At 39.9% G+C, this 576,716-nt stretch overlaps 7 protein-coding genes and 5 pseudogenes across 18 annotated transcripts; 6 read left to right on the plus strand and 6 right to left on the minus strand.

Moving 5' to 3' along the window:
* OSBPL9 (oxysterol binding protein like 9) lies at window positions 97,222-265,892 on the plus strand. 9 transcript variants are annotated; one of them, XM_018044063.1, is made up of 25 exons: window positions 97,289-97,419; window positions 125,791-125,841; window positions 150,277-150,355; window positions 185,436-185,512; window positions 219,247-219,315; window positions 223,969-224,064; window positions 224,861-224,908; window positions 225,889-225,918; window positions 227,297-227,347; window positions 237,675-237,713; window positions 241,253-241,343; window positions 242,654-242,758; window positions 245,428-245,587; window positions 250,718-250,830; window positions 250,962-251,080; window positions 256,428-256,513; window positions 258,674-258,845; window positions 260,024-260,108; window positions 260,861-260,971; window positions 261,194-261,257; window positions 261,377-261,517; window positions 262,934-263,012; window positions 263,525-263,616; window positions 264,850-264,985; window positions 265,204-265,891. In XM_018044063.1, exons 1-25 carry the CDS (start codon window positions 97,309-97,311, stop codon window positions 265,276-265,278), a joined length of 2,280 nt encoding a protein of 759 aa, XP_017899552.1. In that variant the 5' UTR covers window positions 97,289-97,308; the 3' UTR covers window positions 265,279-265,891. The 9 variants fall into 9 exon arrangements, with proteins under 9 accessions (XP_005678487.1, XP_005678486.1, XP_005678488.1 ...); XM_005678430.3 differs by lacking the exon at window positions 219,247-219,315 and having other exon boundaries at window positions 97,222-97,419; window positions 265,204-265,892; XM_005678429.3 differs by lacking the exon at window positions 237,675-237,713 and having other exon boundaries at window positions 97,222-97,419.
* On the minus strand, window positions 130,141-133,613 carry LOC102176289 (annotated as a pseudogene).
* NRDC (nardilysin convertase) lies at window positions 266,109-379,288 on the minus strand. 2 transcript variants are annotated; one of them, XM_005678436.3, is made up of 33 exons: window positions 378,788-379,288; window positions 341,998-342,319; window positions 339,108-339,241; window positions 338,123-338,192; window positions 337,885-337,966; window positions 336,910-337,063; window positions 316,523-316,596; window positions 309,948-310,043; window positions 308,576-308,698; window positions 306,653-306,710; window positions 304,680-304,753; window positions 303,221-303,290; window positions 301,575-301,652; window positions 300,180-300,300; window positions 300,040-300,098; window positions 299,462-299,516; window positions 285,634-285,738; window positions 281,299-281,422; window positions 280,658-280,744; window positions 279,130-279,249; window positions 278,320-278,371; window positions 277,155-277,305; window positions 273,995-274,122; window positions 272,315-272,477; window positions 271,520-271,551; window positions 271,140-271,278; window positions 269,889-269,936; window positions 269,543-269,595; window positions 269,029-269,112; window positions 268,418-268,508; window positions 268,065-268,181; window positions 266,966-267,055; window positions 266,109-266,813 (listed from the first exon to the last, which is right to left on the minus strand). In XM_005678436.3, the coding sequence occupies exons 1-33, from the start codon at window positions 379,126-379,128 to the stop codon at window positions 266,616-266,618; spliced, it is 3,693 nt and encodes a 1,230-aa protein (XP_005678493.2). In that variant the 5' UTR covers window positions 379,129-379,288; the 3' UTR covers window positions 266,109-266,615. The 2 variants fall into 2 exon arrangements, with proteins under 2 accessions (XP_005678493.2, XP_013818287.1); XM_013962833.2 differs by lacking the exons at window positions 338,123-338,192; window positions 339,108-339,241 and having other exon boundaries at window positions 266,220-266,813; window positions 378,788-379,280.
* LOC108633329 lies at window positions 321,030-322,436 on the plus strand (annotated as a pseudogene).
* On the minus strand, window positions 364,710-365,264 carry LOC102191482 (annotated as a pseudogene).
* LOC102191755 lies at window positions 366,010-366,251 on the plus strand (annotated as a pseudogene).
* On the minus strand, window positions 415,619-488,935 carry RAB3B (RAB3B, member RAS oncogene family). The gene is made up of 5 exons (XM_018044093.1): window positions 488,818-488,935; window positions 477,485-477,712; window positions 441,512-441,630; window positions 438,557-438,681; window positions 415,619-419,851 (listed from the first exon to the last, which is right to left on the minus strand). The coding sequence occupies exons 2-5, from the start codon at window positions 477,710-477,712 to the stop codon at window positions 419,664-419,666; spliced, it is 660 nt and encodes a 219-aa protein (XP_017899582.1). The 5' UTR covers window positions 488,818-488,935; the 3' UTR covers window positions 415,619-419,663.
* Window positions 510,851-542,773, minus strand: TXNDC12 (thioredoxin domain containing 12). Its single transcript, XM_005678426.3, has 7 exons — window positions 542,310-542,773; window positions 525,312-525,372; window positions 517,339-517,391; window positions 516,475-516,548; window positions 514,487-514,556; window positions 513,639-513,722; window positions 510,851-511,706 (listed from the first exon to the last, which is right to left on the minus strand). The coding sequence occupies exons 1-7, from the start codon at window positions 542,404-542,406 to the stop codon at window positions 511,627-511,629; spliced, it is 519 nt and encodes a 172-aa protein (XP_005678483.1). The 5' UTR covers window positions 542,407-542,773; the 3' UTR covers window positions 510,851-511,626.
* On the minus strand, window positions 520,229-522,177 carry KTI12 (KTI12 chromatin associated homolog). Its single transcript, XM_013962832.2, has one exon. The coding sequence runs from the start codon at window positions 521,826-521,828 to the stop codon at window positions 520,764-520,766; it is 1,065 nt and encodes a 354-aa protein (XP_013818286.2). The 5' UTR covers window positions 521,829-522,177; the 3' UTR covers window positions 520,229-520,763.
* On the plus strand, window positions 527,018-527,399 carry LOC102189268 (annotated as a pseudogene).
* Window positions 543,584-568,621, plus strand: BTF3L4 (basic transcription factor 3 like 4). Of its 3 annotated transcripts, XM_005678424.3 has the most exons (7): window positions 543,678-543,766; window positions 545,780-545,817; window positions 546,972-547,038; window positions 550,827-550,940; window positions 565,363-565,564; window positions 566,397-566,456; window positions 566,942-568,621. In XM_005678424.3, the coding sequence occupies exons 3-7, from the start codon at window positions 546,985-546,987 to the stop codon at window positions 566,986-566,988; spliced, it is 477 nt and encodes a 158-aa protein (XP_005678481.1). In that variant the 5' UTR covers window positions 543,678-543,766; window positions 545,780-545,817; window positions 546,972-546,984; the 3' UTR covers window positions 566,989-568,621. The 3 variants fall into 3 exon arrangements, with proteins under 3 accessions (XP_005678482.1, XP_005678480.1, XP_005678481.1); XM_005678423.3 differs by lacking the exon at window positions 545,780-545,817 and having other exon boundaries at window positions 543,590-543,766; XM_005678425.3 differs by lacking the exons at window positions 545,780-545,817; window positions 546,972-547,038 and having other exon boundaries at window positions 543,584-543,766.
* Window positions 560,634-561,573, plus strand: LOC102188103 (eukaryotic translation initiation factor 1A, X-chromosomal-like). The gene has a single exon (XM_005678422.3). It carries the CDS (start codon window positions 560,911-560,913, stop codon window positions 561,469-561,471), a length of 561 nt encoding a protein of 186 aa, XP_005678479.1. The 5' UTR covers window positions 560,634-560,910; the 3' UTR covers window positions 561,472-561,573.

A 576,716-nucleotide genomic window follows, 5' to 3' on the forward strand; every position in this document is an offset into this window, starting at 1 on the left:
GAATAAATTGCTATTGGGAATACAATTATTGTTGTGCAGTAGCTAAGTCATGTCCAACTCTTTGAGTCCCCATGGACTGCAGCACACCAGGCTCGTCTAACCTCCACTATCTTCTGGAGTTTCCTCAAATTCACGTCCATTGAGTTGGTGATGCTTTCTAACCATCTCATCCTCTGCTTCCCCCTTCTCCTTTTGCCTTCAATCTTTCCCAGCATCAGGGTCTTTTCCAATAAGCCAGCTCATTGACGCTGAAACTCTAGTACATGTGACCAAAGTATTGGAGTTTCAGCTTCAGCATCAGTTCTTCCAATGAATATTGAGGGTTTATTTCCTGTAGGATTGACTGGTTTGACCTCCTTGCTGTCCAAAGGACTCTCAAGAGTCTTCTCCAGTGCCCCAATTCAAAGGCACCAATTCTTCAGCACTCAGCCTTCTTTATGGTCCAGCTCTCAGATCCATACATGACTACTGGAAAAACCATGACTTTGACTATATGGACTTTTGTCAGCAAAACGATGTCTCTGCTTTTTAATACACTGTCTAGGTTTGTCATAGCTTTTCTTCCAAGAAATAAGTGTCTTTTAATTTCATAGAGTACAAATGCACTTGCTATTCAAGGAGACTCCACCAAACCATATGAGATATAAGATATTACTCTTGGGGAACAGGGACTCTTGGGAGTCCCTGGTGTATAGTTTCCTAGAACTCAACATGGGGTAGTAAGGAGAGTATTAGAGTCAATATGTGACCTCAGACTAATCATTCAATCTATTTGAGACTCCATTTCCCACATATTAAAAAAAAAAAAAAGCAAGTCGATTTGGAAAATGTTGAGGAAATATAAGGAATTATTTATTGTTATAATTATTGTGTGATTTATATTAAGTCAAAAACAGCACATTGTCTTTGCACGATATTGCTTTTCACAGTTTATGAATGTTTTTATATATAGCATCTAACAACTGGAGTTGAATTGGTATGTGGTAAAAGTTCGTTGAACTGAATGAATGCATAGTCTCATGTGTAGTTAATATTTGAATCCTCATTCCAGCTCCATTTCACAAACTAGAAAACCAAGGAACAAACATTTTATAAATAATTCGTTTAAGTAAGGACTACTTAGAGCAGATTCAGACCTTGGTTAAAATAGTAATAGTGATGATCAGACCCCTAAGCAAGGGAAGACTGCTTGTATGAGAATTGCCCCCATGCTCCCTTCCAGACCACCAATAATTTGCATTGGCTTCCTTTTTTGCTCATTGGTTCTGGCTTAAATTAAAAACTTGACAAAGTAGGGGGTGGGAGTGATGGTCCAAACTCCCAAAAAGGCCTAGAACTTCCAGGACTAGGTGTTTTTTTTAGATGACACACCAGTAACAGTTTGCAAATTTGTGTCCCAGATCTCATCAAAGCACTGGGTCATATCACAAATCTATTTTAGGAGAGTAAAATGTAGCTAATAGAAGATATGTTATGATCTAATTTGTTGTAAAGAGGATGAACTTCATAGAGCAGACAAAAAGGACTTACCTGTTTTTTTTTTAAGGCAACTTAATGTCTCTGGGTCTGTAACCTTCATATCCTTATATGTACATTGGAAACAATAATACCTACCGAGTAGAGATGTTGTAAGGACTAGAAATTATGCATGCTGCTGCTGCTAAGTCACTTCAGTTGCGTCTGACTCTGTGTGACCCCATAGACGGCAGCCCACCAGGCTCCCCCGTCCCTGGGATTCTCCGTAAATGCCTTATTAAAGAACCTGGCCTGAAGTGGCAGCTCTAAGAATACCATTCTTCAAGATCACCTTTTAACTCTCTGTCAAACAACCCTCCAATTACTAAGTCAGTTTTGCAGATACATTAACTATTGTAGGAGAAGGCAATGGCACCCCACTCCAGTACTCTTGCCTGGTAAATCCCATGGATGGAGGAGCCTGGAAGGCTGCAGTCCATGGGGTCGCTGAGGGTCGGACACCACTGAGCAACTTCACTTTCACTTTTCACTTTCATGCATTTCATGTAGGAGAAGGAAATGGCAACCCACTCCAGTGTTTCTTGCCTGGAGAATCCCAGGGACGGGGGAGCCTGGTGGGCTGCCGTCTATGGGGTTGCAGAGAGTCGGACGTGACTGAAGTGATTTAGCAGTTATCAGTATCTATTGTATGTTAGTTGCTCAGTTGTGTCTGACTCTTTGCAACCCCATGGATTGGGACCCGCCAGGCTCCTCTGTCCTTGGGATTTTCCAGGCAAGAATACTGAAGTGGGTTGCCATTCCCTTCTCTGGGGAATCTTTCCAAACCAGGGATCGAACCCCGGTCTCCCACATTGCAGGCAGACTCTTTACTGTCTGAGCCACTAGGGAAGCTACATTAACTATTAGGAGTGCCTTGAACAGCTGACACTGGAGAAGGCAATGGCACCCCACTCCAGTACTCTTGCCTGGAAAATCCCATGGATGGAGGAGCCTGGTAGGCTGCAGTCCATGGGGTCGCGAAGAGTCACACGCAACCGAGCAACTTCCCTTTCACTTTTCACCTTCATCCATTGGAGAAGGAAATGGCAACCCACTCCAGTGTTCTTACCTGGAGAGTCCCAGGGACAGGGGAGCCTGGTGGGCTGCCATCTATGGGGTCGCACAGAGTCGGACACAACTGAAGTGACTTAGCAGTAGCAGAACAGCTGACACACATATCCTTGTCTTTGTTTCCCTAGGTAAAGTTATGTGTGATTACTTACATCTGGATACTGATAGCCAACGATTGCTGCTTTCATGTACATTATTTCATTTCATCCTCACTGCTGCTGCTGCTGCTGCTGCTGCTAAATCACTTCAGCTGTGTCCAACTCTGTGCAACCTCATAGACAGCAGCCCACCAGGTTCCCCTGTCCCTGGGATTCTCCAGGCAAGAACACTGGAGTGGGTTGCCATTTCCTTTTCCAATGCAAGAAAGTGAAAATTGAAAGGGAAGTCGCTCAGTCGTGTCCGACTCTGTGCAACCCCATGGACTGCAGCCTACCAGGCTCCTCCGTCCATGGAATTTTCCAGGCAAGAGTACTGGAGTGGGGTGCCGTTGCCTTTTCTGTTTCATCCTCACTACTGAGGTTATTATTAACTTTATTTTACATAGTGTCAAGGCTAGGAATTATGCACAGGTGTTTTGACTCAAACATGCTTTTTACTAGGGCATTGTTGCTGATGTCCTGCAGTCATTGATCACTCCCAAGAAGACTTCATAAAATGGAGCTTTTGACATGAAAAGCTGAAGATGAGGCTCTTTTTAGTTACCCTAAACTCAGATGATCTTGAAGAGAATTTAGATCAAAACATCTTTGTCATTAGCTTACCTTTCCATCTTTCTATCCAAATTCCCACTCCTCCTCCCCAAACCACCTGGAAGAGAAATTACAGCCACTTTTATTTCTTTGTTTTCCAACTTTGGGAGATGACTGTCATATCAGCTCTTCGTGAACACTGCACATCTGTGATGTCAGCTTTTAGAAATGCAGGATGATTGATCAAAACTATGGGAGAAAAAAAAACTGTGAGGGGCTCTCTGAATATACAAAGAACCAGATTATTGGCATGAGACTTTGAGAAAGCCCTTCTATATAAATGGTGCTAAGCTACCAAAAAAGAAAAAAAATAAACTACAATTGTAATGGTAATCTGGAGCTCATGCTTCCAAGCTGCTGGTTTCATAAATATAGTCCATTATTGTTCATGTTTGCCCAGGGCAGAAAAAATATGTGAGGCTGCACAATAATAACAATTGTGTTGTACAAATAACTGTCCCTGTGCCAGGGACTGAAAAGAACAAGCAGTAAGAGGTTTTTAAATGCCACACACACCCAGGGTGTGATGCGACAGTTCAAAACTGCCATTGCTAATTTTTCAGGGGAATGTTGAATTTAGAACTGGGAAGACCCAGCTTGGTCCAACTTCTTAATTTTGTGACCTTGGACAAGTCAAAGAACCATACTAAGCCACAGTTTCACCTCCTTTAAACTGAAGGTAACAATAGCACCTATCTGATAGTGCTATTATAATGATTAAACAAGGTTTCATGTGAAAGCAGTTAGCATGATACCTGGCATACAACAGACACTAGATAAATATTAGCTTCTTTTGCTTTCTCCTGGAGAATAGGGTTTAAGGAGTCAGAAAGAAAATAGAAATCATTTTTGAAGATCTTCAATGGGGGTCATTAAAGGAAATGGAACATTGTAAAAAAAGTCTACCTTAAAATTTTTTTATTGAGTTCTGAAGAGTAAAGGAGATTACTACATTTATGACCCCGAAGTTCCACTCACTTCTAGCAGCAAGCAAGTACTGTTTTACACTTGCCCTATTTCCTTTTTCTTTCTTTCTTTCTTTCTTTCTTTTTTTTGTTCCTTTCCGTATCAAGGGTCCTGGAAGCTATAAGAAATGAAACGAACACCATGGGAAAGAAAATATTTGCACTCAAGGCTGCAGGTCCTTTCATCTGCAGATTTCAAAGCATTGTCTCCATCACTAATTACAAGTACTGCTTAACGTGTGGGAATGCTGAGACACCATCAAATTAAGAAGCTTGCCCTAAATCACAAGGCAAGTCTGCAGATGGGCTACAGACAGAACAAAGCTGTCCTGTTTGCCAGCCTTGGGCTCTAAAGTAGGGCACATGAGAGTCAACAGAGGCTTCAATTAATGAGGAGAAAAGTTTGGGGAATTCTGATTCTGTACCTTTGAATTATTGCAGTGACATAAGCATGGGCTTTTAGTAAAATTTGACTTCAATTCTCAGCTCAGCCCCTTACTAAATATGTACCCTCAGTGAAATCATAAATTGTCTTAATTTCCTTCTCTGTAAAATACAGATATTAACTCCTAATTCCAAGGATTTGTGGAAACTTTTATGACAACTTTTGTGTCAGACCTAGCACCGAATCCTGCACTTCGAAGGTTCATGTATTAATACATGAAGAAAGCTAAGATATCCCAAATGCACACATGAGGACAAACAGACAACTCTTTCAGTCAAAGATGTTCTAAGCCACAATCACAGTTGTGTCTCAGTGTAAAATGATGACTGTGTATTGAACATCTCATAACACAAATAGAAGATGCCTTGTTCAGGCCTTCATCGCTTTTCATCCTTGATTCTGTGCTTTCTTTCATAACCCAAGTCCAAACTATCAGCAAGTTTTGCTGGCTCAACCCTCAGTATATATCTGAAATTTCGATTCTATTTTCAAAATTCCATATCTGACCATTTCTCCCTGTCTTCACTGGGTGTGTCTTCACTTCACCTTTTCCTAGACCACTGCTAAATCTCCTTAATCTCTCCAATTTCATGTTTGCACCTACATCTGTTATCCTTACAGACAGAGTTTTATCTTTTTTAAAGGTATATTAGATTTTATCAGATATTTCCCTGTTTAAAACTCTCCAGGGACTTCTCATCAAACTCTTGACAATTGGCCTAGAACAAGGCCAGGTTGTTCCAGGTGAAGTATGTGGCAACAAACACAGAAGAACAAGTATGTTCTGGGTATGTGGAAATGTTTGGCGGGCTGGAGCATGGTGGGAATGGAAGAGGGAGGAACTAGCAGATGAAAACGGAGGAAAGGATGTTAGGAAATACTTGGAGGGAATCACGGCTAGACCAGAATTAGAGTAATATGTCTGTCTGGAGATTCCCAGAGACGCAAAATCACCAGTGGAATTAAATGGGACAGTCATTGTTGGGGTTTTGTGTTTTTTTTTTTGAAGTCTTTATTGAATTTGTTACAATATTGCTTCTTTTCATTATGATTTGGTTTTTTGGCTTCCAGGCATGTGGGATCTTAGCCCCCCGACTAGAGGTCAAACCTGTACCTCCTGCATTTGGAGGCAAAGTTAATCGCTGTACTGCCAAAGAAGTCCTGACAACTACTGTTTTGTGTTGATAGTTATTTTCAAATCTGGTGGCCTTGATTTTTTAAAAGCACAATCAGAAACTTATTATATCCTTCCAGAAGGAAGGCAGGTTTATAGGCCAGGAACCCTGACATCAGGACAGTGGTTAAGAGGATGGACTTTGGAATCAGACAAATTTGAGACTGAATCAAGGTCCTTTGCTAAAATTATAACACCATGGACAAGTTATTTAGAGTCTTCAAGTCTCAGTTTTATGCAAACTATATTAAGAAAATTAAATGGCTGATGCTTGTAAAGCATTTTTCAGTGTCTAGTACATGGACTCTCCCTTGGAAAATCCCATGGACGGAGGAGCCTAGTAGGCTGCAGTCCATGGTGTCACTGAGTCAGACACGACTGAGCGACTTCACTTTCACTTTTCACTTTCACGCACTGGAGAAGGAAATGGCAACCCACTCCAGTGTTCTTGCCTGGAGAATCCCAGGGGTGGGGGAGCCTGGTGGGCTGCCGTCTATGGGGTCGCACAGAGTCAGACACAACTGAAGCAACTTAGCAGCAGCAGCAGCAGCAGCAGTACATGGGAATGGGAATAAATGCCTAACAAATGGGAATGATCACATTATGGTTATGATAATGATGATTAAGGATTTGGTTATCTTTATAAGAGTCCCATGTTCATCCCTGACAGAGATCTGAAACAAGTCTGTCAAATTTAAAAAATCTGAGGAAACTGTCTCAAACCACAGCAATAGTTGGTATTAAGAGATGCCAAAAAAGGCACAAACTTACACTGGAGACACTATCCACTCTGTCCCCCAGTCCAGAAAATCAAAGTATGTAAATAGAAGAGTAGCATCATGTTTGCATTTAACTGTATATAAATGTAATTATACACTCTCAGTGCTCAGTGGGGGTTTTGTTATTTTCAATATTGTCTCTATATTGCAAGCCAAAGATTTCAGCTGATATTCAACCGAAGAAGTATAAGACTTATAATTGAACACTACAAAACCTCATTGAAAGAAATTAAAGAAAACCTAGATAAACAGAAACACTACTCACATTCACAGATTAGGAAACCTAAGATGGCAATACTTCCCAAACTGATCTATAGATTCAAGGTAATTCCTACCAGAATCCCACCTAACATTTTTGAAGAAACTAACAATTCTAAAATTTCTATGGAATTTCAAGGAAAATTTCAATTTCAATCTTGAAAATGAAGAGCAGAGTTGGAAGGCTCATACTTTCTGATTTCAAGCTTACCACAAAAGTACAATAATCAAGTTAACGTGGTACTGGCATAAGGAGAGACATATATTGGACTAGAATTGAGACTTCAAAAATAAGCTCATATATTTATGATCCATTGAATTTTCCGCAAGAGTGCCAAGACAATTCAAATAGGGGGAAGAATAATCTTTTCAACAAATGGTACTGGGACAACTGGATAGCCACCTGCAAAAGAATGAAGTACTGATGCATGCTGCAACATGGATGAACCTTGAAAACATTATGCTTAGTGAAGGAAGCCAGATACAAAAGAACACATATTTCAGCACTCCAGTTATTTGAAATGTCCAGAAAAGGCAAAGCCATGAAAACAGAAAGCATATTAGCAGTTGCCAGGAGCTGGGGGAAGGGGAAAAGGACAGTGACTGCTAATGGATACAGGATTTCTTCCTAAGGTGATGAAAATGTGCTGTAATTAGATAATGGTGATACTTTGGCCACCTAATGCAAAGAACCAACTCAATGGAAAAGACCCTGATGCTGGGAAAGATTGAAGGAGGGAGGAGAAGGGGACAACAGAGGGTGAGATGGTTGGATGGGATCACCGATGTGATGGACATCGGTTTGAGTAGGCTCCGGGAGTTGGTGACGGACAGGGAAGCCGGGTATGCTGCAGTCCATGGGGTCGCAAACAGTTGGATGTGACTGAGAGACTGAATTGATAGTTGTGCAACTCTATGAATAGAGTAAAAAACTGTTTAACTGTACACACACACACACACACACACACAAAGAAAAGTCATTCTGGCTCTGTGTAAAGGATAGAGCAGTTAGGGTTGGCGGTCACGAAAGCTTTAGAGATCCTGGTAAGAGTTTTTGGAGAGAGGCAGAGGCAGTGGTGATGGACTTAAGATTGATTATAAGGACATAGGGAAAGCAGTTTACCACAGTGGTTAAAGCTGTGGGCTTTATTTATTTTTTTTTTTTACTGGCCTTACTACATGATTTGCAGGATCTTAGTGCCCTGACTGGAGAAGGCAATGGCACCCCACTCCAGCACTCTTGCCTGGAAAATCCCATGGACGGAGGAGCCTGGGGGGCTGCAGTCTGTGGGGTCACTAAGAGTCGGACACAACTGAGCAGCTTCACTTTCGCTTTTCACTTTCATGCATTGGAGAAGGAAATGGCAACCCACTCCAGTGTTCTTGCCTGGAGAATCCCAGGGACAGGGGAGCCTGTTGGGCTGCCGTCTATGGGGTCGCACAGAGTCAGACACGACTGAAGTGACTTAGCAGTAGCAGTACCTTAATTTCAACCTTATCTCTGCCACTTCTGAGTTGTATCATTTAAATTAGTCTATCTGAGCCCCAGCTCCCTCATTCATAAAACGGGGGGAATAAAAATAGATCTACTTTGTAGGATTATCATGAGGGTTTGTTCATTTATTTTAAAAAGAGTTATTGAGTCTACTGTGTGCTAGGCACTGTTGTAGGTGCTGAGGACACAACAGTAAACAAAACAGACCAAACTCTGCCTTCATGTAGCTTATATTTCAGTGCGGGAAGAGTGAAAATTATATAAACTATAAATAAACTTATAAACAAATTTAAAAATACATATTCATGAATTATTAATCTTTTACAATTATGACTATAATAAATATAAGGATCTAAAATAGCAGAGTAGAAGGACGTGTGCTCATCTTCTCCTGCATGAACACCAAAATCACAACTAGTTGCTGAACAGCCATCAACAGGATAGTATTGAATCACACTAAAAGAAGATACCCCCTCAGTTCAGTTCAGTCGCTCAGTCGTGTCTGACTCTTTGCAACCCCATGAATCGCAGCACGCCAGGCCTCCCTGTCCATCACCAACTCCCGGAGTTCACTCAGACTCACGTCCATCGAGTCAGTGATGCCATCCAGCCATCTCATCCTCTGTCGTCCCCTTCTCCTCCTGCCCCTAATCCCTCCCAGCATCAGAGTCTTTTCCAATGAGTCAACTCTTCGCATGAGGTGGCCAAAGTACTGGAATTTCAGCTTTAGCATCATTCCTTCCAAAGAAATCCCAGGGCTGATCTCCTTCAGAATGGACTGCTTGGATCTCCCTGCAGTCCAAGGGACTCTCAAGAGTCTTCTCCAACACCACAGTTCAAAAGCATCAATTCTTCGGCGCTCAGCCTAGGGCAAAGAAGTAGCTCCAACAAGATGGTTACAAGGGGCGCTGTTACCTTGTTTAAAGTCAAATCTCAGACCCATCAGAGACGCTCAGAGGGCGCAAACAAAATCTTGTGTTCCCCAGGACCCAGGGAAAAAAGCAGTGACTTCCACAAGAGACTGAGCCAGACCTGCCTTTGAGTGATTGAGTGTCTCCTACGGAGGCATGGGACAGCAGTGACCTGTCTCGGGGATAGGGGCTCTGGGTGCAGCAGGAGGCTTCAATAGTACCTGAACTGAGAACTCCCAGATGTTCAGGCTGGATTTAGAAAAGTCAGGGAACCAGAGATCGAACTGCCAACCTCCTCTGGATCATAGAAATAGTAAGAGAATTCCAGAAAAGCATCTACTTCTGCTTCATTGACTATGCTAAAGTCTTTGACTGTGTGGTTTACAACAAACTATGGAAAATACTTAAAGAGATGGGAATATCAGACCACCTTACCTGCCTCCTGATAAACCTGTATGCAGGTCAAGAAGCAACAGTTAGAACTGGACATGGAACAGCAGACTGGCTCAAACTTGGGAAAGGAGTATGTCAAGACTGTATACTGTCACCCTGCTTATTTAACTCATATGCCGAGTACATTGTGTGAAATGCCAGGCTGGATGAAGCACAAGCTGGAATCAAGATTGCCAGGGGAAATATCAATAACCTCAGATATGCAGATGACACCACCCTTATGGAAGAAAGTGAAGAGGAACTAAAGAGCCTCTTGATGAAGGTGAAAAAAAAGAGTGAAAAAGCTGCCTTAAAATTCAACATTCAAAAAACTAAGATCATGCCATCTGGTCCCATCACTTCTGGCAAATAGATGAGGAAACAATGGAAACAGTGGCTGACTTAATTTTCTTGGGCTCCAAAATCACTGCAGATGGTGACTGCAGCCATGAAATTAAAAGACATTTGCTCCTTGGAAAAAAAGCTATGACCAACCTAGACAGTATATTAAAAAGCAGAGACATTACCTTGCTGACAAGTTCCAGCTAGTCAAAGCTGTGGTTTTAGTAGTCTTGTATGGATGTGAGGGTTGGACCATAAAGAAAGCTGAGCACCAAAGAATTGATGCTTTTGTACTGTGGTTCTGGAGAAGACTCTTGAGAGTCCCTTGGACTGCAAGGAGATCAAACCAGTCAATCCTGAAGGAAATCAACCTGAATATTCATTGGAAGGCCTGATGCTGAAGCTGAAGCTCCAGTACTTTGGCCACCTGATACAAAGAGCCAATTCATTAAAAAAGACCCTGATGCTGGGAAAGATTGAAGGCAGGAGGAGATCAGGATGACAGGACAAGATGGTTGTATGGCATCACCAACTCAATGGACATGAGTTTGAGCAAGCTCTGGGAGATGGTGAAGAACAGGGAAGCCTGGTGTGCTGCAGTCCACAGGATCACAAAGAGTTGGACACTACTGAGGTACTGAACAACACCACCACATAATAAATATAATAAATACTCATATTTGTAATAATATATAATTATAAGTAACAGTAAGTGTCTAATTATATATATGCTAAGTATATTAGGAAAATATATTTATAATTCATAAATCATATATTTTCTCCTTATATACTTATGATTATATACTTATATAAAATCACATATATGTAAACATTATATCATATATATGTATACATATGATTATATACATTTATACTTCTATAATCATAAGTAGATAAGGAGAAAAATATGTTAGGGAAGGAAGAACAACAGATGGGAGTCTATATGAGAAGATGGAGAGGTTGAGAGTCTAAGAGTGGTCAGAAACATCCTCACAAATAAGTAAACATTTGAGAAAAGACTTGAAGTTAAGAGAGTGACCAAGAGTATATCTCTAATTGGTAGCAATCAAGGTAAAAAAAAAAAAAAACCAGCAGATACAAGGCAGGGGTATGCCTGATGGTTTGAGAAACATCAAGGAAGGCAATGTAGCTGGAGCAGAACAACAAAGGAAGTCTGAGAGGTTACGGTGTCCCGTATCAAGTGGGATATGGTCATTTTAAAGACTTTACCTTTTACTCTGAATGACATGGAGAATTTTGAGCAGAGGAAGAACATGATATAGCTTAGGTTAAAAAAGATTATTTGGACTACTGTGGGAAACAGTTCATAGATAAACAAGAGAGAAATTGATTTAAAAAAAAGTGAGATTGTTGCAATAATCCAGGTAATGATTGGGGCAGGGTAGTAGCACTGGGGAAAGAGATGGTACTTAGTCAGATATGTATATATTTTGAAGGTAGAAAGTAAAAGTGAAAGTCATGTCTGACTCCTTGCGACCCCATGGACTATACAGTCCGTGGAATTCTCCAGGCCAGAATACTGGAGTGGATAGCCTTTCCCTTCTCCAGGGAATCTTCCCAACCCAAGTCTTCCAGGTCTCCCGCATTGCAGGCTGGCTCTTTACCAGCTGAGCCACAAGGGAAGCCCAAGAATACTAGAGTGGGTAGCCTAGTCCTTCTCCAGTGGATCTTCCCCACCCAGGAATTGAACCAGGGTCTCCTACATTGCAAGGGGATTCTTTACTAGCTGAACTACATGGGAAGCCCATGAAGGTAGGCCTCACTGGATTTGCTAAAGAATTAACTGTGAGGTATGAGAAGAAGAAAAGAGTCAAAGATAATGTCAGGTTTTTGCCTGAGCATCTGGAGCAAAGGAATTGCCTTTTACTGAGATAGGGAAGATGGTGGAAGAAACCAATTCAGGGAAAACATAAGGAATTTGGTCTTGGAATTGGTTTAAGATACCTTCTAGACATACAAGTTGGAATGTCAAAGATGAAATTGGAATAAGAGTCTGGAGTTCAGAGGAGAAGTCTGAGTTAGAGATATAAATTTGAATATCATTAGCATATTGTTGTTCAGTCGCCCAGTCATGTCTGACTCTTTGCAACCCCATAGACTTCAGCATGCCAGGCCTCCCCGTCCTTTACCATCTCCCAGAGTCTGCCCAATTTCATGTTCATTGCATCAGTGATGCTGTCCAGCCATCTCATCCTCTGACACCCTCTTCTTCTGCCCTCGATCTTTCCAAGTATCAGGGACTTTTCCAATGAGTCGTCTGTTCACATGAGATGACCAAAATACTGGAGCTTCAGCTTCAGCATCAGTCCTTCCAGTGAATATTCCTTAGCATACAGTGGCATTTAAAGACATGAGATTGAGTGGGACCATAATAAATGTCTACAAATTCACGAAGTGCAACTACTGAACCCTGGGCCACTCCAGTGTTACAGAGCAGGAAAGTGAAGAAAATTAGCAAAGGAGACTGAAAAGGAGCAGCAGTGTGCTTAGAGTAAAACCAGGCGAGTATGGTGTCTACTCTGGAGCCAAACCAAGAAAAGTGTTTTATGAAGAAATGAGGAAGGAAAGCGTGAGCAGATGAGGCTCCAGATTAACCTCCAGATTTATCAACACAGAGGCCTTTGGTGCCCTCGGTAAGAAGAGTTCCAGTTAAGGAAAGGGATAAAGCCTGATTAAAGAGGGCTCAAGAGAGAATGAAAGGAGAGGACTTGGTGTCAAGGAATACTGATAATCCTTTAGAGATATTTAGTTGAAATGGAGAGCAGAGAAATAGTGTGGTAGCTAGAAGGGGATATGAAGTTAAGAGAGACTTCTTAAAGTGAGACATAACACTTTTTTAAGCTGATGGGTTGATCCTTTGGAAAGTGAAGTATTGGTTATGTAGGTAAGAGACAGGGTTGCAAGAACATAGGGGAAAGAATTGGCATTTCGAGTACTGAAGGGAGGACTGAGTGTGTGCACATAGATGCAGGTGAGTGAACTATTTGGTTAGAGGGAAAAGAAAGAGGAAGGTGTCGAAGTTTGTGGAGAGAAAATGTATGAAATAATCTTTAGAGAAAGTGGATGAACTTTTATTTATTTAATTGAAGAAAAATTGCTTTGCAATATAATGCTGGTTTCTGCCATACATCAGTATGAATCAGCCATAGGTATACATATGTCTCCTCCCTCCTGAACCTCCCTCCCACCTCCTGCCCCATCACGGAGCACTGTTGTCACAGAGCACCTGTTTGAGCTCTCTGAGTCATACAGCAAATTCCCACTGCCTGTCTGTCTTACATATGACAGTATGTATGTTTCCATGCTACCCGTTCCACTTGTCCCACTCGCTCCTTCCCACCCTGTGTCCGCAAGTCTGTTCTCTATGTCTGCATCTTCATTGCTGCCCTGCAATCGGTTCAAATCTTTCTAGATTCCATATATATATGTTAATATACGATACTTGTTTTTCTCTTTCTGACTTACTTCACTCTGTATAATAGGCTCTAGGTTCATCCATCTCATTAGAACTGACTCAAATGTGTTCCTTTTAATGGCTGAGTTATATTCCATTGTACATATATACCAGCTACTTTATCCATCTATATCAGTCGATGGACATCTAGGGTGCTTCCATGGCCTGCTGCTGCTGCTGCTGCTAAGTCACTTCAGTCGTGTCTGACTCTGTGCGACCCCATAGACGGCAGCCTACCAGGCTTCCCTGTCCCTGGGATTCTCTAGGCAAGAACACTGGAGTGGTTTGCCATGTCCTTCTCCAATGCATGAAACTGAAAAGTGAAAGTGAAGTCGCTCAGTCATGTCCGACTCTTAGCAACCCCATGGACTATAGCCTACCAGGCTCCTCCGTCCATGGGATATTCCAGCAAGAGTACTGGAGTGGGTTGCCATTGCCTTCTCCATGTCCTAGCTATTGTAAATAGTGATGAATGAACACTGGGGTGCTTTTGTCTTTTTCAGTTATGGTTTTCTCAGGACATATGCCCAGTAGTGGGATTACTGGGTCATCTGGTAGTTTTAGTCTTAGTTTTTTAAAGTATCTCCATACTGTCCTCCACAGTGGCTGTATCAGTTTACGTTCCCACCAACAGTGCAAGAGGGTCTCTTTTCTCCCCACACTCTCTCCAGCATTTATTGTTTGTATATTTTTGATGATGTCCATTCTGACTGGTGTGAGGTGATATCTCATTGTAGTTTTGATTTGCATTTCTCTGGTAATGATCTTTTCATGTGTTTATTAGCCATTTGTAGCCCACTTTTTGATTGGGTTATTTGGTTTTCTGGTATTGAGTTTCATGAGCTGCTTGTATATTTTGGAGATTAATCTTTTGTCAGTTGTTTCATTTGCTATTATTTTCTCCCATTCCGAGGGTTGTCATCTCACCTTGTTTATAGTTTGCTGTGTGAAAGTTTGTAAGTTTAATTAGGTCCCACTTGATTATTTTTGTTTCTATTTGCATTACTCTAGGAGATGGGTCATAGAGGATTTTGCTGTGACTTATGTCATGTGGATTGACTTTCAAAATAAAATGATTCCCGGTATCACTAAGGGCCCACTTGAGGTTAGTATAAATAAATTTTAAAAGTCCAGTTGATGCAGTTGTAAGTTTTACGTCATCCACTTTCCCAAAGGTGGAGAGTAAGTGAAGAGTTAGATTGTCCAGGGTAGGGATTTTGTAACACAAAATAACAAAGTAAGAGGAGAAGAGCGGTACTAGGACATATCAAGGGAATGATAATAACGTTGGACCTTGCAACTGAAGTGGATAAAAAGAGAAATGAGAGGACATGAAATAGGTAAGGAATGGTGAATAGGTGTTAGAATCATTGGATTGTAGGGCCAAGGTGGGGAACCAAAAATCTTTCCAACCAAATCAGTTGGAAAGACTGGAGAGGTAGAAAGATAAGAAAGATTATTGGTAGATTATTAATAAGTGGAAACAATGCCCAAAATAATAGTACAATAAGACATCAAAGTGCTCACTATGAAGTGGGGAAGACAAGGCAGAATGAGATGAATGCTAACGACAGATGCATTCAATAGCTGTAGCCAAAAAGAATTTCAAGTAAATGTGAGGGTCAGATAAAGGAATGCATGCAAAGAAAAGTGTCATTTGAGATGAGCCTCAAAATAGAGCAAGTGCAGAGCGTAGCCTAATACATACATAGCAGTTGTACCACTGCTGCAAGTGTTCAGGAAACAGTGGTTGGAGCATGAGATGAGAGCTATGGCAAAATACAAGACTGGGGCCAGATTAGGAGATCTTTGAAATGGCAAGCTAATGCCTGAATATTTTCTGTAGGTAAATGTGAGCTTAGGGGCCCTTCTATGTAGTTGAGTCCACTTATAGCATGATATGAAGTCATATTGGTTTCTGTATATTGATCAGTCTAAAGTCTTTCTTCACCATTATATACATAGGTCATATTTAGAGTTTTTACATTTCACTGGGATTTTCTGTTTGTCCTTTTAAGATCACTTCCCCTCAACTGCGTTGATACTGCTGTTTCTACCCAATGTACTGCCACATGCCCATTCACTTCCTTTTGAAGAGCCTTCAAATCCACCCCCCAGTGTTAGTAGGAAAGCCTAACATGATTGCTGATAGATCTGAAATGGGCTTAATATGACCAGAACTATGCTGTCCAGAGCATTAGGACTGGTTGCAGCTGATAAAGGGCCTTCCCTGGTGGCTCAGACAGTAAAGAATCTGCCTACTATGCGGGATACCTGGGTTAGATCCCTGAGTCTGGAAGATCCTCTGGAGAAGGAAATAGCTACCCACTCCAGTATCCTTACCTAGGAATTCCATGGACAGAGGAGCCTGGTGGGCAACAGTCCACGGGATCACAAAGAGGTGGACATGACTGAGCAACTAACACTTTTCAGCAGAGTGGAAGGTCAAGTAATCATATTTCCCCAAGTTTAGGAAGATGAAAGGGGCACAACCTCGAAACTGAGGTGTCAGAATGTTTTAGGAACTCAGTATCAGTACCAATGATGGGGGTCAGTCTCTTTGCAATCTTATTTATTATATGATTTGAAGATACCACAATCTCTGTCTTCACAGACTAACCAGTTAAGTGTTGAAACTATTACCTTTTCTATCTGCCATTGTAGCTTTAGCCAAATCCCTCCTCCCTTCTGGACCCAAGTTGCTGTCTTTAAAAAGGGGGTTGCAGTCAGCTTTCTCTAGGGTCCCTTCCAACTCTGACATGCTCCGATTTTTCTGTTATCATTTATTCACTATTAAACTTATGTGGCAGGCATTTTTCCAAGCATGGGATTCTCTCACCCCTTAGCTCTTCCTGCCAAGCTACTGTTATGAATTGTGTAGTGTTTTTTTTCATGTAACACATTTGAGAGAAAATCATGTAAAAGGCTTTGTTTTGTTCCAGCAGCTGAAAACAATAAAACCACCAGAATGACACGCATCATCATTTTGTACTGCCCTCCAGTGGTGGCCCAAATGCCTTTTCCTGGTTGAAGTTTAAGCAATAAAATGAATTTTCAGAGGAGCTCACGTTATCTAAAGGTGGGGGAGTCTTAGAGGGCCTAAGGAAAGGATCTAATCAGATCTCTCTTCTTAAAAAAGAGGAGCTGAGGCCCATCATTGTTCTCATCACCATGCAAACCTATTCTAGTTTCTCCTGTCTTAGAAGAGATATTTTAAAACCCTGACTCTCTGGGTCTATTTCTCTACTCCCTTTCATAGCCAAATTTCTCAAAAGAGTTATCTATATACTTTTTCTACTTAATCATCTCCAACTTATTTTTAAACTTTTCACTCGAAGTAATTCCAAACGTTCAGAACAGTTGAAAAGAATTCCCATATACTTTTCATCCAGGGACACCAAGAGTTAGTATTTGCCAGTCTCTTTATCTGTATGTGTGTTTATGTGTACACATGCACACATAAATATATAGAATATATTCTATATTTAGAGAGAGGAGTTCTCAACCATTTGAATTGTAGCCTTCATACCTAACACTCTAAATACTTTAGTGTGTATTTTCGAAGAACAAGGTTGTTATCTTACATACCTACATACCTTTCTCCCTACCCCCAACCCCAGTATGATGGTTAAATTCAGGAAATTTAGCATTGGTACAATCCTTATTTATAGTTCACATTCAAAGTTAACTTATTGGCCTAGTAATATCCTATCTAGTAGTCATCCCTCCAATACAGGTTCTGATCCAGTCTTGATCCCTAATCATGTACTACATTTAACTCTCACGAGTCTTCAGTTTCTTTTAATCTAAAATAGATTGCTATTCATGATACTGACTTTTTTTTTAAGTACAGGCCACTCTTTTGTAGAATTTTTCTCTCTTTGGGTTTGTGTCCTATTTCCTTATGATGAGATTTATATTTTCCTTCTTTCTGGAGTGGGCAGAAATACTACTTGTAGGATGCTGTGTTCTTAGTGTGTCACATGAGAAATGTGGTGCTACCTGGTCCCATTATTGATGATATTCATTTTGATCAGTGGTATCTGCTAGGTCTTCACAGTAAAGTTAGCAAATTTTTTCCTACATAAATAATGAGTAATCTGTGGAGAGGCATTCTGAGACTAAGATCGTGGCATCTGGTCCCATCACTTTATAGTAAATAGATGGGAAAAAAGTGGAAACTGTGGCAGCTTTTATTTTCTTGGGCTCTAAAATCACTGCAGGAGAAGGCAATGGCACCCCACTCCGGTACTCTTGCCTGGAGAATCCCATGGATGGAGGAGCCTGGTAGGCTACAGTCCATGGGGTCGCTAAGAGTCAGACACGACTGAGTGACTTCACTTTCACTTTTCACTTTCATGGGTTGGAGAAGGAAACGGCAACCCACTCCAGTGTTCTTGCCTGGAGAATCCCAGGGACAGAGGAGCCTGTTGGACTGCCGTCTATGGGGTCACACAGAGTCGGACACGACTGACGCGACTTAGCAAAATCACTGCAGATGGTGACTGCAGTCACGAAATTAAAAGATGCTTGCTCCTAGGAAGAAAAGCTATGACAAGCCTAAACAGCGTATTAAAAAAGCAGAGACATCATTTTGCCGACAAAGGTCCGTGTAGTCAAAGCTATGGTTTTTCCGGTAGTCAAGCTGGATATGAGAGCTGGACCATAAAGAAGGCTGAGTGTCGACGAATTGATGCTTTCAAATTGTAGTGCTGGAGAAAACCCTTTAGAGTCCCTTGGACTGCAGGGAGATCAAACCAGTCAATCCTAAAGGAAATCAACCCTGAATATTCATTGGAAGGATTGATGCTGAAGCTGAAGCTCCAATACTTCGGCCACCTGATGTGAAGACCCAATTCATTGGAAAAGACTCTAATGCTCGGAAAGATTGAGGGCAGGAGGAGAAGTGGGCGACAGAGGATGAGATGGTTGGATGGCATCACTAACTCAATGGACATGAGTTTAAGCAAACTCCAGGAGATAGTGAAGGAAAGGGAAGGCTGGCATGGGGTTGAAAATAGTCGAACACAACTAAGTGACTGAACAACATCTCTGAGACTGTGTAAATATCTTGTTCCTCTTCAAAACTTGTGCCAGAGGTTTCAACACTCACTGATAATTCTTGCCTGAATCAGTTACTATGATAGTTGCAAAATAGTGATTCTAGGGAATTTCCTGGTGGTCTAGTGGTAAGAACTACATGCTTTCATTGCCCTGGGCCAGGGAACTAAGATCCATAAACTACTCAGCAAAGAAAAAGTGATTCTATAACTCCATTAGTTCATCTTCATTTTTTCAGTTAGCATTCTACTGTAAGCAAGATCTTTCCCTTATCTTTATTTATTTATATATTATCATCAGTTAAAAAAAACTTCATCAATTATTATTTAATAGGTTCTTGTTATTTGATTTAATCCATTATTGTCATTGTTCATTTTATTGTTCAACTTGTCCTAGGTTTGGCTGTTGAGACCCCCTTTAAGCTAGCTTCTGTGTCTTTTTGACACAGGCTCATTTTTTTGCTTTTTAGTTTTTCCTAGCTTTCTGGTAAAATACAGAACAGTGTTCCACATTGATGTTGTATTTTTCCCTGTCTAGCTTTGGAAATCATCCCTGTCTCTGAAAGAGCACTGCTTTAGTGGGGAATGGTATTTAGAAGCCAAGACCTGGGCACCAGATGTATCCATTGCTACTGGGGAGTAATTTCTTCTAGGCCCTTTAAGTTAACAGAGCCAAGGAGGAAAGGCAACTTAAAATAGTTCAACTATTTTTAATCATGAATTCAGTACTGGGTACCTCTAACTCCAGTTCAACACCACAGGGTTCTTTCTCCCATTCCTAATTTGCATCTCCCCTTTCCCACAGTTAAGAACTCTGGCTCTCAACAGCACTGATGTCTTTTTTCTCTCATTTGTTCAGTGTTATGACACACACCGAATAGTTTCAGAATTGCTATATTTGTTCCACTAAAGAAAAAAAACCAACAATCTATTAAATATGGCTCAGTGTTTGTCTGCAGGTTTGTTTTTATACTAAAGGAATATAGTCAAAATACTATGTTCAAAAGTTATCTGGATTAGTTTTCTATTTTCCCTCAGAGTGGTTATATTACTTATTTAAATATAGTTAAGTTTATTTCTGTCTGTTTATGTTCAGTTTTAGGATCCCTTTCATCCTTGTGGATTCAATTTTCTTTTTTGAATATGTGAAAGCTGACATTGTCCAAAAGTCAAATCCAAACACAAAACACACAGGATACTTCACGAATTTGTGTGTCATCTGTATGTAGGAGTTATACCAATTTTCTCTGTGTTGTTCCAGTCTTACTATCAATTCAGTTCAGTTCAGTTCAGTTCAGTCGCTCAGTTGTGTCAAAGCAAGAACACCTCCAATTAATTTTTCAACCTATTTGATGCCATTGAAGTGTGATCCCCTTCACCCACACACACATCCTTCACTGAAACTGCTCTCGTCAAAGTCATCAGTGACTAATATTTTTCTATCCTCATCTTAGCGGACTTTCCACACTCTAAGTAAACCTCTCCAGTATTCTTGAAACAGTCTCTTCTCTTGGTTTTTGTTATCCTACTCTTCCGGCTTTCCTTTCTTTTCATAGGCCTCTCCTCATTCCCGTTGTCTATTCAATCACCCTAAATAAAATGTGTTACTCTTCAGTCCTCTTGGCTCCGTTCACTTCCCTCTGTGTTCTCTCTTCCTAGCTGATCTCAGTCATTTCTAAACCTTCAAATGCTGATTATACTAATGACTTCTAAATTCATATTTTCATCCCAGACCTCTCTCCTTGTCTCCAAGCTTATAACCAACTGCCTAATTGACATCTACTTGGATATCTCACTGACATCTTCAGTTTAACAAGTCTAAAATAGAACTCCTCATTTCCTGGCCAAACCTGCTTCCCCCAGGCTCCTCCCTTTCAGCAGATATCACTTCCATCTGTTGGCTGCTCTAGCCAGAAACTTAGGAGTCATTCTTGATTTCTTTATTTTCCTCAACCACAGTGTCCAAGCTATCTACAATATATGAAAATTTTACCTCCAAAAAGATGTTAAATTCATCCATTTTTCTGTCTCTACTTCTACCACTTCACTCATCTCTCACTCGGGCTCTTCAGCTCTCTCATAATTGGCCTCTCTTTTGTCCCCCACACATTCATTCTCCATTTAGTAGCTGCTGCTGCTGCTGCTGCTGCTAAGTCACTTCAGTCATGTCCAACTCTGTGTGACCCCATAGATGGCAGCCTACCAGGCTCCCCTGTCCCTGGGATTCTACAGGCAAGAACGCTGGAGTGAGTTGCCATTTCCTTCTCCAATGCATGAAAGTGAAAAGTGAAAGTGAAATTCCCTCAGTCATGTCTGACTCTTCGTGACCCCATAGACTGCAGCCTACCAGGCTCCTCTGTCCATGGGATTCTCCAGGCAAGAGTACTGGAATAGGGTGTCATTGCCTTCTCCAATTTAGTAGCTACATGACGTTTTTCACGACCCAGATAATCAGGATGGTGTGATCACTCACCTAGAGCCAAACATCCTGGAATGTGAAGTCAAGTGGGCCTTAGGAAGCAGCACTATAAACAAAGCTAGTGGAGGTGATGGAATTCCAGTTGAGTGATTTCAAATCCTGAAAGATGATGCTGTGAAAGTGCTGCACTCAATATGCCAGCACATTTGGAAAACTCAGCAGTGGCCGCAGGACTGGAAAAGGTCAGTGTTCATTCTAATCCCAAAGAAAGGCAATGCCAAAGAATGCTCAAACTACCACACAGTTGCACCCATCTCACACGCTAGTAAAGTAATGCTCAAAATTCTCCAAGCCAAGCTTCAGCAATATGTGAACCGTGAACTTCCTGATGTTCAAGCTGGTTTTAGAAAAGGCAGAGGAACCAGAGATCAAATTGCCAACATCTGCTGGATCATCGAAAAAGCAAGAGAGTTCCAGAAAAACATCTGTTTCTGCTTTACTGACTATGCCAAAGCCTTTGACTGTGTGGATCACAATAAACTGTAGAAAATTCTGAAAGAGATGGGAATATCAGACCACTTGACCTGCCTCTTGAGAAATCTGTATGCAGACCAGGAAGCAACAGTTAGAACTGGACATGGAACAACAGACTGGTTCCAAATAGGAAAAGGAGTACGCCAAGGCTGCATATTGTCACCCTGCTTATTTAACTTACATGCAGAGTACATCAAGAGAAACTCTGGGCTGGAAGAAGCACAAGCTGGAATCAAGGTTGCCGGGAGAAATATCAATAACCTCAGATATGCAGATGACACCACCCTTACTGCAGAAAGTGAAGAGGAACTAAAAAGCCTCTTGATGAAAGTGAAAGAGGAGAATGAAAAGGTTGGTTTAAAGCTCAACATTCAGAAAGCTAAGATCATGGCATCTGGTCCATCACTTCATGGCAGATAGATGGGGAAACAGTGTCAGACTTTATTTTGGGGGGCTCCAAAATCACTACAGATGGTGACTACAGCCATGAAATTAAAAGATGCTTACTCCTTGGAAGAAAATTTATGACCAACCTAGATAGCATATTAGAAAACAGAGACATTACTTTGCCAACAAAGGTCCGTCTAGTCAAGGCTATGGTTTTTCCAGTGGTCATGTATGAATGTGAGAGTTGGACACTGAAGAAAGCTGAGTGTCGAAGAATTGATGCTTTTGAACTGTGGTGTTGGAGAAGACTCTTGAGAGTCCCTTGGACTGCAAGGAGATCCAACCAGTCCATCCTAAAGGAGGTTGGTCCTGGGTGTTCATTGGAAGGACTGATGCTGAAGCTGAAACTCCAATACTTTGGCCACCTCATGCGAAGAATTGACTCATTGGAAAAGACCCTGATGCTGGGTGGGATTGGGGGCAGGAGGAAAAGGGGACAACAGAGGATGAGCTGGCTGGATGGCATCACTGACTCGATGAACATGAGTTTGGGTAAACTCTGAGAGTTGGTGATGGACAGGGAGGCCTGGCTTCCTGAGAGTCATGGGGTCGCAAAGAGTCAGACACAACTGAGTGACTGAACTGAACTGAACTGAACTGATGACGTTTTTGAAAGCAAAATAGTACAAGCTTACATTTATTAGGTGTTTCTTAAGTGCCAGGAAGTGCTATAAGCACTTTATATGTGTTTAGTCCTTACAACCACTCTATGAGATAAAAACCAATTCACCTCAATTCTATAGGAAAGGAAACTGGAGCCCAGAGAGGTTAAGTAATTGCCCAAGGTCACACAGCTGGTAAATGGTAGAACTTAGGCTTGGTCTCAGACTAAATCTTCAGCCTTCATGCTTATCTACCACCTTATACTGGATCATGTTACTACTCAGCCTCAAATACTTTCAGGGCTTCTCTCTCCAAAGGGACTAAATACCCAACTCCATTCCAAGGTCCGCTGATCCTGTGCCATGCTCCCTGCTTACCCCTCCAAACTCATCTCTGGCTGCTTCCCTTTCCTTCACTTCCCTCCAGCAACCTGGCTTGTTTTGTTGTTTCCAGCTTCCTTGAATGTAAGCCCTTTCTTACCTGCAGGCATTACACATCCTCTGCCTCAAACACTCTTCTCTCTGGCTCCTTCTCATTCTACAGACCTCACTTGAATGATCTGTTCTGAGAGAATTTCCCTCACCATGATACTTCTTAAACAGCTCCTTTCCTGGTATGTTCTATTGAAACCCCATTCTTGTTTTCTTTTAGCCCTTAAAACTATTTGTAATTATTTGTTTGTAAATAAACAAGTTTTGTTTTATTTTGTAAAACAAATTTTGCTTTATTTTGTTTTGTCTCTCTTCCCTACTAAAATTCAGTGCTGTGAAGGCAGAGGCTGTGTCTGGTTGGTAAAAAATTGTTTTTTACCTCACTTTCATGTACTCAGCGCTTACACAGTGCCTAGTTCATAGAAGGAACTCTAGAAAGATTTATTGAATAGACATATTTTTTCAACTTCATAACTTCTGTTTACTTGTATTTTCTGCTTCCTCATCACTTTAGTTTGTCACAGCCCAGGCTCCATTTTCTCCTACACTTACCCTTAACCTCATGACCTCTCTCTTTAGTTATAATTTTTATTGCTGTTAATGGCCTCAATCACTTCATGTTTCCCAACTTGAATCCCTGAGAGAGAATATTGATTTGTCCAGCTCGTTTTTTAGAAGCCAGGCAACATTTTTAGGCTGTTGGTTGCTTGCCTTTGGGTCAGATTCCCAGGCCTGGTCCAAACAGCTGTGTTGGGCAGGGTGTGGGTGGTCTGCCCTATGCTGCTCCATTTCCTTTCCGGGACTCTTATCTTGAATCATAGCCCAGAATATCGTCAGGCCAAAATTTGACTGCCCAGTGAAGTGTTCTAAAGGAGTTTGATGATGATTCAGATTTCCCCTAAGGCAGTACTGTGGGTGAGCTCTATGGGCTCTGGGTTCCCAGGGCACTTACCAAGCAGTGCCTAAGGACTTACGGAGCGCTTAGAATGTGCCAGGCACTCTGCTTTACATGCACTCTCTCGATTCAACCTCACAACATTCAGGTGAGGTCAACAGTATTATAATCCCCACTTTACAGGTGAGGAAACAGATTCAAAGTATTTAGTCCCTGGGCCAACGATCAAGATATAGTAAATGACAATTCCCAGATCCTAATTTAGATTTGTCTGACTCCACAGCCCATCCTCCTTACATGATCCTAAACTATTTACCTTCTCCTTATCAACCGTGTCACCTTGGTCAAGTTACCTAATGTATGTGACCTTCTATTTCCTTATCAGCAAAATGAGGATATTAGTACTTAATTCATGGGATTATTATACATTTATGAGCAATCATAATCTATTCCAATAAACATTACAGCCACATTAGTATATCTCAGCTTAGTCTGAATCTTAATTTTCATATGTGAAAAACAGAATTATCAACTTCAGTTGTCCATAAAGAACAGGATCTCCTGTGAGCCTTTATCCTGCTGGCAAATATTCCTGGTCCAAATCATGAAGACATAGGGCTTTAAGGAAACAGAGCAATTCATTGTACTTTGGAGGTGACAAAGAACCTACACTCAACCTAGTCATAATGTAGCAGAGTGGAAATGAGTCAAGTGCTCAATATAGAGATTTGAATCTGTATCTGACAAGGATAAGACTTTCTCCAAGGCCAGAGCATTTTACGTTTTGAGTTGGCAAAAAAATTCACTTGGGTTTTTCTATAGTATCTTCCAGAAAAACCCAAACTAACTTTTTGGCCAACCCAACATTATCTTATTTAATCCAAACACAACTTTAAGAGGTTTTCCAGTGGTTAAGAATCTGCCTTGCCATGCAAGGGACTTGGGTTCAATCCCTGGTCAGGGAATGTCCTATATTCTGCGGGACAATCAAGCCCACACAGTACAACTAGAGAGTCCATGTCCCCAACTAAAGATTCTGCACAACACAACAAAGACTCAACATGCTGCAACTAAGACCCAATGCAGCCAAAAAAAAAAAAAACTAAATTAGAAGATGAGACATCATGAAACTTCCAGGAAAGAACATAGGCAAAACATTCTCTGACATAAACAGTAGCAATGTTTTTTATATCAGTCTCTCAAAAACAATAGAAATGAAAGCAAAAATAAGCCAGTGGGACCTAATCAAACTTATAAGCTTTTGCACAGCCAAGGAAACCATTTAAAAAAAGATAAACTACAGAATGGGAGAAAATATTTGCAAACAATGTGATCAACAAGAGCTTAATTTCCAAAATATGCAAACAGCTCATATAACTCAATAACAGAACAACAACCCAATCAAAAAATGGGCAGAGGATTTAAATAGACATTTCTGCTAAGAAGACATGCTGTGCAATGCTTAGTTGCTTAGTTGTGTCTGACTCTACTACCCCATGGACTGTAGCATGCCAGGCTTCCCTGTCCATGGGGATTCTCTAGGCAAGAATACTAAAGTGGGTTGCCATGCCTTTCTCCAGGGGATCTTCCCTGTCCAGGGATCGAACCCAGGTCTCCTTGCATTGCAGGCAGATTCTTTACCATCTGAGTCACAGAGAAGACCAAAGAAGACATAGATGACCAAAGATGGCCAAAAGCATATGAAAAATGCTCAACATCATTAATTATTAGAGAAGTACAAATCAAAACCATCTCACATTGTTCAGAATGGCCATCATCAAAAAGTCTACAAATATTAAATGCTAAAGAGGGTGTGGAGAAAAGGGAACTATCATACACTGTTGGTGAGAATGTATATTGGTGAACCAACTATGGGGAACAGTACGGAGGTTCCTTAAAAAACTAAAAATAGAGTTACCATGGGAGCCAGCAATCCCACTCCTGGGGAAAACTCTAATTCAAAAAGACACATGCACCCCAGTGTTCACAGAAGCACAACTTACAATATGGAAGCAACCTAAATGTCCATCAACAGATAACTAGTTAATGAAGATGTTGTATAATACATATATACGTGCATATATATATACACACATATATAAATAATGAAATACTACTCAGTCATAAAAGAGAATGAACTAACACCATTTGTAGCAACATGGATGTACTTAGGGATTACCATACTAAGTGAAGGAAGTCAGACAGAGAAAGACAAGTATCATATGATATCATCTATATGTGAAATTCAAAATATGATAAAAATGAACCGATTTACAAAACAGAAATAGATTCACAAACATAGAGAAAACACTTATGGTTACCAAAGGGGATAGCAGGGGGAGCCATAAATTAGGAGTTTGGGATTAGCAGATACAAAATACTATAATACAAAATAGAGAAACAACAAGGTCCTACTTTATATCACAGGGAACTATATTCAATATCTTATAATAAAGTATAATAGAATTTATATTAAAAAGATTATATATGTATAATTGAATCACTTTGCTGTATACCGGAAACTAACACAACATTGTAAATGAACTATACTTCACAAAGAAACAAAAACAGAAGTGGAAGTTAAAAATGAAAATGAATGAATAGCACATTGATGGTAGGATGAAAACAAATTAATCTCACTAACTGGATTTTTAAAAATTATATCTAACAATAAATTGGTTATCAGAGACACACACACTTAAAACATAAGGAGGTGGGAAGACTAAAAATAAAAAGATCAAAAACACTGGGAAAATACGAACTGGGTTGTGGCTGTAGTATCTGTCAAAGAGGAATTTTAGTTTCAAAAGAGAACAAGTGATAAAAAGTTATTACATATTCATAGAAGAAACAGTAGGCAAAATGCAATAGGTAAAACACAGAGATGCACCTAATTTTACAGTCTTAAAATATGCAGAACTGCAGGGAGGAATATTATAGATAAATGCATAATTGTAGCAGAAGGTTTTAAGATTCCCCTCAGAAATTGATATATCAAGGCTTAAAGTATAACTACCATATTTCATCAATTCTACATTTTATACAAGGCTGGCTCGAAGATGATTAAAGACATAATAAATGTAAAAAGTAAAATTATAAAAGAAAAACATAGAAGTCTGTTACAGTTTTTGACTGAGAAGAATGGAAAAGGAAAACCTAAAAAGTGCAAACTGTAAGATAATAATATTAATGAATAATAAAGATTTATATTCACTGAAAGACACTGTAGACAAAGTAACTAGATAAGAGAATGAGAAAAGATATTTGAAATATTTAATATACAAAATTCTTGCAAATAAATAACAGGGCAGCAACCCCTAGAAAAAAAAAAAAAGCAAAAAACAAGAACAGAGAAGAAATCCAAAAGTCAAAAGGCTTATAAAGAGATGCTCAAAAAATCAGTGAAATGTTAATTAAAACAGAAATGTACTATACTTTCACATCTATTAAACTGTAAAAAATTGATAATGCCCACTGGTTGGGTTGTGGGGATACTGAAACCCTTATCCATGGTGGTGGAAGTATGGACTAGTATAGCCACTGTGGAAAGCAATCTGACACAAATTATGCAAATTAAGAACTCATATTCTATGAGCCTACAGTGGCACTCCTGGGATGTATCCCAAAGAAGTTCTTATGCAGACACAGAAACATATTCATTGCTGTATTATTTATGATGGTAGTGACTTGACAGCCTGGCTGTCTGTCACTGGGAGAGTAGACAGCTAAAACGTGATAAATGTTATATCATGAAATATTATGTAGTAGTCATCAGAAATAAATTCAATGTGCACACAACAACATGAGTACATTTTATCTTTACAGTGGCGCTAGTGGTAAAAAACCCACCTGCCGATGCAGGAGACGTAAGAGACTTGGATACAAACCCTGGGCTGGGAAGATCCCCTAGAGAAGGAAATGACAACACTTTACAGTATTCTTGCCTAGAAAATTCCACGAACAGAAGTGCCTGACAGGCTACAGTCCTGCGTGCGGCCATGGGGTTGCAGAGTCAGACACGACTGAGCACACAGCACACATAGCTGATATATAATATTATAGTAGTTTCAGTTGTACAGCACAGTGATTCAATATTATACTTAAACTTATTACAAAACAAAGGCTATTTATCACCCCTTCTTTATCCATTCATTTGTTGATGGATTACTTCCATGTCTTGGCTATTGTAAATAATGCTGCTGTGAACATTGGGGTGCATGTATCTTTTTGAGTTATTTTTCATTTTGTTCACGTATATACCCAGGAGTGGAATTGATGAATCATACGGAGCTCTGTTTTTAGTTTTTGAGAACCCTCCAGACTGTTTTCATAGTGGCTGCACCAATTTTATTCCCACAAACAAAATGCTAGAGTTCCCTTTTCTCCACCAACATTTATTATGTGTTCTTTTTGATGATAGTCATTCTGACCAATGTGAGGTGATTATCGCATTGCGGTTTTGTTTTGCATTTTTCTAATAATTAGCAATGTTGAGCATCTTTTCATGTGTTGGCTGGACATCTGAATGTCTCTGGGAAAATGTCTATTCAGTTTTTCTTCCCATTTCTTAATCAAGTTGTTTATTCTTTTGATATTGAGTTATATAAGAAGTTTATATATTTTGGACATTAATCCCTTATCAGTTATATCACTTGCAAATATTTTCTCCCATTCAATAGGTTGTCTTCCATTTTGTCAATAGTTTCCTTTGCTATGCGAAAGCTTTTAAGTTTATTTGTTTATTTTTCACTTAGTTTCTTTTGTCTTAGGAGATAGAGCCAAAAAATATTGCTGTGCATGGAACTCTACTCAATGTTATGTGCCAGCTAAGATAGGAGGGGGATTTGGGGGAGAATGGATATCTGTATATGAATGGCTGAGTCTCTTTGTTGTTCGCCTAAAACTATCATAACATTGTTAATTGGCTATACTACAATAAAAAATTAAAAAAAAAAAAAGAATAGGCTTCTCTTCTTGTTCCTGATCTTAACAGGAAATGCTTTCAGTTTTTTACCCTTAAGATGGTATTATCTGTGGGCTTATCATATATGGCCTTTATTATGTTGATATATCTTCCCTCAGAGCCTCTTGATGAAGATAAAAAGGAGAGTGAGAAAACTGTTTTAAAACTCAACATTCAAAAAACTAAGAGCATGACATCTGGTCTCATCACTTAATGGCAAATAGAAGGGGAAAAGTGGAAGCAGTGACAGATTTTATTTTCTTGGTCTCCAAAATCACTGCTGGTGGTAACTGCAGCCATGAAATTAAAAGATGCTTGCTCCTTGGAAGGAAAGCTATCACCAACCTAGAGAGCATATTAAAAAGCAGAAGCATCACTATGCCAATAAAGGTCCATGTAGTCAAAGCTATGGTTTTTCCAAATTAGAGATACCAAGGGAACATTTCATGCAAAGATGGGCACAATAAATGACAGAAATGGTATGGACCTAACAGAAGCAGAAGATATTAAGAAGAGGTGGCAAGAATACACAGAAGAACTGTACAAAAAAGATCACCACCAAGATAACCACAATGGTATGATCACTCATGTAGAGCCAGACATCCTGGACTGTGAAGTCAAGTGGGCCTTAGAAAGCATCACTACGAACAAAGCTAGTGGAGGTGATGGAATTCCAGTTGAGCTACTTCAAATCCTGAAAGATGATGCTGTGAAAGTGCTGCACTCACTATGCCAGCAAATATGGAAAACTCACCAGTGGCCACAGGACTGGAAAAGGTCAGTGTTCATTCCAACCCCAAAGAAAGGCAAGGGCAAAGAATGCTCAAACTACCACACATTTGCACTCATCTCACATGCTAGCAAAGTAATGCTCAAAATTCTCCAAGCCAGGCTTCAACAGTACGTGAACCGTGAACTTCCAGATGTTCAAGCTGGATTTAGAAAAGGCAGAGAACCAGAGATCAAATTGCCAACATCTCTTGGATCATGGAAAAAGCAAGAGAGTTCCAGAAAAACATCTACTTCAGCTTTATTGACTACACCAAAGCCTTTGACTGTGTGGATCACAACAAACTGTAGCCAATTCTTAAAGAGGTGGGCATATCAGACCACCTGACCTGCCTCCTGAGAGATCTGTATGCAGGTCAAGAAGCAACAGTTAAAACTGGACATGGAAAACCAGACTGGTTCCAAATTGAGAAAGGAGTACATCATGGCTGCATATTGTCACCCTGCTTATTTAACTAATATACAGAATACGTCATGTGAAATGCTGGGCTGGATGAAGCACAAGCTGGAATCAAGATTGCCAGGAGAAATATCAATAACCTACATAATTGATATGTAGATGACACCACGCTTATGGCAGAAAGTGAAGAAGAACTAAAGAGCCTCTTGATGAAAGTGGAAGAGGAGAGTGAAAAAGTTGGCTTAAAGCTCAACATTCAAAAAAAAAAAAAAAAACTCAACATTCAGAAAACGAAGATCATGGCATCTGGTCCCATCATTTCATGGCAAATAGATGGGAAAACAATGGAAACAGTGACAGACTTTATTTTTTCTGGCTCCAGAATCACTGCAGATGATGACTGCAGCCGTGAAGTAAAAAGACACTTGCCCCTTGGAAGAAAAGCTATGACTAATCTAGATGCATATTAAAAAGCAGAGACATTACTTTGCCAACAGAAGTCCATCTAGTCAAGGCTTTTTTTGGTTTTTCCAGTAGTCATGTATGGATGTGAAAGTTGAACTATAAAGAAAACTGAGCACCGAAGAATTGATGCTTTTGAACTGGGGTGTTGGAGAAGACTCTTGAGAGTCCCTTGGACTGCAAGGAGATCCAACCAGTCCATCCTAAAGGAAATCAGTCCTGAATATTCATTGGAAGGACTGATGCTGAAGCTGAAGCTCCAATACTTTGGCCACCTGATATGAAGAACTGACTTCTTGGAAAAGACCCTGATCCTGGGAAAGATTAAAGGCAGGAGGAGAAGGGGACGACAGAGGATGAGATGGTTGGATGGCATCACTGACTCAATGGACGTGAGTTTGAGCAAGCTCCGGGAGTTGGTGATGGACAGGGAAGCCTGGCGTGCTGCAGTCCATGGGGCTGCAAAGAGTTGGACACGACTGAGTGACTGAACTGAACTGACTGATGGTTTTTCCAGTAGTCATGTACAGATGTGAGAGTTGGGCCATAAAGAAGGCCAAGTGTCAGTGAATTGATGCTTTCAAATTGTGTTGCTGGAGAAGACTCTTCAGAGTCCTTTTGACAGCAAGGAGATCAAACCAGTCAATCCTAAAGGAAATCAACACTGAATATTCATTGGAAGCTGAAGCTCCAATCCTTTGGCCACCTTGTGCAAAGAGCCAACTCGCTGGAAAAGACCCTGAGGCTGGGAACGATTGAAGGCAGGACGGGAGAGGGCAGCAGAGGATGAGATGGTTAGATAGCATCACCAACTGAATGGACATGAGTTTGAGCAAACTCCAGGAGATAGTGAAGGACACGGAACTCAGGAGTGCTGCAGTCCAAGGGGTTGCAAACAGTCAGATATGACTTAGCAACTGAACAACAAAAACAAATACCAACTTGATGGTAGTTTTTTTATCATGAATAGATGTTGAATTTTGTCAAATGTTTTTTCTGTGTTTATTGAAATGATCATATGATTTTTATCTTTCCTTTTGTTAATGAAGTATATCACATTGATTGACATTGAACTATCTTCGCATCCTGGGAATAATACCACTTGATCACAGTGTATGATCCTTTTTATATTTCATTGGATTTGGTTCTCTAATATTTTGTCAAGAGTTTTTGCATCTATATTCATCAGAGATGTTGGCCTGTAACATTCTCTTTCTGTAGTGTCTGTGTCTGGTTTAGGTATCAGGGTAATTGTGGCCTTTTAGAATAAATTTGGGAGTGTTCCAACCTCTTAAGTATTTTGGAATAGTTTGAGAAGGACAGGTATTAACTCTTCTTTATATGTTTAGTAGAACTCCATCTAAAGTTGTCTGGTCCAGGACTTCTTTCTCTTTCCTGGCTGCCCTAGGTCTTCATTTCAGTGCATGGACCTTTTCTAGTTGCAGAGCATTGTCTCTAGTGTGTGGGGCTCAGTATTGGTGGCTTCAGACTTAGTTGCTTCACAGCATGTGACATCCTAGTTCCCTGATCAGAGACTCAACCCCCGTTCCCTCCATGGAAAGGTGGGTTCTTAACCACCAGACCACTGTGGAAGTCCTCCAGCCCTGGACTTTTTTTTTTTGCTGGAAGGTTTTTTTTCTTTTTTATTACAAATTCAATTTCACTGTTAATGATTGGTCTTTTCAAGCTGTCTGTTTCTAACATTAATGCACTTTATTTATTAGACTGGCTACCCTAAAACATAGATTCTGTACACCAGCCCCGCAGCCCTGAGACAGTATTCAGACTCAGCACCTGAAGCCTTGCTCTTTTTCATCATGAGAAGACCCTTATGTTACAGAAACAGGTGTAAAGATGAAAAGTGCCAAGATATGCTACCCCAAAATATGCCACTTTGGCATAAGGGTTATTTTGAGCTAAAGGGACTTGAAAAACAGAAGATATAAAAGGGACACTTTGATCTCCCCTGTTCTCCTGAACACATGAGATAAAACTCCCACATAGGAGCTGCCCTTCACATACCAGGAGAAAAGAAACAGTCTTATCAAACTGAGACCAAGAGAATTCTACCCAAACTGACATTGTTAAAATAATTCTTATCTTCCTTCAGCCTCCCTGTACATTTTAGTTACTTCTCCACAAATGACTCTCTTTGTTTAACCTGTCTTAAAGAATTTAGGTTTTGCCACTTCTTTGGGTTTTCATTTCCTTATGAGGGCTCCCTTGTCACATAAAACTTAAACTTACATTGAACAAATTTGTATGTTTTTCTCTTCTTTATCTGTCCTTTTATCTTTACCTTGCCACCCCACCATCCCCACTCCATGCCTGCAATATCATATGTAATTCAGTCCATGAAATAGAAGACTCAATTTAGTACAAACTCTATTTCCAAAAAGCTTTTGATTTCCTTTGTGTCCACATGTGTTTCAAGAATTCATACTTATTTGGATTTTAGAAAGATAGCTCTAAACTGATGCTTTTGAACTGTGGTGTTGGAGAAGACTCTTGAGAGTTCCCTTGGACTGCAAGGAGATCCAACCAGTCCATCCTAAAGGAAATCAGTCCTGAGTATTCATTGGAAGGACTGATACTGAAGCTGAAGCTCCAATACTTTGGCCACCTCATGCAAAGAACTGACTCATTAGAAAAGACCTGGTTGCTGGGCAAGATTGAAGGCAGGAGAAGGGGATGACAGAAGTTGAGATGGTTGGATAGCATCACCGACTCGATGGATAGGAGTTTGAGAAAGCTCTAGGAGTTGGTGATGGACAGGAAGCCTGGCGTGCTGCAGTCCTGGGGTCGCAAAGAGTTGGGCACAACTGAGTGGCTGAACTGAACTGAAGATAGCTCAGCACTTTTCTTTATATACTACAAATAACCCAGCAGGATCTATGGTACGATCCCATAAGCAACAATACGGAGGAGTAAGATGTGGAGATCATCTTCCTCCCTACAGATACATCTGCATGTGGAACAATTCCTACTGAAGACCTCAGACTTCATCTGTCTTGTATTACATTCTCAGGCTCAGCTGAAGACCCGAAGAGGGAAGAGGTAGTTTTGCCTCCCCTGCAAAGGCATGTTTCCCAAACCAGAATATTCTAAAGATTCTAAGGCCCAGAAGCTACAGCAGACTCCAACCTACAGGAAAGAAGGAAGAAGGAGTTGTTGCTGCTTCTCTGCGACTTCACCACCCCATTCCTATCATCCAGGTGCCGTGTTTTTTGACACTGAAATTTGATTCACGCGTATCTTTCTCTGGGCTTCCTTGGTGGCTCAGATGGTAAAGAATTTGCCTGCAGTGCAGGTGAACCAGGTTCAATCCTTGGGTCAGGAAGATCTAGAGAAGGGAATGGCTACCCACTTCAGTATTCTTGCCTGGGAAATCCCATGGACAGAGGAGCCTGGCTGGCTATAGTCCATGGGGTCGCAAAAGATTGGACATGACTGAGTGACTAACATTACTGTTCCAGACCCAAATGGGTAGCCCTGTGCTATCATATGATAATTGTGTCTGGGCTTGACGCTCCAGCTAGACTAGGATTGGTCATCAGTGTAGTCCTAGTTAAACGAAGGAAGGAGTCAGCATTTAATTCTCACAGCTGAGTTTGCAAATGTGAAAAATGAGGCCCAGAAAAGTTAGGTTACTTGTCCAGGTTACTACAGTTGGTAAGTAAGTAGGGCCAGGAATCAACCATGGTGACCTTGAGTACCTGGCAACCACATTAGTTAGCTTCTTAATATGAAGAGGCTGTCACACATCACTCAACTGCTTGTTGGTATATTTTTTGAGAAAATTTTTAAAAGAGGAAAATTACTTTATGATTATTTTCATTAAAAGGGTATTTTTTTTTCCCATGTGGGACTTGTCTACTATCTGTATTCAATAGTAATACTCACTCATTCAACAGTCTAATGCAATGGAAGGATAATCTTTGGAACCAGACAAACTTGAATTCAGATACTGGCCCCGTCCCTCAAGGGCTGACCTGAGCAAGTGACTTCCCTGCTCTTAGCACTTCCTGTATCTGTAAAAAGGAGATAATAACGGTATCCTCTACAATGGCTTCTGTGAGGGTTAAATGAGCACATTGCAGGAGCTCCTCAAATTGATAGGAAAGTGCTTTGTGATTTGTAAAGAGCTATGTGAATGCATATAATGATGTTATGTGCCAGGAGTACAGAAAAGGTAAACGTAAAACCAGCAAACCTGCAAACAAGTAATAATTAAAAAATTAGGGCCCAAAACAGCAGACAAGTAAAAGGAGTTTCACAAAGTATTACTGTTTAAGAGGAAGTCCAATTTTGCTTTTAAGTGCCTGAAACACCTGCAAGAAGAAAACATCAAATAGCATTGCCCACAAATACGACTATCAGAACTGCTCAGTAAATACTAAATAATATAGATATTAAAATAAAATAAAGTCATTGGATATACTGAAATAAATTGAGAGGGAGGCTTGAGTTTATATAGAAGGTCTTTTACTGTCAATTAATTTTATAAATACCAACCATGAAAATGATAGTAGTAATAGCTACTACTGATTGACTGAATATTAATATCAGGAACTTTATGCTGCTGCTGCTAAGTCGCTTCAGTCATGTCCGATTCTGTGCGACCCCATAGATGGCAGCCCACTAGGCTCCCCCGTCCCTGGGATTCTCTAGGCAAGAACACTGGAGTGGGTTGCCATTTCCTTCTCCAATGCATGAAAGTGAAAAGTGAAAGTGAAGTCACTCAGTCATGTCCGACCCTCAGCAACCGCATGGACTACAGCCTTCCAGGCTCCTCCGTCTATGTGGGGAGGCACTTTATAGACATCACTAATTTAATCCTTAAAACAACCTCATGAAACAGGAATTATCACTCCCTTTCCATTGACAAGAAAATAGAAGCCCCCAAAGGTGGTGGGACTTTCCCAAAGACATACAGAGCAAAGATGATGGGACAGAAATACAAATTCAGTGTTCACTCAAAAAGAGCAAGTAATTTTGCTCCCTGCTGCTGCTGCTAAGTCGCTTCAGTCGTGTCCGACTCTTAGTGACCCCATGGACTGCAGCCCACCAGGCTCCTCCGTCCATGGGATTTTCCAGACAAGAGTACTGGGGTGGGGTGCCATTGCCTTCTCTGAATTTTGCTCCCTAGATTTTGCCAAAACTCCTGAACATTCTTCCTTCTAAGCAGTATCATTTGCCTCTAAGTGGGGACCACATTTTACCCAGTTATAGTTCATCCTTCCAATCAACATGGACTTCTACATTTTCACCCAGAAATGCTCTTTCATCATCATCTTCCTTCAGCTGCCTGTCATTTCCTGGTTCCTCAGCAGAATCTTCTTCACTTCCCTCTTCTTCAATTCCCCAGATGTCATATTCCCTTTCCTCTTTCTTCTTGGCCTCCTCTTCCCGTTTTCTTTTTTCCAATTCTTCATACAGTTCTCTCCATTGCTTCTCTACATCTTGTTTAGAGTATGGAATTTCAAAATAGTAATTTACAGATGCTATAAACAAAGTTAAATCACTTTGGAAACATCTGGCATATCCCCACACACTTAAAGATTTGTGGTATGGTGTTTATTTACATACAAATTTTTAGTATCTGTGGAGTGGAAAGAAGTATGTGTGTGTGTATAATTTGTTCATAACTAAAATTGGTTCAGATTCAACAAACATTTACTGAATGCCTACAGCACTGCCAAGCATGGTGTGAGACAATATACACATGCTTTCTGTTCCTTACAACAATGTACGAGGTCCCATTTTCTAGGAATATGAGGTTCAGATTGATTAAATGACTTGCCCAAGCTATACAGTGAGTGAGTTGTAGAACTAGAATTAGAAATCAGGTTTTCTGGTTCTGAGTTTGACCCTCTTTCTGCTATATCACTGTAAACGAGTTTTTGTGAAGCTCTTTGAATTTGCTTTTGAACTATAGCAAGTACAAACTTGCAGTCAGAAGTAGAATTTCTGTGATCTCTAATGGGTCATCCAGGTTCTAGAATTTGATCCTGAGAGCCATTATCATAAATTTTACTGCTCAGAGGGCCCTTAAAGAAAGTATAGACTTGGAACTCCTCTAGGTCTTTAATCCTCAACATAGAGAATCTGGGCCAAGCGGTCTTTTAGCCAGTTCTGGGAGACAAAACTAGATTGAGAAACTGCATGCCCTATAGGCTGGGGCCCTTGACAACCCTACTGGGAGCAAATGCTTGACATCTTGTTGTGTTTGCCTCATTATTGTATTGCGGGGGCATACTCTCTCTTTCAGTCAAGCCTTCATTTTTTTATGCCTGGAAAGCACTGGCCACAGTTAACGTCTCTATTTCTTTACTTCCCTCTTACTGCTCTACCCTCCATTCTTTACCAAGCTAGATCTTGCCAAAGGTAACCAAACTCTACCAACTCCTCAAGCCTGCCTGGACCTATAACAATCCATTGAACTATTTCCTTTTCATTGGACCTCACCCAACTCATACCTTCACTATCCTCCTTTCTGTATTTTTATGTGATTACTCTCTTGCAAACATCCTCAATTCCCTTGCCCTTCCCTCCCTTAGTTGGACAGGTCCTCAAATCTGATTAATCTGTTTGCCATGCCTGCATCTAAGCAGAGGGAATGACTAGAGAAAATAATGAAAACAAACTGATTCTCCTCATTTTAAATTCATTAAAACTGAACTCAAGGGAGACCTTAGTGCTAACTGGTGAGCCTACCATAGTTCTGTATTTGATTCACTCTCTTTCTTTTCCCCTGGAGCCATGTCGGGCTAGCAAGGTTTTCTCAGAGCTGCACTGCATTTGGCTATAATTCCTACCCAACCCTCCTTTCCCTTTCCCCTTTCAGAAGTGCCTATTCCTACACCCTCTACCCTTCATCTTCCCCAGGCATTACTTGCAATAAATCACCTGCACTTCTAACACCATCTTGGTGTCCGTCTGCTTCCCAGAGAATCCAGCTACATGTACTGTCACCACCTGCCTATATTTTTTATATGGTCATTCCTTTTTTCCCGTCATTATGGATGAAATAGCTGTACTCCTATGGGAAGCCAGCGCACCTTGAGCACTAGATCTCACCCACTCTCATAGTCTCAAGAACAGTGCTCTAGCAATTCTCCTCTTTTTCTCCAATATTCTTTTTCTCTTTATTGTATCATTCCCATTAACATAAAACCAGGTAGGTTGGTCAAAAAATCTTGACCAACATTTCCTTTTACCTGCCACCCTGTTCTCTCTACCCCCCTTTTTTTTTAACCACAAAACTCCTCAAAACACTAGTTTATACTTATGTCTCTGGTTGTTCTTCTTTCATTCTTTTTCAAACCCATTTTTTCCCTGTACCACTTTACTGAAACTGCTCTTATCAGAGACACCAATGAACTCCATGTTACTAAATTCAGAGGTCCAGTCTAAGTCCTCATCTTTATTGACCATCCAACACAATTAATCACTCCTTTTCCCCTTAAAATGCTTTCTTCACTTGGTCTACAGGATAGTCTTCTGGTTCTCATTCTACCTCATTGGCTACTTTTTCTGTCTTCTTTGCTGGTTCCACTTTCTCTCCCTGATCTCTAAATACTGGGGTGCTCCAAAACTCATTGGGATTCCCTGGTGGCTCAGATGGTAAAGAGTCTGCCTGCAATATGGGAGCCCCAGGTTCAATCCCTGGGTAGGGAAGATCCTCTGGAGAAGGAAATGGCAACCCATTCCAGTATTCTTGCCTGGCAAATCCCATGGATTTAGAAGCCTGGTGGGCTACAATCCATGGGGCCGCAAAGAGTCAGACATGACTGAGTGACTTCACTTTCTTTCCAAAGCTCATCCTTGAATCTTCCTTCTATCTATACCCTCTCCATAGGGGATTTCATCCAGAGTCATGGGTCTTCAAGTATTACCTATGGGATGATGACTCCCAAATGGACTATTATATCTCTTATTCAGGTTGTATCCAGTTGCCTCATTAACATTTGGATTTCTAATCATCATATCTGACTTAACATTTAATAATATGTTATTTGTTTCTGTCCCCACTCCTACACCAAATATGCTCCTTCCTGTTCTTCCCTATCTCAATAACTCCACCCTTCTAATCACTGGAGTCAAAAACTTTGGAGCCATCCCTCTTTACTCCCACTCATATTTTATATCTAATCCATCATTCCTGTGAATTTTGCCTTCAAAATGAATCTGGAATCTGAATATTTCTCTGCCTTCACCACCACCACTCACTTCTGCCTTTATTCTTACAGTCTTTTGCAACACAGCAGCCAGAGTAACATATTCATCTATGAGACAGTTCATAGTACTCCTTTGCTAAAAATGGCTCCCCATTTTATTCAGAGAAGTGGCGGCAACTACTCTCTTTCTCTCACTCAGTTCTAGTTACATTGTCCTTCTTACTCTTTCTTGGACAAGCAAGTTATGCTTCTATTTCAGAGATTTTGCATTTGCTGTTCTCTCTACCAGAAAGCTTTTCTTCCCGAATACCTGTGTGGTTTGCTCCTTATTCCTCCAAGTTACTTAAATGTTGCTTACTCAACAAAGCCTCTCCTGACCGAAGAGCAAAATCCCCATGATGACAGGCCTCTCTCTTGCTTTCCTGTCTTCTGTAGTTTATCTCACCATCTCATCATATATATTTACTTCTTTGTATGTTTCTTGTTGGTCTCCCTTGAATGTAAGCCCCATGAGGGTGGAAACTTTTCTGTTTTATTTCACTGGCATATCCCCAACAACTACAATAGTACTTTGAACAGGTACTCAAAATATTTGCCGAGTGAATATACAGGTTAATAATAATAAGTACCATTTATTGAGCAATTACTATAAGCCTGTCTTCATGGGGATTTTGCTCTTTGGTCAAAAGAGGCTTTGTTGAGTAAGCAATATTTAAAGGCTTCCCTGGTGGCTCAGACGGTGAAGTGTCTGCCTGCAATGTGGGAGACCTGGGTTTGATCCCTGGGTCGGGAAGATCCCCTGGAGAAGGAAATGGCAACCCACTCCAGTACTCTTGCCTGAAAAATTCCATGGACCGAGGAGCCTTGTAGGCTACAGTCCATGGGCTTGCAAAGATTTAGACACAACTGAGCAATTTCATTTTACTATATGCCAGGGACTTATAAGATAATTGCTATCGTATTCACAATTTATAGATGAGGAGACAGAAGAGGTTAAATAACTTGCCTAAGATCCTATAGCTAGCAAGTAATAGAGCCTGGATTTGAACCTAAGCAATCTAGTGCTAAAACTCATGTTCTTAACCAATATGTAATATTATCTCAATAAAACAATGTTAGATGATAACCTCGAAATAAAAACAAAACCAGACTAAAAAGTGTAAAAATGTCTAACTTTTATTTTTTCTATGGTGACTCTATCACAGCCTCTTTGAAAAGTTTAAATACTAAAGTTCTCTCAAAATCCTCTTTTTGATGCCTGTGCTTTGCTACTGCTCTAAGTATGGGCCTAGTCTCCTTTAGGGTGATCAGGCATTGGCCGCAAACCTGCTTCAGTGGCCCTTCCTGCAGAACCAGGAGGTCTGGATGAAGGGCAGCTCCATTAAGAAGCCATTGTCCCAAGTATCACTCCACCCATAAAATAGTTCTAGGAGAGCAGGGAAGCTGGTAGACAGCACTAACACCTTGCTTCCTTTTCCAAATCATCCATCAGAAATGCTTCAGCGGCTCCCTTCAAGGTCACCATACTGTGAGCAGGTAATGTGACACAGAAGGGGTGTGCATTCTGACTCAACAAGCTAAAGGTTGTGTGTGACCTCGCACAGTTTATATATACTCTCTGAATCTCAATTCCTACATTTGAAAAGTGGGAATGAAAATATCTGTCTTGTGACACATATACGCTATTGATCCTATGTATGAAACACACAACTAATAAGAATACACAGCAGTAGTATAGAAAACTCTACTTAATGAACTGTGGTGACCTAAATTAGAAGGAAATCTGAAAAGGGGGATATATGTATATGTATCAGTTTGGTTCAGTTTCTCAGTCATGTCCAACTCTTTGCGACCCTATGGACTACGTATAGTGATTAATTCTGCTGTACGGTAGAAACTAACACAACGTTGTAAAGCAATGCTACGCCCATAAAAATGAAAAACAAACAAACAAACTATAATGTCTTGCTGGATTGTTTTAAGGGCTAAGTGGGGAGACTTTTAGAAATGTTCATGGAGTTAGGTACAAGGTTTTAGATGTCCAATGAATACAAATTCTTTACCCTGCCTCTCAGGGCCATGTAACCAGCAAATGAGACCATGACTATGAGACTGATTTTTCAAATGCAGAGAACAGTGCACAGCTGAGTAGTCAGACATGTGGAAATCCATATGAGTGAATATCTTACTCTTCTTGCTCCCCAGGTCATATTTCCAACCTCCTCTGCAAACTCTTCATCATTTGTAAGAAGGAAATTGTCAAAGATGCTGCCTGATTTCATCTGTTGAAATGAAAACGATGGGATTATTAGAACTAGGTTGACCAGCTTAAAAAACATCAACCGGAAGCTTTGCAAAATGCAGATTCCCAGGCCAGGAGCCCAGAGATTTTAATCAATAACTGAGGCGGAGTGAGGGGATACAAAGGTGATTAAGAATAGAAAAGCTCCAGAATGCTGTACCACCTTAGCTGATCTGCTCTAGAAATAAGTTACATTACTGTTTCCCAAGATGCTCCCAAGCCTCTGACATCTCTTTCAGAGGGTTTTGAAGAAATTTCCGTCACTCTGTCAGGCTCCAAATTGCTGCCCAGTGGCTCTTGCCCGGTTCAGATTGACAGGATCTTCACATACAGTTGAAACTGACAATTTTTAAGGTTCTCTCCTCAATATAGTCAGAAAAACTAAAAGAATACAAGGGAAAGAAAAGGTTTGACAAGAAGTGTGAGCACAGTTCTCTACCATATTTCTCTATTTTCTTAAAATAATATACTTAATATTTACAATTACAGAAAAAGATGAATTAGTCAATGTTATATAATAATTTCAGTGTTCATTGGACTTCCCTGGTGGTCCAGTGGTTAAGAACCCAAAATTCCATTGCAGGAGACACTGGTTTGATCCCTAGTCAGGGAACTAAGATCCCACATATCATAAGGAGTAGCTGAAAAAAGTACTTTCAGCATTTATCAATGATAAAGAAATACAATAGGAAGAGCAGAGGTCACGGAGTCAGACCAACTCAACCACATACTATCTGTGTGACTTTGGGGATATTATTCAACTCCTCTGAGCCTATTCCCTCATAGTTCAGTTCAGTTGCTCAGTCATGTCCGACTGTTTGCAACCCCATGGACTGCAGCACACCAGGCTGTAGTACCTGTCCATCACCGACACCCGGAGCTTGCTCAAACTCATGTCCATTGAGTCAGTGATGCAATCCAACCGTCTCATCCTCTGTCATCCCCTTCTCCTCCTGCCTTCAATCTTGCCCAGCATCAGGGTCTTTTCCAAGAAGTCAGTTCTTCACATCACGTGGCTTAAGTATTGGAGCTTCAGCTTCAGCATCAGTCCTTCCAATGAATAGGACTGATTTCCTTTAGGATGGAATGGTTGGATCTCCTTGCAGTCCAAGGGACTCTAAAGAGTCTTCTCCAACACCACACTTCAAAAGCATCAATTCTTTGGTGCTCAACTTTCTTTATGGTCCAACTCTATATTCATATATGACTACTGGACAAACCATAGCTTCGACTAAATGGACCTTTGTTAACAAAGAATGTCTCTGCTTTTTAATATGCTGTCTAGGTTTGTCATAGCTTTTCTTCCAAGGAGCAAGCGTCTTTTAATTTCATGGCTGCAGTCACCATCTGCAGTGATTTTAGAGCCCAAGAAAATAAAATCTGTCACTGTTTCCATTGTTTCCCCATCTATTTATTCCCTCACAAGTGAAGTATTAAAAATAACCCCCTTGTAGTGTTGTCATGAGCATTAGAAATAATATAGTGTTTATAACAGTCATAAAACACAGTGTTTATAATTGAGTGAGTGAAGTCACTCAGTCGTGTCCAACTTTTGTGACCCCATGGACAGTAGCCTACCAGCCTCCTCTGTCCATAGGATTTTCCAGGCAAGAGTACTGGAGTGAGTTGCCATTTCCTTCTATAGGAGATCTTCCCAACACAGGGATCGAACCCAGGTCTCCCACGTTGTAGGCAGACACTTTACCTTCTGAGCCACCAGGGAAGATAGTCATTTGATAAATGGTAAGTTATTATCATAATTTTTCAGTATCTGCATATGTTTCAAAAGAAACACAGGAGGGTCTTTCTGGATTTTTAAACTTCAGCACTGTTTAATAAATCAGCAAATTAATTGTGTGAGAGCAGTTGTGTGACCAAGAGAAAGTTTGCAGCATGTGTTATCCCCATAGCCTCCCTCTCAGGTTTGAAAAAAAGTTTTGTTTTGCTTTTTTAAATAAGAAAGAAGTTTATTTGGCTTACATCATCTCACCAACCCTGCCTTCAGCAAAAAAGTAAATGACACAATAGCCACTTTGGATAGAGATTGTTCATTTCCTCTGAGCAATTTGAAAAATCTGTTTTAATAATTTTTTATGCAACTTTATGATTTTTTTCTTTGGGATTGTTTTTTTCTTTTTTGAGTTGGATGTTTTTTTCTCTTTTGAGTTGTCAGTAGCCTTGGTTAGAGAACTGCCCATTTTTTGGCTCTTCCATTGTTCCTGCTGCTGCTGCTGCTAAGTTGCTTCAGTCATGTCATTGTTCCTACTCCCACAAGAAATGTTTCCAATCTCCTCTGTTCTCTTTGGTGCTCCTTTACCTCCATCCCCCTTACACTAAACTCATGGCTCTGCCTCCAGCTGAGAATCAGAACATGAGGGCCAGTCCTGCTTCCTAAACCTCGCTACTGGAGGGACCTCAGTCTACTCTATTCTCTCTGTGTCTCCATGTTTTTATCTGGACAATGAAAGAAAATATAACTTCCCTGTTTCCTTCACACACTTCTCAGGAGAGAACCTGTGAGAAAGACTTTTGTGAGACTATAAAGCCTAAAAAATTAATTCACTGAAAGTTACCTAGTTTCCTTGATGTCCCGCTTGAATCATGAAATGGAAAGAGTATAGATTTAGCCACTTACTAGCTATGAGATCTTGACAAGTCACGTCACCTCTCTAAGGCCTCCACTTCTTGGTCAGTAAAATGAAGATGATAAACCCTAACTTCCACCCCCATAGGGCTGTGACACAGACCATATGACCTAAGGAATGTCAACGTGCTCTGCATTATGACTGCTAGGCTGTACTCCTTCAAAGATCATAAGGAGTCCCAAAGCTAAGAGAAAGTGTTTTCTTTGTTCACTGCCGTCTCCTTCCAGCCTCTGTCCCAATGAAAGACGGCAGTATCTTCTGCCTAAGAGGAAAAAAAAGAAGCAAAGAAAAGGAATTTTGTATGGAAGAGAGCAGGCTGGGTCGGGAACTAAGCAGAAAGATTAAGAAACTTACTAGGCTAGGACCTGATGCAGAGGGTGATGGGTTCACAGAGCATTTGGAAACCCAGGCTGGAAGAGCCAGTGAGCAAATCCTCGCTCATTTCCACGCTGAGAGTCGCTAGGCTTTCCAGTGAGATGCAGGGACCCTGTGGTAAGCTGCATGTGCTGGGTTGGCTAAGTGAGTAGGGTGGAGTAGGACTTGGGAGTGCCAGACCCAACTAGAACTTAACAGGATGCCTGCAAGGGTGATGTCAGCTGTGCAGAACTGTGTTACAAGAAGAAAAATAGATAAAGAGATCTTGCTGGAGTTTCAGAAATGTTGTCTCTCAAGATTCATCCCAGACCTGCTGGGTCAGAATCTGCATTTTATTAAGATCTGAGTGATTCATATGCGTATGACAGTTTGAGAAACACTCCTTCAGCACGGTTTAAATTCTCAAATAGCAAGTTTTGCCTATTGGAGGAGGAAGATAGAACTCAGAGCAATTAGTGCCAAATAATTTTAAAATTTTGTAGATGAACAAAGATACTGTTTAGTGTGTGCTGTAATGTTTTCTATGGAAAAAAAACCCAATGCATTTTAAGGAAACAATCAGATTAGCATGTTAACATGACCACATATTTTTACAAGATGTAGAAAGTTCCTATTATCAAAAAGGGACAACTGAAAAAAAAGAAGTAATGGGAACTTGTAGAGACTGTATCCATATTCTTCAGGTAAGATAGCAAAGAAAGAAGAACATATGTCCCTCTGCTCTTTCTTCTTTCCTTCTCTCCTGAACCCCTACTGTGTACCTGGTAATTTACCTACCTCATCTCCTTGCACTTGTATGCTGACGCCACTGAATCAGGAAACCAATAAAGTTGAAATAAATAATCCAAGAAAACTTCAAATAGTGGGTGTCTATTAAGAGACCGTTAGCAGCCCTGAACTGTAGAAATCACTGGTCAGAGACAGAGATTTCCCTGGCCATGAAACATTCCAGAATATACCCAAGAACCAGTGGCTTCACTTTCTAGAGGATCCATTGTACATCTGATGTAGTCAGTAAAGGACTTAGGCTGACAGGTCTTTGAATCCTGTCTCTCTCATGCACTACCTGTGTGCTCTTGGGCACATCACGTGACATTTCTTATTCTTAATTCTCTCAAATACACCATGGGGTAATAATAAGCTGATAGTAATGTTTACTTTCCCTTCCTCTCCAGGGGAATTCCAATACTACATAGATTGTAGTTTCCAAGAGGTCTCCTGGGCTAAAGTTTTCCCTCTGGGGCATGCACTTGAGGTACTCTCTTTCTCCTGAGTTGGGGAAGAATCATAACAGGTCTCATTGGAAGAAATCAACAGTCCGACAGCCTGAGTTTCTGAGCCCCCCTCTATCCCTTTCAGTCAGAGCCAGGAAGAGGGAGGCAAGGTCAGGATTTGTCATCATGGCTGGAACAATCAGCCCCAACATCTCTCTGGGGATTTTAGCATTTCAGAGTTTTACCACATATCTGATTCCCTTTTATCTCCAGAACTACCCCCCAAGATTCATATAGGACTAGACTAGCAATGCAAACTATTAGAACACTGAATCTAGCCTCAGAAAGGCCTGTACTCAAATCCCAGCTTCTCTGCTTACCAGATGTGTCTTCAGGCAAATTAGCTAACTTTTCTGAATGTCAGTTTCCACATTTAGGTACAGGGGATTTCATAGTGAGAATGAAATGGCATTTGCAGAGTCCCTGAAATAGAGCTTGGTATAGGGTAAAGACTAGGTAAATTTTAGCCATTATAATTATCAGGATAAATATAACTAGTCCCATTTTAAAGATGAACAGTTTGAGATTTAGAAAGAACAAGACTCATTCAGTTCTTGTAATTTCCAGACTGGAGCTCTCTCCACTCTGTGGAAACTTCAGAAGGACTGTTGTTCAATGGCTCTGAGCCCAGAGAGCTTTACCTGCCAAAGGTCCAGGCCAAGGACACTGATGTAATAGTGGCAAATGTTGGGGTCAGGCTTATATTCAGGGTTGTCTATTTCTGGATGAATCCACTCCCCCTCGTAATTGGAATTGTCAATGATCCGAGGTTCCCATTGCCCCTAAGCAAAGAACCAAAGAGTGAACGTGGCATTAGTATTTTTCCATTCTTCTCATGCAATTAGAAAGACTAATCAGTTTATAAAGACAATTGTGGATTAGGCATAAGGATTCAGAGCAGGCTTCCTGGAGCTTCTTTCGTTTTCTTTGAGCTAACTCACAAGACCCTTCCAGGTTCCTCTTTCTCCCCAGAGGGATCTGAACAAGGTGGCAGAGACTCATTATGAGCCTGGTTCCAGCTCTCTGTGCAAGTCTGATCATGGGGTTAAGAAACGCAGCTTCATAGGGAACACCATCTAAGGACTCTGGACTTGGGACCATTCTCTTCATGGTGTACAGCACAGGAAACTGGGGCCAAATAAAACAATACTTATTTCAGTCAGTTCTATCTCTGGACCATTTGATAGTTGATTCCTTTACTTCCCTCTCACTTCTGACATGAGGTCAGGACTTGGCCCTTAAAAAGAAGCCCCCCTACCCCAGCATGTTTGGCTATTCATGTCCTACTCTTCCCCTTTCTGGACCACTTCTGAGACTTTTGGTCCCTGACCCCAGACCCATTTCCTGTTTTGATCATGTTCCTTTGGCTGTTATCCACCACTTGGGACAAACTCTTTGCTTAGGGCTCCCTGGACCTCTGCCTCCCAGCATCGGCCTTGACCAGCCCACCTGCTCCCAGTCAGACACAGCTGTGAGTACAGTGCCCAGATGAAGCTACAAACTTGTAGAGGTAAACAGGGCAGGGGGCAATGGGGAAGCGGGAAGATGACCACAGGATCTTAGTGTTTCTGTTCTGTAAATTAAAGTTTACACCATCTCTTCTTAATTCTCACACTGATTGGAAGGAGAGATGCCCCCTCCCCACCGCACCACCGCTCACCTTATACTTCAAGTTTGGTGTCAGGGGCCCTTCCCACTCCCCATCCATTGCCTCATTCCAGTCGTCTGGCTTCTTGGTGTCTGGGTCAGGGATGTATTCAAAGTCTTCCCAGTCCTAAAATAAAACGTCCCTCCATGAAGACAGATGGGTGGGCCAGAATGAAACTGGGGTCCTGAGTATGTCAAGTGAGCCTGGTGCCTTGCACCTGCTGCTCTCCTGTCCTCATCCCTATGAAAGCCCAGCTTAGGACTCTGCAAACAAATCCAATACATGCGGCAGAGAAGAAGCCTTTAAGCAATCCAGCCTCTCCTCAAATTCTCCATCCTTCTGACCCTGACAACTTTAAGCTCAGAGAAGCTGGGAGTTTTCCTTATCCTGGCCCTCTCCCTTCCACAGTCATATGCCTCATTATTAGAACAACTCTTCTAGCCTGTGTCCCTCTTCCTAAAGACCTGTCAGTGACCTGGCTTGGACCCCAGCATGCTCCCAGATCTGTATCAGTCCTCCTTTGTACCCCAGCTCCCTTCTATTTCCTAAGACAACTCCAAGTTACAGCCTGTCCTAACTTTCATATTCCTTCTGCCCTGGAGCCCCTAAAGTTCTGCTCTATCTACCTGGCAGTTCACCTTGGTACTGACCATTTCTCAGACTTAAATAAATGCTTTGATGCCAAGCACACTAGGCTCACAGTCTTTCACCAGCATAAAGTTCCCTGGTTCCTGGGCTCTCTCAGCTGCTTTGTGGTTCTGAAATATTAACAGTCAGCATCTTATCCTGGGGCCTATAGACTTGATAGGTCCAGCCTACCTAAGTAGTTTCTACCTTCTCTAGGTCTACTCAACAGGGAGTATGGAGGCCTGAGCCTCTCCCCTCTGCCCCAGGCCTAGATCCATCCCTGACTACATTAGGTGCGTGGTCCACACCAGGAGGAACAGTCAATGACTAGTCTTGCTGCTTTGAGCCTGCCTGCTGGGTCTGGAACTAACCCAGCCCCTAATTTTCCCAGGGTACTGAAGGTCCAGACACTGCTTGATCATCTGCCTTAATTATCTGACCATACCTCCTTCCTCCTGGGTTTGGAGCCCACTGAGTCTCCTTACACACGGCTGGGGCTTGCCCACTTCTCTACAGGCTTCTCTTTAGGGAATGAATTCCAGTTGCTGGGAGCCATACTGCTCCTCACTTAACCCTGAGCATCTCCTCTACATGAAGCTGAATCTGCTCTGCCCTAAGGAGCAGCAGCCCAGCAGGTGAGGGCCCCCATGACCTGGTTCCAACAGAGCATTCCAACTTATCTCCCACTCACTCACCGCCTTGAACTTTATGTTCCCAAAATACTAAACTACGTCTTTCAGTTCTTCGCATAACCATGTTACTTTCTGCTTAACTGATGTGTCTTCATACCTGCTGTGGGTCTAGAATATCTTCCCTTCAACTCAATTTCCCTTGCTCTAGTGAATTTGCTCTTTGAAATTCAGTACACAATCAACATATAAATGCCATGTATTGAGGACTTATCATGTACCAGGCACTAAATCATATATATTAGCTCATTTAATTTACAACAACTTTCACATAAAGGTATTAAAAAAACCCTGTTTGTGAAATGTCACAGCACCTAAGTTCCTTGCCCAAGGTCTGTTTATAGGTGGGATGTTATAGTTAGTAAATGGTGGTACTCCGATACAAACCCATATCTCTCTGACCCCAGAGTCCCATCACCTACACCCCAACTCAACCTGAATTAGGAACCTACTCATGGCTCCCACAGGATTTGGCTTCCTTGACTCTCACCATTAATTACACAGTGTGACCTGCATCTGTGCACCTGCCTGCATCCCTCACTAGATTCTGAAACCCAAGCGGATTCACAGTCCCTGAATTGTTCTATTCATAGCTGTATCCAGTACAGCTTTCCAGTGACTAATAATGAATCAGTCTGTATACTCCACACATTTCCCATTTCAGTAACTTTGGTGTGAAATATATCCAGATTCAAATGTTGGTTCTAATGTACGTGAGCTTGGGCAAGTCACTTCATTTTTAAGTGTCAGTTTCCTTATCCTCATTGAGGCTGCTAGCAGGATCAATAGATCCTGAACAAATGTGAGGTGCTTTCCTCTTCCCTCCATGCTTCTTTGGATACCAGTGTTCAGCTGGATACCTCCTTGAGGGACTGTTGTCTCTGGTTTGTACTCCATTGTTTCCAGCCTCCTTTGCCCATTCCCACAGCTAAGATCCCCTGTTGCTTCCCAGGAAACACCTTCTGACCTCAGGTTTCTTATCTTCAGGATCTTCTATTTACAGCTGTTCATCCCATTTCCTTGGTTTCTGGGCATAGGGGTCTTTTATCTTCCTGGGAGGCAAGAAGGCCCAGTCGTCCTCCAAATCCCCAGCTTCTACTTGCTTATTGTCAATTTTATTGACAATTATTCGCACTGGAGCAAATAATGAGAGTGTACAGGTGAGTATCTTTATTGATCTAGAAAGAGAAAGAGGAATATTTTAGTCCCCTATTGGACCTCAAGCATTAAATGCACCATCTAAATGCCACCTCCCACATAGTCACAAACACACTTTATCATATTCCTCATCCTATTTCTCTGGTTAACCCAAAAGAGTCTTTGGGTCTCGTTCTCCTAAGTACACATTCCTCTGGTCTCCCTTAGTTCCCATCCTTCCCTTCATCATAACTCTGGTCATCCTTTTTTCTTTTCTGGTTTTCTGTCTGTCCCACTAGACTCTAAGCTTCTCAATAGCAGGGATCGTGTCTGATTTATCTGCTCTGTCTGCATGTTCCAGAACAAGGCCTACTCTGAACAGGATCCCAAGGAGTCCCTGTATGTACAGCTCCTGTACCATCCTGGTAGGGAAGGACTTTGCCCTGAAAACAAGTTTTCCAATGACCCAGTTTCTAGGGGCAGCTCTGGACTCGGTCTCTGCCTCTCCCCTGTGCTCTGGTTGGGCCGAACTTCTTCAGTGCTATTCTTTCTCAAGCCTTCTTAATTTTTCTCATGTGATTACCTCTTCTAGTAGCTCAATCCTTCCAAAAATTGTCACCTTCCTTTACAAGGCCAATTCGTGCTCATCATTCAAAGTTCAGCACAGGGGAAACATTTTCTAAGAAGCTTTTCCTAAGACACCAGATCAGGTTGGGGTGGGGTCTCCTCCATGCTCTCATAGACCCCAATTACACTAAATAGTCATTCTCCTTTGTTTGACTCCTACCTTTACTAGACTCTGAGTTCTGTGAGAACAGAGGTCACGCCTGACTCACTCTATCTCCAGTCCAAGGCCTAATACAGAGTTGACATTCAGTGACTTCCTGTTGAGTTGCTGATGAAATCCAGCTATTACCCACCAGGCAACCTAGATCTCTCTAGCCAAGATGTTCCTAAGGTAAGCTCACCACCTATTTCTAAGTCCAGCACTCCCCACTTCCTCCATCTCTTCCAATATCTAGCAGTGGGGAATGGGAACTTGCTGACCCTTGTTCCGAGATACAACTTTATATTATTTCCTGTCTTTCAGATCAGTTTCTTCTGTGTGAACTCCTGTAATTTATACCACTTTCTATTTTCTAATCTGCAAAATGGAGATGATAATACTTAATTTAGAGGGGTGTTATAAAGATTAAATCAGATAACATAATCAAAATGCTTGCCCTTCTCCCAAGGCTAATGACGAGCCCACGCACTCACCCTGCACTCGATGGTCTTGTTGTTCTCATGATATTTCCCTTGATAACGAAGGATGACTTGTACTTTGTTGTTGCCAAAGCCACAGATGTCAGGGCCTGGAAATTAAATCCCAGTACATGATTTTACATCACTTTTAGGCAGTTTGCCTGTTCTGTGGCCAAAACAGACATGGTCTGTGTAATCATCAGGGTCCCAGCAGGAAATAGATAGCACACACAAATTTAGGATTATTTCAGAAGAACTTAATAAAGGGACTATTTTAAATGGTGGGAGCAAGACATTGAGAAAATATAAGGAATAATGCTGTATTCCAGGCTAGCAACAGTAAGGCTATTCCCAACCCTAGGCTTGAAGAGGGGAGGAGAAGAGGTGGTTATCAGAGCCCAGGGGGAAAAAAAAAATTCAGTAGAGAGGGCAGCCTAGAGAGAAGCTGTGACTTTCAATCAAGGGACACAGCTTTCTTCCCTCCTTGTGATCTTCTGCCAGGGGTCCCACTGACCAAAGCCAGCTGGAAGCCCCTCCTGTGCCAGGCACGTAAGAGCATGTCATTTAATTCTCACAAGTAGGTATTACTATCTCAACTTTTAGTTGGGAAAATTGTGGCCCATAAAAGTTAAGCAACTTGCACAAGGTCAAACAGCAAATAAGTAGCATTGCCAAGATTTAAACCCAAGCTTAACTAAAAACAGAGCCTGGGGCTCTTTCTGCTTTGTGAAAACTTTAGAGGAAATAGTTGGTTGGTGGTTCTGAGCCCAGAAAACTGGGACAAAGGTCCAAGAATAGGTTTTAATCTAGTTTTTCAACCTAATTTCTCATGATATTGCTCTCAGACTATCCTGAACATGTGTCTACGTGCACAACTGAGACACACACACACACACACACACACACACAGAGTGTGCTCTAGCCACATTGTTGTTGTTCAGTCGCTCAGTTATGTTCGACTCTTTGCAACACCATGGACTGTAGGACGCCAGGCTTCTCTGTCCTTCACCATCTGCCAGAGCCTGCTCAAACTCATTTCCATTGAGTTGGTGATGCCATCCAACCATCTTGTCCTCTATTGTCCCGCTCTCCTCCTGCCTTCAATCTTGCCCAGCATCAGGGTCTTTTTTAATGAATTGGCTCTTTGCATCAGGTGGACAAAGTATTGGAGCTTCAGCTTCAGGATCAGTCCTTCCAATGAATATTCAGGATTGATTTCCTTTAAGATTGACTGGTCTGATCTCCTTGCAGTCCAAGGGACTCTCAAGAGTCTTCTCCAACACTGCAGTTCAAAAGCATTGGTCTCATCATTTTTTCTATTTGCGTTTGAATTTCATGCCCCCGAGCTTTTGTATACACAATTTCCTATGGCTGAATTATATTTCCTCTATTTTCTTTTCTGCTTATTAAATCTAACCCATTCTTCAGAGAGTAATTAATACCTTCTCCCAAAAGCCCCCAGATGGACTGAGTCATGCCATCTTTTGCAATTTCATGGCACCTCATCAACAGCTTTTTAAAAGTATGTCTTTCATTCTGTCTTTTAAAACATGACTCATATGCCTGTGTCCCCACCAAACAGAATACAAAAGGGTAGAGTAGAAAAAGCCCAGGCTTTACAGCCAGACAAATTGGGTTCAAAATCTGACTTTCCACTTATTTACCTTGGGCAAATTTCTTGCCTTTATTTTCCCATTTATAAAATGGAGATGATGATAGCCCAGAAAAACTTGTTGGGTTTTTTGAGCATCAAATAAATAATATTAATTTGAAAAAAATCACCTTAAAAGAAACCTATTTCCAATTTCCCTACTACAACCACCATGTACATCTTCAAATATAAGTTCGTTCTGAGAAGGGGGGATTCTGAAAAAAGTAGAGGTGGAAGACACACACTTTAGAGCCCCAGAATGCTGTATTGGTCTACTTAAGAAAAGGATTAAAAAATAAGAAAGACATTGAAATATAAGAAAGAAGGAGAGTAGTGCTTGCTTTGATAGTACATATACTAAAGAAAAAAGGAGAGATGAGGGAGAAGTGATGCAGAGAGAAAAAGGGTGAAGCAGCCGAAGAGGAGGATTTGGGGAAGGGCCAGAGAGAGAGATGGAGTTAGTTGGGAATAGAAAAAAATAGAGAGAGAGAATTTTAAGGAAATGTCGGTGTAAGATGTGTAGTTTAACATTTTCCGCTGAATGTTTGCAAAAACATTCAGTAAAATCCACATTCTTCATCAGTGATTTAGGAGTGGGATTAGCTGCTCTCATTTCTTTATTTTTAAATATCAACAACATTGAAACTGGTCTAAGGGTAAGAGCTAAGTAAGAGTGGACTGCCCCAAAGAGGCCCAGTATACTGAGGTTGCAGGTGCATCCACAGATGTTGGATAAAGGCAATTTCCCTGACCTTCTGTGTCTTTCTCTGCCTGGGGGGCAGGAATCTCCTTCAGACCACAAAGCCTTATTGTATTATGTATATACGTTTCAGGGTGTCTACATAGTTTCTTGTCCCTTTCTCCTATTCTTAGACATGGAGAATATCTCTTTGTACTATAGACTTATTAATACCATGTGACTCTCTACCTCTTTGATCTATTTATATTACCATTTAGGTTTAGAATTGCTTTTCTCAGGTCTTTGAAGAGTCTTAGCATAGAGGGAGGCAGAACTATCACATTAGAAACTTCCTGCCTCAAAGAATATGAAAAAGAATGTGTGTGTGTATAACTGGATATTTTATACATATATATGTATATATATATATGATTTATTTTGCTGTAAACAGAAATTAAGACAACACTGTAAATCAACTATACTTCAATATAATAAATTTTTAAAAAGAAATTTCCTGTTCCAGGTCCATCTGAGCCTTTTCTAGAACTACAGTGGCTCTCATTAAGATCTCATAGGACCAGGACTTCCCGGGTGGTCCAGTGTCTAAGACTCTGGGCTCCCAATGCAAGGGGACCAGGGTTTGATGCCTGGTCAGTGTTCTTGCTTGGAGAATCCCAGGGACGGAGGAGCCTGATGGGCTTCCGTCTATGGGCTCGCACAGAGCTGGACACGACTGAAGCGACTTAGCAGCAGCAAGGGACTAGATCTTGCATGCTGCAACTAAAGATTCTGCATGCCACAACTGAAAAAGAAAAAAAAGATGGATGATGCACAAGCTGGAATCAAGACTGCCAGGAGAAATATCAATAACCTCAGATATGCAGATGATACCACCATAATGGCAGAAAGTGAAGAAGAACTGAGGATCCCCTTGTTAAAAGTAAAAGAGGAGAGTGAAAAAGTTGGCTTAAAACTCAACATTCAAAAAACTAAGATCATGGCTTCCTGGTCCCATCACTTCATGGCAAATAGATGGGGAAACAATGACAGGCTTTATTTTCTTGGGCTCCAACAATTACTGCAGATGGTGACTGCGGCCATGAAATTAAAAGATGCTTGCTCCTTGAAAGAAAGGCTATGACCAACCCAGACAGTGTATTAAAAAGCAGAGACATTGCTTTGCCGACAAAGGTCTGTCTAGTCAAAGCTACGGTTTTTCCAGTAGTCATGTATGTGAGAGTTGGACTATAAAGGAAGCTGAGCACCAAAGAATTGATGCTTTTGAACTGTGGTGTTGGAGAAGACTCTTGACAGTCCCTTGAACTGCAAGGAAATCCAACCAGTCCATTCTAAAGGAAATCAGTCCTGAATATTCATTGAAAGGACTGATGCTGAAGCTGAAGCTCCAATACTTTGGCCACCTGGTGTGAAGAACTGACTTCTTGGAAAAGACCCTGTTGCTGGGCAAGACTGAAGGAAGGAGGAGAAGGGGATGCCATGGTTGGATGGCAACACCGACTGGATGGACATGAGTCTGAGCAAGCTACAGGAGTTGGTGATGGACAGGGAAGCCTGGGGTGCTACAGCCCATGAGGTCGAAAAGAGTCGGACACAACTGAGCGACTGAACTGAACTGAATGCCATGCATGCCGCAACTAAAAGAACCTGCATCTCAAAACAAAGATTGTGCCGTAAGTAAGACCCGGCCGAGTAAAAAAATAAAAGAAGACCTCACATAGCTGACAGTGACTGGTATCAGAGCGCTTACCAAACATGATGTAATACTCCAATTCTGAATGCATATCCTCCTGGTTCATGGTGTCAGGAAAGAGTTTCACATACCCACCACCGCAATCAATGCCTTGCTCATGTTTTACCGGAAAACTGAACCACCAAGGTCTTGTTCTCATTGCTGAATGGCTTAAATCTGGTTGAGAGGGTATAAAACTTGGCATCTTCATTGGTCTGGAGACCTGAGAGCAGAAAGCATGGAATCTTTAGACTTCAATACCCTAAGAGCAGCCTCAGAAACCAAGCACTTAGTCTTAGCAATTTCTGGTACCTTCCTACATACCTGCTGCATGCCAGGTACCATCGTGGATGCTTTACGCACATTATTTTATTCAAGCCTCAGAGCAATTCTGCAAAACAGGTACTATCTTCACTTTTACACATTAGGAGTCTGAGTCATGGGAAGGTGAAGTGAGCTACCTAGGACCAGATAGCTAGTAAGGAACTAAACTGGGATTTTTAAGCCACGTTTGACCGATTGTTTCTTTCTCATACCATACTGCCTCTGATTTACAAGAGATACTTAAATACTGTTCTGAAGTTTTACAAAACATGGGGTTTCTACAGAGACCCCATGGGTGGCCAGAATCAGGCTCTGCCGTGCACAACTGCCCTGGTAAGAAAAGGCCCAGCGTGGCCTCTTAGAGTAAATAGTAATCATTGCTAACACCTATTGAACACTTCCTCATTACTATGTAGTATGTTTCATTCATATGTGTTACCAGTCATAATCCTCATTAAAAACTGTAGGAGGTAGGCCTTACTAATTTCTCTACCTTATTACAAAATCACTGAAGCTATTTTATTTATCTAAAATCATACAATCAGTATACTTAATTTCAGAGCCCCTAACCTGAGACTTTATCTCCCCTTCCAGACAATACTGCAGCTGTAAGGGGTATTAGAGCCTTTGTAGTCTAACTACATTGCTTTATAGATGAGAAAGCCAAGCCCCAGAGAGGGAAAGTTACTAATCTAAGATCATATAGTCACAAGTAACATACACATAAGCCAGTGTCCAGACCTCCAAGCTAGTGGTCTTTTCATTATTCCAAGCTGCTGCCCAGCTTTCTGGTTATGACTCTGTCACTTTAACTCTCTGAGCTTCACTTCCTCATCAGCAAAATATGGATAATTAATCATATTCCAGAGGGTTCTCTTGAAAGTCAAATGGGTAAGAGATGTTAGAAGCACTTTGTAAACTGTCAATATAAAATGCAAGGGACTATCATCATTCGTGGCTGATGAGGGTCCTTCCTTTATGATCCCTGGATCATACTGTTGGTATCATACTCTTGGTATCTCCCTGGGTCACATTATGTTGCAGTTAAGTTTATTTCAGTCTCTTTGAATAATTTTTAAGCAGAGGCCTCTTTAACATAAAGATCTAGGACAAGGTCCAGCATAGAGGAAATGCTCAATATATATGTGTTAAATTGCACAGGATGATCACAGGTCCTGATTCAGGTGTCTCTTGAGCATTTATTGTACACTAGGCTCTGTGCTAAGCACTTTCATGTCTTATATTGCATTGCTGCTGCTAAGTCGCTTCAGTCATGTCCGACTCTGTGCGACCCCATAGACGGCAGCCCACCGGGCTCTCCTGACCCTGGTATTCTCCAGGCAAGAACACTGGAGTGGGTTGCCATTTCCTTCTCCAATGCATGAAAGTGAAAGTGAAGTCGCTCAGTTGTGTCCAACTCTTTGCGACCCCATGGACTGCCGCCTACCAGGCTCCTCCGCCCATGGGATTTTCCAGGCAAGAGTACTGGAGTGGGTTGCCATTGCCTTCTCCGGATATTGCATTAGGAGCTGTCTATATTTTAAAGCATATGCTTATAGTTAAGACTTCACCTGTGGTCCAGTGATTAAGAATCCGCACCCCAACTTCTAAAAGAAGAATCTGCCTCCCAATGCAGGGGTCACAGGTTCAATCCCTGGTCTTGGAACTAAGATACCACATGCTGCAGGGCAACTAGGCCTATGTGCCACAACTAGAGAGCCCTTGTACTGCAACAAGAGAAACAGCTAGAGAAATGCATGCCACAACCAGAGAAAGCCCACTGGCCACAATGAAGAGCCTGCATGCTATAATAAAAACCCAGTGCAGCCAAAAAAAAAAAGTGAAGTGTATGCTTATTTCCCCAAAGACCTCAGGAAGGCCAGAGTAGACAGAGAAGGCTTCATGGAGGAGACATGGGCACAAAGGAAAGAGTATGAAACCCATGGGCAGAAGACCAAGCCTTGAATCTGCACTCTACCCAATGTAGCTGTGTAGCCATGTGATTTCCCACATCTCCAAGCCTCATTTGTATCCAGAACTCTTTTAGACAACCAGGGGGCACCTAATGAACCTGAATAGGATGAGATATGGGGCAACAACCAAGAAATCAAGCTGAGAGGTGGGTGGCTGTGCACACTGCCCTCAAGAGTCCCTCAGACAGTCTCTGTTCTCTCTCTGGAAACAATTTTCCAGAGTGGATTAAAATGAGATTTTAAAATGCACAAGCCAATTCATAATTCTCTCCTTTAATAAACACGAAAATGAGATTCATAGTAGTATCCAGAAGAGAGAAGATGGGAAATTACTCCAGAGGACAATCAATGGATTCTATTTATAGGACAAAAGCTTTCTCAGACAAAAAAAAGACTTTGCCTAGCGTCCCCCTTCCCTCATAATGTTATTTGGTTCTTATGGCAGCCCTGCCTAATGAACATGGTAGATGATGATTAGCATCTCCATCTAATATCGAAGCTCAGAGAAGTGAAAAGACTTGCCCAAATTATGCAGCCGGCAAGTCATGGCCCCAGATCTGTCTGCTCAGTTCTCCATCTTAGCAAGCAGCTTTGGGGGAGAGCAGTATTGGGGGCTTATATAGTGCTGTCCCCTGTTTCAAGTGCAGAGTGTTAAATTTAAAAAAGCTTAGGATTGCGGAAAGCAGTGTAGTCCTGGGTAAAGAACACAGTCTGGTGTCAGATTTAGAATCCAGTCTCAGCTTCACCTCTTGCCAGCTGTGAATATAGCCTTGGGCAAATTGCTCAACCTCTCTGAGGGCCTCTGCAAAATTGGGAACCTAATAGTAACCTTCTCAATGGAGTTGTTAGGAAGATTAATGGGGTAATGTGTCTAAGGACTTAGCTTTAAATACGTGTTATTCAACAGATACAACCTTATTTTTGTAGAGACTTTTCTCCACCTACTACTTCTTTTTATATTAAGAAAAAGAAGTAAGTTGATAATCATGAATAAAAACAGTTGTATAAAAGTCAGAACTTTCCCAATGAATTAGTATATTTCTGGATTCTTGTAATGACCTTTATCCTTTTCTATGTCTCCATAAAACTTTCCTGTAGTGAGCTGAAATTTGCCATAATCGACCCACGTTTTGATACTACCCATCGTTTTTTTCCATCCATTTTTGGGATTAAAGAAGAAAAAAAGCAGCATATAGAAATGGTTTGTGTATTTTAAAGACAATGAAATGCAGCCAATGCTGATCAAGTCTTATGAAGACAGTAAGGGGATATCAGAAGGTAACTCCAATATTCCTGTAAACCCCCTCACTATCTGATGCCTGAACCCACTATTCATGTACTATTGTGTAGTTAGTGCTCCATTAATGCTCTAGTCCACCCTCCCCTATGAAAGTTAAATTCTGAAAACCATTACAGGAATGTTTGGTAAAGTGCCTTTATGGTTGAGGGACTGAGTGCTTATACATATTTATGTCTAGTAAAATAATAAAATTAGCTTACCAAGTAAAAAGATTATCAATGTCATTTTATACTTCTTGAATTAGTAATGATGATATTGAACAATCAATTTCCCTTTACCTTTTTTATTGCTTAAAATTTTTAGACTCCCCTCTGCAGCCAAAGAGATGCTGATAAATTTGTTTTGCTTTGGCATAGATGGCATACAGACAAAGAAGCATTCTTTTGGGACCTGGCACTCCTTCCAAACATTCAGTGCCTGTCTGATTTTATGCCTCAGAATTGCTGACTCCCACTTCTTGGACCCACCACGGTCTCAGAGTCATGGGGCAATTTGGCAGCTTAAGATGAAAGAGGCCTTGAGGGTAGCTTTCAATTCATCTCCTTCCTACAGCTGAGTCAGTCTTTCTCAGATACCACTATCTGATATCCAGGATTATTGCCTTAGCTCTGCCCATGAAAATCCCATTTCAACATACATCCAATAATACATCCAACATACATCCAACACGACCACCACCATGAGTGGCTCTTTGGCTCCTATTACTCAAGTCTAAAAACAAACTACCTCAGTGGTAAAGAATCCATCTGCCAGTGCAGAAGGTTCACTGAGACATGGGTTCAATTCCTGGGTCGGGAAGATCTCCTGGAGGAGGACATGGCAAACCACTCTAGTATTGCCTGGAGAATCCCATGGACAGAGGAGCCTGGCGGGATACAGTCCATGGGGTCGCTCAGAGTTGGACATGACTGAGCACACACACAACAACCTCCCTTCTTGAGGCCTAGGGGCTTCCTTTCTCTCTTGTCTTCCCTTGTTGCTCCTAAGATCTCAGTGTTAGGCCAGAAAATGTCAGTGATCACCTCACCCATCAATCCAAGGGAGGGACTCCTGAAGGTTCTTTCTGCCTCAAGTTGCTGTGGCTTGAAAGAAGCAGATCCTGCTTCCTTGACCATAGTTGACCCAATGAAGGATAAGAATTGATGTCAGAGTCAAAAGATTTGTTATTATGTGTTAGACCTTTACGTGGCTCACTAAAAATTTCTCCTCGTATATTCCCATGGATGGTGCTTTAAGGTAGGTATTACTAGTTCCTTTTTGCATTTAGTAAGTGGTGGACCTGAGATTTGAACCTAAATCTGTCTGATTTCAAACCTCTCCACTTTTCTAGAAGGAGAGGGAGATGTAGGGAAAAGTGCTATGCAGAGAAAAAACTTGTATAATCATAATAATAGCTACTGTTTAGTAACTACATGTCAAGCATTGTACAGAGGGCCTTACATGCATTATCTCATTGTAGTCTCATAACCAGCTCTTTCCTGGTGGCTCAGATGGTAAAGAATCCACCTGCAATGCAGGAGACACAAGTTCGAGATGTGGGTTCAATCCTTGGGTGGGGAAGATCCCCTGGAGAAGGAAATGGCAACCCACTCCAGTATTCTTGCCTGGAAAATCCCATAGACAGAGGACACTGGTGGGCTACAGTCCACGGGGTCACAAGAGTCAGACACAACTTAGTGACTAAATCACCACCACCACAGTCTCATAATAGCTCTGTGACAAATGTTCAATTTTTTCCCCAATTCAAAAGCTGAAACAAGTGAAGCTCGGAAATTTGTCCAAGAACCAAGTCTGTAAATTAAGTGTGGTAAGCAGGGTTTGACCCAGGCCTTTGTAACATCAAAATCTGTACTTTGGGGATTCCCTGGTGGTCCAGTGACCAAGGCTCTGTGCTCCCAATGCCGGGGCCCTGAGTTCCATCCTTCATCAAAGAACTAGATTCCACAAATTGCGACTAAGAGTTCATATGCCACAATAAAGATCCTGCATGCCACAATAAAGATCAAAGATCCAGGGTGCCACAACTAAAAGCTGGTGGTGCCAAATAAATAAATAAATTTTTTTAATTGGTACTTTTAATCACTATACTCTATGACTTTCATGAGCTCATGTATATGAAAAGCCTTCTATAACCTAAACAGTATGCAGAAAATATGAGTCAATCATACTACTTTATAGTTCCTAAGTAATAAAGCTATTTGTGTATAATTTGAATACTGTCTATCTTCTCCACTGGACTGATAAGTTTCATAACGTGTCCTAGCACAGAGTAATTACCAAAAACATTTTTTTGAACGACTGAATGGATGCATGGTCCTGCCTTTTGCCTATGCCATAATATTCTCAGCCTTACAATTGGATTGATCCATTTATTAATCCATTTGACAAATGTTAAGTGAGCCTGGCATTCATGTTGAAACAGTTCACAGCTTCGACCTTGAACTTTATGATTGAAGCAGTGAGAACAGAACTCAGGACTTCTTATTACTGATTATTTTTCTGGATGAACAACACTGATACAAATCAAACTTGCTACAGTTTAGGATGTCCTCAAATAAGGAGTCTTTCTTGTTAGAAAAACAATGTCATAGGGTCAATTAAGATCCCATTTTAATGTTTTATACATTTCCTCTTAGCATCATAACATCTTAACATCATAAAAGGCTCAAGCCAGAATGATCCTTGGTGGTCATTTAATCTGACCTCCTCGTATTATGTATAGGGAAGATGAAGCCCAGAGAAGGAATGACTTGCTCATGGACTCAGTTGCCAGTTACTGAGCTGAGACTAGAGCCCAGTTTTCAGTGCTCTCGTTGCAGACTCATTATTCTTTCATTCAACAAATATTCCTCAAGCATCCATTTTGTGCCAGGCACCAGGGGTACAAACTTGAGTCTTACAAAGTTCCTCCAGGGACCCATGAGCTGCAGGGAGCTCATAGTCTGAAGAGACAGACGAGTAAACAATTACAATGCAGTGCGGTAAGGGCAGTGATAGAGGGAGGCACAGGACCATGAAGTTCAGAAAAGCGCTGACGGCTCCCCAGAGTCAGGCAGATTTCAGAGAAGCCATGACTGAGGAAGAACTGAAAAGGCAGAAAAGATGAAGCCTGAGTGTTCCAAACAGAATGATTTGCGTGTGTAAAGGCCTTGAGGCATGAAACAGCAGGGTCTTTCACAGGAAATGCAAGCAGTACTGTATGGTTCTGCAGGCCAGAGGAGCCAGATCAAGGAGAAATCATTAATTGAGAACAGAAGAACAGTGTATTTACCAAGGTTGGATGTTCCCATCTTTTTTCCTTGCCAAATCTTTCATTCAAATTGTTCAAATATCCGTATGTACCCGGAAATCCATCCAACAAAAAATAACAGGTGTTTGGGAGCAGGCACCTCTAGCTGATAAATGCACATAATCACAGCCAAGTCTATAGAGATGCAGAACCAAGGAGGCCGAATAACCATGATCCTTCTACCAAATGAACTGATTTCCTTAATCCACCCCCGCCCAGGGTGCCTGGCTTGCAAGGTAGTTCAGTTCAAAAGACTGGACTTGGCACTTGCCTGGTGGTCCAGTGGTTAAGAATAGCCATGCAAAGCAGGGGACCCTGGTTCAATCCCTTGTCAGGGAATTAAGTCCCCACAAGTGCAGAACAACTAAACCCACTCGCTACAGCTACAGCTAGAGTAGCTCTGCAACTACTGAAGCCTTTCTAGGACCTGTGTGCCGTAACCAGAGTCCATGAGCCACAAAGAAAGATCCCACATGATGCAATGAAGATCCCACATGCTGCAACCAAATAAATAAATAAATAAAAATTTAAAAAAGACTGAGCTAGAGACTCATTTCAGCAGTATCGTCACCTCTTTGAGATTCAGTTTATTCAGCTACAGAAAGGGTTTACGTAACTCATAGTTTCTGGGAGAATTAAATGAAATAGCATGCAACACAGCATTAGGCACATCATAAATGCTCAGTAAATACTACTTGAAACCGGATCTGTATATACGTGTACGTGTTTACAAAGATATACATATCAAAGATAGAGAGAGAAATATTTTCAGCCTTGAGAATAAAAGTTGTACCTTCCCCAGCACCTAGTCCTGAGCCTGGAACAATAGGCCCTTCAGAAAACGCTTGCATAATTAGATAAAAATACAACATTGTGAGATTATATTTTGCAGAAGAGAATTTGCTGGATAAACTAAAGAAGATCTCTTCAGGGGCAGAAATTTCTACCACTTTCAATGGAAAAGTTTTGTAGACATTTGTAAAAGACTCCGATCCCTTATGTAGAGAATCTTAAACAAAACTTAAAATTTCTTGAAGACTCATGCTCTGTACGAAGCTGTAAAGTGCAGTGGAATATGGGTTTGTTTTGAAATTCGTCTGTCTCCGCTGTTCCTAATCAGCTGTGAGCACTTACTTTTCCCTGAGGTCAATGTGTTTGCCTCTAGCAATCAATCTATCCAGCTGTTATGAAACCAGTGGACCTACGTCCCACTTACTTGCCTGCCATCTTACCTGTTCAATTCCTTTCTTTTCTTTCTGTCTGCCAGTCTATCTGCGTGTCTGCCAAATAGACCATAGTCACTCAGATATTTAACAACTAGTAAAAAGCCTTATAGGGTAGTAAGTAGCACTGGATAAGAATCTTGAGTCAGTCATTTTTCTGAATCTGTGTATCTTTACATTCTTTAAGGAAAGAAACACTGTACACATGGTAGGTGTTCAATGAAAGTTTGCTGAATGGTAGACTGGCATGAGGACCAGGTAGCACACTAATTATTATTAACTGATATCATGATTATGATTAGTAAAACCATTAAAATTATTATTTTTGCTGTCGTTGAATGGATTCTTGTAGTGGGTCCCTCATTCATTTTGTAGGTTTCCATTTCTAATCAAGTTTACCCTAAGAAGCACATAGTCAAGTTTGCCAAGAAAGTGAGCATTAAACAATAGCCTATACATTTGAAGTAGGATAGAATACAAGCCCTTCATTTAAATATTTGCAGGGAACCTATACTGTGCCAGTGTGAGTGCTAGATGCCAGGCTACAAACAAGATGTAATCCTTCAAAGAGCTCAGGGTCTAATTAGAAAGACAAGAAAATAAAGCATCTGCTTTTCTTATTTTATTGTACTTGAATTTTCAAAGTAAATACTGTAGAAAATGTAGAAAACCCAGAGGAAGTAAATAAGCAATAAAAACATACATCCATGATCTACCTCCCAAAGTTGACCATTGTCAACATTTTTATATATTTCCCTCCAGCTTATTTTTTCCTGTTCGTGAACAATGACTCCTGCTCTCGCTTCCACATCCCTGCTGCCTCTGGAGAGATCCTTGCCATCAGTTCGTACTTGAGACCTGGAAAGGCCAGCTGGATCAGGCCTCTTGGGTTTGGGCATCTGTCCAGAGCGATTCTTCCTCAGGCCCAGCATGTCTAAGTATCCACGATCTACAGATGGTCCCAATGGCTTACCAGTCAGAGGCCCGAGCAGCAGGCTGTTCCTCAGCCTTGCTGGGCTGTCCTCAGAAAGTCTGAGCCAGCTGGACACAGAGGTCCTTTGTCTCAGGATGTCTTTCCAGCCAAGTTTTCATGGTCAAGTCTGAGAGCTGATAGAATTAACATTCACTTGTCGTGCACACACACACACACACACACACACATACACACATCTCTTGTGACATCTGCACCATTCAGTGACTTCTGTACCTCATGTGAATTCCAGTTTCTTTCTGTCTGATTTTGTACTTTGACAATGGCCATTGCTGTTACCATTAGCCCTCCTGTCACCTGTCACACCTGTTTGTATCACTAATTCAATGATTCCCCAATTCAATCAACCACAAGTCCTGCACATTTTAATGTGCCCCTTTTTAACGCAAAGCCTGAGATTTCAAAAGTTCATGTGGTCCCTGGGGCCACTGGTATTATTACCTGCTGACCAACTGACACTTGACCCTTTGCGGCGAGGGCCAGTACATCCTTTATGCACGCAAGAGACCTCGGTTCAAAAAACATCTCTGCCACTGACTCACTGTGTGACTTTGGGAAAACTACCTGTTTTCTCTGGGTCTCAGTTTCCCTATCTGTAGAATGAGAGGGTTGAATTCTAAACCCCCTTTACTTGATGAGGCCTGGAATAGTCTGGAGAAAGAGCAGAAAGAAAGCAGCCTGAGTCAAACTTTGCCATAGTTCATAACTGGCCCTGCCATATTATATCTTTTTTCTGGACCTCAGTTTTCCCATCTGTAAATGAGAAACAGGAAACCATTTGGAGCTAGATGAGTATTCAGGGCCTTTTCAGTTCAGACATTCAAAGGATCTAAGCTTTACTTTCCTGGGGTTGCTAGGCACTACTTAAAACATGAGCTAGAAGACCTTCCACTTACTAGGTTCATGGGAGGAACTGGGGTGGGGAATAGGAGTAATACAAGAATAATCAGTTTTGACATCACAAAATCCTAGGTTCAAATCCTGACTTTGCCACTTAATAGCTGTGTGACCTCAGACAAATTATGCAACTTTTCTGAGCTTCAGTTATATTATCTGTAGACTGGGAAAATAATAACTACTTTACAAGTGGAGGTGACAATTGGAGTGTTAAACTATCATGCCTAGTGAGTAAAATTGGGCTTAATAAAGGTTACTTAAAGCATCAGATACTATTAGCTGTAAAAACAAGAGTTCAAAAGGTGGAAATTCAGTTCCATAAAGAAATGAAAAGACAGAACAATTCTCTTAATTTTTAATAGTTTTTAATTAAAAGAGTAACACAAGTCATTATAGAAAGTAAAAAAAATTAAAGTCATCTGAAATTCCATTATTTACCATTTATATTTTTGGTGTATTTTTGTCTACTCCTTTCCTCTGTGCATGAATATATTTCACACAGTGACCACATATGCCTTATATGTAATTTTATACCTTTCACAACTAAGCTTAGATCTTAAACATTTCCCCATGACATTAAAAACTTTCCATACATTCTATGAATGTGTCATATTTCACTTCATTGTGCCTCTACTGTTGGATATTTAGGTTTGCTTCCAATGTTTCCAATTACTAATAACACACCCTATCTCCACTAACCTTCACATCCATTTTTTAGCCATCTGCCCCTACATTCATGTCTTGGACCTTATTGTGACCAGAAACTACTCCATCTCTGAGCTCTCAAGCCCAGACTCCCCGCTCTGTGACTGCGGCTTCCTATCCTCCTTCCTAACTCTCACCTTCTGTTACTTAAAGTACACCGGTTCTTTGATCCTCTCCATTTTTTTTTCCCAGTCAACTGGCTCCTTCCTAATTCTCATGGTCCATTCTTCCTCCCTCCTTCATCCCTTCTTTTATGAGCCAGGCACTGTACCAAGTGCAGGGGTTATAAAGTTGTAGGTGTGAATCCATCAACTTGCTGACTCCCTTGCCCATTGCCTTTCTGCAAAAGCTCCATCTGTACCATACAAACCTTTCACTGTCACTTTCACTTTGCATCCCAGATTACCTTCTTGAACCTTACACAACTTCCTCTCTCAGCCACAGTTCTCCAAAACATAGCTCATGACTGTCTTTCATTTCCCAGGTCTTCATCCCCCCCTCAACCTGCCATAGCAGCCTTCCACCCCCAGCACTCCTCTGAGTCATGAAATTGGTCTCCAAACTACAAAATACAATGAATGCTTTCCAGAGTTTGCCTTATTTGGCCTCCAAACCACTTTTGACACTAACTGTGTAACCTTGGGAGAGTCACTCAACCTCTTTGAACTGCAGTTTCCTCACCAGTGAAAGAGAGATAATAGAGTCTTTCTGATTGAACTGTTGAGAGATTCAATAAAATAATACATAAAGAAAAAAATCCACTGCTATACAGTAGACATCAAACAAAAATTAAGTTCTGACATAGCATTGTTTCCTTGGTCCCTGACAATCAGAAAAAGGTTTGTTTTGGCTAGTATAACCATTCTCTTCTCTTGAAAAGGATCATTTCCCAGTACAATTCAATCATTCATTCAAAAAAAAAATTTTGAGCACCTGCTATGTGCTTGTTCTAGGGGTTACAGATACAGCAACGAACATAACGGAGAAGCACTGTGTGTTCTCAGGAAGCAAATCTAATGGTGAGGAGAGGAAGAGAGACAATGAATAAACATATAAACAAGAAATGAATCAACACTGAAAAGTATTATAAAACATTAATCATCCAAAAGTTCATGAAGGAACCTTTAGAGGTGATGAAAATATTCTATAAATTGTGGTGGTGGTCACAGAGGTATATATATATTTTAAAATCCAATGAATAACACACTTCAAATGAGTATTTTATGTATATAAATGATCAAAAAGGTTGATTAAAAAAATTAAATCAGGACTTCCCTGGCAGTACAGAGCTTAAGACCCTGCCCTTCCACTGTAACAGAAGTAAGATCCCACATGCCATGTGGCGTGGCCAAAAAAAAAAAAAAAAAATTAAATCCTACAAAAGGACAGATATATATGTGTGTGTGTCTAAGTTCAGTCCAACCATTCAGTAATTCTTTAGTAGGCACTTGTCTAAGTCAGGCACTGACTTTGACACTGGAAACAGAGGAGAATCAGGTAAATAGACAACCATAGTCTGTTTACTGACTAACACAAAGGTAGCACAGAGGTTAAGGGACTTAGTGGAAGCCTAGGCAAGGCTTCCTGGAGAAGGTGACATCAGGCAGAGCAGACTTTTCTACAGATAAGGTATTGAATTTTATTCATGAATAACTGTCTTAGGGTTTGAGACTTGGAGCCCCTTTTTCTTTGATTCCAAGGATTATTTCAGCTGACTCATTGGAAAAGACCGTGTTGCTGGGAAAGATTGAGGGCAGGAGGAGAAGGGGACAACAAAGGAAAAGATGGCTGAATGCCATCACCGACTCAATGGACATGAGTTTGAGCAAGCTCCAGGAGATGGTGAAGGACAGGGAAGCCTGGTGTGCAGCAGTCCATGGGGTCACAAAGAGTCAGACACGACTGAGCAACTGAATAACATTTCAGAAATATCTGTTGATAACATCCTTCAGAATTTTACTCTTGCCACACAGGGCAAGGAGAGTTCAGTCCTTGGGCATATTCTCCATTTTCCAACATGAGAAATTGTGGTGTGGGTAAAGCCATCCCAGGCAGGCAGGGCGAGGATGGGGGAGATTAACAGTCAGAAGCTCAGCCTCTCAGGGTTCAACACAAAGGATAGCTGAGGTCAGTCAGAAAATGGGGGACCACCAACATACACTTGGAAGGGGCTTATGCCTGTCAAAAGGTGCCCCCCACAGCAAGTCAGTGAAGCTGAGGGCTTCATGCAGCTCATCCTTCAGCCAACTCCTAAACATACCTCCTGTATGCCCCTTCCCCTGTCTCTCCATGACCCTTTCCGCAAAGCAGGCCTCTCCACTTTTCACCAAGATAACTATAGCCTCCCAGATGGCTCTGTCTTTAGTTTGTTTGGGGGGTATTTTTGTCTCCAATCTCCTCTTTGGTTAGTTTCATAGTACATTCTCCACATTTTTTGCTGAAGTGCTCTTTCCAATACCAGGGCCAGATCTTGCTTCTCCCTCTTGTGTTCTTCTCTGCCTCCCCCTGCTTACAGCCAAAGGCCAGGTTCCTTAGCCCCTGCCTGCTTCCCAGCCTCCCTTTAACCACTCTCCCCTTCACACTTCCCAGTTTCCTGAAGACGCCACTGCTGACTGTGTCATAACTGGGAACCTTTGTTGTAGCTGTTCTTCTTGCCTGGAACACCCTTCTCTCCATCCCCACCTATCTGATAAATTCTTACTCATTCTTGAAAACCCTACTTCAGTTTCACCTTCTCCCTGATCCTTTCCTGTCCAGTCTGCTTGTCTGGGCTTATTCATTCTTTCCTCTGCACCATCTCTGCGGCTTATTCTCAATATGTTACTTGTATCACATATTAGGGAATTGAGTATTAGAAAGAGGAAAGGGCTTATGAACGCTTTCAAGGTGGAAGTAGTACTCAAATCCTGATTCCTAGATGAGAGCCCTATCCACTGCACCCTCAAAGAATTAATCATATTTTACACACGCACACACACACACAGAATACTTTGTGGACTAAAAACAGTACCATCGGACATCTGTCCTCAGATAAATAAGCTCTGCCATAATTCTCTGATGTTCCTGAGACATTCCAGGGCGGAGAAGGAGAGCTCCCAGATCCTCTGAGCTCTGATATTCTATGAAACACACAAAATTTTACTATCACAATTAGTGCTCACATTTTCCCTCCTGAGTTCACTAGTGTTTTTAGGTTGACAGGAAGGGAACAAGCATTTATTGCACATCTTCTATATACTAGGGGCAATGCTTTACATGCCTTATCTCACTGAATTCTCAGAACAATTTTTGCAAGATGTCTTTTGCTGTCCTCATTTCATAGGCAAGGAAATTAATTTGTAGACAGAGTAAACTACTAACCCAGGGTCACAGAGCCCAGGGAGGAAGGAGCTGAGATTTTAACTGTTCAAGGCTGGGGCAGGTGACTGAGGTCTACCTACCCCACCCCCCCAACTCCACCCCCCGCCCCCGCCACGCCTTCCCACTAGGTGGAGCCTCTTACCCCGGTCTAGGAGCTCCTCGCGCAGGTAGATCTGGCGCTGCGCCCGCGCCCCCTGCACGCAGGTGGCCGGCAGCAGTGGCAGCTTGACAGCCCTTTCATCTTGCAGAGGTTGGTGTCCTCACGCCCACACTTGAAGAGCAGCAGTCCTAGCCAGATGTTCTGCGCTGTTAACGCCTCTGCCTGGGTTCTGGGACGATGGCTGAGATCACGGGCACCCCGCACCTGACTGTCTCTCATTTGCGGCCTTGGGGATGATAATGACCGCAGCCAATGGTTAGGGACCGCGCGCTGCGAGTGCTGGAGGACGGAGAAGGCAGGGTCCCTACGGAGTAGGGGCGTGGAGGAGCAGATGAGGCTGGCCTCTGGGACGCGGAGAGCCTGCTCACTGTTGGTGCAGCCGGCTTCAAAGTGCTCTCACATGCTTCCTTTCATCATCCTTCTGACGGTCCATCCTTCTACGCCCTTTCCCTTTATTCATGAATCCTTCCTCCCGTCTATCCATCCATCCACTGGGCTTATGCTGAACCATAACAGTATGATATATGTCTAACAGAAACACCTAGGGAGGAAGGGTGCCCAGAAGAAACTAAATCAGCATGAGATCTGAAGAAAGGCTTTCTGAAATGCATGACAAGGTGAGCCAGGGAGGAAGAAATGGGGAGAGAGGAGCAAAAGGAATACTATGTGCAAAGGCCCAGAAGAGGGAGAGACTTGTCACTTAATATCTCTTCTATCATAACCCAATACCATGTAATCAGTGTCATTTCGCTTGTTGTGAGGCTAGTAAAGCTCAAAGAGGAGAAAAAAGCACCAATATTAGTTGATCATCCTATTTTGTGCTAAGCACTGTGCCAAGAACTTAGCATGCATTATATCATCTGATCCTCATCCTAAATGTATAACGTGGGTGTTATCTTGTGAGACTTACTTTGTGGACTCTGAGAAACAGAATGACTTCCCAAGGTTACAGAGATGGGGCAAGGACTAGAACTTAAGCCTTCTCGTTCCAGTGCCTTCTCTGCACCTTTATTCAACTATTCAGCTAGTCAGCATCTATTTTTCAAGGTCCTACTATGTGCCAGGCCCTGGGCTAGCTGCTGAAGATACAGTGGAGAATAAGGCTGGCAATTCTCCTGCTCTCATGGGGCTCACTTTCTAGTTGGGGAAAATCGTTAAGGAAGCAAACAGATATCAATAATGATAGGCATTTTAAAAAGTAACACAAGGTTATGACTTAGAGAGTTGGAGAGAGATGGCAGGAGGCTGATAGGATGGGAAAGGGGAGGGAAGTCCTCCTCAAGAGGAGTTACTGGTTGAGATATGAATGAAAAGCCTTGTATTGATTTGGAGACAAGTGTTCCAGGCAGAAGCAATATCAAAGGTAATGGCTCAGAGAAGGGGAATGAGGGTGTCTTATTGCAACATTGGAAAGACAACCAATGTGGCTTGAGCAGAGTGAGCAAAGGGGACAATGTCAGGAGATGAGAGATCAAGGCTTGTAAGTCATGGGAAGAATTTATAAATGGTGCAATGGGAAACCCTTAAAGGGAGTGACATTATTGGATTTATATTTTCAAAAGGTCACTTTGGTTGTTGTGGGCTAAGTTGAGGATGTCAACATAAAATCAATTAAGGTTATTGAGTTCTCAGTTAAAATTTCTTAATCTGGAGTTCATAGAAGAGATCTTAGCTATAAATATAAGTTTGGGGTCATATAAGCAGCATTTTAACCCATGTAGACAGATGAGTTTTTTTTCTAAGAGGGAGAGGAGATTGGCCAAGAATCAATCAAGTACCCCAGGCCTGGAGAATTGCAACTCTGAGAGGTGGGCAGAGAAAGTGGAGGCAGTACAGTGGAAATTTGCTGTGTGACACAGGGAGCTCAGTCCAGTGCTCTGTGACAACCTGGAGGGGTAGGATGGGGTGGTAAATGGGGGGGGAGGTTCAGGAGGGAGGGGACATATGTGTACCCATGGCTGATTCATGTTGATGTATGGCAGAAACCAACAACATTGAAAGCAATTATCTTCCAACTAAAAAGTAAAAAAAAAATTTAAATCAAAGCATTAATCAAAATAGCAATTTGCACAGATTTAGGGTATTTGCTGGCTTTAAAAAAAAAAGAAAGTGGAGGCAGCAAAGGAAAACAATGACTGGCTCTTAAAGAGCTTTAAAGAGCTTCCCTTAGGATTTTAGATTTGTTACCCATTGGCAAGGCAGTCTTCTCTTAAAGGTAGTGCCATAAATGCAATGCACCTAACATTTCCTGATCATCTGCTGTGGACAGAATGCTGTGCCAAGTTTTGGCGAGACAAAGCCAGCTAGGACCTGATTCTTGGCCTCCAGGAATTCTTGAGCCACCTGGAGAGACAGACCTTTAGGCAAATAACTTGGGAACTTGGAGGCCTGAATTTGGTTCCCTAAAAGAGACAAGAATGGGAATTCCCTGACAGTACGGTGGATAGGACTTCATGCTCTTACTGCCAGGGATCTGGGTTTACTCCCTGGTTGGGGAACTAAGATCCCATAAGCCATGTAGAGTGGCCACACACACACACAAAACCAAAACAAACAAAAAAACAAGACGAGATCAGCAAGAGCACAGAGCCATAAAGATGTGACAAACAGTGTCCAGTGGCTTCACTTGCATCATCTTATGCTACTCTTGCCAAAACAGTACTATTGCAATCTCCACTTCACAGAAGAAGGAACTGAATCTTAAGGATAGTGGTAACTTGCCCTAGGATACACAGCTGACTGTAAAGCCAGGTCTGTCTCACTTTAGAGCCCAGTGCTTAATCATTCTTTAAAATTCTGTGACTCTCTGATAGGGCTGGAGCATTCCTGGGAAGATGGAGGGCCCAGGGAACAAGGCACAAGGAGAGAAAATGAAAAGGTGGGAAGGGCCAAATTCAAGGTCCAGGCCTTGAATGCCAGCAGGAATTTGGATCTGGTTCTTCTGTCCAGGGTTTTTCAACCTCAGTGCTGTTGACATTTGAGGTCAGATAATTCTTTGTTGTTTTGGGGAGGGGAGGGGGTCTATCCTTTGTATCGTAGGATATTTAGCAGTTTTTAGTCATTAGATGGAGAAGGCAATGGCACCCCACTCCAGTACTCTTGCCTGGAAAATCCCATGGACGGAGGAGCCTGGTAGGCTGCAGTCCATGGGGTCGCTAAGAGTCTGACATGACTGAGAGACTTCACTTTCACTTTTCACTTTCACGCATTGGAGAAGGAAATGGCAACCCACTCCAGTGTTCTTGCCTGGAGAATCCCAGGGACGGGGGAGCCTGGTGGGCTGCCATCTATGGGGTTGCACAGAGTCGGACACGGCTGAAGCGACTTAGCAGCAGCAGCAGCAGCACTTCTTTCTCCCTCCCCTACAGATGTGACAATTTAAAATATCTCCGTGCGTGTTTAATTGTGTCTGACTCTGCAACCCATGGACTGTAGCCCACTAGGCTCCTCTGTCCATGGGATTTCCTAGGCAAGGATATTGAAATAAGTAGCCATTCTCTTCTCCAGGGGATCCTCCTGACTCAAGGATCGAACCTGCAACTCCTTCATTGCAGGCAGATTCTTTACCGTCTGAGCTAGCAGACATTGCCATATGTCCCTCTGGGGATTGTGTGCAGAACTGGTCTCCAGTTGAGAATTGTTGCTGTAGGCACTGGTGGGGTTCAGAGTTTTGAAAGGAATGTGAGATGATAATTACTAGGAGTGCACCCTTAACACTAGTAACCTCTACCATTATTATACTCAAAATCAATACCATTATTATACTTCCCTGGTCCAGGAAGCTCCCACATGTGAGAAATTGTATTATGTTTCACTTCTGATAAATTGGAATCATCTGTATTACTTTGGTAACATTCTCGCAAACCCTGTTCTTTTTTTGTGAAACAAGTAGGTTAAGTTAAACATGTGTTTCTCAAAGGCACTGCGCCTTCTTTGTTTGTATATTCTCAGTGCCTAACAGACTGAATGTTAAATGAGTGGATGTATTTTAAATTTTTATTATTTACATAATTGCATTTATCTTTAGGACATCATGCTGACATCAGAGATTTGGCAGAGGTCTGATATACACAGTATAAGATAAGCATCTTTGCAAGGAAAGAAAGATGTCTTTTAATCTTTTGACCCTAAGATTCTACAAATTGATAAAATTCATAGACTTCGTTTACAGGTTTATTTTCCAGATGGGTAGGCCCACACGATTTTTTTGCGCATTCACAGAGTTTTCCTCAGTCTGTAAGAATTTGGGACTTCCCTGGTGATGCAGTGGTTAAGAATCCGCCTGCCAATGCAGGGGACACGGGTTCCATCCCTGGTGCAGGAAGATCCCACACACCGAGGGGCAACTAAGCCTGTGTGCCACAACTACTGAGCCTGTGCTGTAGAGCCCATGAGTCACAACCACTGAGCCCATGGCAACAACTACTGAAGTCCATGCACCCTAGAGCCTGTGTCCCACAACAAGAGAAGCCGCCTCAGTGAAAAGCCTGTGTACTGCAATAAGAGCATAGTTCCAGCTTCCTGCAGCTACAGAAAGCCAGGGCACAGCGACAAAGACCCAGCATGGCCAAAAAAAAAAATCTGTCAGAATTTACTGTTCATTGTTCACTGTATAAAGCAATTTGGGGTAACAATATAATTTAATTCAACATTTACTGAGCTATTCCTAGGAATTAGATACCAGGAGAGGAATGAAGGCACAGTTTCTGCCCTCCAGATGCACCTAATCAAACGGGATGTCAGGCTCACCAGGGCCTGCCTGACCTTGTTCTGTCCCTTACCTGCAGTGTAACCTTGGGCCAATCAGGGCCATATTAAGACTTTTGTAGGCCCTAGGCCCTTATGCCTTCATGGGCCCCAACCTCCATTTTAAAAAAAAGTATTTAAATATATATTTTTCTCTGCATGGCATAAGGAAAAATGTAATGCAGGCTGGATTCATTATTATATATCATTTTAAAATTCTGATTTAAAAAGAAATTAATGTTAAAACATTTTCTTGGGCCCTAAACACCGTCTACTGTGCCTAATGTATAAGTTGGCTCTGGGGCCAATTACTGACCTCACCTAGTTCTCATTACCTTCATTTTAAAATTTTAATTTTGAAGGGTTGTTATAAGGTTTACTTGAGATACTTAGAAGCTGCATGAGGGCAGAAACCAAGTCTTATTTGTTCTCCATTGCATACCTAGAGCACTTGACAAAGAGTAAGCGTTCAGTATTAAATCTGAACAGGAAATTATCCTCAAAGTGCCAGAATACAGTAAACACTTGACAGCTATCAGATTTCTTCCAACAGATGTCCTAGAAAACAGTTCAGAGCATATACAATAAGTATCAGAAAGCTGGAATCTATGGTACAAACTCTGTAATAGAAATTTGGATCAGGAAGGATGGTATGGGACCATCAGTTCACATACTTTTTAATCTTTTATTTGTCAGTTTAGACATGTCCTGGGTCCACTTAATTGCACTCATAACACAATCTGTCATTAGCTACATAGATAGGGGAGTGTTGAAAACCATCAATTTTCCTCTCCTGTGTGGTGTGTTTATATATGCAAGGAGTTGTACCAGTACTGCTGTGCTTATCTCCAAATCCTCTGCAGATTTAATTACAAAGCTACAAAGTGAACGCATAAATTATGCACCAAGGCCCATGTTTTGGAAATCACTGTGTAGCCTTGGGAATTAGATAGGAGGTTATATCTTTGTAATTGATATGCTTCCACTCAAAGGCAGGAACACTGTGGACTTGTGAAAACTTTTTCCTGTCTAAAAACAGTGTGTCTGCAATTATGCAGTGCTAGCTGGATGTTTCGGAGAAGGCAATGGCACCCCACTCCAGTACTCTTGCCTGGAAAATCCCATGGACGGAGGAGCCTGGAGGGCTGCAGTCCATGGGGTCACTAAGAGTCGGGCACAACTGAGCAGCTTCACTTTCGCTTTTCACTTTCATGCATTGGAGAAGGAAATGGCAACCCACTCCAGTATTCTTGCCTGGAGAATCCCAGAGACAGAGAAGCCTAGTGGGCTGCCATCTCATGGGGTCGCACAGAGTCGGACAAGACTGAAGCGACTTAGCAGCAGCAGCAGCTGGATGTTTAAATTCTTAACAATAGATATCAGAAGGAAAAGAACTTTAAACAATATTTAATCTGGCCCAGGTCTCCCTGTCTAGCCTCATCTCCCACCATGGTTTCACTGGTTTTTTACCTTACCCTACTCCATCTGGAAGGATAAACCATTCCCCAAATGATGTAGTCTCAAAACACTGTCTTTACTATACTGTTCTCTTTGCTTGGAATATTCTTCCCCTCTTCATTCTGGAGTAGGAAATGACAACTCACCCCAGTATTCCTGCCTGGAGAATCTAATGGAGAGAGGAACCTGGCAGGCTACAGTCCGTGGGGTTGCAAAGAGCCGGACATGACTGAGCAACTAACACTTCATTCCGGGAAACCCCAGAGAGACTGCCTTATTCCTAGTAGCTACTCTACTGTGTTAGTTTCTCCTCCCTGAGTAAGAAAGCAAAGTTTTCATGTTGGTAAATTCGGCTTAAATGCTATTTCTTGTGGAAGCCTTTGCTACCTTCCCTAGAAAGAAAGGATAAAAAGGAGGGCACCTGGGTATTAGACACCAGTTATATGTTTATCATCTTATTTAATCCTCAGGGTAATTTTGTGTGGAAGGTATTCTTATTCTCAGTTCCCAGCTTAAGAATTTGAGGTCTAAAGTTTAAGTATCTTGGCCAGAGTTCCATGCCAGTCAAGGGTGGAGGTAGCACTGGAATTCAGTTCAGTCACTGTCTTTCTCCGGCAAATAATTTCATAATTGGAGATTTCAAAGCCTTCCATCATACCCCTCCCCTGACACCTCATTGTATGATATTTATTCAAAAATATGAATTCATTTAACTATAAATAAGCATAAGATAAAGCCCTTGTCCTTGGAAGCTAGCAATATAAATGAGAAAAGTCATATGCAGGTGAAAAAGATAATGAATAAAACAATGTTAAGAATAACAACATTGTATGACGATATGAAAAATAAGTCAGCTGAGGCCAAGGAGAATGAGAACTCGGATAACGATTTTAGACTTGGAGAGAAAACCATCTTAGAGCTCCATTTAGGGTACTTGCTGAAACATTTTAAGTACCTTGTCTTATTTCATCTTCACAAAAACCCAGTGAAGTGATACTGCCTCTATTTCCCAGAAAGAGAACAAAGTCTCTTTGTTTGAGAGGTTACGTGTTTTGTTCAAGGTCACACAGCTGGTTTATAGCAGAGGCTACTCTATTATGTTCCAGTCTCTGAATCCTCTTCTTTTTTATTTTCTTTCTTTTTTTTCCCTGTGTTATGATAGCTGGATTATTCTGTGTCAATATTTTAGGGGATACCACTAATTTCGATGTTACTTTTACAGGGAACAGAAACATATTAGTAAGGGTCTACTTACTAAACATCTTGGTGGAGTGTAATGTTTAGTTGTGGCAGTATGTTTCTTGGTTTCAGTTGGAATGCAAGTAACTTATTTAGGATGTGATGTCTGGAAACTGGGATGGGAGTAGGGCAGTGAGACAGGAAAGCGAACAAAGCCAAAAATGTATACAGTATCAAGCTAGTTACCATGGTAGCCAACTGGAGTTCAGTTATGCTGGGGAACTCTGGGAGCCAATGTATAGGACACATTCAGGGTGTCTCAGTGGAGGGGTGAGGAAGCTCAGCTATTATCCATCAACTCACCATCCATACTGAGTTCAGGACAGCTTCTTGTGACATTAAACCTCTGAAATGTTTAGCTTGCTTTGCCCACAGGCCAAGTATTTTCTCTGGACAGGGAGAAAAAAAAATTAAAGCCTTCAGGCAAAGAACTGTAAGTATTCCCTGTAAGTGGCTTCAGTGTATGGAAGTGAATGCCAATTAAAAAAAAAATGGACAGCAAGCCATTAGCATCTACTACAGAATTTTCAGTTCAGTTCAGTTCAGTCGCTCAGTCGTGTCCGACTCTTTGTGACCCCATGAACTGCAGCACGCCAGGCCTCCCTGTCCATCACCAACTCCCGGAGTTCACTCAGACTTACGTCCATCGAGTTAGTGATGCCATCCAGCCATCTCATCCTCGGTCGCCCCCTTCTCCCCCTCTCCCAGCATCAGAGTCTTTTCCAATGAGTCAACTCTTCACATGAGGTGGCCAAAGTACTGGAATTTCAGCTTTAGTGTCATTCCTTCCTAAGAAATCCCAGGGCTGATCTCCTTCAGAATGGACTGGTTGGATCTTCTTGCAGTCCAAGGGACTCTCAAGAGTCTTCTCCAACACCACACTTCAAAAGCATCAATTCTTCGGTGCTCATCCTTCTTCACAGTCCAACTCTCACATCCATACATGACTACTGGAAAAACCATAGCCTTGACTAAAAGGACGTTAGTCGGCAAAGTAATGTCCCTGCTTTTGAACATACTATCTAGGTTGGTCATAACTTTTCTTCCAAGGAGTAAGCATCTTTTATCATGGCTGCAGTCACCACCTGCAGTGATTTTGGAGCCCAAAAAATAAACTACCGCACAATTGCACTCATCTCACACACTAGTAAAGTAATGCTCAAAATTCTCCAAGCCAGGCTTCAACAATATGTGAACCGTGAACTTCCTGATGTTCAAGCCGGTTTTAGAAAAGGCAGAGGAACCAGAGATCAAATTGCCAACATCCGCTGGATCATGGAAAAAGCAAGAGAGTTCCAGAAATACATCTATTTCTGCTTTATTGACTATGCCAAAGCCTTTGACTGTGTGGATCATGATAAACTGTGGAAAATTCTGAGAGAGTTGGGAATATCAGACCACCTGACCTGCCGCTTGAGAAATCGATATGCAGGTCAGGAAGCAACAGTTAGAACTGGACATGGAACAACAGACTGGTTCCAAATAGGAAAAGGAGTACGTCAAGGCTGTATATTGTCACCCTGCTTATTTAACTTCTATGCAGAGTACATCATGAGAAACGCTGGACTGGAAGAAACACAAACTGGAGTCAAGATTGCGGGGAGAAATATCAATAACCTCAGATATGCAGATGACACCACCCTTATGGCAGAAAGTGAAGAGGAGCTAAAAATCCTCTTGATGAAAGTGAAAGAGGAGAGTGAAGAAGTTGGCTTAAAGCTCAACATTCAGAAAACGAAGATCGTGGCATCCGGTCCCGTCACTTCATGGGAAATAGATGGGGAAACAGTGGAAACAGTGTCAGACTACAGAATGTAATGGGATACAAATCTTGCCTCTACTACTTCATTCTACATTTAAAAGAAATTCATTAAGTACTTATTGTAAGTCCATCACACATTAGGTCAGGAATCAGCAAACTATGGTTCAAAGGCAAATCTCTCCCACTACTTATTTTGTAAGTAAAGTATTATTGTAACACAGCCATGTCCATTCATTTATGGTTTTACCGTACAATGGCAGAGTTAAGTGTTGTGATAAAGAAGGTCTGGTCTACAAAGCCTAAAATATTTAGTATCTGGCACTTTATAGAAAATGTTTGCCAACTCCTAGTACTTGGGATACTAAGATGAATAAAAATTTTAAATCTCCTGCCTTTAGAGAGTTTATAATCTAATGAAAAAGGCAGATGTGTAAATCAAAGGTTACAAGTGCTATAGTAGGCATGCAAATGAGGGAATGTTAATCTAACTAGTTGGAGGGAGAAATCAAGAAAATCATAGATGGAGGGAGTGGAGCAGTCTAAAAAAAAAGAAAAAGAAAAATTTCATGAAAGACACAACAAATATTTAAGTAGAACCCCTAAAGATGAGTGGTATTTTTTATACAAATATAGAGGAGGAAAGACATTTAACACAGAGGTGGCAGAAGTAGCAAAGATGTAACATAGACCAACAGTGAAATGAGTTTAGGAAACTAGTGTCATATTTGGATATGGGGAAAGGAGTGACACAAAAAGTAAGACTGAAAAGTAAGGAATTAAATTTTATCTTTTCTTTAGAAATATGAATGGTTCCCATGGTCACTGCGGAGGCCAGGCTGAAGGGAGCAATGGTGGAGTTGCTAGCTCCAAGCTATGACAGAAATCTGAGCATGAAATATACAGGCTTGAGCCAAGGTGCTAGCAGTGGATATGAAGGCTATTTCTAGTGCAGACTGATACACTCCACCCTGCCAATAGACGGGCTTAGGTGCCTTCCCTGTGCTCCTTTCGCATCCTTCTTTACCACCGGTGTAGCACGAATTGTCCTGGGGGGCAATGTATTGCATTCCTTGACGACAGGAACCATCCACGACTGATTTTTGTCCTCAGTGCTTGGTCCAGGGCTTGGCACAGGAACTGCTGCTAGTGAAGGCTACTTCCTGAAAACAGTAAGTGAATGTACTGCAAAATTTTGACTGCAGTAACTTGCCAAGTTTACAAAGTGGACTTGCAGTGTCAGCTCACATGGAGACCTAGACAAACAGAGAATGAGGAACAAGGCACAGGGAATCTGCAGGGTTCCTGCTTGGGGCAGAAGTCTGTTCTGAAGGGATCTGATAAGCTATATATGCTTGAACTGTGATGCTGGCTTATCCCAGTTCCTTAAGTAGGCAGGCATATTATGATTATAGATGACCAATGCCTGGAAAATTCAGAGCTGGCGTAATTACCTTGTGGTGTTTTTCTACTGTATTCTTTTTAAAAATTCCCTCACAAATGGCATTTTTTTTTCTTATTATAAATACAATGTCTGTTACTTGTCAAACATTTGGAAAAGACTGAAGAATTATAAAGAAAAAAGTAAAATCAACCACAATCCCACACACTGACTACAGATGTTTTTCTATATAGCTTTATAGTCTTCTGGGAAGATGTGCACATTTTTAATAAAATTAGAATCATACTACATATGTACTTTTTAACCATTTCGTATGTATGTATAATTTTATACTATACTTTTTTTCATTTATCATTATGTCTCAAACCATCATACAGATCTATTACAACATATTTCACCTTTTCCATTTTGCTGGGGTTATAGGTCGTTTCCAGGATTTCAGCACTACAAACAAGATCCTGGCACATAAATCTCTGATTGTTTCCTTACTGACCAGTTCTCAGAAGTTCCTGATGCTACTTTGCTGCAGCAACTGGAGAAACTCCATCCTGGTCCTGTGAAGGGATATCATATTGATAGATGAACTCAGCTTAGCCTCCCTAATCTTTTGCTTAGTCCCCTGGAAAGGTCTGGGAATTACACAAGAATCTCCTTTTGTCATTTTGTCGCTGAGCAACTTCTTTCATTAAAGTCGTGTCACCTGTCCCACAGCTTTCCTCTCAACTTCGACCCCTGCCATCAAGTGGGTAATTTCAACTTCCATGTAAATGAATTTTCCAGCACAGTGGCTTCACAATTCCTTGACTTCTATACCTCTTCACACACTTCAACCTGTACCTTTCCATCACTTGGAACTGTTCTGCCCCTGAAATCTGAAGCGCCTCTGATTATAACCTTCTACCTCCAGGCTCTCAATCTCTTAAACTTCAGAGGAGATCCTCTTGACTGTTTTCTTCTATTCTATCCTCCTTTCCTGTACTTTCACTTCTCTGCTACAATCAGCCTAGATCTCATGATCTCTCTCACCTCAGTCAGCACTCTCAACTCCTGTCTTCCCAGTCCTCTTGCCACCCCTACTCTCTAAATCCCCTTGCATGTATGTATGCTAAGTCGCCTCAGTTGCTAAATACTCTTGAGAAAGAGAAAGTGAAGTCGCTCAGTCGTGTCCAACTCTTTGTGACTCCATGGACTGTAGCCTACCAGGCTCCTCCGTCCATGGAATTTTCCAGGCAAGAATACTGGAGTGGGTAGCCATTTCCTTCTCCAAGGGATCTTCCCGACCCAGGGATTGAACCTGGGTCTTCCGCATTGCAGGCAGACGCTTTATCATCTGAGCCACCAGGGCAGCCCGTCTTGGAAAATTCCAATTATGTGCTTTCTCTGTTCTACAGTCAAGTTACTAAGAATAACTGGGAGAAAAAATGTCCACAACCAGACAAACCTGTGCTACTAATAAACTCAACTGGACTAGACTTTCATTACTACTTGGAAATTCTTTCTTCGTTTCACAGGGTCCCTCCCTCTCACCTTTCATTTTTCATCATCTTCCCAAAGTTCACTGTCTAGTCTATTCTCTGTCTCCCCACCTCATTTTCCTCTCTGATTATCTGCCAATAACCTTATAAACAGAGTTCACAGGGGAGGAGGTTGCTTCATTTCTTGCATAAGACCTTGAAATGTTCTCCCCAGTCTTGGCTTCCCCAAACCTTCTATTCTTTCTCTAGTATAATTATTCATTCTCAGTTTTTTTCTTGATTTCTCTCTCTTTCTGTCTTTCTTTCCCCCTTTTTAAAATGTTGCTGTCCTCCAGGATTCCCTCCTAAACCATACCCTCTGTTCACATTCACTGGTGATTTCAGAGCCTCCTATGCCTCCAGTTACCATCTCTGGATTAGAACTCTTGGACCTGTAATTCTCACTCAGATTTATTTCCTGAGCTTCTAATTCTATCCACTTGCCTGCTGAACACCCATTTCTACCCAGCTGTGCCACATATGTAAAATTCAGTATGTCTAACATTACATTTATAAGAGTTCCCCAAACCCAACCTTTGCCTTTGTTCTTAAGCTAGAAATCTGGAGTCTCCCCCTTGATTCCTTTCTTTTCCTAATCACTTAACATTTCTCCTCTCCATCATCTTCTGTTTTCTTGACCACGGGCTTCTTGAATCCAGCATGACATCCATCCTGGTCCCAGTAGATAGATTTGTCTTCCTAACATGTCCTGACAATGTTGCATACCTGATCACAATGCATTGTGTATACGAACTCATTAAGGATGTGGTGAGATCATTGCTATCTGCTTAGAGGAGCATGTAATCTGCTGCAGGACATCAGTTCAGTTCAGTCGCTCAGTCGTGTCCAACTCTTTGCGAGCCCATGAATTGCAGCTCCCCAGGCCTCCCTGTCCATCACCAATTCCCAGAGTTCACTCAGATTCATGTCCATCGAGTCAGTGATGCCATCCAGCCATCTCATCCTGGGTCGTCCCCTTCTCCTCCTGCCCCCAATCCCTCCCAGCATCAAAGTCTTTTCCAAAGAGTCAACTCTTCGCATGAGGTGGCCAAAGTACTGGAGTTTCAGCTTTAGCATCATTCCTTCCAAAGAAATCCCAGAGTTGATCTTCAGAATGGATTGGTTGGATCTCCTTGCAGTCCAAGGGACTCTCAGGAGTCTTCTCCAACACCACAGTTCAAAAGCATCAATTCTTTGGCACTCAGCCTTCTTCACAGTCCAACTCTCACATCCATACATGACTACTGGAAAAACCATAGCCTTGACTAGAGGGACCTTAGTCGGCAAAGTAATGTCTCTGCTTTTGAATATGCTATCTAGGTTGCAAAGGGTAAAATTAGTTTTACCTGGTTGTTGGCATAGTGGGGGTGTTTGAAGAAGCCCTCAAACAGGAATTGACATTTGAATTGGGACTTGCATGATCAGTAAAAAGTTCCTCAGGCAGAGTATATGGAAAGCTCATTCCAAGAAAAGGGAACACAGGTGGCCTTTGAACAACATGGGTTTGAACTGTGCAAGTCCACTTATACCTGGATTTTTTTCTATAGAATATCATGGTACTATCCAAACTATGGTTGGTTGAACTTGCGGATGGGGAGATTTGGATAGAGAGCACCAATTCTAAAATTACATGAGGAATTTCCACTCTGCTAAAAGTGGGTGTCCCTAGTCCTGCATGGTTCAAGGGTCAACAATAACAGGAGAAAAGTGTTAGTTTCTCAGTCACATCTGACTCTTTGTGACCCATGGTCTTCGGCCCCCCAGGCACCTCTATTCATGGGATTCTCCAGGCAAGAATACTGGAGTGGGTAGCCATTTCCTTCTCCAGGAGATCTTCCTGTCCCAGGGATTGAAGCTGGGTCTCCTGCATTGCAGGCAGATTCTTTACTGTCTGAGCCACCAAGGAAGTCAACAGAAGAGCAAGGAGCTAAATTCAAATCAGTTTCACGAGCATTCAGTGGGGGCTGCTGTGTCCCACACTGGGGATATACAGGTGAATAAGTCACTGACCTCAAGGAGATTATAGTCTTGAGAAGCTACTTTTTCCTTGACATTTACTAGGAAAGGCAGCTCAGGAGATTTAGCCCCTTAATCTCTATTAACTCCTCTAAATCCATCCAAATTAATGCAAAATAAAGATAAGTGAAAACTGTTTCCAGCAAACCAGCTCCCCTTGCCTCCCCTCACCTTTTATCCAGATTGCCTGGTGCTGCTGCTAAGTTGCTTCCACTGTTTCCTTATTGTCTGTATCAGGCACTGAGCTAAGGTGAGGTTGTATATATTACCAAGTCCTCAAAGAACCCACTGTCAAGGGGGGGGCTTTCAGCCTCTGTGAACCACATGATAATTAAGGCAATTTAGGTGTCTCAGACTCTCTGTTAGAAATTTGCTCAGAGAATAGGTGGGGCACAAGAGAATGAGGTGTCAGTTCCATCTGAGGGTTGGGTGGGGGGGGATGTTTGTGAAATGTTTAAAGCCCAGGGTAGCTGGAATGTGCAGATATCTCCAAGGGGACTTTAGAAGGGGAGGTCAAAAGATAAGTGCATTCCTTTTTTTCTCTCCTTAAAGCAGGGAGTCTAGACTTCCTAAAGTGTTTTCTCTCCCTTCCCCTACTCCCATCTGCCTCAAAATTTAAGTTTTCCTAAACTTGACATTTCACTTTCTTGCTCTCTAGCTGGAGGAAAGGGTGGGAAAGAATGAGGATTTGCCTGTGGGCAAAAGAGACTGTGTCTTATTTTGCTTTTCCTATATTTAAACTCGATCTTTTGTTTCCTCCACACTCAGCAAAGGATAGTCAAGTTTTTGTAGATGTCTATGTTTTCCCTTAAAGAGGCAGCATTTTCTAAATGTTGTTTTATTTGCTGCCCAACAACGGCTAATTAAGAAACATGACAACAACAGCAATAACAGAAAGCAGTTGGTGGGAAGTTTAGGAAGAGAAAGCAACAAACCAGCAAAAACAGAATGCATTTTGAAGCAATTTGCACCTACAAATCTTGGCTGTGGAAAGTTGGAAGTACTTTTTCCTGGAAACTTAAGAAAAAAAAAATCACATTTCTAAACAGCTGTGTAAAGGAAGGAAACTTCGTATTGAGAAATACAAGCTGTTTTTGTTCTTCCTTAGAAAAAAAAAAAAGAAACTTGACTACTTAAATAATTACTCAGTTGCGCAAGTTTGAAACCTTGGTCTTACCTCTCCCTCCCTTTATTCCCTCTTCTCTAATTCCATCCTTTAGTGAGTTTTAAAATCTTATTTCCTATCTTTCCCATTTTCTATCCCTGCCGTCATTATTCTCATTGTTCACGTTTAGACTATTGCTACTATTGGCTTGGCTTTTTAAAAGTCTCTTAGTTTGTCTCCTTGCTACCAGTCTTGCCCATCTCAGATTTGTTCTCAGTTTTACAACCAAAATGATCTTTTAAAAAATCACATCTTCAACGTTTATTCTAAGTGGCAGGATGAATTAGTCCCAGTTCCTGTCCTTGGTGAGCTTACAATGTTTAGAGGTAAATTCGTCTCTGCCTTCTGATTCTGAGCCTGATCCTCATTTTCTGCTCTGTTTCAGCTGCCATCTCATTCAACAAGAGGCCAGTCACTGAGGAATGTGGGAATGAGAGCTGATGTGTCTCTACCATGTTTAATTTTAGCTGATGATCTAAAGCATGTAGCGTGATACTTGGTGCAGAATGTAGAAAAAGTGCTGTGCAATTGGACATGGTCTTAGGAGTCAAGACCTGCCCTGGCTCCTGGCTCATCCTGATGACTTATGTTTTGACATTTGAAGTTAAGCAGAGCCTGCTGAGGGCTTCCCAGGTGGTTCAGTGGGTAAACAAACTGTCTGCAATGCAGGAGACCCAGGAGATATGGGTTCGATTCCTGTGTTGGGAAGATCCCCTGGAGGAGGGCAGGACAAACCACTCCGGTATTCTTGCCTGGAGAATCCCATGGACAGAGGAGCCTGGTGGGCTACAGTCCATAGGTCGCGAAGACACGGATGAAGCATGGAGCGTGCACGCACGGATTATGCTGATACCTCCGTGAGCCTGAGAAAAGTTAAAACTGATTAAGAAGTTGCTGATGCTGCCTGTGTCAGGTCCAAGACTTTTATTTACACATAGACAATGCAAATTTAGCTTGCAGCTGGGGTGAAATGACTGTGGGGTGAAAAAAACCTAGACTCTAATTCTGGTTCTGCTGTTTGCTAGCTGTTCAATCTTGGGCAAACCATTCAATAACTACATGTCCCAATGTCCTCATCTGTAAAATGTGTGTGATAATACGAATCTTAAAGGATTGATGTAGGAATCAAAGGAGAAAATGTAGGTGATGTTTCTTAGCACAGAACTTGGAACTTCGTTTTTGGTGTTTGCTTTGTTGTTGTCTTTGTTTGTTTGGCCATTGGGCCAGTACAGCACTGGAAGCATGGAATCCTAACTGTAGTGTAAGGGAGTTAGTGAAGGCGAGGTTCAGAAAAAGAACGAGAGCAGCATTTTCAGGAACACATTACCTTTAATGAGGCAAGAAGGGGCAGCAGTCAGATTAGTGAGCTGCTGCACTAACCCAAGAAAGAGTAAGTATATATAGGCATATATGTGAAAATCTACTGTCTTAAGGGGGCCTGTTCTTCTCCAAGGTTGTTTGGAGTAGTTATCTCTTAAACTGCTGGGGCTCGGGATTCTGGAGATTGGCCAGAGGCTAGGACTGGCTGGGAGCTGGGCGTAATCAACCTTAATGTCCATTTTTTCCCCTCCTTGGGTGAGAGAGTTCTTTGTTTTTCATAGATTGGTGGGGAGGACCAGGAAGGGAGTTTCAACTCCAGGCTATTTTGAGCCGTGTAACCTTCCTTCACTAACCGCTGGACTCCCAGGGAAGTCCCAGTGAGTCAGTTTTAATAGAGCACATGAAAGTAAAAGTGAAGTCCCTCAGGCATGTCCAACTGTTTGCGAGCCCATGGACTGTAGCCCACCAGGCTCCTCTGTCCATTGGATTCTCCAGGCAAGAATACTGGAGTGGGTTGCGATTTCCTTCTCCAGGGGATCCTCCCGACCCAGGGATCGAACCTGGGTCTTCCGCATTGGAGACAGACGCTTTAACCTCTGAGCCACCAGGGAAGCCACATAATTGAGTCAAATAACAATTTTTAAGTATCTCTGTGTGCCAGGCGTTGGGCTAGTTGAGCCACAGAGATGAATATGATCTGATTGGTGCTCTTAAGAAGCCAATGGAAAAGTAGTGATTGACACAATGTAAAGCTTTTAACAGTCTGAAACATATTTCAAGATCCCAACACTTTGTTCATGTCAAAAGACATCAGCAACATGAGGTTTTCTGCTGAATAATGTTCTTAGAATTTTAAGTTTTATTTTTGAAGTGTGTAGTGTCTTTTGGTGAGGCTATGTAGCATAATGAAAAGACAGACGTGTTTACATTGGACTTAGAGGCGTGTGTGCTAAGTTGCTTCAGTCATTTCCGATTCTAAGACCCAAAGGACTGTAGCCCACCAGACTCCTCTGTCTGTGGGGTTCTCTAGGCAACAACATTGGAGTGAGTTATCACGCCCTACTCCAGGGAATCTTCCTCACCCAGGGATCAAACCCACATCTCTTATGCCTCCTACATTGGCAGGCAGGTTCTTTACCTCTCATGCCACTTGGGAAGCCCTGGACTTAAATACTCACCAATTAATACTTATAGGTACCTGGGTAAGTTGGTTAATTTCTTTGAACCTCATTTTCCTTATTTGTAAAATATGGAGACAAACTCATTCATAGGGTTATTGTGATAGGGTTAAATGTGATAAGGTACATACTTCTGGTATAGTTCATGGCACAGTCCCTGGCACAAGGTAGAAAATAAATGGAATTAGTGAGAAAAACATATGTATATCCAGAGTAGCTTTCTATTACACTTGGTTGCACGGATGTTTCATGCCCCTGACTAGCTACTGGATAGGAACTAGCTCTTCATCTTTATCTTTGTTGAAGGTGCTAAACATGTGTCTTGTTCTTAACAAACTGTTGAATTGTATTTAAGAAAGAGGATACCCCAAAGAAAGGAAGGAAGGGGGAAACTGCAAAGTGATTTTACTGGCTGCTATCTCTTTTAGATATGTTCTTTCTAAATACTTAAATTAGATATTACCTTCATTACCTTCATGTTTACAGAAGAGAAATTTCAGTCCTGCAAAGGCTTACCCAATGTCCCACAGCTAAAACAGCAGATCCAGGATACCTCATGCTCATCTCTTTAATTCTAGGGTCAAGTTCTTTTTATTCCATTTTGCTGCTAATTACAGAAAGGTATAGAAAAGTCAGTAAATAGGGATATAGAAAATATTCCTCCTGTATATTGCTATCTGTGGCATTCCTTAAAGAAGAAAAATTATAATTTGTAACGAATAGTATGAAGAACTCGAATTGCAATAGAACAAAGTGACTTGTGTGTAGGAAACATCTTATGTAATATGGTTTCAATAACTATGAGAATGGCTTTTCCTGACAAGCACTTCTGCTGTTTGAACATAAATTTCCATTCCTTGACCAGGTTTCTTCTTTCTATGATTTCCAGTTGCATTTTCTTTGCACCTCTTTCATTTTACTCTGACTTTCATGTGTGTGGCCCATCCTTCCCACTAGCTTAGAAGCCCCCTGAGGGCATGGACTACATCCACATATAATTGAACCGATGTCTTTCATGCCATATGATTTTAATACATTGAACTGCTGAATCAAACTAGATCAGAAGCTCTTTGCAAGAGAAGAAAGAGGGAGAACTCCAACCATGTTTCAGGTTCTGCTTTGGTTGCTGCAGACACAGTTGTGAGACAAAATATCTACTCTCATGGAGACTACATTTAAAATGGAAGAGAAACAACACATATATACCTTCTAGCTTCTTCCATAATATCTTTTATTTGGTGTGTACGGGGGGCTGCTAAACTAAATGTTTATGTATCTAGGAATCGTGAAAGTGAATTAGGAAGAAGTGTAAAGTACTCATCACTCTGTCTTGTTATTGTCTGTTTATATATTGTTTTTCTGTTTCAGACCCCTCATGTTTAGGGGAAGGATCTTACTCTTTTTAGTAATAGCAATGTCTAGCCTAGTGCCTGATACATAGGAAACACTCAATAATTCTGTGGTGAATTACAGCATTGCTATTTAAACTTGTAGTCTCTTGGGTTTGTTTTTTATCAACTAAAAGGGGTGTTAAGACTAAATGTTCCCTTTGCTGCCTCTAATCCATTTCCCCTCCTTCATAAACCTTAGCTTCTTTAAGACCTTGCCATTGTACTTCATCCCCTGCTATTCTGCTTTGTTGCTATCATCTACCCATCCTCTGGGCATTAGTCCTCATTCAATGGTGATTTTAGCCCTGAGCTCTCACTTTTTTTACACTACTGTTCTTGTCATTATTCTCAACATGTCCTAGGACAATGCTTTAAACTCTTTCACTTCTAGTTCCTGGACCTCCTCATCCTCAAATCTGTTCTTCTACTTGACCTCAATAATCCATGGCTGTGGTCGTATCTCATCGTGATGTGGTCTTTGCCCTCATCAGTAACTGTTTCACTTCCAAAATCTTGACTTCAGGTGTCCCATCATCTTTCAGTCACCACTTCTTACCCTTCCAGGTTACCTACTCCCACTCCAGGGCTTCCTTGACCTTAGTAAGATTTGTAGTTTTATCCTTCTTTCATCTCTTGTTCTCTCACTTCCTTCCTTACTTAAACTAGGTTTTATAATCATAATCACAGCCCTGGATATCACTGTAAACTCAATTGTCCTCTCCTGTCACTTGACTCACGTGGATAAATTCATCTCTCTACACACTCTGAGCTTACCCCGTTGCTCTTTATTCTTCAACATGACGTTGCTGAAAAAAAGCTGATGTCCATGTTGACTGGTCTCACTTTAAATTCATGACCATAAATCTTAAATGGGCATGCAACACTGCCCAGCAATCCTACTCTACTTCTATTGCTTTCTCATTCTCTGAAATGACCTTTTCAAACCTTCCCCTCTTTTCTTTCTTTATTTATTGAAGGATAATTGCTTTATAGAATTTTGTTACTTTCTGTCAAACCTCAACATGAATCAGCCATATGTATACATATATCCCCTCCCATTTGAACCTCCCTCCCATCTCCTGCCCCATCCCACCCCTCTTGATTGATACAGAGCCCCTGTTTGAGTTTCCTGAGCCTTACAGCAAATTCCCGTTGGATATCTATTTTACACATGGTAATGTAAGTTTCCATGTTACTCTTTCCATACATTTCACCCTCTCCTCCCCTCTCCCCATGTCCATAATCTATTCTCTATTTCTGTTTCTCCACTGCTGCCCTGTAAATAAATTCTTCAGTACCATTTTTCTAGATTCCATATATAGGTGTTGATGCTGCTGCTTAGTCGCTTCAGTTGTGTCTGACTCTGTGCGACCCTATGGACTGCAGCCTGCCAGGCTTCTCTGTCCATGGGATTCTCTAGGCAAGAGTACTAGAGCGGGTTGCTATGCCCTTTTCCAAGGGATCTTCCTGACCCAGGGATTGAACCCGAGTCTTCTGCATTGCAGGCATATTTTTTTTTACCACCAAGCCATCAGGGAAGTCCTTGTATACATGTATCTACAGTAAAACCTGATGCATGTTAGTTTTTATTTTGTTTTTGATGTGGGCCATTTTTAAAGTCTTTATTGAATCTGTTACAGTATTGTTTCTGGTTCATATTTCAGTTTTTTTTGGCCTCAAAGCATGTGGACTCTTGCTTCCGCCACCAGGGATGGAATCCACACTTCCTACATCTGAAGGGGAAGTCTTAACCACTGGACCACCAGGGAAATCCCAGTTTACATTTTTTAAACCGAATTGGCTCTGCTGTCGCTTCCTAGAGGCACACATGAGCCGGAAGAAGTCTCCTCCCAGGCTGTCCCATGTGATGCGCCCCCAGGGGTGGCATCCATTCAGGCACCTGGGATATCATAATACAAGTGACACAGACTCAAATTCTCTCTGTGGATGTGTTTGCAACCTTGTTTCAATGACAATCACAAAGCAGCTTTTCCTACCAAATGGCAGAAGCATGGATGTAAATCACATTCTCCTGGGAAGTGCTTTGTACTCACAGACGTGGCGCATTGTCAAGGTTTAAAACCCTGACTTTATTATTGAATAAATATGGGAAGATAACAGACTTCCTTCCCAAATAGCCCATCTTGATGATGAAAATGTTTTCTTCTCCGATTGACCAGGTTCTTTTAGAGAGGAATTCAGAGAGAGACTTGTCCCTGCATCCGTTGTTCGTATTCCAACAGTGATGTCTGCCTCACCCCCTGCTCTGCCCCCAAGGTGTGAGCATGTACCCTCCCCTCCGGCTGCACTGGGTCCTACACCTGGAGGTGGGGAGTGCAGACTCCTCCGTGGCACGTGCTCTGATGAAGATGCACCCTAGCACCCACCCACCCAGGACCCCCTGGCACTTCCTGCTAACAGACAATGCTTGGCCCTTCCACTGTCAACACAGTCTCTCCACACTCTAGTCAGAGGGCAACCAACTTCCTCTGCAAGGGCCTCATATTCAATAGCAAGTTAGGCTTCCCGGGACACAGACAGTCTCTCATCCTCAACGTTCTCCTTGCTCTATTTATCTTTCTCTTTCTGACTCACTTCACTCTGTATAATAGGTTCTAGGTTCATTCATCCACCTCATCAGAACTGACTCTAAGGCGTTCCTTTTTATGGCTGATTAACATTCCATTGTGTTTATGTACCACAACTTCTTTATCCATTCATCTGTCGATGGACATCTAGGTTGCTTCCATGTTCTAGCTATTGTAAATAGTGCTGCAATGAACAATGGGATATATGTGTCTCTTTCAATTTTGGTTTCCTTGGGGTATATGCCTAGGAGTGGGATTGCTGGGTCATATGGTGGTTTTATTCCTAGTTTTTTAAGGAATCTCCATACGGTCTTCCACAGTGGCTGTATCAATTTACATTCCCACTAACAGTGCAAGAGCGTTTCTCTTTTCTCCACACCCTCTCCAGCATTTATTGTTTGTAGACTTTTTGATGATGGCCATTCTGACTGGTGTGATAGTTTTGATTTGCATTTCTCTAATAATGAGTGATGTTGAGCATCTTTTCACATGTTTATTAGCCATCTGTATGTCATCTTTGGAGAAATGTCTATTTAGGTCTTTTTCCTGCTTTTTGATTGGGTTGTTTGTTTTTCTGGCATTGAGTTGTATGAGCTGCTTATATATTTTGTAAATTAATCCTTTGTCAGTTGTTTCATTTGCTATTATTTTTTCCCATTCTGAGGGTTGTCTTTCAAACCTTCCCCCTATTTTATTTTATGCCATATTTCTTTCAGAAAAATTTAAGAACTAGAATATATATATTGCTTAGTATTATTGTTCTAAGGTCTTCACATATATGAGCTCATTTAATCCTGAAGGCAACCTTTTATAATCCACATTTTAAAGATGGACAAACAGAGGCACAGAGAAGTGAGGAAACTTGCCTAATGTCATGTAGTTATTAACTGATGGGTCTGAGGATTCAAACCTAGGTTGTGCGGCATCAGAGTCCACATTCTTAACCACTAAGCTTTGAGCTCAACTAAAAGCAGATAGATGCTTATTCATCTCTCTACCACCAAACTACAAATCCATGGCATTTGAATCCATACTCTCTGCTCTCCCTTTTGTTGCTATGGATGAAGTATCCCTGTTTCTGATTTTACTGGTGAATTTCACCAAACATTCAAAGAAAAATTAATGCCAATCTTTCTCAACCCTTCAAAAAGAACTGAACAGAAGGGAATACACCAAGACTCATTTTACAAAACCAGCATTATATTATTAAAACCAAAGCCAGAAACACAACAAGAAAGCAAAAAAACTACAGGCCAAGATCCCCCTGAATATAGATGTAAAAATTCTCAACAAAATACTAGCAGATCAAATTCAACTGTATGATTCAAACAATCATACACAGTAATCTGGTGAGATGCATCTCTGGGATGCAAGGGTGGTTCAACATGCAAATTAATAAGCATGACATATTACATTAATACAATGAAAAATAAAAACTATAAGATCATCACAATAAATGCTTTTTTCCTAAAGCATTTGACAAGGCTCAATATCCATTCATGATAAGAACTCTCAACAAATTTGGTATAGAAGGAATATACTGCACCATAGTAGAGGCCATGCATGACAAACCCATGGCTAACATCATACCACATGGTGAAAACTTGAAAAGTTTTACTGAAAGGTTAGGAACAAGACAAGGGCACCCAATCTCATCACTCCTATGCAACATAGTACTGGAAATCTTAGTCAGAGAAATCAGGCAGGTAAAAGGCACCCAAATCAGAGAGGAAGAAGTAAAAATTTCTGTTTGCAGATGATATGATTTTAAATACAGAAAATCCTAAGTTCAGTTCAGTTCAGTCGCTCAGTCATGTCCGACTCTTTGCGACCCCATGAATCGCAGCACACCAGGCCTCCCTGTCCGTCACCATCTCCCAGAGTTCACTCAGACTCACGTCCATCGAGTCCATGATGCCATCCAGCCATCTCATCCTCGGTCGTCCCCTTCTCCTCCTGCCCCCAATCCCTCCCAGCATCAGAGTCTTTTCCAATGAGTCAACTCTTCGCATGAGGTGGCCAAAGTACTGGAGCTTCAGCTTTAGCATCATTCCTTCCAAAGAAATCCCAGGGTTGATCTCCTTCAGAATGGACTGGTTGGATCTCCTTGCAGTCCAAGGGACTCTCAAGAGTCTTCTCCAACACCACAGTTCAAACTCATCAATTCTTCGGCGCTCAGCCTTCTTCACAGTCCAACTCTCACATCCATACATGACTACTGGAAAAACCATAGCCTTGACTAGACAGACCTTAGTCAGCAAGGTAATGTCTCTGCTTTTGAATATACTATCTAGGTTGGTCATAACTTTTCTTCCAAGGAGTAAGCGTCTTTTAATTTCATGGCTGCAGTCACCATAAAGACTCCACAAAAAAAGTTAGATCTTATCACCAAATTCAGTAAGGTTACAGGATACAAATAAATATACAAAAATCAGAATGTTTCTATTTGTTGTTGCTTTTAGGCGCTAAGTCATGTCTGACTCTTTGCAACCCCATGGACTGTAGCCCGCCAGGAACCTCTGTCCATGGGATTTTCCAAGCAAGAAAACTGGAATGGGTTGCCATTTCCTTCTCCAGGGGATCTTCCCAACCCAGGGATAGTACCTACATCTCCTGCACTTAAGCAGATTCTTTACTTCTGAGTCACTGGGGAAGCCCCAATGTTTCTCTACACTAACAATAAATCATATGCAAAAGGACAATCCCATTTACAATAGTGTTACCAAATGAGGTTTGTTTGCCTGACTGAAAGCTAAAGTAAAACACAAAGCTTTGCAGTAAAGAAAGAGTTTGTTCACAAGGCAGCCAAGCAAGGAGACAGGAGAACAAATTTCAGATCTGTCTCCCTGAAGAGGACAGGTCTGTGACGTTTACGGAATAAAGAAGCAGGGTGATTTTAGGTGTGAGGAAATGTGATTGGAGGTAAGGAAAAGGTGAGGTAATCAGTGTTTTGAGCAGGCCCAGTTTTAGGGTCGGTGGTCTCCACTAGTCTTAGCCAGTTGGAACTAGGCAAAAACCAACTCCAAATTTCTGGAAAACAACTTAATCTCCTGTTACCATAGTGATCCATATGTCAGAAGTGTTATCTATAGGAGTGTTAAGAAGTGTGTGGTGGAACTTCCCTGGTGGTCCAGTGGTAGAGAATCCACCTGCCACTGCAGGAGACACGGTTCAATCCCTGATCTGGAAGAGTCCACCTGCCTCTGGGCAACGAAGCTTGGGCACCACAACTACTGAGCCCATGAGCTGCAACTACTGGTCTGTACACTGAAGCCTGCACGCTCTGGAGCCCATGATCTGCAACAAGAGAAGCCACCGCAATGAGAAGCCCACACACCACAAATAGAGAAAGCCCATAGGCAGCAAAAAAGACCCAGCACAGCCATAAATAAACAAAAATGTTTTAAAAAGACAAGTAGTGTGGTGACATATTACCTAGGCTATGTTAAGCTTGGAGCGTATGAAGTTAGAGAAAGGGAAAAATAAATCAAACAAACTGGAAGCAGACCTGATCAGCAACGGCAGGTTATAAACTGCTGTTCTGTAAGACACACTTAAGGTCTTCTGTTTAGGCTCCAGCTCTGTTAACCCTATGGGACATCATTTTATAGCAACAAAAACAATAAAATACTTAAAAATAAATCTAACCAAGGAGGTAAAAGATCTGTATACTACAAATTATAAAACATTAATGAAAATGAAAAAAAAAACATTAATGAAAGAAACTGGAAGAGGAATGTATAAATAGAAAGATGTTTTGTGTTCATGAATTAGAAGAATTAATACTGTTAAAATGTTCATATATCCAAAGCCTCTTATAGATTCAGTGAAATTCCTCTCAAGATTCCAGTGGCGTTTTTTACAAAGATAGAAAAAAAAAAAATCCTAAAATTCATTTGGAACCACAAAAGAGTCTGAAAAGCCAAAGCAATCCTGAGAAAGAATAACATGGCTGGAGGCATCTTACACCCTGGTTTCAAACTATATTACAAGGCTATAGTAATCAAAACAGTATGACACTGCCATAAAAACAGATGCATAGGCCAATGGAACAGAATCAAGAATACAGAAATAAACCCATGTATATACAATCAACTAATCTTTGACATGAGAGCCAAGAATGCTCATTCATTAGGGAAAAAGTAGTCTTTGCAACAAATGGTGCCAATTCATATGAAGAAGATTAAAACTAGACCCTTATTTTAAACCATTCACAACAATTAACTCAAGATCAGTTAGAGACTTAATTGTAAGACCTGAAACCATAAAACTCCTAGAAGAAAACATACAGGAAAGCTTCTTGAAATTAGCCTGGGCAATGATTTTTTTTGGATATAACACCTAAAGCACAAAGCAACAAAAGCAAAAATAAGCAAGAGGGACTACATGAAACTAAAAGTTGGTCAAAAGGCAAAAAGTTCTAGTTATGAGTTAAGTAAGTTCTAGGAATGTAGTGTGAAGCATGGTTACTATAGTTATAATACTGTATTATATATTTGAGAGTCGCTAAGAGAGTAAAAATTCTTATCACAAGAAAAAAAAATTTTGAGGTGAGGTGATGAGTTAACTAAATGTAATGTGGTAATCATTTCACAATATACACATGCATATCTTTGGGGGTTTTTTTGGCCACACTACATGGCACATGGGATCTTAGCTCCCCTTCCAGGGATCCTCGAACTCAAGCCAACTGCATTGGGAGCGTGGCATTAACCACTGTTCCACCAGGGAAATTCCCAAATCATGCACATCTTAAATTCATACAATGTTGTATGTCAATTATATCTCAATGGAACAGAAAAAGGATATCAGCATTAATAATTTGATCTTTAGATCTTTACCCAACTTGATTAGCTAGTAAATAGGTTCTCTTTATCTACCTCCTTCAGTGATATTCTTTTTTCCTAGAGCTTCTGTTATCAGCAAATAGAGATTTACAGCACAAACCTCTCCGTTGACTTCACAGCCACTTCTAGCCAGTACCCTGCTTCTTAGTTCCCTTATCCTTCACATCTCAATGCCCTTTCCTGGGATGCCTTACACAACCACTCAATTATACACTTTAAAAGTAGCTACCCATTGGCTTCCTATTACATCCACTTACTTAAATTCTCCACAAGACATTCATCACTATTAGATATTTTTCATGTTTACTTGTTTTGTGTTTGCTTACCATCACAGAATTTAAGCTCTTAACTCTTAAAAAGGAATCTGTTTGTCTCCTTCAGTATTGCATTGCCAGGACCTCAAAGATTGTCTCAATATACTCAGACAATACTTCCATTGTCTTTATAGGCTCTAAGAAATCTGCTCTTACTTCTCTGACCTTGTCTCCAGCTACCTTCTCCCTGGCTCACTACTCTACTTACAAAGAACAATTTGCTGTTCCTTTGCCAGCCTCCCTCCTCTTTCTTCAGGTCTTTGCTCAAAAGTTACCTTCTCACTCAGGCCTTCACAATTTGGGAATTTAAAATTGCAGCCCCTTACCCTTTGCCTCTTTACTTGCTTAATTTGTCTCCAAATTACCAAATTGTCATATACTATATAATTTACTATTTTTTTATTGCCTGTTCGCCTCATGAAGTCTTTGCTGAACCCCCAAGCCTAAGAGTATCTAGCACAAAACAAAAAATATTTATTAAATGAATGGGTTTGTGAAATAATTGCTTAAATGAATATCAGATGTGAAATTATTTGCATGTGTAAGGTATCATTCAGTTCAGTTCAGTTCAGTCGCTCAGTCGTGTCCGACTCTTTGTGACCCCATGAATCGCAGCACGCCAGGCCTCCCTGTCCATCACCAACTCCCGGAGTTCACTCAGACTCACGTCCATCAAGTCCGTGATGCCATCCAGCCATCTCATCCTCTGTTATCCCCTTCTCCTCCTGCCCCAAATCCCTCCCAGCATCAAGAGTCTTTTCCAATGAGTCAACTCTTCGCATGAGGTGGCCAAAGTACTGGAGTTTCAGCTTTAGTATCATTCCTTCCAAAGAAATCCCAGGGCTGATCTCCTTCAGAATGGACTGGTTGGATCTCCTTGCAGTCCAAGGGACTCTCAAGAGTCTTCTCCAACACAACGGTTCAAAAGCATCAATTCTTCGGTGCTCAGCCTTCTTCACAGTCCAACTCTCACATCCATACATGACCACAGGAAAAACCATAGCCTTGACTTAGACGGACCTTAGTCGGACCTTAGTCGGCAAAGTAATGGGCAGTAAAATTATCTATGTTAATAAGTAATCTTAACTTCAGTATTCATGCTTGAATTCTTCACATTTGGGGCACGGAGTCCTACACACAACGGACTCCCAAAGAAAATCGGTTTTTTCAGTTTTATAGCTGGAGGCGTGGGTCCCCGAGTCCACCAAGGCGGGAAGCAGCTGCTGGCCCCGCCCTAGGCCCGCCTCTGTCGGCGATGACCACGCCCACCGAATGTTGAAAGCCTTATAGGCGAGTGACGTCAGGCCGTTTGTTGTCATTGGCGGCTCCCAAGATGGCGTCCATCATGGAAGGGCCGCTGAGTAAATGGACTAACGTAATGAAGGGCTGGCAGTACCGTTGGTTCGTGCTGGACTACAATGCAGGGCTGCTCTCCTACTACACAGTAAGTACTTGGAGGCAAAGCCTCGGCTGCCTTGGGAGTCGCGATTCCTGGGTGGAGGTGGGGACCAGGCTTTTTGGTAGCCCGGTAGAGGTTGTTAGGATGGGGGTGCCGCCGTACGGGAGGGTTCCCTCGTAGGGGAGGGTTTTGCGCCCCGGATAGCCAATGAGGGTGAAAGAGATGCTCGCGCAGCCAATAAGTAGGCACCGGTTGTGTGATTTATGGGGTGGGGGCGAGCCTTGTTCCTTTCTTAGGGTCCGGTATTTGCTGGGGGGTAAACGGAGGCGCGTTGTAGGTAGGTAGATGGTTGTAGTCGTGGCTTGAAGGGTTCGGTCTCGGGGTCTGTGCAGTTTCCACATGTTATCATGGACTTGACAGTGTCCCCCACCAGGCCCTGTAGACGGCCGCGCCCCTTAGCTTCCCTCCAGGGATTGAGGAGCGCCGCTTTCTTAGAGCAGTGGTCTGACGAGCTTGGCCAGGTCCTGAAGTGACTGGCCGTTGCTCAACCTGAAGGATTCTGAAATCCCTCCAGTCTGCCCAAGTTGAGTGTTTCTTTCACAGGACTCTCTTCCATTCAGCGGGGGGCGAGCGTAACCGACGCCTTAACTTTTGAGAGCGGAGGATTTCTTACACAGGAGTCTCTTGTTAGCGAAGAGAGACTGCGATGTCTCCTGAAAGTTATATTCTGGGAAGGGCTGAGTTAAGGGCTTCAGTGTCGTTAAACACAAATCAGTGACTGTGGGGAAAGGTCCATGAATTGGTGAGAATCTTATGTTCTGACTCTGGCTCCACCCCCGACGCGTTAGAAATGAAAGGTGGGTGGAATTAGAGAAATTACTTCCAAAGGTAGTGTCTCTGAATGGTGTCTAGTTAATAATAGCCAATGAGAGGGAGGAAGCCTCTTCAAACGACAAAACAGAATGTCCTGAAGGCTTTAGAAAATAATAGAAGACAGAAGAGAAAAAATTATGATTATGGGAGAAGGATTAATGTCAACGAGAGGAATGGGGACACTAGTATTGATATTTTTTCGTTAATTTAAATATTTATTGAGCGCCCACTACGTGTTAATTATTATTGCTTTAGGCTGGGTGTGTGTGGGTGTGTGTGCTCATGCGTGTGCATGTGAGCGAGAATCAGCAAAGTTCAAGATATTCACTATTCCTTTTCTCTGGAGCTTATATTCTAATAAGGTGGTTCCCTTGATTCTTTTTACTCACAATAACTGCAGAATAAAGTATTCATTATCCCCATTTTACAGTTTTGGAATCTGAGGCTCCAGGCTTTTCAGCGATTTGCTCAAGGTCACAGAGCTAGCAGTAAGCAGTGTTATCAGGAGTCTAAATAACCTGGCTTTCTTTTTCCTTTACACTTCACTTTCACTACAGGAATGAGAAAAATGCAATCTTTGAGTTGCTAAAGACAAACCTACAGGAGTAAAAAGTAAAAACTTTCACACCAACTTCCTTTCTTTACATAATTTAGAAGGGGGAAAAGACTAAACAAACCTGAATGAAATTTAAATACATTGTTCAAGATTAGCTAGCTATGAAAGAGAGACAAATGCACATTATATCCTGAAAACTCTGGAATTATGAAATCTCATAGTTCAGATAGATGAAGAGTAATAATAAGTTTCAGTAGAAGTGATAATCAGAAAATCCCATGGACCCTTTCCAGCCCATTCAAAGTAATTTCAGTGGCACTATGGAATGAAGTTACTCTACAGATCCCAAATTTGTGTGGGTCTGAATTTAGGGCCACACTTGGAGGGGCCCCAAGCTGGGGTTCTTGGGAACTCCTCTCCCTGACAGAATCTTCTTTTTTTCCTGTTTTTCTCACTTTGGCATATCTTTTTTCTGCCTCCTTGCCCTTTTAGTTTCTGAGTATCTTGACAAATTTCTCCTTGTCTTTGGCTAAATATGGCTTTTAAAATTATGTTTCTTTCTTCTTCCTCCCATTACTTATCCTCCCTTCTGAGATTAAACTATGAAACATCCTTGCCAGTAGAAGGAGGTATCATATTTCCCACTAATGGATGTTTAGAAATTTCTTTTTTTCCTGCGTTTTTTGGTGTCAAAGTATTTGTTTGCAGAGAAACAACAGAGAAATATTGTAAAATAAAATGATCTTGTGAAAATAAGATGATACTCAATGCCAAATTAAAGAAGGTCCAGTAAAGATGAGAAAAGGATAGGTATTCACTTAAAGAGAAAGTAGGAGACACGTTGAATATTGGCAGTGAATTCTGTACACTTCGACATTGTTTCATTACATTAGGATTTGGAAGGATGAAGGTACATCTTAATGATCTGCATGCGGCTGATAACTTGGAGCTGCATCTTCCAGGAAGATTATCTGAATAGTTGCACAGCATTTTAAGCAGAGCAGTAAATAGCAAGTCACTCTATTCCTTGTTTCCAAAATCACTTGTGCTCTGGTCTGGCTCTGTAGTTGGAGGTCTGTCTATTCTAGGGTGGCCATGAAAACCCTGAATGAAACTAGATTGACCTTGCTTTAGAGTTGGCCTATACCAAAAATTGATATTGAGATAATCTCAAGGTTTTGGAAAAGATCATGGGAATTGCTGTGAACTAAATAGTTTCACCCAAACCTCACCTTCACCTGGATCTTTTGGTCCTGGGCCCAGACCCTAATCTGTCCTCTGGGAATGAATAGTTTTTTTTATTTTACATTTCTTTTATTTTCATAGTATGTAAATTTTCAGTTCTTGAAAAACCATTTAGTAGATATTCTGTTTAATACAGGAACAGAGAAATTGATTACCTTCTTTAGAAAATAGATTTAGGCAACCTTTTCGGGTCACGCTCCTGTCTTTTAACTATTAGAAACAGTGGTTTATTCAGGAAGCATTTATTTGGGACTTTTTAATAGGCACTTTATATATGGCCTTCCCTCATAGCTCAGTTGGTAAAGAATCTGCCTGGAATGCAGGAGACCCCCGTTTGATTCCTGGGTCAGGAAGATCTGCTGGAGAAGGGAAAGGTTACCCACTCCAGTATTCTGGCCTGAAGAATTCCATGGAGTGTATAGTCCATGAGGTTTCAAGTAGTCAGACACAACTGGGCGACTTTCATTTTCAGTTTACTATATATATATGCTGGAGATAAAATCATGAAGGAGAGAGTCCCTTCTATCTAAGATCTCAAAATCTTGCAGAGTAGACACCTAAACATAATTTCAAAAAAGTATGATAAATTCTACAGTAGAAGTAAGAATAGACTGCTGTGGGAACATTGCCTAAAAAAGGCTAGAGAGACATTTGAGCCGAGACTTAAAGGTAGAAGAGAAGAAGGGCATTTCAGGCAGTGGGAAATATACACAAATTGGGAAACTTGAGAACATAAAGTCCGTTAAGAAGATATTGAGAATTTCTGAGTTTCTTTAATGTAAAGGCATGTAGGGAGATAACAGGAGATTGAATCCAGAAGGTATTTGGAGCCATAGGTCAGGCCTGGAGATGAAGATCTGTTAGATTATAGCATAGAATTTGTTAGTTGAATTTGAGGGTGAGCTGTACTGTCTTCCTTGTGGCAGATGGGTTCTTTGTTGTTGCTGACGGGCTTTTCTCTAATTGTGGTGTGTGGGCTTCTCATTGTGGTGGCTTCTCTTGTTGCGTACACAGGCTGTAGGGCGCAAGGCCTTCAGTGGTTGTGCCACATGAACTTAGTTGCCCCCCGGCATGTGGAATCTTAGTTTCTGGACCAGGTAGCAAACCAGTGTCCCCTGCATTGGCAGGCGGATTCTTAACCATTGGACCATCAGGGAAGTCCCCTGTGAGTTGAATATTTATTAATTGAGATACTCAGGGAGGGATAAAGATATAAATTTGGGAACACTGTGTAAACAGCTAACCATTTATGAGAATCATGATCACAGAGAAAGACAAGAAAGGAAAGAAAATTGAAGGAGATAAAGATATGCGAGGAGTTGGAAGACTAGAAAGCAGGTGTTCATACCTTTTGATTATCAAATGTTTACTGAGGATGTACTATGTGCTAGGCACTATGCTGGGAAGATGGGTTAAAATGGTAAATAAGATGGGAATAGTCCATGTTCTCATGATGCCTAGAGTTTGCCGGGGTGTACATCAAGTAAGAGCTGTGATGGGGAAGAATAGGATGTTGGAAGGTACACAGGTGGGCAGCTTGCCTCTGTCTTGGAGTATCAGAAAAGATTTCCTTAAGAGGTAGGTTTGCTTTGACCTAAATGGTGAGTAGAGATTAGCCATGTAAGCAGAGAGGGAAAACTGCTTGAGATAGAGGGAATAGATGTTTTTAAAAGAGACAAGAGTAAGGAGCTTGTTAGTCCTGGAATTTAGGCTGTGAGGTGGGCAATAGTGTGTGAGAGGGAGAGAGAAGCAGGGGCCAGATAATGAAAGACTTTCTTGGTAAACTGAGCTAAGGAATTTGAACTTTTCACTCAGGGCAGTGGAAAGTCACTTAAGTGTTGTAAGCACTTTTTGTTGTGGAAAAAACTTTAATAATACAAAATTTGTTTGAAACATATACAAAGGATGATAGTAAAATGAATTCTTATTAATACTCCCAAAGCTCCTTCCTACCCCACTGGATTACTCTAAAGCACATCCCAAATGTCTCGTTATTTCATTTGTGAATATTTTAATATGTTTTACAGTGTTTAATTTCCTTGATTTTTCTCAAACATCTGTCCCTCACCAGTTGGTTTATTTGAGTCAGAATTCCAAACAAGATCCACACGTAAGACTGAGTCTTTTTAACTCTGTAGGTCTTCCCTCCCTTTTTTTCTTTGCCATTCATTTGTTGAAGAAAGCAAATTATTCTGTAGATTTTCCACATTCTGGATTTTGCTGAGAGTATTCTTTGTATTTAAACATGTTCTTTATCCTCCATGTTTCCTATAAACTGATACTTAAAGCTAGAAGCTTAATCAAATTCAGCTTTTCCCCCCCACTTTGGGCAGGAATACTTTGTAGGTGGAACATATTACAAGTATCTCCACTTTCTGATAGTTTGCTTTACCCTACTTCATTTTTAGAAAAGACCTATTTAGTACCTGTTTTTGCTAACCAAAAGAAATCCAAAGAGGATTTTTGCTTTTTTGGCAAATACACGAAAAGTGAAAATAGCATTCAGAGGTGTTTTTTTTTTTTTTTTTTTTTTTTCGCAGTGAGCTGCTATAGAATCAGTGAGTGCCCCAAGCAGCAAAAGTGACACCAGTAAGTTCCTTCCTTGGGACCTATGGGCTTCCTAGGTGGCACTAGTGGTAAAGAACCCACCTGCCAATGCAGGAGACATAAGAGATTCAGGTTCGATCCCTGAGTTGGGAGGATCCCAAGCAGAAGGGTATGGCAACCCACTCCAGTACTCTTGTCTGGAGAATCCCATGGACAGAGGAGCCTGGAGATCTGTAGGGTCACAGACAGTCAGATGCAACTGAAGCGACTCAGCATGCATGCTGGGAACTATTAACACATAGTAGCAAGCTGCTGTAGTTTTGAACTGTGTCTGTGAGCATCTTTACATTATCTCAGTTTATTTTGACTTCCCCTGTGGCTCAGATGGTAAAGCATCTGCCTACAACATGGGAGACCTGGGTTTGATCCCTGGGTTGGGAAGATCTCCTGGAGAAGGAAACGGCAACCCAGTCCAGTATTCTTGCCTGGAAAATCCCAGGGACAGAGGAGCCTGGTTTGCTGTCGTCTCTGGGGTTGCACAGAGTTGAACATGACTGAAGCGACTTAGCAGCAGTAGCAAGGTGTATCCTAAGGCAATTGCATCATTGCTTTATGCCATTTTGGCTTAGGGAAGGTTTTTTAGGAACAGGGGGAACCTGTACATCAAGTGGCCCATGATGTCTGGTTGTCTCTCTGTGATTTTTAAAATTAAACAATAGGTTCAGGTAAATTTTATATTTTTTAAAGAATACTTGGGTTATGGAGAAATAGTGAAGTCACTATTGACAGGATTTCAGTGATTGGATGTGAGTGAAGGGGGAAGAGGAGTTTGATGAAATCCAGGTTTTTAGATTTAGTTGAGTGAATGATGATAGGGAAGATAAGTATAGGTTGGGTGGAGAACAGTAGTTGCTTTGGGGCATGTTGAAATTGAAGTAAAGATATTGCATAGTCTGGAACTTAAGAAAAAAATCTGGGCTACAGATAAATATTAGCTTTACACATATGGAGAGATGAGAGTGAATGAGTGGGAATAATAGAGAGCTTTAGATAGAACACTGAGAAACACCATTGGATTAGGTATCTATTGCTTTATAACAAATTGCCCATGATGATTTTAGCCACTTAAAACAATAAACATTTATTATCTGTGGCTCAGAACTTTGGGCTCAGGGTCTCTCATGAAGTTGCAGTCAAGACATTGGCTATGTCTGCAGTCATTTGAAAGACTTGACTGGAGCTGGAGGATTTGCTTCCAAGATGACTCACTCTCACGTCTGTTGGCAGAAAGCCTTAGTCCTTACTGGCTCCTGGAAGGTGGCCTCAGTTCCTCACCAGCTAACCTCTCTGTTGGGCTACATGAGTGTCATTGTGATAGGGCATCTATCTGGCTTCACCCAGAAGGAGTAATCCAAGGGAGAGCAAGGAGAAAGCTGAAGTGCCTATTTGACCTGGTCTGAGAACATCACTTTTGCCTTCTTCTATTCATTAGAAATGAATCTTTAAATTCAGTTCATGCTATAGGGGATGGGAATTTTAGGCATGGGAAAGAGAATTTAGCCTCTGCCTTTTGAAAGGAGTGTCAATTTATGGAGGGATTTTAAGCCATCACAATTGTTTCTAAGGGATTTGGGTAGAGAAAAGAGCCTGTACAGAAGAGTGAAAAGGGACAGTCAGAGATATCCAAGAAAAAACAGAATGTGGAGTCAAGGCAGGAACTGACTTGAATACTGTTGAGAGAATTGAATAGATGAAATCTTAAAAATACTCATTGGATTGATCAATTTGGATATCACTGATGCCCTGAAAAAGAGAAGTTTCCATGGAGTCAGAAGTTTGGAAGTCAGAGTGATTTGAAGAGTAAATAGGAGGCAAGAAATAAAGAAGATGAATGTAGATTGCTCAAGTTGTTTCATTATGAAAGAGGAACAAAGGAATATGGAACAGAGAGGAAAGAGTTTCTAAGGTAGGAGTATGCTTAAATGTTTTAGGGATGGGAAGCAGGGTACTTTTAAAGATAAGAGTAGAGTTAAGATTTAAGGAATGTAGTAAAGATTTAGATTAGTGGCCATGGGAACTGGAAAAAGGAATAACTAGGGTCACATTGAAATTAACCAGGTTGTAAGAGGAGCCTCTTGAGAAGCCTATATGCAGGTCAGGAAATAACAGTTAGAACCGGACATGGAACAACAGACTGGTTTCAAATAGGAAAAGGAGTACGTCAAGGCTGTATATTGTCACCCTGCTTATTTAACTTAGAGTACATCATGAGAAATGCTGGGCTGGAAGAAGCACAAGCTGGAATCAAGATTGCCGGGAGAAATATCAATAACCTCAGATATGCAGATGACACCACCCTTATGGCAGAAAGTAAAGAGGAACTAAAAAGCCTCTTGATGAAAGGGGAGAGTGAAAAAGTTGGCTTAAAGCTCAACACTCAGAAAACTAAGATCATGGCATCTGGTCCCATCACTTCATGGGAAATAGATGGGGAAACAGTAGAAACAGTGTCAGACTTTATTATTTTGGGCTCCCAAATCACTGCAAATGGTGATTGCAGCCATAAAATTAAAAGACGCTTACTCCTTAGAAGGAAAGTTATGACCAACCTAGATAGCATAGTAAAAAGTAGAGACATTACTTTGCCAACAAAGGTCCATCTAGTCAAGGCTATGGTTTTTCCTGTGGTCATGTATGGATGTGAGAGTTGGACTGTGAAGAAAGCTGAGTGCCTAAGAAGTGATGCTTTTGAACTGTGGTGTTGGAGAAGACTCTTGAGAGTTCCTTGGACTGCAAGGAGATCCAACCAGTCCATCCTAAAGGAGATCAGTCCTGGGTGTTCATTGGAAGGACTGATGCTAAAGCTGAAACTCCAGTACTTTGGCCACCTCATGCGAAGAGTTGACTCATTGGAAAAGACCCTGATGCTGGGAGGGATTTGGGGCAGGAGGAAAAGGGGACGACAGAGGATGAGATGGCTGGATGGCATCACTGACTCGATGGTCATGAGTTTGAGTGAACTCCGGGAGTTGGTGATGGACAGGGAGGCCTAGGCGTGCTGCGATTCATGGGGTCGCAAAGTGTCGGACACGACTGAGCAACTGAACTGAACTGAAGAGGAGCTAGTTGAGATTATAAAATATGATTTGTTTAGTCATGAACTGTAAGTATTTAACACTCTTTCTTGTTTTGTATTGTCTTTATGACATTTCAGAGAGAAAAGTTAGAAATAGTAAGTTGTCAGGGTCACTCAAGGTTTTCTTTAAAAGGAATCATTGGAGAAATGATGTGTTTTGCTGTTAACATGCTAGCTGGAAGAGACTCATAGCGACTTTGCATTTCAAAACCACTGGTAATCTGAATGCATTTAAATATTACTTGACAGTCCTTAGCAATGTCTGGAAGGTGATAAAATCTCTCATCTGATTCTTGGATTTTAGGTTTTTGAAGAGCTTAAATAAATGTGTTTTTCTTGCAAAGATGTAAAAGAGGGAATCTCAGATTCTCCTAGAAATGTATCAGCACTACTCCCATCAAGCATTTAAAAGTGAGTTTATACTTTTGTAAATAAACTTCTTGGTTATATCAAATATGTTTTTTATTAAGCTTACATCAGTTCAGTTCAGTTCAGTTGCTCAGTTGTGTCTGACTCTTTGCGACCCCATGAATCGCAGCACGCCAGGCCTCCCTGTCCATCACCAACTCCCGGAGTTCACTCAGACTCATGTCCATCGAGTCCGTGATGCCATCCAGCCATCTCATCCTGGGTTGTCCCCTTCTCCTCCTGCCCCAAATCCCTCCCAGCATCAAGAGTCTTTTCCAATGAGTCAACCCTTCGCATGAGGTGGCCAAAGTACTGGAGTTTCAGCTTTAGCATCATTCCTTCCAAAGAAATCCCAGGACTGATCTCCTTCAGAATGGACTGGTTGGATCTCCTTGCAGTCCAAGGAACTCTCAAGAGTCTTCTCCAACACCACAGTTCAAAAGCATCACTTCTTTGGTGCTCAGCCTTCTTCACAGTCCAACTCTCACATCCATACATGACCACAGGAAAAACCATAGCCTTGACTAAAAGGACCTTAGTCGGCAAAGTAATGTCTCTGCTTTTGAATATACTATCTAGGTTGATCATAACTTTTCTTCCAAGGAGTAAGCGTCTTTTAATTTCATGGCTGCAGTCACCATCTGCAGTGATTTTGGAGCCCCCCAAAATAAAGTCTGACACTGTTTCTACTGTTTCCCCATCTATTTCCCATGAAGCGATGGGACCAGATGCCATGATCTTCGTTTTCTGAATGTTGAGCTTTAAGCCAACTGTTTCACTCTCCTCTTTCACTTTCATCAAGAGGCTTTTTAGCTCCTCTTCACTTTCTGCCATAAGGGTGGTGTCATCTGCATATCTGAGGTTACTGATATTTCTCCCGGCAATCTTGATTTCAGTTTGTGTTTCTTCCAGTCCAGCGTTTCTCATGATGTACTCTGCATAGAAGTTAAATAAGCAGGGTGACAATATACAGCCTTGACGTACTCCTTTTCCTATTTGGAACCAGTCTGTTGTTCCATGTCCAGTTCTAACTGTTGCTTCCTGACCTGCATATAGATTTCTCAAGAGGCAGGTCAGGTGGTCTGGTATTCCCATCTCTTTCAGAATGTTCCACAGTTTATTGTGATCCACACAGTCAAAGGCTCTGACATAGTCAATAAAGCAGAAATGGATGTTTTTCTGGAACTCTCTTGCTTTTTCCATGATCCAGTGGATGTTGGCAATTTGATCTGTGGTTCCTCTGCCTTTTCTAAAACCAGCTTGAACATCAGGGAGTTCACGGTTCACGTATTGCTGAAGCCTGGCTTGGAGAATTTTGAGCATTACTAGCGTGTGAGATGAGTGCAATTGTGTGGTGGTTTGAGCATTCTTTTGCATTGCCTTTCTTTGGAATTGGAATGAAAACTGACCTTTTCCAGTCCTGTGACCATTGCTGAGTTTTCCAAATTTGCTGGCATATTGAGTACAGCACTTTCACAGCATCATCTTTCAGGATTTGAAACAGCTCAACTGGAATTCCATCACCTCCACTAGCTTTGTTCGTAGTGATGCTTTCTAAGGCCCACTTGACTTCACATTCCAAGATGTCTGGGTCTAGAGTAGTGATCACATCATCATGATTATCTGGGTCGTGAAGATATTTTTGTACAGTTCTTCTGTGTATTCTTGCCACCTCTTCTTAATATCTTCTGCTTCTGTTAGGTCCAGACCATTTCTGTCCTTTATCGAGCCCATCTTTGCATGAAATGTTCCCTTGGTATCTCTAGTTTTCTTGAGATCTCTAGTCTTTCCCATTCTGTTGTTTTCCTCTATTTGCATTTCTTTCCTCTATTTCAGCGATCCCTGAAGAAGGCTTTCTTATCTCTTCTTGCTATTCTCTGGAACTCTGCATTCAGATGCTTATATCTTTCCTTTTCTCCTCTGCTTTTCGCCTCTCTTCTTTTCACAGCTATTTGTAAGGCCTCCCCAGACAGCCGTTTTGCTTTTTTGAATTTCTTTTCCATGGGGATGGTCTTGATCCCTGTCTCCTGTACAATGTCACAAACCTCCTTCCATAGTTCATCAGGCACTCTATCTATCAGATCTAGTCCCTTAAATCTATTTCTCACTTCTACTGTATAATCATAAGGGATTTGATTTAGATCATACCTGAATGGTCTAGAGGTTTTCCCTACTTTCTTCAATTTAAGTCTGAATTTGGCAATAAGGAGTTCATGATCTGAGCCACAGTCAGCTCCGGGTCTTGTTTTTGTTGACTGTATAGAGCTTTTCCATCTTTGGCTGCAAACAATATAAAATCTGATTTTGGTGTTGACCATCTGGTGATGTCCATGTATAGAGTCTTCTCTTGTGTTGTTGGAAGAGGGTGTTTGCTATGACCAGTGCATTTTCTTGGCAAAACTCTATTAGTCTTTGCCCTGCTTCATTCTGCATTCCAAGGCCAAATTTGCCTGTTACTCCAGGTGTTTCTTGACTTCCTACTTTTGCATTCCAGTCCCCTATAATGAAAAGGACATCTTTTTTTTGGTGTTAGTTCTGAAAGATCTTGTAGGTCTTCATAAAACCGTTCAACTTCAGTTTCTTCAGCGTTACTGGTTGGGGCATAGACTTGGATAACTGTGATATTGAATGGTTTGCCTTGGAGACGAACAGAGATCATTCTGTCGTTTTGGAGATTGCATCCAAGTACTGCATTTCGGACTCTTCTGTTGACCATGATGGCTACTCCATTTCTTCTGAGGGATTCCTGCCCGCAGTAGTAGATGTAATGGTCATCTGAGTAAAATTCACCCATTCCAGTCCATTTTAGTTCGCTGATTCCTAAAATGTCGAAGTTCACCCTTGCCATCTCTTGTTTGAGCACTTCCAATTTGCCTTGATTTGTGGACCTGACATTCCAGGTTCCTATGCAATATTGCTCTTCACAGCATCGGATCTTGCTTCTATCACCAGTCACATCCACACCTGGGTATTGTTTTTGCTTTGGCTCCATCCCTTCATTCTTTCTGGAGTTATTTCTCCACTGATCTCCAGTAACATATTGGGCACCTACTGACCTGGGGAGTTCCTCTTTTGGTATCCTATCATTTTCCCTTTTCATACTGTTCATGGGGTTCTCAAGGCAGGAATACTGAAGTGGCTTGCCATTCCCTTCTCCAGTGGACCACATTCTGTCAGGCCTCTCCACCATGACCCGCCTGTCTTGGGTTGGACCTTAGGCATGGCTTGGTTTCATTGAGTTGGACAAGGCTGTGGTCCTAGTGTGATAAGATTGACTAGTTTTCTGTGAGTATGGTTTCAGTGTGTCTGCCCTCTGATGCCCTCTTGCAACACCTACCATCTTACTTGGGTTTCTCTTACCTTGGCGTGGGGTATCTCTTCATGGGTGCTCCAGCAAAGCACAGCCGCTGCCCCTTAGCTTGGACGAGGGGTATCTCCTTACCGCCGCCCTTCCTGACCTTCAACGTGGGAGAGCTCCTCTAGGCCCTCCTGTGCTGCGCAGCCACCACTCCTCTGGTTGCTCCTCCCAGCCGCCAGCCCTGGCCTTGGGCTCCGGGTGGCTCCTCAAGGTCACCGCCCCTGGCCTCGGGCGCCAGGTGGCTTCTGCTGGCCGCCCCTGATCTCGGACGCGGGGTGTCTCCTCCCGGCCGCCACTGGCCTCGGACGCAGGGTAGCTCCTCCCGGTCGCCCCCCTGACCTCGGACACGGGGTGTCTCCTCCCCGCCGCCACTAACCTCGGACGTGGGGTAGCTCCTAATAATCCAAATTAATAAAATAGCTTTAGAATTGCAAAAGGAACACAAGAAAAATTGTACCTAATCTAAATGCCCTGAAAAGAATTATGTGGCCATTTTATGTCTTGTGGTTTCCTTGAATACCCTAGTCAGCCTTAGTTTTTCTCTTTTTTGATTTTGTTTTGTTTGGCTGCACTGTGCGTGGCGTGTGGGATCTTAGATCTCCAACCAGGGATGGAACCTGCAACCCTCTAAAGTGTAAAGTGTGGCATTTTAACCACTGGACCGCTAGGGAAGTCTCTATTGTATTCTTTATCTGTACAGCAAGCTTGTAAACTCCTTGGTAGTATTATTAGCATTATAATTTTCAAGCCCTGTAAATATAGTACATCATTCTCATAGTGAATGGAATGTCCAAGGCCCTTTAAACTAAGAAATGTGATGTAGAAGGTTGTTTTGGAATCATTGCAGAATATACTGATAGTAAATGTGTTTATGGTTTATGTAAAACCTGATTAAGCTTACATTGATAACAGTGGCTTTTGTTTTAATCATCCTTACCCTGTAGAACTGTGTGGGATCTTTTGGTTAGTGTGTTACATCAGACAAGCAGTCAGTTATTGCAGGCAATTTTGTTGATGATAGTAATTTGTAGAAGGATAGAAAGTAGAGCTATTCTTAAATATGCTACTCTTATATGTGGCAGTTGTCGTAGGATTAGATTTTCAACTAGTTATATAATGCCAGTCAAAGCTAGCTAGAACAATGCTCAAGAGATTTAGATTAAGGACCTATTTCCTTTTACTGCTTATAGAGAAAAACAAATGGACAGCTGAATCTTTTTCTTCTCATTTACTGTATTGTAAAGGATAATCATCTTAGACTAATTTAAACTTAAAAAAAACTTTACTTTTTATGTGAAAGTTAAGTTTACATGATACATGAAATCATATAAATAAAATCATATTTGGGGAAAGTATTTTGAGGTATTCAAAATAATTTTTTTCCCATTCACATGACAAAGATTATTATGAATGTTAATATTCTGATTCCTGGAGTCTTTTCACATTGAGCCTTCATGCTAAGATTGTCTACTTGTTTAATTGAATTTATTTTATTTTATCATTACTCTTATGGCACAGGTGGATAAATGAAATATTGGATGAATATTTGGTTTGTCATTCTGGCAGCTGTCTCTAGTCTCTTGATCATCCTCTTTGCTCGTCTCTCATAGATGATTCCATGCTTCCCAGAGACAATAGAGTTCATTTGGTGGGAACACTCTCAACTCCTTGTACTGCCACCTATTGGTATAACTATTTTCCTGTCTCTCCTTCCCTGCGTCCTCCCTGTCATAATGGAAGAAGTAATCCTTGGGTGGGCTTTCCTGGTGGCTCAGTGCTAAATAATCCCCCTGCCAGTGCAAGAGATGCAGGTTCAGTCCCTGGGTTTAGAAGATCCCCTGGAGAAGGAAATGACAACCCAATGTAGTATTTTTGCGTGGGAAATCCCATGGACAGAGGAGCCTGCCAAGCTACAGTCCATGGGTTGCAAAAAAAAGTTGGACACAACTTAGCAATTAAACAACAATACCAATCCTTGGGTGTTCTGGATTCCATCTACTGGCAAATTTTTAGAGAATCTCAGTCTATAGGTTTTTCTCCTTTTTCTGCTTTCTCCTTCCTCTCGCCCATTGTCTTCTTTCTATGTACAGACTTTTGTTGTTTAAGAATATTTATTTTGCAACATAACAACTAAACATCATAGTTGTAACAATTTCATATGAAGAATTTTAATACATTTTGGGATTGCCTGTTGCTTTTTATTTTTTTGGTACAATTAGTTTTGAAATTGGAAAATGTAAGCCCTTCAGCTTTGTTCTTTCTCAAGATTGTTTTGGCTATTCTGGGTTCATTGAATTTCTGTATAAATTTTAGGATATACTATACTGACTTTTTCATTAACAAATAAACTTGGGCAGTCTCTCTCTCAAGTTGAAAAATATCTCTGCTAATTCTGTGTCCCCCTGGAAAAACCATCTTCACCTCTCTTCTTCAAGTTAGATAAACCTATTGAAAGAGTCTTCTACATTGTCTGTCTTTATTCATGCGTTTACTGTACAGCAATCTGTTTTTACCTCCAAATTTCACTGAATATCCTAGCAAAAGTCTCCATTGAAAGCTTTGTTGCTGAACCCAGTGGGTGCTTTTAACTTTTCATTTTAATAGCACTGTCTCTGCAGAATTTGACATTATTACTTTTTGTTTTAAATTTCAAAAAGATAGTTTCATTGCTCTTGAAGAGATGCAATATATTCTTAATTTTTAAAAAATTGAAAAAGTATATAAGATAGAAGCAAAGTACTACCTGAAATCCTACTATCTGTGTTTTGGAGAATAGCTTTCCTAACAACTCTTTATGCTTAAATACACCTTTATGTATATTTTATACAAATAGAATCATTATATATATAATATTCTACAACCCAGAAGCATTTTATTAAAAAATTTTCTATATGATTTGTTGTACCATTTTGTATTGTATTTCTTCAAGTAGCAAAATGAGCAAAGGATATCATTTTTCCTTCATCCTTATTTAATGAGATCTCAGTCATCTGGCTTTGGGAGATTAAGATTCCTATGCTGTCTGTGATCCAGGAAGACAATGTACAATAATCTGTATTATTTCCCATAGTTCTGCTCAGTCTACTTGATTAAGGGCAGTTCAAAAACCCACCCACAAACAGAAGACTCCACTTCTTAATGAGGGAGTGACAAAGTTCTAGAAGAGCTTGTAGGATGAGAAATACTATTATAGGCCATTTTTGGAAAATGCAGTGTGCCATAAGCCTCTACTATATTAATCATTGTTGTAGGTATTTTCTAGTATTGTCAAATATATCGCTTCATTAAGCCTCATAACCTCTTCCATTTTTCCTTGCTACCACTGTAGCATATAAACCACCTGGGTCTGGTGCAAAAACTTCCTAAGTGTTCTCTTTGTTTCCTTTTTTCTCTCTAAAGTCCATTTTCTATCAGTAGCCCAAGTGATCTTTTAAAGAAAGGAAAAAGGAAGATCATGTTTTTCCCCCTGCTTAAAATTCTCTAGTGACTATAGGAAAAAAAAATTCAAACTCTTTACTATGACTTACCGCCTTGTAAGCACCGAAGAATTGATGCTTTTGAACTGTGGCATTGGAGAAGACTCTTGAGAGTCCCTTGGACTGCAAGGAGATCCAACCAGTCCATCCTAAAGGAGATCAGTCCTGAGTGTTCATTGGAGGGACTGATGTTGAGGCTGAAACTCCAATACTTTGGCTACCTCATGCGAAGAGCTGACTCATTTGAAAAGACCCTGATGCTGGGAATGATTGAGGGTAGTAGGAGAAGGGGACAACAGAGGATGAGATGGTTGGATGGCATCACCGACTCAGTGGACATGAGCTTGGGTAAACTCCGGGAGTTGGTGATGGACAGGGAGGCCTGGCGTGCTATGGTCCATGGGGTCGCAGAGTCGGATGCGACTGAGCGACTGAACTGAATTGAACTGATGGCCTTGTGCTCTTTCTCCACTTAACTTTCTGCAGTAAACCTTTTGCTCACCACTATATTCACTGTAGCTTTTTTTTTTTCCCCCTGTTCCTTGGATATCTCAAGCTTGTTCCTATCTCAGGGTCTTTGTGTATATTTTTTGGCTTCTTGGACTGATACTGTCCCATGGCTGTAGCATGCCTGATTTCCTTCTTGTTATGCAGGTCTTCATTTAGGCATCACTGCTCAGAGAAGCCTTTCCTTAACAACCTGTCTAAAGTACACCTCACAGTCAGTCACTAGCACTAGCACCCTGGTCTTTTTTTTTTTTTTACTTGGTGGTTTAGAATATAAGCTTTATTTTATTTTATTAAAAAATTTTATTTAATTGGAGGCTAATTACTTTACAGTATTGTAGTGGTTTTTGCCATACATCGACATGAATCAGCCACAGGCGCACATGTGTTTCCTATCCAGAACCCCCCCTCTCACCTCCCTCCCCATCCCATCCCCCAGGGTCATCCCAGTGTACCAGCCTTGAGCACCCTGTCTCATGCATCGAACCTGGACCGGTGATCTGCTTCACATATGATAATATGCATGCTACCCTCTCAAATCATCCCACCCTCGCCTTCTCCCACAGAGTCCAAAGGACTGTTCTTTACATCTGTATCTCTTTTGCTGTCTTGCATATAGGGTTATCGTTACCATCTTTCTAAATTCCATATATGTGCATTAGTATAGTGTATTGGTGTTTTTCTTTCTGACTTACTTCACTCTATAATAGGCTCCAGTTTCATCCACCTCATTAGAACTGATTCAAATGCATTCTTTTTCATAGCTGAGTAATATTCCATTGTGTATATATACCACAGCTTTCTTATCCATTCATCTGCCAGTGGACATCTAGGTTGCTTCCATGTCCTGGCTGTTGTAAACAGTGCTATGATATTGAGGTACATGTGTCTCTTTCAATTCTGGTTTCCTTGGTGTAGCACACTGGTCTTGATATATTTCCTCATAGCATTTATTGTTAGCTGCTAAACTTATTTTGTTTTTCTTGTTTAGTGTCTGTTTCCCTCCTCTGGAATGTAAGCACTGTGAGAACAGAGACTTACCTTCATCATTTTATCTTTAGCATCTAGAGCAATGCTTGGCATTTAGTGAGTATTCAGTAAATATTTACGGAATGAGCAACAGGTGAAGTAGTTTATATATTACTTCCTTTACACATGAAGAACTTGAGACTTAAAAACTCACACAGTAGTTTCTCTGTATGTGATTAAGTCTTCTAACTCCAGATAGAATGTTCTCTCTACAGATACTGAATTGTGCTAGAGTTGATATTTTAAAATGACGAACCCAAGTTATCACTAGTCTGCTTATAGGTGATAACTGAGTGACATCATTATCACAGTGAAATAAACTTTCTGCATGCTGCTTCTGCTAAGTAGCTTCAGTCATGTCCGACTCTGTGCGACCCCAAAGATGGCAGCCCACCAGGCGCCTCTGTCCACGGAATTCTCTAGGCAAGAATACTGGAGTGGGTTGCCATTTCCTTCTCCCAAACCTTCTGCATAGGCTATTCTAAAGTACAAACTGCATTGATTAATCATTAAAAAGTACTGAGTCACTGTACATCTAAGTTGTTTAAGACAGGAACTTAGATTGTTCTCTTTGAAACACCGAGGATGAATGAAAAACTCTCTTTCCATTCCAGTAAAGTGAAAGCCTCCTAGAGAAGGGAAAGGAGGAGCAGATACTAAGTCTTAGAATTTGTTGAGTAATGAGTTTTTTATAGTCACAAAATATGACCGCAGAAAGATAGTGGCACATTCTTGAACATAATTCTTTGAAATTTTCATCACCCAGAAGAGGATAAAATGTACATTTCAGATAGGTGATATGTTGTGTGACCAACCCACTGCTCTGTGCTTGCATGTCAACTCTTGTGCCTTCTTTTTTTTTTTTTAACCCATTGCAAAGAATCGGACACTACTGAGCAACTGAACAGCAACAGCAATTCTGAAGTAAAATTAGACCTAATAAAGAATGAGTGTTTTTATTCTTTGAAGCAATTTTTAAAGTTTTATTTACTACTGAATTATAGTTGATTTACAATATTGTGCCAGTCTCTACTGTACACCAAAGTGATTCAGTTATACATATATATACACTTTTTAAAATATTCTTTTTCATTATGGTTTATCACAGGATATTGAATATAGCTCCCTGTGCTATACAGTAGCATTTTGTTGTTTATCCATTCTGTATTTCATATTTTGCATCTGCTAACCCCAAATTCCCAAGTCATCCCTCCCCAGCCCCTCTCCCCCTTGGCAATCACAAGTCTGTTTAGAATAAGTGTTTTTAAATTGCCTTTTAAAAAAGTATTTCTCCTCCACTCCACCCTGTTTATAAAAGTAAAGTGTTTATCATAGATCATTGACTAATCAAGCCCTTGACAGTCTTGTAAGCCCTTCGGCATAGTTCTTAAATTCTTGACCTACTTCCTTATTCTTCCTTGTAGTCTTGCTTTCCCTTAAGCAACAACATCTAAAAGAAATGCTTCAAGAAAATAATTTCTTAGGCAGTGTTTGAATTTATGACAACTTCCCCCTTATCTTTTGATCACATGCTGTATTTTGAGTGCTTTTCCTAGCTAATCTGGGAACCATTTTCAACAATTTCTTCACAAGAATTTGTTCTCAGTTCTAAATTCCAAATCAGAACAAGGAGCTTTTGTAGAATAACCTTATTCTAAATTGAGGCCTGTAGGATGAGTCTTAGAATTAGGACTGACAGTTCAAATATCTGTGGTTCTGGCTATTGTTCTTGCTAACCAGATTATTTTAGGTGTTGTACAAATTTTCCTATCTTTAAATTTTTCTAGTGCTATTCTTGTTTTTTATCTTTTCGTGATTGTACTGTCTTGGGCCCTGACTTAGTCTTTTCCAAATAAGGAGAAACACTCTTGGGCAATTTTTGATGGAAAAGTGAAGTTGAATGATAATAATGGATTATCACTGTACAGTTTGGTCGAAAAAGTACTAAATAAACAGCATAAACTTCCTGGAGTTTAACACACCCCTATCATTTCCTTCAGTCATTTTTTGTGAAATAACATTAATCACTATTTAGTATTTGGGCAGTATAAAATTCAGATTTAAATTGAAGAAAGTAGGGAGAACCACTAGACCATTCAGGCATGACCTAAATCAAATCCTTTATGATTCTACAGTGGAAGTGACAAATAGATCAAGGGATTAGATCTGATAGAGCTCCTGAAGAACTATGAACTGAAGTTCGTGACATTGTACAGGAGGCAGTGACCAAGACCATCCCCAAGAAACAGAAATGCAAAAAGGCAAAATGGTTGTCTGGGGAGGCCTTACAAATAGCTGTGAAAAGAAGAGAAGCTAAAGACAAAGGAGGAAAAAAAAAGATACCCATCTGAATGCAGAGTTTCAAAGAATAGCAAGGAGAGCTAAGACAGCCTTCCTCAGCGATCAATGCAAAGAAATAGAGGAAAACAATAGAATGGGAAAGACTAGAGATCTCTTCAAGAAAATTAAAGATACCAAGGGAACACTTCATGCAAAGATGGGTACAATAAAGGACAGAATTGATATGGACATAACAGAAGCAGAAGATATTAAGAAGAGGTGGCAAGAATACATAGAACTGTACAGAAAAGATCTTCACGACCCAGATAATCATGATAGTATGATCACTCACTTAGAGCCAGACATGTTGGAATGTAAAGTCACGTGGGCCTGAAGAAGCATCACTATGAACAAAGCTAGTGGAGTGAAGGAATTCCAGTTGAAATATTTCATAAAAGATGATGCTGTGAAAGTGCTACACTCAATATGCCAGCAAATTTAGATAACTCAGCAGTAGTCACAGGACTCAAAAAAGTCAGTTTTCATTCCAATACCAAAGAAAGCCAATGCCAAAGAATACTCAAACTAATACACAATTGTACTCATCTCACACACTAGTAAAGTAATGCTCAAAATTCTCCAAGCCAGGCTTCGGCAATACATGAACCGTGAACTTCCAGATATTCAAGCTGGTTTTAGAAAAGGTAGAGGAACCAGAGATCATTATAGGGGACAGGAATGCAAAAGTAGGAAGTCAAGAAACACCTGGAGTAACAGGCAAATTTGGCCTTGTAGTAAGGAATGAAGCAGGGCAAAGGCTAATAGAGTTTTGCCAAGAAAATGCACTGGTCATAGCAAACACCCTCTTCCAATGACACCAGAGAAGACTCTACACATGGACATCACCAGATGGTCAACACCGAAATCAGATTGATTATATTCTTTGCAGCCAAAGATGGAGAAGCTCTATACAGTCAGCAAAAATAAGACCCGGAGCTGACTGTGGCTCAGATCATGAACTCCTTATTGCCAAATTCAGACTTAAATTGAAGAAAGTAGGGAAAACCACTAGACCATTCAGGTATGACCTAAATCACATCCCTTATGATTATACAGTAGAAGTGAGAAATAGATTTAAGGGACTAGGTCTGATAGATAGAGTACCTGATGAACTATGGAATGAGGTTCGTGACATTGTACAGGAGACAGGGATCGAGACCATCCCCATGGAAAAGAAGTGCAAAAAAGCAAAATGGCTGCCTGAGGAGGCCTTACAAATAGCTGTGAAAAGAAGAGAGGCGAAAAGCAAAGGAGAAGAGGAAAGATATAAGCATCTGAATGCAGAGTTCCAAAGAATAGCAAGGAGAGATAAGAAAGCCTTCCTCAGCGATCAATGCAAAGAAATAGAGGAAAAGAACAGAATGGGACAGGCTAGAGATCTCTTCAAGAAAACTAGAAATACCAAGGGAACATTTCATGCAAAGATGGGCTCGATAAAGGACAGAAATGGTCTGGACCTAGCAGAAGCAGAAGATATTAAGAAGAGGTGGCAAGAATACACAGAAGAACTATACAAAAAAGATCTTCATGACCCAGATAATCATGGTGGCGTGATCACTCACCGGGAGCCGACATCCTGGAGTCCGAAGTCAAGTGGGCCTTAGGAACCGTCACTATGAACAAAGCTAGTGGAGGTAATGGAATTCCAGCTGAGCTATTTCAAGTCCTAAAAGAAGATGCTGTGAAAAAAGTGCTGCACTCAATATGCCAGCAAATTTGGAAAACTCAGCAGTGGCCACAGGACGGGAAAAGGTCAGTTTTCTTTCCAACCCCAAAGAAAGGCAATGCCAAAAAATGTTCCAACTATTGAAAAATTTCACTCATTTCACACCCTAGCAAAGTAATGCTCAAAATTCTCCAAGCTAGGCTTCAGCAGTATGTGAACCATGAACTTCCTTATGTTCAAGCTGGATTTAGAAAAGGCAGAGGAACCAGAGATCAAATTGCCAACAACTGTTGGATCATAGAAAAAGCAAGACAATTCCAGAAAAACATGTACTTCAGCTTTCTTGACTACACCAAAGCGTTTGTGTGGATCACAACAAACTGTGGAAAATGCTTAAAGAATTCTTAAAGGCAGATTACCTTACCTTCCTCCTGAGAAATCTGTATGCAGATCCAGAAGCAACAGTTGGAACTGGACATGGAACAATAGACTGATTCCAAATTGGGCAAGGAGTACGACAAGGCCTGTGTGGTTGGATGGCTTCACCAACTTAATGGACATGAGTTTGAGCAAATTCTGGGAGTTGATGATAGACAGGAAAGCCTGACATGCTGCAGTCCATGGGATCGTAAAGAGTTGGACACAACTAAGTGACTGAACTGAACTGATTTTGAGGAACAAAACAAAAATAGAAACTATACATTGAGGTTCAGTATATATTGACATGCTAAGTAATTTGCAGCACTGAGGTTACTATTTAGTATTTTATGTTATGGTTAACTTTTCTTAGAAAGGATGCAGAAATCCCCGTCATCAGAGCTGTGCTTAATTAAGCTCTGTGAAATTGGTTCCTGTCACTGATCTGTTGACCTGAATTTTTGACTTGAAGATAAAATTATCCTTTTTAAGAAATAGTAAAAGACCTGGGACTTTATAATTTAAGAGATCACAGATCAAAATACAAGTCTCCAGTCCTTTACCTGTAGTTCAGAAATCCCTGAGTCTCTGAATTCCAGAAGCTTTTTTTTCTTAATGAGTTATATTCTCATTTGGAAGTAAAGCCTGCCTTGAACTGTGTGGTTAATTATAATCTCTGTTATGCTTAGTATAAATATATGTTGTACTACCAAAATATTAGTATGCTTGATTGTGAAATTAATTAAATGCTTAATACTCCAGACTCTGTTGCAGGTGTGTGACAGTTTATGTACTATATGTATGTCACTTTCTGAAAATTCTGAATTTTAAAGCACATTTGATCCAAAAATCTCAGATAGGGGATGTGGACCTCTATCTGTAATCTAATCAGAAGGCAGGGGTACCACCCTCTGAAGCACTGCTGCAGTGCTTTGTGGGGTGATATTTGCACTGATGAATTCAGAAGGATCGCTGATTTGACACACAGCCTTTGTGGCTCAGAGAAACTTCGAAAGGAGACTTAAGCTAACCAGATCTGTAGTAACTGTGGTAGAAATGCATAACCTTTAGAGTTAGACCTGGATTGGAATCCTCTCTGCTGCTGCTGCGAAGTCACTTCAGTCGTGTCTGACTCTGTGCGACCCCATAGAGTGCTTAGCAGCAGCAGAGAGGAGTGCTCCTTTTACTCTGGTTTGGTCAAAGAACATACTTTGTTTTATTTATGTTCTTTTAAATTTATTGAGGCTTGTTTTATGGCTTACAATATGTCAGTCCCAGACCTTCCCTGGTGGCTCAGATGGTAGAGAATCTGCCTTCGATGCAGGAGACCTGGGTCTGATCCCTGGGTTGGGAAGATCCCCTGGAGAAGGGAATGGCTGCCTACTCCAGTATTTTCTCTCTCTCTCTCTCTCTCTGTTTTTTTAACATTTAATTTTATTTTCCTGTAATCCAGTATTCTTACTTGGAGAATTCCATGGACAGAGGAACCTGGCCCGGGCTACAGTCCATGAGGTCACAAAGAGTTGGACACAATGAGTGACTAACACTTTCACTTTTCATGATCAGTCTTGGACAATGTTCCATTACATTTGCAAATTGTGCCTTTTGAAAGGCACAATCTGTTGCATGTTGCTTCTGTTCACGGCCCACTGGCCTGTACTTAGATATAGCATATAGCTAGCTGCAAGAGGCTTGAAATGTAATAGCCAGCAGGGGAGCCATGTGTTCAGTTAAAATTTGGGGTTCAGTTCAGTTGCTCAGTCATGTTTGACTCTTTGCAACCTCATGGACTGCGGCATGCCAGAGTTCCTTGTCCATCACCAACTCCTGGAGCTTGCTCAAATTAATATTCATTGAGCTTGCTCAAATTCATGATGCCATCCAACTATCTCATCCTCTCTCATCTCCTTCTCCTCCTGCCTTCAGTCTTTCCCAGCTTCAGAGTCTTTTCCAAGGAGTCAGTTCTTTGCATCAAGTGGCCAAAGTATCGGAGTTTCAGCTTCAGCATCAGTCCTTCCAATGAGTATTCTGGACTGATTTCCGTTGGGAATGATTGGTTTGATCTCCTTGCAGTACGAGGGACTCTCAAGAGACTTCTCCAACACCACAGTTCAAAAGCATCCATTCTTCAGCACTCAGATTTCTTTATGGTCCAACTCTCACAACCATACATGACTACTGGAAAAACTATAACTTGACCTTTGTTGCACAGTAACGTCTCTGCTTTTTAATATGCTGTCTAGGTTAATCATAGCTTTTCTTCCAAGGAGGAAGCGTCTTTTAATTTCATGGCTGCAGCCACCATCTGCAGTGATTTTGAAGCCCCCCAAAATAAAGTCTCTCACTGTTTCCATTGTTTCCCCATCTATTTGCCATGAAGTGATGGGACTGGATGACATGATCTTCGTTTTTTGAATGTTGAGTTTTAAGCCAACTTTTTCACTCTCCTCTTTCACTTTCATCAAGTGGCTCTTTAGTTCTTCACTTTCTGTCATGAGGGTGGTGTCATCTGCATATCTGAGGTTATTGATATTTCTCCTGGCAATCTTGATTCCAGCTTGTGCTTCATCCAGCCTGGCATTTCGCATGATGTACTCTGCATATAAGTTAAAATTTGGGGTGGAGGATGTTAATACTGAAAGGAAGAAGAGGAGAATGGATGTTGGGGGACAGGCCTGTGATAGGCAGCATTATATTGTATTTGTGATAATTTACTTTGAAATTTTAATACAAATTGTAATGTGAATCAATAGCTTGGCGTTATCATAAGGATTAATATAAATTATTTCTTTGGGGGTGCTGAGTCGTAGTGTGGAACGTGGGGTCATTGATCTCTGTTGAGGCATGTGGGATCTTTCAGATGCAGCATGTGGCATCTAGTTTCCTGACCAGGAATTGAACCCAGGCTCCCTGCATTGGGGGTCGAGAGTCTTAGTCATTGGACCACCAGCAAAGTCAAAAAAGTGATTTTTGATTGCATGGCTTGTTGTAACAGAATCCACTGCCCTTGCATTAGTAAGATATAAGAAACCAGCAAACCCAGCCACCAAATTCAACAATCTGTTAGTCCTGGGGCCTCTTAGAAGTAGAACACATCACCCATGTGTCTTTCTGCTTCATGGAGGATTCTGTTTCCTTAAATCGCTGAAAAGATTTTAGTATCTGTTTCCTGAGTGATCCTCTCAAGGTGCTGAGCCTTGTGGCTTGGAGGCTTGTTTGTGCCAACTTGCTAAAAAATACTTCTGTTACTAAGTTTGAGAACATTGTTAGCATAGAACCCGGTAGGAAGATCACTGGAGTTGGGGTTAGGTTTGTTGGCTCTACCTTTCTCTCATCACTACTTGTATTTGTAAAAAAAACCCAGAGACAATAAGAGCATCAAAACCAAAAACAATCCCTCTGCCAAACTTCCAAAACAAAACCCCCTGCTCTTCAGTGAATATCATTGGCAGGTTTGCTTCAGATCAGAGGATAGCTGGAGATCACTTGCAGAGGCAGAACTTTCTGCCTCTCCCCTCTCTCTCTCTCAGTGTGTATGCTTTAGTTATTGCTTCCTTCATATAGAGAGCATAAGACCTGTGGCAACTGTTCCTTAAGCTTCAAGAACATATAGGAAGGAACTCTTCTCTCAACCCCAGTAGAAAAACTCCTGTGAAAGGACTCCATCCTGCCTTGTCCTTGAGGTCATGGGTCCTGTGATTGGCCAGCTTGGTCAGATAGCCACCCCTCAGCACTCACTGTGCCTAGGGGGGCTTAGTCATACCAGCTTCTCTTTGGCTTCACATTGGAGCTGAGTGGAAAGAGAATGAGGGAGAGGGCTCTGTGTCATTGTGGAAAAGGAGGAGGATTCAAGGGTATCAGCACAGGTGTGATGTGGGAGAGCGATTGGCAGGGCAGCCATTCCAAACTGTGTCGGCCGTATCAAACTGCTATATTTTACACATGTAATTTAATTGGGTAATTTACTTGATCTCCCTGGTGTCACCTTCATTTATGTGGATAACTCTTACCAGTGCAAGGTCTTGTGAGGTTTACCGTGTATAAAGTGCATATCACATGGAGGTCATCAGTGAGTGAGCTGCTGCTACTGTGGATGCTGCTACTGCCTTTGCTGTATCATTAATGTCACCATCATCCCTTTTCCCCAAGTTCTCATATTTAACGTTTTCTGTGTTTCTATGACACACCCTTGAGAATGTTCACAAACCTTTAGCTCTCTATTAACTCTTGAAGTTTAATTTCCTTAACTACTCCCTGTTTCTTTCAGAACGCCCCCAGGACCTGGTCCCCACATCTCCTTTTCAGCTTCATCTCTCCACCTCCCTCTTCACACTCTGTGCTTGGGCTATAAGTCTGCACTTCTGTGAAGACCTCATGTGTAAAGTTTTCCGTACCTGTTCCTTTGCTGATGTTGTTGCCTTGCTTGGAATACACTCTTTTGCCTACCTTCTCGCTCTCATCAGAATTCTGTTTGTTTTTTTTTTTTTAAGTCCCAGGTTAAAGCTTGAGACCTGATCGCTTCTCTGTTGCTTTCCCTGATCTTTTTCAATGGCAGGGAGCATTCTGTAGTTCACAGCACTTTGTGCCTGTATGCACATAATTTATTTTTGCTCTTTTTAATTCATTTTTACAATTGTTTATGTGCTAGTCTCTTTTTTTTTTTTTTTACATTTTAAAATAGTCCAGGTCAATTACTTTATACAATGTCCCACATTCTGAATTTGTCTGATTGTTTCCTAGTTATGTTTGTTGTAATTATTTTCACTTATCTCTTTCAGTGTTTTCTGATTTATTACCCCGTCTTGCCCTTTATTTATCTACTATAATCTGATTTTTAAAAATGGAAGAGAATCAAGGATGTTTGTTACCTTGTTTGAGTTGCATTCTAACTCTTATTGGGTATTTTCAAAACTAATTATTATTTTTGTGTTTTGCCGTGACTTTTGAAGAGAAGATAAATATAGAGTACAGTAAAAGGGCTATTAAATGCTTAGGGAATGTTTTTGTCAACTTTTTGCCAGCTATTTTGTTAGTAAAGAACTCATTTTAACCCTGTAATGTTGAGAATTTTTGTAAAATGTATGAATCGTGGTTAAATTTGCAGGAAGACTCTCTACAGTATTTCAGTAATTTCTGAACATGAACTTCTGTAACTCAGTACTGTGCTTTTTTGTTTCATTTTTTTATTTTTGAAGAAAGTTTGCTTTGATTTATTGTAATGTTGTTACATTGATAAGCTTGCAGTCAGTGAAAGCAATGGCATAGACTATCTTAACATCATGTTGCAGTGAGAAGGATAAGTCAGATCTTTGTGTACAGGCATGCAAACATCTCTGAGAAATGATTAAATTTACTTTTTCAGCTTTATTGAGGTATAGTTGACATGTAACATTATTTAAGTTGTACAATGTGATTTGATATACATATATATTGTGAAGTGATTACTACAAGAAGATTGAATAACACAACCACTATCACTTTTTATAGTTACCTTTTGTTTTGTAGTGAGAACTTTTAAGACCTACTTATTTAGCCACTTTTAAATATTCAATATGTATTGTTGACTATAGTCATTGTGCTGTACATGAAATCCCCAAGATACAGTTATCTTATAGCTGGAAGTTTGCCTGTGGCTCAGTACAATGGATGTAGGGCATCTGTGGTTTAAAGTGGGACAGTTTTCTTCAAAAATGTAACTCCATGATATTGACTTGTTTTGCTTCTTTGTCACATAGTGGAAAAAATACCAGTTGTTGAGGTATTAAATATTTTTAAAGCTTTAGTTGTTCAAGGTTTTACTTTATTTTTTATGCATGACTAAGTTAATTTTAGGAATATTTACTGGATGTCAACATGGGGCTTATTGTTCAGAACACAGTCTTTGCTTAGCTCAGTCTAGTATCAGAAACAAAGGATAAAAATGTTTTATCAGTAAATATTTTTTGAGCACCGACTGTGTGCCGGACACTGTTCTGAAGCATATGTCAGCTACAGTTTCTACCCCCTAAGGAATTTGCAGTCTTGTGGGTGAGTCAGACAAGTAACCAGCCACTATAGCACAAGGTAGTACATGCCAGGATCAGGAAACATACAAGAGACTCTAGGAATCCAGGGGTGGGAATTCTAATCAGACAGAGGTAGGGCACTTGATGAGTGACGATCCAAGGCAGAAAATCAGAGTCAAGGATATTCTAAACTGAGAAACATGGGATGAGAAATCTCAGAGGCAAAAAAAATGTGACCCATCTGGGGAGTTGCAAAGACAAAGTTACAGCAGTTTTTCTCAAAATGTGTCCTCTGTTTGCTTGAGTCAGAATCATCTGGCAGTGATTCTTAAACCCCCAGATTCAGATGACTCTCAAACTCACTGAAATATGAGAAACATATTTTAGTTGAGAGTTAAGGGATATGAAGGAAAAATGAAAATATAGTGTAATATATGCTATGTTTAAGGTACACATAAAATTCTGTGATTAGCTTTATTTGTATAAACTACTTCCTGGTGTCTCAGAATCTGTCTGCAATGCGGGAGACCTGGGTTCAATCCCTGGGTTGGGAAGATCCTCTGGAGGAGGGCGTGGCAGCCCGCTCCAGGATTCTTGCCTGGAGGAACATGGACAGAGGAACCTGGTTGGGTACAGTGCATGGGGTCGCAGAGTCGGACATGACTGAGTGACTAGGCACAGCACAAAACGTTTTAAATTTGCTAATTCCTATCTTTAAGTGATGGCTGGGTAGAGTGGGACAGGGATGGGGAAAAGGGAGGAATATTACTATAAAATTTATCTCTTTACCCCTAGATGATTCTAAAAAGTCTGTTTATCTTTTATTCATTTAATGTTTTTGTTTTTCTTTTAGTCCAAGGACAAAATGATGAGAGGCTCTCGCAGAGGATGTGTTAGACTCAGAGTGAGTATTTATTCATTTTTACGAAAACCAATTTTGACAGAAAGAAAACTATTATGACAGATTCATGGGAGTCTAAATTTAGTTTAGCTCCCTTACTTAATTGTTGGGGCAGACAAGTTTAAGGCTTAGAGGAAAAACGACTTCTCCAGGGTAACTCCAGAACCAGGGCTAGAGTTCAGTTCTTTTGGCCCATTAATTTAACATTGTATCCATGACTTGATGCACCTACTGATTTTTTTAATGTTTTGTATCCAGGCACAGGGGCTGGAAATTAAATGAGTTGTAGTGTTGGCAATAGAGTAAGCAGTAGGAAAAAACTCTGAGAAATCCCCACTTTCAGCTGCTTAGTCTGTTCAACACTATTTAATAATGGGTGTTGCAGCAGTTATGTCCCTTAGAAATATAATGTGAGCAACATATATAATTTAAAATTTTTGTTGTGTCACATTTAAAAAGCAAAAAGCAGGTGAAATTAATTTTAATGATATATTTTGTTTATGCCAGTATATCCAGAATATTATTTGAACATGCAATCAATAAAAAATTATTGAGATATTTTACCTTTTTTTTTTTTTCATACTACATCTTTGGAATCCACTATGTTTTTTGTACTTATGGCACATCTTGGTTCAGATCAGCTGCATTTCAGGTGCTGTATAGCCTCATGTGACTCAGGGCTACCTTATTGGACAGTACAGGCCTATAGCTTCAAACAGTTTTTTATTTCCTATTCAGTTTCCACCATTGTCTGAATAGCTAAAGACACGGAGGAATGCAGGGTTGAGAATATAGTTTCTAGTACTCAACTGTATCTAAAGAAGGGCCTATCTCTGTCATAACTATTAATAGGTAAATCAGCTTCTAGTGGCATTTTCTTCTTTCGGATTCCTGTTGCTTTCTTTCTGCCATCTTCTTTTCTGTACCCTTACTTTTGAATATGTAAATATGTTTCATAAATATATGATTGCCTTTGTTAGCAGTAGGTTATTGGTAGAAATGGGAGATAACTCTGAGAAAGAAATCAAATTCTAATGGAAAAATTTTGACACTGAGATAGGAGTTAAGTATGGTGAATTTGCAGGATGGAAATGAGACAGGCTTGTTTTGAACAGATGGTGTATATATGACAGCATAAAGATTTTTGAAAATTCAGCTTATTGTACTCTTGGCTATTTTTCCCCTTTCCTTTGGTTTTTGCTTTTGCCTTCTTGGTTTAATTGCTTTTCTAAGCACTTGTTATTGACCTCAGTCACCGCTCAGTCTGGTATTAGCTGCTTTCTTGGCTTAAGATAGACTCAGTAGTGAGACTTTGGCAGAGCTGTAGTGAGACAGCTCTTCAGTTGAATTCAATCTGGATTGTTACATTTAATGCACAGTTTTTTTCTTTTAAATATGGCTTAATTATTTATTAAACCTCGTGACTACCTTGTAGGTTAAGAAGTAGAATTTGGCCAGTTACTGTGGAAGCCTGTCTGTGTGTCCCATTCAAATTGCAGCCCACTCCCTGTCTCCTAAAGTAACCACTCTTGTTTTATAGGAACCACTTCTTGGATTTGCTTTCCTAAATTCTACATTTTATCTTGCCCATTTAAAAAAATTGATATCTTTTGTTTGCAATTTGTCTGTTGAAGACTCCAGGCCCTTTGACCTGTAGGAGTTTTCCATAGTGTAGGTTTTATCGATTGCATACTGGTGCAGTTCAGCATGTTCCTGTCTCTGCTTTTCCTACATATTGGCAGCTGATCCAGAGACTGAGTCAGACTTAGGTTTGATCCCTTTGGCAAGACTTTAGGCGATGTTGTGTTCTTTTATTAGGAGGCAATGTCTGGTTTTTGCTCTTCATTGGTATTAGCAACTTTTTTTTTGGCTGCAGGATGTTAATTCCCTAACCAGGGATTAAATTTGGGTCACGACACTGAAAGTTGCTGAGTCCTAACCACTGGACCACCAGGGAACTCCCAGATATTACCAACTGTTGATGCAGTACCTAGATCCATTTGTAAAATTATATTTTATCATTTTGTTTAAATTTTTATCAGAAATAATCATATAAGGAAACACTTCATCAGTTATGTGGTTACCCAGTGCTACAATTCAAACAGGATAAATAAATGCTTGATTATTTCCTTTTACTTACTCAATGTTCATAATAATGGACTTAAAACAACACTCATTTACATATATATAAATGTCTGTATATACCCAAAAGAATTGAAAGCACAGCCTTGAGTGGATATTTGTATACATAGGTGCTGTTTGCAAAAGCAGCAGCACCTATTGTGAGCAACTATTGTTACTTACAATAGTCTAGACACGGAAGCAGCCCTAGTGTCCATTTGATGGATGAATGGATAAACAAATGTGAAATATCCATGACAATGGAATAGTGTTTAGTCTTAAAAAGAAAGGAAATTCTGACACATGCTACAACATGGATGAACTTTAAGGGCATTTGCTACCTGAATTAAGTCAGTCACAAAATGACAAATACTGTTTGATTCTACTTATATAAGGTACCTGGAGTTGTCAAATTCATGGAAACAGAAAATAGAATGGTGGCTTCCAGGGGTTGAGGCTAGGAAGATTAGAGATTTCTTGTTTAATGGATACAGAGTTTCCAGTTTGAGAAGATGAAAAAGTTCTGGAAATGGACGGTTAGGATGGTTGTACAACAATGTGAATGTTCTTAAAAATATTAAAATGGTAAATTTTATGTTATGTGTACTTTACCACAATTAAAAAAAACATTTTTTAAATCTACAGTTTTTTAATCTACAGTTCTGTAGATCAAACACCTTAGAAAGGTTCTCTCCTTGATGAAATCTTGTTAGCCAAGCTGGGCTCTTATCTGGAGGCTCTGAGGGACTACAGGAGAGAGTCCGCTTCCAGGTTCATTCAGGTTGTTGAAGAATTCAGTTCTTTGTGATTAAAGGACCAAGGTCCTCATTTTCTTGCTGGCTGTCAGCTTGAGATCTGCTCTTAACTTCTAGAGGCTATGCATACTCCTTGTCCTGTGGCCCCTCCATCTTCAAGTCAGCATGGTACATGGAAGTCTTTTAGTGCTTTAAGCCTCTCTGACTTCTCCTTTCTGTTACCAGCTGCAGAAAACACTGCTTTTAAAAAGTCTTATATGATTAGAATAGGTTATACCCACCAGATAATCTCCCTTTTGCCATGTAATCACTTCAGTGATTACTCATCCTGTAACATAATCCCTGCAGTAACTTCTCATCATATTTGCAATTTCCACTCACACTCAAAGGGGAGGAGAGAAAAACAGGGACGGGGTCATTGGGCGGGGTGGTATTTTAGAATTCTGCCACACAGCATGACTTGAGAAGAGCTCGTTATACCTGTGTTTGAATCTTATTTTTGCTCTTTGCTTTGTTGACTGGAAGAGGGAAGCAATCGGTAATTCTCCAGACCTTAAGTTTTCTCTTCTTTTAAGTGGGGATTATAATAACCCTTGAGGAATTTTGTGAGGATTACGCACTTAATTAGGCTTTTAATTAGTTGCGTGTGTGTGTGTGTGTGTGTGTGTTTTAAGAGGCCTTGTGTTATTTTCAAGAAGCTGAACTGCCATTTGGCTTTCTATTTAGGAAACATCTGGAGAGTTTGTTTGCAATATAGATTTCCAAGTTCCATTCTCTAGTGATAATACTGTTTTAGAACTGGGTCTGGAACCTTTTATTTTTAAACAGTTTCTCCAGGTGATTGCGTTGTATAGCCAAGTTTGGGACCACTGGTGTGGTAGAATCAGAGAGACCTGGAGCTGAATATCATTTAGCTATAGCTCTTACTGACTCTGTACCTTTGAGCAAATTTCTTAACTTCTATGAAGATAACATATAACTTGTAGGATTGTGAGGTTTAGCACTTATGTATGTACAGAGTTTGGCACATCGTACACATGCAGTGATAACTGCTGTGAACGATGATGGTAGTGGTGGTAGTGATAATGCACCTATCATCTAGGTTCCAAAGGAACATAACAAGCTCTCACGGATCTCTTCCTGCCTATTCATCCATCCTATCCTATGTTCTAACCGCACCACACTTTGTTTCTTCAACCTTGTATCATATATTTTTCTATGTCAGGAGTATTCTGTGCCCTTATCTGGTGAGCTCATCATTTTCTTTTTTTTTTTTTTTTTTTTTAAAGTTTAACATTACAATCATGAGGCAGGACAGGACAGTTCACAGGCAGCTTCCCAAAGACAGGCCAGGTCTTCTCTCCAGGCCAGGTCCAGTGCATTGCCCCGCAGAGCACTCCAGGCAGGTGGGCAGGGAGGTCCACCCTCAGTCCAGCTTCTCCAGTACAGAGAGCACGTACATTCAGCTAAGCTCGCTGCTAGAGTTCTAAGCAATGGTAGTGTTGTTCAGCAACAGGATCTGGCAGGCCAGCTGGGCCTCACTCTTCTTCCCCAGGTACACTGACTGTATAACAGGTCCCCATGGATTAGATCTGTAAAGCAAGCACAGCCTGGCCGCTGGTCACCAGCAGGTTGTCTGAAATGACACTCAGGCTTGCATCACAACCCAGGTCTTGCTGAGTGGAGTAGAGCTTGATGCCTGTGCTGCAGTCCCAGATCCTGACGAGGTCATCTAGACCACGGCTGGTGATGCGGGAGGTGGTGTAGGGGAGGGAGGTAACATCTCCACGGTGAGTGAACGTGTGGCTGACCTGGCTGCCAGTCAACACGTCCCACAGGCACATGGCCCCATCTTACCTGCCACTGACTAGCACTGTGGTCTGGTCATAGTCGTGATGGCCTCTGAATGGCTTTGCAGAGTGAAGAGGCAGCCTGAGTCCTCCAGACCGATCACCCTCAGTGTGTGGTCCTGGCTCCCAGTCACATAGTGCCTGGCCTCTGCCCCCAGGCTGTGATGGGCTTCTGGTGTGCACAGGGCACTGTGGGTCAGTGCCGCTGTGTCCTTGCTGCTGTACATGGGGAATTTGGGGGACTGCCCTACCTTGGGGCCCTTTGGAACTGCAGGAAGCTGAGGGCAGGTGTGAGTCTCCAAGGAGAAGTCAAGGAAACTATTGAGCCAGGCAGCCAGTCCTTTTGTCTCCGTGTTGCCGGAGGAGACCTCCTCGCTGCTGCAGTGCAGAGTGCCCTCGATGGCCTCCCATACCTCCAGCCGACCACTGCTCCACCCACCACCATGGGATTGCCCTGAGCTCCAGGCTCCACATAGGGCCGTCTGTGCTGGGGGACCAGATGAGGAAAGGGAAGTTCTGAGAGGAGTGCCTCCCTCATCCTCAGGGGCCTGGGGCAGAGTGGGTGCAGGGCTCGTGTGTGGAGAGGAGCCATTCCAAATCTCTTCCTAGTATACTGGCTGCACCAGGCGGCTGAAATCATTTCCTGGGGAGTCCTGAGCAGGGCAACAGCCCACCAAGTGCTAGGACTCAGGCTCAGTTAGCTTTGGGAGCTGCAGCTATGCTGAGAAGTTGGTGAGATCAAACAGGTGAGGTCTGACAGATCCCCAAAGAAGGGAGGTGGCGGAGGGCCTTGTGATGGTGCTGTAGTGGAGGACTGTCCCCGGGCCGCTCTGGCCACCCTTCCTGCTGTCTGACAGCCATTCCCAGCTCTCCTGAGCCTCGAGCTCATTGCCAACACCACTGTCATGATGCTGCCCGCCTGGGCGCCGGATGCTGGTGAGGTTGTCTCCAATGTGTGCATCTCATACATACTTGTGGCCTGCCAAGCAACAGCTCATCAGCAGCATCCCATCGCTGGCCAGAGACTCAATGTCCATGAGGTGCCCATGCAGCACCAGGGGCACGATCTCCATCTCAGGTGGCCTGTAGCTGTAGTCACTGCAGGCCAGCACCCCATACCATGGGTCTGCCAGGGTCCTGCACCAGGCTACTTATAGTTACTCGGGCAGAGCATGCCGTACAGGCAGAGCAGCAGCAGCACAATGATGCCCGAGGCCTCACTGAGCTCCCCCACCTTGTGCAGGGTGATGTCTCTGTGTGCATGCACTGTGTCTGCCCCCCTGAGACCAGCCTCCCAGAGCCCATTCTGCCCAGGCCATGGTGGAAGCCAGGGGTTGTGGGTGTCCTGAGGGTGCTGCCCCTCCAGAGGCTTCCGTTGGGTTTGGGGCGGGAGGTGTGACAGGGATGACAGGCAGCAGGTTGACGTCCCTCTGGGTCAGTGTGATGATGTAGTAGCTGAAGAGTGTTGGCTAGTGCCCGAAGGATGGTCTCCTCCAATGTTCCTCATCCTCAGGCCCCCAGGTTACTCTGGGGCTGCGCTGTCGTGGACACCCTCAGGTGGACCATTGGGCCTGCTGGGCAGCTCCCCCAGCCATGTCTGATTCTTGGGTGACTTAGAGGTGTCAGGTGGGAAGATGGAGGTGGGATCTGGCTGGCTGAAGGACACCACATCACTGGGTACAGACAGGGGAGCCAGGGTGCTGTCACCCAGAGAACCCTGTTCTGTCACCTGGGCAGCTAGGTCTGTGTACACCAGGATACCAGTCAAGACCTCAGTGCCGGCCATGGCAGGTGCTGTGTTAGGCAGGTTCAGGCCGGGAAGCAGACTGCATGCAGCCTCTTGGGGAACCACAGGTTTTGGAAGGAGAATGGTTGTAGCATGATGGCGTGGGGTGTGGACAACTGTCGTTCAAGGCGTGTTGGCCATGCCACTGGCTTAGCCGGGGTCAGTCAGGCCTCAGGGGGCAGCCGCTTGTTCATATCTGCCAGCTCTATCCAGCAAATGTCAATGAACAGTGCTAAAAAACAGCGTTTGAAGGAAGAAGTCAGACACCAGGCCCACAACGGCAAAGCAATAAAAACTCCTGAGTGGCAGGCATGAGGGTGAAGTAGCCAACGAGGATGATGCCCAGCTCTGTGACCATGGTTTCCATGATGGACCAGCTCTCTCTGCTTAGGCCTTGGGCAATGCACAGCTTCCTCTTGAGATCCACTGGGGTGGAGACCACTGACTTGGTGAGCACCAACACGTTCTCTAGCCCAGTGATCACCACAAGGTAGGGGAAAACCTCACCACTGTTGAGGGTGGGCATCAGGCCAAAGAGTGTGCAGAGCCCCACAGATGTCAGCAGTGATCCGAGTACTGTGACCATGGTGGGCAGAGCCAGCGCCCATTTGGACTTGGCCTTGTGTATCTTGCACGTGAAGTAGAGGTAGTCCTGATGTGGGTAGGCACAGGACGATGAGCTCAGCGATGCCAGTCTCCTCCTCGAAGTGCACATGGACCAGGCTCTCTGCCCAGCTGGGACTGGGGTGCAGGCGCATCAGGGAGGCCCACAGACTGCCCGGAAACTTGATATGGTAGTGCCGAAGACCAGGATGACGGTGTACGAGACCAGTCTCTTCCTGGGGTAGAGGCTGTACTCACGGATCAGCCCATGGTTGCAGCAGGCCTGAGATATCATCTCCTGCAGCCTGTCAGTCAGGTCATCCTCAGCTGAAGTCACCTTGCTTCCCTCCTGGAAAGTGACCATGCGTCAGCCTGGCACACATTGGGCAGCCCTGACAGTGGACACTGTCTGCGCGCACAAGTCTGAAGCAAGTTCTTGAAGCAGTATCCCACCATGTGTGGCAGATGGCGGGCAGGACATGGTGACCAAGCTCATCTTTTAAGAGACTTTTCAAATGGTGATTCTTCATGAAGCATTCCTTCTAACCATCCTTCATCCTTCTAACCAACCAACCACCCACATCCTTCTAACAGATTTGATCCTCTTCCGTTTGTCACTTATAGCCATGAAAGGACTTTTAGATGATATTACGTGTTAAGTAGTCTGTTTCTCTGCCCACTAGTGAGTTCACACCCAGTGTCACAAATGCATGGTACATTGTAAGTAGGTACTCAAAAAATGCTTCTTGTTGATTTCATGTAATTATAAAAATAAGGAATACATTTTAGGGAATTTACCTTTACTGTAGTTTATAGACAAAAGAAGTTAAACACAGTGGCATGGATGTGTTTTTTTAAAAAGAAAAAAAAGCAAGACACCCACGTGGTTTTAGGCTACATGAAGGAATAGGGAAAGGAACCAGTAGTTACTGAGGAAGTGCTTTGTGTTGCCAAATTTTTATTGATATCGCCATGATAACCCTCTCAGGTCAGTGGTGGTATTTTGTTTTACAAATGAGAAGACTGAGACTCAAGCTTACAAAGTCACATAGTTAGTAAATGGTGAATCTGGGGTGAACTTGGGTCTGTCTCGTTCCAAAGCCCTGTTCAGCCCTTAATGTTTCCAGGCTCCTATTCTTCTTGACTACAAGAGTCAATAATGCAGATGCTCCAACTTGATGCACAGAAGTGGAAAACTAGTGGAGGAAACCATTTCCTTCCATCTTTCTTTGACTGTGTTAATGTCAGAGTGTGGCCACTAGATGGTGCCCTTGGCCTTGATGGAGAAGTACAATAGCCAGTTGAGTCCTGGGGTCTGATTTTTTTTTTTCCCCCTTCTGGGACTCAACCAAAAGCAAAACATTAATATTTCCAGGTAACATGAAAAATGGAGAAGTGTTACTATTAAAGAGGCAGTGTGGGGGTAGAGACAAGAACAGGTAAAAAATGAAATGGAATTCAAATCCAGATTTGTCACTTACTAGCTTTGTGACTTCAGGGAACTCATTTATTCAGTTTTTTATCCAGTTATTCAGTTATTTATCAGTGTATCCATTTATTCAGTTATTTATCCATTTATTCAGTTATTTATCCAGGTAACATGAAAAATGGAGAAGTGTTAGTGTTAAAGAGGCAGTGTGGGGGTAGAGACAAGAACAGGTGAAAAATGAAATGGAATTCAAATCCAGATTGGCCACTTACTAGCTTTGTGACTTCAGGGAACTCATTTATTCAGTTCTAAGTCCTATTTCCTTTACCTCTGGAATGGCCTCATGTCATTTACTCATGTAATTATGAATATCACATTAATGGATACATTATAAAGTATCCAATTCTTAATGAATGATAATTACTGTTGTTACTAATTACTAAATATATTGTGACTTTTTGAAAACTGTTAATCCATATGTGACTTTTTTTTTTTTAACCAATCCAGTGAAACTGAGTACTTCATTTATTTATTGTGCTTATCATCAGAGTTGATTGATTCCCTGAGGAAGGAGTCTCATATTCTCTTAGTCCATTACAAGAGAGTACAGCACTGTCCTGTGATGGGTTAATAGTTTTAGCGTTGATTTCTTCCAGTGCCTTATTTCAGTGATTCTACATTATTTTTGCATATGTTAACATCTCTGGCATTGGAATGCGTTTTATAATCATTGATATCTTAGCATGGATACGATTAGATATTTTTAGACTAATGTATAACCTTGAGAGTATCCTTCTCCCCATCCTCTTAGATCTACATCCTGTCTGCATCGTTCTGTCAGTTGTTTTGTCATTTCATTATGAAAAATTACTCTATTGATTTAAGTCCTTCTTTGTTAATTCACTAGCTTGTTTTGCAGGCATCATCTCTTCTCTGTGAATTTGACATTAAGAATCTCTTCTCCGACTTTCTTGTACAAGATGTAAACATCTATTTAATCTCTTGTGATTAGTACATAGAGTCATTAATGCTATTTTCTGAATGTTTATCATATTTTATGGTTATAAATTTAAAAATAAGGTGATAAAAAATGATGTTCCAGGAAAATACCAAAAGAAAGCTAGGAAATAGTATTATTAATAATATCAGAAATAATAGACCTTAAGGCTTGCCTGGATTGATTTCAGAAAGTAAATCTGAGTTTGATTCTAGGAATTATATAACCTTAATCTTCAGTTTTTAAATAAAAATTCCTGGGAATCTAATAATGAACTATTGGTGGTAAAATAAATAAATAATAGACTTTAAGAAAAAGATTAGAATTGTATGGGAAAAGAGGGTACTCAAAACTCAGTGTCGCATATATAACATTCTTTGACAATGGTGGAACAAATTAGAAACTCCTTAACAAAACAGTAGCCACGTGCCACCTCACATGGATACTTCTAAATAATTTATTGGTGAAGGTTGAAATTATAATGGAAATTATGAAATATTTAAACGTGAGTGACAATGAAGGGACCACATGTTAAAGCTGCATCTAAGGCAGTCTGTGATTTATAACCTTAAATGAATATATTATAAAATAGAGATTGAAAATTAATGAGATAAGCATTATAGTCAAAAAATTAAACAAGAAAAAATTAATGATAAACTAGAAAGAGGAACAATCAAGGAAATTTTTAGGCCAGAATCACTTATTAATGTAAATGTTAAAATCATGAACAAAAAGCAGCAAACCATACCCCGTAATATATAAACAAAAAGGGCTATGACCAAACAGTTTATTTTGGGAATACTATTAATAGGATTCTGATTTTATAATCAATTAAGATAATTTAACATATTAACTAAATAAAAAGGGAAATTACATGACCATCTGAATAAATGGAAAAGAAGCAGTGAATAAAATGAAACATGCATTCAAGATCAATGCCAGCTAGGAATAGGAAGAGAACATTCTTAACCCAATAAGGAGTATTTGCTAAAATGTTCCAGTGTGCTTAACAGCGAAATAGTAGAAGCATCTACTTTAGAATCAGCAACGAGACAAAGGTGCTTGATTTTTCTGTTTTTGTTTTTTTGAACTGTAGTGCAGTTGATTCACAATATTATGTTAGTTTCAGGTGTACACTGTAGTGATTCAGTATTTTTGCAGATTATATTCCATTATAGGTTATTTCAAGATAATGACTGTAATATTCTGTGCTATGAAGTATATCTTTGTTGCTTATGTATTTTATACATAGTAGTTTGTATCTGTTAATCCCATAACCCTAATTTGTCTTTCCTCCATTCTCCTCTTTGATAACCACAAGTTTTCTATATTTGTGAGTCTGCTTCTATTTTATATATACATTTATTTGAAATATTTTTAGATTCCACATGTAAGCAATGTCATAGAGTATTTGTCTTTCTCTGTCTGACTTATTTCTCTAAGCATAACCCTGAGTCCATCCACTTTGTTGCAAATGGTAGTATTTTGTTCTTTTCTCTGGTGGAGTAATATTTCATTCTATATGTATATGCATATATATATATACATCTATATGTATATATATTGTATGTGTGTTTATACACACACACACACACATTCTCTACATCTTCTTAATCCAGCTGTCTGTTGACTGCACTTGAGTTGCTTCCATGTCTTGGCTGTTGTAGATAATGTTGCTGTGAATATTGGGATGCATGTATTGTTTCAAATTAGTATTTCTGTTTTTTTTTTCTTTTTCTGGATATATACCTAGGAGTGGAATTGCTGTATTGCATGGTAGTTCTATTTTTAGTTTTTTGAGGAGCCTCCATAACCTCCTTACTGTTTTCCATAGTGGCTGCACCAATTTACATTCCCATCAACAGTGTATAAAGGTTTCTTTTTCTCTGCATCCTCTCCAGCATTTGTTATTTGTAGACTTTTTTGATGATAGCCATTTTGACAAGTGTGAGGTGCTATCTCGTTGTGGGTTAGATTTGCATTTCTCTAATGATTAGCAACATTGAGCATCTTTTCATGTGCCTGTTAGCCATCTGTCTTGTTTGGGAAAAAATCTGTTCAAGTCTTCATAGATTGGCTTGTTTGTTTTTTTGAGTTGTATATAAAGTTGCATAATCTGTTTGTATATTTTGGGTATTAACCCCTTGTAGGTTGCATGATTTGCAAATGCTTTATCCCATTCTGTAGGTTGTCTTTTAGTTTCGTTGGCGGTTTCCTTTGCTGTGCAAAAGCTTTTAATTAGGTCCCATATGGGTTTTTGATATTTATTTATTTTGCCATGGGAAGGTGATCCAAAAAAATACTGCTATGATTTGTTTCAAAGAGTATTCAGCCTATGTTCTCTTCTAGGAGTTTTATGGTTTCCAGTCTTATGTTGAGGTCTTCAAACCATTTTGATTTAACTTTTTTTTATATGCTGTGAGGGAACGTTGTAATCTCACTGTTTTACATGTGACTGTCTGCTGTCCGGTTTTCTCAGCATCACTTCTTGAAGAGACTGTCTTTTCTCCATTGTGTATTCTTGCGTTCTTTGTCATTGATTAACTGACCACAGGTTTGTGTGTCTATTTCTGGCTCTCTATTCTGTTCCATTGGTTAATGATTCTGTTCTTATGCCAATAGCTTCTATTTTGATTACTGTGGCTATATAGTATAGTCTGAAGTGTGGGAGGTTTATACTTCCAGCTTTTTTTCTTTTTTCTCAAGATTGCTGTTGCAGTTCTGGCTTGCTGTGGTTCCATGTGAATTTTAGGATTATTTCTTCTAGTTCTTAAAAATGTCATGGATATTTTGGTAGAGATTGCACTTCTTTATATATGGTATTCTGGAGGTCCTTGGGAATGCAATAAGATACAAAAGATGTAAGCTTTGGGAAGATGAATCAAAATTAGTGTTTGCAGATGATATTTCTGTAACTGTACTAGAAGTCCTGGCAAACACAAGAATAAGAAACAAAAGAAATCAAAGAAAAAGGATGGAAGTGAAGAATAAACATTATTGATATTTGAAGATAATATGATTTTCTACTTTTAAAAAAACCCACAAAAATTTACATAAATACTGTTTAAATGTCTCGGCTTTGGGAAAGGTTTTGGATCTGAAATCGATATATCCATAATTTAAAAAAAGGTATTCTAATAGTAACAAAAAATTCTAAGTTATGTAAGAATATATTTTACAAATAAATACATTCCTTTGATGGAAAAAAAGTAAGCATCATTGAAAGACTAAAGGAAGATCTGAACAGCTATCTCATCTTCCTGCTTATTAGACTCAGTATTATCTGTATGTTTTCCTTAAATTAATCTATAAATACATGTAATTTCAGTCAAAAATCTTAATCAGGCTTAACAAAGAAGTTGACAAGATGATTCTAAAAGTCATTTAAAATGGTAAAGGGGCAAGAAGAATTTGAAGAATAAGGGGTTGGGGGACTTGCCTTTCCAGATGTTAAAACTTTTTAAATGAAACTATGGTAAATTAAAGTAAGTATGGTATTAGTATAAGGGGAAATAAATAGATCAGTGGCATGGAAGAGAAAGCTTAGGAATATTTACGTCTATGTAAATTTAGTGTATAACAGCATTACAAATCAGACACTATCACTCAGTAAATGAAGTTGGATCAGTTGGCTGCCCATATGGAGAAAATAAAATTGTTCCCTACCTCATGCTATACACAGAAATGAATTCCAGAAGTATTAAAGGTATAAAATGAATACTCATAAGAATGTATAGAAGAATGTCTCTGTGATATCAGGATAAAGGAAGATGTCTTAAAAAGCAAACAACGATAGAAATGATCATTAGATTTGACAACATTCAATTTTTAAAACCTTTCAATAGCAATAACAAAAGACTGCAATCAGAGAAAAGCACGCCTTGGACAGGAGAGAAAATATTTACAGTGCATACAGTTGACAGAGGTTTTAATATGCAGAATATATAAAGAATTCCTACAAATCAAATAGACAAAAAAGAAAACCCAAAGAACACATACAAATCAGTAGAAAAGTCAAAAGAATGTCCAAAAAGAAAATGTCAAAGGATACACTCAATTCACATAAAAGAAATAAGAATGGCAATAAAAGTGACTTGATTCTTGTTCTCAGTGATTGTCAGAGATTCTGAATTAAAAGTTCAGTAAGATAGTATTTTGATCAGATTACCAAGGTCTTATAAAGTCTAATTTTTATCTAGTGTTGGCCAGCAGTTGGGGATATAGGAACTTTTTTACCCAGTGCTGGTGAGGATATTAATTGGGACAGCTGCTTAGGGGAGCAGTCTTATAGTCTGAGGGCTTCCCTGGTGGCTCAGATGCTGTGAGAGAACCGGGTTCAATCCCTGGATCAGGAAGATCCCCTGGGGAAGGGAATGGCTACCCACTGTAGTGTTCCTGCCTGGAGAATTCCGTGGACAGGATCCTAGAGAGCTACATACACTCCATGGGATCTCAAAGAGTTGGACACAACTGAGCAACTAACACTTTGTAATAAGATATGTCTGATTCTACATAAAAAGGAACTCTCTGCCATTTCAGAGTGTTTGCTTAATATTCTCTTGCAGAAATGTTACCAGGAAACATATACAGTGATGATTATTGCTGCATTATTGGGATAGGGAAAATTAAAAGTAACCTAAATGTTCTACACAGGGAAATTAGACATTGTGGTATACTTATATAATAGAATACTATAAAACAGATAAAAGTTACATGCATATTCTCAACATGGATAGCGTTTGTGTGTATATGTATGTGTATTCATATGTATACATACATATATTTATATTCTTGACATGAAAAGTATATATATTTATTTACTCAATATGAACAAACCTCAAAATAGTACTGAGTGAAAAAAGGAAAGCAAATTGTTCACCACTCTATTGCTTTCACCAGAAAACTCGATAAATACTTATTGAATCACTGAATGATGTTGATGCATCATTTCTTGTTTATGCAGCAGTGCCCTTGATGAGCACACTGGACCTCCAGCTTTCCTGCTTCCCTCTGTGTTGTTGACTCTTCTCTCTCCTCTCTGAACTACGTGCTCTTACAGTGCAGAGATATACCTTATTCCTGTTTATATCCCCTGGCTGTTAATTGCTCCTGGCCCAGAATAGGGATTTAGTAAGTATGTTGAATTAGTGAATATTGCTTATTATACCTGTGCCCTGTTAAGAATGAACTTTGGCTCAGGAGTTGGAAGACCTGAATTCTCCTTTTAGTTGTCAGACCTTAGCCAATATTTTTTTCTAATATACTCTGAGTCTTGGTTTTCTAATTTCTAAAGAGTAATACCTGTTCTGCCTAAATCTGAGAGGTCATATTTATGTGTTATATTCATGTGAGATCATATAATGTGAGAATGTGAAAACGATACATGACTGGAAGACTTCTAATATTTCAGCAGTGAGGGAAAATGTGCAGTTGTAGAGTCGCAGTGGGAGTAGCTGTGCTGTGTATTCTTAGCACAGTCAACATTCCTTTTAGGAGCCATATGAGCGATCTGTGTCCCAGAGGAGTCATCATTTCTTTTTTATTTTCTTTGGAACCAGTTTACCATTCTACTTTTCTCTTTTGACGAAGGGAGATTGGCCCTGAAATAGCCAGGGTTCTGTTTTTTCCCAAGACATGAAAGCAAAACTATCTTCCTGTCTTTGGTACCAGAACTATGATTATTTCTGAAATATGTTTGTGGATATAGAAGAAAAGGGAAGAGGTGAAGTCAGGAAACTCAACTGATTTCATAACTCCATCTCCCATTACCTTCTGGAACCTGGATAGTGTGACCTGGAGCAGCAGGCACCATGGTGAGCCCAAATCCTGGCAGAACCTGAAAGGTTGATCATCTGAAACCTTCAGAAGAAAAATCAGGGAAAGTCATTGAAAGATATATATGCTTATTATGTTGGCACAATGAGTCATAAAAGCAGGGATGAAGTAAAAACTTTGAAATTTTGATGAGTTAGCATAACAAAGAACTTTGCTTAATGATAGAATATTATTTCATATATGGATTAGAAAAGGGAATTTTGCTTTACCAGATATAAACAGTATAAACCCAGATTAGGGGAGAGGAAGGATGTTTGGTGGAAGACAGCTTGGGGAAATTGGTAAACCTCAAACTGCCCAACTATAGAATTTGATGAGAGATGAGAGGTAGGCATGGAGCAAATCACTGAGGGTCTTTGGGCTAGGCCATGATACAGTGACCAGGATACTCCTCTAAGAATAAAAAGGGGTTCTATTCATCATTATGCTAGGATAACAGGAATAAAACAATAGCTCCAATGCTTTGGCTACCTGGTCTGAAGAGCCGACTCATTGGAAAAGACCCTGATGCCGGGAAAGATTGAGGGCAGGAGGAGAAGCGGGCAACAGAGAATGAGGTTGTTGGATGGGCATCACTGACTTGATGGACATGAGTTTGAGCAAACTCCGGGAGATAGTGAAGGATAGGTAGGGAAGCCTGGCGTGCTGCAGTCATGGGGTCTCAAAGAGTCAGACATGACTTAGCAACTGAACAACAACAAACAACAATAGGAATAATCTGAAACTGTCGCAGATAAACCGAATCATACAGCGTGCCTTATTTCAATGTGAAGAAGAGCTACTGATATGATTACAAGGAGTGGGAGGTTAAAATAAATTTTAGGCAGGAGACTTGGACAAGTCTGAATAATAATCTTGGTTGGAACAGAAAGTGAGAGGTGGGCCATTTGCTAGATGAGGCTGTATAATGGAGAAAGATTGTCGGTATTATTTTTGTTGTTGTTAAAGAGTGTAAAGTCTTGGCATATGTAAATGACGTTGAGAAGGAGCCAGTAGAAGGAAGAGGAGCTGAAGATTAGAGTCAGAGGCCTAAAGAAAGGTAATGGGCCCCTTTTTCAATTACGACAAGTGAAAAGAAGCAAGACTGGGTATGGATGCAGATGAATCTTCAGGTGGGAGGGCATAATAGGTGTAGAGTTCCTACCTAATGACTGTTTAGGTTGTTGAGGGTTCAAGGAAAGTAGAGAAGATTTTAAATAGCTATCATGGACAATGGAAGAGAGACCAATAGCAAGACAAGGATGCCCCCTACTCTCCTTATATTCAACATTGCCTACCACTCTAGGGTCAATCTGAAACCAGGCAGTCCTAGCCAATGAATAAAACAAGAAAAATAAATATAAAGAGTGAGGATTGGAGTAGAAGAAATAAAATTGTTATTATTCATGACAGCTTTAATTGAACATATAGAGAATCCAAAAGAATCTGCAGATAAACTAAAGAATTGAAAAGTGAATTTAGCAAGGTTAGGAGATCCAAGGACACTATACAAAAATAAACTGTATTTCAATATATTAGCAACTTGTAATTAGAAAATAAATTTTTAAAAATGAGAACATTTACCATAGCGTCAAAACATTAATTACTTAGGTATAAATATTAACAATAGGCAGATAAGACCTTTACTCAGAAAACTATAAACACTGAAGTTGTATATGTACCTATGGCTGACTCATGTTGATATATGGCAGAAACCAACACAACATTGTAAAGGAGTTGTCCTCTAATTTAAAATAAATATTAAAAAAAGACCTAAATAAATGGCAGTCCCAGTTTGTTCCCAATCAGTATCCTAATAAGTGAGTATGTAAAAAGTGTGTGTAAAACTTGTTCAACTGCTGACTATAAAGTTTATAAAGGGCCAAGAATATTCACTTTTGATGCCTGTCTTAGTCAACGAAGAGACCCCAGTAGGTATGGCAACTTCTCTCACCTGCCATTCTAGGGAGAACTGGCTATGACCATGGTCGTGATGTTGATTTACAATTTATAAAGGCCAAAAGACAAATGTTGGAGGACTTATTCCATTTGATTATTGTTGTTGTTCAGGTGCCAAGTCATGTCCAGCTCTTCACGGCCCCATGTACTGCAGCATGCCAGGCTTCCCTGTCCCTCACCATCTTGTAGAGTTTGCCCAAGTTCATGTCCATTGAATTGGTGATGCTATCCAACCATCTCCTCCTCTGTCACCCTCTTCTTCTGCCTTCAGTCTTTCCCAGCATCAGGGTCTTTTCCAGTGAGTCAGCTGTTCACGTCACCTGAAACACAGATGTAGAGACTTTCAGATGATAACATAGGAGAATACTTTCATGGTATTAGGATTAGTAAAGATTTCCTAAAGAAGATACAGAAAGCACAACCATAGTTGTAAAACCAATACATTTTACTGCGTTAAAGTTAACTCTTCATGAAAAGACATCATTATGAGAGTACAAAGGCTGACAAGAGGGTGGGAGAAAATATTTGCCTAATGCATAACTATGAAAGATTCATGTCCAGGATATATTTTAAAAAAACCTCCTAAAATAATTAGAAAATGGTAGTCTAGTCTATTCAATAGACAAGAAACTTAAACTGTTTCACAAAAGTTTCGCCAAATGGTCACGAACATAAAAAGATACGAGCTTTGTTGTTTTCAGGGAAATATAATTAGGACCACTATGAGCTACTAGTACTCACCTGCCAGAATGACTAACGTAAAAAAAGTGTTAGTGAAGATGTAGAACATTTGAAACTTTCATACACTATAGGTTGGAGTATTTTTGGCTCAATGAGTATGTCAAGGGTATATCTTGTCACCCTGCTTATTTAACTTATATGCAGAGTACATCATGAGAAATGCCAGACTGGATGAAGCACAAGCTGGAATCAAGATTGCTGGAAAAAATGTCAATAATCTCAGATATGCAGATGACACCACCTTTATGGCAGAAAGCAAAGAAGAACTAAAGAGCTTCTTCATGAAAGTGAAAGACGAGAGTAAAAAAGTTGGCTTAAAACTCAACATTCAGAAAACTAAGATCATGGCATCTGGCCCCATCACTTCATGGCAAATAGATGGGGAAACAATGAAAACAGTGACAGACTTTATTTTTTGGGCTCCAAAATCACTACAGATGGTGACTGCAGCCATGAAATTAAAAGACGCTTGCTTCTTGGAAGAAAAGCTATGACCAACCTAGATGGCGTATTAAAGAGCTGAGACATTACTTTGCCAACAAAGGTCTGTCTAGTCAAAGCTATGGTTTCTCCAGTAGTTATGTATGGATGTGAGAGTTGGACTATAAAAAAAGCTGAGCACCGAAGGATTAATGCTTTTGAACTGTGGTGTTGGAGAAGTCTCTTGAGAGTCCCTTGGGCTGCAAGGAATTCCAACCAGTCAATCCTAAAGGAAATAAGTCCTGAATATTCATTGGAAGGACTGTTGGTGAAGCTGAAACTCTAATGCTTTGGCCACCTGATGTGAAGAACTGAGTCATCTGAAAAGACCTTGATGCTGGGAAAGATTGAAGGCAGGAAGAGAAGGGGATGACAGTGGATGAGATGGTTGGATGGCATCACCAACTCAATGGACATGAATTTGAGCAAGCTCCAGGAGTTGGTGATGGACAGGGAAGCCTGGCGTGCTGCAGTCTTGGGGTCGCAAAGAGTTGGATACGACTGAGCAACTGAACTGAGAACTGTTTGACAGTGTCTATTAAAATTGGTGTGTGCGAACCATAAGACTTAGCAAATTCATTCCTACATTGTATCTACTAGAAATATAAGCATATGTATACATATATATAACACAAAAGATATGAATGACAATGTCATAGCAGCATGATTCTAATAACCTAAGACTGGAAAACAACATAAATGTCCATCTGCAATGAAACTGATAAATTGTGGATATTCCTACAAAAGAATACTACATATAGCAATAGAAATGAACAAACCATTGCTACGTGCAGCCTCTTGGATGAATTTCACAAACATGTTGAGTGAAAGAAGCCAGACACAAAAGAAAATATGTGATATGAGTCCATTTGTATGGAGACGGACAAAACTACTTTTAATGTTAGAAGGAGGGATGCTGTTTGGCTTTGGGATGGAGGACAAGGCTAATGATTAGGAAAGGGTACAAGGAGAGCGTTTCTTTATTGAGCTTGTACAGTTATGATTTGTGTATATGTTTGTTCAGTCACTAAGTTGTGTCTGGCTGTTTGCCATCCCATGGACTATGGCACACCAGGCTTCCCTGTCCTTCACCATCTCCCAGAGTTTGTTCATATTCATGTCCAGGGAAGCACGCCAGGCTTCCCTTGTGGCTTAGTTGGTAAAGAATCCACCTGCAATGAAGGAGACTGGGGTTCGATCCCTGGGTTGGGAAGAACCCCTGGAGAAGGGAAAGGCCACCCACTCCAGTATTCTGACCCCTGGAGAATTCCATGGACTGCATAGTCCATGGGGTTGCAAAGAGTCGGACACTACTGAGCGACTTTCACTTTCATGTCCATTCAGTTGGTCATGCTATCTAACCATCTCATCCTCTGCCTCCCTCTTTTCCTCCTGCCCTCAATCTTTCCCAGCATCTAGGTCATTTCCAATGAGTCAGCTCTTCATATCAGGTGGCTAAAGTATTGGAGCTTCAGCTCCAGCATCAATCCTTCCAATGAATACTCAGAGTAGATTTCCTTTAGAATCAACTGGTTTGGTCTTCTTGCAGTCCAACGGACTCTCAAGAGTCTTCTCCAGCACCATGATTCAAAAGCACCATGATTCATCAGTTCTTCGGTACTCAGCCTTCTTTATGGTCCAACTCTTACATCTGTACATGACTGCTTACCTTTCAGTATAACGTTATTTTCAAGTGATGCATGTAAAATGCTTATCATAGTGGCTGGTTTATTACTGCCGGTTCGCTAACTGACAGTGTTAACTCTTACTGTGGTTCAGTTCTCTGTAATGACTAGGTCAAGGACAATGCTGTCCAGTAGAATTTACTGCAATTATTAAAATGTTCTGTATCTACAGTGTCTAGTCCCATAGCCTCTGGCCACATGGGGCTATTGAGTATTTGAAATATGACTGAAGAACTTATTTAAAGTTTTACTTAATTTTACTCAATTATAATTAAAATTTAAATACCTTTATGTGACTAACAGCTATCGTATTGGATATGGTAAGATATCCAGGTCTAAGGAATTGACATGGGAATGAGTCAATGAAGGAGAAAGGCAGTGAAGTTTATTTTAGTTGAATAATCACGAAACTGAGAGGCCAGAGTGTCAGATGAATTGTGCATCTGTACACTGAAGAATGCTCAGGGCAATGGCAAGAGTGGGTTGGCATTGGAGGTAGGTAGGTAGGTTCCAGAGTCTTCAAAGAAGCATTTGGATAGAGGAGGGGAAAAATGTAATGGACCAAGAAAGAATGCTCTTCTCCCTGTGGGTTGTCAAAGATACTTGGATAGAAATGTTTCTGAAGCACAACTTAAGTAGTTAAGAGTCATTGAAAGAACAAGTTTTAAAACAGAAGTGGTTAGGAGCAGTAGCAGTGCTTCAAAGCGGTGTTCTGTGACAAAACTCTAGTGTAGTAAAGAAGTATTGAAGAGCTGTGAGAGTAAAACTTGGTGCAGAGGTGGGAAAGGAAGCTAATTGCCAGGAGTAGGTGAAAGGTTAAGGTGTGGGCAGTTTTCAAAAAGCTCCTCCTGGTGAAAGCAGTAAGAAAGGAGGTGGTCGCTAGTGGGAATGTGGTGTTTTGCTTTTGTTTAGCAAATGGTAGGAACTGAACTTGAGGAAGGACATGAAAAAGTGATATTGCTTGGTGTTTTCTTTCAGTGCATAGAGGAAATCTTGAGGCTGAGTACCTACTGGGTCTCTGTGAGGTGAGGAAGAAGTGGCTGGGTGATGACATAGAAATGTTGATTGGGTCAGATCTTGAACCATCTTGAATGGCATTATGAAGAATTGTTGGCTTTATCTCATAGTTCATGGAGAGCCAAGGAAAGTTTTAACTATCTGAGGCTCCTGTAAGAGTTTGTGCTTTATAAATACTATTCTGGCAATATCGAGGACTATGGACTAAAGGTAGCCAGACTGAAGACAGATTGCTTCATCAAGCAAGAAGTGATGAAACCCTGAAATAGGGCCATAACAGTTAATAGAATGAAGAAGAGTTGGGAGAATTTGAGATTATAGTTTGGAAGTGGAATGAGCACAACTTGTGGTGATGGAATAAGGGAGAACAAGTGTTAGAACCGAGAGGTTTCTAAGTTGACTAGTTAACTGATGAATTTATATTAAGGGGCTAAAAAGCACGAACCCAAGTTTGGGATGGTGGTCAGTTATTATATCTCAACAGTTGAGATATAACTCACCCATTTAAAGTAGACATTTCAGTGTTTTTGGTGCAACTACCATTACAATTTCAATTTTAGAATTTTTTTAAATCACCTTATAAGGAAACTCATACCTATTAGCAGTTACTCCTCATTTTACCCTACCTCCTTCTCCTACCTCCCAGCCCTGGGCAACCACTAACCTATTCGTAGTCTCTATGAATTTGCCTGTTTGGGACATTTCATATAAATGGAAGCATACAATATGTCCTTTGTGACAAGCTTCTTTTATTCAGCATGTCTTCAAAGTTCATCCAAGTAGTGGTCACTTTTTGCCTTGTTTTATGTATATTCATCTCTTTACATATTTTGTCTCCTCTACCGGAGGCACTATTGTTGTATATTTTAAGCCTGTATCTATTAACAGCATATTTGCTGTAGTTAGTTATGACTTAGCAGATATTTGCTGCATCATAAAGTTAGAAGGTTAACTCCACTAAGCATGAAATTAATTTAACCTGAATGAGTTGCTCCCACACATGCTTACCCACCAAGATGTGTCTTTATTTGCTGTCATAGAATGTTAGGTACCATGCCAAATGGTTCTGGTTCTGCCGTTAACTCTGTATGACCTGGGTATGTCATTATATTCTGGATACACTTTCTGTATCTGAAAATAGTTATAAAAATCCCTACCCTATATAGTATAGAGGAATGACTAAGATAATGCAGGTTGGTAGGATTTGGATAGAATTGGGGTTCATCCGGACAGTCTCTGAGAAGAAAGAGGAACAGGTTTCCTCTCCTATCTGAAAGATGAGTATTCTTATGAAACCTTTTGTAAGGCAAAATGGCGAAAGCAGAAAAGCAATTACCTTAGGATGCTGCTTCCTAACGTATACAGAAAACGAATAGAGATAAAGCCCAGATGCTCTCTGATACAGTTCAAAGCTGACAACTTGATGCTGAGATGCTGAGTGTAGTTCCTGAGGAGGGAGCTTGGCGGTTCTACTCTTACTGTTTGTGGTGTGCCCTGCCTCTGTAGTGGCCTAGGGCAAAACAAATCTGAATGCTGTTTTTGCTTTTCACCTATTTTCTGGAAAATTTCCAGCTTTCTTCTGGTGAGTGAAAACAGGTACAGCCTTTACAATGGGGTTACATACAGTAAACCTAGTGTAAGTCAGAAATGCATTTAATATGCCTAATGTACTGAATACCATGGCTTAGCCTCACGTGCCTTAAACATGTTCAGAACACTTATGTGAGCCTATAGTTGGGCAAAATCATCTCACACAAAGCCTGTTTTATAATATAGTATTGAATAGCCCCAATATTCTTGCCTGGAGAATCCCATGGGCAGAGGAGCCTGGTGGGCTACAGCTCATGGAGTTGCAGACTCGAACGTGACTAACACACACACATGTTGAATAGCTCATGTAATTTATTGAATACCATACTAAAAACCGGAGCGGTTAATTGGATACAGGAATGGTTGTCGGTGTTTGTTGTTCCTCCTTGTGATCACGTGGCTGACTGGGAGCTGCTGCCCAGCATCGTGGGAGAGTATCACCACATATTGCTCGCTCAGGAAAAGACCCAAATTCAAAATTCAGAGTATGATTTCTGCTGAGTATTTATGGCTTTCACACCTGTAAAGTTGAAAAGTCCTAAGTCAAACTATCATAAGTTGGGATGAGCTATACTAATGTAGGTCTTTTGTAAAAGTAAAGTGGCATGGGTGACCTGTAAATGTTTGACTCTATTGCCTGAAACTCCTGGGATAGGAGTAGCCCTTTTTCACAAGATTTGGAATTTTGGCCCCTTGAGTCCTTTCAATCCCATTTTACAAGGTCCTGCTTTTGTCGATGGTACCACTGACTGCTTCTTTTGTCATCAACGTGGGGCGTTGTAGTTGTGTCAGGTTCTCTAGCTATTCTGTTTGGAATACCTTAGCACCCTTATTTCTTAAGAACACTGACCAGTAGCCTCCCTGTTTTTCATAGTGTTATATTGTTTTAATATGGCTGCATGTAGTTGAATACAAAAAAAGATAAAGTTTAAAACCCACTCTATCCACCTTCCTGAAACAAGCAACTTATAACTGCAGGCCTACCTTACCCCTCTCTTTTGGAGAATTGTTCATGCTTTTATTTAAAAAAAACATATACTGAGTGTGTACTTGAATGCCATGTCTCAAAATAAAATAGTCCTCAGATCTCATAGCAATTCAGTGGGAGAAGGCAGACGTAGATGATCACATGATATGGAAGTGCAGTAGCAGCGCACACCTGGAAGCAGCCATTGGGACAGGGTTTTGAAGCAATTGTCACCTGGTGTTTCTTTACTAATAAATATAACACAGAAGCAGCCTGATGAAAAGCACTGATGTTCTTTGAGCCTCAGAACAACTGAGGTGACTCCCATTTTAGAGAGCAATCGGAAACTCAGAAAGGGTCAATGGCTGGGTTTTAAATAAATTCTAGACTTAGATTCTGTGTTTATTCCCTCGTCCTCACCATATCCACGCCCCTTAAGCAAGAGTAGGAAGTACCCTTGCAGACTGCTACAGTGCTCTGCCACCCCCCTCCTCTGTAAGCAAAGCTGGAGTCTCAGGTTCCCTTTTCTGTGTCTAGCCTGCTTCCAGTGTCGTCGGTGCATTGAGCATTCCAGGGCTGTAGCAGTAGCGAATATTGCTGATGTCATTGTTTGCCTTATTGGGATTTTGCTCTTTGTTTCACAGGGAGCTGTGATTGGTATAGACGATGAGGACGACAGCACCTTCACAATAACTGTTGATCAGAAAACCTTCCATTTCCAGGGTGAGCTGAAAGAAGAGATTTTTTTCTCTTTGCAGTCCCAACTGCTTCTTTCCTTCTCCTTTGGGTTGTTTGCTGGATGACTAGAATGGTTTTTACAACTGATCCTGTATGAACGAGTGCACAGGAACGTTCTGGATGAAGTGGTACTGCAGGTTAGGCAGGGATTTAATCATATCTGCAGCGGATACAGATCTCTTTGAAACATCTGTGGATCTGGCTGCAACTGGAGATTAAAAATTTAAACGATAAAAATCAGTGAAGGGAGAGAGTAATGGGCTGCTGCTGCTGCTGCTGCTGCTGGCTTGTGTTTACAGAAGGTTGCTGATCTTCTTTATCGAGGAGTATGGCTCTGCTTCTGCATGAAGAGTCTAAAGACTGATTGTGAAGGTTGCAGTGTTTGTCCCTGTAAAACTCAAAATATAAATTAAATTGAAGCTAGTGGCAGCCTTTGGCTTAAGGTTTTGCTTTGCTTCAAGAACTACAAGTTGCATTCATTTCATCTGCATTCTGTGTCTTGTCTGCCAGCCGTCATTTCTCTGCTATTATCCTTTTTATAGTTAATAACACCAAATGCCATCTGCCACTGCTATGTTTCGGCATTGCATGCTCTGGTTCACCGGTAGAAAGGGTAAGGTACTGGATGATCATTCTCATTTCATCTTGCTTTGAAAACTCTAAACCAGCAAATAAAAGTCAGTTTTAATGATCCTGTCCTAATGTACTCTCATCTGTTAGGAGTGTCTATTAGCTTTGATACTAATGTTTTTGCTATTTTGCCTATCGAGAGTAACCTTTATTTTATATTTAAAGCAGCCCAAGAAACTTAGAAATTGAGAATATTTGCACTTTTTCTGAACTACAAGTGACAGTGCACTGTGATAGATGCTAGGTATAACAGGATAAAAAAAATAGTAAATCAATTTATTGTTTAAAAATGTTTTGGTTATGAAGTCTAACAGTGACCAGATATGTTATGTGAGATGTTCAGACAGCTATTGTCCTTCTGTATTAGGATAGTATATTGCAGTAATTTTTCTTCATTGTCTTGTTGGCACGTAGAAATGAAAGATGCAGCTTATATATAATAAAGACAAGCCAATGTACTAACTTGTGATATCTCTAATGCTTTTAGGAAAAAGCATTCTTAGAGTATTTATTATGTTTGGTCATATTTTTTTACTCAGAACTGCTTTTAACTAATAATGCTCTCTTGAAATTTTCTACTACATTTAATTTCATAAAACATTTAAAATCTTAGTTTAAGAAAGTCCATGGCCTTTATTTTTAGGTTAAACATATAATGCTGCTTATCAGTGAAACTAGATAATACTCACACTCTGGAACTCTTTACTTGAATGAACTTGAATACTTTAATGTATTTCAAGTAGTAGCTGCTAGATACAGGTAAAGACTGCAGCATGAAATTCTCTCCTCTGCAGTTACTAAGAAGACATCTTCTTTGGACTTCAGAAGCTGTATTGTTTGCCTGTTTAAAGCAGAGGAGACTCAGCCCTCTAGAGTAAAGGCACCTGTACCTTCTCTGATTTAAATTATTTATGTTAAACTGATCTTCCCTTTAACACTTCTGTATTTATGTTGTTTGCTTGTAAAACAAATGATTCTTTTAATGAATCATTTAAATGGCAAGAGTAAATAAGTGTTATATGTATTTTTAAAATGGATACTTAGTTCTGAGACTGTTGGATTCATTAGTTTGTTTTCTACTGTAATAGTTTTGGAAGTCTCAGACAACATGAGATTATTTGGCTTTTGTAAAGAACTCTAATATTCTTTATATTCTTGGACATAATAAGAATTATTTTGCATTCATAGGTCCTTGCTCATAAGTTTGCTGAAAAATTGATGAAATTTTCAATGCCTAAGGTCTTATATTCTTGATTAGAATTGAAAGCAAGTTAAGATGGATATACATTAGCATGTGTGTAAATGTGTTGACTTTTTAAAGTTTAATATAACAGAATTGTTTGAAGCAAGTGAAGTATCAATTGAGACATCTATAAAACAAATTCTGCTTACTTCCAACTCTTAAAGGGAAAGCTAGAATTTGTTTAGATCCACTAATTTGTTCAACATCTATTTTAGACATTATTCTAAGTTCTGGGGATACAGTGGTGAACAAAATATAAAATTCCTCCCCTCTGTAGCATCTAATCTGATAGAGGAGAAAGCCAATAAATAAGATGAATTGGTAAAATATAAGGAAATAAGACAGTGCCAAGTCCTGGGGAGGAAAAAAAAAGAAACGCAGGAAAGGAAAAAATGAAATAGAAGTGTGTGTATATTTGTAGGGGGTGGTTTAAAATTTTAGATGGCTGGGGAGACTCATTGGGATGATGCCTTTCAGTGAAAGACCTGAAGGAAGTGAAGGAACAAGCTTATATGGCTTTGTTGGGGATGATGGTGAAGAGTAAATCACTCCAGGCAAAGGAAATAGTAAGTGCAAAAGGGTGTGCCGGCCATATTTGAAGACCAGCAAGAAGGCCAGCTCTGGTTGGAGTGCGGATAACCATGGGGAAGATAGAGTGAGATGATGTCTAAGAGGTAACGTTGTATGAGGCCTTATATGACACAGTAAGGACATTGAATTTTACTGAGATAAGAAGCCATTATAGATGGTTTTAAGCAGAGGAGTGACCTGATGTGATTTTTAAACAGTTATCACTCTGGGCACTGTTTTGAGAATAAAATGCAAGAGGCAGGAACAGAGCAGAGAAACTAATTAGGAGGCCAGAGTAATCCAGAGGAGAGATGACGGCGGCTCCCACAGGGTAGCAGTGGGAGTAGAGAGGTAGTGAGAAGCGGTTGAATTGTGCATGTGTGTTTAATCAACTCTATTGAGGTATAATTAATATGCAATAAAATGTATGCTGTATAAAATTCAGTGAATATTGACGCATTTACTTACTCATATAGCTGCTACCATAATCAAGGTCTGGAACATTTCTGTCATCCAGAAGATTCTTTTATTCTTTTATCAGTCTACGCTCCAGCCCCTGGCTCCAGACAGCAACTGATCTACTTTCTATCGCTAAAGATTAGATTTTTCTTTTGGAGAGGTTCACACAAATAGAATCTTTCAGTATGTACTCTTTTTTGTCTGGCTTTATTTTAGCTCAGTATGTTTTTAGTACTCGTCCATCTTGTTGCATGTATTGGTAATTCCTTTTATATTGCTAAGTAGTAGTTTGTTGTTAGATATTATATTTTTTTGAAGGTTGTACTGTAGCATGTGAAAAAAAGACAGTAGGAAGACAGGATGACACCATATTTTTGACTTGAGTGAGACTGGAGTTGCCATTAACTGAAGTGGAGAACCAGTTGGGGGTGGCGGACAGATGGGCGTCGAGAGCTTAGCCTTGGAGATGCTTATAATCAAGTTCTAGATGCCTATCAAATGTCCAAATGGAGATGTCAAGTAGGCAATTGAAGTGTGGCGTTCAGGAGAAAAGTTCAGGCTGAAATAATAAATTTGGGAGTCATTGGCATTTGGGAGGAAGTATGGAGAGAAAAAAGAAGAGGTCCAAGTAATGAACTCTGGAACACTTTAACATTTATTAGAGGCACAGAGAAGAAGTGGAACTAGCAAAACAGATTGAAAAGAATCAACCAAAAAAGAGGAAGGAAACCAGGTGAGTGTGGTACCCAGAAAACCAAGATAGGAAGTGTTTCTTGGAGATGAGAGGCATCAGCAACTGTGTCAAATGCTCTTGACTGAGAAAGTTGAGGGCTGGTAAATGATCACAAGATTTAACAATCAAGTCTATTGATAACCTTGAGAAGAACAATTTAAAAGTAAGAGTATAGACAGTGCTTCTAAGTTCTGCTATAAAGGGAGGGTGAGAAATATAATAGTAGCTGGGAGAGGAAAATAAGTTTTTTTAAAGATAAGAGCAGTAATGACATACTGTTCTTATGCTGTTGGTAGTGACTCAGTAGAGAGGGAAAAGTCGATGACACAAGAGAGAAAAGGGAAAATTATTAGATCAGTGTCTTTGAGACAGCAAGACAGGATGAGAACTAATACACAGGGAGGGCATTGTGTTTGGCTCAGGGCATAGACAGTTCATCCATAGTAACAAGAAAGTCAGGTGTATGGTATATACGTAGACAGGCTGTTATCCATCATCTTCATTTCCACTGTGGTTTGACTCTCTAGTTGACTTGCTGCTGCTGCTAAATCGCTACAGTCATGTCCGACTCTGTGTGACCCCATAGACGGCAGCCCACCAGGCTCCCCCCGTCCCTGGGATTCTCCAGGCAAGAACACTGGAGTGGGTTGCCATTTCCTTCTCCAGTGCAGGAAAGTGAAAAGTGAAAGTGAAGTCACTCAGTTGTGTCCGACTCTTAGCAACCCCATGGACTGCAGCCTACCAGGCTCCTCCACCCATGGGATTTTCCAGGCAAGAGTACTGGAGTGGGTTACCATTGCCTCTCTAGTTGACCTACAGGTCCTGTATCCTGAAACATATTTTGTTAATCATAAAGAGGACTGGTGCCATGAAGAGAACAAACTTTCCTGAAACAATAGATAATTTTTCATTATAATGATTCTCAGTTCTGGTAGCTTGATATTTCAGAGTAGCTACAATTTAAAAGAGATATCATAAAATTCTCAAAACAAAGTTAATTTAAATTAACTTTAGTTTTGGGGGAAAAAAAAAGCCCTTTTTCCGTCTTTAGGTAATAATTAAAATTACAGTCCTTGCATATTAGAGCTTTAAACAGATTTGAAAACTACAACTTCATTCTGTCATTTTTCAGAGATTAAAAAGAAAATGATTGCCAATTCATCTTTATAAACTGGCTCTTCTGATAAGAGCAAAAAATGATTCCTTTTTCTATGTCAGCCAGAATTGTTTGCATTTGGATTCTTAGCTAGACATTGTGTGGACAGCAGTTTTGGTATCCATTAGACTGGCTGTTGGGAGAAGGCAATGGCACCCAACTCCAGTCCTCTTGCTTGGAAAACCCATGGGTGGAGGAGCCTGGTAGGCTGCAGTCCATGGGGTTGCTAAGAGTCAGACACGACTGAATGACTTCACTTTCACTTTTCACTTTCATGCATTGGAGAAGGAAATGGCAACCCACTCCAGTGTTCTTGCCTGGAGAATCCCAGGGACGGGGGAGCCTGGTGGGCTGCTGTCTATGGGGTTGCACAGAGTCGGACATGACTGAAGTGATTTAGCAGCAGCAGCAGCAGACTGGCTGTTGAGTTCAAACATTTAATGTATGAATAGTATGTGTAACTCCCTGTACTCAGAACTGTATACAAGTTAATAAGACATAAGCCAGGATGTTAGAGAGCTTGTGAAGAAGTAATTATAATGTAGTATAAAATATGCTATAGTAGTAGAAATATGTATAGGACACTGAAATAATGGAGAGGCAAAAGAGACAGACAGTACTTCACAGAAGAGCAGAGTTTTTCTTGTTACCAAGTAGTTCTTTTTAAAATAATAACAACTTAAAATTATACTAGTTGTAAAAAATTTCAGGTTGTCCAGAATTACACAATATAAAAACTAAAAGTCCCTGTCGCCAAGCTCTGTCTCTCACCTCTCCCTCCTTGCCTCCTCTGCCTGGTAGATTTCTGAAGTCCGAAGAGAAGTTTACCAGGCTGAGGGATGTTGTAGCATTTGCAAAGGTATGGAAATATGAGGCTACTACATGTGTTCCAAGAACTTTGAATGTTTGGTACCATTAGGACAGTGGACAGGAGTTGAGGCAGAGGCCTACATCTAATATGAAAGGGTTTTATTTTTATCCTGAGGTCTGGTAGGAGCCAGTGAAGCAGAGTTTTAAGCAGAGATTAGATAGAGTAAGACATGGTTCTCTAGATAAAGAGCCTTGATTTTTAAGGCCCTGAATGGATTAAAGCCATTGGTAATGGGGAAGGAGAAGAGGAAAACAGACTTGACATTTTTTTAGTAAGTAAATCTTTATTATTTTTTTTTTTTTTAGTAAATCTTTAGGAATTGTTGATTGCTTGGAAATGGGAGCTGAGAATGAGAGTAGTAAAGGTATAAGAAGGATGTGGCTTACTATTTTGTTTGGATGTTGTCAACATCTGAAATAGAGAATCTAGAACAGAGATGGTGAGCGACTTCTTGAATTTGAGGTGTCTTTGGGACATACAGGTATTGATGGTGATGTCAATTGGGTCTAAGTCTGGGCTTCCCAGGTGGTGCAGTGATAAAGAATCTGTTGGCCAGTGCAGGAGACACAGGAGACATAGGTTCAGTCCCTGGGTTGGAAAGATCCTGTGGAGAAGGAAATGGCAACTCGCTCCAGTATTCTTGTCTGGAAAAGTCCATGAACAGAGGAGCCTAATTGGCTACAGTCTTTGGGGTCACAAAGAGTCAGACACGACTGAACATGCATGCCTTCCTTCCTGGGCCGAAGATGGAGATTAGTGGTTATCAACATATTACTGGAAGGTAGAATTATTAATAGAATTTAGAAAATTGAATGCTTCAGGGCTAGGCAGATATGTAAAGGAGTGAAGAGTAAAGCTGACTGAAGACTAGCGATTTGGAGAGCTTATGCCCTGTTTGAAGGGGTAGCTGGTACTTAATTCCAGACAGTCGTAGACCTTTGGTAATGCTTGTCCAATGTTTTCAAGAGAAAACTGTCTAGTTTCTCAAGAGAAGCCAGAAATCCAGATTTTTTTTTTTGTATGTGCAAGAGTTTGAATATATGCATATTAAATCTTCCAGTTTTAAAAAACAATTATGTAGACCAATGCAGTGCATCTATGAGCTAGCTAAAACCTTCTAGATATTTTAGTCTGTGGTTAAAACTATGGTAGGGTGGTTATGAACCTTCTGGCAGATGTGAATGAGAAGAGAGCCTCCAAACCTGGCAGTATACTAGGGTGGGACCATCAACAGGCTCAAAGGAATGATCAGAAAGGTTGGGGTGAAAGCTACTAGCTTCAACCATATGAAAGTACATACTGCTTTTATCATTCAAAAGTAGTTACATATTGGCAGTTCATATGTGACAACTTAATAAAAGACTAAATGAGCCATAATTCATACTAATTAGAAAGATATCCAGTTATTTGAATTTTACCTTCAAAAATTATATTTAATGCTTTTATATATGTATATAATTTATAATGTTACTGATAGTGTATTGGAATAATGATAGCTACATTTATCAAATGTTTATTTTATACTATTCAGAGTTTTACATAGTTTAACCCATTCAGTTTTTATGACCTTATGAAGTAGGTACTATTATTTTTATTTTATGGGTAAGGAAACTGGGGACCACATACATATAGGTAACATTTAGGCAGAAATGGAATTTGAACACAAACAGTTGTGGTCTAGAGCCATTCTCTTAGATGCTACAAAAAAGTTACAGAAATTTGTCAACTAGTGTATAATTAACTTATAATTTTATCCAGAAAGGAATTGGTGTAAAATATGAGGAACTTCAAATTACAGTGCAGGTTAATGCAATTAAAATTTTTTGTGATGTTCTACATGTTCCATTGCTTAGTAGAAATAGTGGCAATAGTGGCAGTAACAGCTACTACTAAATATGTCTTATAAACTAGGCACTCTGTTTAACAGGCAATGTACATTACTTCCATAATTCCTTAACTCCCCAGTGAGGTAGTTATATTTCTACTTTTAGAGTCAGAAAAACTGAGTTTCAGAGAAGCTAAATACCTGGGATTAGTAGATTGTGCCTACGTCTGTCTAGAGCAGTAGCTCTTAAAGTGCAGTCCCTGGCCAACCTAACTAGCATCACCTGGGAACTTGTTGAGACCACAGAATATCAGGCTGAGCCCCAGACTTGCTGAATCAGAAACTCTGGGAATCAGTCCTCTAGTGATTCTGACACACACTGAAGTTTGGGAATCATTGATCTGGATCCAGGGTTTCATGTTGTTATTCTGCTTTATTCTCATAGCCTTATATATTAGGTGTAAGTATCCCCAATTTATATGTGTGAGAAGACACAGAAAGTCAGGGGTCCTGGCCTTGATCTTAGATTGTTGTTTATTATGTCCTAACAGCAACCCACTCCAGTACTGTTGGCCCTGGTAGGCTGCAGTCCATGGGGTTGCGACGAGTCGGACGTGACTGAGTGACTTCACTTTTACTTTTCACTTTCATGTATTGGAGAAGGAAATGGCAACCCACTCCAGTGTTCTTGCCTGGAGAATCCCAGGGATGGCAGAGCCTGGTGGGCTGCCGTCTCTGGGGTCGCACAGAGTCGGACACGACTGAAGCGACTTAGCAGCAGCAACCTACATAAACGCTGGAGGAGGGCATGTCAACCCACTCAAATATTCTTGCTTGGAGAATCCTCATGGACAGAGGAGCCTGGCAGGCTGCAGTCCCTGGCATTGCAAAGAGTCGGACACAGCTGAGTGACTGAGCACAGCACAGGAACCTACATAGAAGGGCTTCCCTGGTGGCTCAGTGATAAAAGAATCCACCTGCCAATGCTGGAGAGTAGGGTTTGATCCCTGGGTCAGGAAGATCCCATGGAGAAGGAAATGGCAACCCACTCCAGTATTCTTGCCTGGGAAATCCCATGGACAGAGCAGCCTGGCAGGCTACAATCCATGGAGTTACAAAAGAGTTGGAGACACTTTAGCGACCAAACGACAGCAACAACCTACATAGAAGAAGTCTCTTGCCTTAAGTAAACCTGATGTGTGGGGAAAAAAGTCTAAATTTTTATGGGGTGAAAATTAGCAATATGTATATATTCTTTCATTATAAAATAATCCTTTACTTTCAAAGGATTTTAATAAAGGCATTCTTTAATCAGTGTGTTTTTAAAGTGATTTCAATATGAAATTTGTTTGCAGATTTATTTGGGTATACCTTTAAAGCAATACAAGTTGCATAAGACAAAATGCAACATTTTTAAACAATAAAACTTGTTTAAATTAGAAGAACTTTTAGGAACTGTGTAAGTCTAGCAGAGTCATCTGTTGCGCTGATCACTGACCTTTTCAGCTCAGTCCATTAGAGCTTGCTTATTTATTAAAATGCAGAATTGCTATAAATCAGCCCAGTGGTGAAGGAAAGTGTTTAATTTAGAAATGTTATATTGATCAAGGATATTAGGGCAGCCCTTACTGCATTAACATCAATCAACATGGCATGACACATCTGCATCATTAATCATTTAGAAGAAAAGACTTAACTCATAGTTGCAGGCTTCTGCTTTAAAAATAACCATCTCAGCATTATCATTAGTAAACAGATTCCATTATTCTGTTGATTACAGACTTAAAAAAATTTCCTTCTGTGGTTATAGTTTTTATTTTTGTGTGATAACCCCTCCTCAAAACAAAATAACCATTTATAGATTTTATTCAAGGGAAATAAATCCCCTATAACTAATTCTCTAATTAGATGTTATAATTTCACTAGGCATCAGGAGGGGAAATGCTACTGAATTCATGTATTGGTAGTTTGTTAGATTACTGTAGGAGAATTGGATCTCAGTGGTATACTATTCTTCTTAATTTGCTTTCTGTTTGTGATCCTCCCTGAATAGCCAGGATTAGTTGATATATAACTTTATTTTTTCTTAATTCTTTACATTTTATCCCACCATTTCCTTTTTCATAATTTTTGAGTAGTAAAATTAATTACTGCTCACTGTAGAAATTTGGGGAAATAGAGTAGTATACAGCTGGTACTAATAATCACCCATAATCATACCAGAAGATAATTATCAGTAACATGCTCGTGGATTCCTTTCTGATATTTTAGTTGTTTGTGTGAGAGTGTGTATGTGTGAATTTTACAAAATTGACTCATTTCCATACTCAGTTTTAAATATTATATTATGAAAAATTTCCCATGACACTGAATGATCTAAGAAAATGTGATTTCTAATAGTTTGTGTTATACGATTTGATAAATAATCATACTTAACCATTCATCTGTATTGTACAGATTTTTCTTTATATTAAATAACACTGTTGAATATCCTCACACATAAATCTTCAGCCAAATCTCTATTTAGCTTAGGGTAGATAGATTCATAAAATAACTTGTCAGAACAAAAAACATAAATATTTTAATATTCCTAAAATACTTTATTCCTTATATAAACCTTCCCCTGTAGCTTTCAAGGGAGATTGTCAATTTATATTTCCGTTCTGCTTCATCACACCATCAGCATTTGGCATTTTAATTTTAAAAGAATGCCAACCCAGTGTCCTCAAGAATATTTTTTTAATGTGTTTATTTTTTATTTGGTCAATTACTCATTCTTCTGTCCTTGTCTTTGTTGGTGGTGGTATGCTCATGCTTTTTTTATACTCTCCTTTTTGAAAGGGTAGACTCATTCATTATATCTTGCTAAGTAATCTTTTCATCTAATTCGGAACACGTTGCTGGTAGGTATTATTGTGAAGAGTAAATGAAGATATATAAAGAAGAGTATTTCCCTGCTTTAATGTATAATGTATAACTGAAAATGTACATGGAAGTAAACTGAGTTGAACAGACTTGCAGGGTGTAAAGGGGGTGCATTCTCACCACATACTATGAAGTCCTTAGTATGTCCTCAAGACACCTTGACTTTTAGACATAACATTTATTCATAAGACATATTCATACATTTTATACCTTTCTTTTAAAAATGAGCATATAGGCAATGGACTAAAGTCTTAGGGGCTGAAGTCTAAGGAAGGAAGGAAAGTCGCTCAGTCGTGTCCGACTCTTTGCAACCCCATGGACTGTACCCTACCAGGCTTCTCAGTCCATGGGATTTTCCAGGCAAGAGTACTGGAGTGGGTTGCCATTTCCTTCTCCAGGGGATCTTCCTGACCCAGGGATCGAACCCGGATCTCCCTCATTGTGGGCAGACGCTTTACCCTCTGAGCCACCAGGGAAGCCCCTAAGGAGTGTCCTATTGATGATCAAGATTTACTGCTTTTAGCATGCCTAATGATTTCTCAATTGATTTCTCTGTTATGTTTGTAAAGTTTATATTGTCGCCCCTATTGGCACTTTAATTTTTCTCTTTTTCTACTAATTAAAAGAATGATAAAATAAATGTAAAATATATTAAAATAGTTGCATGAGCACTGCTCTTCCAGTGGAGGTGGTGATGCTAAGAACTAAATTGTTGCCTGACAGGCTTTTGCAACACACTTTTGCACTGTGTGTTGGCACAAAATGTCCACTTGTTGCTTGATACAAGAAAATTAAAACTTTCTCTGAGGAGTCAGGGTATAAGAAAGTACAGATTATGTGGAAGGTTGAATAGGCAAGCACTGCTTATGTAAAATGTAGTCTCATTCCTCAAGAGACTTTGGGGACTCAAAACTGACTTAGCCCTCTTCTAGGAGATTTTCCTGACCCAGGGATTGAACCCAGGTCTTTTATGTCTCCTGCACTGGCATGCAGGTTCTTTACCATTTGCTCCACCTTGGAAGCCCCATGGCTTAGGGAATAGTGAGCATTAAATTATATACACTTAAAAGTATAATAGGAATTCAGAGAAGGAAATTACAGTGATAGTTAGATTTTCTGTGTTTTTCAAACTTTTAATAAAAGCATTTTACATGTGCAATCTTATTTAGAAGCCTAGATGTGAGACAGAAAAAAGTATAGTTGCTCTGGTGAAAGTCAAAGGGATGAGGGCCTACATCCGTGCCCTAGGAACTTTGAGAAATTACCAGTGTTCAATTGATTGTAGCCATTCTTTCTTTTTATTCATCCTTTCATTTATTTTCATTGTCAACAAATAATTGCTTACTGTATACCAGGCACTAGGCTGTTTCCTGAGCATAAAGTAGTGAGCAAAGCTAAGCGCCTATCCTTAAGGGTCTCACATTTTGAAAATCATTATTCTAGAGGAATCTTCCTGCTTGCACACTTTCAGGTAGTTCTCTGACTCCAGGGTAAATATCCAAGAGTTAAAGCAGTATCTTTTAATAATGTCTAGACTGCATTCACCTTTTAGCTAACTCAATGGTGAACTCTCTAAGAAAAGACTTACTTCTGCCAAGGTCATCTTTGGCCTTTCAACCTCCTTCACTAACACTGCATGTAGTTTATGAACTACATGTAGTTTATGAACATTCTCATGATCGTGGTGGCTTTAATCAGTGTACTCCACATGTAACATTGTTTCAGCATATAAGTTCAGGTTATGTTTCATCATTGCATTTTGTTAATATTAAACTTGGAGAACCCTAAGACAATTTGACTCATATCCCTGGAAAAAGAATTAGAATTCAGGTAAACTATAAAAAAGCTGCATCTTTGCTGAGTTGGTGGCTTTAATGAGGATATATCTGCTTTGGGTGGGACTGCCTAGTGGGTGGAATTAGTGGATCATATAAAAAAGATTTAAGCTAAGCCCTTGTATATGGATAATTTAAGTCAAGTGGGGATGAGTGTCAATGGGATTTTTTTTTTAAAAATCTTGGAGAGAGTGATTGACTAGACATCTTTTTTGGAGGTGACTCTATTCTAGAAGTGAGTCTCTGATGAATAAAAGAAGGGAATGGAGTGGAAAGGAGCAAACATTTAGAGTGCAGTTAATGTGATGCTAGGCACCATGATCCTTATACGTACCCCCACACATCTTTGTGAGATAGGTACTTTTATTCCCATTTTATGGAAAAGGAAACCTGAGCCTGAATTCAGGCCCGTGCTATCTTCATTATACAGTACTGCTTCTCCACAACTCTTCTCCCTTCTTACTCTTAGTCACACTGACTTCTCTTTTCACCATGCCTTAGCCTCCCTGCAGCTTTAACTTCAGGCTTCCCTTGTGGCTCAGTGGTGATGAATCTGCCTGCTAATACAGGAGATGCAGGTTCGATCCCTGGGTCGGGAAGATCCCCTGGAGGAAGAAATGGCAACCCACTCCAATATTTTTGCCTGGGAAATCCTTCTGTCGAAGGAGCCTGGCAGCCTACAGTCCACAGGATCACAAAGAATTAGGTGTGACTTAGCAACTAAACAACAACAATGCTATAACTTCAGTTCTGTCTTCTCTTCTGAATAGTACAACATTCCTACTCTGACGGTAATTAGGGTTTTCATGCTATCCGGTGGTATGGTTGTCACAGTTTCTCCTGTGCCCAGTGTATATCCAAATTACTAGTTGTCAGTTGTCATTGGCAGGGGCCCAGCTGAAGCAAGGGAACTGGGATATTGGTAGAAATAGACTAGTGTGAAGCATGAGGTGAGCAGTCCGTCACCAAGTGTGAGGGAGGCTTGGAAGTGTGGCTGAAGCGAGTCTCAGGAATGTATCTGTATGGATTTAAAGGCAGCATATCAAACATATATTGACCTGTACCCTGTTTAATTTTACTTCTATTCTGATTGTGGAGTTCTCATAATATGTCAACTGAGATAGCATGCTCAAGTTGTTGAGGAAAATAGACCAATATATCTTACAATATTTATTCCTCCTTTGCAGAGGAAGTCCCGCCTCCCTGAGAAACCTAAATGTGGAGCAGGGGGTCATCAGTAAAAGGAGGATGGTAATACCGAGCTCCAGAATTGTACTGTTAGAGAAAATGTGTATAAATACTCACTATGGTGCCTGATAAATAACAGTGCTCAAAAAATAGTAGCTGTTGTTATTATTGTCTTTTATTTTATGAAGTTGCTGATGAAGCTGCCGCTGTTTTTGGTTTTCCCTTTTCTCCTTTTTCTAGCCAAGGGTTTGGGTTAGAGGTAACCGACATTAGGTTTTTGAAAGTGCCACAGGCAAAAGCGCAATACAAGGGATAGAAGCTGATTCCCTGATAGTCAGGAAGCTCTCAGTTTAGTAGGAGGAACGACTATGGGAATATTTACTAGAAAAACAACAATGAGGATAGCAGCTTGCGCAGGTTCTGTACCAAAGGCTTAACATGTGTTTTCTCATTTCCCTCTTTTAACAACCCCAAGAAATAGTTTTGAGGAAACTGAGGCAGAGGGTGCTAAATCACTTATCCAAGTGATTTAGTTTGGAACAGCTAGTTACAGTACAATGTAAAAGTGATAGAGATGTATTGAGATGTAGGAAAGAGAACTGATGGAGGCAGGAAAACGTCACAGAAGAGATGGTTTTGATACGGATTTTGAAGGATGGAAGATAGTTCAAATGAGATGTAATCATGCAGGAAGAGAAGTGAAAAGAAAGAACATTTACCAAACTTCACAGAAAGAAAGGAGAAGCACGTTCCAGGTAAAGGGAAAGTATGTATAAAAGGTTGGAAGGATGAAAAAGGATGATTTATTTGAGAAATGTAGGAAGTGCAGTACATTTGAGAATACATTGGAGGTGAGGAAAAGGAGCTTGAGTTCTGTTTGGAACTAGATAGATCATCAAAGGTCTCATATACCAGAATGATAAACCAAAACCCCTTTCTGTAAGTTAGCGAGAAACATCACTTATTTTAGTCATGGAAATGTCATGATCCCTTTTGTGGCCTAGAAGGAACACGGGGAGCTGTTTGTGGAATGCTTTGAAGAGAAGTGAGATTGGAGGCGAGATGCCCGGTTTGGAGCTTGCTGCAGAGGTTCTGGCAGGAGGTGATGGGGTCTTGAACAAAGGCAATAAGAGTGCCCCAGAGAGGATAAACGCACAAAAATAGATATGCCAGGCAGAGTCTGGTGACCGTTTCCATGAAGATAGAGGGAAAGGAGCACAGAATTATCCCAGGCTTCTGGCAGAGTAACGGGAGGATCAGCTCTGCTCTTTCCGATGTCTTAAGGAGTCTGTCTGTGTCACTGCGGTGTCACCAGTGCCTGCCTGCTGTGGACACACGTGCCCTCAATGCATATTTCTTTTTTTTGAATGAAGGCGTAATTTTGGACTATGTCAGGTAAATGCAATTGTTTAAGAAAAACAGATGATATTCTCCCACAGAAGGAAGCCTCAGGGCTTCAGATCCCTGAGAAAAATAGTCTTCAATTAAGAAGTATCAGAAGGTCAGCAACTTAGGCTTGGAAAGAAGTGCTCACACCTGGGGATCAGTATCTGACTTATGCTAGCAGAGAGTACTCTGATTTGTTAATGGGAAGACTACGAGTAGAATATGACTGAAGTATATAAATTAATTCTTGACCATGTTCTCTGTGTGGAAGTTTCTAGCCCTCTTGCAGCACTTTTGAATGTGAACTAATTAGAGACCTTTCTTTTCAGGAATCTAAATTTTTAGGCTAGTGAAATAAGTCAGGATAGTGCCATAAGTGTAATATTTTAGTAATATGAATAGGTTAGTTCATGGTAGACAGAGAGAAGCAAATCTGAATTGTATGCTATCTGAAAAGAAATGCCCATTTCTAGCTTTATCTGTGGATGCTAGAAATAAGCTAACATTGTTGTATGATGTATTTTTTAGCATGTTTATCATCATTAAGAATTTCTTTTATTTTTATTTACCCTTTGTACCTAGTGAGTTGGTTTAAGCATAGTGATTTGGTATAAATCATTTAAGTCCTAAATTGTAGGGAGGACTGAATCAATGACATGTTACTATATCTAGACTGTGTTTTGTCAGAGTTAAATCCTGTGAGATGCACTGAGGTTATGCAAGTTTATATTGCAGTCTTGGTCTGGAAATACATACTTTCCTAAAGAAAGGTGAAGATATTATATTAACAGCTTACAGCTAAATATAGAGAAGGAAGGAAGGAACTTATTGATAGCTTTGTGACCTGAGCAGATTTCCTTGGAGAGTTACTGGGGACAAAGAGTGAAGCCTTCAGAAAGGTTGTTCACTGGGAATATTTTGAAGATTATAACGCAGCAGTGTCTCTACTGTACTTTATGTACTGAAGACATATTTGCATATATATTACATTTTTTTTCTTTTGGCTGCGCCTTGAAGCCTGCAGGATTTAGTTCCCCACCCACGTCCTCAGCAGTGAAAGTGCAGAGTCCTGACCCCTGGACTACCAGAGAATTCCTATAGGGAGTCTAAAGGGTCTCCCTGTCCTCTGTGTATAAGGAATAATAACTGTCTTCAGAAAACTCTCTTTAAAGTAACATAATCATTATAGTTTCTTCTTAGATTGATTCTGTCACTTTGTTAAGCCACACCTATTTTGGCCTTGTTTACCCCATGGACAGAGGTACCTGGCAAGCTACAGTCCATGGGGTTGCAAAGAGTTGGACACGACTGAGTGACTCAGCACAGCACTTTAGAAGTAGACAAAAGAATTAGGTAGCAAATTCTCTTTTATTATATATATATTTTTTATTTGCCCTGCTTTCATTTTCTTCCTGAATTTTCTAACATGTATTAACTTCCCCCTCTCTTTCCTATCATTGCCTAATTCAAAAGTTGGATGATTCTGTTACAGTTCTTTTTTTCTGAATAACTCTTAACTTTGGTAGTCAATGAAAGTATTTTTGACGTTCTTTCCAGTTGACCCTTGAACAAGATATGGGGTAGGTGTCCTGGTCCCATGGGCAGTTGAAAATCTACCTGCAATTTCTAGCCAACCCTCTATATCTGTGGTTCCTCTATATCTGTTCTCCCAAATCTGGATTTAAACAGCCATGATTTGTGTAGTACTGTAGTATTTACTATTTAAAAATTCATGTAGAAGTAGACCCATGCAGTTCAAACCCATATTATTTAAGAATCAAACTGTATTTATCCTCATGAACTAGTAGTTGGCTTCAACTTCTCAAATTGCCTCCTTCCATCCCTCTCTCTCTGAAAGTGCTGCATTCAATATACCAGCAAATTTGGAAAACTCAGAAGTGGCCACAGGACTGGAAAAAGTCAGTTTTCATTCCAGTCTTAAAGAAAGGTAATGCCAATAAATGCTCAAACTACCGCACAACTGCACTCATCTCATACGCTAGGAAAGTAATGCTCAACATTCTCCAAGTCAGACTTCAACAGTACATGAACCGTGAACTTCCAGATGTTCAAGCTGGTTTTAGAAAAGGTAGAGGAACCAGAGATCAAATTGCTGACATCTGCTGGATCATGGAAAAAGCAAGAGAGTTCCAGAAAAACATCTATTTCTGCTTTATTGACTATGCCAAAGCCTTTGGCTGTGTGGATCACAATAAACTGTGGAAAATTCTGAAAGAGATGGGAATACCAGACCACCTGACCTGCCTCTTGAGAAACCTCTATGCAGGTCAGGAAGCAACAGTTAGAACTGGACATGGAACAACAGACTGGTTCCAAACAGTAAAAGGAGTATGTCAAGGCTGTATATTGTCACCCTGCTTATTTAACTTACATGCAGAGTACATCAAGAGAAACTCTGGGCTGGAAGAAGCACAAGCTGGAATCAAGATTGCCGGGAGAAATATCAATAACCTCAGATATGTAGATGACACCACCCTTATGGCAGAAAGTGAAGAAGAACCAAAGAGCCTCTTGATGAAGGTGAAAGAGGAGAGTGAAAAAGTTGGGTTAAAGCTCAACATTCAGAAAACTAAGATCATGGCATCTGGTCCCATCACTTAATGGGAAATAGATGGGGAAACAGTGGAAACAGTGACAGACTTTATTTTTGGGGGCTCCAAAATCACTGCAGATGGTGACTGCAGCCTTGAAATTAAAAGACGCTTACTCCTTGCAAGGAAAGTTATGACCAACCTAGACAGCATATTAAAAAGCAGAGACATTACTTTTCCAACAAAGGTCTGTCTAGTCAAGGCTATGGTTTTTCCAGTAGTCATATATGGATGTGAGAGTTGGACCATAAAGAAAGCTGCTGCTGCTGCTGCTGCTAAGTCACTTCAGTCGTGTCCGACTCTGTGCAATCCCATAGACGGCAGCCCACCAGGCTCCTCCGTCCACAGGACTCTCTAGGCAAGAATACTGGAGTGAGTTGCCATTTCCTTCTCCAATAAAGAAAGTTGAGCACCAAAGAATTGCTGCTTTTGACTGTGGCATTGGAGAAGACTCTTGAGAGTCCCTCGGACTGCCAGGATATCCAATCAGTCCATCCTAAAGGAAATCAGTCCTGAATATTCATTGGAAGGACTGATGTTGAAGATGAAACTCCAATACTTTGGCCATCTGATGCAAAGAGCTAACTCATTTGAAAAGACCCTGATGCCGGGAAAGATTGAGGGCAGGAGGAGAAGGGGATGACAGAGGATGAGATGGTTGGATGGCATCACTGACTCAATGGATATGAGTTTGAGTAAACTCCTGGAGTTGGTGATGGACAGGGAGGCCTGGCATGCTGCAGTCCATGGGGTCACAAAGAGTCGGACACAACTGAGCAACTGAACTGAACTGATCCCTCTCTCCCTTCTCTTCCCCAGAATGCATTAAAGATGTACTCTACTTTTTGGCTTCTCCTGGAGAGGGAGTATTTTCTAGCAATATGTATACTAACAATAAAAATGAATGAATGCAGTAAAGCTTAATAAGATTTTTCAGAAGATCAGGTTTACTGAATTTCAGGATTCATTGACTCTAGGTCTCTTCAAACCCAAAATAATATTTTACAACCCACCATTCCCAAACTGTTTCTCTTTCTGTATTCTCTATGTTGTGGAATAGCACTTTCATTTACCCAGTTAGCCAAATTTGAAGACTTCTCTTTCTCTACATCTGCATCTACCACATTTTCCGTATATCATTTGAGTAACCACGGCCATTGGATTCTCCCCTTTTTCTATTTCCTAAGTCACTTACATAGTCCAGGTCTTTATCACTTCTTTCAGTTTCTATATGGATCCTCTTCAGTTTGCTTCTCTCCTTCTTTTCTGGTCTTTTTTCTGCCAAATCTCCCTCCTTATTGATGTCTGGGTGAGGTCTCTAAAACCAACCTATTTCTAACATTTTTTTTTCCTTCCCTCCTTAGTATTGTCTTTTGTGTGTGTGTGTGTGGCTTAAAACAACACAGATTTATTATCTCTCAGTTTTGTAGGTAGGGACTGGTTCCTCCAGCTCTGCCGATGTCTCTGTTCCAGGTCTAACAAGTTTAAAATCAAAGTGCCAACTGGACTCTTATTGGCAGACTCTGGGAAAAATCAGGTTCCATGCTCATTCAAGTTGTTGGCAGAATCTTGTTCCTTATCATTATAGGGCTGAGGTTCCATTTCCTCGCTGGCTGTCAGCTGGGGGTGCCTTTAACTCCTAGAAGGCTCTCCCTGGTTCTTGCATATGAACCCCTGTACCTCAGAGCCAGCAGTGGTGCATCAGGCCTTTCTCAGGCTTGGAATCTGTTTTTGTTTCTCTTCTGCCACAGCTTTTCTCCTCCAGTATTGTAAGTCTTAAAGATTGAAAACTCAAATCTTAATTTTTCTTAAATTTATGATTAAGGAATAGTGACCCCTTTACCAAAACCTGGAGTTGAAGTAGTTAGGACACATCTTCTGCAGCAGCTAAAATTCTTAGGCTATATTTACATACGGTGAAGATTTTTATTTACTGGGAATAACTTGACTTGGAAGCCTCTGGTTGTAGAATGAATTGAAAATAACCCATTTTAACTGTCTACTTTGACTGAATCAGATATCCAGTTGCCCAATGCAATGCTGACTCTGTCCAGAAGAAGCACAGTATTGCTTCAGATAGTCAAAGCAGAAGTTGTGGGGGAGAACACTTTTGTAAATATTTGGTTGTGTTTTATTCAGCAGTTTGGAGACTTCAGCTAAAACTGTTCATAAATCTTTGAGGGAGCAGCTTTAAAGGATGCTAAGCAAAAATAATGATTTCTTAGGAAATCCAACCTATTTTTAGATTTCAAATATAAAACATTAGGTAAACCATACACTGAATAGTGCAATCATCATTCCTCATTCAACAAATATTTATTGAACACTTGTTCGCCTGGCATAATTCTAGGGGCTTGGGATACATAAATAAATGAAATGAATCAAGACCCCAGCCTTTGTGGAGCTTATATTTCTGTGATAGGAGACAGATAATAAATAATAAGCATACATAAATATATATAAACATATATATATGTAAATATGTGTGTGTATATATACACACACACACACACACACACACACACATATATATAAAAGAAGTGATAAGTACAATGAAAAGAAAAGGTACAGCAAGATATGGGGAATAGGAAATGCTTGGTTGGGAAGTCAAGTTTTAACGTACACCTCATGGAGGAAGTATCATTTGAGAAAATGATAGATTATTATTTGTCTGGTAATTATGAGTATCATTCAGTTGCTAAGGACATGTAGGTTTTTGAGAATTAAGAAAATAGGTATCATATATATGGGATCTAGGAAAATGGTATAGATAACCTATTTGCAGGGTACAAATAGAGACATAGACAAGGAGAAGAGACACATGAATACCAGGGTGGTTGGTGGTGGGGTGAATTGGGAGATTGGGACATATATACACTGCTCCTGCTGCTGCTGCTGCTAAGTCACTTCAGTCGTGTCCGACTCCATGTGACCCCAGAGACGGCAGCCCACCAGGCTCCCCCGTCCCTGGGATTCTCCAGGCAAGAACACTGGAGTGGCTTGCCATTTCCTTCTCCATAAGATTAAGCTGCTGCTGCTGCTGCTAAGTCACTTCAGTCGTGTCCGACTCTGTGTGACCCCATGGACGGCAGCCTACCAGGCTCCTCTGTCCCTGGGATTCTCCAGGCAAGAACACTGGAGTGGCTTGCCATTTCCTTCTCCATAAGATTAAGCTAGTAGTAGCTTAATCAGTAGTAGCTAAGATCCACAGGATGAGGCAAGACTGTCTTAAGAGGTAATTATAATTGTGTATTGACTGGTGTAGTGTTTCTCTAATTGATGTGTTCCCCCGTTTGCTCTTTTTTGCGTTCCTCTTATTAACCCAGTGTTTGCTAGGCTAAAAGTTTAGAATCCAGAGTTCAAGTCTGTTTTGCTCACTCATAACTTCTCAGATAGTATTTGTGGACTGTATAAATGCCCATATGCCAGACATTTTCATGGAAATCGGGGGTTCTTGTTTTTTTCTGGTTCATGATGGTGAAGAATATAATGACGACAAGTTTAGTTCGATGCCATGGGCTCTACTGGTGCTGATATATTGAGTTTCACCACCATTGCTCTTGCACCATTGTTGCAAATGTCAACATAGTGAAAAACACAGATCGCATTTTAATGTTGTCATGAAAAGAGTTTTGCCCTAAGGATACCTTGTACCCTAAACGTTGTCATATATCTTATTTTATCCGCTTTTCTTCATAGACCTTTGAGCTGGTTGGTGATGTTAAAACCCCTTCTTGAAATTTGTGTGTATATATATCTCAGTTATTAAGTACTGCCCTCCTGAGGTCAGACAAAATTAGTGACATTGCGACATGAATCCAGGTTTTCTGATTAGAGTTTTGAGCTCTTATTTTTTCTATTTCATACACTATTTCCAAGGCAGAAAAGTTTATATTGTTATCTTTTGAGGAGGACTTTGTCTAGTAAGAAGGGGATGGAGTGAGGCTTATTTAACAGAGCTAGACTTAGCAGCAGCAGCAGCAGGGTTACTTGAAACCTAGAGACTTAATTTTTGCTGTCTCCTTTCTTGGTGGTATGTGAAAGTCGCTCAGTTGTGTCGCTCTTTGTGACCCCATGGACTGTACAGTCCGTGGAATTCTGCAGGCCAGAATTCTGGAGTGAGTAGTTGTTCCCTTCTCTAGGGGGATCTTCCCAACCCAGGGATTGAACCCAGGTCTCCTACATTGCAGGCAGATTCTTTACCAGCTGAGCCACCAGGGAAAGTCCTTCTTGGTGGTATACCATTGCAAAATACCAAACTTTTCTACTTCTCTATTCTGGAAAATAAAGATAATAATAATACCTATCTCATGTAGTTGTTGTGAGGATTTAATTAGTTAATATGCGTTTAGACAAAGGTGTCATACAGTGCTCACACAAATTAAGTGCTCAGTAGAGTTAGCTTGTATTATTTACACAGATAGAGGCAAGTCTTTGGTATTTCAGTGGAAGGAACAACTTGAGCAAAAGTTGAGAATTGTGAGTACAGCAAGTACGGTGTAACTGAAAAGTACTGGTTTGTGGAGGAGTGTATTTGGAAGTAAGATAGAAAAGGTAGATTTGGATCTGATTATTGCTGGACTAGATCTGTAAACTCAAAATTGTGCCCCTAATGCCTAAGACAGTGACTAGTATAACATATATTCATATACTACCTAAGTGTGGGAACATTTGAATAAATTTAAAGAAGGAAAGAGCAAATCCCTTCATCGTGAGCAACATATAGGGAGAAGGTTACATTTTAATGTAGTTCACAAGAATGACTAGGATGCTAATAAGCATGTATTAGAATGGGTGGAGATACTTCACTAAACAATTCACTATTCAACCAAATGGTTATACTTTCCAAGAGACTAAGTTGCTTGAGATTATGGATTGTTTTATCTTTGCCTGTGCTTTCCTGGTAGCACAGCTGGTAAAGAATCTGCTTGCAACGCAGGAGACCCCAGTTCAATTCCTGGGTCAGGACGATTCCCTGGAGGAGGGATAGGCTACCCACTCCAGTATTCATGGACTTCCCTGATGGCTCAGACAGTAAAGAATCCACTTGCCATGTGGGAGACCTAGTGACTCAGACAGTACAGAATCTGCCTGCAATGCTGGAGACCCGGGTTTGATTCCTGGGTTGGGAAGATCCCCCTGGAAAAGGGAATGGCAACCCACTCCAGTATTCTTGCCTGGAAGGTGGGCTATACAGTTCATGGGATTGTAAAGAGTCAGACACGACTGAATGACTAACACTATCTTTGCCTGTAACGCCAAGATAGTACCTGATACGTAATGGGGCTCAGTAGATATTTGAGGAGTGTCTCAGCATTTGATCTTGTAAATATGATTTTTGTGTAATGTTTTCATTTCACAACAACTTTCAGAGAAAAAGAGAGCTTCCTGATTATAGAGGCTATTTCTTCTTTTTACTTCAGTTACAAAACAGGGAAATAACCACTTCCTTCTTCAAACAAGCAGTAGTTTATTCATAGAGAAGAAAATATGACAAGGAGGACAGATTCCTAAATAGTGGATCAGGAATGGTAAGGTATCAGAGTTTTGGAAACTTGTCTAAAAATGTATTTTAAATGCGTATAATGGAGGAAATGTGAATAGATATGTAGTTAAAAATCCTGTAAATAGAAGTATTTTACTTACTGGATGAATACTGTTTCTCTTTCTGTGTACTATATATTGTTTCTATATAAGCCAGGCATTGGGAATTAGAAGTTACCAATAATCTCCTCCTAACTCATTTTCTGTAACTAATCATTTATTAGATTATTATTAGAACTTGTTTTCTCTTAAGGCTGTGTGTGATAAGAATAGCATATATTTTTAAACTTTATTGAAGTATAGTTGATATGTAGTGTTGTGTTAATTTCTGCTATATAGCCAGGTGATTCAGTTATACATACATATATATATATATATATATTCTCCTTTGTTATCATTTATCACAGAATGTTGCATATAGTTCCCTGTGCTACACCATAGGATTTTATTGTTTATCCATCCTATGTATAATAGTTGCATCTGCTAATCCCAAATTCCCAATCCTTTCCTCCTCCACTCTGCCTCACCCTTGGCAACAACAAATCTGTTCTCTTTATCTGTGAGTTTACCATATTGATGTTTAAGTTTATGTTAGGTACTGTGGTAAATATTGTATGGATTAATTATCTCATTTAAACCTCACAACAACGTTATGTGGTCTAGTTATGAGCTTTCTGTATATTTTGAAAATTAAGCCCTTGTGGGTTACATCATTTGCAAGTATTTTCTCCCATTCTGTAGGCTGTCTTTTTGTTTGCTCTGCAAAAGCTTTTGTTTGATTAGGTCCCATTTATTTATTTTTGCTTTTATTTCTATTGCCTTGGGAGTCAGATTTTTTTTTAATTGATACAATTTATGTCAGAGAATGTTTTGCTTATGTTCTCTTCTAGGAGTTTTATGGTGTCTTTTCTTATATTTAAGTCTTTAGCCATTTAGCTCCCCTCATTGCTTAGTTGGTAAAGAATCCTCCTGTGATGCAGGAGACCCCAGTTCGATTCCTGGGTTGGGAAGATTCCCCTAGAGAAGGGAAAGGTTACCCACTCCAGTATTCTGGCCTGGTGGCAAAGAGTTGGACATGGCTGAGTGACTTTCACTTTTACTTTAGCCATTTAGAGTTTATTTTTGTGTATGGTTTGAGGGTGTATTCTAACTTCATTGATTTACATGTGGTTGTCTAGTTATCCCAACCCCACATGCTGAAGAGACAGTTTTTTTCCATTGTATATTCTTGCCTCATTTTTTGAAGATTAATTGACTGTAGGTGTGTGGGTTTATTTCTTGGTTCTCTATTCCGTTCTGTTGATCCATTTATCTGTTTTTATCCCCCCAACCATGCTGTTTTGATAAGTAACTTTGTAGTGTTGTCTGAAGTCTGGTAGGGTTGTGTCTCCAGCTTTGTTCTTTTTCCTCAGGGTTGATTTGGCAACTTGGGGTCTTTTATGGCTCCATATGAATTTTAAGATTATTTGTAGATTGTTTGTTCTAGTTCTGTGAAAAATGTCATGAGTAGTTTGGTAGGCATCACATTAAATCTGTAGAATGCTCTGAGTAGTATGACCATATTAACAATACTAATTCTTATAGTCCAAGAGCATGGGAAGTCTTTCCATTTCTTTGAATCATTTTCAGTTTCCTTTATCAATATTTTATAGTTCTCAGCATCTAAATCTTTTACTTCCTTGGTCATATTTTGTACCTAACCATTTTATCTTTCTGATGGGATTTTTAAAGGGATTTTTTTTTAAACTTTCCCTTTCTGATACTTCACTGATAGTGTAAATAAATGCAACAGATTTCTGCAAGTTAATATGATGTCCTGCTACCTTGTTGAATTCGTTTATCAGTTCTAATAGTTTTTGTGTGGAGTCTTTATAGAATTTTCTGTGTATGGTATCATGTTATTTGCATGTAAAGACAGTTTTGCCTCTTCCCTTCCAATCTGGGTGCTTTTTATTTCTTTTTCTTGTTTGAGAGTTATTCTTTGCCCATTTAAAATTTTTGTTGTTGTTGTTGAGTTGTAGAAGTCCTTCATGTATCTTGGATATTAACTCCTATCCTATACACGATTTACAGTTATTTCCCTCTATTCTGTAGGTTGCCTTTTCTCTGTTGATTGTTTCCTTTGATGCACAGAAATTTTTAAGTTTGTTGTACATTAGTCCCCGCTTTGTCACAGGGATATATTCCAAGGCACCCAGTGGATGCCTGAAACTGCACCTAGTACTGAACTCTATATATACTTAATGTTTTTTTCTATACATACATACCTATGATTAGTTATAATTTATGCATTAGCCATAGTAAGAGATTAACAATAACTAACAGTAGCATAAGACAATTGTAGCATACTATAGTAGAGTTATGTGAATGTGACTTCTTTCAAAGTATCTTATTGTATGATGTGAGATGATAAAATGACTAGTGATGAGATGAAGTGAGGTGAATGATGTAGGCCTTGTGAAGTATTATTAAGCCACCATTGACGTAATGATGCATTGGAAGGAAGATCATCTGCTTAGTGTGGATCATGGAGCCATGACAATATTGATTGTTGCCTGTAAGGAGCACATTATGTTAATGGTTGGGGATCCTGGACAGGACAAAGCAGGATGATGTGAGATTTTATCGTGTTCCTCAGAATGATACACAGTTTAAAACTTATAAATTGTTTATTTCCATTTAATATTTTAGCATCTGGTTAACTGGAGGGGTAACTGAAACTCTGGAAAGCAGAACTGTGGATAGAGGGGGTTCTATTATGGTTCTATTTGTCTATTTTTAAATTTCGTTGCCTATGCTTTTGATATCATATTGAACAAATCCTTGCCAATTCCAGTGTTCTAAAGATTTCCCCATGTGTTTTCTTCTAGGAGTTTAATAGTTTTAGGACTCACATATAATTCTTTATTTTTTTTATTTTTATTATTATTTTTTAATATGGAACGCTTCACGAATTTGCGTGTCATCCTTGCGCAGGGGCCATGCTAATCTTCTCTGTATCGTTCCAATTTTAGTATATGTGCTGCCGAAGCGAGCACCACATATAATTCTTTAAAACATTTTTGGGGAGTTCCCTGGCAGTTCAGCAGTTAGGACTCCATGCTGTCACTGCTATGGGCCCAGGTTCAGTCTCTGGTCAGGGAACTAATAGCCTGCAAGATGCACAGCATGGCCATAAATAAATACAAATAAATACATTTTCAGCCAGATTTTGGATGTTAAGAATCCACCTTCATTCTTTTGAATTCTTCATTCTTTCCCCAGTAGCATTTATCGAAAAGACTGTCTTTTCCCCACTGTAGAGTCTTGGCACCCTTGTCAAAAATCATTTTGGCCTCCTCTGTTTCATTGGGCTGTCTTTGTGCCAGTAAACCTGTAAGCCATGTGGTGTTAAGACTAGAATTGGAGGTGTCAGTATGAACTCATGGTTTCAGAGAGATAGAGAATGAAAAAGAATGGGGGCATGTCAAAAGGAGAAGTAGAGCTTGTTCTGAGGCACATGGGCTTAGAGATGGGAAGGAAGGTAGAGTCAGCGTTAAGATTCAAGGAGGGGGAATGTATGCCATGAACAGGAAAATAATTCATTTAGAGTGTTTAGGGGCCTATGAGAAGATGGTTTGGGTCATATGAAAGAGGCATGAAATAAAAGATGTGGAGGGCCTTTACTGTTACTCAGGAAGGTTAAGTAAATTCTGTATGGTATTAGAGAATGTTGAGGTTTTTGATGGAAACAGCCTTGAAATGTAAGCTCAAATATGCATGAGGTGTGCAGACTGCATTGACCCTAACAGAGGTTAGCACATGTACATCTTTTGTGATGATGTTTTGTTTACAGGCAGGAGACTATATGAGTGCTTGACAAGCATGTTGTCAGTAGAGATGGAAAGAAAGGCTAGAGAGAGGGACCGTATCAAGGAGGAATCTGGGGATTGTGAGGATGTGGCAGGTTTAAAGGTGCTTGCTACTTAGTGCCCTGATGGCTGTGAGAATGACACTTACTGTCATGTCCCAGACATTTCTCAGTTCAGGCCTCACCCTCACAACCACTTCCTGACTGGCATACCACCTCTATTTTTGCCCCAGATTGATATTTTAAACATGCAAATTAGGCCATGTCACTCTCATACTTGAAACTCTTCAGGGGCTTCCCGTTGTCATAAAGTCCATTCACACTCCTTGGGATAGGATCCTAAACTTTTGCCATTTCCTCCTCGCCCATCAGCCCACTGTTCTACACACACTGAAACCAGTTTTCTAATTTGTACTCTTTTCATGCTTCAGTGTCTTTTGTTAATGTCTTTCCACTTTCAGAATATCCTCATCTTTCTCTGCTTCACAAACTGATTCTTATTCCTTGAGATCTAAACTCCTTAAGGAGGTCTTCCCTGATTTTTCATTTACACCCTTTAGTGGTGATGTCGTTGTTGTTTAATCAGTAGGTCCTGTGCAGCTCTTGTGACCCCAAGGACTGCAGCCCGCCAGGCTCCTCTGCCCGTGGGATTTGTCAGACATGGTGGTGACATAAGCCATGTATTTATGCAACTAAATACAAATCTGTCTTACTAGATTTTTGAGTTCCTTGGGGTCAGGGATAAGTCATAATAAATGCTCAACAGTAATGATAATAATAATTATACCATTTACCTGTCCAAGTGTTATATTTGGACTAACTCATGTTACCTTTGTAATAATCTTATAAGATAGATACCATTATTGTCCTCCTTCTATAGATAAGAACACTGAGGCTTAGAAAGGTTAAGTAACTTGTTGAAAGTCATATGGTTAATAGACAACAAAGTTCAGAGTTGAATGGGATGTTCTGGCTCTGAAGTCCATGTTTAACTTCATATGTCACAGTGGTTTACCATATTCTTTAAGTGGTGTGTTTTGATGAACTCAAATTGTTAAGTTTGTGTTTTGATTTTTTTTTTAAATTGGAGGATAATTGCTTTACAATGTTGTGTTGGTTTTTACCATACATTGACGTCAGTCAGCCATAATAATACATATGTCCCCTCCCTCTTGAATCTCCCTCCCACTGCCCATCCCAAACCACCCCTCTAGGTTGTCACAGAGCACCAGTTGAGCTTCCTGTGTTAAACAGCAACTTCCCACTAGGTATCTCTTTTACTTATGGTAATGTATATATTTCAGTGCTACTTTCAGGGTAGTTAGATTTATCAGTTGTTGTCTTTATATCTTGTTTAAGTTTTGTACCCTGCTGCTGCTAAGTCGCTTCAGTCATGTCCGACTCTGTGCGACCCCATAGACGGCAGCCCACCAGGTTCCCCCGTCCCTGGGATTCTCCAGGCAAGAATACTGGAGTGGGTTACCATTGCCTTCTCCAGTCCATGAAAGTGAAAAGTGAAAGTGAAGTCGCTCAGTGGTGTCCAACTCTTCACGACCCCATGGACTCTAGCCTACCAGGCTCCTCCGTCCGTGGGATTTTCCAGGCAGGAGTACTGGAGTGGGTTACCACTGCCTTCTCCAAAGTTTTATACCCTAAGAAGTTTTTTTTCTATCCCAAAGTTAAGATGATATTCTCCTGTTTTACCTTCTGGAAGATGTGTTGTTTTTCTTTCACATTTAAGAATTAAGAAATCACCTGGATTTTACTTTTGTGCGTAGTATAAGGTAGGTTGAGGTTTCATTTTTTTTTCCCACCCATATTATCCTAGCACCATTTATTGAAAGATTGTTCCTTATCTCTCTTCACAGCCATACTTATCACTAACGAAGTGTCTGTATTTATGGGTGGGTCTGTTTCTGGGCTATGTTTTGCTTCATTGGTTTATTATTTATCCTTGTTCCAGTATCATATTTTCTTAATTATTATAGCTTTATAAGACTTTATATGTAATAGACTAAACCCTCTAAAATGCTTCTGTCTTTTCAAGAAGGACTTTGCTATTCTTTACCTTTTGTACTAGTTTCCTTTTTTTTTTTTGGCCGAGTCAGGCAGCTTGCAGGATCTTTGGTTCCCCATCCAGGGACTTGAACCCATTCCCCTGTAGTGGAAGCACAGAATCCTAAGCACTGGCCCACCAGGGAGTTCCCTGATTTATATTTTAGAATCAGTTTGACTGATTTCCCAAAATGCCTTTGGAATTTTAATTTGCATTGCATTTAATCTATAGATCCATTTGAATATTGTTATGGTATTGAGTTTTCCAATTCATAAAATGGTTTTTCCATTTATTTACGTCTTCTTTATCATAATAATGTTTTTAAAGTATAGTTTTTAAGAATTTCAAATAATCTTGCATTTACAAGAAAGTTGCAAATACAGTACGAAGAACTTTGCCCTCCCAAAACTGTTTGAAGGTTGCTGTTAACTAGAAGTCCCATCGCCCCTGAATGTTTTTTTATTATATATTTATTTCCTGCAAACAAGGACATTTTCTTGTAAACACACTATGCAGCCATTAAAATCAGGAAATTAACATCAATGCATTAAAACCACCTGCTCCTTAGAGTCTATTCAGGTTTTTTCAGTTGTTCCAATAATGTCCTTTATAGCAGGAGGATCTGGTTCAGAATCACAATTTGCATTTAGTTGTCACATTGTATAGTCTCCTTTAGTCTGGAACAGCTACTCAGTCTTTCCTTGAGTTTTATGACTTTGACACTTTAAAAGATTAGAGGCTAATTATTTTGTAGAATGTTCCTCTGTTTTCTCCTAATGTTTCTTCATGATGCAGATTATATATATCTGACCTGAAGATCACAGAAGTGATTCTTTGTTCTTTTCACAGGATTTCAGTTTGTCCCATAACTAATGACATTTACTTTGATCACATGATTTAGGTGGTATTTTATCTTTTCCTTTCTTGATATTTTGTTGGGGGTATTTTGAAGCTATGCAAAATCCCATTTCTGAGCAAACCTTCAATTTATATGTATCAGTGCTAACTCATGGTTTCCTGTTTTACTCAATGGATTATAATTCTTTACTATCATTATTTTAATGCTCAAATTGTCCTTAATTTGGCCAGTAGGATTTTTTTAAGCTGAGTTCTGTGTTCTGTTGACATGTTCCTATCAGTCTCTGAGTATTTTCTTCTTTAACTTCCAGGCACAAAAAAGATATTCCAGGCCAGTTTTCTATCTTCCCTGTCCCAGTCCTGGTATCAACCATTTTTCCAAGGAGCCCTAGTTCCTTGTAATGGAGAAAGATATTTAGAAATCAGTACCTGATGCTAGGTTTACTTATTGCTGTTGGCTGTCATGGTGCCCAGGTCCTCTCAGAGCCAAGAAACATATGAATATTATATACACGTGTACATAAATGTGTATTCATGTACATATTTCCATATGTATTTATTTACATAAATATTAAAAACTATTAGTTCATAATGATACCTGTATTTCCAGCCTAACATTGCAGAAATCATTCTGGTTTTCTCCCTTACCATTTTTGTAACTATCCAACAAGCAGAAACCCTTTATCCTTGTTATATTTACTCATTTGATCAATCCCTCTGTATGCAATTAGTTTCCCATCATCACCCACTTCGTTGTGTGGATGTCACCCTCATTCCACTTGTACCAGCCTGACCCAATCCCCCTGCCCAGAGTGGACTCCATCCTGGGCTCTGACTCCCCATGCTGGACTTTTCCACTGTGTAATTTTCCCCTTCATCCTGCTGGCTTTGATACCCCATGCCAGGTTGTTCCTTCCCTCCTTGTCCTGTTCAGACTCTGATGTCCTGAGCTGAATCCATTTGGTACCATGGATTTGTACAATCCATTTGGTACAATACTTTTAACTAAAGCACAGAGCACATGATTTTCTGCTTTTAATGCCCCCTTTCTGTTCCAGGGTTCAGTCTCAGATCCCATATTGCCTTTAGTTATGACAGTTCCTTACTCCTCTTGTCTTTCATGACTTTGACATTTTTGGTGAGTTTTAGTTATTTTGTAGAATGCCTCTCAGTTTGGGTTTATCTGTTGTTTTCTCATGATTAGAGTGAGATTATGTGTTTTTGGCAAGAATACTACAGAAGTGCTGCTGTTTCCTTCTCAGTGGGTTGTATTGAGAGAGTAGTATATGATATCAAGAAATTTGTTACTGGTGATACTAGTCTTGATCACTGGATTAAAGTGGTATCTGCCAGACTTGTCCACTATAAAATTACTGATTTTTCCTTCATAGTTAATAGATATATTGGGAGAGATACTTTGAGACTCTGCTAATATTCTCTTTCTCCTCAAACTTTTGCCCGCTGTTTTTAGCTATTAGTATGCCATTGGCCAGTCTTGCCTTCAGTAATTATGACTGTTGTATTTGTCTACAGGTGATTTAAACATTTCTTCCATTCCTGCTGTACTTATGAATTGTAACTCTTCTGAAGAAAGAACTGTGCCTTCTTCCCCATCTATTTATTCAAGTAATTTATGTCCATAGTGCACTCTTAGATATTTATTTTATCCTTCGGATTATAATTCAATATTATCAGTTATTACACTACTCACATTCTTTAGGCTTTGGTTTTTGGAACTCCTTCAGTTTGGCTCCTTTTTTCTTTTGACATGCCCCTATTCTTTTTCATGCACTTCCTGTCTTTCTGTCTCCCTTTCTAGAACCCTGAGTTCATAGTGATACTTCCTTTTCTATTCTTAATACCATATGGCTCATTCTATCCTTCTCACTTTCCTCATTTGTAATTTTTTTTCCCTCAGACACTGAGAAACCGGGGTTGGCATTATCTACAATATATTCACTTGTTTGTAGTTACAGAATTGCTCAACTACACTTCTGTGAAAACCAGATTTATAGTACTTGTGCAGTTTTTGTACACTATTTGTGTATGGTTCTGTTTTGGTTTAGCCTTGCATTATCTAGTCAGAATACTGTTTTCAAAGTTAGTTGGGCTTAATCTTTTCTTTTTTCTTCCTTGTACCCTTCAGTGTGATTGTCTTATTCATTATTATATTTTCCCAGGTAGCTCAGTGGTAAAGAATCTGCCAGCCAATACAGGAGATGCAGGAAACCTGGGCTGAATCCCTGGGTTGGAGAGATCCCCTGGAGAGGAAAATTGCAACCCACTCCAGTATTCTTGCCTGAATAATCCCATGGACAGAGGAGCCTGGCAGGCTATTGTCCATGAAGTCCCAAAGAGTTGGACATGACTGAGCACATACACAGAATTACATTGTGTTTTGGGTTCCCTCTCCCCATCCTGGTTGATTTAAATTATTTATCTGGAGGGAGAATGTGAAATATTACTGCGGCTTTAAAGAGTCTGAGTATATACAAAATGATAAATTCAGAGAAGTATTGCTACTTTTGAACCCCTACTAACTCAGTCCTCTTTTTCCTGATTTCCATCCTTTCCCACTGTGCTTTGTAGGTAACCAGTCTCATTAGTTTACAGTTCATCCTCCTTGTATTTATTTTGCACAAATAAACAGATGTGAGTATATTTTCTTATATCCCCTTCTTTCTTTATTTCTTTTCATTGAATAATATATCTGAAAAATCACTCCAAATCACTCAAAAGTGATCTTCCTTGTTCTCTTTTTTACACTTTCATTGTACTCCATGGTTTATTCAACCATCTTCCTCTACCTGAGCATTTAGGTTGTTTTACAGTATTTTGTAATTATAAACAATGCTACAGTGATTAACTTTATTCATATGTATTTTTATCTTGTTTGATGTTGCTTGATTTTTTTCCATACTCAACCAGCCTTGTATTTCTGGAGTAAACTCAACTTCAATTTGACATATTAAGTTTTATAAAGAATTTTTGCTTATCCTTTTTGCATTAGAGTTGCCTTAAATATTTTTCTCTTATGATAGTCCTGTCAGGTTAATATCAAAGTTATTCTGACCTTAAAAGAGTTGGAGAGTGTTCTTTTTTTTCTTTTCTCTGAAATATTTTGTGTTTGATTGGCATTCTTTATTCATAAATGTCTGACAGAGTGCTCTGGTAAAGCTTTCTGGGTCTGGAGTTTCCTTAATGGGATGACTTTTCAATTATTTTAATATAGAATATTTTTGATCTACCAAAAGTACACTTTTTCTGTGACATCACCTAATAGTTACAAAACTGTCTAGATCTCACCCCCAGCTATTTTAAAAATATTTCCCTTGTCTTTGGTTTGTAGTAAATTTTGGCTGGGATGGGTCTAGCTGTGGATTTTCTTTGATTCAGCCTGCTTAGAATTCTTGTGTGTGTTAGTCACTCAGTCGTGTCTGACTCTTTGTGACCCTGTGGACTGTAGCCCTCCAGGCTCTTCTGTCCATGGAATTCTCCAGGCAAGAATACTGGAGTGGGTTGCCATTCCCTTCTCCAGAGAATCTTCTCCATCTAGGGATCAAACCTGGGTCTCCTACATTACAGGCAGATTCTTTTACTCTCTGAGCCACCAGGGAAGCCTGGGCTTCTGAAATCTGTGGCTTAATATCTTTCATCTTGTTGTGAAAAATTCTTCATCAGATAGTGCTTCTAGTCCCTTCTCTCTTTTTGTCTTCTTTTGGTATTTCAATCACATGCATGTTACACCCTCTTACTGTGTGGCAACCCACTCCAGTGTTCTTGCCTGGAGAATCCCAGGGATGGGGGAGCCTGGTGGGCTGTCGTCTATGGGGTCGCACAGAGTCGGACACGACCGAAGCGACTTAGCAGCAGCAGCAGCAGCAGCACTGTCTGTGTTGCTCTCCCTTTCGTCTATGTTTTCTCTCTTTGACTTGTCTTTTGTTCTGATGAGTTTCTTCTGGTCTCTCCTCCAGTTCTCTCATTGTCTCTTCAGCTGATTTAATCTGCTGTCAGACTCATTCATTGAGTTCTTAATTTTGCTTACTATGTTTTTTTAATTTTAGAATTTAGATTTAATTATTTAAAGAACCCATATAATTTATAAAATAGTTTCTAAGGCTCTGTCAGTTTCCAGTCTGTTATCGAATGAATTAAAACATAATTTCTTTTGGTTGTGGGACTGTTTGTTCAAATATCTGGAGCTCTTTTTGATCTGTTTCTATCATTTGATTTCTCATTTATGTGTGGTTTTGTCTCCTTGTATATCTTTGGTTATCTTTGCTTATGTGCTAGTCATTGTCTTTAAAAATTGTTTATAAAAATAATTTGGAAGCTGATATGAGGTTATCTTTCTACAGAAAATATATTCATTTGCTTCTGCTAGCTGGATGCTTAGAGTCAGTAACAACTTGGGGTAGTTTTAATTTATTTCAGGCATCAAGATTTTTCTGGATGATCCATATGACTGAGCAACTGTTTTAATTCTGTTTTAGTCTTTTTTTTTTTTGATGTGGACCGTGTTTAAAGTCTGTATCGAATTTGTTACAATATTGCTTCTGTTTTATGTTTTGGTTTTTTAGTCTCCAGGCATGTGGGATCTTAGCTCTCTAACCAGGGGTTAAACCCACACACCTTGGCATTGGAAGGTGAAGCCTCAACCACTGGACTGCCAGGGAAGTCCCTGTTTTATTCTTAATCTCAAGGTGCAGCCCCTTGAGGTTCCAGTCAAAACCTGAGCTGTTTGCCAGAGCCACCACTGTTGGTCGGCCTTGCTCTCTTAATTTTTGGCCTGACAAGACTTTTTATTTTCCAACAGATGTTTTTAGAGTAGTTTTAGGTTCCCAGAAAAATTGAGCAGAAAGTACATGGAGTCCCCATATGTCCCCTGCTCATACGTAATAACAAGTCTTTTAAGAAGTTGCTCAGCCTACAACTCCTCTTTTGAAATGTACAATGCCTCTAGGAGGACAGTGGCCCTAAATACCAGGCTGGATGTTTGTCTTTTCCTAGATTTTGGCCTGTTAATTCTTTACTATCCTGCTATTTTCTGGTGCTTTCAAAACAGTTATTTTTAATTATTTTAACTTTTCTAATTATTCCCAGTGGGAAGGTAGCCTGCAATTGTTGAACATATTTATTCTCTTTGTTATAAACTGCTGCAATTAGGTTGCATATTTGAGAAGAATAGAAAGATAAAACCTGTTAAGGAAATGGCACAACCAAAACGTTTTTCTATTTAGCATCATGATTTAAAAATTTTGCTTCCAGTTATGGATCTGTATTGTAGATATTAAGGTTTTGCTTTTTATAAACTTTTATTCCAGCTCGTGATGCTGATGAGCGAGAGAAGTGGATCCATGCCTTAGAAGAAACTATTCTTCGACATACTCTTCAGCTTCAAGTAAGAATCTTTACATGGCTTCTGGATAGTTCACTAGGTTTTTTTTGTTTGTTTTCTGTTTTTTGTTTTTGTTTTTGTTTTTAAATAGCTAATAGGATGTAATGAAAACTTTTAATTTCTGAATTGTTTATTTTTGCCTTTACAGGGTTATAATATATATAAAATTACAGTCATTTCCTTATGCTTAAAATACTGATTTTTGTCTAGAAACAAAACAGTACAAGGCAATGTTGAAAGTGAAATGCTGTGTTAAAATTAAAACATGCCAGGCTCATTTTTTAAATTTAATATGTATAGTTGGTTATTATTACAGCCAAATTATATAATAATGCATGATAATAGATAAAGTGCTGAGAAGTTGACATACTTTTCTTTTTGTAGGATTTGGCAGTTACTGTTGTTGATAATACTCTTAGGGATGAAAGTGAAAGAAAAAATCCAAACTTGGTTTAAGGAAAAAACACATTTAACTTGGGTGTGGTTTGAAGTAGGCATTTAAATAATGTCATGAGGACCCAGATCCCCATCTCTGTTTCTCGGTCTTAGATATTCTGGGTTGACTTCATTTTTAGATAGAGTCTCGCTTTGTGGTAGTAAAATGGAAGCAGCAATTTCAGCCTCCCGTTGGTGGAACTCCAGATCCATAGGAGGCTGTTGTTCTTTCTGGATTAAGAGTATTAGTGCTGATAACCTTAGCTTCCGTCACTTTCCTAGTCCAATTTCATAATTTCATATCAACCAATCATAATTTCATAGTCACATGTTACACCTCTTGGTAATAGGATTTACCTGCTACATCAGAAACATGTAGCAGTTAGGGGAGAAGGTGGTCCTCCCTGTCCCCAGGCAGAGTTAGAATGGGGGAAAAAAGATGCTAGGTGACCAAAAAAAACAAATGTTTAATCTACCATACTAAAGATAGTTTTCTGTGTTTGTTCTCCATTGAAAGAGCTTATAATGTGGTATATATAGAGGATTTTGTTTTGATTATTTGGATTTACAGAACTGAATCGTAGAAAACTGAGGTTTTGCAATCCTTTGTCTACTTAATTTGTCCTATATCAGGAATGGGGGCTTACCAGGGGGGTGCTGGTGGTAAAGAACCCGCCTGCCAATGGAGGAGATATAAGAGACATGGATGTGACCCTGGGTTGGGAAGATCCCCTAGAGGAGGGCACGGCAATCCACTCCAGTATTCTTGCCTAGAGAATCCCATGGACAGAGGAGTATGGAGGGCTACAGTCCATGGGGTTGCAAAGAGTCGGACACGCCAGAAGCAAGTTAAGCATCATGCACATACCAGGAATTGGCTTGCTTAGACAGGTTAGTGTAGGACATCCCAGGTCCTACAGGACAGTGAACTCCCCATCACTGTGAAAGTTGTTCAGATAGATGATTTAAAATAATATGTGAGGCTATGAAGAAACTGTAAGAAAATGGAGTTGAAATCAGAGATCTCTAAAGATACCCTGTGAGGGAGCTGTACTTTTTAAAAGCAACTTTATAAGCACATCTGGCTTGGGTGTACTATGAAGAAATTCTATGAATTCCTTCATACATTTCTTTTCAAATTCAGTTAAGTTCAGTCCTCAGTCGTGTCCGACTCTGTGAACCCATGAACAGCAGCATGCCAGGCCTCCCTGAGTTCACCCAGAGTTCACCCAAACTCATGTCCATTGAGTCGGTGATGCCATCCAACCATCTCATCCTGTCATCCCCTTCTCCTCCTGCGCTCAATCTTTCCCAGCAAAGGGTCTTTTCAAATGAGTCAATTCTTCCCCTCAGGTGGCCAAAGTATTGGAGTTTCAGCTTCAACATCAGACCTTTGAATGAACACCCAGGACTGATTTCCTTTAGGATGGACTGGTTGGATCTTGCAGTCCAGTCTGATTTGGGTACTGACCATCTGTTGATGTCCATGTGTAGAGTCTTCTGTTGTGTTGCTGGAAGAGGGTGTTTGCTATGACCAGTGTGTTCTCGTGGCAAAACTCTGTTAGCCTTTGCTCTGCTTCATTCTGTCCTCCAAGGCCAAATTTGCCTGTTACTCCAGGTGTTTCTTGACTTCCTACTTTTGCATTCCAGTCCCCTATAATGAAAAGGACATCTTTTTTGGGTGTTAGTTCTAAAAGGTCTTGTAGGTCTTCATAGAACATTCAACTTCAGCTTCTTCAGCGTTACTGGTTGGGGCATAGACTTGGATTACTGTGATATTGAATGGTTTGGCTTGGAAACAAACAGATCATTCTGTCGTTTTTGAGATTGCATCCAAGTATTGCATTTCGGACTTTCGTTGACTATGATGGCTATTCCATTTCTTCTAAAGTACTCCTGCCCGCAGTAGTAGATATATTGGTCATCTGAGTTTTCAATTTAGGCAGTTGTATAAATGACTAGCGTCCTTTTAGGAAATTTGTAATCCAATAAGAAGATAAGTATTTTAGGAATCAGATTAGACTGTAAGTGGCAGATAATAGTCCCTCCACAGTTGGTTAGACTGATAATCAAGTCTCTGTGTGATCTATTTTCTTCCAGACATTTCTATAAACCTACTAGAGTGCTGCCCCTACATAAATCTACTAAAGTGCTGCTGCTTCCTTGGTTTCTTCTGAACCCATCTTTTCATTTCTGATCTCTACATTCCTATATGTGATATTCTGTCTGCCTGTAATACCATCTGCCTCCACTCTGCCTTTGTGTTCTGCCTCTTTCTTCAAAGTCCAGTTCAGAACTGACCTCTTCTGTGGAGCCTCTCCCAACCAACCCCTCCTCCCTCAGCCCCCTAACTCAGTGATCTCTTTCCATTGAATGCCATACTTGTTGCACAGTTTACTGAGTTCTTATAATATTCTTCTTGTTATCCTTTAAGTGTATATAAGTCCCACCTCATCAGATAGGATGCAGACTCCTTAAGGTACCTACTTTTATCCAATTTTGGAATACATGAGCTTTTACTAAGAAGAGAGCTTACATGTCTTTTGGAATAACAAAATGAAAGGGGTAACTTTGGGGAGTCTTAAATACTGATAGTTTTGATATTTTAAAATACATGAATCTAATAAGTTATTTATATATATTTTTCTAAAGTTAATACACGTAGGAAATAGGACATTTAGAGATATGTAATTAAATGTTAATTTGATTGGCAAAAAAGGTAAAGAGATTCCTTCAAAAGATGGTAAAGTGTGGTGAAAGACTTGACTCTGGAGCCATAATGACTTGGTTTGTGTCTCAGTGCCGCCACTTACTCTTGACATCACTCTGAGTTCCAGTGTCCTCATCTATAAAAAGAGGATGATAAAAGTACCTATTCTTCAGGGCTGATTTGATGATTAAATGAGTTAAATACAAAAAATTTATTGAAATAATGTCTGGCTATATTAAGAACTTGGTAATAAACCAAAAACAAAAAAACTTCCCACGTGGCTCAATAGTAAAGAATCCACCAGCCAATGTAACAAATGCAGGTTCAATCTCTGGGTCAGGAAGATCCCTTGAAGAAGGAAATGGCAACCCACTCCAGCATTCTTGCCTGGGAAATCCCATGGATAGAGGAACCTCGTGGGCTACAGTTCATGGGGCTATAAAAAAGTTGGATACAACTTAGTGACTAAAAAACAATAACAAATTTTAAGCCATTACTAATACTAAACTTCCAAACTTCAAGAGCTCAGACTATAATGCTGTCATTAACAGAAATAGAAAAACTGGATAAAGACATGGTTTTGAGGAGAAAGAGCTGACAAGCCAATTTTAGTCTTGCCAAGGTTGAATTTCAGGGAGACATCCAACTGTCAAAATCCATAAGGAGAGAATGTAGGACTAAAGCTACAGCTACTTTTACCATTCCTACCCCCAGTACCTGGCATTCTAAGTGGTGCTTGATAAGTGTTAATTAAAGAAAGAACTGATGTAGGGATTAATGAATAAACACATGATGCATAGACTGCTTTTAAATTGCTATGTATCACATTCTCTGAGATGTCTAACATATTGTTACTCCTCCATGAGTAGGTACTAATGAAGTGCTCATCCAAATGGGTGTTGGAGAAGGTATTTACATGTCTTCCTTTCTCGGTGAACTTTATCTCTAATTTAGCCAGTAAATTATACTGCTGTGGCCTTGTCATTACTAAAAGCTTCACTATCTCCAAAATACTGAATTTAAAAGTGTTTTTTATTTGACCACAGTTTTCTTACTTGATCCACTTCTAGCTCTTTACTTCTTCTGGACTTTTCTTCTCTCATTTTGGTCTGAGCTCTACTTCTCCATTTTTCCTGGCCATTTCACACTTTCCTAGTTTTGCTTATCTCACTCCCCAGTGTAGATATGATGGTCTGTTTCTTCAACATAGATTTTGGTATCACCCTTAAAATTTCTTGTCCCTGGATATTTTGCATTGTTAAAATAGCTGTGAAAAGAAGAGAAGCGAAAGGCAAAGGCGAAAAGGAAAGACATACCAATTTGAATGCAGAGTTCCAAAGAATACCAAGGAGAGATAAGAAAGGCTTCCTCAGTGATCAATGAAAAGAAATAGAGGAAAACAATAGAATGGGAAAGACTAGAGATCTCTTCAAGGAAATTAGAGATATCAAGGGAACATTTCATGCAAAGAGGGGCACAATAAAGAACAGAAATGGTATGGACCTAACAGAAGCAGAAGATATTAAGAAGAGGTAGCAAGAATACACAGAAGTAGTATACAAAAAAGATCTTCATGACCCAGATAATTATGACTGTGTGATCATTCACCTAGAGCCAGACATCCTGGAACGTGAAGTCAAGTGGGCCTTAGGAAACATCACCACAAACAAAGCTAGTGGAGGTGATGGAATTCCAACTGAGCTATCTTCAAATCCTAAAAGACGATGTTGTGAAAGTGCTGCACTCAATATGCCAGCAAATTTGGAAAACTCGGCGGTGGCCATAGAACTGGAACAGGTCAGTTTTCGTTCCAATCCCAAAGAAAGGCAATGCCAAAGAATGTTCAAATTGTACTCATTTTACATGCTAGCAAACGAATGCTCAAAATTCTCCAAGCCAAGCTTCAACAGTATGTGAACCATGAAATTCCAGATGTTCAAGCTATATTTAAAAAAGGCAGAGGAACCAGAGATCAAATTGCCAACATCCATTGGATCATCGGTAAAGCTATAGAGTTCCAGAAAAACATCTATTTCTGCTTTATTGACTATGCCAAAGCCTTTGACTGTGTAGATCACAATAAACTGTGGAAAATTCTGAAAGAGATGGGTATACCAGACCACCTGACCTGCCTCCTGAGAAATCTGTATGCAGGTCAGGAAGCAACAGGACATGGACTGATTCCAAATAGGAAAAGGAGTACGTCAAGGCTGTATATTGTCACCCTGCTTATTTAAATTATATGCGGAGTACATCATGAGAAGTGCTGGGCTGAATGAAACATGAGGTGGAATCAAGATTGCCGGGAGAAATATCAATAACCTCAGATATGCAGATGACCCCACCCTTATGGCAGAAAAGGGAAGAAGAACTAAAGAGCTTCTTGATGAAAGTGAAAGTGGAGAGTGAAAAAGTAGGCTTAAAGCTCAACATTCAGAAAACGAAGATCATGGCATCTAGTCCCATCACTTCATGGCAAATAGTGGGGGAAACAATGGAAACAGTGACATTTTATTTTGGGGTCCTCCAAAATCACTGCAGATGGTGCCTGCAGCCATGAAATTAAAAGACGCTTACTCCTTGGAAGAAAAGTTACGACCAACCTAGACAGCATATTAAAAAGCAGAGACATTACTTTGCCAACAAAGGTCCGTCTAGTCAAAGCCATAGTTTTTCCATTAGTCATATATGGATGTGAGAGTTGGACTGTAAAGAAAGCTGAGCACTGAAGAATTGATGCTATTGAACTGTGGTGTTTGAGAAGACTCTTGAGAGTCCCTTGGACTGCCAGGAGATCCAACCAGTCCATCCTAAGGGAAATCAGTCCTGAATATTCATTGGAAGGACTGATGTAGAAGCTGAAACTCCAATACTTTGGCCACCTGATGTGAAGAACTGACCCGTTTGAATAGACCCTGATGCTCTGAAAGATTGAGGGCAGGAGGAGAAGGGGATGACAGAGGATGAGATGGTTGGATGGCATTACCTAGTGAATGGACATGAGTTTTAGTAAACTCCAGGAGTTGGTTATGGGCAGGGAGGCCTGTCATGCTGTAGTACATGGGGTCACAAAGAGTCGAACACAACTGAGTGACTAAACTGATCTGAACTGATGACATTCTGATTTCTATTCCCCAGTACCCCCAGCTGTTATATTTTTCTGTTTCTATTTGGAGGTCACAAAATCAAGGTGGCTTTATCTGTCACTTTAAATTTTGGCTAACTGTAATCAAATTTCTATAAATATTTGTGTTCTTATTGATTTCTTTTTGATTGCCAGTTAAATTCCCACCATGAGTCTTTTTAAAATTAGTGTTCAGTATCTAATATACTCTACCCCCTTCTTTATAGAAAAGATCTCACTACTTCTTCAATAGTTATGTGACTGCACCTATTTTTTCTTTCTATGCTTTGCATATTTCAAAGCAAAAAATATTCTCAGTCTTTCCTCAAGTTAATAATACCCCCATAATCTTGACTACATGATATTTCCTTTAGACTATGACCTTATTTACCCTCCAGCAGTCCCCACTATTTCCATGAATTCAGTTAAAACTTCTGTGTAGATGACTGTCTTCCCTCCCCTCATCTTTATATCTCTTTTGCTGTTTAGCTTCTCGCTTAAGTCCTCAATTCTTTCCTCATGGATTTTGCCTGGTAGATATCTTCCGAAATTCAACCTCAACAAGGCTAAAAGTGTCTTATCAGCTCTTTTCTCCTCAAATCCATCTCTTTATTCATTTTTTCTGTTTCTTGATATCCTCATTATAATCTGATCCATTGAGGTTTGAAAGTTGAGGTTTTTTCAGGTAATAACATCTAAGTTGCCAAGCCTGGGAACTTCTTTTCTTCTTTTTTTCCCCTCCTCTCTTTTTAATAGAATTACTTACACTCCTGTGCTCACGTTGACTATCATTTTTCTTACATCTGACTAACTCTGTTTCTAGTGCCCTCCTAATATTCCTGAATCTATTCCTTTCTTCATCCTATGAACTGAACATCTACAATTAATGATCTTAAGGCCTCCCTAACTGTGAGAAACCTTTAGTGGTTTGCATTTGCCTGTAGAATGAAATGAAAATTCTTTTTAAGGGATTTCATTGTCTGTTCGATTATATCCCACCCTAAATTTCTACTGCCTGTCCCTACATGTACTTGATGCTCTACGCAGAAATCATTCCTGGTTCCATTCTGTGTCATCTGTCTTTTAAACCTCTTTTAAACTACCTGATCTTTAGAAAGTGAAAGTGAAAGTCGCTCAATTGTGTCAGACTCTCTGTGACCCATAGACTATATGAATTCTCCAGGCCAGAATACTGGAGTGAGTAGCTTTTCCCTTCTCCTTAAAGGTATATATAAAACCTTAATAAAGTAGTTATGCTAAGGTATTATTGTATCTCCAGCATATTATTACTTTTCAGATAGAAGGTTTTCATAAATGTTTATTCTGTTTTTCCTTCCATTCTGATTAATGAAAATTCATCTGGAGGATCCCTTGTAGCTTCCCCCTTTCCTTCTATCTTTCCTTTGTTCTTTTCTTTTAGTATTGTTCCTGTTGTTTTGTGGGTAACTGTGAATTACAATTAGGATAGTCTGAGGATGGAAGAAGACAACTGAAGCCTCTCTCCTTTCGACTCCTATGTTGAATTTCCAATAGTTACTCTAAACTTGTATTTAGGTTATGGTATCTTTTCATGTATTTGCAGCAAACTTCACTCCTTGAGAGAGGCCGGAGGGGCTGCTAAGCTTCTTAAGAGGCATTTAGTAGATATCTGATGACACTAATTAATGAAAGCAAACATTTCAATTCTTTATTTACCCTTGTAAGCTTTAGTACCGACTAAATGCTGAGAGATTCCTAAGCAAATGATTGATCACGGAATAAGATTTAGGATGTTATTTCCTGTATGTTTTGTAGTATCTATCCTAATTTATGTAATATATTATGAATTATAGCAACAGGTCTGGATATCATACAGTTATAAAAGTTTTACTTGAGTAAATGGACCCATTTAAAAAAAAAAACAACTTTTGCAAGAAAAAACTCTTGAACCTCCAGTGTTTAAAGTAAAATATCATAGTGTTATTTAATGTGGGCAAACATAAATCTGTATAGCAACTTCTTAAGTTTAAAATCTTACAGAACTAACCATACATTTAAATGAAAATTGCAAGTTAAATGCAAATAAAACACAAAGCAATAAAATCTAAATTAACTTTAAGTTAATGTGCTGAATGATACTGCCTTGCTTAAAGTGGTTCACTACTTTGAATATGATACTGTAAGGAATAGATTCTTTTTCAGTTTGGCATGCATACACTATTGTGTGGAATGTGATAACTGTAATCTCTCCACATTTTTGTGTTCTGACTACTGGAAAACCTTCATTTGCACAGCCTGTATCATGAGGTCTTTGACTTTGACTTCACACATATGTCATTTTCATGGTCAAGGCTCTTCTATGGCAAATAATAGTTTTTGGTACCAACTTGATGATGAACAACTTGGGCAAGGAAGTGACTTGTTAGCACTTGAATCTGATGTTGTTACTGCTGATTCACTGTGTGGTTGTACTAACTTTTATAGGTTATCAGAAACTAAAACACAGAAGATTGAGATACAGAGGCTTGTTTAGACCCCAATCTGAATACACTAATGTAGATATTTGAGTAGTACAGACCTTTATAGGTTTCCTGGTGGCTCAGTGGTAAAGAATCCCTGCAATGCAGGAGACCTGGGTTTGATCCCTGGGTCAGGAAGATCTCCTGGAAAAGGGAATGGCTACCCACTTCAATATTCTTGCTTGGAGAATGTAGTGGACAGAGGAACCTGGTGGGCTACAGTTCGTGGGGTGACAAAGAGTTGGACACAACTGAGTGACTTAACAATTTTAACTTTTCATAGACCTTTAAGTTTTTGGTTTCTATACTATAAATGAGTTGATATTTAAAAAGTTTTTATACTGAATGGTTTCTGTGATTATAATTTGAGTCATGAAATTGGGTATACTTGTCCTTGTCTGTGTAAGTTTCTGTAGGCCACTGTAGACTGTATCTTAGGTGGTTATCAAATTGAAATTTCATTGCTACTGACTTGTAATCTTTTAATTTTTGACCTTTCCTATTTGTTCACTATATATTGGCTTTGATCTCAAGCCTATAGAGAAAAAGGACATGATATCCATAAGAATATGGCTGAGGGGAATAGTGAGGGCTGATAGAAATCTCACCAGAAACGCTATTGAATCTGTAAGTAAAACATCATTATACATGAAAGAGTTGTGATAGAATTCAGATTGCAATTCGTTATTGAGGCCAGAAAAACAATAGAACCATTCTGAAGCATTTTTTCAAACCTAGATACTTTGGTATGATAATTACATACATGCCAAAGTTTTATTATAGATAACCATAAATTTAGTATTTAAGATGCAATTTAGGATAGTAGTTGAACTAATTATTAGTATTAGTTAGCTTGAGTCTACCCTCTTTTCTATAATAGCTATGTGTCTAGTTGGGTAGTTAAGATTAGTAGAAATCTCCTAAGTATTTTTCTTTTTTAAAATATTTTTAAAATTTGTAATTTATTATTTTTGACTGTGCTGGTCTTCATTGCTGCACAGGCTTTTCTCTAGCTGCAACACTTGGGGGCTGCTTTCTAGTTGCGGTGTTCGGGCTTTTCATTGTGGTGGCTTCTCTTATTATGGAGCACTGGCCCTAGAGTGTACAGGCTTCAGTAGTTGTGGCTTCAGTAGAGTGCAGGCTCAGTAACTGTGGCACATGGGCTAAGTTCTGTGGCCTCTGGGATCCTCCTGGACCAGGGGTCAAACCCACGTCTCCTGCATTGTTGGCGGATTCTTTACCACTAGCCACCAGGGAAGCCCTTGTGTATTTTTCTTGAGTGTTAAGCTGTTTTACTGAAGATTAGCTTTTGGAACATATATTTCAATTTCTTAGTATATAATACATAAACATAATAACTATCATTGCATCATTTCCCTTGGCCTCATTAGATTTTATTTTTGTGTTATGTAGAAAAATACATTTATTTTGTTTTTCTCCCTTGAAGCCCTTTGTTTCCCAAAGGAAATGATTGCAATATAGGTGTGTCACTTTTTCCACAGGTAAAATGGTATGTAGAGGTAGCCAAGTACTTGGGGCTCCTACAACAAAGGAAAATTCCTCTAAGGAATGTTGCCAACATTGTTACTGTTACTGAGAGTAGAGGAATTTCTGGCTCCTAAATTGGAATTTAGGATTCAAGGATTCGTTTTTTAATAATAAATTTTGTTGTAATAGTGGTGGCCCATCTTATCTTGAACTCTTGGGAAACAACTAAAAACAAATGGTCCAGTTTTATAGATGCTAAAGATTGTTCCTTTAAGTGCCAGAAATTTATTTTAATTGTGGTTTTATGGAAATCTTTTAGAACTTATATTTTACTGCCTTCTCTTTATAGAAATAAAGTTTAAAAAAAAATAAATGCTCAATTCAGAACATACAGAGAATACAGAAAATGATTTATTTCATAAATATTTATCAGACAATGTGTTCGGTGCACTGTACTAGTTGTGGAGGATGTAATTGTGAATAAATGACATACTGTCCTTGTCTTTACTGAGCTCAGTCTGGTATAAAAAAGAAAATAAAAATCATGAGAATTGAATTTTTTAAAAAAATCTATAATAATGTCATGAGTCATGCTTCTGAAAATGTTTTAGCTTATATATTAATAGAGGTATGTAAAATAAAAGCAATAGTTTTTCTTACACCTTTTCTTTAGAGAAAAACATGGAGTTCCAACTTGTTAATGCCCCAATTTTCATGTAAAGTTAGTGTGCCTAAAAGCCTGGAGCATTTAAAGTGAAGAGCAATCACACAATACAAAGACATTTTATCCATCTTGTGGCAGGAAGCTCTGTCTGTACTTTTAACCAGTTTTGGCAACTCACATGGTTTTAGTGGAATCAGAACTTTCAGAAAAGTTAAGTGCCCAGTGTAGAATTTAGCTATAAAAATAGGGTCAATAGCACCTTTCTTCTATAGTTTAAAAATTGAATGGTACTAAAAGGGTCATATGGAGAAGGCAACGGCAGCCCACTCCAGTACTCTTGCCTGGAAAATCCCATGGACAGAAGAGCCTGGTACGCTGCAGTCCCTGGGGTCGCTAAGAGTTGGGCACGACTGAGCGATTTCACTTTCACTTTTCACTTTCGTGCATTGGAGAAGGGAATGGCAACCCACTCCAGTATTCTTGCATGGAGAATCCCAGGAACAGAGGAGCCTAGTGGGCTGCCGTCTATGGGGTCACACAGAGTTGGACACGACTGAAGCGACGTAGCAGCAGCAGCAGCAAAAGGCTCATATAGAAAAACATTGTCCTTCTGTTGCAGGAAGGGGTATCCCTTCCAGGGCCTGAAACTGGTCTCTTGTCTAACACTTGGAAATGAATTGTCTGAGGAGACACATCTCCTGACAAAGCAAGAGATTTTATTGGGAAAGGGCACCCGGGTGGAGAGCAATAGGGTAAGGGAACCCAGGAGAACAGCTCTGTCACGTGGCTTGCAGTCTCCGGTTTTATGGTGATGGGATTAGTTTCTGGGTTGTCTTTAGCCAATCATTCTGACTCAGAGTCCTTCCTGGTGGCAGCATGCCTTGTTTAGCCAAGATGAATGCCAGAGAGAAGGATTCTGGGAGGTGGTCAGACATGTGGTGTCTCCTTTTGACCTTTCCTGAACTTTTTCAGTTGGTGGAGGCTTATTAGTTCCCTGTTCCTTACCAGGACCTCCTGTTGTAAAACAACTCATGCAAATGGTTACTATGGTGCCTGGCCAGGGTGGGCAGTTTCAATCAGTGTGCTTCCCCTAATACTTCTGCCCCTCTGCTTTCTCTGTTCTGCTTGTTAGACTACCCAGTTTCAACCTTTTTTGCTGTTTATACTGCTATTTTTGTAATGTACCTAGCATTTCATTCATTCAGTAGACATTTATTAAGCACCTAGTACATGCCAGTCTCTGTGTGAGGAGGTACTAAAGATACAGTGATGATTAAGGCAGTGTACTGTCAATAGCCATTGTGGGGTTGTTTAGAGGGTCTTCATTCCTAAATCTGAACCAAAGATTTTTTTGTTTGATGATGTGTTGAGAATTGCAAATAATTTATATACAGACTTCTGGAATATGGTGATCCTGATCACAAATTAAGGACTGCTTCTACTATATGCCAAGTATTGTATTTATTCCATTTGGCTAAATTTTCTCTGTGAAAATTTATTGGCTGACTTTAATTTTGAGACTTCTGGATACTAGTCAGACAAAATATTGGAGATACATATTCTGCTTCCAAGAGTTGTCTTTTAATGTCGTCCGCTCCAATCATTTGGCTCAAATTGCTAGGTGAATTCCTAGGGAAACTATGTTCCCCCCCCCACCCCGTTTTTGCTGCTCCTTTTCTTCTATTGCAATTGAAAGTATCTGTCATCTATCTCTAAAATGACATCTGACTGGAATGTGATTTGTAGGTAAACATTATTGGACTCTCTAGCAGAAATTGTATTTTTGAAAGTAGTACATAAATTTTGCACAGTTAAAATGTTCTTTTCATCTTGATAGCTATAGGTAAGGTTGGCCTTCTTTTTATTCAGTAGACTTCCTGTCATTTTAAAGATCCGCCACCACTCTGAACCTTGGTATTGTGATTTTTCTCAGGTTTTTTTTAATACATTTTTAAAGTTTTCTTGTTATATATTTGTTTTTCAGTCTTTTTCCTCCAGTTTTATTGAGGGTAATTGACATACATCATTGTGTAAATTTAAGGTATACAACACAATGTTGTTTTTTATACTTCTTAATCACTATATTCCATTATTTTAAAATATTTTAATTCATTTATTTATTTATGGCTGCATTGGGTCTTTGTTGCTGTGCAGGCTTTCTCTGGTTGTGGTGAGCCAGGGGGTTGGTCTTTACTGTGGAACATGGACCCTAGGGTGTGGGCTCAGTAGTTGTGGCACTGGGGCTTAGTTGCTCCACAGCACGTGGAATCTTCCCAGACCAGGATTAAAACAGTGTTCTCTGTATTGGCAGATGGATTATTAACCACTGGACCACTAGTGTAGTCCTATTCTATTCTTTTCTTGAACAATAACAAAAATATTTATCAATTTAATTTAATCGCTTAGTAGCTTTAGTTATGTAGTTCAAAGATAAGTATTGAAGATCCCTCTGATACATGGGTTGTCACATGTGACCTTAAGGCATTGGTCACTTAATTTTCTTCTAAAACAACTTGTAGATTTCCTTAGAAACACTTCAGTTGCCAAATTTGGTTAGAAGTCCTCCTGATTCTTGAAATAAAATGAGTATGTTGCCTTGTATTATTTAATTACTTTTCATTTTAAATGCTACAGCTTTTGTGCACACTAATTTTATACTGGGATTAGGAAAATGAGAATTCTGTATTTGTAACACAGTTATCTCTAATATGAAATAACTAGAGAAGAAGGCAGTAGAAGAAGAGGAAGGCAATGGCCACCCACTCCAGTACTCTTGCTTGGAAAATCCCATGGACAGAGGAGCCTGGTTGGCTGCAGTCCATGGGGTTGCTAAGAGTCGGACACGACTGAGCGACTTCACTTTCACTTTTCTGCATTGGAGAAGGAAATGACAACCCACTCCAGTGTTCTTGCCTGGAGAATCCCAGGGATGGGGGAGCCTGGTGGGCTGCCGTCTATGGGGTCACATAGAGTCGGACATGACTGAAATGACTTAGCAGCAGCACCAGCAACACAGTTATCTCTAATGTGAAACTGAGAAAAGGTAGACTCTGGACTGTAGCTAAATTATTAAAAGACAGTGGTAAATCACATTCTCTGTTGCCATTATGATCAAAGTCATCCAAGCTAGGCTCCAGCATTATGTGAACCAAGAACTTCCACATGTTCAACCTGGGTTTACAAAAGGCAGAAGAACCAGAGATAAAATTGCCAACTTTCGCTGGATCATAGATAAAGCAAGGGAATTCCAGAAAAACACCTAAATCTGTTTCGTTGACTACACTAAAGTCTTTGACTGTGTGGATCATAACAAACTGTGGAAAACTCTTAAAGAGATGGGAATACCAGACCATCTTATCTGTCTCCTATGAAACCTGTATGCGGGTCAAGAAGCAACAGTTACAATCCTGTATGGAACAACTGACTGCTTCAGGATTGAGAAAGGAGTACGACAAGGCTGTTTATTGTCACCTGATTTATTGAACTTATATGCAGAGTACACCACGTGAAATGCCAGACTTGATTAGTTATAAACTGGAATCAAGATTGCGGATATCAACAGCCTCAGATAATGTGGATTATACCACTCTAATAGCAGAAAGTGAAAAAGAACTAGAGAACCTCTTGATGAGGGTGAGGGAGGAAAGTGAAAAGGCTGGCTTAAAACTCAATATAGAAAAACTAAGATCATGGCATCTAGTCCCATCATTTCGCAAATAGAAGGGGAAAAGGTGGCAGCAGTGACAGATTTCATTTTCTTGGTCTCTAAAATCTCTGTGGATGGCGACTGCAGCCATGAAATTAGAGGATGATTGCTTCTTGGCAGGAAAGCTGTGACAAACCTAGACAGTGTGCCAAAAAGCAAAGACATCACTTTTCTGACAAAAGTCCATATAGTCAAAGCTATGGTCTTTCCAGTTGTCATGTATGGATGTGAGAATTGGACAAATAAAGAAGGCAGAATGCCAAGGAATTAATGCTTTCAAACTGTGATACTGGAGAAGACTCTTGAGAGTCCCTTGGACAGCAAGGAGATCAAACTGTGAAACTTAAAAGAAATCAACCCTGAATAATCTTTGGAAAGACTGATGCTAAAGCTGAAGCTCCAGTACTTTGGCCTCCTGATGCTAACAGCTGACTCATTGGAAAAGACCCTGATGCTGGGAAAGATTGAATGCAGAAGGAGAAGAGGGTGACAGAGGATGAGATGGCTAGATAGCATCACTGATTCAATGGATATGAACTTGGGCAAACTCCAGGAGATGGTGAGGGACAGGGTAGCCTGGCATGTTACAGTTCGTGGGGTGATGAAGCATCAGACATGACTTAGTGACTGAACAACAGCATTGCCATTATACCAGTCTTAGACACTGAAGTCTATCAAAAATAAAAAACAAACCCAATTTATAATTGGGTCCACTAAATTTATACTAGGATTTAATTTTTATACTACACTGTCAATAATGATAGTGCCTTAGATTTTGAAGCTCTTGACCCCTGATGATGATGATGATGGTGGTGGTGATACAAGATTTGGAGGACACAGATACAATCTGATACTTTGGTATATACTATTAAATGCAAAGTCTTTAATGACCCTATGGCTCTTTCTGTCTTGTTGGGGAGATAATAACACATGAAAAGCACATGAAAGAACTGGTAAGCAAGAATTACATAAATTAATAGTTTATCTCTTATAGGGTCAAATAGTATAATTTATAAACAGATTTAGAGATATAGGCTTTTTTTCCACCTTGACCTGGAGAACTGTTTGATCAGCCAGTATTGAATTAAAGTCCTTTGAGCTTCTCTGGCACAAAATTAACTGCTAGAAAAGCATATATGAAAGGAAAAAAATGTAAAGAGTATTAGTGAAAGTTGTTAGACGCTGACCTTAACCTTGTCCATCTGGCAAAATTAATGTATTTTTATCCATCACTGCTTATGGTTTATTGGTGCTTATCATAGAATTGATGTTTCTTTTCAGACTGTTAGCAGAGGAACTTCATTATTGAGCACCCAATATGTGCCAGGCATTTGGCTAAATACTGAGGCTATGATGAACAAAATCAGATAGATCCTTACCTCTTTACCTCTTATAGTCTAGTGATGAACATAAACATTAGGTAAAGAGTTATGCAAATAGAAAACAGAGCTATGGTTGGCAGGATTGACTGCTTGAGGGGCACAAGGGAAATTTTGGGATAATGGAAATGTTCTATGTCTTAATTGTGGTGGTGGCTGCATTTATGCATGTGTTTATCAGAATACATTGAACTCTGTACATCTAAAAAAGATACATTTAATAATATATAAATTATAACAGTATGTTTGTTTAAAAAATAACTCAAATACATGTAAAATATAGCTGTAATAAGTTTTATAAAGGAGTGTTGCATGGGCTATGAGGACGTAAAAATAGAAAGAATTCACATAGGCAGGAAGGAAATGGTGAGTAGAAGTAAATGAAGTGAAGTATGGGGATTAGTTTCATGAGGACAGTGTAAAAGGCAGAAATAACCACAGGGCCCACGTGCCAAGTCTCTGAGGTTAGAAGATCCATGGCAAATTGAAAGAACTTGAAAAAGGCCATTGTGTGGAGTGCAGAAAATGAGGGAGTAGAAGGTGTAAGACGGAGTTATGGACAGGTAGGGCTAAACCTGGCACACTATTGATGAATACTCAGTTGTATCCTAAGTACAAGGGTAAGCAGTTGAAGTTCTTTAATGGGGCCAGATTGGGAACGCTGGGCTGGAGGAAGCACAAGCTGGAATCAAGGTTGCCGGGAGAAATATCAATAACTTCAGATATGGAGAAGACACCACCCTTATGGCAGAAAGTGAAGAAGAACTAAAGAGCCTCTTGATGAAAGTGAAAGTGGAGAGTGAAAAAGTTGGCTTAAAGCTCAACATTCAGAAAACTAAGATAATGGCATCCGGTCCCCTCACTTCGTGGCAAACAGATGGGGAAACAGTGGCTGACTTTATGTTTTTGGGCTCCAAAATCAGTGCAGATAGTGATTGCAGCCATGAAATTAAAGGATGCTTACTCCTTGGAAGAAAATCTATGATCAACCTAGACAGCATATTAAAAAGCAGAGACATTACTTTGCCGACAAAGGTCCGTCTGTCAAAGCTATGGTTTTTCCAGTAGTCATGTATGGACATGAGAGTTGGACTATAAAGAAAGCTGAGCACCAAAGAATGGATGCTTTTGAACTGTGGCTTTGGAGAAAACTCTCGAGAGTCTGTTGGACTGCAAGGAGGTCCAACCAGTCCATCCTAAAGGAGATCAGTCCTGGGTGTTCATTGGAAGGACTGGTGTTGAAGCTGAAACTCCAATACTTTGGCCACCTCATGCAAAGAGCTGACTCATTTGAAAAGACTCTGATGCTGGGAAAGATTGAGATCAGGAAGAGAAGGGGACGACAGAGGATAAGATGGTTGGATGGCATCACTGACTCAATGGACATGGGTTGGGGTAGACTCCGGGAGTTGGTGATGGACAGAGAGGCCTGGCATGCTGCAGTTCATGGGGTTGCAAAGAGTTGGACACGACCGAGCAACTGAACTGAACTGGGTCGGGCAAGATCAGGTGAGGAGGCAATAACAACTGGTTTTGGAAACCAACTACTGTGGCCTGCAGTGTTAAGAAAGAATTGGAGGAGCTTTAAAAAGCAGGAATACTTTACTAAGGAGATCGGTGCAAGAGGCTAGGATCCATAATTGAGTGGTGGTGATGGAGTTAGGTAGATAGAATTGAGATTGTATTCAGGAGGTAAAAATGGCAGAATGTGGTGATGGATTGAATGTGGAATGGGTAAAGTGTCAAGGACTGCCAGATTTAATTTACTGTCTGGATAGTAGTGATTTTTACTTACTGATATAGGTAGGACTGGAAGAGGATCAGGCTTTTGAGGGAGGGGATGCAGGAAGAAGAGTGTATTTGGTATTGGACATTTTGAAAAAAAATGTACAGAAAACCAATGAGATCTTTACAGTGGATCAGGCATCTATTAAGCCTTTTGTGCAATGTACAAGGTGCTAGTCTTAAGGGCTACCAGTAGAGATATAAAAATTAATTAGCTGCTTAGTGGCACTAGTGGTAAAGAATCTACTTGCCAACACAGGAGACGCCAGAGACATGGGTCTGGAGGATCCCCTAGAGGAAGAAATGGCAACCCATTCCAGTAGTCTTGCCAGGAAAATTCCACGGACAGAGGAGCCTGGTGGGCTACAGTCCATGGAGTTGCAAAGAGTTGGACATGACTGAGCACACATGCCTGTGTGTTTAGGAGTTTAATAAAACTCCTAACTATGCTTAGGAGTTTAATAAAATTACATGTATATAAATAACCATGAACCATGAGAACCCCATGAACAGTATGAAAGGCAAAAAGATAGGATACTGAAAGATGAACTCCCCAGGTTGGTAGGTGCCCAATGTGCTACTGGAGAATAGTGGAAGAATAACTCCAGGAAGAATGAAGAGACGGAGGCAGAGCAAAAACAACACCCATTTGTTGATATGACTGGTATTGGAAGTAAAGTCCTGCACTGTGAAGAACAATACTGCATAGGAACCTGGAATGTTAGGTCCATGAATCAAGGTAAATTGGAAGTGGTCAAACAGGGGATGGCAAGAGTGAACATAGACATTTTAGGAAACAGTGAACTAAAATGGACTGGAATGGGTGAATTTAACTCAGATGACCATTATGTGTACTATTGTGGGCAAGAATCCCTTAGAGGAAATGGAGTAGCCCTCATAGTCAATGAAAGAGTCCGAAATGCAGTACTTGAGTGCAATCTAAAAAACAACAGAATGCTGTTTCCAAGGCAAACCGCTCAATATCACAGTAATCCTAGTCTAATCCCAACCAGTAATGCTGAAGAAGCTGAAGTTAAACAGTTCTGTGAAAACCTATAAGACTTTCTAGAACTAACACCCAAAAAAGATGTCCTTTCCCTTATAGGGAGACTGGAATACAAAAGTAGGAAGTCAAGAGATACTTGGAGTAACAGGCAAATTTGGCCTTGGAGTACAAAGTGAAGCAGGGCAAAGGCTAACAAGAGTTTTGCCAACAGAATGCACTGGTCATAGCAAACACCCTCTTTCAATAACACAAGAGAAGACTCTACACGTGGACATCACCAGATGGTCAACACCAAAATCATATTGATTATATTCTTTGCAGCCAAAATTGGAGAACCTCTATACAGTCAGCAAAACAAGACTGGGAGCTGACTGTGGCTCATGAACACCTTATTGTAAAATTGAGACTTAAAGAAAGTAGGGTAAACCACTAGACCATTCAGGTATGACCTAAATCAAATTGAGATTGATTGAGAAACCTATATGCAGGTCAGGAAGCAACAGTTAGAACTGGACATGGAACAACAGACTGGTTCCAAATACGAAAAGGAGTACGTCAAGGTTGTATATTGTCATCCTGCTTATTTAACTTCTATGCAGAGTACATCATGAGAAACGCTGGGCTAGAAGAAGCACAAGCTGGACTCAAGACTGCAGGGAGAAATATCAATAACCTCAGATATGCAGATGACACCACCCTTATGGCAGAAAGTGAAGAGGAACTAAAAAGCTTCCTGATGAAAGTGAAAGAGGAGAGTGAAAAGTTGGGTTAAAGCTCATCATTCAGAAAACCAAGATCATGGCATCTGGTCCCACCACTTCATGGGAAATAGATGGGGAAACAGTGGAAACAGTGTCAGACTTTATTTTTGGGGGCTCCAAAGTCACTGCAGATGGTGACTGCACCCATGAAATTAAAAGACGCTTTCTCCTTGGAAGGAAAGTTATGACCAACTTAGACAGCATATTGAAAAGCAGAGACGTTACTTTTCCAACAAAGGTCTGTCTAGTCAAGGCTATGGTTTTTCCAGTGGTCATGTATGGATGTGAGAGTTGGACTGTGAAGAAAGCTGAGTGCTGAAGAATTGATGCTTTTGAACTGTGGTGTTGGAGAAGACTCTTGAGAGTCCCTTAGACTGCAAGGAGATCCCACCAGTCCATTCTGAAGGAGATCAGTCTTGGGATTTCTTTGGAAGGAATGATGCTAAAGCTGAAACTCCAATACTTTGGCCACCTCATGCGAAGAGTTGACTCATTGGAAAAGACTCTGATGCTGGGAGGGATTGGGGGCAGGAGGAGAAGAGACAGAGGATGAGATGGCTGGATGGCATCACTGACTCAATGGACGTGAGTCTGCGTGAACTCCGGGAGTTGGTGATGGACAGGGAGGCCTGGCGTGCTGCGATTCATGGGGTCGCGAAGAGTCGGACATGACTGCGCGACTGAACTGAAACTTATACAGTGGAAGTGACAAATAGATTCAAGGGATTAGATGCGATAGAGTGCCTGAAGAACTATGGACGGAGGTGCGTGACATTGTACAGGAGGCAGTGACCAAGACCATCCCCAAGAAAAAGAAAAAGGCAAAAGGCAAATTGGTTGTCTAAGGAGGCCTTACAAATAGCTGAGAAAAGAAGAGAAGCGAAAGGCAAAGGAGAAAAGAAAAGATACACCCATTTGAATGCAGAGTTGCAAAGAATAGCAAGGAGAGATAAGAAAGCCTTCCTCAGTGATCAAGGCAAAGAAATAGAGGAAAACAACAGAATGGGAAAGACTAGAGATCTCTTCAAGAAAGTTAGAGATACCAGGAGAACATTTCATGCAAAGATGGGCTCAATACAGGACAGAAATGGTCTGGACCTAACAGAAGCAGAAGATATTAAGAAGAGGTAGCAAGAATACACAGAAGAACTGTACCAAAAAGATCTTCATGACCCAAATAACCATGATGGTGTGATTACTCACCTAGAGCTAGACATTCTGGAATGCGCGTCAAGTGGGCCTTAGGAAGCATCACTAGGAACAAAGCTTAATGGAGGTGATGGAATTCCAACTGAGCTATTTCAAATCCTAAAAGATGATGCTGTGAAATGCTGCACTCAATATGCCAGCAAATTTGCCAAACTCAGCAGTGGCCACAGGACTGGAAAAGGTCAGTTGTCATTCCAATCCCAAAGAACTGTAGTGAAAGTGAAGTCGCTCAGTCTTGTCCAAAGTATTGGAGTTTCAGCTTCAGCATCAGCCCTTCCAGTGAACACCCAGGACTGATCTCCTTTAGAATGGACTGGTGGGATCTCCTTGCAGGCCAGAGGACTCTCAAGAGTCTTCTCCAACACCACAGTTCAAAACCATCAATTCTTCGGTGCTCAGCTTTCTTCACAGTCCAATTCTCACATCCATATATGACTACTGGAAAAACCGTAGCCCTGACTAGATGGACCTTTGTTGGCAAAGTAATGTCTCTGCTTTTGAATATTCTATCTAGGTTGGTCATAACTTTCCTTCCAAGGAGTAAGCATCTTTTAATTTCATGGCTGCAGTCACCATCTGCAGTGATTTTGGAGCCCCCCAAAATAAAGTTTGACACTGTTTCCACTGCCTCCTCATCTATTTCCCATGAAGTGGTGGGACCAGATGCCATGATCTTAGTTTTCTGAATGTTGCTCAGCCATAAAAAAGAACACATTTGAGTCAGTTCTAATGAGATGGATCAGCTTAGAGCCTATTATACAGAGTCAAGTGAGTCAGAAAGAGAAAGATAAATATCATATTCTAATACATATGTACGGAATCTAGAAAAATTGTACAGAAGAATTTATTTACAAGGCAACTGTGGAAAAACAGACATAGACAATAGACTTACAGGCATGTGGAGAGGGGAAGAGATCCTGAGACCTATGGGAAGAGTATCATGGAAACTTACATTCAGTTCAGTTCAGTCGCTCAGTTGTGTCCGACTCTTTGCGACCCCATGAATCATAGCACGCCAGGCCTCCCTGTCCATCACCATTTCCCGGAGTTCACTCAAACTCACGTCCATCAAGTTGGTGATGCCATCCAGCCATCTTATCCTCTGTCGTCCCCTTCTCCTCCTGCCCCCAATCCCTCCCAGCATCAGAGTCTTTTCCAATGAGTCAACTCTTCGCATGAGGTGGCCAAGGTACTGGAGTTTCAGCTTTAGCATCATTCCTTCCAAAGAAATCCCAGGGCTGATCTCCTTTGGAATGGACTGGTGGGATCTCCTTGCAGTCCAAGGAACTCTCAAGAGTCTTCTCCAACACCACAGCTCAAAAGCATCAATTCTTTGGCACTCAGCTTTCTTCACAGTCCAACTCTCACATCCATACATGACCACTGGAAAAACCATAGCCTTGTCTAGACGGACCTTTGTTGGCAAAGTAATGTCTCTGCTTTTTAATACGCTGTCTAAGTTGGTCATAACTTTCCTTCCAAGGAGAAAGCGTCTTTTAATTTCATGGCTGCAGTCACCATCTGCAGTGACTTTGGAGCCTAGAAAAATAAAGTCTGACACTGTTTCCACTGTTTCCCCATCTATTTCCCATGAAGTGATAGGACCAGATGCCATGATCTTGGTTTTCTGAATGTTGTGCTTTAAGCCAGCTTTTTCACTCTCCTCTTTCATCAGGAGGCTTTTTAGTTCCTCTTCACTTTCTGCCATAAGGGTGGTGTCATCTGCATATCTGAGGTTATTGATATTTCTCCCAGCAATCTTGATTCCAGCTTGTGCTTCTTCCATTACCACATGTAAAATATATTGCCAATGGGAATTTGCTGTATGGCTACGGACACTCAAAGCAGGGGCTCTGTATCAACCTAGAGGGGTAGGAGGGTAGGATGGGGAGGGAGATGGGAGGGTGTGTCAAAGGGAGGGGAAAAATGTAACTTATGGGTGATTCATATTGAAGTTTGAGAGAAAACAGCAAAATTCTGTAAAGCAGTTATCCTTCAATAAAAAAAATCAAAGATTGCTGGGATAAATATCAATAACTTCAGATATGCAGATGATGCCACCCTTACGGCAGAAAGCGAAGTACTAAAGAGCCATATGATGAAAATGAAAGAGGAGAGTAAAAAAGTTGGCTTAAAACAACATCCAGAAAACAAGGATCATGGCATCTGGTCCCATCACTTCATGGCAAACAATGGGGAAACAATGGAGAAACAGTGACAGACTTTATTTTGGGGGCTCCAGAATCACTGCAGATGGTGACTGCAGCCATGAAATTAAGACCCTTACTCCTTGGAAGAAAAGCTATGACTAACCTAGACAGCATATTAAAAAGCAGAGACATTACTTTGCCGACAAATGTCGGTCTAGTCAAAGCTATGGTTTTTGCAGTATTCATGTATGGATGTCAGAGTTGGAATATAAAGAAAGCTGACCACCGAAGAATGGATGCTTTTGAACTGTGGTGTTGGAGAAGATTCTTGAGAGTCCCTTGGACTTCAGGGAGATCAAACCAGTCAATCTTAAAGGAAATCAGTCCTCAACAGTCATTGGAAGGACTGATGCTGAAGCTCCAATACTTTGGCCAACTGATGCGAAGAACTGATTTGCTGGTAAAGACTGATGGCCAGAGGAGAAGGGGACGACAGAGGATGAGATGGTTGGATGGCATCACTGACTCGCTGGACGTGAGTTCGAGTAAGCTCCAGGAGTTGGTGATGGGCAGGGAATCCTGGCGTGCTGCAGTCTATGGAGTCGCAGAATCGGACAGGACTGAGCACTGAAATAACCATAATGAAAAAATAGTAAGAGGAGAAGGCAGTTGTCCTCCAGATCAGTAACTCAGTAATTTATTCGTGTCTGTGATTTCCAGCAGTTTGGATGAGTTTTTGTTCAGGTCCCCTAAGCCCAAGAAGTTATGTCCTTTGGATTCCCAAAGTATTTTCACAAGCCACTACATTCCTTATGGAGCTGTGACACAACAGCAAGCCCATGTTTCCCTGGATTAATAAAACAGGCACCGATGCTTTTGTTTATTGACATAGTATCTTCCTCCTCCCCTCTTCCCCCTCCTCCTCCGCTTCGCGACACAAACAACTTTCCGGAAGTAAGAAAAAGCAGTCATCCAGATGAAATCTGGCTCCACAGCTGCCAAAATGTGGATGTCGAGCTAGACGCGAGTGGGTTTAGGTGTCTGCGTCTGTGACCGGTTCTTTCCCAGTCGCCACCCTACGGGAACCTTCGGGGCCGAAGCCCCGGAGCCTAGCTGAGCTCCCTCGAGCCTCGAGCTCCCTTTCCTGGGGGCAGCAATTGGCGTGGTGGGGCAGCCGCGAGTCCCGAGGAATAGGTCCGGGCGCGGCAGCCGGCCAGAGCCTCGAGGTGAGGGCTGGGGAGCCGGGCGGTCCAGATGCACGGCCGCCACGGCCGGCCCCTCCCGCCTCTCCACCCCAAAATTGGCCTAACCGCCAATCGTCGGCCGCTCACCTCCTTTACCGCAGGTGACCTATGGCCAATCGCCAGGGGTCTCTTTGCCAGGAGTCGTCAGAGTCAGCCAATCGGTGCGGTCCCTCGGTCGGGGCGGGGCAGGGGTAGCGAGTGAGGGGCTGTCCCGCGGGAAAGGCAGAACCTGACGAGACCAACCGCACCGCATCGGTGATACGGCTTAGCGGGCGAAGAGGGTTGCTCGGAAGCAGCCCTCGGCTCCCTCCCCTGGAGGCACAGAGGGCGGGGGCCTTGGCGAATGGCTTTCTTGGTGGCCACTTGCGGAGTGAGTAGACCCGGAGGGTCTGGGAGAGGGGCCGGCTCCCATCCCTGAGTTCCCAGGGACCCTGCTGCTTGCCCAGGCCGTGGGCGCGAGTGTGATTCTCTCCCTGCTTCCATCCCGTCGCCCTCTGGGGTGAGTAGGACGATGTGGCCGTCCGCGCCCTCTCTTCCGTGAGACTCTCCTCACTTCCTCGGCCGAGATGGTTGGAGGCTGAGACTAGGGGCCTTCTGAAACCCGGAGAGGTCATTCGCCTCCAACCAAACCAGTCTGGAGAGAATCGCTTCTCCCTTTTCGATTCATTTTCGTGAAACTCTATCGTCTTTCGGAAGCTATCTCAAGATATTGAACACAAGAGTTAGACTTTCTCTTAATGTGCAAGTTTAATTTTGACCAGTTGCCCAATAATAGAATTTCCTGTTGCTGGCCGGAGATTTTCTGTTGTTTTATTTTTGGCTGTGTTCTTGCCTTGGCCAATATTTGTGTGTGTAATAATTATGGGTGCTGTTATTTGTGAGTATGTGTGTGTTGGGAAGGGGAGGTGGTTTTATGTTTTAGGGTTAGTTTGTGGAAAAATAGTGAAAACTTTGGAATAGTTTTATCGGGTTCATGTAAAAACTGGAGGGAAAAGTTTAGGTTCTCAGTAAGCTTGGTTATGGAAAGTTGACTGTAAGCAATGGACTAGGAAGCATGTATGAATCATGCATTTGTTACATCATTCCTACTATATGTAAGTGTTTTTGATATGAAAGTAAGAGATATATTAAGAAAATGTGTTTGCCAATTTGAAGTAACATTTGGCTTTGTTTATTAAACTGTGTAATTTTCGCTGTATTCAGGAAATCAAAAACAAATCAAGGAATTATTTCTCCTAGTATTGAGTTAAGAAGGTGGGAGAGATCTTAGAATAGTAGTGGCAGTTTTAAGAATTCTTGTAGTGAACTCTAAGTTGGGAATTCTCATCCACCGTGAATCATCTCTCAGAACATTTCCTTTATTGAACTGAGTTTGTGATACAGCCCTTTAATAAATAATGTTAACATCTTTCATTTTTAATTAAATTTTTTAAAAATTTCACTTTTTATGTACCTCAGCACCTTAAAATACCATGTTACCTTTCCTATTCTAGGAAAGATAAAAACCACCAAAAATCAGACTTTCAGTCTGGAGAGCTTACCTGGGAAATTAGAAAGATAACAGAGAACCTGGATCTATTTTCAAAATGTTCTGAGTTTGATTTTTACAAAAATGACATTTTACTTGAAGTACCCCTCAATAAACACTAGGTTGCAATGACTGTTGGTCACATTCATTTTGATATTTCCAAAGTCTTAGGTGGTGGTCTTTTTTCCTTTAGTGTGGAAAGATTGGTAATAATCTAACCACTGAGCCATCCCCAGTTGATGAGTTTGGTTCATGGCCGTAAAGAGCATTGTGATACAACCATATTCTGCTGATTGGAAAATCAGGCAGTTGCATAGTTTGCAGTTTCTTGCTTGAGAAAGAGGATATCAGGCTTTTATTTTAAAAAGGAAATTCTGAGATGTCCCCTGCGATATGTTGAGTTCTGTCAGTATCTGAGAACTGATGTTTATTGGGATTCTATAGAAAAAGACAGTTTTTAATGGATACTGTAATGTACTTGGCCTAAGATTATATTTGTACTAAAGCTTCTCTTGTCGCTCAGTTGGTAAACAATCTGCCTAGAATTCAGGAGACACAGGTTTGATTCCTGGGTCAGGAAGGTCCCTTGGAGAAGGAAATGGCAACCCACTCCAGTATCCTTGCCTGGAGAATCCATGGACAGAGGAGCCTGGCAGGCCACAGTCCATGGGATAGGAAGAGTTGGACATGACTTAGTGACTAAACCACCACGAGATTATATTTAGGAAGATTTTCCAGTAGATGTGTAAGTAAAGATTATGTTTGAAAGAATAATTCTTAGGTTGAAAATGTGCTTAAGCCAAGTACCTCTCCCTAAATATTTTAGTTAATTGAAGTTCCACCACACACAGGCAATTAGTCATTTAAAGCCATTTTCCATCTCCCTTATTTTCCATGTCCAGTTACCAGGTCCTGTTTAATTTGCTTTAGAAATAGCTCTTGGGTTTATACTTTTTTTTTTTTCCTCCCACATAACAGTGTTTTAATTCAGGCCCTCGTCATCTCTCACCTAAACTTTCACAAAACTTAACTAGTCTCCCTGTCACTAGACTCCCGCTACCCATATTATTTTCCACAGTTAGATCCCACTGAGTCACAGCTGTGCTTAAAAGTCTGTTTTGCCTCCCCCTTGCCCAAGCCCAGCTGCTGAGAATGTTCTTTAAGGCCCTTCAGAACCTGGTGAATTATCACTCTTGGTGTGGACTTAGCTGCAGGCATCCTACCCAGGGCATCTACTATAGCTTATGAACTCTTACTTGTTTGGAACATGACAAAGCCTCTCATAGCTCTTTGCACAATCACTGCCTTTCCCTCTTGATTAAAATTACAGTTGCTTAGAATTCAATCCAGTGCTATATCGCTACTTCTTTTGACATACAGTTTTTGTGTTACTTTTTCTTTGATGTCTTCCTTCCTTCAGGCAAAGCAAGCTAGGATTACTGTTGTCCTTCATGTGTTACTACAGCGCTTTGTTCATACCTCTATGCTATAGATTTTTGTGCACATATCTGGTTCTTGGATTAGACTCTAACCTTCTTTATTTCTGTAGGGCCTTTGTCCCTAGTCTAGTGCTTGGCACATGATCAAAATACTTGACTTAATCATGTTGTTAAGTGTACAAACCTTTGACTCATTGTACTGAAGCTTGGTTTATCCATGTGAGTTAGAAAACTATTCCAAGTCACCAAGCTCCCTAATTGCTGCCACACCTGAGAGAGAGGACTGCAGAAAACGTTAGAAACAATGTTACAAATGGTGAGTGGATTTCCAGACAAAGGCCTACCCTTCCAAACTATGTGGCCTCTAATAGAGTTGAAACAATACTAATAGTGGTACCAGTACATGTTGGTTCTGTTGGTTCTGTAGTAGTTAGTATCATAGGAAGAAGAGCATGTTGCTGGCTAGAGAAGTCAGGGAGACTGCTTGGAAAGGCTGAAATCTGATCTCATTCCAGAAGATTAGGTATTTGCCTTTTTATCTGTATTGTCCTTAAAGATGTCCTTTGAAGACATTGATAGCACCTGGCACATAACAGATCATCAGTGAATATTTATATTGCAAAGGAATGTTAATGGTTGCTGTGTGTGTTTTTGAGGGTGGGGGAGTTATTAATACTATAGGAGTTCATTTATTTCTAGAAACACCTTCAAGAACTTTGCTTCTTTGCTGTATTGACAGAGCAGCTAATTTTGTTTTTTTCTGAAATGTGCCATTTCAACCAAGGTATTCTGCTTACTCGGTTGTTTCTTTGCATTCTCTGCATTCCAGAGCATGTTTTTTAATCTGGTTACATTAATCTTCCTCACTCAGTTTCAAGGTTACACTAAATTTTTGCTTGTGTTTTGACTTTTTTTTTTGAATCCTACAGTAGAGGACCCAACTGCAGTTAGAACGTTTAAGTTCTTATTGTCTTTGTTTAAATGAAGTTAACTTTTTTTTTTAAGCGAGTAAATGGACCCTCGGTTTTCTCAATATGGTGAGCTGTTCACTCACCTGATGAATATGGTTATTTACTTGAAGATACTGGCTTCACAGACTCTTAGAACTGGAAAGGGTCTTAAAGTTTTAATTCAGTCTCTATATATTTACAAAATGAAGAAAACAGTTTCAGAGAAGCCAGGTGACTTGCCCAAGGTTACGCAGGTAGAGACTAGACTAATAGGACTACCATCTATGGTTTTTGCTTTTCTGTTAGCTCTAGAGAGAACTGGGCTGCTGCTCTGATGCTTGTATTCATTCGTTGCTCACCTCAATCTCCTAAGTCCCAGTAATTTTTCCAATTCAGACACTGATTTTGGTTTCCTTTCAGTTCAGCATCTGCATCAGAAAAATATGTTACATACTTCTCCAAGAGAATATTGTTCGTTATTTCACCTCCTTGTGCTTTTCAGCCTCACTTGCTCCTAAGTCTGGAAAGATGGCTTTTCTGGTTACTCTCCATTTTCCTGCAAATTCATTCTCTTTGCCTCTCTCTGTGCCCCAGGAGGCTGACCTTCACAGCCTGTGTTACCTAGAGTCCTTTTTACCTTCTGACTTCCCGTAGGGTTTAGCCAGTGGAAGGACAGAAGATGGAAGGAAAAAAGAACCTCTGGGGGTATTTATTCCTCTTGTCCTCTCTCTGCTTTGATGAACTTGTAGCAGTGGCTGTGTCCTACAGCTGGTGTCCCTTGAGCCTGCTCGGAGTTACATTGTTTCCCTCCTTGTTCCTTCAGTCTTGGCGGGTGGTGAAGGCTTCCTGCTGTTCCTGATTCCTAGCATCCCTTGCTAGTTTACTTAACCCTGCCCTCCTTTCTCTCCTAAAGAAAAGTTCAAGCACCCCATCTATTTATGTTTCCCACCCTTGCTCACTGCTGTTAATAATTTCCCCCTCCTCATCTTGGTCCAAATCAAAATGCTACCTCTGTGACACTTTTCTGATCCCCTTAACTTTCTCTTTTGAATTTCTTAGTACCTTTCTCATAAAGTTTATCGTGCTTGAAGCAGTTATTTGTAGACAGATGTTTATCTCCTACTACAGATTTGAAACTGTTAGGTGTTGCAGAGCCATTATTTGTAGTTAGATGTTTATCTCCTACTACAGATTTCAAGCTCTATCTGCTTCATCCTGGCATGTCCAGAGCATCCAGCACAGTGTCATACTCATAAACATCCAGTGAATAAATCATTATTGTAATGCGGAATTCCAAACCCAGAGTAGTATGTATGAAACTGTGCTCATGAGACTTGGCATGAGAGAATGAAGTTTTAGAAGTTTGTTTTAGTTGTTATCATCTGGTCTTGCTTCTTGAACTGCCTAGGTGGTGTCTTTCCTATCTAATTTCTCTTAGCTTAAAAACTGTCAGTTATTCTTAAAAGTTGTCAGCATCCATACTTATAATAAATTGTTTAGAATAGTTAGATGTTATTTGTGATTTTTTTCATGAGTACTCTGATTTATAATCTGCAAGAACTTCTTTGATTGCTTTTTATGTTTAAATCCTAACAGGTTGACACTTTTCAGAATTCCTTAATTTACAAAAATTTTATTGAGTACTTGCTACAAACCAAGCACTAGCCTGGGGGATATAGTGGAGGATAAAAAGAGTCTTGTCCTGTCAGAGTCTATTCTGGTCATATTTTAGACCTTTTTGATTGATTTCTGACAACAGGGTAATCAGGGTAATTTTGTATTGCACTTTTAACAGCCTTAGTAAAAACAACTTATTTCCTTCTGTTTGATGTTCACTGGCAGCTAAATCAGATATAAAAAAACTGCTTCGGCATATGTAATTTTAAAGGAATAATCACCAAACCAGTTACAGAATCTATTGTTTCCAATTCAGGGTAATTTTCGTTCTATTTTGTTTGCTTGTTTTGTGTGAGAGATAAGCCATTTAGTACTGATTGTCTGTTGGCCTGACTAGTTTATCATTTAACTTCCTGTAGTGGTTTTATTTCAGTTTGTTGTATTTTGCTATACAGAGAGATCAGTTTTGTTAAAGGAATATATTAGATTTTGTATAAACATTTCATAATCAAATTTCAACAAGTATTATGAATGATTATGAGACTTCCGTAGTTATTTGAAAACTTGAACTACTAAAGCATTCAGTTTTAAGAATTCATGTATTCAATGTGAATTTTTCTTCATTATATGTAGAGCAGATTTCCAGGAGACTTTGTTAAACTTCCATTTTTGGTGGACCCTTGAAAATCATGAGAATTTGCTTTCCAAAATTCTGTGAAGCTCAGTGATAGGCAGTCATATGAGGTTGGAAAGGGGAAGAATGTATTTTTTGCATCCCATCCTAGTAAGCAATTCAGAGCTTATTTAAGATCCTGGAATGACTTAACCTATGACTTTTAATTTTCAGAAAGATATTGTCAGTAGCCTGACCAGCGATTAATGTGTGAAAAATAGTGTGGATTTATATAGTAGATATTTTCGTTTTTTATGAGTTTACTTCTTTAGTGTTGACTCATGATCATGGAATTGGCAGGAAGGATGTGGGGAAAAAATTAGGTATTCTGCTTTGTTTTACTGGCCATTTTTCTTCTTAGCATGTGTGTGCGTGCATGGGGGCTAGTTTATACTTTACCTGTAAATAATGTTATAAATTTGTTATGCTTTATTTTATTTTGCTTGAAAAGATGTATCTGAGCAGCTTTAGTGTTACCAAGTTTACTCTCTCAAGAAATTTTAGGGTTTGATAATTTTAAAATAATAATGCTGATGATTTTGCAAGCTAAAAGTTATAAAATTTTTGAAACATATTTATAACCTGTACAGTTTCTGAATACTTTTTACATAAAGTTTTTGAATTTAAATACTTTTTAAAAATCAGGCATCATGAATGTATAAAGTAAAAATTAAGAAGTCTTTGTCTCAGATGCGCCTCTTTCTCAATCTCACTTCATAGGTGTAACATCTGCTTCTTGTGTGTTTTATTTCAGACCTGTGTATATGTGAGAATAAAATAACTTTTCAAAAATATAACATCTTATTATTCATGTCTTTGTCTAGAATAAGGTAATCACTCAGCCAGTATTAATTGGCCTGAATTTTGATGTCTATTTTTATAATTTGCTTTCTACGTTCAGAAGCTGTAAACCCATATTTCATTTAAAAAATTTTTTAAAGTAATTTGCTGCATTCTGAAATCTTGAGGCAATCTGTATGCCTCCCAGACATTTATATCTCTATAATGCTAGTTACAACCTTTGTAGAGAGGGAGAACATATAATTTATTGTCCCAACTGGAGCACTTGGAGAGTGAGGGAGGCTGCTGATAATTTTGTTCAGTCAACAAGCATAAAAAGAGACTCTTCCAGACAAACTGGGATAGTGGTCACCCTGTTTATAAACTCCAGGTTTTTGTGTGTTCTGTTTCCTTTGGCAGTAAGTTTTCATATGACTTTATTGAATAAATTGAGAGAGTCATTTGGAAAGATAAGGTATCAGTGATTTAAATAGAGGAAAATGGTACAAACCCAAACCTTTCTTGTGCAGTTGTTTGAGTAATCAAATCACTTTATGCAATCAGTATTAGTATTTTGTTCTGTAAGTCAAAATGTTACACAACAGTGGTGGTATTAGATGAAGAGAGATCATGAAGAGTAAGCAGTTGTGCTAAGAGTCACGATAAAGCTAAGGAATTTTGCCAAAGGTGTATGTACCTGATTCCTATTTGACAAAGCAGCTCTTTTCTGTCCCAAATATATGAGCAATTTAGATTTGTTGTTGTGTTTGTTTTAAGAAAAGTTATTTTCTTTATAAATTAAAAGGTGATTTTATTTTTCAAAGAACTAATATATTTTCAAAATCTTTTTATTTTATGGAAAAGAGGGATTCTTTATATTGTTTGACTCTTTGTTACCAAGGTAATAATTGAGCACAATTTACCTTTTGTGGTTCAGGCTTAATACCTGATACTTTTCTGAACATCTCATGTGGAATTTTGTTTCTGATCTGTTTTCCAAGACCGTATTTTAGCACTGGTTTTGTCTATTTCTCATACTTTTTAAATTACTATTATCTGTTTTCTTCACAGTTCATCAGCTTATGTTTATATTTCTCTTTTTCAAGGAATGTTAAATACAGTTTAAGTTATGCTTGTATCCTTTTCTCGATTATACTTCTCTATTAGAGTTGCATATGTTTTGTGCATGACCTAGTTGTTAATTTATTTCGTTTTTAATCCGTCAAATATTCATTGAGAAACTTTTCTGTATGATAGGCCTAGTTTAGGGTCTGGGAAACAGTGCTGAATCCTGGTTATTTTCGGCTCCACATTATGAAGAAGAAATAGAACACCAACTATTTTGTTACTTTATGTATATTCTTTCATCTCTCCAACAACCTTGAGAGGTTTATTTTTGTGTCCTTCCCTGGTAAGAAAATGGAGGTAGAGAAAGTAACTTAGCCAGATCGTGTAGGTAATTAGGGAATTCCAGATTCAGGATTTTAAAACTAGATAAGTCTGACTTTAAAGCTTGTGTTCATTTTGGGTACACTAGGCTCCTGCAGACATTTTTAGATTAAATTTTAGTCTAATATGCTATGAATCCTTTTCAAATATCATTGTGATTTAATAGAAAAACGTAATGGGTTTGAAATCAAAGAACTGGGTTGAAATCTGAATTTAAAAACCCATCTGGATGATTTGGGCAAGCACTTATAAAATAGGGTTAGTATCTATCTATTTTACTATGTTATAGTAGTGAAACAAGAAATGACGTACAGTAAAATATCTAGCCGGAAGATCTAGCACTCTGAAAAGACTTACTGTACTGTGCATCCCTGGTGAATCTGTGGGGCTAGTACTGTTTGTTTAAAACTATGGAAAAAGGCTTCACCGTTCAGGGCATTCTTGGGGCACCGAGCAGTTGTTGATAAAATAGCTATAACTATCATGTTGATAAAAGAGAACCTAATTTGGAATCTTAGACTATCAGAACATTGACTTAGATGGAAAATGCTGTTCTAAAGTTACATTGGAGGAAAGAATTTAATAATAGGCTCAATTTTATGGATATTTTTGAATTGGAAATCTTTACTCCAAACAAATTGGTATATGAGTATTTTTTAGGGCTAAAAATTCATACTCTCAGAACTTCTCTATACCTCTAAATTCTGTTTTCCTTTAGCTGAAGAGGGTAAACCACAGAAATGGCAGATTATAAATGTTTCCAAATTTTTAATTAACCAAGGAAGGCACCGGTTAGTATACCCCACATGAAATCTTGGTCTTACTAATATTTCTGGTTTCTCTAATATACTTTTTTCATTATTAAAGCAACTTTTGAGTAACTTGGTAAGGAAACAAAGCGGTGTCATTTTTCCAAAAACTTAATTTGTTAATTTCTAAGGAACAGAAAAGCCATTAAAAATTTTGGCATAATTTTAAAATTTATTTATTTTTTAACTTGCCACTTGCTACTCATTTACCTATTGATACTTTTCCTCTATACGGTTACAGATTTTTCTCTTATTATTCCTTTAATTAATTACTCATGTCACACGCACAGCATAGTAACTTTCTATTCTCTCTTTTCCTTACCTTTTTGGAAGATCAGTACCACACTTGCTTTTTTCCAGTCTTCTGGTATCTCTCCAGTTCTTGAATTTTCAAAAATAATTGTAAGTGATTCAATTGTAAGTATGCCCTATACTTCTTTCATTTGGCTGAAAGCGTATCTGTGGTGCATGTCATCTCAAATTGCTAACTGTGAACATAAACTTTCCAAATACTCATATTTAATCAAAACAACATTTCTGCAAAGTTTTTATTATTTTATTTAAGGACTGTTATGCTGATTTTCCTTTAAAAATCACCTTTTGTCTGGATTTATGCCATTTGTTTTTCATTAGGTGTCTTGTTTTCTTTGGTGTTTTTCCTTTGTTAAATTTTTAAGCTGTTATTCCCTTTTACAGTTCTGCTACTGATCACTTATTTTGTTTTCTTGTTACTCTGAACTTTCCTATGAGACTCACATGGAATAATTTTGGTGTTTCTCGTTTCACAACATATTATATAAGAGAAAGCACTGAGCATAAAGTACTTAGTCCTTTAAGTTTTTGCTCTGAAATAAGATTTGATATGAAAATAATTACTCATTTGTGAATTTATTTTTATAGTGTCATTCAGTCATAGCCCTTCCTGTTCTGCATTATTCTTCTCAGTTCCTTAAATTACTCATAACTTTCTTATTTCCTGATTCTGACCTCAAGAAGACCTTAAACCACCTTTTCCCACCTTTACCTCCACTATTCATTACTCTTCCTCTATCGGCAGGAATTACTTTAAAAGCTTTTACTCTTTGCCTCAAAAATTGCCTCTTGTACTATTTTACTAAGTGTCTCTCCAAAGCAGCTACATAAGAAGTACAATTCCTGTGTACTTCAGAAAGTATTAAAGCCATCATTTATAATACTCTTCTTTCTAATGGCATTGAAGTATTCAGTTATGTATAAAGTACAATGTTTAATGTCCCTATTAGAGTTATTAATAGAAATTTAATTTAATTTTGCTGACGTGTTAGAAGTACCTTATGAGTAAAGTGATAATGTTCAACATAAATATTAGAAAGATAGTAGGGAGGTACTTACATACAGTTTTGAGGCAGTTTAACATTCTTCTGTCATTTTAGATATTATTTTTGGAATTCCCCTTAAATTGGGCCAGATGTCTGCCTTTTTATATATGTATTTTTAATCTGGACACGTAGATCTTGGTTGATAGAGAATTATGTGTTACTGTTAACTTTATACATGTACTTTAGCTTTCTTTAATTAGCAAGTTACTCTTGAAGACTAGGGACTTTTATTTTTTAACCACATTTGCCACATAAGTGGGTTTTTTTTCTTTACATAGATTATTTTATGGTTAGATTTAGGTATAATTTCTATTGAGTTTCTTCTAGCTTAGCTTATTTTATATTACAAACCATCTTGTCTCTATTTCTGTATAATAGTTTTATTTTAAACTTTAAATGAATTCATACAGAAATCATCTTTAGAACTATAGCTCATCAATGTGGTAAATTAAGGAGCAACCATCTCTTTTGGTCCTGACTGCCAAAAATGCAGTATAACCACTTACTACTGAAGGAAAAAAGAGAAGGAAAGAAAGACAAGAAAGGACTGAGGGAGTAGAAGGAGAAAGAAAATGCAAGGCAGGGGAGATGTAGGAAGCCGTGTGTGGAGAAGACTGGCATCATGGCATCAGCATTGCCGGAAGCTGCCATCAGTGCAACCACGATTGCTCAGCAGTGAACTAGCCTGGAGTTGGGGGGTGGAGCGGCACAGTGCTGAATGAACGGTAGTTTCTGCCCTAGTGGAGTTTATAATCCTTCAGGGAAATCAGTCAAGTAAATATTTAGATATGATAAAATATTATAAGTGTTAGATTAAAAGGCAAGTACAGAGTCTGTTTAAGTCCCAACCTGCTTGTTCCCAAGAGCTAAGATGTCACTGTAGGAAGTATGAAGTCATAGAGTTTTAAATGGTCTGCCTGTTCTGAGTTCTATTCAAAAGAAGACAGACCACTCTCGACATGGTAAAGGACTATATTCTATTTTTATGACCTTTTTAAAAACACAAGTCCATTAAAAAGGATATGAATAAGTGTAATACCTTATATTTTAAATGTTGAATGAAAAGAGGAATAAAGGGATTTTATGAAATCATTTATGTTAGAAGGTAATAAGTTCCTTTTCTCTTAAGATACTCAGACTAGACGACTTTTAAGAACATTATAAAAGTAACTGCTGTTGAGTGGGAGGTCAGACGACATGGCTTTAATTCTGTGTCCTGAATCACAGTATGTAGTGAAAACATATATTTTCCTCTAGCACATTATTCTTAAAAGATTTGAGAAAACAGCTTAATTACTAGCAATTGCTTGTCCACATTATTAAATCAATGTGTACATGTTATTTTATTGATTGCAGATGGGAAACTATATATGTAGATTTTATTTTAAGGTATACCAAAGATTTATGAATGTACTGTGCAAGAGCGTTTAGGCCAGTTCTGGGATTTTAAACTAATAACTATTGTTACACACTTCCCATTATACAGCACATAGAGAAAAGTGGATTGTTGAGTAGATCTTTGACTCGGATATTACAATGTCGGGGGTTTTAAGGGTAAAGGAATGTTGTGGAAGACTGTCTAGGGAGAGGCAGGTCTGAGAAAAGAGCCACAGTGAGGTTCGCATGATTATATTAATAGTAAAATCAGAGAGTTGTTTTTAAGACTTAATTTAGGTAGCTTTCAGATCATAGTAATTTAAATCTGAGTTTTTCCATTTATTTATTGGGGGATTTTTAATCAAATAGTGATATGTCTAGAAGATTATGTTAATTAGATTTTTTAAATATTTAGCAAGAATAATGTATTTAACTGATTTTAATGAGGTTCTATAGTTAAGTTATTGATAGTTATATTGCTTTTGAAACAAGAAGTAAGCCAAGCAGTCCTTCCTATTTTCCTGTGGTGTAGTTACATTGAAAGGAATCACTCTCTACTTTCTCAGTACAATACTGTAGTATCTCTGGAATGTGACGGATTTATCCTTTCTTTCCCACATCTTTTATTATCATATTCTACATAGGAAGGAAGTGTTTCTTAAACAGTGTCTTTGGGGTTATCTTTAAAAATTAAGGTGTTTACAATTTTATAAATATATCTGGATTTTACATACATTGCTTATTATTTTTCTTTCTTAAACTCTGTTTTTACATGACATCTCTTATTTTCAGTACTCATTTCAAATAGTTGCTTAGTGTGTATGTAAAAAAAAAAGGCAGTTTTTGTTGCCTTTGAATTTGAAAAAGAAAATGAATTACAAGATTAGTTGTTTTTCCCATGATCTTAATAAGAGTTAGGTTTTTAATGCTTTGTTTACGAATTTAAATTTTAGTTTGGGAAGAACAGCAGTAGTAACAGTAGTTATTGATAGTAATTATAGTCTTTAGTAGATGTCATGGCTGCCACATTAATAATAGTAGGAGGAGGAGCCTATATTTGGCAGGTAAGAAAATAGCTTAGAGAAACACAGTATCTTGTTAGTGGCTGAGCTGTAACTAGAAACCAGGTTTGCCAACCCATTGTTGTTTCCATAATGCTATACTGTGTCAATCTGATGTTTGAGATCATGGCGGAGAAAATGCTTTGCTAATGACAGTGTTAGGCAATGATGCGATGAGGTGTTGGGTTAATATAAAATGAACTCTGGCCTCAACTGACTAAAATTGAGAATGTGAAATGATAAGCAGTTTTTTTGCAAAAGGGAGGGGAACAAAAAACAATTGAAGGTCAAGTATGTTATATTGGAGCACTGTGTCTCAGCCTTTTAGTGCAGAGTTTTGTGGTTGGGTTGGGATTGTGACTTTATTGGTTCCTGACCCTTATTTCCCTGTTTAACTGCATGACTTCTAGTCATGTAAATATGGCAAGATGATAGCCTTTTTTGATCTCAGACTGTTCTGTCTTTTACAACCAAGATTAATGTATTTTTCAGTCAAAGATGATTAACTCAAAACTTTCTTTTGAGTAGAATTAAAGCATTGGAATCTTATACTCTTGGAGCTTAAAATTTTTAGTGTACAAAAAGTAGGACATGCACATTCTGGATTGTAAAACTGAGAAATAAGTGGGCCTTCTAAATAAATAAACACTTAAACTATGTCGCGAGTGTAGTGTTCATGCCAAGGGAGAAAAATGAGTAGGGAACAGAAGACAGAAGTGTTGTCACTTTCACTTAGGGAGGGCCCTCTTAGAAGAGGTGAGAATTTTGAGTTTTCCTTCTTTTTTTAAATAAGGGAGGAGGAGGAGGAAAACATCTGATCTAATGGGGGTAATTTAGGGAACAGGAGAACAATGAGAATATAAAGTTGAGATTAGGGGACTAGAGGATTGAACTGAACAAAAAATAGGGGGGAAATAGGATGATCTAGGTTGTTTTATGCATGTTCCTTTAGCTAAATTATTGTTGCTCTGGAACCCAGTATGGGGCTTTTGGGAGAGAAGAAAATTATTCTGAAAAAGCAGGATAAATCCTAATTTGAACAGCAGCACATATAATTGATGAGAAAGGAATAGTGCTGGAAGTTCATGAAGGAGATTGATGTACCAACTATTCTTGGAGAATTTAGATAATTTAAATAGACCTATTATTTATGTAAAAGACTATTTTTAATTTAGAAAAGTGAAGTGTCACGTATGAAGGATGATCTTTTGTACTATTAGACATTGCTGGAATTTATTGCAATTTTTTTTTCCCCCTAGGGTTTGGATTCAGGATTTGTTCCTAGTGTCCAGGACTTTGATAAGAAACTTACAGAGGCTGATGCATACCTACAAATCTTGATAGAACAGTTGAAGGTATGGTATTCGATTATATATTGAATTGATATAAAGTAGTAAATGTTCCAGAGCTTGATTTTGAGTAAAACAGTTACTTAATGTTACCGACTCCATGGACATGAGTTTGAGCAAGTTCCAGGAGTTGGTGATGGACAGGGAAGCCTGGTGTTCATGGGGTCGCACAGAGTCGGACACGACCGAGTAACTGAACTGAATGTTACTTGACAATGCTTACTAATCCTTCAGCAATTTTTAAAACTAACCTAAACATAATTAGAAGGAAATAAAACAAGGTTAGTTTCATATTTTGTTTAAAAGTTCTCTGAAACTGGTAAATTTTAAGTGGTTTAGTTTCTAAGGCATTTTTTTATTTGGGTGAATTAGGATTTTGGAAGAGTTTATTTCTTTACATCCTTTATCATAACTAAAATTGTCTCCTTCAATTCCCACTTTAAAATTAATTACTAGCAAAGGTCCTGGAAAGAAAAAGAAATGTTGATAAACTTGAAAGGCAAGGCAGAAAAAAACAGGTTCAAACTGACATTTTAAGTTCTTAAAGTCATATATTTTCTTTTGCTTTGTAATGCTACCAGAGTAATTGATCTTGACTGTTTAAGATAGTTCAGTAGAATTTGACTTGATAACAATACCTTGGAAAAATACATGTTATCTTGTATTTTAAGAAACATTATACTTTTAATCCATGTATAAATCATCCCTGGAAGAAATATGGTTGTTTTTCTTGGTTGAGTAAACATATACAATGTAGTAAAGCAGCTTGATACTATAATCTTTTCTTTTTTTAATCCTGTAGCTTTTTGATGACAAACTTCAAAACTGCAAAGATGATGAACAGAGAAAGGTAACTTCCATAATCATGATTATGACTTTAAAAATTTTTAAACAAGGAGCCTTTTGGAGAAGTAATAGAAGGACCTCAGTGTTTTGACTACTTTACTGTTGACCTCTTACAATGTGCCATATAGGTTTTAAGGGGAGTTTTTTGGTGCATTTCTGATGTGGTTTCATAATTGAACAAAAGAATAACTGAAATTTTTATTATGATACCCTTTTTGTAAGTACCACCTTCCTAGGAATAAGTTCTTTCTGTTGAGGGATCATATGTTGAAGGTAGAAATTTATTAGATTTACATGTGGTCACTTCAGATATTAATAAGGCAACTGGTAAAATTTTCAAAATAAACCAGAAGCCACAGATGAGGACACAAAATGAATGTTGCTTTAATTATAGTTCCTCCCTTTGGGTTTCTGACAACCACTTTGTAGTTTGAGTATTATTTTCTTTTTTCAATTAATGTTTTCTTTTTCCTTGACTAGATTTCCTGATGCACCATCATTTATGTTTTTGCATTTCAGTTAACCATAGCCTTGCATTTGGCTCTTTTATACTTGGTAATAGTAGTGAGTCATGTTTAGTGCACCTTCTTAGTTTTGGAGTTTAGTTTCATGTCATTTTTAAGCAGCTTTGCAAAGTTTAAAGTGATTCTAAAATAAGCATTTTAAAATCACATAATGTATCCTATAGAAAAGACAAAACTTGCTTTCAAGTAAGGAGTAAGAATGTTTTATATTATTCTTACAAATCTTGAATTGACTCACATGAATTTTATTTGAGGATGTAGTCCATAAAGTGTCTGAATTTTTTATTTAAATGTTTGATTTAAATTAAGAAGTACAGCTAAAAGCACTCTGCAACCTGCCTGAACTCACTTAGATAATGAGTACATTTTTAGTAAAATTCTTTAAATGACTAACCAGTAAAAAAACAGCAATGATATCTCCTTGTGTTTCTGACAATTTATTTAAACTTATCTTTTGCAGAAAATTGAAACCCTCAAAGAGACAACAAATGTAAGTTATGTTTGATTAACTCTGGCTTTGCATTAGAAAGTGCTTTAAAATGTTTCTGTTTTAAGCTGCTACTATTAATAAGAGCAATTGAGATTTTAATTTTTATGAATTTTTACAAGAGTTTAAGAATTGTGTTATTTTCTAAAGGAATTTAAATGAATAGAATAATCCCTTTAATTGAATTGACTTCAGATGCCATTTTATGTTTCTGGTCTTGTCTTTCTGAGATCCTTGGATAAAAGGTGTTCAGTTCAATTCAGTCACTCGGTCGTGTCCAACTCTTTGCGACCCCATGAATTGCAGCACGCCAGGCCTCCCTGTCCGTCACCAACACCCAGAGTTCACTCAGACTCACGTCCATCGAGTCAGTGATGCCATCCAGCCATCTCATCCTCTGTCGGCCCCTTCTCCTCCTGCCCCCAATCCCTCCCAGCATCAGAGTCTTTTCCAATGAGTCAACTCTTCACATGAGGTGGCCAAAGTACTGGAGTTTCAGCTTCAGCATCATTCCCTTCAAAGAAATCCCAGGGCTGATCTCCTTCAGCATGGACTGGTTGGATCTCCGTGCAGCCCAAGGGACTCTCAAGAGTCTTCTCCAACACACACACAATGTATATTTGAGTTTTCTGATATACTGGCCTTCTGACGTTATGTACTAGACTGCTAATAAAACTTCTATTTTGATAAAAGCATTTTAGATACAAAAATAGTAGTATTGTAGGTTCACCAATATTTTGATAGGATCCTTTATTCTCCATAATTCCATGAAACTCTTGAATAGACATTTTGAGAATTTACATTGAGATAGCCTGCTGTTAATCTAAGAATTTGGAAATTAATCAGATTCATATCCCATTGTTAGAAACGTTAAAAAACCCTTTAGATGTTATTCAGAATCTTCTGGTCCATAGTCAGATGCATTATCCATTATGCCACCAGTCCCATACTTAGATGTTATTCAGTGTAAATTAACAATTTTTTGGCATTCCCAAATGATTCATAGAATTGCTAATAATAATTTCATGTGACACTGTCAGCATATTCCCTGGTGTCTCAGACAGTGAAGAATCTGCCTGCAATACAGGAGACCTGTGTTGGATCCGTGAGTCTGTCCAGAAGATCCCCTGGAGAAGGAAACAGCAACCCACTCCAGTATTCTTCCCTAGAGAATCCCGTGGCTAGAGGGTCGCAAAGAGTTAGACGGGGACACACGCATACACATATATTAGAACCCACTCGAAATCCAGAGAGGGTATTTCTTATGTAGAGAAGACTTAAAGTCCTGTGTATTTGAACTGATTTTTGTATTTTAAGCTTTAACATTACATGGCCATTTTATTGGGGGCAAGATCCTAAAATCAGTATTTTGTTTTTGTAGAGCATGGTAGAATCAATTAAACACTGCATTGTGTTGCTGCAGATCGCTAAAGTAAGTAAATTTTATTTTTGGTTATTTTCATTTAATGGGATTTAAATGTAATGGCATTTTTCTCTAGTAACCAAAATACTCAGTTTTGAAATATAGTACCTTTCTAAAGTAAATTTAAGTTCTATTTTGGGGTTCCTGTTACTGTTGAAAAACTATTGTGTTTGTATGTTACTTGCTAACCTGTGCCTGTTTTTGATGAAGTCATTTGTGATGGTGGCTGGGAAGGAAGGGAGCACATTTGAATGACTCACCCTTTCCATTATCACTGCTTGAAACACAGACATATTTTGCAAAATCTTTCACAAAAAAGATTTTCTTAGGAAAAAAGGAATTGAATTTTAGCAGAGTTATTTTGTTCATCCATAATGAAGAGTATAATGGAGATAAAATTGTTTTTTTACACATTTTTTTCTAGTACTGAATTACATTAATAAACTGCTATTCTTTATTCATAGAGTAAATATTTTTGGCTATTGTGATTGGTTAACAAGTTCATGGATATTGCCTGCTTTTCTAAAAAAATTTGGTGTATTCAACCTAAAAATGTACTTGATTGCATATTTTGAGAAATAAAAATTTTAGTATTTGAAAATAAGTATTAAAAAATACACTGTTTTTTTTTTTACCATTGACTGCACCTCTGTATTTCTAGCCAGTGGCTAAAAGCAGGTGGGCAGTAAATTCAGCAACCAGGTTTGGAAATGTTTAATTATTTGGTCTATTTTACATATTCAGTTGTATATACTTGTTTGCCTAATAACACTATTTTCCTAGCATTGTTAATGACACAATAGTATAGAAAAATGCATTTCTGCTTAGATGGTATGGCTATTAAGCTTGTAAGTGTAGGGGTGAGGGGAAGTATTTTCTTTTGAGGCTAAGAAAGTGTCAAAACTTAAGGACTCGTGTTCATTTTCTAGGTATTTTTGATGACTATGCCTGATTTTCTATATATGTTTCTAAATTTCCCATCTGTTTTTGTTGATCAGAATGTATTCTAAAGGGAAAATAGGGTTGGAGGCATAAGGGGGGTAAGGTTTTTATTTTGTGTTTTCTTTATTGTGAAATTACATGCGTGGATTAGGGCACCTACAATTACCCAAAAGCTTATATACAGATAACCAGTAAAAAACGTTAAGCTCAGTGTGAGTAGATAGGTATTTTAGGGAATGTCTTCTCTAGAAAATTGAGGGAGAACTGATAGTGTTTAGACTATTGGATTATCTCTGCAAATCATGGAATTCTCCAGGCAAGAATACTGGAGTAGGTTGCCATTCCCTTCTCCAGGGTATCTTCCTGACCCAGGGATCAAACCTGGGTCTTCTTCATTGCCGGCAGATTCTTTACAGTCTGAGTCACCAGGGAAGCCCATTCAGTACTTTATGTAAAACAGAGCAGCCTAGCCTCTTTCAGTAGTTCACCATTTAGTTACCCAAGAAGAACATTTTTGATGCTCTATCTTTTGAGTAAGTTACAATTCAAATTAGAAAAACTTTAGTCTAGAAATTTGTACAATTAAGTCAGTACTTGCTACCTGTTTGTTTTAGCCCAGCTTAATGGACCTGTATTTCAGTTTAGAATGGATAACATGGATCAAGTAAATGGAGTTTGGCTTTTTAATTTTTCCCAGAAAGAATTTCACTGTTCAGGCTTTTTATGTACAGATATATCCCTCAAATTATTTATGTACTCTATGTGAACTCTGTATTTTTAAACAATTTAAGTGTAAATCAGGCCATGTCACTTGCCTGCTCAAATCCTCTTAATGGTTTCCCACTTCCTTGGAATGGAATCTAAATGACTTACCATAACTTAATGGCGTACCAGTCCATTCTGAAGATCAGTCCTGGGATTTCTTTGGAGGGAATGATGCTAAAGCTGAAACTCTAGTACTTTGGCCACCTCATGCGAAGAGTTGACTCATTGGAAAAGACTCTGATGCTGGGAGGGATAGGGGGCAGGAAGAGAAGGGGACAACAGAGGATGAGATGGCTGGATGGCATCACTGACTCGATGGACATGAGTCTGAGTGAACTCCAGAAGTTGGTGATGGACAGGGAGGCCTGGCGTGCTGCAATTCATGGGGTCGCAAAGAGTCAGACACGACTGAACTGAACTGAACTGAATGGCATTTGAGCCATCACTACTCCCTCACTTCATCTTGCTTGATTACACTGTTCTAACAACATTGGCCTGTTTTCTTTTTCTCAGGCCAAGCATTTTCTGCTTCAGGGATTTGTATTTGCTTTCCCCTCTGCCTAGAAGGCATTTCTTCCAGACTTTGGGATTTACTCCCTTACTTTTTTTCAAATTTCCACCCTCATGAACTCTCTTTGGAGAGACCTTACTGACCACTCTATCTAAAATAATCTTACCCTCCCATTAGTTTCCTTTTTCTTCTTGGCCTTGCATCATTAGCCATATTTACATGGTATCTTGTTTATTGTCCGTCTACACCTGACTATAATCTCCTTGAGTACTTTGTCTTATCTACTACTTGTATTAGAATGCTTGCACTGCCATAACAAAAACACCACAGACCGGGTGACTTCAACAGCAGAAATATATTTTCTTCAGTTTTGAAGGCTAGAAGTCCAAGATCAAGGTTCCTATGGATATAGTTTCTGGCGAGGACTCTTCCTGGTTTGTAGGCAGCCACCATCTCACTATGTCCTTACATGACCTTCCCTTGGTGTGTACACACTGAAAGTGAGCATGAATGAGAACGCTCATGTCTCTTCTTAAGAGGACACTTAATGGATTGGGGCCCCATCCTTAAGACCTTATTTAATGTTAATTTACTTCCCTTACTCCAAATACAGCCCCACTGGGGTTAGGGCTTCATTGTTTGAATTAGGGGATGATGCATAGGCATTTACTCCATAACAGCGATGTATCCTCAGTGTCTAGAACATTGCCTGCCACGTAGCAGGGTAGTTGAGAATTTTGAATGCATTTTTTTAATACATAATTTGTAATAGTTCATGGTTTAGTATTTCCACTATATGTATGATTTTTTAGTTAGCCATGTGACTCATCCTTGCAAATTAATTTTGGCTAATCAGTCAATCTATGATTAAGATACTAGTTTTTAACTAATAATGAGAGGCAGCATTACATTATATTTAAGAGCATGGACTTCAGAGCCAGACTGTCTGAGTTTGCATCTTTGCTCCACCATTTGAGCCAAGTATATTTACCCTCTTTGCTTTGGTTTTCTCCTTTATAAAATGGGATAATAATAGTATCTGTACTGTTACTGGTAGTGTGAAACTTAAATGAATTAGTGTTTGTAGTGCTCTTAGTGCCATTGCCTTCTCCGGTACCAAGCATTAATTAATCCTAAATAATTTGTAAGTTAAAAAAAAAAAAATCTCTCTAGGAGGGCATAAATTTTAAAGCCACCAAATGGCATGTTGGTATAATTTTGAGAACTGATGGGAATATAAATTGTTATAGTTACTTTGGGGGATTATTCTGCCCTGGTGGGTTAACAAAATTTTGGAATCAGCTACTCTGGAAAAGATACTTTCATCTGAGACTCCAAATAGACATGGCCAAAAAAAGAATATAGATAATTTGATACCTTCCTTGTTTGGGGTTGAATTAGTATGCAGAGGTTGGGTTTTAATCTTCTTCCAGTTTTCTGAGTCTTTCCTTTTAATTCTCGTTCCCTAAAGCTTCCCGCCTGCCTGAATGATTAGTGCATTGATTCCCAAACTTTGCTGCACCTTAGAACCACCAGGGGGGCCTTTAACACTTCTGATGCATGATTCCTATTCCCAGACATTCTTGTAGTTGCTGTGGTGTGTCAATCTAGGCACTGGATTTTGCAGCTCCCAGCTTGATTCTAATGTGTAGCAAAGTTTGGGCATTCCTTGGTTATTGGGATTTTCAGGTAAGTTGTGTTAGCTTATATAACTTAATTCTTCCTTTGAACCATAGGTAGAGACAGCAGTGTTCCATTCATGGGGAACTGCAGAGGAAGTAAGGAGTGAGGGGAGGGAGCAGCGTGAAGATAATCTGGGAGACCCCTAGAGCAGAGGGCTTGACCAGTTCATCAAGATTAGGTGATATGACCAGAAGTCACAACTCACACAAGCAAGGGAAATTAATAATGTATTTTATTTAACTCATTATGTCCAAAATAATATCATTTCACCTGTAATCAATATAAAAATTCATTCACTAATGAAATATTTCATTTACCCTCTCCTCCTCCCTTGGCACTAAGTCATTACTATCCTGGGTATGTTTTATACTTTGAACTAGCCACATTCAGCTGCTGAATAGCTACATGTGACTAGTGGCTTCCAGACTGGACTTCACAACTCTAGATTATAATTTTAGAACTGAGTTGTCTGACCATGTCATGTGCTGTGTGCTCAGTGATGTCTGATGCTGCAACCTCGTGGACTGTAGCCTGCCAGGCTCCTCTCTCCATGGAATTTTCCAGACAAGAATACTGGAGTGGGTTGCCATTTCATACTCTAGGGGATCTTCCCAACCCAGGGATCAAACCCACGTCTCTTGCATCTCCTGCATTGGCAGACATTCTTTACCACTGTGCCACCTAGATACTTTTAAAGTAGATGTATCTTTAAGTTATCCTTGGATCCCAGATTCTTTCCTTAGAATATTTTTCTGTGTAGACTTTTTCTTTACATCTCAGCATTCATTAATTTATCAGACTTTTTTTTAATGAGATTTTCTTGTTGTTCAGTCGCTCAGTCGTGTCCGACTCTTTGCGACCCCATGGACTGCAGTACGTCAGGCTTTCCTATCCTTCTGCATCTCCCTGAGTTTGCTCAACCCATGTCCATTGAGTTGGTGATGCCATCCAACCATATTCTGTCGTCCACTTCTCCTCCTGCCCTCAGTCTTTCCCAGCATCAGGGTCTTTTCCAGTGAGTCAGTTCTTTGCATCAGGTGGCCAAAGTATTGGAGTTTCAGCTTCAGCATCAGTCCTTCCAATGAACACCCAGGACTGATCTCCTTTAGGATGGACTGGTTGGATCTCCTTGCAGTGCAAGAGACTCTCAAGTCTTCTCCAACACCACAGTTCAAAAGCATGAATTCTTCGGCACTCAGCCTTCTTTATGGTCCGACTCTCACATGCATCATAAAATTCACTCATTTAAAGTTTATGCTTTAATGTTTTTTGGTATGTTTACAAAGTTTTACAGCCATCACTATAATCTAGTTTTAGTCCATCTTTATCACCGCCCCCCAACAAAGAAACACCAGACCTATGAAGAGTTCAATCCCTATACCTCTTTCCCTCACTCACCCTTGCTCCTGCCTCTCCTCTAATTCCTGGCAACTACTAATCTATTTTCTGTCTTAAACTTGCCTATGGGGCTTCCCAAGTGGTACAGTGGTAAAGAATGCACCTGCCAATTCAGGAGAGGTAGGTTCGACCTCCTGGTTGGGAACATCTCCTGCAGTAGGATATAGCAACCCATTCCATTACTTTTGCCTAGAAAATTCCGTGGACAGAGGAGCCTAGCAGGCTACCATCCATCGGATCACAGAGTCAAACATGACTTGAGTACACATGCCACAGCACAGACTTGCCTATTCTGGACCTTTTATATATTTAGGATCATATACTATCTGGTATTTTGTGACAGGCTTCTTTCACTTAGTATAATGTTTTCAAGGTTGATCTATGTTGTAGCATGAATCAGGACCGAATTCCTTTTTATTGTTGAATAATATTCTTTTGAATGATATACTGCATTTTGTTTATGATATACAACAGTTGGCTTGTTTTCAGTTTTTGACCATTATCAATAATGCCTCTCTGAACATTTGTGTATGACGTTTTTGTGTGGATGCTTATTTTCATTTCTATTAAGTACATACCTAGGAGTGGAGTTACTGGCTTAGGGTAACTCTCTGTTTAACTTTTTGAGAAAATGCTAGACTACTTTTCAAAACAGCCACACCAGTTTATAGTCTATTCATAATGCATAAAGGTTCTATTTGCCCCACGTCCTCACCACCATTTGTGATTGTCTTTTTGATTGTAGCCGTTCTAGTGGTGTCTCACAGTGATTTTCATTTGCACTTCTGGAAAAGTGTTCACATTCTTTGTACATTTTTTTAGATGGATATTTTAATCTTATTATTTAGTTGTAAGGGTGATTTTATGTCTTCTGGATACAACTTATCAGATATATGACTTAGAAATTTTTCTTCAAGTCTGTGGGTTGTCCTTTTACTTTCTTTATAGTGTCCTGAGAAGCATGCAAATTTTAAATTTGATGAAATCCAATTTATCAGTCTTCTGTTGCTTTTGGCTTTGGTGATTTTTCTGAGAAATCATTGCCTAAGCCTCAGTTACAAAGATTTATTCCTGTTTTCTTATGAGTCTTATAGTTTTAGCTCTTACATTTAAGTCAATGTATAATCTACTTTGAGTTAATCTTTGTGGTGTGAGGTATGGATCCAAGTTCTTTTTTTTTTTTTAATGTGGATATCCAGTTGTCCTAGTCCCATTTGTTGAATGTCATCAAACTGAATTGAAAATTTTCTTTCATCTCCATAGCATATTTATTTTTTATTTTATGGAATAAGCACAGGTATAGGCTCATAATTAAGAGAGCTTTCATTAGACTCCATTTCCTTATTAGAAAGATGGGAATATATTTCATGGATTTTGTTGGTAGGCATGGTTTTAAAATACTGGAGTCTATAATTATGGTCAAAAGTCTTTGTTATGACCATATTTCCAGATCTCAGTCATGTTGGTTTGTTTAAAGAAGAGAATATCCATTGTACTAAGGAATGAGGGATGTAAAATCTGATAAACATATTTATAATCTAAGTGGGAAATAGCATTAGATCCTTTCTTTGTTTAATTAACATAATTCACATTGATTTCAATTGAATCTCTGGTTCAGTAGTACTTGAAATTGAGCTTTAGCTGACCCTAATAAAAGGCAACTTGTGGTTTACATACAAAACAAGAACAATAAAATTTTTAAAAAGAAAGGTAGGGTGGGGGTGGGAATGAGTGTTGTAAACCCTTTAAAATAATAGAACAAAATTCCTTAAGTTCATGATGGGAATGGATTGGTAGTAAGGCGTTTAATAGTCTGTAGGTTCATCTAGATTTGACTCTGCCTTGAAAGATAAAGCACAACAGTAACAAAAATAGTAAACCCTGCCTTAAAATACCCTGTAGATAGCATTTATTATTGAGAACACTTTGAGGGAAAAATTGTCAGATATTTAAGTTTATTTTTTTCTTCCAGTTTTATTGAGATACAGGAGACTGTACTGTTTAAGTTATGGGTGTGATTGACTTTACTGTTAATACATCATAAAAGTTTATCACAGTCTGTTTAGTGAGCCTCCATTATGTCATTTAGATACAAAATCAAAGAAATAGAAAAAAAATTTTGTGTGATAAGAACTCTTAAGGTTACTTTCTTAGCCACTTTCATATATAACATACAGCAATGTTAGTTATATGTAGCATGTTGTACATTACATTCCTAGTACTTATTTATCTTAAAACGGGATATTTCAGTTTATTTAAGTTACACCAGAAGTAAAAGTGGTGGTTTTCTTAGATAATATGATGTACTATATCAATAATGTGTTGCTATATAACAAACCTGTGTAATCTGCCTTAAAATAGCAGTCATTTATTTTGCTCACAAATCTGGGATAATTTGGCTAGGCCTCATGACTTGTTTCTATTTCATGCAGTGCCTGTTGTTGGCCTAATTGCAGGGATAGGGGGAGGTACCAAAGGATGCCCTTTCAAGATGACTCACTCACGTGCTTGGGAAATTGAGCTGCAGCCGAAGTTCTCCTCCACATAGTTCTTTTTTGGCCTTTCTCACGGTGTGGTGATTGGGTTCCAAGAAAACAAGGCATTTCTGTGACCTGGTCTCAGAAGTCGTAGTCACTTCTTTTATGTTTATTGGTAGAGACAATTACAAAGTTTTGAGGATGGGGCCATGAACTCTACCTCTTGTTGGGGCCATTTTTGGAAATTTTAATCTACCCCGTGTTTCTTTCCACTTTATTGCCCCTTACATGTATTTCGGAGAAAATTCTTTAGAAAAAATCAATTTAATGTTTAGAAGTTAGTAGAAAACTAAAAGTAAAATAAAATATCGTCTGAGCAAGAAACTTTAAAATTTTCCTTTCTCTATAGTTCTCAAGGTTTTATTTTCAACTGCCTCTATTAAGAATTACTGAAACTTTGGATATTGTAAATATATATTTAATTTACTTGTGCAAATCCCAGCATGAATTATGTACTTATCAACATGCTTTTATTCTCAAGGATATTCAAAGAAAGTATGCATTGTGTTGGCAGGTTATAAGGTCACCCCTGGCTTTGGCGATGTGCTTGCAGGGCACAGCATGTAGCTGTCCTCACAGATACGGTTTATTACAGCAGAGGAGCCAAAGCAAAATCAGCAAAGGAAGAAGGCACATGGGGCCAAATTCAGAGGAAACTAGGCCCAGACTTCCAGAGTCTTCTCCCAGTGCGATCCTACAAGGTGTGCTTAATTCCTCCAGCAACAAATTGTGACAACACATGTGAAATGTCTGCCAGGGAAGCTTATTAGAGACTCGGCGCCCAAAGTTTTTATTGGGGTCTTGTCCTGTAAGCACTCTCTACCTTGCACTTAGCAAAATTCCAGAGTCCCAAAAGGAAAGCAGGTGTTCAGTATAAATCAACCATTTGGGTTGCTTAAGCAGTTCAGGCACAGTGAGGTACCCTCCTAAAATCCAAGTTCCCAGACACCAGCCAAAGGCCAACTTTGTAGGCAGGCTTTTCTAAGGATAGCTATTTCAGGCCTGCTGTGTTAATGCTTTTTTAAAAAAAATTATCCCCTAATCTTTAAATTGTTCTTGATTAACCCTTCAGTGTTGTAGATTCTGAGTAAACTCCATAGTTAAAGGGTTAAACATAATTGAGATATAACTTGGCTGTTAACTTTAAAACCAAAACCAAATATCAATTTCTGTTAAAACTTGAAAGCTTCCTGATAGTATGGAGTTGAAACATTAACAGTTTTAAGCTAAATATATTGTCTGTGTATTACTAATAGATGGATTATAGTTACTGGAACAAATATGTTCAATAACTTTCCACCAACTTCTTCTTAAGTACATCCTTGGAGAGGAGAGGCGAGTCTTAAGGAGCATGAGTTCTGGAACTAAACTTTATGTCTTGGAGTCCTGGCTTCTCACACTTTCTCAGTTTTCTCATCTATCCAGGGGGGATAATAATAGTACCTACTTGATAGAGTTGTAGGTGGAATAGGTAAATTAATATACACACATATTTTGCTTTGTTGCATTTTGCAGATACTACCTTTTACAAATTGAAGGTTTGTGGCAGCCTTGTGTCGAGCAAGTCTATTGGTGTCATTTTTGCAGCAGCATTTACTCACTTTGTGGTCTGTCACATTTTGGTAATTCTCACAGTATTTCAGACTTTGTCATTATTACTATACTTGTTATGGCGATCTGTGATCAGTGGTCTTCGATATTACTACTGCAGCTCACTGAAGGCTCAGATGATGGTTAGCATTTTTTAGCAATAAAGTATTTAAAATTAAGGTATGGACATTGTTTTTTAAGACATAATGCTGCTGCACACTTGATAAGCTACCAGGATAGTGTAAATACAACTTTTATGTGCACTGGGAAACCAAAAACTTTGTGTAAGTTGCTTTATTGTGATATTTGTTTTATTGTGGTGGACTGGAATATCTCTGAGGTCTATTGGCTGTATGCAAAATATCTGCCAGGTAGTATGTGTTAACCCCTGTATCATCATTCTGTGGTTATATTAATTATGATTACTGAGACAAAAATCAGACCATCTATTTATAAGAATATAATTTGGGGGCTGATAGCCAGAATATGGGAAGTTGTGTCTATCCTAAGTTTTTAAAGATATATGATTGTCATATCTTTACAGTACAGTAAGAGATTGGGGGTGTGGAGAGTCAGAATAATTTGCTATAAAGTTAAACTCGGAAGTATTTAGGACCTTTAATCCTCAATTAATGTGTCTCCTTTAATCATTGGTACCAATGTGACTGCACAGTTCAATAGGATATTTCTACAAATAATTAAATGCCTGTATAGAAAAATAATTCCCATGTTCTTGGTTAGAATTCTGTTTGGCTAGGAATGGACAAGTGAAATTATATTAGTGGAAACAGATTAGTAGTTTTCTAACATTGTTGCTTACACAGTAAAATAAGCTTTCTTACTAGGGAAGAGAGTACACAAGGCGTTAACTTAAAGAATGAAGTTAATATTTTTAACATTTCTCCTTAAGGACCAGTATATTGCGGAGAATCACGCAGATGGAATTATAGTAAGTTTAATCTAATCTTTACTCCGCTTTACTTCTGCAGAGCATTAATAACCAGTTATGTCAGGAGAAGCCTGAATTTCCACTTATTTTTCAACACAAATCCCTCTTTTTACCCACTCACTGCTCTCTATTGTTGATTCTTGCAATTTTCCTTGAGCTCTTACAGTTGGCCGCCTTTCAGCAATCATTTGGAGGGGAAACTTAGATCTTAAAATTAAGTGTTGGTTCTTATTGAATCACCTTGCATGTGTTAACTTGACGGGTAAATCATGGTGTAAAAATGTGGCTTTTATGACTAAATACTGCATAACTCACAATGCTACATTTCTTGGCAAACTTGCTAATGAAAGTAGGGGGCACAGTACTGAAACATCTTAATCTAATTGTATGTTTTCCTTTTTAGATTTTGTGTATTGTGTTAGCTGTCACTGCCACTGTGGTGTATACTGCTTTTTTGTAGCAGCAGGTTGCAATGTGAATTTTTTCACATATAGCCATTATCTCTTCTTTCTTCCCCTTGGTTTTTTACTCTTCCTTATATTCAGCTTGCCCACCATAAAGAAAATTTTATTGGAAATAAAAGTTAGAGTTTGAAGGTTTGCAGTTTAAGCTTCCCTGATTTTGTGATACATGTGTGACTTGTGTTCACACTGTATTTTTGAAGCATGAGGCAATCTCTTTTTTTAGTCTTGAGGCTTTACAAATGCCAGAGGTCTGCAAACTCATTTTGTAAATCTTCAAAACCATCTTATGATTATACTTGAAAGGATGAGTATGTTATCTTTTTATTTGCTTTAAAATGAACACCAAGTTTAGATGTCTGTGTTGTTTACATATTTCTTGAGAAAACAGAGATAAGAGAAACATTTTAAAATTTTGAATTCTTAAACACGTTGAAATTTTTGTTTCTCTTCACAGTATGAATTCAGGGTTTGAGCCCTGGTGATTTAATAGAACTATGTGATATAAACACAATACAATATAACATACCTCTTCCTGAGATAGCAGTTAAGATTATAAGCCTCATGGAAAAAGACTGTGTAAGTTATCTAGAATTTCATGGTTCCCTAATACCTTAAGGAAAATTAATTATGGCAGTTATTTTTATCTCTTTTCCCTCAAAGCACATCAATTACTTTTTATTATGTTAAACAACAGTTTTATAAAGCATACCAAAAATGTTTGTTTATTTGCAGTTTAAAAACATCTAGAAAGTTTATACTCATAGAAAATCTCAACTTATAGAAAACAGACATATTTGAATCATTTAAGTAGGGACCATAGCATTTCTCCTTAAGAGTTTTTATTTATTATTTTTTTAAAGGAGTTGTTTATGGTTTAGGCCTTGAACCCAGACTGCTAGGACCTAGCCCTGCCACTTACTAGCTGTGACTACAGGCAAGTTACTTAACCTTTGATTCTTCTTTTCCTCATCTATAAAGAAAAGTTACTTCTACCTCAAGAGGGTTGTTGTAAGATAGTAGGCACATAGTACTCAATAAATGTTAGCTATACATACATTATGTATATATAATTAATATATTTTGTGTTGTATTGCATGAACTTTATTAATGTTAACAGATTAGGGCTCGGGATTGTCATTTGTTTGCACTTCTCAAGCTCTTCATGTTCTCTTTTAAAGCAAAGCGTAGAATGTTATTTGACATATTTTAGCCTGAAGTTGATTGATCACAGATTGTTAGATATGTGTAGAATAGTTGTATTTTCTGTTAACAACAACAGCAAGAAATATTTGGTACCTTTAACATACATCTTAAAAAGTCTAAAAGTGTTCTGTGGGATTGACAAGCCTAATCTTGGGCTTTTGAAAAACGGAACATTGCATTCAAAAGATAGAATTCTGGTCCATTTTTCCAAAGTTATTTTCTTAGTGTCTTTATAAATTTTACTGACATTAATGTAATAGGTGAGAATAAAGAGGCAGCATGTTCTTGTTCCTGTGGCTCAAAGTATTAGAAGTGGGATTTTGCCTTTGTTAAAGCACCTGAGTCCCTTTAGAGAAAAATTACTATGTAAAAGTAAGAAATATATTCTAAGAACAGCTCCAGGATTATTGAGACACTTGTTTAGTTATTATGGCCCAGCCTGGTATCTGAAAATAGAATTCTAAAGTAATAACCAGAAAGCCCTTAGAGACCATAGCATCCAGATATTTCTTCATTTTATACATTGGGAAAGTGAGGCCCATAGCAGATTAGACTTGCCAGGTCACTGGTAGAGCAAGGATTCTAGAAATTCAAGTTCTGAGTCTCTGTTTCTGTGCTTTTCCTAATGGTTTGGAACCTTCCCCACTTTATAAATTATTAATTATTGTTTTCAGAGTTTCTTCTCTGTGTCCTTTATTTCCTAGGCCTAGAATATTTATGGTAGATAGACTGTTGTGAAAGAATTCTTATGTTTAAATTACTTAATTTAGGAGATCTGATTTAGTGATTATTCTATATACAGAGAGGGGATTTAAGAAAAAAGTTAACTTAGGTATTAAATAAGAATGCTATAAGAAACTTTCCCATTATCTCAATTTCCATTGTTAGGTGCTTTTAAATTTTCACAAATGCTTTTGAAACTCATCAGTAAAATACATATTTTCTAATTCTATTTTAGTATTTTCTGTTATAAGCTCTACCTAATACATATTTGAAGTTTAGTTTTCCAGATCAAGGAACGCTGAAGAACTTAAGATTTTATTTCTTGGTTTTTATCTAATGTAGTCTTCTAAATGGTGGATTTAAACTTTACTTTGGCAAAGACCTTGGTTTAAAATCTCACCCTCCTCCAAAAAAAAAAAAAAAAAATATCAGGAAGCTGTGGAGTCTTGTTTTTAAAATACCATTATGCTGGCAAAATAGTTTCTTGGCTTGGAGTCAGAAAATCTAGGCTTTCTCTCTCTCTCTCTCAAATGTAACTACATGTTTGAGTATTTTCTTTCTAAATCCTCCAGAAAAAAAAGCTTTCTTCCCCCCAACAACCGATTAGGAGATACGTTTCTTTGCCTTTAGTGACTGTAAAACTAGATGCCTATACAGTGCAATACACATTGATGGAAGGTGGCAATAGTATGGGGTGTAAAGATAAGATTATAGTGGTGCAAGTATATTAGCTCGTCATAGGTATAATGCTCATTAATTCCAAAGTAAGAGCATTTCTCCCCACTTTGATATTTGTGTTGAATTAAAAATTTGAGAAGCACTGAGTTGAATTGAGAATTTATTGTTTTGGCTTCCTGAAACCATTCTACAACTCTTTTCATGTGTTTTTGTTTGGCTTCACCTTTGTATGTGACAGATTCATTCATTTTTCCTCCTTCCTATGCTTTTTGAGAAATTTTTTTATAAGGAACTCTTAGCCTGCTATATAGTAAAGTTGTTTTATTTCCTCCTTGAAATTTGACCAACATGTCTGTATTGCTGCTCCCAAGACTTTGCTGTCAGAAATGTGGGCATTTCATACATTTGAGAGGGTCAACACCAGAAGGGTAATTACAATAAAAATAACTATACTGTGCTTCTTTACCTCAGAGTACTATTAATCCTGTGGATGCCATATATCAACCTAGTCCCTTGGAACCTGTGGTCAACACAATGCCTTCCCAGACTGTCTTACCTCCAGGTATAGTATAGTATTTGGAAAAATGTTTCACAGATTCATTAATGACAAAAAAAAAATTTTTAATGGCAGTTGTAGTAATCTTGAAGAGCGCTCTCTCTCTCTCTCTCTTTTCTTTTAAATAAGTAAAAGGAATCTCACACACAAATACAGCCAAAAATGAACTGGAAAAAAATGATACTATTTTTGGGATTGGAGCTTTTAAAACACAATTCAAAAGGTTTTGGTTTTCAAAGTGAGATGGAAGACAAACATGATTAACTTGGATTAGCTGATAGGACTGAATCCTATGACCTAGGATTCATGGCTACCAAGGAAAACATAATATACCTTGATCTACTTGAAGGTAACCCAGAAATGTTCTGTTTTTGTGTATTCTTTATAACTCTGAATTATACAAGTGATTTCTTTATGGTGGACTTCAGGATAATGAGAAAGCGAGGAACGAAATTTTTGATGCCTATTGATTAGTTACACATGTGTATTTTTAAGGATAGAGTAATAAATATATATTTTTTTTAACTGGCAAAGGAGGGCTTAGGTCCAACACCCACTGATTCCTTTTACTTTTTTGTGGTATCCAAAATTTCAGTTGTTGGCTGAAATGTTGTCATTGGTGATGAAGTTGTCAGAAATTTTACTGGGGGAAAAAAATCTTTTTAAAATTACTTACGTATGTGAGGTCTTTTTAGGAATTTTTTTTCCTTAGGAGAAAATTAGGAGCATAATATCTCATGAGACTAAAGAGGAAGTAATGTGCCACATTTTAGATTTTACATGTGGTTTAATCCTCGGGTGCCTGCTGTGTGCCTGTTAAGTTGCTCAGTCGTGTCCAACTCTTTGCAACCTATGGACCAGGCTCCTCTGTCTATGGGATTCTCCAGACAGGAATACTGGAGTGGGTTTCTATACCCTCCTTCAGAGGATCTTCCCAACCTGGGGATCAAACCCAAATTTCTTAGGTCTGATGCATTGGCAAACAGATTCCTTACCTCTGAGCCATTTGGGAAGCCCATCCTTGGGGAGGAAACAGTTTATCATCAGAAGCATTTGCTGGTTGTACAGAGCAATTGTACTAAGATATTGTCTTATCTTGACTAGTCTTTGAAATCCCACCTAGTGTCTCAGTACTCAGTAGCCTACCATCATTGAGTTTAAAGAGGATAGGGCATCAGAAAGGAGTAGCAGCATGAAAAGTGACTTATTGGAGTACAGTCCCAAAAGTTACTGGTCTTTAAGATTTTGAATTCCACAGAGTTGTAGTTATTTGTTTGGCTTTTTCTCTCACTTATTTCACATCTTAAATCTCCTAGAACCTACTCAGTTGTGTAAGTCAGAGCAGCGTCCATCTTCTCTACCAGTTGGACCTGTATTAGCAACCTTGGGACATCATCAGACTCCAACACCAAATAGTACAGGTACAGATTGTGTGATTCCTTTACTTCTCATAACTGCCCATTAACATTTGAGATTTGTGTTTGATTACTGATGGGAAAACATTGAAGAAAGGTGGTATATTTTGCGTTGGAGATACCTTAGTTTTACCTTAATAGTTCCATCTATGAGGTATGGTTAGCTTTGTGATTGAACCAGACATTTAATAATAATTATAAAGACTCTGATGCTGGAAGGGATTGGGGGCAGGAGGAAAAGGGGACGACAGAGGATGAGATGACTGGATGGCATCACTGACTTGATGGATTTGAGTTTGAGTGAACTCCAGGAGTTGGTGATGGACAGGGAGGCCTGGCATGCTGCGATTCATGGGGTCGCAGAATCGGACACGACTGAGCGACTGAACTGAACTGAAGTGATAATTTATATGAAATAAATGATTGCAGAATTTTGTGTATTTGTTGAGATTTATTTTGAAGATATGTATTGGCTTTTTAAAAAAAAATTGCTCAGGTTAGATTTATATACTCTCTTATTATAAAGGAATCAAATAATACAGAAGTATGAGAACAAAAGCTATAAATCTTCTTTACTGTTTGTTGTTTGCATACATGTATGTACATGTCTACCTGTATTGCATACTTTTATTGCTGTTTTTGTTCTAACCTAAATGAGATCATATGGCTCTGTGACTTTCTCAATTTTCATTTATCCGAGAACCATTTAGAGAGCTTTCTGTGTTTATACACTTAGGTCTGCAACATACTTTTTAAAGCTGCTCAAGCTATTTTCCTTGTGATGGACATTTAGGTTGATTGCAGTATTTTCCTATTATAAGCAGTGTTTCAGGGAATACTCTTGAACAAAAACTCAGGCACATAATATATTTTTATGGATAGATTTATCCGTCACATTTTTCACCAGTTTTATAAGTATAAAAGGATACTTGATTTAATTTGCATTTTCTTAATTTGTTTAGATTCCTGGTCTTTATTTTTTTCTCTGATTCACAAGGATGCTATCAATTTAGTATAGATTTATTCCTTATTTTAAAACTAATCAGGTTGATGTTGAGTTATCAGTTGAACCAAACTCAAGGGAGCACTTGGTTTTTGTCCCTATTACACCTGGAGGCCAAAATCAAAACCACGTGAAGGACATGGGAGATGAGCCCCTGCTATTGCTCCACAGATTCTTTGCTGGTGGGAATTTCCTGTGTAATAATGAAAAGCTACCTTGTGATTTTTAGCCCAGTATGAAATTTGAATTAGTAAAGATGCTGATGCTGTTACTTTGGATTTTTAATATTTAACAGCCTGAACCATATGTCTTCTTAATTTTCAAAAAGAAGCAAGCAACAGCAAGTGCGCTCTTATTTGAAACTTAAGTGATGATAAGCAATTTGAATAATAAGGTTGAAATGTTTGGCTGACTTTTTTCTGTATATCATTACACTTTGCCATTTTAAAAATGGTATCTGTGTTTCTTTTTTTATAAGGAGGAATTATGTTAGAATTTTGAAATAGCTAAAATACATCCATTTGGAAATATAAAATACTAGTTACAACTTTGAAAAAGTTCGCATTTTTTATGTACATGAAGTTTAGAGTCATTAATTAGTTATAAATAATGATAAATAATTTAGGATAAATTATTCCAGGAGGCATTATAAATATATAACATTTTAGAGTAGCTGGATTTAAAGAAATCTTTTGTGGTTTATGTCGTTTGATTTTTCAACCTAAATTCTTCATCTTTCTTTCCTTTATCTCTGTCATTAACACGTAAAACATGTTTTTTCTCATAAGGAAAACTCAGTTCTTTGGATTGCAGTTCCCATTCTAACTCATTTTCTTGAATACATTTTCAGTTTTGTGTGGTTGCCAGGACTGTTTGCATAGTACTTAATCATTTGTATTTCCTGGTCTCTTTCTTCCTTTCTCTGTCATTTTTTTCCCCCTTATTTCAATTAGGGAAAATTTATTTCCCATCTAATTGCTGGTATGGAGCAGGGCAGGTGGGTGGGGAGTAAAGTCATTTGCTAAGATGAACTATCTCTGGCATTCACACAATAAGCTTTGCCTATTTAGGCAGCAAACTTTCTGTGTTTATGTTTTAAAAATATCTTTGTGAACATGGTAACTGAGAGTGGCAGGTGGATGTGCTCTGTTAACTGTTGAAGTGTAGACCGTGGAATGGGCTAAAAATCCATGAGTGGGCTCTGGATTCATTTTTATTGCTGCTGTTCTTGTTTCTTCTGGAAGTGTGGCATTGGCTTTTAAATTGTCAGCAGTGACTTTACTCTCCACCAGACATTGGTAGCAGTTTGGCATAAATTGCCTGAGAGTCCTTAGATGCTCAGTAAATACTTTTTAAATTGCTCTCAATACTTCACTGTTCTGTTTGATACTTTCATTGTTATTTTTTATTACTAAGCAATGAACCCCAGATGATTATCAAAGGGACATAGCATTTTTTCATTTATTTAGAAGGCTGCGTCCCATTCTGTAATGTGATTTGCCTTTTTGTTTGTCTAGTTTAAATGTTGATTTTCTTTACAAATAGTCTAGGGACTTCTCTGCCAACTTAAATCTTTTCTTGATTTTAGTAGGTCTGCTTTGACCCCATCTTCCTAATATCTTCCTTTCTATTACCAACATTGTCTAATTTAAAACTTATTTTAACTTTCTAGGCAGTGGCCACTCACCCCCTAGTAGCAGTCTGACTTCTCCAAGCCATGTCAACTTGTCTCCAAACACAGTCCCAGAGTTCTCTTACTCTAGCAGTGAAGATGAATTCTATGATGCAGATGAATTTCATCAGAGTGGCTCATCACCAAAGCGCTTAATAGAGTGAGTAGGTGAACTAACTGTATTGAAATGAGTCTCCTGATTTTTAAAAATGTGATTTGATTTTGAAACTGGTGTTAATGACAAGCTCCTTTAAAAATTATTTGGAAAAAATGTAAAAGACAGCTTATTTTCAGTTGACTTACTGAGCAAGGCTAGTTCTGTGAGAATGTTGATTTTACTTCTGATTTAATTCAAATGGAATAAGTTAGCATCAGTTGTGGTAACATGCCAGTGTTGTTCGGTGAACTTTGGGCCTTATTTCTGTAGAACCAACACTAGGAGAGGGTCCACTGAAAGTGAGGATGCTAGGAATTATTCATGTAAGAGGGAGGTTACTACTACTAGTTTTGTATTAGAGTGAAGGTATTCAGGTACCTATAAGTAAGGCTCTGTACTAGCCAGGTAGAGGAATGATGTGTTCAGGACTTTGGACCCCATAGACTGTAAGCCTGCCAGGCTCCTCTGTCCATGGATTTTTCCAGGCAAGAATACTGGAGCAGGTTACCATGTCCTCCTCCAGGGGCTCTTTCAGACCCAGGAATTGAACCCATGTCTCTTGTGTCTCCTTCATTGGCAGGCGGATTCTTTATCACTAGCGCCACCTTATACAGAAGTGAAACAAGGGCCAATCCTTCCCCTCAGGAACATAGTCTTTTATGGGGAAAACAGACATTTATAATGTAGTGTGAAATATGCTTTGTAAGAATAAGCCCAGGAAGAATTGGGAGCGTTTTGAAGTTCTGAGAAGTCAAGAAAGGATTCACGGAGGACGGAGGGAATGTGATCCTAAGATGAGACATGGATGAGAGAGAAGGGTCATGGGGGTGAGAAGAGGAGGGGGGAAATGGGAAATGTTGTTCTCATGGAGCTGGAACCCTAATAAGAAAGGCCTGTGGGGAGCAGGGGCTTGGTTTCTTTGAGAAGTTATAAGCTAGTGAGCATGGCTGAGTGGTTATAAGTTGTGGGGAGTGGTTAAGAAGATACAGGATACAGGAGAAGTTGACAAGGGCCAGGTCATGAAGGAGTCCTTTTAGCCTTTTATGAATTTTGAACATTTTCTCGCAAGTGATGGCAGCTGCTGGTCAGGTCTACCTTTTAGAAAAATAGATAAGAAAAATATGCCTAAATTGAACAGAATTGAGTACAGTGGGAATGCATTATGTGTAGGAAGACCAGCCAAAGCTGGGTAGGAAATTGAGAAATGTTGATAACCTGAGCTACGGTCATAGCATAGGAATGGAGGGAAGCATGTGGACTCCAAAGATACAAAGTAGGCAGATTTTGGCAGTGATGGTAGATTTTCTTTTATTAGGAGATATTTGACCTATTTTACACTGTCAGATCAAAGCTAGGTGTGTTCCATTGTACAGAAAAGGCCTTTCTTTACACATGAAGTCACTTACATAATAGTTAAAGAAAGTGAAAGTCACTCAGTTGTGTCCCACTCTTTGCGACCCCATGGACTATACAATCCGTGGAATTCTTCAGGCCAGAATACTGGAGTGGATAACCCTTCCCTTCTCCAGGAGATCTTCCCAACCCAGGGATCAAACTCTAGTTTCCTACATTGCAGGCAGATTCTTTACCAGCTGAGCCACAAGGGAATCCCAAGAATATTGAAGTGGGTAGCCTATCCCTTCACCAGCGGATCTTCCCGACCCAGGAATTGAACTGGGGTCTCCTGCAGTGCCAGGCGGATTCTTTACCAATTGAGCTATCAGAGAAGCCCACTTTGATAGCCAGTCAGCAAAGTCCTTTTTATCCCTGGTAGTATATAGGTTGCTGTGATTCAACTTTGGATTCTGGAATCTTAGAAAGAAATGATAGGTTCTAAATCTGCTTTGCTTTACAGGTATGTGATCTTGGTCAAGTTATTTAACCTGTGTAATCCTCAGTTTCCTTGTTGGTAAACTGAGGATGATAATAGTTTCAAATTCAAGGAGTTGTTGTGAACACGTAGATGACAGTAATGTCAATCAAGTGCTTACAGTAACGTCTGGCATGTATAGTAAGTATGCCGTAAGCGATAGCTGTTACAGAAAGCAAATTAACATTTATTTGCTTTAATGTTTCTATATTTGTTGTAGATGTAACTGGCTTGCTTTTTGTTGGGTATTTTTTAAGAGTAAGTGCTATTGTTGCAGTTTGGGGTTTGCTTTGAAATACAGTACAGATTTGGAATTTGGGATTTGGTCACAGATTATATGTGAATTTCCAAGCTGAGTACCATCAGCCAAACTTAGACCTTGATCCTTGGTTTCTTTTAATAAGAAATCTTGTGTAGCACTTCAGTTCTCTTAAGTTTGCACATGAACTGAGAAATACAGTATCATGTGTAATTGTACCATAACTGTTCAGAATCTCAAAATTAATAAGGAAAATGACTATATTAATTCGGGAAGTTTTGTTACATAGTAGATCAAATTCAACATTTGAATGTGAGAAACGTAAAATATATGCCATTAGGTGAATACATACTGTTACAAACATGAGAGGAAGAGAGATTTGAGCCCACAATTCAAGAAGACTAGTTTAGCAGAAAGAGGTTTAGCATGTTGGTTTCTTAATGTTTATATGTGGGCAGTAAACTATTACAAGAGCATTTAACAGTTTGCCAATAAAAATTTCACTTTAATTTTGAAAAAGAATTTTTATAATAGGTTAAAAGAAAACAGGCATTTGGGAGGAAATTCCAAAATAAAGATTATTATTGATTTCTGAAGTGTTAAATCATTGTTTCCTTAAAAAGAATTAAAGAAAGTCTCCTTCATGGGACGTTAGCCATTACTTGAAACATAGTACAAATTGAGTATCAAAATGAATTGAGTATCCTCTAGAAACCTAACTATATTTATTAAAAGCTTGATGATGATATGGTTAGCCTCCTTACTACATCACTGATAGCCTCTGGGCCGTTTTAGGGGTACTCCTTAAATTTTAAATGCTTGCTTACCTGTTGTACCTGTAATAGGCATGTTTACAAAGTTACCTGCAGGCTCATAGGCATTTCTTTTTTCTCCTTAGAAACTTCCTTCTCTGTGCTCTCCCAGTACCCACCTCATAACAAACATATGATCTATGAACCTTCATGCTTCCTTATTTATATGCCTTAATCTAGATTCCAAAACTAGTAGGGACTATAGTTATTTAATTTGGCCAGCACAGTGTTTGTTGACTTTTTTTTTTTTTAATGGAGTTTAAATCCCTTCAGATTGACTATGCTGGCTCAAGGTCTCCATTTTCTTATGGAATGGGGAGTGCTCAGTCATGTCTGACTCTTTGAGATACCATGGACTACCCCGCCAGGCTCTGTCTAATTTCCAGGCAAGAATACATACCGGAGTGGGTTGTCATCTCCTCCTTCAGGGGATCTTTCCAACCCAAGGATCGAACCTGGTCTCCTGCATTGCAGGCAGATTCTTTTACTGCTGGGAAGCCCCCCTGACCCTGTTCGCATGTTTAGGCTTCCCTGGTTGGTCAGCAGTAAAGAAGCTGCCTGCAATTCAGGAGACCACCTTCAATGTAGGAGACACTGGTTCGATCCCTAGGTCAGAAAGATACCCTTGGGAAGGAAATGGCAGCCCACTCCAGTATTCTTACCTGGGAAATCCCATGGACAGAGGAGCCTGGCAGGCTACAGTCCATGCGGTCGCAAGAGTCAGACTCAACTTGGCAATTACACCATCACCACCATTCTTATACTGATGCTGTCTGTCTCGTGTCTGTAGGCATTGAGCTTGTGTGCCACCTGCTGGTCATCAGCCGCTACCACTAGTTTTCTAGCTCTCGAGTCTCTATCTACAGTTTCTCTCCCTGAAGGAAGAGAATTTGAAAGCTTAAGTCCTTCCCGCCGTTCAGTTTCTAAAGACCTGTCGTAATGATAACTTCTCTGTGAACTCATGTTCTGATACAGGCAGAGCACAGAAGATTTTTAGGGTAATGAAACTATTCTCTGCAATAACTACAATGATGAGCACTTATTGACATCCTTTTGTCAAAATGCATAAAATGTACAAGACCAAGCGTGAACGCTACTGTAAACTATGGACTTTCAGTGATAATGCCATGTCATGTAGGTTCATCAGTTGCTACAAATGTACTACCAAGTGCAGTATGTTGATAGTGGGGAAGTTGTACATATGGGAATTCTGTACTTTCTGCTCAGTTTTGCTCTGAACCTAAAATTGCTCTTTAAAAATATCACACTTATCATTAAATAAGAAATCAAAAGAAAGTAATCAAGGCAAACTATGTTTAAATTAGAATATATAATGTGTTTTGCTGGAGAAGGAAATGATATTCTACATCAGTATTCTTGCCTAGAAAATCCCACGGACAGAGTGGCCTATCTGGTGGGCTATAGTATGGAGTTCACAAAAGAGTCGAACACAACTTAGCAACTGAAGAACAGTGGTGTTTTGCATCTATAAATTTGCAATAAAAGACTTTAATGTGTGTACCATTTTATAAATAATATCTGCAGTATGAGAAATTTGGTTTCTATTTTTACCCTTAATAAGTAAACTTAGATCATTCTTTTATTAATGTACAAATACTAGTCCTGGGTAGGTTATGATCAGAGCTATATAATAGAGGGAGCTTTCTTTAGACCCTGTTAATCAGCTCATAATACCACTTACCATAAATTTACTTGTAAAAGTTAATGTACTTTTTTATTTTTTTAATTTCAAATATGGTTTTTATTGACTAGGAAAAACCTGTGTAAGCTTTTTCAAAGGATCTCAAAAATAACATCTTTCTGAGACTAATTAATAGATTTATCATTTTTGAGGTTCTGGAAATTGTTGCCAAGAATTACGACATACTTACATTTATGCAAGGAAACAAATTTGGAAAATGAATTCAAGTTTTAAATTTATATGAAGAGGCAAAATCTTACTAATTTTTCATGGCCTTTCAACATGTGAGCTTACACCATGCAAAAAACATGAAGCTGATGGGGAGAGAATCAAGCATATATATGTATATAACCAGCTAACTTTAAAGGTCTAGTTTGTTTCTGTCAGTTATCTGCATATACTGGTTTTAAGTAGCTTTATAGGTTAACGTCTTACTGTGATTTTAAATTGCTTCCTTAAAAAGCTTAAGAAGGTGATTAATATTTTTTAGTTCCTCTGGATCTGCCTCAGTCTTGACACACAGCAGCTCGGGAAATAGTCTAAAGCGTCCAGATACCACGGAATCACTTAATTCTTCCATGTCCAATGGAACAAGCGATGCTGGTAAGCAGCCTTTGAGAATTTTTACTTGATTTCCTTAAAAGTATTTGTTTGAAAAAAATTATTTACGATACTGGTAACAGCGCAGATTGGCCCAGTGTAACACCAGTCTAAGAAGATTCGTTTTATTTTAGACCTGTTCGATTCACATGATGATAGAGATGACGAAGGGGAGGCAGGGTCGGTGGAAGAGCACAAGAGTGTTATCATGCATCTGTTGTCACAGGTTAGACTTGGAATGGATCTTACGAAGGTAAGAATGAAATTTGGTTTTGCTGTTAATGTATATATGTAGATTCTCAGTGATTGTATGGTGAGTGTATCTGCACATGTAGTATGATGACGTAATTTCTATTTATACTGTTGTCTTTTTATATATTTACCTGAGTAAACTGAAAATTTTATAAACAGATAACATAAGTAAAACTAGGGTAATTTCCTAGGGATAGTATGTATAGATTATGGTTTGGATTTTATTGGGAGAAAGCGTGGGGTAGTATTGGGCTTGGTTAGTAGTTGGACAAAACGCAAAGCAGTGTAGTATGCATAGAATCAAAATGAGCAGAGTTCTGATCTCGGGGTTGGAGGATCTGTGCTTACATCCAACTTTTACTATTACCTAACTCTGTGACCTTGAGCAGGTTCCTTCCTCTATAGCCTTTGGGTTTTGCATATGCAAAATGGATATTGGAACAGGTAATGAATGGGAAATTGTATGATATACATTGAGCCATAAAATTATTATGGTTCTGGATTTGAATTTGAATTTAAACTTGCTCTAAACAGAATGCCTGCTTGATACAGGAGACTGGTATATAGGTGCCTGTGTATATCCCTGCCACTCTGCTAGAAGCCTTCTCCTTTCACCTAATTCTCACCATAGCACTGCAGAATTGGTGGTGGTGGTTAACTTCATTTTATAGATGAGAAATTAAAGCTCACAGAGATTAAGTAATTTGGCTAAGTCCTTCCTATTAAGTGGCAGAACTGAGATTCTAATCTGGTTGTAGATTTCAAAATCTATAAACTAAACCATAATACTTTCTAGTAAGTATGTATAATAAAAATTTTTACCCCAAATTTAAGAACAGAAGCACAAGGATAGCATTAATTTGTGCAACAAACATACTTTCTGGGGAAGTTCTAGGTAAGAGAATATTTGCAGGAGCTTGCCTCTAGAATTTTTTCATTGAGCGTTAGATTGATTGCATAATTGTTGGAGCAGAATTGTTGCTTCAAATTTGAGAAATAAGGCTTCATTTTAGATATTGATGTTTATATTTCTTTTCTACACCTTCTACCTTGGTTGGGTTTGGTCTCCAATAATGGAAGAGCCACCTAATTGTATCTTGAACAATACTAGTTTTGCTATCTCAGGAAATGAGAAGTCCAGAAATAGAGTAGTTCCAGGATTGATGAATTCATAGTGGGTCAACAATGTGAGAAACGATCTAGGTCCCTTCATCTCTCTGCTCTGCCATCCTTTGCATGCTGACATTCACACTCAGACCCGTCTTCCCATCATTGCAAAATGACTGCCACACTTCCAGTTAATCACATCCTTATGCAGGTATGTCAAGAGGCAGGAAAAAAGAGAAAAAAAAAAAAAGAGGCCGGAAAAATAATTCTCCTCATGAATTTTATTGTTGGTATAGGGAGAACATCATTTTCCACAGTGACCCATCAGACTTCCAGTTGAATCCCATTGACCCAAGCTCAGCCAGTGCATGCATAAGCCAGTCACTGGCAAAGGAGGTTAATAGATTGGTTTAGATTAATCTACATTCACCCCTTGGGGTGTGGGAGGGCCCTGTGACTCATAGCAACCTATAGCCTGTACCTGAACTGAATCAAACTTCATCCAGTAGGGAGATGCACAGGCAACCAGAGGATGTGCTGCAGTCAGATGTGTAATTCTTGCCTCTCATAGCTTCCTCTGCCATATGCTCCATGTTTGGGTTTTTTAGCCACTAAAAGTTTGTTAATTTTTGCTAACTTACTAGGTAGTTTCAAAATCTTCATTGGCATACACGGTTGTGGTTGTCAGCAGATTGTGAAATCTTGATTCCCTTGTGCATTTCAAAGTATTATTACAATAATGCCTTAAATTTGTATCTCATTTTCCTATTTATAATAATATCTTCTCACTTTAAATATTTTCTAAAAAGAGTTATTTTCCAAATACATCATACTGTTTGGAAACACTACTATAGTCACATCCGGTTTACCTCACTTGGTCTTCAAAACAGTCTTAAGACTTAAGCAAGGCATATAATTATCCTCCTTTTACAGAAACTTTCAGATGTTGAATAAATTTTCTGTGGCCTCCTCACACCAAAATAAGTATTTGAACCCAGGTTAAAGACAGCCTAGCCCAGCTCACTTATATCAGTGTTTCAGCAACTTGACATAATGGCATGTATCCAGATAGTGCTAAAAACAATGAAGATCTGTTCAATGAGAGTTCTTAAGAAAAATTTTAAGTAAGGAGGGAAAAACTTATGGTCAAACTTATGGTCTTTGGCAATGTCTTCTTTTTCAAATTCCATGTTCTGTTCTTTTGTTCATTTTTCTGCTGGCAGTAGTAATCTTTTTCTTGTTGATTTGCAAGAGCTGTTTATATATTGAGATATTTAGCCCTGTCTTGTTCTTTTGTAGTATTACTTAGTAATGTATAATCTCTGTGTTCTCCAAGAGTGGTAGAAAATTACACCAAGCTTACTCGCCAGTTGAAGCATATTTACACTGTAAATATAGGTGTTCTGAGGAACATTTAAACTCAGGAGTCTAATAATAAACATTCTAAATATCTGACCCATAGGGGTTCTTTGCAGGCTCTTGTGTTCTGTCATTCCTCTTATATACAGCAGCCTTACGGATCCACTGGTGAGTCCCTGTCACACTCGTTTTCTGCCGCCCGCCCTCCCCTTGTCCCCCCCCACCGTCTCCATGGCTCCATGTTTTCCCTCTGTGGTAGCCTACTCTCTCAGGCTTTTCTCTAGCGCCACCTCAGTGTGTTTCTCAGCTTTGCCCTCATTCTGGTTTCCCAAACAGAGCATGATCTTTTGCCTCTCCTGACTTTCCAGAGTACATTGCGCATCTCCTGGATGCTCCTCTGTTCTTGGAATTCTCCAGGCAAGAATTCTGGAGTGGATAGCCATTCCCTTCTCCAGGGGATCTTCCCAACCCAGGGATCAAACCCAGGCCTCCCTCATTGCAGGCAGATTCTTTACCATCTGAGCTACCAGGGAAGCCCAGTATTTATCACATTCTACCTAAAAGTTAAGTGCTGATATTATTCTCTCAATTAACCTTTGCTGCTTCCATAGCATTTACCACAGGTTCTTGAATATTGCCGTAAATACTACATTTAAAGAAATATTTGGTTACTATGATGCTCAACTGCCATAATGAATAATGTCTATTCTGATACAGACTTCAAAAACTCTTCCTCTATTTGTAATGAAATTCTCCTTTTCTTAATTGATTAATCTTAACCTTTCTTACTCTTTCCCCCGATATTTCAATTTATTCTCTTTTTTTAAGTTTTTATCTTGTATTTATTTTTGGCTGCACTGGATCACTGATGCTGTGCATGGACTCTTCTCTGGTTGCAGTGAGTGGGGCCTACTTTTCAGTTGCGGTGCACGGGCTTCTCATCGCAGCAGCTTCTCTTGTTGAGGAACACAGGCCCTTGGGCACGCTGGCTTCAATAGTTGTGGCACACAGGCTTAGTTGCCCCGCAGCATTGTGGAATCTTATCTTCTTGGACCAGGGATGGAACCCTTGTCTTCTGCATTGGCAAACGGATTCTTAACCACTGGACCGCCAGGGTTCTTCTTTTCTTTACTTTCCCCTCTGCCACTTTCCCATGCCCTCAGCATTTTTCTTCATGGGCCCAGCCTCCTGAAGAAAGAGTTGGTAGAATCTCATCGTTATTCTCTTTTTCATTTTGTTTACTCCCTCAGTTACTTACTAAAAATTTCTTAGTTTGTAATAGTAGCTGAAATGCAAGTACAAATAAGTATGGTTCTTGCATTCCTGAAGTTCATTGTTTACTTGAGGACACAAATCCATAAGTACACAGATCCAGTAGATAAATTTCCTTAGGCACTTATGATGATAGAGAAGCAACAGTAGAGAGGGATATTTGTAGACCCCACCCCTCAAAGTCAAACAGAGCCGATTTTGGATTCCACGTAACAACGGAGCAGTGAGAAAATTTCTCACCCATTTGAGGTTCATTTTTCTCTACTGGTTCTGAATAGGAAAAGGAGTACGTCAAGGCAGTATATTGTCACCCTGCTTATTTAACTTATATGCAGAGTACATCATGAGAAATGCTGTGATGGAAGAAGCACAAGCTGGAATCAAGATTGCTGGAAGAAATATCAATAACTTAGATATGCAGGTGACACCACCCTTATGGCAGAAAGTGAAGAGGAACTAAAGAGCCTCTTGATGAAAGTGAAAGAGGAAAGTGAGAAAGTTGGCTTTAAACTCAACGTTCAGAAAACTAAGATCATGGCATCTTGTCCATCACTTCATGGCAAATAGATGGGGAAACAGTGTCAGACTTTATTTTTCCGGGCTCCAAAATCACTGCAGATGGTGATTGCAGCCATAAAATTAAAAGACGCTTACTCCTTGGAAGGAAAGTTATGACTAACCTAGACAGCGTATTAAAAAGCAGAGACATTATTTTGTTAACAATGGTCTGTCTAGTCAAGGCTGTGGTTCTTCCATTGGTCGTGTATGGATGTGAGAGTTGGACTGTGAAGAAGGCTGAGTGCCAAAGAATTGATGCTTTTGAGCTGTGGTGTTGGAGAAGACTCTTGAGAGTCCCTTGGACTGCAAGGAGATCCAGCCAGTCCATCCTAAAGGAAATCAGGCCTGAATACTCATTGGAAGGACTAATGTTGAAGCTGAAGCTCTAATACTTTGGCCACCTGATGCAAAGAGCTGACTCATTTGAAAAGACCCTGATGCTGGGAAAGATTGAGTCAGGAAGAGAAGGGGACGACAGAGGATGAGATGGTTAGATGGCATCACCGACTCAGTGGACATGAGTTTGGGTAAACTCCGGGAGTTGGTGATGGACAGGGAGGCCTAGTGTGCTGCAGTTCAGGGGGTTGCAGAGTCAGACACGACTGAGCGAGTGAACTGAACTGAACTTTCTCCACTGTCAAATGATAATTTCTTCTTAATGAGATGGTTGTACAGTTTAATAAGGTAATGTATGTGTGTGATGCTCCAGAACGTCAAAGATCTCAAAGGGTTGCTACTGCATAGTTGTTATTGCTAAAACTTTGATTATTGACTCGGGGAGCCAAAGAGTGGTTGCTCAGAGAAAGTGACATTTGAACATTCAGAATCTCTGTTTTTCGTCTCTTAGGCAGGTTAACGGGCATTTCTGAATTAGAACAGTTTGAGAAGTAGGTATCAAAAGCATGCCTGGGCAGTACTTGGTGGATGTTACTGTGATTGGAATCAGTTTTGTTGTTTTCATTTATGTGTTTTTCTTTTTAAATGCAGCTCAGCAGTCTTATATATCTGTAGTGCAATTTGATTCTCAAGGGTCAAATATGTATGTTTTGCAGGTAGTTCTTCCAACATTTATTCTTGAAAGAAGATCTCTTTTAGAAATGTATGCAGACTTTTTTGCTCATCCGGACCTGTTTGTGAGGTATTTGACTTGATATAGTAGCTTCCACTATTTTAAAGATATTACTCGTTAGCTTTCTGCCTTTGCAGGATAGATTCCTTGCCTTTCAAATGTTTCTGAGGAAATAAGGTGTTGAATATTTTGTTTGTATTAGATGCCTCTTTGCTTAGGTTATCTTTTGCTAATATTGTTAGGCAACCAAGTTGAACACCTTAAAAAATCTTGAACACCTATTAATATGGTAGCCAGTATTTAGAGCTTTTTTTTTGATCTAGGAATTGGTAATCACTGTCAAATTATTGACACTACATCCTGATGAAGTTCAGTTATTTGAGTTTAACAGACTTTTCTAAAGCACTTGTTTTTTGTCAACACTTTATCATAAGCTGGAAAGGAAAAGAGTTGCAGTGTCTGCATTTGAGGAGTTTATAGTCCAGTTTCCAGATTACAGACTGATTCATAAATTTTAAATACAAAGATTGCAGTATTAGATATATGTATAAAGGACAGGAGTAATCTAAAGGTGAGATTGATTTATGAGGAGGTGAGTGAGTTCACATTGCTTTTCACTGGTAGCAGGAGCATTTTCTTTGTAACAGGATGTGCTAATCCATCTTCTCTGATTGCATTCCTTGGCCTTGGACTGTGCTTTACTAGAGCCAGATAGAAATCACCGAAGTTTCACAGTGGGTGGGCACGTTGGGTAACACTGATACATAACTTCTTAATGAGGATTTTAAGAGACTCGTTTAACCAGTTCCCAAAGGGCAGAAATTAAATATGGCATTGTTTAAATTCATACAAAGTTGAACAAATAAAATGTAAGCATTTATTGATAACATACATAGAAAGTAGCAGTTATTCATTATATATAGATTTGAGGTTTAAGGATAATTTTTATGTGTGAGAATTTAGGCCCCTAGAAGGAACCATTTAAAAACTACAGAAATACAGCTAAAACACCAATAGATATGATTAAGTGTAATTCTAAAAATTCTAACTCTCCCGTAAAGGAGGAAAGGAAATATAATAGAACAAAGAATAAAGGGGCCAAGTAGAAAAAAATGCCATGATGATAGTTAAACTCAGCTATATTCATAGTACATTAAATGTGAATATCATATATACTCCATTTAAGAGAACAGTGATTTTAAGACTGGGTTAAAAAAAAAAGCAAGATTCATCTGTACTCTGTTTGCAAGAGAGAGACTTTAAATATGTAAAGACATTGATTGGTTAAAAGTAAAAGGATGGACAAAGACATACCATGCAAAACACTAAGCATAACAAAGCTGGTGTTGCTGTGTTCGTATCAGACAAAAAATACTTTTTAAGGTAAGAAATATTACCAGAGACAAGTAGGGATATCTCATATGATAGGAGTCAGTTTATCAAGAATAAATAATCGTAAATATGTAAAACAGCTTCAAACTATATGCAGCAAAAATTGACTGAAGGAAGAAATAGACAAATAGACAATCATGGTTGGAAATTCCTCCCTCAGGAATTGATTGAATAGCAGGCATCTCTCCCCACCCCTCTGAGAAACAGTGTGACTATGGAAGATCTAGTTAACCTTTCTAAAACATTATCAAACACTATAACAGTCTTTCTGAGTGCTATGGAACATTCATCAAGATGTACCATATACTAGGAAGACTTAATAAATTTAAAATAATTGAAACCATATGGAATATATCCACTGATCTTTGACGAATTAAATTAGATATCAGTAACACAGATACATTGAGAAAATCTCCAACTGTTTTGCAATTAAACAGTGTACTAACAAGTGTGAAGTTATGGGAAAAGCAAAACTAATGGTATTGGAGACCAGAAACAGTGTTTGCCTTGGGGTTAAGGGGTGGGGATTGCTTGGAAAGGATGGGGAAACCTGGGGGTAATGGAAATGTTCTGTATCTTGATGTATGTCATTATTTAAGTACAATCAAGATATAGAACATTTCCATTACACTCAAGCTTAATTAAATGGATATATGCATTTTTCCGATTCATAAAACCAAACAATTAAGACTGGTATGTTTGATTATGTGTATTATACTTCAGTTTTAAAAAAGAGCTGAGGTAGTTACTGGTCCTTCAGCCTGTCTTAGGGGGTGGACCATGCTGAGGGGTACTGTCAAAAAAGAGGATGTTAAATTTTGTCTTTCTTCCTTGCAGTATTAGTGACCAGAAGGATGCCAGAGACCGAATGGTTCAGGTTGTGAAATGGTATCTCTCAGCCTTTCACGCAGGAAGGAAAGGGTCGGTTGCCAAAAAGCCATACAACCCCATTTTGGGCGAAATCTTTCAGTGTCACTGGACATTACCAAATGATACTGAAGAGAATGCGGTAAGTTCTCCACTGATGTTTTTAATATCTTAGTACTTAGTTCTTAATTTACTGATTCAAGATTTCATTGTATTTGAGGGCAGATGATAGTGGTAAAGGCACTGATTAAAAGATGTTTACCACCCATAGAAGAACAATGTTGTTGGACCAGCATATTTTGAATATAGTGAGCAAGGGAAGAGAGTGGTGCACGATGAGGATTAGAAATTGAGAAACAAGATCATGCAAGCCCTCATGGACCGTAAGGATAATTTTATGGCTTATCAAGAACTCATTTTTGTAATGAAAAGGTCATTATGATTATTTTGTGGCAAATGAATTGGAAAGGTGCAAAAATAGAAGCAAGGAAACCATTGAGGAGACTTTGGCATTATTCCAGGAGAATAGTTGATTCAAGTTATATTTTGGAGCCAGAGCTGTTAGATTTGGGGAGGTAAGTTAGAGATGAATCCTTGCATGGTGGGCTGGTGCTATTTACTGCAAAGGGAAAGATTGGATTTGGGGAGGGAAAAGTCTAGAACTCCAATTTGAAATATAACGTATGGGGAGTCTCTTAGACATGTAAGTGGACTGTCAAATAGGGAGTTAGAATTTTAAGAGTCTGGAGTTCAGGGGAGGGAAAAATAAGCCCATAGCCTACAGTGGTTGGCACATAATAATCTCTCAGTAAATGTAACTCTCCATATTTTTCCTTTTCTGAATGATGGATTACATGTAGTCCTGCTTCCCAGGTGGTCTCTGGAGAAGGAAATGGCACCCCACTCCAGTATTCTTCCCTGGGAAATCCCATGGACAGAGGAGCCTGACAGGTTACAATCCATGGGGCTGCAAAAAGTCACACACAGCTGAGCAACTGAGCACACACACACTAAAGACACAAGCAGTATGTGTCTGTTCTTAATCATATTACAGACCTGGATAAGTACTTGTTCTGTGCCAGTTTTGACCCTAAGTTCGGCACATGATCCTTGCCTTCAGGCATGTCTTAGAGAGACTTACACAAAGCAGTCATTCCAATAGTGTAATTAAGTGCTGCGAGAAAAGTATATAGGAGATGCTTTGTGAGTGTAGAGGAGAGAGCATTTAACCAGCTTATGAGGCAGAGACTCCAGTTATTAGATTGTCTGCATCTTGTTTGTTTCCACATCAAAAGAAAATGATGTTCTGTTTGCTTGCAGGAGTTAGTTTCAGAAGGACCAGTTCCCTGGGTTTCCAAGAATAGTGTAACATTTGTGGCTGAGCAGGTTTCTCACCATCCACCCAGTAAGTGACAGAGCTCCTCAGCTACATCCACTTTCAGACTGTTGTCTAAAGAGGGTCATAGAAAGCTCCATAACTGAGGTCTCTGCACTGTCCTTGTGTTTAATGGCTACCTGTGTCTTCCCAGTCCTATGAAGATTGGTTCCTCATATCTGTTCCTGGTATGAGTTCCAAAGACTCTTATTAGCTTCACTGATTAATTAATATAAAAAGAAGGGATTTGGGAAGCCAACTTTTAATGCTTCTAAAGTAATCTTTCACATCATGAGCTGTGCTGTAGCAATCTCAGCAACTCTGAAGACAGTTCATAGAAAACAGACGTAGTTTCATTATGGTATGTTCCTGGCCCAGTGGAAAGAATGCATGTCTTCCCGTGTTACTTGCTGGATGCCATGTTAAGACTGATTATACTGTATGGGTCCAGGTTTAGGCTGGGGCAGCAACATGCTTGCTGATCAGAACAGACTGACCCTTTATTTTTAAGCCCTGGGATTGGCCTCACGGTTCAGGAAGTTCCTCCCCATGTGGTCCTGAACAGTGGCTTGCACTGGGGGAAACAGGGTGTAAAGGGCAGGTGGGTAATTCCTGACCACATTCAAGGATGTTCTTTGAAAGGTAAAGGATTTTCCCTATGCAGCCAGTTGTTTCTCTGGGTTAAGGGAGTTGGGGGTGGGGGGGCATGTATGTTTATGGTGTGTATGTTTATAAATAAAATGAGGCTATATAGTGCACTAAATGAAACAATTTCTCTTCAGTTTCAGCCTTTTATGCTGAGTGTTTTAATAAGAAGATACAATTCAATGCTCATATCTGGACCAAGTCAAAATTCCTTGGGATGTCAATTGGGGTGCACAACATAGGGCAGGGTAAGTCTGTGGGCTTTGGGTGGACTACAGTGTCAATGGGAGGACTCTTTGTCATTCTTATATGTGCTGGCCATCTGTCTAGTTAAGAGGAAATGACCCCAGAAAGTCAGACTGGAAGTCATTGTGTACAGGGAAGCAAGTGTGTTGGGGGTGAGAGCCAGGTTGAGATGCAAGAGTGATTATCCCTAAACTGAATGGAGATTCCATCCCTTCTCTCCACAGGCTGTGTCTCGTGTCTAGAGCATGACGAACATTACATTCTCACATTCCCCAATGGTTATGGCAGGCAAGTAGAGCAGCTCCGTTCCTCTGATGCGCAAGCAGTAGGCCCTGCTATTCTTTAAGTTGTGCCCCTCCTTTCTTTCCTCTGAACTGTCAGCCTTACTGAAACTTTTGATTTTGCAGGTCTATCCTCACAGTGCCCTGGGTGGAACTAGGCGGAGAATGCAATATTAATTGTTCCAAAACTGGCTATAGTGCAAATATCGTCTTCCACACTAAACCTTTCTATGGGGGCAAGAAGCACAGAATTACTGCTGAGATTTTGTAGGTATTTTGTTTTTCTGCTTCAATGCTCCTTCTGTATCTCTAAAACAGTTTTCCTTTTGTTGTGAACTATAACTTCCATCAAGAATGACCATTTTAATGGTCCTGTCTCTGTAAACTTATTTTACATGCTGTGTTTCATGTCTCTTCCTAAAATCCCATCTCAGAAGGAGACCTAAGAACAATCTGAGGTCACTGGTGGGATTTCCTTCCTAGGAACCTGACTTGCAAATAGGAACTTAAGGAGTCTTCCTGGATCACGTAGCCAACCCAGATTATGTATGCTTAACTCATTATTGCTGGATTGGACCATGAGCTTGTCCATACAGTAGACCCTGTGACACCCACTATAGTGTCTCAAAGCCCTTAATGGTCCTTGTTTTTTTGTGTGCCTTTGCTGGGGAAAAACAGTAACCATTGTATCTTTGTTTGGTTCTGTTTGACGCTCCAGGATTAGATGAAGACGTCTGTGTTGTCCAGGTCAGCAGTCAGTTGGGTTCAGAGCCTGCCTAGACAAGGAGACCCTGCAGGGATATCTCTGTCCTCAGAGGCCTCACTGGGAGCAGTGTTGTAGATGGCAGACACAGGATTGGTTAACCCGTTTTTTAGGGAGATAATTTAATTTTGATGATGGAATCAACATCCAGAAAATTCTTGGAAGGAAGGAGGAAGGGACCATGAACAAAAGATGAAGTTTACTAAGGAACACTGTGAAATCCAAAATATTACTGCAGTCAGAAAATAGGGGCAGAGCTTAGGGAGCAGCACAAGTCACCACTATAATGTGGCTGCCCCCCTCAGACAGGGGAAAAGGATGTCCAGAACAAAGACATGGGTGGGCCTGCTTCTCAGAGTTCCTTAAAGCAGCCAGCACCAATAGGAACTGCTAGCAGATTTTTTGGCCAATCACAGTAATTTATAATAGACTGCCTTCTGAAAGAGTGCTTGGTGGGCTTCTCAGATAACATCTTAATATTATGGCCCAGCCTGAAGATGAAAGTCTTGTCTCCATCATTGTATCCTTAAGCAAAGCCCTCCCTGACCCTCATCGTAGCAGTGTTGCCCTTGATCTCGCGTGGTTGCCTGGACATAACAGCACTTTCTACCCAGAATTTCAGTGGCAGTGTCTCCCCACTAGACTGTGAAGACCTCGAGTTTGTAGTCTGCGTGGTCCCAGCACCTAACATATCTCCTCATACCCACAGTTTCTGGGATCTTGAATCCATTAGCAGCATCTTTATGGCATTAATTCTTGTAGTTGGCTCTGAGAAAACCAGTTTTATTAATCTACCTTTACAGTTGCTCTTCTGTGTTTTGCTCTGGGTAGGTAGGCCACAACTGACAAGATTCTTTGGTAGAGAAATTTCAATTTGAGACTGACACAAATGTGTTTTAATGTTTTTGTTTTTAATGTAGTTCTCCAAATGACAAGAAGTCTTTCTGCTCAATTGAAGGGGAATGGAATGGTGTAATGTATGCAAAATACTCAACAGGGGTAAGAACATCATGTGTTTTGCCACTTGTTTCAGGCTTCATTGAATCGTAGCCTGTCCCTTACTCTGGCTTCCTTCATCTGGAAATTTTAACCACCAAGATGAGCTCTAATGCCATCTCTTCAAGCCAAGCCTTTTCCTTCTTCCACCTTTCCCCAGCAGTACAGGTAGTAGAATGATTTTTACTTTCCTCTCCCCTTAAAATACTCAATAATATATGGGGAAAAGTGCTCAGAGTACTTAACATTAGGATTAGTTGTTTAGCTAGTCCAAGAGATTACATCCCAATCATATTACATCCCAACACAGAGCCACATTGAAAATATCTGTTTTCACCAAGAGCCTTTACCAAGACTTAAAACAATTTAGGCTTTAGATTGCATATGGAACTCATTGTCTATATCACTAACATATTGTGGGATTTCAGTATTAAATCTGTTAATCGGAAGAGTTGACTTTTTCTCTTAGAACAGTGTGAACAATAAAACATCTACCTACCTTTTCTGTTTTCTAGGAAAATGTAGTTTTTATAGATACCAAGAAATTGCCTATAATTAAGAAGAAAGTAAGGAAGCTGGAAGATCAGAATGAGTACGAATCCCGCTGGTAAGGAGACAACGAACTATAGAGTCGTGGCAGCAGTGCTCTTGCTATTGGCCAGGCGTAGGTGCAAGGCCGGGCTGTGGCCTGCACAGCAGGGTGTGATGGAGCTCAGGTGGTCTGAATGCCTGGGTTCATACAGTGCTCCACCTCCTGCACTGTAACCCTGACTGTAAGCTAGCCTGTCTTTGCATTCTTTCCTGAAACGGGAACCACCTCAGCATTGCTCTGAGAACTAAATGATATACATGGAGCCTGTGTATGATGCTTGACATATGATAAATATCAAGTGAAGTGAAAGTGAAGTCGCTCAGTCGTGTCTGACTCTTTGTGACCCCATGGAACCTATCAAGCTCCTCCATCCATGGGATTTTCCTGGCAAGAGTGCTGGAGTGGATTGCCATTTCCTTCTCCAGCGATGTTGGCTTATCACCCTCTTTGTAGACTATCTGTATATATGGATATAGATACATCTCAAAACATCTTTAGGTCTTAAAAAACTTAAAAACTTGAAAGAATAAACAGTCTTATTTGCCTGGACTGCCTGTTCATAGTTGTAAGTGGAAATCTATAGACCTTTATGCTCTGCTGCTCACACGACGGGATCTTAGGATGGCCTACTTTTCTAATCCCTATGCGTCCTCACTTGTAAAGCATTGTTTGGACCAGACTTGTCTAGTTACCATCTTCCAGGCCTTGAGAAGAAGCCAGACCTCTTCCCCTACCCCCAACCTTAAGCTCCTGCAATGCTTCTCTTGACCCTTATTCTCTATATTCAGACTACTTCTCCCAGATTCATTAATTCCAGAAGAGTCTTTATGAAATAGAATGTCTCAGCTCCTCTCATCTCCCATTTAGTTAATATAAACCGCTGTTCCCTGAGCTGAATATAAGGGACACTGACGCCCTAGAGAGATGAACTGACAGCCCCAAGGTTACATCACTAGTTAGAGGTATAGCTAAAAGTAGTCTGTCTCAGTTGATCTTTCTCCTGTTGCCCCAGCCATATATACAGCTTTCTGTACATGCTTTATTTCCTCCTTTGACAACTAGCAGTGGAATCTTCCGAGTTTGTTTTTCACTCCTGTGCCAGCCTAAGGAGATTTAGTCTGTGAACTACATTTAAAGCCATTTGACTTGTACTGTAATTATGTTATGTTTTAGATGGCTCTAGCCTTTCATTTTCAGATTGCTAATTCCTCTCTCCACCAAGTACTCAGCACTTTCACTTTTCTTTAGCCTTTGGAAGGATGTCACTTTCAACTTAAAAATCAGAGACATTGATGCAGCAACTGAAGCCAAGCACAGACTTGAAGAAAGACAAAGAGCAGAAGCCCGAGAAAGGAAGGAAAAGGAAATTCAATGGGAGACAAGGGTAAGTTTGTTTTGGGGAGCCTGCCTCGGTCTGCTAGCTGCTGTTCCCTGAGCTGTCATTCATTCATTTCAGTGAATACTGAAGTACCAAACAAGCATAGTGATAAACGAGATGAACGTTCATTTCACTGTTGAGGGGGGAGCACATCAAATAATTAAAAGTATGATACAGAAGTACAAAACAAGTATGTAACTGAATTTTCCCCCTTTCTCTAACAGCTGTTTCATGAAGATGGAGAATGCTGGGTTTATGATGAACCATTACTGAAGCGTCTCGGTGCTGCCAAGCATTAGGTTGGGAAACACAAAGTTTGCTCCTGGTTCCAGGGCAGGAGGCATAATTAAGCAACAATCTTCCTTTGGGAGAACCTATTCACTCCCTTCTTATTGCAGTGGTTCCTATCTCAGGGATACTGGACTTTCTGATGCAGATGAACAATTAAAGCGAGCAAAGCTTCCCTTTTTCCTGTCTGTGGCAGTTACAACGTTGATTTTGGTCTTGAGAAAAACTTCAGGTTTTGAAAACAAGATGTCTGTTCCTTTTCCAAATCCCACGGTATAAATCCCAGTCTTAAACTCTGCATTCTAGTACTGCTGTTGAGATATACAACATGTTTCCTAGTTCATATAATCTTGGGTTCTATATATACATATATACATATATATAATATAGCTGATGCCAGATTTTTCATAAATACTCCATTTACTGTAAATATCAGTTCCTCTGAGTTATTTTAGAAAATTTAGTGTAATGTATTAAAATCACGTGTTAGGAAATTTCGTGGCCTCACCTACAATAACTTTTACTTTGGAATTGAACTATTATTAAATTGTATCTAACTCTGGACTATGGTTTAATTATACTCAATGCTTCTTAAGGCTTCATAAAGTAATTTTTCCAACCTTTTTTTTAATGTGCTTATTATTTTTATGATTAGACTTGGACCCAGTTACTTGGAAACCTTGAATACAGGGGCTGGCTTTTTACAGGGACTCTTCAAATAATGAAGGGGGTCCATCCATCCTGTCCCTTCCTTATACTCCTCTGTCTATAGCCCCCACCATGCTATTCTTGTTTTGATTGAACTCTCAAATAGTACACATAGGGCTACCAACCTTTTATCCAAAAATATTTTATTGCCTTAGAGAATTTGGGAAGAATGTTTATTTTTAGATCCCCACCCCACATTGAAACAAAATATAATAAAAGGAATGTCACAGCAGTAAATGGGTCATTCTGAAGGGCAATACAGAATTATCTTTATTTTTAAATACATTAAAAACAACAACACAGGTATTAGCACCTGGCATTTAGGTACTAAGAAGACACTAGTTACATAGGGCCTCTCAAGGCAGTCATACGGAACTGGATTCTCAATTTGAGAAGACCAGGGCATCTCAAGACTGCTCCTGCAAGCTTTTTGGTTACATTTGGCCCACCCTGCTCATTTCTCTCTGCAGCTGCTATAGTAACCCTCAGTCTGTTAGTCACAATGGAACGGGAAAGGTAGTAAATCAAATTCTATGATGCCAGTGCAAAAAGTCAATGGAAGCCCTAAGGCAGTAGTAGTGTAACTTCATAAAATTCAAACACTTAAATGCACAGTGCTTCAGGCCAACGAGACTGCAGTTTATTTGACTATTTTATGGTAGGGGAGAAGGTTAAGTCTTGATGTGAAACCCCTGATATCAACAATGGGGATGGTACAGTCTACCAGTAGAGGAGAAGCTGGCAGGTAGGTTAGCTGCATCACGTCACAAGAAGAGTTTGAATCCTCACTGGAAGGGGTACCATCCTCTTCTAGCTCGTACTTCCCAAATCCAACAACCTGAAAAAGGCCAAAGACTTGAGGTGAGAGAGAATGCTGACCACGTTTGGGCAAAGACCCAGTAGGATCTAGGACACCAACCCAAACTCAGTAAATGGGCGAGATGATAAGCCTGGAAAGGACAGAGCTACAGCTTAGGTAACGATACTCACATGAACACTGAGCATTTTACTTCCTGGTCCTCTATGGGCCTTGAACCAGTTGACTAGGTCTGATTTTGAGAATGACTTCAGTGCTTCAATCTTAATGGGAGAAGGGAAGATATGAAAGAAAGCTATAAAAAAGTAGCAATATATTTCTGGAAAGATAGTTCTTAAACACAACACCCTAGCCAGACCTCCTTGGTCCTGCTTATTATAAGCACATTGTTTTATTTAAACATGTTTCACCTGGCTGCCAACCTTCCAGATAAGGATACAAATGAGCCTGACTTACCTTCATGTTTCTTAGCACTGACTGACTGGCAGATAATAAGCAGGAGAGGGTAGCAGATGCTGTTAACTACAGCTGAGTACCATACATGGAGTCAAACCCATCACACCTTAAGTGTCACCTCTCAGATACATGGTAAGTATTTACCCTCTGGCTTCTAATAGGAAAACTGCAGAACCTCAAGAGTTGGGCTGAATGAAGCCTCTCTGTTAAATACCCCCTCTGCTTCATTGTCCTTTGGTAATTCACCATATAGGGTTATACTATCAGAGCACTGGACTGTAGGACCCAGAGCTCCTTTAAGTGGGATTTATTACTTGGGGCTAGAAGTTGTCACAAAGACCTACACACAGAATCCTTAAATCTGGAGAAGGAACTTCATAAACACCAGAAGTTCACAATTTTCTTTAAGTAGCAGAACCTGTTTTTCTCCCAAACCTTGTAGTGAATCTGAATATATAATACAAAAACGAAAGGGAAAAAAGTTATATATATATATATAACTGAATCACTTTGCAACAGAAATTAACCCTGTAAATCAACCGTACTTCAATTTTTTAAAAAGTGGATCTGACTGAAACTGGGGGAGCAGGAGTAAGAATACCCAGCATCCTGCTCACTTGGCCACCTGAGACACTACAGTAGCCAGTCTGGAAACAAGACGTAATTTAATCACATCAAGAAATGGGCAAGTAAATAACCCAAGATGACTGCCCCCGGTCTCTCCTTCACACAATACCAATTTGCTTAGAACTGTGTCTCTTGTTAAATCGAGAGTCTCTGTCAGGGCTGTCGTAACTCTGAAAACCACATTACTACCTCATGGGCAAGGCGGTCAAAGAGATACTGCCGGGTCACCACTTCATTCCAGTTCCTGTCCACCTCCTCCCCAAGGTGGGTGTCCTCGCACTCCTTCAGCTTGATCAGAGCTGTGACCTGTTACCGTCAAAGAAACACTGTCAGGCATGGCATCACCCAAGTATCCTCAGCACTCTGAACCCTGTCTGGTCTGATTTGTGATGGACCTGCCAGCATGATGACGAGGGGTGGAGCTAGGAAGACATGGTCAGGTTAAGGTGGGCTACAGAGCTCAAGAACCCAGCACACAGTACTGTTAAGACTAGTGTCGAGGGCTTGGGTGAGCCAACAAAGTACCAAGCCAGCACAATCACCTGGGTGTTGAATGCATCCTCAGTGAGGTTCTCGATCTTCTCCTCAAAGCTTGAAAGAAACTCTTCTATCTTCTTATCAACAACGTCAGAGCTAAAATAAAACATCTTCCATTAAGTTATCACTGACCATGTCTCAAGCAGAAGGCAAAGGAGAGAACTGGGTCTAAGGCATACTTCCAGGAAAGAGGCTGAAGTGATCTCCTCCTCTAAGCTGCAGGAGGGAAGTGAACAGTGAAGAACCCCTGCCCCTACTCTACTTTTAGCCCAATTCCCTGGTATCCTCATAGGAAGCAGTAGACAGCCATGCTGACCATTTCAAAGCTGAGGACCAACAAGGCCTTGTATCTTGCGGCCTGAATGCTAGGTCAGGCATCTGCCTTTCTTGTCCTCAGATATGCCTGAAGAGAGGCAGTGGCAAGCCCTGCACAGTCACCACAGGACTTGAGTCAAACCTTACAAACCCACTGGTAAATCCTGGATCAGGCCATATATGAGCCACCTGCTGCAGCTGTGACTAAATGAAAAGCAAATGGTCAGGGCAAGGACGCAGCCCTTATTCTCTACGCCAAGAAAAATGATAGCTGGGCCCATCATCTCACTTGTTTACTCACTTGTATTTGGTTGCCTGAGTCCCCACGGTGACAGAGAAGCCTAGAATCCCAGATGTGTTCCTACAGGTAGGGTAGACATGGTACCTACGGCCAGAGTGAAAAGTTCTATGAGCTTAGGTGCTCACCTGCACCCTGTCCTTGGAAGTACTAGAGAGCAGTGGGAAGGGTTTCTGCCCATCCTTACTGGACCCTAGAGGTCCTGGAAGAGGAGTCATAGATGTTTACTCTTGGGTTAGGGTATCCACCCCTCTCCTGAACTGAGGACCACAAGGCCAGCCTCTTCTCTTGCTAATCTTGAAACCTGACCAAACTGACAGACTGATCATAGTCCAAGATGGAAACTGCAAACGTTTCGACAGTATGACTCTACCGAGTATGACTTGGTAGGTACGACTCTTAAAGGCCTGGAAGGGCCAAAGAGCGCTGAGAGACTGTTCAGTCAGTATAGCTGCTTGACTTAAGCCTGCAAAGTAAGCCCCAGATCTTGAGTCAGTGCTCTTGCCAGCAGACTTACCCAAGGGTCTGCTTGGTTCGAAGGAAGTCAAAACAAGGCTCTTCCATATGCATCTGTAATTTAACATACTACCCATCAGCTCAACTCCTCCCAGCAGAGAAATCTCCATTTCTTCCCCCAAAAGTGTTACATCTGACCCCTGAGTCCAGCCTCCCTTACTGCCTTCTTAAATAGCCCAGGCCCATTATCCTGGCTCATACTAGGTGAGAAATGCTCAACCACCAGCTCACTTACAAACCACAGATCTCTGACCACTCCCAGGTCCCCGGCCCCCAGGTAGATAGGCCAGTCCTCACAGTGGGCCAGGGGCTCCCGAGTACTAGGGACTCTCCTTTATACAACTTACCACAAGCAGCTCCATAAGAGTGTATTCTTTCAGACTCCTGGCACCTGACTGAGAGGAGAAGCTGATCAGACCAACCGAAAATCCAGTGGCTTACAGGGCTTTTTAAAAATATAGCTCTTCTTGACAACCATTTATTCAGGTTACTACCCTACTCTTCTCTTCCCCCGACCCTCATACCCTCTACTGTTATACTTCCTGCCTTCCCACAAAACAAGGTGTGCGCAGACTGGAATCATGCATGATGATCTGTATTCCCAGCCCTAGTTCAGAACTGCAGGTGGACATGGAATTGAGTCCAGTAATCCCTGACCTGCCAGCTCCTGCCCAAAACACACCCAGGACACAACCTAAAGTCAAAGACTTGCAGAAGAAGATAGGCTCTACAGTCAAGGCAAAGATTCAGGGCCAGAAATACAAGAAAAGGACAAGGTGCAAGTGAGGCCATGGTGCCCTGTCCAAAGTCCAGGCCAGGGATCTTGGGGTCAGGCAGAGAAGTGACTTCCTCATGTAGAAAACCCAGGACCAAAGCAGCAGTTAAAGAACCCGGAGTTAGTTTGTTAGTCTGAGATCAGTCTAAACAGACACAGGTTCCCATCGTCCTAAAAGTGAGTGGGACCAACCACAGGCTAAAGTAGTCTATGGACCAATCGAGATCAGTGCAAAGCTCTTTCTTATTTTAAGCACCATCTCATCTCTCCAGAATGCTGTGTGACAGGATTTGAAGATAGAAGGTATAAATTTTAATTCCAGCTGGTATGACCTCAGGTAAGTGAAGGACCTCAGGTTTATCATACATAAAATAGAGGTGATAAATCCTCTCTCTCAGGAGCTTTGAAAATATTCACTATGACTCTGGAAGCCATTCTATTTACTGTATGTTGGCTGACTATGTTTACTTTTGTCATATTTCAAAACTGTCCTTTTAACAAATGTCCTCTTGCTCCCTGGAGTTCTGACTGGTGAATATGTAGGAATTTCCAGCCATACTTCAGTTCTATCCCTCTGGACTAGTGGCTGGGTGATTAATAAAGCACTGTGATTGAAAAAGGATCCACTTTACTGACAGGAGCAGTTTTTAAATGTTATTGCTTCAAGAGGACACATGACCCCAAGCATAAAACCACAGAGTAACCACAAACAGGCCTTGATGAGCATAGGATCACTTCTCCCAGACACTGTGGTCCTTCCACCAGTCTTTAGTGTCTAAAAGACACAGCCATGAGGACAGCTGTGTGCAAAGGGGCCACTGACCTGGTAATATACAGTGACTTCAGAGTTGGCATCACCCCTGTTCAGAGCTCTCACTTTGCACAGGTGGTGGCCACTGGGTAGCTCCACCACCTGGAACTGCACAGGCATCTCCTGCTCCAGAGGCATGAAGTTCAACTTGCTGCAAAACAATCAGTATGGGTCACTGAGGCTGTGCCTTTATCCTCCTACTCCTGCTCCCAAAATCGAAAGTCAGGCCTTCTACATTGCCTTCTCAATTGCTTTGTTTATATAACTAACCTCAAATAAACCTACAAGAAGCATCTCCATTACGGATTTAGTAACAACTGAATTTTGGTCTCAAGGTCCTCTTGCTATTAAGAATACATAACTCCTAAAGAGAAAACTCGACCAATACTCACTCAACAACATATTTCAGGAAATCTGTAGATTCCTAGGAGGTGAAAGAGAAGAAAACAGCTATATCAGGCTCTACTGACATTAATTTCACCCCAAACCAACTAATACCAATGTTCTAAGTGCATGGGAAGCCTTGGAATGCATCAGGAAAGCAGATACAGTCTGTCACCCAAAATGCTGATCATTCATTCACTGGGTTTATCGTTCATTCACTGGGATTATCATTCACTGATTCAATACTGATTCGGTTTGTTGAATACTAAGTGGCTCTCAACTGAAGGGGCTCCTTTTCTGTTCTCCCTTAGTGCTCTGTTTACTGTCCACTGTGAAACTTTCTCCACTGGGGGATCAAACTTAGTTGTCTCGTTTACCCCATTAGGCTGTGTTTTAGAAACCTGGATCTATTAATATTAATACAGAGCCTGACATAGAGTGAGCAACAGAATATACCTGATACTAAGTGAATGATGTATATATACGTACATCCCTCAGCCCTCCCCAGCTCCCACTTTAATCTCTAAATTAAACTGTTTGTAGTTTCCACAATCGTCAACAAATGTAACCAATACCATGTATTTACCAAACCCATTAACTCAAAATTCGGTCCAATACCAGTAGTCTCTTTCACAAGAAAGTCTTGTTCAGCATTGAAAGGGCCAAGTTCCCTCCTAAACAGACTGTGACGACGCTGACCTGCCAAAACTACAGAGCTTCCCCTTTAGGGAAAAACTAACAGAATTCCAGAGCACAGAACAGCATTCATACCTGGCCTGTACCAACAGAACCCTGACACTCACTGTGCTTGTGACATTTCCTTGTACCAGGCCCTCAACAAAGAGCTGGGCTTTGAATTCTCTGACGAAGCTCAGCAGAGACTCAAGGGAAAGGCCATCCATCAAAGCACGATACTTATCAATCATAGACCAACGGGAATACTCCAGGATTAAAAGCCGAACGTCTCTATAGAGAGCAGGAAAAAAAAAAAGTCTTATTGTAAGAAATGAATCTTAAAGGTATAGGATTGGGTTAAGTTTCTATAGATGATGTGTTTCTTTAAAGTGACAATTTCTATCACTACTTAAGATAGGGCAACAATGTCATTAACCACCAAAAAGCATTTAAAACTGCATATAAGACTATTACATAGATTATTAGCTCATTGGTAAAACTTATCTGTTTCAATTGCAAAATAAAACATCTCACACAAGCTGCCAACTGAGTCACAAACCAATTTAATATTACTATTTTGATTTCAAATCTCACTAGCATTTATTCATTACTGGAAGTGACCATCATGCATATCTACAATGACAATACAGCATAACTGGCTCTAGGCAAGAATCAGACTAACTCCCTCCCACACAGTAAGCTATTTATTATTATTTTTTTAGTAAGCTGATTAAATATGGCCAAGTTACCTAACATTTGTGAACTCCATTTCATTTGTAAAACAAGGGAAATAAAAATGCCATACTATTATCAGTTTTGGTGAGAATTAAATACACTTAAAGTTCTTAGACCTAACACAAACCAAATCTTCAATAAACAAGTATTACTCTACCACATTTTAACAAAGTAGTATTCAGGAGTTATAGCATATATGGGGTTGTTTTTCATCGTATCAATAGTTCCAGACAACTCTCCTTTCCCATTTATATTTGGTTATTAGTTTTTATAACTTTTTGTGATCAGATTATCAGTCATTACATGTCTGATTCTTAACTACTCCCTCCCCTGCTTTCGAATTTTGGCCATTTATGGTCTCATTATATACTATGTCTAATGCAGGGTATTTATAGATGCCCAGCAAACAGGTCAAGTAGGGGCTTGCAAGCCATATGCATAAAGGGCTATATCTGTTCAGAGGGTACTTTTTCCCACTCCCACAAAGGCTCTACCTGCTGACAGAGCCTTTTTACCCCAAGAGTGTACTTTTTTCTGATTCACACAAAACACAAAAGGTAAGCTACCGCTGGCCCTGGATTAAAGAACAGGCTCTGGTGAAAGGCCCAAGACAATTGCCTATTAGCGGAGGGCTTAAGCATCAGCACACAGACTGTCCAGAAGTGTTTCTGCTCTCTTCTGCAACCTGACTGAATTCTGGATAGTTACAGTTGTCAGATAAATGACCTGTTAGGCAATTTAACTCAGCTACTTATTACAACATCCAATACAGTAAGCAATTTTGAGCTACAAGTCAGCAGTTTTTGAACTGTGTTTTACTTAGAAACTAGGAAAAAACACTCTTTTAACCTTTAGCCTCTAATTAAGTATACTAGACTGCTTGCAGTCCTCCTCACCGATAACTACTTACACTGAGTTTAGAAACTCTCTATGGGCTAGTTTCCTAAAACACAGCACAATTCTATCACATCTGAATTAGCACTGAAACAACAGCCTCATTCCCCACACTTAATTCCAAGGAAGGCAAATAGTTTTAGGCCTTCAAAATATAAGCTGATCCCATGTATACCCACTTGGCCAGAGTTTCAGGCTTGATGAGGATGTTAAAGTAGGTCTTCTTCAATTGCTCAGTTATCATTGTAAACACAGCTGGTGTGGAACTGAACTCCGCTAAGTAGTCAATAATAAGCTGAAACAGCAGCTAAGAAGAAAAGAAAGAAACACCTTAGGTGGAGAAACATGTAAATCCACTGATTTTTAGGGGGAAAATGTTTCCCATTGGTTTCTACCAGGGGTTCAGTATGATAAAATAGGCACTGTGTGGGACATAAGTACTAATGACTCAAAGAATCTTTTTTTTCCCTAACTCATGGCTACCCCATCTAGCTACGTGACTCATTTCTTTATTTTTGGCTGTGCTGGGTCTTCGCTGCTATGCAGGCTTTTCTCCAGTTGCAACGAGTGGGGACTACTCTCTCGCTATCGTGAGTCAGCTTCTCAGTGCAGTGGTTTCTCTTGCTGTGGAGCACAGAGCCGAGGATGCATGGGCTTCAGTAGTTGCAGCATGTGGGCTCAGCAGGTGCGTCTCCTGGGCTCTAAGCACAGGCTCAACAGTTGCAGCACACAAGCTCCGGGACACGTGGCATCTTCCCAGATCAAGGACTGAACCGGTGCTTCCTGCACTGGCAGGTAGATTCTTTCCCACTGGGCCACCAGAGAAGCCCCTCCCTCAAAGAATTTTTAGGAGCTAAAATTCTCAATAATTATGAAATCTAAGGAATAAAGTTTCTTTTTTGTAATTTTCAGAGGTATTTTAAAACATTTTTTCCTTCCAATTAAACTTAAAAATAATTTTATCGAGCGTCTCCACTGCCGCTAAATTTGATTTTAACTGGGAGAAGATAATTTAGGAAATAATGACTTTGTATCAACCTGTGCTATCCAGAAACATGTGGTGTCTTCTCCCTTAAAGTCTTTTATATGCTTCAAAAAGATTTATAGCTTTCTTTAGATAGGTTCTACACTTTTCTTTATTCTTACATATTTGATTATTGTTCTCAATATTATAGTGGCGTATTTTTTCCCATCCATTTCTAAGTGGTTATTGCACTATAGGAAAATGAGCCATTGATATACTGGTCTTATGATGAGTCACATCACAAATTATTTTTTAAATTCTAGTAGTATCTTGCAAAGAAAAATGATTTTTCTCTTCCAGGTGTTATTTTTTCACTTTAATATAGTAGCCAGAAACTCTAAAAATAATGTCAAGTAATAGACGTGATCGCGGGTATCCTTGGCTTGTTCCTAATTTTAACGTTCAGGACTTCATCAGTTAGTATAACATCTGCTATTGTACTTTTAATTAAGATTTTTATTGTGGTTAAGTGACCTCCCTCCATTCCTACTTATTAGGAATGACAACTAAAATTTATCAAATAATTTTGGGGGCGTTTATCACTACATTCACACAGTGTTTCTCAGCTGACTTTTGATATAATGACCTACGTTCATTATCACTATACTAACACAGTGTTTCTCAACTGACTTGGTTTATGATTTATAACAGCTTCGTAAAACTGAACAACCAACTCTTTGCTTTGCTGGCACTGGTCATGGTGAATTATTCTTTTTGTTATATTTGAACTTAACTTTCAAGTTTTTAGAATGCTTGACTCTGTATTTCATAGGTGTAAATGATCTCTACTTTTACATATGTATTTTTAGTATTTATATCAAGTTTTAATGTTACATTAGGGAAGCTTCATAAATGAAGAACCTCAAATACTATGGTCTGTATTTCTAAAATGCTCTCCAGGTAATTCCAAAATATACCTACCAAATGACAACTACTGTATTTGGCTTTAATATGTTTGGATTTTAAGCTACATTATATTTACGCTTTTGAAGGTTACTAAAATATTCCATGGCTCTCCTCCTAAGAAAAATTTTTGTTCCCAGGGGAGACTGACAGGTAAGAGGGTATAAAGGAGAAAACTATACTCTTCTCTAGGGTTTTTGGTAAGATATGGAGGCTATCACCTCCTAGAACAGGTCTAATTACTTCCAGGTCCTCTCCTCCAGATTTTTTCTTAGATGAACCCAATTCCCCAAATGTTAATATATGTTCTACCCAAAAAACCAACATATAAAATTTGTTGTTGGGTACATTATTTTACCTGGTACTTGGTATTTCTTCCTTTACTTATGAAGTACTGACAGATGATACTGAAACATATTCTTTACCAAAAGATAAATCACTAACAAGATATAAACTCTTTCTAAAGAGTCATAAACTTAGAAGGGAACAAGACACACACACTTGAAACAATGGAAAAGACTGTAAGAAGATGAAGAAAGAACATAGACATCTAAGTTCTACTCTTTGTCAGGGCATCAGGGAACATGTCAGGTGTTTTAAATCTGTCCTTGCACTATGGCATGAAATTACACTCAAAAAAGAAAACAAAGAAAGAGCTAGTCACTCAGTCGTGTCCAGCTCTTTGTGACCCCATGGACTGTAGTCCGCCAGGCTCCTCTGTCCATGGAATTCTCCAGGCCAGAATACTGGAATGGGTAGCATTTTCCTCCTCCAGGGGATCTCCCCAACCCAGGGACAGAATCTAGGTCTCCCACATTGCAGGCAGACTCTACTGTCTGGGCCACAAGGGCAGCCCAATTACACTCAAATAAGTCCTAAATACCAGTGTTGGCTGCAGAGAAATTGACAGCAAAGAGAAGTGTAATCAAGTCTGAAAGCACAGGCTGTGCTGTATCTATTACTAATGTATACAACACTAATAAATGTAATTAGTTGAAGAATATATGTTGTTCTTATATGTGGCCAAAGTCAGAATACCTGCCATCAGCCAAAAAAACCATAATGATCTCCAGGCCAGAATACTGGAGTGGGTAGCTGTTCCCTTCTCTAGGGAATCTGTCCCACCCAGGAACTGAACCAGGGTCTCTTGCATTGCAGGCAGATTCTTTACCAGCTGAGCTACCAGGGAAGCCCAATAAATGCAATTAATTAAAGAATATATGTTGCTCTTATATGTGGCCAAAGTTGGAATACCTGCCATCAGTCAAAAAAACCTAATGATCTACATAAATACATATTTCTTTTCATATACAGCACCTCATGCACAAACCTCTATGCTTGGTGCTATAGGCACAACAAACAAATATGAAATTTTAAAGTTGTCTGCAAAGAAATCAGAGCACTGTACTTACAGGTAGTTTGTGGTTGAATCCTTTCACTCGAATAATTAAACCATGTTCTCCAGCGACCAGCTTATACTCCAGCTGTGCGACATCTGCTTCATAAGCTGGTTCCGCAAGGTTATGGGTAAGGATATTGACAAAGATATCAAAGAGGACCACACTAAGAGTATAAAAATGCAAATAGCATCATTAACTGACAAGAAATAGACAAATTTCCTTCAACTTAGAGTAAGAAACTTAACTTTTATAAAGATGTTAATTCACTACTCCAGAAATGTAAACTCTATATACTAATTGAGCTCAAAGGTAAATACAGCTTACTAGGGCTCAGTTTCACAGGGGCATTACAGAACTCCCACCTTCAGCGGTGCTCCCCTATCTTTTTCATGTCATGCACAAATAGAATATGATAATATTTATATTGCACAATGGGATAAGTGTAAAATACATAAAAAACAACTGGCCCAAATGCTCTGGCTATCCCTGTGGCCTAGGTTTTCTGACCAACAAATTAAAAATCTGAGAGAAGAGAGGAGGGTCATGTCTTTTTTTTGGCCATGTGGCATGTGGAATCTTAGTTTCCCAACTAGGAATTGAACCAGAGACTGATGCATTGGAAATGCATAGTCTTAACCACTGGATGGCCGGGGAAGTCCCGTAATGCACTTTTTAAACTGGATATTAATAATGTTAGTGCTGTTTGTCAGTTTAAGGCTGGATTTTACAGGTTAAGGGGCAAAATAAAGGAAGAAATGTAGTAACATTTCCTGAGCACCTCCTATGATTCAGGTACATTTTCTGACCTCCCACAATACAGCTATCTACATAAATGTGTAAATAATTTGCTAAGAATGAAGTAAAATCAGACTCCTTGGCAGTCTCAAAATACAGGTCAACAGATCCACACTAGTCCTCATTATATACTGGAAGCTAACCCAAGCTCATCTTTAAGGAACTTTCTCAATCCAGTACAAATAAGTGCTGGAGACGGAGCAGCCACAATTCCATCTTAGTGATTCACACAGATAATTTGTTTTGGGCACATAAAAACCACATAAATGAGGAGCACAGCTCAAGTACTGACAAAGAGCATGATACAATGATTCAGAAATAAAAGTCTTTCAATAATTTATATATATATATGTATCTTTCAGGAAAGAGGACAATTTCTTACTTTGCTGCAGACTTCTGTATCAAAGGTGAGATCAGATGGAAACGTATATATGCTGAAAGAAAAAAAGACCCTACATAAGAAACTAATGGCCAGAGGCCTCAAATATTTAGTGAAAGTGAAAGTGAAGTCGCTCAGTCGTGTCCAACTCTTTGTGAGCCCACGGACTGTAGCCTACCAGGCTCCTCTGTCCATGGGATTTTCCAGGCAATAGGACTGGAGTGGATTGCCATTTCCTTCCCCAGGGGATCTTCCTGACCCAGGGATCAAACCCGGGTCTCCCGCATTGTAGACAGATGCTTTAATATTTAGTACATCTGTTATTTTCCCCCAATATGATGATGTTTTAAAAATTCTGAAATAAACCACTAATCCTTAAATCCTCATTATATTTTTATCCTTAAGCGTCCTGATAAAGTATATTTACCATTCCAAATAGTGTCCAGAAGGCACACTTTAATCTATAGGAAAATCACATATATAGACAGATATGCAGAGAGGCCTATGAATACTCTTTTCAATAGTCTTGGTCAGGAAAAATGCATATAGAATTAAATGCAAAATTCATTTAACTGAGAAAAAAAATCAAAAAATAATCTCATTTTATGCTTGAATCCTTATTTATCCCCTGGGATCTGTGGTGTAATTAAGACTTTCTGTGACAGCACAGAAGCACAGTATGGATCCGATAGGTCTTCAAGTAGAAGGGGAGAGGAAAGGAAGATGTGACAGACAAGAGGTAAAAGGCTGTGAGAAACTGGAGAAAGACTGGTTGTACTTATTTCACTATTTTTAAGGAGGGAAACATTTTACCTTTGGGGATTTTGAATTTGTTGTCTTTCTTATACCACAGGCAACCTTGTGGAGTATTCACAATTTTTACAGGGTATTCTGTCTCTGGACAATCAAAAGCCTTCAACATGAAATCCGTGGCTAACAAAAGCAAAAGGTAATAAATCAGTTATCACAACAGAATCTTCATCAATCTGTTCTTGGTTTCAGAACTCTAGGTAACTCTTTTTTGAGGCAAAAAACATGTCAAATTCAAATGTTAGAGTAAAATAAATTAGTAGAACAATACTAAAAAGAAAGTCCTCTTGGCCTTAAACTACATGAACTCTGAAAATCTGTAATTTCCCAAGAGCTGACCAATCTTAACTGTGAGAGGGACTTTTGGTCAAAATAATAGTACAGACCAATTTATGAATGCATTCTTGAATGAGAATGAATTTTACCAAATTTACATATTTTTGAAAGTTAACAAATAAAATTAACCATTTTTAAGTGAACAATTCGGGGGAATTAAGTATACTCACAATGTTGTGCAACTACCACTTCTTTCTAGTTGCAAAACATTTTCATCAACCCAATAGGAAACCCCTAAACCCACTAAGCAGTTGCTCCCCATTACCCACTCCCCACTGCCACTGGTGACCATCAACCTAAGTTCTGTGTCTGTATGGATTTACCTATTCTGGGTATTTCAGGTAAAAAGAATCATACACGTAACCCCTTGTGTCTGTCTTCTTTCATTTACCATGTTTTCAAGATTCATCCATACTGTAGCATATATCAGTACTTCATTTCTTTTTATGACAGAATAATACATCATTGTATGTATATGCCATAGTTTGTTTATCCATTCATTCATTATGAACACTAGTTGTTTCCACCCTTTGCCTTTCATGAATACTGCTGCTATCAACATGCATGTACATGCATTTGTTTGAATATCTGTTTTCTTTTGGGTATATACCTAGGAATAGAACTGCTGGGAAAAATGATATTCTGAGTAAATTATATTTGTCCTAGACCAGTGACTTCCTCACAGTTAGAACTGTTTTTTATTGTAAGCTAGTAGACAGGTTAACACACACATATACCTACCGGGAACAAAACTTCTGAAAATAATACGCTTTCTTTATTTAATGAAACATTTAGCTATTTTCCACTCTGATTTTTTTTTAACGCTTTCACAATTCATTACACTGGAAGGCAACCTGTAGTTTGAAAACTTCTAGAATAATCAGACAAGATAATGGCAACACCTAGAGGGACTGACGTGAAAGGATCAGCTATCATTGACCAGAAAAAGTCCCAGGATCTATGCTTATGTCCTCTTTCCTGCATTCACCAACTGAACAGTCCAGGACAAGCCACTTGGCTTTTTTGAGCTTCAGTTTTATCGTTCGGAAAAGTAAGAAAACTGTAATGCTCATCCCAGAGATGACTGGGAAACTCAAATATGAATTCAAAGGATACTTTGTAAAATACACTATACAGGTATTATTTAATATTAGTACATGGATGGATTATGTATAATGACTGATATTTCACTGACCTATGTACTTGTTTTCAGCTGGAAGATGAAGATCTGGATTCAATTCAAAATCACTCTTCCACAGTTCAGCCCAAGAGTTTTCAATATCTGTAGAGATAAAAGACAAACTGATCCAATAAAGAATGAAATGTTCAGAATTCTCATAGTAACAAACCAGTCAACAACTGGTCTTCACTAACCAATTCTTTTTTCTCAGGAAAACTGTAAGTGACATAACCAGAGTTTCCAAACTCTTGCTACTCAATGGGTGGTTTCATCAGCATTGTTATCACCTGGAAAATTTGTTAGAAACACAGAATCACAGACTCAACTCTAGAGTTACTGAATCACAATCCATATTTTAATAAGACCTCCAGGTGATACATATGCACACTAAAGTCTGGGGCACTTTTCTAAAATACAGCCAAAAATAGCCCCAGGCTACCAAGACAACAGGATTTTCTCACTAGCTAATATAGATATAAGCACTGCAGAAAACAATTTCCAGCAAAGTAACATAAATAATTTTCATTTCAAAGTAAACTTCTTAAAAAAAAAAAAAAAACATTTTCCCCACAGGAACTACCAGATAAACTATTAAGGAATAAAACCTCCCAGGTGACTCATATACCTAAATGTAGGACAATTTAAAAATATTTTACCTTCCATACTATACTGAGTCCCAAACCATTTCTCCTTGAGGTCACATTTTCCCTCATTAGCACCAGACAGTAGAACAAGATTTGCCTTTTGAGGAACTAGCTGATTAAGGGCTTCAGCAATGACCTAATTGGGGGCAAGGGGAAAGTGGAGGGGGGAGACACATACACAACAATTATAACTTCAATCTAATACATCTCTGTTAAAAAGGCAAAGCCACACTATGTTAGACACCCAAGATCCTAGCACCTTAATGCTCCTGAAACTGTCTATAGTCCATGACCACCCTAACTGACAAAACTTCATTAGTCTATCAGCAGCTTCAAATATCTTTCTTCAGAATGCTCCAACAGTTCTCATCTCAAATCCTACATAAGAGGACTAGCAGTGAAAAAAGCTACCATTTACTAAGCTTTTACTATGTGCCAGGTAGTATTTCATTTAATCCTAAAAATAACCCTTATTTTCCCTGGTTCAGGAAGGTCCCCTGGAGAAGGGAGTGATACTCATTCCAGTATTCTTGCCTGGATAGTTCCATGGACAGAGGAACCAGGTGGGCTACAGTCCACAGGGTTGCAAAGAGTCAGACACGATTGAGCAATTAATAGTTTCACTTTACTTTTCAGACCTATTTTATAGAAAGCACTCAGCCTCAAAGGTTAAAGTTTAAGTAATTTGCTCAGATTAAAGATTATATAATCAGCACAGAACAACACACCTAGAAGTGACAAGTGGAGTTCTAACCAACTTTGTACATAATTTCAAAAACTATGCTCTTAACTATTATGTATTATACTACTTCAAACACAAGAATCAATAAAATGATTCAATGTAGAGCCTCCTGCAATAATTCTTCAGCTATGACAAGAATTAAGCATAAGATTTTTGTGGGTTAGATTTGAAACCCTAACTACTACTTAAAAACATTTCTTTGAGAAAAAAACAACAAACAGTGGTTCAGAAAAAAATACTTGGACCCCCGGGCACAATCATCCCAGGGAAATGAGAAGAATATGTGGTTACTGCTTCTTCCTTTACCTTTCCCTATCTTCTTTAAAATTAGTAGTTTTATAATACCTACCATCATCAGAGTCTCTCACCTCAGTACTATTAACATTTTGGGCCAGATAATTTCTAGTTGTAGAGTGCCATCTCCTGCATTGTAAAATGTTCAGCAACAACTCTGGCTTCTACCCACTAGATGCCAAGATCACTCTCCAGCTGTGACAACTGAAATGTATCCTTTGTTTCTGTCGTTCAGTCACTAAGTCGTGTCCAACTCCTTGCAACCCCATGGACTGCAGCACATCAGGCTTCTTTGTCCTCCACTATCTCCTGGACTTTGCTCCAACTCATTCCACTGAGTCCGTGATGCTACCTAACCATCTCATCTTCTGCCAACCCTTTCTCCTCTTGCTTTCAATCTTTCCCAGCATCAGGGTCTTTTCCATTGAGTCAGTTCTTCATATCAGGTGGCCAAAGGACTGGAGCTTCAGCTTCAGCATCAGTACTTCCAATGAATATTCAGGGTTGATTTCCTTTAAGATTGACTGGTTTCATCTCCTTGCTGTCCAAGGGGCTTTCAAGAGTCTTTTCCAGCACCACAATTCAAAAACATAAATTCTTCTTGATGGTCCAACTCTCACATCCACATGACTACTGGAAAAAACATAGCTTTGACTTCCGTAAGTTGACTCTGTTGACAAAGTGATGTTTGCTTTTTAATATATTGTCTAGGTTTGTCATAGCTTTCCTTCCAAGAAGCAAGCATCTTTTTTGGCTGCAGTCACCGTCTGCAGTGATTTTGGAGCCCAAGAAAATAAAATCTGTCAACTGTTTCCACTTTTATCCCTTCTGTTTGCTATGAAATGATGGGACTGGAAGCCATGATCTTAATTTTTTTGAATATTGAGTTTTAAGCCAGCTTTTTCACTCCTCTTTCACCCTAATCAAGAGGATCTTTGGTTCCTCTTTGTTTTCTGCCATTAGAGTAGTATCATCTGCATATCTGAGGTTGCCAATATTTCTCCTGGCAATCCTGATTTCAGCTTGTGATTCAACCAGCCCAGCATGTCACATGATGTAGAAATTAAATAAGCAAGGTGACACTATACAGCCTAGTCATACTCATTTCCCAATTTTGAACCAGTCAGTTTTTCTATGTCTGGTTCTAAATGTTGCTTCTTGACCCGCATACAGGTTTCTCGGGAGACAGGTATGGTGGTCTGATATTCCCATCTCTTTAAGAATTTTACACTGTTTGTTGTGATCCACACAGTCAAAGGCTTTATTAACACAGTCTTCATGAAGCAGAAGTAGTTGTTTTTTTATAATTCCCTTGCTTTCTCTATGATCTAATGAACGTTGGCAATTTGATCTCTGGTTCCTCTGCCTTTTCTAAACCTAGTTTGTACATCTGGAAGTTCTCAGTTAATGTACAGCTGAAGTCTAGCTTGAAAGATTTTGAGCATCACTTTGCTAGCATGTGAAATGAGCAACTATACGGTAGTTTGAATATTCTTTTACACTGCCCTTCTTTGGGACTGGAATGAAAACTGACCTTTTCCAGTCGCATGGCCACTGCTTAGTTTTCCAAATTTGCTGGTATGTTGTGTGTAGCACTTTCACAGCATCATCTTTTAGGATCTGAAATAGCTGGAATTTCATCACCTCCACTAGCTTTGTTCATAGTGATGCTTCCTAAGGCCCACTTGACTTCACCCGCCAAGGATGTCAGGCTCTAGATGAGTGACCATACCATCTTGGTTATCCAGGTCATTAAGACCCATTTTGTATAGTTCTTCTGTGTATTCTTGCCACCTCTTCTTAATCTCTTCTGCTTCTTTCAGGTCCTTACCATTTCCGTCCTTTATCCTACCTCTCCTTACATGAAATGTTGCACTGGCACTGGTTATCTCCAATTTTCTTGAAGAGATCTCTAGTCTTATTCATCCTATAGTTTTCTTCTATTCCTTTGCATTGTTCATTTAAGAAGGTTTATTCTCTCCTTGTTGTTCTCCAGAACTCTGCATTCATTTTGGCTGCATTTTCCCCTTATTCCCTTGTCTTTCACTTTTCTTTCCTCAGCTCTTTGTAAAGCCTTTTCAGACAACCACTTTACCTTTTTGAATTTTTTTTCTTTTTCTTTGGCATGGTTTTGGTCACTGCCACCTATACCATGTTATGAACCTCCATCCATATTTCTTCAGTCACTCTGTCTACCAGATCTAGTCCCTTGAATCTATTAGTTACCTTCACCATATAATCATATGGGATTTGATTTAGGTCATAGCTGAATGGCCTGGCAGTTTTCCCTACTTTCTTCAATTTAAGCCGAATTTTGCAATAAGAAGCTCATGATTTGAGCCACAGTCAGCTCCAGGTCTTGTTTTTACTGACTATCTACAGCTTCTCCATCTTTAGCTGCAAAGAACATAAATCAATATGATTTTGGTACTGACCAATCTGGTGATATCCATGTGCAGAGTAGTCTTTGGGTTGTCAGAAAGGGTGTTACAATGACCAGTGTGCTTTCTTGACAAAACTTTGTTAGCCTTTGCCTTACTTCATTTTGTACTTCAAGGGCAAACTTTTCTGTTATTCTGGGTATCTCTTGACTCCCTACTTTTGCATTCCAATCCCCTGTGATGAAAAGGACATCTTTGGTGCTAATTTTAGAAGTGTTGTAAGTTTTCACAGAACTGGTCAGCTTCAGCTTCTTCGGCATCAGTGGCTGGAGCACAGACTGGGATTACTGTGATGCTGAATGGTTTTCCTTGTACCCAGGCAGTGACAAATATCCCATGGGGACAAAATCACCCCTGGTTGAAAACCTCTACCCCATATGGAGTGAAATGATTTATTTACCAGGACTAGTGGAGGAAAGACCCTGACCAACTATTTACGTGTAATATTTATTACACATAAGTCATATATTTTGAAATCAAGGATTCTTGTATTTCTCTTGTACATATTCTCAAAATGATTAAAATTATACAGAGTCTTCAACAGAATTAAAAGGCAAGCCAAGCAAGTTTATGTTTATCACCTAAAGCACATAATTCTTAGAAATGACTTTAATAGATGTTTCAACACTTGAAAAATAGTAAGAACAGTACCTAAGGAGAGAACTTGATTTTCTCATCATATTAAAGCATGGTCATATACAAGAATCATGAAAAATTATCCACAAAACTATTGATATTTCTTCAGTTAAAACAAAAACCTGACTGAACATAACCTAATTTTCTCCATTCTCATGTTCTTATGTACCTTTCTCCACTTTCCCACCCTCCTATTTCTCTAAAAATAAGGTTTAGATATGGAAACCTCCTTACTTCTGGCTTGTATTCAAAGAGAAGCTGATCTCCAGTGAGAAAGTCCTGTAGTGGGTACAGCTGCATGTTTTCACACATGTTTTCTACATACTCAACTGGATCTGTCTGTAAAGAGGTAAAATTATTTCACACCAGAAATCCTCATTACTATCCTTAATTTCCCACAAACTATAAATACTTAGCTCTTTTTTTAAACGATGAAACCAAAAGTTTCCCACAGACACAACCAAATATGATGGCAGCTTAAGGATTTGATGCTCAGAATTCTAACATAAATTAGCCAGAGAACACTTTAAGTAGCTTATCCTAACATCCCGCCACCCCCCCTCCCCACCCCGTCCTGAGCCCTACAACACACAAGGCTCTAATCATGTTACAGCATCTTCATGGGAGAAATTTTAACACTGGCCCAAATTTTAACAATGGGCACTGTGAAGTGCCCAAAGACAAGGTCTTCATCATTTAATCACTACAGCACTGTAACCAGAAACTATTTGTAAGCATGAATCAAAATCAAGGTAGAAATCAAATTTTGTCATTAAAGTCTTGATATAAATGGTAAATTAACTAGTATATTATCTCAATTTAAAACTGAACTAATGAGGGCAGTCCTAAGATGGCAGAGGTGTAGGACAAGGAGACCACTTTCTCCCCCACAAATTCATCAAAAGATCATTTGAACACTGAGCAAATACCACAAAACAACTTCTGAATGCTGTCGGAGGACACCAGGCACCCAGAAAGGCAGCCTATTGTCTTTGAGAGGAGGTAAGACAAAATATAAAAGATAAAGACAGACAAAAGAGTTAGGGACGGAGACTCATCCAGGAGGGAGTCGTAAAAGAGGAGAAGTTTCCAAACACCAGGAAACCCTCTCATTGGCAGGTCTCTGGGGAGTTTTGGAATCTCAGAGGGCAAAATAACAGGGAGGGAAAAAATAAATAAATAAAACCCACAGATTACATGCTTAACTGCAACTCCCAGTAGCCCAGATGCTCACGTCTGCCACCAGCAAGCAGGGGCTGAACAGGGAGGTGGGGGCTGCACTGCTTAGGGTAAGGACTGGGCCTGAATGCCATAAGGGCAATCTGAGGGAGCTAACATGAGATAGCAACCCAAACCAGGGAATAGCCAGAGAGAGACAAAGAAGGACACTACGTAATGATCAAAGGATCAATCCAAGAAGAAGATATAACAGTGATAAATATATATGCACTCAACAAAGGAGCACCGCAATATGTAAGGCAAATGCTAACAAGTATGAAAGGGGAAATTAACAGTAACACAATAATAGTGGGAGACTTTAATACCCCATTCACACCTATGGGTAGATATACAATAGACCAGTTAGATCTAATTGATATCTATAGGACATCTCACCCTAAAACAATGAATTTCACCTTTTTCTCAAGTGTACACAGAACTTCTCCAGGACAGATCACCACCTGGGCCATAAATCTAGCCCTGGTAAATTCAAAAAAACTGAAATCATCTCAAGCATCTTTTCTGATCATAATACAGTAAGATTAGGCAATGGCAACCCATTCCAGTACTCTTGCCTGGAAAATCCCTAGGATGGAGGAGCCTGGTAGGCTTCAGTCCATGGGGTCGCTAAGAGTCGGACACAACTGAAGTGACTTAACAGTAGCAGCAACGCAGTAAGATTAAATGTCAGTTCAGTTCAGTTGCTCAGTCGTGTCCGACTCTTTGCGACTCCATGAATCGCAGCACGCCAGGCCTCCCTGTCCATCACCAACTCCCGGAGTTCACTCAAACATATGGAGGCTAAACAACACACTTTTGAATAACCAACAAATCACAGAAGAAATTAAACCATGCATAGCAATGCATGTAAATGAAAACACAACAACCCAAAATCTATGCAATTCCATAAAAGCAGTGCTAAGGGGAAGGTTCATAGCAGTACAAGCCTACCTTAAGAAACAGGAGAGAAATCAAGTAAATAACCTAACTATACACCTAAAGCAACTAGAAAAAGAAGAAATGAAGCACCCCAGGGTTAGCAGAAGGAAAGAAATCATAAGAATTAGGGCAGAAATAAATACAAAAGAAACAAAGGAGACCATAGCCCAAATCAACAAAGTTAAAAGCTGTTTTTTTGAGAAGATAAATCAAATAGACATACCATTAGCCAGACTCATCAAGAGAAAAAGGGAGAAGAATCAAATCAACAAAATTAGAAATGAAAATGGAGAAATCACAACAGACAACACAAGAATACAAAGGATCATAAGAGACTACTATGAGCAACTATATGCCAAAAAAATGGATAACTTGGAAGAAATGGACAAATTCTTAGAAGAGTATAACTTTCCAAAACTGAACCAGGAAGAAACAGAAAATCTTAACAGACCCACCACAAGCACAGAAATTGAAACTGTAATCAGAAATCTTCCAACAAACAAAAGCCCAGGACCAGATGAATTCACAGCTGAATTCTACCAAAAATTTAGAGAAGAGCTAACACCTATCCTACTCAAACTCTTTCAGAAAATTGCAGAGGAAGGTAAACTGCCAAACTCATTCTATGAGGCTACCATCACCCTAATACCAAAACCAGACAAAGATGCCACAAAAAAAGAGAAAACTACAGGCCAATATCACTGATGAACATAGATGCAAAAATCCTTAACAAAATTCTAGCAAACAGAATCCAACAACATATATAAAAGATCGTACATCATGACCAAGTGGGCTTTATCCCAGGGATGCAAGGATTCTCCAATATTCACAAATCAATGTGATACACCACATCAACAAATTGAAAGATGAAAACCACATGATTATGTCAACAGATGTAGAGAAAGCCTTTGACAAAATTCAACATCCATTTATGATAAACACCCTCCAGAAAGCAGGAATAGAAGGAACATACCTCACCATAATAAAAGCCATTATGTGATTAACCTACAGCAAACATTATCCCCAATGGTGAAAAATTGAAAGCATTTCCCCTAAAGTCAGGAACAAGACTCTCTCCACTATTATTCAACATAGTTTTGGAAGTTTTGGCCACAGCAATCAGAGAAGAAAAAGAAATAAAAGGAATCCAGATTGGAAAAGAAGAAGTAAAATTCTCATTGTTTGCAGATGACATGATCCTCTACATAGAAAACCCTAAAGACTCCAGCAGAAAATTATCAGAGCTAATCAATGAATATAGTAAAGTTGTAGGATGTAAAATTAATACATAGAAATCCCTTGCATTCCTATACACTAACAATAAGAAAACAGAAAGAGGAAACAATTGCATTCACCACTGCAACAAAAAGAATAAATACTTAGGAATAAATCTACCTAAAGAAACAAAAGACCTATATATAGAAAACTGGTGAAAGGAATAAAAGATGACACAAATAGATAAAGAAATATACCGTGTTCACGGATAGGAAGAATCAATATAGTGACAATGAGTATACTACCCAAAGCAATCTATAGATTCAATGCAATCCTTATCAAGCTACCAATGGTATTTTTCAGAGAACTAGAACAAATAATTTCACAATTTGTATGGAAATACAAAAAACCTCAAATAGGCAAAGCAATCTTAAGAAAGAAGAATGGAATTGGAGGAATCAACCTGCCTGACTTCAGGCTATACTACAAAGCAACAGTCATGAAGACAGTATGGTACTGGCACAAAGACAGAAACATAGATCAATGGAACAAAACAGAAAGCCCAGAGATAAATCCACGCACCTATGGACACCTTATCTTTGACAAAGGAGGCAAGAATATAGAATGGAGAAAAGACAATCTCTTTAACAAGTGGTGCTGGGAAAACTGGTCAACCACTTGTAAAAGAATGAAACTAGGATACTTTCTTGGAGAAGGCAATGGCACCCCACTCCAGTACTCTTGCCTGGAAAATCCCATGGATGGAGGAGCCTCGTAGGCTATAGTCCACGGGGTCGCTAAGAGTTGGACACGACTGAGCGACTTCACTTTCACTTTTCACTTTCATGCATTGGAGAAGGAAATGGCAACCCACTCCAGTATTCTTGCCTACAGAATCCCAGGGATGGGGGGGCCTGGTGGGCTGCCATCTATGGGGTCGCACAGAGTCAGACACGACTGAAGCAACTTAGCAGCAGCAGCAGCAGCAGGACACTTTCTAACACCATACACAAAAATAAACTCAAAATGGATCAAAGATCTAAATTTAAGACCAGAAACTATAAAACTCCTAGAGGAAAACATAGGCAAAACACTCTCTGATGTAAATCATAGCAGGATCATCTATGATCCACCTTCCAGAGTAATGGAAATAAAGCAAAAATAAACAAATGGGACCTAATTAAACTTAAAAGCTTTTGCACAACGAAGGAAACTATAAGCAAGGTAAAAAGACAGCCTTCAGAATGGGAGAAAATAATAACAAATGAAGCAACTGACATAGAATTAATCTCAAAAATATACAAGCAACTCATGCAGCTCAATTCCAGAAAAATAAGTGACCCAATCAAAAAATGGGCCAAAGAACTAAGCAGACATTTCTCCAAAGAAGGCATACAGATGGCTAACAAACACATGAAAAGATGCTCAACATCACTCATCAGAGAAATGCAAATCAAAACCACAATGAGGTACCATCTCACACCGGTCAGAATGGCTGCTATCCAAAAGTCTACAAACAATAAATGCTGGAGAGGGTGCAGAGAAAAAGGAACCCTCTTACACTGTTGGTGGGAATGCAAACTAGTACAGCCACTATGGACAACATTGTGGAGATTCCTTAAAAAACTGGAAATAGAACTGCCATACAACCCAGCAATGCCACTGCTGGGTATACACATGGAGGAACTGAGAATTGAAAGAGACACGTGTACCTCAATGTTCATCACAGCACTGTTTACAATAGCCAGAACATGGAAGCAACCTAGATGCCCATCGGCAGATGAATGGATAAGAAAGCTGTGGTACATATACACAATGGAATATTACTCAGCTATGAAAAAGAATGCATTTGAATCAGTTCTCATGAGGTGGATGAAACTGGAGCCTATTATACAGAGCAAAGTAAGTCAGAAAGAAAAACACCAATACAGTATACTAATGCATATATATGGAATTTAGAAAGATGGTAACGATGACCCTATATGCAAGACAGCAAAAGAGACATAGATGTAAAGAACAGACTTTTGGACTCTGTGGGAGAAGGCGAGGGTGGGATGATTTGAGAGAACAGCATTGAAACATGTATATTATCATATGTAAAATAGATCGCCAGTCCAGGTTCGATGCATGAGACAGGGTGCTCAGGGCTGGTGGACTGGGATGACCCTGAGGGATGGGATGGGGAGGAAGGTGGGAGGGAAGGTCAGGATGAGGAACACAGGTATACCCATGGCTGATTCATCTGGATGTATGGCAAAAACCACCACAATATTGTAAAGTAATTAGCCTCCAATTAAAATAAATTTTAAAAAAAGAACAACAACCAAAAAAAACTGGAAAAAAAATCTTTTTAATTAAAAAAATGAATAAATAAAACTGAACTAATGACTAAAAGTTCTATAACCTATGAAATGGAAATACTTTTGCAGAGGAAAACAACCAATTCAAGTATTTTCTGAGCACCCAAATGCACGGAATCTTAAAAACTGACATGTCCTTTAGATACCAAGTGGCTCTATTCCTACATTTTACAATGAGGAAATTACTCAGATTAATTAGGTGACTTGCTCCAGAACACACAATAAGTGACAGGCAGAATAAATACTAGAGCTCAGGCCTCTTAACACAGCAGTGAACACTCTTTCCCAAAATACGATATTGCCCAGTCCTTTCCTAGACAATCCGGTTGTTCTCTCATGGAACAGAAGACAGAAAGAGAAATAAAGCTGACTACATTCATGGAGGAGAAATGAGACATGAATGTATCAAATCAGAAATCATAGGTATATGCTAACTACTACATTATCGCATTAAAATAGAAAACAGAAAAAGTATGGGGAAAAAAGTATTGTTAGCCTTTTTTGCCCCTCCTGAATCATATGTTGATGAGTCACTAAAGTACTAATAGTGTGTGTGTGTAAGATATTTTTTTTCCCCTGAAGTATAATTGATATATAATATTAGTTTCAGGAGTCTGACATAGCGAGTCCATATTTTCATATACTACAGAATGATCACCATAGTAAGTCTAGTTACCATCTGTCACCCTACAAAGTTACTATAACATCACTGACTATATTCCCTATGCTGTACATTACATCCCCATGACATACACTACATCCCCATGACGTATGTACTTTATAGCTCAAAGTCTGCATGTCTTCATCTCCTCTGCCTATTTCACTTAGCTCCCACACCTTCAAGTACTATGATTGTTTAAAATTACTCCCTTGATAGAGGAACTGTGGCTCCCAAGGCATGCGGGATACAGAGAAACTGAAGATGTAGTCGATCAGATTTTGGAAATAACTACAACAGGAGGTCTGAAAAACAAAGAGGTCATTTTCATCTCATCAGTCCTAGATGAAGAGATGAAGTCCTGAGCCTTCGGAGTGGGAGCACTGACTCCGAGACCCTAGGCTACCAGAGAATTAACCCTAAGGAATATCAAATAGTGAGAACTCACACAAAGGAAATCAGCTGAATACAAAACCCAGCATCACTCAACCACAAGTAGCACCCTGTACAGGACACCACATCTAAACAACAAACAAAACAAAAATACAAACCCAATCAGCAGCACCCAGGATTACCACCTCACTCAGCCTTGCCCATCGGGGCCGGGGGGTGGGGGGGGTGGAGGGGGTGGAACCTCAGCATAATTCTCACCCAATATGAAGCTTACACAAATCCCTGGACCAACCTAAGGAGGGCAGAAACCAAAAGGAAGAAAGAATTCAACCCTGAAGCCTGGGAAAAGGAGAACTCAAACACAATAAGTTAAAAAGGCAGAGAAATACTACACAAATGAAGGAACAAACTAGAAACAGAGAAGTCCAAATAAATCAAGAGGAAATAGGCAAACTACATGAAAAAGAATTGAGAATAATGACAGTAAAGATGATCAAAAACCTTGAAAACAGAATGGAGAAAATGTAAAAATCAATTAACAAAGATCTAGAAGAATTAAAGAATAAACATAGAGACAAACAACACAATTATTGAAATTAAAAATATTCTAGAAGGAATCAACAGCAAAATATCTGAAACAGAGGAACGAATCAGTGAGCTGGAAGATAAAATGGTGGAAATAACTTCTGAAGAGCAGAATAAAGTAAAAAGAATAAAAAGAACTGAGGATAACCCCAGAGACTTCTGGGACAATATCAAACGCACCAACATTCGAATTATAGAGCTCCCAGAAGAAGAAGAGAAAAAGAATGGGTATGAGAAAAATTTTGAAAAGATTATTGTTGAAAATTTCTACAACATGGAAAAGGAAATTGTCAATCAAGTCCAAGAGGTGCAGAGTCCCATACAGGATAAACCCAAGGAGAAACATGCCAAGACACACACTAATCAAACTAACAAAGACTAATAAAACACAAAGAAAGAATACTAAAAGCAGGAAGAAAAAAGCAACAAGTAACATACAAGGGAAACCCCATACATTTAACAGCTGTTCTTTCAGCAGAAACTCTGCAGGCCAGAAGGAAATGGCAGGATATATTTAAAGTACTGAAAGGGTAAAATCTAAAACAAAGATTACTGTACCCGGCAAGGATCTCACTCAAAATAGATGGAGAAATAAAAAGCTTTTCAGAAAAGCAAAAGTTAAGAGAATTCAGTACCACCAAACCAGCTTTACAACAATGTTAAAAGGACTTATATAGTCAAGAAATACAAGAGAAGAAAAAGATCTACAAAATAAACCCCCCAAAATTAAGAAAACAGCAATAGGAACATTTATCAATAATTACTTTAAATGTAAATGGATTAAATGCTCCAACCAAAAGACACAGACTGGCTCAATGGATACAAAAACAAGACCATATATATGCTGTCTACAAGAAACCCACTTCAGACATAAAGACACATATAGACTGAAAGTGAGAGGATGGAAAAATATATTACATGCAAATAGGAAGCAAAAGAAAGCTGGAGTAGTAATCCTCATATCAGACAAAACAGACCTTAAAATAAAGAATATTATAAGAGATAAGGAAGGACTACATAATAATCAAGGAATCAATACAAGAGGAAGACATAACAATTGAAAATATCTATGCACCCAACATAGGAGCACCTCAGTACACAAGACAAACACTAACAGACATAAAAGGAGGAATTGACAGTAACACAATAATAGGAGACTTTAACACCCCACTCACACCAATGGACAGATCATCAAAACAGAAAATTAATAAGGAAACACAAGTCTTAAATGATACATTAGATGAGATGGGTCTCATTGATATCTTCAGGACATTCCATACAAATGCAGAATTCACGTTCTTCTCAAGTGCACATGGAACATTCTCCTGGGTCACAAATCAAACCTTATCCTGGGTTACAAATCAAACCTCAGTAAATTTAAGAAAATTGAAATTGTATCAAGCATCTTCTCCGACCACAACACTATAAGACTAGAAATCAATTACAAGAAAAAACACAAACCCACGGAGATTAAACAACAGGTTTAATAACCTAAAGAGACTAAATAATCAACAGATTACTGAAAAAATCAAAAGGGAAATAAAAAAATTTCTAGAAACAAATGACAATGAAAACATGACAACTCAAAACCTATGGGATACAGCAAAAGCAGTTCTAAGAGGGAAGTTTACAGCAATACAATCCTACCTCAAGACACAAGAAAAATATCAAACAGACAATCTAACTTTATACCTAAAACAACTGGAAAAAGAACAAAAAAAAAATTAGTAGAAGGAAAGGAATCATAAAGATCTGAACAGAAATAAATGAAAAAGAAACGAAAGAAACAATAGTAAAGATTAATAAAACTAAAAGCTGGTTTTTTGAGAAGATAAACAAAACTGACACTCCTTTAGCAAGACTCATCAAGAAAAAGAGAGAAGAATCAGATCAACAAAATTAGAAATGAAAAAGAAGTTACAACAGACAAAGCAGAAATACAAAGGATTATAAGAGAGTATTATGAACAACTATATGGCAAGAAAACGGATAACCTGGAAGAAAAGGACCGAGTCTTCTTCCAAGACTGAAACAGGAAGAAATAGAAATTATGAACAACCCAATTACAGGCACTGAAATTGAAGCTGTGATAAAAAACCTCCCCCAAAACAAAAGCCCAGGACCAGATGGCTTCACAGGAGAATTCTATCAAGCATTTAGAGAAGAGCTAAGGCCTATCCTTCTAAAACTCTTTTAAAAAACTGCAGAGGAAGGAATACTTCCAAACTCATTTTACGAGGCCACCATCACCGATACCAAAACCAGACAAAGACAACACAAAAAGAGAAAACTACAGGCCAAATCACTGATGAACACAGATGTAAAAATTCTCAACAAAATTTTAGCAAATAAGATTCAGCAACACATCAAAAAGATCATACACCATGATCAAGCTGGGTTTATTCCAGGGATGCAAGGATTCTTCAATACATGCAAATCAATCAATATGATACACCATATTAACAAATCAAAAGATAAAAACCATATGATAATCTCAACAGATACCGATAAAGCCTTTGACAAAATTCAGCACCCATTTATGATTAGAACTCTTCTAAAAATGGGCATAGAAGGAACCTACCTCAACAAAGTAATGGCCGTATGTGATAAGCCTTACAGCAAACATTATTCTCAATGGTGAAAACCTGAGAGCATTCCCCCTAAGATTAGGAACAAGACAAGGGTATCCACTTCCATCACCATTATTAAACATAGTCTTGGAAGTCCTAGCTACAGCAATCAGAGAAGAAAAAGAAATAAAATGATTCCCTCTACTGTGTTCTAAATTTTTTAACCAATTATTTTCACCAGCCACTTATTTATAAGTTAACTTTATAAGTTAATAATCAGAATGCTACTAAATTGAGTGACTCATATTTCCTATGCAAAAACAGAACCCTGGTTAAAAGTAGATCTTCAGTGCCAAGGTGGTGCAGAAAGTACTAGAAGAAAACACTATCCTTTATTTTGTTTAAAGATAAAATTCACATACCATAAAATCTACTTTTAAGGTATACAATTAAAAATAAAGTATGTAACTTGGTGGGTTTTGATATATTTATAAAGTTGTATGATCATCATTTATATCTGTTGATAGTTCTAGATTCAGAATATTTTCATCAGTCCAAACAGAAACTTCCATACCCACTAAGCAGTTGCTCCCAGTTACTCACAACCCCTAGCTGCTGAAAACTATCAGTCTGTGTTCTGGCTCTACAATTTACCTTTTCTGGATATTTCATATAAAGTGAATCACACAGCACGTGACCTGTGATGTCTGGCTTCCTTCACTTAGCATAATGTTTTCAAAGTTCATGCATGTTGTAGAATGAATTAGTACTTAATTCCTTTTTATGCTGAATAATATTCCACAGTATGAAAATTCTACATTTTGTTTAGCCATTCATTCAGTGAAGGACATTTGGTTTCCACATTTTGGTTATAATCAATAATGCTGCTGTGAACACAAGTGTACATGTATTTATATGGACATACATTTTCAATTCTCTTGGGTATATACCTGTAAGCCAGTAACTTCTGGCTTGTAGGTATCTCTATGCAAAACTTTTTAAGGAGGTCATTGTTTTCTAAAGCTCCTGCACCATTTTACACTCCTAATTGTATTACACATTATATATATTTATATATGCTGAGTCCAAGTTCCCATGTGAAATAAAAATTATTTTTAAATTTATAAGTTATAAAAGACTGGTTTAAACAGTGTGAAAGAGCATTTCTATTTGTCTTTACTGACGAAAACAAGAAAAATGTCTGAAGAGAAGATAGGTCAACTTTCTTAGTAAAACAGAAATATATAAAAGCTGAAATAAGCTGAGCTACTTGAGTTAAAATTTACCAGTTCAGAGATATGAACCATTCACATTTGTTCTTTGTTCTGATTAGGTTTTGATCTAAAATCTTTTGGATTCATGTTTTAAAATTAAGATAAGCATTCAGTAGCACTGCACTAAAGGTAAAAAAAAATGAGCTACAGAAAAGGTTATCTTGAAATGTCTTGCTAAGAAGGAACTAGAGGGGCAGAAAGAAAATGTTACTCAACTAATGCTAAAAATCCAATCCCTAAAAAAGGAATAAGGCTATTACTTATGGTAGGCTCACAATCCTTACTCCCACTCTCCCTAACACAGTTCTAGCCCACATGCTGCCACAACAGCTGACAAGAACACCAAAAATAATCAGGTTTTTTTCCATCAACTGCTAAGGTTGATGGAAAGGCTTGTGGGTTCTAGGCATATCAATCTATTTAGAGATTATGTCTACAGGACCATCAAATGGCCAATATAAATCACAACAGCTCTCTGTTTTCATAGAATAAGATTTCTATTTTAAATTACTTTAATCATATAGAGCAGACTGCACAGGAATCAATAGCAACTGGAAGCTTATAGCTTTTACAACCTTGTCCTCATGTACTTAAGTCTTCTTGACTTGTAGCAGATACACAGGGAATTGTTTCTAATGATGATCCAAAAAGGCAGATTTCAGGATGTTCTATGAACTGGTTCTAAATTAGGGCTCTTAATCAAGGGTCCACATATACCTTCCACAAGATATCAGTGGACAAAATCAGGGAGGGTGGGAAGCATGAATTTGACTGGGAAGAAATTATGTATTTTCATTAAACTATAACTTAGTATTTTTACTCATTTATGAGTATATAGGCAAAAAAATCATAGTAATATTGTCAGCATCTATGACTACAATTAATTAAAATCACAATACAGTTGTAGATATCTCAAAATTGCACACTCACTGCTACTTAAAGTTGTAATAATTATTAGATCTACCATTAGATCTTGTTATTTAATAATATATCAATAGAGACCTATATTACTAATTTTTACTATTTTAAGTACTTTATTTCCATATTCCTTTGCAACCTACTGCATTTTATCTTATGCGTTTAAAAACAGTATTCTATAAAAAAGAACCCTCCTACCCTATTGCTGGGAATGTAAAGAGGTGCAACCATTATTGAAACTGATGGAGGTTCCTTTAAAACCTAAAAATTGAGCTACCATATAATCTAGCAATCCCTCTCCTGAGCCATTTATCTGGAAAAGATGAAAACCCCAATTTAAAAGATGAATGCACCCCAATGTTCATAGTAGCACCATTTATAATAGCCAAGACAGAAATAACCCAAGTGCCCATTAACAGCTGACTGGTTTAAGACGATGTGATACACACACACACACATACTGGAATATTACAGCTATTAAAAAGAATGAAATACTGCCATCTACAACAATGTGGTTGACCTAAAGGTATCATACTAAGTGAAGTAAGTCAGATAGAGAAGAACAAATATTGTATATCATTTATATGTGCAATCTAAACACAAATGAATCTATATACAAAACAAAAACAGACTCGAAAACATAGAAAACAAACTTATAGTTACCAAAGGTGAAAGAGATGGGGGGGTGGGGGCGGTAAATTAGGAATATAGATAAGATACAAATTACTATACATAAAAGAGATAAGCAGCAAGGACTCACTGTATAGCACAATGAACTATATTCAACATTTTATAATAACCTACAATGTAAAATAATCTGATATATACAATATATAGATACATATATATCACTGAATCACTTTGCTGCACATCTGAAACTAACACATAATACTATAGATCAACTATACTTAAATTCTATGGTCTGTATAAATATTTAACAGTATTGTTTCAATGTTAAATTTTCTGACAGGACAATTTTAGTGAAGTTATATAAGAATACGTTTGTAAGTAGCAGATGCATGGTAAGAGGTATCATGATGTCTGTAATTATGAAACCTCCAAAAAATACATACACACACACATAAACAAGAGGCATGAGAGAGAAAAGAGAAGGAAAATATGGCAACATATTAAGAACTAGTAAACCTAGGATGAGGGATATACCAGTGATCATTGTACTACTAGGGCAATATTTCTGAGAGTTTAAAAAAATGAAGAGATAAGAGATTGTTCTAAGGAGGGGTCCAAAAGATTCAAGAAGTTCCAAAGGGATCCAAGACACAAAATGGGTTTTTTAAAAACCCTGCTTTAAACTTACTACCTTTCCTTTCATCCTTTTATATACCCTATGCTATAGACATGAAAAGACCATTTCCTTTCCACAGTACCTGAGTTCCTTACTTATGTGCTTCCTAATACTTAGAATGTGTCTAAACCTTACCTATTTTTTAATACTGAATTCAATTCAAATTTATTATACCCATAAAGCCTTCCTTGACCTATTCCAATCAAGACAAATGCTTTCCTTACCCTGAAAGCACAAAGCGCACTATTTCTAACATTACAAATAGTAATCACTTCACATTACCCTGTAAAATATATTCACAATATTTGAATTCCCAAAATATAAGCTCTCCATGAATGTTTATCAAAGGGATCAAAGGGATCCACAGATGAAATGACTACACAAATGAACGACTGCCACACAACAAATGACCTGTGTCAATCTGCCTAATTCTCTCTCTGTTACTCAATATAATGCCCAAAAACACAAGAGTTAATTTTCAGATAGCCTCAAGGCCATCTTGAGAGTCACATGACAGAGAGTGGCAGAATTAAAACTCCAGGGACACTTCCAAAAAGAGGAACAATGTCCACACCAGTTTCAACTTGGTCACAGATAATATTTAAAAAGAGTTTTACTTCTGGTACCTGTTCTTGGTAATGAAATTCATTATCTTCAATTTTCTGAATCTCTTCAAAAATTCTGTGAAAAAAGAAAATTATAATTAGAAGACATATTTAAATTTCTCATTGGAATCATTGGCAAGAAAAGAGAAGTATAAAAATAAACAGAATGCCCACATAACCTGTATATTTAACATACATTCACATGTAGAATAATAAGGGTATGGAACCAATAACAGAAATTTAAAAGTGAAAAGTATTAGTCACTCAGTAGTGTCTGACTCTTTGTGACCCTATGGACTGTAGGCTACCTGGCTCCTCTGTCTATAGGGTTCTCTAGGCAAGAATACTGGAGTGGGCTGCCATTCCCTTCTCCAGGGGATCTTCCTGACCTGGGATGGAACCTGGGTCTCCTGCACTGCAGGCAGATTCTTTTACCATCTGAGCCACCAGGGGAGTCCCTAGGTAAGTGAAGTTTAAGCAAGAAATGCCTGGAACACCATCAAGGTAGGCCTAATCCACGTCGATTGGCAGCCTGAAGGCTAAAACATACTAGGATTGACCCTTGGTCTAATTCTAATAAGTGTATATATATATATTACCTTTTCTCTGGGCCAAGCTTTTGCAGCATTTTTAAATACTGGAAGACAGTATGAGCAACCTAAAAACAAAGCATCTAATTATACTGTTGCATAAAGTGATATCTACGTAACTTAAAAACCCCTCCATTTTAATTATTTACCTCATAGAAATGTTCATAACCCTCATCAGTCAATGTAATAGAAATGCTGAACACTGAGTAAGTAGAATTTTGCTCGAATCCTGTCTCACCATTTCCACCAAAGAGTGCAAGAGCCCAGCACCTACAGTGAGGAGAAAAAATTATTCCAATCGGTATCTTGGGATTGACAGTCCACAAATGCTTCAAATTAACAAACTAGGTAGGCCTTCTATGTAAAATTTGGGAAGCCCAGACTTTGAAGCAAACATGGCTTCCAACAGTAAGTTTAAAAGTACAATTTTTTTACAAAGTACAAAGCTTCCCAAGGAATTGTAGTGCATACAGAAATGACCAGAAGGAAATAATAGTTGTATTTACTCCTTCAATGGAAACCCTAATATTATAACATAGTAAAATATTAAGTTTCATGAAGCTACAGTAATTTTTTGTTGAAGAGAACAGCATAAAATATTTAGAAGCATGTTTTCTGGAAAGCATTTCTCTCTCTCTCTCTCTTTTTTGGCCACACTGCTCAGCTTGCAGGATCTTGGTTCCCCCACCAGGGACTGAATCTGGGCCCTTGACAGTTAAAGCATGGAGTCCTAACCACTGGACTGCCAGGGAATTCCCCTGGGAGGAATTTCTCACATCTCATTTTGAATGATCTCCCAGAAGAAGCCTTAAAAAACACTTCAGATACATCCCTACTTAGAATGTTAAGTAAGCTCTTTGAGACCATCAGCTAACCTGACTGCACAGGTTATATAGGAAAAAATCAGTAAGACTATTATTTTTTCTAACTAGAATAATCCTGAAAGTCTAAAATAAGTAAAGAGGAAGCCAGAATGAAAAATTTGAAATTCTAATAAAGTACAGTAAGATTAAAAGGTTATATAAATCTAAAATCATATAACATTTATTATATAAAGAATATATTTAATTTCATTCCCTTTTTTTACTAGTAACCCTGCCCCTCGGCTTTCTTTGAATAATTTAGTACACATCAATGTTTTAAAAGTCTTTAAATTTCTCATCCACCTTCCATTCTTGCAAGGAATTACTTTAATGTGTTTTGGTCCTGATTCTAAAGTTATATTTCTATTATTTGACTAGGTAACTTAAACAAGTGCTTAAATGCTTTAGGAAACGTTCTGGCTATTTTCTAAAACACATGGCTGTTCACAGTTCCACATATTTCTATAATTTATCCACCGAATGAAGTTTTCATTAAAGTCCACCTTCTGGGGTGAGAAAGCCTGGAGATCCACAGCATTTAAAATTGACTTTATTATTGTTCAAATTCAAATTCTTGATTAGAGCTAACCTTTTATGTAATTCAGGACTCATGGTTCTATAAAACTGTTGTCTATTATTTTTCAGAGACTGCTACACTGAAAATATTTATTAAATACTTGCTTTTTTCTAAGGTAAGAAAGAATGCTGCCTTTGCCTTCATGTCCAACCAGCCAAGAGATATAATGAAGTGGTTTCACCCTTTAAAAAAAAAAGTTAAGATCAGAAATTTTAAAATATTAAGGTATAAATACCTTAATTTTACTTTAGAAAATCTTACTTCTGAGACTGATATTTGAGAATGTGGTTATAACTTGTTTTCACATAAATTCCATTAAATATGAAATTATAATTAATTTGATAGCAACAAGACAGAAACACTTGCTTCTTTGTTAAAATAAATTTTTCCCCACAAAAGCTAATTTACTGGAAGTTCATATATCTGGAATAAACATTGGGTTAAAACAAATACAGTCTATTAAGAAAAAAACAACTAGATCAAAACATATAGAAATGGTACAGTCTTTGGAAAACAGAATCATGGATGACTTTTTTCTACTTTTTAGTAGTTCTCAAGATTTCTACAATGAATTACACTTTCGTAATCAGGCAGAGGATAAACAAGGCTTTGCTAATTAAGAAAACAGAATAAGAAAATACAAAAAAGAGGAAGAATGGTGTATATATAATTCCATTTCCATAAAAAGATATGTTTTATATTTATTATTTTAATGTCTGAAGGATAAACAAGAATCTATTAATGTTAGGCATATTTGTGAGGACAGAGGAGATGCAGAGTTTTACTTTTTACTTAATATTCTTTGTCCTTAATATTACAAAAGCATACTATTTTTCTAATCAAAATTCAAAACAAATAGAATAAACTTTTAAATATGCATATGATCATTTTAACATTTTTGGGGATACTCTAACATACAATCAATGAATATTACTACTTCCTATATTATCCCTACACTAAAAAAAACAAACAGACAATACACATGTTCTCTGCTTTCTAAATGGAGGCATACTGATCTTGTTTGTTAACTTCAAGGGACTAGATTGTTAAAAGCATTTTTTACTGAACTGAGCTTAAGCAAAACACATTACTTTTCTTTCCTTCTGCTTGTGTGTCTTCTTGGGTTTGTTTTGTTGGTAATAGTTTTAGAAACTTAAGCTAACTTTTTATCAGTTCATTAGCATTTATTTCTAACGAGAGAAGCCTTTGTACCCACTTAATGATCCTAACCTTTAAAGAATTTCTTAGCTCATGTATATGGCTCCTGTAAGATAATTATAAGAATAAACTGAAATGTTTTCCTAACTTCTACAAATCTGACCTAACTCATTCCCAACTCAAGTAAGTTCTTGAGATTTATGCTGTAGTTGTATGCCACGCTCAAAATTACTTAATTTTACTTTTCACAAGATCAAACTAAATGGTCACCACTAATAAATAAATCATAAGCTAATATATATTTATACTCAATGTACTAAAGAAATTATTACAAAAGTTAGCATTCACACTGAGATACTTAATTTAAAACACTCAGGAAAAACAACTAATCCTAAGAAAACTCTAGCTTTTATATCCAGGAAGATATTAAAACATATAGCAAAGGCAAAAATCCTGAAGTAGTGGTGTCCCAGTTTATCATCTTACCTGCATTTATAAATCTGGAGTGCCCAAATTTAAACCACTCAGTATGCTTTTAAAATATGATTCTCAGTCAGTATTTAATGGAGTAAATTTGCCTTTGAAATCTTACCTGTAATGCTGCTGTTGAGGGGGAAGTGCCCATGTGATGGTCAGAGCATGGATTTTTCTAATTGGAACAACTGAACAAAGATATTTTTCAGAAGAGCAGACATAAGTGTTTCTCCACAACTTATATATACTATGTTACATGAAATTTAAAAAAATTCTATATATTTCATCCTCTAATAAGCAGGGGAAAGTTAAACACAATGCAATTATTATTTCAAGTTGCCAATTTTCCACTTTGAATACTGCAATTTTGTAAATTTCTTTTCAATTTGGTTTCACAGATAGAGAAGGCATGGATAAAAGAACTATGCAAATATGAACACCCCTAAGGATGGATCCCTTTTTGCAAGAACAGGTACATGACTAGGAATAAGGAGACCCATGGCTGAAATCTAGCTCTACTACTATCTTGCTATGTGAGTTTATAGGACTTTGAGAAAACAAACTGCATTTAACTCCTTCTGAATTGGTTATGGTATGATGAGTTGGGGTAAATTAAAGTAACTCTAAGATTCTTCCCAGTGCTACTATTCTACGATGCTTTGAAGAGAAAATCTACAGTCAGAAAAAATACAACCAAAAATAAGCTGTCTCTGGGAAGAGTCAGCTTAGTTAGAATGGAGGCAGCAGCAAATAAAGTGTGTGACAAAAGTCACTGGTCAGAGAAAACAAAGAGAAAAGAGACTGGCAACTGGGGTGAAGAAGAAGGAGAAGGGAATAATTAGCCAATTAGGAGAAACAAAAATATTTGTCATGATAAAAAAAAGTAAAGAAAGAGAAATGGTGAATTAGGAATGCTTTTGCAATATTTACTATAGGCAAACTGTTAAGCAAATTATAGCATAACCATGTAATGGCTCATTGGATGGTTATTACGAACATAATATTAAATGAAAAAAGCAAGGGACAGAAGTGTATATACTTTATAGTCTTAACTATGTTATGAAAATATAAGTATAGAGACTCGAAAGAAAATTTGCCAAAACTACTTCTCTGGATGGTAAGATTTACGGGTGACTCCCCCTACCCATTTTTTTAAACACTAAATTTGTCTCATTTAATAAAAATTAGTTTTACAGTGAAGATAAACAGAAGTTATTTCCAAAGTGTTTTCCCATCCTCTATTTTTGTCTTTAAAAGGCAAAAAAGAGCAGAATATAGATAAAATAAAGTAGGAAAGAAACAAAAAAACACCAAGAACAAGAGGAAATGAGAGAAAAATAGGAAGAAAGCACAAGACAGAGTCAAGCAGCATCAAGGTACCAGACCAATGAATCTGCTACTAGTTAGTGGCCTGCTATCTGTCACTAGTTGGATTTCCACTGTCTATCTACTTCCTTTCCAATCTAGCTGTACTTTCTGTTGTATTCTCATTTTCAAAGAAAATTGGCAGCCCCGATTAAGTTTTAGAGAATGTGCTAAAGTTATTTCAAATAGTTTTAAACCTTTGGTTCACGAACCTCTATAAAGTTTGTTAAATGCTGGTGTGTCAAATGGATCCGTTAAATGGCCAAAGTTTGGTTTGGGTAACCCACTGAAAATAAAACAAATACATTAAAATTTAATTGGCAAAAGCCTTTATAAGCAGTATTTTTAGGGATACCTAAACTGATAGGTATTTATAATCTATTCTATGTGCCCCTGGTTGAGAAGCATCCTAGGCATAAGCGAATAGATGGCAAGAAAGCCACAAAATCCTGAACTACACAAACTATTCTTAACTTCAACCCCAATAACTCAAATACTTTTAAAACTCATGGGAGACAGAAAACAATGAATTGAAGGGACCTCCCCTCCCAATATTTACTGTCTCTATCAGTCCCATTCAACTTTAGTTCTCGTCTTAGTAGAAAGCCATTTCAGAGAGAAAGTTTATACCAGAGATATTTTTTCGATACAACAAATACACACTGAGTGATTCTTAGAAATCAAGTATGGTATTAAGCACTGTGGTATTTAAAAAACTTGGATTCTTCCTTCTAAAGGCTTTGTACACAGTTGAATATACTGTTAACTAATATTTCTCCTAAACGTGGTCAATATGAAATCAGTATTAATTACCCAGAAGACTTTTTAACCTGTCTGATTAAGGAAGCAAAGTTCTTAATGAATAATATTTAAAAGAATTTTTTAAATTTAAAATTCTTATCAGGGATTGACCAACAAGACCTAGTGAATCCCTCTATACTATATGTGTTGTGCTTAGGTGCTCAGTCTTATCTGACTCTTTGTGACCTCATGGACAATAGCCCGCCAGGCTCCTCTGTCCATGGGGAGAATGGACAGAATTCTCCAGGCAAGAATACTGGAGTGGGAGGCCATCCCCTCCTCCAGGGCGTCTTCCCAACCCAGGAATCAAACCCAGGTCTTGCATACGGCAAGCAGATTCTTTACCATCTCAGCCACCAGGGAAGTCTCTCTATTTGAAACACATTTCAATCTGTCACTTGATACTTGAGGAGCTAATATTCATTTTTTATAAAAACAAACAAAACAACCCCATAATGTTGGCATGGCTTTCATTATCTTTCCTTACTTAAAAGTACTGTTAGTATCAATGGAAATTTACATTAAGCAAGATAATAATAACCAATCAGTTGTTATTACAAATTATTCTAACATTTTTAAAACTAATTTCTTTTTCATAAATTTAAAACAAATTGTCTTGGAATGAAGAACTGGAAAAGTCTAGCCTACTCACCTGATACAAGAAAAAAACAATCTGATTTCATTTAGTTTACTAAAATGCAAACTGCTAAGAGTGAGAAGAGAAACTTATTTGCTTAAGACTTAAATTTTTTGTATTCTCTGTAATAAAAAATATAACAATAAAGTATCTTTTAAATATGTGTATTATTTTTATGAATTTGAAGTGGACCAAAAAATAGCAGCTTTCTGAGCTGGAACTCTACATCCAATTTTGAATAAAAGGCAATTTGATTTAAATATATGCAACAGGCTTTTCAGGTAATATGTAAAGTGAATTATCATCTACAAGATTATTCTTTTGTGAGGGAAAAGCATTCCAAGTTCCAAACCACTGACTTAAAAAACAAACCTTCAGAACATAATTTGTTCTGAGGCAAGGGATACATGTAAGTATATGTATATTCTACGTCTCAACACAATAATACAGTTTCAAGCACGGGACACAGTAACAGAAAAGCTCTGAAGAAACATAAAATGAGGCATAAATTCTTCAGAGTTACTGCTTACTATAAATTTACAAGCTTGGAATTCTGAACTACAGAAACTATGGAAACTTGGGTATTCAAGTCAGTTTTCCCTCTCAAAGGCTGTGTTATCTTGCTGTGTTATCTAAACTACTTTAGGTCTTAATTTAATTACCCGTTTAAAAAAATAAACTAAAAGCAAAAAACAGCCTCTTTAACTCCATGATTAACTCCATGATTTATGAAAATAAATGTCTTACTTGTTTGGTATCTGAGAGAAGATTTCAGTCACCCACTTTTCCAAAGTATCCAGAGTTTCTTTGTGGAGAAGGCAGGAAGGAGACAAGAAAGGCAATGTTGTTATTAAAAGTAGAAATGCAATTAGATTTCTCATGGATCTTTAGCTATAAAACAAAGGAATACTTTAATTTGGGCATCACTTGCCACTCCTTAACCAGTAATCAGTAACAGGAAAAATAACTATTTAAGTCTTGAGATACATATAATTTAATTTTGTTGAGACTCCTTTATTCTTTCTTCCTAGTGAATTTAGAAAAAGCACACAAGTAGAAAATAAGTTTTTGCTAGGCAAGAGTGAAGGACCAAGAGATGAGAATACATCAATCACCATTCCAAAACTTACCTCCTCTAAGGTTTCTCTTAACTAACCTACACTACACTGACCCTTCTCAGCAGCTCCTCAGTACTATTATATTCCCTTTGTTTTACATCAATATACACTTGCTGAGGTCTTCTTAGGTTGATATGATTTCTATCTTCTCTCGATTCTTTTTCTTATATTTCATAGGAAATTCTTTTGAAATTTCTAGTAAAACAGGAGTTCTAAATGAAAAAGGAAATCTTTTAGTCTTATCCCAGTGATTCGTTACCATCACCATCACTGGATATTACTTGTTAGTTCCAACAGACACATGAGTTTCACTAACTCAAAAAGAGATGCCCCAGGATATATAAAACAAGATGCAAATCAGTAAGCAAGTTCTGAATTTACTCCATACTATTTATATTGATATCTAACTTGTAAATGATACAATAAATGCTGACGCTCCAAACTGACTCTAGATTAGACAAAGTTCTCTTATCAATATGTGGGACTTATTTTAGAAATTTGCAAGAGGCATTAATATACTTATATTTGCTATCACTGAAGAAAAGAATGCAAAATAATCAATACCCAGTTGAAGAAAAACACATGTTCATGACAGATTTGGAAACAAAAATTAGTTTTAAATTGCAAATTAACATTACATACTAAATACAGAATTGCCAACTTTAATAAATGTTGTAAAAGGAATTGAGATACACATTTGCAGTCTAAATGCCATATCCATAACCTTATATTCACGTCAACTTTAGTGGACTAATTTTGATTCTAAATATAAAAATGTTTTATAATTAAGTGCCAAATCAGCTCTAATCTTAATTTTGACAATGAGAGAGTAAAATTTTATAAAAGGGAGAATTACATTAAGGTGAAAAAATTTGTTTTTCAAAAAGAAATATACAAACTGAGGTATATCAAATGTGTATCAAATACACAAATATGAGGTATATCAAAATACAGAGTTCAGCAAATGACTGACTTTGAAAAGTAACCTAAGGAGACTATAATATAAAGAAAACAAAAGAAAGATACTATGATTTCTTTAATGAGAAAAGTTGATACAACATTATCTTCACTAAAGATAAAAGAAGGGAAAGTGCAGAGGTGACCAATATTTTTACATTTAAGATACTTCTGCTAGCATCACCGTGATAGGCTTCAATTAATCATGCCATTTTATTGGACCCTATGTAATGTTGAAAAAACACTGTGCCCTCTAAGAGTTTATGATTAACACAGATTACATGCAAAAGCAGAGATGATAAAGGCAGCAGCCAAATGCTGCTCAAAAGACCAATTCACAATCTATTAGTACATTAATACACTAACAATAGCCAAGAGATAAGACTTATGTCTATAAGAGAAAAACATTTGTCTGAGAATCAGATGATCTTGTGTGTCCCTGAGCTTTGCCTCTTCAAATCCTGATTTCCTTTAGTTCATATTAGGATCAACCACTAAAGTAAGTTAACAGTGCACAGCAACACTGATATGACAGACAAATCCTAAAAAAGCACTACTTTCAAGTAATTCTAAGGGCCATAGTAGACAGTATTACCTTTGGATTGAACCACTAAAGTCATGTAATGAGCAGAATAGTAACGCATCCAGAATTCTCTCAATCTAGCATGTGTATCAGTATTATTTCTTTTGGGCTCATGTTTGAGAGTTTCAGCATTTCCTATAAAAAAATGAAAAAGATTATAGATATGACTAAGTTTACTGTATTAAAAGGCTCTACACTGGTGGTGCATCCTCTGCTACTATATACAACTAAGGAAATAACCCAAGTGACTCAAAATACTGAAACAGTTTATAATAATAAGACAAAAATTCACGAGAAACAATTTCAAGGTATATTTTAACACATAAGGAATTAATCTCTAGTTAGCAATACCTCAACAACAGTACTTGCCTTATACTTCCTTTCTTAATAATTAGTCTATTAGGTTTTATCTATGAATTATTTTAGCAATATTCTGCATAATTCTTAAATATAAACCACATACAGCCAGGATGCCATATAGAGTATAGTAGTAGTAGTGGAATCACTCAGTTGTGTCTGACTCTTTGCGACCCCGTGGACTCTATGTAGCCTACCAGGCTTCACCGTCCATGGGATTCTCCAGGCAAGAATATTGGAGTGGGTTACCATTTCCTTCTCCAGGGTGTCTTCCCGACCCAGGGATTGAACCCAGGTCTTCCGCATTGGAGGCAGATGCTTTAACCTCTGAGCCACCAGGGCAGCCAATAAGAAAACAAGCAAATCACCCTTTGAATGATTGGTCTAAATGCCATTAGGCCAACTCATTCCAGATTCTACTCTGTAGTCAAGTGGATTAATATAAGGCTATAATAACTGAATTCTAACACTAAGAAACAGCCATTATGAAAAACAGACACCATTTAAACAGCTTACCAATTAAACATAATTAGGTCACAGCTCAAAAACTACTAGAGAAATCACTGCTCAATCTCTGCTGATAAAGGCAAATTCAGGTTGGGGTAGAGCACGTATTTTATAACACACTTTTATAAGAGGTTCAAATCCCACAATCCACCATTATCATATTTAAGCAAATTAACTTCTGAGTCTGTTTCTTTATCTTTAAATGGAGATTATGGTACCCAGGTTCATAACACTGTTATGACAATTGAATGGGATAATTCACACTGTGGTAGTAGAGCATCTTGCACCCAAAAAACATTTTCTAAATATCAGGTGCTATTCCTCATATATCCAACATTAAGGAACCAAAATATAGGCATATTTAACTGCTTTCTATTTGAAAAGCTACCTACCTACCTACCTACCCCAAAACATAAAAAGTACCTAACTACCTTACCTTTCCATTCTTTATAAACCCTTCATGCTCTCAATCTTTCTTTACTAGAAAATATGAAACACAATGAAGTATTTAGTCTCTTACCCCAAAAAAATTTCCCCATAGGATGTCCAGGTCTAGCAAGGCTTCCAAACAACATTTCCTTTCTGTTTGCATCAGAGGGTCTTGCAAGCTGATATTCTGTCAATTTTAAATAAATATTTTTAATAAAATTAAATTCAGTATCTTGATTTACTATCTGGAAATTCAGGCTTAAAGAACTGAAAGTAAGGAAGTAACAAAAATTAATTTTATGAATCATGTGTAGTAAGGCTGAAGTGAGAAATTCAATGATCTAGGACAAGTTCTAAGACTTAATATATTTCTGTAATTTTGGGTAGTCAATTCACCTTTCTAGAGATTTTCCTTTATTTTCAAATGCAACAGGTAGTTAATGACCTGAAAGTTTCAAGTCTAGAATATGAGAATTAAAATACTGCCTGCCATATCAGTAAACAAAGGATGTTACAGTCATCAAGCCATCACATTACAGCCGCAGAGACAGTGTGCCCTAAGGAAACTCAGTGTGAGAAAACATAGGATACTGGCCCCAGATAGCTGAGATACTATCAAAGGAATGATTTCAGTGAGTCCAGACTCTTACATCTTCCCATACATGGAAAAGCACTAAATTCCTTACCTTGAGATATCTTATTTTCTTTTATTAACAGTAATCTTTTGATGTTCCAACTACCTGGTCTCTTGTTGCAAAAAACTCCTATATATCCTGGCTCCCTGATCCCCCTTGCCACTTTGGAACAGTTTTCTCAGCATTATCTGAGATGCTGTGTCCCAGGCTTCAAGTCCTCAGAGAACCCGTCAAGTAAAACATAACTCTCAACTTTTAGGCTGTGCCTTTTTATTCAGTCAACAGATGCTATGTCCAACATTTTATTAACGAAGGTGCTAATAAAATGTTAAATCAAATTCCTTATTATCTGAGAACTTTGCCATATATATTATTTAAATTTCCTCCAAAGCCAACTATTTAGGTAATAAAGTACTAATGGTTAAAAACAATCACTTTGAAGCCAGAAATATCTTGGCTAGAATCCAAGTTCTGTAATTACTAAGCTGCACAACATTGAGGAAGTTATCTAACTTCCTAGATTCTATTTTTCATCTAGAGTATGGAGTTACTAGTACCAAGCTCAAAGGATTTTTTAAAATAAGAATTAAAAAAGATATATTTCTACACTGAACATCTACTATGCAGCAGGTACTACTAAACTAGTTGCTGGAGGTAGAAAGTTCAGAATCAAAGCAGAGTCAAGATATCAGGCTGAAGAGATAAAGAAACAATTTTTGAAAAGAGCCCTTCTAAGCCTCAGTTTCACTGCATGTCAAGGATAATGGAGGTAACAATCATAATGATGCACATAATAAGTTCAATAAATGTTGGCTATTATTACTTATAGGAATAATGGTAAGACATTACCAATGTTTAATAAGGAGAGTAACATTATCATTATCATAGATCTAGACTTCAGTTAAGTTCATTCTGGTTGTAAAAGTAGACACAGGAAAACTGATGAGGAGCCATCACTGTTATACTCGGAAAAGAGAGCAGAAACCAAAGTGGTGACAGAAGAGATGGAAAGTAGTAGAAACAAATATGAAATAACATACTTCAGTTACAAGTCATGAAGTCTAAATCAAAGATGAGACAGTAAAAAAAAAATACCATTTCCATATCTGGAAAGCATACACAGTAAAAAGTATACATACATAGCTTCAACAGAGCAGATTTTTTAAATATCTGTAAAAATATGAAGATATGATGGCTATTAACACAGAAGAAACAATTCCATTATTAAGTATGAAAGACTGAACAATGGCCCCCAAAGATGGCCATATCTAAATTTCCAAAACCTGTGAATGTATTACCTTATATGGTAAAAGGAAATTTGCACTGTGATTAAATTAATGGTCTTGCGATGCAGAGACTCTACTAGATTATCTGGGTGGTCCCAATGTAATCAGAGGGTCCTTAAAAGAGAGAGGTAAGAGGATCAATGGTGATTGCAGCCATAAAATTAAAAGATGCTTACTCCTTGGAAGAAAAGTTATGACCAACCTAGATAGCATATTCAAAGGCAGAGACATTACTTTGCCAACTAAGGTCCGTCTTGTCAAGGCTATGGTTTTTCCTGTGGTCATGTATGGATGTGAGAGTTGGACTGTGAAGAAGGCTGAGCGCCTAAGAATTGATGCTTTTGAACTGTGGTGTTAGAGAAGACTCTTGAGAGTCCCTTGGACTGCAAGGAGATCCAACCAGTCCATTCTGAAGGAGATCAACCCTGGGATTTCTTTGGAAGGAATGATGCTGAAGCTGAAACTCCAGTACTTTGGCCACCTCATGTGAAGAACTGACTCACTGGAAAAGACTCTGATGCTGGGGAGGGACTGGGGGCAGGAGGAGAAGGGGATGACAGAGGATAAGATGGTTAGATGGCCTCACTGACTCGATGGACGTGAGTCTGAGTGAACTCTGGGAGTTCGTTATGGACAGGGAGGCCTGGCGTGCTGCGATTCATGGGGTCGCAAAGAGTCGGACACGACTAAGCGACTGAACTGAACTGAAGAGGATCAAGGTCAGAAGATGTTAAGACAAAAGCAGGGTCAGATAGCAAAGGAGATTCCACACCAATGGCTCTTAAGATAATGAAAGGAGCCACAGTCTAGGAAAGCAGGTGGTATCTAGAAAGTAGAAAAGGAAACAGATTCTCCCTTGGGGTCGCCAACAGAAATGCAGTCCTGAGGGAATATTTTAGATTTCTGACCTCCAAAAGTTTAAGAAAATAAATATGCTATTTTAAGCCACTGAGTTTCTGGTAATTTGTTACAGCAGCAAAGGAAACTATAACAGAGTAAATATATAAACATATCTACAAAAAGTCATTTAGAATTCCCCTACAACTGATAAATATAGAGTATAAATACTGAACACTTAGAGAACACACTCAACCACTTGATTATATTAAAAAAAAGTTTTGGTCATATCCTCAATCTCAATTACTAAGGTACAATATGTAGGCAATTACACATGATTATGTAGAGTATGAATAATCATTTAAATAAAGAGCTAATCATTAAGAATAATATTTTCTCTACAATCTTATTTTAGCAATAAGTCAATCTGATTTTAAGATCTATCCTGTGTACATTTGTGGCTTCTGTGATTAAATGTATTCAAGAAAATTATAAAACACTGAACAGACCTATCTGCATTGTGCAAACAAATTCTTATACATCTATGTGTATAACCACTCCATTGAAAGATCAGACCAAAAACAGACTGTCAATGCAGGGCATGGTAATGAAGGTACAACAAGTGATAAATTTAAAACCTAGAAAAAAATCTCTTCTATAAGCAGGAGGAGAAGGAAAAGGAAAATGAAAAGATGAATCTACCATGACAGTTGAATTTCAACTCCTCTCACATTGAATGGGTCATTAAAGCATGCAGGCAACTAAAAACATGCAAATGAGGTGAGAATGATAAAATAAAGATTATTACATCTGAATAAAAGAAAATAACATTCAACTGTGAAGCTTTCAAAAGTGCTTAATAGACCTCATTATTTGTAGATACTGATTCTGGAAAAAGAAAGGCTAAGATGCCTGACTACAATACTGACTTAGACCTGGCCTAGAGCTGTTAACTCTTAATGGCCTGTATACATATGTGTTAACATGTGACACCATTCAATTATAAATGTTTTGTGGCTTTAGCCAAGATAAATTGATGCTGTGTTCATAAAAAATATCAGTATCTACCAATGTGTAAATACTGAGTCCCCAAATGTTCGTATGTTCAATGTTCACAGAATCTAAACTTCGCTCATCTTAAATTTTCTGATGTGTTATAAATATAAATGAGAGAATAATATATCATAAACAATATGCTAAAAAACAACTACTTAATGAATACTAGTTTGTTACACCAAAATTTAAGACCTCTCCCATCTCCTTGCATACACGGCATGCTCAGTCACTTCAGTTGTGTCCGACTCTCTGTGACCCCATAGACACGGCCCGCCAGGGTTCTCTGTCCATGGGATTCTCCAGGCAAAAATGCTGGAGTGGGTTGCCATGCGCTCCTCCAGGGGATCATGCCGACCCATGGATCGAACCCACATCTCTTGCACTGCAGGTGGGCTCTTTATCGCTGAGCCACTGGGAAAGCCCCTTTCATCTCCGTAATCTCAAGTAAATCCTTTATACTTAGAAGGTTAAGTAACTAATGATATATACCTAGCTATTTGTATCGGATTACAAATTGAAACCTAGGTCTCCTATTACCAAAAAAAAAAAAAACAAAAACCAGAGCCTTTAGCCTAAGTTCATTTTAAACCAAAACTACTTATTGTGTGAGTTCATATCATATATCACATATTCAAAATATAATAAAATATATTCTGAATTAAACTTATAAAATTAAATTAGATGTTTAATCTTTTTTGGGGGGCCGCACCACACAGCTAGCAAACTTAGTCTGCCAACCAAAGATTGAGCCCAGGCTCTGGCAGAACAATTTCTGAGTCCGATCACTGGACCATCAGGGTATAACCTTTTAAATGACAATTTCAACCCACTCTTTAAACTATACAAATAAAAACACACTTGAAAGAATTAAAGACACAGAATATAGTTCCTAGGTTCCCAAAAGCAGGGAAAGCTTTTAGAGTTTTCCTTATTTATTTTAGTTTTCATACATTCAACAAAGTTATCTGGGCCTATGAAAAAAGTTGTGGGTAAGTAAGCAACAAAAATGAAGAAAATGAATCTTTGATTACAAGAAGTGACTAGAACTAGGAGGAATCTAACTCCATTCTACCCTCTTTTACTAATAAATTGAGGGCCACAATTAGTGACATTTCTATAAGTAAAACACAGTTTGCTGACTTGAAAACAAATAGTTCTTTCCAGTCATCTGCAGTTTATTTTGCCTAGTGAAGGCTGCTGCTGCTGCTGCTAAATTGCTTCAGTCATGTCGACTCTGTGCGATCCCATAGACAGCAGCCCACCAGGCTCCCCAATCCCTGGGATTCTCTAGGCAAGGACACTGGAGTGGGCTGCCATGTCCTTCTCCAATGCATGAAAGTGAAAAGTGAAAGTGAAGTTGCTCAGTCGTGTCTGACTCTTAGCGACCCCATGGACTGCAGCCCACCAGGCTCCTCCATCCATGGAATTTTCCAGGCAAGAATACTGGAGTGGGGTGCCACTGCCTTCTCCACTAGTGAAGGCAGTAAGTGATTATCAGAAATAGATACACAATCAAACCAAAGGGAAAATGTTATAAAAGGAAGAATTAGTACAAAGACCTGGCCTCTTCAGTCATGCAAGCCAAGCCTAACCTATATGAATTGGAAGTCCCCCCAAGTGTACTATTACATGTTTCTAATGCTAAAATTAAAAGACGCTTACTCCTTGGAAGGAAAGTTATGACCAACCTAGATACCATATTCAAAAGCAGAGACATTCCTCTGCCAACTAAGGTCCGTCTAGTCAAGGCTATGGTTTTTCCAGTGGTCATGTATGGATGTGAGAGTTGGACTGTGAAGAAAGCTGAGCGCTGAAGAATTGATGCTTTTGAACTGTGGTGTTGGAGAAGACTCTTGAGAGTCCCTTGGACTGCAAGGAGATCCAAACAGTCCATTCTAAAGGAGATCAGCCCCAGGTTTTCTTTGGAAGGAATGATGTTAAAGCTGAAACTCCAGTACTTTGGCCACCTCATGCAAAGAGTTTACTCATTGGAAAAGACTCTGATGCTGGGAGGGATTGGGGGCGGGAGGAGAAGGGGACGACAGAGGATGAGATGGCTGGATGGCATCACTGACTCGATGGACGTGAGTCTGAGTGAACTCTGGGAGTTGGTGATGGACAGCGAGGCCTGGCGTGCTGCAATTCATGGGGTCGCCAAGAGTTGGACATGACTGAGCGACTGAACTGAACTGAATGCTAAAATAAGGAAGCAGGGTTAATCTGCAGTGATATTATTTATTGATACCCTGTAACTGAGGGATATCTGTAGCACAGTTCTCTAATGAATCCTCACCCTATACAGACACACAGTTTTTCCTTATGGTCTTCAGTCTTTTAAACACAAAGATAAGAAAGATCATCAAAGTAAAATTAAAAGATTTTCTGCTCAGGAGTTTAGTTTCTTCATCCATAAACATATCAAAATTATTTTCAGAACTACAGAAGCTAAACCCACAAAGTAACAAGTTACTGACACACAGAAGTAACAAAAAATTAGCTATTTCAATATCAGGATGGTGCATAAAGTAAAGCCTCAGAGGAAATATTTCTTCATGCAACGAGTATGTGAACTTCTAAAGTTTGAATACCCAGTATTAGTCTTAAGAATTAAGAATTAGGGTAAGAGGTCAGTCACTGTGGTAAAACCCTCAAAAAAAGCAAAGGCTGAAAAATCAAAAATACATAATCCTTTGATTTATTTCATATCTATACTGAATAGACATTTAATGGCTTCAGTACATGACATTTCTATTTTAATTTAGCCCTTTATGACATAAAGAGTGATAAAGAATGATAAATGTGCTAATAACTGGATCAATGAAGGAAAAAGCAGTAAGACATAAAGCACTTACCACTATCAACAGCTTCAACTTCTCGGTCAATTGCATCTCTGATCATTAGCGGATGGATGAAAAACTGGGCCCATCTTAAGACAGAAAAAAAAACACCTGTCTGGTAAAAGCTTTTCACCAGTCAACATCTACTTTTTTAAAGTAAGAAACTTTACTAAGTTGGAGATTTAGTTCATAATCATGCGTATAAAACCTAAACAGTATGCAGCATTTCTAGATTTTGAAGTCTACAAACCACTTTTTCTCTATTATGAAATATAATACCCATTACATAAAAATACATAAAACATGAGCATACAGACTGTAAGGCAAATACTGAAGTGGCAACTACTCAGTTCAAGAAATAGAACACTGTCAAAACTCTAGAAGCACCGAGCACCCATCTCAGAAGTAATACCATAAATGTTACAGTAATCACTTCTCTGCTTTTCTTGGTAGTTTTAACACATATGCATGTATTTCTAGACGGGTGTTTCTTGATTTTTTTTTTCCCATTATCAACCGTAAGGAGCCTTTTCAGAAATCTTATTCCAATCACTACCCTATGAAATTTCTGCACACATATAAAGCCTGTTTACATACTGTATGTGTACCTGATTTCATAAGTAAAAAGTATCTGAGGACTACTCTTTTTTAACTTTTTAAGTTAAAATATTAAAGGTTATTACTATTTCACTTAATTGTATAACTGCATTTATAAACTTTAACATAATATATTCCTTATGTAGGTTGTGGTACATCAAATTATATATGCAAAATACCCATTTAAATAATAACAGCAATACAATCAAGTTTTTTTAATTAATATTTATTTTCCATCAAGACATTAAAAAGTTAATTTCCTACAATATTTAATAAACTTTGAACTTCTGCTTGCTCTGAGAAGAAACTTTTAACTTAATTAGCTACTAGTACTCATTAAAATATTAGACATTTTTTCTTTTCAGTACTTGTTATAACTAATGATGGGCTAAATAATTTTTATTGAATTAAATAATAAAACAGAATATTATATTTAATTCTAAAAATCAAAGTCACACACAAAAGAGAGAGGGTCAAACATAAACAACATCCACAAGGCAGCTAATGACAACCAACTGACACACGCAGACTACCTCTAGTGATGATTTCAAGATCAAACAATCATTTGAAAGTCCTCCAATCATTTATCACCACAATTTTGTAGCCCAGACCTTGCATACGCTCTGCATCTCTTCCATGAACTCAATGTCAGTGTAAATGGTGCTCATGTGATACTTGAGAAAACTCAGAAAGAAAGCAATACTAAGTGAAGATTTTGCAGGTAGGGTTAAGCTTTGGACGACCACAAACCATTATAATATCAAACATTTTTTTACCTCCAAGAACCAATTTCTGCTACCAAAAGAAACAATATGAACCCTGCCACGAATGCATGTTCTAGACAATACAGTTTCATTTTTGAACTTCATATAAATGGATATAGTTTATATACCCTTTACATGATTTAATTTAACTCAACACTTTTAATGGTCATTCACAATGTTACATGTGACTGTGGCTGATTTATTTTCACTGCAGTAGAATATTTCACTGCATGAATTTACTCATCCATTCTACTGCTGATGGACAATTTGTGCTGGTTCCGGATCTGAACCATTACAAACAATGCTATCAAAAACATTCTTATAAGTATATACCACAGCACATGTGCACAAGTTTGTCTAAGTATCTATCTAAGAAAGAACTCCTAGGTAATAGCATATGCATCATATGTTCTACATCACCAGGTTAATATCAAACCTTTCCAGAAGTGATTGTGCCAGTTTACTCTTGCATCAGAGCATTCCTCCAATCCTCTACAACCTCACCCTCACTTGGTATTATCCGACGTTAAAATTCTCTGTAACTTTTAGAAGGATAGTTAAATTTCAAAATGATTTGAATTTACATTTTCCTGATAGAACATTTTATAATTTTAGTAATAATTTTAATTTCTTCTTTTAGAATATGCCTGTTTAAGGGCTTTTTCTATTGGGTTGTACTTTTCTTATTGATTCTAACAGTATATGTATTTAATTACCCATTGTGGCTCAGACGGTAAAATGTCTGCCTACAATGCAGGAGACCTGGGTTCGATCCCTGGGTCGGGAAGATCCCCTGGAGAAGGAAATGGCTACCCACTCCAGTACTCTTGCCTGGAAAATCCCATGGATCCTGGTAGGCTACAGTTCATGGGGTCGCAAAGAGTCAGACACAACTGAGTGACTTCACTTCACTTATATAATATGTAATAGCATATATAATCATATGTAAACACTGTAATCTAATAATTAAAACTCAATGGTAGTTATTCTAAATATAAGTCCTTTTTAGTTACATGTGTTACAAATATATTCTTCCACTTTATACTTGCCTTTTTCACTCTCTTTATGTTACCTTTACATGAATGCAATGTACTATCATCTCTCCTTTTTGTTTTTCCATCTTGTTTGATAATCCTTATCTAAGGTTAAAGTCACACTTTTCCATAAAACTTTTAATGGCACTTTTCACTTTTTGGTCTATAATCCACATAGAATTGATTTTTTTGTGTATGTTGTGAAACAGGGAGTCAATTTTGTTTTTGCCATTATACTGTCTTGGTATCATTTTTTTAAAAAGCCCTTGACCACTGCTTCATAATGTTCCTATCAAAAATCAAGTGTCCACATATGTGTTGGTCTATTTACATTCCAAGAAACATTCTGTTCCACCGTCTCTTTGTCTAGCCTTCTGCTAACACCACAATGTGCTAATTACAAAACAAATCTTAATATCTAGTAGGTCAAGTTCTACGACCTTGTTATTTTTCCAATTCAAAAGTATCCCAGCTATACTTAGCCCTCTGTATTTCTTTATAAATCTTAGATTATCTATTTAAGATTAAGTAAAAAGATTATGGTTGTGATATCACTGAATCTGTACCTTAAATAGGAACAACTAATGTCACTGAAAAAAACGAGAGAAAGATTTTGGGGTATCCCCTGGTGGTCCAGTGGTTAGGACTCCGCACTTTCAATGCAGGTGCAGGGGTTCGATCCCTGGCTGGGGAGCTAGGATCCTCTATGCTTATAGCAAAGTAGCCAAAAACAAAAGAAAAAATTTTTTAAAGGGCTTAAAATCCATAAATAGTATTTTTCTCAATTTATTTAGGTCTTTTATTTAATATTTAAATAAATTTTAATATATCCTCCATGAAGAAGTCTTATATATAATTTGGGGGATGATTCCTTTTTTCTCCCAAACTTTAAACTTTTTATTTTGTATTGGGGTATAGCTGATTAACAATGTTGCAGTAGTTTCAGATGAACCGTGCAAGGGACTCAGCCATATATACACATGTATCCATTCTCCCCTAGACACCCCTCCTTTCCAGGCTTCTACATAACACTGACCTGAGTTCCATGTGTTATATACAATAGGTCCCTGGTTGGTTATGGGGAATGATTCTTGGATGTCTGATTATTTATGTAGCTTTTATAAACTTGTTTTTAAATTTCAATTTCTAACTGCTGCAGAGACACAAAAATTATACTTTTATATGTTAAACATTATTTTTGTAATTTTAAACTTTTGCATATCCAGCTATATTACTGAATTCTGTTGTTAGTCATTTTTATCTGTACATTTTAGATTTTCTATGTTTATAATCATATCATATGCTATGACAGTAGCTTATTTTGCTTATTTTTTCTTCCCTAATAGAATGATGAATAGAAGTGATCATAAACTGCATCTGCCTTGTTCTTGATCCCAGCTTGAAATCTTTCAAAGTTTCACTACTAAATATAAGGTTTTATTTAAAATATCAAATATCACACTGAGAAAGCTACCTTATACTCCACTTGCCAACAGCATCTTCATTAACAGATACTCAATTTCATCATGTAATTTTTCTCTGCATACACCAAATTATGGTTTTTTCCTCCTTCAATCTGGCAATGATATGAACAGCACTGATTTTGTTAACCCTACCCTGTATTTCCAGGATGAATCCAACTCAGTACTGCTATATCAGCCTGTTTGTGAATCTGCTCTATATGTTTTCTTATATTATACTTTCTTATATCAAGGTCAAGGTCATGCTATTTTTTAAATGAGGGAGGAATTATTTCTTTCCTCCATTTTTTTGTAAGACTCTAAAGAAAACAAGCTTATTTTTGAGAAGACCTTTCATTACTGATTGATTTCTTAATGATTATGAATATGCAAACTTTTAAATTATAATTTCTCTTATGTGGGTTTTATAAACAATATTACTAGGAATTTGTGAATGCCCTCTAGTTTTTTCATTTACTGCAAAACATTTTCAAAATATTATATTTTCAATATCAGCCAATATATCATATTCCTTTTTATTCCTGATATTGTCACATACTTTTTCCCTTTGACCAGTCTCATGAAAGGTTTATCTATATTGTTAGTTTTTTCAAACCAACATTTAGCTTTCTTGAAAGTCTATGTTTGCTGTTTCTATTGAGAAATAATTCACATACCACAAAATATCCCTTTAAAAGTATATAATTAGCTTTTTTAGTGCCATCTGCTCGCGGCGCCGCCTCCTGCTCCTCCCGCCGCCGCCCTGAGTCACTGCCTGCGCACCTCGGGCCGCTCGGCTCCCCGCGCTCACCACTGGAGAGCTGAGCTGGAAAACGAAATTTGCCATTTTTGAAAATACTTGGCATTTGTACAACATGGCAGACATCGACAACAAAGAACAGTCTGAACTTGATCAAGATTTGGATGATGTTGAAGAAGTAGAAGAAGAAGAAACTAGTGAAGAAACAAAAATCAAAGCGCGTCAGCTGACTGTTCAGATGATGCAAAATCCTCAGATTCTTGCAGCCCTTCAAGAAAGACTTGATGGTCTGGTAGAAACACCAACAGGATACATTGAAAGCTTGCCTAGGGTAGTTAAAAGACAAGTGAATGCTCTCAAAAACCCTCAAGTTAAATGTGCACAGATAGAAGCCAAATTCTATGAGGAAGTTCATGATCTTGAAAGAAAGTATGCTGTTCTTTATCAGCCTCTGTTTGATAAGCGATTTGAGATCATTAATGCCATTTATGAACCTACAGAAGAAGAATATGAATGGAAACCAGATGAGGAAGATGAAATTTCGGAGGAGCTAAAAGAAAAGGCCAAGATTGAAAATGAGAAAAAGGATGAAGAAAAAGAAGATCCCAAGGGAATTTGGCTGACCATTTTTAAGAATGTTGACTTGCTCAGTGATATGGTTCAGGAACATCATGAGCCTATTCTGAAGCACTTGAAAGATATTACAGTGAAGTTCTCAGATGCTGGTCAACCTATGAGTTTTGTCTTAGAATTTCACTTTGAACCCAATGAATATTTCACAAATGAAGTGTTGACAAAGACATATAGGATGATGTCAGAACCAGATGATTCTGATCCCTTTTCTTTTGATGGACCAGAAATTATGGGTTGTACAGGGTGCCAGATAGATTGGAAAAAAGGGAAGAATGTCACTTTGAAAACGATAAAGAAGTAGAAACACAACGGACATGGGACAGTTCGTACTGTGACCAAAACAGTTTCTAATGACTCTTTCTTTAATTTTTTTGCTCCTCCTGAAGTTCCTGAGAGTGGAGATCTGGATGATGATTCTGAAGCTATCCTCGCTGCAGACTTTGAAATTGGTCACTTTTTACGTGAGCGTATAATCCCAAGATCAGTGTTATACTTTACTGGAGAAGCTATTGAAGATGATGATGATGATTATGAAGAAGAAGGTAAAGAAGCGGATGAGGAAGGGGAAGAAGAAGGAGATGAGGAAAATGATCCAGACTAGGACCCAAAGAAGGATCAAAACCCAGCAGAGTGCAAGCAGCAGTGAAGCAGGATGTACGAGGCCCTGAGGATAACCTGCACTATCTACCTTCTGCTTCCATGGAAAGGATGAATTTATATCATTTGACAAGCCTATTTCAAGTTTTTTGTTTGTTTGTTTGTTTGCTCAGTTTTGTTTTTGCATCCTAAAATAAAAATGTCATATAATTTTAGTTCTAAAAAAAAAGTATATAATTAAAAGGATTTTACTACAGAATTGTGTACATTACCACTAATTTCAGAAAAGTCATTACCCCGAAAATAAAACTCTGTACCCATTAACAGTCATTTTCTATTCCCTCATCCCTCTAGCCCCTGGCAAGCACTATAACACTTTTGGTCTCTATAGATTTGCCTATTTTGGACATTTCATGTAAACGGAATCAAACCTTATATGGGGCCTTTTGTGTCTGGCCTCTTTCTCTTAGCACAATGCTTTCAAGATTCATTTCAACATTCATTCAAACACTGTATCATATACCAGAACTTCATTCCCTTATTATTGCCAAGTAACATTCCTTTGTATGGATATGCCACATTTGGTTTATCCATTCATCAGTGGATTGACATTTTGGTTTTTCCACTTTTGACCTATTATATATAATGCTGCTACAAACACTCATTTAGGTATTTTTATGTAAACATATGTATGTTTTCAGTTCTCTAGAGCATGTATACTAAGAGTAGAATTGCTGGGTCATATTTTAACTCTTTAACTTTTGATGAAGTTTTCTAACTACATTTTCTAACACAGCTGCACCACCAACAATGTATGAAGGTTCTAATTTACCTACACATTCACCAATAATTGTTAATGTCCTTCTTTTTGAAGTGATATCTCACTGAAGTTTTTTTAATTGAAGCATAACTGTTTTACAATGGTGTGTTCATTTCTGTGCATAGCAAAGTGACTCGGTTACACATATTTTTTTCTATTCTTTTCCACTCTGGTTTATCAAAGGATACTGAATATAATTTCCTTGCTATAAAGTAGGATCTTATTGTATATCCATCCTATATATACTTGTTTGCATCTGCTAATCCAAAACTCCCAACTGTTCCCCCTCTACTCCTGCTTGGCCACCACAAGTCTGTTCTCTATGTCCTTGAGTCTATTTCTGTTTCATAGTATGTTCATTTGTGTTCTATTTTAGATTCCACACATAATTGATATCATATTGGTCTCTGTCTTTCTGACTTACTTCATTTAGTATGATAATCTCTAGGGTCCATTCATGTTGTTGCAAGTGGCATTATTTCATTCTTTTTTATAGCTGAGTAACACTCCATTGTATAAACAAACCACTTCTTTTCCTATTTATCTATTGATGGATATATAGGTTGCTTCCACGTTTGGCTATTGTAAATGGTGCTGCTATGAACACTGGGGTGCATGTATCCTTTCAAACTAGTTTTTGTCTTTTCCAGATGTATGCCCAAGAGTGGGACTGTTAGATCATGATGGTGGATCATGTTGTCCACAGTTTTCCATAGTGAATACACCAATTTACATTTCCTAGAAGGGTGTAAAAGGGGTTTCCTTTTCTCCACACACTCTTCAACATTTATTATTTGTTGACTTTTTAATGATGGCTATGTGACCAGTGTGAGGTGGTACACCTTCACTGAAGTTTTGATTTTCATTTTCCTAGTGACTAAGATGTTGAGCATCTTTTCATGTGCTTATTGGGCACCTGAGTATCTTCCTTGGAGAAATGTCTATTCAAATTCTTTGCCCATTCAAAAATTGGATTATTTGTCTTACTGTTGAACATAGATACTAGCACCTTAACAAATATATGATTTTTCAATATTTTCTTCCCTTCTGTGAACTGTCTTTTCATTCTCTTCATAGGACCTATTAAAGCAAAAAAAATTTTAATTTTAGTGGAGTCCAATTTATCCAGTTTTTCCTTTGTTCCTTCTGTGTTTCATGGCATATCTGCAGAACTACTGCCATGTCCAATCACAAAGATTTAAGCCTATGTTTAGAGTCTTACAGCTTTTGCTCTTACACTTAAGTATATGTCTCAATATGTATATGGTATGAACAAAGTGTCTAACTTGATTCTTTTGTTATGTGCATTTCCAGCTGTCCCAGTATCACGTGTTGAAAAACATTTTTTCCCACTGAATTGATGTGGCACCCTTGCAACTAACCATAAGTATAATGGTTTATTTCTGGAGCCCCAACTCGATTCCATTGATCTGTATGTATATTTTTTTTTTTTTTTTTAATTTATTTGGCTGTCCTGGGTCTTAGTTGTTGCATGTGGGATCTAGTTCCCTAACCAGGCGTTGAACCCAGGCATTGGGAGCATGAAGTCTTAGCCACTGGACCACCAGGGAAGTTCTCCTATGTGTCTATTCTTATGTCAGTACCATGCAGCTTTGGGTAAGTTTTGAAACTGAGAATGTGAGTCCTTTAACTTTGTTCTTTTCAGGATTAATTTTGGCTATTCTTGGTCAATTCCTTTCTATGTGAATTTCAGAACCAACTCATCAATTTCTTCAAAAAAGACAGGTGAAATTTTGATATGGACTAAGTTGAATCTATAGACAAATTTGGGATGTACTGCCATCTTAAGTCTTGTAATCTGTGAACATGGGATGTCTTTCCAGCTCTTGCAACTCTCTTGTTAAATTTATTCCTAAGTATCTTATTCTTTTTAATACTACTGTACAAGGAATTTTCTCTTAATTTCATTTTTGAATTTTTCATTGCTAGTGTGTAAAAATAGTTGATTTTTGTACAATGATCTTGATTCTGCAACCCTGTTAACTTGATATTAGCTCTAACAGTTCATCTGTAGAATTTGTAGGGTTATTCACATATAGTAAGTTCTTGCTATTTGCAGTAGTTGGTTTTTAAAGTTGTCAAGTCTGCTGAATAAGCAAGTACTGAGTGACTCTCTAGGAGTAATATACATAAACACACACACACTCACACACAGATTATGACCTTAAATCCTAAAGGTATCTAATTCTAGTTGATTCTCTTTTATTTCACAAAAAAGAGAATGAGATTCAGAAGCATTAAGGACTTTGCCTAAGGCCACTTTCGCAATGGGTACCAGAGCTGGGACTCAAACTCCATAAAACTGGTTCAGAGCTGGAGCTTCTTTTACTATGTTATTCTGTTCCCTATCCTCTGGTCACTTCTGTATGAAAGCTGAAATAAAAAGGCAGACTGTTGCCTTGTTCAACCTCAGCTGAGAATGTGTAGGTCAAGCAACTCAAATTTTTCACAATTTTCCTTTTTTTCTCCCCATATGTCCATGAATGACTGCAAAAGCATCACAAGTATTCATCTTGAAGCTACAAAAACCTTTAGTGAGTAGATAAATTCTCCATAAATAATGAGAATCATTCATTTAAGATGATGACGTCTACAAGTAGTTTTACTATTTTCCCAATCTGCAAGCCTTCTTTTTTGTGTCTAATTGTTCTAGCTAAAACCTCCACTACAATGTCAAATAGAGGTGGACAGAGCTGATGTCTTGATCCTATTCGGGGAAATCTTTTCAATCTTCCACCATTAAAAATGATGTTAGTTGTGGGTTATTCATAGATACTCTTTATGAAGTTGAGGAAGTTCCCTTTTATTCATGGTTTATTACGTTTTATCATGAAAAGGTGCTGAATTCAATTAAATGCCTTTTCTGTTTATACTGAGATAATTTTTGAAATGTGTTTGTCCTTCTATTAATTTGGTATATTATGTTGATTGATTTTTGTATGATGAACTACCCCTGCAGTCCTGGGATAAATCCCACCTGAATGGTGCATAATCCTTTTTATATGTTGCTGATACAGTTTTGTAGGATTTTGTTGAAGATTTTTACATCTATATTCTACTATTTGGAGAAGGAAATGGCAACCCACTCCAGTACTCTTGCCTGGAAAATTCCATGGATGGAGGAGCCTGGTAGGCTACAGTCCATGGGGTCGCAAAGAGTCAGACATGACTGAGTGACTTCACTTTCTTTCTATAGCTCCTTTTGGAGAAGGAAATGGCAACCCACTCCAGTGTTCTTTCCCGGAGAATTCCATGAACAGAGGGGCCTGGTGGACTATGGTCTATGGGGGTTGCAAAGAGTCAGACACAACTAAGCAACTAACACAAATACACACATTCTACTACTGGTGTGTAGTTTTCTTGTACAATCATTGTCTAGTTTTAATGTCAGAGTAATACTGGCTTCATAGAATGACTTAGAAGTGTCCTTCTTCTGTATTTTGGAAGAGTTTATGAAGCGTTAGTTTTAATCCTTTAAATGTTTGGTAGAATTCACCAGTAAAGTCATATTGGTCTATACTCTTCTTTTGGTAAGTTCTTGATTACTAATCCAATCTCTCATTATAGGTCTATTCAGATTTTCTGTGTTGAGTCAGTTTCAATTGTTTTGTGTATTTCTACAAATTTCTCCATTTCATCTTGGCTATCTACTTGTTGGCATACAATAGTTCACAATTCTATTATAATTTTTTAATTTTGGTTAATACCACACTAATGTCCACTCTTTCATTTCTTTTTCTTGGTCAATTTAGCTGAAGGTTTGTCAATTTTGTTCACCTTTTCAAATAACCAAATTCTGATTTTGTTTATTTTCTATTGTTTTTCTATTCCCTATTTATTGCCACTCAAATGTTTATTATGTCCTTCCTTCTGTTTACCTGGGTTTAGATTGCTCTTTGCCTTGCTAATTAAGATGTAAGTATAGGTTCACCTGAGATCTTACTTTTTTAATGGAGGGGTTCGATCTTCCTGACCCAGGGATCAAACCTGGGTCTCCTGCATTACAGGCAGATGTTTCACTGTCTGAGCCACCAGGGAAGCCATGGAGGGGTTTACAGTGATAAATTTCCCTCTGAGCACTGGTTTTGATGCATCTCATAGTTTTTTCTATGTTGTTTTCATTTTCACTAGTGTTTAAGTATTTTTTAATTTCCCTTGTAATTTTTTTTTGATCCATTGATTATTTAAGAGTAGGCTATTAAATTTCCACAGATTCGTGAAATTTCCTAAATTTCCTTGTTACTGATTACTGATTCCATTCCATTACAACTAGAGAACATACTCTGTATAGTCTCATTCTTTCAAATATATTGGAAATAAATTTATTTTATGACCTAATATATATGACCTGCCTCTTGAGAAACCTATATGCAGGTCAGGAAGCAACAGCTGGAATTGGACATGGAACAACAGACTGGTTCCAAATAGGAAAAGGAGTACATCAAGGCTGTATATTGTCACCCTGCTTATTTAACTTCTATGCAGAGTACATCATGAGAAATGCTGGACTGGAAGAAACACAAGCTGGAATCAAGATTGCTGGGAGAAATATCAAAAACCTCAGATATACAGATGACACCACCCTTATGGCAGAAAGTGAAGAGGAACTAAAAAGCCTCTTGATGAAAGTGAAAGAAGAGAGTGAAAAAAGTTGGCTTAAAGCTCAACATGCAGAAAACGAAGATCATGGCATCTGGTCCCATCACTTCATGGGAAATAGATGGGGAAACAGTGGAAACAGTGTCAGACTTTATTTTTCTCGGCTCCAAAATCACTGCAGATGGTGACTGCAGCCATGAAATTAAAAGACACTTACTCCTTGGAAGGAAAGTTATGACCAACCTAGATAGCATATTCAAAAGCAGAGACATTACTTTGCCGACTAAGGTCCATCAAGTCAAGGCTATGGTTTTTCCAGTAGTCATGTATGGATGTGAGAGTTGGACTGTGAAGAAAGCTGAGCACCGAAGAATTGATGGTTTTGAACTGTGGTGTTGGAGAAGACTCTTGAGAGTCGCTTGGACTGCAAGGAGATCCAACCAGTTCATCCTAAAGGAGATCAGCCCTGGGATTTCTTTGGAAGGAATGATGCTAAAGCTGAAACTCCAGTACTTTGACCACCTCAAGGGAAGAGTTGACTCACTGGAAAAGACTCTGATGCTGGGAGGGATTGGGGGCAGGAGGAAAAGGGGATGACAGAGGATGAGATGGCTGGATGGCATCACCGACTTGATGGACATGAGTTTGAGTGAGTTCCGGGAGTTGGTGATGGACAGGGAGGCCTGGCGTGCAGCAATTCATGGGGTCGCAAAGAGTCGGACACGACTGAGCGATTGAACTGAACATGTTTCTTTACCCAGTCTGCCAATGTCTTATCTTTTAATTGAAATGCTTAATCCATTTACATTTAATTATTGATAAGACAGGATTTATGTCTTTGCTATCTACTGCAAGTCCTATGCCTTTTTTCCCCTCTATTCCTCAACTGCTGACTTTTTTGTTAAAATAAGTATGTTCTAGAGTACCATTCAAATTGCCTTGCCATTTCTTTTACTGTATTTTTGAGTTATTTTCCTAACTAATAACTTATAACAATCCATTTTGAATTAATACCAACTTCAATATTACATGAAAGCTTCACTTCTATATCCCTGTTCTCTTTTTTGTGCTATTATTGCCATACAGATACCATTATGCATTATATGCCTATCAACACATTTATAATTTTTGCTTTATACAGCTATCTTTTAAATCCGATAGGAAAAAAATTACAAAAACTATATCTTTTATATTTATATAGGTAAACAAAGTATAAATTATATAGTATAAGTTATCTTTATAAGTGTGCTTTATTTCTTCATGTGGAATTGAGTGTCCTTTCAAGGACTCCATCCATCTATGTCATAGAGAGAAGATCTGCTAATGACAATTTTAATTTAGCTGAGAATGTCTTAATTTCTCCATTTAGAAGGATATTTTTGCTGGATAAAAAATACTTGGTTTGCATTCTTTCAGTACTTTGAATGTATCATACCACTGTCTTCTTGCTTCCATGATTTCTTGAAGCACCTGTTTACCCTTGAGATTAACTTTTATGAAAAAAGCTGCTCCTCTCTTGCTACTTTCAATATTCTTTTTACCTTTAGCTTTTAACGGCTTGATTATAACATGTCTTAATGTGAAAGTCATTGTTGTGAATATCACTGTGTTTATTCTTCTGGAAATCTGTTGAGTTGCTTGAATGTGTAGATGTTTGTCTTTTACCAATTTTGAAAGAGTTTGGCTAATATGTCTTCAAGAATACTTTCTATGTTTTTCTCATTTCTTCTTGGAACTCCTATAAAACACATGCTAGTATGCTTGATGGTATCTCGTAGATCTCTGAGGCTCTGTTTTATTTTTCTTCATCCCTTTTCTTTATTTCTGTTCCTCAGACTGGAAAATCCCAATTAATCTTTCTTCTAGTTTGTTCATTCTTTCCTCAGCTAGCTCAAATCTTCTGTTAAGCTCTTCTAGTTAATTTCTCAAGTTGTACTTTTCAACTCTAAAATTTCTATTTGGTTCTTTTAATAATTTGTATCTGTTGAGGGGTGTTAGAAGGAAGATTCAAGAGGGATGGGATGTATGTATACACATAACTGACTCACTCTGTTGTACAGCAGAAACTAACACAGAATTGTACGGCAATGGTACTCCAATTTAAAAAAAAAGTAAAAATAAAGCAACTATTTATCTGGGAAAAAATAATTTGTATCTCTTTACTGATGTTTTCTATTTAGAAAGACATCATTCTTGTGTTCTCCTGTAGTTCTTAGACATAGTTTTCTTTATTTCCTTGAACATAATTAAAATAGGTGATCTAAAGTTTCTGTCCGGTTAACTCCAGAATCTAGACTTTCTTAGAAACAGTATCTATTGACTACTGTTTTCCCATTATCAGTCATACTTTTCTGCATCCCTCATAATTATGTTGAAAAAAAATTTTTAGTAATATAACGTGGCAACTATGTAAATCAAGCCTCTCCTCCCTCCTCCGGGTTTGTTGTTATTGCTGTTTCTTGTTGTTACTATTTACATATTTAGTGCCCTTCTGATTTCCCTAGTGGCTCAGACAGTGAAGAAACTGTCCACAATGAGTGAGACCTGGGTTCAATCCCTGGTTTAAGAAGATGCCCTGGTGAAAGGAATGGCTACACACTTCAGTATTCTTGTCTGGAGAATTCCATGGACAGAGGAGCCTGACCACGGGGTTGCAAAGAGTCAGACATGACTGAGCAACTCACACTTACCTTAAACTAATCCTGTGAAGTCTGTATTCTTTGATGGCTTGGTTGGCTTAGCGATAATCTCTGGCTGCAGAGAGATTTCCTTAAATGCCTTGCCAAGAGGTTCTCTATGCATATTGGGGGATGCTTTCAACATACAGTCAGGCAGTTTTCAACTCTACATTAGCCATCACATCCTGCTTGCACAGAGACTCAAGATCAGCCATGACAAGAGTGTAAGGCCTTAAGTCTTTCTTGAGCATACATACAGCCCTGGACATGACACAGCTTTATGCACATATGTGACCTTCAAAATTCCCAGGAATGTCCTGGAGCTTTTCAAAACCCCTTAAGATATCTTATTTTGCAGTTTTTCCTTTTAAGCTTTGTTTGCTCCAACTTTTATCCACTGCCTCAGATGGTCACAAAGTTAAACTATTGCCATCTAAATGCATGTCTCTGGAAACACATGTCTCCAGAGAAAAAGATTTTCGCAAATATGTGAGCTCCCAGCCAGGCCAAATCATAAAAGTTCATGAATGGTGGTTCCCAGGGAACTGCTAGACAGGTCAAATAATGAAGATTCTCCAGAACGATGTTTTTAGAGATCTCTAAATCCATCCAGCCCCTTTCAGTGCCTGCTAGATTGCTGTTTTCACTAAGACTGTGGGACCTCTTTGTTTTCAAGACCACTGTAGAGTTGGGTAGAGGGGAATGGAAACAGGGCAAATTAAAATGTCACAAAGCAAACTGTTCTTACTAAGATTTAGTCACTTGCTTGAATAAACTCCTTGGATTGTTGCAAGCGTTTGCTTATTTCCAGAGTTCTGAAAAAGTTAATTTTGACAATTTTTGGCAAGGTTCTCATTGCTTTTACAGAGGAGGGGCTTTCAGAGGTCCTTATTTCACTATTCCTGCTGAAGTCAATCTGCTTTTTATTTCATTTATCTTCACCTTTTCTCTCTTCTTTGGGCATACTTTGCTGGTCTTACTCAGACTTCCTGAGATTGATCAGCTCATTAATTTTAAACTCTTCTTTTCTAAAATATACATTTGGTGGTGGTTTAGTTGCTAAGTCATGTCTGATTCTTTGGATCCCATGGACTGTACCCTGCCGGGCTCCTCTATGCATGGGATTTCCCAGGCAAGAATACTGGAGTGGGTTGCCATTTCCTCCTCCAGGGGATCTTTCCAACCCAGGGATCAAACCTAGGTCTACTATACAGCAGGCAGTCTCCTGCACTGCAGGCAGATTCTTAACCAACTGAATCATGAGGGAAGCTGACAGAAAATACACTTAAAAGTATGTATTTCCCTCTAAGTACAATTATAGCTGCATCCCACAACTTTATTCTTTAATATTTTTATAATTCAATACAAAATATTTTCTAATTTCTGATATGCTTTCCTCTTTACCCAGGTATTCCTTAGAAATGTATTTAATTTTCAAATATAAGGCAATATTCTAGTCTGTTACTGATTTCTAGCTAAAATTTAACTGTACATACAGTATGATTAGAAAACATAATCATTAATAATATGATTTTGATGCTTTGAAATTTGAGACTGAATTTGTGGCTTAAAATACGATCAAATGAAAAAATTTTGTAGCTGGGAGGTGTTGATTAAGGATTCAAGTGGTAATCTTTTTGTCCTAATCTTCAATGTCCTTACTGATTTTATAGTTATTCTATCAAATATTGAGAAAGGGGTGTTAAATCTCCCACTGCAGTTGGTTACTTATTCGTTGGTCTTTACATCTGATTTACTTTGAGGCTATGCTATTAGATGAGTTCAAACTGGAAACAATTATGTCTTCCTAGTTACGTTTTATCAATATGACATGAGCCTCTTGAGCAACATTTTTTTTCCCAAGACTTATTACGTGTACTAGGTGCTCAGTCATGTCCGACTCTTTGCAACCCCGTGGACTGTGGCTTGCCAGACTTCTCTGTCCACAGAATTTTCCAAGACTGCTGGAGTGGGTTGCCATTCCATTCTCCAGGGGGTCTTCCCAACCCAGGCAAACTCAGGTCTTCTGTATTGCAGGAAGATTCTTTTTACCATCTGAGCTGCCAGGGAACCCCTCCCAAGCCTTAGATATCTAAGTCTTAAAAACTATTTGATTAGGCTTTTAAAATCCAGTCTGTTTATCTTTTAATCGGAAGTTAATCCACTCATATTTAATAAGAATTATTGTTACATATGGATCTACATCTACCTCCATCCTCCTTTGTCCTGCTTGTCCCACTTGTTCTAGCCCTCCTACTACAGTTTTCTTCTTTGAATTTATTTGAGAGACTTATTACAAGTGTTTTCCTTGTACTGGTTTGGAATTTTTATGCCCAAATTGTGTTCTTTCAGCAGTTACCCTTAAAAATATTACATGTACCCTTTTAACTTATCAAAGTCTAATATTAATCTTATAAAAATACCTTTTTCTCCATTTAGCATTACTCCTAGTACATTGCTAACTCTGTATACTTTTAAGTTTCATAATTACTGTTTTAAGTAATCAATGCTCATTCATATTATTCATATAAAATGACTTTCACTGCTCCACTATCATTTTTGTAGCTCTGATCTGTATTCACCTTTTGCCTGAAATATATTCTTTAGAATTTCCTTTGGTGAGCTGGTGGCATGCACACTCAACTGTGTGTCTCAAGGTCTATTTTACAATCCTTCTTACAAGATATTTTTTGCTTGGTGTAGAATTTGTAGTTGGTGGTTATTTTCTTTCAGGCTATTACAAGTATTCTACTGTCATTGAGCTTCCACTACTCCTGCTGAAAAGTCATCCATCAAACTAACATGACTTTAAAGAACTTCTGCCCTTCTATCTGGCAAAGATTTTCTATATTTGGTTTTCTGTAGTCATTATAACTTTCTACATGTTGATTTCTTTTAATATATACTTTTGGAATTTGTTAAGACTTCTTTACCCTCTGATTTGACATTCTCGAAATTTTCTGGTGATCAACCCTTCAAATATTTGGTATTACTTTTCTCTCTTCTCCTTCTAGTTTTCTGCTGCTGCTGCTGCTGCTGCTGCTGCTGCTAAGTCGCTTCAGTCGTGTTCGACTCTATGCGACCCCACAGACGGCAGCCAACAGGCTCCCCCATCCCTGGGATTCTCCAGGCAAGAACACTGGAGTGGGTTGCCATTTCCTCCTCCAATGCATGAAAGTGAAAAGTGAAAGCGAAGTCACCCAGTCGTCGTGTCCAACTCGTAGCGACCCCATGGACTGCAGCCCACCAGGCTCCTCTGTCCATGGGATTTTCTAGACAGGAGTACTGGAGTGGCTTGCCATCTAGTTCTCTAGGTATATATATATCGGACATATTCGCTCTATTCTCTAGGCTACTTTTCCTTTTTTCTGTATCTTTCATTTTTTTCTCTCTTCATACTGTATTTGGGATTTCTCTTGGTCTATCTTTCAATTCACAAATTCTAACATCGTCTATATGTATTCCTTTCTTAAATCTATCCATTGGTTTAAATTTCAATTATCATGTCTCAGTTCACAATGCTCTTTCTTAATTTTTATATTTCAAATCTCACAGGTCACATTTTATAGCTTCCTATGACTTACAACTGTATTCAAACTTGTCCCTTATTTCTGTAACAACGATAACTGTATTTAACCATGCCAATCTCTAAGATTTCTAAGGCATTAAGTCTTTTTCTGTTTCCTGTTCTCATTCACATTGTCTTATTTTGTTGCATGTCTGCTTATGTTTGACTGAATGCTGGTCACTTGAGAGTAGATAAAACAAAGGCATTTTCTTTTTGAGAGGGTTTGTTTTTGCTTCTCCTGGGCATCAGAGAACACTACCAGTTCTGGACTATATTAAACTATATTCAAGGCTTAAGGTTCACTAGACAACACAGGCATTTTTCAAAGTAGTCTGTAACTCCTCAGGATGGCTAATCCACTTCCTCAACCTAAGGGTGATGCCTTCTGAAGTCGCAGTTTATCATGAAGAGTCTCCTATTAAATATCCCACTTTGTGAACATCTTGGGCTTTGATCAATCTTCTTCTTGCCCTGAAATACTGATAAAGTTCAAATTTATTGAAATTAGCAAAGGCCGCCAAGGTAAAAGCAGCTTCCATTCTCATTTACTTAATAAAGTAAAAATTCAGCTATTTCCTCAACTTTTTACTTAAATGATTCAAGATACGGAACAATATGACCTATGAGGAAACTGGATTTTACTGACCTATTAAAAAATAAACAAACTTAATCCATGCTATGTAAGAGTCTTTCACAAATTATCCAAAGACTTTTTATTTCATATTAACTGTGAAAAAGTGAAAGTGAAGTCACTCAGTCGTGTCCGACTCTTTTGTGACCCCATCGACGTAGCCTACCAGGCTCCTCCATCCATGGGATTTCCAGGCAAGAATACTGGAGTGGGTTGCCAGTTCCTTCTCCGGGAGATCTTCCTAACCCAGGGATTAAACCCGGGTCTCCCACATTACAGGCAGATGCTTTACCATCTGAGCCACCAGAGAAGTCATATTAACTGCAGAAGTATAATAATTATCATATTTATTATAGAATATGCAATGCTTAATGCTCTACCACGTCTACCATTTATGGCACAAATTCTTGGCCTGATATTCTTAATAATTTCTCCTATTAGGCAGTAGCATTCTTCTTATTAATTCTGAGTTTTTTAAGTAGAAATAACCTGTAATAAATGTGCAAATATCTTTGGATTTCCTGAAGTATTTCTTAGATTAAAAATGTACAGAATTTCTTAAGAAGAAATGAAACAAGTTCTTTAACTAGACTTTATATCAAATTTCATCATCTCTGAGGTGGCTGTAATTTTTTCAACACATCCTTTGCCTATTCTTTTTTTCCAGTGAAATGTGTTTATTCATGAGTATTCAATCTGTCTACTGCTTAAGTTTTCTTAACATGATGTAAAACTTGGGGAGTTGAAAACTTTGAAGTCAAAGCAAACATGCAGTCACCCTAAAGAGTATTCCTGATTTTCTAAGTTTATAAAAAAGATAAATTTGGGCCTCATTTGCACTGTTTGATTAACTTCTTTTGTCTCTATTCTTTTGTTATTTTGAAATTAAATGTTTATATAGATAAACACTGGTATCAAATATATGTACTGTGAGCATATCCTTAAGTATGCGATTAAAAAGAGCTATAAACTATTTCACTGAATACAAAGTAGACAGTCAAATTTCAGATTAAAGAAGAAAAAAACTATGTTGTATCCTATTATAAACACTGTCATCAAAGTAATTATGTCAATTTTAATGGAATTTTGGCATTGTTTTAGTGGAAAAGCTGTTAACTTGGGGGTTCAAGAACAGACAAATATTTATTTCCTTGAAAATAATGGCATATGCTTTCAACTTACAGGAACTTACCCAAAAGTTTTCTCAGGGTCAAATTAATTCTTAAGGGATGAGACAATTTAAGAAAACTTAACCACTGTCATGTTTTGAGAATTTTTTTTTGTCATTTGTGTTTTGATTTTATGGCATTTTTTTATATTAAAAAATCTGTATTAATTCATTCAAGACATCTCAAGTAGGTATCTGCCAAATTCTTGATACTAGAGATAACCAACAAAAAATGGACCAAAAACCACCATCAGACCTTACATTATACTGGTCAAACTCGATTATTTCTTTTTTTCTTAGTATTTCAATCTTATATTTATCTAAATTTTGGTATGAAGTGACTTCTTTTTACTACTGTATGCTTTGCCTTACAACCTTGCTATATCAAAGCTTCATTAATGCCCTGACAAACTTTTGAGAAGATAATTTTGAGTATCAAAAGCTCTTTTTAAAAAAGTTTTTAAAAGATTCATGCAAATACACTCAGAAATTTCACTTAGAATTTAGCAAAAGGAAATGATTAAGGATGTACACAAAGACTAAAATATTCACTACAGCATCACAGTACCAGAAAACTAAAAATAATTCAACTGTCTAACAATATGTGAATGGTTAAACAGATACACAATTACTTAATGTTTTGTAAATTATAAGACTGTATACAAATGTGATACACCTTGTTTTTAAAATATGAAAAGATATGAATAAGCTGATCCCATATATATTTGGAATATAGATGGCTACATTCCAAAATATCAATCATGGTTATCTCTAGATTATGATATTGAGAGCAATTTTACCTCTTTTCCCTTCTGTTTTCCATATTTTTTATTTACTAAATTCAAAAGATGTTTAAATGGTTTCAGTTTAATCTTTAATACAAAGACTAAGTATTACAGAATAAGAGCCAAGGTATATTTACAATTTGCTCTTTTCTCCAAATAAATATTGTTGATAATCCTACAGAATTAGAGTACTGCTGGAAAAGAAATACCACAGAACAATGCCCAACATTGCCAGTTATAAGATGGCACCAGACAATCAAAATAAAAATATATTTTGGGTTAGTTACCTGTCCAGGGCTTCTTTGAAGTACTTCCTCTGGACATCAAACTGAAAGACTGTACGTTCACAATCAGTTGAAGCATTATCACTGCCCCCATGTTTCTTCAGGAAGGCATCAAATCCATTTTCATCTGGATATTTCAAGCTACCCATGAATACCACTAAGTGAAAAGAATACAGAGTCACAGAACACAAAGATACAGACAATGCTTTTATTAACAAGTATGAAATTTCAAAAAAACTGGTAGAAAATATGCCAACAGTGATTACATCTGGATAATACTTATTTTCTTCATAGAACTTCTGTTTTTTTAACTTTCTATAATGCTCATATATTACTTTTAAATTAAAAAACTAAATATTTTTAATGAAATATATAATTTATTTGAAAAGGTTAAAATGTAAACTGACATATATGCAAATTAATTTCTACTATAAAAACTCATAAGGTAAGAAATTCACCCTTGAGTAGCTTAGAAAACTAGCATACAAAGAAGTAGTAATTCAAGAGTTCATAACTGGATAGCATTCACAAAGGTTTTACTTGGGTACATTAATAATTACACTGAAGATTTACTGTTTTGCTTTGATATTATTCGTGCCATTTTATTTTTTGTATTTCTAATTCTTTGACATCTTAAGGCCTTGCCAGTCCCGGAAGGAACTGCCCCTCCCAAGATGACAGTCTAAACTCCTAAAGATTAGCAATTTCCTCCTCATTGGTTGGCCTTACTGTACCTGAATAATAAGACTTACATTTTAAAATAGCTTCCTAAGCAGTTTCACTCTAATCCTCAAAACAAGTACACTCAAGATTAAAATTAAGTCTTTCCCCTATGATATTCACTAAGATTTTTTTCTTAGTTTTTCTCTTATTAAACATTATCACAATCCTATCAAACCAGTTATTATCTGTGAAATCAATTCTTACAAATTTGGAAGAAAAAACACACCCGGGAATGATATTTTACAAAGATCTTACTGTGCTCCAAAAAGTGTGCCAGCCCGGGCAGGTCATCTGGATCAGCAAAACTCCCAACTCCAACACAAAGAGCCGCTGCAGACTGGAGTAAGTAGAACACATAAAAATAGTGAGTCAATCCTACAGGAATAATGATGTCATCTCGTTTTAAGGATTCACTTGGAGATGGACCTTATCCAATAGAAAGTAACAGAATTCTTTCCCTGAGAATCTGGAGGAGCAGCAAAGTGAAACTCACCAGAACTGTGTCAGTTTCACCCTGCTGCTCCTCCTCTTGCCATCCTGCAAAATGCTGAACAGGTGCAGACCTAAGGGAAAAAGGAGAAACAGACAGGAAAAAAGCCAAGGGGGACTGGCCAGCCCACCCAAGTATCATTTTGTGTCAGCATTTCAAAGTTCTGAACCAAGTTTGTTTCCTGATTAACCAGATTTCAGAAATCTGCAGAAGTAATATACCTGAGGAGATTTTCTCTAAAGACGGCTAAACAATTAAAGACTCTGTGTTCGTTAATTTAAGTTACTAGATGGAAACTTCTCAATATGTCACTCAGAAAATATTGTTTTTATTAAAACAGGGCATAAAATAACAACTCAGGAACACATCTAACAAAGATAATAAATTAATGGTTATTAAAAAAATTTAAGCCATTAAAGAACTACAGAACTAAACTTTAAAGAGGCTTTTTAGTTCTTCACTTCTTCTTTAAGGTATAAAAAATACATTACTTATTGGTTGACATTTTCCAAGTACTTTGGGAAAATCAATTTGCAACAAAATAGATGGTCAGGAGGTATGCCAAATTCTGCATTTAAAATCATCAGGGCAACCATTATATCAAAGTAAGTTAAAAGACACAAAAAAGTAGAGAAAAATAGTCAATTTGAATCCTAAAGGATAGAAAGGTGAAATTTAACTTTCCCGAATTTTACATACGTCAATTTTAAAGGGCTAACACATTTGATGACACAGACTATTCTGATAAATGGTTATCCTCTTAGAAGGCTTTAAAAAAAAAATAGTGTACACGTGGTATAAAGTCTAACCATGTGTTGGCGGGGGGGCGGGGGTGTACATTTTTGGAAGAACCAAACAGCCTCACTTGATACTCATAAATCCCTTATTTAAGACGTAGACACATAAACTTAGTTAAAACATGAGGGAATATCCACTTCTTCAAAGCACAGTCTAATGGGTTCTGTGATGTGTTTAATAGATGCCTAACCTGCTTTCAGCTCCAACTACCCCATTAAGCTTTCTTGTCTTGAACAGCAGGGTTGAAGATATTTTTGTATAAGTTGACTTAAACCACAGTTTATCAGTCAGCTTTGACCACAGCAAAAACAGGCTCTGCAATTGCTAGAAAAGAAATTTATACTTGAGAATTATCTATCCAAAAAATTCATATTTGAGACATTCATACTTGAGATTTAAGAAAGCCTTGAACAAATCATAATTCAGCATATATCATACTTAAATTCCAATCTTGTTAATTTATCAAAACTTTAAGATCAAGAACAACTTTCCTCTGGGAGGAAGAAAGTGGAGGGGGTTAAAAATGATGATTAAAAGAGTAGCCAACTTCCGAATTAGGTAAATGTTTTCCAAAAACCTCAAATAATTTTCTTCTACTATCCTTACAAATTCACATATTCATCTTAAACACAGTTCACATTTTTCAAATAAAAAAATCATAAAACCACTGCAAAATCCTATACTACTCTTAAGCCACCTCTTATCTAGACTACCTACTTTATTTACCTTTTGTAGGCATTTATTCATTCAGTGAATATAAATAATTTTCCATGACTACAATCATGGGATCTTTCCTTTCACTAGTGTACCCACAGCATAAAACAATTTGATCTCATCTTCAAACTGCACTAACCTCCTCCATTCCTTTCTAAAATCCAGAAAATCAGCCATCAGTATCTTATGAGGGAATATATCATACCAAGATCTCAGAAAAGACAGGCAGCATCTAAGCCATTTTTTAAATGATACTAGAATCTGACCCTGCTGCTTCTAGACAAGGTAACATTTAGAGTTTGATGTATGTAATAAGCAAAATAAAAGTGAAGTGAAGTCGCTCAGTCATGTCCGACTCTTTGCGACCCCATGGACTGCAGCCTACCAGGCTTCTCTGTCCATGGGATTTTCCAGGCAAGAGTACTGGAGTGGGTTGCCATTTCCTTCTCCAGGGGATCTTCCCGATCCAGGGATCGAACCCAGGTCTCCCGCATTGCAAGAGGACACTTTACCCTCTGAGCCACTAGGGAAGCTCAAGCAAAATAAAAAGGGGTACCCAAAATACTGGATGCACATCTTCTTTTGTCAAACAGGTTCATAATTGCTATATAAATCTAAAATATTTTATTATATCTTGACAATAAAATTGGCTGTCAAAAAAATTTTTAACTTAATCCTAGAGTTTTGCTTATCAGTTGATAGAGGGTATGAAGAAGTCCAAATATAGGAAAAGCTATTAATAGAGATACAGGAAGAAGTTTATAAACCAGAAATATTCAGTTATGAAGTTATAACACAGTAAGTCTGGAGCTAAAATGGACTTCAAAATTTATGTAACCTAATTCTCTTGTTTTAGAAATGAGGGGGAAAAATGAGAAAATGAAAAAGTCTAAGATCATTTGTAAAGATAATGACGATCTCAGAATTCAGGTTTCCTAACTATCACTGTTCTTCCCACTTGACTTATTTCTTCCCTTCTATTATTTCTCTATTTGGAATTATAAGATCTATTTTAAATTAAAAGTGAAGTTGATTAACTCCTGATTTATTTACAAAGACTTTAGTATAGACTATATAGACTATAAAGACAACAGCCTTCCTGGTGTTTTGGGTTTTACCCCCAAAGCCTTCTAAGCTAAAATCACTTGGCCTATCTTGCTCTACCAAAACAGGCATCAGTTATAATCTGAATAGCAAGAGGGAATAGCTTCTTTAAACATGACTCAACCCCTCCAACACCTAAGTGAAACAACTGGCACAATCTTCTTTAAAAAAAAATTTTTTTCCAGGAAGAGTACCTATCAATTTATCTAAGACATACCTACTACTAACATTTCAAACTGTCACATTTTGAGGGCTGATTTTATAGTGTTATACATGTGATATTTTAGATTTTAGTGTTAATAATCTGAACTTTAATTCATTTTTTTGAGAATAGTACCATGTTGAAAATATTACCAATATTTAAGATACTAGTTTTAACAATTTGCTAGCCAATTCCACTATAATGGCTCCAGAATATTATACTCCAATATAGGTATTTTCTACTTCAAAATGGAAGCATTCTTCAAAAAATATCCAGAGAGAAACATTATTTCTATCAACCAGTACTTATCTATTCACCTACTGTTATTAATATGTTTCACTAACTAAGCTCAACTCCCCATTTCTATTTTAATTCTTCCAGTTTACTTATTAATTATTTGGACCACTGATGCTTCCCCATAAAAATACAAACCACATTCAGTTACTTACATAGAAATTGCCCATGAGGATTCTCAGAAACACAGGCCTATGTAAGAATTCTACACGACACTTGTTCTCTTATGCTTTTTCCAGTCTCTCCAAGGATAATACATTCTGTTATTCCTCTATCCCAGGCTAAGAACTTTACAGATTCACAGCTCCAGGCATTTGTTTTTAAAACATGTCATCAAATACTCCCAGTGATTATCTCTGAGAGTTATGGTTATGGGTAACTTTTATATTTTTGTTTTTATTTTCCATTAGCTTCTATAATGAGCATTTGTCACTTTTATAATAGAGCAAAAAGAAGCTTTTTTTCCTTAAATTTTTTGGCCACACCATCTGGCATGAAGGATCTTAATTCCCCAACCAGGGAATCAAACCCAGGCTCCCAGCAGTTGAAACAGAGAGTCTTAACCACTGCTAACCACTGAACCACCAAGGAAGTTCCTAGAGGAAAATATGTTTTTAAATGTAATCTTTACATAGAATAAATATTCCTTTACTGAAGATCAACAGATATATACTTCCTATTTGCCAGTAAGAGACAAAACATAAGTTTGAAACTTATCACAAAGAATTCTCAAATTAGAAAAAGATGTAACAGACATGACTCACACCTGTTTTTCAGTGGTTTTCTTTCTAGCTTCTGCCCTCTCTTCTAATTCTTCCAACTCATTATCCTCAGTGTCAAGATCATCATCATGTTCATCATCATCATCATCAAACTCATCTTCATCATCAAAACCTTCTTCATCATCATCTTCTATTTCTGCTCCAGAATCTTCATCATCATCATCATCGTCATCGTCATCATCATCATCCTCTTCTTCTTCCTCCTCTTCATCCTCTTCATCATCTGTTGCATCACCCATTTTACCTTCCATATTACTTAGGTCTGAAATCAAAAGTGCCTGCAAGCCATTGCGTAATTTGATGTACCTAAAAAATAAAAATTGAAAAAAAAAATCACAAAACATTCAAGTCAGCTATTCATTATACTATGACACTGAAAGATGAACTCCCCAGGTTGGTACTCCAATATGCTACTGGAGAACACTGGAGAAATAACTCCAGAAAGAAAGACGAGACACAGCCAAAGTAAAAACAATGCCCAGTTGTGGATGTGACTGGTGATGGAAGTCAAGTTCGATGCTGTAAAGAGCAATATTGCATAGGAACCTGGAATGTTAGGTCTGTGAATCAAGGTAAATTGGAAGTGGTCAAACAGGACATGGCAAGGATGAACATCAACATTTTAGGAATCAGCGAACTAAAATGGACTGGAATGGGTGAATTTAACTCAGATGACCATTATATCTACTACTGTGGGCAAGAATCTCTTAGGAGAAATAGAGTAACCCTCATGTCAACAAAGAGCCCAAAATGCAGTATTTGGGTGCAATCTCAAAAATGACAGAATGATCTCTGTTCATTTCCAAAGCAAACCATTCAATATCACAGTAATCCAAATCTATGCCCCAAGCAGTAATGCTGAAGAAGCTGAAGTTGAATGGTTCTATGAAGACGTACAAGATCTTCTAGAATTAACACCCCAAAACAATGTCCTTTTCATTATAGGGGACAGGAATGCAAAAGTAGGAAGGCAAGAGATACCTGGAATAACAGGTAAATTTGACCTTGGAGCACAAAATGAAGCAGGGCAAAGGCTAACAGCGTTTTGCCAAGAGAACACCTTCTTCCAACAACACAAGAGAAGACTCTACACATGGATATCACCATATGGTCAACACTGAAATCAGACTGATTATACTCTGTAGCCAAAGATGGAGAAGCTCTATATAATCAGCAAAAACAAGACTGAGGACTGACTGCGGCTCAGATCACGAACTCCTTACTCCCAGATTCAGACTTAAATTGAAGAAAGTAGGGAAAACCACTAGACCATTCAGGTATGACCTAAATCAAATCCCTTATGATTATACAGTGAAAGTGACAAATAGATTCAAGGGATTAGATCTGATAGAGGGCCTGAAGAACTATGGATGGAGGTTCGTGACACTGTACAGGAGGCAGTGATGAACACCATCCCCAAGAAACAGAAATGAAAAAAGGCAAAATGGTTGTCTGAGGAGGCCTTACAAATAGCTGAGAAAAGAAGAGAAGCTAAAGACAAAGGAGGAAAAAAAAATCTGAATGCAGAGTTTCAAGGAATAACAAGAAGAGATAAAGCCTTCCTCAGTGATCAATACAAAGAAACAGCGGAAAACAACAGAATGGGAAAGATTAGAGATCTATCTCTTCAAGAAGATCAGAAATACCAAGAGAACATTCATGCAAAGATGGGCAAAATAAAAACAGAAAGGTATGGACCTAACAGAAGCAGAAAAGATTAAGAGGAGGTGGCAAGAATACACAGAAGAACTGTACAAAAAAGATCTTCATGACCCAGATAACCACAATGGTGTGATCATTCACCTAGAGCCAGACAACCTGGAGTGCAAAGTCAAGTGGGACTTAGGAAGCATCACTACAAACAAAGCTAGTGGAGGTGGTGGAATTCCAGTTGAGCTATTTCAAATCCTGAAAGATGATGCTGTTAAAGAGCTGAACTCAATATGCCAGCAAATGTGAAAAACTCAGCAGTGGCCACAGGACTAGAAAGGGTCAGTTTTCATTCCAATCCCAAAGAAAAGCAATGCCAAGGAATGTTCAAACTATCGCACAACTGCATGCATCTCACATGCTAGCAAGGTAATGCTCAAAATCCTTCAAGCTAGGATTCAACAGTATGTGAACCAAGAACTTCCAGATGTACAAGCTGGATTTAGAAGGGGCAGAGGAACCAATGATCAAACTGCCAACATCCACTGGATCATAGAAAAAGCAAGGAAGGAAATTCCAGAAAAACATCTGCTTCACTGTCTACACTAAAGCCTTTGACTGTGTGGATCAAGCCTTTGACTGTGTGGATCACAACAAACTGGAAAATGGAATACCAGATCACTTTGCCTGTCTCTTGAGAAATCTGGATGCAGGACAAAAAGCAATAGTTAGAACCTTACACAGGAAAACAGACTAGTTCAAAACTGGGAAAGGAGTACAAGGCTGTATATTATCACTTTTTTACTTAACTTATATGCAGAGTATACCGTGCAAAATGCTGGGTTGGATGACTCACAAGCTGGAATTAAGACTGCTGGGAGAAATAACCTCAGACACCACTTTCACGGCAGAAAGCAAAGAGGAACTATGGAGCCTCTTGATGAGGGTGAAAGAGAAGAGTGAAAGAGCTGGCTTAAAGCTCAACATTCAAAAAACGAAGGTCATGGCATCAGGTCCCATCACTTCACAGAAAACAGATGTGGGAAAAGCGGAAACATGACAGATTTTATTTTCTTGTACTCAAAAATCACTGTGGATGGTGACTGCAACTACGAAATTAAGACACTTACTCCTTGGAAGAAAAGCAAAGACAAACTTAGTGTATTAAAAGGCAGAGACATTACTTTGCTGAAAAAGGTCTGCATAGTCAAACGATGATTTTTCCAGCAGCCATGAACGGATACAAGAAGTGGACCACAAGTCTGAGTGCCAAAAAATTGATGCTTTCAAACTGTGGTGTTGGAGAAGACTCTAAAGAGTCCCTTGGACTATAAGATCCAATCAGTCCATAGGACAGAAATCGTATGGACCTAACAGAAGCAGAAGATATTAAGAAGAGATGGCAAAAATACACAGAGGAAATGTACAAAAGATCTTCACGATCCAGATAATCATGATGGTGTGATCACTCATCTAGAGCCAGACATCCTGCAATGTTAAGTCAAGTGGGCCTTAGAAAGCATCACTACGAACAAAGCTAGTGGAGGTGATGGAATTCCAGTTGAGCTATTTCAAATCCTGAAAGATGATGCTGTGAAAGTGCTGCACTCAATATGCCAGCACATTTGGAAAACTCAGCAGTGGCCACAGGACTGGAAAAGGTCAGTTTTCATTCCAATCCCAAAGAAAGGCAATGCCAAAGAATGTTCAAACTACCGAACAATTGCACTCATCTCACACGCTAGTAAAGTAATGCGCAAAATTCTCCAAGCCAGGCTTCAGCAATACGTGAACCGTGAACTCCCTGATGTTCAAGCTGGTTTTAGAAAAGGCAGAGGAACCAGACGTCAAATTGCCAACATCCGCTGGATCATGGAAAAAGCAAGAGAGTTCCAGAAAAACATCTATTTCTGCTTTATTGACTATGCCAAAGCCTTTGACTGTGTGGATCACAATAAACTGTGGAAAATTCTGAAAGAGATGGGAATACCAGACCACCTGACCTGCCTCTTGAGAAATCTGTATGCAGGTCAGGAAGCAACAGTTAGAACTGGACATGGAACAACAGACTAGTTCCAAAGAGGAAAAGGAGTACGTCAAGGCTGTATATTGTCACCCTGCTTATTTAACTTCTATGCAGAGTACATCATGAGAAATGCTGGACTGGAAGAAACACAAGCTGGAATCAATTTTGCCGGGAGAAATATCAATAACCTCAGATATGCAGATGACACCAGCCTTATGGCAGAAAGTGAAGAGGAACTAAAAAGGCTCTTGATGAAAGTAACAGAGGATAGCGAAAAAGTTGGCTTAAAGCTCAACATTCAGAAAACGAAGATCATGGCATTCGGTCCCATCACTTCATACAAATAGATGGGGAAACAGTGGAAACAGTGTCAGACTTTATTTTTTCAGTTCAGTTCAGTTCAGTCGCTCAGTCGTATCCGACTCTTTGCGACCCCATGAATCGCAGCACGCTAGGCCTCCCTGTCCATCACCATCTCCCGGAGTTCACTCACGAGAACGTCCATTGAGTCCGTGATGCTATCCAGCCATCTCATCCTGGGTCATCCCCTTCTCCTCCTGCCCCCAATCCCTCCCAGCATCAGAGTCTTTTCCAATGAGTCAACTCTTCACATGAGGTGGCCAAAGTACTGGAGCTTCAGCTTTAGCATCATTCCTTCCAAAGAAATCCCAGGGTTGATCCCTTTCAGAATGGACTGGTTGGATCTCCTTGCAGTCCAAGGGACTCTCAAGAGTCTTCTCCAACAACACAGTTCAAATGCATCAATTCTTCGGCACTCAGCCTTCTTCACAGTCCAACTCTCACATCCATACATGACCACAGGAAAAACCATAGCCTTGACTAGATGGATCTTAGTCGGTAAAGCAATGTCTCTGCTTTTGAATATGCTCTCTAGGTTGGTCATAACTTTTCTTCCAAGGAGTAAGCCTCTTTTAATTTCATGGCGGCAGTCACCATCTGCAGTGATTTTGGAGCCCCAAAAAATAAAGTCTGACACTGTTTCTACTGTTTCCCCATCTATTTCCCATGAAGTGATGGGACCAGATGCCATGATCTTCGTTTTCTGAATGTTGAGCTTTAAGCCAACTTTTTCGCTATCCTCTGTTACTTTCATCAAGAGCCTTTTTAGTTCCTCTTCACTTTCTGCCATAAGGCTGGTGTCATCTGCATATCTGAGGTTATTGATATTTCTCCCAGTAATCTTGATTCCAGCTTGTGTTTCTTCCAGTCCAGCATTTCTCATGATGTACTCTGCATAGAAGTTAAACAAGCAGGGTGACAATATACAGCCTTGACGTACTCCTTTTCCTCTTTGGAACCAGTCTGTTGTTCCATGTCTAGTACTAACTGTTGCTTCCTGACCTGCATACAGATTTCTCAAGAGGCAGGTCAGGTGGTCTGGTATTCCCATCTCTTTCAGAATTTTTCACAGTTTATTGTGATCCACACAGTCAAAGGCTTTGGCATAGTCAATAAAGCAGAAATAGTTGTCTTTCTGGAACTCTCTTGCTTTTTCCATGATCCAGCAGATGTTGGCAATTTGATCTCTGGTTCCTCTGCCTTGGACTTCCCTGGTGGCTCAGATGGTAAAAGCGTCTGTCTACAATGTGGGAGACCTGAGTTCGATCCCTGGGTTGGGAAGTTCCCTGGAAAAGGAAATGGCAACCCACTCCAGTACTCTTGCCTAGAAAATCCCATGGACGGAGTAGCCTGGTGTTCATGGGGTCGCAAAGAGTCAGACACGACTCAGCAACTTTATTTTTTGGGGCTCCAAAATCACTGCAGATGGTGACTTCAGCCATGAAATTAAAAGACGCTTACTCCTTGGAAGAAAAGTTATGACCAACCTAGATAGCATATTCAAAAGCAGAGACATTACTTTGCCGACTAAGGTCTGTCTAGTCAAGGCTATGGTTTTTCCTGTGGTCATGTATGGATGTGAGAGTTGGACTGTGAAGAAGGCTGAGCGCCGAAGAATTGATACTTTTGAACTGCGGTGTTGGAGAAGACTCTTGAGAGTCCCTTGGACTGCAAGGAGATCCAACCAGTCCATTCTGAAGGAGATCAACCCTGCGATTTCTTTGGAAGGAATGATGCTAAAGCTGAAACTCCAGTACTTTGGCCTCCTCATGCAAAGAGTTGACTCATTGGAAAAGACTTTGATGCTTGGAGGGATTGGGGGCAGGAGAAGTAGGGGATGATAGAGGATGAGATGGCTGGATGGCATCACTGACTCAATGGACGCGAGTCTGACTGAACTCCGGGAGTTGGTGATGGACAGGGAGGCCTGGCGTGCTGCGATTCATGGGGTCACAAAGAGTCGGAGACGACTGAGCGACTGAACTGAACTGAACTGAAAGGCAATCAACCCTGAATATTCATTGAAAGGACTCATACTGAAGTTGACGCTCAATACTTTGGCCGGCTGATACAAAGAACTGACTCACTGGAAAAGGTCCTAATGCTGGAAAAGATCCAGGCTAAGAGAAGGGGGCGACAGTGAATGAGATGGTTAGATGGCATCATCAACACAATGGACATGAATCAGAGCAAACTCAGGGAGAGCGTGAAAGACAGGGAAGCCTGGCGAGCTACAGTTCATGGGGTCAAAAAGAGTCGGACAGGACTTAGCAACTGAACAACAATCCCTATCCTCTTTTATCCTGTTTTAACTTTTTTTCATATGATTTATCATCCTTTTTTCCTGGTTTTGGTTTTGTTTTGTTTTTTAATTTTCTGTCTGCACCTTTAGAAAGTTCGTTCTGAGGACAGGCTTTTCTTTTTCTTCATAGCTATATTTCCAGCACCTAAGACATTGCCTGGCACTTAGGAAACATTTAAGAAACATCTGCTGAATAAGCAGAGGAAAGCCAATGCCCAAAGGCGGCCTGATATATAATAGGTATTTAATGTGCTAAGTGAAACAAAATATCAGGTAGTTCTATAAAATAAATAAAACTATGTGTACACACATACACAAAAATGCACACAAATACACATTAAATGTACATAAGTGAAGTGAGTGAAAGTCGCTCAGTCTTGTCCAACTCTTTGCAACCCCATGGTCTACACAGTCCATGGAGTTCTCCAGGCCAGAATACTGGAGTGGGTAGCCTTTCCCTTCTCCAGGGGATCTTCCCAACCCAGGGATTGAACCCAGGTCTCCTGCACTGCAGGGAGATCTTCACCAGCTGAGCCATAAGTGAAGCCCAAGAATACTAGAGTGGGTAGCCTTTCCTTTCTCCAGGGGATCTTCCCGACCCAGGAATCAAACCAGGGTTTCCAGCATTGCAGGTGGATTCTTTACCAAATGAGCTATGAAAGTACAAGTGAGGTTGCTCAGTCGTGTTCGACTTTTTGCAATCCCATGGACTGTAGGCTTCTCTGTCCATGGGATTTTCCAGGCAAGAGTACTGGAGTAGGTTGCCACTGCCTTCTCCAGGGGATCTTCCCAATTCAGGGATCAAACCCGGGTCTCCTACATTGTAGGCAGATGCTTTTACCATCTGAGCCACCAGGGAAGTCAGGAAGCCCTAAATGTACATGAAGGTGTAGCAAAAGAACTAGAAGGACACAAACCAAATGTAATAGTAATATATATATATATATATGGAGAGAGAACAAAATTAGAACAAGATACAAGAACTTTCATGCTTTACACTATAACTTCTACATATTTTTCAATCTTTTGTAATAATAATACACTTATTGTTGTATAATAAAAAATAATTTAATGAAAATCTAAAACCCACTCCTTAACAAATTAAGTACACACACAAACACATACAACCCTTAGCTTGAATTAACTTCTAAGGGTTAAACTCAAGAGAGAATTAACTTCTATAAATCAAATATCAAATCTATTTAAAGACAGTCATGGACAAAATGCTCTTCATCATCACTTCTATTCAACAGTGTATTAGAAGTCCTAGCAAATGAAAACAAATCCACAATATAAATAAACAAGAAAGAACTACAAGGCCAAAATATTGAAAGCTAAAACAATTCACTGCAAAAGTATATGATTAGCTACAGAATGCAACAGAATTTTTTCAAAAATGAGTAAAAATAGTGTTCAGCAAAGCATCCAAAATCAAGAACCATTAAAAAAAAAAAATCACAAATTTCCTGTAGACCAAAGCTAACCAATTAAAATGAGATTTAAGTAAAAGAACCTATTCACAAAAGCAAAAGAAACTATAAATATATATCCAATAACCACTCACATTTTATATATTAACTTATAAGTCTTAATCCATTTAATCTTCATAATAACCCTAATGAGTTATTATTCCCAATTTACGGATGAGGAAACTAAAGCACACAAGAAAAGGATTTTTATTTGCCTAAGTTTAGCAGGGATTGAGCCCAAGTAACAGGGCACCAGAAGCCAATCTGTTCCTCATCCAACAACAGTAAAACTAGAAAACTTTACATGAGAAGATAATAAACTTGACTAGTCATAGCATGCAGCTGGAATGGGAACATCAAGTATTACAAAGATATAAATTTCCCCCAAAATTAACCTATAAATTCAAGGCAATTCCAATTTTAAAATCCCAATAAGTGTGTATTTGTGAGTGTGTGTGTGTGTGTAACTAGCTGTCGAGACTGTGCTATGCTCTGTTGTGTCTGACTCTTTGCAGTTCCATGGACTGTAGCCCCCCACAGGCTCTTCTGTCCACGGAATTTTCCAGAGAAGAATACAGAAACAGGTTGCCACTCCCTACTCCAGGGCATATCCCCAACCCAGGGATTGAACCCACATCTCTTGTACCTCCTGCATTGCATACGGATTCTTACCACTGCACTACCTGGGTAACTTGGCATACTGATTCTAAAATTCATATGGACAAGAAAAAATATGTCAAGAACTGTTTCAAAAGGGAAAACATGATGGGAACTGCCTTACTAATTATGAAATATAATCTTTTAAAGCAATTAAAATTAAACAGTATACTAGAACAAGAATACCGACAGATCAATTTAAGAAAACAGGTTCTAGAAACAGAGCACTATTTATAATATTATTGTAACACTGTTTATTATGATTCAATAAATGATTTTGAAACAACAGGTAATTCTTTAGGGAGATAAAATAGCCATTTCTACCTTACACCTAACACATATAAATTCAATAGCTTACAGAGCAAAAGAAAAAAATCTTAAAAGTAATTATGAGAAAATATTGTTATAATATTGGGATGAAGAAAATTTATGCTAAATAAGATACAAAATTATTATATTAGGGGAGATTTCACTACATTCTAACTTAAAATTCTTCTAAAATAAAACATTATAAACTAACAGAAAACTGTATACTCAGAGAAGAGAATAACAATATACAAAAGAAGAGTCAGTCCCTCAGTCGTGTCAGACACCCTTTGTGACCCCATGCACTGTAGCCCACCAGGCTCCTCTGTACATGTGATTTCCCAGGCAAGAATACTGGAGTGAGTTGCCATTCCCTTCTCCAGGGGATCTTTCCAACCCAGGGATCGAACCCAAGTCTCCTGCATTGCAGGCAGATTCTTTACCATCTGAGCCACCAGGGAAGCCTGTAACAAAATACAAGAGTTCCTTCAAATCAATTAGAGCATAAAACAAAAACAAATAAAAATAAGTTTAAAAATATATACAAACAGGGTATTCTCACATGCTTGCTTATGAATCTCAGTGGGTACAGTATTTTTGTAGTAGATGACAAACCTATATTCTTAAAAATGAGAACTCTGCATACCTTTTATCCCAGTGATTACATTTCTAGATGCCTCACAGAAATAGTCACACACATGCACAAAGATATGTAACAATGTTCACTGCAGCAACATTTGTGATAGAGAAAAGTTTGAAATCATCCAAATTTCCACATAGAGAAAAACATGCAAATAAATTATCTCCTGGCCACCATAGTATCCTATGTAACTTTCAAGACCTCATTTTCATATACAGAGATAAAATAATTAGCCACACAGGTTCTAGTCTTAAATTGCTATTTCTAGACCTAGATAGTGCTAAATCATTACAGGTCAAAAAAGGGTACCTGGGAAGATAACCATGTAATTATATAACTTGTCATTACCTCCCAACTAAACCATGTAGTCTCTATTTATGTGCGTGTGTTTAACTGTGTATAAATTTTTGGAGGGGTAAGGCTCTTCTAAGATGTCTAAGAAAACCTCTCTCCCTTTCGCTTATTCAACCTGTCTACCTCAATTTGGTTTCACCCTCTCATGGTTCCTGTACTGACTATAAAGACTGAAGTAGGGACTTCCCCAGCAGTTCAGTGGTTAAGACTTGGTGCTTTCACTGTCAGGCTCACACTACATTTCTGGCTGGGGAACTAAGATTCCCCCCAAATCGTACGGTATGACCAAAAAAAGAAAAAAAGAAATTAAAAGACTGAAGTAGGTTTCTTCAAACCAAGCCCAAGAATCAAGAAGGTGGTATTATTTTCCTTATAATAAAGTATCCACTCAATTCATTTTTATTTGTTCCTTAATAAAATGAGCCAAACTTTTCTGAAACTACTTTCACTAAAATTACCACAGTTAAGAGTTCATTTATTTAAATCCAAAAATACATAAGAAATACTTGATACCACAAAGTCAGGGAAGGGTACTATCTGTCTAGACCTGGAATTAACAATTGAAGGCTAGAGTCTTAGTCATTAATTACTCTATACTTGAAACTTTATACATCTTTGCAGTTTAAAGCTGCAGACTTGGTTTAAGAAGTCCATAAAAGTATTAATTGTTATGCCCACCCAAACCATTAAAAATTAAATCCGTGTAGCTTTGCCTGTAGTCCAGGGCAGTTACAACTCTAAAGTTGATATAGCCTTTCTGAGTCAGCTAAAACCTTCTTACCCAAGCTGAATTAGTTTAAAGCTAACCATATAACTGTTTAAAAAGAAAAAGAAACAAAAACTTATCGCACACAATATAGTTCTTACAAACAACCAAGCTCAAAAAAATCCACATAGCAAGCCAACCCATTTATGACCTACCAGAAGGCCTTTTTGTTCCCCAATGGCAGTCCATCCCTATTTCTCAAGTTTCCTCATCTATGGATCAGTTGTTAGGTTATTAGGTGTAACTAACCATTTTAATAATGGTCCCCTAGTGGCCTGGTAAATATTCCCAACAAGAGTTGGAGACTATTTCTCCCCACTCCTTGAATCTGGGCTAACTCTGTAAACTTTGCCTTTAATTTGTAGTGAAGTCCTAGAGTCTAGGCCTCAAGAGGTCCTGCAGCTTCTGTCTTCACTCTTTTGGGACTTAACTGCCATGTCAAGAGGTTTAAACTAGACTATGCATGAGGATAGATTAAGCATAGAGAGAAGGCCCACCTTCTAGCTGTTCCCACCAAGGCCCTAGACATGTGATTAAAGCCATTTTATATCCTCTAGCTCCAATCAACCTACAAAATGAATACAGCCACACAGGTGAGCCCAGAAAACAGGAAAAAAAAAAATTGCCCAGCCGTCCAAAAGAACCACAAGAACATAATAAATTATTGTTGCTGTCAGCCACTTAGATTTTGAGGTGGATTATTACAAGGCAATGCTAATATGCTTGCTGGCTTCCTTGCTCAGTCATATCTGACTCTACGACCCTATGGACTGTAGCCCACCAGGTTCCTTTGCCCATGGGATTTTCGAGGCAAGATTACTAGAGTAGATTATCATTTCCTCCTTCAGGATATCTTCCTGACCCAGGGATCAAACCCACATTTCCTGCACCTTCTGCACTGCAGGCAGATTTTTTACCACTGACCAAACGAGGAAGCCCGCTAAGACACTGGGAGGTCTCAAATAATTGAGCAAGTCCACATCTAGATATATATACCCAAATGAGTTTAAAGCAGGGACTAGAACAGAATTTGTAAACTCATGTTCAAAGCAGCATTATTAACAATAACTAAAAAGAGGAAACACCTCAAATGTCTATCAATAGATGAATAAACAAACAAGTTGTGATATATACAAACAAAGGAATATTATTCAGTCTTAAAAAGGAAGGCAATTCTAATACATACCACAACATGGATGAATTTTGAAGATATGCTAAATGAAATAAAGCAGATACAAAAGGACAAGCATTATATAATTCAACTTACATGAGGTACCCAGAGTAAATTCACAAAGAGATAATAGAATGGTAGCTGTCAGGGTCTTGGAGGAGGAGAAGGAAATGGGGAGTTATCATTTCACAGTTTAGGATGAAAAAAGTTCTGGAGATGGACGGTAGTGAAGGAGTGGTGGCTGCGCGGGGAAGAGCCAAGAAGAGCTACTCCATGTTCAAGATCAGGAGGGGCAGCGAGTGAGGAGATACCACTCATCCAAGGTAAGGAGCAGCGGCTGTGCTTTGCTGGAGCAGCCATGAAGAGATGTCCCAAGTCCAAGGTAAGAGAAACCCAAGTAAGACAGTAGGTGTTGCGAGAGGGCATCAGAGGGCAGACACACTGAAACCATAATCACAGAAAACTAGTCAATCTGATCACACGGACCACAGCCTTGTTAAACTCAACGAAACTAAGCCATGCCATGTGGGGCCACCCAAGATGGGCGGGTCATGGTAGAGAGGTCTGACAGAATGTGGTCCACTGGAGAAGGGAATGGCAAATCACTTCAGTATTCTTCCGTTGAGAACCCCACGAACAGTATGAAAAGGCAAAATGAGAGTATACTGAAAGAGGAATTCCCCAGGTCGGTAGGTGCCCAAAATGCTACTGGAGATCAGTGGAGAAATAACTCCAGAAAGAATGAAGGGATGGAGCCAAAGCAAAAACAATACCCAGTTGTGGATGTGACTGGTGATAGAAGCAAGATCTGATGCTGTAAAGAGCAATATTGCATAGGAACCTGGAATGTCAGGTCCATGAATCAAGGCAAATTGGAAGTGGTCAAACAGGAGATGGCAAGAGTGAACGTCAACATTCTAGGAATCAGCGAACTAAAATGGACTGGAATGGGTGAATTTAACTCAGATGACCATTATATCTACTACTGTGGGCAGGAAGCCCTTAGAAGAAATGGAGTAGCCATCATGGTCAACAAAAGAGTCTAAAATGCAGTATTTGGATGCGATCTCAAAAATGTCAGAATGATCTTTGTTTATTTCCAAGGCAAACCATTCAGTATCACAGTAATCCAAGTCTATGCCCCAACCAGTAATGCTGAAGAAGCTGAAGTTGAACAGTTCTATGAAGACCTACAAGACCTTTTAGAACTAACACCCAAAAGTGATGTCCTTTTCATTATAGGGGACTGGAATGCAAAAGCAGAAAGTCAAGAAACACCTAGGTTAACAGGCAAATTGGGCCTTGGAATACAGAATGAAACAGGGCAAAAGCTAATAGAGTTTTGCCAAAAGAACACACTGGTCATAGCAAACACCCTCTTCCAACAACACAAGAGAAGACCCTACACATGGACATCACCAGATGGTCAACACCAAAATCAGACTGATCATATTGTTTGCAGCCAAAGATGGAGAAGCTCTATACAATCAGCTTTAAAAAGAAGACCGGGAGCTAACCGTGGCTCAGATCATGAACTCCTTATTGCCAAATTCAGACTTAAATTGAAGAAAGTAGGGAAAACCACTAGACCATTCAGGTATGACCTAAATCAAATCCCTTATGATTATACAGTGAAAGTGAGAAATAGATTTAAGGGACTAGATCTGATAGATAGAGTGCCTGATGAACTACGGACTGAGGTTTGTGACATTATACAGGAGATAGGGATCAAGACCATCCCCATGGAAAAGAAATGCAAAAAAGCAAAATGGCTATCTGAGGAGGCCTTACAAATAGCTGTGAAGAGAAGAGAAGTGAAAAGCAAAGGAGAAAAGGAAAGATATAAGCATCTGAATGCAGAGTTCCAAAGAATAGCAAGGAGAGATAAGAAAGTCTTCCTCAGCGATCAGTGCAAAGAAACAGTGGAAAACAGCAGAATGGGAAAGACTAGAGATCTCTTCAAGAAAATCAGAGATACCAAGGGAGCATTTCATGCAAAGATAGATTTGATAAAGGACAGAAATGGTATGGACCTAACAGAAGTAGAAGACATTAAGAAGAGGTGGCAAGAATACACAGAAGAACTGTACAAAAAAAATCTTCACAACCCAGATAATCACGATGGTGTGATCACTCACCTAGAGCCAGACATCCTGGAATGTGACATCAAGTGGGCCTGAGAAAGCATCACTATGAACAAAGCTAGTGGAGGTGATGGAATTCCAGTTGAGCTATTTCAAATCCTGAAAGATGATGCTGTGAAAGTGCTGCACTCAATATGCCAGCACATTTGGAAAACTCAGCAGTGGCCACAGGACTGGAAAGGGTCAGTTTTCATTCCAATCCCAAAGAAAAGCAATACCAAAGAATGCCCAAACTACCACACAATTGCATTCAACTCACACGCTAGTAAAGTAATGCTCAAAATTCTCCAAGCCAGGCTTTAGCAATACATGAACTGTGACCTTCCAGATGTTCAAGCTGGGTTTAGAAAAGGCACAGGAACCAGACATCAAATTGCCAACATCCGCTGGATCATGGAAAAAGCAAGAGAGTTCCAGAAAAACATCTATTTCTGCTTTATTGACTATGCCAAAGCCTTTGACTGTGTGGATCACAATAAACTGTGGAAAATTCTGAAAGAGATGGGAATACCAGACCACCTGACCTGCCTCTTGAGAAACCTATATGCAGGTCAGGAAGCAACAGTTAGAACTGGACATGGAACAACAGACTGGTTCCAATAGGAAAAGGAGTACATCAAGGCTGTATATTGTCACCCTGCTTATTTAACTTATATGCAGAGTACATCATGAGAAACGCTAGACTGGAAGAAACACAAGCTGGAATCAATTTTGCCGGGAGAAATATCAATAACCTCAGATATGCAGATGACACCAGCCTTATGGCAGAAAGTGAAGAGGAACTAAAAAGCCTCTTGATGAAAGTGAAAGAGGAGAGTGAAAAAACTGGCCTAAAGCTCAAAATTCAGAAAACTAAGATCATGGCATCTGGTCCCATCACTTCATGGGAAATAGATGGGGAAACAGTGGAAATAGTGTCAGACTTTATTTTTTGGGGCTCCAAAATCACTGCAGATGGTGACTGCAGCCATGAAATTAAAAGACGCTTACTCCTTGGAAGGAAAGTTATGACCTACCTAGATAGCGTATTCAAAAGCAGAGACATTAGTTTGCCAACAAATGTCCGTCTAGTCAAGGCTATGGTTTTTCTAGTGGTCATGTATGGATGTGAAAGTTGGACTGTGAAGAAAGCTGAGTGCCGAAGAATTGATGCATTTGAACTGTGTTGTTGGAGAAGACTCTTGAGAGTGCCTTGGACTGCAAGGAGATCCAACCAGTCCATTCTGAAGGAGATCCGTCTTGGGTGTTCTTTGGAAGGACTGAGGATAAAGCTGAAACTCCAATACTTTGGCCAGCTGATGCAAAGAGCTGACTCATTGGAAAAGACTCTGATGCTGGGAGGGATTGGAGGCAGGAAGAGAAGGGGATGACAGAGGATGAGATGGCTGGATGGCAACACCGACTCGATGGACATGAGTTTGAGTGAACTCTAGGAGTTGGTGATGGACAGGGAGGCCTGACGTGCTGCAATTCATGGGGTCGCAATGAGTCAGACATGACTGTGCAACTGAACTGAACTGATGATAGTACAAGATGAATATACTTAATGCCACTGAACGGTACACTTAAAATTGGTTAAGGTAAATTCTGTTATGTATAGCTTACCGCAATTTCTAAAAAAACACCTCTCGGACTTCCCTGGTGGTACTGTGGATAAGAATCTGCCTGCCAATGCAAGGGACACAGGTTCAATCCCTGGTCCAGAAAGATTTCACATGCTGTGGGGCAAGAAAACCCTTGCACTGCTACTACTAAAGCCTGCATGTCCGAGTCTGTGCTCCACAATGAGAGAAACCACCACCACAAGAAGCCCAAACAACGCAATCGGAGGGTCGCCACCACTCTCCACAACTAGAGAAGGCCTTTGTACAGCAACAAAGACCCAGTGCAACCAAAAATTAATTAATTTAAACAAATTTTTAAAAGCACTTCTCTTTCCCACTTGATTTCAGAATCAGATGAGAGAGAAAAAAAAAAACACAAGGAAAAGAAAAAAAGAGCAAAATATCAGCTTTATCTCTGACATAAAGTTTGGGTGGAAAACATGGCTCGAAAGTGGTTTGGAAATGGCTTGCTAACACTCTCTTAATTTGAAGTTATCCACTAGAACTATTTCCCTCAAAATGGAGAGCCTGTCCTGCACTCAGTTTACTGCACCAGCCAAGAATACGGCAAAATACTGACTGTCTGCAGGTTAGAATGAAGAGAGAGATGAAAAGGTTAGACTGACCATGCTGGTCACTCTACTGTACTCACTCATCTACTGTACTTACTAATCTACTGTACCACTAATTTCCCCCTGTGAAAGAGAAGAGGTAGAGAAAGAAGCTAAGAGTGTTACCATAGTCAAGTTTCTCTACACTGAACCAGTGTTCCCATATTATACAGTAGTTTCAAAAGAAAGAAAACAAAGGGAAAGAATTAGGGAAAAAAATTCAAGAAAAATTTCCTAGAACTGAAAAATGTACATTCTAAACTAATTAAGGAATGAAGATACAAAATAACATCTGAATTGATGGATTTATTGATGAATTTGACTTAGAGGAGTTTTAAAACTTAGAGGAGTTTTAAAGTTCTGACAAAGAATTAGGGTAGAATTCACGTTAGATCACAAAGCACTGAACAAAATAATAATCAGGCATCCAGGATATGATGCATATGCAACAACAAAAATAATTATCAAAATTTAAAGCTTTTGTGCTTCAAAGGATACCATCAAGAGAAAATTTTTGGAAATCATTTATCTAAGAAAACCTGTATCTAGAATATACAAAGAACTATTACTACTCAAAACTATTAAAGCTGGACAAAGGATTTAGATAAATACTTGTCCAAAGAAGATACACATACTGTAAGGTAAGAAGACGCTATGTTGCTTCAGCTGTGTCCAACTCTTTGTGACCCCATGGAATGTAGCCTGCCAGGCTCTTCTGTCCATGGGATTCTCCAGGCAAGAACACTGCAGTGGGTTGCCATGCCCTTCTCCAGGGGATCTTTCCAACCCAGGGATCGAACCTAAGTCTGCCATGTCTCCTGCATTGGCAACTGGGTTCCTTACCACTAGTGCCACCTGGGAAGCCCCCAAGACAAAAGAAGATGACAGATGACTAATAAGTACATGACAAGATATTTAACATCAGCAGCCATCAGGGAAACGCAAATGACAATGAGATACCACTTATACCCTCTAGGATGGCTATAATCAAAAAGAGAGTAGCAAATGTTGGTGAGGATATAGAGAAATTGGAAATTTCACACACTGCTGGAAGAAAGGTAAAATGGTATAGTCACTTTGGAAAGTAGCCTGAAAAATCCTCAAATGGTTAAATGCTTTCCATGTGATCCAGCAGTTCTATTCCTATTTATTATATATTCTAAATAAATGAAAACAAAGGAAAAAATTATACATAAATGTTCATAAACAGCATTATTCAAAACAGTCAAAAAGTATACATCAACTGCTGAATGGATAGAAAATATATATCCCATACAATGGATTGTGTGTTAGTTGCTCAGTTATGCCTGACTCTTTGTGACCCCATGGACTGTAGCCCACGAGGCTCCTCTGTCCATGGAATTCTCTAGGCAAAAATACTGGAGTAGGTTGCCATTTCCTTCTTCAGGGGATCTTCCCTGACCCAGAGATCGAACCCAGGTCTCCTGCACTGCAGGCAGATTCTTTACCATCTGAGCCACCAGGGAAGCCCATACCATGAATTAGTCAGTAATAAAAGAAATAAAAGTACTGTTGCACCCAACAATATGGATGAACTTAAAAACATTATGCTAAGTGAGAGCAGTCAATCATAAAAGATGACATGTTAAATGATTCCACTTACATGAAATGTCCAGTATAGACAGAGACACAGAAAGTAAAGAAACTTCTAGAAAGTAGATCTAGAGAGACAATGGATTAAGAGACAGAAAATAGATTTGTCTTTGTCTAGGGCATGCGTGGGTTGGGGCACTGGGAAGGCTGACAGGTAAGGGGTGTGGGATTTCTTTTTTTTTTTTTTTTTTTTGGCTGTGTCATGTGGGATCTAGTTCCCTGACCAGGGATCAAACCCAGGTCCCCTGCATTGGGAGCACGGAGTCTTAGCCACTGGATCACTAGGGAAGTCCCTGGGGTAACTTTTTGAGGTAATGAAAATGTTCTAAAATTGTGATAATGAATGTACAACTCTGTAAATATACTAAAAGCTAGGGAGCTGCACACTTTAAATGGGTGAACTGGATGGTATGTGAATTATATCTCCATTAAACTGTTTTTAAAAATAAGGCAATTTTTAATGCTACAGAAAACAAAGTTGAGAAGGAAAATGTAATCATAATAGACTGTATGTTTCAGTATAAACAATATTTAGAGTTATAAATAACTGAATACTGGTTGATAAAAAAAATTGGGATGTATTTTAGAATAGATAGAATAAGAGGGTATTGCAATCTAAGATTCATTTTCAAAAAAGGCCTATTAATGAAAAATGCCCTCAAACTAAGTGGTTTTTACTTTTGTAAGGAAACAGCAACCCACTCCAGTATTTTTGCCTAGAGATTCCATGGACAGAGGAGCCTGGCAGGCTACAGTCTATGAGGCTGCAAAGAGCTGGACACGACTGAGCAACTAATACTTCACTTTTTTAAGCAGTTGGAAAAAGCCAACAAAATATTAGTATTTCATGATACATGAAATTATCTTAAATTCAAATTTCAGTGTCCATAAATAAAGTTTTACTGGAACACAGCCACACCCATTCATTTACTTAACTAACTGTGGCTGATTTTGAGCCACTTAGAATGGGGTAGTTGTGAGAGCACAAGTGGCATTTTCAGTGCTTTGCACTGCTGCTCAACACTCTAAAAGTGGCAGCAATGCATTCATAACTCAACAACATTACAGTATAACTGTACTACAACTTTTTCTTCACAACAGCAGCACATATCCATCATCTCCAAATAAGGAAAGGGGAATGTGGAGTTCAAACGTCACACTTTTAATGTAGATTTTGCTATTAAATTCCTATCTTCAATATAGTCATTTGCTCTTGGAGACTTCACAATCATTAATCCTGTTAATTTTTGTGAGAAATAGCTGATTTTTCCTTTTTGACTGCTCTGTGCACTTTGCAAGATCTTAGTTCCCCGACCAGGAACTGAACCAGGTCAGAGCAGCGAAAGCACCAAGTCATAACCACTGGACAATCAGGTAATTCCCAGAAGTTGAATATTTTTAATTTCTCTTACTCCAGAGGAAGCAGTCTGATGGCTTAGCAATAGGAACATTTTATTGCAATGTTTTGAGCTCAGAGTAAAGAAAAGCTTTTCTGAAGAAAAATCTTCAACCACTATCAAATACCAGATGGCTTTGGAAGTTAGTTTTTGCTGCAGTCTCCATAATGTTTCTTAATGATTTCAACCATAAATTATCAAACGCACTTATATGCAAAACTTATGTTTCAAAAAGTTACCTTAACTACAAGCAATGGCAAGCTGCTTTATACATTTACTGTGCTGTCAAAACAAGAAGACCTATCTCCTTTCCTACACAAATTTGCCACAGATATGTTTTCTAAGCAAACTATGCTTCCAGCAGTGTTTTTCACACACTGATGCAAGCACAAAGAAAATTTCCTTATTTCAAAGTACTTTTAACTGTGCAACTGAGGCGCTTCCATCTACTTTTCAATCACAAGTGATTAATCTACATTGTAACGACATTCTAAACAGCAAATGTCAGAGAAGAACTTAACAGAATTCTATAAGTGCCTTCCAAGCAATGAATATTATCAAATAAAATCAAACACTCATAGACTAGTATCAGTACCTGGCAGTGTAAAAACATATTTTCAAAGATGAAATATTTAAAAAATACACCAGAAGGAATCAACAGCAGAATAACTGAGACAGAAGAAAGGATAAGTGAGCTAGCAGGCAGAGTGGTGGAAATAACTGCGATGAAGCAGTGTAAAGAAAAAAGAATGAAAGGAAGTGAAGACAACCTCAGAGTCTTCTGGACAACATTAAAAGCACCATCATTCAGGCAGAGCTAGCAGTAAAGAATCCACCTGCTAACGCAGGAGACGAAAAAGACACAGGTTCAATCCCTGGGTCAGGAAGATCCACTGGATTAAGAAATGGCAACCCACTCCAGTATTCTTGCCTGGAAAATTCCATGGACAGAGGAGCCTGGTGGGCCACAGTCCATGAGTCCACAAACAGCTGGACACAACTGAGCAACTCAACACACACACAAAAAAAGAGAAAGCATCTGAGAAAATATTTGAAGAGATTATAGTGGAAAACTTCCCTAACGAGGGAAAAGAAATAAGACACCCAAGTTCAGGAAGTACAGAGTCCCATTCAGAATAAATCCAAGAAGAAACACACTGAGACACACACTAATCAAACTAACAAAAATACTAGAAAAGAATAGTACAAGCATCAACGAAAAAGCAACAAAAAACATACAAAAGAATCACCATAATCAGTCTAATTTTCAACAGAAACTCTGTAGGCCAGAAGGGAGTAGCAAGATAAAGGGACAAAAGGGAAAAACATACAACAAAGATTACTCTACTCAGCAAGGATCTCATTCAGAGTCCATGGAGAAACCAAAAGCTTTATAGACAAGCAAAAGCTAGGATTTTAAAAAGGTAGGATTTAGAAATGGTAGAGGAACCAGAGATCAAATTGCCAACATCTGCTAGATCATCGATAAAGCAAGAGAGTTCCAGAAAAACATCTACTTCTGCTTTACTGACTATGCCAAAGCCTTTCACTGTGTGGATCACAACAAGCTGTGGAAAATTCCGAAAGAGATGGGAATACCAGACCACCTTACCTGCCTCCTGAGAAATCTTTAAGAAGGTCAAGAAGCAACAGTTAGAACCAGACATAGAACAGACTGGTTCCAAACTGGAAAAGGAGTACGTCAAGGCTGTATACTGTCACCCTGGTTATTTAACTTACATGCTGAGTATATCATATGAAATGCCAGGCTGGATGAAGCACAAGCTAGGATCAAGATTGCCGGGAGAAATATCAATAACCTCAGATATGCAGATGACACCACCCTTATGGCAGAAAGCAAAGAACTAAAGAGCCTCTTAATGAAAGTGAAAGAGGAGAGTGAAAAAGTTGGCTTAAAACTCAACATTCAAAGAACTAAGATCATGGCATTTGGTCCCATCACTTCATAGCAAATAGATAGGGAAACAATGGAAACAGTGACAGACTTTATTTTCTTGGGCTCTAAAATCACTGCTGGTGTGACTGCAGTCATGAAATTAAAAGATGCTTTCTCCCTGGAAGGAAAGTTATGACCAATCTAGACAGCATATTAAAAAGCAGAGACATTACTTTCCAACAAAAGTCCGTCTAGTCAAAGCTATGGTTTTTTCCAATAGTCATGTATGGATGTGAGAGTTGGACTATAAAGAAAGCTGAGCGCTGAAGAATTGATGCTTTGAACTGTGGTGTTGGAGAAGGCTCTTGAGAGTCCCTTAGATTGCAAGGAGATCCAACCAGTCCGTCCTAAAAGGAATCAGTCCGAATATTCATTGGAACGACTGATGCTGAAGCTGAAACTCCAATACTTTGGCCATCTGATGTGAAGAACTGACTCACTGGAAAAGACCCTGGTGCTAGGAAAGATTGAGGCAGGAGCAGAAGGGGACAACAGAGGATGAGATGGTTGGATGGCATCCCCGACTCAATGGACATGAGTTTTATTCGTGATGGACAGAGAAACCTGGCATGCTGCAGTCCACAGGGTTGCAAAGATTTGGATGTGACTAAGTGACTGAACTGAACTGAAAAGCTAGGAGAATTCAGCAATACCAAACCAGCTTTACAACAAATGCTAAAGGAATTTCTCCAGGTGGAAAACATCAAAGAAAAAGATCTACAAAACAAACCCAAAGCAATTAAGAAAATGGTACAAGGAACATATATAACAATAATCACCTTAAATGTAAATGGATTAAATGCTCCAACCAAAAGACAGACTGGCTGAATGAATACAAAAATAAGATGGCATATATGCTATCTACAGGACACCCACTTCAGACCTAGGAAAACAAAGAGACTGAAAGTTGGGGGATGGAAAGTTATTTCATGCAAACAAAAACCAAAAGAAAGCTGGAGTAGACATACTAATATCAGACAAAATATACTTTAAAATAAAGACTTAGAAAGGAAGGACACTACATAATGATCAAGGGATCAATCCAAGAAGAAGATAAACAATTGTAAATAGTTATGTACCCAACACAGAAGCACCTCAATACAGAAGGCAAATGTCAATAGTCACAAAAGGGGAAATCAACAGTAACACAGTAACAATGGGGAATTTAACACTCCACTTACACCAATGAACAGATCATTCAGACAAAAATAAATAAGGAAACACAGGCCTTAAATGACACATTAGACCGGATAGACTGAATTGATATTTATAGACATTCCATCAGAATGCAGCAGAATATAATTTCTTCTCAAGTGCACATAGAACATTCTCCAGGATAGATCACATCTTGGGTCACAAATCAAGCCTCAGTAAATTTAAGAAAACTGAAATCACATCAAACATCTTTCAGATAACAGTGCTATGAGATTAGAAACCAATTTCAGGAAATAAACTGTTTTTAAAAAAAACAACACACACAGACACATGGAGGCTAAAAAATATGCTACCAAATAACCATGAAATCATGGAAGAAATCAAAAAGGAAATCAAAAATTACTTCAAAACAAACGACAACAAAATTATAACCCAAAATCTATGGGATTCAGCAAAAGCAATTCTTTTTGTTTTTTGGTTTTTTTTTTTTTTTTTTTTTTTTTTTGATCGCTCTAAGTGGTTTTATTAGAGAAAGCCAAGTTTACAGAGGACTTAAGAGTTGGCTTTAGGGCCCTTCTTGCCAAAGGTGGGCACAACATTGACAAAGAGCCGGTTGTACTGCATACACCTCTTGGGCTGGCCTGTTGTCTTCTTTTTCTCTTGTTTTGCCACCTTAAAAGTCTGACCTCTTAAGGCGACTTTCTCAACATAGGCCACGGAACCATGGACTTTACCATGGACTGAACCAAGCACACAGTCAACTACTGCTAGAGTGCTCAGAGCTTCCACCCCACACTGGCCGAGGGTAGCCTCATCCTCTAGGGGCATCCCTGCCACGAGCAGGACTTGATCTTCTGGAGCAATGCCCTCCAACGAGGCTACATGAGCCTTGATCTGGGCAAGTGTTTCCTGACCAGTTACCTCAAAAGTGTGTAGCTCCCAGGCACAGACAAAAAGCTGCATGTTGGTGACTAGACTGCAGACACCACTGCCACTTCCACAAAGATGGTATTAAGAAAGGGCAAAAGCAATTCCTAAGAGGGAATTTTATAGCAATATAATCTTAACTCAAAGAATAAGAAAAATCTCAAATAAACAATCTAATCTTACACCTAAAACAACTAGAGAAAAAAATACAAACAAAACCCCAAGTTAAAAGAAAAGATATCATAAAGATGAGAGCATAAAAAAAAATTAAAAAGATGAGAGCATAAATAAATGAAATAGAAATGAAAAAAAATAGCAAAGAGCAAGGAAACTAAAAGCTGGTTCTCTGAGAAGACAAACAATATTGATAAACCTTCAACCAGACTCATCAAGAAAAAAAGGAAGAGGACTCAAATCAATAAAACAAGAAATGAAAAAGGAAAAGATACAACAAATACCACAGAAATACAAAGGCTCATAGAAAACTGTTACAAGGAACTACATGCCAATAAAATGGACAACCTGGAAGAAACGGACAAATTCTTAGAAAGGTACAACCTTCCAAGACTGAGCCATGAAGAAACAGAAAATATGAACAGACCAAGCACTAATAATGAAATTGAAACTGTGGTTAAAAATCTTCCAATTAACAAAAGTCCAGAACCAGATGGCTTCACAGGTGAATTTTATCATTTAGTGAAAACCTAACACCTCAAACTCTTCCAAAAACTGCAGAGGGAGAAACACTCCCAAGCTCGTTTCATGAGGCCACAATCACCCTGACACCAAAACCAGAGAAAGATACCACACAAAAGAAGAAAACTACAGGCCAAGATGGCTACACAGCAAGGTGGCTGGGCAGAGGTTTGTACCTCCCACAGCAACCATGGCGTATACCAGCCTCACCATGCTTCTCAGCATGATAGGCATGTTCTGGGGCATTGTCGGCTTCCTGGTGCCCTGGTTCATCTCTAAAGGTCCCAACTGGGGAGTCATCATCACTATGTTAGTCATCTGTTCAGTTTGCTGCTCTTTTGGTTGATTGCAATTCTGGCCCAATCCAACCCTCTCTTCAGACCACAGTTGAAAAATGAAACCATATGGTACCTCAAATATCACTGGCCTTGAGGAAGACCTCCTTGCTGGTACTCAGTCACTGAGATCAAGGAGAGAACTCCTCTAGATGCAAAATCACCTCCATACCCAGACCACCTGCCTTGACTCGCCCACTGTGGCCATCAGTTGCCTTAAATGTTCATCCATATTTGAATATCTTATTCTATAATAAAATATTTTTTTCCTATTACCTTTTTTACATTTTGATAAATGATGTGCCTATTTAATCTAAATTGTGCTACCTCTGTAAAATGTGTGTGTACTCTTCTGAGATGAAAAGTGTTTTTCTGAGAAATAAAAATGTTACTCTCTCCTCAGAACAGGTGGATTTGAAGATGGAGACTGCCTGCTCACAACACGAGGATCAGCGAAGTGTTTAAAAACTGTTACATGACAATAAGTCTCCCATGGGGCAGTCAGTAGGAGAACATGTTCGAGGGAAAAATCTGTCCCACAGAACTGAACCAAAGTGTATTATACCAAAATATTTGGGGATGAATTTATTTCTGCCATCTTTTGGAATAAACTATTTTTCTGCTTTCTATAGAAAAAAACAAAAAAAAAGATGGTTCAATAGCATCATCAACTCATTGGACATGAATCTGAGCAAACTCCAGGAGGTAGTGGAGGACAGAGGAGCCTGGTACGCTATAGCCCATGGGTTCACAAAGAGTTGCACGTGACTTAGTGACTGAACAACATCATCATCACTGATAAACACAAAAATTCTCAACAAAATACTAGCAAACAGAATCCAACAACAAATTAAAAGGATCATATACATCATGATCAAGTGGGATTACCCTAGGTGTGCAAGGATTCTTCAATATATGCAAACCAACCAATGTGATACATCATATTAACAAACTGACATGATACTACACATGAAGTGAAGTAAAGTAAAAGTCGCTTGGTCATATCCAACTCTGCAACCCCATAGACTATACAATCCTTGGAATTCTCCAGGACAGAATACTGGAGTGGGTAGCTGTTCTCTTCTCCAGGGGATCTTCTCAACCCAGGGATAGAACCCAGGTCTCCTGCATTGCAGGTGGATTCTTTACCAGCTGAACCACAAGGGAAGCCCAATATCTCTTCTTCAATGGATCTTCCCAACCCAAGAATCGAACCAGCATCTATCTTCTCCTGCATTGCAGGCAGATTCTTTACCAACTGAGCTACCAGGGAAGCCCCAATACTACACATAGAAAAATCCTAAAGATGCCACCAGAAAACTACTAGAGCTAATCAATGAATCTGGTAAAGTTGCAGAACACAAAATTAACACACAAAAACCTCTTACATTCCTATATACTCACAATGTAAGATCAGAAAGAAAAATTAAGGAAACAATCCCATTTACCACTGCATCAAAAAGAACAAACTACCTAGGTATAATGAATCTACCCAAAGACACAAAAGACCTGTACTCAGAAAACTATATGACCCTCCTGTGCCCAGTGCAAGAGCTCCAATAAAATCTCACCTGAATTTCTGTAAAACTATATGACCCTCCTGTGCCCAGTGCAAGAGCTCCAATAAAATCTCACCTGAATTTCTGGTCTGTCAATTTCTATTGATGGGGGAAGGCCAAGAACCCTGGTCAGTTTATGGCACCCAATATGGGGCAGTCCCTTCTGGGGCGAGGATCTGGGCACAGAAAGATCCAAAACCACAGAATGCAGCTTTCCCATGGGTGACAGGTACCCACCTTAACTTCTGTTTCAGTGTCATCACATGTGGACTTCCATGCTGCACCGGGGGTTAAGAACCCATCTTGCAATACATGATTCCTGCAATGTTCAATTCCTGGCAAGGGAACTAAGATTTGATATGTCACACCACAACTAAGCCCATGCACTGCAACTACTGAGCCCAAGCACCACAAATTAGAGTCCACAATGGATGATCCCACACAATACAATGAAGATCCTGTGCCAGTAAATAAATACTTTTTTAAAAAAGAAAGAACACTATATATACTATTGATGAAAGAAATCAAAGCCAAGTCAGAGAAAGATAAATATCATACACTAATGCATAGATACAGAATCTAGAAAAATGGTACTTCAGAATTTATTTGCAAGGCAGCAATGAAGAAACAGACATAGAAAACAGACTTACGGACATGGGGAGGGGGAAGGAGAGGATGAGATGTATGGAGAGAGTAATATGGAAACTTACATTACCATAAGTAAAATAGATAGCCAACAGGAATTTACTGTATGTCTCAGGAAACTCAAACAGGGGCTCTGTATCAACCTGGGTGGGGAGATGGGGAAGGAGATGGGAGTGAGGTTCAAAAGGGAGGGGATATATGTATACCTATGGTTGATTCATGTTGAGGTTTGACAGAAAACAACAAAATTCTATAAAGCAAATATCCTTCAATTAAAAAATAAACAAATTCTTAAAAACTGCATAAAAATAAATTTTAAAAATAATTTTATCTGTGAAATATGGATTTTACTTTAAAGAATCTATTAAATACAGAAATAAAATGTCCAAACTCTAAAGAGAAAAGAAAAGAAAAGAAATCAAAGACAACACAAACAGATGGAAAGACAGGCCATATTCTTGGAAGAATAAAAGTTGTAAAATTGACTATATTACTTGAAGAAATCTATAGATTCAATGCAATCCCTATAAATTACCAATGGCATTTTTCACAGAACTAGAACAAAATATTTTATAATTTGTATGGAAACCCAAGAGATCCCAAATAGCCAAAGCAATCTTGAGAAAGAAAAACAAAGCTGGAGGAATCAACCTTCTTGATTTCAAAGTAAAGTAAAGTAGAAGTCACTCAGCAGTGTCCAACTCTTTGCAACCCCATTGGACTACAGCCTGCCAGGCTCCTCTGTCCATGGGATTCTCCAGTCAAGAATACTGGAGCGGACTGCCATTATCTTCTCCAGGGGATCATTCCAACCCAGGGACTGAACACAGGTCTCCTGCATTGCAGCCAGATTCTTTACCATCTGGACCAGCAGGAAAGTCCTGATTTCAAACTACACTACAAAGCTATAGTAATCAAGACAGTATGGTACTTGCACAAAAACAAAAATATAAACCAATGATACAGGACAGAAAACCCAGAGATAAACCTATGCACCTATGGCCACCTAATCTATGACAAAAGAGGCAAGCATATACAATGGAGAAAAGACAATCTCTTCAACAAGTGGTGCTGGGAAAACAGAACACTTCCTAACACCATACAAAAAAACCCCAAAAACCTCAAAATGGATTAAAGACCAAAATGAAAGGCCAGACACTATAAACTCTTAGAGGAAAACATAGGCAGAACACTCTTTGACACAAATTACAGCAGAATCTTTTTCAATCCACCTCCTAGAGTAATGAAAATAAAAACAAAAATAAACAAACAGGACCTAATTAAGCTTAAAAGCTTTTGATAAACAAGACAAAAAGACAATCCTCAGAACGGAAGAAAATATTTGCAAACGAAGCAATTGACAAAGGATTAATCTAATCTCTAAAATATACAAAGAGCTCATGCAGGTCAATATCAAAAAATAATAATAATACAATCAAAAAACAGGCAGAAGACCTAATAATTTTTTTTCCCCAAAGACATATAGGAGGCAAACAAACACACAAAAAGATGCTAAACATAACTAATTATTAGGGAAATGCAAATCAAAACTACAATGGGGTATCACCTCACACTGGTCAGAATGGCCACTGTCAAAAAATCTACAAACAATAAATGCTGAAGAGGGTGTGGAGAAAAGGGACTCCTCTTATACTGTTGGCAGGAATGTAAATTGATATAACCACTATGGAAAACAGCATGGAGGGTCCTTAAAAAAACTAAAACTAGAACATGATTGTTCTATGATCCAACAATCCCACTCCTGGGCATATACCTGGAGAAAGCCATAATTAAAAAAGATACATGCACCCCAATATTTACTGCAGCACTATTTACAATAGCCAGGACATGGAAGCAACCAAGCTGTCTACCAACAATCAAAGATGTGTGTGTGTGTGTATATATACACACATATATTACATATAATGGAATATTACTCAGCCATAAAAAAAGAACAAAACTGTGCCATCTGCAGAGACATGGATGGATCCAGAGACTGTCGTCATACAGAGTGGTGCAAGTCAGAAAAAGAAAAACAAACATCGTATATTAACGCATATATGTGGAATCTAGAAAAATGGAATGTGTGTGCTTAGTCGCTCAGCTGTGTCTGACTCTTTGTGACCTCCCTATGAACTGTAGTCTGCCAGGCTCCTCTGTCCACAGAATTTTCCAGGCAAAAACACAGGAGTGGGTTGCCATTTCCTACTCCAGGGGATCTTCCTGACCCAGGGATCCAACCCGCATCCCTTGTGTCTCCTGCACTGGCAGGTGGGTCTTTTACCACTAGCACCACCTGGGAATAGATAAGCTTATCTGTAAAGCAGAAATAGAGACACAGACACAGAATATAAATGTATGGATACCAAGGGGTGAAGAGGGGTGGAGTGTGAAGGACTGGGAGATTGGGACTGACATACATACACCATGTCTAAAATAGATAACTAAGGAGAACCGATCATATAGAACAAGGAACTCTACTCAATGCTGTATGGTGACCTAAATGGGAAGGAAATCCAAAAAAGAGGGAATATACGTATAGATGATTCACAACATTGTGAAGCAACTGTGTGTGCATATGTGTGCATGTTGTCGCTCAGTGGTGCCCAACTCTTTGCGACCCCATGGACTATAAGCCCACCAGGCTCCACTGTCCATGGGACTTCCCAGACAAGAATATTAAGAGTCGGTTTATCACTTCCTGCTCCAGGGGATCTTCTGGAGGAACATGTCTCCTGAGTCTCCAGCACTGGAAGGAGGATTCTTTACCACTTCACCACTCGAGAAGCCATTATACTCAAATAAAAAAGAATTCTAATGGTATCAGGAATTGATAATAAATACAGAAGCAGGAACTCTGGAATAAATGTAAATAGTACAACCAATTAGAACAGTACTTTGGCAGTATCTATACTAAAGTTAAAAATTAGTCATTTCACTTATAGGTACATAAATAAACTCTCAAATGTGTACACAAGGAGTTACATATAAAAATGTTCACTGAAGCACTGGAAATAAATGTGTAACAATCAGAGAAAAGATAAAATTGTGACATACTCAGAAAACAAAATACAACAGAAAATTGGGAATAATCTATATGATCAGTGGTAGGAAAACAAACAAAATATTCACACAAGATAGTAAACATAATTTAACACAAATAACTAGTATTACACTTATCAGTATGAACAAATCTCAAAAGCAGGGTTAAATCAAAAAAAAACAAAGTTGAGACATACAATGTGACATAACTTCTAGTTATGTATCTTAAAACATGGGAAAACAATACCATATACTGCTTATACATAAATGTATATTTAACAAAAAGTATAAAAATATACTTAGGAATGGTATATATACCAAATTCAGATAACGGTTAACACTGGAAAAAGAGGGTAGGGAATGCAATAAGAGGGAGCAGTATCCAAAATGCTTCAAGGTTATCTATTCAGTTTTATTCCTTAAAAAAGAATTTTTTTGATCTGAAATGAAAACAGGAAATAAAATTATTTTTAAAAAGGAAGACTGAAAAACATATCCTTATATAACAATCATGCCAGAGAAGAAAAGGATGAAGGGGTCAGAGATGGAAGCAAGGCCATGAGAAATGTACCATTCTAGGCACTGGAGACACAGTAATGAACGAAACAAAGTCCTTGCTCTCATGAACAAGTAAATATACAGTATAACAAACGGCACTAAAAATAAGTGCTATGAAGAAAAATAAAACTGTAAGAAAAAGTATGGGGGGAACCTAAGTAAAATTATTAAATACAGGGTGCTATTTAAAGCCACAAGACAGGGAGCAAAGGCAGACAGTTGAGGCACTCCAAAATTTAGAGGTCAAGGAAATAAGGAGAAATCTTGCAAATGAGGCAGAAAGAGAACTAAGAACAGTGTTGACCTGGAAGCCAACTGAAAAAAAAAAGCATCTCAAGAAGGAAAAAAATGATCAACTGTGCCATAAGATACTGAAAGGTCAAATAAGATAAGAACTTGATACCTAACCAATTGTAAAAGTTACTGGTGATCTTGAAAATAGCTATTTTCAATAGCACAGTGGGAAAAGCCCAGTCTAAGTTCAAGAAATAAACAATGGGAGTAGATGAACTGCAAATTTTGAATAACTCTTTTAACAAGCTCTGCTATCCAGGAAATAGAGAAATTTGAGCAGCTGGAAGAGCACAGATCCAAGGGGATCTGAGTAAGCAAACATTTTTCCCAAAGACAGGAACAATTACAGCATATTTGTATGCTCATGGGAATGAAGTAGTAAAAGGGGGAAACTGATGATGCAGGGTGAAAGGGGAACAACTGGTAGAATACTTGGTGGCTGGGAACAATAAAGAGGGGATGGGATCTAGTGCACAAGCAGAGAAATGGGTCTTACGTATATAGACAGTTGATTTATCAATAACAGAAAAGAAGGCATACAAAGACTCAAATAAAGTCCCTATCTACAAAAATTTCAGCATAATAGAGGGGAAAGACAAAGGAGTACTTACAAAAATACGAAATACCTTGAAAAAATTGCTACAGGGGCACACAAGAGTGTAAATAATTCACATGTAGGAGGGGAAGACTGAACGAAGAATTAAAAGGTTCACAGAGGAGGTAACGTTTGACCAAACCGTATAGCATGCGCCAAGAAAAGTAGCACAAAACCATATTAACAGACGGTAAACTGGAAAGTTAAGAACCAAAAAATGGAGGTACTTAGACCTTATCTGCCACGAAAAGAACTTTGCTTAGAAGGAATCAAATGAGAGAACACAATTCATTTACAGTCTAGTTAGTGCTCAGTACTTGCTCAGTAGCATATTCTCATAAAACAGTATTTAGCATAGGGTTACTATAAAGATTAAATGAGATATTATATAAAATTTTTAGTACCTAGTAAGAATCCAAAAAAATACCAGTTATTATTAGGAGAACAAAGATCATGGGTGGTGGTGGTAATGAAAATATAAAACTTCTATAGACACATCTCTAAAATACCAAGCGAACTTTTCAAACTACAATCAACTTCCAACCTTTCTGCAAATTAATTCCGGTCCAACCATATAACTAAGCCCATCATCCCTGCCACCAAAAAAAAAAAAAGAGAGAGAGAAATATACATACTAGAAAGGAATTATAATCTACTCAGTTAATCTTTGAGTTGGATAGGCTTAATGACTGACTTCATTTTAGGAACCAGTATGAATATAAGACCTATGTCAGAGTGGAAGTCCCAGAACAAACCATCTTCTTATCTGCCAGTTCTCCCAATTAAAGAATATCGTAGAAAAAAAGCCAGATCACCAAAAGTTATCCTACATATCTATCAAATCCATTATGACTGACTCTACACTAAAAGATTCAGTTGAGAATAAACAGATTTCTAAGTTAAAGAAAATCTGACAGTCTAGACTATAAAATGCTAATGATTAAATTATGATATATCTATACCTTGGACTTCTAACTAGACAAAATATATTGAAAAGCACAACAAGAAAATGTTCACACATTCGTTAAATATGGTATATACCATTTTAAAACTATAAATTACAACTGCATAGCAAAAAAGAAATAAGGTTATAAAAAACATTGCCAGTGGTTAGTGCTGGATGGAATAATTGTAGGAAATTAAAAATCTAAATTTCCTTCAAGAAACAAATAATACTTTGTCTATTGATCAATCTTTTTTAATTACTAAAAAGTAAACAACTCAAGGCAAATCTCTACTTTTCTCTAGAAATAAGCTTGCTTAATATCATTTCTAATCATTTCTGTGCATATCTAAACACAGAAAATTATATTTTAGGTAAATATATAATGGGAAGTGTTGTTTTCTGGGGTATTTTTCTTTATAAAAATGGGAGTTGTACAATATATTTTGGTTTGCAATTGGCTTTTTTCATTCAATAGTAAACCATGGGACATTTCTCCATATTGATAAGATAAAACCATCTATCCTTATAGCTATATACTATTTTCCTATAGAATGGTATAATAACAATTTTTAGCCAAAGAATGGACAATAAAGTTATCGCCAATTTTTTGCTATTACAGTGCTATAAATATCATTTAATAATTGTGAACATATTAAAAGAATAATGGCTAACATCTGAATGCTTATTATATGCCAACTGCCACAAGCTTTTATATGAATTAAACATACTACAATATCACTATTCATATTATTATTTCTATAACACATTTTTTTCTTTGTTACCTGCCTATTCATACTTGTTTCCTCTGAAAATTGAGTTCTTTTTTTAAAAAATTGGCCAGGATACAAATTTGATCTAAAAAGTTTCTAGCAGAATATTCCCAGAAGTTCCATGAAAATGTCTGGCATATGGGCATTTATACATTCCACAAATACTATCTGAGAAGCTATGAGTGAGCAAAACAGACTTGAACTCTGGATTCTAAACTTTTAGCCTAGCAAACTGGGTTAATAAGAGGAAAGCAAAAAAGAGTGTACAGGGGAACACATCAATTAGAGAAACACTACACCAGTCAATACACAATTATAATTACCTCTTAGAACAGTCTTGCCTCATCCTGTGGATCTTAGCTACTACTGATTAAGCTACTACTACCTTAATCTTTTGGAGAAGGAAATGGCAACCCACTCCAGTATTCTTGCCTGGAGAATCCCAGGGACAGAGGAGCCTGGTGGGCTGCCGTCTATGAGGTCGCACAGAGTCGGACACCACTGAAGCAACTTAGCAGCAGCAGCAGCTTAATCTTAATATACTGCTTTACTTACACAACTTTCATGCTCAAGAACTCCTAACTTCTCTCTTTAGTATTTCTTAAGTATACCTAACTCATTCTCTACACTATTTCAAACCTTTAGCACTGAAGGCTTTCCTTACGTTTCCCACTCCTTCCCCTAACAACTTCTTAGAGGACCACTTAGGCAGACCTCAGTGCCTACTTCACAGGAAAAAAAAAGTCCCTAATCCTTCCAGAAGAGAAGAAAATCAACACTTATCAAGCATTTATACAGATCACCTAAAAAAAAGCAGAAGAGATGTCCTGGAGGTATGATTAACATTTCAAAAAGCTTAAAACAAATTACACAGAGAAGTACAAATCCACAGGCTATTACTTAATGCAGATTGGTAAACAATTATTTCAAGGTGTTATTTTCAACAAAATATTCTAATCAAGTCCACCTCTGGTACTTAATCACACATTCAAAAGATAAATTATAATACGATGGATGTGAACTGTAATGGATCACATATAAAGTCTCAGTGAAATACACTGAAAGGCAGGATTAATTCCGCCTGGAAAGGCTTCACAGAGATAACATTTGAGCAGGTCCTGGAAGGATAATTCAGCTCTTCTGCTGCATATACCTCCTGTCTACTTCTGGTTACAAAATTCAGAGAATTTAACTGTGGGATGGGTAAATCTTTAAAAACCATCTAGTATCTAGGTTTCCCACCTTTGTTTTAAAGTAACAAAATCTTTCCTTTAAAAGTCTAACTGAAAACTTAAGTATATAGAACAGATAAACGTGGACCTGCTCTTTTGAAAGAAGAGGAAGTTATTGGAAAACATTGCTAGTCTTAATCAACACCCTTCACTTTAAAATAAGAAAACTGAGACACTAAGGACGACAATGATTTGACAAAAGACTACAAAAATGTAATAAAAAAATAAAAGACCACAAAAATGTAGAACTGCCATAACTACTCAAAGAATACCTTTTAAGCATTTTTTTCTCTTTGAAGTCTTTTCCTAACTTTCTCCCCAGGTTGAGTTTTACCACTTCTCATTTTATTCCTTGCTATACCCAGCACATACTTCTATTATGGTTTCTATAAAACTCCAGTGCTCTAATTATATCTTTTTAATGTGTCTATGTCCCTCTACTATACTGGAAGCTCCCTGAAGGCAGGGACTCTTAATCATCTTTATATACCCAGTACCCGGAATAAAATATCATTTATTAAGTTACATTCAACCATGTTTCGGAAAAGATTTAAAGATAACTCAATGCATAGCATACAGTAAGACTTTAGCATTTTTCAAATGAATTTGCCAAAAATGAGGTCATTAAATGAATATATTGAAAGCAATTAGAATATCTGATACACAGAGTACTTTCTATAAACATTATCTGATATTATGTAAGTTTATATAGGTAAAAAAAAAACAAAAACCTGAAGCTATTATTTAATCTGGATGGCAAAAACTAAGTAACTTTTCTCAAAGTTTCAACTAGCTCTAATATAACCACATTTTTAATGAGGAGGGCAAATATGGCCTATTCATAAAGACCTATTGCCTGGGAAAAACAGTATAAGGAGTTGTGTTCTGCTAATCTTAGACTGAAGGAAGAAATTAGGCCTATCTTCAATTTAGGGCTAAAACACTTCTTTCTCTACCTTAGTTTCAGTCACATATAGACATTGGGGGTGATGGGGAGTGAAAAATATTATCTCTAAGGTTCTTTCCAGCTCTAACAATGTAGGGGCATAAAACAAATAAAAAATCAGAGTGCTTCAGCTTCCAACTCAATATGAATAAAAACTTGATAAAAATCAGTAAATGGTACATTGGATTTGGTGTCAGATGAACAGGGTGTTCATATCAACTCTATAATTATTTAGGTGTGTAATTTTAAGCGAGAGGCAAACTCTCTGGATCTCAGTTTCCTCAACCTTTAAAATAAAGTTGGACAATATAATCTCTCTTTAAAATACATTACAGTCATGACATTCTATGGAATAAGTTACATGTGAAGAAAATATTTAGGTGGGGATTGTTATTACAGATGTTTAGAGGATTATGGTATAAACCAAAAATTGAAAAATTCAGGATTGGGAGAAATCTTACAAGTCTTCTCTGACTCACCCAAATGAGACTCAAGATCTCTCTAATACATTCTTAGAAGAGGGCACCCAACCATTCTTAGCAATGAGAAACAACCCATGGAAATAAGTTACCTCATCTTAGGCCTACTCTAACTCTAATTAATACCTAAGTTCTCTGACTGAAACTACACGATCCTCTAGTAACTTTCAGCCATTAGTTTTACCCCTTTCAAATACAAGCACCTCAAGTAGTTGTGGATAGTGACACTATGCTCCTTACCTATCCTCTTCAGAATTAAAACCCCCAGGCTCCTTCAATCTTTCCTTAAATACAATACCAAGTGTCCCTGACCATCCAGCCTGCCTTCCTTAGAAAAACCCCATTCTTGAATAGTATGGAAGTTCCTTAAAAAAGTAAAAACAGAGCTACCATACGACCCTACAATACCACTCCTGGGCATATATCCAGAGAAAAACATGGTCTGAAAAGTTACTTGCACCTCCAGTGTTCACTGTAACACCATTTACAACAGCCAAGACACGGAAGCAACCTAAATGTCCATGGACAGAGGAAGGGATAAAAGACATAGTACACACGTACAATGGAATATTACTCAACCATTAAAAAGAGTGAAATAATGGACCTAGAGAGTGTCATACTGAGTGAAGTCAGAGAAGGAGAAATACCATATGATATCCCTTATATATGGAATCTATTTTTAAAAAATGAACTTAAAAAACCTGAAATTCATAGCCTTTAGAAAACGAACTTATGGCTGACTGGTGGAAAAAAGGAATCTGGGAAAGTCAGATACACACTGCTATAGTTAAAATGGATAACCAACAAGATATCGGATAGTACATGGACCTCTGCTCAACGTTATGTGGCAGCCTGGATAGGTGAGCGTTTTGGGGGAGAACGGATACATGCATTTGTATGGCTGAATTCCTTGTTTGTTCACTTGAAACTACTACAATACTGTTAATCCGCTATACCCCAATACAAAATAAGAAGTTTAAAAAAAAAACAAACGAAAGAAAAACCTCCATTCTTGCCTGAGAGAATGTCAAAACTACTCGAACAAACCCTCCCCATTCTAACTTCCTGATTCCTGGTGGAACCCAAGATCTCCCCCTCTTAGAGCTGACACCAACCACATAGATGGCCCTAACTGCCCTTGCCTGGAGAAGGCAATGGCACCCCACTCCAGTACTCTTGCCTGGAAAATCCCATGGACGGTGGAGCCTGGTGGGCTGCAGTCCATGGGGTCGCGAAGAGTCGCACACGACTGAGCGACTTCACTTTGACTTTTCACTTTCATGCATTGGAGAAGGAAATGGCAACCCACTCCAGTATTCTTGCCTAGAGAATCCCAGGGATGGGGGAGCCTGGTGGGCTGCCGTCTATGGGGTCGCACAGAGTCAGACACGACTGAAGCGACTTAGCAGCAGCAGCAGCAGCCCTTGCCACCTCTATCCAAGCAAGTTTTTGGCGTGGGAAATAGTGCCCCTGATGCTCCTTCGGAAGATTAGGGTAAAAGTGACCACAGCGGGAACAGAGAGGCCCGCCTCCCGCTCTTCTCCGGGGTTCAAGCCTCCTCCCTTACCGGTACTGCTTGGGGTCGCTGGGAGACTTAATGATCTCAGGGTCTCCGGCATTATTGACAGGCCCCCTCCGTCCCTCCTCCTCAGATTCATCCGCTCCGAGACGGGCAACCCGGCCGCTCTCGCCCAAATCTTGTCCATTGGGCTGCAGGTCAGGGCAGCTGCAGGTGGACTTCGCCTTGTTCCTTCCAGGCATGGTCAGTGTAGGAAAGCGTCTGGCAGCCGCCGAGTCTTCACACCGACCCCGCGCTTCTATTCTCGAAAGCGCCGCGAGCTCCCGCCCGGCCTCACACAACTTCCTCCCGGTGGCACAGACTGCAGCAACCGCGACTCTCCTCAGCATTCACTACCAAGCCGGAACGCTGGGCATGCCGTTCCCTACGGTCCACCTCCTCCTCCTACTCTTCCAGCCGCTCCTCCTCCTCCGCGTTCCAGAGGCGGTGGCGGCCGGCGCTGTTACTGCCGCAGCCGCTGAGGTGGACAGGCCTGAACCCCTCCCCCAATCCGGTCTCCCTCAAGCCAACTTCCCTCATCCCCCCCGCCCTCCGGACCGTAGATGACGCAACTGATATTAACCAATCAAAAGGCAAGAGAGCAGTCACGTGCAAGTAACTAACCAATAGGAACAGGGAATAAAAAAAGGAGCCAGAGACCGGGCCGGATTCTCAGAGCACCCAGCGAGCTTTTCGAAACCAGAGGTAGGAGGGGCGAAGAAGAAGAGGCGGAGAGAGCGGCGCGGAGGACGACGGGAGAAGGGAGCGGGACTGGTGCGCAGCGTTTGTGACGTAAGCGTGGAGGTGGTTTGAGGTAGCAACTGAGTGGGCTCTGTGGCTCAGAGGAAAATATTCCCCTGATGAGAAAACTGGTAAGCGAGTGGAGAAAGGTAATCGCCCAGCCTTTCCCCCACCATTTATGTCATATTTTGTGCATCCTGCCTCTCAAACCTGGGGTGGAGACTTTGCCAGTGACTCAGCACGTTAAAGCAGAACGCCGGAAGTATTTTTCTGCCCCCGGATGGAAGCGGCATCTGAGTGGAGCTGAGCTGAACGATAGAAACAGTCGTTTTGAGTCTCCTTTTTTGTAGCCTGCCAGACATTAGTCCTGCTCGCCCTTAAGGCCTAGAAAGTGTTTAAAAGACAGGTGTAGATGTGTTCACTCTATTGTGCGAAAACAATTTTTAGCTCCCTCGCAGACGAGAGTTCACAGCGTTCAGTTCAGTCGCTCAGTCGTGTCCGACTCTGTTACCTCATGAATCGCAGCACGCCAGGCCTCCCTGTCCATCACCAACTCCCAGAGTCCACCCAAACCCATGTCTATCGAGTTGGTGATGCCATTCAACCATCTCATCCTCTGTCGTCCCCTTCTCCTCCTGCCCTCAATCTTTCCCAGCATCAGGCTCTTTTCAAATGAGTCAGCTCTTCGCATCAGGTGGCCAAAGTATTGGAGTTTCAGCTTCAACATCAGTCCTTCCAATGAGTATTCAGGCCTGATCTCCTTTAGGATGGACTGGTTGGATCTCCTTGCAGTCCAAGGGACTCTTAAGAGACTTCTCCAAAACCACAGTTGAAAAGCAATTCTCTGCTCACTTTCTTTATAGTCCAACTCTCACAGCAATACATGACCACTGGAAAAATTATAGCCGTGACCTTTGTTGTCAAACTAATGTCTGCTTTTTGATATATTTAGATTGGTCATATGTACATTACAGTAGGGAAGCTTCAAATTCAGATAATAATTGGAATTTTCTGACTAGAATCAAGGCCACATCCTAAAGTGTGACCTGTTTTTCCTTTTATAAAGAGACCTCTGAATCTTGCAGTTCACCAGACTATGGCTATATATGTGTTCAGTCTAGTTGAGTTGCTCAGTCGTGTCCGACTCTTTGCCACCCTATGAATCACAGCACACCAGGCCTCCCTGTCCATCACCAACTCCCAGCGTTCACTCAGACTCAGTCCATTGAGTCCGTGATGCCATCCAGCCATCTCATCCTCTGTTGTCCCCTTCTCCTCCTGCCCCCAATCCCTCCCAGCATCTGAGTCCTTTCCAATGAGTCTACTCTTCGCATGAGGTGGCCAAAGTACTGGAGCTTCAGCTTTAGCATCATTCCTTCCAAAGAAATCCCAGGGTTGATCTCCTTCAGAATGGACTGGTTGGATCTCCTTGCAGTCCAAGAGACTCTCAAGAGTCTTCTCCAACACCACAGTTCAAATGCATCAATCCTTCGGCACTCAGCCTTCTTCACAGTCCAACTCACATCCATACATGACCACAGGAAAAACCATAGCCTTGACTAGACAGACCTTAGTCGGCAAAGTAATGTCTCTGCTTTTGAATATACTATCTAGGTTGATCATAAATTTTCTTCCAAGGAGTAAGTGTCTTTTAATTTCATGGCTGCAGTCACCATCTGCAGTGATTTTGGAGCCCCCAAAAATAAAGTCTGACACTGTTTCCACTGTTTCCCCATCTATTTCCCATGAAGTGATGGGACCAGATGCCATGATCTTCGTTTTCTGAATGTTGAGCTTTAAGCCAACTTTTTAACTCTCCACTTTCACTTTCATCAAGAGGCTTTTCAGCTCCTTTTAACTTTCTGCCATAAGGGTGGTGTCATCTGCATATCTGAGGTTATTGATATTTCTCCTGGCAATCTTGATTCCAGCTTGTGTTTCTTCCTGTCCAGCGTTTCTCATGATGTGCTCTGCATAGATGTTAAATAAGCAGGGTGACAATATACAGCCTTGACGTACTCCTTTTCCTCTTTGGAACCAGTCTGTTGTTCCATGTCCATTTCTAACTGTTGCTTCCTGACCTGCATACAGATTTCTCAAGAGGTAGGTCAGGTGGTCTGGTATTCCCATCTCTCTCAGAATTTTCCACAGTTTATTGTGATCCACACAATCAAAGGCTTTGGCATAGTCAATAAAGCAGAAATAGATGTTTTTCTGGAACTCTCTTGCTTTTTCCATGATCCAGCGGATGTTGGCAATTTGATCTCTGGTTCCTCTGCCTTTTCTAAAACCAGCTTGAACATCAGGGAGTTCATGGTTCACGTATTGCTGAAGCCTGGCTTGGAGAATTTTGAACATTACTTTACTAGCATGTGAGATGAGTGCAATTGTGCAGTAGTTTGAGCATTCTTTGGCATTGCCTTTCTTTGGGATTGGAATGAAAACTGACCTTTTCCAGTCCTGTGGCCACTGCTGAGTTTTCCAAATGTGCTGGCATATTGAGTGCAGCACTTTCACAGCATCATCTTTCAGGATTTGAAACAGCTCAACTGGAATTCCATCACCTCCACTAGCTTTGTTCGTAGTGATGCTTTCTCAGGCCCACTTGACTTCACTTTCCAAGATGTCTGGCTCTAGATGAGTGATCACATCATCATGATTATCTGGGTCGTGAAAATCTTTTTTGTACAGTTCTTCTGTGTATTCTTGCCACCTCTTCTTAATATCTTCTGCTTCTGTTAGGTCCAGACCATTTCTGTCCTTTATCGAGCCCATCTTTGCATGAAATGTTCCCTTGGTATCTCTAATTTTCTTGAAGAGACCTCTAGTCTTTCCCATTCTGTTGTTTTCCTCTATTTCTTTGCATTGATAGCTGAAGAAGGCTTTCTTATCTCTTCTTGCTATTCTTTGGAACTCTGCATTGAGATGTTTATATCTTTGCTTTTCTCCTTTGCTTTTCTCCTTTCTTCTTTTCACCTCTCTTCTTTTCACAGCTATTTGTAAGGCCTCCTCAGACAGCCATTTTGCTTTTTTGCATTTCTTTTCCGTGGGGATGGTCTCGATCCCTGTCTCAAGTACAATGTCACAAACCTCATTCCATAGTTCATCAGGCACTCTATCTATCAGATCTAGACCCTTAAATCACTAAGCGCAGGCGGCTGGGAGACAGCTCACTAAGCACAGGCGCGGCCGAGAGGAGCTACCCCAGGTCCGAGGTCAGGGGCAGCGGCCTAGAGTGCCAGGCTGCGACGGCGCAGAACGGCCGAGAGGAGCTACCCTGCATCTGAGGTCAGGGGTGGGGGCCGGGAGGAGACACCCAGTGTCCGAGGTCAGGGCGGCGGCCGGGAGGAGCTACCCGAGGAGTGGTGGCTGCGCAGCACAGGAGGGCCTAGAGGAGCTATGCCATGTTGAAGGTCAGGAATGGTGGCGGTAAGGAGATACCCCTCGTCCAAGGTAAGGAGCAGCGGCTGTGCTTTGCTGGAGCAGCCGTGAAGAGATACCCCACACCGAGGTAAGAGAAACCCAAGTAAGATGGTATGTGTTGCAAGAGGGCATCAGAGGGCAGACACACTGAAACCATACTCACAGAAAACTAGTCAATCTTATCACACTAGGACCACAGCCTTGTCTAACTCAATGAAACCAAGCCATGCCTACGGTGCAACCCAAGACAGGCAGGTCATGGTGGAGAGGCCTGACAGAATGTGATCCACTGGAGAAGGGAATGGCAAGCCACTTCAGTATTCTTGCCTTGAGAACCCCATGAACAGTATGAAAAGGCAAAATGATAGGATACCAAAAGAGGAACTCCCCAGGTTATTAGGTGCCCAATATGCTACTGGAGATCAGTGGAGAAATAACTCCAGAAAGAATGTAGGGGTGGAGCCAAAGCAAAAACAATGCACAGTTGTGGATGTGACTGGTGATAGAAGCAAGATCCGATGCTGTAAAGAGCAATATTGCATAGGAACCTGGAATGTCAGGTCCACAAATCAAGGCAAATTGGAAGTGGTCAAACAAGAGATGGCAAGAGTGAACGTCGACATTTTAGGAATCAGTGAACTAAAATGGACTGGAATGGGTGAATTTAACTCAGATGACCATTATATCTACTACTGCAGGCAGGAATCCCTCAGAAGAAATGGAGTAGCCATCATGGTCAACAACAGAGTCCGAAATGCAGTACTTGGATGCAATCTCAAAAACGACAGAATGGTCTCTGTCTGTCTCCAAGGCAAACCATTCAATATCACAGTTATCCAAGTCTATGCCTCAACCAGTAACACTGAAAAAACTGAAGTTGAGTAGTTTTATGAAGACCTACAAGATCTTTTAGAACTAACACCCAAAATATGTCCTTTTCATTATAGGGGACTGGAATGCAAAAATAGGAAGTCAAGGAACACCTGGAGTAACAGGCAAATTTGGCCTTGGAATGTGGAATGAAGCAGGGCAAAGACTAATAGAGTTTTGCCAAGAAAATGCACTGGTCATAGCAAACACCCTCTTCCAACAACACAAGAGAAGACCCTACACATGGACATCACCAGATGGTCAACACCGAAATCAGATTGATTATATTCTTTGCAGCCAAAGATGGAGAAGCTCTGTACAGTCAGCAAAAACAAGACCGGGAGCTGACTATACTCTGCATATAAGTTAAATAAGCAGGGTGACAATATACAGCCTTGACGTACTCCTTTTCCTGTTTACAACTAGTCTTTTGTTCCATGTCCAGTTCTAACTATTGTTTCCTGACCTGCATATAGGTTTCTCAAGAGGCAGGTCAGGTCTGGTATTCCCATCTCTTTAGTAACAGGCTATTACTATATTACTGTTGAAATAAAGTAACAGTCTGTAATTAGGCATTCATTTATTAATTTAGCCAACAAAGTGAGCTCTAACATGTACCAGACACTGGAAATAGAGTAACGAACAAGAAGTTTTCCTGTTCTCTTGAAGCTTACAAGAGGATAAATTGGAAATGTGGAGTGTTGATTCTAAGTCGAGTAAGAGTGCAGTTATCTATTTTACTTTAGTGTCTAAAACTCCCCTATTAATGATGCAGTGTTGTCTTTACAACTCCTAAATGCCAGTAATACCCTTGAGAGAAATTTAAAATTAGCACCATTTTGTGAATGGATTTGTTCTGATTCCCCCTTTTTGAAGCACCCCATGGCCACCTTGAGATCACCATGAACCTAGGGTGGATGAAGACATTGCTAAATGTGGGAGGAAAGGCACAGAAAGAGGAAATAGGTAAACAACGTATTTACTGTTAAGTCCTGGGCCCACACTCTAGGCAATTATGCCTTTGGAGCTTTAGTTATTAATGTCCTGCCCACTCCACGTTTGGTAGCCTTGTATCTAGGTCAGGAAGTAGGCATATTCTTGTAGAACCTTCTGTTGTGAGACTAAATATGTGCAAAACATACCAAGGAATTTTTGTGACTATAAAAATAGTTTTCTCCTGTACTATAAGCACACTTCTAGGAATAATTTGGTGTTCAAACTTCAAAATAAGTTAAGAGTAACTCTAAAACATATGTGAATTGCTCGTGCTCCTGAGTATTTCAGTCATGTCTGACTCTGTGATTGCATGGACTGTAGCTGCCAGGCTCTCTGTGCATGGAATTTTCCAGGCTAGAATACTAGGTTGCCATTTTCTTCTCCAGGGTCTCTTCCCATGCCAGGGATCAAACCCTTGTCTCTTGCATCTCCTGCATTGACAGGTGGATTCTTTACCACAAATTGTGTGCATGCATGCTCAGACATTTCGGTTGTGTTCAACTCTTTGCATCCCTATGGACTATAGCCCGCCAGGCTCTTCTATCCATGGGATTCTCCAGGCAAGAATACTAGAATGGGTTGCCTTGCCCTCCTCCAAAGGATCTTCCTGACCCGGGGATTGAACCCACATTTCTTGCATGGCAGGCAGATTCTTCACCCACTGAGCCAACTGGGAAGCCCATTTATCACTAGTTTATCTGTTACAAATACTCCTCATTTGTAAGTGCTCCTGATTTCTGATCTAAAGAGACAGATTTTGAGATTCAGCCTGTAAGGGAAAATGTGAAGATATAAAATGATACTTAAAATATATGAATCAGAAATGAGATCATATTACTCCCCTTTTTAAGACCTATCAGTGATTTATCACTTTGAATAAAATATAGCTGTTTTTCATAGCCTATAAGACTCGTATATGATTTCTGTTCTTCCTCTATGTTTATTGCATCTGCCTGCAATGTGGGAGACCTGGGTTCAATCCCTGGGTCGGGAAGATCCCCTGGAGAAGGAAATGGCAACCCACTCCAGGATTCTTGCCTGGAGAATCCCATGGACGGAGGAGTCTGGTGGGCTACAGTCCACGGGGTCGCAAAGAGTCAGACACGACAGAGTGACTTCACTACCATTCTGCCCTCTGCTCCATTCATACTGGCTTTCTTAATGTCTTCCAAAATATAAGGATTTTTCTTGCCTTAGGATCATTATGTCTGTTCCTTTGCTTGGACTGTTTTTCCTTTACGTTTTGCATCACTGGTTCCTTCTCACCATTGTATGTCAGCTCAAATGTCACCTCTTAAGAGAGGCCTTCTCTTACCATTCTATCTAAAATAAGGGCTTCCCTGGTGGCTGAGGCAGTAAAGAATCTGCCTGCAATGCAGGAGACCTGGGTTTGACCCCTGGTTCTGGAAGATCCCTTGGAGAAGGGAATGGTTACCCACTCCAGTGTTTTTGCCTGGAGACTTTAATACAGAGGAGCCTGGTGGGCTACAGTCCACGGGGTCACAAAGAGTCAGACACTACTGAGCAACTCACACCACACACACACACACACACACACACACACACACATTATCTGAATTTATTTCACATACACTTATTATCTGAAATTATATTATTTGCCCATTAGCTTATTGTCTATATATGGTCTCTATTTTATAAGGTCCATTGGAGAATTAGTACTTTGTCTTTTCTCCCCCCATATACCCAACATCAACAATAGCGTCTGACATATAGAGGATATTCAATAAATACTTGTTGAATTAAAAAATGAACAATACAGGAAAAAGGAGAGAAAACTGAAGTTTCAAGAGACCTAGGGATTCAGAAGAGAGGTGGTGGTGGTGGTTTTGTCACTGAGTCATGTCTAATTCTTTCAACCCCATTGAATGTAGCCCCCAGATTACATTCAGATTAACATATACAGGGCTTCCTTGGTGGATCAGTGGTGTGTGTATATATATGTATATGTATATGTGTGTGTTGTTGTTCAGTCACTAAGTCATGTCCGACTCTGTAATGCAGCACAAAAGAATTCCCTGTCCTCCATTGTCTCCCGGAGTTTGCTCAAGTTCAGCTATGCATATATAGCTGAATCACTTTGCTGTGAACCTAAAACTAACACAACTTTGTGAATCAGTTATACTTCAATTTAAAAAAGAAAGTGTCTCGTTTTCCATCATTCTTCTTCCCTTCCTTTCTGAATATTTATGTCTAAAAGCCATTTGCATAAGTGGGGCTAATCGAGATAGGAACCTGCACCCAGGTATGCAAGAGCTGCCTGAGGAGAAGTGTTAGAGCATGAGCCATATGAGGAGAGTGAATACGTGGGCTGAGGGTGCAATGTGTCAGAGTCCTAGCAGAATGAGGAGGGTGAGGGGAGAGGGCAGTGGTGGTAATGGAGATTGGTTACATACAGGAGTGATTTATCAGATTAGTAAATATACTGAAGATAATGGGAGCCAGTTTCCTCACTGTGTGAGAAGGGAGTTACAGATATGAAAAGATAGGAATCAGAATGAAATCTGTAGTATTGGACTAGAATTGTGGGTATCACTTGTGGGCTGACAATTTTTAATTGCTAGATGTAAATATAGAGGTGGATGTTCATGTACACATGCATATGTGAGTACATATATGCATGACATATTTTCAAGCCATGTTTGCTGAGAGGGCCTGGGAGCAGTGACACCCCAAAAGCAATGAGCATATCTAATATCTCCGTCTTTGTTTCTAAATGCTGCTCTCCACTAAAAGGCAATTTTCCTTGACAGGAACCAGGGTTTGTTGGAGAAATGGCTGATTTCAAGGCTCTAGGGCAGGGAAGGTACAAGATGAATCTGAAACATGTTGTATGCCAAAAAATAAGGAAATATGCAGAGAATGATGAAGACCTGTCAAAACAACACAAAGAATAGCTTGAAGAGGCTGTTCTTCTCCCCACAGGAGCAGAATAGGGACGACTTGAAAAAAATCAAAATAAATGATGATAAATGATTATAGTCCATTGTATAGAATAGGAATGCATGCGTCTGAACTGATATAAAGAAATAAATCGGGAGAAAAGAAAACTTTTTGTTTCAGTGGCATTTTGCAATAATGAATGTAGGAATTTCATTCATGATGGAAATCATTTGATGATCGTAACAATAATAACCAAGAAACATCTATGTATGCTAACTTGGTGAAAATTTGATGAAGAATGGGAAATTTGCACGGTCTCAAAGTAACTCCCTGCAAAACTCTTAGTAATTAATGAGAAAAGAACAATTTCACAAAGAAAAGGCCTGGCAAGTACCATTTAATCTGTGAACACAGCATCAGTAATGAACAAATTGAACTGTACAAAAAAGATTTTCATGACCCAGATAATCATGATGGTGCGATCACTCACTGAGAGCCAGACAGCCTGGAATGTGAAGTCAAGTGGACCTTAAGAAGCATCACTATGAACAAAGCTAGTGGAGGTGATGGAAGTCCAGTTGAGCTATTTCAAATCCTAAAAGATGATGTTGTGAAAGTGCTGCACTCAATATGCCAGCACATTTGGAAAACTCAGCAGTGGCCACAGGACTGGAAAAGGTCAGTTTTCATTCCAATCCCAAAGAAAGGCATTGCCAAGAATGCTCAATGCACAGTTGCACTCATCTCACATGCCAGTAAAGTAATGTTCAAAATTCTCCAAGCCAGGCTTCAACAATATGTGAACCGTGAACTTCCAGATGTTCAAGCTGGTTTTAGAAAAGGCAGAGGAACCAGAGATCAAATTGCCAACATCTGCTGGATCATGGAAAAAGCAAGAGAGTTCCAGAAAAACATCTATTTCTGCTTTATTGACTATGACAAAGCCTTTAACTGTGTGGATCGCAATACACTGTGGAAAATTCCGAAAGAGATGGGAATACCAGACCACCTGACCTGCCTCTTGAGAAATCTCTATGCAGGTCAGGAAGCAACAGTTAGAACTGGACGTGGAACAACAGACTGGCTCCAAATAGGAAAAGGAGTACGTCAAGGCTGTATATTGTCACCCTGCTTATTTAACTTACATGCAAACTACATCATGAGAAATGCTAGGCTAGATGAAGCACAAGCTGGAATCAAGATTGCCGGGAGAAATATCGATGACACCACCCTTATGGCAGAAAGGTAAGAAGAACTAAAGAGCTTCTTGATGAAAGTGAAAGAGGAGAGTGAAAAAGTTGGCTTAAAGCTCAACATTCAGAAAACTAAGATCATGGCATCTGGTCCCATCACTTCATAGCAAGTCGATGGGGAAACAGTGGCAGACGTTAATTTTGGGCCTCCAAAATCACTGCAGATAGTGATTTTCATGCAGCCATGAAACTAAAAGATGCTTACTCCTTGGAAGGAAAGTTGTAACCAACCTAGACAGCATATTAAAAAGCAGAGACATTACTTTGCCAACAAGGTCCATTTGTCAAGGCTATGGTTTTCCAGTAGTCATGTATAGATGTGAGAGTTGGACTATAAAGAAAGCTGAATGCCAAAGAATTGATGCGTTTGAACTGTGATGTTGGAGAAGACTCTTGAGAGTCCCTTGGACAGCAAGGAGATTCAACCAGTCCATCCTAAAGATCAGTCCTGAGTGTTCATTGGAAGGACTTATGTTGAAACTGAAACTCCAGTACTTTGGCCACCTGATGTGAAGAGCTGACCCATTTGAAAAGATCCTGATGCTTGGAAAGATTGAAAGTCTGAGGAGAAGGAGACAACAGAGGATGAGATGGTTGGATGGCATCACTGACTCAATGGACATGAGTTTGGGTGAACTCCAGAAGTTGGTGATGGACAGGGAATCCTGGCATACTGCAGTGTATGGGGTCAGAAAGAGTCGGACACGACTGAGCGATTGAACTGAACTGAATGGTATGCATTGAGGGAAAAAACCAACATACTTCTGTGCTGTCCCTCTGAAAATGTAAAACCTGAATCTAATTAAAAAGAAACATCAGAAATACAGATTGGGAGAAATATTCTGTAAAATAATTTATATGATCTTTAAAAGATCAAGGTTATGAAAATCAAAGGTTCAGGAACTGTTTTACTTTAAGATTAATGAGATTTGAAAATTAAATGCATCACTATAAAGGAAGTTATTGGGACAGTTGGATAAACGAATGGAATCTGTGGATTAGACGATAGTAATGCATAGATGTTAATTTCGTGACAATGGATGTATAGGTGTAAAAAACTATAAAGCATTCCATATATATAAAGAGAATTATTATTATTATTTGCAGTACCTAATACATAACTGATATGCAAGAAATATTTGCAAAGTGGGATGTGGAAAAATGCTAAATACTTGGAGGAGAACAGGAGATCATATGTGATATCTGCTCTGAATTGTTTACAGCATATCATTATGGAGATAATATATTCAGAAGAAGATTTAATCTATAACTCAAAGTTTGTATAAGGCAATAACATGAGAAGTCACAAGGTTATATATAATAATTGATATAATGTTATCATAATGTTATATACCACTGAGCCACCAGGGAAGCCCTATATAATTGATAATTTGTGGGTGGTGAGGCATCATATAGATAATTTATTCTAAAAGGTTCAGGGGGGAGAAAGGCCTCCTTTGTACTGTTTTTACAAATTTTCTGTGAGTTTGAAATTTTTAAAAAAGAAAAAAACATTACCAAGGGGATCAAAAAGAATACCATTTGAAACACTGGAACTGCATGCCAGTGTCCTAAATGTAAAATATGATTCCAGGAATTGTGTGTAGAAAAACAGTGCTTTGTAGGTATAATGGTAGCAGTTGTTCTCCGTCTGATCACACCTTCCAAGATCCTGCTCAAGACCTTCTTCCTGCTGGAATCCTTCTTTGAGTCTTGCATCCCACACTTACCATCCATTCCATAGGGATACATATTTGTTTTATGTCACTTCTTTGTTGCTTAATCATATGTAACCCTGTGACTTCTCTTGTGTTATTATGTAAATTTTGAGTTACAGTTTAAATCTTCTTCTAAATATGTTATCTCTATAATTATATGTTGTAATCAACTTAAGAGGGCTTCCCTGGTGGCGCAGCAGTAAAGAATCCACCTGCCAGTGCAGAAGACATGGGTTTGATCCCTGGGTCAGGAAGATTCCTTGGAGAAGGAAATGGCAACCCACTCCAGTATTCTTCCCTGGAAAATCCCAGGGACAGAGGAGCTTAGTGGACTCCAGTCCATGGGGTTGCAGAGTGGGATACAATTTATTGACTAAACAGCAACAACAAAACTTAAGAGCAGGTATCAGATATGATCTCTTGTTCTCCCAGTTACCTGGCAATCAAGTTTCCACATCCCACTTTGCAAATATTTCTTGCATATCAACTATGTATTAGGCACTGTAAATAATAATCCCTGTCATATGTAGAATGCTTTATAGTTTTTACAGCACCTACACATCCATTATCTTGCTTCCTGTACGTAACAACTCTGTGAGGTAGGTGCCAGGGCATGATAAACATAATTAGAGAGGAACTGTGATTTACTGGAAGTCACACAGCTATTTAAAAGCAGAACTGAGATGCTTAGTCTTTAGATTCCAAGTCCAGTGCCTTTTCCACACCACCATAGGAAACAGGTAAGAAGTCTGGACACACCGATGGTCATAGATAGTGTATGTTTTCTATTGCTCCTATAACAAATTGCCACGAACTTAGTGGCTAACACAACACAGATATATTATCTTAAAATTCTGTAGGACAGAACCCTGACCCAGGTATCACTGGGCTAAAATTAAAGTCAGCAGAGTTGCATTTCTTTCTAAAGGTTCTAGAAGATAATCTATTTCATTGCTCATTCTAACTTCTGGAAGCTGCTTACATTTTTTTGCTCATGTTCCTCTTTCTCCATCTTCAAAACAAGCTACAATGCATCTCTCAATGCCTTTCCTCTACAATTACATCTTCCTCAGACTCTCCCACTTATTAAAAATCCCTTATGATTAAGTTGGACCTACCCAGATAATCCAAGATAATCTCCCTATTTTAGGGTCAGTTGATTTAGCAATCTTAATACCTTCTGCAACCTTAGTTAACCTTTGCTGTGTGTCTGAACATGTTCCTAGATTCCAGAGATTAAGATATGGACATCTTTTGGGTGGGGGGACTATTCTATTATGTGTATGTTCTTAAAGTTTCACTTCTCAAAGATGCACTGAGCATTTTAACAACTCATCGTGTGACCAATTTTTCCACCTACTAAAAATCAATCACCAGATTCCAACAGGATTCTTTGTTTACTGATACATTAACTTTTAGAAATTAGTTTCTATGAAAAGTAAGCCAGAGTTTGATTTACAAAAATTAGCATTATTTGAGTCCATTGGTTCTTAATTCACTTAAGGGACCTGAGGCCAGTGACCTTAAGTAACTTACCCAAGGCCACACAGCTGTCAAGTGGTAGAGCAGGTATTCAAATGAGCAAATCTCTTGGCTTTTCCAATATACCATTTTATCACCAAGATCAGCCTAATTCTAGGGCCTAATGCTCTGATGGCTTCCCTGGTGGCTCAGAGGTTAAAGCGTTTGCCCGCAATGCGGGAGACCTGGGTTCAGTCCCTGGGTCAGGAAGATCCCCTGGAGAAGGAAATGGCAACCCACTCCAGTACTCTTGCCTGGAGAATCCCATGGGCGGAGGAGCCTGGTGGGCTACAGTCCACGGGGTCACAAAGAGTCAGACACAACTGAGCAACTTCAATTCAATTCAATGCTCTAATCTAATGCCTGTCATTTAAACATTAATTTGTTACTTTGGATCATCCATTTCTTGAAAATGCAAATCCGTGCAATAGAGGATTAAATAAGATATGTGTTTACATGTGTGTTGTAAAGGGAAAAAAATGTATGTGATGTACGTGTGCCTTAGTTTATAAGCAGACAGTTGTGATTGAAAAGAAAAGCCTAGAAATGGTTGGTTTAAGTCCTAACTGCCACCTGTATGATTTTTTTCTGGCCATGCCATGTGGCTTGCAATATCGTAGTTCCTGAACCAGGGCTCGTGCTGTGGAAGCAGAGTCCTAACCATCGGACCACCAGGGGATTAATTCCCTGCCTGTATGATCTTTGAAAAGTGCTAAACTCTGGCAAGGGGCTTCCCTGGTGGCTCAGGGATAAAGAATCTGCCGCAATGCAGAAGATGCAGGTTTGATCCCTGGGTTGGGAAGATCCCCTGAAGGAGAGCACAGCAACCCTCTTTTAAGTTTTCTTTCCTAGAGAATCCCACAGACCGAGGTGCCTGTAGGCAGGCTACAATCCATAGGGTCAAAAAGAGTCAGACATGACAAACTCTGGTAACTATCAACATTGGTTTTCCATCTATAAAATACATCTTTCATAATGTTATGAGGTTTAAATGCCATAGTTCTTGAATATCATGTACACAGAGCCTGGCCTAAAGTATTAATTAATATGTTATCAGAAACTGTTGGCAAGTATTGACTATAAACATCCTGATGACTACTTAACTCCCCAGTTGATGGGAAGTAGGTGATTTCTTGATTAAGCACAAGGTGGAGCTAGAGCCATGGGAATGTATGTCCTGTTCTTGAACAAGAATTTTGGATTTTAGTGGGGGGAAAGAAAAGCCTTTCTATTTGAGTCCTGTTTGTCTATTTATTTTTGGCTGTGTTGGGTCTTCGCTGCTGTGTGTGGGCTTTCTGTAGTTGAAGTGAGCTGGGACTACTCTCAGGTTGCAGTGCACGGGCTTCTGATTGTGGTGGCTTCTCTTGTTGCAGGGAGCACCAGCTCTAGGGCTCCTGGGCTCGGTAGATGTGACGCATGGGCTTAGTTGCCCCAAGGTATGTGGAATCTTCTCGGATCAGGGATCAAACCCGTGTCTCCTGCATTGGCAGGCAGCTTCTTAATCAATGAACAATCAGAGAAGTCTATTTTTTTTAATTGAAGTATAATTGCTTTACAATGTTCTGTTGGTTTCTGCTGTACAACAACATGAATCAGCTATAAATATATATACCCTCCCTCTTGAGCCTCCTTCCCACTCTGTTTTAGTCTTGACAAAATAAGTCCTGTCTCCGTTTAAGCCACTGCTGATATTACTCCATTGTGAGAGCTCAGGGGTTTTTTGTTTGGCTGGTTGGTTTTCGTTTTATAAAACGAGCCAGATAGACAGAGGAGATTTCAATAGATATTCCTTAGTAATGGAAATTTCACTTCTACTTGGAGAAGACTATACAGTTATGAGAGAAAATCTTTAATTCACTTTATTTTCTTTACCTTCTTCAGTCCAGAGAACAGAGGCAGTTCTTGTCTACACCCCTTGCTCCAAAAGGCATATTTATCATTTCTCCCAAGGAGCCCATTGGGTACCCATACAAATAGGACTCCTAGAAGTCTACTTAGCATCCCAAGATTCTAAGGATGTAGATTAGGCTTCTGTTGTTCTCAGAGGATCACTTTGAATGTTTTCTTAAGCTCGTTAAAAACTTAACTCTCAAGAGGGTGTGGAGAAAAGAACCCTAGTACAGTGTTGATAAGAATGTAGTCACTATGGAATTGGTGCAGTCACTATGGAAGACAGTATGGAGATTCCTTAAAAAATTAAAAATGGAACTATCATATGATTCAGCAATTCCACTCCTGGGCATACATCCAGAAAAGACAAAATCACTAACTTGAAAAGATACCTGCACCTCCAATCTTCATAGCAGCACTATTTACAATAGCCAAGACATGGAAGCAACCTAAATGCCCATTGACAGATGAAAGGATAAAGGAGATTTGGCACATATATACATACACACACACACACACACACACACTGGCATGTTACAGACCATGAGGTCACAAAGAGTCGAGCATGTCTTAGCAACTGAAAAACAAATATACTTTACTCAGCCATAAAAAGGAATGAAATAATGAATGCTATTTGCAGCAACATGGATGGACCTAGAGATTATCATACTAAGTGGAATAAGTGAAAGACAGATATCATATGACATTACTTATATGTGAAATCTGAAAAAAATATATAAATTTATGATTACATCAGGAGAAGGGAATGATAAATTAGGAGTTTAGGATTAACAGATATATACTACTATGTATAAAATAGATAAACAATAGGGACTTACTGCATTAAACAAGGAAGTATATTCAATATCTTGTAATAACCTATAATGAGAAAGAATCTAGAAAAGAATATAGGCTTCCCAGGTGGCACTAGTGGTAAAGAACCTGCCTGCCAGTGCAGGGGAGGTCAGAGACAAGGGTTTAATCCCTAGGTCGGGAAGATACCCTGGAGGAAGTCATGGCAACCCACTCCAGTATTCTTGCCTGGAGAATCCCAGGGACAGAGGAGCCTGGCAGGCTGCAGTCTGCTGGGTCACAAAGAGTCAGACACAACTGAAGTGACTTAGCATGTATGTTATATATACATGCAGTTATATATACATATAACTGAATTACTTCACTGTACACCTGAAACTAATACAACATTGTAAATCACCTGTACTTTAATTCACAAAAGAAATCTTAATTTTCAATACATTCAGGCTTGATCTTGTAGACTATATATCTGTTTGGAACAACAAAAAATTCTAAATAGCCAAAACAATCTTGAGAAAAAACAAAGCTGGAGGCATCACACTTCTTGATTTCAAACTATATTGCAAAGCTATAGTAATCAAAACAGTATGATACTGGAATAAAAACAGATCAATTAAACAGAATAGAGGCCAGAATTAAACCCATGCATATATGATCAATTATAGCAGAGGTATCAAGAATATATAATGGGAAAAGGACAGTCTCTTCAATAAATGTTGGGAAAACTGGACATCCATATGCAAAAGAATGAAGCTCTTATCTTACACGTTACACAAAAATCAACTCAAAATGGATCAAAGTCTTAGACACCAAACCACAAAACTCCTAGAAGAAAACATAAGGAATAATTTCCTTAACATTGATTGATCTAACCATGATTTTTGGAGAATTTGGCACTAAAAGCAAAGGCAACAAAAATAAAAATAGTCAAGTGAAACTACATCAAATGAAAAAGCTTCTTCATAGCAAAGGAAACAATTCATAAAATGAAAGACAGCCTAAAGAATGGGAGGAAATATTTGCAAATCATATATTTGATAAGGGGTTAATATACAAAATACACAAAGAACTCATGACTCAATAGTAAAAAGGCAAAGAATCTCATTTTAAAAAGGAAAGAGGTCCTATATAGACATTATTCCAAAGAAGACATACAAATGGCCAAAAGGTACATGAAAAGGCGCTCAACATCACCAATCATCAGGGAAATGCAAATCAAAACCACACGATATCATTGCACAACTGTTAAAATGGCTATTATAAAAATAAAAGAATAACAAGTGTTGGCAGGGATGTGAAGAAAATAGAACCCTGTACACACACAAACACACACATACATACATACATATAGGGCTTCCCTGGTGGCTCAGTGGTAAAGACTCTGTCTGCCAATGCAGGAGATTAAGGTTTGATCCCTGGATCAGGAAGATACTCTGGAGAAGGAAATGGCAACCCACTCCAGCATTCTTGCCTGAGAAATGCAATGGACAGAGGAGTCTGGCAAGCTACAGTACATGGGATCACAAAAGAGCTAGACACAAGTTAGCAATTAAACGTGTATATATGTGTGTGTGAGAGAGAGAGAGATACAGCTGGTTCTCAAGGTCGTTAGTTTGGTAACACATATTCTGATTCTCAAAAAGGACAATGTAACGTGCAGCATTTCCCAAACTTGCTTGACTCTAGGACACCCTCTGCTTCTCCTTTTCTAATTTTTATTTTTTGGCAATGAATATTCTACTCCGTGAGAAAAAATTTGGAAGAGGCTGATTTATAGTTTTGTTTTTCTTATGCTGATCTGCCTGTTCTTAGCTATCCCATTACCCACTATCAGTTCAGTTCAGTTCAGTTGCTCAGTCGTGTCTGACTCTTTGCAACCCCATGAATCGCAGCACGCCAGGCCTCCCTGTCCATCACCAACTCCCGGAGTTCACTCAAACTCATGTCCATCGAGTCAGTGATGCCATCCAGCCATCTCATCCTCTGTCATCCCCTTCTCCTCCTGCCCCCAATCCCTTCCAGCATCAGAGTCTTTTCCAATGAGTATGCTTTGCATGAGGTGGCCAAAGTACTGGAGTTTCAGCTTTAAAAGGAGTTTCATTCCTTCCAAAGAAATCCCAGGGCTGATCTCCTTTAGAATGGATTGGTTGGATCTCCTTGCAGTCCAAGGGACTCTCAAGAGTCTTCTCCAACACCACAGTTCAAATGCATCAATTTTTCGGTGCTCAGCCTTCTTCACAGTCCAACTCTCACATCCATACATGACTACTGGGAAAACCATAGCCTTGACTAGACGGACCTTAGTCGGCAAAGTAATGTCTCTGCTTTTGAATATGCTATCTAAGTTGGTCATAACTTTTCTTCCAAGGAGTAAGCGTCTTTTAATTTCATGGCTGCAGTCACCATCTGCAGTGATTTTGGAGCCGAGAAAAATAAAGTCTGACACTGTTTCCACTGTTTCCCCATCTATTTCCCATGAAGTGATGGGACCAGATGCCATGGTCTTCATTTTCTGAATGTTGGGCTTTAAGCCAACTTTTTCACTCTCCACTTTGACTTTCATCAAGAGGCTTTTTAGCTCTTCTTCACTTTCTGCCATAAGGGTGGTGTCATCTGCATATCTGAGGTTATTGATATTTCTCCCAGCAATCTTGATTCCAGCTTGTGTTTCTTCCAGTCCAGCGTTTCTCATGATGTACTCTGCATAGAAGTTAAATAAGCAGGGTGACAATATAAACAGCCTTGACGTACTCCTTTTCCTATTTGGAACCAGTATGTTGTTCCATGTCCAGTTCTAACTGTTGCTTCCTGACCTGCATACAGATTTCTCAAGAGGTAGGTCAGGTGGTCTGGTATCCCCATCTTTCAGAATTTTCCACAGTTTATTGTGATCCACACAGTTAAAGGCTTTGTCATAGTCAGTAAAGCAGAAATAGATGTTTTTCTGGAACTCTCTCGCTTTTTCCATGATCCAGCAGATGTTGGCAATTTGATCTCTGGTTCCTGTGCCTTTTCTAAAACCAGCTTGAACATCAGGAAGTTCACAGTTCACATACTATTGAAGCCTGGCTTGGAGAATTTTGAGCATTACTTGACTAGCATGTGAGATGAGTGCAATTGTGCGGTAGTTTGAGTATTCTTTGGCATTGCCTTTCTTTGGGATTGGAATGAAAAGTGACCTTTTCCAGTCCGGTGGCCACTGCTGAGTTTTCCAAATGTGCTGGCATATTGAGTGCAGCACTTTCACAGCATCATCTTTCAGGATTTGAAACAGCTCAACTGGAATTCCATCACCTCCACTAGCTTTGTTCGTAGTGATGCTTTCTAAGGCCCACCTGACTTCACATTCCAGGAAGTCTGACTCTAGATGAGTGATCACACCACTGGGATTATTTGGGTCATGAAGATCTTTTTTGTACAGTTCTTCTGTGTATTCTTGCCACCTCTTCTTAATATCTTCTGCTTCTGTTAGGTCCATTCCATTTCTGTCCTTTATCGAGCCCATCTCTGCAAATATTCCCTTAGTATCTCTAATTTTCTTGAAGAGATCTCTAGTCTTTCCCATTCTGTTCTTTTCCGCTATTTCTTTGCATTGATCGCTGAAGAAGGCTTTCTTATCTCTTCTTGCTATTCTGTCAGGGCATGTTAATTAAGACTTCCCTGGTGGATCAGATAGTAAAAAATCTTCCTGCAATGCAAGAGACCAAGGTTCAGTCTCTGGGTCAAGAAAATCCCCTAGACAAGGGAATAGCTACCCACTCCAGTATTCTTGCCTGGAGAATTCCATGGACAGAGGAGCCTGGTGGGGTACAGTCCTTGGGGTCACAAAGAGTCAGATAGGACTGAGCAACTAACACTTTCACTTTCAAATGCATAATTCCTAGAATGAGAAACGATGCTCCCTGAAAGTCCTCAGTGAAGCAGGTTGTTCACTGTCATTCCACCAAGCTTGTTCCTCCAAGGACCAACCCAGAGTGGGTTGTAATGACCAAACCCACAGGAAGAACAGTCAAAAAGGAAGGGCTAAAACCTAACCTGACTTCCTACAAGGAATTCAGATCACAGCCAAGGAACCAAGACTTTCATATATAAATATTTCTTGTTTTGTATTCCTGTTCTATTCCCCCCAAATGGTTGGTAATAAAATCCTTTAAACAAAATGACTCTTTGAATTTGTGGTCTAAGGAGAAAGAAAGATGAAAAGAGAGTATATTTAATTCTGGAATTGGATTGGAGAAGGATGGGGTGGAGGGGGAACAGAATAACCCAAAACAGAATTATTGAGTCACCTGGGAATCCCTAGTGTGCAGGTACAGTTCGTTCATATTCAGTTCTGCATGACAGCCCATTGTATGAATCTACCATGATATACTTATCCATTCTATAGATCTGTGGTAGTCACCAAGAAGAGAGGGAAAGAGGCAGAGTCTGTGGAATATGTAAAAAGGAAGACAGAACAAGGAGAGCTCTTCCTAGCTTGTACAGTGGGATTCAGACTTTAAACAAATTCCTTGACTCCCTATCATGGACGGGGAGGTCCTAGGCCAAAGTTGGATATCCATTAAGTTGTTCAAACACATATTTTTGTAATTTCTAGTGTCAGCACCATTCTAGCAAATAAACAAGACAAAAAGCTCTGTCCTCACAATCTTTCATTCTAGTGGGAGTTTATTATATTTTATTTTAATTTTTACTGTAAGATATATCACACATACAAAAGGTTATCTACAACATATTAAAGAATAATTATGTTAAAGAGTAATCAGAAAGCAAATACACATCTACAAACAGCCTAGTTTAAGAAATAGAATATTACCAGTACATGAGTCCCCCATGTGGCTCTTTTGTATCATATTTCCCTCCCCCATAGAGGTAATAACTAGATGGAATTTTATGTTAATAATTCTCTTGCTTTTCCTTGTAAGTTTTACCACAGTGTCTCTGTATCCCTGAACAATATTGTATCAGTTAGGGTCCTGGCAGGAAACAGATGGCACACTCAAATTAGTATAATTTGAGGAGAGTTTATTAAAGGAATTATTTACAAAGGTGCAGGCAGGATACAGAAGAATACAACAGGATATTATCTTTAGGCGAGTAACAGTGCTCTTTATTACCATAGGCTCGAAGCAAGAGTAGTGGAGGTGGTTTCAGGAAGCCAGACAGAGCCTCCTGATAGGAGCTGAGACCTTCATTGGAGGGAGTCCAGCCTCCCTATAGCAACCCACAGCAAGGGTACCAGAGAATAAACACTCAACCCCACTTGCTTCTACCTCTCCAATCTTTTGCTGGTGCCTCCCATCAGCCAAATCTAACCAGAAGCTACAAGTCATAAAGGGCCCATATATTCAGTCCACTCAGTGCAGCCTCCTGGAAATAGAAGTGTGGAAAGTGAATCTGGAGGGTCAAACTGAAGTTATCTGGGAAAAATATATTGCTTAGATTTGCCTGTTTAAGTTTACATAAATGGAACCATTTAGTATGTTATTCTTCTGTTACCTTTATTGTTTATTCATTAAAATAGTTCAATTGTATAGTTACGTGTGTGCGTGCTGAGTCACTGTGTCCAACTCTTTGCAACCCCATGGACTATAGTCCACCAGGCTCCTCTATCTATGGAATTTTCCAGGCAAGAATACTGGAGTGGATTGTCATTTCCTCCTCCAGGGGATCTTCCTGACCCAGGGGTTGAACCCATGTCTCTTGCATCTCCTGCTGGCAGGCAGATTTTTTACAACTGAGTCACCTGGGAGTCCCAAGTGTGCAGGTACTGTTCATTCATATTCAGTTCTGTATGATAGCCCATTGTATGAATCTACCATGATATACTTATCCATTCTATAGTTGACAGACATTTGGACTATTTCTAGCTTTTTGTTTTTGTAAATGATACTGCTTTAGAATTCTTATGTATATCTCTTGCTATGCAAGCACAAGAATGCATATACATATGCAGTTGCTAGATCATGCAATGTGTGCAAGTTAAATATATAATACCAAACTGTTTTCCAAAGTCCTACTAATTTAAACTCCAACTAGCATTAAATGAGGGTTCCTGTCACTACAGTTTCACCAATACCTGGTTATCTGAGTTTCTAATTTTTGTCAGTTTGCTGCTGCTGCTGCTGCTGCTAAGTCACTTCAGTCATGTCTGACTCTGTGCAACCCCATAGACAGCAGCCCACCAGGCTCCACCGTAGGTGAGAAATAGTGATTTGTGATTTTAATTTTCACTTTCTTGTTTCTAACAAAATTGAGCATCTTTTCTCATGCTTTTTGGCCTTAATACAATGGTATTTTTCCTTTTGTTCATTTTACTGTTGAGTTTTTCTCTCTTTCTTTTGTCAGTCGTATGTTATCAATATCCTCTCCCCCTTAGATTTGTTTTTTCACTCAGAATAAGGTTATCTTAAATTAGACTTTTTTTTCCTTCATGGCTTGCACTTTTAGTTCCCATTTAAAAAGATCCTTCTCTAACCTGAAGTCATAAAAATATTTTCCTATTTTGTCTTCTGAAAGTTCTGTTGTTTTACATTATGCTTTGAGATTTAAGTCTTAAATCTAGCTAGTACTGATACTTGTATATAGTATAAGGTAGGGATCAGATTTTTTTTTCCATATAGATAACCACTTAGTGAATAGTCCATCTTTTCCCAACTGATCTGTAAATGCTTTCTGTGACAAAAAAAAAAAAAAAAAACAAATTGTTTCTGTGTATGTATTAATCCTTTCCTGGATTCTCAGTGTATTCTGCTGACCTGCCACAGAGCTTGAGAATCTACCCTTAAGGACTTCAGTTCCTGAAGGCTCTTATTTGATATTAGTTCCCCTGGAGAAAATATATTTTAATCCATTACTTTTCAGATCATCTCAATGGGAGAATAATTTATTATCATCTATCATACATCAGGACTGAGAATGTGGTTATTATAATGTTGGGAGAAGAATGGGGTAAAGAAGGCTCTAAGAGAGCATGAAGATACTTGTTACATGAAAGGTGGTTGCCTTTGCAAAGGGAAACAGATTAAGGAAGATGACCTTGATCCTAGCATCCAAGGGATATTTATGCAGATCTAATCAGCTGAGGACAAGCATGTTTATGGAGCAGAAGTATTTCTAGAATCATTTTTTCATATGATGTGAAGAAATCTACTTATGTAATGAGTAAAGTATATACATATACAATAACATATATGAAAAATAGGTACTTTTATTTTTAGCTGCTCTTTTAAAGAGTCACTTTATTGAATCATGCATAGACAACCTAAGTATTTAGACAATTACCAGCTGATTCCCAGGTATTTTGTATATACACTATGAAAGGCAGAAAGACACCAATACGGAAGGTAGAGACTTCTGTTTCCATAGGCAAAACTGTGATCTAGGCACTTCTTGTAAGAACTGGGAGCTGGGAAAAACAGCTCCCTATAAGTGCCTGGTGGTGGACACTGGATACTGCTGCCAGCTTATCCTTAAAGAAAAACAGGGAAAAAAAGATTCTTCAACTTAAGCAGACTCCGGAGGTTTGAGGGAAGGATTTTTAAAAGGCCTTTGGCCATGAGGTGCTTTAAATTTATGCCCACCAGCAATGCCAAAGAATGCTCAAACTACCACACAGTTGCACTCATCTCACATGCTAGTAAAGTAATGCTCAAAATTCTCCAAGCCAGGCTTCAGCAATACGTGAACCGTGAACTCCCTGATGTTCAAGCTGGTTTTAGAAAAGGCAGAGGAACCAGAGATCAAACTGCCAACATCCGCTGGATCATGGAAAAAGCAAGAGGGTTCCAGAAAAACATCTATTTCTGCTTTATTGACTATGCCAAAGCCTTTGACTGTGTGGAATAAACTGTGGAAAATTCTGAAAGAGATGGGAATACCAGACCACCTGACCTACCTCTTCAGAAATCTGTATGCAGGTCAGGAAGCAACAGTTAGAACTGGACATGGAACAACAGACTGGTTTCAAATGGGAAAAGGAGTACGTCAAGGCTGTATATTGTCACCCTGCTTATTTAACTTCTATGCAGAGTACATCATGAGAAACGCTGGACTGGAAGAAACACAAGCTGGAATCAAGATTGCCAGGAGAAATACCAATAACCTCAGATATGCAGATGACACCACCCTTATGGCAGAAAGTGAAGAGGAGCTAAAAAGCCTCTTGATGAAAGTGAAAGTGGAGAGTGAAAAAGTTGGCTTAAAGCTCAACATTCAGAAAATGAAGATCATGGCATCCAGTCCCATCACTTCATGGGAAATAGATGGGGAAACAGTGTCAGACTTTATTTTGGGGGGCTCCAAAATCACTGCAGATGATGATTGCAGCCATGAAATTAAAAGACGCTTACTCCTTGGAAGAAAAGTTATGACCAACTTAGATAGCATATTCAAAAGCAGAGTCATTACTTTGCCGACTAAGGTCTGTCTAGTCAAGGCTATGATTTTTCCTGTGGTCATGTATAGATGTGAGAGTTGAACTGTGAAGAAGGCTGAGCGCTGAAGAATTGATGCATTTGAACTGTGGTGTTGGAGAAGACTCTTGAGGGTCCCTTGGACTGCAAGGAGATCCAGCCAGTCCATTCTAAAGGAGATCAGCCCTGGGATTTCTTTGGAAGGAATGATGCTAAAGCTGAAACTCCAGTACTTTGGCCACCTCATGCGAAGAGTTGATTCACTGGAAAAGACTCTGATGCTGGGAGGGATTGGGGGCAGGAGGAGAAGGGGACGACAGAGGATGAGATGGCTGGATGGCATCACTGACTCGATGGACAGGAGTCTGAGTGAACTCTGGGAGTTGGTGATGGACAGGGAGGCCTGGCGTGCTGTGATTTATTGGGTCGCAAAGAGTCGGACATGACTTGAGCGACTGAACTGAACTGACAAACCATTATTTCTTTCTTATGGCTTCCTCCAGAACTAGCTTGATTGTGATCTCTTCATCCTCTCAACACCCTTCCAAAATGCCATCGCCATTGCCACCTTTCAGCTAAAAATCTAAGATAGCAGCTGCCTTGTCTAGGCATCATCCCATCTGCTGACCAAGAGCATTCAATGCTCTTCATTCAGCAAATAGCCACTGAGCACCCTTAAAGTGCTGTAATCTGTCGCGGACTTGGGATTTGCGATAGAAATAAAACTCTCTTCCCTGGCCTTCAGTAACTCACTTTCTACTGGTGGTAAAGACAAATGGTTGGGTCCCATAGCAGTTTATTTCTTAAAGAATGCCCAGTAGTGTCCTATAAAGCACTGGTGCAGCTGTCAAAGCCAGAGAGGGGACTGAAACATGGGCAGTCAAGAGAAGAGAGATCCTCTCCTCTTCTGTCATCGCTGAAGTGAGTTGCTTTGGGTATGTTTCATGGGATGAAATGGCTGGGTCTCCAGCACCTGTCCCTGCTCTCGCCCCTGGGAGAATCCCTCACTAGATTTTCAAGGCTCTTAGGATGTGAAGAAAGACAACATCCCATCCCAGTGCTACACTCAGTCAAGAATTGCATTACTCCTAACTGCTTTATAAGTTAACCCTTACAGCGATTTCCCCAGGTACAAGATTGACCAGGGAAATCCCTACAGAAAGATAAAATAGCTGAAAATTCAGTATCACTGCCTCACAGACTCCCAACAACCATTCCCCTTCAATACTTGTCTTGATTTTTGAACTAGTCCAGTGGTTCCATCTTTTTCCATTCTCTTGGTGATTTTGTTCATTTGAAAGGATTTATATTAGAAGATATAAATGGTGTCATGGTGAAGCACTGGGACTCTGAGGTTTCAATGTCTGCTCTGCATTTACCAGCTGTGTGGTCTTAGATAAATAACTTCTCTTTTTCCTTATCTACAAGATGGGAATCTTATAAGATTGTTTTGACGATTAAATTGATGTAGTGTCCTCCTCAGTATCCATGAAGGATCAGTTCTAGCACTGCTGAGGATACCAAGATCTGTGGATGGTCAAGTCCTTTATATAAAATGACATCATATTTGTACATAGCCAATGCACATCTTCCAGTGTACATCAAATAATCTCTAGATTACTTATAATACTTAATACAATGTAAATAGTTGTCAAACGTGACAAAGTTTTACTCTTTGGAATTTTCTGGATTTTTTTTTTTCTGTTTTCAATCTGCTGTTCATTGCCTCTGTGGATAAGAACCCACATATATGGAGGGCCAATTGTATATGTAAAGTGCTTAGACTAGTACCTAGAACATAGTAAGCACAATATAAATGCTGCCCAGTATCAGTTATCAACTATGTGCCGGGCATTGGTCTAAGCTCTATGTTAATGCATTTAATCCTCACAATAACCCTAAGAGGTTGGCATGATTTACAAAGGAGAGGTTTAAGTAAAACAGAGATTAAGTAACTTGCCCAAAGCTCTGAAGGTATAGCAGTGAACAAAACAGGCAAGATCCCCACTCTCATGAAACTTTCATCAAACAAATAAAATAGTTTCATGATTATTAATGAAAATAAAACAAGTTGAGGGCTATGATAGAGTCAGGGTACACTTCTCTGAGGAATGACATTCCAGGGACTCCCAACCCTTCCCCATCATTGACTGTGTTCATAGCTACCCTGGTTTACCTCAACACATTTCAATAACTCTGAATCTTGTTAGTGAAACTATTGGAGTCTCATTTCCTTCATTTAAGTAGGTCTCCAGACTCCTCCTGCACATTTCCCTAGTTCTTGCCTGGTTTATTTCACAGAAAAAAAAAATTGTGTTCAGTGTCATTGGACAATCTATCCCCACAAGTACTCAGAAAATTACAATTTGGCACAGTAAGTTCTATGGCAAAGGAAAACAGGGGGATGTGGTTTCTCAGAGGAGGCACATAAGTGAGCTTCGGAGACAGAAAGGAGAAAGAACAGCAGCTGCAGAGGCTCCAGTCTAGCGTGTGCCCCACTCATCTCAAACCAAGAAAAGGTTATCACTCGTTTTATTGGCAGTCCTCTATGAACTACTACAGTTTGAAAATACTGTTTACTCGCTGTGCGAAGGTGGCGTAACAGGCACTTCCAGTACACTCTTGAGTTGTGGGAGGCCCAGCTACTTCTGCTGGGATCTCTTGAGCCCCTGGGTTTTCTATATCTTCTACCAGGACATGAGGGTAGAGGAGAACATTACTCTTGAGGCTGCTGCTAGCCCATATAGTACCTGTGTTAGTTTCCTAAGGGTGCCGTAACAAAAGAAATTTATTCCCTTACAGCTCTGAGGCAGGAAGTCTAAAATCAGGGCTTTGGCAGCACTGGTTTCTTCTGCAGGCTTTGAGGAGGAATGTTTCATAACTGTTTCCTAGCTTCAGGTGGTTACCAATAATCCTTTGCATTCCTTGGCCTGTAGCTGCATCACTCCAACTGCCACCTCCATCATCACATAGTCTTCCCTGTGTCTCTGTGTCAAAATCTCCCTCTTCTTGTAAGACACCAGTCATTGGATTTAGTGCTACACTTACCCATAGTATGGCCTCATCTTAACTTGATTACATCTGCCAAGACCCTATATCCAAATAAGGTCACACTTGTAGGTACCAGAAATTAGGACTGAATATGATATCTACCAAGGTTCTTGGCCTTCCCCAATCAATAGGAATTGATCAGAGGCCAGACAAGAAATACAGGCAAGGCTTTATTGGGACCCCTGCTACAGCAGCAGGGAATAAGAACAACAGTTTCCCTTGCTTGCACCTTGCCACTCCATGAGCGCGCGCAAGCTTATTCCTTTCAGGACGTGAGGGTAGACGTATGTCCAGGGGTCTGGTGGAGGGGTGGCTTAGGTATTTTGCCTGCCCCTTAGGTGGTGGTGTGTTTAGCGGATATGCTCAGTTCTCTTGCTTTTGTTCCTGACCCCCTGATTTTGCTCCAGCCTCTTCTAAAGTGGCATTTGGATTTTTTGGTCTCTTTATATCTTTTGTCCATAATTTCGCTCTAACTACCATGCACACAGTTATTTTTAGTCCCGTATAATTTCTTTGTATTTGGTTGCTTGAGGAGAGGTGTGTTCAGGTGCAAGCATTGCACCAGTGCAGCAAAGGGTCCCAGGTCCCAGCCTATCTCAAATGTATCTTTTAGGGGGACACAATTCAACCCACTACAGCATTTTTTTGCAAATTGGAAGCAGGTGTTCCCTCTAGATGGATGTTGCCCCTCTACTCATAGCTTGATGAGCAGATAGCACCTTTGGGTGAATTATACAAAGGAACCCTTCCTCCTGGTAGAGGCAGCCCCATACTAGGACACAAAACTCAGCACCTGGAGCCCAGGCTGCATTTCAACTGCCATTCAGTTCACACAGCCCCTCTTGCAGAACACAGCCTATTCAATCATAGATACTCATCCTGCCTGCTCTACACTCAGCTGGCTGCCTCGGGTCTCCACAAACCCCCATCCCTTGCCATCCTTGCCTGCGTTGTTCCTTCCATTTCCATACTCAAGACTGAGTAGAACTCAATTTTGTTCTCCTATGTCCAATCTTTATGTGTCTTTTGTGAAATGATCTGATTCTGTATCTCCTATGAATAGGTGGTATTTATGCCTGGCCAGCACCCATTCTTTTCTCATCTGAAAGCAGCACCCACATTTTCCTTAGGGGCCACCACTCCTCTCCCACTTGGAGTTCATCTGGTTTCAGTGGGACTAATTCCGTTTCCCAAATGCAGAGAAGGCCACAAGGTACAGGTTCAGCCAATCAGAACGCTCGCCTGCTGATATAATAATTGATCCTAAAACAGGTACATGACCCAAGACTTTTGCTAAAACTATTGAAGTATCCATCGACAGATAAATGAATAAAGATGTCATGTATGTATACAATGAAATAACTACTCAGCCATAAAAAAGAATGAAATAGTGCCATTTATAGCAACCTAGATGGACCTAAAGATTATTCTAAGCAAAGTAAGTTAGAAAAAGAAAGACAAATACCATATTATTGTATCACTTATATGGGGAATCTCAAATATGACATAAATGAACCTGTCTACAAAACAGAAACAAACTCACAGACATGAGAGAACAGACTTGTGGTTGCCAAGGGGGAGGGGTGGGGGGGAGGGGTTAGAAGAAACTAACTGGGAGTTTAGGGTTACAAGATGTGAACAGAATAGATAAACAAGGTCCTACTGTAAGTACAGAGAACTGTATTCAGTATTCTGTGATAAACCATAATGGAAAAGAATGTAAAAAATATATATATAACAATCACTTTGCTATACAGTGGAAATTAACACAACATTGTAAATCAGTTTTTTTTATAAAAGAGAAAGCTACTGAAGCAAACTCACACTCTTTTTATAAAGATGGCTACATGGTAAGATAAACTTGAAGCAACCTGAGAATGAAGCCAACTCAGAGGAGAGTAAAACTGAGAGATAAATGGAATCCTGATAATACAAATCAATCACCTCGTTCTAGGTGAGCCTGAAGCTAGATACACACCTGGACTTTGCAGTAACGTGAGCTAACAAATTCCTCTTCTACCATGATCTCTTTTTTTTTCCCCCTTGTGATTATTAAATGTGGGTATATGTCACAAAATCGAAAGAATCCTCACTAATACAGTATCTAACACTTCCATCACTTTCACTCTGTTTCCAAAGCTTCACATCATCTCTGGCTCACCAGGGTCTTGGTGCCTGTGTCCTTACAGATGAATAAGGGTTAACCAGGCTAGAGAAAAGGAAAGGGCTTCCCATCACACCATGGTGGGGATGAATGAAGAACTATGTTATACTTTTGGCAAGTTGGTAAGTGGGGAGTAGGTTCTGCCCCTTTGGCAAGCTGCTCTTTCTGTCCATACTTTTTCACTTCTCCGTGGGCCGAGCACTCTCTGCAGCTCAGACATGTATTGAGCAGCTATCTTGCTCCTCAATGCTCCAGCAGTGTATCCTAACCCACTGTTGGGCATCAATACTGAGCCATGCTCCTTGGAGACACACACTGATCCTTGTAATTCTCTGCATCACCCAGCACAGAACTGGGACCAAGAGCATCTTCTTAAGTGCAAGCTGAATGGCCATACCTGTCTTCTTGCAGCCTTCCTCCTCCAATAAGCCTTCCCTGTTATAGTCTGCCCTGATCTCCCCCTTTTCTGAGTCATTCATGAACTACTGTCTTGTATTGTGGCTTTCATTGCATCGGTGCTAGAACTGTCTCCCTAGTTCCTAAGATCTAAGACGTCAGGAGTCTTTCCCCAAAGCTCTTAGCACAAACTCAAGGAAGAGGCATGCATAAATGACGCATACTTCAGATGAACTTTAATGCACATCCCAACACTGCCACCATGATGAGGGTAAAGCTATATTAAGAAAAGTCAATTTATATCAATACGGCGTATCAACACAGAAGAAGGAGACACCACAGATATTTGCAAATGGGATCTTTCCTTTTGTTACTGTGTATACCCTGGTATTTCTTTATATTTGTACAAACTCACAGCACTACATGACATTTCATATTTCATATGTCACTGAGAAGGGGTGTCAGTAAGCAGAAAATAAAAAAGCAGGAAAACATCTGTTTAGCTAGAATCTGATAGAGGGGTGGGGACTTGAGAGTTATGATCCTTCTCTCTGCTCAGTCTTAAGAGAGCAACAACTCTGATTTTTGCTACTTGCTCCTCCTGAGGAATTCTTCTCAGCCTGTTGTGGTATATCTCCTAGACTGGCATGAGATAGCTTGGTCCCTGATTGAATAAATTAGAGTCATTGGGAGAATTGAAGATGTTGTGCAAACTGAGTAAGGTGACATTTCACTGTGTGACTCGGGAGAGCATCTGCCCCTGTGATGGGAGGAAAGCCTTTGCTGCTCAATCCTGCTCCAGGGTTTCATTTTACTGAGGGTGTGGGTGCCATGAGAAATGTGTGTTCCTTGCTTCCTTCCTTCCCACAAGCAGAGAAGAAGACAGATGTAGACACAATGGATGCTTAGGTTTTTTCTTCAGCTTGATGGGCAGGGTTCAGAACCAAGACTGCCCACTCCTGGGGGCAGACCCTATCCGGTTCTGAAATCAACCAAGCCATTTGCTGCTTTCTCTATGTAGTCTTGGGTTGGTTGCTTCTTAGATGCAGGCGTCAGTTTTCCCCATCTGAGTACTGGAAATTCTAAAACCCACATTACAGGGTTGTGTCAAAGATCATTAGGGCTTCAGTGAGAAAGTGCTTTGGGAACTGTAAAGTGCCAAACATGTGACTAGTGATTTTTGTTATGCTATTCTAATCACAGTGCATATGGACTCCACTGTCTGCCCCTCCTGGGTCCCCACCCAGTCTCAGCTCACTGCTCTGCTCATTCAGTCCCGCATGCACTGGTTAATTCCTTTTGGTGCTGTTAGCCTCTGGAAGTTTCTCTGAAGTCAACCAAACCTCTGGGTGTAGGGCCTGCTTGCTCTGATATTTCCGTGTGAGGTTAGGTTACTGGGACCAAAATGTGGGGGAAGGGGAAAGGAGGTGGAGGGAGGAGGGGATCCTTGGAAACGGTTCTGGAAGGGGTATGCTCAGTTTCATTCTATGATGAATGCCACCTGTTGCCTACCCCACCCCTTCACAGTGGTTCCATCTTATATGCCCCCAATGTTCGGCAGTTCCTAAAATGTACTTTCATTTGACTGTCACAGGTATTTTGTGAAGTAGGTAAAATTGTTAATCTCATGTTACAGATGAACACGTTTGTCCAAGGGCTTCCAGGTGGTGCTAGTGGTAAAGAACCCACCTGCCAATGCAGGAGATGTAAGAGACACGGGTTCGATCCCCTGGGTCGGGAAGATCCTCTAGAAGAGGGTATGGCTACCCACTCCAGTATTTTTGCCTGAAGAATCCCATGGACAGAGGAGCCTAGCAGGCTACAGTCCAGAAGATGGTAAAGAGTTGGACATGACTGAAGCGACTTAGCACGCACACGCACATCTTTGCCCAAGGTCACACTATTAGTATATTGCAAAGGCAGGACTCAAACCCAGGTCTCCAGGATCCTGGTTTCCTGTACATTGGAGGAAATCTAACAGAGTCTCCAGAACACTCTAAACCTCATTTTTGGCTTATTCTTCACTTCTGGAGGCTGGTTTCTACATTCTGTCAGGTGTCTGGGGGCAGCCAGACTAACAAGGTCATGCAACAGAACTGTTCAGAGCCATTTTCTTGGATTCTCTTCCATGTTCCCAGTGAGATTCTTTCTCCAGCCACTTTCCAAGTCCAGGCTCCGTCTCCTCCTTACAGGCCCTGTCCCACCCCCATTGCTCTGTTGCTCGTAGTGTTTACACAGGGTCTTTCCTGTCTCTGCTCCAAGAGCCCTTACAAAGATACTAGGTTAGATTTTCTCCCTGCTCTGCCTGATTGGGATGACCTTCTGCAGCACAACTGTCAACACCACACATTTGGCACATACTATGTGTGTTAGGCCCTCCACTAAAGACTTTATTTATACTATTCTCACATTTAATCCTCTCAACAATTTCTTGAGGTGAGAATTACTTTTCCATTTACATATGAAATAATTGAGGCTCCGAGAGAGAGTAATTTGCTCCAATTCACACAACTAGTTAATGAAGAACCAAACTGAACCTGGGCCCGTTGAACTACAAGCCGTCTTAGACCACTCACCATACTGCATATTTGGTCCTCATTCTGAGGTCTGAAATTTAGAGGGATTGGAAGATAATTCAGCACATACAAATCTCTCAACCCTTTAGTTTCCAGGATCCCAGCTGCATGATAGAGATTGTCCTGAGAAAGATCTTACCCAGCTGAGCCTGGTATCCACTTAGTGCTCTATAAATTAGTCCTCCTTGAATTGGAATGCATTTATGGCTCTTAAACATTGGCTGCCCTAGAATTTCTTCTCAAATGCATGAGTCTGTGCTGCATTCTTAATAAGTCTCCCAGAGATTCTTGTTTCTTCTCTTCCTCTTGTGACCCTTTAGGAAACTCTGACTTGGGACAGGCAGTGAAGGACCATCCAGATGCACTTAATTGTTAAGATGCTTTCTGACAGCCTCCAAAACAAGAGTCACAAACCTGGTTGTGTGATGAGGGGGTCACACAGCCTTAGCTGTTTTAATTATACCCAAGAAGAGAAGAGGATTTCATAGTGAACATTTCCCTGCCAAAATCTTGTTTGCCACTTGCAGCTCTTACAGAAAATGGGCATAAAATCATAGAGCATTAGTGCCAAAAGCGCCTGAAGAAACCATCTGCTATAAGCTCCTGAAGCTCAGAGATAGGGGGTGGCTTAACTAAGGTTGCACAACCTGTTAACTTTATCCCAGTCCATTGGTGAACCACAGGAAGAGATGCAATTCTAATTACATTCCTCTGAGACTTACTGACTTATTTTGCATTTCTATTGCACAGTTTTACATCAAGCAAAGAAAACTCTTTTAATCAAGTTTCTTTTCAAGAGACTTCCTATTTGGATATTTGTTGTTTGGTCACTTCAAGATGAAAGAAGAGAAGCAGGTGAAGGCACATGCCATACAACTCAGTCCATTCAACTGTGTTCCCTCAAGACGGTGGCTGTCACTGAGTTGGCACAGAAATAGGAACAGATATGAACTCACAGCAGTGGTGTTAGATGTTTTGTGTAGTTTCTGGGTACTTGGGAAGCCAGACACTGTGTGGATCAGTGACCTAACCATAGGAACCTTTGTCTGTGCTATCATCAGGAGATGACATCATGGAGAACTGCTTTTTACTTTGCAAAATCCCTCTTCCTCATGCATTCAAGTATAAGAAATGAAAATCCCATAGAAATTGGATTTTCTGAAGTCTTGGTGTTTAAAAATTTGGAGCAGTAAAAAAACTGAGAACCAAAGAGGAAAGAATGTACTTTGGTTGCAAGTGATAAGAACCCAACTCCAATGAGCAAACCTCACTAGGGACTTTATTGAAACTAGTGAGGTATCTAGCAGGATCAAAGCACGTGGTGACCAGTCAGGCCTCAAGAAGCCAATCGATAAGAAATCCACAAGACACACTCTCTTACCTTATATCTATGTTTCTCTCTGCATGATGAGCTTGTTTTCTCTTACTACAGAGTGGTATTCTACACGTGGGTTGAAGATAGATACACCGTCAGTTTTAGAGCACACATCCCTGTATATTTGCCATTCAAAAGGAAGGAAAATAGCTCCAGTTAAAAAAATTCCTAAGGAAGGATTCTGACTGGCCCCACTTGATCACATGCCCTCTTTACTGACAATCTTCACTAGAATCACCTGGTTTGGATGAGAAAGTAGTAGTAGTACAAAAGAAGAGGCTGCCAATTTCTGAAGAAATGAGGGGAGACATGATAGCTGGCTATCAAAAGAAATGATTTACCAGAGATCCTGCAGCAAGTGAGGAACAGATTCAGGGCTAGAACGAGAATCAATAACATAATGATTGTTAATAATAATGGAAGTCTCTAGATTCTTTTCATGTCTGGCATTGAAGTAGACTTCAGTGTTACTGAATGCATATTCACTTATATTTTTTAAAAACTGCTGTTGTGTGGAGGGTAGACTGTAAGTGAGCAAGCATGGAGTAGGGAAAGTGGCTACAAGCTCTGTGTTAGCTCCTAGGTAGGGGAGAAACAGTGGTGCCTTGGACCAACAGCATGGCTATGAAAGTGAAAATGGCTCAGTCATGTCCAACTCTTTGTGACCCCATGATCTATACAGTCCATGGAATTCTCTAGGCCAGAATACTGGAGTGGGTAGCCTTTCCCTTCTCCAGGGGATCTTCCCAACCCAGGGATCGAACCCAGGTCTCCCACATTGCAGGTGGATTCTTTACCAGCTGAGCCACAAGGGAACCCCAAGAATATGGGAGTGGGTAGCCTATCCTTTCTCCAGCGAATCTTCCCGACCCAGAAATTGAACTGGGGTCTCCTGCATTGCAGGTGGATTCTTGACCAACTGAGTTATCAGGGAAGCCTTACTTCCAAAAGTGGGAAGACTTGAGATAGACTTTAGAAGGAGAATCACAGGACTTGATGGATTAGATGTCAACACTAAGAAAAAGAAAAACCAAGGAATTAGGAATTATACCAAGATTTCTGTGAAAACTAGAGTTAAATTTGGAGCAGAATCAAGAGGTCCTGACATGGTAAGTTTGAGGCAAGGAGATGTATAGTAGGCAATTGTTTATACATGTCATCACCAAAGATGTGGCACCTAAAGCCTCAGGAGTAGATGAGGCTTCAAGGAAGAAAGTATATCTAGAGCAGAGAGCTCAACTCTTCTTTTAGTCATCTCTTTTGCATATACTGAATCCTTCTGCTGGGCTTCCAGCCAGGAACTTCAGATGAGAATCACAATCATTATTGCAGTGAATCCCATGGAATGAGAAGCCAGACTCATCCCTCAGTGGGGAGCTAAGAACTAACCAAATGAACTGTTAAACAAGCATCTAAACTCCATGAGATGTGTTGATTGCTCCAAAGTATACCCTTTGGACAACTAAATAAATGATGAGAAACAGGCCTGTTGTAAACCACTGTGTCATTTCCCTTGGTTATCTTCACAGCCAGGTTTTAGGGCCCAGGAAAATTTACCTGACTTAGTTTCAGATGACTTAGAGTTGCTTCCTTTGGTAGGCTGAAAAACGGCCATAATTTTCTGCAGCTCTTATCAAGAGATGGCATCTATTCTTCCACTTCTTAAAATTAGGCTTGGCCATATGACTTGTTAGTCAGTTGGATATGAGCAAACATGATACAAACAGAGGCTTGAAAGATGCTTCTGCATTGGAGCTTGCCCTCTCATGCTGCTGGGAAAACTTCTGCCACCATGTGAACAACTTTGGGTTGCTTTCTGGAGAATGAAAACATGGAGAGAGAAGATCCCACCACCTTAGTCATCTCAGCTGGGACTCCAGACACACGAATGAAGCCACTCTAGACCATTCAGCCTTGGCCAGAGGAACCATCCACCCATCTCTATCCAATGATGAGAAATAACGTTTATTGTTTTGAATTACTAAATTTTGGAGTGGTTTGTTATGTGTCTCAGAGGACAGTTAACTCTGAATCAGGCGGTCTACAGATGTTTCACAAGTACAGATATTCTTTATCTCACTTTTTTTTTTTTTTTTGCTACACCACATGGCTTGTGGGATCTCAGTTCTTCGACCAGGGACTGAAGTTGGAGTCCTAACCACAGGACCTCCAGGAAATTCCTTCTTACTCCTTTTGGAGGATTTGTGTTCAATCAGGTTTCATCAAAGGTTTAAACTAAAAGATGAAAGCTTAATTGAGAACTGTAGAGTGATAGCCAGGGGCGGTGGGGTCTTCCTGAGGTCCCTGAAATATCTCCACAAAGGTGACTCAGGCTTCACAGTTATGTGTTCTCATAGAATGATGTAGCTTTCCTTCACTGTGCTTTGTAATTATATTTTGGTGATTATTTTACAATGTCTAGACTAAGCTGTTAGACTATAAGCTTGATGAAGGCAAGGATTGTGTCTAGTTTACCAGTGATTGTATCCTGGCACATACTAGACACTAATTTGTTGAAAGAATATATTTCAGTTGTGCCTACTTCATATAAGGGATCCAGGCCTTCAAAAACCACTTAACAGTATTTGTATCCAATGGACCTGTCTCTCACAGGCACTCCCAGTCACATGCTGTTGCTTGATTCTTCAGCAGTAGCAGGTAATCAAGTGTAGGTTTGAGATGGGGAATCTGAAATCAATGAAATCCCAGGACACTCACCACTGTAATTCCTTCTACTTAAAACAAATGGTTGGCAAATGAACTCAAATAAACATTACTCAAGACACTGTAAGAAACCTGATACATAAGCAAGGAGCCTGGGGCAAGAGCAGGTGGTATAACTGGGAAAGTCATGTCTGGAGAATGTTCATATCATTCTGTGGACATTATAAGGCTGCAGTCACAAAGCAATTGTGAAACAAATGCCCCAAGTGAGGCTGTTAACTCTGACAATCCTTGGAAATCTGTTACTACCAATATCCCAAATATACAATCTGAAGAGGAAAACTGAAAGAGCAGCAGTCAGACAGAGGTGTGTTCAATTAGTAAATGAATGACTTTGGCATGTTAACTCTCAAGGGTATGTTTTCTTGCCTGTCATTGGGATAATAATATTTCAAAAAAAGCACCTCCATTAGACTATAGGTACCTGCAAGCAGGGACCATTTGTTTTCTTGTATATTTGTCCAGTGTTTAATAGTGCCAGACCTATAGTAGATACAGAAGTGAATTTCTTCCTAGAGGTGATCCAAGACCTAGTCCTGGCTCCATCACAAATCCACTCAGAGTGGCCTTAGGAAATTTCCTCCCCCTCCCTGGGCCTCCACCTTCCTTTTTGTAGCAAGAGGAGCCCAGACATTTCCTCTAAGTTCCCTTCCAGGTACAATATTTAATGAGTCTGTGACCATTCAGTACAATCTACTGCACTGCTGTGCCTAGAAGTTAATAATGCTACAGACTGAGAAGACAGTATTGTCACCAATCACTTTGTATTTAGAGATACACATGCATTTAAACCAGATCCTGTAAATAGCTACAAAACTGTATTGCACTTTTGGCCTACTTTTGCATTTTTAGAGGTCAAGAGGTTTTTTAAAACCTCCTTTTATTTGGAATGTTAAGCGAAATGAAAACTGGGACAAGTTGCCATAACACATATTATGCAGCTTGAACCTAACTGCACTATTACCATGATTGATGAACATTCACCACCATCAGCTGGAAGCTGCTGCCTTCACTCTGCAGAAACGAGGTCACAAAGCAGGACTGAGGAATTGCCATCTAACAAGCAGATCTGTCTGTTGCATGGTAGAAGATTTTGCCATTATTACATTTAACTGTTGATTCTGTCTATTGTGAAGATGCTTGTTCCCTTGAATTGGCTCCTGAGTTTTCGGGATTTTGACAATCTTTAGGTGAAAAATTCAATTTTTGCCTGGATACTCAGTAGGAGAGAAAGGATTATTGGATACATGTACTAACATCCCCAGGGGTAGAAGGGTGTGACTGCTCAGAAAAATAATAATTATTCCTGACCTGTATAGGAATTTACAGTGTAAAAAGCACATCCAGAAACACTGCCCTGGGAAGGGACCACATTCTTCCTTGGTCAGAGAATTTTATCAAGTTACACCTCCCAAGATGACCCACTGCTGATGCAGGCAGGCTACTCACTGCACTGCTTCAGAGCTTGATAAAAATTGCCTAACAGAGGCAGATACAAGGAATACCAGGGCTTAAACCTTAGAAACACTGAGCAGTTTTTGCTCAGGCCCATGGGACCTGGGCTTCCTCAGAGACTCCTTTCTAGAAGTGTTAGACAGCTATCACCTCAGATTAGTCTGAGTAGTTGAACAATTTATTAACAAATTAGAGATATGTCTTTTCTTCAGTAGACTTGGAATCTGATGGCCTTGGGGCTGAATTCTACTGTGGCTCTAACACTTGCTAGTTGTGTGATCTTAGCCGAGTCTCTTAACTTCTTCCAATCACAGTTTATCTATAAAAATGTACTACAGAATCTGGTGAGGAGCACAGACTTTGGAGCCTACTTTCTGGGTTTGAACCCTAGCTCTACCATTTACTCATTAGGGGACCTTAGACAAGCTAGAGAACCTATCTGTTCCTTAATTTGTTTTTAAACGAGATGGATTATAGTGCCTCCCTCACAAAGATGTCAGAAAGATAAATGAGTTAATACACATTAAGTGCTTGGAGCAACACCTAGTACTGAGTAAGCATCACTTGCTTACTTATATCAGTGTTGGCTACAGTGATATTGGGGTGATAATCCTCATCTCTTGGGTTTATTTTGCAGATCAACTGAAATATTGAAGGTGAAAATTAGGCTGTCAGAGTTATTAGTGCCAGAAGAGACTGATGGCTTCCCTCATTTTTTAAGTGGGAAATCAAGATGCACTGATGGGGAGGAACTGGTCCAGAATCACAGGACAGAGTTTTTAAGTCTCCTGATTTCAGGGCAGAGCCTGAGTTTCCTGATTCCAAGTTCAAAGCACTATCCACTGTACTGCATCACAGAAGGCAACCTCTCCACAGAGCTGACCCTGAAGGGTTCTTTAATGCACTTTCCTAGGACAATAAGCTGTGTTCAGAATGGAGAGAAAATTTGGGAGAAACTCTCCCGCCTCCTCCACTGACTTCTGGAGCAGCATGTTAGTACAGAAGGAAACTGGGGATTAAGGCCAGGGCTGGATGAAAGATTTTTAGGGATCATTGCTAGCTCCATGTCATTGTTTCAGATGTGTGTCTGTGTCCAAACAAGCTAGAACCATGAGCTAATGCATTAGGTTCATTTCCAGTATCAGAGGGCTTTTCTGGTTTTGTTTTCTTCAGGTGTTTAATGAAGTAGTAGTTTCACATCAGCTCTTGGGTAGAAACCAAAGTTTCACTCTCAGGAGAATGAGGGACCTCTGAGTTCACTTTTCCCAATTTTTTTTCAGGATTGTGCCCACTTAGATTTATTCTGCTTTGAATCAGATTTCTCAGCCGGACTACTCAAGAGTGATAGAAAGACAGGTTGGAGTAAAGGGCAGGATGGGGAGAGGACCCTAAGAAGAATGGCAGATGGGATGAGAACTATTGGCTTAGAGAAAGGGCAGCTTCCAGGGGTGATGCTATCTGTTCTCAAATCATCTAAGTGGGTCACATGGCAGAGGGATCAGAAGTCTCTGAAAACAGAGATGCTACAAATGGGGTGGGAAGAGGAAGAAGGATTTCTAGGAGGCAGATTTCAGTGTAAAGCAAGGAAAACTTTTTGATTATGAGAGCTACCAAAAGATGGTGTGGAAACTGAGCTCCCATCCCTGCCTAGGAAGTATGCTTTAGAAGAGATTTGCTGTGAGGCTTGACAGCCACTTGTCAGAGGTATGAAGATTGGAATTGATTAGTGAGACTTTATAAAATTTGGGATCCCACCAACTGTAAATTTTTTAGATTCTGGGAGCCTAAGAACCAACTACCAATGTCATGGAGTTCCCACAGTGGAGAACCCACTGGAAAGCAGCAAAATCAGACATTTGTGACCTATTTCTTGATTTTGCCTGTGTTTGTCTTTTTGTCTTCCTCGAGCTCATGCATTTGCTCTTCCATATAGCAGGAACCTTTGACATTTTGCAGGGGATAATCTTTTTCTTTTAAGTGTGTTTTCCTGACTCAGCCTTTGCTCTTTCAGCATCATTTAGAGAGGCTGAGCTCTCTGGAGATTAGCTCTGGCCTGTCACCACAGCAACTGTCCAAGCCCCCTGGGCATCCGTGGTAACAGACGAGGGCTTTGAGAAACAAGGCTTATCTAGTGATGAGAGGAAGCCCCACAGGGAGCCTGATATGAAACAAGCTGGCTGTGTAAGGAGAGGTTTTTTTTTTTTTTTCTTTTTTTTCCCAAAAGATTAGCTATGCAGGTGTGTCTCACTTTACACAGTTAGCCAGGCCCTGAAAAGTGTGCATGGGTGTGTCAAATTTTAGTCAAGGGAGGGAATCTTATTTTAAAGGCAGAGAAGAGACTTGCTTTTCCAAGCCCCTGTAGTGAATCGCCTTCGTAAAGTGGAGTCAACTTTTGTAAAATGAATCTCCGCCCACATTGTGACCTAGTTGTCTAGTGCTGAGTGTATGTGAGTGGGGCCACCTGTAGAGAACCCCAGGGTCATGCTTCCACCTCCACTGCAGGCAAGCAACAGCAGCAACTCAGCTTGGGGTGGACAGAGTGTAACAAGGAAGCAGAGTGGGAGTAGGGCCACAATGAAGGGAGATCGGGATGGTGGGCCTTGCCTAGCATGAGCAGTTCTGCTGCAGCAGAGGTGGGGTGTCTGAGAGACGGGTGTTCTTGGAGGTGCCCAGCAAGGAGGGGTCTGTGTCCAGCGTATCAGACATCTTGTCGCAAATGGCATCCACCAGGCGCTCAAAGGCCTGCCTCACGCTGATGTTCTCCTTGGCACTGGCTTCAAAGAAGTCAAACCCTGAAGACAGAAGAGAGACATGTATTATGTATAAAATAGGTAACTGATGAATAGCTACTGAATAGCACAAAGAACTCTACTGAATGCTCTGTGGTGACCTAAATGGGAAGGAAATCCAAAAAAGGGGAGCTACATGTATGTGTGTGTTAGTCACTCAGTCATGTCTGACTCTTTGCAACCCCACAGACTATAGCCTGCCGGGCTCTTCCATCCCTGAGATTCTCCAGGTAAGAATGCTGGAATGGGCAGCCATTCTCTTCTCCAGGGATCTTCCCAACCCAGGGATTGAACCTGGGTCTCCTGCATTGCAAGCAGATTCTTTACTGTCTGAGCCACCAGGGAAGACCGAATACATGTATATGTACAGCTGATTCACTTTGCTGTACAGTGTACACTAACACATTATTGTAAAGCAACTATACTCCAATAAAATTTTTATTTTATTTTTTTTTAATTTTTATTTTTACTTTATTTTACTTTACAATATTGTATTGGTTTTGCCATACATTGACATGAATCCACCACGGGTGTACATGCGTTCCCAAACATGAACCCCCTCCCTCCTCCCTCCCCATAACCTCTCTCTGAGTCATCACCGTGCACCAGCCCCAAGCATGCTGTATCCTGCGTCGGACATAGACTGGCGATTCGATTCTTACATGATAGTATACCTGTTACAATGCCATTCTCCCAAATCATCCCACCCTCTCCCTCTCCCTCTGAGTCCAAAAGTCCGTTATACACATCTGTGTCTTTTTTGCTGTCTTGCATACAGGGTCGTCATTGCCATCTTTCTAAATTCCATATATATGTGTTAGTATACTGTATTGGTGTTTTTCTTTCTGGCTTACTTCACTCTGTATAATTGGCTCCAGTTTCATCCATCTCATCAGAACTGATTCAGATGAATTCTTTTTAACGGCTGAGTAATACTCCATTGTGTATATGTACCACAGCTTTCTTATCCATTCGTCTGCTGATGGACATCTAGGTTGTTTCCATGTCCTGGCTATTATAAACAGTGCTGCGATGAACATTGGGGTACATGTGTCTCTTTCAATTCTGGTTTCCTTGGTGTGTATGCCCAGAAGTGGGATTGCTGGGTCATTAGGTAGTTCTATTTGCAATTTTTTAAGGAATCTCCACACTGTTCTCCATAGTGGCTGTACTAGTTTGCATTCCCACCAACAGTGTAGGAGGGTTCCCTTTTCTCCACACCCTCTCCAGCATTTATTGCTTGCAGATTTTTGGATCGCAGCCATTCTGACTGGAGTAAAATTTTTAAAAAGAGAGAGAAGAGAGATAGCAGTAAGGATTTTTCCCTTCCCTTTCATGCCCCCTTGATAGAACACTCTGTATTAATATAGCCTGTGCTCAGGCTTTGAAGCAAGGAGGGCTTGCTGCTTCAAGGAGGTTTCTGCTTGAAGGAGATGATTCAGTGACCCAGGATCCTGAGTCAGAGTGATCCTGGCTCTATCACTGACCAGCTGTGTAATCCCCAGCAAGTCACTATTTTCTTTATGAATCAATTCCCTGGTTTGTAAATTGGGACAATCTTACCTATCTCATAGATTTATTTCAAGGATTAAACAAGAGAATGCAGGTAAAGTGTACACTCCTGTACCTGATGGGGTGAGACGGCGTGAGAGTAATAATTAGATGTTTTTTGAGAGTGACTACATGACTATGTATATACAACACTTCCATTTCCAAAGCATTGATTGAATGTCTTATTTCATTTGATCCTCATGTCACCCCTGGGGGATGGAGGGTCTAGGCAGACCTTCATTTCACTAACACTCACTCTGTGGCTTCAAGAAAAATGCTGACCTGCCCAAGGTGATCAGTATAAGAAGCCTAAGCTTGTCCTTTTTGACCAGTGCTTTTGCTTCTCTTTCCCCTGGGCCCCCGCTTACCCCAGCCTGGCCAGCTCTAGTGTAGACTCTGGGAGGCAGCCCAAGATCTTCACCAAATAAGTAAAGCTTCATTTGCTCTTTCTACCCACAGACACACTGGCTTATCTCCCCTCTGAGGGCTTTCTCTTCCCTCAATTCCCAGGAATTACTCTGGATCTCTCCTGCCTCACAAGATCCTGACAAATGGCCCAGGAAAAACTGCATCTGAAGTGTAAGACTTTCTTGTGTGTTTGCGCCTTAAGACCCTTAAAGATACTTCCTGTGACAATGAACAGAACCTGGTTGTCCCAGGAGACAAGAGAAAGGTCCTCCTGATTCAGATAAAGTGGCCACTTCCCAACTGAGGAGTCCTAGCCAGGTTGGTGGCAGTCCTTAGACGCATGAACCTGTTTTCTCTATTTCGTCCCTGCACCAGCCTATTTCCTCCTCTTTTGTCCGTCCACCTTCCTCTTTCCCTTCCTTCCAAGTCCATCTTTTATTTCTCCTCAAAAACGTCCCTCTTTGCTTTTATCCATTTTAGCTCTTTCTTTTTCTCTTCTGTTCCTCATATTCCTTGGGATCCTTAATATTTGTTGAGTACCTACTGTATGCCAGATGCTATGCTAGGAGCTTTACAAATATTTTCTTACTTAATCTTCATAATAGCCTGTGAGGTAAATATAATCATCTCCAATTTATAAAACAAAGATGAAGGCTCCAAGAGATTACATAACTCACACAAGGTCACATGACTGTATTAGTGGAAATTGGGTTTAGATCTGGGTTTGGCTGGCTTCCACGTCCATACACAGCCCTGCCTCTCCTTTCTTCATCTTTCTCCCTTTCACTTTCCTTTTTTCTTTTTTTCTGCTCATATCTTTTTCTTACTTTACAAGTCTCTTTGGCCTCCTTTGCTTTTATCTGACTACCACAGTATCTAAATCTGGGCAAGTCACTTTATCTTTCTGAATCACTTAACCTCTCTGAGCCTCAGACTCCTTTGTCAAATAGGAATAATCACAGCATCTTCCTGCTGAGAGCAGTTGGGAGGATGGAGCCAGGCTATGGATAAATTGCTGTACAAAGTTGCTTGTTACAGTGACAGCTTCTTTCTGCTCTTCTTTCATCTGCTCCTTTTACTACCCCTTTCTCCCTCTTTTATCATCCTCTCACACACACAGGAGGGGGGTCTTTTTCCTCCTCCCTGTTTCTCCCTAATATCTCATTGTCCACAGAGAGGGCTGAAGCCCCCAGGCACAAACAGGGCTCCTCTTCCCCAGGCCATCCCAGCCTGAAGGCACTCACAATTACACTAGCTCACCTCTGGTAGACAGCCTCTTCTGGGGCCCACTTCCCGACCTGAGAAAGGCAAGCTGTAGAAGTGCCTGCTAATTGAGGACGAGATAAAGAAGGAAGTGGCCGCTGGCTGTTATCCACAGGCTGTTGAAACTCAGCTGGCTTTAGAGACTCTTCAGCATGTAGCCTGTCCTTAATGAATATCATAAAAATTGACTTTCTGGCCTTTGACCGGTTTGTTACAAATGATACTGTTTAGGGAAGCAGGCAGTGTATGTTGCTTGCCTAGGAAGGGGGAAAATAGGTAAAGAAGTAAATAGGCTTAAATAATCAATTTGGATGAAGATGGGGACACAGGTCAAGGCCAGGGGCACTGATCCCTTCTGAGGAATTGGCACCCAGGGGAGGACATGCTCACTGCACAAGAGGGCAGTGGGTAAGAAACCCAGGAGTCAGAAAGCCTGGGTTTGAACAGTCTCTGTCAGCTACCAGCTGTGTGACCTCAGGCAAGTTGCCTAATTTCTCCCAGCCTCTGTTTCTTCATCTATGGAATAGGTAATATGACCTACCTCATAGAGTGGGAATAAGGTTTAAATGCACAAAAGTATGTGAAGTGATTGGCATGTGAAATCCATGGCAATTCCCTTTCTCTTATCTTCCTAGCCCATCAAGTCCCAGCTTCCCTGCCCCTCCATCATTCACCAGGGCCTTTGGAGGAAAGCCTTTTTTTTCTTCATCATTCAGGGCTGATCAACAAACCAGGTCTTTACTGAACATTGACTTTGTGCCATGTCTTGCACTGAGTGCCAGGGACAAAAGAAGACCAAATCTAATTATGGAGAAAAGATACACCAGTCAGAGTGTCAGTCCCTCATGTAAGCATAGTCCTTAATGATTCACAAATACAAATTTAAAACAACTTTGTGATGGGAGTGGGGCAAGGCAAGGGTTATCATTTGTAATTTACAGATAGGAAAACTGAGGCTCAGGGACGGAGCATAAGCCAGGGCTCTTACTGCTTATGCCCCCTTGTCTCGTTCTCAGTTGGGACAGTGACAAACACATTATAACTCAGGTAGAGCAAACTAGAAGTTGTGCAGGAATGCAGCAGAGGGAGAGAACGGAAGGGGAGGAGATGGGGAATAAGCTTCCAAATGTTAGTAGAGAGGGGAGACTTTAAGGCCAGAACTGAACAAAACTCTTCACCTAATGAACTTATGCTTTAAGCGTTAGCTTAGATACGGCTTCTTCATCCTCTGTGCTGCTTCTGCCACAGCACAGCTTACCCTGCACAATGGAAGTCCATCTGACAAGGAGCTCCCCAAGCAGGGATCATGTCATTTATCTAAGCTCCAGCACTAGCCAGAGGAGTAAGGGCTTGCTGAGTGTTAACTGAATGAATGGACAGATGGATGAAGGGGACAGGAATGAGCATTGAGGGTGTAGCTAGGGGGCTGTGGATAGTGAAGGTCATGAGAACTCATCTCAGCAAGCAGGACAAATCCTGTGCTGGGCACTGGGGACACTGATGTGAATCAAATGCAGTTCCCACAGTTGAGGAGCTCCTAGTCTAGTGTGGAAGATAGACATATAGACAATGTTGGAAAGGCAGGTAGCAAAGGGACTGTCAGGCGCACAGGAGGCACCTATCTAAGCCTGGGGTCCAAGGAAAGCTTCTTGGAAAAGCTGATTCCTAAGCATATATCAGCTACATAAAGCTATGTGGTGGTGGTGGAGCCGGGGGGGTTTCCCTGGTAGTCTAGTGGTTAATAATCCTCCTGCCAATGCAGGGGACATGGATTCTATCCCTGGTCTGGGAAGATTCCACATGCCTCAGAGCAGCTAAGCCCATGGGCCACAACTACCGAGCCAGCATTCTAGAGCCTGTGCTTTGCAAAAAGAGAAGCCATGGCAATGAGAAGCCACGCACCACAATGAAGAGCAGACCCAGTTCAGCAGTGAAGACCCAGCACAGCCAAAAATAAAGAAATAAATCTTTAAAAAAAAGACACATAGTATGAGTGTAAGTGTGAGCACACACACACATACAGAACACTAGGCCCAGGAAACAGAATAAACACACATAAGGGGGAAGAAAACAGCCTTTATTATCCCAGAATGCCCATAGCAGTCTATCGTTAGAGCAGAAAGCTCAAATTGGTGAGATGAGAGGCCATAAGTAACCAAACACAGAGAGTGTGTATGTCATGCCAAGGAGCTGTCATCACTGTCCTCTCAAAGGTGCCCAAGGTAGGAGACCTCTGATTCAAGTAAGCAGCGCATCACCCTAGCCAGCTCATGGGTCTCTTTTGCTATCAGAACAACCTCAAATGCACCTCCAACCAATTACTGTCAGACTACTGGAAGGCTCTTCATTAGTAGGCCAAGATGGTAACCTTTTCCTCAGGTTCATTAGTGAGGATTCTCAGGAGCTGAGAATCTGCAGAGCTCAGGAAGATGACAACCAATTAATCAGACTAGCCCCCAGTCCTTTCCTCCCTCTAATTGGCTTCAGAACAATGGAATTTCTGCTGTCTTTAACAGGGCCCAATTCTTAACTGAATCTGAGAAAATTCCCACCCCCAAAATGCTCCTGTTTACCCATCCTGTCCAAAGGCAGCTGTCATAGCCCCACAAGCTCCACTGACTCTGGCCACATTGCCTGCTTCTGAATGTGACCTCAGAATTCTTTTCAGAAACTCACAATAAACTAAACTCACCTCTCCTCACTCTGACACTGCCCCAGAACATTTCTCCCCTACTTTTACATTCAAATCCCTTCTCTAGCCAGCTCCGGTACCTCCTCATCTCTATCTTGTATTATATCAATCTGCAACTCAAGCCCCTCTAGTCACTGATGACTTTGACAAGTGACTCACTGTCTTCCTTTCCACCCAGGCATGTACTCACTCTCAGAAACTTAGGTTTTCAGGTGCACAATCCACTCCAATACCCTGGCTGTTAATTTCTTAACCATTTCATTTCCAACAAAATTATCTTCCGTTTTGCTTATGCTATGTCACTGTCCTTATAACTTCAGCTATTTTGAATTAGATTTGTGTGCTAAGTCATGTCCAAATCTTTGTGACCCCATGGACTGCAGCATGCCAGGTCTCCCTGTCTCTCACCATGTCCCAGTTTGCCCTAGTTCATGTCCATTGAATTGGTGATGCTGTGCAAACATCTCATCCTCTGCCACCTTCTTCTCCTTTTGCCTTCAGTACTTCCCAGCATCAGGGTCTTTTCCAATGAGTCAGTTCTTCGCATCAGCTGGCCAAAGTACTGGAGCTTCAGCTTCAGCATCAGTCCTTCCAATGAGTATTCAGGGTTGATTTCCTTTAGGATTGACTGACTTGATCTCCTTGGTGTCCAAAGGACTCTCAAGAGTCTTGTCCAGCACCACAATACAAAAACATCAATTCCTCAGCGTTCAGTCCAACTCTCACATCCATACGTGACTATTGGAAAGGCCATAGCTTTGACTATACAGACCTTTGTCGGCAAAGTGATGTCTTTGCTTTTCTATACACTGTTTAGGTTTGTCTAGATTTGTGTTACTAGAGCTCACAGAGGTCTAATTAATCCAATATCCAGCCTTCACCTTATTAAGTTAATACCCAAGATTCTGCATGGCTCAGCTTCTGCCCACTTCCTCAGCCTCATCTCCCTGACTCACACCATGCTCCAGAAACAACACTTTCTTATTTGGTGCTGTTACTCATGCTACTACTCTCTAGCTCTTACTCCTGATCCTCTTTTAGTACTCACCTGTGGAATCCCTGATTCCAAAGAGCCTCTCCTTTCTCTTCCCACCCCATCTCCACCACTCAGAACTCAGGACATACAATGTGTCTTTCCCCTAGACCCCCAATGGCACCTGACATGATTGTTTCAGTCAGATTCCCTCAGGAAAATGCGAACTATTTTCAACATTTAAACAGAGGGAAACGGTTATATGGATGACAGAAGAATTAAGAGGCCAAATAGAATAGTGAGGAAACCCAGAGATTATCAACACTTTGGGGGGGGGGGGCGGGAATCTATTAATGGGACCAAAGGAAGTTAAAACCGTGGGTGCAGGAGTCAGAGAAGAAGAGCAGCCCCTCCTGGAGGAGCCAGTCAAAGGCTTCGGGAGACACACATGCAGGTTTTTCCCCTTTTCAACATGCCAGTTACTTGCCTGTGTCTCTCCTTGGCTAAACCGAGCCAGAAGCCGCTATTAAAGGAGCCTGGGAAACACAGCCTTTGGGCAGTTTCCAGAGAGAGAGACAGAGCAGAAGGGTGAGGAACGACAGCAATCAAGCTAAGGACTGGCACAGGATGTTGAGCTTATCTCTCCACTATTTTGTTTCCCTGATCAATGAGCACCTTGAGGGCAGGGAACCTATCCACCTCTATTGCACCAGGGTCCATGATATGTTCAGTGATGGTGGCAGACTGTTCACTGTTCTCCCTGTAGATTTTGTATTCCCACCCACTGCCAAGTGGCTTGCAGTGCCTCCTTGTGGGAGGAATATATTTCCTTCATGCATCAACTCAGATTTCATTAAGTAACTTGCTTTGGACAATGAATGTGGGTATTCTAAGTGCCAGTGGAAGCTTTGAACGTCTTTGCGTGGCTTGGGCCTCCAGATTGGATCTCAGAGTTGCATGACATGGACAGAGTTGCAGCTGACTTGCAACTGGCATATAATGTGAGTGGGAAATCAACTTTTATTATCTAAGCTCCTGACTTGGGTTGTTACCACATACCATTATGTTGTTGTAATCTAAAGAATTCTCACCAACATTATGACTGAGGGTGGAAATACCAAGAGAAACTATGTCAAGCTTTTGCAAAAACACCACTGGGTGATGATACAATGGGAGCATTAGGATTTTGACTCTAAAGGCTAAGTTTTGAGTATTGGACCTGCCACCTATGAACTGTATGGCTTAGAAAAGTTACATAATCAAGTTAAAAAAAAGACATGGAGGTGTGGTACAGCTCATTGTGTGCAAGAAAACATAAGTGGTCAGCTTCTTCAGTGTAATGGAGTTGAATACGATGCTGCCTCTCAGGCTACGAGTGAGGGTAAGAGTCACAAGGGACTTGCTCTGAAAACACATTATGAATCACAAGTCATTACAGCAAAGTTAGTTGTTCTCAGCGTCAAGTAGGTCTTTCTCTGCAACCAGGCTGAGTGATGCAAGGTTTCAATTCATCCCAATCCAAAAAACATTTATCGAGCACTCAAAAATAAAGGAGGCCATCTTGATGCATATAATATAAAGGTAGACAAAATAACATAATACACCCTGATGCATCCATCACTCAAATTTAATACATATCAACATTTCCTCCAAAAAGGGGCCATGTACAAGGGTCTGTGGGCACTAAGTAATGAGTCAGGAATTGTGTGAATTGAAATCATGGAATCAGAGGGATAGAGCTGAACAGATCTTCCCACTCAGCTAATCCAAATCCACTGTTTTTCAAAAGGGCAACTTGAGACCCAGAAACAGGAAATAAGATGCTCAAGGTCACACAGTAAACTAGTGGCAGAAGCAGGATAAAACCCTCAGTCTCCAAACACTTAGGCTGGTTACTTTTCCCTCCACACTTCACTACAGTGAGCATTTATATGTATGTTTCAAAACCACATTTTGAACAGATGTTGCAGTGAAAAAGAAAAAAAGAAGAATGGGTTTTTCCTTTGCCTTTCCTGAGAACAAAGAAGATTAAAAAAAAAAAACTAGAGCAGGCCTGAACATTCCTAGGTTTTTACTTTAACTGTTCCTAACTCTACAACACAAGAGAAGACTCTACACATGGACATCACCAGATGGTCAACACTGAAATCAGATTGACTATATTCTTTGCAGCCAAAGATGGAGACGCTCTATACAGCAGCAAAAACAAGACCAGGAGCTGACTGTGGCTCAGATCATGAGCTCCTTATTGCCAAATTCAGACTTAAAAATTGAAGAAAGTAGTAGGGAAAACCACTAGACCATTCAGGTATGACCTAAATCAAATCCCTTATGATTATACAGTGGAAGTGAGAGAGAGATTTAAGGGACTAGATCTGATAGACAGAGTGCCTGATGAACTATGGACGGAGGTTCATGACATTGTACAGGAGACAGGGAGCAAGACCATCCCCAAGAAAAAGAAATGCAAAAAAGCAAAATGGCTGTCTGAGGAGGCCTTACAAATAGCTGTGCAAAGAAGAAAAGCAAAAAGCAAAGGAGAAAAGGAAAGATAAACGCATTTGAATGCAGAGTTCCAAAGAATAGCAAGGAGAGATAAGAAAGCCTTCCTCAGCGATCAATGCAAAGAAATAGAGGAAAACAACAGAATGGGAAAGACTAGAGATCTCTTCAAGAAAATTAGAGATACCAAGGGAACATTTCATGCAAAGATGGGCTCGATAAAGGACAGAAATGGAATGGACCTAACAGAAGCAGAAGATATTAAGAAGAGGTGGCAAGAATACACAGAACTGTATAAAAAAGATCTTCATGACCCAGATAATCCCAGTGGTGTGATCACTCACGTAGAGCCAGATATCCTGGAATGTGAAGTCAAGTGGGCCTTAGAAAGCATCACTACGAACAAAGCTAGTGGAGGTGATGGAATTCCAGTTGAGCTGTTTCAAATCCTGAAAGATGATGCTGTGAAAGTGCTGCACTCAATATGCCAGCACATTTGGAAAACTCAGCAGTGGCCACCGGACTGGAAAAGGTCACTTTTCATTCCAATCCCAAAGAAAGGCAATGCCAAAGAATGCTCAAACTACCGCACAATTTCACTCATCTCACAAGCTAGTAAAGTAATGCTCAAAATTCTCCAAGCCAGGCTTCAATAGTATGTGAACTGTGAACTTCCTGATGTTCAAGCTGGTTTTAGAAAAGGCACAGGAACCAGAGATCAAATTGCCAACATCCGCTGGATCATCAAAAAAGCAAGAGAGTTCCAGAAAAACATCTATTTCTGCTTTATTGACTATGCCAAAGCCTTTGATTGTATGGATCACAATAAACTGTGGAAAATTCTGAGAGAGATGGGAATACCAGACCACCTGACCTGCCTCCTGAGAAATCTGTATGCAGGTCAGGAAGCAATAGTTAGAACCGGACATGGAACAACATACTGGTTCCAAATAGGAAAAGGAGTATGTCAAGGCTGTGTATTGTCACCCTGCTTATTTAACTTCTATGTAGAGTCTATCATGAGAAACGATGGGCTGGAGGAAGCACAAGTTGGAATCACGATCGCCAGGAGAAATATCAATAACCTCAGATATGCAGATGACACCACCCTTATGGCAGAAAGTGAAGAACTAAAAAGCCTCTTGATGAAAGTGAAAGAAGAGAGTGAAAAAGTTGGCTTAGAGCTCAACATTCAGAAAACGAAGATCATGGCATCTGGTCCCATCACTTCTTGGCAAATAGACGGGAAAACAGTGGAAACAATGGCAGTTTATTTTTAGGGGGTTCCAACATCACTGAAGATGGTGACTGCAGCCATGAAATTAAAAGAAGCTTACTCCTTGGAAGGAAAGTTATGACCAACCTAGACAGCATATTAAAAAGCAGAGACATTACTTTGCCAACAAAGGTCCATCTAGTAAGGCTATGTTTTTTCCAGTAGTCATGTATGGCTGAGAGAGTTGGACCATAAAGAAAGCTGAGCACCAAAGAACTGATGCTTTTGAACTGTGGTGTTGGAGAAGACTCTTGAGAGTCTCTTGGACTGCAAGGAGATCCAACCAGTCCATCCTAAAGGAAATCAGTCCGGAAAATTCACTGGAAGGACTGATATTGAATCTGAAACTCCAATACTTTGGCCGCCTGATGCAAAGAGCTGACTCATTTGAAAAGACCCTGATGCTGGGAAAGATTGAAGGTGAGAGGAGAAGGGGATGACAGAGGATGAGATGGTTGGATGGCATCACTGACTCAATGGACATGAGTTTGGGTAAACTCCAGGAATTGGTGATGGACAGGGAGGCCTGGCGCTGCAGTGCATGGGGTCACAGAGTCGGACTTGACTGAGTGACTGAACTGAACTTGAAACAATGCAAAAGGAAGAAATCAAGATCCTATCACTTTTGTTCCTTATCGCTGACTCTTGATTGTGAGCCCTTGCCTTATGTAAACTCCTTACTCCTCATGGAGGCAGCAGGGTCAGGGAGCATGGGGTGGAGCACGATTCTTGAGGCATGAGCCCACTTGTTCCCCTCTCAACCCGCTGAGAATAAAAGCCACCTTTCTATTTTCTCCAAACTCTGTATTTCTCATTCAGCTTTGATGGGCAGAGAAAGCCAAGGTTTTGGCCAGCAACACACATCCCTCCTTCTCTGGCAGGCAGAAGCACATTTCCCTTTTATTATGTTGCTCGGGTCTAGTAGAGAGCTGCCCCTAGTAGAGAATCCACCATTCCCCAATGTTTCCATTGTGGAAACAATGGAAACGGTGAGAGACTTTATTTGGGGGGGCTCCAAAATCACTGCAGATGGTGACTGCAGCCATGAAATTAAAAGGTGCTTGCTCCTTGGAAGAAAAATTTTACCAACTTAGACAGCATATTAAAAAGCAGAGACATTACTTTGCCAACAAAGGTCCGTCTAGTCAAGGCTATGTTTTTTCCAGTAGTCATGTATGGATGTGAGAGTTGGACTATAAAGAAAGCTGAATGGTGAAGAATTGATGCTTTTGAACTGTGGTGTTGGAGAAGACTCTTGAGAGTCTCTTGGACAGCAAGGAGATCCAACCAGTCCATCCTAAAGGAAACCAGTCCTGAATATTCATTGGAAGGACTAATGCTGAAACTGAAACTCCAATACTTTGACCATCTGATATGAAGAACTGACACATTTGAAAAGACCCTGATGCTGGGAAAGATTGAAGGCAGGAGGAGAAGGGGATTGACAACAGAGGATGAGATGGACATGTGATTGAGTAGACTCCAGGAATTGGACAGGGAAGCCTGGCGTGCTGTACTCCATGGGGTTGCAAAGAGTTGGACACAACTGAGTGACTGAACTGAACTGACTGATGATCCATCAGTAGAGAATCCACCTGCCAATGCAGGGGACACTAGTTCTAACCCAGGAAGATCCCACATGCCTTGGGGCAACTAAGCCTGTTTTCCACAACTACTGAGCCAGTTCTCTAGAGCCTGCGCTCCACTATAAGAGAAGCCACTGCAATTAGAAGCCCATACACAGCAACAAAGGGTTATTTACTGCACCCCCGCCCCAACCCAGTACAACTAGAGAAAGCTCACATGCAGCAAGAAGACCCAGCACAGTAAAAAATAAATAATAAGTAAACCACATTAGTTCTGGTCTTGTTGTGGAACACACCACTCCCAATCCCCCCAGCCCCCCGCCAACTCTTTGCCTAACTAATATTTTTCTGATCCTTTTGTTCTCAGCTTAAGTGTTACTTTCTCAGAAGACTTTGACTCTCCAGTCTAAAATTAGGTCTCTCTTTTTTACTTTCTTCATATCACTTGTGGTGGCCTTACCTTACTTTTACTGGAAGCCCATAGCTCAGTTGGTAAAGAATCCGCCTGCAATGCAGGAGACCCCGGTTTGATTCCTGGGTCAGAAAGATCCCCTGGAGAAGGGATAGGCTACCCACTCCAGTATTCTTGGGCTTCCCTTGTGGCTCAGCTGGTAAAGAATCCACCTACAGTGTGGGAGACCTAGGTTCAATCTCTGGGTTGGGGAGATCCCCTGGAGAAGGGAAAGGCTACCCACTCCAGTATTCTGGCCTGGAGAATTCCAAGGACTATACAGTCCATGGGGTCGCAAAGAGTCGGACACAACTGAGCGACTTTCGCTTCACTACCTTACTTTTATCTGTCCACCATTCCTTCTTTTATGGAATTGCTACTTTAAAGAATAGTGGTGGAACTATAGGTTATAATACTTGCCTCCCCCAGCCACTGAAACAGGCATGTGACTCACAGGTATCCACTCATAGTCTTCCCTGAGATTGATATATGGTGGTTGGGAGCAAGAATCCTCTTTTGCAGAAGTTGGAGGATATAAATCTGGAGCTGCCATCATTTATCTTATTTCCCATTCAGAGTCTGGCTACAGAAAGAGGCTGAAGGGATATGCAAAGCTAAGAAATACAGACCCAGTTGAGTCCTGTGACTAGCGGACTTCCCAGCTACATAAGCTAATACATTCTTTTTTTAAATTAAAGCTAGTTTTATTTGAGATTTTATCACTTGCCATAATGAGAGTCCTAAGTCACACAGAACATATCACAGTTTTAAACAGTGTTATTGAGACATAATTTGCATACCGTACAATTTACCCATTTACAAATTTTTAATTATATATTTACTTGTATGATTATTTGTTTAAAGTCTCTTTCCCCCATTAGTTCCATGATAGTAAGAATCACACCTAAGTGCCAAGATACAACCTGTCTCAGAGTATATGCTCAATAAATATTTTTCAATGTATAAATGTATGAGTGAATGAGTATCCTGTGCTGGATGGTTGGGATAATGAAAACAATTAGACATAACCCCGACTACTGCTGAGGTATAGTGTGAAACAGACATGTAAATAGCTGAGTTCTGGTAAGCAGTAGAGAAAAGCTCAGGAAGTTCAGTAGGACTGAGATGGGTTACCTTGACCTACGCTGCTGCTGCTGCTAAGTCACTTCAGTCGTGTCCAACTCTGTGTGACCCCACAGACGGCAGCCCACCAGGCTGCCCTGTCCCTGGGATTCTCCAGGCAAGCTAACCAATTCATTAATGCCCTCTTTAAGTGTCTTCCTAAACTCTGTACTAAGAATTAATCTCACTTCTGTCTATCTGTCTACATAAATTAGATAGATCTTTATTAGCTCTGTGTGTGTGTGTGTGTATATATGTGTGTACACGTGTGCACTAAATCACTTAAGTTGTGTCTGACTCTTTGTGACCCCATGGACTGATTGTAGCCTGCCAGGTTCTGCTGTCCATGGGATTTCCCAGGCAATAATACTGGAGTGGGTTGCCATTTCCTCCTCCAGAGGATCTTCCTGAGCCAGGGATCAAATCGGCATCTCCTGCATCGCAGGCAAATTCTTTGTTGCTGAGCCACTGGGGAAGCCCCTTTATTGGCTCTGCTGCTGCTAAGTCGCTTCAGAAATGCATAATCTTAAGCAAGAACCTCATGAACCTATGCTGAACTTGACCTATCTTAAAGAGTTATGTTGAGAATTAAAAGAGATAATTAATACAAAGCATTTCATATAATGCCTGGCTCAATATATATTATCTATTAATTTTCTATTCACTGTATAGTGAGGTTAAGTGGTTAAAAGTGCAGCTCTGGAGCCAGACTACTACTTGAGTTCAAATTCTGACTCTACCTGTTACTAGCTATGTGATCTTAAACAAGTTATTCAACTTTTCTGTGCCTCAGTTTTCTCATCTCTATACGAAGTGTACCTAAATTAGGTACTTTTAAGTTAAATGAGTATTACTTTAAAACACTTAGCATAGGGCCTGGCACATGGTAAATACCTAATAAATGTTTAACAAACTCACCTTTTAAAAACATTAGTCATAATGGCTTGGCATGCTGGCTATATTTTTTCCTAATATAAAATTAACTCACCTTTTAAAAACAGTCTTGTTTAACTTTAAGGGCTTGAGATGCTAATTATATTTTTTCCTAATATACACCAAAATATATACATAAAATTATCTTGAACACCCAGTGACATGAATCTCTCAACTGGGGAAGCGCTACTCTAGACTCACACAATCAAATGATTTATGGTTCTCTAAATACACAGGTGACTGCAGCCATGAAATTCAAAGACACTTACTCCTTGGAAGAAAAGTTATGACCAACCTAGATAGTATATTCAAAAGCAGAGACATTACTTTGCTGACTAAGGTCCGTCTAGTCAAGGCTATGGTTTTTCCAGTGGTCATGTATGGATGTGAGAGTTGGACTGTGAAGAAGGCTGAGCGCCGAAGAATTGATGCTTTTGAACTGTGGCATTGGAGAAGACTCCTGAGAGTCCCTTGGACTGCAAGGAGATCCAACTAGTCCATTCTGAAGGAGATCAGCCCTGGGATTTCTTTGGAAGGACTGATGATGAAGCTGAAACTCCAGTACTTTGGCCACCTCATGTGAAGAACTGACTCACTGGAAAAGACTCTGATGCTGGGAGGGATTGGGGGCAGGAGGAAAAGGGGACGACAGAGGATGAGATGGCTGGATGGCATCACCGACCCAATGGACGTGAGTTTGAGTGAACTCTGGGAGTTGGTGATGGACAGGGAGGCCTGGCGTGCTGCGATTTATGGGGTCACAAAGAGTCGGACACGATTGAGTGACTGAACTGAACTGAAATACACAGGGCTATTCTTTGCCTTTGCCAGTGTTATTCCTCGTGCCTGGAATGTCCTTGCCTTTCTTCCTCACTTGACTGCTCCTACTTATCTCCAAGGCCTAATGTGGAGTCAGGGAGCCTGACTCCTCCAGCTCTGTTTTCCTTGCAAATCAGGGACTTCCCTGGTGGTCCAGTGGTTAAGAATCCACTTGCCAATGCAGCAGACAGGGATTCAATCCGTGCTTCAGGAATATTCCACATGCTGCAGAGCAACTAAGCCTGTGTACCACAACTGCTGAGCCCAAGCACCCTAGAGCCCATGCTCAGCAGCAAGAGAAGCCATCACAATGAGAAGCTCAGCATCACAACTAGAGAAAGCCCAAGTACAGCAACAAAGACACAGTGCAGCCAAAAATAAAATAAATTTAAAAAATATTTTAAAGACTTTCAAAGCAGAAATAGAGACATAGAAGTAGAGAACGAATGCATGGATACCAAGGGGGAAGGGAAGGTGGTAGGAAGAACTGGGAGATTAGGATTGACATATATACACTATTGATGTTGTTCAGTTGCTAAGTAGTGTCTGACTCTTTTCGACCTCATGGCCTGCAGCATGCCACACTTCCCTGTCCTTCACTATCTCCCGGAGTTTGCTCAAATTCATCTAACCATCTGCTGCCCTCTTCTCCTTTTGCCTTCAATATTTCACAGCATCAGGGTCTTTTTAAGTGAGTTATCTCTTGATACGACACATAAAATGGATAACTAATGAGGACACACTGTAGAGCACAAGGAACTCCCTTGTAATGTACTGTGGTGACCTGAATGGGAAGGACATTCAAAAGGGAGGAGATAGTGTGTGTATGTATGGCAGATTCATTTTGCTGTACAGCAGAAAATAGCACAACATTGTAAAGCAAACTGCACTCAAATAAAAATTAATTAAAAAAAAAAAAAGACTCAGCATGGGCTTCACGTTCTCTGACCCAAACTGAATAGATGCCTCCTCTGTGTCCACAGCCCCTGGCGCATCCTTCTATCACAGCACTGATCACCTGGCTTATCACAGTTTCTGTCTCAGACCAGGGAACATAGCCTATTTTGCAGCACAGTACTTGGCATGGAGTAGGAGCTCAGGAAGTCATAATTAGAATGAAGTAAAATGAAGTAGCCAAATAATTGACTCCATAAAATTTTAATCAAAACATATTTTTACAGTGTTTACTCACTGCCAGACCATATGCCAGGCACTATGGGTATAAAGATAAACAAGACTCATTTCCTGTCCTCATGAAGCTTTCTGGAGACAGATAAGGAAACAAGTGCACCCAAGGGAGATAGGTACAGCGACTGTTGCATGCATAGGGTACTCTAAGTGGGGGAACCAAGAAAAGAGCTGGGGGAGGTGTGTTTTGAAAGTTGAGTGGGGGTTCAACAGCTAGATAAGAGTGGGAGATGGGGGATAAAAAAGAGTCTTTCAAACAGAAGTGGCATTGTTTGTCCAGGGAAAGTGCAGGGCATCTCGGAGACAGCAGGCTGAAGGCATAAGATAGCCAGAGGTCACCCATGTGTGGGCTTCGCCACATGTTTACTGTCCTGTGAACCATGGAAATGGGTATAGACACATTCTATGGGCCCTGTGATGGGGTAAGAACCATCAAGAGCCAAATGGCCCACCCTCCCTATTCATTAAGCACCTTCAGTGTGCTGATTTCTATTCCAGGCCACACTGGAGAAAAGGAGAAGGAAGGAAGAAAGTAGTATACAACACTCCACTATACATGTCCTCGTAATATACATAATACAAATATATACAACACAAATTCACACTTGTATATTACACAGTTTACCCACCTACCAGCCCAAATACCTGAACTTCAGAAACTGGCAGAGAATATAACTTTAAACTCCCTTCTCCTTAATACTTACAGCACTGAGGTTGTGAGAAATACTTAGGGAGACTGGCTAAAAGTTAAGCAGTACACATATTCTTCTAAAAGAAGACTTATCTAAGGTGAGCCTATATTAAACCCCAATAGGGAAAAGAAAAGCTTCTCTTTTAAGCAGGTGTAGGTAGGTGTCCTGCTGTATGGCCACTAAGACATACCTGAGACACCTGGGTCTCAATGGAGCACAAGGATCAAGGTGCATTAACCTTGGAAAAAGAGCATCATTGAGCAGCATGTTTAATCTACATTGTTTCGTGACTTCATACAATCACTTTTGCTGTGAATTGTATTTTGGTGACAAAACATCAGTTTACACTGACAGAAATTGTAAGACACAGCCTACGATATTCAGTGTTGTAGTTGCTATAAAGGATGTTTGATATTAAGAACATCATCACACTCAGCATATAGAGTCTGTTCTACAGTTGCCAGGCTTCCCAAGTGGCCCAGTGGTAAAGAATTCGCTTGCCAATGCAAGAGACATGGTTCAGTCTCTGGGTTGGGAAAATCCCCTGGAGAAGGAAACGGCAACCCACTCCAGTATTCTTGCCTGGAAAATTCCATGGACAGAGGAGCCTAGCAGGCTGCAGTCCATGGGGTCACAAAGAGTCAGATACAACTGAGCATACATACACTCAGTCTACAGTTGTCAGTGGAGAGCAATGCTTCTCTGGAATAATGGGTTTGTTTCTATCTTAAGGACCATCTCTGAACCATGTAACTGATTATGTTTTCCTCTTTGCAATGGCTACTAGGAAGCTCAAAGTGACTATTTCAGTCCAGCTCTTGCACATGCCCCAAAACTTACAAAATATAGTTATCTCACCCCTGGCCTTCTCTTATGTTCTCCTACTCTTGCGTTTTTTCCCTTTGCTCCAATTGTCTCATTTTTTGGTTGATATACTATGACAGTGTTATAAGATACCTCAAATCCTTTGTGGAAGGAACTGGTTTAAAAAAAAGATTTCATATATTTAAATTTTATTTATACATCCAGTGTAACAAAATATACATGTATCATAAATAATTCATTACCTAGAATTCATTAGCATGAAGCCCACATGTATATGCCCTAAATATGAAACAACACACACAGAGCACATATGCACATAATTCAGGATCACAGCACATCCTTAATGTCCCAAATACAAACACACACTTATTCCCTCCATTTGCCCCACGCCAGTGCACACATGCACCCACATGTGTCATGCACATACCAAGCTGCTCTGCGAGGAGCCGGCCCTTCTCAGTGGGAACAACCCTCTCTTCCTCCATATCACACTTGTTCCCCACCAGGATGACCTGGGCATTGTCCCAGGAGTAGGTCTTTATCTGAGTAGCCCTAAAGAGAGACAGGAAGAGGACTGTGTTATCGACACCCTCCTAGGCCAGAAAGGACCCCAAGAAGCTCACAGAAGCCCCTTCAACAAGGTTGCAATCTGACAAGCCATACGTTGTGGCCAATAAAAAAACCTTTTCTCGACAAGTTTTTGAAAGTGAGCATGTGTTATTTCTATAATGAGAAATAAACTTTTAAATAGAGGAAATAAAACCAGACCTTTATATTGAGCATACATTTTTTGTGAAGCAAGCCTAACTCTGTTCCCCAACACCTCATAGGTAGGAACAGTTACCCCCCCCCCCGTTTTATTTCCCTACACCTTTACTGTGGCATTATTATTACATTTGGCTGGATTTATGTCCCTCCTTGAGGGAAGAGATAGGTTTATTCTTTTTTATATATAATTTTATTTATGTATTTATTTTTTATTCTTGGCTGTACTGGGTCTTTGTTGCTATGCCAGCTTGTCTCTAGTTGCAGCGAGTGGGGGTTACTCTTCAATCCCCTGCACAGGCTTCTCGTTGTCGTGACTTCTCTTGTTGCAGAGCACAGGCTCTAGAGAGTGCAGGCTTCAGGAGCTGCAGCACATGGGCTCAGTAGTTGTAGCTCCCAGGCTCTAGGGCACAGGTTCAGTAGCTATGGGGCACGAACTTAGCTGCTCCACAGCATGTGGGATCTTCCCAGACCAGGGATCAAACCCACGTCTCCTGCAATGGCAGGTAGATTCTTTTCCACTGAGCCACCAGGGAAGCCCCATTTTTGTGGTACCAGCCCTGCCCAGCATAGAGCACAGAGAAGTCAGTGAATGTCTGATGAAGGAAGGAGCCAGCAAATAGTTAATCCTGAAGCAGATCTAAATAAACTCTGATCCTATCCTGATACTGACATTCAATCTAACTCAACCTTAACTGCAGACTGGACCAACTACCAACCCTGCTCCTCAAGCTGATTTCACTACCCATCTTCTCTTTAAGGGTGAAAAGCCACTTCCTCAATGGATGGAATTCAGTCAACCACCATTTGTGGTAAAACTATAGAGAGCCAGGTTCTGTGCTGAGCACTGAGGTTTTGATGGCAGATGGGTGCTAGGCTGGGACCAAGTTTCCCAGAGGCAAAACTGAAGGTCAGAGCTTGGAAAAGACAGACAGTCTTCAGCCTCAAGGCAGGGACCTGAAGCCAACTCCCTGTGCATCCCATGCCACTCTTCTGTCATCTTCCTGCTTCCTCCCGCCTCCATCCACTCTCAGCTCCTAGATTAGCAACTTAGGTTATTCTTGGAGGAATCGTCACCAGGTGTTAAAGTCACTGTGTTCCTGAGGCAGGATGAACAGGGACTGATGGAGAAAGGGAAGGAGGTCAAGGCTGGCAGGGAATGGGCAGTGTGGAGATACTCAAAGAAAGAGCTAATCTCTTCATGGTGGGAGGTGAGGATGGGAGGAGATAGAGAGAGGGGACAAGGGAGGAGGAGAGAAAAGTCATGACTGGAGGGAAGGGAGAGAATAAGAAAGAGGAAAAAACAGGAGGGAAAAAAGGTATAATGAGAGAGGAAGAGAAAAAAGAGGGAGGAAAGGAGAAAAAAAGGAAGGCGGAGAAAAGGAGTTGTTAAAAGGAAAAAGGGAGAAAGGAGGAAGAAGGGAATGACCAAGAGGCTGAGGAGAACACATGTGTGACAGGCATGTGGGTGGCACCCTAGACTGCTGTTCAGAACTGGGAAGTGGAGATAGGCAGCCTGAAAGGTCACTCCCAGCTCAAGGCTCCAAGGAACCAATGGTGCCTCACATAGTCATGGCAACTGTTCTTGGCAGAAGCGAAGTCTTGAAAGGGTAGCTGTTGGGCGAAAAAGAGCAGAAGACAAGCTTGGCACTGGCCAGCACTACTGTGCTGTGCCCGGCCTGTGCTGCCTCTCTGACTGTGGATAAGAACCAGGCACAGATTCTCCATCTTCCACATTCTTATCCTCTCCACTGAATAGGGACACCCAGTCCTGGCCTTCCCTCTTCACCTCTCCTTCTCTTCATGCTCCCTTCTCCTTGTGAGTAATTTTCCAGGGAGAAAGAAGTAAGTCAGCAGTCTCCAACCTTTTTGGCACCAGAGACTGGTTTGATGGAAGGCAGTTTTTCCAGGATTGGGGTTAGGGGGGGTTAGTTCAGGCAGTAATGCAAGCGATGGGGATGTGGCCTGGGGGGTTGGAGGCCCAGACGTTGGGCTATACCTCTAGGGAATTGTGTCAGATTCTATTGTATATTGAACTGTTATGAACTTGACCCCCACCCCCCAGCCAAGGGATAAACTTTATAGGAAAACAATATGTGGATTCACTTAGTACTCTGTCCAGAATGATTTTTTCTAAAACACTCATCTGAACCTGTTGTTTCCCGGTTCAAATGTCCTCACCTACAAATAAAATCCAAATTCCCTACCCCAGCATATAAAATCCTTCACTACCTCTGCTCTTCTTACCCTCTCACCTACCTTCTTGCCTTTGCACATCTGTACTCTTTTTCTGCAGCATTCTTATCCATTTGTCCCTCTGGCCAATTCTTGTCCATCTTCAAACCGTAGCATGTATGTCAGCAATTCCAGGACACATCCCCTAACTCCCCAAGCTAGGTTTCTACAGCCTGGGTAGAAACACTCTCATCACTGCACCTGTCACAGGATATTGTCATCGCCTGCTCACTGATCTATCCTCTCTGCTCACCTGTGAACGTTGTGAAGACAGGAGCCATGTCTTATTCATCTGGTTTTCCCTAACACATAGCATAGGGCTTAGCACATGCTAGAGTTTCATGAACAATCTGATGGATGAATGAATGAATGAATCTCATACCAGTCTTGGACAGCATTGAAAGATTCCTCATTGGTGATGTCATACATCAGAATGAAGCCCATGGCTCCACGGTAATAGGCTGTGGTGATGGTCCGGTACCGCTCCTGCCCAGCTGTGTCCTAGGTGGGAAAAGGAAGGAGTCAGCCTCATAGAAAGTCTGTTTTTGTTTCTAAAAAGTTCCTAGGACAATTAACTAATAATCCAAAGTATATTTAAGGAGCATCTATTATTTATCTTGTACTTGGAGACTATAATAAAATGGTTTTTGGAACATCATAGAAATTAATAAGAAAATAATTAAAATCCCAGTAGAAAAATGAGCAGGAGGAAAGAACATTTCACAAAAGAACTGTAAATAGATAATTATTATATTAAAAGATTTTTCTTTGTTTTTAATTATAATTCTTGTTACAGACAAGGATGTAGTAAGATGTACAACCTTACACCTTGTTTGTGGGAATGGAACTTGGTTCAGTCTTTCTGGAAATCAATTTGGAAGTCTCAAGAGTATTAAAAATATTTGTACCCTTTGACATGGAAATTTTTCCTTCTAAAAACTTTTTTACAAAAATAGAAAATCAGACTAGCACTAATATTTATGCATAAAAATTTTGGTTACAACTCTATTTAAATAGTATAAAAGTATCATTAACATATATCCAACTTTAGAATGGTTATGTGTTTATTTATATAAGATGGAACAATGCTTGTATGTGCAATGTAATGTCAGCTTCATAATGATATTTGCAGAGAAGAAAACTGGAAAGAAACACATCAGAAGGTTAATAGTGTCTATCTCTGTAAGAAAGATAAGAATTATCAGGATTTTCATTTTTTTCAGGTATTTTTATTGTCTTCTAATGCTAAACATGTATTATTTATACAAGGAGAAATAAACATTTTCACTAAAAAAAAATATATGACTAAGACAATTCTTTATCTCAAGCAGCTCACAGTCTAGTTGGAAAGACAAACACAAACAAGCTAAGCCAAACCCCACAATAAAGCATTAATGGAATACTCTGGGGTGCTTCACAATGTCCACACAGTCCTCATGTCAGGGACCAATCAGTCTTATCATTACAGTTTTAGATGTGTGATACTGGAGCACATATAAAAGATTCCTCATATATTACCTCATTTAAATTTTACAAAAAGTCTCTCAGAGGTAAGGATCAGTATTTACATTTTATAGTTGAGAATGCAAAACTGCAGAGAGGGTAAGTGACTTTCCCAAGGACACAAAGCTGGTTAAATTAAAAAAAAAAAAGCTGTGTCTTAAATCTAGGACTTCTGATTCCAAGTCTGATGCACATACCATTATACCTCAGTCAATGAAAGGTTTATCTACAGACATTTACTGAACACTACCCGTAATGGCTTCCCTGGTGGCTCAGAGGTTAAAGCATATGCCTGGAATGCTGGAGACCCGGGTTCAATCCCTGGGTTGGGAAGAGCCCCTGGAGAAGGAAATGGCAACCCACTCCAGTACTCTTGCCTGGAGAATCCCATGGAGGGAGGAGCCTGGTAGGCTGCAGTCCATGGGATCGCAAAGAGTTGGACACAACTGAGCGACTTTACTTACTTACTTACCCGTAATGATATTAAAAACAAATAGGGAACAAAAGAATTATAATATGCCATTATTAGTACATATGCTGCATCTATTATCCATAAACTTTAGAAAAACCCTGTAAGGTACATATTATTACTCCCACTTTACAGTTGAGAAAACTGAGGTTCACAGAGATTGTCCATCAAATGTAAGAATCGGGATTCAAAACAAGTCTGTCTGTCTGACTCCTACAGCCTATTTCAATATCTCGCCTTGGCTATGAATCATAATTTGTGTGATACAGAAATGGAACAAGCATCATCCTTGCCCTCAGGAAAGCTCAGCAAAAGTATAGAGGTGGCTAAGACATACCACAACTAATAATTAGCGATGTCATCACTATCAAATAAGTGGTATACAGAAAATGTGTCACACAATTCAGATAAAGTAGAAGTATGGCGATTTAGGGTAGCTATGAAAGATGTCAAAGCAGAGATAGTGCACCAGTTAGGATAGACTGGGTTACTCAATAATAAACAATCTCAAAATCTCAGCAGCTTCAATAACAAGGTTTTATCTTTCACTATTTTTACATATCCATTAAGAGTTGGCTGGGTGCTCTGCTCTTTGTCTGCTTCGTTCCAGGATAAAGACTGACAGAGCAGCTATGAGAAGGAAAGAAAATATGTGAGTCATGTTTTGGCTCTTCCATTTTTCTTGTTCACTGACCAAAGCAAGTCACATGCCCACACCCAAGAAAGCACAATCCTATAAAACGCCCAGGAGGAGAATGGGAAATGTGGTGGATGGCATAACCACTCCCATGGAGGGGATCTCTACCAAGTCCAGCGGCATCACCTAAAGATGTGGTTACTTGGTAATAGAAGGAAGACAACAGGGATTTTTCCTAACTAAGAATTTTTCAAGCAGAGAAGTGAAGGAAAGGTATTTTGACATAAGGAAGAGTTTTTTCCCATGACTACTCCAGAACTTAAGGAATTGTGGGAAATGAGTAGGCAATGAAACTAGAAAGAGCTTTGAACACAATGCTACGGAATTTGAATTTGATCTTTTTAGGATCAAAGATTTTGAGGTAGGATATTAACATGATTTTATCTGAACTTTAGAAAAATCGCTTTGACGGTGACGTGGAGAACAAACTGGAGGAAGTAGAGATGGCAACCAGGCAGGCTGGTTGGTGAGATCTTTGCAGTGGCTCAGGTGAGACCTAAGATGTATTTGAACTAGAGTGGTAGAAGTGGAGATGCAGTAGAAATAGATTCAACAAGTATTTAAGGGGTGACTTACAGACATGGCAAACAAATAAGTTATTTTTTTGGCAAGGCTCAGCTTCTTCATGTCCCGTGCAATTCAGCTCTGACCCAGACTTGCACATTACTCAGCAAAACAAAGTCTGCATTTAACACATCCACCATCATGGAAGAGCATTTGAGTCACCATCTCCTGTTTGTTGAGCATGGTTTGGGAGTGTCTTACTCTTTACTTCAAGCAGCTTATCAGAGTATTGGTTCTGACCACATACAGTACTTCTCCCTAAGAGTTCTGGCAAATAGAATTGTATCCAGCTCATGGATGAGTAGTGCAGAATGAATGAGTAGTGTAGAATGAATGAGTAGATGGGTGTCATGAATGAGTAGTGTAGAATGGGTGAGTAGATGAGTGAATTTAAAAATGAATGAAGAGATGGAGGAGTGAGTGTGCATGAGTGAGGGTGAGTGAGTAAACACTAACACAGGAATCTTAGGCACTAATATTAGAGAGATACTCCTGTTATGTCTACACAAAAGCTCTGTGTGTGTATACCTATGAACCACTGCAGCAGCTCTTACCTCTACTTCCTGAACTCCTGAGAGCCAACGAGACAGATGAGACTCTTTCTACCAGTGTACAGGCTCAGGCCCCAAATCTTGTTCTATAGGGTTTAGAACTAAGCCACCTATCCAGACCAGGGATCTAAAGGCCCAAGCAGGATTTTTGAGCAACTGCACTGCCTGCAGGTCTCATTTCTCCTCACTCCACCTGCATTGTCCCACTTCTCTGTGACAGTTTCCAGTCTCCCATCTCTACCTGGAGTCTGGATCTGTGCTCCATCTCTTTGACAAAGAATCCTGCTACTCAACTGATGCCCAGTTAATTGGAAATCCTGGTATAGAATAATAAATAAGCTTGGACAAGGAATTAGTTTTACCTCTACACTCTCAGTGCCTTGGACAGGGCTAGGCACACATTAGGGATTCAATTACCACTTGCTAAACAAAAAGGCCATATAGTTTTGAGGTTAAGAGCATGGTCTTTCGAGTTAGACTTCTGGGTGTAAACCCCCATTCTGCTGCTGCTCAGTCGCTTCAGTCGTGTCTGACTCTGTGCAGACCCCATAGACGGCAGCCCACTAGGCTCCTCTGTCCCTGGGATTCTCCAGGCAAGAACACTGGAGTGGGTTGCCATTTCCTTCTCCAGTGTGTGAAAGTGAAGTCGCTCAGTCGTGTCCAACTCTTAGCGACCCCATCATGGACTGCAGCCTACCAGGCTCCTCCGTCCATGGGAGTTTTCAGGCACGAGTACTGGAGTGGGGTGCCAATGCCTTCTCCGAACCCCTATTCTAGCACTTACTAACTTTGTGACAATGGTAGGCAGCTTCTAAAATGATTCACAATGATTCCTGTGTCCTAGTATTCACGCTTTTGGATAATTCTTTCCTGGGGCAATTTTCTTTTGGGGGCCTTGGTTTCTTCATCTATAAAGTGGTCTATAACAATAGGCCTATAACATCTATAACAATACCTATTTCACAAAGTTACCACAAAGATTAAGAAAGTTATTATATCCAAAATGCTTGGAACAGTTCCTTATACAGCATGGGTGCCACTTAGGTGTTGTTTTTGTCCTTCCACAGTTAGCCCTAGGAGCAGGGCCAGGTTCCCAGGGTCTGCTCAGCAGGACTGAACAAGTCTCATGCCATGGGCCACCCTGCTCTCATTCAGACCTGCTCAGGGCAGCATCCATTCAGGGTCTAAATATGATTTGTCGTTGTTGTCATTGTTTAGTTGCTTAGTGTGTCTAACTCTTTTGCGACCCCATGGTCTGTAGCCTACCAGGCTCCTCTGTCCATGGGATTTTCCAGGCAAGAATACTGGAGTGGCTTGTCATTTCCTTTTCCAGGGGATCTTCCCAACCCAGGGATCAAACCCACATCTCCTGCATTGGCAGGTTGGTTCTTTACCACTGAGCCACTTGGGAAGCCCCTCAATATGAAGCTTCCCTCAAAGAGCAGAAAATGGACAGACAGAAAGGGAATGGATGAATGAAGAGTTAAGCAGGCTTTGGTCTGACTCGCAGTTTTTCCTATCATTAGCTGTGTGATTTTGGATGGCTTGGTTTTTTCATCTCTCTGAGGCTCAGTTTCTTCACAATTTGAATGAAAATAATTATACCTACTTTGTAGGGTGTTTGTAATTAAGTAAGATTTTTTTAAATGTCTAGCTCATACTAGGTACTCAAGTATAGGAGTATGTGTCCCTTGTATTATTAACTTTTCTAAGGCTTAATTTCCTCATTAATAAAGTGGTGACAATAATATCAGTCCTTTTCTTTAATTTTTTTTATTGTGGTAAAAGTCACATAATATAAAACTATTTTAACCATATTTAACTCTACAGTTCAGTAGCACTAAGTACATTCACATTGTCGGCCAACTCTCACCATCACCCATCCCCTTCCTAAACTGAAACTCTGTCCCCATTAAACATGAATTCCCCATTCCCCCTCCCCAAACCCCCACCCCTGGCTTCTACCAATGTACCTTCTGACTCTATGAATTTGACTATTCTAGGTATCTCCTATAAGTGAAATCAAATAGTATTTGTCTGCAAAATAATAATACCAGTCCTGAAGTGGTTGTGTGAGGATTCAGTTCAGTTCAGTTCAGTTCAGTCGCTCAGTCGTGTCCGACTCTTTGCGACCCCATGAATCACAGCACGCCAGGCCTCCCTGTCCATCACCAACTCCCGGAGTTCACTCAGACTCGCATCCATCGAGTCAGTGATTCCATCCAGCCATCTCATCCTCTGTCGTCCCCTTCTTCTCCTGCCCCCAATCCCTCCCAGCATCAAAGTCTTTTCCAATGAGTCAACTCTTCGCATGAGGTGAGGATTAGAGATAATGTATTCATAGAGCTTGGGAGAGTGCCAGGCACGTAGTAGGTGTGTAATAAAGCTTATAGTAGCTGTGCTTATTACTGTCAATATTGTTGTTTTTCACCTAAAGAAAAGCAAGGTTGGAAACAACAGTCCAGCTCTCACTATCCTGTGCTCAATGGAAAGTAGCCCAGAGAATTGCTCCTGAAACTCCCTCTCTCTTTTATTTTTAAAAATCACTTTGATGAACATTGATTCCCCTCCCACTGATGAGAGTCAGAAATAGAACCAAAGAGGAGACAGGAAGAAGGAAAAAAAAAAGAGGCATGACTCACTGTCTACTTGAAGAAGGAGATCGTGTCATCAAGAGCAATTGATTCACTTCTACGAAGCAGACATTCATTGAGCTCTTATACGGGCAGAGCACTATGCTGGAGACAGGACACGATGATACGCAAGCCACTGCCCTGGCCTCCAGCAGCCCTGTCAGTGTGACTGACAGACACGGGGGCCAGAGAGAAGGGAGATAACATCAACTGAACACCTACTATGTACCAGGCACTTCAATAAGTGCTTCACACAAAAAAATATTGCTTCATATATGGAATCTTATTATTTGTACTAACCAAATAAAACCTGCTAAGTGCCAGGCACTATGCTAAGCACTTTTCCTATTTTACTTAATTTTCAAAACAGCCTTGAAATACTGTTATCTGTACTTACAGATAAGGAAAATTTAAATAACATGCCTAAGATCTTGTAACCAGTTCATGGCAGACTGAGATTCAAACCTAGGTCTGATTCCAAAGCCTGTGCTCTTCCCAGAATGTCCTTTGCTGTAGGTTATTCCTCTTAACTATTACATCAGCCTGAAGCAGGACAAGTTTGAGTCCCCATTTTATATGTGAATTAACTGAGGGTCACAGAGTTTAAGTAACTTGCTAGAGTCACAAACTGTAAGGAAGTAGAGTCAGGATTGAAATTCTGTGTTTTGACAAAAGTTTATGTATTGTTTACACAGCTTATAGCCCAACCAGACTGTATATTCTGAATTCTTCTCTGCTCCTCAGGATAGGACCCAGCCCACTTCCAGACAGGAGAACCTCCAACCATGTCTAAGGTTCCCTAAGGCCAACGTCTCTCCTCCACCATAGGAAAGGGCTGGAAATCACCCACAAAGCTTAATTGGAGTCACGTGTCTGGCACACAGGTGTTCAACCAATATTAGTTACCTTCTTTATTTTCCACTGAATCATTGATCCAACACAGATCCACCATTTCTGGAATTTCCATATTGTCACCCACACATGCAATACTCATTTCTGCTCCATATGTCTGTTCATGTACTCTCTTGGCCACATATGCCCTCTCCCAGCTCCTCCACGTGTCTTAACTATCAGACTGTTGAATTCTAAAATTAAAAGTAAATCTTAGAAGTTACTCAATCCACCCACTTACTTAAAAAACGAATTCCTTCTATAGCATACTTGCATTAAGTGTTCCCAGTGTTAGATGCCTACCACCTCAAAAGGCAGCCACTCCACTGATGGACCGTTCTGAGTATTACAGCATATCTTCCTTCTGTTGAGCTGAAAGCTGCACGTGGTAATTTCTGTCCATTGATTTAATTCTGTTCTCTGGAGACCCAAAGAATAAATCTAATTTTTCACTCATGTGGCAGCCCTCCAAATATGTAAGTCCTGTGTTTGTTTAGCTCTTAGAGTTTACAAAGTATTTTTTTCTTATTATCTCAGTTAGTTCCCAGAGAAATCCTAGGAGAGAAGAACCAATATCTCCATTCCATATTAAAAAAAACAAACAAACCTGAGACTTGTAGAGGTGAATGATGAAAAGAGGCTTATATAAAACCAGGTCTTCTGGCTCCAAGAGACAAATGTTCTTGGCACTGGACCCCATCACTGATGTTTCAAATCACCTGTCACAGGAGCCACAATCAAACGGGATGACCGGAAAGAACAGTGACAGGAACTTGAAACAGTGTCATGGGACGAGCAGCTGAAGCAAGAAAGCAGATCTGAGGAAGGGTACTGCCATCTCCAAACATCTAAAGTGCCTAAAGGATTTTCATTCTTTTCCTTTCTTTTTTTCCCGAATCTTCACTGGGCACTGATTCTGTGGTAAGTGTTGGTTAGGTCCTGAAGATATAAGGTTGACTATTATACATACCTGCTTAAACTCTATAGTGTCTATTTACTGTAAAGAGAAACATGTATTGAATGGGGACTTTAAAGCAGGAGAGGCCATTCCCACAGAGCCTTCTAGCACCTTTCCCTGAGGCAACACTCTTCCTCTGGAGCTCAGCTCAGCTCAGCAGAGAAGCTGCCCTGACCATCCTGGCAATGTCAAATGCCACAATTACATCCTCTCCTGGCACCATGTACTTCTTCTTTGTAGCACTCATCCTCACTGTAATTTTGCATTTATTTGTGTAATTATTTGATTAAAAACTGTCTCCCCTGCCAAACTGCAAGGACCATAAGAACAAGGTGTCTGGTTTTGCTTATTCTTTGGTCTTCAGTGCCTGGCATAGCACTGGCACAGGGGGGCAGGGAGATTTCCAATAAATATTTGAAAAGGACTGAAAGGGTGAACTTTGGGAGTGACTGCAACATTTCTGATAGAGCACAATGAATGTCAGATGGGTCTTTCTAAATCTCATCTCTTTTGGTCTAAATCCTTCCCTTCACTTCCCACCGGCCACCTCATAGGCTACAAGCATCTCAGTAGAAAGCAGACCCTTCAGGATTGATTCAGGCTTCCCTTCCAGTTCCTTCCCTCCCATTCTACTGAACCAGTGAGTTTCAGCTTTGCCTAACTACTTGTGGTTTTCCAAACACTGCTTCACACCCTTGGACCTTAATCTGATACGCTGATCTTTGCCTGAAATCCCCTTTCTCCTTTATGATTCACAACTTTATTCAAGGCCACATCCTCTGAACTGTCCTTGACCTCCTCTCCCCTGACAAAGTAACTTCTTTCTCTGCCCTCTTGTTTGGCATTAGATCATTGCATGTATCACATTTATTAAAGTTACTGGGTTATTCATCTGTCTCCTCTGAGACCCAATATTTATTTAAAGCTAAATTAAATCCCAGGTCCTCAATTATAGCACCCAGCACACAGTAGGCACTTAATAAGAATGCTGGTGAATGAAACTCAAAGGCTGATTCTGTGCTAAGGACAGAAAACTCATTTAGAAACTCAGGATTGGTAAGAAAATCACCTGTGAGAAAAGGGTCCCCTCTTCTTTCTGATTCCTTTCCAAGTTATTAGACAAAAGAGGAAGGCCCAGAGCAGTGACAGACTTAAGAAGTCACACAGCTAGGAAGAGGTTATCTCTGGGGCCTCTGTCCTTGCTTGGATCCTGCCCCATTATATACATGCATGCCAGTCAAACTTCTTCCTGCCCCTCTTTAGCTCATTCCCTCCAGGTGAGGTTATGGGGGTGGAGGTGGGGGGATGACGAGCACCAGGAAGGCAGGTAATAAGAGCTTCTGAGCTGGTTCTCCCCTCATCCTATGCCCTGACCCACAGCTGCCAAACTCCAAGCCCTTTGTATTCTGTAGCACCTGGGAGCGATGGGGCATCATGTCCCATAGGAATGGGAGGAAAGCAGAAGGAGAGAGCTTTTCAGGAACATTCGGTGGAGCCAAGGAGAATCAAAGGATTGAGGAAAGGAAAGAGTGTCCCCTTAGTGTCGGCTTGGTGTTACACCCATCTGTCCTCAGTAGTATAGACCACACTTGGAGCACCCTACGGTTTATAAGCATTTTTGTTGTATCATCTCATTGGATTCTAACAATGACCTTGTGATACAAACTTTTGAGAGTCAGAAGAAACCAGTCTTTGAGTTCATCCAGTCTTAATTGCTTTATTTTGCATGTAGCGAAATTGCAACTCAGAAAAGTAAAGTGACTTTCCTAAGATGTTACAGCTACTTATTTTTTTGACTAGGCTGGGACTCAAATGCAAATATTCTGACTCCACCTCCAGTATTCTTTCCAGCACACCATGAATTATTGTCACTGTTAATTTACAGATAAGAAGATTGGAGTCCAAGGAGTTCAGTCACAGGTAGTGATCCTTGAGGACAGCGGGCAAGAAAAGAGGTTACTGGAACCCAGGATTGGGTATTCAAAAGCACTTCCCTGCCCACCATAATTCCTATCTAACCTTTGAGGTCCAGGTCAAAGGGCACCTATTCTGGGAAGTTCTTAGGGATCCAATATCAAAATTCATCATCATTTTTTTGGACCTTCACAGAATATACCTGAGCTTTATTTTAGTGATAGGAGAACACAGAACCTTCAAGTTAGAAAGCCCTTGTGGAATTGATTACATATGTGAGAGTAATCAATTCCACAAACATTTACTGAGCCTACACTGTGCCAGTGAAAAGACCCACATGATTTCTGCCCTCAGAATTCTCAGTCTAGCAGGGAAGCTAACCTCACATGTGGCAAAATCCTTTGGGAGGTTATAGGATGATACATATGATACCTATAGGGTCACCTCCCTCATTTTACAGGTGAGAAGTCCAGCCCGAGAGAGGTGAATACCCTGCATTCTTATTTTGGGCATTGATCTCACACAAAACCCTCAAAGCCTCTCACAGATATGAATGATTTCCACCAAGATATAGGCACTATATTTTACTTCCCACAGATAAACTAAAGATATAGTGGTTCCTTTCATTGCTCCTCAGTGAACCTGGCATATCTTAGGTTTTCAATATTTATTTATTTATTTTCGGCCGTGCTGGGCTGGCTTTCTCTAGTTGCAGTGAGTGGGAACTACTCTCTAGCTGCTGTACACGGGCTTCTCGTTGTGGAGGTTTCTCCTGTTGTGAAGCAGGGGCTCTAGCGCGAGGCGGCCTCAGTCGTGGCTCATGGGCTTAGTTGCTCCACTGTATGTGGGATATTCCTGGACCAGCAATTGAATGGTGTCTTCTGCACTGGCAGGTGGATTCGTAACCACTGAACCATCAGGGAAGTCCCTTCAATAACTATTCTTGAATGAATGGATCATAGAATCTATATCAGGGATTTGTTTCAACTCCCATCTACATCTCCCCATGTAGGCTGTGGACTCAGGGCTGTGCCTTTCATTTCTATAGCCTCAGCAACAACCTAGAGCAAGGCATGGCACCTGGCAGATATTCCAAAAATACTGAATGAACAAAGCAATGAATAAATGAGAGAAAGCTGGGGAATATTATCTCTCTGTTGCCTCAGATAACAAAGATGACATGCCCCATACTTGCTCCTCTTCTCAAAACCCCTCCTTACCTCAGTTTCTATGAAACCTTACTTCACCAGCACTTCTGCTGCACTTCCTCCTGCTCCTGTCTCCTAAACTGGCTCTTTATCCCCTGGGCCCCTTACTTCTGAGTTTCAGATACAAATTTCCAACTGTCTGCTGGACATCTCCATTCAGTCTGAATGCCTTAGACATGTACATAGTTGACTATTAAGTAAGACCTACTTCATTTGTGTCTTCTCCAGTTACTAAGCCCTCATCAGTACCCAGGACAGATCTGGGCCCTAGCAGGTATTTTAAAGATGCCTGCTGAAAGAACAATCATCCCTGACACCCCAGTGCTTTTGCATGGACAAATTTAGTATTAGAGTTGCCAATCCATTTCCTCTTCAGTCTTTTTGCCTCCCAATTGACATCAGCACTATTCAGAGCAGTCTGAGGGGTCTCCCTAGGGAATCTGCTTAATTTGCCACCTGCTGTATCCTTTCAGTGACTCACGCAACTCCCCTTCAAGACAGGAAGAAATGGGAGAAGAAGTGATGTGGGAGAGGGCCAGGAGAAAAAAAGAGAAGCTTGAAACAAGATTATACTTAATATATCCCCAGGTAACAGCAAGCAAAAGGAAATGATTGTTAGGTTTTATATTAAGAAATGGCTGGTGATAAAAATAGGACCCTTGTCAGACAATTTGAAGAAAACAAATGGTTAATAAATGTATAGATGATTGTTCAATAAGTAATCAGAGAAATGCCATTTGAAATAATGAGATACCATTTTAATCTATTAAATTAGCTAAACATAAACTAAGATAATATTCGATGCTGGCAAAGGTAGAGTACAATAGGAATCTCACTAATGGAAGTCTATCAAAGGGTATAATCTGAAACTGAGGAAGAGTTTTATATACAAAGATGATCACTGATCACTGCAATGTGATCCATAACAGCCCCAAGTTGGAAAGTAGTTAAATGTTCAAACAATAGAGAACAACTAAACTTTGAGAGGCCAGAACTTGTACCTCATTGTTGTGCTGCTGTTCAGAGTGACCACAATATGGTAAATGCAACAAATACTGTTAATGAATGAATGAATGAATAGATATGGTACATTTTGCTTGTAAAATACTATGAAGTCATTAAAAATATATTTTAAAAGATTTTCTAACAACTTTAGCTGTATTCATGTCATAGCTTTACATTAAAAAAGACAAGATATAAAATTAAATATACATCATGACCTCAATTATGTTGAAAATTCATAGAAAAGAAACCAACCAGAGTGTCAGTAAAATTTTCTTCTTTATGTTTGTATATAATCTCAAAGTGTTTCTAATGAGCATATATTACTTTTATAATTAAGAAAAACTAAACTCATAATGAACACTGGCAGTTGCTATTATTATGAATAATCCAGGGAGAAGGAAACATGGGAAAAAATATGGAAGACAAATCATAAGTTGATCATTGTTGTAGATGGATGATGGTAGTCAAGTACTCCTTAGTCTTCCTGCTTGAGTGTATGTTTGAAATTTTCCATTATAAACAGCTAAAAAAAAAAAAAATAGTAAGGCCTAAAACAGCATGGCATCTGGGGAAAGTATAAGCAGTTCCATTTTCACTGAAGTGTAAAGTACAATATTATATGGATTCTAAGATGCCCTTTTTTGTTTCACATTTTAACATCTCTGAAATAAGGATATACCTTACAATTGATAGCATTTTCAATTTTCAAAACACAGTACTTAAAACAGGAAGTGAGGCTGGAACTAGATCATGGAGGCCTTGAATGCCAGGCACCTGGACACTGTCCAGAAGAGAACAGGGAACCACTGAGGGATTTAGTGGTACCCACCCAACACAGGGGGCTTCTAGGTGGCACTAGTGGTAAAGAACCCACTTGCCAATGTAGGAGATGGAAGAGACACATCTTACATCTAAGATGTAAGGTTCTATCCCTGGGTTGGGAAGACTCCCTACAGGAGGGCATGGCAACCCACTCCAGTATTCTTGCCTGGAGAATCCCATGGACAGAGGAGTCTGGTGGGCTACAGTCCATAGGGTTGCAAAGAGTCAGACACAACTGAAGTGACTTAACAGGTACGCACCCAACCTGTTGTGTAGGGGACGTTCAGTAAGTGTGTGCTGAATGGTGAGGCTTTTGAGGATGGGGAAACTGCTGCTTATGCCAAGGGCCAGGGGACACCGGGACACTGACTTTCATGGGAGATGAATTTGAGGCCTTGCTGTCTCCTCCTTGTCATCTCATGAGTCCCATTTCTCTCCAGTGTCATCTCATGAGTCCCATTTCTCTCCAGCTCAGCAGGGCAAAACCATTAGGTGGTCTTGATAAAGACAAACCTGAGAGAAAGATAAACCTTTCTCTCTCCAAATCCCCAATTACTTTCATTTTCCTGATAGTAAGAAATATTTTCCCAGAACCTGAGCCAACAAAAGCTAAATAAATGTAAATGTCCACAAGCCTGGCTTCCATGGTACCTTCTGACATGACCTTTAAAACCTTTTTAGCCAAAGACAAAACCTTGGGCTAAAGCCTGGTCCAGGGACCCCCTTATGAACTCATTTCTAAACAGAGACATACGGAGTTAATATATACAGGGCAGCTAATAGGCTAGAATGAACTCCCTAGGACTTCTGGGACTTAACTTAGAAAGACAGTCCAGGATCTCCAACCTGCCCTGGGCTGGGCTTTCCCTTTGGTCTCATAGCTGCTTTCTCTTGGGAGTTGGCCTGAGTCACCATAGCAGACAAGCCCCTGAGGATCATTTGCATACAGGTGCCACAGTGTTCTAAAAATAGAATAAACACTCAGCTCTACAAAGCAAATGCCTTGAAACTTATTTACAAGGGAGGGGAGACCATCATGTAAAGAGGGAGGAGGGACCTGTCAGAGGCAGCCTGACAATAAGGGAGCCACATGGTACAGGCTGGAAGTCAGGAGGCCTGGGTATGATTCAATTCTACCACTAACTTGCTTTGTGGGTTTATGAATACCAGCTCCCCCACCTCACCCCTCACACTCTGGGCCTTGGGTTTTCCATCTTTAGATGATTTTTAGGGCCCCTTCTAGCTCTGTAAAGAGCAATAGTAGTAGTAATAACAATAGCAAGAGTAATAATTGCTAGCATGAATTGACTACCTACTAAGTGTTAGGCAGTGTGACAAACATTTTTTTCTTGCATTATTCATCAACCCTCACAATCAGCTCTTTGAGGCAGGTAGGAAAGAAACTGAGGCACAACATGTGTTAGTACTTGCCCAAACTAACAAACTTTGGAGGTAGGAGTTTAACCCCTGTGCTAAAGTGACTTCCAGAATACTAAAATGTTACATTTATTCCTGATTGTTTTAATCTAACAGTTTCACTGCCTTAAGTTTATGCCATCTCTTACATTCTCCTCAGGTTCTAACCATCCTAGGCTGTTCCCCAGGTCCCAAACATTGTGTTCTTCAAAGCCTCCTTGCTTTTCTGATACTGGCCCCTCTGACTGGAATAGCCTGATCCCCTGCCCTGCTGAACTTGTCACCACTTACCAATCAGAATTCAGTTCAAATGCTTCCTTCCCAATTCATTTTCTCCAATACCCACAAGCAGAAGTGATGACTGATTGCCATTTGTTGAGAATAAGAGCATGCCAGGTACTATGCTAATTCTTACAACTTTTTGAGAGCGGTTCTATTATCACAACCATTTTACAGATGAAGTTCCTGAGGTTAAATACTTGCCTTAGGTCATATAGCTAGATAAAAATCTGAATCAGACAATCTGACCTCACAGCCTTCCTAAGCCCTTTTCTACCCTCTCTCTAATGAAATCACGTATGAATTGCCAAGGTGACTGTCTCCTCCACCAGACTACAAACTCTTCTAGTTCTTCTTTTTTTTTTGCTTTGCTTTTTGTTCTACAGGATTAACTGAATTGCTGGAAAGTAATTTGGAGCAGCATAGAAAAGATGAAAGACGAAGTTCTTCATTCTGTCTAATCTTTCTCTGCCATTTAAATCCCTTTAGGAGCGGCTTCCCTGGTGGTCCAGAGGCTAAGACTTCATGCTCCCAGTGTAGGGGGACTGGGTTTGGCCCCTTGTCAAGGAACTAGATCCCATTTGCTGCAACTAAAAGTTCGCCTGCCACAACTAAAGATCCCAAATGCTGCATGCTTCAATGAAGACTGAAGATCCCACATGCTGCAACTAAGACCCAACAAGGCCAAATAAATAAATCAAAATAGTTTTTAAAAATCCCTTTGGGAATAAGTATATATATTTAATTATATACCTTGGCACCATTTTAGTTTCCATCTCAGGAGTGTGGGTGAACCACCTCCTCCAAGAAGCCACTTAAAATCCTCATTCTCATCATCCCATTAATTTTACTGTCCTTCAGCATTTATACTTCATTTAATTAAACACAGTAAGTATTAATGAGTGGGTTCTGTGAGGGGCAGTGGTTAAGAGTCTAGATTTGGGGGTTAAGCACATCTGAGTTCAAATTCCAGTTCTGCCACTTCCTGGCACCTGACCTTGAACCAGATCTAAGTCAGAGCCAACTAGTTAGCTGCAAAGCAAATATCCTTTCTTTGGTGGTGTTGGGAGGATAAAATGAGATGAATGTTGTGATAGTGCTTGGGCAGCTGTAAAGTTCTGAATAAACATTAGTCACAATCATTTAATTGACACTTTGTGCTTTTAATCTGTGGTTCTTCCCCTGGTGTCATATGCAGGACAGGCCTTGGATTCCCGGAGAGCTGGAGCTGTAGAAAAGTGTGAAGAGAGAGGAATCCAAGAAAGCAGGGATGCTAACTGCCTGAGCAAACGTCCCTGGAAGAAAATTAGAGGTCTAATTATGCCTCTGCTGGTGGTAAATTTCCAGGCCAGCCTTGGGCTCAATCAGTTAACACAGCAACACAGCAGTAGGGGAGGACAGTAGCCAGAGAGAACGTTTTCTCTCCCCACAAAATGGCATCTCATGGGAGCCTGAACACAAAATCCAACCTTAGAATCACCTCTGATTTTCTCCAATCACTCTTTTTCTTCTCTCTTATTTCCCTTATCTCTTCCTCCCCAAGTCCCAGCAGAGAAAACTGAAAGCTTCAGCCAGTTTATGGCACTGTGGGTTCAACCTGAAGCCCTATTAGTACCATCCCTGCAGAAGAGGCTGGGGTGTCCTGGAATGGCTCATGGCAGCACTTAACTATTGCTGTGGTTAGGTCTCAGTATTTATATGCAGAAATTGTGTGGTCCAGTGGGAAGGGCCCAGGCTTGGAGGTGAGTCACCAAAGTTGGGGTTCGAGTCTCATGTAATCCAGCTATGTGACCTCTGATAAAGCACAAATGCTTTACTTCTCTGGGCCTCAGTGTCCTCATGTATATAATGAGGATGACCAGACCTCTCAGGATCAAATGAGATCAGATATACCAGATGATCTGACCAGACTAGTGTCCAGAGGGCAACGAAAGGACAGCAAGTAAGAAAGCAGCATGTCCATTCCAGAGAGGCTAACCTGAGAGAAAGCCCAGGCCTCCCAGCCACTGATGGGCAGAACTGTCCAGAGGAGGTTCCCTGGGGGGCAGTAAAACTTAATCTGGGGCCAAGGGAAGGGTCGGGCATGGTGAGGTGCATAGAGAATGCTGGCCTTGACTTTGAGAGGTATAAAGTACAACCTGAGAACTCAATTTCATTTTAACAACTTCTACTGAATGCCTACTCCTTGCCAGGTCCTGTGCTGTGTGATGGAACTGTGGATCTATATCAGACTTGGCCCTTGTCCTCAGGGAGCTTTCAATCTGAGAGGAAGACAGAGAAGTTCCAGATACATGCAATATAGCTGGTAAGTATGAGAACTAAAGGAGGGGCCCTAAACCCAGGCTCAGGGAGAGGTGGGTCAGGAAAACAGTCTCAGAGGAGCTGAGACTTGAACCGAGTCTTTAAGTCAAATGGAAGTTTGCTGGTGGGAAATGAGGAGGAGAGGTCATCTCTGGAGAAGGGGAAGGAAGTAGCAAAAAATTGTATCCTAACTCTCACAGAAGAACTGTACAAAAAAGACCTTCATGACCCAGATAATCACGATGGTGTGATTACTCACCTAGAGCCAGACATCCTGGAATGTGAAGTCAAGTGGGCCTTAGAAAGCATCACTATGAACAAAGCTAGTGGAGGTGATAGAATTCCAGTTGAGCTATTTCGAATCCTGAAAGATGATGCTGTGAAAGTACTGCACTCAATATGCCAGCAAATTTGGAAAACTCAGCAGTGGCCACAGGACTGGAAAGGGTCAGTTTTCATTCCAATCCCAAAGAAAGGCAATGCAAAAGAATACTCAAACTACCACACAATTGCATTCATCTCACACAATAGTAAAGTACTGCTCAAAATTCTCCAAGCCAGGCTTCAACAGTGAACTGTGACCTTCCTGATATTCAAGCTGGTTTTAGAAAAGGCAGAGGAACCAGAGATCAAACTGCCAACATCCGCTGGATCATTGAAAAAGCAAGAGAGTTCCAGAAAAACATCTATTTCTGCTTTATTGACTATGCCAAAGCCTTTGACTGTGTGGATCACAATAAACTGTGGAAAATTCTGAGAGAGATGGGAATACCAGACCACCTGACCTGCCTCTTGAGAAACCTATATGCAGGTCAGGAAGCAACAGTTAGAACTGGACATGGAACAACAGACTGGTTCCAAATAAGAAAAGGAGTTCATCAAGGCTGTATATTGTCACCCTGCTTATTTAACTTCTATGCAGAGTACATCATGAGAAACGCTGGACTGGAAGAAACACAAGCTGGAATCAAGATTACTGGGAGAAATATCAATAACCTCAGATATGCAGATGACACCACCCTTATGGCAGAAAGTGAAGAGGAACTAAAAAGCCTCTTGATGAAAGTGAAAGAGGAGAGTGAAAAAGTTGGCCTAAAGCTCAACATTCAGAAAACGAAGATTATGGCATCTGGTCCCATCACTTCATGGGAAATAGATGGGGAAACATTGGAAATAGTGTCAGACTTTATTTTTGGGGGCTCCAAAATCACTGCGGATGGTGACTGCAGCCATGAAATTAAAAGACGTTTACTCCTTGGAAGGAAAGTTATGACCAACCTAGATAGCATATTGAACAGCAGAGACATTACTTTGCCAACAAAGGTCCGTCTAGTCAAGGCTATGGTTTTTCCAGTGGTCATGCATGGATATGAGAGTTAGACTGTAAAGAAAGCTGAGTGCCAAAGAATTGTTGCTTTTGAACTGTGATGTTGGAGAAGACTCTTGAGAGTCCCTTGGACTGCAAGGAGATCCAACCAGTCCATTCTGAAGGAGATCAGTCCTGGGATTTCTTTGGAAGAAATGATGCTAAAGCTGAAACTCCAGTACTTTGGCCACCTCATGCGAAGAGTTGACTCACTGGAAAAGACTCTGATGCTGGGAGGGACTGGGGGCAGGAGGAGAAGGGGATGATAGAGGATGAGATGGCTGGATGGCATTACTGACTTGATGGACGTGAGTGTGAGTGAACTCAGGGAGTTGGTGATGGACAGGGAGGCCTGGTGTGCTGTGATTCATGGGGTTGCAAAGAGTCGGACACAACTGAGCAACTGAACTGAATTGAACTCTCACAGCCAAGAGGAGCCTAAGGAGACATGACAATTAAGTGTAATATGGCATCCTGGATGGGATCCTGGAATAGAAAGGGGATATTAGATTAAAAAAAAAAACATTAAGGAAATATGAATAAATTGTGGATATCAGTTCATAATAAGATATCAATATTGGTTAATTAGCACAAATGTACCATACTAGTGTAATAAGGTAATAAAATGAGAAACTGGGGATGGGGTAAATGGGAACTCTCTGCAATACTGTTTGCAAAATTTCTGCAATCTAAAACTATCCTAAAAAATAAACTTTGGGGTTTTTTTAAAGCACATCCTATGTTTGGATTGGCAGTTTGGAAAACACAAGGGTGCAGTGTGGACTGACTGAAAGGTGAGTGACTGAAGATGGAACTGGGAAGGTAAGGAAGGGCCTGGAATGCCAGGCAAAGCAGTTTCCTGGGCATGGATGGGCAGCCCTCCCTGGTTTAAAGCCATGCAGTGACAGTGATCAGCGAGCATGTGAAGAAAGCAAGGCTGAGGGCAGGGAGATCCATTCAGGCTCCAGATACAGTCTAAGGAGAAGAGAACAAGAATCTGAGGTAGGAAAGGGACAGAAGGACAGCCAGGCTCAGATTGCCCTGGTTAATATTTAGGGCACAGAACTGAGGAGGGGATGCATACAAGAGAAATTTGGAGGATAGAACTGATAGTTTTTATGAACAACTGGATAAGTAGGACCAGAACTGAGAACAAAGGGCGACCCTCAGTTTTAAGCTAGGGGCAGTGGTTGGGGTGCTCAAGAAAGGGAGCATAGGCACCCGCTTGGACTTGACCCCTCCATCGTCTCCCTCCCCACCACCTCCTGGGCCTGAGCTCAAAGTCTCTGCGTCATTAACACAGAGTCGACAGACTTCACAGAGGAAGGTGAGACGCACAGGCATAGAGAGAGGATAAGAGTTTCCAGCTGTCACCTGGCAACCCAAGGTGTGGGGCAGTGGTGTGGGGCCATGATGTGGGGGGAGGGGGAGTCTGCAGAAGGAAGGAATGATAAATCCTCAGTTGAATGGCCTCCCTGACACCTCCCCCTGCCCTTAGCAACCCATCAGGCAAGACCCCAGCAAGCGAGGAGAATGTCCTGCTTTTGAAGGCATCCAGGCATCTTCAAGGGCAGAGCACTGCTGCTCTCTCCACCCCATTGAAAATGGGAGTAAAAGGTCCGCAGCTCACATCTGATTTCCCTGCTGATGAACCCCACCCTGTACACACCATGGCTCCAGTCTTAAAAATGGCAGCAACCAAGGCTAGTCACATAGTACAGCACAATGGAGCACTCATGAACTCATCCTGCTCCACCATTCTCTGTGTGACTGTGGGCAAACTTACTGACCACCTGATATGTCACAGGCACCATGCTAAGTCCTTTCCTTTTATTCTCTCATTTACTGTGCTACTAAAGTAGCTGTTAATGTTATTCCCATTTTACAGCTGAGGAAACAGAGGCTCAGAGACATCGTTACTTGTCACACTGCTGGGGCCATGTTTTCATTCTACCTCTACCACAACTAATGAAGCTCCCACCCATCCTCATACTGGAAGAATGCGCTCCTCACCGAACACTGCATTAAGCGCTGAACCACTGAATTACAGACCTGTTTATCAGTGAGGCCCATCAGAATCACCTGTGAAGCTGTAGAGGGTGGAGAGAGACAGGGCTGGTAGAAAGGGAGAGAAGCTGGAAAGCTAACGGGGGATAGTTTGAAACAGATAACCCATCCCTTTCTGAGCGTGTTTCCTTGGAGACGCAGCTCCAATTTTCAGCTATGACACTGACTCTCAACCAGCTGTGAGGTCCTTGGGGCATCACAGAGCAACCGAAAGAGTGGTGAAGGCAGTCGGCTGTAAAAAGAGCACAAGTTCTGAGCCCCTATTGTGCCATTTACTAACTTTGATGATATTTGTTCAAGTCTCTTAACTTCTGAGTCTGGTAGTTTTGTCATCTGTTCTGTGCTCCATCATTGTGGTGATTTTCTTTTAAAGGCATGTAAAATAACTGTACAATCTATAGTTGTTGCTCAATGAATTATAACTCAACAATATTTTCACCATCTATTGAGTGCTTTCTGAGCACCCAAGTCATTACATATGTAATGATATAACAAGGAGGGTGGGGTACAGAGCGTCATACATGGGTTTTGAAGTCCAATGTACATGTGTGCTAAGCCGCTTCAGTCATGTCCCACTCTGTGCAACCCTATGCACTGTAGCCTGCCAGGCACCTCTGTCTGTGGGATCTCCAGGCAAGAATACTGGAGTGGATTGCCATGCCTGCCTCCAGGGGATCTTCCCGATCCAGGGATTGAACTCTGGTCTCTTACGTGTCCTACATTGGCAGGCAGGTTCTTCACCATTTCCACCATCAGGGAAGCCCCTAAAGTCAGAAAAACCTGGATTAAAATCTGGAGTCTAGAGACTTCCTAGGTCCAGTGGTTGGGACTTCGCTTTCCAATGCAGGAGGTGTGGGTTCAATCCCTGATCTGGGAGCTAAGATCCCACATGCCTTGGGGCCAAAAAACCAAAACATAAAACAGAAACAATATTGTAGCAAAGTCAATAAAGACTTTAAAACTACTCCACATCAAAATAAAAATCTTTAAAAAAAAATCTGGACTCTACCACCTACTATTTTAGTGAATTTAAGTAAACTACCTAACTTCTCTGGACCTCAGTTTTGTTGTTCTTGTTTAGTTACTAAGCCATGTCCGACTCTTAAAGACCCCATGGACTGTAGCCTGTCAGACTCTTCTATCCCTGGGATTTCCCAGACAAGAATACTGGAATGAGTTGCCATTTCCTTCTCCAGGGTATCTTCCCAACCCAGGGATCGAAACTGTGCCTCTTGCATTGGCAGGTGGATTCTTTACTACGGAGCCAACGGGGAAATGTGGACCTCAGTTTGCTTATCTATAAAACAAGGATAATAACAATACCTACCTAGCTCACAGGATTGCTGTGAGAATAACATGAGTTGCTAAAAGCACTCAGCACAGTGCTGGCCATTAGGCAGTGCCATTGTCAGCTCACATCAACCCTGCCGGAGGTATTATTAGCCCCATTTTACAGGTGAAGATATTTTACATAAATGGTGGTTGCTGTTTATTGCCATAATAACTATTGATGTGTGAAATGGAGAGGGAGGCCTTCTGAGTAAGAAAGCAAGATCCTCCAGCCTCCGGGCCTCTAAAACCAGGGATCAAGAGGAAGCAAGACCCATATCCCTCCCCTGTGGCCCCCACACAACCACTGTCTGTAGCCTTTATTCCTCTATTCATGTCAGTCATGGCAAGAAGCCCCAGTCTGCCCAGCCATTTCTAATTACTGGGCTTTGATTCCCATACAGCTATGTATATCATCTTTTCTAGCCCTATTTTCTCCTCTCCCCTTGAAGGCTTTCCCTGGGCCTTCTGAAACCCACAGTTGGTCATCAGAGAAATCTCATTTTCCTCCACCTCTGGTCTGGATGTTTTCCTCACCTTCCTGCTGTGATTGAAAGCTGATTCTCCTTGAGGGCATGGCTTCTCCCAAATTGATGGCTGCTCCTCTCTCACTACCTCTGAATCTCTGGGCCAGAAAGTAGGACACATGTTATTGCTTTCCACCCGAGCCTGCAGAGCATTCTCTTTCCCTCCTTCAAAAAACAATATGTCCTCCAGCTTTGGGTCTTACATTATGAGATTACGCCACCCACTCATCCCTCTGCTGACCAGTGAGCAGTTCTTGCTTCATGTTACTCTCTCCATAATTTTTGGTGATTTCATAGCCACAGAGGTGAGCTTTCCCACATCTTCCCTCAAGTTCCTCTTCTCCCGTCATGCTGATCTCCATCCCTGCCTCAGCCACTCACAATTATGCCCTCCACTTTGCTGGTACCAATAGGAATTTCAACCTCCTATTCTCAGATAGCTATGATCTTTCTAGTTCATTCCTTCTAGATTCCCAGCTGCGAGTCTCCAACCTCTACCATCTTTTCACTGCCTTTACATCATACCTCCTTCTCTCCCCAGCTTGAATTCTAGGGCCAATTATGACACTGGTTTCCCGCACACACCTCAGACTCCGTTGGTCCTCGATTCCTTTGTCATACCCATTCAGCAAAACAATACTTTCATTAGAGCCAACTCTCTGCCTCTGCTATGACTGCATCCACAGCGCAAAACATGGTCGGAGCAAACACACAACTATGCTCTGAATTTATGAATTTAAATTTATGATCACTAATTTCAAGTGGAGCCTTAATGCTAATCAGCAATCAAATTAAATTTCCCTAGCCTATTCCCTCTTCCACCTTCTGAGACGACTTTCTCCTCTGTTCTTGCATCTTTGCGTCCCCTCTCCCAACCTCACTCTCAGCTGACGACCTTGCTTCCTACTCCACCAAAAAAGTGTATCCAAGAGAATTCCCACCAGCACATGTAGCCCCTAGCTGCGTGTGTGTGTGTGTTAAGTCACTTCATCGTGTCTGACTCTGCGATGCTATGTCTGTAGCCTGCCAGGCTCCTCTGTCCATGAGATTCTCCAGGCAAGAATACTGGAGTGAATTGTCATGCCCTCCTCCAGGGGATCTTCCTGACTTAGGGAGGATCCTGATCGAACCCGCGTCACTTTATGTCTCCTGTATCAGCAGGTGGTTACTCTCCACTAGCGCCACCTGGGAACCCAACCCCTAGCTGCACCTGTGCCCATTCCTTCCAGCTCTGCCATGTTAATATGGATGCCCAGTCTGTGCTCCTAGCAAGGACTCACACTGTCATCCCACTCTCATCAACTCAAGGACACTGTCCTAGAAGCTCTCCTCTGTCTCCCACAACGTCAGTTTTGTTTTCTTTCTTTGTTGGTTGCCTGATTTGTTGATCTCTATTGAATTGTCCCACCAGCGCACAAACATGATGCAACTTCTCTCATCTTAAAAAACAAAAATCAGAAACATTTTCTGACTAACATCCCCCTTCATCTTCAGCTACCAAAAATCCTTAAAAGTGCTATGTACGCCTGGTCTCTCTAGTTTCTCCTGTCTCACTCTTAGCAGGCTTTCGTTGCCACTACTCCACCAAAACAGCTAGAGTCAAGGTTACCAATAAAATTCCTGCTGCTAGATCCAGTGGTCAATCCTCAGTCCTCATACAGGCTGAGCAGCAGCACTGGACACAGCTTATCTCTTCTCCCTCTAGAAAATTCTGTTTGGCTGCAAAGACCCTGCATTTTCCCCTTTCAGTTGTTCCTTTTCAGTATCCTTTGTGATTATCTTCCCAACATCTTCATGTTGGAATATCTCTGGTCTTTACTCCTTAGAATGTTCCTATCTTCACACCCTCCCTTTTTATCTTGTTTGGCTTCATGGTTTTAAATACCTTCTCTATGCTAATGACTTGCTAATTTATATCTCCAGGCAGGGCCTCTGCCCGGACCCGCAGATTCATTTATCCAAAAGCCTATTCTATATTTCTACTTGGTTATTGGACTTCCCTGGTGGCTCAGACGGTAAAGCGTCTGTCTACAATGCGGGAGACCTGGGTTCAATCCCTGGGTTGGGAAGATCCCCTGGAGAAGGAAATGGCAATCCACTCCAGTACTATTGCCTGGAAAATCCCATGGACAGAGGAGCCTGGTAGGCTACAGTCCATGGGGTCACAAAGAGTCGGACATGACTGAGTGACTTCACTTGGTTATCTAACAGGCATCTCAAATTTAACATAACCAAAACTCAGTACCTAGTTGTCTCCCCAAATCCTGATGTCCCCGAAGGCTTCCAGATCTGAGTCAGAGGCATCATTAACCTTCCAGCTACTCAGTCCCAACGCTTGGGATCATCCGTGACTCCTCTCCTTCCTTCTCTCCCACATCCAATTTAACAAGAGACCCTGTCAACAATATTTTCAAACCATACACGCTTTGACTACCATCACTGACCACTTTCACTCCCACTACTCCTACCCCTCTACTTCAAACCACAATCATTCCCAGCCTGATTATTACAACTCCTAACCAATCTTCCCACTTCTGCCTGTTGTTGTTTTATAATTTATTCTTGAAACAGACATACCCTGCCTCGGAGCAATCCTGTTAAATATTAAAGTGCAAGACACTAAAATATTCTGGAATTAGTAGTGATGGTCGCACAATTTTGTGAATACTATAATTCACTGAACTGTAAACCTTAAAAAGGTTAATTTTATGATATAAGAATTATATCTCAATTTTTAAAAGTTATTAAGTGCAACATGGATTGGATCCTGAAGCAGTAAAAGAACATTAGTTGAAAAACTAGTGAAATTCAATTGAAGTCTATTTAGCTACTAATACTGTATCAATTTTAAGTTAGTTTTGGCAAATGCACCATGGTTATATAGGGAAACTGGGTGAAGGATATATGGGAACTCTCTGTTCTATCAATCACTGGAAATTTCCTATAAATCTAAAGTTATCAAAAACTAAAGTTTATTTAAAAAAATATAAGTCAGATCATATAATTCCATTGCCCAAAATTCTCCCATCTCATCCAGAGTAAAGCCCAAAGCCTTCAAAGATTTTTCTGAGGAAACTCCATACTGTTTTCCATAGCAGCTGCTCCATTTTACATTCCCAACAACAGTGTACATGGGCTCCAAGTCTTTCGCAATGCTTCATATCATTTTAGCTTTATAATAGCCACCCTAACATGTATGAGAATATATTTCCTGATATTGATTTGCATTTCCTAGTGCTGCTGAGCATTTTGTCATATACTTGTTGGACCTTTCATATGTGTCTTTGGAGAAATGTCTATTCAAGTCCTTTGACGGAGCTACCATATGATCCAGAAATTCTACTTCTGGGTATGTATGTATTCAAAAGAATTGAAGTAAGAACCTCAAAGAGATATCTGCAATTCCATGTTTTTTGTTGTTGTTCAGTTGCTAAGTCATGTCTGACTCTCTGCGACCCCATGGACTGTAGCACGCCAGGACTCCCTATCCCTCACTATTTCCTGGAGTTTGCCCAAGTTCATGTCCATTGAATCACTGATACCATTCAACCATCTCATCCTCTGTATCCCTCTTCTCCTTCTGCCCTCATTCTTTCTCAGCATTAAGGTCATTTCCAATGAGTCAGCTGTTTGCATCAGGTGATCAAAGTATTGGAGCTTCAGCTTCCGCATCAGTCCTTCCAACGAGTATTCAGTGTTGATTTCCTCTACAACTGACTGGTTTGATCTCCTTGTTGTCCAAAGGACTCTCAAGAATCTTCTCAGCTTCTCTGGTGGCTCACACAATGAACAACCTGCCTGCGATGCGGGAGACCCCAGTTTGATCCCTGGTTGGGAAGACCCCCTGGAGAAAGGAATGGCTACCCATTCCAGTATTCTTGCCTGGAGAATTGCATAGACAGAGCTAAGCCAGGCTACAGTCCATGGGGTCAAAAAGAGTCAGACACAACTGAGCAACTAATATCTGAATCCCATGTTTACTGCAGCATTATTCACATTAATCAAGATATGGAAACAACCAAAATGTCCATTGATTTAGACAGATAAAGAGAAAGTGGTATAAACACACAATGGAATATTATTCAGCCTTAAAAAAGGAGATTTTTGCCATTTGTAACAACATGGATGAATCTGGAAGACATTATCCTAAGTGAAATAAGCCAATAACATTACTGCATAATTCTATTTATATGAGATATCTAAAATAGTCAAATAAAAGCAGAGAATAGAACAATGGTTTCCAGGGGCTGAGGGGAGAGGAAGTGAGGACTTGATGAATTTGCTATAAAGTTTCAGTTATGCAAGGTGCAAGTTCTAGAGATCTGCTGTAAAACGTAGTACCTGTGAGTTAGCAGAACTGTAGTATTTACTTAAAATTTTTAAGAAGGCAAACCTCATGTTAACTGCTCTTACTACTGAAAAAAAAGGAGGGGGTAAGAGTGCACAAGGAAACTGGAGTTGAATAAGTCTATTATCTTGATTGTGCTGATGGTTTCAGAAGTATCTGCATGTGTCCAAACCCATCGAATTATAGACATTAAATATGTACAGGTTTTTGTATAACAATTACACCTTTTGGGTTAAAAAAAAAAAAAAAAAAAACCCGAAGACTTACAAGGCCTCCAAGGCCCAAGACAATCTAGCCCTCCCACTAACTCCAGCTTCATCTGTGACCACTCTCCTGCTCCATCCCCCTGGCCTTCTACTGTCCCTGGAATGTGCCAAGCATACCCCTGCCTCCGGGCTTCTGCACTTGCCTTCCCTTCTGCCTGGGATCCTCTTCCTCCAAATAACCTATTCCTCCTTTAGAATTTTACTGAAAAGTGCCCTGCTCAGTGAAGTTCACCCTGACCACCTTGATTAAATTTATAAACAGCCCACCTATCCTAGCCTATCCCCCTTGCCTGCTGCATTTTCTCCGGAGTACTTATCATCACAGAACATACTGCATATTTATTTATTGCCAGTCTCCCTCCTTAAATCTAGGGGAATGTGGGAAAGGGAATTCCATTTGTTACTTTCACTGCTGTGTCTGTTGCACCTGAAACAATGCTTGGTGCACACAATGTAAATATTGCTGAATGAATGAATGAGTAAATAAATGAACAAACGCATAGAAGTTTGTTGTGGCTGGAAAGGATACGGCGAGTGGGAGGTGGAGCAGAGGCAAGAGCTGTGACTGGGAGATGTGGGAGGATTTCAGTCACCTCACAGAAAGAACATCCTACAAAGCACATGGCAACTGACCCTATCTCTTAATATCTGCCCTCATTTCAGCTTATGAGAGCCCCCTCTTGCTTGGAATATCTCTATTACACCCTCCCCTCTTGCCTTACCCTGCAATGCCCTCCCCCTTCCTCCCAGAGGTCTTTCTTACCCACTTTATATACTGAACTCTCCCTTCCTTGCATGCCACTGCATACACTCAGCACCACAGTTTATTTTATTAATATTAAAATGTTGAGGGTTACCAATGGTATTGATACAATCGAAAAGCAAAAGAGAGCAAGCACTTAAATACAATTTATGGTAACAGCAAAGAATACTGCAGAGAGTTGTTTAAAGACCACATCAAGTTGTCCACATCACTAATTTCCAGTGTTTCACAATTAGTAAAATACATAGCAGTGGCTCAGTGGTGAAGAATCTGCCTGCCAGTGTGGGTTTGATCCTGGGAAGATCCCAGGAGAAGGAAATGGCAACCCACTCCAGTATTCTTGCCTGAAAAACCCCATGGACAGAGAAGACTGGCAGAGGGTCCATGGGGTTGCAAACAGTCAGACATGACTCAGTGACTAAAACAAATGAAAACAAACAAAATATATAACTACATATCCCTGTAAGACACAAACACCTTCTCCCCGAGTTAGGGCAGTAACACAAAGCTGCTGACCCAACAGTTCAAGCATGTGCAGCAAATATCTTGGCTACTTCTTTCCTATAGCCATACAATTAAAAATTACACAAGGAGCTGTGTGGTTAGGGGAGGAAAACCAAAACAGTATTGTGCTCATTAAATAAAGAGAAGTGCTGATGAAAAATTATCAGCAACACACATTTTAGCCCTTAATGGTCTTCTGAATTGTTTTCTCTTCCCAACTAAACTGCATGTGCCATTAGGGCAGGGCTCTGGCAAAGCAGTCAGCCATCAACACCACTCAGCTTGAGAGTCAGAGAAAGCACTCAGGTGGATGTTCCTCAACTCCTAAAAAGGATGCAGAATCAGCTCAGATCACATTTAGACTTTCAGTTGCCACAAATCAACCCTTGAGAGTAACAGAGTTAATAAAAACAAGGCTACCAATGAAGGATCATTTACTGTGTACCAGCCACTAGGCTAAGTATTGTCTCATATTATTCTCTCAACAACACAAGGCAGATGTTACTAAAATTATCCTTATTTTAGAAAGAGGAAAGTGAAGTACAGGGAAATAATGGGACTTGAACTAGGTGACGGCAGCAGAAGTGGTTCTGGAGCACAGGTTGCTCCATCCAAAGGCCGTGCCTCTGATCACATGCTGTGCTGCTTCTTGAACAAGTAAATCATTGCAGGGATCTCAGCATGCAGCCGCAGAGTCAAAAACTGAGGTCAGCCTGGACCACAGAGGGAATGAATGAGACGGAGAGCCCTGGTCCTGAGGATGTTATTATATGCTAGAGCCAGCTTTCATTACCATAAAGCCACCTCCTCCATGGAGCCCTCTCGGACACTCTCAAGTTTAGAAGGAGCGCTCCCTCTCTAAACTCTCAAAACTTTCTGTACCTCTCTCAAGGCATCATTAATATTTGCAGCATCGTCGCTATTTCTGTACCTGTTATACCTCTCTTAACACCCGAGCACCACCCTCTCCTTCGAAGGAGGGATACTGTTTCACCAATCCCTGCAGAGCCTACCAGAGCCAGACACACAATATGGGTCCTTGAAAGCAATTGTGATTTTGCACACATCTTTTGCTTGTAAAGATCTTCCCCAGCACTAACCTGAAAACCTCTTAGCTCAATTGCCAACACCCAGTACAAATGGCCCCTTTTTGTGAAGCCTAAAATAGCTTTCCCAGGCAGAGATAGTAGCTTCTTTCCTGTGTTCCCACAGCACTTTCTTCATCCCTTTATATCACTTATTTTGTATTGTAGCTGTTTATTTGCCCTGTTATGACAGTGCCTGGCACATAATAGACATACATGTTTATTGAATGAATGAATGTGCAAATGGCTTGTGGGTTACTTCTCTTCCTCCCGCGCCAGTGGCAGGAAGGCAGTGGTGGTCCCAAAATGTGCAGCCCCTAGAAGAGCAGATCAGGATTGCTGGTTCACTCTTTTGCAAATTACAAAAGCAGACGATGCCCGCAATTCTGATTTGACCTCCCATAGTCTTTGTTGTGATTTTAAAAATCAGATTAAACTTCCTAGCAGCTGGTTCCTACCGGCTTTGGGAAGATGAAAGTATCAACATGTCTCTGCAGCCACACCAGGAAATTTGCTGCCTAGAAAAAATCGATTCTGAATATCATAAGAGCTAAGTAGGGAATGTGGTACTCAGCAATGTCTCCATATTCCTGAAGCCACAGGGACCTGTCACAGCCCACGTATTCCTGTTCAGCCTCCAGCCTCTTCTGTGCTGTCCATCGGCCTCTCTGTGGGTCTGCATTATGTTCTGGTGGCCAGATTTCAACTTCCTGAAGGTGGCATTAAGGACCCTGCAATGGGCCCTTAGTAAAGTCCTCTCTCTCTGGACCTCAGCCTCCTCATGTCTAAAATGAGACTGAGATGTGATAAGCTCCAAGCTCACAGGCTTGTTGGCACCAAACAAGATGGCAGACGTTCTCAGCAGGAAGTCTGAGCCTTTTAAGCCACAGACAGGACCTGTTTCAGGGAGTTAGCAGAGGGGGCTCTCATTAGAGACAAGGGGACCCGAGTCAGAGCCCTGAAAAATGGGGAGAATTTATATTAGGTTTTTTCCATGTTATTAATAGATGCTGTAGTAATCAGAATAATGGTCCCCGAAAGATATCCATGTCTTAATCCCCAGAACCTGTGAATATATTACCTTGCATGGGAAAAGGGACTTAGAAAATGTGATTAAGTTAAGGTTTTAAAATGGGCAAGATTATCTCAATCATTCAGGTGAGCCCAAGGTAATCATATGGGTCATTATAAGAGAAAGGCAGGAAGTCAGAGAGAGAGAGAGGCTGACAAAATTTACACAGCTGGCTAAAAGACGGAGGAAGGGATTGTGTGGCGCAGTGCCCCTTCCCCCAAAATCATCACCAACACAACAAAATAACTTGAATAATGGAAGTACGCACAAGCACCATAGGGACTGAGGATTTCAGAGGAGGGAGGTCAGAGAAAGAAAAAGAGGATGGAGAACAGCAATTCCAGGACAAGCCCGGGAGTGAGGACAGTGATCTTTAAATCCTTCACAAAACACAGAATTCTTGAACTCTCAACAGAAAAATGTTGGGCCAGCCAGTCCATTTCTCATTCTCTAAACAAGTAATTCCAGACACAAGAGACACACCTATTTTTAAGTCTTCCTGACAAGAAGGTCACCAAAAAAAAAAAAAAAAAAAAAAGCCTCGCTAGTGGGAGTGAGAAAGAGGACATTCTGGCCTTCCAGAGTGGAGGCCCCTTCCATTGCATCCCCTGACAGAGACCAGGCCTGGAGTGAGCCTTTTAAATTGTGAATAGAATTGAGCCTGAGCCCCAGTTGCAAGCTGGGGATGAGACCCAAGTCACAGTTTAGTGATTCCTGAGCTCAGCACCTCAGTGCTGGAGTTTGAAATAAGTTGATTTTTTTTTTCCTCATGGCCCTTATCACAGAAGAAATTAGATATTTTTCACTCATATACTTAGTGTCTACTTTGGCCACCTGATGCAAAGAGTTGACTCACTGGAAAAGACCCTGATGCTGGGAAAGATTGAAGGTAGAAGGAGAAGGGGATGATAGAGGATGAGATGGTTGGATGGCATCACCGACTCTATGGACATGAGTTTGAGCAAGCTCCAGGAGTTAGTGATGTACACGGAAGCCTGACATGCTGCAATCCATGGGGTTGCAAAGAGTCAGACACCACTGAGCGACTGAACAGTGACACTTAGCGTCTATCTCCCCCACTTCAATGAAAACTCCAAGAGAATAGAAAGAGTATTTCCCCACAGCTAGCACAGTGCCTAGCACAGAGGGAGTACCAGATAAATGTCTACTGAATGAATAAAAGAATGGAGTTCACTGTTTGGCTCTGCACAAGTAATTTGACATCTCTAGGCTCAACCACCTATATTGGTGGGGTATATATATACCTCCCTGGTGGCTCAGACAGTAAAGAATCCACCTGCAATGCAGGAGACCTAGGTTCAATCCCTGGGTTGGGAAGATCCCCTGGAGGAGGGCATGGCAACCCAGTTCAATATTCTTGCCTGGAGAATCCCCATGGACAGAGGAGCCTAGCCGGCTAAAGTTCATGGGATCGCAGAGTCAGACAAGACTGAGCAACTAAGCATATATACATATATGTATAATTTTATTTATTTTTGGCTGTGCTGGGTCTTTTTTGCTGCATGGGCTGCTGTGATGAACAGGGGCTACCCTCTAGTCGTGGTGCATGGGCTTCTCCCTGCAGTGGCTTCTTTCGTTGCAGAGCAGAGGCTCTAGGGCTTGTGGGCTTCAGCATTTGCGGCTCGCAGGCTCTTGAGCACAGGTTCAGTAGTTGTGGTACACAGGCTTAGGTACTCTGTAGCTTGTGAGATCTTCCTGGATCAGAGGTCAAATATCTTCCTGCACTGGCAGGTGGATTCTTTACCACTGAGCCACCAGAGAAGCCCAACCACCCATTCTTTAAGGAGATAACTACCTCCTTGGGTCAGAGGGAAGATGTGAAGACACAAAGAATGATTTAAAGCACATACAGGAAGAATTCACATGACTGACAATATCCATAATCCTGAGCTACTCAAAGCTTCATAGTTCTTGGACTTTCCTTTCCATGTCTTCCCTTGAACTTCACAACATCCCACGAGGCAAGAAGAGAGAGGATTATTTTCTCCTTTTGATCTTTGGGGAAACAGGTCCATGGAGGGGAAGAGTTACTCCAGATCACACAATGACCACACTGCAGGGCAGAGCCAGGACTAAAACCCAGGATTCCTGGGTTGGCTCCATCATCCCTCAGACCCCCAGACTCTTCCCTTCCCCCAGACCCAATAGCCCTCACAATGGGTAGTGGAAGGCCAACTCCCACTCTTCTCTTCCCACAGGTCCCCAGGGGTTGCCTGGCAACTAGCACCCAAGCAATAAGTGGCCTCTAGTCAGGTCTGTTGCTGTGTAGTTACCAATTCTCCCTCCTCCCTCCACACCTGTGCATGCTCTCACTCTCTATTAATGAGATTTCTCCCCTACCCTTACCTCCCCAGTCAGATTATCTTCTCTAGTCCACAGTAATTAACCTTTCTGGACACAGAAGAGGCTCTCAAGGACTTACATGGTGCGGGACGCTGAGAAACAAGGCACCACCAGTACCCTCACGATCCCCCAGAGGTGGCAGAAACTCCTTCTGTGAATGGTCCTGCACAGCAATATTAACCTCCTCTTCTTCCCTCTCCACCTTCCACCCTGACAATGGCTTTTTGAAATCCCCTGGGAGAGACTGAATGAGCTTGAGAAATTTAATTGAACGCTTCATACAGTGCTAATGAATCCCCGGATGCCATTCCAGCACTTCTGGAACCACAGGTGGGAAACCTTGGGAGGGAAGTCAGTCACTGTCTGCATGAGCGTCAGGAGCAGAGAGAGGACAGAACCTAACTTTTATTGTATTTTTAATACACAGTATTGCAGGCACAATACTATGTTATCACGTGTAGCTTCCCCTCAACAAACCTGTGAGACCTTTACAGTTGAGGATATTACCTACTCATAGAAGTGGAGTGACTTGCCAAAGCCTATATATCTGCCTGCTTCAGTACATGAAAGATATTAAAATACAATGACAAAGGCAATATTCAAATGCTTACATTTTAATGCATTTATGAACAGTAATATTTATTTTCTGCTACAGAAAGTACATATGCATACAAACACACACACACACACAAACACCTTTGCTAATTTTTTTTTAGCAAAAGCAATGTGCTTATGTCAGATCATATTAGATTGTCATTGATTTTACCTCAAAACATGGCTAACATTGAACTTGTGCTAGGTATTGGGGAAACATGTCTAGCCATTATCTGTGCTCACTTAGGCTCACTATAATTAGTATAGTCCTCAATCAGAAGCTTCTTTGTGGGTTTCTTTTAAAGCTACATATATATCATGGGGGTTCATTTTGTTAAAAATAGACAGTACAATCAATAAACCCACTTAATGAGGCACAGGAAAACAGCAAAAGCTCACAATGGGCTGAAAATGAATAAAAGAGTGAGGGAGCCGCCACTGCCAATCCCTTAGAAGGGCAGACTTGTCTCCTTCCACCTGAAGAAGTGTTTGAGTGTAGGATATACAACCATCTAATGTGGAGATCAAATGAAGACATCCGTGTCAATCCATATAGCAAATATTAGTATACACTGATCTTGTATTCAAAGATAATAAACTCTAGTAAGTTTCTTCAGCTCCCTAAGGAATGGTCAGGCATGTAGCCTCTGACCCATGTCAAGAACCTTTTATCTGTTGTCTAAGGTCTCTCTAACCCCCAAACTGCCACCCGACAGCCTCTCCAGCAAATTTCTCTTAGCATCCCCTCCCGGCTCTTTCTCGGCCTTGCTCCATTTTCACTGGATTGCTCGCCATGCCCCGGATATCCTGTGCTTTCAGCCCACTCTGTGCCCTGGCTGCAGGGAGGATGTCAGACTACACAAATGGAAGCACTGGCATACAATAGGCGCTTAATAAATGCTGATTGATCCTCACCATGAGGCAGTTAAAGCAGATCAGTGGTTCTTCAGTTTTACCCTACCTCAAAACACCCAGATGGTTTGTTATAGCACATTATTCGGCTATACCCCAGAGTTTCTGATTCTCTGGGTGTGAGGAGGGACCTGAGATTCTGCATCTCTAACAAATTCCTAACGGTGCTGATGCTGTTGATCTGGACACCACACTTCTAGAACCAATGAACTAAATGGTCTGCATAGTTTCTCCCATTTCCAGTGGTTTATGATTCCTTGATGCTTTTAATAGAGAATAAATAAACAAAATAAACTTTTATCTCTATATGAATTAATACTTAATATGACCACAAATGGAAACATGGGCTCTATAATACCTAATGGACACAGTGTAGAGGAAAAAAAACTCATAGTTTAGAATCAGAAGATCTGCATTGGAATCTCACTTTGTAGCTGTGTGGTCAGCTGAAGGTAAATTAATTATGCTCTGAATATCTGTCCCATGGGGTTGTGAGATAATATTAATACATGGAAAAAAATTGTAAAACAAAAAGTACTGTATACAGATTATACTAATAACATATATGCACAATGTATTAATGTTGAGTGGACTGATAATAAATAATACATTTTGAATACTTTAAATCACAGATTTTTAAAATTTCCAATCTCAACACTAATTCATTATCAAAAAGTATATGATGTACATGTTGCTATTATCATCTCAAATATGTATATATTTTATTAGTACACTGGTAAATACCAATAATAGTAGCTGTGGTAGCCAGTTTCCAAGATGGTCCCCAATAAACCTCATCTCCCAGGACTCATACTTTTGTATAGTTTCTTTCTACACTGAATTAGTGACCAATAGCATACTCTACGGAGAAGGCAATGGCAACCCATTCCAGTACTCTTGCCTGGAAAATCCCATGGACGGAGGAGCCTGGTAGGCTGCAGTCCATGGGGTCGCTAAGAGTTGGACACGACTGAGCGACTTCACTTTCACTTTTCACTTTCATGCATTGGAGAAGGAAATGGCAACCCACTCCAGTGTTCTTGCCTGGAGAATCCCAGGGTCAGGGGAGCCTGGTGGGCTGCCGTCTATGGGGTAGCACAGAGTCGGACATGACTGAAGTGACTTAGCAGCAGCAGCAGCATACTCTAATTAGAGACATCATCACTTCGGTTTGGTTTCTTGGATCTCTCCCCCTAGCTCCATGTCATTAAGACATTGTATGAAGAGAGCCATGTAGGAAGGAACAAAGGTCTTCTACTAAAGCCAGTGCCAGACACATGAGTAAGCCACCTTGGAAAGAAATCTTTCAGGTCCACTCAAGCCTTCAGATGACTGCAACCCAAACCAACAGCTGCCAGCAACCTCATAATAGATCACAAGCCAGAAACCAAGCCACTCCCAAATATTCAATCCACAGAACTGTGTGTTAATGAATTATTGTTGTTTTAAGCCATCAAGTTTTAAGGTGATTACACAGTGATAGATTATGGACACAGTAGCTAACATTTACTGTACATTTACTATGTTCCAGGGACTATGCTAAGCACTCACCAACCCTATGATATAGGTGTCATTATAATCCCCAAAGAGGAAAGCCTGGCCTAGAGAGGTTAAGTAACTTAGTCCAGGTTCCATGACTAGTAACTGGCAAAACTGAAATCTGAATCCAGGCCTATAACTCCAAAGCCCAGACTTTTGGTCACTCATCTGTATAATCCAGAATAAAATCTCTTGGACAGTTAAGCAGCAGAAGCAACTGAGTCCCCAGATGAGAGCAAATGTATAAAATCAGCAAGGGACAGCCCAGGGGCCAGACATGCTATAGCACTGAGGCCTAATGTCATAAACCCCAGCAAAGTTCTAAACTGGCCCCACTGCCCAGCCGTTGTACTAGCAAGCGAGTCAGCTCTCGGGAGTTGACTTCTGCCCAAGATGCCCAGGACTTACCCAAATCTGCAGCTTCACTCGCTTCTCGTGGCGGTAGACTGTCTTCACCTTAAAGTCGATGCCCACGGTGCTGACGAAGGCTGGGGTGAAGGTGTCATCCGCATAGCGGAAGAGGAAGGAAGTTTTGCCAACACTGCTGTTGCCAATGATGAGCAGTTTGAACATGTAGTCAAAATTCTGGTCAGAAGCATCTTTGACTCCAGCTTTACTATCAGTCACTGAAGCCATCTGCAGGAGAGACCTGTGGTCACTCAGGAACACATCTCCAGTGTCACTCTGAGTCACCTAACTTTTAATGGTCACATACCCATTCACACACTCACTCCCCACCCCAGCATCACTGAGGAAATACTCTACTCAGAATCACCCCCTCACTGAACCCGCCCCAAATGTCATCTCAGGATTGGGGTGGAACCCAGGATTGGGGTGGAACCAGCTCCTCCCAAATATTCCTTCAGCAAATATTTATTGAGCACACTGTTCTGAGTCAAGTCCTGTGCTGGGCACAAAGAATACAAATATGAATCAGACATGGTGTCTGACCTCTGAGTGGCCACAGATTAGAGTAAAAAACTCAAACACAGAGTAACAAAGCAGTGGATAAGTGATAAGACAGAGGGAAGCCTTGGCTGAGGAAGCTCATCAGAAGCACCTAACCCAGCCTGAAGACATGGTGGTCAAGGAGAGGCTCCTGCAGGAGACAGCTCCTAAGCTGAGTTTAGGAGTGGCTGGAGGGAGGAAGGTCAAGACAGCAAATGTTTGAACATTCCAGGAAAAGCCAACACAGGGCTCTCATTCTCCTGTTTCAAAAACATTTATGGCTCCCTATAGTTCTAAAGATCAAGCCCAAACTTTTCAACTTGACAAAGAACCAACCAACCAAAAAAGAAATTCTCTAAATTTTACCTTCCCCTAAGGCTTCTCCCTACCAACCTGTGCTACTTTTTATAGAATTATGCTGTTGTTGTGGTGGTTTAGTTGCTAAATCACGTCCAACTCTTTTGCAACCCCACGGACTGTAGCCCACCAGGCTCCTCCATCCATGGGATTTCCCAGGCAAGAGTACTGGAGTGGATTGTCATTTCCTTCTCCAGGGGATCTTCCCAACCCAGAGATCAAACCCATGTCTCCTGCATTAGCAGGTGGATTCTTTATCACTGAGCCACCAGGAAAGCCCATACCAAATTATACTCCACTCTAAATACACTGTTATTTCCTGCTTCTGTACCTTTAGCTATGTATTCTTTCTGCCCACAATACTCTTCTCCTTCAAATAAACTCCTATTGCACCTTCCAGATCCATGTGAAGGTTCACCTCCCCTGGGCAGGGCAGAGGCATGCACTCCAATACACTTGTACGCTCCAATAGCACTTGTATCATTTCAGAAACTGTTTACTATTCCAGCTTCTCCTTTAAACCAAGCCTCTTGGACCTAATGTATTTCATTTCTTAATGTATTTCTCTAGTTTCAGCACAAGTCCTAGAATGTAATCAGCACTCAGTAAATGTATACTGAATTAATAAAAGTCACATCACCACTCTGGGGCCCAATCTCATAATCTGGGAAATGGGGAGAACAATTTCTGCCCTGCTTTTCTCACAGGGCTATTACAGGACTCAAATGAGATAACAAGGAGTAAGATCTTAATAAACTGGTAAATCCCAACAAGTGTGAATATAAATTATTATTATTCCAAATCCTTCAAAGCCTAGCTCCTTCATTTATTTCCTGTTCATTTGCTCATTCATTCATCTGGCAAGTATTTATTACATGCCAGACCTTCCCTGAGACCTCAGTCTGAATGCCATCCATAATCGAGCACTTGGCCCCATAGTCTTACTTGCTTTTTTATTTCTTTTTCTGCAGGGACCCTACTTCTCCACCTGCCATCACTCCTGCTTAACACTGGGTACTCAGGCGGGCGGGGTGTGTCGTCAAGAGGAGGGCGGAGGACAGCCCTAACATAAGATGTCCAGAGTGTCATCCTCTTTAGGAATTCCTGCTTTTTTCCTTAAAGGAAAAGAAAGAGAGATGATTTATCTCTCTGCACCTCTCAGGTGAGCTATAAAGATAAGAAGCTGACAAATGCAAAAGGTGAAAAGCTCACTTGAAGAAAAGTCAGATGAATATGTAGGATTATTAGCAGCCCTTAATAATACTTCCTTAAATAGGCCACCACAAGCCTTCAGTGGCCTCTGCTCTTCCCTTTCTTTTTCTCCCCGCTTTCAAGGCTTTATTGGGACCTGCACGCCCATCGCTGTATCAGCCTGCCCCTTGGCAAGGCTCACTAGGCAGGTGTGGAACGTGCCCAGGACACTTGGAGACTCAGACAGAGCATTTACACGAAAGAAGAAGGTGAGATTGGAGGGGAACAATTGGCCTGATCCAACTGTCTCATAGCCCAAACTTTTCAGGTTTTCATTGTACAAGATGCAGAGCTCATTTCAAGGACTGGCAAGTCAAAGGAATTATGCTTTTTTTTCTATCTAAGACAAGGGAAGCAATCACAATGACCTCACACCATCCTCCGCTCTGCTACCAGTCATCTTTGTTTACAAGAGAAAATTTCACCTTTGAAAGTATATATCCATTATTAAACGTTAGGGAAAAACACAAGACTATAAAAAAGAAAAATTTTAAATTACTAGACACCCCATCCACTCAGAAACTGCCATCGTTAATATTTGAAGTACATTTCCTCCTCTATTTTTTCACACGCCAGAGTATCATCTATTTTGAAATTATATCTTATTATTTAATTTAAACAGTATATATTTTGTGGTATACCTGGGCCTTAATATTATCAGTAAATACTTGTTAAGTACTCGTTATTTTCCATGAGGGACATGGTGGTGACAATAACCATGTAATAGTTACCATTTATTGAGTACTGTGATATAATAAAAGATATGTATTTGGTCTGGGTACCTGGTTCCAGGCAGAGCTCCTAAAGCCTTTGGAATCTCTGGAAGTGCAAGTGATTAAGTGTCTTGTATGCTAATGAGAAGACTGGTGACTGGGGCTCCAGGACAACCTCAGGTAGGGGCTTGTTGCCAGAGGAACCAACCACATGGTTAGAGGATTGGAACTTTCAGCATCACCCGCTAACCTCTAGGGAGAGAAGAAGGGCTGGAGATTAAGGTGATGACTAAAAGCCAATGACTTAATCAGTCATGCCTAGAGGAACAAAGTCTTCATAAACAACCCTAACCAAATGGGCATGGAGATCTTCCAGGCTGGCGATGACATTGATGTGTTGGAAGGGTGGCACACCTGGAGAGGCCATGGAAGCTCCAAGACCTCCTTTTCCCCATACCCTGTCCTATGCATCTCTTCCACCTGGCTGTTCCTAAGTTGTATCCTTTTACACTTTTATAATAAACCAGTGTATGCATTACCCCTTATATATATAAATAATATATATTGAAAACATTTATTTTACATTAAAAATGATTCAAACTTCACAATTTGCAAGTTATCAAATAGTAAAATTACTATTATTTTATCACCATTTGTCATTTGCATTATTTTCTTAACTTTCAGCATAAAAAGTAAGTAATATGGAACCTAAAAGTTTACAGTGAAAAGTAAATCTTGCTTCCACCCCTGATTCCCAATCTCTAGTTTCTCTCGCCAGAGGCAAACATGTTAACAATTTATGTATCCTTCAGAGATAGTCTTTGCATATATAAGCATAGAAGTCTATTCATACTTTATATATACATATATATATATGACAGCATACCATACTCTCGAGTCTGTATCTTCCATGTGTATCCGTGTGTATTTTATTTAGTAGCTGAGATCTTTAGTTTTGTATCCTACTCCTTTTCACTTAACATTATATCATAAACATTTTACTGAGACTTTAAAAATTCCTTGTAAATATCATTTCAATTGACTATACCGTATTTAACCCTATCGTTGTGTCACATGACCAATTCTTTAAAGTTGTATATTTATTTTTCTGTTCTCAATTATTATAAATTAAGTTAGAGTCACCATTTCTTTACATAAATATTTCTTCTCTTTCCTATTTACTTCTTTATTATGCCCATCCTTGCATGAAATGTTCCCTTGATATCTTGAATTTTCTTGAGGAGATCTCTAGTCTTTCCCATTGTATCATTCTCCTCTTATTTCTCAGCAATGCTTATTGAAAAGTTATACTCTGCTATGTTCTGGAACTCTGCATTCAGTTGGGCATATTTTTCCTTTTCTCCTTTGCTTTCCACTTCTGTTCTTTCCTCAGCTATTAGTAAAGCATCTTCGGACAACCATTGTGCCTAATTGCATTTCTTTTTCTTTTGAGATGGTTTTGATCACTGTCATAAGAAGAGGTGGCAAGAGTACATAGAAGAACTATACAAGAAAGGTCTTCATGACCCAGATAACCATGATGGTGTGGTTATCACTCACTTAGATCCAGATACCCTAAAATGTGAAGTCAAGTGTGTCTTAAGAAGCATTACTATGAACACAGTTAGTGGAGGTGAGGGAATTCCAGCTGAGCTTTTTAAAGTCCTAAATGATGATGCTGACTCAATATGTCAGCAGATTTGGAACGCTCAGCAGTAGCCACAGTACTGGAAAAAGTCAGTTTTCATTCCAATCCCAAAGAAGGGCAATGCCAAAGAATGTTCAAACTACCATATAATTACTCTCATTTCACATGCTAGCAAGGTTATGCTCAAAATCCTTCAAGCTAGGCTTCAGCACTACATGCATGGAGAACTTCCAGATGTACAAGTTGGGTTTCGAAAGGCAGAGGAACCAGAGATCAAAGTCCCAACATTGGTTGCATCATGGAGAAAGCACAGGAATTCCAGAAAAACATCTACTTCTGCTTCATTAAGACTGCTAAAGCCTTTGACTGTGTGGATCACAACAAACTGGAAAATTCTTAAAGAGATGGGAATACCAGACCACCTTATCTGTCTCCTGAGAAACTTGTATGTGGGTCAAGAAACAGAACCAGACATGGAAATACTGACTGGTTCAAAATTGAGAAAGGAGTATCAGTTCAGTTCAGTTCAGCTGCTCAGTCGTGTCCAACTCTTTGCGACCCCATGAATCCAGCACACCAGGCCTCCCTGTCCATCACCAACTCCCAGAGTTCACTTAGACTCACGTCCATCGAGTCAGTGATGCCATCCAGCCATCTCATCCTCCATCGTCCCCTTCTCCTCCTGCCCCCAATCTCTCCCAGCATCAGAGTCTTTTCCAGTGAGTCAATTCTTTGCATGAGGTGGCCAAAGTACCGGAGCTTCAGCTTTAGCATCATTCCTTCCAAAGAAATCCCAGGGCTGATCTCCTTCAGAATGGACTGGTTGGATCTCCTTACAGTCCAAGGGACTCTCAAGAGTCTTCTCCAACACCGCAGTTCAAAAGCATCAATTCTTTAGCACTCAGCCTTCTTCACAGTCCAACTCTCACATCCATACATGACCACTGGAAAAACCATAGCCTTGACTAGACGGACCTTAGTCGGCAAAGTAATGTCTCTGCTTTTGAATATACTATCTAGGTTGGTCATAACTTTCCTTCCAAGGAGTAAGCGTCTTTTAATTTCATGGCTGCAGTCACCATCTGCAGTGATTTTGGAGCCCCAAAAAATAAAGTCTGACACTGTTTCCACTGTTTCCCCATCTATTTCCCATGAAGGGATGGGACCGGATGCCATGATCTTTGTTTTCTGAATGTTGAGCTTTAGGCCAACTTTTTCACTCTCCACTTTCACTTTCATCAAGAGGCTTTTTAGTTCCTCTTCACTTTCTGCCATAAGGGTGGTGTCATCTGCATATCTGAGGTTATTGATATTTCTCCCAGCAATCTTGATTCCAGCTTGTGTTTCTTCCAGTCTAGCGTTTCTCATGATGTTCTCTGAGGAAGGAGTATAGTAAGGCTATATATTGTTACCCTGCTTATTTAACTTATATACAGAGTACATTAGGCAAAATGCTGGGTTGGATGAATCACAAGCTGGAATCAAGACTGCCAAGAGAAACAGCAACAACCTCAGATATACACATGAAAGTGAAGTGGCTCTTTGGGACCCCGTGAACTGTAGCCCACCAGGCTCCTCCGTCCTTGGGATTCTCCAGGCAAGAATACTGGAGTGGGTAGCCATTTCCTTCTCCAGGGGAACTTCCCAACCCAGGGATTGAACCCAGGTCTCCCGCATTGCAGGCAGACACTTTAACCTCTGAGCCACCAGGGAAGCCCATGATATGCACATGATACCACTCTAATGGCAGAAAGTGAAAAGGAACTAAAGAGCCTTTTGATGCAGGTGAAAGAGGAGAGTGAAAAAGCTGTCTTAAAACTCAACATTCGAAAAACTAAGATCATGGCATCCAGTTCCATCATTTCATGGCAAATAGAAGGGGGAAAAGTAGAAGCAGTGACAGATTTTATTTTTCTGGACTCCAAAATCACTGCAGACAGTGATTACAGGATGAAATTAAGAGATGCTTCCTCCTTGGAAAGAAAGCTACAATAAAACTAGATAGTATATTAAAAAGCAGAGACATCACTTTGCCAACAAAGGTCTATATAGTCAAAGTTATGGTTTTTTCAGTAGTCATATACAGATGTGAAAGTTAGACCATAAAGAAGGCTTAGCACCAAAGAATTGACGCTTTTGAACTGTTGTGCTGGAAAAACTCTTGAGAGTCCCTTGGACAGCAAGGAGATCAAGCCAGTCAATCCTAAAGGAAATCAAACCTGAATATTCACTGGAAGGACTGATGCTGAAGCTGAAGCTCTGATACTTTGGCCTCCTAATGGGAAGAGCTGACTCACTGGAAAAGATTCTGATGCTGGGAAAGATTTAAGGCAAAAACAGAAGGGGATGACAGAGGATGAGATGGTTAGATAGTACCACCAACTCAACAGACATGAATTTAAGCAAACTCTGGGAGATAGTGGGGGACAGAGGAGCCTGGTGTACTGCAGTCCATGAGAAAATGTGTATAAGGGTGCTTCATACATACAGTGTATGGAAAAAAACTATACTGGCCTTGCATAGAATTAGTAGGTAAAGTGCCTGTCTTTATTAGCTATGTCTGCCATAGGTGTGAGCCAAGAGTAAAAAAATAGTTTCAGTTCCTGGTCTGATACACTCCCCTCATTTTCAGGCGAAAAAATAATCAAGGTTCCACAAAGAGAACTGAATTGTCAAAGGTCACACAGCAAGTCAGTTGGAGCATCATTACTAGAACTTCTTTCATCTGATGACTTTCAGACTGGATTGGGCTTAAAGAAAATAAAAACCACATCAATTTTACTGCATATGTGATCAGTTGCGTCTGACTCTTTGTGACCCCATGAACTGTAGCCTGCCAGGCTCCTCTGTCCATGAGGTTTTTTTCCTGGCAAGAATACTGGAGTGGGTTGCCATGCCCTCCTCCAGGGGATCTTCCTGACCCATGGATCGAACCTGTGTCTCCTGCGACTCCTGCATTGCAGGTGGATTCTTTATCACTGAGCCACTAGGAAAGCCCACAACAATTTTAGGGTGAATAGAAAAGCATCCCCAGTATGGCAGAAATAAAAACCAGTCTTGTAAAGCCATCGTCAATCAATTCAAAATAAACAGACATAATTTTAAAAAGAAAAGAAAAACATCCCCAGCACCCTGAGATCTCTTTCTTAGCATTTGCCATACTGTACTGCCAACCTCTGTTTATGTGCACACAGTGTAGCTTTCCCAGAAGATGGTATGAGAACAGGGAGAGCCAGAGAGCTGAGAAGTTCAGCTGGAAGATAGGTTCAGATGGGAGCCCCCAAGGAGATCTTTTCAAAAGGAAGGCAGGGGCTACACAGACATTCAAAAGAGAGGTAAAAATCACCCCAGCAGGCAGCTGCCTGAGGCAGATCTGAGCAGACAGGTCAATGCAGAACTGCATTTGTCAGATAAGCATCAATCAGATCTTCCCTCTCTTTTGTGACAGTCATATAAATGATAGAGCTGTGTAGCTCTTGCTCTTCGTGACAAGCAATACAGATGAAGGCCCAGGGACCATCCAGGAAGTCATCTCTGGTTTCAGGCTAGGGGGAAGAAGGATATGGGTCCTAGGAGAACTGGTGTGAAAAATAACACTTTGAGTCTGATTGACTAAGGAAGAGGTCAACTTCAGCCATGAAAGGGGGAAGGAGAGGAGACAGCCCTAAAATGCAGCAAGAGATCAGCTGAATACACATAGTGGAGAGGTACACGGAGGAAATTCCCTTTGATGGAAAGAGCACAGGATTAAGTCAGAGACACCTGGACTGAGCCGTGGCTCTCTAAGCAATTGTGTAACCTTAGGCAGATCTCACCCTGGGTCTCCGTTTCCTTATCTATAAAATGAGTTTATAAAATGACTTCTGGGCAAACTACTGGAAGAATTAAAACTAGTATATGACAGTGCTTTATAACTCCTTTCCAAAAAAATTTTTTTGTCTGTGTGCTTCATGTTTTCTTCTACCAAGTCATCCTGGGTAGTGGAAATTGCTTGGGATTCCAAACAAACAGGCTAGATTCAGTTTCCAGGCCTAGCATTTATTAGCTATTTGACCTTGGCATGAAACTTTGCATGAGTAAGACAGTTTCCTCATTTGTAAAATAAGCATTGTCGGGAGGACTACAGTCAATCTTGGTGGCTCAGACGGTAAAGAATCTGCCTGCAATGAGGGAGACCCAGGTTCAATCCCTGGGTTGGGAATGGCTACCCAGTTCAGTACTCTTGCCTGGAGAATTTCAAGGACAGATGAGCCTGGCAGGCTACAGTCCATAGGTTGCAAAGAGTCCAGCACGACCGAGCAACTAACACTTTTCAGTTCACTCACAATGTTGGTAAGGCATACAGATATGCTGCTATGTGACACATAGCAGGTGCTCAGTAAATGTAATTCTGTCTTCCTATTGGGAGTTAGACAGTTGAACTTCACCCTGCTAAACACAATTTCCTCCCTAAAGCCGTACTCCACTCGCTTTTCTGATTCAACCTTTCTTGAAAGCATTCCCCACCACCAGCCCAGCCCAGCCCACTTCCTCATTGTGGGAAGATTCCCCTGATCTCTTAGAGCCACAGAAACAATATGATAAGAGCTCTCATTTAGTGAGCACCTACTACTAAATGCCAGGCACTCTACCAGGCGTTTTCATTGTGTATTGCACCTTGCGTACAATAGATGCTTGATGAATGTTCACTTCCTTCTCCAGGCTGGAAAGAGATAGTGGTTGAAATGACCACCATAATGCAGGCAAACCTGCATAATAACGTCAGTGGCCTCTCTCTTCTATACAGTGCTTTACAGTTTATGAAGCTCTTTCACCCAAATTATATTTGATTCTCACAACAATTCTTGGGAGTAGGTGAGGAAATGGAGGCAAGAGCAAAACCACAGCTCAATTATTCATTCAGTCAACATTCATTGAGCACCTACTGTGTACCATCTCCCCTGTGCTCTGGGGAGATGAAGAGAAACCATAGGAATTCCAGCTTAGAGGAAAAACCTTTCCAAACATCCTCTACCAGTTACTGGTGCCTCCCTTCACATCATAATCCTTAAGAAACTGGAGATTTATTTCTTGGGTTGGAGATCATTTTAGATTTTTGCCTTCTTCCATACTGTTTCCTCTGATTGGAACATACTTTCCTCCTGCTAGCTAAATCCTTCATGACCTCAAAGTCTTCCCTGACCCACCATCCTCCAGCAGAATGTCTTTGCTCCTGCAAACAAGCACCAGGGGCTTCCCCGGTGGCTCAGTGGTAAAGAATCCGCCTGCCAATGCAGAGACATGGGTTCCAGCCCTGGGCTGGGAAAATCCCCTGGAGGAGGAAATGGCAACCCACTCCAGTATTCTTGCCTGGGAAATCTCATGGACTGAGGAACTTGGCAGGCTGCAGTTCATAGGGTCATGAAGAATCTGACCCAACTGAGCACCTAAACAGCAACAACACAGCACCAGGGCTTCTTTATACCACAGGCGGCTTTCAACAGACTTCCCTTGTCTTTCTCCGTTTATATGAGTAGAACAGGTGGGCACACACCTGTGCACACAAACACATCCAGCTCCTTTTACTATTCCTTACCCATTTCCATCTGGATTCCATGCAATTGAGATGGATGTCCCTGTCCTTCTCTCACTCCCCTCTGCACCTCTAATAGCTGCCGGAAGCTGCCACTTTGCCCTCCCTAAAAATCTCTTCCTACACTTGGACTCTAGAACAAGAGTCGGCCTGTGGATGAATTTCCCTGTCAGTGATTCTCTTCTTGTCTCTGATTCCAGGTAGCAGTGTAATAGGGTCCAGGGCTTGCGCCCCCTCCTCAGCTTGTGAGGAGCTAAGACAGGGCTAGCATCCGGATGCTCTTGGACTCCACTCTGGGCCCCCATCATCCCACTCTCACACCACAACCCACACCTGGCTTTCTCTGCACCATGACCCAGCCCATCCACCACCCTAAACTCTCCAAGTTCCAGGACAGTTCCCCCAACCCCCTGCTAGACTGCAGTGCCTCTCCACAGCCCACCTCTAGCCAGAACTCAGGCTCCCACAGCCCATATCCAAGGCCAGGACTCTCCCTTCACCAGCTCCCCACCCGCTTTCTCTGCAGCCTGGATAGACCTAGCCTTGCCTCCCACCTTCTCATTCTTCCTAGCTTCCCACCTCCAAGCCCCCACTCCAATTACCCACCTTGCCTATACCCAGCTGGGCTCCGCTCCACACCACACTCGGATTACCCTCTCCCCGCCCAGCATCCTGCTCCTGCCCAGCGCGCCTTCCCCTCATCGTCTCACTCCTCCATTTCAAAACGACCCCCACCACCCAGACCCCTCCCCTTAGCTCTTCACTTCCACACCTCCCCTCCCTCGCTCTCCTTAATCTCTTCGCTTCAACACCCCTTTCCCCGCCCGTCGGCTGCTCGGTACCCTCTGCCGGCACGGCCCCTCTCAGCTCCCTTCTTACATCTCCCCCGCCTCCATCCCCCTCCCCCCAGTTTCCCCCTCTACCAGCCTTCGCTGAGCTCCAGTTGCCGCTCAGCCTTCTACCCAGCCCCGGCGCCCTCTTTCTTGTTTCTCCGATCCCGCTGCCCCTGCCTTTGGGTCTCCCCTCGCGGCCCTCAAAGCCCGGGTAGACCCTCCTCAGGGCCCCTCCCCGGGCTACGTGCCCCCTCACTGCCGCGGTACCCTTCCTTAGTGGCCTCCCTGGCCCCCTTCTTCTTGGTGTCCCTTCCGCTGCCCTGTGCTCCTTCTCAATGCCCGCTCACTGTGCCCCGCGCCCCGCTCCGGGGATCGGTCCCAGATCCGCCCCAGGCGGGCTGCCGGGCCGCGCCCCTTACCTGGGACTCCGGGTGAGGACGAGCGGCTCGCTCCCTGGCAGCGCCGCGGAACCGCTGGACCTGGCGGCGGGCGGCAGAAGGCGCAGCGGGTTCGCGGAGCAGGGAGGTGGGGGGCGGGGCGGGGCGGGTCCGGTCCCCTCCGCGGCGACTTCGGGCAGAGGCTCGAGCTGCAGCTGGGCTGGGTTACGGCCGCTTCCAGGCCCCACCCATGCCCCGCCCAGGGGCGGAGCCCGCTTTCGCCTGGCCCTCGGCTCCCGGCAGGTGTAGGGGATACGAGGTTTCTTGGGGACCCGAAGATCCCCAATACCTGGTTGACTATCGTGATTTATCTTAATTCTCGCGCCTCGTTCCATAGACTGAACTTAGTAGGATGATCAAAGGGCTTTGATGATAAAGTAGATGATGACGGGTTTGTAGCTATGCCATTTCTCGCCTGTGCGTTTATCACTTCGTACTCAAAAGAAGCCCACGGAGAGAGGTAGGATCTGATGGCTGTCTACTTGGAAGCGAAGCCAGAAACCTGGGCATTGTTGTATACACTATGCACTCCTTCACATCCTACATCCCATCAGCCTGGTAATAACGCCTCCATAAGGTATCCTATGGAGAAGGGAATGGCAACCTACTCCAGTATTCTTGCCTGGAAAATCCCATGGACAGAGGAGCCTGCCAGGCTACAGTCCCTGGGGTCACAAAGAGTCAGACACTACTGAGCGACTTTCACTTCACTTCACTTCAAGGTATCCTATCCCTTCTCTTCCTCTCCATCTCCACCGCTCTCACCCTGGTTCAGGCCTCATCACTTCTTGCTTGAACTAAAGCAATGGGCTCCCAGTGGGTCTCCCTGCTTCCATTCTTCAAGCTACCATCTACATCAGCAGTTTGAGTGATTGTTCTATATGTCACCATGTTACCTCCACCCTGATGAAACAAACAAAACATTTCCAATGGCTCTCCATTACCAGTAGTAGCCTGGAGTGAGAAAATGTTCTTTCCTTGTCATTAGAAAGTCCCAGCTCTGCCAGAGACGGCAGGTATAACAAGTAAATAGCATCCCATCCTTGCATACAGACCTGGACTTCATTTCAAGTCTTCCTGAAGTCACAGAAACCAGCTGCCATGTTTGGTTTAGAATTATAATTCCTCCCCATAGTCAGCCCCCTTCTCAAACCTTAGAAGTCTATTGTTCACTCACTCAGTTATGTCCAACTTTCTGCAATCCCATTAACAGCAGCTTGCCAGGTTTCCCTGTCTTCACTATTTCCCGGAGCTTGCTCAAACTCATGTCTATTGAGTTGGTGATGCCATCCAACCATCTCATCCTTTGTTGTCCCCTTCTCCTGGTGCCCTCCATCTTTCCCAGCAACAGGGTCTTTTCCAGTGAGTCAGTTCTATGCATCAGGTGGCCAAAGTGTTGGAGTTTCAGCTTCAGCATCAGTCCTTCCAGTGAATATTCAGGATTGATTTCCTTTAGGACTGATTTGTTTGATCTCCTTACTGTCCAAGGGACTCCCAAGAGTCTTCTCCAGCACCACAGTTCAAAAGCACCGATCCTTTGGCACCTAGCCATCTTTATGGTCCAAATCTCATATCTGTACAGGACCACTGGAAAACGTAGCTTTGGCTAATCAGAACTTGTCAGCAAAGTGATTTATATGTTTATGTAACTGAATCACTTTGCTGTATACTTGAAATTAACACAACTATACATCAATTTAAGAAAAAAATCTTAGACAACAGAGTCAGCTATCAAAACATTTTTTCCCTACATTCCATTATGACTTTATCTATAATTTGTCTCTCTGACCCAAAGAGCCACCCAAAAGACAGCCCCTCTGGTTGTCTGACTTCTCTCTCAGGCTCATCTTTGAGCTCTTCTGAGCTTCTCCACCCCCTCCCTTTCACTCACCTTCCCACCATCCACATCCTGACAGTGCTTCCCACTGTGCCCTCTAGAATCCTGTTCTTTCGACAACAAACTTTCCTACACCCTCTGCTTCTTCAGAGCGTACTCAGGTTACTTCTTGGCCTTTATTAATGCTTGACAGTCCTCCAGGACTTTTCTTGCCACCTTCTGCAGGAAGGCTTCTCACTTCCCTACTCTCCACACACCACAAAAGCAAGAGGTGGGGTTAGCATTGCCACTTCCACCCTTGTACAAAAATTGCTTCTCCTTTGGTCTCCAGACACACCACCTTCCAACCCTCTTATCAAGGACATCACTGACCCCCAATATCTCCTCTGCACTGAAGATTCCAACCTCTGGCTCATGGTCATTCGCCTTAGCCCTGTCTAGCCACCCTCCTGGTGCCTTTGGTAGCCATGTGGTTTCCTGACCCTTCAGTCCTTGGTCTCCTCTTCACTTTCCCTTCCATGGTCATACCTTGAACTTCTTAATCACCCAGAACTAGTGCCTCTGTGATCTTCAAATCAAATATCCTATGCTGCCTGCTCCTTCACTGTCTTACTTGAGTTTTCTCATTTTCAAAATGGGTGTCATGATAATAACTATTCATTCTTCACAGGAATAATGAGATAACACAAAAAAATGCACCCTTTTGGGGTTGAGAGACAATAGGAGACCAGATGGTATTGGTTTACATTGCCTCCAGTCTTCTTATCACTTCCTCTTTCTTCCCTTGCATGTAGTAAAGTGGACAGAGCACAGACTTAGAACTGGACAGACGTAGTTTTTAATCCTTGTTCTACACAGTTACTTGCTGTGTGCCCTTATGTAAATTAACTCATTTTTCTAACACATGCACTTCATTGTTGTTTGTAGAAATAGTAATAATGTTGTGAAGATCAAATAAGAAAATGGGATAGCTACTGGAAAGCATCTGACTGAGTGCCAGGCACATAGTAAGCCCTCGATAAATAGGAAACATTGTGGTTGTAACAGAACCAAAAACGCTCTTTTAACCACAACTGCTTTCCGAGAAGGATAAACTCTAACATACAGAGGTCCTTTTGTCCTGTTTAGGGCCTTGAGAAGTGTGTATATGTAAGTGTGAGAGGAGAAGCGAGACACTAACTTGCTCAGTGCAAAAAAGGAAAGGAATTTGGAATTTACTTAGCAAAATGGGTGGGGGGAGTAATAAAGAGAGCTGGGAAGGGGAAAGGAAAAAAATAGTAAGAAAATCAGTGTAAGGGTAGGTGCTGCACGGATAAAGGGTCAGAAGTACCCTTCCCATGGTAGGTAAACAGAGGGCGTTTGAGCACTGGAATGCATTACGTGGGAGGAGTTGCTTGTCACACATATAATGTAATCATCTTCTGTGACTCTCAACACTTCAGTAAAGGCCATTACACTCAGGAATGCTTCAGGAAGAGTTGTATGAGTGAGTGAGTAGGAAAATTGAGCAATGGGCCTTGTTTTTCTGAGTTGAAAAAGGAGAGTAGACGCAGAGACTCTGGGAGCATTAAGTCTTTGTGGAATTTGCAGAAAACTTCAGGATGTCTTCCAACTGACAAGGGCAATAAAATGTAAAAACTGAGGTTCAGACTCATTGCATTTAGATCTTAAAGGGGCAAGAAGGTCATATCTGACATTTGGGCTGTATCATTTGTGCCTCTGTTTTGATTAGCAGGTGATTACCAGAGAGAATACAGAACAAATCATATTATATTGGGCTGTCTCCACTTCTAGATCTAAATGCCAAGTGAGAATAAGAAGAAAGACAAAATTCTACCTTTGGCCTGGGATCAGACTGGCTAACAATCATTAAGACCTTAAAATATACTGGATTAACTCATATCTTTGTCTCATTTAGTCCTTAGTGCAATCATGCAAGGTATGGATTGCCATCCTCTTTCTATAAATGAGGAAATAGAAGTCAGAAAACTTAAATGGCTTTCCAGGGTCACACATATGATAAATGGAAGAACCAGATTTGAATCAGGTCTGTCTGACTCCAAGTCAAGAGCTCTTTCTACTAGATTGCAGAATCATGGTTGCTTGGTGAACACCGCTGGGGTTAAGAGATCTACGAACAAAATTTCCTTATATCTTTTCTAGTTGTCAGAGTAGTCAGCCTTCTCTAACTCCTAGTTTGCACATGACATATACAAGTGATGCTTTTTATTGAATGAGAATCAATCACTTACCCTCATTTTACATTAACTACACTTCAATTTCAAAAAGAAAGAAAGGGAAAAAGAAAAGGCAAGAAGGTAGTGAACTTCCAGATGTTCAAGTGGATTTAGAAAAGGCAGAGGAACCAGATATCAAATTGCCAACATCTGATGGATCATCGAAAAAGCAAGAGTTCCAGAAAAACATCTATTTCTGCTTTATTGATTATGCCAAAGCTTTTGACTGTGTGGATCACAATAAACTGTGGAAAATTCTGAAAGAGATGAAAATTCCAGATCACCTGACCTGCCTCTTGAGAAACCTGTGTACAGGTCAGGAAGCAACAGTTAGAACTAGACATGGAACAACAGACTGGTTCCAAATCGGGAAAAGAGTACGTCAAGCCTGTATATTGTCACCCTGCTTATTAGCTTCTATGCAGAGTACATCATGAGAAACACGGGGCTGGAGGAAGCACAAGCTGGAATCAAGATTGCCAGGAGAAATACCAATAACCTCAGATATGCAGATGACACCACCCTTATGGCAGAAAGTGAAGAAGAACTAAAGAGCCTGTTGATGAAAGTGAAAGAGGAGAGTAAAAAAGTTGGCTTAAAGCTCAACATTCAGAAAACTAAGGTAATGGCATCTGGTCCCATCACTTCATGGCAAATAGATGGGAAAACAGTGGAAACAGTGTCAGACTTTATTTTGGGGGGCTCCAAAATCACTGCAGATGGTGATTGCAGCCATGAAATTAAAAGATACTTACTCCTTGGAAGGAAAGTTGCGACCAACCTAAACAGCACATTAAAAAGCAGAGACATTATTTTGTCAACAAAGGTCCATCTAGTCAAGGCTATGGTTTTTCCAGTAGTCATGTATGGATGTGAGAGCTGGACTATAAAGAAAGCTGAGCACTGAAGAATTGATGCTTTTGAACTGTGGTGTTGGAGAAGACTCTTGAGAGTCGCTTGGACTGCAAGGAGATCCAACCAATCCATCCTAAAGGAGATCAGTCCTGGATGTTCATTGGAAGAACTGATATTGAGGCTGAAACTCCAATACTTTGGCCACCTGATGTGAAGAGCTGACTCATTTGAAAAGACCCTGATGCTGGGAAAGATTGAGGGCAGGAGGAGAAGGGGATGACCGAGGATGGGATGGTTGGATGGTATCACCGACTCAATGGACATGGGTTTGGGTAGACTCTGGGAGTTGGTGATGGATGGGGAGGCCTGGGGTGCTGTGGTTCATGGGGTTGCAAAGATTCAGACATGACTGAGCGACTGAACTGAACAAAAGAAAGTAGTAGCTTAAGTGTGGATGTCACTTGTAATGTTCAGATCTTTACAAGGTTCAGATCTGTACCCCGGTGTGAGTCCCTCATAGCCAGCCTAGGAATGTAGATCTGCTGGCAAGTCAAGTGTTTTTCTCTGACCTCTTCAGCAGGTTGCCTCATTTAACAGAGAAACTGGTGCAGGTGCCTGGAAGTCACCAGAATGTATAAAGCAGCTCTAGAAAATACGGTTTGTGAGAGGAGTGGTGGAAGACAGGGCTGGAAAGAGAAGCAGAGGCTGGCTGGTCTGAGGCCTTGGAAATCACATTATTGGGAATTTACTTTAAAAGCAAGAGGTTTGAAGCAATGGAGTAACCTGGTTATATTTGCATGTAAGAAAGACAGCTCTGGGGCTTTGTGGGTTGCTCAGGGGTAAAGAATCTGCCTACCAAAGTAAGAGATGCAGGTTTAATCCCTGGGTCAGGAAGATCCCCTACAGGAGGAAATAGCAACCCACTCCACTATGCTTACCTGGAGAATCCCATGGGCAGAAGAGCCTGGCAGGCAACAGTCCATGGAGTCTCAAAGAGTCAGACATGACAGCACACACACATACTCGCACAGGCTGCAAATTACATTGGAAAAAAAAGGAAAGAAAGATAGCTCTGACTGTGGTGGGTGTGATAGATGGAGTGGCAAGGGTAGGGAGCAGGGAGAAAGGAGAGAGGGAACCCAGTTAGAGATTGCTGTAATAATCCAGATGAGAGATGAAGAGGACCAGAACTCATGTCAAGGCATGGGGAAAGTGGGAGGTAGAGGGATCCAGTGTGTACTTAGGAGCTGGTGGCAGATTAAATGTAAGATGTTGGGGAAAGGGATTCTGCAGAAACAACCAGGTAGACAGTGGAGCCAGTCACTGGTAATGAGAACGGAGAAGTTCCTTCAGGTTATGTTTTCCCGCATAACAATCACTCGCCAAAGTTCAGTGGGTTAAATAGCAATAATTTATTATTTCTCACAATTCTGTGGGTGGCTGGATGGGTTCATTTGTAGATTTTGTTAATATCTCAGATCCTTTGTGAGCAGCATTCAGCTGGAAGGTCACCCCTAGGTCTGGCATTTGGTGCTGGCTGAGGGCTGAGTGCCATAGTTTTTTCCCAGGAGGCTTCTAATCCACTGGCAGGCCAGACCAGTTCACATGGTGGTCTCGGGGCAGTGTTCCAGGAGAGCAAGGCAAAAAACACAATCTGAGGCCTAGCCTCAGAAACTGCAAAACATCCCATATGCTGCATTCTGTTGGCCAAGTCAAGTCACAAGCCTGGCCCAGATTCAAAGGGCTTTTAATGAGAAGAGCAAAGTGACTTTACAAAGAGGCGTGAATAGAGATGGGAGGAATCTGTGGCCTTTAACCAATCTACCGCAGGGATAGGAACAGATTTGGATAATGAGAAAAATGGTTAAGTATTTCAAACACCACTTCTTGCACTAATCAGCCCTTCTTTCTTCTCTGTGCCTCAGCCTTTTCATTGTAAAATAAATGAAAATGCGCAGTGAGGACACTGCCCCATCACCAGGGCACACTGCTGTCCCCATGGGTGGAATCACACACACACAGCGTTCAGCATGTGAATAATCAGAACCCAGGTCACACCCGCCACCCCTCTCTCTTGCCCATCCTACCAATCCTTCACCAAAACCTATCTGTACTACTTCCTGAGAGTGCTCCATTCCGTCCCTTCCTTGCCGCTGCATGACCACAGCCTTGTCACTGTCCTAGACCCACAGTAGCCTCCAAACTTCTCTTGTAACCACATTCCAACACTGCAGCAGAGGACTCTTCCTAACCCAGCTTAAATCTGTTAATATGTATATTTGGCCTCTTGTGGTCTGGCCCCTATGACCTTCTGGTCTCATTAGTGGACACTCCCCCATCTCTCCTTAAGCTCCAGCAACATTAACTTACTTTTAGTTCCCAGAGTGTGACCTGTTCCATAACATTGCCTTGAATTTGTCTCAGTTTCTCCCACTACCTTGAATTCACTCACTCATTCATTCCCTCACCCACACAGCAAATAGTCCTTGATCCAAGATGCTCAGAGTCCATACAAGATAGCAGGTTTTGAGACCCACTGACCTGAGTTCACAAAAGCATAGGCCAAGCTGCAACCCAACATGATCTCCTAGATCATTCTTAGAAGGGGCAGGGATATTTGCTGGATAGATAGGCATATAGATATTCACAGAAGATTTCTCACATCTATCATCTCATTCAACATTCACATAAATTTATGAAGCAGGGATTAATTCATGCCATCCTGGATGAGAGGAAGAACTAAGTAGCCAGTGGTTTCTTAGCTACTGAAAGTAAGGAAAGCCAAGATTAAAATCAGCCACATTTGGCAAGATGTGGCTATTTTCTCACTGTGGAACACATCACTGGGGAGAAGCCTAAGCACTAGGCCCCATGCTGGGATGCAGCGTTGAGACTTAAGCTGAGTCTTCACGGGTAAGTAGGAGTTAAACTCAGGGAGAAAGAAACTAGGCAGAAGGGCAGGCATGAGCCAAGCCCAAATGTATGAAATTATTCAAAGGCTCCAGGGAACTCCAGGGATTGTAAGTCTCTGGAAGCACAGACATGATGAGCAAAGTACAGGTGATGAATGAGGCAGGAGGGTAAATCAGAGCCAGAGGTCAGCCAGGGCCTGGGGAGCCAGGCTGAGGAGGATGGACTCAAAGATCAGGGCAATGTGGAGCTGTTGCATTGCTTTCTCCAGAGGGAACACTTGGTCCACTTTATACTTTAGAAAGAACTCAGCTTGGGGGATAATTACTTTACAATACTGTTATGGTTTTTAGAAAGAACTCAGTTTATACAGTGGAAATGGATCAGAGGTTCCAAGATACAGAGGACAAGGAGACCAGAGAGAAAGCTGGTACAGTGACTTCAAAAGAAATTATGAGGGGACTTCCCTGATGTTCCAGTGGTTAAGACTCCACGCTTCCACTGCAAGCGGCACAGACCCCATTCCTGGCTGGGGCGCTAAGATCCTACAGGCCATGCAGTGTGACCAAAAGAAGAGAGAGAGAGAGGGAATGAGCTTGAGCTGGGAGACACAGTGGGAAGTAAAAGGATGAAAAAGATAAGATCTGGCAAGTAATTGGATATAGATGGGGGAAAAGAAATGGAGGCAACTAGGGGAGTTTTGTGATCTGGGTGGTGCCATTCCCTATGAGAATGGGAAGAGAAGTGACAGACACATGGGAAGTGGGGTCCAGAAGAAGGAGAACAAGAGCCCAGTGGTAAGAGCAGCAACTGAACTGGAAATGATTATTCAGAAATGTCTTCATTAATTTTATTTTGTTTTAAGCTTGCCAACCACAGGATCAGATGGTTGGATGGCATCACCGACTCAATGAACATGAGTTTGAGCAAACACCAGGAAATAGTGAAGGACAGGGAAGCCTGATGTGCTGCAGTCCATGGGGTCACAAAGAACTGGACAAGACTTAGGGACTGAATAACAACAATCAGCATCTCAGTCAGGCCTTTCCCACAAAGCCCAGAAGCAGAATCTAGCACTATCAACTCCCTCATCTCTGCCTCCCCTGCCCTCTGGGCCTCCCTTTCCCTTTTAGAGAATATTTAGTCCGTAATTTGACACAGACAATGACTAGACAGCATCCTGCTACCAGGGTTTGGGCTCAAAATCTAATTAAAATTTTACTGGGGCGCTAAATGAACCTCAGATCATCCCTCCCCCACCATCCAAGGGCGCACCTTCTGTAGCCTTGGGATGCTCACTTCCAAGGATGCGGAGACAAGCTCCTCCAAGGCAGATTGCTTTGTCTTTGGACAACTCTTGTTGTCATGAAAATCCTCTTCTTTACTGACATCTGCCTGTTCATATCGTTCATCCTCTGCAACTGGTCCTTCATCATTATGTCATTTATTCATTCTTTCCACAAAGATTTGTTTGTATGTGCTAACACTTAGTGTTTCTGGCACAGAGCACACAAATGTGAACTAAACAAAAGAACCCTTGCTCATATGAAGGTTAGGAATCCTAGAAGGACAAACAAACAGTAAATAAGGAAATAATATCCAACATAATTCAGTTAGTGATGAGCACATTTAAGAAAATAGTCCAATAAGGTGATGGGATAGAAAATGACTGGCTGGGGCTGGTTTAGTCTCTGAGTCATGCCTGATTCTTGTGACCCCCATGGACTGTAGCTTGCTCAGCTCCTCTGCTCATGGGATTTCCCAGCAAGAATACTGAACTGGGTTGCCATTTCCTTCTCCAAGGGATACTCCTGACCCAGGGATTGAACCTGCATCTCCTATATTGGCAGGCAGATTCTCTATTGCTGAGCCACCAAGAAAGCCCGAAAGTGACTAGGGGAGGGGCTATTTTAGAAAGAAAGTCTCTCTAAGGAAGTGACAATTGAATTGAGACCTGATAGAAGAGAAGTCAGTCTGTTTTAGGGATGAGGCACTTAAGGGGCAGAGAGGACAGAAGATTCTCTGAGAATAAGACGATGGCTAACTGGTCTCACCAAAGCCTCCCCTTCTTGCAGAGTGTTTACATGGCAATGGCATTGGCTCAGTTATGGTCAGTGGCTGGTGGTTCTTGTGTCCACAAGCCCACCCTAGGGACAAAATCCCCCTCAGTCTCATCAGTCGTTACTCACAACTGACCAGTCCTCTTTCTGAACCATTTCTGTTAAATAGGGGGATTTAATTAAAATGAACTCATAGGATAATCAAAAGGATATACACTTTGGAATCAGAGAGTTTGTTGTTAATGTTGTTTAGTTGCTGAGTCATGTCTGACTCTTTTGCAACACCATGGACTGTAGTTCAAATCCAAATTTCACCATTTGCTAATATGTGATTGAAGTACTGTTGATCATACAGGTTGCTGATTTGTAAAATGGGGGTCAGAATTATTTCATTGGCTCCTTAAAAGAGTTCAACTAAAAAGGATCGTGTATGTAATTTAGGGCATGCTCAATAGGATATTCAGTAACATCAGATACTTTTAGGGATCTGACAACTCTTACAACTAGATATATCATGCTTGCCAATGACTTCTCTCATCAAATACATGTCTAGGGAACTTAAGAACAGTTGCCACTTTCTTAGAAGCTATAAAGTGTCAGGTTGCCTCTCTAATCTTGGGAAAATATCTATGTCCTCTTTCTCAGAGGGCTTGCTGAAGGATACTGCTCAGGCTGCCTTGTGACCATTTGCAAAATTTCAGTCTCATATTCCCCCTTGTGCTTCAAAAGGGAAATGCATTCTCTCCTGACTGATTAGTCTTTAGTGAGGCCTGAATATAGGGGCTGAAAGGAAGGGATAAGCACTTAACTTAAGGAAACTTAAGCACTTAAGGAAAGATATACCCATCTGAATGCAGAGTTCCAAAGAATAGTAAGGAGAGATAAGAAAGCCTTCCTCAGTGTACAATGCAAAGAAATAGAGGAAAACAATAGAATGGGAAAGACTAGAGATCTCTTCAAGAAAATTAGAGATTCCAAGGGAACATTTCATGCAAAGATGGGCACAATAAAGGACAGAAGTGGTATGGACCTAACAGAAGCAGAAGATATTAAAAAGAGGTAGCAAGAATACACAGAAGAACTATACAAAAAAGATCTTCATGACCCAGATAACCATGATGGTGTGATCACTCACCTAGAGCCAGACATCCTGGAGTACGAAGTCAAGTGGACCTTAGGAAGCATCACTACGAACAAAGCTAGTGGAGGTGATAGAATTCCAGCTGAGCTATTTCAAACCCTAGAAGACGATGCTTTAAAGTGCTGTACTCAATGTGCCAGCAACTTTGGAAAACTCATCAGTGGCCACAGGACTGGCAAAGATCAGTTTTCATTCCAATCCCAAAGTAGGGCAATGCCAGAGAGTGTTCAAACTACCACACAATTGCACTCATTTCACATGCTAGCAAAGCAATGCTCAAAATTCTCCAGGACTAGCTTCTTCCATGGATAGACCTAAACAAAAGAAAGAACTGAAAAAAATCAGTGATGTTTATTGCATGATAGGATAAATGCAACCTCATTAACAAATTCAACCAAGTCCTTTTCTCTCTACATTCATCTCCCACCACCAACCCCCTTGATCCTTGTTCTCTGGATATACAGAATAACTTACAACTCCCAGAACCTGCCTTACAACTAGGCATTTTGCATAGGCTTTTGTTTCTACATCGAGTGCCTTCCTGAATACTCCTCCTTTATAAAGAAGACTCCTCCCTACTCATCCTTGTATCTATCTCATTCTTACTTGGAGGGAATTTAATCACTTCCTCCTTTGTACTACTTCTGGACCTTAGGATTGCAGTTGGTACATGATAGTTAAAGTAAAATGTTCAGCCCTAGGAAACTGGGCCCATGCTTTAATACAAGTATTCCTTTATGGTATACTCATGGGTTAAGGAGCCGGGCAGGCTGCAGCCCATGGGAGGTGCAGAAGAGCCAGACACCACTTAGCGACTGAGCACACGTGTGCAGGCATAGCTAAAGGTTCTGAGCACCGGGGCTCCCTTAGTGGTACAGTAGTTAAAACTCCATGCTCCCAGGGCAGGGAGCCAGGGTTCATCCCTGGTCAGGGATCCTGTGCATGTGTGCTAAGTCGCTTCAGTTGTTTCCGACTCTTTATGACCCTATGGACTGTAGTCTGCCTGACTCCTCTGTCAATGAGATTCTCCAGGCAAGAATACTGGAGTAGGCTGCCATGCCCTCCTCCAGGGGGTCTTCCCGACCCAGGGGTCGAATCCATGACTCTTAGGTCTACCTGCATTGGCAGGGGTTCTTTAGCACTAGCCCCACCTGGGAAGCCCAGATCCTGTGCGCCACAACTAAAACTCAGTGCAGCCAAATGAAAATAAAATAAAGATACTGAGCACTAGAAATACAATAATAAGCAAGCCAGATACAGTCCCCAGTCTCACAAAACTTACACTCTGGTAAGGAAAGCAGACATTCACAACTAACCACATCGGTAATTACCATTGTGATCATTGTTTTGAAGGGAAAGTGATGGGAGATATAAAAGAAAGACCTTCATTGGTGCTGTGATCATGGAATATTTCACAAAGCAACATTTAGGTTGGATTTCTGAAGAATGAGTAGGGCAAATATATGGGGAAGGACACTCCAAATAAAGGGAAAAGCATGTGTAAAGACCATTGAGTAACTTGGAAAAATGGAAAGAAAACCAGTGTGGCTGGAATTGGTGACAGAATGAGAGAATGACATGCAGTGCAGCTGGAGAGAGACTTGGGAGCCAAATCATACCACTCATTTAAACAACATTATTGATTTTGGACTTTGTCCTGGAACTAAATGAGGAGAGTCAGCAAAGAGTATCAAGCATGAAAAATGAAACAATCAGAACTCTGTTATAAAGAGAGCAGTCCCTGTGGAGAACATCTGGAGAGAGGGGCAAGGATGGATGCAAGGAAACCACCTAAATAGCTATTTATTTATTTAGCCATCTCATTAATATTTATTGAATGCCTACCACATGCCAGATTCTATACTACGCCTTGATGCTGCTGCTTCTGATGCTAAGTCGCATCAGTCGTGTCTGACTCTGTGCGACTCCATAGATGGCAGCCCACCAGGCTCCTCTGTCCCTGGGATTCTCCAGGCAAGAACACTGGAGTGGGCTGCCATTTCCTTCTCCAGTGCATGAAAGTGAAAAGCGAAAGTAAAGTTGCTTAGTTGTGTCCAACTCTTAGCGACCCCATGGACTGTAGTCTACCAGGCTCCTCCGCCCATGGGATTCCCAGGCAAGAGTACTGGAGTGGGGTGCCATTGCCTCTCCAACACTACATCTTGAGGATACAGCAGTTAACAAGATGGATAAAAGCCCTACCTGATGGATAGTACACTGTAAAAGTCTAGGTGACAAATGCTGGTGGTTTAGACAATGGTGGTGATGATAGGGATGAAGTGTGTTAGTCAGCCTGGGTTGCCATCATCCAGTACCACAGACTATGTGGGTTAACAACAGATTTGTTTTCTCACAGTTCTGAAGGCTAGAAGTCTGAGATCAGGATTGATTTCTTAAGGCCTCTCTGCTTAGCTTATACCCACTCCAGTGTTCTTGCCTGGAGAAACCCAGGGATGGGGGAGCCTGGAGGGCTGCCATCTATGGGGTCGCACAGAGTCGGACATGACTGAAGCGGCTTAGCAGCAGCTTAGCTTATAGAGAACCATCTTTTCCTTGGTCTTCACGTGCTCTTCCCTGTGTGTCTATGTCCTAATCTCTTCCTCTGAGAATATAAATCATATTGGATTAGGACCTACCCATATGACCTCATTTTAACTTAATTACTTCTCTAAAGGTCGTATCTCCAAATACAGTCACATTCAGAGGTTGGGGGTTAGGTCTTCAACATATTAATTTGGAGGTAGATACGATTCAGCCTATAACAGGATTTTAAAAATATCTAGGAAAATGAATGAACAATAATTGATGATTAAGGAATGAGAGAGAAGGAGATGTCAAGGATGGGTCTCAGGTTGCCTGTATGCTCAGTCCCTAAGTCGTGTCGGACTCTTGTGACCCACCCCATGGACTATAGCCCGCCAGGCTCTGTCCATGGGATTCTCCAGGCAAGAATACTGGAGTGGGTTGCCATTTCCTTCTCCAGGGTCTCAGGTTTCTAGCATGTAAAATAATAGGGCGATGCTATTGACTTATATGATAAGGAACACTGAAAGAAAGTTCACCGTTCACCAGGATCCATTTCCTGTTTTTCATTAGTTGTGGTCTCTTGGAGTACTGAAGCAATGTACAAAAAATATATAGTTTGGCCAGCAGCATATCACAATATTTATTGGCACATGATATCAAATACATGGAGGAGGGATTGGATCATCCATGCAAGTCTGAATGAGAAAGAGCTTTCAAAAATGACTTTATCAGCCAAATTTTCCTCATTCACTTCCAATCTCATATCTCCTACCATTATCTTAGCAGGAACCATTTAGGTGGAGCTGCCAAAGCCAAAGTGTAACATGTAGAATGTTTAGGAAAGAATGAGGTGAGGAAAGCTTGACCATATGCGTGCTAAGTCTCCTCAGTCTGACTCTTTGCAACCTACGGACTGTAGCCCATCAGGCTCCTTTTGTCCATGAGATTCTCCAAGCAAGCATACTGGAGTGGGTTGCCATTTCTTTCTCCAGGGGATCTTCCCAACCCAAGGATGGAACCCAGATCTCTTATGTCTCGTGCACTGGCAGGTGGGTACTTTACCACTAGCACCCCCTGGGAAGTGGATCAGGCTAAATAGCACATAAGTCCACAGATGGTTTGTTTTTAGATAAGCAATATGAATGCTTATTTACGTTTGCACAGGAATAACCCAATAGGGATAGAGAGATTAATTATATGAGAAGAAAGGGAACATTTACAGGAAAAAAAAAATCTGAAGACAGGGAGGGAATGACTCCAGAACTCAATTAGCCTCTGAAAAGTAGAAATTGGGCTTCCCAGGTGGTGCTAGTGGTAAAGAATCCGCCTACCAATGCAGAAGAAGCAAGAGACCCAGGTTCAATCCCTATATCGGGAGGATCCCCTGAAGTAGGCAATGGCACCCCACTCCAGTGTTCTTGCTTGGAAAATTCCATGGGCAGAGGAGCCTTTTGTGCTTTAGTCCATGGGGTTGTAAAGAGTCGGACACTACTGAGCAACTGAACACGGGACAGAAGTAGAAAATATCTCTTTCACTGGAATAAAAGGATAGGATAAAAGGATGAGACAGATGCAGGGAAAGTGTGTAGATTTACCAGTAAAAAGTTGAGGGAGTTATATTAGAAGATCTGGATAAGGTTAAAGTGTGATGGAAGATACTGATCAGTTAGGTTGAAAGGATAAACAGTTGATTGTAATCAGAGAATATTTCTGGATTCAGGGTTTCAAAGGTAAAAGAGTTTTGAGTGATAACACGATGAGACGATTGGGGTGGGTGGGTGGCTGAAATAGAGTGGAGGTTATTGATGATAAGGAGGTCAAATAAACAAGAGGCCAAGGTAATAGATGATGGTTTTTCATGGATTTTCATGAAAATGGGAAACCAAACTTCAGTTCACTTAACTTATTGGAATATCAGCTCATACATCTTGAAGTGCACAAAGGGGGATACAAGGTTGACTTAATCCACTGCTCCAACCATGTTTCACTTCAATTTTGTCAGTATTTCATCCCCTTCATGTGTTGGTTTCACACTCCATCTAGTAGCAAGTAAGAATATCCTGTGAGACCTCTCAGAATTTCTAAAATATTAATTTGAGTTATAAATCATTCCAAGAGATAAATTGTTATCCAAACTTATTTAATCATGGAAAGTCTTTCTAGGGGCACTAGTGTTGCATGGCATATACTTTGGGAAATGCTGCTATAACCTTGTTAAGCAACAGTTATTGACTCCTATAGTGGCTAGCCACAGAAGCTTATACTCTGGTTTATGTAAGAAAAAAACCCCACAAATTTGTTAAACAACACTGACTAGATCACAAACTACCTGGAGATGCTGGAGTACCAGGCTTGGGGGTATACACTGAAGACTTGCTGGGGAGGACACAATTGCTGTCACCACTAAGCACTAAATTTGTACTGCTAACACCACTAGCCTCCAACACTGGACAGCTCTATGGGCACTATAACCACCACTGCCCCAAGAACTCAGTCTTCCTGCAAATGCTGTTATCTTGTGCTGCATGAAAGTGTACCTGCTTGGGTGTGCTGAGGTCATTTGCCTATAGTCTAGCTGCAAAGGGGGCTGGGAAAGCAATTATCTGGTATTTCCAACTTCTAAAATGGAAAGATGGTCCCACCTCCCTCCAAAACTTAAAAGGTAAAGGATTTTTAGAACCTAAGAAAGATAATTTAATAACTTTTAAATATCTATATAACATACTAATTTCTTTGCCCAACCTGAACTATATTATTTCCCACCTAGTCATATTTAAACCTAAAAATACCTCAATATAAAGCAACTCAAAATACAATTACCCACTCACCAAAAGTGGTACAACCCAAAGTCTCATCACTTACTACATCAGTTACAAATGTAGAGCTTCTAAGCGATATTTTTGGAACATCATTTAGATATGACATCTTTTCTAAAATATGTGTGTATGTGTGCATGCATGTATGTACATATTTGGCCATGCTGGGTCTCAGTTGCAACAAGTGGCATTTTTAGTTGCAGCATGTGAACTCTTAGTTGTGACTAGACTAGTTGGTCTAGTTTCCTGACCAGGGATCAACCTCAGGTTCCCGGCATTGGTAATGCAGAGTCTTAGCTACAGGACCACCAGGGAAGTCCCCTGTATATATGATATCTTAATTAGGAAGTTCACCACTATAATAAGCAAGGTCCTGTTGTAGATAATAGGAACCATGCTAGCTATTTTTAATCAGAAAGCATTTAATACAGGGAATTAGGTACTGAAATGATCAGAGGAACACACTAGCCTGGTCCCCAAGGAAGAACTCCAAGAAAATCGTCATCTGTCCTGACATGGGAAATGAAACTCGACATCAATCTGAAAGATAGAGAATCAGGAATCTGCTCTCTAAGGTTCTGGTTCTGGAATCACACCATCTTGGCCATCACGTAATCTTATCCATCATCTGGAATTAAGGAAGCTGTTGTCCTGGAACACACTATGATAGCTATTAACACAACCTGAAATCAGGAAGCTGCTGCCAGAATAGCTGACTCCAGGGCCACGTCACACCTGCAGTCACACCAGCGAAAGGGAAGCCTCACACTCTGCAACTCTTCCCCGGCAGTTCCATCTTCAGATCTCACATGCAAGCATCACTGTAAAGTGTGTGCACTGCTCAGAAAATACTGAGTGAGACAGCATGATGGTAGGTAGGGCGGTCAGCAAGTGGCACAGATGGTGGTACCAAAGCAGAAACTTGGTGGAAGGGAATTCCAGATTAGGAGTCCAATAAAATCAGATCACTGCTTCATCTGAGATCAAAGGGATCCAGTGCAATCAAACTGACACGAGGGGGAATTCCCTGGCAGTCCAACAGTTAGGACTCAGTGCTTTCACTTCCAGGAGCACAGGCTCAACCCCTGGTAAGCCAAGCAACATGCCTCCCTCATCCTTAAACAAAGCAAAACAACAAAAACCTGACAGGAGGTACCTTGCTGGAGTGTCTGGATTGTGTTGCCAAGTCTAGAGATCCAGGGTTGTTTTCTGCGACGGAGAGTTTGGGCACTCAGCAGTGACGGGGGCAGGTTATCCTTGGAGAGGTTGTATAACTGTGATTGGTGGCCCTGACGTTCATGCCTAGGGTGGCACAGGAGAGCTACCCAATGAAGGGAACAGAAGCGGTGCTGAGGAGCTGGAAGGGCCACCTAGAAGGGCTCTACTGACAAGATAAAGGGGCCAAGTGCATGGACTGAATAGTGGAGGCTGATAAAATAGACATCCCAGCAGATGCCTTCATGGAAAGTTGTGCCAAGACCAGGTATCATACATTATACCTCAGAAAATGCTAGCCTGGGCAGTGTCTCTTACCTGAGGTCCTGACATCATATAATTCTCTGAGACTTAATGCCATCCAGGCAAAGAGGAAAAAGAAATCCTGAAGTTGACCTAGTTTAAACCTCAAATAACCTAAAAAACCTTGAACTTGATTCTAAGAGGTTTTGCTGTCTTCATGCAAACTGTTTCAAGAGGAATTGTTATTGGAATATACAATTGTTTCTCTTATTTTGTAATTGCATTAGTTGGTTTGAAGATTTATACTTGCTACACAGCCTAAGTCATTGATGCAATCCTTGAGCTGGTTGACTTGAATACAAATTACCTAGTATGGTGTAGTAGTTAAAGGCATAGATACAGTGGCCAAATTGCTCACATTCAAATACCAACTCTGATCCCAGTAGCTTAGGTGAATTACTTACCCACTGTGTGCCTCCATATCCCTATCTATTATTTTATACACGGCAGATGATGATGGAAATAGAACCAAATCCATCAGGTTATTGTTAGGATAAAATGAGTTAATGTGACTGGAGGATTTAAAATAGTTCCTAGCACATAGTGCTGTATAAATATTTGCACTTTCAGCTGAAGAATGTTTGAAACCTGTAGTCTTGAAACTTCTATGATCCCTGAAAGAATTTTGGAAAACTATGTACTTTCAAGTTGACATCTAAAAGCGTCACCATTTAAATAATTGCAAAGGACATAATTTTTACTGTACTGTAAATATTAACATTTAGAAAAAGTTGTTATGTACTTTAAAAAAATATATCCATTAGAGCCTAAGTACCACAGGAATTTTATATCCACTTACCCACTTAATTTTTTTCTACCTTATTCACTTAAAATTAATAGATGCGCAGGCTCTTAACAGTTGGGAATTTTACATCATTCTTCTTTTTGAATTTTTATTTCACTCTATCCACAGAATTATAAACTAACATAATGTATTTATTGGAGTAGGAAATGGCAGTACATTTATTCCAGTATTCTTGCCTGGAAAATTCCATGGGAAGAGGAGCCTGGTGGGCTGCAATCCATGGAGTCATGAAGAGTTGGACATGACTGAGTGAGCACACACAAAGGATTTATATGCTTAAAACTCTCTTACTAATCATCACCATGTCATACCTCCCAATAGAAAATATATATATTTAATTGGAATTAAAATGCTGAAATTTTCTTTGGCTATAAGAATCTAAGATATGTTAGACAATTTTTGTACCCTACTTTACAACCTCTTGATGTTTTTCCGGCTTTGGCAGTCACTGTGGTAACCAGCTACATTCGGAGGTGGAGGACACCACCGTAAAGCTGCATCCCCTTGTCTCTTGTTCTATGCCTCCATGGTTCTTTGTCGCCTCTGTGTCTGTTCTTCCAGGAAATTAGCTCCTCGGTGAAACTCTGGACCAGTGAGGTAACCAGCTCAATAATATACTCTACTTTCGTTCTCCCTCCTGCGCTTCACTTTCACCAGTCCCTCATTCCTGTTCCTTAGAATCTCTTCCTAAAATATATTACCTGTATAGGCCTTACCTCAGGCCCTGCATTTAGGGGAACTTAAGCTAAAATCTCAAGACTTAAAATTTTTCTTTCAGATTCAGCTATTGTTTTTTTTTTTTTTTTTAAGTCAGTTAAAGAAGGTTTTTATTTTTGCAATGTCATTCCATACAAAAGCAATAGAAACATAACAGTCTTAGGAAGTTTACAACTGAATATACGAACAGAAAATCTGTACATGTTATCCTTTACAGCCATTTTACAAAGTGAATTAACTGATTATAAAAAAAAATTCTTCCTAATCCCTCTGCTGCCTTAACTTTTGGAGTATTATAGGTAGAAGGCCCACTTAGTGCTATTTACAAGTACCAAGTTAAGACTGTATAACTTACATAAAATCCATTAACTTATCAGCTCAGTTTAGTATCTTTGACTATTCAGTGCTCTGTATGAGGAAAAATCCCACCTTGATATACTGACAAACAGCCAGAAAACCAACGCTTTCCATAGAGATGGTGAAGGAGCCGATTATGAGAACACTCACTCAGATACCAGTAAAGAAAGTCGACGCCAGACTGGTCCCAAGAACACAGGTAAACCCAAGCCAGCCATCTGGCGAGTAGCAGTTTCACATCTGCAGCGTTTAGCAGGCAATGTTAAATCACCCGTGGAAACAGATTCAGCTATTGTTAAAAGAATTATTATTAGCATGTCAATCAAAACAACACACATTACAAATTATAATAATTAACACTGAAGTTTTATTACAACTTTAATAAAACTACATCTCAGTGACATTACTTTTAAAAAATGTCATCATATATCTGTGGGAAGAACATTACTTACAGCTATAATGAGACAGGATTCAGCATTAACTATTTTTTATATCAAGTATTTGCAAAATGTTAAAAAAATTTTTCAAACAGATTCTGCCGCTGCTAAGTTGCTTCAGTTGTGTCCAACTCTGTGCGACCCCATAGATGGCAGCCCACCAGGCTCCCCCGTCTCTGGGATTCTCCAGGCAAGAACACTGGAGTGGGTTGCCATTTCCTTCTTCAACGCATGAAAGTGAAAAGTCAAAGTGAAGCCGCTCAGTTGTGTCCAACTCTTAGCGACTCCATGGACTGCAGTCTACCATGCTCCTCTGTCCATGAGATTTTCCAGGCAAGAGTACTGGAGTGGGGTGCCATTGCCTTCTCCATCAAACAGATTCCAAGCATATGCAAAAGTTTTAGCTTATTAATGAGGACCAGAAAGATGAAAAAACCAATTCAAAGTTGAAATAAGATTATTAAGTCAGATACAAAACTGGTTAATGGACCTATCTTCTCTCTGGGAAAGAAATCATTTGCTTATTAGTTTTCTGTAAGTTAACATAGAACTCTATAAAGCAGTAAAATGTCTGTACCCTAATTCATAGTAAATCAAGGACTTCCCTGGTCATCCAGCGGTTAAGAATCTGCCTTGTACTGAAGGGTTGAGAGTTCAATCCCTGGTCGGCAAACTAAGAGCTCACATGCTACAGAGCAACAAAGCCCAAACGCCGCAAGGAAAGATCCATCATGATGCAATGAGGATCCCTCATCCCACAGCTAAGACCGACATGGCCAAGTTAATAAATATTTAAAAAAACCAGTAAATCAAACTAAGTTATATTCTCTCAGAAAGTCAGTTAACCTTTTAGGCAGGCTTGTTACAACAATGCTCTGTGCTAGCCTGCTCAGTCACTAAGTCATTTTGTGACCCATGTAGCCCGCCAGGCTCCTCTGTCTGCAGGATTTTCCAGACAAGAATACTGGAGTGGGTTGCCATTTTTTTTACTCATTTAATAAATATTTATTTACTAAATATCTCCTTTGTGTCAGACATTTCAAGAATCTTGTCATATACTCCGAATAATACTGATGAAGTACTAGCCTTCCTGCAGCTTATGTTCTCAAAGAAAGAGGTAGAGAATGAACTTGTAACTTCAGCATAGTTATGAACAGTGCCCCTGTCACTCTCAGTGTTCCACTGGAGGTGATACCTTATAAGATCCCTCTTTTCATACTGTTGAAATGATACACAGGGTAAAGAAAAAGAGAGTATGGGGGAGGGTAGGCTGTGACTATTAATAAAGTCAGTGAAGCTTTAATGAGAAATGATGAAGCAAAGCCTGTAGACAGCACAGGGAAGAGTGGTCCAGGCAAGCGCAGCAGCAAATGCAGACTCCGATGCAGGGAGGCCCCAGTATTTTCTAATGTTAATATTATTTTCTTGAAGGAGGCAGGAAAGGCTTTAAGCAGGGGAGTGACGTGGTCTCATCTGTGTTTTAGAAAGATTACTCTGGGGGAAGTTAAGGAGGATGGATGACAGGAGAGAATATCAGAGGCAAGTAGTCAAGTCACAGGCTGTAACAGTAAATAGGAAGTAGGAAAGGCCTGCCCCATACAAAACAGTGACAGTGAGGATGGAGGGAATTTGGATATCTGAAAAGTAGAAGAGACAAGCTCTGACGTCCTTTAGAATGTGGGAGATGCAGGTGTGGGAACAGCCCTAGATAGAGCTCTTGGATTAGGCCCTCAAGGTTAGTTTTCTTCCTGAAGTGCTCTCCCTCCACTCCCCAGTAAGAAAAAGGCCATCGCAATACATTTCCTTTTAAAGTTTTATTAAAGTTTAATGGAACAATTAATATTTTTTCTTTTTTTGTTGTTAATCCCAGTACAAAAATACAGTTGACGACTTGACAAAAATGGCTCCATCTAGGGCTAGAAGGTTTCTTCCACAGTTAACGGGGGAAAAGAAAGCATGCTTCCAGCTGGGGCCAGTCCAGAGCACACAGCCATTCCTGCACACGCATGCGCGCAGACAGGGAAGCCAAGCCAGAGAAGAGGAAGGAAGTTGCAGGCATTCCGGAAGAAGCCCAAGATTATTCCCAGGAGAAAAAGAAGAGATGGGCTGAGCTCCTTGGTGGGGCAGAATTACGGCTTTACATTTAGAATTTGTTGTCTTAAATAATAAGCTCTTTCCGCAATTTTTAACATTATAGAGAAGATGCTTCTGGTCTCTTTTCACCACCAAGGTGAGTTAAGCAGGAGGAAATGGAAAGATTCAAATACTGCAGTGTGAGGAGTAAATCTCCAAATGGCTCAAGTTTTATGTCAAAAGGTGTCATTCTTTACCTTCAATGACAAAGAGATATTTAGGTGAGAGGGGACAGGACAAGGAAGTCTGCCACACTCTGCTGGATCACAAACATGGAGACCAGTTTCTGGCAGCAGAATTCTTCCAACAGTGAGGGGGCCTTTCCCATGTGGGAAGGAGCAAGGTTTTCCAATCCATTCAATTGTTCTGATTCCTCAGTATTCCCTTCCCTGCTGCTTTCTTCCAGAACAATATCTTTGAGGAAAGAAGGGATGCATTCATGTTACAACTCATCTTCCAGATGTTTCTCTCTGAAGGCATCACCCGTCAGCCTTTCCTGAGCTTCCTTCATCCCCTGGACAACTGTGAAATAAACATTGAGGGGAAAAATATGAAGCAAGTCTTTTATATTTGACAACCAACACATAATTTTCTGTTTTAGGAGAAATGTAAGAGGAGCACAGGATCTGGATTTAAGATCTAATTCTGGATTTTATCCCAGGAAAGTCTCTTGAATTTGTTTTCTCATCTATAAATAAGGTGATGTTACAAACTTCAAACAGATTATAAAAATTAAATGAGAGAATGAATAATAAATGTCCTTTGTAAACTATGAGGTCCTACAAAAATGTTATTTAGCAGTTACTTTGGCTTACCCTCCAGGATTAGTGTTGAACCCCTGTCATAAGCTGGAAATATACACAACACTAAGGGAATAGAAAGCATCTTCCTATCATCTCCACCACCTGTTTGGGATGAATGCTGCATTTATTTCGTTTTCTGTGGAGGTTACACTGATATGTGAGCAAGTATGTGTGCTTAGAGGGAGGATGGTTCTTCACGGAAAGAGGTGGTTATGTCCAGTACCAATTATGTATGGAAGAAGTCAAGTTCTCAGGCAAAAGAGAAACCTGGAAGGCAAGCCCTGGGTAGACAGGAGATGAGTCTTCTCGTCTATCTTGGGAATCAAAGAGGGAAGCTGGGTACAGGCTCCCTGTACAATGGCAGGCCAGGTATTAGGGTTGAGCCACAATCTGTGGATCTCAGAAAGCATACCAGGTAGTAAAGTTTGTTACACCCCTTTAGTTTTGCCCAAGCATTTAGTAAAGTCAGGTTTGAATATTTCAGCTTCATGTCAGCTGAGCCATGGGGAATTCAGGTAAGGGTTCTGTGTCCATATCTGGACTAATATATTAAAGGATGATGCCCACGTCAAGATGGCAGGGGTAACTGCATGAAATTCTGAAAGGAAGGTGAATTTCAAGGGTCAAGAGTTGGGGACCGAAAGTTCAGTTGCCCTTCTCCATGTGGAAAACTTCCCGCTACTACCAGCCTCCAGGGATCTGCTTTTGGGTAGGGAAGATAACATTCTCCTTACCCATGGGAAGGAGAGGATAACCTCTCCAGATCTTTCCTCTCCCTATTCTGAGAAATAAGAGTGCTGAGGACTCAAAACATAAAATGATCAACAAACTGGCAGCATGACAAAGGAAGACACATGGCAACTTAGAAATAACCCTCTTTTACAGATGGCAGGGAGAATTCAGAAGGAAAACAGTGACAGTATGTGGCATGAATTCCAACTTCTGCCTCTAGAATGGTTGCACTCAGGATTAGAGAACAAAAAACCATGACTGACTTGTGACTTCAATCTTCCCTCACATGTTTGTGCTGACGCTGTTCCCTCTGCCTCCAATAATGCTTTGCACATCCCTCTGCTGGTTAGGTCTCATTCTTCAAGACTCAATTCAGTTATCATCCCCTCTAGCATGACTCATGCACTCTCCATGTTGGGCTACACCTGACACCCTTTTCCCTTGCTTCCTTAGCTTGAAATGTCCTCTTCATATCTGACCAAAGAGACAAATTCTTACCTGTCTAGATCAAGTTAGTTTACTATCTATGAAACCTTTCAGAATTGATCATCTAACAGCATTCCCCTACCTTTGAATTCTTACAAGAATAGTGTTAGTGCAGTGGAAAAAAACTAAGTTGTAGACGGAAATCCTGGCTCTGTGACTTATTAACTGTGAGTCCAAGGGCAAGCGACTGTTTCTGGAAGCCTCAGTTCTCTAGTTTCCTATGGGTCAGTTAGCTTCCTACTGGACTGTAAGAAGCTAGAGGAGGGGCTTGCTCTTCTCTTTCTTCTATATCCTACATAGCATCTAGCCAAAAGCTACATGCAGAAGATGCTTAGTGAACATGCTGAATTAGTTTCCCATCAAATCTCGCATGTGGTTCATTCTAGTTAAACCTAGCAGCAACCCTCCCTCTTCTCTCTCAACATAACCATACCTTGCTCAGCACTGATGTAGAAATACTTATAGCTGGGGTTTCCATTCTCATTGATGATTTCAGGACGCACTTTGCCACTGGGATCTATTGTAGACAAAATAGCAGAGGGGTTGCAATAACTACAACAGACAGGTACTTCAAGCATTATATGATATACTAGGCCTTCTGGAAAATGAGACCTGCCCATCTTTGCAGCCCATTATCTCACCACCCTACCCCCTGTGTTTTACATTGCAATCAAAATTAATCCCTTGGAATTCCCTGAACACAACCCACCCCCACCCTCAACCATGCCTATATGCTGTTCCATCTTTCTGGCATGTTCCTTTTCTGCTTGATGATAGTGGGATCCTATATTTTTATTTGTATTCCCCATAGAACCTAGCAGAATGCTGATCAAAGACAAGGTGGTCATTAAATATCTCCCAGGAAATTGTTTCTGTAAAGATATTTGTCTGGTTGCAGCATCCCATTGCCTCAGCTGTGCTACAGGGCAAGGGTGGGAACTATGGCTTCTCTCGGTTCCTGTAGTGCCTAACTTGTGGCTGATGCAAAGATGATTGCTAAACAAATGAATAAATGATCAGTACTCTCCCATTGCTCACAAAAGCAGTTTGGGTATTGGCGGGAGCAGGGGGGTTGTTTTATTGTTTATCACAAAAGCAGCTAGTTAATGGGAAAAGTTTTCTTTCAGACCTGAGGCTCTGGCATTTAGAATCCATCACTCTCTTTTGAAAATGGCTTTTGTTTTTAGCCATAACAATATAATTTCACTAGGTGGAGTCAGTGCCTTGATGCACTTCTCTCTCCTTCTGTATGGATCCCCAGATTAAGACCTTTCACCTTACCCAGGAACAGGATTCGTGGAATATAACCCCCATCAGGGCTGAAATCTTCATCTTTGGGCTCCTCTTCATCCTAGTAAGTGTAAACCTCAAGTCAGATCATGTTCCTTCTCTCCTCAAAACCTTTCAGTGGCTTCCTCTCCCATTCAGGGTAAGTCCTTGAAGTGGCCTGAGAGGCCCTACATGACCTCCTACCTGGGCACTTCTCTAACGTCATATCCCATCTCTTCTTTAGTTTTTCCCAACTACACTAAATTGCTTGTTGTTGCTATCATTAAACAAGCCAGGCATGCTCCCCACTCAGGCTTTTGCACTTGTTCTTACCCCCTGCCTGGACATACATCCCCCTTCATCCGGGTGGCTCACTCCCTTTTCTGCTTCAAATCTTTGCTCAAATGCCACCTTCTTTTCTAACCACCTAATTAAAACTGCAAACTGTCCCCTCCATTCTTCACTGTTAGCCACAGCATTTACCACCATCTGACATATTTTATTTGTCTGCCTCCCCATATTCAAGTCCTCATATGTAATTTAATGCCAGCAAAGAAATTTGTCTGTTTTGTTCATTGCTTATTCGCAATACCTACATTACTGACTTGGAGTTTTTCTTGAATGCATGAATTGATAAGATTGACATTTTAGTACAATTGTGAAGTTACAGTCCTCCCAGGAGCCATGACCACACAGCTAGCTTTCTTTTTAAGAAATCTCTCAAGTTGGGGAATGCTCATTGAACACATTTGTGTTTTCTTTGAGTGGTGATTCTAAGTTACCATAGAAAATGGTGAGGAGTTCAGATAGGAATCAATAGTAACTTTGTCATTTATAGTGTGATTCCCATTTCAGAAGTTATACCAAAGAATATAACTTTGCCTTCAGTGAGGTGTGTTGGCATTCAGGCTATCTACTAGCTTTATTTTTCAAAATTATCTATTTTCGGCTGTGCTGGATCTTCACTGCTGCGTGGGTTTTTCTGTAATTGGTGAGCAGGGGCTGTTCTCTAGCTGTGGTGGCTTCTCCTGTTGCCGAGCACAGACTCCAGAGCGTCTGGGTGTCAGTAGTTGTGGCACACGGGCTCAGCAGTTTTGAGTCCTGGGCTCTAGAGCACAGGCTCAGCAGTTGTGTTGCACGGGCTTAGCTGCTCTGCAGCATGTACGATCTTCCTAGATCAGGGATCGACCTGTGTCTCCTGCATTGGCAGGCGGATTCTTTACCACTCAGCCACCAGGGAAGCCCCTATCCACCAGCTTTATAAGCAATCCCTTAGCTACCTCAACATTAACTGTTACTGTGTTCAGAGTTCCAGTCCTATGTTCAAATAAACATCATTTTACAGAAACATAGGGCTAGGAGGATCATCACAGAGTATCCAAGAATCCCACATTTGAAGAGTACACCCTAAGAGGCAGTACAAGTAGATCACAGTACCTATTCTTATCACTTACTCGGCTCTTGACTAAATCACCTAACTCCTTCAGGTCTAAGATGCTCAATGTGTAAAATGGGAATGGTATCATTGACCTAAAAATCCCTTCTAACTCCAAGGTCTGATATTCTGACTTGGGATTCTAAGACCTCTGGCCAATGTGAAGAACATAAAAGATATCTAACCAAGAAAAAGGAAGCTGTACATATAAGCCCAGCACAAAGTAGGATTTCAACTGAATCCTATTTTTCAGGGAATTGTGGCCTGCATGTATGACTACATCTTTAGTTATACAAAGATGTAAAACCATGACATAATCACAAACTAAAAATGAAAGAATCTTAACTTAGTCATTTTAACCAATCTTTCTTCTCCTACTTCCTCCCAAAAATGGGGGCCGGATGGTTCTACCATATCTGATACAAGCTTTAGTATTAGAGTTCAGAAGAAAAACACATACATACAAGTAGACAACTCTGCTGAGTAAGATTTTATACCATCAAAGATGTTAATTCTTGTGAAGACTTAAAATCACAGCAGAAAGGAGAAACTCTGGAATTCTTACCTCAAGATTTACCATAACAAAATTATGGGAAAGTTCTGAAATTTCTGTAGATTCTGCAAATTTGGGCTTTAAAGCTGGGGGTGGGAAGCAACAGAAAAAAACATCATTGTCATAGCCAAACCTTAATTTGCTGAGATGATTCATATAACTGACAGCTGTTCTAATCTTAAGACCCAGAAATCAGGACACCTGAATTCTGGTCCTGCTTCTGCCACTGACTTGCATAGCTGTGTATCCTTAAGTGATTGACTTCATTTCTCTGAAACTTTCATCTCAATTATAAAATATAGATAAGGAACACTGATGAAAAAATTACCACTAGTTGCTTTTTTACATATTTCAATAACATCTACTTAAGAACAGATGTAATAAAGACAATAGAGGAACAATACTCTACCATTAATGTACACATATTACTAAACTAATGGTCTGCACTAATTTTATACTTTTTCCAACAAGATTTTATTAAGCGTAGCATACCAAACAAAAGAAGAAATCCACCTGGGAAGATGCAGGGTGGTGTAACAGAGAGAACACATGCTGCATAGTAAGAAAACCTTACTAATTCAGTTCCCACTCCTCCAGAAAGACTTTGACAACCAATCATCATATCTCTTTTTGTATATACAACTCTTCATACAACTACTGTAGCACTTAATCCCATACTCTATATAACCATATCTTAATTGCCACATCCTTCAATCCCTTGTAAATACTACTGTAAATTTCTTGAGGACAGGGAATCTGTTCCATGTATTTCTTTGGTACTCCTACAAGCAATAAACAGTGCTGAGCCAAAGTCAGTGCTATTTTTAAAATGGTAACATTTGAGAACACATCAGAGGTCTGATCATTTCCACCTACCTTTGCAAGCTCCACACCAGGACTTATGGATAATCACCATCAGGGGCAATCCACTTAAAAACAAAACAAACAAATTATAAACTAGTAATTCCACTTTTTGAAATGCACTCTAATAAAATGACCAACCAATGAAGACAAAGATTAATGTACAAGGACGCTCATGGAACATAATTTCAATAAAAAGAAATTTAAGACAATCTATTCAATAATAGTGGATTATTATAACAAAATTATTGCTAAGTTCTGATGTTCCAGTAAATTGTGCAAATTTGGGCTTTAAAGCTACAGAGAAGAGATTTTTTTTAAAAAATTACATTTTCAAATGTTATGGCTATATAACCACTGAAATGGTAACAAAACTTTTCATTGGTACGCTGTTAAAATAAAAACTAGAACATAAAATTATTATCTGTGTTGCTGTTGTTTGGTCACTAAGTCACGTCCAAATCTTTGCAACACCATGAACTGCAGCACACCAGGCTTCCCTGTCCTTCACCATCTCCTGGAGTTTGCTCAAACTCATGTTCACTGAGTCGATGATGCTATCCAACCACCTCATCCTGTCGCCCCCTTCTCCTCCTGCCCTCAATCTTTTCCAGCATCAGGGTCTTTTCCAGTGAGCTGACTCTTCGCATCAGGTGGCCAAAATATTGGGGCTCCAGCTTCAGCATCAATCCTAACAATGAGTATTCAGGACTGATTTCCTTTGGGATTGACTGGTTTGACCATCTTGCTGTCCAAGGGACTCTCAAAAGTCTCCAACACCACACTTCAAAAGCATCAGCCTTCTTTACGGTCCATCTCTCACATCCATACATGACTACTGGAAAAACTATAGCTTTGATTGTGGACCTTTGTCAGCAAAGTGATGTCTCTGCTTTTTAATAAGCTGTCTAGGTTTGTCACAGCTTTCCTTCCAAGCAGCAAGCGTCTTTTAATTTCATCACTGCAGTCACTGTTCGCAGCGTTTGTGGAGCCCCTCAAAATTATTACCTATAGTTTCAATTATGCAAACATGTAGAAAATAGTCTAAAAGGAAATGTTTTAAAACATAATAGAAGTTATCTCTAGATAATGGGATTGTGGATTTTACTACACTTTTTCTGTATTTTTCAATTTTTCTACAATTAAGTGTAATTTTTTTTTGGAGGGGGCAGACCTGTGGGATCTTAGTTCCCTGAGCAGGGACTGAACCTGGGCCCCAACAGTGAAGGCACCAAGTCCTAACCACTGAACTGCCAAGGAATTCCCAATTAAGCATAATTTTTTTATCATCACGGAGGAAAAAGCTTTTTCTTTTATAAAACAATAAGCACCATATTCCATCCGAGTCAGTCTTGGCCAGCTGAAGCTCCAATACTCTCAAGGCTCAAATGCCAACTTGTAGAAGGGTCCTATGTAAGCAGCCACTGGCTTTCTCCATCATCCACCCCCATGTCACGACATTGTCACAGGCGTATACTATCACAGCATTTGGCACACTGAACTGTATTTATTATTTATTCATCTCCCCTCACTGGCCTTAGAGCTTCTTAAGGAAGGGCCTGTTAGCTGTCTCTATATACTCTACAACTAGTACAGTATTATTGCTAGCCAAAACGTATATAGTATTTACTATGTACCAGGCACTACTCTATAGCAGACTGGTTCCAAATCGTGAGAGGAGTATTTCAAGGCTGTATATTGTCACCCTGCTTATTTAACTTATATTCAGAGTAAATCATGCAGAATGCTGGGCAGGATGAAGCACAAGCTGGAATCAAGATTGCTGGGAGAAATATCAATAACCTCAGATATGCAGATACCACCACCCTTATGGCAGAAAGTGAAGAAAAACGGCCTCTTGATGAAAGTTTCACTTTTCAACTTTTAGTGAAAAAGTTGGCTAAAAATTCAGCATTCATAAAACACAGATCATGGCATCTGGTTCCATCACTTCATGGGAGATAGATGGGGAAACAGTGAAACTGGCTGATTTTATTTTTCTGGGCTCCAAAATCACTGGAGATAGTGACTGCAGCCGTGAAATTAAAAGACGCTTGCTCCTTGGAAGAAAAGCTGTGACCAAACTAGACAGCATATTAAAAAGCAGACATTACTTTGCCAACAAAAGTCCATCTAGTCAAAGCTATAGTTTTTCCAGTAGTCATGTATGATGTGAGAGTTGGACTATAAAGAAAGCTGAGTGCTGAAGAATTGATGCTTTTGAACTGTGGTGTTGGAGAAGACTCTTGAGAGTCCCTTGTACGGCAAGGAGATCCAACCAGTCAATTCTAAAGAAATCAGTCCCGAATATTCATTCGAAGGACTGATGCTGAAGCTGAAACTCCAACACTTTGGCCACCTGATGCAAAGAACTGACTCACTGGAAAAAAAAAACCCTTATGCTGGGCAAGATTGAAGGCAGGAGGAGAAGGGGATGACAGAGGAGATGGTCAGATGGCATCACCGACTGGATGGACATGAGTTTGAGCAAGCTCTTGGAGTTGGTGATGGACAGGGAAGCCTGACGTGCTGCAGTCCATGGGGTTGCAAAGAGTCGGACACGACTGAGCAACTGAACTAATCGTCTGTTTACTACTAATTTCTCAAGGGCAAAGACTATCTAAACCATCTTTCAAAAACATAAGCACTTATCTATTATTTGTTTAATGAGATAAATGAAAGACAAGTTTAAAGGGCTTTTGCCTTGAAGAACAGAATAAAGCACCCAGTTAGGGAAGTTGTCATGATTGTGACTCCATGTTAAGACCAAGACTCACTGAGCACTAGCAAAGTACTTCTAATAGAAGGCATAACAGGGATACATCTGTATCTAAAATGTTACATTAAGTAAACTATATGAAGAATATAAAGCTACATTAAGAGAAAGAGATGCCAGCACACTGTCTTTTTATAAAAGATTTTATTAAATGAAATAATCTAGTGGTTTTATCTTTCAATTCCACTAGAACCAAAGCTTCCCAAGGATAGAAACCAGTGGATCTATCTGTGACCCCAGGCCCCAGGTTAGAGACTAGTACTTAAAAAACTGTGGTATGAAGAAAAGGCCAGCACAGATGTAGAATTGTGCTATGTTCAGTTCTGTTCACAATTATTATAAACAATTTATCCATCTTGTCTGCTCTCCCACACTTCAGATGTGAGAAATCAATGGTGTGTGACAGCCCAAATAGAACTCAATCTATGCAAGCTCTGTCCACTTAAGCTCTGTCCTTCTTGCCTAGATCTTCAGACAGTTCTCCATTCTCTAGTATCAGATTTGCTGTAAACTCAAGGCCTGGCACAGAGGGGTCCAGGAGGGTATGAGTGAATCAGTCACAACAGCTCTAGTACATGTCAATATATTCTGCAGAACTTTATTCTTCCCAGACAAATGTAGTGGTTAGACAAGAAACCATGGTTTTCCCACTCACTTGCTCCGGTTAGTGCAGGCTCTGGCTCAAATACTGCAGAAACATGTTGGCCAGTTGAGGCAGGTTCTCATTGTTGGGATGCATTTTGGTGTAGGAAATAAACTGACGACGGAGGCGACTCAGTTCTGCCATGGTCAAAGGCCTGGTAAACCGCAGGTGTTCTGTGGTGCCAGGAAGCTTAAGCAAGTCTCCGGGGACTGCACTCTTCTGTGCTTCCATCAGTCCTGCCAGCACCTGGCTGGTGACCTGGTCCAACTGGTGCAGAAAGCTGCCAGAAGCAAGTGGCTGGGACTGTGTAGACTGATGGGGTGGAGGAGCCCGGTTCTCAAACAGGGCAGCTCTGATCTCTGCCAGTGGCAACGGTTCCTCTAAGCCCACCAAGGTGAACAGGGGTCGGTCCCAGCGATTCCGAGAGTCGGGAGCTTCGAAGCGCAGCGCTAGGGCCTCCAAAAGTTCAGGAGGGTAAAAAGCACCAGACACATGCTCTGCAGATTCCTCGGATTCCGAAGCCACGAGAGCTGGAAAATCTGTCGCCCTGGTTTCCTTTGGCTCGGATTCCGTAGGTACTTCTGCCTGGGCTTGCCTATTTACTACAGAGGCCACTGCCTGTGGTTCCCCGAGGACATCGGCGCCCACCGCCAGAGGTCTCCCTCCCTCCTCAGCTCGCGGTCTCCAACTCACACTGACGTTCCGGTTCGGATTATCCACGACGCCTGCCACCCGCAGTCCCCCGTTCAGACTGCCTGGTCGTACGCAGTAGACGAGGCAGAGCGGAGTGCGCGCAGCCCGCGCCAGGCAGTACAGCTCGTAACGGAAGCCCTTGATGTAGTTCAGCGAGTCGAGGATGACCACGTCCTGGCGACTCAGGCGCCGCTCCACAGCCGCTCGCAGGGCCCCACGCAAGGCCTTCTCACGGACTGAATCGCCATACACTGCTGCGTCCTCCGCGCCGAGCACCGCCGCATCGTCCACCACCTGCACCGCGCGGCCCTCAGCTGCCAGGGCCGCACGGAGTTCCTCCACGCGCCGGCTCTTGCCGCTGTACGGCAGCCCGCAAAACACCACGAGCGGCATCCTCCCAGGAGGCGGCCATGTGCAAATGCGCCGCGTCAACTTCCGGGTTGCCGGCGGCTCTGACGCAAGCCGGAAATGAAAGCCGCACTTCCTGTATCTTTTAACTCTTACAGGCCCTCTTGTTGCTATGGAAACAGGAACACTAAGCCAACTAGAACCAGGTCCTGCTCTCTGCAAAAGGAGCTGGAGCTTAGAATGGCATCAGTTATCTATATCAAATGTTGTAGGTCTTGGAGAATGTGATCTCCTGATGGCCAATGACTGTCCATCAATTTACAGTGGGGGTCTTAAGTAGCATTGAATATTGCTCAGCTATCAATGCAAAGAAATAGAGGAAAACAATAGAATGGGAAAGACTAGAGATCTATTCAAGAAAATTAGAGATACCAAGGGGCCATTTCATGCAAAGATGAGCACAATAAAGGACAGATATGGTATGGACCTAAAGAAGTAGAAGATATTAAGAGGTGGCAAGAATACACAGAACTATACTAAAAAGATCTTCAAGACCCAGATAACCATGATGGGGTAATCACTAACCTAGAGCCAGATATCCTGGAACGCGAAGTCAAGTGGGCCTTAGGAAGTATCAGTATAAACAAAGCTAGTGAGGGTGATGGAATTCCAGTTGAGTTATTTCAAATTTTAAAAGATGATGCTGTGAAAGTGCTGCACTCAGTGTGCCAGCAAATCTGGAAAACGCAGCAGTGGTCACAGGACTGGAAACGGTGAGTTTTCATTCCAATCCCAAAGAAAGGGAATGCCAAAGAATGCAAACTACCGCACAATTGCACTCATCTCACACGCCAGCAAAGTACTGCTCAAAATTCTATAAGCCAGTCTTCAACAGTACATGAACCGTGAACTTCCAGATGTTCAAGCTGGATTTAGAAAAGGCAGAAGAACCAGAGATCAAATTGCCAACATCCGCTGGATCATCGAAAAAGCAAGAGAGTTCCAGAAAAACATCTACTTTTGCTTTATTGACTATGCCAAAGCCTTTGACTGTGTGGATCACAATAAACTGTGGAAGATTCTGAAGGAGATGGGATACCAGAGCACCTTACCTGTCTGTTGAAAAATCTATATGCAGGTCAAGAAGCGACAGTTAGAACTGGACATGGAACAAGACTGGTTCCAAATCTGGAAAGGAGTATGTTAAGGCTGTATATTGTCACCCTGCTTATTTAGCTTATATGGAGAGTACATCATGTGGAATGCTGGGCTGGAAAAAGCACAAGCTGGAATCAAGATTGCCGGGAGAAATATCAATAACCTTAGATATGCAGATGACATCACCCTTATGGCAGAAAGTGAAGAGGAACTCAAAAGCCTCTTGATGAAAGTGAAAGAGGAGAGTGAAGAAGTTGGCTTAAAGCTCAATATTCAGAAAACGAAGATCATGGCATCTGGTCCCATCACTTCATGGGAAATAGATGGGGAAACAGTGGAAACAGTGTCAGACTTTATTTCTCTGGGCTCCAAAATCACTGCAGATGGTGATTGCAGCCATGAAATTAAAAGACGCTTACTCCTTGGAAGGAAAGTTATGACCAATCTAGATAGCATATTCAAAAGCAGAGACATTACTTTACCAACAAAGGTCTGTATTGTCAAGGCTATGGTTTTTCCTGTGGTCATGTATAGATGTGAGAGCTGGACTGTGAAGAAAGCTGAGTGCCGAAGAATTGCTGCTTTTGAACTGTGGTGCTGGAGAAGACTCTTGAGAGTCCCTTGGACTGCAAGGAGATCCAACCAGTCCATTCTAAAGGAGTTCAACCCTGGGTGTTCTTTGGAAGGAATGATGCTAAAGCTGAAACTCCAGTACTTTGGCCACCTCATGCGAAGAATTGACTCACTGGAAAAGACTCTGATGCTGGGAGGGATTGGGGGCAGGAGGAGAAGGGGACGACAGAGGATGAGATGGCTGGATGGCATCACTGACTCGATGGACTTGAGTCTGAGTGAACTCAGGGAGTTGGTGATGGACAGGGAAGCCTGGCGCACTGCAATTCATGGGGTTGCAAAGAGTCAGACACGACTGAGTGACTGAACTGAACTGAACTGAAGGATGCCAGATAAAATATAGGATGCCTAGGGCTTCTTTGGCAGTCCAGTAGTTAAGACTCCGAACTTCCACTGCAGAGGGCACGGGTTTGATCCTGGTCAGGGTGCAAGATGTGGCATATATATATATACACACACACATATATTGCATGTATATACATATATATACACATGCAAATATATAATATATGTATACACACACAGAGGATGCCTAATTAAATTTGAATTTCAGATAATACATATTGCTTTTAAAATAAGTACGTCTCAAATATTACTTGGAGCATATTTAAAATTACTTATTGTTGGAAATTTGCTGTTATGACTCAGGTAACTCAACCTGGGGCCCTCTAACAACCTAGAGGAGTAGAAAAGGGTGGGAGGTGGGAGGAAGGTCAAGAGGGAGATGATACATGTACACCTATGGCGAATTCATGTTGATGTATGGCAGAAATCAAACCAATATTGTAAAGCAATTATCCTTCAATTAAAAATAAATTTTAAAATAAATGAATAAAATTACTTTTCATCTGAAATTCAAATTTAACTGGGCATCCTTTAAAAAAATGTATTGAAGTATAGTTGCTTTACAATGTTGTGTTAGTTTCTACTGTACAGCAAAGTGAATCACCTGTATATATAGATACACCCCCTCATTTTTGGATTTCCTTCCCATTTAGGTCACCACAGAGCACTGAGTAGGGTTTCCTAAATTAGACAGTAGGTTCTCATTAGTTATCTATTTTATAAATAGTATCAATAGCTTATTTATGTCAATCTCAATCTTCCAATTCATCCCACCACCCCTCCTTGTCCTCGTGGTGTTCATAAGATTAGAGTCATCCTCCATTTGTGTTTGCTAAATTTGGCAACCCCACTCCTGCAGAAGATATGAGTCTCAGAGCCATGAAGCTATAGGATCTGTTCTAGCAAAAGCAAGCATTATCATTTGGTAGGTGCCGAAGTATGAGTGTTTCTATGCAAGGAGGTGTGTGTATAAAGTAAGTGCAAACATACTGGATTTTTGTATCTCTCCAGTACAGTATAGACTATTCAACTCGAGACTATTAGGCAGTATGTTTTACTGGCTGAGTGTAGGATCTGAAGTGTCTGGGTACAGATCTTGGCTCTACCACTTAACTAGCTATATGATTATTTAACTGTTCTGTGCCTTAGTTTTCTCATCTATAAAATGAAGATAACAACAGTACCAACCTCAGAAGAGTTGTTGTTAGATAAGTTAATTCACATAACAAACGTCTGGTGCATAGTAAGCACTTAAAACCCTTAGCTAGTATTATTACTTTTGTTGTTATGCAACTACTCCACTGCTCTGCCTTGGCATAACCCTTCACCTGAATTTAATGCTAAATTGACGGCTGGAAGCTGTTCTAGATAAGCAAAAACCGTATCTTGTACCTGGCAGCTGCTTCCTTCTTCCCATCTTCTAGCGTCCTCCAATGAATGTGATCTCCAAAACCTGGAAGGAAAGAGCCTCATAAATATTCACACATGAACAAAGGGCAAAGACCCATGAAAGAAATGTAGCATATTCACAAGATACTCATAAAAAAGGCTTTCCTTTGTCAAGAGCATGGTGTTCAAGTCTCAACTCCACCGCTTTCTAGGTGTATAGAACCATGGACAGTCCCATACCTCAAGTCTCAGTTTTCATACCTGCAAAATGGAGATAATGTCACCTAATTCAGTTTTTAAGGAGATTAAATTATTAATGGCTATGAAAACCTTTGTAAACTAACAGAGTATGCAAATAATACTATAAGAATGAATGAGAATTTTCCAGTTATCTTAGAGCAAGTCCTAACAAATCATTGCTAGTTGGAGTCAACACAACAGTATAAAGAGTCAGAAAGACATTAAATGTGTGAATTTTGTAAATGAAGTAAGTTCTTGAAGTCCCAATTTCTTCATCTATAAAATCAAGAATAATACCCATACCTCCAAGTGGTGGTGTAAGGATTTTAAGACAATATATTTTGAGATAATATAAAGTTATTCTTGTTATTTTTCCCCACACTTCAGTTAGAGTGATCTTTTAAAATCACATCTTTGCTTGGTAAAATATCTTTCAGATGTGTTTCAAAGCCCAAAAAGGGAAGGTCAAACTCTTATAGCAGGGTTTCTGAAGCCTTTCAGAATATGGCTCCTACCCACCTCTCCAGGCTCACTTTCCACACTTTTCTTAAAATCTTACACAAAAAACTAATTTTCAGGAGCAGTTCTCTCAGGATTACTTGAGATGCTGTCTGCCAGGCTTGAAGTCCTAAAAATTCCCACCAAATAAAACATAACTCTAAAAAAAAAACAAAACTAATTTTCATTTCCTTAAGCACAATATGCACCCTCTCTCCCCTTCAGCCTTCATAATCACTGCTTCCTTTGCCTTTCCTCCCACTGTCACCTTCAATTCATTCTTCAGGTATGAAACTAGCAGGCATTTCTTCTGGTAAATCTTCTCTGACTTCCCAAGCGCACTATTCTTGTCCCATCACAGCACTTCCCAGGCTGAACTGTAAATGTTTATGTGTGTCTGTCTCCTTCACTCTAAAGGAAATTCCCTATGGGCTGAGACCATATCTGTCTTATTCCTTCCTGTTTCCCTAGCATTACACAGGGCTTCCCTGGTAACTCAGACAGTAAAGAATCTGCCTGCAATGCAGGAGACCTGGATTTGATCCCTGTGTGGGAAAGATTCCCTAGAGTAGAAAAGGGCAACCCATTCCAGTATTCTTGCCAGTAGAATCTCATGGACAGAGGAGCCTGGCAAACTACAGTCCATGAGGTCACAAAGAGTTGGACATAACCAAGCCACTAACATTTTCATTTTTCATGGCTATAGTAAGTGCTCCACAAAATATTTACTGAGCAAATGAATATTAGTTAGGCCATCTCACATAAATAACTTAATTTTGCATCTTGAAAATAGTGACCGTAACAACATTAGCTGTTATTTATTGACCAATTTACACATGTCCTGCACATCACACATGTTATCTTATTTAAATTTATTCTTAACAATAACCCTTTCACTGAACCTCTCTATATTTCCATTAAAATAGGCATAATAATAGCTGTATCTTGCCTTTCCAACCCTGGCCGGCAGGATGGCTCCTGCACAGGGTGGTGAGAAGGGCTGGGCCACTATCAATGGAGGTGGTAACTAGAGAATACACTATGAGCATTCACAAGCATCCATGGAGTGGGTTTCAGGAAGCATGCCCTTCAGGCACTCAAAAGAAATCCAGAAATTTGCCATGAAGGAGATGGGAACTCCTGAAGTACTCATTGGCACTAGGCTCAACAAAGCCGTCTGGGCCAAAAGAATAAGTAAATGTCCCATACTGTACCTATGTGCCTACCTGCACATGGTTGTCCAGGAAATGTAATGAAGATGAAGGTTCACCAAACAAGCTCTGTATGCTGTTTACCTGTGTACCTGTCACCACTTTCAAAGATCTACATGCAGTTAATGTGGATGAGAACTAACTGCTAATGGTTCAGTAAAGTTATAGAACCTCAAAAACAAAACAAAAAACCAATAGAAAACCTGTATCTCATAAGATTGTTGTTGAACATTAAATTACATATATATATTATATATATATCTTAAGACAGTGCTTAGCGGATTGAAAATGATCAGTAAACAGCACCTTTTGTCATTCTTTACAGTTGAGGCTTTTGAGACTCAGAATACACAGCCTGTACCAGGTCACATAGTTGATAAATGGCCAAGCGGGGATTTTAAGTTCAATTTTATGACTTTTGGTTACTACACATACTGTCCTTGAGGCCTTTCTTTCCCAGAAATTTCCATCAGCTTAGCACAGGGAAATAAAGAGCTCATCCAGATTAGCAGTGAGAGGCAGTATCCAAACTAACCATCACTTTTCATTCCAAACAGCATGGGCTACTGCCCAAGGGAAAATGTGTCACTTGCCTACAGCCCAAAGTCTAATCCTGGAGAGAGAACAAACAAGTGACAGTGAAACTGGGAAGATGCCCAGGAGAACTGGAAGGTGCCTTACTATGACCATCATCATTCTACTTGTCAAAACCTAAACTCAGGCAACAGAACCCTGCTTTGGAGAGATGCCTGACTAGAGAGTCTGGAGGGATATCCACCTACAAAACAATGAAATCCTACATAAAACAGACTTTCCAAAAGGCACCTACTGGGCTCAAAGTAATAGACACAAACACAAAGTAACCTTAAATCAGATAAGGAACAATGAGCAACAAGCAAAAGGCAAGGCTAACCTGAAAGCAAATGTCCATCATGTGGTAAGATGAAAGAGATGAATCTGAGACTCCATTTTAACCCAGCTGTCAAAAGCAACTAGAGTGATTCCAGGGCAGTAATAAGTAGCCCCTGGTTTCCAGATGAATCAAATGCCAAACTTTCCTAGAGGAAAGCATTACTAATGTTAGGCCTCCAGGATAACCTATATAAATAACCATTATGAGCTTACAATCATAGATCACAAAACCTGTAAGCAAAGAAGTCACCACAAGTAAGAGCAGAACCAACAAATAGATAAGAGGACTTCAGATATTAGAATGATTAGGCATAGGATACAAAAATTACTATTATATAAGCATTGAAAGAAATAACATATGGCATGACAAAAACATGCATATAACAAAACACAAAATAGGCAAAACTGTAAAGGCACCAAATAGAATTTTTTAAACTAACGTGATTTTTGAAATACAAAATCAATGAATATTCAGTGATACACAGAAGTGAGTTATTAAGCCATAAAAAGACAGAAAAGAGCCTAAACTGCATACTGGTAAGTGAAAGATGCCAATCTAAAAAGGCTACATAATGTAGGATTCCAATTATATATGACTGGTGTTCTGGAAAAGACAAAACTATGGAGACAGTAAAAGACCACGCTAATGCAGGGGAAACTGGGGTAGGGAAAGGTGTCGTGGTAAGGGTTCACATAGGAACTCTGCATTTTCTGCTCAATTTTTCTATAGGTCTTAAATTGTTCAAAAATAAACTCTACTTATTAAAAAACAATTCAATGGATAGGTTAAAATAGCAAATTAGACACAGGTGGAAATGGGAATCAGATGTTATCCAGAATATAGCACAGAGATAAGAAGACAGAAAATGTAAAGGAAATAGACAGTAAATTAAGAAAAGATTGGTATATATAAAATTGGAGTCTCTGAATGTAAAGTTGAAGGAAAAAAACTTATCTGAAGAGATAATATACTGGGGTGGGAACTGGATGACTGAAAAACAAGAGTGGAAGGAAGAATATACCTCTTAAAAGTATTAAACCATGCTAATGTATCTTATCTACTTAAAAACACATTTGCATTTTTTAGAATGAAAAAAAGATGAATGATAGCATTTTCAAGAACCAAGATAAAACAAGAATCTGCAGATAGTAAGAAGCACAATGTATAGCTGACAAATTACAGAAACAAATCACACACATATAAACTGTAGTGAAACTGCAGAACAACCAAATACTAAGATCTTAAAAGCACTTCAAAGAGAAATGACATATTTCCATTCAAAGACTGACAATTAGACTGACAGTAACAAATTGGAAATCAGATGGCAAAACATCACCTTCAACATGCTGAAAGAAAATATCGCTAAATTTAGAATTATGTACCTGGAAAAACTATCTTTCAAGAACAAGGCCAAAAGAGACATTTTTAGATAAACTGAGGTATTTTTCTACCATCAGGTAATCACCACTCATTATTTCAGTAAGTATTTATTGAGCAGTATTATGTTGTGGTTAAGAGCCTGCACTATGGACCTGGACTCCCTCGCTTTGATTCCTGTAGTTCTGTAGCTAACTAGCTGTGTGACTTTGGGCAAGTTACTTAAACTCAATTTCTTCGGCTGTAAACGAGAGTAACAACAGCACCTACCTTGTTGGGTTGCTTTGAGGATTAAATAAATCATTATGTTAAAGATCTTAAAACACACCAAAGACATTGAATTGCCAAAACAATCTTGAGAAAAAGGAACAAAGCTGGAGGCATCCTGTTCTCTGACTTCAGACTATACTACAAAGCTACAGTCATGAAAACAGCACAGTAATGGCACAAAAACAGATACACAGATCAATGGAACAGAATAGAAAGCCCAGAAATAAACCCACATTCTTATGGTCAATTGGTCTATGACAAAGGAGGCAAAGGATACAAAAAAGAAATGACAGTTTCTTCAATAAGTAGTATGAGGAAAACTGGACAGTTACATGTAAAAGAATGAAATTACAACACTTTCTCATACTACATACAAAAATAAATTCAAAAGGATTAAAGACTTAAATAATAGACCTGAAACCAGAAAACTCCTAAAAGAAAGCATAGGCAGAACACCTTTGACACAAATCACAGCAATATTGTTTTGTATCTGCCTCCTAAGGTGAAAGGAACAAAAGTAAAAAGAAACAAATGGTACCTAATTAAACTTAAATGCTTTTGCATAGCAAAGGAAACCATAGACAAAACAAAAAGACATCCTACTGAAAGGGGAAAAAAATGTTTGCAAATGCTATGACCAATAAGAGGGTTAACAACCAAAAATACATAAATAGTTCATACAGTTCAATATCAAAAAACCAAACAACCCAATTAAAAAGTGGACACAGATATTTTTGCTAAGAAAACACAATAGAAATTATCAACTGGCATATGAAAAAATACTCAAAATCAAGAGAATGCAAATCAGAGCCACAATGAGATATCACCCCATACCTTTCAAAATGGCTATCTTGAAAAAGACAAGAAATAATAAATTTTTCTGGCCTCCAAAATCACTGCAGAGGGTGATTGCAGCCATGAAATTAAAAGATGCTTACTCATTGGAAGCAAAGTTATGACTAACCTAGACAGTATATTAAAAAGCAGAGACATTACTATGCCAACAAAGGTCCGTCTAGTCAAGGCTATGGTTCTTCCAGTAGTCATGTATGGATGTGAAAGTTGGACTATCAAGAAAGCTGAGCACAGAAGAGTTGATGCTTTTGAACTGTGATGTTGGAGAAGACTCTTGAGAGTCCCCTGGACTGCAAGGAGATCCAACCAGTCCATCCTAAAGGAGAGCACTCCTGGGTGTTCATTGGAAGGACTGATGTTGAGGCTGAAACTCCAATACTCTGGGCACCTGATGCGAAGAGCTACCTCATCTGAAAAGACCCTGATGCTGGGAAAGACTGAGGGCAGGAGGAGAAGGGGACGACAGAGGATGAGATGGTTGGATGGCAGCACCAACTCAATGGACATCGGTTTGGGTGGACTCCAGGAGTTGGTGATGGCCTGGTGAGCTGTGGTTCATGGGGTTGCAAAGAGTCACACACAACTGAGCGACTGAACTGAACTGAACAGATATTAGAGAATAGGTGAGTGAGTGTTGCTCAGTCGTGTCCGACTCTTTGCGACCCCATGAACTGTATAGCCCACCAGGCTCCTCCATCTATGGGATTTTCCAGGCAAGAATACTGGAGTGGGTTGCCATTTCCTTCTCCAGGAGATCTTCCTGACCCACGGATTGAACCCAGGTCTCCTGCATTGTAGGCAGACGCTTTACCGTCTGAGCCACCAGGGAAGTCCTAGAGAATAGGTGGAGAAAAGGAAACCCTTGCACAGTTAGTGGGGATATAAATTGGTGCAGCCACTGTGGAAAACAGCTTGGAGGTCCCTTAAAAAACTAAAACTAGAACTGCTATGTGATTCAGCAATTTCACTCCAGAGTATACATCTGGAAAAAACTGAAAACTAATTTGAAAAGATACACATACCCCAACGTTCACAGCAGCTTCCCAAGTAGAGTTAGTGGTAAAGTGCTACACCTGCAATGTAGGAGACATAAGAAACACAGGTTTGTTCCCTGGGTCAGGAAGATTCTGTGGAGGAGGAAGTGGCAACCCACTCCAGTATTCTTGCCTGGGAAATCCCATGGACAGAGGAGCCTGGTGGGCTACAGTACATGGGGTCACAAATAGTTGGACACGACTGAAGCGACTTAGCATGCACTCTGCTTTATTGACTATGCCAAAGCCTTTGACTGTGTGGATCACAATAAACTGTGGAAAATTCTGAAAGAGATGAGAATACCAGACCACCTGACCTGCCTCGAGAAATCTGTATGCAGGCCAGGAAGCAACAGTTAGAACTGGACATGGAACAACAGACTGGTGCCAAATAGGAAAAGGAGTACATCAAGGCTGTATATTGTCACCCTGCTTATTTAACTTCTATGCAGAGTACATCATGAGAAATGCTGGACTGGAAGAAACACAAGCTGGAATCAAGACTGCCGGGAGAAATATCAATAACCTCAGATATGCAGATGACACCACCCTTATGGCAGAAAGTGAAGAGGAACTAAAAAGCCTCTTGATGAAAGTGAAAGAGGAGAGTGAAAAAGTTGGCTTAAAGCTCAACATTCAGAAAACGAAGATCATGGCATCCGGTCATGATAGATGGGGAAACAGTGTCAGACTTCATTTTTTTGGGCTCCAAAATCACTGCAGATGGTGACTGCAGCCATGAAATTAAAAGACGCTTACTCCTTGGAAGAAAAGTTATGACCAACCGGGAGAGCATATTCAAAAGCAGAGACATTACTTTGCCAACTAAGGTCTGTCTAGGCAAGGCTATGGTTTTTCCTGTGGTCATGTATAGATGTGAGAGTTGGACTGTGAAGAAGGCTGAGCGCTGAAGAATTGATGCTTTTGAACTGTGGTGTTGGAGAAGACTCTTGAGAGTCCCTTGGACTGCAAGGAGATCCAACCAGTCCATTCTGAAGGAGAGCAGCCCTGGGATTTCTTTGGAAGGAATGATGCTAAAGCTGAAACTCCAGTACTTTGGCCACCTCATGTGAAGAGTTGACTCATTGGAAAAGACTCTGATGCTGGGAGGGATTGGGGGCAGGAGGAGAAGGCGACGACTGAGGATAAGATGGCTGGATGGCATCACAGACTCGATGGACATGAGTGTGAGTAAACTCCGGGAGTTGGTGATGGACAGGGAGGCCTGGCGTGCTGCAATTCATGGGGTCGCAAAGAGTCAGACACGACTGAGAGACTGAACTGAACTGAACAGTGTTGACAGCAGCATTACTTCCAATAGCTAAGATATGAAAATAACCCAAGTATCTATCAACAGATAAATGGATAAAGATGGGTATATATAGGGAAATCTGCTGGAGGTCCAGTGGTTAGGACTTGGGACTTTCACATGTGGTGGCCCGTGTTCAATCCCTGGTCAGGGAACTAAGATTCACAAGCCACATAGTGTGGCCAAAAAACCCAAAATGGTGTGTATATTCATATACACAATGAAATACTCCTCAGTCATAAGAAAGAATGAAATTTTGCTATTTGCACCAATATGGACAGACCTGAAGGATATCAAGCTAAGTGAAATAAGTCAAAGACAAATATTATGTTTTCATTCATACATGGAATACAAAAACTAAAAGAAATGATTGAATATAACAACAACAACAACAAAGAATTTAGAACAGTGTCTGGGACTGAAGACTTATGTATTTGCCATTAACATACCAAGCAATATTTTAAGTACTTCACCCATATAGATCCTCATAACAACCCTAGAGATAGGTACTCACTAACCCCATTTTATAGATGAGAAAACTGAGGCAAACAGTTTACATAACTTTCCCCAGTTCACACAGCTAATGAGTGTCAGATTTGGAATCTGAACCTGTGCACTTAGGGTCCAGACTCCTTGCTCGAAAGCACTAAATGCTGTCCTTCAAAGTAGAAGGAGGTAAGGACAATGAGGCAAGGGAAGGAGCAGGCAATACAGGACCTCATAGGCTTCTATAAAGACTCTGGCTTCTAGAAACTTTTAGAGGGTTTTGAGCAAAGTAGTAACATGACGTGATTTGTAATTTAACAAGACTGCTCTGGTTTCTGTGCTGAAAACAGATTATAGTGGGTGTTACTATAGTGGGTGTTGAACTGTGTGTCTCAAATCCCCAGTGCCTCAGACTGTGACCTAATATGGAAACAGGGTCTTTACAGAGGTAATCCAGTTAAAATGAGGTCATCAGGGTGGGGCCTCATCCAATATGACTGCTATCTTTATTAAAAGAAGGGAGAGGGGACACAGACACATACACACGGAGAACACAGCCATCTCTAACAGGCCTGGTACAGATCCTTCCCTCAGCCTTCAGGAGGAACCAACACTGCCAGAAGCTTGACTTTAAACTCCTACTCTCTAGAAATATGAGACAACAAATTTCTGTTGTTTAAGTCACTCAGCTTGTGTTACTTTGTTATTGCAGTCCTAGTAAACTAATACAGAAAAGGCAAAAGCAAAGGAGACTAGGAAAGTGGTTACTGCAATAATTCAGGCATGTGATAACAGTGGTTTGGACTAGCTGTGATGGTAGGGGAAGCACATGCCATCAGATTCTGGACATATTTTGAAGGTAAAATCGAAAGGATCTTGTCCTGGATAGAGGGTAAGAGCAGTTAATGACGACTCTAAGGTTTTTTGGCCTGAGCAACTAGACTGGAGTTGTCATTAATAAAAATGGGGAAGAGAGTAGGTGGAGTGAGTTTTGGAAAGAAACATTAAAGTGCCTGGATATGGATACACTCATTTTGAGATGCTTACTTCCCTGGTGGCTCAGATGGTAAAGCGTCTGTCTACAATGCGGGAGACCTGGGTTCGAGCCCTGGGTTGGGAAGATCCCCTGGAGAAGGAAATGGCAATCCACTCCAGTACTGCTGGTGCTGCTGCTGCTGCTAAGTCGCTTCAGTCGTGTCTGACTGTATACGACCCCATAGACAGCAGCCCACCAGGCTTGTCTGTCCCTGGAATTCTCCAGGCAAGAACACTGGAGTGGGTTGCCATTTCCTTCTCCAATGCATGAAAGTGAACAGTGAAAGTGAACTTGCTCAGTTGTGTCCGACTCTTAGCGACCCCATGAACTGCAGCTCACCAGGCTCCTCTGTCCATGGGATGTTCCAGGCAAGAGTACTGGAGTGGGGTGCCAATGCCTTCTCCGACTCCAGTACTACTGGCTGGAACATCCCATGGACAGAGGAGCCTGGTGGGCTACAATATATGGGTTCGCAAAGAGTCTGATAGGACTGAGTGACTTCACTTTCACTTCACTAGACATCAAAACAGAGATGCTGAATAAGCAACTAAATATCTGAGGCTGGAATTCAAGGGACAGTTATCAGCATGCAGATGTTATTTAAAGCTTAAGAGTGAACAGGATCACCAAGGGAGTGAGTGTAGATAAAGAAGGAGTTCAGGAACCCGGGAGCACTACTAGATAAGGGAGATAAAGAAGCAACCAAAGACCAGCTGGTGACAAAGAACAGGCACCAGCAGCACATGGGATTCCAGAAGTGTTTCCAGGATGTTTCAAGAAGGAAGGATGATCCACTGACTCCAGTACTCCTATTAAATCAGAAACTTCGGGATTTAGCAAGCGGAGAACAATGCTAAAGCTGAAACTCCAGTACTTTGGCCACCTCATGCGAAGAGTTGACTCATTGGAAAAGACCTGGACGCTAGGAGGGATTGGGGGCAGGAGGAGAAGGGGACGACAGAGGATGAGATGGCTGGACGGCATCACCAACTCGATGGACATGAGTCTGAGTGAACTCCAGGAGGTGGTGATGGACAGGGAGGCCTGGCGTGCTGCGATTCATGGGGTCGCAAAGAGTCGGACACGACTGAGCGACTGAACTGAACTGAACTGAACTGAACAATGCAGACCTTGACAAGCCCAGTTTCAGTAGGAGTGAGAATGAAAAGATGATTAGAGCAAGATCAAGACAGCCCAGGGGAAGAATTAGGGAACAAGCACACACAACTCTCTCAAAGAATTTTGCTGTGCAGGGGCAATTGCTAGAGGGTGCTGTGAGTCCATGAAGGGTTTGTATTCAATATTGAGGAAAAGATAGGATGTTGAAAGCTGATAGAAATGATTTATTTAATAAAGGCAGGAAAATTGAGGACACAGGACTAAAAGGGAGAGTCAAAAATATCGAGTAGATGAAAGGAGATGGGATTTCCTACTCAAGTGAAGGGACTAGCCTTTGCCAGGAGCACTGACAGTTTATCTAGTAAAGACAGAAAAGGAAGAACATAGGGACACTGGTACTAGAAGGTGGGTAAAATCAGTAAAGTCAAGGTAACAATTTTTGACAGATCTCTTCCAAGTCCTTCAACCTTCTGTTAAATAGGAAGCATGGTGACTGGCAAGGATTGTGGAGAAAGTACTACTTTTGAAGAGACAAAGGTAAATATGAGATAGTCCTCTAGGAGAGAACCAGAGAAACTAAAAGGATACTAAAGGGCAAGTTTCGGGAAAGAAGTGATTCCAGAATAAAGCCTAACTACAAGGAACAGTGAGCAAATTAACTGGTAAACATGTGGATATATCCAAATACATTTGTATAAAAATTTTAATGCTCAATTTATAGTTAAAAAAAAAGAGAGAAAGAACTGAAGTATTGGACAACACAGCTTATAAAGAAAGAGGAAGTGATTGAAATTAGAATGCTCTAAGGCCCACTAACTATTGGAGGGGGGGTTAAGATATTAATGTTAGATTATGTTATTAAATATGTGAGTAAAATTCCAGAAGTAACCACTAAAAGAAAAGAAGGGTGCCAACTTTCAAATTAAATAAAGGCAATAAAGCAATACAAGAACCAGCAAATATTCAACCCCCAAAGAAAGCGAGAAAAGAACAGAAAAAAACAGTAGCGATAGAAAATTGGATGAGAGAAATAAAGACCATCTCTGTCAATAATCACTACAAATATAAGTGAACAAAACTTGTCAGGTAAAGGTAAAGAAAGAAACTGTCAGGTTTTGGTTTAAAAAAAAAAATCCTCTATGATGTTTACAAAAGCACCTAGAACAGAAGGACTTGTGAAAGTCAGAAGCAAAATGAATGAAAACTATATCCCGGACAGACCTCAGGCAAAACAAAATTAGGCAAGCTAGACTACTATCAAGCAAAATAAAATTTCTCCATAAACATGGACTACTCAGAAGCTAGCTGACAAAGCCTACAGTCATAGGTTATAGCTAAGAGACCCTAGGGCAGTGGGGCTTCCCTGGAGGCTCAGATAGTGAAGAATCTGCCTGCCATGCAGGAGACCCGAGTTCAGTCCCTGGGTCTGGAAGGCCCCTGGAGAAGGAAATGGCAACCCACTTCAGTATTCCTGCCTGGAGAATTCCATGGACAGAGGAGCCTGGCATGCTGCAGTCTATGGGGTTGCAAGAGTTGGACACAACTTAGTGATTAAACCCGGGGCAGTGCTGTTTAACTGATCTTTCTCCAATGACGGAAATTTCTATATCTGCACTGTTCAATATGGTAGCTACAAACTGCTGAGTACCTGAAACACGGCTAATGCAACACAGAAGCTGGATTTTTAAAGTTTAATTTTAATTAATTTAAAATTTGAGTGGTAAGGGCCTATCACTACTTCTTTGGACAGCACAAAGTTGCAGATCAGTCCAATCCTCTCACATTACAAAGGCCTGGAAAAGGGAAGAGGCTACCAGAGACCACAAAGGAAGCCACAACCAAAATTTAGTCTGATTCCCAATTAAAATGCTTTCCCAGAGCCCAACACTTCCCTGGCTGCCTTAGTGCACTGTTTCCAAGAGTAATTCTAGAGGTGTAATTTGAAACAGTTCACTATGTGTAAAAAATTTCTTTGAAAATTCATATTAAAAGGTAAATTGGAATTTTTCATAAGTAATAATCACCACCATGATGTTTTGAGTGCTTACTCTATGGAATAATGATGACAATGTGCTGTGTGTTAGCTGCTCAGTTGATTCCAACTCTCTGTGGCCCCATGGACTGTAGCCTGCCAGGCTCCTCTGTCCATGGAATTCTCAGGCAAGAATTCTGGAGTGGGTAGGCATTCCCTTTTCCAGGGGATCTTCCCGACGAAGGAATTGAGCCCAGGTCTCCCGCATTGCAGGTCAATTCCTTACGTTCTGAGCTAATAGGGAAGCCCTGATTATGATAATATAATAATATTAGTAATGACTAACACTTATATGGCATTTACTATATGCCTGGCATTGTTTTTCATGCTTTTATATGTATTAAATTATTTAATCCTTACATTTATGAGGTAGAAATGCAACTGTCTTCATTTTACAGACAAGGAAGGTAAAGTTAAATAGCTTGCTAGTAAATGCCAAAGCTGGGATTAGAACCTACATGGTGGAGTTCCAGAGTCTGTAGTTTACTCACCATACCTCATTAACTCTCCTGCAAAGATAAACATGAATAAATGAATAAATAAATGGCTTTCCCAAAGCAGAAGGAAAATACAGACTTCAGGTCTGGAAAACCTGGGTCCTTATGTTTCCCTTCAAAAATAACTTGAAAACTCGAAAAGGCACAGTGCTTACCTTGTTGCTACCTACTCCCTACACCACCCACACTCATACCCATGCCAACATGGAACATCTGAAGACAGTCCAACTTCCTCAAGTATCACCTGCACAGCCACTTTATTTATGCCAGTTATCTGCAGAGTGAGCTGAAAGTTCCCACATGAGCAGCTCCTTCCCTAACACATTAATTTAAAAGGTGGGGGAGGAAAGAAAGTGACTGTTTCCAAACATAGGATTTACATCAGAATTCCCAAGCCCTTCAGGCTAAAAACTGTTTTCCTGAGGGTAAGCTAAGGACATCAGAAAAGTATTACCCACCCTCTCCCAGCTGACAGAACAAAAGGTTAAGTGTCGGAACTGACAGCCAAGCCTCTGAAACAGGGAACACTGTACCTGAGAGGTAGAATAATACACGGCTAAATAAAGTCTGTATGCATCAAACAAGTCCTAATTCAGCCACTTGCTGTTTTCATGTATGTGAAATATGACTAACAAAAATATATGTCTCTTAGGCTTGTTGTGAATGTGAATAGGATACAGTATGGAAGGTAAACACCCCATATGTGTCAATGCCAAATGGTTATTTCAGAGACTTGACAAAGTCATCCATTTCTGTTTCAGGCAGGAAGAGTGCATGAACCACCCCCATTGATAACTTTCCCTTTTCTCCTTCAAAGGAGTCTCTACACTCAGAGCAGGAGAGGTGTACTGTTGAGGACAAAAGCTATAGAATCTCCATCTCAGCTGGTCCACTTACTAGCTATGTGACCCCTGCATCCCATTTTAGGCTCTTCATCTGTGTAATGGGGATGATGATTACATCCCTTACTACCTCAGTGGGTTATCATGAGGATTTAACCAGTCAATACATGAAAAATACACAGAACGGTTCCTGGAATATAGCAAAATGTACAGTAAATGTTAATCACTACACTTCTTCCCACAGGTGGTACATTCCAAATGTTGAGCACACAGAGATTATTTTAGAACTCTAAGATATTAGAGCTGGAAGGACTCTTAGGAATCATTTCTACTCCAACTTTCTCATTTAATGAATGATCCCCAGGGAAGCCAAGAGCTGGCTGACCAGGATTAAAACTCAGGCCTCCTGATTTCTATCCAGTGTTCACACCACATCACTGTACTTCCTCTCTGCAAACTATCGGCCATCATCTGGAAAGAGTCAAATCTACTTAAACTTCTGGGAAGAAATCTTAACTTATCACTGCTCCGGGTAGCACTTTTCTGGGAGGTGGGGTGGGTGAACTATAATCTGTTTTCCAAGAATCCATACCCAGGAGATAAAAAAAAAAAAAAAAACAAACAAAAAAGTTTGATATCTTATTAATTTCTTTCAGGAACAAGTCAACATTTTTCCTTGGGTAAATATAGTAAAAAGCATTAAATAAATACTTTCTAAGTTTGTAACACAATACTAAGTGCCTTTTGTTTGTTCATTTAATCCTCACAGCCCCTTCCCCACCAAGTTGCCCTTCTATGTGCTCCTACAGTTACCTGCCATTCCCCTGCTGACAGTACATATCACACAGTGCCATGTAATTGCCTGCTTATTTGTGCTGATAGTCTTCAGACCATGAGCTGAAAAAAGACAGGGATCCCAACGATCATGTATACCATTCATTTCTTCTTTCAACAAATATTCCTGAGCATAAATAAGACAGAAACAGTCCTAACTTACTAGGGTAGACCATACTTTCCAAAGATGATTGCAGTAATATCTCCCATTCCACAAGCTCTTTTTACAATGTGACCTCAACATTCCTCCTGTGGGGGATGGAAAGGAGGTAGTTAATGTCCCTTCCCCTTGAACAGGCCTATGGAGTACACTGGAAGTGATGCTATGTGACTTTTATGGCTAGATGACAAAAATGCCATGTATTTTCACCTTGTTCTCTTAGGGTGCTTACTCCTGGAATCCAGCTGTCATACGCTGAGGAAGCTCACACTAGCCCACGAAGACAAAGCACATGGGGAAGTAATCAGCTCAGCTGAAGCCCCAGACTCGGAACCAAGGGATACACGAGGGATACACTGTGCCCTGTTTGACTTTTTGGCCCACAGAATCGTGAGCATAATAGAATGATTTCTTTCCACCACTTAACTTGGGGTGGTTTATTATGCAACAATTGTAAATGGATCAACCACATGGAGCTTAACACCTAACAAAGAATGCTGAATATGTGACTCCAAGGTATTGCCTACCCCTAACACAGTTAACTTGAATAATAACTGGGTAATTATTTGTTGCATGTGTGAGATAGCTGTTATTATGCCCCTTTGGCACATGAGGAATTGAGCTTTGAGAAGTTTTAGCAACTTGTCCTAGGTCTCTCAGAAGGCAATGGCAACCCACTCCAGTATTCTTGCCTGGCAAATCCCATGGACAGAGAAGCCTGGTAGGCTGCAGTCCATGGGGTTGCTAGGAGTTGGACACAACTGAGGGACTTCACTTTGACTTTTCACTTTCATGCACTGGAGAAGGAAATGGCAAGCCACTCCAATATTCTTACCTAGAGGATCCCAGGGACAGGGGAGCCTGGTGGGCTGCCATCTATAGGGTCGCAGAGTTGGACACAACTGAAGTGACTTAGCGACTTAGCAGCAGCTAGGTCTCTCAACTGGTTCTGGCAGAGTAAATTAAAACTCAAATCTAAACCCACTCCTAACACTACACGCTAATGTCTCCTTCAGTATTCATAATTTTACATGAATTTTACAGTAATCTGCTTTAAAATGGGACTGTAAGTACATAAAACATTTTGGCCCAACAGTTCCCTGTGGTTTCATCACTGAGATGGAAACCCACATATCACCTTCTCAGAGAAGCCTCCCCTGATCTTCCTAGCTCAAGTAATGTCAGCTCCCTCATCCTTTCTCAGTCTTCCTACTCCATCAGTTTCATTTTCTTCCCAGAACTCATCCCTAGCTGAAATTATCTTGTCTATTAATTTGTTCATGTACCTAACTCTCTGTCTCTCTGAATTGAACACAAGCTTCATGAGAGCAGGAACTTTGTGTGTCCTGTCCACTCCTATATCCCTAGTGCCTAGGATCATGCCTGGAATATGGTAGGTAATCAAAAATTATTTACTGGATGAAGGAATGACTGCATTCAGGTGCACTGAATGTCCACCCAATCTCATTACCCACCAATAAATGTGCAAATAGGGAGGATAAAACACAATTTAGAACAGCAGGGCTGTAGTAAAGACATTTCATACAGTAAGGTCAGTACAAAAACAAAACAAAAGAAAAAAGGAAGAGAAAGGAAATACACACTACCACACAACCACCTAGAAAAAGCATAAACCCTGAGTTCCAATAAAGATGTAGACGATGGGATGGATGGAGTAGGGGGGTCACACCTCTTGTTCTCCATTCATAACGACTGTCCCCTCACCCTTCAAAAAAAATCAGTTTCTTCAGACACACTGACTGAACCACACCAAGGACAACGGTTGAGGACCGTCTAACATCAGACCTGCGACCCTTCATCCAGCCCTTCCTTTGGCATCAGTCACTGCTCCCTGGGATGCAGGTGCTGTTCCCTACAAGGTAAGGAGGCAGTAACCTAGCTCTTAAGGGAAGAGGTGAGGAGGGAAATCTTCAGACCCAGGGCAAAGGTCTAAATACGCAGGTCCCCAAAGGTCCTATTTCTCCCAGGAGGGAAGGTAACAGTGCCTGAGGACCTACCTGAGGACCTACCATGTTTTTCGAAATATAAAGGCCATTTCTTATCCCAACCCAAGAATTTAGGGAGGCCTCAACTAAAACTTCCCCATCTCAACATTCCCCAGACCACTACTCCTTACCCCAAACTCCAGGAGCAGTTGGAGAGGATACAAAGAAATCTAGCGTGGCCAAAGAGACAGAACGGGTAGGCAATCGTGTTAGGACAAGAAGAGGGCTGTACTGGGCTAGGGCCCAGGATAAGTAAAGATTAAGAAAAGAATGCAGTCTGACCCTTTCCAAGCCCATTAGGTCCTTCAGAAGAGGTGACGAGGAGCAGGAAACTGAAGCCCAGCAAACAGGTGGCCCCGAGACGAGGCCATAGCTCCATGATGGTAGACGCGCGGAGCCACTGAGCTGAGCAGACGTAGGGCCGACGAAGTCCTAGGAGAAGGTCCGTGCGGTTTCCCAAGCGCGGATCAGCCCAGCCGCTCGCGTTCCCAGATTTTTTTTTTTTTTTTTTTTTTCCTCCTAACCCTGAAGGAAGTGATGTTAGACGGATGTGGGTGGCGCCTCCGAGGTCCGGTTTCGGACGGAGTGAGAGTTTAAAGGTGAAGATCACGTAGAAGGTTGCGGGAGTTGCTTTGGGGCGCTATTTGCTTCACCCCGGGTTCTGGACGTTTAGTCCGAGGGCCGAGAAAAAAAAGATGGGCCGAGATAGTGGGGGTGGGGAGGAGTCTCGGGAGAACCGTTGCTGGTTGCGTCCCCCAGCAAGCTAGCCCCTCCCCTTCAAGAACCACTGCACTTAATATTCACTACGCAAATTACTGATCGGTGAAGTCAGCGGCTCCCAACAGTGGGCCGGTTGCCCATTGGCTCCGGGTCCCCCTTTCCCCACCGCAAAAAAAAAAAAAAAAAAAAAAGGCAGACAACCGGATTTCATTCTCAGGTTACTGCTCGGGTCTGGCACACGTCTGCCAAATCTGTTTTGCGGTGCATGGTCTCGTGCCTGCAAGAATGCCCCTTCCTGCTAGAGAAGAAGCACTGGACTTTATTTTCCCTTTTAACCTAAATTCTTCATCTCAGGAATGATGCAACCAACTGACGCAAGCTCCGAGAAAACCAAACTTGGTTTTCTCATTGCAAAACTGACCTAGCTCTTCAGGGCCCCAGGTCATAATTCACTGCAGGTACTTAGAAGTGCAAAGCTGCTTCTTAAATCTACTTGTTTTTGTTATTTTTAAACTGGGTTATTTCTCAGTTTTCCTCTCGGATGCATAGCAAACAGGTCAAAATTTCCCGTCTCTCCTCCGGAATGGAGGCTAATTGAGTCCCCACACTAGTGAGATCGCACTAGTTAAGTTTGGCAGTACGCGTGCGTACTTAATGCCCAGTGAAAGACAACTAGCAAAAGGACAAACCTGAACAAAAATACACACCTCCCCTTTATCAGACTCCCTACAAATTGCAGGCACGGACACAATGGAACTCCAGGGGGACTGCAAGCTCCAGAATGCAGCGCGGCCACTGCACCTGCCGTTTTTCTATTGGGAGGCGCAGAGCGGCTTGGCCTTTGTAGTTCGTATATGCGATCCCAGGATAGGCTGCTCTGGTGAGAGAGAGGCGGGGCAGGATGTGTCACGTGGGTCCCACTCCCGCCGCCGCGGCCGCCTTCGTCTTTCTCTGTCTCGACTGAGGGAGCCATCTTGCTCTTGCCGCGTGCTGGTGGTGGAGGACCCTCCCTGCTTCAGGTGAGACCCCCGGCGGTCCCGCCACTCCACGGCCATAGGCCGCTGCGCACCGTCTCCCCCCCGCCCTCTTCTTCCGACACCCGCCAACCGCTTGGGCTGCCACTTCCGCCGTGGCGCGCTGAGTGGGGGCGGAAGCGGCTGGCTTGGCCTGTCGGTTACCGGCGGCGCAGCTGGGGGTCTGCACCTGAGGGAAGGTCCCCAGCACCACCGCTTTCCTTGGGGGCGAGCGGGCCAGCGCTGTTGCCGCCCAGATCGAGTCCCAGGAGGCAGGTGGTCCCTCGCCTCTGTTTTGTTACTCCTCATTATTCACAACAATAACGCTGTGAGCTTTATACTACCTATCTGCGGTCACCTCATTTGATCCTCCCACTCGACAGCTAAGGAAACTGAGGCTAGCAAGCCCCGCCCCCAGGCTCTGGAGACCGTATTCCGTTGCATTGCTCTTCGCCTTGTAATGGCAGGATTTGTTTACAAGGCTGCCACTCTCGCTGAAACATTGCCTTGCCCATCATTCTAGCCCTGTCACACTGCCTGGTGCATAGTAGGCTGTCAGGAAGTTGATGATTAACCGACAGGCAGTGTTACACATCTAGTGAATGGCGGTTTCAACTTCCGTTCCCACGGTCTTTCACTGTACCAGCTCTGTCCCTTGAGTGGTAACAATAGTTACCAGTTTTTGAATATCTGCTGTGAATATCCCTGTGCTTGATAACGTAATCTTTACCTCTGAAAACAAAAAATACTGTGAAGTTTGTGGTGTTACACTTTTTCTAATACGGAAGGAATACAAGTTCAGAGAAGTAAAATATGTTTCTGAAGCCCTAGCTAGTAGAACCTTGATCCTTCTGATTCCAAAGCCTGTGCCTCTCTTAGAGGCCACATAATAAAAAGTCACGATTAAAGATTGAATTTATTTTATCTCTGTAAAAATGAGGTATGTGTAAGTGCCTACTATAATGCTTAAAATTGAGGCACTCAGTAAATGTTGGTTATAACCTCATTATTTGCACCGTTTCTTGAATCCTTGAGGAAAAGACTAAAAGATCCTAGGATCCCCAAGGAAGAACTCACTAATCGTGGCCTTAAGAAGTTACTTCTTCCTTCTGGGCCTAGGAGGGCCCTTATTTCCAAATCTGTTAAATTGGAAGGGATGTGAGCTGTTTTGTGTATTTCTGATTTAAACCCTGCTGCTGCTTTCAAGTATTTGAGGTGGCATCCTATACAGGACAGAAATAACAGGTACAATAAAAAGAAAGGTTGATTGAGGAACAGGGAGTTAAAGCAGGTGATCTTTGAGATCTATTCCAGATTCTGAGCTTGACATCTCTTCTCTCATGAACTGAATCCAGTCCACTTTCTTACTTGAATTCCATGCACCCCAACCTGGTAGTAGACAAAGAACCACTTTCCTTCTTCCCCTTCCAACTTTGAACTTCCAGCCTCCCTAAAATGCTTTTTCTCTGAGGTACTCCTTGAGAACAAGTTTTTGATTATACTTATTACCTGGAATGGAATCTGTTTTTGTTTGCACATTGATTTAAAGAGTTAATTTTGTTCTGGCTTTGTTTCAAACAGATCAAGGCTCTATTTTGACTTCCATCTCTTCCATCTCTTCTCTTGGGGATTGTTACTTCAAAATGCAGAAAAGCCCCAAAAAGTTTATCTTGTATCTGGTTCTAATATTTTCACTTAGCCCCTTTTTTAATAAAAAATTCCTTAGGCTCTTTGTTAGTTCACTACACCTTCATGGCCACATTACTTTGAGAACAGTGAATTTTGGTCCTTTTCTATAGAAACTGACTGTAGAGATTGGGATTTACATCAGCAGATTTAAGTCAGTGTCAGATTTGCGTGTCAGTGTCAGATTTAAGTTGAGATTGCTGCACACTTAAGCCTTTTGATTTTGTACTCTATTCACACTTACTCCTATAAAAGAATTTTTTTAGCTGCTTGAGCATTGTGATACAGTGATGAGTAAAGATTGAAGAATTGTAAATTCTAAATGTTATTTAGGAACTGGACTTTGCCCTTAAAGCAGAGAGATTACACAGGTTTGTATCTTAAAAGTACAATGTCAGAATACAGAATGATTAGTACTTATATAATCTTTGATTCTTTCATCTCTAAAATGAAGAAAACAAAATCTTTTTTCATCTGGATGATGTTTATAAGGAGTTTAGACAAATCAACCAAAAAGTTTTGACAACAGCCTTACCCTTTATTCCCTCTGCTGTATCTCAGTAGTGATTTGTTGATCTAAGAACAAGTAAAATAAGACTTCTAACATTGGTTTTTATTTGTTTATATAGTGTGGAATGTTTTGACCCATTATAAACTGAAGAACTTTTTTTTCCTTAGTAGGAAAGGCTGACCAGACTAGGATTCTTGACTTTATGATGAACTTAGAGTTTTCAAAATCAAGATTAGCCTTTAAAAGTTTACTTTTAAGATTCTCCTCTTCCCTGCAAAATTTCATATTAATGTTGCAGAGAGAGGTTTTTGTCAAATTGTGCAAGAAGGCATTTTACCTTATGTACAAGACTATCTTGACAGTTATGACATACTATGTTAGTGCAAGGTGTTGAATGAACTCTGTGGAAAGTGCTGCAGAAGCACCGAATGTCTGAAAATCTGGTTCTCTTTTCCTATTATTAACATACCAACTAACCTGGAATATAGGATGCCATGACTGCCTCATATCTTGACAGCTAGAGAGACTACTGAATTTTTTTCTTTGTCCAGATTTTTCTTTCTTTTGTCTTTATCTATGATTTAAAAAAATTATACAGAATATGATTTGAAAGAAAAAGTTGTGGTAATTTGCTAACAGCTCTATTCTGTAAAAATCTTTGGGGAAGAAACTGGTATACCTACAGAGATTTTAGAATTGGTTAGGTTTTATTGAGTACCAAAGTACCGAATTACACTTTTAAGGAGGGATCTTCAAATAAGTAACTTTAAATCTCAGTTCTATTTTCTGTTCGTATATACGGCTCCCTCTTGGTATTACTTAATTTTTGTTCTTTTACTATCTGACTTATGAAGCTAGAAAAAGTGATTAATATTTAAAAAAATATAGACAATATTATCATGGTGGTGGTGCACATTACAGGTTCAATGAACCAGTAGGTACTGTTGTATAAACAGTTATTTTGTTTTGGTAAATAAAACAGTGACTTTAACAAATTTATTTTTCCCCCCCTAGATTTACCAACAGCATGAATCAAGAAAAGTTAGCCAAACTTCAGGCTCAGGTCCGGATAGGGGGCAAGGTGAGTGTGGCATAAGAAAAATTGATAGGAGAATGTGTTATTACCAGATAGTATTATTATTTTGGATTTGTGGTCATTGAACATCTAAAATTTTTTAAATTAATCAATATTAAACCACATTCCAATTTGAAAATAACTTGTCTAGATCTAAAATAGGTAATTAGAAGATATCTTTCTGATGGGTGCAATTGAAATAGCCACCTTTGAGATCTTTTAACATTCTGGTGGTTAAATGATATGAACAAGTTATTCAGTCTTGTTAAACTTCCATTTTTGCATCTGTAAAATAAACATGATCCTACATAAGATGTTTCTAAATATTAGAGTAATATTTATAAAGCACCTCAAACAGTGTCTGGCATAGACTAGACACTTATTAAAAGACAGCTGTTATTATGTTAGACCCACCCTCAGATATTCCTGGATATTGAGGTTACCTTATCTTGACTGGATACCCCTACTGCTTCAGTTAGGTTTACAATGGGAGATGCAAAAGCTGATGGTACATTTGTTCATTGCTAGGTTTTCCTCCCAAATTCCTACTTGTTTTTCTATGTTGGTGAATGTGAACGTGAGCATTCTTATTCCATGTCCTTTGAAACTTAAGGGAGAGTTAGTTCTGATCACTGAAAATCTTTGATTCCCTTTAGTTCCAACCCTGGGTTCAAGGAGAATTTTCTACCTTTATCTCTGCTCTATACAATCTTTGTCAAAGGAAAAGCAAGAATAGTGTTTACCTCAGACCTAGGGAGGGGATAGGTGGGACAATATGTAGCAGCCCCACTGTGTCATTTACTTTGATAATAACTATAGCTCCTGGGGATAGGAACAGCAGAGGGGGAAGGGAAGAAACAACTAGTATTAATACTTTCTCCTTTCCTGCTAAGTCGCTTCAGTCGTGTCCGACTCTGTGTGACCCCATAGATGGCAGCCCATCAGGCTCCCCCGTCCCTGGGATTCTGCAGGCAAGAACACTGGAGTGGGTTGCCATTTCCTTCTCCAGTGCATGAAAGTGAAAAGTGAAAGGGAAGTCGCCCAGTTGTGTCCGACTCTTAGCAACCCCATGGTCTGCAGCCTACCAGGCTTCTCCGTCCACGAGATTTTCTAGGCAAGCCTTCTTTCCTAGTAATACAGTTATCTGACTCCAGACTCATAGTAACAAATTCATGTAACCAAAGTACTAGTCACATTGTAGCAGCAAGTAATGTAATGTATCAGTGCAAAAGTTAGGAATATTCAAGAAACAGTGAATATACCTGGAAGAGCTTGATACAGCACTTCACTATTGTATATTTTAAGCCAGAAGGTTGGCACAGTCATTCAGCTAGTTTATTGAGCAACTGCTAATGTGCCAAGCATACAGTAGATAAATAAGTCAAAGTTTCCTGCTCTTGACACAGTTCAGCTTGGAAGGGAGATGCACTCACAATTACACTACAGAATAGTAAATATTAAAATGAAGTATAAGGTGCACCTGAGTCAAGGAAGTCATCACTGAGCAGAGATTTGAAGAATAAACAACAGGTATGAGAACAAGTAGATAGGGTGAAGGGTGAGATTGTCATTCTCACACATGCAAAGGCTTATGGGATGCCAAGATGCTTAGTAGATGGCATGATGCTTAGTGAAATGGCTTGCTTTGATTTGTTACAACTGGTGGCTCAGAGGTTAAAGCGTCTGCCTGCAATGCGGGAGACCTGGGTTCGATCCCTGGGTCGGGAAGATCCCCTGGAGAAGGAAATGGCCACCCACTCAAGTATTCTTTCCTGGAGAATCCCGTGGATGGAGGAGCCTGGTGGGCTACAGTCCAAGGGGTCGCAAAGAGTCGGACACGACTGAGCAACTTCACTTTCACTTTTTACTTTCAGAGTTTAATTTAGAGTCAGATCATAGTTTTGTTTGTCATACTAAGGAGATTAGGATTTTATCCCATACACAAGGTCAACTACTGAAGAATTGAAGAAAAAATAGTAACAGTGATTTTAAAAGCTAGCTGCTGGCATTGTGGAAAATGAAAAAACAAGTTTGGCATAGAGGAGAAGCTACACCTTGTAGTAGTATGTGGGACACAAATTTAGGGTTTGTATATGACACAACTTACTGATGTGGGGGACAGAGGTGAGAGAGGAGTCTAGGATGGCCTCCAAATTTCTGGTTTTAGAGCTACGAAAATTAGGCAGTATAGGAATGGTGGACTGATGAGCTTCTAGACAAGTTGATTTTAAGGTACATAAGGATCATTTGAGTTGTAACCAGCAAGCAGTTGAATCAAGAACACTTGACAAATTAATGGCCATCTATCTTAATAGTCTCTCTTAGTCCATCCTTTAACTAGATTTCATTACAACCTCTGCTTCTACTCATGGGGCTCTCTTTCACTCCCACCAGAGTTTCTAAGACTAAGCCTCCTGCCTACCCTTTATAAGGCTGATTTCCTGAGTAATACTACAGAAGCTACCCAGAGATTAAAATCTCCTTTCCTTTCTTTTTACTCCTGGCAAGTCTCAGAAAGATTTAGCTTTCGAGATACAGGCTACTGTTTGTAGTGCTTCAGCTCTGCTTTAGGTTACATTTATTTAAATTGGCTCAGGAGTTTAATTCATTGTCTTAAATAGTTTTTCAATGGAAAAAATTACTTAAGAGTTTCAAAATATCCATTTAGAAATGAAGTTTTCCTATCTTGGTAAATAGTATAATTTTCATTTGCTCAGGTCAAAATTCTAAACATCATTCTAGATTCCTTTTTTCCCTCATATCCCATATTTAGTCCATCAGCAAATGCTTTTGGTTCTTCTGACCATCTTAGCTCTCGTTATCTCCACTGCCACAGCCCTCATCTCTTGTCAGGACTTCTACAGTAGCTTCCTGATTGATCTCGTTATAGTTCATTTTCCACAGCAACCTCAGTCATCTTTTAGAATCATAAATCAGATCAAAACCATTCTCATGCTTAAAACCTTCCAGTAGCTTCCTATTGCAGTTGATATAAAGTCTAGTTCCTGCTAATAGCACATTAGCAGGCCCTTACCAGTCTTTCTGATTTCATTTTCCTTTACCTTTCCCATTATTTATTCTAGTCATACTGGTCTGCTCTGTCTAGAAATGACAGGTTCACTCTTGTCTCATTTTTCTTGGATCACTCTTCCCCTAAATCTTTTCATGATTCTCAGCTTGTATGCCACCTCTTCAGAGGGACCTTCCCTGAGCATTCTAATAAAGTAGTGCTTTGCCCCCACCCAATATTCTTGTTGCTAATCCTGTTTAAATAATCTAATCTGTTTATACGTTGACTTTTCCTTCCCATTGTAATGTATGCTCCTTGGAGTAAGAACTTGATCTTTTTCATTCCTAGGTTCTAGGACTCTAGAACACTCATAATAGGCATTTACCTGTTATGTCGTAATCTCCAAAGTTTCAGAATATCTTTAGAGGGTGGTAGATAGTATAAAAAACTTTCCTTATTTGTTGGAAATTTGAAGTAAAGCGCACTTCAGGTTATTTTCAAGTTAAAAAATTATTTTTTGTTAGAAAACTTTTGAAACAATGTATTAAAATGACACAGGCTAGATATTGGAAAGAATAAGAATAATTGGCTAGAAACTAACCTTCAGAAATCTGAGTTAGGCTGACAGTCACAACTCTGTGACTATAAGAAGTCTAATTAACCATTACTATTAAGTCTGCAATTTTTTCTGTGAGTTTTAGGAAGAATATTATGGAGAGGAAGACAAGTGATTACAGTTATCAAATGCATGGCATGCTAACACTTTTGTTTGGGTATCTTTCAGGGTACAGCTCGTAGAAAGAAGAAGGTGGTACATAGAACAGCTACAGCTGATGACAAAAAACTTCAGAGTTCTCTAAAAAAACTGGCTGTGAATAATATAGCTGGTATTGAAGAGGTATGATCACTTTGTAAATTGTTATGTGGATAAACAGAACATTCACAAATGATTATCCAGACTTTCAAATGTAACATATCAGCTTAAATGAATCTGAAACTCTCTTTTTGAAGGACTGGAGCTATTGAATTTGCCTACTGTATGAAATTGGATTGTCAAAAAATGATTTTATTAGATGGTTAAGGAATTCATTATACTTTTCAGACTCAAAGTACTGGGTTAGCCAAAAAGTTCATTCAGGTTTTTCCATACTATCTTACCAGAAAACCTGTACGAATTTTTTTGCCAACCCAATATTTGCATATAAGACAAAATTGTGGACCTACTCTAATTCTAATGTAAAATAAAATTTTTTTTCTAATAATACAGAAATAAGGAAACCCAAAGATTTCTTCCAATAAGGTGGACTTTTTCCCCATAAGAGTACCTTTCTGCTCTTCACAGTCTCTCAAATTATTACTCAGAAAGCTCTTGCAGTAGCTTTACATGAATTGCATTTCTTATTAGGCCACTTTCAAAAACTATTAATTTAATTCTAAAATTATTTTAATGATACTACTTTTCTCAGATCGGAAGCCAAAGATTGATTTATGCAAGAAAAATTTTAATAACACCAACTATTTGTGATCTGTTACCATCTAGATCTACTTCGACCTGATGATTCCATTTCTGATAGTAACCAGTGTTTAAATTTTCACTACTATCAGATTTCATTACATCATTACCAGATGTAGTACTACCTCACAAGTTTTAGTAGATTATTAACACACATGTGCTGTAAAACGTAGATCAGAAACAATGTAGAGGTAAGGATCACTATTAAAGAAATAGAAGAGTAACAAAGAAAAGGCAGTGAAATGGCAAAGTGCCACATGTTCCTTCCACCAGGGATATATGAACAAATAAATACATTGTTTAAATCTGCTTTGTACTTTCAAAATTAACATACTGATAAAATAGTAGGGAAGGTAAGTCACATGTATCTTTTCTCCTTACAGCTAGATATGGCTGTGCATTCTTACCCTGATAAGTATTAAAACTTCATTTGAAAGTCTTGAAATTAAGTATTTAAAATGCCTTTTTTTCCCCTGAGCTATTAAAAGTTTTCATATATTTTCATTGACCTAAAATAATTTTCGGAAAGATCATTCTCTATCTGGGACATATTTGAGAAAAAGCAAATCTAAGCTTCTCTTTAAAAATTACAGCTTCATTTAAAAAAAAAAGAATAAGTGGCAATAATGGACATGAACTCTGATAATATTAAACCTAACCTACTAATAAGTGTTTAGGAAGTCTTATATCTTTGCCTATCTTTCTACTGTTCCAACTCCAACCCCTCCCCACTCAACCTCAACACTATTGACACTTTGAACCAAATAATTCTTTACTGTGAAAACTGTCCTGTGCATTCTAGGATATTTGGCGGTATTCTTGGAGTCTCCCCACTAGATTTTCAGTTAAGACAGCCAAAAATGTCTCCAGACTTTGATGCAGGTCCTTTGGGGGGCAAATCACGCTTTGTTGAAAACACTTCTTTAGAGAGAGGAAAAGATTTTATTTTCCTCCTTAAAGTATAGATTTTATCTCCAAGGGCATGCGTTTCTAAATGTTTGATTTTGTTCAGATTTGGAGAACTCTGTCGCCCTTATAATTAATAAAACTTTTAGTGTTTTACAGGGAAATAACAAACCAGTCAGTTAGTAGTCTTTGATCTCTTCAGCATATAATCAAACCTAATTATAATGCTGTGCTGAGGTCATAGTACTTTTGTAGTTCACATTGTCATACTGAATATTTAATGGTAGTGAATATCTGCTATATGCCAAGCATTTTGATAGGCAGTGGTGCATAAGATGTTATTCATAGTCTCTGTCCTTTAAAGCCTAACATCTAGTAGGGAAACTAGTCAGCTAGCCAGATAAACAAAATATGTATTATGCATTTTAGCTCCACAGTATCTCTTTGAATTAGTTATTGTTGGTTACAGATAAGAAAGTTGAGACTTAAGAGAGTCAGGTACCTGCTCAAGATCACATAGCTGGTACGTGTTGAATTCCAGGTTTGAGCTAAGTAGGTCAAAACCAGAGTTCATTTTATTCATTGATTCATCTTGCTTTGGTCTTCTTAGTTACACTTAGGCCTACTCTTGACCTTTTCCTCTCCTCCTGCCCCTCCTTCCTCTCCATTCTTCCAAAGTCCCACCAAGGAAAGGGACAGTACCTGCCTTATCCTGTGTTATTGAGTACCTGCCATGCAGAATTCATTACTTACACCATCATGGATAAATGAAATTCCCAAAAGTATTTCTAAGGACATTGCTTTTTCTCCTTTTCAGGTATTAATGTAGGTGTTATTTTGTCCTATAAGTCTTCCTGGTAGCACACATACACATGCAAAAAGAGGTTAGATGCCTTTCCTATATACCTCCATAATGCCCTGTATTTAATTTTATTACAGCATACATAAAGCTATATTGTTAATTCATTTTTGTTGGTGTTGCCAATGCAATTCTGTTTGGGGAGTCATAGCTCCAAAATGTTGCACAGAAAATTAATGGTACATATAGGCATATACTGATGCAATGGACATGAACTTAGGCAAACTTACGGAGATAGTGAGGTTCAGGGAGGCCTGGTGTGCTGCAGTGCATGGGGTCACAAAGAGTCAGACACAGCTGGACAACTGAACAACAATAGCAACAGTAGACATGTACACACTCTTATTGCACCCCTACCTCTGTATGGGTACATAAGTGACGTCTTCCAGTCCTCACTAGTCATACAGAGAAAATACACATAAAGAAAATTAACAACATGAAGTAACAGCTATAAAATTTCCGAATGTTTGAGCCTAAAATGGGAAGTTTTACTTTTTTCCTTCGTTCCCTCTTTCTGAAATTGATTTTTTGAGAACCAAGATATTTGTACTTTATATAACACTTTGCAGATATAAAATAATTTTATTTAGGCATATCTAGTATACTGCATATAATCTGGTTTGCCTCAAACATTACATTTGTGTTACTATAATTAAACTATTTTTTTCTTCAAGAAAATGATGAGACATACTTTAAAAACTTTAAAAACAGCTTCTTGGAAGAAAAAAGAAACTACTACCTTAAATGTATACATGAAAACATGCAGTTTTCAGAAACATTAAAACAGGAAAAAATATATATGTCTTAGAATAAACACATTAATTACAGCTTGGGCTGTTTTGAAATTTTTCAAAGTGCTAAACTCGGAATATACTATCTTTTAGGGTTTTGGCAGTTTAAGGAAAGTAGATAAAAACTTTTGAAAAGAGCAGATAGGAATGGTAAGAGAAGATAGCAATGGTAACATTGTGAAACAAAAATGACATTACTATGTTTTCTATACTTTGACCTTCAAAACATCAAACCAGTAGAAAGTACTCAATTTGGTGGCTTGGGCACAGAGAGATCAGTGGTGGGTTTCAAAAACTCATTGCACTTTTGCTTAGTAAAATTCTGATCTTACTTTCTAGGCCTTCAGTATTAGTGATTATTTTTTCTTCTCCTTAATGCTTAATTTATGTCCTCTTCAGATATGTAAAAGCTAAAGGACTGTTTGAATTAAGAGGGACTTCTCTGATCTTTTATGTATTAATTAGTTGTTGATTTGAGGTAATAAGTTTAATTGTATGTAGATTTCTTTTACCTGTCACTAAAGACAGAAATCCAAAGCTGTCAGAAAGGGGCAGGGGAGTGCCAGAGACTGTTTCATACAAAGAAGCCAAGTAACTGACCAGGTTTTAGGAAGGAATGCCTATATGAACTCTGACAGTATAATCCAGAACTCAATTCCTGAAAAATTCTTATGTTCTATGACAGTTGAAGATACTTAGATGTGCTTCTTATTTGGTAGTCTGATTGAATATAGTGACAGTGTTGTCACCCTGATGATAACATGAATCTATCAAAAGTAGAATCTGTTTCTTTTCTCAGAGACAATTGATTTTATCAGATGTATTTGGTAAGAAATGTCACCAAAAATCTGCTTCTCTGGTTCAGATGGTTTAGTTGCTTCATGGAATTTTACTGTTATCTTCAGGGAATAGCTTCTACCTTAACTAAGGTATATTCTGTCTCTATGAAACCTTCCCTTTTTTCCAGGCACAATAATCAACACTTTCTCTGTCCTTCCACTCCCCTTAACTTAAATTGCTCCGCTAGAATATGTTTATTATTACAACCTCATATTGTAGGGTATGATTACTTACTTATTAACCAAGTAGTCTGTTTGCCGTAGTCTCTTGATTACAAGAGTCTTGACAGAAGGAACTGTTTATTCATCATTCATAGTCTACAGCATGCTGACTCCCATGGACATCCCAGGTTGTTTGGGGCCTGTTAAATGTAAGAGATACTGATTATTCTAGGTGAAATTGTTACGCAAGAAGTTAGTCATAGAGAGCTAGAGCTCAGGAGAAAGCTTAGGACTGGGAATTTAAATTTTGTAATTGTACACAAAAGTTTTACTGTTCATGTTTTCCTTTTCTTGACCCACTTGTACAGAAAAAGGACTTCAAGTTCCTAAAGTTACTGGTTGACCCTTACTGTGGTTCCTTCTTCCTTCAACCTAGAACATCAGGTGCCAGTGGGTGTACAGCTCTGAATGCAGGAGAATTAAAGGAAAGCACTCTGTCCCATTCACCTTATTATTACATAGCAGTCTTAGTTTCTTTGGACATCTTGCTTTTTTTTTTTTTTTGGCCATGCTGCCAGCATGTGGGATCTTAGTTCACTAAGCAGGGATCGAACCCATGCCCCCTAAGTGGAGCATGGAGTCTTAACAATAGGACTACAAGGGAAGATACCCTGCTTTTTGGTTTTATGTTTTTCCACATTTTTATGTGAAAAAACAGCATAAAATCTTCCATTTTAACCTTTTTTTCCGTTCCCTATGTGTGAATCCTTTTTTAACCATTTAAAATTTTAAAAATTTTTTTTAACTATTTAAAAATTTTTAACCATTTAAAAAAATTGAATTATAGTAATTTACAATGTTGTCTTAGTTTCAAGTGTACACCAAAGTGATTCAGTCATATATATAAATGACTGAATTACTTCTCTTAATTTGATCATTTCTAGGTCTATCCATATTGCTGCAAATGGCATTATTTCATCCCTTTTATGGCTGAGTAATATTCCATTGTATGTATCTTCCACATCTTTCTCTGTTCATCTGTTGATGGACATTTAGGTTGTTTTCAGGTCTTGACTATGGTAAATTGTATTCCTTTGAACATTGGGATGCATGTATCTTTTCAAATTTTTGTCCAGATGTATGTCCAGGAATGGGATTACTGGATCATATGGTAACTCTATTTTTAGTTTTTTGAGAAAGCTCTATACTGTTCTCCATAGGAGATGCATCAATTTACACTACCATGTAGGAAGGTTCCCTTTATCTCCACAGCCTCTCCAGCATTTATTATTTGTAGGCTTTTTAATGATGGCTTATGAGGTGATACCTCATTGTACTTTTAACTTGTATTTCTCTAATATTTAGCAGTATTGAGCATCTTTCCATGTGCCTACTGGCCATCTGTATAATATCTTCTTTGAAGAAATGTCTATTTAGGTCTTCTGTCCATTTGTTGATTAGGTTATTTGGTTTTTGTTTTGTTTTGATATTGAGCTGTTTACTTTGGAAACTGATCCCATGTTGGTAACATCATTTACAAATATTTTCTCCCATTGTGTAGGTTGCCTTTTCATTTTGTTTATGGTTTCCTTTGCTGTGCAAAAGTTTTTGAGTTTAATTAGGTCTCATTTGATTATTTTTGTTTTTATTTCCATTATTCTAGGAGGCAGATCCAAACAAATAATGCTGCAATTATGTTGAAGAATGTCCTACTTGTGTTTTCCTCTAGGAGTTATATTGTATCCAGTCTTACATTTAGATCTTTAATTCATTTTGAGTTTATTTTTGTATATGGTGTTCTTTTACATGTCAATGTCCGGTTTTCTCAGTACCACTTACTGAAGAAACTGTCTTTTTTCCCATTGTATATTTTTGCCTTCTTTGTCATAGGTTAATTAACCATAAGTGCATGGGTTTATTTCTGGATTTCCTTTTCTCTTCCATTGATCTTTGTGTCTGTTTTCTTGCCAGTATCATGCTATTTGTTTGTTTGTTTGTTTTTTAAATGGCTACACTGCGTTTTTGTTCCTATGTATAGGCTTTCTCTAGCTGCAGTGAGCAGGGGCTCCTCTCTAGTTTCTGTGCACTGGCTTCTCACTGTGGTGGCTTCTCTTGCTGTGGAGCATGGGCTCTAGGTGCACAGACTTCAGTAGTTGTGGTGCATGGGCTCAGTCGTTGTAGCTCATGGGCTCCAGAGTATGGGCTCAGTAGTTATGGTACATGGGTTTAGTTGCCCTGTGTCATGTAGGATCTTCCTGGACCAGGGATCAAACTGGTGTCCCTTGCATTGTGAGGCAGATTCTTAACCACTGGACCACCAGGGAAAACCCAGTATCAACTGTTTTGATTACTGTAGCTTTGTAATGTCGTCTGAAGTCAAGGAGCTTGATTCCTCCAGCTCCATTCTTCTTTCTCAAGATTGTTTTGGCTATTCAGGATCTTTTGTATTTCCATACAAATTAAAAAAATTTTTGTTCCAGCTCCATGAAAAATACCATTGGTAATTTGATAGGGATTGTAATGAATCTATAGATTGCCTTGGGTGATGTGGTCATTTTGACAGTTATGGCTCTCCCAATCCAAGAATGTGATATCTTCCCATCTGTTTGTGTCACCTTCAATTTCGTTCATTAGCATCATAATAGTTTTTAGAGTATAGATCTTTTGCCTCCCTAGGGAGGTTTATTCCTAGGTATTTTATTCTTTTTGATGTGTTAGTAAATGGGATTGTTTCCTTAATTTCTCTTTCTGATATTTCATATTAGTGTATAGAAATGCAACAGATTTCTATATATTAATTTTGTATCCTGCAACTTTACCAAATTCATTGATGAGCTCTAGTAATTTTTCAGTGACATCTTTAGGATTTTCTCTGGATACTACTGTCATGTCATCAGCAAACAGTGACAGTTTTATGACTTTTTTCCCATTTTGGATTCCTTTTTTTTTTTTCTTTCTCTTCTCTGATTGCTGTGGCTGGGACTTCCAAAACTATGTTGAATAAGAATGGTGAGAGTGAGTATCCCTGTCTTGTTCCTGATTTTACAGGAGATGCTTTCAGCTTTTCACCATTGAGTATGATGTTTATCATATGTGACCTTTATTATGTTGCAGTAAGTCACCTATATGTCCACATTCTGGAGGGTTTTCAATGTAAATGTATGTTGAATTTTATCAGGAGCTTTTTCAGCAACTATTGAGATGTCCTATGCTTTTTATTCCTCAGTTTGTTAATATGGACTGCCAGGGAATCCCCTACCCTTTTTTCTTTTACGGATGATTTCACCTGTTACTCTGCTTCCTCTTCATCATCGTTTCACTGATACTCTGTAGCATTTGCCAACGGTCTCCTTAAAATTTTGTGCTTTGCTTCTTGTCCTTTCTCCTCCTTTGTTTTGTCCTTATTTCTTTTGGTGTCTCCTTTTCTTTTCCACCTCACTGAAACCATTATTTCCACAAAATTTTGTCATTACTATATTTGCTTCATTAATAGTTCTCAGAATTGGTCTTGGGACCACTTTTATTCAGAATCATATAGGTTGCTTTTTAAAGTTGAGACTCATCAGTCCACTGGAGAGGTCCAGAATTAGATTTCCATTTTAAGCATTTTCAAGTATACAATTCAGTGACATTAATTATACTCAAAGTGTTTTACAACCAACACCATTGTCTTATTTCCAAAATTTTTCATAATCCCAAATAGAAACTCTGTACCCATTAGAAGTAATAATTCCTCATTCCTCTTTCTCCCAGCTTCTGATATTCTCTAACCTACTTTTTCTTTGTACTTGCCTGTTACAGGTATTTCATGTAAGTGAAATCATAAAATAGTTGTCCTTTCATGTCTGATTTACCTCACTTAGCATGTTTTCAAGATTTATCTGTTTAATGTGTATCAGAACTTTACTCCTTTTATTGCTGTATAATATTCCATTCTGTGGATAATACCACATACTATCCACTTGTTTATTGAGAAACATCTTTTGTTTTTAAAACAACTTCCCCCCCAGTATAACTTTTATAGAAAGTTAGGGGTATACATAAAATATGAAAAAATATTAATATTCAATCATAACTCCACTACTCAGAAATAATTATTATTAGTCATCTTTCTTTTTCATCTTTATATGCATATATATACTTAACATATCTGAGACTACAGCTAGATGTACAATTTAAAACCCTTCCATTTTTGAATAGTATTATAAAAATTGTTTCCTGTCACTAAAAACTCTTAAGCATCATTCTAAGTGTCTGTATATATTCCAGTATGTGAACATAGAATATTTTAATGTTTTTTCTCATGTATTATGCATTATAATGCTTTGATAGTAAATAATCACATATTTAGACTCATATATACATAAATGTTTATCTTCATCTCTGATTTCCTCCAGATAGATTCTTGGAAATGCAGTTACTGACCGAAAGATCATTAGTGTTTTTAGAACTCTTCATCCATATTGCCAATTAATTTTCAGAAAAGGTATGCCATTTTACACTATCTACAGCATAGCTACAGAGAATCCATCTCATCAGACTCTTGCCACTAGAGCATAAGGGAAAATGATCCCAGTGTATCATATAGTCTAATGACATCTGTTAACTTTCACTCTTATCAGTAATAATAGGTTATGCCTCATACTAGCCATACTAGCCAGAAATAAGCAGGAACTTAAAAGGATTCAGTGTGAAAGACACTGACTTATGGGAATGCAGAGGCTGTAATCTTCAAAATCTGACATCCTTTAGCCTTACAAAATCCAGACACTTATGTGCCTTATTCTTAAAATGTTTATTATTTCACCCCCATTAAAATATAGCAGAAAGACAACAGAAGTTTAATTTTCTGATAAACATTTAAGTACCACTACATATAAGAAGCAGTAGCAATACAACTTGATTTTAAGACAGCTGTCAATTATGAACTGCAGTTAACTGGCCTAATGGGGACTTGGAGACACATACAAAAAAAGGTCACATAGCAGAATTTAAATTTCCTCTCTGAACTGAGAGGGCAGTTACCAGCAAGAACTGTGGGGTCAATTATAACTTTGTAAGCTTATTTATAGCCACGAAAACTTACCAGTGTGGAGGAATAAAGCAGGCATCAGCTTTACTAGCTAGAAGGCTGCTGTGGTTAATGTATGTACCCTGTTCAAAGGCTAGCAGTGGCGGGGGTTGTTAAGGTTTTGATAGCATAATTGAGCCACCCAGAAGTTGCCTGGAATGACATTTTAAAAGGGCCCTGAATTCTGTAGAGCATTTGGGCTCACTCAGAAAGGGCAGAACAGTAGGAAAAGACAGGCCTAAAAATAGTCTAGGAGGTTCTGGGAATCTCCATTGGAGGAACTACTGGTGCTATTTCTAAACCTTAATATGACCCCTCATCTAGCATTTGAGGTATTGAGGTCTAATAGCATCCATGATTTCAGAATAATCTGTATAAGAGGTGTTGATTCATTCAGCAAATTTGAGTGACTGTTATGTGCTGACATCATGAGAAACGCTGGGCTGGAAGAAGCACAAGCTGGAATCAAGATTGCTGGGAGAAATATCAATAACCTCAGATATGCAGATGATACCACCCTCATAGCAGAAGGTGAAGAGGAACTAAAAAGCCTCTTGATGAAAGCGAAAGAGGAGAGTGAAAAAGTTGACTTAAAGCTCAACATTCAGAAAACTAAGGTCAGCAGAGGGGATGTGGCCTGCTGACCTTGGGAGGTGGGGATAACAGACGCAAGCAGGTGCGACGCCATTTGCTGCGGCGAAGCGTCGGTGAAGGCGGATCTCGGAAGATGTCCATCACTAGCCTCCCGCAGAGGCGACCCAGTCTCGCAGTTAGTTCGTGTCACCCTGTCTCAAGCGTCTCCCTTCGGAGGAGTCGCCGCCACCACCCGCAGAGAAGTCGGAGACGCCTCAAGTGCGTCGTCACCGCCATGCCTAAGAACAAAGGTAAAGGAGGTAAAAACAGACGCAGAGGCAAGAATGGGAATGAAACTGAAAAGAGAGAGCTAGTGTTCAAAGCAGATGGGCAAGTAATCAAAATGTTGGGAAACGGACGATTGGAAGCGATGTGTTTCGATGGTGTTAAGAGATTGTGCCACATCAGAGGGAAACTGAGAAAGGTCTGGATAAATACCTCAGACGTTCTGTTGGTTGGTCTTCAGGACTACCAGGATAATAAAGCTGATGTAATCTTAAAATACAATGCAGATGAGGCTAGAAATCTGAAGGCTTATGGCGAGCTTCCAGAATATGTTAAAATAAATAAAACTGAAATATTTGACCCTGGAGATGATGATGAAATCCAGTTTGAAGACATTGGAGATGATGATGAAGCCATTGATGATATCTAAAGGGAACTCAGCCTTGCACATTCCAGTTTTCTCTGAAGATTGTTCCACGGTTTGGATGTTAACTGTGACTCATTAAAATAAAAGTTTCATTAGCAGCAAAAATAAAAAAGAAAACTAAGATCATGGAATCCAGTCCCATCACTTCATGGCAAATAGATGGGGAAACAGTGGCTGACTTTATTTTTCTGGGCTCCATAATCACTGCAGATGGTGATTGCAGCCATGAAATTAAAAGACGCCTACTCCTTGGAAGGAAAGTTATGACCAACCTAGACAGCATATTCAAAAGCAGAGACGTTACTTTGCCAACAAAGGTCCATCTAGTCAAGGCTATGGTTTTTCCAGTGGTCATGTATGGATGTGAGAGTTGGACAGAAAAGAAAGCTGAGCGCCAAAGAATTGATGCTTTTGAACTGTGGTGTTGGAGAAGACTCTTGAGAGTCCCTTGGACTGCAAGGAGATCCAACCAGTCCATCCTAAAGGAGATCAGTCCTGGGTGTTCATTGGAAGGACTGATGCTGAAGTTGAAACTCCAATACTTTGGCCACCTGATGCGAAGAGCTGACTCATTGGAAAAGACCCTGATGTTGGGAGAGATTGAGGGCAGGAGGAGAAGGGGATGACAGAGGATGAGATGGTTGGATGGCATCACCGACTCAATGGACATGGGATTGGGTGGACTCCGGGAGTTGGTGATGTGACAGGGAGGCCTGGCGTGCTGTGGTTCCTGGGGTCGCAAAGAGTTGGACACGACTGAGCGACTGAACTGAACTGAACTATGTGCTGACACTTGAGGGAATGCTGTGTCTCATAAGACAGTGACCTCTAATCTCAAGGAATTCGTCTTCTAGTAAGATCAAGGATTGCAAACACAATTATACTACAAGATAATTTTGTATAGTATCAGTTTTCATGAAGTCAGAAGGTGCATAAACCACCTTAAGTTTTCACAGAGAAAGAACCATCTGACCTGTGTCTTGGATAAATGGGAACTTGCAATGTGGAGAAGCAGGAAAAGGTTCTTCTAAACAGTGAAAACAGCCTATGTAAATACACTATGCATGGAAGGACATAGTAGTTTCTGGTAACTTCAAAACATGTCAGTATTATAGAAAATAAGAGCAAGGGCATCTGGAGTTCTGAACTGGGGTCAAAAAAGAAAAAGCCTCTTTCTCTATAATTCAAGTAGCATTCTTTACCTCAGCTACCTTTTAAGTGGAAAAAGCATTGTCACATAAAGGGAATACTTGATTGATTGAAAAAGGGACCTGAGAGCTGGTACGGAAGGTAGTTTAACAGTCTTTATTTGTCTGCTCCTTTCCTTATGCTATATATAGGTTGTATGACTTAACGTAGATCAAACAGCAGTAAAGTCACTGGTTTTCATATGAAATGCATACAGTTTGCTTTATCAGTTCAACAAATTCCTTATCCTTCCTTTTGCCTCTTAAAAGAGTTGGGAAGTGTCCTGTTCATGTTGCTCGTTCAGTAATTAATCCTTTGATAGTTCTAATAGCCTGTATCTAGGAGCCATATATAACCATGTTATTTTCTCAGTAGAGGGGAAGGAATGTTAGACTGAAATAAAAGATTCTGGCCTTTGTAACCTCTAGTATTTCATTTTCTCTACTCTAAAATTAAACTCTCCACCTCTTTCTGGACCTTTCTATTCATGAAGTTACATCTTTTACACAACCTCATTTAAAACAACCATTAATAAATTTCTGTTTCAGAATCTGACATGGAATAGATATGACATATGTTATTCATATATCTGCTGTTACTTAACCTGTACTCTGAGATAGATAATTCTCTGACAAGCTTTTATGGTGCCACCCAATTGAATTTTTATAGACAAATAGGTGTTTAAGAATGTGAGTGACATCATAGAAAAGAAACTAAATAAAGTTGGGAAGCCTAAGTTTAAGTTCTGAGTTTGTACATAATCAGTTATTTGTCCTGGGTATATTGCTTACTAAACAACAATATTGCTTAATCAAGAACTCTTATCATTAGTATTTATTTCTCTAACAGGAGATTTGAACTAGGAGACCTCTAAGTTCAACAAATATATGGCCTGACTTTTTTTGAGCAATACTCAAAATCTCTTGTGACTGTAATGTTTGTAAATAAAAAATATCTCATATTCCAATGTTGGGATACTTTTCACCCCTGGTGGTGTTATAGAAGTCATTTATTAAGTTAAGTGATGGGTCTTGATTTGGAAAAGTGTAGTCCTACCATATCTTTATTCTTTTCCCATACTAAAATTATGTGATTCTGGGATAGATCCAGAAAAGCGTCCCATTTCATATCTGCTGGGCCACTGCTGCCTTCTCATGCCATTCCTCTCTCATACTTTAAGCTACTTTTCCATTGAACTTTTCTATCTACACAATAATTATCTTCAGAAGTACATAGTTTATTTTTTTCTAAAGTTAACATAAATTATTTTTAACTCATGATTTTTGTTCAGTTGGATTAAATGCTTACTCTGTATAGTATTTGTGGGATTTAGTTTCAATTTTCTAGGGGACTTGCCTTTTATTTTCTCTGTGTTCCAGGTCTTGCCTGAAATTTAGAAGCCCCTTTCTTCCCCTTCCTTTCTGGTGCTGTGTGTCAGTGGTGGTGATCACCTCTGAGGAAGAAAAGCCCACTTCCACTGACCATGGAGAACACTCAGCATCTCTGCTTGATTCTGACAAGGGCAGTTTTTGGATGGACCATGAAATGCTTCTAAAGTAGCCAAGAATTAACTCTCCTAACTTTTTTTATATAATAAGCATGTTACCACCAAGGTAACTTACCCAGTGAAGTCAACTGCATAGTGTAATCACATTATTTACACATTTAACTTATATGCAAATATAATACATACAGCTCTACTAAAACACAGCAAGAGTGAGAGAGAAAAATAACATTTTACATAGTGCACACACATTCAACCTTCCTTTTCAGTGAGTCCCAGGCAATGGATGAGATTAAATCTGAAGCGGTTCATATTGAGGAAAGCTATTGAAAGAATATGGAGATGATTTTAAGGGTTTCCTAGTAACTGATAAATGTTCAGATGGCTAGACAACTGAGTGGGAGAACTTCTTGTCATTTACAAGGATTATTAAAGGTTGTTGAGAAGCTCCACTTAAAAGGATTAGAGGAACTGACAAAATCTCCTATGAAGAATGACATGAGGAAAACAAGTTGAAACTTCTTAAATTTACTAGATATTCGAAAGAGTGAAACCCTGATTGATTAAATTTCTGAGTGTTCTTTATGGGTTTTCAGTGGTTATTTTTACCATACACTATTATCTCCTTACCACCTGTTCCATAAGTAAGATGCTAACTATTGTACAGATACAGTAGTATCTGTATGGATTTAGTTTGATAGTGTAAATTGAGTAATATAATGGGTAATTTCATTAAGAAGCCAATTCTTGGCTGATAACTCCCTTTTTAAAAAAATGTAGGCATGATCTTCCTTCTCATAGTAGAAATCTTTGAATTTAAAATCTAGATTCTAGGGAATTCCCTGGCAGTCCAGCAGCTAGGACATGGCATTTTCACTGTTTTGTACCCAGGTTCATTCCCTAGTCAGGGAGCTAAGTTCTTATAAGCCATGTGGCACGGCCAATAATAATAACAATAGAATCTAGATTCTATAATAAAGTGATTATTTCTTTACCATCCTAGTAATTTGTGCCATAAACACCATTTTACTTTGTTGCTAGGGTGTTTTTCCACCCAAATTCACTGCTTAGATAATTATTACATCAGGATTGCAAAACTACCTACCAGGTAAAAAACAAGAATTGTTTTTAATTGCTTTTTAAACAGATATTTTTGAGTTGTACCAAATAAGTGAAATACATTTTTTTCTGTGATCATACAGGTGAACATGATTAAAGATGATGGGACAGTTATTCATTTCAACAATCCTAAAGTCCAAGCTTCCCTTTCTGCCAACACCTTTGCAATTACCGGCCATGCAGAAGCCAAACCAATCACAGAAATGCTTCCTGGAATATTAAGTCAGCTTGGTGCTGACAGCTTAACAAGTCTTAGGAAGTTAGCTGAACAGTTCCCTCGGCAAGGTGAGTATTTCAGGTTAATGCCTCTTTCCCTTCTCATCTTGCTTAAAGAACCTAATGATTTAAAGGTATCTATTTCATGCTGGAAGGATTTGCCTGTTCATAAATTTTACTTTTATAATGTTACTTGTATGCTTCATAAATTTTTGAGTTTGTTCCTTCAGTGATTAATGCAGTGCAGTCTATAGACTATTCGGATACATTTGGTGGTAATATAGAGAGTTGGGAGGTAATTACCTAAAAGGAAATTTTATAAATAGTTGATTTGGTATTTACTTCTGACTAATAACAAGAAGATAGTGATATCACAGAACTATATTTTCATTTAATATTGTTGATGCTACTACAAATGAAGCAACTGTAAGTTCTGAATGTCCAAATAGTCCTGGTTTCAAATTTGTCTTGTCATTCCTGAAAATCAGAGCCTTTTATTTCAGTGTTCATTCTACAAAGCTCGATACTTTTATGCCAAATGAGATAGAAAAAAATCTTGAGTGTTGATTTTTTTATTTGAAGAATATGGAATTTGGAGAATAAATTTAACTATAACATCTTTATTTAAACTCGCCTAAATTATTCCATTTTGCATGTTGTACCTTCACTACACATTGAGATTGCCAACCATATTCAGTGTATATCTAAAGAAGTTAAACTTCTATTAATTTTTGTAAATGAAAATATGGCATTTCGATTAGACAATATTTAGCTTCTCCTGAACAGCTATGTAAGATTTGTTTCTATAAACTATGTAGACAGGCAAAAAAAAGTAAACACTATAAGTGTTCCATAAAGGTCTTTGTTCTCAGTGACTAATTTTAAAGTAAACTTTTTGTAGTGCTGGATAGCAAAACCCCCAAACCAGAAGACATTGATGAGGAGGAGGATGATGTTCCAGGTAAGCAACCTTTCTTTAGTTTTAAGACTTTTTGCATCCTGTTTATCTCATTTAACTCATTGTGATGATTTTTCAGTTTTTTGTTGATGGTGAGCTTGTGAATTTAAATGGATTCATAATGATGTGCATACAATCTAGTCAAAAAACCCATTTAGAATGGGGAATCAGAAATTGCTGCATTTACTGAGTTAGAATATGCCTTTATTAAATTGAAATCATTATGATTATGAATTTATGTTATAGCATTTCTGTAGGAATTATGATTGACATATGGAAATGCTGTTCACCTTAGTAGTTTTCCTTAAGGTTTCTATTTTAAGCAGAAATTGAAGCATTATTAGTGAAATGCCCCCAATTTGTTTCTGCCTCTTGTCCTATGTCTTTTCAGGCTAATTCTGGTAGCAGCATTTGTTGAGCCAGAAGATAGGGATTGCATTTACTTTCTTTTTTGTAAATTTAACTCATTAACTTTTTTTTTTTTTCAGATCTCGTAGAAAATTTTGATGAGGCATCAAAGAATGAAGCTAACTAAGATCTTTTCTGATTTTTGGAAGCTGGCATGGACTAGATTAACAAATCAGCTACATGGTTCCAAAGTTTTACAGACACGGAGAACATCAACTGTTACTAGTTCAGTAATATAAATATTTTGTATATTGATAATGCTGTTTGTTCAGCATTTTTTGGTCATTAATTTTGCATTTTGCACTTCCTCCCAGGATCTATTCTTTTGGTCAAAATACGAAGTGTTGGTGCAGTTTGAGGGTCTTTTGGGTTTTGATTCTTGGTTTTTTTGTTTTTTGTTGGGGTATTTTAGGTGTGTGTATGTGTGTGTGTGTGTGTGTGGGTATGTGTGTATACAGTGGAGAGCAAATTGGAAACCAGTTTTATTTATCCTCCTCCTTACCCCAGTAGAAATAAAACAAGTCTTTACATTTGTTACTTTTTATTTTTTCTAATGATGCACAGAATTAATAAAAAGTGAGGGTCTTGGATTTCAAATCTGAGGAGATTTTTACCGTTGGAGGTTTTGGTTTTAATTTGCTTGGTTAACATATTTCTCATATATTTTTCTGGGCTTAAAATGTCTTGAGATATTTTGCCACCAGCTACAGGCTGGCATGATGGGTAGCATATCTTTGGTGCAGTTGCCTTAGATTCACTTACCTAGTTAGACCCAGAAGAATTTCTTCTACTAGCTTTCTTCCTGAATGCCTTGTTTCCTCTCCTCTCGGTCTCCAAATGGCCTGGTCAGCCTGTAGCAGTGCTCTTCCTCATCTTCCATCTAGCTTGAGAAGGATGTTCTCCGTATAGAATTAAGTGAGTGCCTAATCTCTCTTTTTGTAAGATGGTTTTTTCATCTTTGAGGAACAACAGCTCCGTCTTCAACTTTTTAATTTTTTTGATTTTACAGTTTGGTAGATTTCAAACTGGAGTAGCTAGCATGTGCTTGCTAAATAATTTTATGCCAGCCTTATCCTGTGTTCTAGCTGTTCTTAATAGCAGGTGCAAAAATGCCTCTTTTTCAGCAAGGTTGAAGTTGGGAATGTCCTTTCGAATCAGAAAAAATAGGCCATAGACTCATTCCCCAGCACAAATGGGCATTCTGTGAAATGGTACTGGCCCCAGGAGGACTTCTTCAACCATTCCTCTACTCCTGGCCTTGAACCTACCTCTGGATTGGATCTTACTATTATAGCTGCTCACAGCATCCTCCTGCATGCTTAGGTAATGCTTTGGGGGAGTACTGGTAAAACACAGTATTTATTTTTTCACCTCCTTTCAGAGGACTTGGAGGTAAGTTGCATTCATTCACTGAAGCTTCCCTCTTGCTATCTGATGATAAAAGCTTGCACTTTGTTATATCAGCATTTGTTAGAGCCAATATTTAAGAATAAGATTTAGAAAATCTGTCATGACCCATCATAAAACTATGGCTTAACCTTGCAGCATATCAAATCTTGTTTCAAGCTAGATATCTTTATTTGATATCTCTAGTGCAAGACCAACAACATATCAAGAGATCTATAGACACGAAAGCAAAGCTCTTGTGTTTTTTTCCATCCAGACACCTCAGTTTATTTTATACATTTGTTGGTTTTTCCTGTTATGTTTTATATAATATATGGACTTAACTACAAAATAAAATAACAGTAATAAAATAACAAAAGAGGATAATACTTCCTCTTGTGCTTCTCCTTTTGTTGTCTACAGAATTTCCTCCTTTTGTATTTCCTCTCTGCTCCTCACCCCCAAATGAATTGCAATCTAGTCATTTTTTGATATACTGCTTCCTACATTGTTAGATCAGCAGGTCTACATGGTCTTCATAGTCCAGAACGCTGTTCTTTTGACTTTCCCTAAAGGGTGCGTTGTGGGGGCCAAGAGAGTTAAAGGGACTTCAAGTGGTTAAGAACACAGAAGAGACAGGTAGTGTAGCAAATGGTTGGGCCATGGGGAGGTCTCATTTGGAATTCAGGAGAATTAGGTCCTAGTCCAAACTGTGGCATTAACCATATGACCTTGGGCAGGTTCCCTAACCTAACAACTTTGAAATTCATCAGCAGTCAAATGAGATGTTTCAGAATCAGTATTTCTTATGTTCCTATAGTTCTGTGAATCTCATTTCTGAAAATCCTCAAGTAGGTGTTTTATCATCTTTTCAAAGACGTCTTTGTATCAATACCCATAGAAATTTTTTTTGTATATTACTTCCTCTTTTACATTTTTATCACATTTTAACTACTCACCCAGAGGAGCTCTCCTCAGTATTTCCTTTCATCCTGTTGACAACAACTCTTAATGGCTGGCCTCTCTTGTGTGTAATGAGCCAATATTCTTTTTTGTTTTATATTTTCATACCTTCACTTTTCCTGGACAAAGCATACTGAGATCCTGACTCAACCCAAGGAAATGTTCCTGCCTTCAGAGTGAGTAGGCATAGGTAAGAATGTTGATGAAACTTCTGTCAATTGCAGTGTTCTTGGCATAAATATGAATTATATAGTTTTTTAAATATATAAAGTAGTTACTCAGCATTTACTTTTTGCTAAGTTTATGTGTTTATTGCCAAGATAACTATAGAAGAATTTTCTGGGGAATTTCACCTTAAAATTTTGGGATAATTGAAGAAATGTCTGCAGAGAGTTGATTGATAATCTTGGTTTTGTGGTTAGTCCTTTCGGTTTTTATAAAGGTCCTTATTTATCTGTTTTGGGGAAGCCCAAAGTAAATAATTGGAAACTTATATTTGTTTCACCCCTATATTTCCTGTTAAGTAATGGCTTAAGAATACATCAAGCATCTTGATTTGTTGTTAAGTAACTAGTGTTTATGGGATTCCATTAAATTAATTTTAATAAGCCAACAGGTTCTTGTGAAAACCCACATTGGGATGTGTTTGTTTCTTTGTTTCAATTCAGTGTTTAATCCTAAGTGTGCTATATATCCACAAATAAAATATGATAAAGATATATCAATAGTATGGGATAGTAGAAGATGCACAGGTTTTTAGATGGAGATCAGTTCCATTGCCTACTATGTGATCTATGTTATCTGTTCAATAAGGCTGCTGTATTGCACAGCTCTAGGGGTCACCATTCATATTTGTTGTGTTCCAGTGGTTGCCTTTTTCATACAGTATAATGTCACTGGTGCCTCTATACTAGTATAATGATGGCCTTGCTCTCTGAGCCTGTCCCTCCCCTGTAATGGTCAAACAGGCTTCCTTCAGTTCAGTTCAGTTCAGTCACTCAGTTGTGTCCCGACTCTCCGCGACCCCATGAATCACAGCACCCCAGGCCTCCCTGTCCATCACCAACTCCCGGAGTTCACTTAAACTCACGTCCATCGAGTCGGTGATGCCATCCAGCCATCTCATCCTCTGTCGTCCCCTTTTCCTCCTGCCCCCAATCCCTCCCAGCATCAGGGTCTTTTCCAATGAGTCAACTCTTCACATGAGGTAGCCAAAGTACTGGAGTTTCAGCTTTAGCATCATTCCTTCCAAAGAATACCCAGGGCTGATCTCCTTTAGAATGGACTGGTTGGATCTCCTTGCAGTCCAAGGGACTCTCAAGAGTCTTCTCCAACACCACAGTTCAAAAGCATCAGTTCTTCAGCGCTCAGCTTTCTTTATAGTCCAACTCTCACATCTGTATGTGACCACTGGAAAAACCATAGCCTTGACTAGACGGACCTTTGTTGGCAAAGTAATGTGTCTGCTTTTGAATATGCTATCTAGGTTGGTCATAACTTTCCTTCCAAGGAGTAAGCGTCTTTTAATTTCATGGCTGCAGTCATGGAGCCCCAAAAAATAAAGTCAGCCACAGTTTCCACTGTTTTCCCCATCTATTTTCCATGAAGTGATGGGACCAGACCCTCTAAATGATTAAGGTGAAGATGAGAGATTATTATAAAGTTTGTTATCTCCCAAGCCATGGCAGAAAGGAGCTTATGGTTCTAGGCACAGCAAGGCCCCATCCAACACTGCCACCCTCCTGTTCAAGCTGAATTGCTCTGCCACACAGTTTGCCTAGATTATCATATCCTCCTTATTGGGCTTGCTTATGATTCACTTGCTCCAGTCCATCCTTTATAAAGTAAACTTCATATCTGAGCATAACAGTCTTACATTTGTGACCAACATACCACTTTGTTTCAAGCTTTCATTCCTTTGCACATGTTTTTACTGTAGTACAATATTGAGATTGATTTTCTTCATACTTCTCCCATCTAGATTGTGAGCACCTTGATGGCAGATGGTATGTCATACATGTTTATTCCCAATATCTTGCATAGTGACAACATGTAGTCTACTTGCAGTCATAATTACCAACACTTACTAAATCCTAAGTTATCTCATTTAACTCTCACTCTTGGGCAGATGTTATGGTCTAAAGCAGAACTAAAATGGTGTAGAGAAGTAGCAACATAACTAATTGGTGAGAGAACCAGAATTCTAATCTAAAGCTATCAAATTCCAGGGTCTAAATTCTAAATATCACCCCACATCACTCAATGTTTATTGAAATGAAAAGTATGTATATGTAGCCTCTTGATAGAAATCTTCATTAAATATCACTCAATATTAGCCTGAAAGTTAAACCTTAAGGATTACTCAGTAAGTTTGAGAGGTTTTTGTTTTTTGGTTTTTTTTTTTCAAGTAGGATTCATAGTTTTTGTATATATTCAGGAGTTGACTTCTACAAACTTAATAATTGGATATTCTGCATACCTGGGACAGTATCTTTGGTCATGGTATTTGGGCCAAAATTCTTAGTTTGCATGTGTTGATTTCCTTAGCACTGGTGTTTCTTCTCAAAGATTTGCCTCCTTTTAGGGATAAAAGAAAAGTATAAACTTCAAGGAGGTAGTGATGAGTTTATCCTGCAGTAACACCTTTTTTTAATGTGTCTAAAAAATCAAAGTAGCCCACAAAAAAGAACTAATGAATAAATTCAGGAAGGCTTCAGGATACAAAATCAACACAAAAAAATTAGTTGCATTTCTATACACTGACAATGAACAGCGTAAAAAGTAGATTAAGAAAGTATTTCTGCTCATAACAGGATCAAAAAAGAACAAAATACTTAGAAATAAACTTTACCAAGAAGGCAAAAGACTTTACAAAACATTGCTGAGAAATTAGGACATAATTAAACTGACATAACCATGTTCATGGATTGTTGTTCAGTCTCTAAGTCGTGTCCAACTCTTTGCAACCCCATGGAATGCGGTATGCCGGGCTTCCCTGTCCTTCACTAGCTCCTGGAGTTTGCTCAAACTCATGTCCATTGAGTCAGTGATGCCATCTAACCGTCTCATCCTCTGTTGCCCCCTTCTGCTGTCCTCAGTCTTTCCCAGCATCAAGGTCTTTCTGAATGAGTTGACTTTTCGCATAAGGTGGCCAAAGTATTGGAGCTTCAGCTTCAGTATCAGTCCTTCAGGGTTGATTTCAGCCCTGAATATTCAGGGTTGATTTCCTTTAGGAGTGACTGGGTTGATCTCTTTGCAGTCCAACAGACTCTCATGGATTCATGGATTGGAAGACAGATTGTTCAGATGTAAATACTACCCAGAGAGATCTACTGAGTCAATGCAATCCCTGTCAAAACCCCAATGAAGTTTTTGCAGAAATAGAAAAACTCGGGACTTCCCTGGATGTCCAGAGGCTAGGACTCCATGCTGCCAATGCAGGGGACCTGTGTTCAAACCCTGATCAGGAAACTAGATCCTACATGCCACAACTAAAGAACCTGCATGTGGAAATGAAGACCTGGTGCAGCCAAATAAGTTTTTTTAAATAGAAAATTCTAACTTTTGGTGGGGATGGAAATTGGTGTGATCCTGTGGAAAACAGTATGGCAGTTCCTTAAAAAAAAACTATTCTACCATATGATCCAGCAACTCCCCTCCTGGAATATATTAAAAAAAAAAAAAAAAACTAATTCAAAAAGATCCATATACCCCAGTGGTCATAGCAACACTGTTTACAATAGCCAAGAGATGGAAGCAACCCAAGTGCCCATCAGCAGATGATTGGGTTAAGAAGATGTGACCCAAATACAATGGAATATTAGTCATAAAAAAATGAAGTGTCATTTGCAACAATGTGGATGGGCCTCAAGAATATGCTTAGTGAAATAAGTCAGAGAAAGACATACTATATTACATCACTTATATATGGAATCTTAATAAAGTGAATCTATATATAAAATAGAAACAGTCTCATGGATATGGAAGACAAACTGCCAGAGGGGAGTGGAAAGTGAAAGTGAAGTCGTTCAGTCGTGTCCAACTCTTTGCAACCCCATGGACTGTTGCCTACCAGGCTTCTCAGTCCATGGAATTTTCCAGGCAAGAATACTGGAGTGGGTTGCCATTTCCTTCTCCAGGAGATATTCCTGACCCAGGGATTGAACCCAGGTCTCCCGCATTGTAGGCAGATGCTTACCGTCTGAGCCACCAGGGAAGTCCAGAGGGCAGTGGGGGGAGGGTGAAATTAGGAGTATGAGATTAAAGGACACAGGACTTCCCTGGCGACTTAGTGGGAAAGAATCCGCCTGCCAGTGCAGGAGACACGGATTCAGTCCCTGGTCCAAGAAGATCCCACATGCCGTAGAGTAAGTCCACAGGCCACAACTGCTGTCTTCTAGGGCCTGAGAGCTGCAACTATTGAGCCCTTGTGTTGCAAATATACCTAAAATAGATAAGCAACAATGCAAAAGAATGAAGTTATTACTTTACACCATAGGTGGCTCAGACGGTAAAGAGTCTGCCTGCAGTGCAGTAGCCCCGGGTTCAATACCTGGGTCAGTAAGATCCCCTGGAAAAGGAAATGGCAACCCATTCCAGTATTCTTACCTGGAAAATCTCATGGACAGAGGAGCCTGGCAGCCTGAAGTCCATGGGGTCGCAAATAGTCAGACATGACTGAGTGACTTCACTTAAACCATAGCCAAGTTAACTAAAAAAGCACATACAAAAAAGTAAGTAAATTGAACTATATCAAAGTAAAAAATTTGTGTATCAAATTACACTACAAAAAAATGAAAAAGCAGCCCACAGACTGGGAGATAATATTTGAAAATCAAATATCTGGTAAACAATTAATAAGTACAATACCAACTGAACAAAAAAAAACCTGCCTAATTGAAAAATGAGCAAAAGATTTGAATAGACATTTCTCCAAAGAAGATATACAAATAGCCAATAAGCTGAAAAGATGTTCAATGTCATTATTCGTTCAGTTCAGTCACTCAGTTGTGTCCGACTCTTTGCGACCCCATGAATCGTAGCACACCAGCCCCCCCTGTCCATCACCAACTCCTGGAATTCACTCAGATTCATGTCCATCGAGTCGGTGATGCCATCCAGCCATCTCATCCTCTGTCGTCCCCTTCTCCTCCTGCCCCCAATCCCTCCCAACATCAGAGTCTTTTCCAATGAGTCAGCTCTTTGCATGAGGTGGCCAGAGTACTGGAGTTTCAGCTTTAGCATCATTCCTTCCAAAGAAATCCCAGGGTTGATCTCCTTCAGAATGGATTGGTTGGATCTCCTTGCAGTCCAACACCACAGTTCAAAAGCATCAATTCTTTGGCACTCAGCCTTCACAGTCCAACTCTCACAACCATACATGAGGGAAATACAAATCAAAACCACAATTAGCTACTTCACATATATTAGGATGATTGTTAAATGTTGGCAAGGATGTGGAGAAATTGGAACCCTTGGGCATTGGTGGTGGTAATGTAAAGTGGTGCAGCCATTGAGGAGACAATATAGTGGCTCTTCCAAAAATTATATACCAGTGGTCCAGCAATTCCACTTCTAGGTATATGGGCCCCAGATCTGAGATACAGAGACTCAAACATATTTATAGAGCTGTGTTCATAGCAGCGTTGTTTACAATAGCCAAAAAAGTAGAAACAACACAAATGTCATCAATAGAAGAAGGAATCAACAGAAGAAGGAATCTATTGTATGTGTATGGCTACACATACAATAGAATATTATTCAGCCTTAAAAAAAGAACCTGATACGTGTTAAAAAAAAAAAAAAAGATGAACCTGGAAAACATATTTAGTGAAATAAAGCAGACACAAAACTACAAATATTATAGATTTGTGTAAGTTGTCTTAGTCAGTCTGAACAGTGATTACTAATGGGAGGAGGCGGAAGTGGGGTGTGTCTGTGCTCTCACTTCAGTTGTGTCCAACTCTGTGTGATCCTATGGACTGTAGCCTGCCATGTTCCTCTGTCCATGGGATTCTCCAGGCAAGAATACTGGAGTGGGTTCCTGTGCCCTTCTCCAGGGGATCTTCCCAACTCAAGGATTGAACCCATGTCTCTTACATCTCCTGTATTGGCAGGCAGGTTCTTTACCACTAGCGCCACCTGGGAAACCCCACAGGAAATGGGGAGTTACTGATTAGTGAGTACAGAGTTACCGTTCAAGATGATGAAAAAGTTCTAGAGATGGATAGTAGTGGTGGCTGCAGTACATGAACATACTTAATGGCACTGAAAATGTATACTCAAAAGTGGTTAAAATGGTAAATTTTATATTGTGTATATCTTACCACACATACACAAATCAAACTGTCAGCATGCCTCTCAGTACTCTTAAGAGGTCAGCCAACTGTAGGTAAGTGTATCCCATCACAAAACTGTTTGCCACAGCATCAAGTTGATCCAGGGCACAGTGTTGAGAGCCCTTGGATATAAGTTTTGAAGGGTCAAAGATGGATAGGAGCCAAAATAGCAAACAAAAAAGATCAAGCAGCTTCAACTGTATCCAACAAATTCTGATAAATTCTCTTTTCATTTTTCTTCTGTTACAAATTTTTTCTAATTTTCCTTGTTATGGCTTCTTAGATACACCCATGCTTTCAAAGTGGACATTTGATTTCCAAATACATGGGGCTTTTAATGTATCTTTGATATTAACTTCTCATTTAAATGCTTTCTTCTCTGCAATCACCCTCTGTGTTTTTTCAGTCTTTTAACTTTCTTGAGGCTGACAATGGCTAAGCCAGATATCTCTCTTGGTAAATGTCACATTGCACTTTAAAATATATGGGTTATTTTCAAATATCTTTTGATGTTGATTTCTAACATAATTCCACAGTGATAAGAGTACAGACTCTGTAAAATTTCAGTATCTTTAGACCTTACAATTTTTCTACCTTGTTCTATGTTCCTAGGTATGTTCCAGTGTCTCCTACTTTATAGTCTATGGAAACTTGAATAGAATTTGTATTGTATCCTACTGTTGTGTGAAAACTGTATAAATCTTAATTATGCTGAGTTGGTTCATGGTGCTTTTCATGTCTGCTATATCCTTCTACTTTTCTGTCTTAGTTTTTGAGTTGGATATTAAAACTCCAACTAAAAATCTTAATTTATCTACTTAAAAATAATTTTCATAGCGTAACTATATGTAACTTTGTTGTGTATTTTCTAAGTCTCCTGTAAATATGTTACCATACTTTAAAAAATAAGAAAGAGAAAAAATAAAATATCATGCCATGGACCAGGTAAGTACTGCAGATTCTGTTTAAGTGTCACAGAAAAAGATGATACACATCCCATCGTTACGTTTTTCTGAACAAGATTGTTAACACAAGCCCAGTACATACCCATTCTGAAATTATTTTACATCCACAGATCCTGCTTAAACCCAAGCAGCCGTTTTCAGGGTGACTCCACTGGAGTCATAGATGGTCAGACCAAGGTTAGAACATGATCCAAGATCCAACC

The sequence above is a fragment of the Capra hircus genome, chromosome 3 (genome assembly GCF_001704415.2).
Source record: "Capra hircus breed San Clemente chromosome 3, ASM170441v1, whole genome shotgun sequence".
Classification (NCBI taxonomy): domain Eukaryota; kingdom Metazoa; phylum Chordata; class Mammalia; order Artiodactyla; family Bovidae; genus Capra; species Capra hircus.

Bases quoted from the DNA above. Each gene is read 5' to 3' on its own strand.
- OSBPL9 (XM_018044063.1), top strand. From the start codon at position 97,309: ATGGCGTCCATCATGGAAGGGCCGCTGAGTAAATGGACTAACGTAATG. The intron at 125,842-150,276 runs GTGAGTATTTAT...TTTGTTTCACAG, and splicing joins GAGGATGTGTTAGACTCAGA to GGAGCTGTGATTGGTATAGA. The intron at 251,081-256,427 runs GTAAGAATGAAA...TATGTTTTGCAG, and splicing joins TTGGAATGGATCTTACGAAG to GTAGTTCTTCCAACATTTAT.
- RAB3B (XM_018044093.1), bottom strand. From the start codon at position 477,712: ATGGCTTCAGTGACTGATAGTAAAGCTGGAGTCAAAGATGCTTCTGAC. The intron at 441,631-477,484 runs GTAAGTCCTGGG...TTTCCCACCTAG, and splicing joins GAGTGAAGCTGCAGATTTGG to GACACAGCTGGGCAGGAGCG. The intron at 438,682-441,511 runs GTATGAGATTCA...GTCTCTCTTTAG, and splicing joins TTCAATGCTGTCCAAGACTG to GGCTACTCAGATAAAGACCT.
- LOC102188103 (XM_005678422.3), top strand. From the start codon at position 560,911: ATGTCCATCACTAGCCTCCCGCAGAGGCGACCCAGTCTCGCAGTTAGT.
- TXNDC12 (XM_005678426.3), bottom strand. From the start codon at position 542,406: ATGGAGCTATGGCCTCGTCTCGGGGCCACCTGTTTGCTGGGCTTCAGT. The intron at 517,392-525,311 runs GTACAAGATACG...TTTGTTTTTAAG, and splicing joins AAGAAGGAAGCAGCTGCCAG to TGGATTGCCCCTGATGGTGA. The intron at 511,707-513,638 runs GTATGGTTATGT...TTTATTTCACAG, and splicing joins CTACATCAGTGCTGAGCAAG to TTGTCCAGGGGATGAAGGAA.
- KTI12 (XM_013962832.2), bottom strand. From the start codon at position 521,828: ATGCCGCTCGTGGTGTTTTGCGGGCTGCCGTACAGCGGCAAGAGCCGG.
- NRDC (XM_005678436.3), bottom strand. From the start codon at position 379,128: ATGCTGAGGAGAGTCGCGGTTGCTGCAGTCTGTGCCACCGGGAGGAAG. The intron at 301,653-303,220 runs GTAAGATTTCAA...TTTTTTTTAAAG, and splicing joins CCTCAACAGCAGCATTACAG to GGTGAAACCACTTCATTATA. The intron at 268,509-269,028 runs GTGAGTAAACAA...GTTTTATTTTAG, and splicing joins ACTCAGGCAACCAAATACAA to CTCTGACGTTGTTGATAAGA.
- BTF3L4 (XM_005678423.3), top strand. From the start codon at position 546,985: ATGAATCAAGAAAAGTTAGCCAAACTTCAGGCTCAGGTCCGGATAGGG. The intron at 547,039-550,826 runs GTGAGTGTGGCA...GGTATCTTTCAG, and splicing joins AGGTCCGGATAGGGGGCAAG to GGTACAGCTCGTAGAAAGAA. The intron at 565,565-566,396 runs GTGAGTATTTCA...AACTTTTTGTAG, and splicing joins TGAACAGTTCCCTCGGCAAG to TGCTGGATAGCAAAACCCCC.